This window comes from Halichoerus grypus, chromosome 12 (genome assembly GCF_964656455.1).
Source record: "Halichoerus grypus chromosome 12, mHalGry1.hap1.1, whole genome shotgun sequence".
Classification (NCBI taxonomy): domain Eukaryota; kingdom Metazoa; phylum Chordata; class Mammalia; order Carnivora; family Phocidae; genus Halichoerus; species Halichoerus grypus.
This window is the reverse complement of record NC_135723.1, coordinates 17,060,859-17,532,708: the sequence shown is the minus strand read 5'-3', so window position 1 is coordinate 17,532,708 and position 471,850 is coordinate 17,060,859. Positions and strand designations below refer to the sequence as shown.

General features: G+C 41.4%; 4 protein-coding genes and 1 long non-coding RNA gene across 30 annotated transcripts; 2 read left to right on the top strand and 3 right to left on the bottom strand.

Annotated features, from left to right (window-relative positions):
- Positions 1 to 17,410: 17,410 nt before the first annotated feature.
- On the bottom strand, positions 17,411 to 284,763 carry NRCAM (neuronal cell adhesion molecule). 23 transcript variants are annotated; one of them, XM_078060007.1, is made up of 34 exons: positions 284,600 to 284,761; positions 226,036 to 226,191; positions 184,244 to 184,318; positions 173,276 to 173,416; positions 153,555 to 153,628; positions 126,357 to 126,555; positions 91,667 to 91,867; positions 89,510 to 89,527; positions 86,832 to 86,937; positions 84,390 to 84,586; positions 82,917 to 83,039; positions 77,190 to 77,360; positions 76,622 to 76,678; positions 74,739 to 74,850; positions 72,026 to 72,210; positions 70,470 to 70,601; positions 63,958 to 64,101; positions 61,209 to 61,320; positions 59,768 to 59,934; positions 59,528 to 59,675; positions 57,589 to 57,713; positions 57,116 to 57,145; positions 55,384 to 55,485; positions 51,375 to 51,572; positions 51,204 to 51,274; positions 49,621 to 49,846; positions 49,121 to 49,236; positions 46,965 to 47,169; positions 44,403 to 44,525; positions 43,338 to 43,523; positions 42,252 to 42,287; positions 29,686 to 29,817; positions 28,789 to 28,867; positions 17,411 to 19,910 (listed from the first exon to the last, which is right to left on the bottom strand). In XM_078060007.1, exons 7-34 carry the CDS (start codon positions 91,770 to 91,772, stop codon positions 19,673 to 19,675), a joined length of 3,645 nt encoding a protein of 1,214 aa, XP_077916133.1. In that variant the 5' UTR covers positions 91,773 to 91,867; positions 126,357 to 126,555; positions 153,555 to 153,628; positions 173,276 to 173,416; positions 184,244 to 184,318; positions 226,036 to 226,191; positions 284,600 to 284,761; the 3' UTR covers positions 17,411 to 19,672. The 23 variants fall into 23 exon arrangements, with proteins under 23 accessions (XP_077916133.1, XP_077916128.1, XP_077916131.1 ...); XM_078060002.1 differs by lacking the exon at positions 126,357 to 126,555; XM_078060005.1 differs by lacking the exon at positions 173,276 to 173,416.
- Positions 284,764 to 291,734: 6,971 nt separating this feature from the next.
- On the top strand, positions 291,735 to 292,222 carry LOC144379721 (uncharacterized). Its single transcript, XR_013443074.1, has 2 exons — positions 291,735 to 291,867; positions 292,086 to 292,222. It is a non-coding gene; the product is annotated as an uncharacterized LOC144379721 (long non-coding RNA).
- Positions 292,223 to 307,612: 15,390 nt separating this feature from the next.
- PNPLA8 (patatin like domain 8, phospholipase A2) lies at positions 307,613 to 350,813 on the bottom strand. 3 transcript variants are annotated; one of them, XM_078059998.1, is made up of 10 exons: positions 350,551 to 350,805; positions 342,822 to 343,961; positions 342,522 to 342,671; positions 336,502 to 336,653; positions 332,058 to 332,152; positions 328,993 to 329,164; positions 327,002 to 327,059; positions 324,692 to 324,886; positions 316,159 to 316,354; positions 307,613 to 309,384 (listed from the first exon to the last, which is right to left on the bottom strand). In XM_078059998.1, exons 2-10 carry the CDS (start codon positions 343,869 to 343,871, stop codon positions 309,110 to 309,112), a joined length of 2,343 nt encoding a protein of 780 aa, XP_077916124.1. In that variant the 5' UTR covers positions 343,872 to 343,961; positions 350,551 to 350,805; the 3' UTR covers positions 307,613 to 309,109. The 3 variants fall into 3 exon arrangements, with proteins under 3 accessions (XP_077916124.1, XP_035939917.2, XP_077916125.1); XM_036084024.2 differs by having other exon boundaries at positions 308,343 to 309,384; positions 342,822 to 343,824; positions 350,551 to 350,802; XM_078059999.1 differs by lacking the exons at positions 307,613 to 309,384; positions 316,159 to 316,354; positions 324,692 to 324,886; positions 327,002 to 327,059 and adding an exon at positions 328,578 to 328,698 and having other exon boundaries at positions 350,551 to 350,813.
- Positions 350,814 to 386,818: 36,005 nt separating this feature from the next.
- Positions 386,819 to 452,678, top strand: NME8 (NME/NM23 family member 8). The gene is made up of 16 exons (XM_078059844.1): positions 386,819 to 386,851; positions 386,934 to 386,991; positions 387,195 to 387,301; positions 395,174 to 395,245; positions 399,411 to 399,527; positions 412,045 to 412,111; positions 412,977 to 413,050; positions 421,219 to 421,311; positions 422,453 to 422,640; positions 430,672 to 430,847; positions 438,254 to 438,398; positions 439,079 to 439,186; positions 441,599 to 441,750; positions 444,006 to 444,150; positions 444,733 to 444,971; positions 452,638 to 452,678. The coding sequence occupies exons 1-15, from the start codon at positions 386,819 to 386,821 to the stop codon at positions 444,968 to 444,970; spliced, it is 1,773 nt and encodes a 590-aa protein (XP_077915970.1). The 3' UTR covers position 444,971; positions 452,638 to 452,678.
- Positions 452,679 to 459,230: 6,552 nt separating this feature from the next.
- Positions 459,231 to 471,190, bottom strand: SFRP4 (secreted frizzled related protein 4). 2 transcript variants are annotated; one of them, XM_036084026.2, is made up of 6 exons: positions 470,364 to 471,190; positions 469,016 to 469,096; positions 468,854 to 468,919; positions 466,374 to 466,572; positions 463,873 to 463,936; positions 459,231 to 461,895 (listed from the first exon to the last, which is right to left on the bottom strand). In XM_036084026.2, the coding sequence occupies exons 1-6, from the start codon at positions 470,806 to 470,808 to the stop codon at positions 461,710 to 461,712; spliced, it is 1,041 nt and encodes a 346-aa protein (XP_035939919.1). In that variant the 5' UTR covers positions 470,809 to 471,190; the 3' UTR covers positions 459,231 to 461,709. The 2 variants fall into 2 exon arrangements, 1 of the variants encoding a protein (XP_035939919.1); XR_013443073.1 differs by lacking the exon at positions 459,231 to 461,895 and adding an exon at positions 465,043 to 465,266 and having other exon boundaries at positions 463,879 to 463,936.
- Between the last annotated feature and the right edge of the window lie 660 nt (positions 471,191 to 471,850).

The following is a 471,850-nucleotide window of genomic DNA, read 5'->3' as shown; positions in this document are numbered from 1 at the left end:
CCCCAACACTGGCAGACATTCTTCCCCAAATCTGTTGATTTCCTTCCTCAGTCTTCTGGCCTGAATTGTTCACCTTGTCCCATTATAGGATTTGTCATCAATTGGATGACCTAAGGGTTCTCTAGTCTCAAACCCGAGACCACATGGAGTTTGATGCCACCTCTGCTTACTATAAGCCAAGGCACAAATGTCAGTTCCTTGAGGGCAGAGACTTTCTTTCCTTCCTTTTGTAGGTGTCGTGCCTCTAGTATATTGTGGGAGCCACAGGACATGTTGGCTTGGCAGGATTAAGTTCCCATTTACCATGTGGTATGGGTTGAAGTGTGTCACCCCCTACTCCTTGAATTCATCTGAAGTTCTAGCCCCCTGTAGTTCAGGATGTGACCGTATTTGGGAATGGGGCCACTGCAGATGTCACCAGTTAAGATAAGGTCATCCTGGAGTGGGGTGGCCCCTGACACATGACTTGTGTCCTTACTAAGAAAAGGAGAGATTGGGACATATGGAGGCATGCACCCAAGGGAAATAACACCATGTGAAACCTGGAGTTATTTTGCTGCAAGCCAAGGGCCTATGAGAAGCTAGGAGAGGGGCCTGGAACACATTCTTGATAGTATTCTGACTATCATGCCTCTTTCCATCCTCATCCCTTCCAAATTCCATTCATCTTCCAAGGTCCTCTTCTGGGACTCCTCTTCTCCAGCCCATAGTGAAATCTGTTTCTGTCTCTGTCTCTCTATCCACTACCAGAGCACCCTGTCCTAGATCCCCAATTGTTGGACACGAAGATCACCCCCTTTCTCTAATTTCTCTGAAGGTGACTTGAGTAGAGACTATTGCTTACACCCCTCTGGCCCTCCTGAAACACTGCACATTGGCCATGCTCTCAAAGATGTAAAAATTGCTTGAAGGTGGGATCCATTCTTATGTGGTGTAACTAGACACAGTGCAGCAAATCCAGACCTCCCAATGTGCCCCCTCCTCTTCCTCCCTTTGCTCACTTAAGATAGAAGCAAGATGGAGTTTGGCTGAGCCAAGTAGAGGGCTGAGATCCCAAAACCACTGTCTGCCCGTGAACCTGGTCCCCAGAGTGGAGCTGGTAAGCAGTTAGGCATGACATTCATATTCATTTCATACTGTGTCCTTCCCCTCTCCATGGCAAATAGTCATCATGACACACCACTGACCGCCTCCAGCGAGTCCCAACAATGTTTAAGGGACTTTAGGAAGCACTTGCAAGTGTGGGGAAAGTCAAGGAAGCTGTGGTTCTGCCTTCCAGAGCATCCGCAGCCTCACAACCGGGAGAGCTGGATTCTTCTTCAGAACTGGCCATCCTGAAGGCAGGCACTCTATGCGCAGATCCGAAAGGAGTGAGATGTGGGTCTGAGCCTGGGCAGGCAGCTCCAAACCCAGGTACCCAGGCAGCTGGGGCTCTCCCTCTGTAGCCTTTGGATTGACCTTCAAAAACAGGATTTTTTATTTTTTAAAAAAAAATTTTTAAAGATTTTATTTATTAATTTGTCAGAGAGAGAGAGCGCACAAGCAGGGGGAGCAGCAGGCAGAGGGAGAGGGAGAAGCAGGCTCCCCACGGAGCTGGGAGCCCGATGCGGGGCTCGATCCCAGGGCCCTGGGATCATGACCTGAGCCGAAGGCAGACACTTAACCGACTGAGCCACCCAGGTGTCCTTCTTTTCATTTTTAAAATACTGGTCTTTCACAACTGGACGCACCCTCCATCTCTAGCCCTACTCTCCTCCCATTTTGAACACTGGAGTTTTATCTTATGTAGTTTAGGTGCAAGGAGAAATAATTTAAAGGAGGGAGGAGCTTGTATTTGGGAGCCGGCCACACTTGAGTTCACACACTAGATCTTTCCTACAGCTGAGCAATCTCTGTGTCCAGAAAAGCGGTGCCACCTCACAGGACTGATGAGAACCGTAAGTGGGAATGATGTATACGCAGTGCTTTGTAGGGTACCTAGCACTTAATGGGCACCGAAGATGGATTAGTTCTTTTTTTCTCGGTCCTCATTTTAACACAACAAATTCTTACTAACTCAAGAGGATTAAATGCTGAAAACCCATTAAAAGTGGGAAAACACCACAAAGATCATTTGCATTTGGGTGACAGAAGGTGAAAGAATATAAAGCAATTTACAAAGGATTATCTCTTAGCTTAGGCGGCCATAGCAAAATGCCACAGACTGGGTGGCTTGAACAACAGACATTTATTTTCTCACAGCTCTGGAAGTCCCAGATCCAGGCGCCAGACACATTGGTTCTTGGTGAGATGCTGCTTCCTGGCTTATAGATGCCCACCTTGTCCCTGTATCCTCATGTGGGGTGGGAAGTGGGAAGCTTAGGTGAGCTAGCAAGCTCTCTGCTGTCCCTTCTAGTTACAACACTAGTCCTAGCCGATCATGACCTCATTTAACCTAAATTACCTCTATAAAGGTCTGTCTCCAAATACAATGACACTGGGGGTTGGGCTTCAACATAAGAATTTGGGGGAGACGTCAGTCCATAATGGGTTCCACAGTCAGGCTTATACTTGGCATTTCCTTTTATTTCTGATTTTGCACTGGGCATTTTAAATTGTGTTAAGACCTATAAAACTAGCTTCCTTCCCCACTTCTCCATTTCTGGACGTGGCCAGAAAGGAAAGCGGAGGCCGTGGCAGCCTCCCTCATGTTTTGCCATTTCCCCACAGCTCTGGAGATGAATGGGGTCTTCTCCCGGGTCCCCGGATGCACCTGCTCCGTGAGCAGCCCTGTGGCTCCCTGCAAACGAAGTGGGACTTCTAATGTGACAGGATTTAGCCCTTGTGCGTTTGGAGAGACATGCAGAGGGGGGAGCAGTGAGCGAGACCACGGACCTTGAACCCCACATGCCATCCCTGCTGAAGACCACGTACTCTCTGCACCTGTCACCCTCGTCCCCGTCCTCCTCCCTAGGCAGGCGTCCACTGAGAGCGTCAAGGTTCCAGTTGCTGCAGCTTTGATTTGCGTCGCTTATTTTGATAACTCAGTGCTGCAGTGCTTTGTTCTGAAAATACATTTGGTCACTGTGTTCCTGTGAAAAGCGGCTCCGTGCCCATTTCCGTACATCATATCCAGCAGTATTATATAAAATTGTACCTTTGCTTTTTAGGGGATTATAACCTTTTTTTTTTTTTTTCCCTTTTAGCCAGAGAACACAGAGAAGAATAGGACCGAAGGGAAAGCCACAAGCGGAGTGGCAAACAGTGGGTGATGCTGCTGAGGGAGGGACATCTAGGTCTGCCCTGGTGATCTGAGGAAGCAGGCTTGTCACTTTCCTTAGTGACACCCCTGAGTGCTTAGCAGTCCCTGAGGCTGTGAGCTCTACTGTCTGGGCAGAGGGAGAAAGGAAAATAAGTCATCCTTTGAAAGAGAAAAGTTCCCTGGTTAGCTGAGGACCTGTCTTCCCCCAGCCAGAGACTTTCCAATCCTTGTGTGGCTAGAGTTAAGCATAGGCTCACAGCTTCCTGGGGCTTCTGGAACCCAAGGGGGAATGTGGCAGCCCCACCCTGCACGGGTGGGTACGCATCTTCACAAAGGGGCTCGGGCAGTTAGATGCAGCCCTCTGTTCAAATGTCAGCAGAGAGCTCATGTGCCCTAACCAGGGTGATGGAGATGTAAAGGAATTGCTCTAAAAATGCGCAAGTATGTGGATAGATGGTTGCACGCTTATCCCAGCGAGGCCTAGAGAAAGAATCTGGAAATTCATGCATTCTTTCCTTAATTCACTCAACCAACATTTATTGAGTGTCAACTTTGAGCCTAGAGCAGAGCCTGGGTGCCACATCCTGGACACTGAAGAAGTATTTGTGAATGGGTAAGAGAACACACGAGTCTTTGGCATTTTATTCTAGGCACGAGGGACAGGTGATGAACGTGAGAAGCATCTCCAGGCAGAGGGAACAGCAAATACAAAGGCTCTGGGTCAGGAAGGCCCAGAGCAAAGCTGGATGGAGGAAAAGCCAGGGGGCCAGTGTGGCTAGAGCACAGTGGAAGGGAAGGAGGGAGAGGCTGTGGCAAGAAATTTGGGTTATTTTTTAAGTGGACTTCAGAGATTAGCAAACGGTGGCCAGTGGGCCAAACCTGGCCAGTCACCTTGTAGTGTAAGCACCTGACAATTAGCTTTTTTTGATTGTAATGTACATGCCTGACGATAAGTTTTTGATTGCTGAAGGTATCCACTCCAAAGATATCCATCTCAAGTAAACACAGTGCCAGATAAAGAGCCAGGCCCTTGTACCCATAAATCCCTTTTTAGAAATCTCTGGCTGATTTCCATAACTGACCCTTTGACCGCTTGCTTTTCCTTTCTGGAGCTTTAATTCCTACGTATAGGTTTTACATTTACCAATAAAGAGTGAACCCTTGAGATCCTAGGCACCCCAACCTCCACCCCAGTAAAAACAAAACCCCAAGTCCGTGCTCTCTCTTTCTCTCCTTGACCTCACTATGTGGCCCTAGATATGCTGTGTGTCTCTGGGACTTGTGAGCAATGAGCCTTGTCTTGCACAGTTCCATGATGGTTATTGCTGAGATGCAGCTTGCCACCACACTAAGAACCACAAGGGCCAGTCCGTCCATAGGATTGGCTCTGGTGGAAATGTCTGTAGGGGCTTGCCACGGGCCAGGTGAGCGTCCCAGGCATCTCTAGCCAGAGCATCACTATGGATCAGCTGGGACGGACCCCAGACAATGGGCATAGTCAGCAGGAATGCCTTGCTGCCCTTGCAATTAACCCAGGGAAATGCCCTTGGGCTGCAACTGGCCAACCCAGTTTCCTCCCTCTGAGAAGGAAACACTGCTTTCTGGAGGTCTGTCACACTATGTGCTTTGGCATATTGCCTCTGTTGTGAGTCGCCTGCTGAATCCATCCCAGAAATATCACTGCTGTCAAAATAGTTCAGAGCCACATGATCAAGGGCATAGGATCTAACAGGACGATTAGACCACTAATGATAAAGGCCTTAACTGACAATTCTGTAGGTGAGGGTCCTCCATGCCGTGAGGCCAAGGAGAGCTAAGGAGGGTGGACTAGATCTCAAGGCTATGGTCACCACGCAAGGAGAGGCTCTGCGCTAAAGGCCCAGGGAAGGATTTTCCCATAGGTGAGGAGGATGGGAGACCTCCACCTGAGACTACTGAATTGGTGGGTCATGCTTGGACTAGGTGTCCTACTCCAGAGGAGTGAAATCACCTTGCAACAGGAAGCCAAGGGCACCACCAGAGAGAAGACACAACAAAGGCCAACAATCCCCCATCCCCGCTTAGCTCTCCCTCGTCCCCAACCTGATGGGATATTGTGGGTCAGTCCTTGACATGATTTTGCTAAAAAATGAATGGACAAATGTAAGTGTCCTAAATATCTGATGCTAATGTCTTCTAAGAACCCCAAGGAGGTACACCAGCTCCTTGATAAATGCAAACCCCAAAGGTTCCCTGGGCATTGCTCAGTGCCATGCATAGCAAGAGGCCAAGGCTCTGGTATTAAGCTCCAGAAGCCTAGGGGCTTTTCCCCAAAGACCCTGTGTGTAGCATGCTAGTGGAGGTGGACCCCAATCCCAGAGAGGTCTCTTGGGATATCCTGGCAAGGAAAGCAGCTGCCTAGGAAGAGGGCTTATGGTGACATTATCCAGAAATTTTTCCAGTAACAACACATAAATTAAGATAACAGGAGAAGAATCAAGAAGTCATAACAAAGATAAAGAACTATACCTTAACTGAAATTCAAACCTTCCTTAAAGATTTTGTGTAGCAAGAAGGAGAGGGGGAGATGATTGTCTCTTGGGCTTTTAGACCAGGCCTGAAATTGTTACTCCCGGCTGCCAAACTGTGTTAACTGGCCAGGATCTCTAAAGACCCTAAAATCTATAAACATCTAACGATCCACCCAGGCTATATGCTTGTTTTCTCCAAGATACCACAGATGCTAGCCCCCTCGACTTTCCCCTGAATGGGGCAGAAGCAAGGAACCTGCCTCAGGAGGCGGTCCCTGCCACCATGGGAAAGAGGATCAGAGGGAGAAGGCGGGAGAAGGGAAGGCAAAGGCTGCTGGAGCCTCCCACATTCATACCAGGGCCCTCCCTCTCCTTATTTGGGTATTTATTGCCTGGGGCTGTGCCCATCCTACCATCTCAGTGATCACAGCTAAGGCTCACTGAGAGTGGAATACATGAGATGAGGTCCATCTGCCAGTGTGCAAAACGGGTGTGGTCCAATGGGTCTACATTTCCATGACCATAGTGACTCAAATGACCTCTCCATTTCTAACCCTGAGGGGGCCCCCTTTGACCTTGAGTCTAGAGAATTCTTCCTGTACCTCCCAGTTATAGGGCAGTGCTCCTACATTTTCCTGGGACTACTGAAACCATCCAAAAGGCACCAGAGGGTGCTGACAAGGTTGCCAGAAGTGAGATTCCCACCCATGCACCCAGATGCTTCAGACTCCCACTGCCCCACGGTGTCTTCCTCAAACCAATTTCCCTCAAAGGAAAGGCTTCCCTACTTCCTCCCAACCTAGTTTTGCCCCTTATGCGAATGCACAAGAAAGCCCCTACTGGGAGTTATGGGAACCCAGGGATCCTGTCCCTTAATCCCTGTACAGCCCATTTCTAAACCTCTAAGCCCCAGACCCTAAAACCAGCATTCTCTCAGCCACAGTCCCCTTCCATCCTCTTGCTACACAGCTACCCTCTAGCCCCCTAGGACCACCCCCCAAACCTGTCCCCACCACTCCCTCTGCCCCTCCCCCACCCTCGAGGATTGGCAGCTCCCCAGGCTTGTCCCATCTCCCTATATCACTCTGGTGCCCCACTGGGACAATAAAAATGCACCATTCTTTTTGGCCCTTTTAGACACCAGGGCCCAAATCACTGTCATTTGGGGCAATCCCTCAAAATTCCCAAAAGGCATCACCAGTAAAACAATCAAAAGTGTGTAACCCATTTGTATGTAACCATTAGGACCATTCACCTCAAACAGCCTCCTTTGGTGGTGGTCCCTGGCTTTCTTTCCGTTTTTAGGCATGGATGCATGGACGTGACAACATGCCACAGGGAACAGGCCCAAGTTCTTGGCCGTCCTGGTGGAACGCAGGATGAGTTGACGACTCTTCCTCCTCGGGTCAGGATGGCAAACCCTCCCCAGTATTCATGCAAACAGGGCAACGAATGCCTGTACCCTGTCATTAATGATATGCTTGAGACAGGAGTCATCAACCCACAATCTCTCCTTCCAACACCCCATTTGGCCAGGACTTAAACTAGCCACTAATGATGGTGCCTCACTCTTGACTATTGATACCTCAAGGCTCAGGTTCCCCTGATTAAAGCTCCAATTCCTAATCTTATAGAATTGATTGAGGACATAGGACAGACCCAAGGAGAGTCCTTTGAGGTCACTGACCTAGTTCGTATGTTCTGCTCTGCTCTTCTTGTGGAGGAATCCCAGAAACTGCTTTCCCTTTGGAAGGGGCTCAGTGTACGTTCTCGCAGCTCCCAATGGGATATTTAGACAGCCCTGCAATTGCACGTAATCTCTGACACTGGGATTTAAATACATTACAATTGGAAAGTGTGGCTTGGGTGCCTGGGTGGCTCAGTTGGTTAAGCAACTGCCTTCGGCTCAGGTCATGATCCCGGAGTCCTGGGATCGAGTCCCGCATCGGGCTCCCGGCTCAGCGGGAGCCTGCTTCTCCCTCTGACCCTATCCCCTCTCATGCTGTTTCTCGCTCTCTCTCTCAAATAAATAAATAAATAAAATCTTAAAAAAAAATTATAAGAAAAAAAGGGAAAGTGTGGCTTTTCACATTATACTGATGACATTATGCTGAGGGGTCCCTCTGAAGAAGTGGTCTGAGCAGATTTACACACCTTCATAGACCACTTATACCAATGTGGTTGGACAACCGCCTCTCACAAGATCCAAGGCCCAGCCTCATCGGCCACGTTTCTGGCCATCATCTGGTCCTCCAAAGGCTGAGAAATTCCCCAAATAGTCAAACATCAATTACTTACCATTACACCACCCTCTACCTCAGATGGGCACAACCCATACTAGGTCTTCTCATGTTCTGGAAGGAACACATCCTCCGTGCCTCACTAATTCTTTGCCTATTTATGTAAGCCCATGAAAGTCTGCTACCTTCCACTGGGGTGAAGCCCAGCAGGGCACTTTGGAAGCTGCCCAGCAGGTGGTCCAACAAGCCTCACCTTAGTCCCCCTGACCCCACATTCTGACTTGAGTCCTCGGCCACACCTGACTTTGCCTCCCAGAGTCTCTGGACCAAACGAGAGTCTACCAGGCTTCCTCTGGGGTTTTAGACTAAGCGCCTAACCCCAGCCCAAAACAGTCTCCTTGAACACCACCCTGTTGGGCTCTCAAAGAAACCAAGACCCTAACCGACACCCACCCGGCATGACTCCGTATCCAAGTTCCTATAATGCCCAGGGTTAGAGATGCCTCCTTAGTAAAATGGAAATGGGAGCTCTATGAGAGGGCTTAACCTGGTCAAAGGCCTTTCCAAATTACAGGAGGATGTGGCTTCCCCCACACTCAGCCCCTTGCATGAGAGGTTGAGGAAGTGACAGCAGCGCCCCCAGCTACCTCCTCCTCTGGCTACTTGGGGAGTCCCTTGGGACCAACCGTCTGAGGTGGATGGAGTCGGTGATCTTCACCAAGGGCACCGCCACCATTCTACACTATGCAGCTCGGTGGAGGGGCATTTTGCCCAGCCTCAGGCACCTCTCCGGGGCAGGACGCCCAGCTCAGCCCTGAAGAAGGCCATAGGATGGGGTCTTGCACAGTGTCACACTTTCACAGATTCCTTACCGTTGGTCTGGCCAATGGCTAAGGGACAATTTTCTCACACAAGGCCAGCCGATCTGGGGTGCCGAGATCCAGAGTAATGAGCAGAGTTCCTGCCATTGCTACTCAAGTTTCGGTACACACTGAGCGCTCTGCGCTAGGAGCCATTTTCAACAACATGGCAGGCTCCCCCACCAGGCCCTCCACCCTCTGCCCAGGAGAGACTCCTCAGGGTACCGACCCTTCCCACCAACTCCAAGAATGGGCCCACACAACCTCAGGTCACCGGGGAATTCGTCCCTTAACATATTGAGCTCAGTGAGGGGACTTCCCCTGGGGCAGTCATGGTTGTGACAGACAAGTGAGTTCTCTGCTCCCAAACCAAACAGGGGAGGCGATTCAGACGGGGATTTTCCACGGGGGAGACCTACACACTCCTACTGGCAGACTGATTTCATTGGCGCACTGCCCCTTTCTGCTGGGCTTCCAGATACGGCATCACAGTCACCAATACTTACACAGGACTCCTCTTGGCGACCCGCTCCTGGAATTCCTCTTCAAAACAGGTCATCTCTTTCCTTCCTAAATTTATTCTTGTTCTCTTGGATCACCAGACATTACCGACTCTGAGCAGGGCACCCATTTTACCTCTCAGGAGACTTAACAGCTCGCCAACATAATATTCTTTGGAACTTCCATCCGGCTTACGGCCCCCTGGCAGCTGGCCCCACTGAGCATCTTAAAGACACACTCCTTCAATGACATTCAGGCAATTACCTTCTTCTTAAAGAGACCCTCTCTAAATTATTTTCAGGTGATTAATTTCAATCCCTGAAATGGATTGATCTCTTGCCCCAGGCATTTCTAGCTGATAGCAGCAAAATGGAAATGCTGAGATCAGCACAAAACACACTTGTTATTGTAAATAAAGTTTTATTGGAACACAGCCACACCCATTTATTTCAGGATCATACACATCTTAGATCTGAAGTCGGTGGCTGCTTTCTTTTATAGCCACAGACCTGAGTAGTTGTGATAGAGATAAAGGGCCTGCAAAGCCTCAATTATTTGCTATCTGGTCCTTTAAAGACAAAGTTTGCCAACCCTGTTCTATTATGTGGAGTTTGGCTTGCAGGAGGGAAAGAAGGTGTTGAAATAAACTTTTAGGCCCAAGATGGCACTCCTCCTGTCCCAGGGGCCACGTCAGCAAACCAGAACCTAGATATCTTCCATGTCCCAGTAAGTGCTGCGCTTGACCAAAAAACAGTATATCCAGCCAGTCTGCAAAGCGAAGCCAACTCTGGGCTCTCTCACCCCCGAAGAGGTTGACTGCGTGGCCCCGGCCAACCAGACCTTTTCTCTTTGTTTCTTCATTGTTCTTTATTTATCCTATAAAAGCTTCTTGCCTGCCACCCCATTCTGCGGTCTACTTCATGAGGTGTTAAATAAAGCTTGTGTCACCTAAAGTTGTCTTTAATCATGTTCTAACAAGGGTCAGGCAATATGGCTGGAAGACTGCAGATAAATAGAGGTGGATGTATTCAACATATATTTTGGAAAAAACCCAGAGAATTGGCTGTTGGTTTCATTGGGATCGGGGGGAAAAACAATGGCTCCTAGGGGGTCTGCCTGGAGCCAGGCGTGGTGGCATTGACCAGATGGGGTGCACTGGGGGAGAGAAAGGTATAGGGCATAAAACAGCTCAGGATTTAAATTCACGATTAATTCTGAGATGTCAATTAGGTCTCATCTGAATGGAGAAGTTAGAAAACAGGATGCCATTTAAGCCCGGGAGAGCAAAGAGAGACACCAGGAGAGAGTAAGGAAGATGAAAAGCCCCAGAAAGAAAAATAAGAGAAGAGGGATGGAGGGATGGCAGCAAGTGCCAAGGTGGGGACGCCAACAAGCTAGGGTTTCTGAAAAGCCCCAAAGGTGGTCTTGTCACCCAGAGACGGAAGTTAGAAGGGGCTGTCTCCCAGATCTTGGGGACCCCCCCCAGGGAGGTCTGGGTGTGTTCTAGAGCCAACGGACATACTGAGATGTCTGACAGGCAGCCATTAACCCCACAACTAGTGGGATGGGAGAGAGATGGCGTCCAGCAGACCCTTCTCCAGAAAGCAAGCCAGGGGCCTGACCTCCTGCATTTGTCACACACAGACAGATGCAGAGACAAAGGTGCCCCCCTGCCCCCACACGCCCCACTCCCCTTTGGGCAAGTTGTCCAGAGAGAAAGAAAGAACCAAGAAAGGACTCACTTAGGCCCAGTGTCTTTTATATTTTTCCGTTTAAAACCAATTTTATTGAGATATAACTTATAACAATAAAACATACCCATTTTAAGTATATAGTTTTGAGATCTGACAAATGCACACACCCCTGTAAACAGAACCACAATCAAAATCTAGACCGTTTCCCTCATCCCTAAAAGTTCCCTCAGCCCCTTGGTATAAATCCCCAACCGCCCCCAGCCCCAGGCAATCGCCTATAGGCTTTCTGTCATTGTAGATTGGTTTTTGCCTCTTCCAGTGTTTCCTATAAATGAAACTTTCTTTGTTTGGCTTCTTTCACTCAGTGGACTGAGATACCTCTATCCGGAGTTTATTCCTTTTTATTGTGGATTAGTATTTCATTGGTATGAATATTAGTATATACGCCAAAGTTTATTTATTCATTTACCTGTTGACGGATGGACAATTTGGGTTATTTTAATTTTTTTTTTTTTTTTTTGCTTTTGCGAAAAGAGCCTAGTTTTTTTTCTTCGTCTCAACAGATAATCACTTCCTTGCCTATGGGTGGGAGAGGAGAGAGGCGGGCGCGCAGACCGAGCACAGTGTTTCTCACCCATTGGTTCATCAGAATCCTGCTGAATGATCTAGGCCAGAGCACTTGCTACATGAAGCTCGGGTGCTGGTCTCTACCCCCCGGAGTTTCTGATTCCGTCGATGTGAGGTGGGCCAAGAATCTGCATTCCTGACAAGGCATGCTGATGCTGCTGTTCCAGGGAACACATTTGGAGAACCACTGGTCTTGGGGAGCCAGGAGGCCGGGGAGGTGAAGCAGCCTGTCACGTGGTGCTGTACTCATCATAAGCCTTATTTATACACAGTCCTGATCGCTTCTCAGATACATAGAAGCCTAGGATGGTTTCTCTTAACAGTTTTATTTGTTTATTTATTTTTTAAGATTTTATTTATTTATTTGACAGAGAGAGACACAGCGAGAGAGGGAACGCAAGCAGGGGGAGTGGGAGAGGGAGAAGCAGGCTTCCCGCTGAGCAGGGAGTCCAATGCGGGGCTGAATCCCAGGACCCTGGGATCATGACCTGAGCCGAAGGCAAACGCTTAACGACTGAGCCACCCAGGCACCCCTTCACTTACTTGTTTTAAGTATACAATTTGATGAGTTTTAGTAAATGTACCGAGTTGGACAATCATCAACACAATCCAGTTGTAGAACATGTCCATCACTCCAGTCAGATCCTTCCTGCCAATCTATAGTGAATCCTTGCTCCCAGTCCAGGGCCAACCACTCATCTGCTTTCTGTCTTTATGGGTTTGCTTTTCTGCACATTTCCAGTATAATGGAATCATGCAATATGCAATTTTGTGTCTGGCTTCTTCAACTTAGCATAACATTATTGAGGGTCCTCTACGTTGTAGCATGTATTATTAGCACTTAAAAAAATTACCAAATAGTATTCCATTTAATTGTATGGATACACTGTTTAATTGTATGGATAGACCACATTTTGTTTATTCATCAGTTTCATGGACATTTGGGTGACTTATTGGCCATTATGATTAATCCTTCTATGAATGTTCATGTACAAGTCTCCGTGGGGACATATTTTTTCATTTCTTTTGAGTATATACCTATGAGTGGAATTTCTGGGTCATATGGTAAAGTTATATTTAACATTTTAAGAAACTGCCAAACTGTTTTCCAAAGTGGCTGTACCATATTCCCACCAGCAATGTGGGGTCCATTTTCCTTAGATACGATTGTTTTTTTTAATTTTTATTTTATTATTATTTTTTTAAGATTTTATTTATTCATTTGACACAGAGAGAGAGAGAGAGCTCATACTCACGAGCAGGGGGAGGGGCAGCAGGAGAAGGAGAAGCAGACCCCCTGCTGAGCAGGGAGCCCTACATGGGGCTCAATCCCAAGACTCTAAGATCATGACCTGAGCCGAACGTAGATGCTTAACCTACTGAGCCACCCAGGTGTCTCTGTTGTTTTTCTTTAAATAAGAGGAGTATAAGAGAATTTAAAATTAACTTTTGTGAAGAAATCTATTCAAAATACCGTTCATTAAATACTTTAAATGCACACACAAGAGGGTAGCGACATATTTCTTTACGCTGGTTTCAGTCTTGGCTGCATGTTAGAATCATCTGGGGAGCTTTAAACAATACTGTTGCCAGGCTACTACTCAGACAAGAATAATAGGAGAACAGAGGGGGCGAGCGGGCGGGCAGCGGGGCTTGGAAGCTCCCAGGTGATGCCACTGTGCAGGCTGAGCCCCTCTGATTTAAAAAAAAAAAGGAAAGGGGCACCTGGGTGGCTCAGTCGGTTAAGTGTCTGACTCTTGGTTTCAGCTCAGGTCAGGATCTCAGGGTCCGGGATGGAGCCCCGTGTCAGGCTCTGTGCTCAGCAGGAAGTCTGCTTGAGATTCTCTCTCTCCCTCTACCCCTCCCCACTGTCTCTCTCTCTTTCAAATAAATACATTAAAAAAAAAAAAGACTGAGTCATTCACTGAGATAATAGTTGAATAGTACAGCTGAAGAAAGACTGTCCGTCCATAGCACAAACTGAGTGAGCCTGGGGAAGTATATGGCTCTAGAAGAACAAAGAATGCGCTCTCTGGCAAATAGTAGCTGCGATGATTATCCTCCTGGTGGTATTTCAACTTTTCCAGCCTTTTTGACCATGGAGGAGAGTAAATGGTAACTGAAGGTGGTGGACGGGTGGGGAATCCAAGGGTTCAAGGGTCTGTTTGTTTTCCACAGGAGAGACTTGGAATGTGTTTAAGTGGCACCAGACAAGCTGGGTGAGCAGGAGAAGGGAGACGGCGGGGCGAGAATCCAGCAGGGAGGAGGGCGGCTCCCAGTCCCACTGGTCTTCCACAGGAGGAAGGCACGGATGGCTCCTCTGTTTCAACAGGAGGCAGAGGGGGGAGCACACTGACTGAGGCAGGCATTTGGTTTGCTAGTGGGAAGACGAGGGCATTCCCATCTCTTCGTTTGCTTTTGCTTAGTGAATTGTGATGGAAGGTCATCTTGCAGAGAGTGACGTGTGAGGCTGGGTGGGGGGAGTGGAAAGGATTTGAAATAGTCCTCTCAGGGTGAGAACAAGTATGTTCAGCTGAGGAAAATAAGCAGGGCTACTGGGCAGGGTGGAGCGTGCAACCACTAAAGATCCTTCTGTTTAGGAGGACACTGACCTCTATTCTTTTTCTCAGCCCCTAGGGGCAGGCAGGAGACAACAGGCAGCGGACTTGATCCTGAGTAACATGATACCTCCACGGGGACTTAGAAAAGACAGAAGGGCAAAGGGCCTCGGGGTAAAGCAGGGCTATTTGAAAAAGAATGGACCTTAAAATCCATGCTGGACAAGGGATGGAAAAAGGAGAATAAGCTGAAGGACTGAGAGAAAGTAGAGGGACACTGGGTTGGGGGAGAGGTTGTGGGCAGGGAGCAGGATGCTTAGATTATGTGATTATGCAGGTAGAGATGCCAAGGAACTGAGCCCAGGGGGGCGCCTGGTGGCTCAGTCAGTTAAACGTCTGCCTTTGGCTCAGGTCATGGTCCCGGGGTCCTGGGATCAAGCCCCGCATTGGGCTCCCTGCTCATTGGGGAACCTGCTTCTCCCTCTCTCTGCCCCTCCCCCTGCTTGTGCTCTCTCCCTCAAATAAATAAATAAAATTTTAGAAAAGAACATATTTTTTAAAAAAAGGAAGGAAGAAGGAACTGAGCCCAGGGACAAGTGGGCTGTCCACGTGGGTGATGGCAAATGTGTCCGTTTCCTCCCTTTTCTACTCACTCCTCACCTCAACCTGTTACCACAGTCCAGCAACAGCTTTTACCGTCTCAGATGGCCTCCATGCCTTCAAATCCAAGAAGTGTGTGATGTTTCAGCATTATGTGACCCCGTTCTCGAAATGGTCTCTTTCACTGGGTTCCAAGACAACACACTCTCCTTATTTCTTCCCAGCTTTTCTGGCCCCTGCTTCCTGGTCTGCTTTAAGAGGTCCGTCTGCCTCTTCCTGTCCATTGTACGTGGGAGTTTCTCAATAGGGTGGACTCCTTAGCCTCCTTGCTTATATTTCCTCCCTAGGCAATCTCATCCCTGCCTCATGGCTTCATTACTACTCCTCATCTTAGAAGTTTCTTTGGAGCATTAAGCCCATACATCCAAATTCTACTAGTCCTTTCCACTCGGATGTCTCAGAGGCTTTTCAAGCTCATTCATTAACTTGAACTCATGACTTACCCCCAAATCTGGTTCTTTCCCGATGTTCCCACCTCAGTGAACTTCACGGTTAGACAAGTCAGAAACTGAAGAGTGGTCTTTGATACCTCCCTTTTCCTCAACCTCCCACGTCGAATCTATTGCTCCCATCAATTTTCTTCCAAAATAGCTTTGGGACCCACCCACTTCTCCCCATCTCCAGTGGGATGATCCAGATCCAACCCCATCACCTGTTGTCTAAACTACTGTGAAGCTCCCCAGTGGCTTGTCAATCTCTCTGGCTCTCCTCTTCTAGCCCATCCCTCCCGCTCAATCTCCTGAATTCTGCCTCCACCCCAAATACAAATCTCATCATACAATCCTTTGCTTCAACCTCTTCAATTACTGCGCACTTTACACTGCTCCTTGAATAAAGATGAAAGCCTGTCCTGTGGTCCTTGGGACTCAGCTTGGCCCGGGCCCTACCTCTCTTCCAGGCATGCTGGTCTTTGCTGTACAGACATGTATCTGCCTTCTCCTTCTGGATCCTTCCTGTGCCCAGCACCCACTTCCTTAGGGGAGACTTCCTGACCACTCCGCACCATCAGCCCCCTCCACCGCTTGCTCTCATGGAACCTATGCCTTCTTTTCATGGCTCGTCTTGGTTTGGAATTACACATTCATTTGGGTGGTTATCAGGCACCATGAGAGCAGGAACCACATCTGGTTTTGCTCATCTTGTACCTGCCCCACTTAGCAAAATGCCTGGCTGTAGTGAAGCTAGAAACTTTTTTTGGGGGGGGTAGTTGGGGGTTAATTGGGAACCATAGGATTTAAACAGAAAAGGATACTAGAAATCATCTGCTCTCTGTCATTTTGAAGTTGGAGAGACAGAGGCCTGGAGATGTGGGAGATGGAGGGGGGTGATTTCTACACCGTCACGGCTGATGGCAGAGTTGGAATGTCAATCCTGGCCTCTTCCTAGCTCAACCTGAGAACTATTTGTTTGTTGACCATAAATACCCTGGTTGTATTCTCTCCCTTGTCTTTTTTTTTTTTAAGTGAAAAATAAAAACTGTCCTTAAACTGTGCCTTTTGTGTTATCCAATCACAAAGCATTGGACCACTGGCTGCAGACAAAATGACACCCTCCGGAGGAAGAGGGTACACCAGCCTGTGGCAGTGATGGGGTGCCTTGTGGGAGCCGGCCCCCCCCCCCTCCTCCCCCTGCCGATCAGCCACCCAGCAATCAGTAAGAGGAAGAAGATGCGCCAGGCTCACAGTGACTCATACGGACTCCCTGGAAGGTGTGAACTGCTCCGAGAGAGTTGCAAATCCCATTTTCTCCGGCTGCAGCAGGCAATCATTCTCTGCACCGCCAGACAGCAGTCTGATGATACAAAGCGCTTTGCACTATTTTCTCCGGAGGCGTCATTTTCCCGCAGTTTCTTTTGCGCTGACTAAAGCACGGGAGCCCTCTGGTGGTAGTTTGCGGGAAAATCCCGTGAGAGGGAGAGAGCGGCTCAGTAGCGGTGAGAGTTCCTTGCGCCTCTCTCCCCTGCCTCCGCAAGCCGTTTCCAAAATCAGGCACTAGAAGTAAAGCAGGGCCGTTACAAACTGTCCGAGCGGGAAGGCCCTAGTGGACCGCGGCTTGCTGCGGCCAGGCTTCCCCCGGCCAGCCCCTCCGTGCCACACGTAGCTGTGCCTGACGGTGTGGCGTCTGAGACAGTGCTTACGACGGGGCTGCAGAGGAGGGCGCGGGTGACAGACCCCGAAGACTTGCAAATGCCCCCGAGCCGGGGAGGGGCAAGAATCCACGTTGCCCGGAGGAGCGTGGAGGTGCGGCCAAGCGGACAGGCCGACAGCAGGCACCGGAGAACCAGGCCCGCGGAGGGCCCGCTTCAGCGAGGGAAGCAGCCCCTGCTTTCTCCCACCGTTTCTCGAAAGGCTGGCCGTATGTCCACCTGCTGGTCGTTACAAATTCCTTGGCATGCCCCCTATTTCATGGGCTCCGTAGTATACCTGTCTTCGGTTCTGTGTTAATTTTCTATGCACGTTACAGCCTTTCAGAGGCAAAAATAAAAATCTGCACTATTTGAAAACATTAGGAGACAGATGTTGGACAAAGTTCAAGATCACAAAGAGATCAAGACGGTTTAATAGTGATTTTTTTTTCATGGAAATCCAGTCATATCTGCCTGTACTTTTAAATACACCGTTACTTCGGACATTCACACTCCACTAGGAACATGACTTATTACAAAAGAGAGAGGGATGTTTAAAACCACATTTAATTTTTAATACAAAATCTGTTGCACTATTACAGAGGTGACCCCTTCATGCACAGATAACTCTAGCGCCTACCATTATGGAAGAGTAAAAACCGTACTTTTACTGTCCCCCCATCCCCCAAACAACGGCAAACTTAAAGTCACTCTTATCTTTGTGCTCACTGGTGCCCAGGCAAGCCTGTCTTGTTTTTCTGTATTTCCATTAGCACGGTTGGTCTGTGAAGAGGGAATATGGAGCCGTGGAAATAGGGTCATCTTTACCTGGGATGACTTCAAACTGGGCTCTGCCTACACGGAGTGAACAAGCCTCCTGAGCCCTACAGGCAAAGCTCTGAAGATTCCATCTAGAAACTCGCTGTCAATATGTCAAAGCGCTCACTATTTCAGTTTCACAGCAAAAAAGGGAAAATAAAAACCCAAAAGGTATTTAAGGAAATGCTTTCCAATCCCATGCACTGTATTTGTGAGCTAACTTCTTAGACAGTACGACGTCAACATTGGTTGCGTGTTTATTCGTATGTAACACCTCTAAGCATATAGCATCTACACTTTCAGTGTATTTACAGATTCAACAAAATATCTACATATAAAAAGCTTTACTTAAAATTAAACTTGATGCAAGTTATGAGAAACCAATTTATTGGCAAATGAAACTGAGCATTCCTTCAACCATAGGTTGTTAGAGGATTTCATATTTGGAGGTAAACCATTTGATAGATATCGTTGGTGGATACGGTAGGATGTGTATGTTTGTTTTGGAAACTGCAGACGTAATCCCTTTGACTGTTGTCCTTGTTAGCACTCGTCAGATTTCTGAGAGTCGGAAATGTGTCCACAGCAATTTGCATACACACTGTTTAATGCTGCAGAGAGTTTCAGAAGCTGCCACCTAGGTAAAGGCCTGGAGAAAAGCATTCCTGTTGGCATGCTGTTGTCTGCTTCCGGTTTGGGAATAGATTTTCCTTTTTTTTTAACAAAGATTCCCTACCAAATCGACAGCCCTCTGACCCAACTGGCTTGCTTGAATAGAAACCACAAAACCCACAGAATCAGCATGCGCTCCAGGAGGTGCTAAGGCTTTTTCTTTTTATACACACGGGGAAATGCTCCTTACCATCAACTGTCTGATTATTTTATTTTCACGTTTCCTTTCTTTCAGCATTGGCCGTTTCCAGGACCTCTGCTTTCTAGAAGTTACTTCTGGAGCACGCCAGGAAGCTAGGGCTCTGCGTCGGCCGTGCCGACTGCTACCGAAGGCAGCGTGTTACGGAATGCTTCCCATCTGAAGGCACTGCATGTGTCTTGCCCTGTGCTTTCTGGAATCATTTTTGAAACTGAAGTGGAGTGACTCGTTTTCGATTCTTTCGGTCTGGCGTTCGTGCCACAATGCACTGCAATACACATTATGCCTAAAAACAACTGACCGTAGAGAAGATGTGAGAAGTCGAACACTGTGCTGCTGTAATACCCAGAGGAATAAGGGGCAGAGGCCGGTCACAGAGTCTCGGCAAAGCATCAGCAAATGCGACGGTCGTCATGAACTCATACAGCAAGGATATCCTGTACATACTGTTGCTAACAGTCTCCCAAAAAGACTAACGACAGCTAGACATAGAGTCACCAATTTCACCACAATGTCCACAAAGACATTGGAGTTCTAGAGAATTCTACAGTAACACTCTTGACAATGAAAACGGAATTTGTATTTCAGGGGTTCAGCTGAGGAGAATATAAACAAAGTATCAAACCATGTTTTAATAAGGTACACAGGTATTCCTTTACACGTAGCATTTTTCATGCATCGTATTGAACTGTATCCCGAAGAGCAAATAACGTGATCGGTTGATGATGTATTATTTTTATCAGTTCTGAACAAGAATACCTATTTTGAATGAAAAAGGATGTACTTTGCACTGCAGTTCACATTAACAAATCATCTGAGTTATGTTCTTGTTTGCACCACTCTCATAATATTAACGCACAGCAGAACACATACTTTCTGCCTGTGTTCCTAGTACGAGAAGGCAGACAAACAAGTGCTTAAGAGAAACATTCTAGAGAAATGGGATATTGGCAGAGAGTTTACAGATTAAACAAAGGAATTCATGGCATTGACAGGAGAAGGTGCCTCTGAGCTTTCGTTTCCTTCCGCTGGTTCTTTCTCTTTCTTACCACTGTATTGTCCAATAAAGGAGCCGTCCTCATTGAACTGGCCATTCACCCCCTCTCCATAGTCAACTAGGCTGTCATCGCTATCTTCCTTCTTCACTGTCCTGTCTGAAGGTGTCCGACTGCCTTTTTTCAAAGGCTTGTGGTCTTCGGCATCACTGGAAGAAAGAGAAAACGTTTTTGTCAGGATCGGCATTTAGGTCAAGTGCTGTGTTCTTAAAGATCGTGCATGCAGGTTACGATAAAGCGTGTGGAGTCGCGAGCCTCGCTAGCCAGATCTAATCGTCAGGTGGACTCTGATGGCTGGGATGTGGTTGGGATGAAAATCAGGTGCAGGAATGGTTTAATCATGAAGTCTTCAGTAGGTGGATGGCTTCTCACTGCGCATGTCAATGTCAATGACAGATTCTCACTCCCGATTCGGAAGCAATTGAGAAATAGTCACAGGCATTAAAAAAGGAAGAATTGAGGAGAGTTGAAAATCATCACTACTTTGAATTCAAAGGAAAGGGAAAACTTATGGCAAGTAGAGAAGTTAGTATGTTAAACTGTGTGAGATTCTCGGATTCCTTGGATATGAATGGAGAATGATTTTGGTTAAGTGTGAAATATGAGGAGTTTTCTTTTCTGAGCAAGAGGAAGCAAAATCCTGCTTTTCAAATAATTTTGTTATTGAGTGCAGGCCAGACTGTAAACTTTAACCTTACCTTTCAAGAGACCTAGAAAGTCCATTAAAAGGATGCAGAAGAAACAAATGAAAACAGCCTAAGAAGAAAAGCAAAATCCTTATACTGATAGTAAACAGTATTTTTTTTTTTTTCTGTCAGAATTTTAGTTAATGGGTCAAGACTGATTAATTTGGACAGAGACACAGTTGGCCTTCAGAGCACTACTTATCTGTACTATTAAATGGCATGTCAATATAGTCTAACGAGCGTGAGTGATTCAAAAAATGTCAGAGGAAATTTTAGCTCTGTACTCCCTTCTCCCAGGGTGGTATGTAGCCTATCCGTGTTGGACGGGAATCTGAGGAGCAGGATTTTAAAAACGTTATAGAACTCAGTTTCTTCCCCTTTATTTCTCTATGAAATCCCTTAGCACAATATCTGGGAGTAGGAGCGTATATTTTAGAACACCCACCCACACGGTTGTGCCACTAGGAATGCACAGTAACTGACTCTTTAAAAGGTAACATTTGGTTTAAAAAAAGAAAAAGATAAAAGGCCACGAGAGCATTCTGTTTCCTTTCGAAGGACAAAAATGCAAGGCAGAATAGGAAACATAAAGCAGTATTATTAAAAAGTGGAAAGACGTAATGTCAAAAAGAGGTTGTGTCAGCGGCCATATCTCACCTGGCAATTTGTGCCAGGCTTTTACGCACCCTCTGTCTCTGACAGTGAGCTTTGTTCTAGCCAAGATACACACATTTCGGGATGCACAAATATTCTGGCTCTTTGGCCAATAATTCCTACTAGGGTTTTCAATTTTTCTCCAAGAAGAAAATCTCAACACTGCAAAAATAATACTTGCTTAACAGGACACGGGTATCTGCTATTGGAAATTACCAGTTGCAACAAGACCCAAGTTCTTGTCACAGGCCGAATAAACGAGATGATCACCACTGCTAATTGACAACTGCGGAGGGATCACGGGACCTTGGAGTGACCTGTGTTTGGGGCCCTTCGGGGGACAGAGCATTTAATCTCCAACCTGCTCTGAGGATAAAGTGCACATCTTTAATCATTAACCTCTAGGCTGTGCTTGAATACCTCCTGTGAAACATTGCTCATGACTTGGTGAGGCCCTAAATTCCATCCACGTGTTCAATAATGAGCAGATTTTTGTCACCTGGATTCCATTTGTTCATTTTACTTTATAGGACCAGTGTTCCAAGGAATACATGACAGGAAATTCTAGTCTGTGGCAGTTCTTTGATCCAGCCATCTACCCATGCATTCAACCATTCACATATCTAACACATGTTTATTGAGTGCCTGCACTGAAACTGTTCTAGTCATTGGGGATATAGCAGCAAGCAAACCAGACTAAAACCCCGAATTCATTAAGCTTACTTCCAATAGGGGAAAATACAGAAAATAAACAACCAACATATGAAAACATTAGCTCCCTAGTGTGTCAGAAGGTGATTAGTGCTATGGAAAATATGGAACTCAGTAAAGGGGATGGAAGGTGTCAGGGGAGGGTGTAGAAGTTGACATTGAAACAGGGTGTCCACGGAAGGCCTCAGTAGAAATGACATCTGAGCAAAGACTTAAAAGAGTTGAGTGAGCCAGGTGGGTAGCTGGAGGGAGAACCATTCCGGCAGGCGCAGCAAGCAGTGCCAAAGAGCTGCGGTGGTGGCAAGCCCGGCGCGTTCTAGGAACGGAGCTCGTGTGGCTGCAACCGAAGCGGAGAGAGAGCAGAGTTAAGTTAGGAGGGGGCAGGGCTAGATGAGGAGGATTAGTGCAAAAACACAGGAGTCACATGACTGTGACCCGGATGAGAGTGGAACGCTGGGGTCACACAAAGTGGTTAGATTATGAACATATTTTGAAAGCAGCACCGGAAGGATGTCCTGATGGATTGGATGTGGAATAATAGAGAAAAAGACGACACCAAGATTTTTGGTTTGTGCAACACAGAGGATGGAATTACCCTTACTATGGAAGGCTGCGTGTTTGGGGTAGAAGGTCAGTAGTTCAGTTGTGGACATGCTAAGTTTGCTACATTAGGGGAACCACTCCTTTCATCATTTTATGAATCTAATATAACAATGATACCTAAACCCAACAAGAACACTTTGAGAAAGTGAAATTACAGGTGAATCTCATTCAGGAACCTAGATACGCAAATCCCAAAGAAATCATAGCCCACGGAATTTAGCAATCTACTAAAAGGATAGCATAGCGTGACCAAGTTGGGTTTATTCCAGGGAATGCAAGTTTGTTTCAGCATTAAAACATCAATTCATATTTTTCAATTTTAGCAGAAGAAAAAAATGTGTTATGATTATTTTAGTGGATTCAGAAGAAGGTATTTGGTAAAATACAACATCCATTCACAATAAAAACTTCAATACTCTAGGAATATAAATATCTTGATTGACCTGATTAAGGGTATTCACAAGAAACTTGCAGTAAACATCATCTTTCATGGTGAATGTTGACAGATTTCTGTTTCACATCAGAAATCACAGTAGGGATGCCTGTTCTCATCACTTCTAACCAAAACTGCATTGAAAGTACTAAGCAATGTGCAAAAAGAAACAGAAGGCGTATGTTGTTATTTATAACCAATACAGTTACACTCATGTAAAACACCCAAAAGGATTTACAGGCAAACATTAGAATAAAAAGAGAGTTTGGTAATGTTGCTAAATACTATATTAGCATAAAAGTCAATTTTATTTCCATACTTACAAATAACTGGAAAATGAAATAAAAAATGATTCCAGTTATATCATACAAATACGAAGTATATAAGAACAAAACCAATAAAAATGTTTGAAGTTCTCTATGAAGAAAATGAAAGTTTTATTCAGTTATTAAAGAAGAGCTAAATAAATAGAGGAACATACCATAAGTGTGGACGGGCAGACTCAAATATCATAAGCATGTTAACCTTCTTCATATTGGTCTTAAAAAATTCATTTCCAATAAAAACCCAGCAGGTTTTTATGTGGATCTTGGCAAGCTGATTCTCAGCCACATATGTAAAGGAAAGGGCCAGGAATATCTAAAATATTCTTGAGGAAGAATAACAAAGTTGGGGGTTTTGACTTATCAGATATCAAGACTTATTAAAAGCTACAGGATTAAGATAGTGTAGTTTTGGTGCAAAGATAGACAAATCAAACAAAGGGCCCTGAGATATTTGGGAGATCTTTCTGTTGGCTTTATTCCTACATCATATTTCTATCCTATCATAGCTGAGATTATTTTTAAAATCCTATTTTCTAACTCTTTGCTGGTACACAGAAATATAATTGACTTCATGTTAATTTTGTGTCAAGCAACATCACTAAATTCTTTTATGAATTCTAATATTTTCCTGATTCATTTGGATTTTTACACACACACATAATCCTATCAGTTATGAATAATGACCAGCCAAGAAGGGGCTCCCTAGAAGCATCCATTCCAGCTTTTGTTTTTTTTTTAAGTAGGCTCTCCACACCTAGTGTGGAGCCCAATGGGGGGCTTGAACTCACCACTCTGAGATCACAACCTGAGCTGAGATCAAGAGTCGGATGCTTAACCAACTGAGCCACCTTGGCGCCCCCCATCCATTCCAGTTTAATGGTCATAGTGGATGAGAGAGAATCTACAGCAACGTAGGCTGTGCTTGAAAGAAGAGAAGGAAGGAAGAGGGGTGTTCTAGCCATACACAGAGTCTTCCCAGGAAAAGCTTTTCCAAGGCAGCTCAAGATCTTTCTAAGACTGGTTTTTAAGAAGTGGTACAACGTAATGTCATACTTCAGTTAGAATCAGGTTAAATGGGAAAAAAATCATATGAGGCACCAGCCCATTACCTGGCATGTGATTTGTGCCCAACAAATATGAGTGCCCATCTATCTACCACCACACCTCCTCGATCCACTCCAGGCCCCCACCCCAGAGAGCTTCTTTTTCTCACAAATACCCTGTGTAACACACACTCTTAGAAGCTTCCAGAGCTATGCCTGGTTACAATGCCGTGTTGAAGTACTGTATTAATGCTTGCCTTTTTTCAACTCAAAGATGAATTCTATAATGAAATAGTAAACAAACTTGCTTTTGACATCGTGTCAAGGGAAGTCGCTCTGTCAAGTTTCAGTGTGAAAGCACAGCCTCCCACATGAGAGGAATTTAGAAGTTATGGAGGATGACTTAAAAGTCATACACTTATTTAGCTACATGGTATTAAAAGCTTAAAAATATTCAGCCATGTTTTACAAGAACTGTTAAGGACAAAGATTCAACAAATTTCAAACTAAGTCATAAAATAGTACATGTGGCTCCAAAATATATTTTTGATCCTCATAGCCACGCATGAAGATGGTTTTGCAGTGTAAAGGAATGTTCCCATCATGGTACCAGAACTCAGCTCCTGCGCCGCGTCCTCTGGGAAGGGTTCCCACCTCACCTTCCTTCCATCCACCCAGTTAGCTTTGGCTTCCAGCCTGAGCTGTATCTCTTTCATAGCACTTTTCACATGATGCTGACTCTTCTTTCATTCCCTGGATCCCTCACTAGACTATAAACTAGTGAGATAACATTCTATCATTTTTAATATCCCCACAGCCTGGCATACAGTCGGCACTCAATAAATACGGGTTGAATGAATGAATTCATTGTAAAATCGCAGTAGAAGAGATGGTGGGCATTTTTAGAAATTTTTCAGAATTCTAACATCAGAAAACTTTTATTCCTCGTGAATTTCACGATGTCCAACAAAGCATTGGAGTATATATATATTTTTTCCTTTCTCTTACCCTCAGGATGAATTTTAAGGAGTTCACCTTTTTTGCAGTAGCACTTCATTCAGGGTTACGCACACAGGAGGTACCCATTGAATGTCTACTGACCAAAATCCAGCAGCGACAGACAAATCTGTGATCTTTCGGTCTGACTCTCCTGTGGTCACCATCCCACCACTGCCAAATCTTGCCGCAGTTCGATTGACTTTCATGACCCAAGGCCTCCCTCTAAACGTCCATCATTATTTATACTGTTCACACACCACTTTATGTTTGTGTGCAGAATAAATCTAAAGTAGGTAGCACATGTGACCCATCTTCACATCATTCAAGCCCAATGAGCATGAGTTAGCATGCTTGGAACAGAACCATGTTCACTTAAATGACAAGATTCCCATGCCCAGAGCCTCCATGTACGCTATGGGTTCAAGTACCACGGTCAGAGTCTTTATGACCTAGGTTCATCCTGGTTTTTAAAGGAATGGATCTAAAGAATAAAGAAAATACTTACATGGTTGGTTGCATTGTTTCTCTGATTTTTCTATATGCTAGTAAGGATGCAGATCCTACTGTCTGTATAATTAAAGAAACAAACAAAGAAAGCTGCAGGCTTCCACCAGAGGGTCACTGCTTGGGGGTGGGAGTTGGAGGGAGGCACAAGGTTACAGCTTACGGAAAAAAAAAAGTCAAATTTGGCCGTTGAAGTTCCATCCCTCTTTGCACTATGAAATATCCCCTGGCTCAGAGCCAACCATGTAGAAACTGTTTCATCCTCAAGCTGGAGAATGAGCAAGTCATAAACAGAATTAATTTACATTTAGCAATAGCCCTACTTTTGTCTGTGTTGGCGCGTGATCCGCATATTAATTTATTTTCAGAATGAAAAAGAATAAGCATCAATAAATAACACAGAGCTCAAAACTTCCAGAAGGTGCAAAGCAGAGAAGGGACCCTGGTGATTTAGGAAGGAGAATGACACTTCAATGTATTATTAAAAAAAAAAAAAAATCTGTTGTAATAAACAGTTGGAACCGTTTTCATTCATCGTAACATCTAAGAAACTAAAAGTCTTTTTTTTTTCTCTTTAGGTAGAAAAGAATCCACAGGGAAAAGTTCTGAGGTAATGTCAAGACGTCACAGGACGAAGCCACGGCTGTAGGTGGCTGGGTGCTGGGGAAAGTGACCTCGCTTGTGGGACTGACTGTCCTTACGGACTTGGCAGTTTAGGTGAAAAAAAAAAAAAATTCCTGGGCTGTGTATAAGTTTTAGACACCCATCAGAACCTTCCCTTGGTACCTCCCACATCAGTGTAATTCTATGTGTGGCAAACAGTTTTGTCTTCACACATGAACCAACGGGTCTGTACTTGATAGGCCCGAAGAAAAGTCTTTTTCTTCTGAGGAGCTCAAGGCATGAGTTAAAGACAGCCATGTGAAAACGCCTCACAAACATGTCACATATGCATGAACACCAAGACAGAGGAATGTGGCCAAAGAAATGTAAACACAGTGATAATGAGGCCAGTCACCAAATACTTGCCGTGGACTGCTCTGGAAGCCCAAATCATATTAAAGGTTGTTAGCAGACATCTCGTGGAGGAGGTTAGAAATTGCAGAAACTAGAAGCCTTCAGGGATCATCTAATAGTTGAACTGTATCATTTTACAGATGAAAGAAATGGAGACCCAGACACATCAAGTGCCATATCTAAAGGAACCAAGGGTAGGGCTGGGTTGACCGTAAAACTAAGTTTCTGGATTCCGGGCTGGTTCCTATTCAACCTCGATTTCAATCCCATTTCTACGGAGTAGGCAGCATGGTCGCCCTGAGAACGTCACATTACATCAGACCTTGGTTTCACACCACTGTAAAAGCAAGCTGACATCGGGGAGCCAGGAGGCGAGCAGTACATCACTAGATCGATTTAAGCACGATGACGGACAACGGGAATGTAGGAGGTGCCATGCTTTCTTCCCGATTAATGCCAATACAGAGGTGTTTCAGGCTACATGGAAGATGAAGCTTCATTGTAATAAAGAAGGGAGTGGTGTGCCTAACTTGTGTACCATTCTAGCCACAAAAACGCTAAGAAGTTATTTAGTTATTATGGCCTCACCTGCTTTATGGGAAAAACATGTAGAAGAGTGAATTATATCAGCGAAGACTACAACTCACCCAGGGTCACACATGGCTTCCCTAGGTTACAGCCATCTGCATGCTGCCCTACCACGTCCTGTGGAGAGTGGGGGGAGGGGGTGCCCAGGAAGCTTCCACAAACTTTGAGTCCCAGAGTCAACATGTGATATCCAGACAACCCTCACTAGACATCTTTCTGTATCACGAGGTACAGAAATTCTGAGAAGTTTTACGAATCATAATCATCTCTGTGGAAGAGAAGATGAGAATACCTGAAGGTGTAGGTGCTGAGGCACAAAGTCCAAACACTTGTATCTGCATGGAAACTGATATGAAACCAAATGTATCCAAAATATATGTTTTTTTCAATCAGTTATCATATTTCTTATCCTTAGCATTACTTAGCCCCTCATGATATTGACATGGAAATACCAAAAATGAGCTCCAGAGATGAGTAAAAATTAGCACAAATATCTATAAATGTCATCTGGCAATCACAACAAGGAAATATTTTATTTCACCTAAAAGCCTTTTCATGTGCCAAAAAAGGCTCAATCTGGGCTCAGTGCATATTTAAAAGACTATATTTCTATAATTAAGAGGCTGATAGAAAAAACAAGGTATAAAGGCATTTTATAAATAGAAGTATTCCTTTGGAACACCCAAATCCCAACTTTTTAAAGGAACAAATATAGAGCTTGTTTCTGATTTTAAAAATGTCTAAAATAATCAACTATTTCTTTTTAAAAAGACATACAAATCCTAGGTAAGAACATCTTTATTTAAAGAGTCTCTCTCCCTCTCCCCCCGCCCCTTTTCATTATTTAGCACATAGGTTAAAATTTATCCCTAACGATGGAGCCAAGCCAAGAATGTATTATCAAAGTCCTGTGAATTAACACACTGCCTAGAGGTCTATGATATTCTTAATAATTTACAGCTTCTAAAAGAACCTTGCCATCCTTTCATGATTAATGGACAGGACATGGGTATTTCTTTTGGAAAAAGCATCATCAAATCCAGGATTAAAAAAAGTAACGCCAATTTTATAAACTCACTAGTTAGAAAATGACAGGTGTAGTTTCCTTTATAATGCAGGTTTTGTAGGGTCTTTACTGTTGCTTTAACTCTTACTATAACACACCAGCTTTTCCTAGGTTGAGCAATACAGCGATGCCTCTGGAAAAATATGGTGGGGTGGAAGGTACTCTGTCTCCAAACCCATGACTAAAATGGAAATTTATTTTTTAATGAAAAGTGAGAATATTTTCATTGGGGATGTGTAGCCATGTAGACATGGAAGTGTTTCTAAACTAATATTTGAGGAAAATAGCAATGCCACAGAGCCTGTCCCTGGCCTCATCCTATTGGCAGGAGTCTGTATGAGCACAGTGTGTGTGCAGGGCGGGAAGGGTGAAGGGAGGCTGAGAAGCAGTGGCTCACCTGTATTCTCCAAAAGTGCCATCGTCTTCCTTCATAGGCTGGATTTCAGGATCAGCATGAGCATCTTCCTTCTCTTTGACTAAAAAATTTCAAAGTGATAACATTACCTATTGATTCCATGTTTCCTTATTCAAAGTTTTAAAGACTGAACCCCTGAGATGTATAGCAGTAGAAAATAATTCTATACACAGCAGATGTCATACCACAACAGATGCATTATGTGGCCATGCATATACTTTGCTGTTTTAGTCTCTTTGAGACAACCTAAGAGAATGAACATTTGTTAACATATAAAGTCGACTTCCTGTGAGCATCCTACTGATGAAGAAATAAGTCTGAAGTCTCTAAGATCTCTCCCCTAGTTGGCCCATCTATTCATTAACTATATTCAAGGTTACAAATTGTTTCAGCACATCTCTTCTTTTGCAATTTTTTTTTCTTGTCACTGAAGGGGAAATGGCCAAGTAAAGAAAATATAAATTCACTGGATCTACTGAATTGAGGAAAACATTAGCCATAGAGGAAAGGCAATGTTACACATCATGATATCAAGACTCAGTTCATGTAGTATTTCCTCCAGAAGATTCCATATACCTTCCCCCTCTGCCTGTTGGTTTTAGGTGTAGCAGCTGTGACTTAGGTGGAACCTAAGGAAGCAGAGTCACTAATATCTTCAGAGAACAGATGAATTTACTCCCCCAGATATCTTCTGATCCTTGACAATGTTTAGGCTCCCATTATAAAAAAAAGGGATCAAAAATTGTTTGGACAGAAAGTCCAAATTTATGGCTCTGGGAAAATATGCTTATTGCAATCTACATGATCACTCTCATTATTTCTTTATAGTTTTGAGTAATTATGCAGCGTTCTAAGGCAATTTTAATCTTTCTTTCTTACCTGGATATTTACCACCCTTGTTTCTTCTGATGAAGCAAACAATCAGCAAAATTAAGATAAGGAGAGCGACAGCACACATTAGACCAATGAACCAGCCCTGAGTCGCAATATCCACCTGCCGGCTCGCCATTGCTGGAAAACAAATCAGTGGCATCAGGGGGCATGGCTTAAGGGGGAAATGAGAACTGTTGTAGTCTCTTGCAGTAAAAAATTACCATAGTAAATGAGCTTTTATACATTTTACATGTGCCCCAAATTGAAATCTGTCAGTTATCAATCAGGAGTTATATACAAACTTTGAAAAATCTTCATTAATTAAAAAATTCAAATAGCGAAATCTGAATGCTAATACCATCAAATGCTAACGAATCTGGCTAAACACTGTGTTCACAGTTATTTTAACTATATATTCTCAATAGAAACATAGTCCCAAGTCAGTTTTAAAAGTACTGTCTACAGATAAACTGTACATTAAGTACAATGGTAAGAATGTAAGACTGAATTTTAAACAGAACAGAATGTATACATCTAATGGAGTATTTTTCCTTCAAAGGAACTGCTTTTGGAGGCTAACATATCATTGCAATGATGTTGCCATTTTTCAAAATGTTTTGGAAATCTTCTATTAAAAAAGAAAACTGTCCACATAAGAAACCTATCCACATAAGACAGCCAGCCTTATTATTTTATATAGCATCTCAATTTGCACCTAAAACGTTACTTAGATTTGGTATTCATCTCATTTACAAGATTTGGTTCTAAAAGATTTTTGGAAATTTCTGAAAAATCCAATTTACCCTCAAAGGATCAATATTTGATATTCAATATTGCTTTGGATCCATTTAAAAGACTTTGAAAGGTAGCTTGATCAGCAGAATCATTATTGGAATAAATGACCAGTTTAAAGAGAAAATACTCATTCACATATATACATAGTCTTTGTCTTCATCTATTCTGTTTGAGTCAATAAACGTGAAGCCCCGTATTCAACTAGTCCCAGTATGCAAATCTCCTAAGAAAAACACAGAATAATTAGCATTTCTGGTATTACTCAAAAGTGTCAATCAAATGGGACAAAGTGCAGCATCAATGGCTATTCAGACATGCCCATGAGGATTTGTTTAAATAAATTCGTATGAAACTTTTTTTTTACAAAGGCTTTTATTTTTTTCTTTTGACCATAATCAAAGTAAAAGGTTTTCTTCTTTTGATTCACAAGCATGCCTATATCATACTTTTAATTTGATTGAGTTTCTTCTGAGTGCATTTAACATGGTTGGGTTGGGTATGTGTGATCTCTGGATGCAGAAACAAACACGGCTACATAGATCCCAGGTTCCATCCTCCACGGCCAAAATAGAACCTTGTTGCCTTATTTTTCTCCACACAAAGCAGAAGGCGAAAAACGAAATGCTTAAAATTAAGCATGAAGAAGGATGTGAAGAACGTGTGTGTATGTGGTTAAGAAATAACATGAGAAGTGGAAATACACCATCTGGATTATAAATCAAACGCCAGTGGCCTTTCTCAATGGCCACTGGTGCCTCACTGGTTCGAGGGGTTTTGAGTTGTATCATGACTAGATCCAACCGAGGCAGGAGTGCGGGCTGTGCTCTCCTGCATACACACACTGTGACCATGACAATGATGATGGAGAAGAAGACAGGGATAATGAGAGCTAACATCCTGAAACTCCCACTATGTGCCGGGCACTATGCTGAGGGCAACATCTGATTTAATTTTCACAGCAGCGCTTTGAGGTGGGCGGGAGGAGTACACCCGTGCCCCAGGAACGGAAAGGACTTGCCCGACGGCTGGAGTTGGACTGAGTCTGTCCGACTCCCGAGATACTAGCTGAACGCTCTACTGCTCTCATGCCTTCCGGAAAACAAGCCCAGACATCAGATCTGCAGAAGTCTTCATGAAAAACACAAGGCTACGAGGACTTTCCATTCTGAGACAGGCAAAAGGATTTTAAAGGTCCATCACTACATGCTCCTTGGCAATGCGTTTTTTTCAAATTTGCACATGGTCTTTGATTGTGTGCTTTTTCGCCAAAACTGAGCATCTGATCGAAGTTGAAGAGTTAATCATTTATAGCCTTGTTGTAGAAGTAGCTGCATCTACATTTTCCATCCAACTAAATGCAACCAATAAGGGCAAAATGCAGTAAGATACCCAAACGCCAGCACAGACATTGACTCATAAAGATGGCGGTGGCCACAACTGAGCTGCCTGCAGGCAGCTTGCTACGTGCAACTATGCAAACAGTGGCAATGTTTCTTTCACAGTCGATAAAGGAAAATCCAAATGGATTTTGAATTTCTACCTCTATGTCTAAAGAAAAAAAGCATCAAATATGTTCCCCCCAGACTATGTAAGGTTAGGCAGACAGCGTGCGTTAACAGGTGTGTGAGTGTGCACTCGCAGAAGCGCACCCAAGTGCACCAGAAGTTGCTATAAAACAAAGATTAGGTAAGTGAAAAATAACTTTTCTTGACTTCTCATCCACAGAAGAAGGGACCTAAAGCCTGGAATGACTTCGAGAGGCTTCAATTCTTCCCAGCACATTCTAAAATCATCTTAACTGCAGATGCACATACAAACCCAAGTCCTGGCCACCACTGTGCATCACACACACACACACACACACACACACACACACACACACACAGAAGCCTGTGGGGCTTTTTCTTCTTGAATCTGGGTTCCAATGGGCAGGTACTTGTAGGATTGAGTAAGAGAATTAAAGAGGATTTTCAGTTTATTTACATCTTTACAATAAAATTATGTTCATGTATTTCTTGAGTAATCCATAAAGCGATAAATTAAACGAGTAGATAAAGAATATGAAAAAAGAAAATAAGCCAGAGGAATAAAATTTGCTTTGTTTCCTAGAAGTCCGTTTTAACAAGGGTTCTGCCGGCACATTGCCGCTGTCCTCTGGCTATAACCTGTGCTCTGCGGTAGTAGGCCTCTGAGGAAACGCTTAGAATAACAGAGTAATGTGGAAGGGACAGAGTGAATAAATGGCTATTTATGAAGAATCCATTAAGCCTAAAAATGTCCTGTTGAATTAAAATAGTTAGAAATGTACAGAAAGAGCAGGACATTTCCTTGGCCAAAGTTTGGAGACAGTACTGAGTTAACACTATTTGCTCCTGGAACTAAGGCTTTAATCAAGACTTACTCTTTTTCATAGTTTTACGTTTATATGCCAAAGGTGACAATAACTGGTTGCGGCCTTGTCCTACCTGTCCGCCGCGGGCACGTAGAAATGGCGCACCCCCGCGATGGCTCACCTTGAACGAGCTGTCAGCTGCCGCTGGCCCTGTAGGTACGGCAACACTGGAGGAAAAAACTTTCCTAAAGGGTTTGCCTTCTGTCCCATAAAAGGACAAAAAACCACCACATTTGATGTCATAGACGGGATCTAATTCGCCAGGTGTACACTGGAGCCTTCAGGGGACCAGAATACGCGCCGAGTGCCAAACGAAGTGGTCACTCCAGCCTGTTTCCCTCGGGACGTGGGCTCTGTGACCCCGGCGGGGGGCAGGGGGGTGTCGCGAGAGCATCTCCTCCAGCGTTGGAAGGCTCCCTCACATTCCAGCCCGGTGACATGCTACTGACCTGACCCCTAAGCGGGAAGGAGCACTGCCCACTTCGTAGGATTTCTGGACAGACTGAACGAGAGAAGCCGCTGGAAACCAGTCACCCGGCAGAAATTCGAGCTGATGAAATGCTAGCACTGTGACTATCGTTAGCCTTCCAGCTATCAGTGGACAACATGTCTCCCTGAGCTTTTCGTATTTTGAAATTAAAAGCCGTCGCTAACAAAAAACACCCTGTAATCCTGTTAGTTGATATTCCTCTTCGCAGTCTAACGCAGTGCTTTCCTAAAGCTCTGTCCACACGCAGTTGTGAAAACACAAGGAACAAAGTTACAGAAAAGTGGTTTTCTCTTTACACATTATGATTTTTGCTCACGAATAGCTTAAAATGTAGTTTGATAAGTTACCAAATATTACCTTTGATTTCTTGTTTTGAAACCGCTCGTGATTGTAGATCTTATACATGATGCATGACTTTATATGACTTTGAAAATCATAATGCTTGTGTAATGAAAGACACACACAAAATGCATTTTGCCTATGGGTTCTATGGCAAATGCAGCATCTCCTCAAGAACGCACGAGGCGATGGAACAGAAGTAACACGGATGGATGAATCACAAAGTAAGTCTGTGCCACACAGCCCTTCTCTAATTTAGGTCAGCAGGGATTATTCTCCATCTTATGAGTTGGTATGAATATTCTTGCATCTTACATGAACATTATTTTAGAAACTTTAATCACTTGTCACGTATTATGATACCATTCAAAGAACGAAAATTATGCAGGCAGTCAAATTTGGTGTGGTCAGAAGAGATACATGATATGAACGATGTCTCATTCTATTCAAGTATAATAATCTTTACCTCAGTTGTCTAACCAGACTGCAGGTTTGTGCTGATTATAGTCCCTTGTGACATAAAAAAATCGTGACTCTATCAAGGAATCATTTTAGCTTCAAAAGCATTTCAAAAATTCCATCCTAACTCCAAGGGAAGGTTTACACACGTAAAGGATGTGAAAAATTGAATTACCTACATAATGTAAGTTAAGAATCATTTTAATCTCTGTTTTTGTAATGGTTTTTGTCTATGCCATGATTAGAAGGTGATCTGCCCAATTCTGTAATTCATTTGATATAAAGAGCCAAAGACAATTAAAAACCCCAAGTCCCAACCCAACTGAGCCCCACAGAAAGACATTCATGGCCCTACCCATAACCCAACTCCACTAGGCCCCTGTCTCCAACTGGGCCTATCTCAAACACATCCTCTGAACTCACAAAACCAGAGTCCCCCTCAGCACCAACTCAAACTTGCTACGTTCCTGGCATTAGGCACCTTCACTCAAAGAAGCTCCGAGAACCATTTACAATGTCTTTCCTCCATTCTTCTTTGTCTGTGGGAGTTTTGCAAAAACAACAAATTTGAATATTTTGAGGAACTGGAAGTTACTTAATACTCCAAGAAAGGAAAATTCTTTATACGCTAAAGACAAAATCTAGACTGCTTAGGTTTATCGTTTTAGATGATTATAAATCTAGTCATGCCAAATAAATCAACTGAAATGAAAAACTATATGAAAATGTCCTCAAATAAAAATTGACTGGATATAGAGATTGCATATTCATTGTAGATATTCCCAGTGTATTAAATCTTCTTTTTAATGCAAAGGAAACTTCTTCACCTGCACTTTGCCTTATGAAATTATTGTTTCTCTAACAATGTTTATAAAAAGAATTGTTATACATTAAATAGTTCAAGTGAACTATGGAAAAATTGTTTTTTGAGGTTCACAAGATGAATCTTTTGGTAAACATAAATGCTTTCATTTTTTTAAAAGATTTTATTTATTTATTTGACAGAGAGAGAGCACACAAGCAGGGAGAGTGGGAGAGGGCTCGATCCCAGGACCCTGGGATCATGACCTGAGCCGAAGGCACCCGCTTAACTGAATGAGCCACCTGGGCGCCCCACTTAAATGCTTTCAAATTTGTCTAAGTTATAGATTCAACCTTTCCTGAGTATTCATTTTCCTAAAGGAATAATTACTTCTAAAAGTATTTATTTGTATGATAAAGGCCTGAGCAGAAAGCTGGACAATGTTCAACCTGTTGTCACAAACATTCATTGGCCACCCAGTTTATCACGTGTAGAGCAGGCTGCACTGGGGAGGGGCCATGGGTTTTCATCAATCGCTGAAAATTAAAGCTGCCCCGCCTCCTGGTGGACGTGGCCGGGGTGCACATCGGTGCCTGACGGGAATACATTAAACATTGAAACATAATGGATGTTCCCTCTAAGTGTTAATGTCCGGCAATTTCTGATAAAATTCTGGTGGGCGGTAGGGGCAAGATGACTAGTCAGTTTGATTTTTGCTGCTTCAAAGTCCAATTTGAACAGAGTTTTCTTCTTTCCTACTTGTACTTACAAATACAATTTTTGCTACCTTACTCTTGTTTACATGTTATAGGTATAGAACAGTTTTAAGTACCACAGTATGAAAATAACATATACAATGGGACATATTATGCCCCTTGTTTTTAATAACAGGAACAAAAGAGACTCCTAGCAATGTATAAAACATACAGTTTGATGGTTCAGTTCACTAGAATTTTTTTAGATAAACAGGATTCATTTAATTGGATCGAGTTATTTTTCAGAATGATCCACAGTAAATCCTTAAAAATGTTCTTACTCTCTTAAAATGCATCCCCCAAATTAACAAGCAGACAATGAAATTGCTTCTTAGTGCCAGCTACATCGTATTCAAAGTAAAGTTCACGTGCTCTGGCCCCTCCGACAACCCACTGATAAATGTCACTGGTCTCCGCAGCTGTGGCAGTAAGCTTCCTGATCCAGGGATTTATGGCTTAAGATAAATATATAACAGAAGAATAAAACAAACAAGCAATCGATCTGCAGCGTCCAACACACAAATATAAACTAAGATGAAGTCCTCTGAGATTGTGCAAATAAAATTAAAGATTTATTGCTGAAATTTAGGGTTCACTTGTTTTTCACTTCCATGACAGAAAGGGTTTTCCTTTATAAAAGCAGGAATAGGACATAAATGAATAATCAGGAATAACGATGTACAATATTCAGATTGATGAGTTCTGTTATATGGGTCCTGAATGATGTAAACTGTTGCCCATTAGATAGAGTCCCAGGAAACATCAGCCTTCATTTATGGATGTGGGGTGGGGAGGGGGTTGCTGAGCAATGCTGGGGGCAGAGGTAACAGAATCTTACTGCAAGGTAAACCCCAATACTAGGCAGCTGCTTCTCAGTTCTACTTATTAGCTCAGTGCGGGTCTTTAAAGACTCTGAGGAAAGGTTTACATCTACAGCCTTTAAAAGACATTATTTGGGGGTGCCTGGGTGGCTCAGTTGGTTAAGCGACTGCCTTCGGCTCAGGTCATGATCCTGGAGTCCCAGGATCGAGTCCCGCATCGGGCTCCCTGCTCGGCAGGTAGTCTGCTTCTCCCTCTGACCCTCCTCCCTCTCATGCTCTCTGTCTCTCATTCTCTCTCTCTCAAATAAATAAATAAAATCTTTAAAAAAAAAAAAAAAAAGACATTATTTGGCTATCTGAGGCTGACCGTTCTCTCAGCCTTCTCACAACAACCTAAACTAAAAATGACATACTTACAGATACATTAACTCGGGTAGTCACAAAAATAAGATCAATGTATAATCCCAGAGAAAATGTCCTAGGATAGTAAATCAGAAAGTGTCCAAGGGCTGACTTAAGCTCTAAAATTAAATTCCCAATTATTTTATAGAATTTGGAAGCTAAAGGCCTCTCCTGAAATTAACTTCATGAAATAGCATTTCTTAGGATCAGAAAGAGAGATACAGACAGTCCCCGACTTAATGATGGTTCGACTTCGGATTTTTTACTTTACAATGGTGTGAAAGCTGTAAGCGTTCAGTAGAAATCATACTTTGAATTTGATCTTTTCTGGGGCTAGTGGTTTGTGGTACGACACCCTCACGAGGCCGGGCAGGGGCGCCTGCTGCAGCTCCCCTCAGCCACGCGATCACGGGAGTGAACAACCTACACACTCACAACCATCCTGTACCCACGGGACCATTCTGTTTGCACTTTCAGTACAGTATTCAGTAAATTACATGAGATAATTAACATTTTATTACCAAATAGGCTTTGTGTTAGACGACTTTGCCCAGCTGTAGACTAATGTTCTGAGCCCATGTCAGGTAGGCTAGGCTAAGCCAGTTTTGGTAAGTTATGTGCATTGAATGCATTTATGACTTAACAATATTATTGACTTATGATGGGTTTATGGGGATGTAACCCCATCATAGGTTGAGTAAGTTCTGGGTGCCTGGGTGGATCAGTTGGTTAAGCGTCTGCCTTGGGCTTGGGTCATGATCCCAGGGTCCTGGGATCGAGTCCTGCATTGGGCTCCCTGCTCAGCAGGGAGTCTGCTTTTCCCCTCTCCCTTCGCCCCTCACCCCCTGCTTGTGCTCTCTCTCTCAAATAAATAAAATCTTAAAAAAAAAATAAGTTACTCAAGTTCTGTATATTGAAGAAATGAAATAATGCACTTGACTTCTGAGATAACTCACCATCCTATGTGTACAGTGTACCCTTCTGTGCTAAGGGAAACAGCAGAGAGCAAAACTGATTACAGAATTGTGTTAGGGTCCTTCTGTGGAGCTATTTGATTTTATCGTCTGAGATTTCCCTCTTAAAGGAGTAGATAATGATAGGAATATGATCAATCAACAGAGACAATAAATACGAAGCAAAATATTAATTTTCTTTAAGAAATTTTGGAATCATAGAACTGAGGAATTTAATCTTGGTGTATTGATGGGAGAGGTCAAGGCAGAAGCACAGTGAAATACTTCCAACAGAAAAGCATTTAGCTTATTCTTAAGGACAGTCAGAGAAGATATCATACTTTTATCACAGAGAATCCCAAGGTTCCTCGCTTTTACCCTCCACTCACCCACTTTCTGGACTGCCAGCCAAGGGACTGCGAGTGTCATTTCTATTTGGAGCTTTCTGCAAAGCCTGTCTCTTGTCTCTCTCCCTACCCTAAGTCTTTCTTTGTAGATCCCACCAGTGTAGCTCCCTAGATTTTAGCTTCCTGAACTACGTGTGTGATCCTGTCACTCCCTGTTTGAAAGGTGCATGGCTCGCCTCTGCCCACAGGTAAACACTCTTTCCTTAGCAAGACATTCGTGGTCCTGAAGGATCATTCACATCTGGCCTCATCTACCTCTTCAGTCACGGCTCTGGGTACAACTGAAACATCCTGTGGATTTTCAAAGCCCATGCCTTTGCTTATGCCTCTTACCAAGAATTTATGCACCCCAATCCCCCGACTCATCTGTCCAAATTCTATTTGTCTTTCCAGGCCCAGTTCAATATTACTATTTTTGTGAAATTTCTCCTGATCCTTTTGAGCAAAATAAATGGTTCCCTCCTCTATGCTTAGATAAAATATTGTTCAAATTACTAGTTTAGCATCTATTTTTACTCTTCTTTAAAAAAAAGATTTATTTATATATTTGAGAGAGAGCGAGAGAGCATGAATGGGGGGAGGGGCAGATTGAGAGAATCTTCAAGCAGACTCCCCGCTGCGTGCAAAGCCTGACATGGGGCTCGATCTCACAACCCATGAGATCACGACTTGAGCAGAAACCAAGACTCAGTCACTCAACCAACTGAGCCACCCAGGCGCCCCTGTTTTTACTCTTTTTTTAATGTGTTGGTGTCAGCTGCCACATTTTTAGCATATCAAAGGCAAGGTCTGTCTTACCATCCTGGTACACAGTGCCTTAAAAAAGGCTGGTGCACTTTATGCAACAGATAGACTTTAGCTGTTGAACTGATTGAACTTTTTATATAGTCATTTTGTTGTTGTTCTTTGGGCCAAACTTTAAACTTGATTTTTGTTTACATATTCTTTAGCTTTTCCTTGTTTCTTGACCTCATTGGTAGTGGTGGGACCAACTCTGGTGTAATTATACAGTGAAGAGTCTGACCACAGAGAGGATTTGTCACCAGCTCCTTGGTGCCCAGCTCTGCTCCGTCCTGACTGGCTGACCACAGTCTGCTGCTAATTATGTCAAGAATCACGTTCAGTTTCTGACCTGTCAGTCTCTCCCTATTTCTGTACCCCAACTGGTCACCTGACAAGAGTGTTCTGATGAATGGTCCCAAGGATGAGAAAGTAAAGGCTATGGGTAAAGCCATGTCCATCCAACAGCAACACTGGCCCAGAAGGCAAATCCGTTAGCTGTGATTTTTCAGATCACTTCTATAGATGCCTTCACAGGTTTATTTTCTAGAATCCCAGGCCCTGAAACTATTTAAAAGGACACAGAAATTAAACAGATGCAGCTAAACAACCACTACTCTTACACAGACATTGAAGGCTTTATCCAAACAAGGACACGGATCCAAATAAGTGACTCCTAAAGATCTCAGGAGTGTGTCCATGCCCAACTAAGGCATGGGAAGGGAAGGGGTGGGTATGGCGCAGTCAGCCAAATGGATTGTCCTGGATTCTACTTAGTGATTTAAATGCTCCTTTTTGCAATTACATATTTGTAAGTTTGGGTTTCATTAACATCTCTTAAAATCTGTAAGAAAATTTAAAAAAATGTAAACTCGGATGCATCTCTTTTCCCCTTCGATAAGAGGTGGACTGAAGCCACCAGAGGCCAATGCATCCAGAGCTGACGATATCACACCTGTTTTCTCTCAGCGAGCCATCTCTGATTCTTTCATCCTCTTCTTTTTAAAAAATATTTTATTTATGTATTTGACAGAGAGAGACACAGCCAGAGACGGAACACAAGCAGGGGGAGTGGGAAAGAGAGAAGCAGGCTTCCCGCAGAGCAGGGAGCCCAATGTGGGGCTTGATCCCAGGATCCTGGGATCATGACCTGAGCTGAAGGCAGATGCTTAACCGACTGAGCCACCCAGGAGCCCCTCTTTCAAAGAAAAAGCGAAAAACCATAAAAATATGAAAATTTAGCAGGATCATAGAGAACTTTCCTTTTTCTCCTCTCTCAGAGAGTAAATTGTATGGAGAAGAAAAAGACAGAGAATAGAATTCATTCTGAGATCAAAAAAAGAGATATTTTTAAGGAAAGAAAACCCAGGATAACAAATTATTTCTTGAGCTGTTAAAGTCTTAAGGCATTTGCCTTCACTTTATGCAAGCAATGTTCAATGGCTAGTGCACTATTAAAAGAAGCAATGTAGAAAAAAAATAAGGTTAGGTTTAGGTTTTTAAAACACATTTAAACCCTATTTCTCTTCTTATCTGAGATCCACCCGATTTCAACATCAGGGGTTTTGTGAACCTTCCGACAGTCCATTTTTGCTTGTCTCCATCATCGTAAGCAACTCACAATTCAATTTAGTAACATTAAATGGTAGAACCTAAACTATTTTAATAAGGATTTCTCTTAATTGGTTTTAATTCATTAACATCAGTGGATAATTCTTTTTTCCAGTGAATGCATGCTGTCTTCTACCACGGCAAGTCAGTGGGAAACTCAGGCTCACTCACAGACCGCCCTCTTACAGCGCAATTAACGCAGCTACTGACTCCAGGCAGAGCCCTGGGGACGCGTCCACCGGCATCGGGAAGGAGGCCAGGCTTTCTCTGGAATGCTTCAGTGAAAGGTTACCAGGGGAACATAGCAGGGAATTATTGTAACACAACCAAGGACCTTAACTGATATCTAATTAAGCCAGGCAAGGCGCATACACGTAAGGGGGAGGCTTATATCTTTCTACCATACTGTGGAAATTTTGAATTTTCACAGCCTTGTTCTTTCAAGACTCAAAGCACACAGATAACATTATTAAGATTACTGAACGTGGCTATTGTATTCAGTCACTTCAAAATCTATTTGATCTACAGTTTATTATTTACCAAGGCTATGAATATAAGCAGATTTCTTAAAAAAAATAAATAAATAAAAGATCTGAATCAGGCTTACTCACACAAGATCTGAGTAATTTCGGGCAAGGCACTTCTTTCTCTTGGTCTTCTTCTTCATTCCTGTTTGTACTCAAGTCTGTCAAAGTTTAAGACCACCCCTGGCCAGGGGGACTCCACAGGAAAACAGTGCCCTGTGGCTGGGACTCCCAGCTCTTGAAAAAGCTAACAGATCAACAATGGCCAAGGGCCAAAGATGGAGGAGGATCTTTGGGACTGCCTCAGGGGGGAAGGCCTATCCCAGTGGATTTAAGCACTGCTCTCCCAACATACCTTCCTCACCCAGAGAACTGAGAGAGACAAAGGAGAACAAAAGTACTCCACTATGCCCCAGGGAAAAGAGATGTGTGCAGTGTGGTGAAGACAGGATGGATTCACACAACTGGGTAGAGCATGCAGGCTGACAGGAAGACTTGCTCAGAGGGATCCTGGTGGGGAGACTGTGGGTTCAGGGCCAGTTAGAGGGCATCACTAAGCCGGAACTCCGAATGCACGGTGTGGTGTCATGTCAGCAAAGAGGACACTGTGTCTACAAGGAGTAGGGCTAAATCAGATGAGAACGGAGAGCTCGGCTGATCCGAGTTCTTACAGGCTGTTTGCAGAACAGGAGGAATATTTCTGAACCCTGAGCATGTGGTGTGGCCACAGAGAGGATGTGTGACAATCCACAGTTTGGGTCCTGTCTGATCCAGCCCCAATCCCGTCATTAAAAGTGAAGATGAGGGTTTGTACCAGGGATGGGTCTTGTGAAGAAGGGTTAGTAGAATTCAGTGTGTGGCTTTCTACTTGTGGAAAAGACTAGACATGAATTTTCAAGCCAAGATCTTCCGAGATCTTCTTTTCTGTTTGGTGTTTCAAAGCTCATTTTATATCTTTTTTTTTTAACCCATGCTGCACTTCGCCATGTTTAACATTGCAAATTTCACACATGTATAAAATCATGCAGATGAATGATTTTACCTTTGCCTGCACCTACATCAGGTGGAGGAATACCAGCTTTAATGAAGGGAAACAGAAATAGGACACTATATAGTTAGATGTAACACACCCATGAGCATGTAAAGCGATATAAAAACACTTATTAAAATGCCAAAGCATGCAAGAAGAATGAAGTGTCCCACATCAGGTACAGGGGACAGAGATATGTTGGTGTCCCCAAGCTTACCCAGCAATCAAATACACACTTTCCTTAAGGTGCATTATCATATTTCCCTCTTATGGAACAAGGCTTAGGGTATTTCAAACCAATTTTTGGGTAGAAATGTCAATTCCTCATGCTAGGGAAGATAATCAAATAAATAACCCTCAAGAAATTCTACGATTTAGTGACATGCAAAATCAGAAAATCTTTTATAAAATTTTTGGACATTTTCATCGAATCGAAATTTTTTCAAAATAGTAAGTCAGGAAGGAAGTATTAATTCCTTTTCTTGATACTCTAATGGGACTATTTTGCTTTCTCTGTACCAGACGGCATACCAAAATACAAAGTCCCGTGCTCAAACACAAAACAAAGGCACTATTTCATTACAGTTTCATATTCCTTGCTAGAAATCCTCAACCAGTATGTGGCCTAGCAAACTACCTTCTGGTGTCTCAAGACCAGAACTAGAATTACATCTATTTATTTGCACATGGATATGTGTGGCGGTGTGCGCATACATGTGTGTATTACATGTATGTGTATGTATGTGTGTGTATGTGTGTACGTGTGTGTATGTATACATGTTAAGTTGTAGACAGGAAAACACATTGCCTTGAACTCTGCGTTCCTGTGTGGCAAAATGCTGTAACTTCCCACTCTCACCTCAACATCTTAATGTCAGTTTAAAAACTTCACACAGACTCGGAAAACAAATATCCAGTAGTTATTCTAACATGAATTAAATAATTGACTTTATAGACGTCAGGATGGGAAATTACAAACAAGTGTTCGCATTAGTTGGGTAAGATGGATCCTCCATGGGAAGAAGGGAAGAGAAGGCATACGCTCAGGTTAAGGACTTCGGTCTCGCGACACTTAAAGTTCGTGCATTTTATACATACCCGTCTTACCTTCATCCACAGCTGTCACTGCCTCCTCTGTTATTTGACTTCCGGATCCTGCTGCTGTTTGTGCATAGAAATAAAACTTATACCGCGTGCTGAAATTTAAATTTTTTAAAGTCCAGCGTGTCTTGTTGGCAGGAATTTTCAGATCCACCAGTGGGCCTAATTCGTGGGTGCTGTTAACTGGCAATAAGAAATAACAGGGAAGTGCATTCCCCATTAATTGCTATAGGAATACTATTACAAATAAATGTGTCAAGCAAAAATGTCACACTTGGATTACATTCCCTGTGTAATCCTCTTCACGCCTTGCCCGACATAACTGTCGTTAGCCGTTTACAGCTTCTACACGATCGCAAAACGGGGGGAAATATAGTCCCCACTCGCTTATAAGTGAGGGGAATTTTACGGCTGAATTCCAATAGCATTTCTTTTCTCTGTGTTTTTGCAGGTGGTGTCATGTACTGATAACCCCAAACCTTGTCCTCAGAGGCCTTGTGCCAAAGGAACCCCTCTTTTTCTGTTTCTTTTTTCTTTTCTTTTCTTTTCTTTTTTTTTTTTTTTTTACCATTTTCTAGTTACAGATAACTAATGCCTACCTAATCTAACAATAGCATCCACCCCATGGTCAAAGGTCTGTAGGATTCTACAGACTGCTTGATTTTCAACAGCATATATGTCTTTAGAAAGTCTGATGTGAAGTTCCTTCTAGAACACCACTTGAAGGTATATGCATATATTCTACAGCACTAAAGAAATAACCAGTTTGTGGGCGCCTGGGTGGCTCAGTTGTTAAACGTCTGCCTTCGGCTCAGGTCATGATCCCGGGGTCCTGGGGTCGAGTCCCACATCGGGCTCCCTGCTCAGCGGGAAGCCTGCTTCTCCCTCTCCCACTCCCCCTGCTTGTGTTCCCTCTCTCACTGTCTGTCTCTCTCTCTGTTAAAAAATAAATAAAATCTTTAAAAAAAAAAAAAGAAAGAACCAGTTTGTATTTTAAGGAAACAGCTAAGTTTTTTTCCTTTTGAAACCATATTCCCCCCTTTTCTTCTCCCAATAACTTACTTGGCTGATACTTTAAGGTGTATTCAGTCAAAATGCCATTCGGGCGGCTCGGTGGGTCCCATTCCAGAGTGAGGGAGTCTAGTGTTGGGTTAACAATCTTCAAAGAGGATGGAGCACTGGGGACTTGGAGTGAGAACAGAGTCAACAGAAGGGTTTTTGGATGTTTCAGTATGTATTCAGGTGACATGCTACACCATGTTCACACCATTCACCAAGGTTTTCTGTAACTCACTCTTGCTCCCGATTCAGCCAAAAATACACTACCAGAAACCCGTGATGAGAAACCATCCAGCTATTCTCGTCCTCTTTTTTCTCATCATTTCCATTTAGACTCATTAAAGCCATCCTCCAAAATACATAAAGACTTTGCCTTTAGATGAATCCAAACCAATATTTTTAAAGGAGATGGTACTTGTTTTGTGAATGGTGTCTTAATAAATGCAAACTGGTGAAACTATTCTAACCAGACCTTTGGGTAGATGCAGCTGTGTTCTGGGCTATTAAGAACTGTTTTCTCCAACAAATCAGGTGTCTCCAAACAGCCAGAACACGCTGCCTGCTGGGCTCTGGGCATGAGCCAGCCTGCCCAGGTGCAGAGTGGTTCTTATCTGGAGAGCTGACAGACGCCCAGAATCTCGTGGTGATGGACAAAAGCTGTGGTGCTGGCAGATCCCCCCCCCCACTCTGGGGACAAACTGCAGGGTGTCAGGTCCTCTGTGGCTGAGGCTGGCCATATGTGACCAGAGGACACATGCCTGGTCTTCTTTTATTCACTTCCTCATGAGGATGATGGATGGAGGCAGCTCTTCCTCACGGTCGCTAGCTCTTCTACACACCCACCATATTTCCTAGGCCCATTAATGGCACCCCTGTCTCTCCTGTCACTCTAGCCAGAAACCAAGGAGTCAACCCGAATTTCTCCCTCTGCCTCATTTCCTCCATCTCCTGGGACACTACATCCTATCAATTTCACCTCGTACATCTCAACCATATCCATTCCCTACTCTCCTCTCTACCACTGCCCCACATGAGGCCCTCAGTGGCCTGTGCCTGAGTCTTGGCACATAGTTCTCAGCTTCCCTAAGCCACTCCTCCCAGAATCTGACGATAGCCAAAAACCCTCCCCGGAGAAGTAAACACATATTGCATATAAAGTTTGGGGGTTCATGGGCGCCTGGGTGGCTCAGTCGTTAAGCGTCTGCCTTCAGCTCAGGTCATGATACCAAGGTCCTGGGATCGAGCCCCACACTGGGCTCCCTGCTCCACGGGAAGCCTGCTTCTCCCTCTTCCACTCCCCCTGCTTGTGTTCCCTCTCTTGCTGTCTCTCTCTCTGTCAAAAAATAAATAAAATCTTTAAAAAATAAAAAAAATAAAGTTAGGGGGTTCATGGAGCTCTCTAAACCCATTCACTGACCCCCTAGGAGACTACAGTCCTCAGGTTAAGAGCCTCTGGCTTATAGGTTAATACCCATAGCATGTAAGACCATCCATGGTATGGGTCCTCCCTTGCTCACCTTCCTCTCTTTCCTCACCATTCCTGGCTACATGACTTATAGTTCCTTGAGGGAGCCATATTGTTTCATACCATCATGTCTGTGGACATATTACTTCCTCTCTTCTTTATCCTTTAATTCGCTGGTCATCTCTACCATGACACCTTCCCTGAACCATCTCAAGGAGCAGTGAGGTTTCACTAGTGAAAGCCTCAAGAGGAAGAAGCCTTTAACCTCTGAAGGAGCAACAGACCGAGGACAAGCAATTGCCATAGGATGGGAGTGGGACACAGGATGACCCTCAGAGGATGTTAGGCAGGTACCAACATCATGAGCCCTTCAAAGGAGCCAGGACCCAGTTTGTCTGTGAACTACTTGTATCAAAAAGACCTAAGGAATCCACAGAAGTTATTTGGCTCATTTTTAATACGGGCTTGAAGCAAAATTCAAATGGGTGAATCCTTATCTTTCTTACTCTACTGTCCCTCTCTCCCTCATCTGCTAGGCTCTGTGTCCCTGTGTCCAAATGCCTTGTGCCCCACCCCTGCATCGATGGATATTTGATCCTTCTTCCCCCTCCCCTTGCAATGGCCCCTTCTTGCAATGCTTTTCCTTTTCTTCCCAACCCATTTTGTCAAGACTTCCAACCTTCTACCTCATCTCAACTTCAGCAGAAATGATGAAGATGCACCGGGAGAGAAGTAAACTACGACTGACAGGATTATTTTTCTTCCCAGGTGCTTTTCTTAGGCTATCACATCAGTGCTCATGCTTTTCAGATGAAGGAACTGAGGCTTAGAGAAGTTACAGAACTCCCTGCAGGTCAGAAAGTTAATGACCCAAATAAACATCAAATTAGCAAGGTTTCTGACAGCGTGACTAAGTGGGGAGAAAAACTTAAGTCAGGAGAGGACGGCTTGGGGCAGCATTTTGCGTTGTGAAGCCTCCCACGTACCCTCGGGCCACATACGAGCTGACAGGATGCCAGCTTTGTGGGGCCCCTTCTGTAATGCAAAGCATCTCAGGATGCGCCATATGTTCTAGGATCTCAGTCACGTCCGCCCCCTACCTCCTTCTGGAGTATTAAAGACTCTGTCGGGGCTGGCCGGGCCCTCCCCTTTCCCGTTGACCACGCGGACGTTCAGCGTGTAGTGGCTGAAGGGCTCCAGCCCAGGCAGCATGCCGTGAGTCTTGCTGCCCTGGAAAGTGAGGATCTTCTTCTCAAGGTGGCGTCTGTTTCTCTTAGACGAACTCTGCGCCTTCCAGTAGTAAATCTGAAAGAGCACGGGCAAAAGTCAGGGACAGGTAAGGGAGCAAACAAGCTTCCTCCTGCTCACGAGATTCAAGTCTTACGGCTGTATCCTAGATAACGTCCTTGGTGCATTTTAGAAGATTCCTGGCAAAACTGAGAGATATTGATTATGAGGCAAGACAGTAGAAACCCAAACATAATGAGGGAAATGGAATTGAGAATATGTGATGCAGCTGGGCTATAGACTACCGGGTTGGAGGAGCGTGAGTGAAATAAATGGAACAGCATGACACCCACGCAGATCTCTCTAGAACATAAGGGAATGGAAGATGATGGAACGATTGAAGCGTCTTACTTATATAAAATATTCTGAAAACAAAAATTACTGGCCAGTATTTACATACTCCTCCAGAGCGAATACAATGTCATGCACAATATATCATTTAGTTTAATCCTAAAAGCCACAATGAAGCTTTTATTATTATTATTTCTTTAGCACAGATGAACCCCGGACCTCTGAGTGGCTTGCCCCCAGCCACTGGGCAATCAAAAACCACAGTGGATCCTCCACGCCAAGTCTAGGGCTTTCTCACTAAGCCAAACTGCATCACTTCATTAATAAATACTTTTATTTTTGGTATTAAATGGCAGGCACAGGTTTTGGAAAGATGGGTAAGCGAAGGGTTGATTACTTTTGGCTAAAAATCCAGAATTGCTGTTTAATAAGTGCTCTTAAATTCTCCTTAGAAGCTTAAAGAGAAGTCAACATATATACAGAATCTGGCAATGTTAGAGAAAAAAACCCCAACACGGAATATGATGCAGTACCAAAAGTGATCTCTAGGGGTCAGTTTTAATGACCCAGAGCCGTGACTTTCTTTGTGGGTGCAAAACCAGTTCCTGGCACATCCATCACAAATCTCTACGCATCAGTCTTTCCATGTTTCCCAAGAACAAAGATAAATGATGGTCATAAGAATGACCCTGTTGGTATTATGCTGAGCGAAATAAGTCAAACAGAGAAAGACATGTATCATATGACCTCACTGATATGAGGAATTCTTAATCTCAGGAAACAAACTGAGGGTTGCTGGAGTGGGGGGTGGGGTGGGAGGGATGGGGTGACTGGGTGATGGACACTGGGGAGGGTATGCGTTCTGGTAAGCGCTGTGAATTGTGCAAGACTGTTGAATCTCAGATCTGTACCTCTGAAACAAATAATGCAATATATGATAAGAAAGAAAAAAAGAAGAAGAAGAATGTAGCAGGAGGGGAAGAATGAAGGGGGGGAAATCGGAGGGGGAGAAGAACCATGAGAGACGATGGACTCTGAAAAACAAACTGAGGGTTCTAGAGGGGAGGGGTGTGGGAGGATGGGTTAGCCTGGTGATGGGTATTGAGGAGGGCACGTTCTGCATGGAGCACTGGGTGTTATGCACAAACAATGAATCATGGAACACTATATCTAAAACTAATGATGTAATGTATGGGGATTAACATAACAATAAAAAAAAATTAAAAAAAAAAAAAAAGAATGACCCTGTTGGGACTCTATAGTTTGAAGTATAATCTGAATGATTTTTTAAAAAATGCCTACATTATTTTCAGGACAATTTTGTGTGTTTAACACATGTGGTCAGTATTGCTTTAAAGCTAGGTGCATTTGGTTGTATTTTCATTTCTTAAACACTAGTTTTCCCCATTTTGTGCCTCTGTTAATTGTTTAGTTGGAAGAATTTTAGGCCATCTGTGGGAAAAATAGAGAAAAAGTTTCTTACCCCCTCCGCCCCCCCACCCCCACTTTGGATGCAGTGAGGTTTTGCTTCTGCTCTAGCTGGGGTTCTTGAAACATGGCCTGTCTGAGGTGATAAACCAGATGAACTCTCAAGGCCTCCGACCAAGAGAAGTGCATGTGGCATTCGCTGAGGGCCTGTTCCTACAGAAAAAACGCAAAAAAATCTCCCTTCACTTGCCCGATAGCCTTGCAGGTGTCCTCGGATACTTTTCAGAGGTACGGGGTCCCAGTGCACCTCAGCTAAGGTACTGTTCACCACGTTCACATGCACATTTCCGGGAGCCACCATTGGGACTAGGGAAAAACAGGAAAGGGGGCAGAAGTAAAAATGTTATTTTGCAATTTCATGCAAAAATGCCACTAACAATTTTGGCTTGAAGTATGACCCAGCTTTATTCTATGGATTATCAAGGATTGAGAGTAGATTTTTTTTTTTTTGGTATCTGTTCATCTGACTTGGTGAGAATAATGTATCTTTTTAAAAGTAACGACACTTGACATTCTGAACCTATTTTTTACATAGCAGGCTGTTTGCATTGAGGAATGTTCAGTAAAATAACTGCCACCTCCGTCCCTCCCAGTCTACGCACCCCCTGGACATGGCCTTGGCTTGCACCTTAGTAAGTCTGTGTTGCTGGTATAAAGGAAAGTATCACTGAAACAGCATCGAACACTTACGGTCTTCTCCAGAATGCCCCATGACCACGGCTGGCTCTGGAGCAAACCCCACGTCATTCAGGGCCTGCACTTTTATCAGGTATGGAACGAAGGTCGGTGTGCCCGAGACAATATATTTGGATACATTTGCCACCACCACAGACGTCCATTCATCGTCGCCATCTTTCTGGCGCCAGCTCACTTTGTACTGAAGGCCTGGCCCGTTAGATTCGAAACCATTCAAGGGCTGTAAGAAAAGCCAAATAATCAGAGCTTATAAAACAGACAGATTGAGCAACCTTTTCCCCGGAACACCAAATGCAATTCCCAGACTTAAGGAAAGTGAGCACTGAAATGTTAAAATGCGAGCTATAAACAATGTCTTCCAGGGACCTTTTATCTTTTTTTTTTTTTTTATTCGTGCTGAGATTCAAAGCTTGTTTGGGATCAACATTTCAAAGGTTGTTAATTTCTATCTTGAAGTTGTACATACTACATAAGCCTCTCAAACTGGCTCCACAGTCAAGGGTGGGTGACTTAGAGCATTTCAGTTACATAGTTTCCTTTATATATCCCTGTCTGTGTGACAGTACATCATTCTCTATTTTACTTAGAGCCAGAAGCTTGTGAACCGCTTCTTTCTTTATTAAAAAAAAAAAAAAAAAAGTTGGCTTGTCGGAGCGCCTGGCCGGCTCTGTCGGAGGATCGTGCGACTCTTGATCTCGGGGTTGTGGGTTCGAGCCCCACAGTGGGTGTAGAGAGTACTTAAAATAAAATCTTAAAAAAAATTGGCTTGTCAGTCTATCCTGTTTTACATGTTGGTATGTATATAAATATGTATGAGTATGTATGCATATAAGTGTGCATGAATAGGTCTATTAAAATAAGTTTTAAAATCACCCAAATGAATATGTTAATTTTCCAAATCCAGAAAATATGGATAAACCAGAAAAAAGAGAGAGAAAAGCAGAGGCAGAAGAAGAAGCTGACTACTTGGAATAACTTGGTACATATCTTCTAGATGGTTCTCTATGATGATAATAATACCAGCTAGCATTTGTTGAGCACATATATGTGCTAGGCACTGTTCTAGGGGCTATATGTATTTATTCCTTTAATTGTGTGAGGTGGTTCTATGACTTGTCCCATCATACAGATACATAATGGTGATGTTAAGCAACTGGCTTAAAGTCACACCGTGAGTGGCAAAGCTGGGATTTGCATCCATTCATTTGGGTTCCAAGGATTAAGCTTTTAACTGCTACACAATAATATCTCTTCAAGAAAGAGATGTAATATATATTTTTTCCCAAAATGGATGAAATGGGATTTTAATACAGACATTGTTTGTAGAGAGAGAAAGAGAGAGCACGCAAGTGGGAGGGGGGAGGACAGAGGGAGAGGGAGAATCGCAAGCAGCCCCTCGACACAGGGTTCAATCTCACGACCCTGAAACCATGACTAGAGCCGAAATCAAGAGTCAGAAGCTTAACCAACTGAGCCACCCAGACGCCCCAATACAGACATTGTTTAAAAACACCTTTTTTTTTTTTTTCCACTCTAAGATACACTGAGAAAAGCTGAAGGCTTCATGCTGAGCTCACCTTCCAGGTAATCACCAAATTATCAGGCTCTGATCCCAGTCCTTCCACAGCTGTGGGATTTGTATCAGGTTCTGGAAGTTAAGCAGCCACATATGTGTAAGTTTGGGTCTTTTTTTTTAAACAGTGGAAAACTTTTCTACTTCATTTCCTGTCACAGAAGGCTCACTTTACCTGCGGCTTTAGTCAAATACTGTTCAGATGCCTCACTGGGCAAGCTCCTCCCGAGGCTGTTCACGGCCATTACTCTGAAGGAGTAGTTCACGTAAGGCGACAGCTTCAGCTGGGCTGTGGTCTGCATTCCAGAAACCTCGGTTTGGAGGTGCCACAGCCCTGCCTCGTGCATTGCATCTTCATATTCAATGATGAATTCTGGCCACGACACACACACACAGAACCCAAGACAGTGAGGTCAGCCACCCCAGGGTACGTTCGAGGATAACGAACAGAACAATCTAACAAGAGTAGCTGAACATTGGTTATTTCACTTTCAAGAAAAATTCTGTAAGAACATTTTGATTTAAGAGTTCTATCAGTATCCTCAATATTTAAGCACACCCAATAATATTTAGTATTCTTTCTCTAGCATGCTGAGTTGAGTTACTTAAATCTGTTTAGAAGTGGTCTCCATATCCTTAGGAAAGTTTCAATATATGAAAAGATGGTTAGGGTTTCTTTTTTTTTTTTTTTTTTCATAACAGGAGAAATTAAAGATCAGGAGATACTACTTTCCACTAAACAGACTGGCAGCAATCAAAAGTTCAACATACTTTATTGACTATTACACAGGGAAACAAGCATTCTCCTACGTTCTTCCTGGGAAGTGTAAATTGGCACAACTTCTATAGAGGACAATTTAGAACATCTCACAATATTCAGCTCAAATATCCTTTGATTGAGAAATGATACTCCTACCAATTTATTTTGAATAAATGTGCTCATGCATATGCTCAGAGGCACATGAAAAAGAAGCCACATTACAGCACTGTTTGCAGCCGAAACAAGCTAATTGCAAACAACCTAAATGTTCAGCACCAGGACACTGATCAAATAAATTATGGTGTATCTGACACAGTGGAATATTCTGCGGCTGTAAAAACTGAAGGGGGCTACTCCATATGCCACCAAAATGGAATGATTTCTGAACTGCATTGTTAAGTGTAACCAAGTAGGGTAGAGAACAGTATAGAACACTTGGGTAAGAGCACAAAGATGGACTGTAACATACACACACACCTATATGCTTGAATATACATGTATTGCCTCCTGGAGAATACACACTGACAACACTGGGGTCTTGGAGAAAGTGGGAGTTAGAGATAGGAGGAAGACTTACTTTTCAGTGCATACCCTTTTGCATCTACTAAAAATTTGTGGCATGTACATGGTTTACCCCCATAAAAAAAGAGGTATTTAGATATTTACTAATTGCCTATAATGTGCCCATGTACCATGATGTGAATTACAGATACAAAGGCGAAGTAGCAATGCTCTGTGTTGCAGTGCTCCGAAGCTAAGTAGCTCGAGTTCGCCTTTCAAACTCCATTCACTGGCTGGTGATCTCCAGTCCCATAAACTGGTGACTTGCACATTTCTCTCGGCAGCCCCTGCCTCTCCCTTGAACTGCACACTTGGACAGCTCATTGACTCAACAACTCCATCTGCTTCTCTCTGACAGCATGACACACTGGTTACTGCCAGGAGTGATCCCGATCTTCCTCCCCTGCTGGCAGTGACAACTCAGCTCAAAACCTTGAAGCCCGTCTTAGATCCCCTCTTTGTTTCCTACTCTCCATAGTTTTGTTGGCTGTACCTTTAAAACATGCAAAATCTGACCACTGTTCAGCACCTCCGTCCCTCTCGGCCCTAACCCAAGCCACGGTTCTCTCTCTCTCTCTCTCGTGTGAATCACTGCAAAACCTCCCAACTCACGAGTTCCCAGATTTTCTCAGCTCATGGTGCACGTAGCATCTCAGTAATTTTCTTCATGGTTCCCCTAGGCCAAAAGAAATATCTAACACTTCCACGTAAGTAGTTAGGTCCATACAACTTAATAAATTTTCATGTCTTCACAACTTAAAACCTATTCGGCACTGCACAGCTTCTCAAACCTTGTTAAGACACCACCTTCCTCATTCCCTGTTACACACTGATGTTCATGCGGTCCTTGCTTTTTACCACAGCAAGGGCTTTGCAGGCACAGCATCATCACAATATGGTACCGCAATATCGTGTGGGAACCGTAAGCTGTCTTGAGCTCGTACTTTATGTGGCGTCTGACAGATGTGACTGTTTTTTAAACATCAAAATTGAAAAGTCAAAAACTTAAAACATATCCCAAGGCACCCTTGTGAGTTTGCTGAGGTTCTACAGGGTACTTCACAGAGAACTGTGGTCCTACCTGGTCTCCCTGCTTCCCCTCTTGTTCTTCTATAGACCATTTTCACTTTTTTTTTTTAAAAAGATTTATTTATTTGAGTGAGAGAGAGACAGAGAGCACGCATGAACGGGAGGGGCAGAGGGAGAAAGAATCTCAAGCAGACTCTGCACTCAGCACGGAGCCCAACACGGGGCTCAATCTCATCACCCTGAGATCATGACCTGAGCTGAAACCAAGAGTCTGACACTCAACCGACTGTGCCACCCAGGAGCCCCTAGACCATTTTCAATAGAATAGCCAGAGTGATCCATTAATCACTCCTCTATTTAATTCCCTCCAATGACTTCCAACACTTACAATGGCCTACAAGGCCTGCCCAGTTCACACTCTACCCCTTAGCTGCTGCAGGAGCTCAGGAAGAGCGTGGCCTCATGTGCACACACTGCAGCAGATCCTTGGGGAAGGGGCAGCAGAAGGAGCCTGCTGTCACCACTCCTTGTGGCGGGTTCTCTTCTGAAGGGAGATCTAAGTAGTGTGTGTGTGTGTGTGTTCTACATATATATGCATATACAATGTGTACTGCATTTTACATATATATATACATATATAACAATATTATATGTAACAGCATAATATATTATTATTAACATTATTTTATTTGTGTCCTCAGCTAAAATATAAGCTCTATGTAGGCAGAGATTTTTGACTGTTTTGTTTTAGAACAATGCCTGGTACATTATAGGCACTCCATAAATATCTGTTGAATGAATGAGTGAATGAATGAAAGAGTAGAAATGCTTTGGAATCTAATGGTATCATTTAAATATAGGTACAAAGGGTCTCCACGCATCTTAAGCAGCTAAATCTGGCTACTGTATTGAATTAACTGGAAGACTGAGCATGAATGATTAAGGGTTCTGAGCAAGGACTGAATACTCAGCTGAGAAAAGAACACCTCGAAATAACACAAGATGGAGAGGAAGTTTTTGCTGAATTTCATCGGAAATACTCTGCTTTATCAGTGGGTGCAAGAAATCAACACACACATCACTTCAGAGTAATCTGAGATACTTGTCAGAAAGGCATTTAGCTTTCCTGCAGCATATGCCTGAAGGTCATAATATATTACAGGCTTGTGATACTCTCTCAAGTATCTTTTCACTTGTCAAATGTCTAAGCACCTCTAGAGTCTAATTTTATGAAGCTCTTCCAGTATCCTTACAGTGGGGTCCCTCCCCTGACTTTGCTCCCTAGACTAATGTCCTGATGGTGAGGAGCAGACACTATGGAATGTGCCTCTTTTTGCAGGGGCTGAGGGGAGGAAAGAGGCCCACACTGGAAGGTAATAGACCTACTGTCCACACCCAGCTCTGTGACCAACTGTGGGTCTGCAAAATCACTTTACTCACCAAATCTCAGTTTCCTAACACACACACTGGCACAACAGTGCCTGGTCCTCCTCTCCTTTCCTCCCACATTAGTGGGTAAAATGAATAGCTTACAATGCGTCATCCTACTATGGGGGAGATTTAAGGTGATTCTGACAGATCGCATACGCAGAAGGAAAGTGTGTTTGCTTAGTTCACATCTTTGGCAACTAAGTGGCGTCCTATCCCAGAGGCTGTAAGCAGGAATAACTCAGTCTCCGAAGAGAGGAGAGTGATAGATCAACGTCTTTGTTCTGTTAGTAATGAAACAGAGAATGCCAGCAAATGTCTCTGTAAGGGATTTCAATTGCATGTGATAAAGTGCTTGGGAAATGGTGGTGAAATGTATCGGTGACAAAGACAAGCTATGACATACTTGTAATAGGGCTGTTGTTGTCACTGCCTGGCGTCCACGACAGCTGAACACTTTTGTCGAGTTGATCCGTCAATTCTAAATCAAAGGGAGGATTTGGGACATCTGTAGACCGAACACACATACCACCGTTACCCATCCATTCTTAGGAGGTTCTCTTTTACCCATGATACTATTCACGGGGGGTGGGGGGTGGGGGTGGGGATGGGGTGGGGTGGGGAGGGTGGCGTGGGGGTGGGGTTGGGGGTGGGGGGCATCTTAAAGAAACAGCACACTTAATGGTTAATGAGCATGCATCTGAAATGAAATGGGAGCCACTGAGGTTGCTGGGAACACACAAGCACACCCAAGACCTCCTCCAAACAAGGAGTTCCGCTTGCTCCTTTTTCAAATGAAACCAAATCACTGGTGACCAAAACCAGTGAGGTGGGCATACATGGTTCACCAGCACTCTCAATGTGTCTTCTCACAGACATGAAGAGCACAAACAGAAAAAATAATATTGAAGCTTAATTTTTAATAAATGGGAGACAGAACAGCAAACGCTAAAAGACCAATACAGGCAAATATAATGTACTGCTTAAGAAGACCTCAATGTTCTTTCTGAAATGTGTGAAATTATAGATTTTGGAGCTCCTGGAGAATATTTATATTTTTAGGGGAATTCTAAGATTGATGCTATATAAGTAGCCCTCAGCATGCATACCTCATGCAGATGCTCAGTAGAATAGTCAGGCGGGCCCATGGGGACACGGTGTGTTTACTCTCAGAGGACACTAGGGTACAGACACCTGTGGGGACAAAGGTGTCCCGGAAACATGGTCTGCCTCTTCTAATGGTACGTCTGACATCCAGAGAGTTAACGTTTCCCTCTGGGCTTTTCCTGACCTTGCTCTTGGGAGTGATTGTGGCTCTTGGGGAACCAGAAGCCATATAAAAATATGGACACTTCTTTCCTGTCAGTAAAGAAACAGTAAATGTCTACCAAGGGCAGTTCTTCTATAGCTTGTCTATTGATACTATGTAAAATCCAGCTGAGTGTATGCCATAAAATTAATTTTTGTATTTATAGGCTGAATAAAGATGAAGGTTCTTTAATCAAAAAGAGTTCTGGAAATAATTTCCGATTTATTTTCCAGACTCAAAAAAGTCACACAACCTGGAAGTGCCCTCCTTTTGGTCTTTCTTTAGTGATTTATGTTTTTTAACGCAATGAGTTGTTTTTCTCTAATACAAAGGTCAAATGTTCTAAACATTCACTGTTTTCCTATGTAAATTTCTGGAAAATGGAATCCCCAAATGTCTGTGTTTCCAAAACAACTTTTAATAGCCTGAAATAAAAACCTGATTTGTGGAATGATCTTTGAGATAGTTTTTTTTTTCATTCTGGAAACAGTGGAGGACAGCTTTTGAAAAAGCATGATGCTATTTTACAAGGAAATTATACCAAAGAGGGACTTTTATCAAATGAAATGACTTTATAATAACACATGAAATATTTAGCAATGAGTGGTACTACACTCAGTGAAACATTCCAGAGCTATAATGAAGAAAATGATTTATGGCAGTAAATGAGCAACAGAACAGAACGCTGGACAGAGCCCTTGTCCTTAAAGCAACACAATCAATGATGTGGTAGACAAAAGAGAGGAATTATTATTATTACTATTATTATTTTTTGCACATGTGAACTTGTTTGACAGAAAACAGAGAAAGAAGACTCATATTAGTTTACCGTAAATAGGAGCTGGAGTTGGAGTAGGAGCTAGAAAGGACATTAATATAAAGGATTTTAATCAAAATTAGTCATGGAAAGATATAAGATAGCACAAGAAGACAAAGACTGACCATGATTAAGATTCTAAAACCGAGCTGTACGCTAGCTGTGGGACACGGCATTGATAAACATGCAGTAACAACGCGGGATGGGGGGGGGGATCCTTCAATCTTAAATCAAAGTACATTATTTCTCCCGATTTTCTTATAAAAAAATCACTACTACGCACAACCATCATTTTATTCCAGCGCTGCTACAGTAGTATATACTGAAATTACTGCCTCAAAGGCCTCTCTCAAAGAAGAAAAGTGTAGGTATTTAATTCCCCTACAAAATTGTAGAACTATAACAAGCAAACATTTACTCTGGACAGTTTTCCTTCTGACCTAACACAAGGCAGCCAGCGGTGCTGGGTGTGTTCTAGTTCTTACCAACAACGCTCAGCACAGCACTGGCAGAAACGTTGTCCAGAGTTGTGTTGGCCACACACGTGTAGGTCCCACCATCATCATCCCTTACATCAGCCACCACCAAATGGTCCTTGTCCACAGTGAACCTGTGAAGAAAACAGGTTCAGAGCAGCTGAAACGGACACCCGACCATACATGATGGATGTTTGCTTTACTGGCATGAAAGAAACTCTGTGAATTTGAAACAAAGAGAGAGAGAGGACAAACATTTGCAGCTCGTTAGAGCAGAAATCCAAAAAATATGTCTCACTTTGATCATGACAAAAGCTGGAAGACAATTAGAATGGACTAGAAGCTTGGGTTAGAAGGGATGTCAAGTCATTTCAAGCACGCCCCTGGAAGGTTAGGTGCTTCCCTGAAGACCAGGGGGGCACCCAGAGGTGGGGGGGGCAGCTGCAGTCACCCTTACTAGCAGGCTCTCTTGTGGCTTCGGCTGCTAAGGAACATTTGAACACCACTCATTCAGCTCCATTTCTAATAAAGTGTGTATTTTAAAATAATTTATCATTGACTGCAGAAATTTTGTGCCATTTTTGCCAGGTGCATGAACTCTCATGGGAGTAAGTAAATGCAAAGAATAGTATCAAGTTTATCATAAGGGGACAGGATGACTTAGATCAGCGAGCACCATGGAGAGTTCTCTAGAGGTTACTAGCTGGCATGAGAAATTACTCAGGTCAAAAATCCATGTAAATAGGATTCATGCATGATTCTAATGAGGATGCATAAATCATTCACTGTCTTTGCAGGGAATTTCCAAGTTAAAGTTTTAGCCACCTTCACTCCACGGTCATTTCTTCCTATTTCCTTCTCATCTTTACCAACTCAGATGCCACAAATAAAACTGGCCAGGTGGGGGGTGCCTGGGTGGCTCAGTCAGTTAAGTGTCTGCCTTCAGCTCAGGTCATGATCCCAGGGTCCTGGGATTGAGCCCCACACCCTACATCCGGCTCCCTGCTCCGCGGGGAGCCTGCTTCTCCCTCTCCCTCTGCTCCCTGCTTGTGCTCTCTCATGCTCTCTCTCAAATAAATAAATAAAATCTTTAAAAAAAAAACAAAACAAAAACCTGGCCAGCTGGAAGCATAAAATTAGATGGAAATTCTGGGTATAGAGGAGAAGGTCACATAGTTGTGTGTGTGTGTGTGTGTGTGTTTTAGGGGCAGTTAAGCAACAAGCACTGCTTAGGCGCAGTTGCAAGCAAACCACAGGGAGCATTTCCACCAGCACATGGCATTTCTTCCACTAGGGGGGCAAATGTTTGTAGCCTCTGTGACAGTTCAAATTCACTAGGTCAGCTCTATACCTATTCATTCAAATTGAGGCTTCACCCAGAAAATGGGAATGACTTTTCCTCCATTCCAAGCTCAAGGACTGCAACGTGTTTAGGCTATTTTAAATAGTTTACCTGTTTTTTCCCCCTTCTCCTTCTACTGGCCAAAGTGAAATCAAAAGAAAATTCCCTATCTGAATGAAAACTGGTGTCCTTTAAAATAACGACAAGGATTTAGGCGCACTCTGCTGATTAAAGGGATCGCATTTCTGCTTATTTGTAGAATGGTAATGAAAACATCTGTCGAGACTTCACTGTACAAGGTAGAAAATAATGGAAGTCATCCAAGGCCTGAAAGGTTTTTCCCATCCTGAATTACACAGGAGACCAGCACACAAAAACAGACAAACATTCTCAGGGTCTGATTTCAATAACTCGATACCTTTTTAGGTCCCCACATTTTGCAGCAGGCAGAAAATGCACATTTTTTTTTTTTTTTTTTTTTTTTTGGAGAGACCAGATCTCAGAAACTTTAAAAACACCACTGGTAAGTCACTCTACGATAAACCTTTAATTCGGAGAAGTTCAAAGAGGCAGGGAAGAGAAAGGAAAGAAATGGTCTTCAAATACCTTCCGTCATTGGGCAGCTCACCGTTGTCCTTCAGCCATGTGATGGTGGGGATTAAGGTGTGATCATGTTTCACTTTGCATTCGAAGGACACGGTGCCCCCTCTTTGCATGACTGCATATTCGGGCTGTTTAATGATCCTTGTTGCATCTGAAATTTAGCTATTGTTATCCATTGCCAAAGCTGAAGAATTTGCTCAAAGTCACATAATACCTGAAAAAACTTCATCACCTCCGCCTTACCTTTGATTTCTAAGTGAACTTCATTCTTTGCCATTCCTAATTTATTCCTTGCAACACATGTATAAGTTCCCGTACTGTCCTTTTGGGCCACAGGAATTTCCAAAGTTCCATTTTCATGCAAAACATAAATATCTTCACGAAGGGCACTACCTTTAGCTCCCTTGAACCTTCATTACAGAAATTATCACAATGGGAATAAAAAAAATCATAATTTGAAGCCAGATATAAAATGCCACATTTGAGGTCAGCACATGATGATGTGCATCATAGTATCAAGTTCGGAGACGTTTGGGATCTGCAAAAGATGTCTCAGATTGCATGCCTGTAAGTCAGCGGGGTCCATGGAAGGCAGGATGTAAAACTGGAAAATTTCATGAGAAGTGGTGCTTGAAGCATTAGGATGACAATACGAAATATTTCAATTGTAATTTTCTGTATCAGATTCATATTTAATACACACATTATTACCTATTCTATCTCCACATGGGTGATAAAACAGGCAACATGATGACAGATCTTTTTGGTCTTTTTCTTCCTCCTGGGATATATTCATAAGTCCATCTGCAGGCTACAATTCTAAAGCCAACTTCAGCAGAAGATACTTGATTTGAATTCTAAAGAGACTTTTTATTTGTATGAGTAGGAAAATACTCAGGGGAGAAAAACAAGAAAGCCTGTATGCAAAGTATATGTCCGTTCAGCTTCCTGATCACTGTCAGACCAAACCGGCGAGCCAAAGTCAACCTAAGGTAAACAACCTAGGCAACCTGAGAGAACTCACCAGGCCACCACCTGCCCAAGCACCGTGCTTCTCCTCTCTGCGGCTACTGTGGAGACCTGGGGAGTCTGTCCTTAATCCTACACCTGGCTTTGGCCTCACATCGGCCGGGGAAGCCTGGCTCTGTGTCTGGTCCCTGATGGATGATCGGTAAACAAATGTTCTAATTTTCTTTCACTCCTTCCTTCTCAGCTGCTGCCCATCCTCGCCTTGAGCCTCCCAGCTCAGGCTAAAGTAAGCAGGCACCTCGGTCCTGAGTGGCATGTGGGGGTGGGGGGGAATGCTGGTTTGGAGCTTATAGAACCTCTCCCCGACCCCAGAGGATCCTTTATTATCAAGGAGGGTACCCCCAGCAGTCCCCACGCACCATTCCTTGCAAAGTCCCAGGTGGTACTCATGGCATTGTAACATATTACTATACCTTAAATTTTCAACCAACCTACTTCCCTACACCTCTGTGCCTGACAAAGTGTGCTGCTGAATAGATTATACATGTGGAAGTATTTAGCACCGAGCAAGTAGTTAATACATCTTTACGAATGAATTTAATAATAGTATGATGGAGTCAGCCCTGTCCTCTGAATAAATAAAAACCCAACACCCAGAGAAATTTGAAGGCTTTAGCAAACGTAAATATTAAAGGCAAACAGAGCCATTACTTACCACTCAATGGTCGGCAGAGGAGACCCAAAGAAGGCACAATCCAGTAGAGCAGGCCTGTCTGCAATGACCTGATAGAGTGTATTTGCAGATGTAAGGATTCGTGGTGGCTCAGCTAAAAAAAAGTTTAAAAAGGTAAAGTAAATATTAAATAAAACAAACATTTAGGCCCACCATATATTTTACTGCATTTGAAGGCCGTTCAAGTTTACAGTAAAGCAGAACCACTGTGTCTCTCCCCTCATGTTCTCTATCACGTACGACACCACCAGCATCTCAAGGTGGAGAAATACAAGTTTTCTCCTTCTGCCTCATACCCTACATCTCATCTTGCTCAGGCATGGTATTTTAATGATTTATTTATCTAGATGTCCTACTACCCTGTGAGTCCCTTGCAGGCAGGGAATGGGACTTTTATTGCTTTCTTCCCAGAAACTAGGTCAGTATCTGGCACAAAAATAATGGCCGAGTACATCTTTGTTAAGTGATTGGCCCATGCTAACCCCGGGGTTATGAGGGGGGTGGGTGGGGGTAGGAGGGGTGACAGACACACAGTAGCAGAAAAGCTCAGAGTGTGGACACCTGAAATAGAACTAGAAACTGGCTCCCAAACACCCACCAACACCGCACGTGTGCTCAGCCCTGCGTGTGAGTCATTGGCCTCCATTTCGAGCATGAAGGAAACATGCCTAGGACCTGTTGGCTTCCTGACTTTAATTTCATTTGAAAGGGAGCCTACTACACTTATTGAGTTGAAATATAATTCCCTGGAGCCATGAAAACAAGTCTCACATACAATTTTAATAAATTTGATGTTTTCGGTAGTTTTGTCCAGTATGAGAAATGGAATGTTCACATAAACCAACCATTTCACGCAGAGGACCTGAATAAACATTTCTCCAAAGAAGACATATAGATGGCCAAGAGACACATGAAAGGGTGCTCAACATCACTCATCATTGGGGAAACGCAAATCAAAACCACATTGAGATATCACTCATGCCTGTCAGAATGGCTAAAATCAAGAAGACAAGAAACAACAGGTGTTGGCGAGGATGTAGAGAAAAAGGAACCCTCATGCCCTGTTGGTGGGAATGTAAATTGGTACAGCCACTGCGGAAAACAGTATGGAGTTTCCTCAAAAAATTAAAAATAGAAATATCATAGGATCCAATAATTCCACTATTGGGTATTTACCCAGGGAAACAAAAACACTAACTCAAAGAGACATATACACCCCTGTGTTTATGGTGGCATTGTTTACAATAGCCAAGATATGGAAGTAACCTAAGTGTCCATCAATAGACAAATGAACAAGGAAAAAATGAACGTGCGTGTGTGTGTGTGTGTGTGTGTGTATGGGATATTACACAGCCATAAAAAGGATGAGACTGAGCCATTTCAGATAACATGGATGAACCTAGATAGTATTATGACAAGTGAAATTAGTCAGACGAGAAAGACAAAACCCATATGATTCCACTCATATCCGATAAGTGGAATCTAAAAAAAAAAAAACAAACACACAAAAAGCAGGATCAGAACTATAAATAATGAAGGTTGCCAGAGGGGAGGGGTCCAGAGTTGGGCAAAATTGGGGAGGGTATGTGCTATGGTGAGCGCTGTGAATTATGTAAGACTGTTGAATCAGAGACCTGTACCTCTGAAACAAATAATACATTATATGTTAAAAAAAAAAAAAAGAAGAAGAAGAAGATAGCAGGAAGGGAAAAATGAAGGGGGGGAAATCGGAGGGGGAGACGAACCATGAAAGACTATGGACTCTGAGAAACAAACTGAGGGTTCTAGAGGGGAGGGGGCTGGAGGGATGGGTTAGCCTGGTGATGGGTATTAAAAAGGGCACGTTCTGCATGGAGCACTGGGTGTTATACGCAAACAATGAATCATGGAACACTACATCAAAAACTAATGATGTAATGTATGGTGATTAACATAACATAATAAAATTAAAAAAAAAAAAGAATTCTAAAAATATTAAAAAAAAAAATGGGTGAAGGGGAGCAGGAAAGACCGGCCTCCAGTTATGGAATGGCTAAGTCCCGGGAATAAAAGCAGAGCATCAGGAATGCAGTCAATGATACTGTAATCATGTTGTATCAGGACAGACGGCAGCTACACTTGTGGTGAATATAAGCATCCTGTGTACACTCGTCAGATCACTAAGTTGTACATCCGAAACTAGCGTAACATTGTGTGTCAACTACACTCCAAAAGCCAAAACAAAACACAAAACATTTCAGAAGATGTTTGAGTCTACCACAGTGTTCTAAACGTATTATTAAGGATTAATAAATAAATGTACATCTGTGACGAGGATAAAGCCCGAACATTAACGGCTGGTGATTTATCTTTTCAAAAATCAGAATGAGATTGTTGTTGAACTTACCAGTTTCTAGAGATGGAGTGGCAGTAACATTCAGTTACCAATAGCAGATTAATGCTATTTTCCTTTTGAGGGTTTGACACTTAGCCTAACCATCTGTGGATGGAGCAGTCTATTTGATTATATCTACAGTAAACAATTTGCCACAACGATTGCATTACAAAAGGACACAAAGGCCAGAGTACCATACCCTTTAGGGCAAGGTCTGTATCTTACCCGTCTTCATACAGCCCATTCAGCTCCAAGTCCTCTGTGCATCGCACACAGTAGACGCTCGCTCTATTTTTGTTGAGAACAACAGTGGTCATTAACTGAACTGGCCATGTCTTTAATAAAGGGAGAGCTTACCCAGCACATTTACAAATGCGTTTGCCAGTAAATATCCATATTCGTTAGAGGCATTGCACTGGTACACCGCACTTGATCTTTCTTGAACATTTGAAAAAATAATGGTATCGCCATCTATTTTTCTGCTGGGGTCATCAGGAGCAACTGTTTGGGTGTAAAAATATAAAGCATCTATTTATTCTTCTCTGCTTAGAAGACGTAAAGTGTGAGGTCTACACTCTAGTAAGTAGAACAGAAATACATGCCAACTGAGGTATATGTAGTGAGAAGGAGGAGAAATCATAATTTTCCCTCCTCTGACTTTGGTTATCACTCATCAGCACATTATGCCTGATATTCATTCAGTCCTAAGTCGACTGATTCTGTAAAACTGAACATTATTTCGAGAGATCCACGGGTAAAAGCACAAGGTAGGTGAAAACAGAAATACACATTCGGGAAAGCATTGCCTTATTCACAAAGAAACTGTGGTTCTTCATGAGGAGACAAGTTAATTCTTGAGAGGAGAGAGCAAATGCTAGTCAAAAATAGAGAAACCCTCTAGCTCAACCAAACCTGTGTCCTTAATGAGCCTCTCGTTGAAATAAACAAATAAATAAGTACATAAAGACATATACAGGGCCAATCATCAAATGTGAAAATATTTTCCTGTATCAGAAATTCCTGAGGCTGAGGCAGAAACAAATCATGTGAAATTATGTGTTTTTCAGCTAAATCTCTCAAGTACATAAAAAAAAAAAAAAAATGTCAGGACCAGGACTGATCCTTACTGAAGTGGAGCGGAACAGGGCGTGTAACATAATATGTGAGAATTTAGTCCAGGTCATGCCCAGCAGTGTGGAAGTGCTGTGTTCCTGGAGATAAATTCCTGTCTGTGAGTGCTAAACCTCAGGCCGTGACCTTACATTGCTTTACAAGCACACTCAAAGGGGCAAGAGGTATCTGCCTCAGCATGCGGATCAAAATCAACACTCCATGGGCGCCTGGGTGGCTCAGTCGTTAAGCGTCTGCCTTCGGCTCGGGTCATGATCCCGGTGTCCCGGGATCGAGTCCCGCATCGGGCTCCCTGCTCGGCGGGAAGCCTGCTTCTCCCTCTCCCACTCCCCCTGCTTGTGTTCCTGCTCTCGCTATCTCTCTCTCTGTCAAATAAATAAAATCTTTAAAAAAAAAAAAAAAAAAAATCAACACTCCATAATAGCACCTTTTCCCTGAAATCTCCTCTTGCAACTTGACCCACTTAAGAAGGCTTGGCTTCCATTCCAAACACTGTACTTTTCTCTTTGATGACAGGAAAGGGAGGTACATCTAAGAAATGGTTATCACTGCATTTAGATGCCTTTATCCCTTGCAAATCTCAAATATTTGGTTCACCTGTGGCTTATTAACTCACTTTAATACAAGTAAACCAAACTATAGTCATTCAGCCTTGTCTTAGTAGTCACGTGCCCACTCACGCTGTATTCGTTTTCTATGGCTGCTGTAACAAGTTACAAAATTAGTGGCTTAAAACCACATAAATTTAACATCCGACAGTTCTCTATGTGGTTGTTTGACACCCCGATCGCAATTAACAGCTAATTTATAACGCCACCTTAGACACTCCAGTTAGTTCATCTAGTGGTAGGGGTATGCCAGGATCCTTTGGGTCGGCTTCTTAGCTCATCTCTGCTGTTTAGGACTCTAAACATTTCAAAATGCCTTAAGAAATATGTTCTTCCAACCAGAGGACAAATACAAGTTCTGATTCCTTTAATAGGGCAAAGATTTCATCAGTACGACAGCAGAGGACAGAGATGTCACACTGGCCTGGGAAGCGAACTATAGCTGCGGCAGACAGCCAGGTACCCCAAGAATGCAGTATTCCCGGGGGCCACCCACATTCCTTGTCCCAGACCCCAAGTCTATTATCCCTGAAGACTTTCTGACTCACCCGCTCTCAGTGATGTCCATTCAAGCAAGGCTGATGGAACAGAACAGGGTTTCTAGAAATCTCTTTCTCTGTCAGTTATTCTCAGCAGTTTTGTACCCAGCACTTGGGCACTCGGTGTTGGGCCGCTTTGGGGGACTCTTGGTGCCCAGAATTCTGACTGCACCTCTGCAGACATGCTAGGCAGTGGAGGGAGGGAGTGCAATGCTTGGGCAGAGCGCTAGCCTGAATCTCTCTGGATGTGTGAGGACAGCTCCTCACATTCCTTGAGTATTATGGAGCTCTTAAAAGTTACACCCCCATGTGTGGTTTAATGGGTAGAGAGCTCTGGGTTGGCAAGATGAGAAAGTTCTGGAGATCTATTCAACAGTAAGATGAATATACTTAACACCGCTGAACTATAACCTCAAAAAAGAGTAAGATGGTAAATTTTATGTTACGTCTTTTTTATTTTTTTAATTAAAAAAATTTTTTTATTAAAGATTTTATTTATTTATTTGACAGAGAGAGACACAGTGAGTGAGGGAACACAAGCAGGGGGAATGGGAGAGGGAGAAGCAGGCTCCCCGTGGAGCAGGGAGCCTGTTGCGGGGCTCGATCCCAGGACCCTGGGATCATGACCTGAGCTGAAGGCAGACGCTTAACGACTGCGCCACCCAGGCGCTCATGTGTTATTTTTAACTACAATAAAAATACATAACCATGAACCTGGAAGACCAGCTCAACTAATGAGGCCAGTAGGACAATCTTCCCTCAGTGGGGACTCATGAATCACAACATAAACCATTTTAAGGAGCTTTTATGTAGCCCACCCTTGCATTTTTCCTTGCCATCAACTCTTTTTAATGTTATTCTTTACCTGAAGGGCATCAGACTGTATCTGTCTTATTGCTGCTTAATGGAGCAGTCTTCAAATATTTATTTTTTGGCAAGGTGTTTAGGAATAAAATAAATCCTTTAGGTAAGAGTGGTGCATAAACTAATATCCCTCCGTGGGGGTTGGGGTTACATTTTCCTTAAGCACTTTAATTAAAGAAACACAAACCAACCCAGGCACCCACAGTGACATATGGAAGCTCAGCTGGGATTGGACAAAGGCGAAAATCACTAGTGTAGAGTTACTGGAAGCCCTTGGAGTCTGTGTGCTGGCTACTGGGTAGGAGTGACTGTCCAGCAACCCAACCCCAGGTATCCAAAGGAATAATGATTACTTGTGGGAATAAGCAAATTTCTTTGCTATAAATGAACAACAGAGAAAGAAATCTGAGCATGGAGTCATCACATACAATTTAAAGCTCCAAAGGTAAGGTTCAGAACTGGGGTGATAGCCTTCCAACAAGACATTCTTTTATTCTAACTGTCCTGACACAGCTGGCCAGATCTAGAAATGCTTCCAACGTTTAGATAATGAGAATAATAATGAGTGCCACCTTCTACGTAGAGAGCACTATCCATTTAAAAAAACATTTTTATATTTATTGCATAATTTATTTCAAAAAGAACTTTGTGCAATGGATTTTTGGGGGGGGGGTGCAATGGATTAACTAGAAAGTGTGTGCAGTGTGGAGAAGAGAAACCAGAGACTGGAGACATAGTGGTTTAACATGAGATGAACGCTCAGATTTTCTGAGGCAGTCCACTTTATAAACATCTCCTTGAAGTCTGAACATTTGGCCATGATGCAGAACACATCTCTGGGTGTGGAGATGAGTTTTCCTTCGTCTACTTATTCCATCTCTCATAAGGGGATGCCAACGGAGCCCTCTACTTTGGCGAAAAGGCAGAAGGGAGATGCCTTGGCGGAATCTTGGGAATATCCTGGACCATGCCTCCATGCCCCCTGCTGCAGGGACACGGCTGTCCCTGGACCCTCTCCCTCAGCAGCTGCCCCCTCGAGGTTTCTGCAGCTTCTTAAGGGAAGGTGTGGTGGCCACCACAGCTGGTGCTCCCAGCTAACTGCTGGGGTCTACACGAGGCCCCCTTGAAGGTTAGGAACCCTCGCCATGCCAATTCCATCCACCAAGTCCTGTGGCGACTGTGCCGTCCTTCGCGCAGCCTGCCTCTCTGCCGTCCCCCACTGCTCCATCTCTGCAGGCATCTGTGGGGTGCACAGCTCAACAAGCTGCAGATGAGAAACAAGCCCGTCTCCCTTGTCTAGAGTGGCCCCCAAACTTCAAAGGCAATTTGATTTCGGGGTCTCCAGATCACAGGCTAATTATCAAACAGGATGGAAAGGGGAGAGGTGCAACGCTCTTTAAACTTCTACCGATTTTTTGACCGTTTTCTTCCACATTTACTCCTTATGTTGGAGCAGGGGAGGTCAACACGAGGGGAGACAGGTAGGGTTCACTTTGAACTCAGCTAGTCAAGGCTCAGCAGAGTCTGTAGATAGATCAGCTGCCGGGGGTAGGGGCAGGGAACAGGGTGGTCCTGCAGGACCACTGTGCAGAGAGCTACAAGGGTCCCCAACAGCTGCCGCAAGCCCATCACCTATTAGTGATGAGATCCCGCACATGAACCCATGCACTCTGAGCCTGGCCACCGGATGCGGAGGAAGCCACCATTCATAGATGCTTCATATCACCTTGGTATATGAACGAATTTGGAACCCGATTTGGGAGATTTTGTTCTAACTTTCTGCTCGGGACCTAATCAGATGATTTGGGGTTATGGTAGAAGGGCCTAACTTGTATCCCAGGACCGCTGTCCTGTGCCTCCGCTCTCCCCAGGCAGGCCTTTCCGGGTTGATCCTGCCCCCAGATATTTCATTTAAAGGGGAGTGTCTATGAGTGCCTTTCAAAGCTCTTAATTTAACTGGAGCCACAAGGCTCCCTGAGAGGCACCGCCTTGTCAGTCCCACGGAGGCCAGATCTCAAGTGTGCGGTTAACCCTCCCAAAAGGGCACAGACCCTCCAAAGCTGCAAACCGTGTTGCCACAGCGCTCCAGCCTTTCCTGCCATTCTGTACGCATTCCTGGGAAAATCCGAGAGCGCACCATAAAACTTCTTCTTTAGATCTGGGCCGTATTCCTCTTTTCTCTGATTCCATTCATGGCCACAGCTTCCCAATGCACAACCACAAAGTACTCTCTGCACTTCTTCCTGATCCCGATCATGGTTAAAATTGGGAGCAGAAATACCCAAGCCCCATTTGCTGGCCTCTGTGGAATCTGCATTCTCCCAGGAACATAATTTCCTTTTACAGTAAACACAGACTGTCTGTTTTAGAGTATCTGATAACTATTGCGTAGTGTGACACAAATTCCTAATAAAATTCATGGAATGGGGAGCTCTTCCTTGGTCTAGACCTGCCATTGTGAGACCCAGATGGTGAGCCACAGGGACTGAGCCATGGAAATCTGCCAGCATTTCTCAGATCCATCCTAGGGTGAAGACTATTTCAGAAAAGCCAGTTTAATGGACCTTTTAGTTATGTAGAAGTAGAACCAATTTTTGTCTCTGACTTGGAGGCAATGAGGAGCAAAGCTGCTCTACTTCATAAGCCTGAATGTTGTCTTTATTGTGAGTCAAGAATATCTTTGCTTATTATTGTTATTGGCTAGAGGGTGAGCCTGAGTCTAGGTTTTAAATGAAAGCCAATTTTCTCTCTCTCTCTGGGTCTGGGTGTGAACTCCAAGAAGGGGAAAATGTGCAGAGATTCTCCTTCAAGCAGCCGCTGGTGGTGGCTGAGGCCGGGACAAAAGGAGAGCCGCTGGGCTCTCTCTCTTAGGAATCTGGGAGCAGGGAGGGGCAATATCCGATTTTAAGTTTGTTTTGTTTTGCCATCATCCTCAAGCCTTCCACTATCCGCAAGCCTTTCCCCAGGTTTTGTAAAGCTGGTGTCTGCTGTGATTTAGATTAATGGACGGGCCTGTGGCCACACTTTGGGGGACCGTTCTGGGCAGCGTGGCGGCAGGCTGGAGAAGCTGGTTGAGAGAGCGAGAGCCACGAGCGGTCCAGGGAAGACGGCTGAAGAGGTGGCCCACAGCAGCCCGGCCTGCGTCAGTACTGCTCCGGTGAGCTCGGCATACCTGGGGAGGGAAGACTAAGCAAAGACCGAGGGTCCTGCACGTAGTCACGGTCAGGGGGTATGTTCTTCTGTGGGCATTAAATGGGATGGTGACCTCTGAAGAGGGGAACATCTGGGCTGTGCTTAGGAATGAAAACTCTTTAAATGACCACAGCTGTGTCTCTTATTCTCGTCACAGCCTCCCCTCCGTGTCTCCTCGGACTCCTGTGCTGTCTCCACAAAACACTCGACATTCGGAACAGAGACGATCATCTGAACTCTGCAGGAATGTTTCTTTCTGACCCTGCCATTCTTCCCCGGATCCATGTAAAAAAACAGGAAATATTGCCAAGTCCTAATCAACACATACCGTCACGTTAAGGGCACCAAGTACTCCGTCATAAAGAATATCTAAAGGTAATAAAATAAACATCCAAAGGTAATTTGGTGCCTCTTTTTAAACTACACATGGCTTCCTTCCTCACCACCAGTGATTTTATCCCAACCTGTTCCCTGCTGAGATGTAGCTATGCTCTGAAAATGGACTGCAACCGCGGAGCCTGTCAAGGCAACTTACTTTCTACTGGGACTCCATTCAACAACCAGCTAATTCTGGGCTTGGGGCTGCCGTTAGCTCCGCACGTCAGCCTCCCGTCCTCTCCTGGGGACAGCACAAGGTTTTGAGGTGCCATGATCCAGTATGGAGCCGCTTTGTGAATGAAAGAAAAAAACCCACAAACATTTGAATCATACAAGTATTCTAGCAAATCTAGTATGCGGAACTATTTTAATAATAAAAATATTTTGCAAAATATTTGTTAGCTTCCTTTTTTTAGGAGTAAATAAATTTATAAGTGATGCCTCAAAGAACACTTCAGATTTTCAAAAGAATGTTTCAAGAGATTCACAGACAACTATGTATTATTTCTAGAGCCTTTTGATACAAAGACCATCTTGCTTTACATTAAATTAACCAGACATTAGAAAGGTAACAGATTTCGCTAAGGTTATAGAGCAATTTATAGGTACAGATAGGGCTAAGAAACATGAATTTAGATTCTGAGCCCTGCAGAATACACGTAATTATAAACCTGGGAAGGAAGTTAAAAAACTTCGCATTTTTGAGAAGTTGCAAAGTTAGGATAGAGAACTCCCATGAGCCCTTCAGCCAGCTTTCTCTAATGTTCCCTTATATAACAATGGTTCAGTTATCAACACAAGAAATTAACACTGGTACAATACCATTAGCTAAACTACATCTTCTTCTTCTACTAATGGCTTCTCTCTGTCCCAGGACCCTCTCCTGGATACCACATCGTCTTTACTTGTCTTGTCACCTTACTAGTTTCCTCCAATCTGACAGTTTCTTGATCTTTCCTTGTCTTTCGTGACCTTGACACTTTTCAAGAGTACTGATTGGTTATTTCATAGAACGTCTTTCAACTTGGGTTTGTCTGGTGTTTTTTCATGATTAGACTGAGGTTTTGGGTGATGGATCCCTCTTACTGCATCATTTTAGGGGGTCCACGATACCAACATGACTTATTACTGCTTATGCTAACCTTGAGCACATGGTTAGGGTATTATCTGCCAGGTTTCTCTGTAAAGTTGCTATTTACCTGCTTTCCATAATCGATTCATTAAAAGTGAGTCACTAAGTCCAGCCCACACTCAAGGGTGGGAAATTCAGCTCCATCTCCTTCCCAGAGGAAAGGTGAAGAATTGTGAAAATATGTTAAACCTGCTTCCGTAATTAATTTTTGGGGTGTGTGTGTGAGAAGAAATACTTTGAGGCCAAGGGGATCCCCTGTTTCTCCTTAAAGTTTCATCCATCTTTCATCATTGGCTCTTGCCTGCAGGAGTTATAACTGTGGGATGTTAATGGTGATTTCTGGTTTCCCTCCTTCTTTCTACAGTTATTAATTGGAATTCTTCTATGAGGAAGGTTTGAGAAAGAGAATTTTTGACCTGATTTAGATGCACTCTAAAGAGCAGTGAGAAAAGAGGGTGTCAGGAATGTTGATATGAATTTACATTTATTATTAATTGAAGAATCAGATCAAAGGTGTATGTAATTGAAGATTTATGACTTCTCATGAAGGCAAGAGCCATGCATTTGAAACAATTGTATACCTTTAACTGTAACAGAAATGGTATGATGGATAGCTCCCAATGGGTTTTTGGCTATACACTGGTAATTTCCAGAGTCTGCTTCTGAAACCTGAATGATCTGTAGAGTTTTCTTGAAGTTCCTATAAAATGTCCGGTTGATGGGCAGTGTTCCATCTTCTTTTATCCAGTAAATAATTGGGGTAGGCCTGATAAGACAAATAAATGATATTATTAAAAAAGAAGTTCACCTCACTGCTTTTGAGGGTGAATCTTCACGAAAGTTGGTAACAACTTCTTTGTTTAAAGATCATGAGGACTAGAAAGACATTGTAACTAGCATCACAATTTTATAAATAATGCTTAAGCCCCTGTATCGAATTCTGTGAGCTAGCACTGTCACGAAAGCAGCACTGTGGTAATGCATGGCACTCCATGACCTTTGACTTCCCTGATGTAATGACCAGCCTAGCCTAGTGACTTCGCTGAAGGGGCCTCATTATTTTATTCTCTTCAAAGTTCTGATCAGTGAGACACTCCTTGAAAATTTTACAGGAAGGAATACGTTAATCGAAAGGCTTACTATGAAATTAGTGATACTGAGTTTTTTTATCAGCTAGAGTTAAAAATGCAGAGAAAGAGCTGATATATATATATATATTTGTGCCCATGAACTTTTGCACACATTTCCCTATCAAATGGAAGAATTTTGATCTAGTGACTTTAGAAGATTTTTATGAGGATAAAATAAAAATCCACCGGACACAAACATTTACTAAGCACTGAACTATGGACCAAGCACTGAGTTGTGTGTTGGGAAGATAAAGACCAAAAAAAAAGGCCTAGGAACCTCAGGAAGATCACAATATTTGTCCTTAGAAATGCAAGTGGGATTAATTGGTTGATTGTAGAATTGCTTCTGGTTTGTGTAGCTGAATAGAAATAATTGAACATATTTCTTTGATGAAATAACTTCTAAAATAAAATCTGCTGTGAATATAAAAAGAGGCAGAAAATGTAAAATCATTTTAAAAAGTGGAAGATATGAGACCCATGTGGTATCTAATAGCATATTCCGGTGTTTTTTTTTTTAATCAGATAATCTGCACCTCACATGATCTGAAGGTGAATGGATCATGGGGATAGAAACATGAGGTCAAACTAAGTCATGGATTGTTCTGGAAGCCTGCTTAGTATTCCACTGAACAGTTGTTAAGAATTAGAAATATTTTGATTCTGTGAGTCCTCCAGCTACTGGTTTGTAAATGCTAAGAACCCCCAATATTAGTTTTATAACATCCCAAGGTTTTAAAAATTCTTTTGGAAGTTTTATGCAATTTCCAAATATCAACCATATTTTAGTTTTTACGTAATAGACTCTTCACAGGAAGGGGAATCAGAAAATTGTGAGAATGGGTATCTCTACTCCCAAAAGGTTGGAGGTTGATAGATTAAACTACTTTCTAACACCATGATGACGAAAACTGCAAGGGTTTGGGGTTTGTTTTTTAATTCTGGTGGGAAGGATACATACTTAATACATCTTTAAAGGGGCGTTTTGCTAGTTTCAGTTACTTGAACTGAGTAGTGTGTGTTGTGATTCCCTGACGTGACCAGCAGAGGCCTCCACAGGTCTCCTGCAGTAAAGCCATTCCTGGAGGTCAGTTCTGGGAAGGATCGAGAAACTGTTGCATTACCAGGTCAGGACATGGGATCACGACAATGTTTCTGAGACTCCATTCAATGTTTTCAGCAAATGTGCCCACATCAACAGTACTTGCTCGGTGCCAGGGCTAAGAGGGAACGATGTAGAAACTTGCCACTGATGTGCACCTAATTTAACAGTTGTCCTGAGGCATCTGCAAAGAAGCTAGGCTTGTGACCTGCCTACAGGAAGTAGTGGGAGGGACAGAGTGCCTGTTCTGAGACTAGACCCAAGAGCCCTAAGAGGCCGTGCATGTGCTTCTGTTGTTAGGAGAATAAGCCAGGGCTAGATGGCTGGAGGAACAGGAGAAACTCAAGGCCAAGAGCTGCCCCGCGAGCAGCCGGCAGACCCCTGGAATTGTGAACCCTCAGTGGAGCTGCCCAGCAGAGGCATGAGCAGGCTCACCCTAAAACATCCCGCTCTAGCCCGTTACAGCAACTGCCCTGCGACCTGCGGACGAATGATTAACGATAAACAGCTATTGTTTTTAAGCCGCTAGGTTTTGAGGTTGTCTGTTACATAACAGGAGCAAAATACTACACCCTAATTGTAATCATAGCAACCATAAGGTGACTACTGATACTTATTTCAAGAGGAACACTATTATGAGAATAGTTCAATAATAGGAGATTCATACGGCTTATTTTTGAAAACAATTATCACATTTTTCTTGATGCTTGATGGAATTAGTTAGTATAAGACAATGAGTGTTGCTGTGGTATCAGCCTCTCTTCCGATTCAGCAGGTTTCTGTAAGAAATGTACAGCAAGACAGAAAGTGCAGGGGCGCCTGCGTGGCTCAGTCGATAAAGAGTCTGCCTTCGGGCCCAGGCTCCTGGGATCGGGATCAAGCCCCCAGGTTGGCCTCCCTGCTCAGCAGGGAGTCTGCTTCTCCCGCTGCCCTCCCCTCCCCCGCCCACAGGCTCATGCTCTCTCCAGCCAGTGCTCTCTCTCTCTCTCTCTCTCTCAAATAAATAAATAAATAAATAAATAAAATCTTAAAAAAAAAAAAAGACAGAAAGCGCGAACTCACAGTCCCTCTGCAATGCATTCCAGCGAAAGGACATTCCCTCTTAATTCTTCCTTATGACTGGCATTGCCTTCTGGAGTTAAAAAGGTTGGTGGCCTCTCTCTATTTGATTTTGCTGCAAACAATACAATCATATGGATTAAAAGTTATGAATATGTATTTCTAGAAACACAGTTCACTGCCTAAAAATCTAATCCCTTTCCAAAACTACTTAACACTGTGACATTCGTTAAACTGCACGTCCACACTCTCTGCCTTACAAACATTGCTCACTCAGCAACGGAAACGATGTTGGTTACAGTAAGCACTAATACGAAGGACTATTTAACTCTTGTGCATTCCTTTAATTTGGGTTAGGTTTTTATGAATTTTTGGTGCTTTGGCAAATTTTCAAAATGTAGACATAGAGGAAAGTCACATTATCAAACTACCCAACTCTTAAAATTAGTGCTCGGGTCAAAGTGAAAATTAAACATATCGCGGAAGATGTTAGATTTTTCTGAAAGCTATGACTATGGAAGCAGGCAGTTTGGTTTATACTAGGGACAACATCATAGTCAATTCCACTGACTAATCATGGACATAAATCTGTGGGGGATGTCTAAATATCAAGACCCCCAAACTGCAAGGTTTATGGAAAACAAAACAAAACTAGAAAGTTATTGACAGAGGTCTGGCAAATTGTGTGCCATACATTAAGAATAATGAATGTTAAATAAATTGAACTTGGTTTCCTCAATGAAAAAATAAAGAGGCCTCAAGTCCGAGATCTCAGGGAGGCCCACGTAGGCTATCTTCCATTTTATGGAAACCTTGTTTAAATGTGGCCTTACCTTCTAATGGCCTCTCAGAAAAACGTGAAGTAGGAATTATACCATCTTATGCATTATCTATTTGATGCTCACCAAAAGTGAGTGAAAAGGTAATATATGAATTATTCTCACTTCTCAGAAGAAAAAACTGAATACCAGGGAAGGTATTACTTGAGAGAAATGAGAATTTTCCTAAGACTTTAGAAATTGTGGAGGAAACCTTACTTCTCTGAAATCACTTTGGGAATGGTTTTGAGACCCATCTTTTTCAGGATATATTAAAATCAAATAGTAAGGCAGAAGTTGTGGTATGCCTACTCTGGTCATTGATAGTACCTTAATGTTTTTTACTTTATATCTCAAGGGTAAAAAATTAATACCGCAGAAATTCTGCCTTAGAGATCATTGAGAGGACCCCCATATCCAGAAACCACAATTTTCATTGATAGACCTTATACTTGAAAGTCACATTTCCCTTAAGGAAACCAAATTCTTTTCTTTTTAAAAGGATAAAGTAAATGCTCTATTTTTAAAAAGGCTATTTCTACTGAAGATAGTGACTTGGTTTTAAACAAAACTAAGAGAAATGCTATTGCTAATTATATGACACTGATAATGTCATGTGAGAACAGATGGGAAATGTGATGTTTTACTATCAAAATCCACTTGATGTTAGTTGCTAACGGTTGCTAAGACTGACGAGTTAGTATTCTAGCGGGTTAATGCACTCTTATTTGGTTAATGAGAAAAGTTTGTGAACAAGACTAAAAAATGAAAAATATAATTCTAAACATACATGAAAGATTTTTTTTTCCAAATCACGGGAAATGGTGCTTCACATGAAAACAGTGATAATAATTTTTATTACTATACATACAACGTGCAAAATGTTTTAGTGACAGGACGTAAGCTTATAGCTAAATTTCATAGAAAACACACATTCGTTCTAGCGGTATTAAACATGGAACTAGGACTCTCATGAAGAAATTACGTTTAACAGCTATGGAGGTGAAGTTAGTGAACTGAACTCTACGATGAAGGAGAGGAGTATCAGCTGCAGTGACCGTAACTCACCACTATAAAACTCAGTGTCATTCAAATTAGCAGCTACGGTGTCATTCAATTCATCCACTGAAATAAACAGAATATTATGAAGAATGCAAAAAGCAGGGGAGAGGGTACTGTAAAAAGGTGTCGGGCAACAAAAGCAAACGTATATAGCTATGCTGACCAAGTGCCATCCCTAGCACGTAAGCCCAGGCTTTTACATTGTACCTGACTAACTGACTGACTGATGACTTCACTCAGCCACCCAGCCAGTAATATAGGGACACAAAACTGAAGCTGTAGGGCTGCTAATTAAAGGCACGCTGGGGCATAAAGCACACGCAAATGCTCCGGGGACCAAGTAGACCCAGAAAGTTACTGTGGAAACAGCAACAGTGAAACCAGCAAAGAATGTAAAATACAGTATCTAGGTTATGTGTGCTCTTTATCTGCCAACACGTCAGTAACTAGTCACGGGTAGTTTCCTGATCAATGAACTTGTGTACTTCAAAGTCAGTAGTGTTTACTAGTTAACATATCTTAGGCACACTTGTAAACATCATTGAAAGAGAGAGTCAGGAGGCTGAGCTCTTACCTGAAATCACCTTCACGGAAATAGGTTGCTTCTGCTGTATGGTTTGAGTATGATTAAATCTGGCATAACAGATATAGTCCTCACGGGTATCCTCTGGGAGAACATTGGAGAAGTAAAGGTCTCCGTTCAGACCTTGAGAAACCCTCTCACTTTGTGGAAGTCTCTGAAAGGCTGGAGAAAGGCAGAGAGACATCCAGATGATTCCATCGCAAAGTGGCCACTTTCCCAATGACCAAGACAAATGTATCTACTAATAGTTTTGTGAACTTCACCAGAATTTTTTTTCCCCTATAAAGCTCTTCAAGTAAAAGCAAGTGACTGTAGAAAAAAACAGCAGGACGCATGAAAACTACAGCTGCACCTGCCAAACCCTAATTTCTCTGGAGTGCGGGCAGAGGTGAGATTAGAATCATACAGTCAAGTGTTGTATTAAACAAGTGTAAACAAACAAAAAAATGCTTTACAAAAGAGTTTGTGGCACTTTTCCTAATATTTAAGTTAGTCCCTAACTGTTAAACACATATACACATGTATCTTGGAAAATGCGTTAAAAAGGGTTGTCAGGCTGTTAGGTTGGCTTGTGTCCACATGCTCGGTCAGACACACATACGGTGAGAGCACCTAACTTCAAACCAGGTTCCACGTGAGGCGCCCGGCATCTCAGGCTCCCTCCCTGCCTGAGCCCGTGGCCTCACTGAGGAATCGGGGAGCACAAGGAGGCCATTCGCAACAGCGAGTGATGATGATGGAATGCTGCAGATGAGCCCCTCAGAGGCCACCCCAGCCCAGCCTACCCCCACTCCACGATTTTTTTCTTTCCTTCTAACCTACGATGTATTTTTACTTGGCCCGTGTGTGCTTTATTGCCCGTCTTCCTGCACTGGGACTTTAGGTTCCAGGAGGACAGAGAGGGTCTGCTGTATCCTTGAACCCATGCAGGGCCCTTGCTAGGGGCTCCGTGATTAAATGAAATGAAAGTCAGCACTTTCCAGGTTCATGCTTCACAGTTTACTTCCCCTCGGGTCCAGTTAAGGCACTGTCCAGCCTCAGGCACTGAAGGAAGGCTTTCTAAGTGGATGGAGGACTTGGGGAGCGGGGGACACTGATCTATGCATGAATTTACACTTGGGGGGCTAACATACATTTTTTTTTTTAAGATTTTACTTATTTGACAGAGAAAGAGACAGCGAGAGAGGGAACACAAGCAGGGGGAGTGGGAGAGGGAGAAGCAGGCTTCCCGCTGAGCAGGGAGCCCGATGTGGGGCTCGATCCCAGGACCCTGGGATCATGACCTGAGTCAAAGGCAGACACTTAACAACTGAGCTACCCAGGCGCCCCAACATGCATGTTTTAAAGCTTCTGACTCAATTCCCGGAGCCCTAACTGAGCATTCTGTGCGTCTGAAGTGAGAGAACGAGGAAACCTGCACACTCCAGCAGCCTTGGGGCTAGGCGTTCTGTCTCCTGGAGGATTCTCCAGTCTGAGCCAAGCAGTGGGCTCCTCCTGCAAAAGGCATCCTATCTAACACTACATGAAATGCAAAATTGTGGTCGAAAGCCTGCAGCTCCTTGGGGCAGGGAAATGTGGAGCCAGAGCCTGAAAGAATGCAGGTTAGCCATGTTAGCCAAGTTCTTGGCCACGAGGGGGGTTTGGTTGGTGGTTGTAAATTCATGATTATAAGCCGTGAATGCCTAGAGAAAGGGTTGTTTTAAGAATAACTCAAGAGGCGCGCCTGGGTGGCTCAGTCAGTTAAGCGTCCGGCTCTCGATTTTAGCTCAGGTCATGATCTCGGGGTTGTGAGATCAAGCCCCACGTCAGGCTCCATGCCGGGTTTGGAACCTGCTTGGGATTCTCTTTCCCTCTCCCTCTGCTCCTCCTCACCCCTGCTCTTGCTCGCTCTCTCTCTCTCAAAAAAAATAAATAACTGAGGAAAATAATGTACACTTATTTAATGAATACAAAGAGTTAAAGATAAGTATTCATTTATTCTCTTCGGAGTCTCGTGCTGTATTTTATTATTGATGGGTGTTGGTAGGTCAAATGAAAGGGAATGAGGCTTTAAGAGGGTGGTAGCACTTTGCTCTCTGAGATCCTTTGCCTTACACTTAGAAAAAAAAATGTATGCAGATAGGAAGAACTTGATAATGTCATCTTACAACAAGAATGCTACACAAATCTGAAAATTTTTTTTGTATTCCAGATGCAATTTCATTTGAAAGGTCCAGATGATTTGCTAACAGCCTAAAAGGTAGGTAAATGACATAGCCCAGCAGTGCAATACGGAAAACAAAGTTACATATTCAGATGATTCTGAAACTTTACAAGTATTCGTCTATGTATTAAGTGAAAAGGTCATCATTTCTGGGTAAGAACCAAGGACCAAACACTGAGTCTCGTTTTGGCAGTGACATTTGGATACACCTCTCATTTACAACCGATTCGCTATGTATTCTTTCAAAATCTGTTCAAAAGCTGTTATGCAGTAACAGGAAAATATGTTTGCTCATTGATTCATTCACATATTTATTTTTCATTTCTTTGTGATACTTTCTCTGAACATTTTTCCATATAAGAGTCACAAATGGAAATTAAATATTCCAGCGAAATTTTCTCTTTAGAAATGTGAACAGTCTGTGAATTCAGAGGAAATCATGTCACTGAGAATAGACTGTATTCCCTACAAATATTTTGCATTCCTTCCCACCAGTCCACCTAAACGATTCTTTTCAAGGTCAACAGTGATCCCCGTGTCGCCAAACTGAATAATTGTTTTTCAGTCAGCTCAGAAGTTATCTGATCTTTTGAAACAGTTGATTGTTCTGTCTTCTTGACATTTTGCTTCACCTTATCCCAAGGACACTGCTCTGTCTCTGTTCTCTTCCTCGCTCAGGGACTGCTCCTTCTCATCTGCTTTGCTGGTTTGTCCCTAAGTTCCACTGGGTGGCTCCGGATCTCCACATCCCAGGCTTTGCTCTACCCCCATACCACTTCAACCCCCAGTTCTCTCACCCAGCCCCTGGCTCTAGGAGCACCTCTGCTCTACCATTCCTGCATTGCTGACCAGAGCCCGGCATCTGCCTTCCAAGTCCTGCTGGGCACCTCCTCATGGCTATCCTCCAGGCCTCCAGGCCTCTCGCCTCCACAACCCTGGTTTCCTGGTCTCCAAGCAGAACCCCAAGCTACCTCTAAGATAATATGCTAACCTATTAGCAGAGGAGGAGAGGCGGCAACAAACAGTTCCCTTAAGGATAGTACCGGTGTAGACAGATGTGAAATGGCCTAATGGATGACTTTATTCTGTGTGCTTCAGTTTCTGGAAAGATGACAAGATGCTCCACATTACTAATCATCAGGGAAATGCAAATGAAAACCACAGGTTTAATTACCTCACACCTGTCAGAACGGCTATTACATATAAGAAAAAATAACAATAATGAGTGTTGGTGAGGATGTGGAGAAAAGGAACGCTCATGCACTGCTGGTGGGAATGCAAGCTGGTGCAGCCCCTCCGGAAAACAGTATGGCGGTTCCTCAAAAAGTTGAAAATAGAACTACCCTACAATTCAGCAATTCCACCTTCTGTGTACTTATCCAAAGAAAATGAATATACCAATTTGAAGAGACACATGCACTCCATGTTTTTTGCAGCATTATTCACAATAGCCAAGACAGGGAAGCAACCCAAGTGTCCACCCATAGATGAATGGATAAAGAAGACATGGTATATAGACAATGGACTACCACACAACATTAAAAAGAATGAAATCTTGCCATTTGCGACAGTATGGATGGACCCAGAGAGTATTAAGTGAAATAAGTCAGGCAGGGAAAGACAAATACCACATAATTTCGCTTATATGTAGAATCTAAAACAAACAAACAAGAGACTCACAGATACAGGAAACAAACCATTGGTTACCAGAATTGAGGAGGGGTTGGGGGATGGGCAAAATAGGTGAAGGGAATTAAGAAGTACAAACTTCCAGTAATAAAATGAGTAAGTCATGGGATGTACTCTACAGCACAGGGAATAAGTCGTATTGTAATAACTCTGTATAGTGACAGATGGTAACTAGACTTGTTGTGGGGATCATTCCATAATGTATAAAAGTATGAAATCACTATGATGTACACCTGCAACTAACAGGACATTGTCAATTATATTTCGATAAAAAACATATAAAAAAATAAAAAGTAGAATGAATAATCGGACATGCCCCATAGAGTTGTAAAAAATTGATGAGATAGCCCACGTAAAGTTCTCAGCAAAGGGACTGGCACTTCATAAATGCCCAATAAATATAAGCTGTTGTTGGAGATTAAAAAAAAAAAACAATCTGAATGACAAAAGGTAACACATCCCAAATAGCTTGAATCCCTGCCCCCAGCCTCGGGATTCTGCTGTTTCAGGAAACGGTGATTCCGTGTTGTCAGCTGCTCAGTGTTCAGCTCTGGAGTTATCTTTGGTTGCTCCCTCTCACGCCCCCAGCGCGATCCCAAGAAATCCTGGAGGCTCCACGTCCGCAATATATCCAGAAGCTTTTTGTTCCCACCTGACGGTCACGACCCAAGTCCATGTCACCGTCAGCTTCTGCCTGGATTTCAGCAGGGGCCACCTGGCGGTGTCCCTACCCCGCCTTTGTCCCCTCTGCAATCCACACAGGAACTGCAGGAGGGCTAATGCTAGCTGGTTAGGTCCAGGTATAGTCACTCCTCCCGTGTCTCCCCGCTTCATTCACAGCAAAAGCCAAAGCCCTCTGTACTGAGCCCCGGACTTCTCCGACCTTGTCTGTCTCCCTCCCGCTGGGTTCCCGCGGTCCGGCCACGCTGCCCTCTGGGGCTTTCCAGGCACTAGGATGCTCCTGCCTCGGAGGGCCTGCCGGTTTCCCTTCCACCTGGACATTTAGGGGCCTGCCTTGCTCTCTCATTCCTCTAAGTCTCTGCTCAAAACGCTGCTTATTTTTCTTTCTTTCTTTTTTTTTTAAGATTTCATTTATTTATTTGAGAGAGAGAGAGAGCACAAGAGTGGGGTGAGAGGCAGAGGGAGAAGCAGACTCCCCGCTGAGCAGGGAGCCTGCCGCGGAACTCGATCCCAGGATCATGACCTGAGCCGAAAGGCAGACGCTTCACCAACTGAGCCACCCAGATGTCCCTGCTTATTTTTCTTCATAGAACTTATTGTCAACTGACGCCTACTTTATTTATTTATTTATTTTTTTAAGATTTTATTTATTTATTTGACAGAGAGAGACACAGCGAGAGAGGGAACACAAGCAGGGGGAGAGGGAGAGGGAGAAGCAGGCTTCCTGCGGAGCAGAGAGCCCGATGCGGGACTCCATCCCAGAAGCCTGAGATCATGACCTGAGCCCAAGGCAGACGCTTAACGACTGAGCCACCCAGGCGCCCCCTGACGCCTACTTTATAAATGCATTGATTTCTGCTTCTGTCTTCACCCCCAACTATTCCCACTACGTAGAATATGAGCTCGGTGGAAGCAGGAAATTTGGTTTCTTTAGAGCGGTGCCTGGTATACAGTAGGTGCTCAAGAAAATCATGTTGCTTATTTCATGACATGTTATTTATTTCAGCGAGCATTTCTTTTTTTTTTTGAGCATCTCTAAAACACCTTATAAACATTTTTATGAATCATGAGAGGTAACAGTTCATTGTGACAGCAAGTAATCATAAGAATCTTGAAGACAGAAAGTTCATATTTTTAAAACTTACAATTATCCATCCAGAATATTATAGGTGGTGGTAATCCAAGAGGGGGTCTGCAGGGAAGGATCAGAGACTGGCCATTTCGAAGTATTATTGGTTCAAGTTTTTCTTTGGTCCACAGCGGTGATCCTATGATATAAAATAATAACTTCTAAGTTATTTCTGCATTGAAAAATAAAAGAGCACTAGAAAGGAAGACAAAATAAACTTTTGGGGGGAATAGTAATTCAGAATTCATGTACATTAAGACAACAAGAAAATAACTTTTAAATCCAATGCTAAAAAAAATGATTTTTATTCACTGCCATTAATAGTATAAATGCTGACACAGCAATTCCATGTCTAAAAGTTTGTATTATTAAATAAATCATTAAGAAGATACATCATAGGGGTGCCTGGGTGGCTCAGTTGGTTAAGCGTCTGCCTTCAGCTCAGGTCATGATCCCGGGGTCCTGGGATGGAGCCCCGCATCAGGCTCCCTGCTCCGCGGGGAGTCTGCTTCTCCCTCTGACCCTCCCTCTTCTCATGCTCTCTCTCTCTCCCATTCTCTCTCTCTCAAATAAATGAATAAAATCTTAAAAAAAAAAAAGCATGCTGCAGTGTGTAAAAAAAAAAAGAAGATACATCATAATTTCGCTACGAGCGTGTTCTTTACGAAAGAATGGAAGGCACTAAATGTCAAAACGTTTGTTTAAACGAATAATTATGCACCTACACTTTTGAGTGTCATATAGTAAGTATACGTATGTAGAAGATTGATATGAGAATATACATGATACGTAGATAAGTCAGAAAAGGTTATAAAATAGTACTTCAGAATGAGCTCGGTTGGAACACATACACGCAAATCTGCCTAGAAAATGTGGAAAGAGCAGTGGGCACTTGCTTGAATGGAAAGAGTCATGAGTAAATTTTTCAATTTCTTTTTTGTTATTTGTAATTTTTTCCCCAATAATGAACACAGGTAATAACAAGTTTTCAAAATGACCAGAACTGCAAATGGCTATATTCTTTAAATACATGCTCTTTAAATACAAGTTGTTGAGAGGACGTGGGTAGTGACTACTGCAAAAAGAGCCACAATTATCTCAAGGTAGTGAGGTCCCTCTATTTCCAGTGAAACTTCGAAACAAAAATGTTAATTACCCATTACCCATTTCATACTGAATTTATTTCCATCGGGCTGTCGGAAATTTGCTCATATATAAGATACGTGAGAAATTAATAATTTGATCAATTCGGGGAAGAAACACTTTTCTTACTCCTGGTGTTTTATTCTGGACTTGCATAAAAGACATACTGGGTTGGCAAAGCATTAGGCTAGTGGAAAGGAGCAAGAATTTTCAGGCAAAACAAAGTGAGAGTACTGGAATCAATGGCATTGCTTTCTTGTAATAGTATCTAGATGAGGTCACAGATGCTGAGTCTCAGAGCCATCCTTAAAAATAGGGTCCTGTTTGGTGGACAAGTCCCACTTACTGGAAGGACGGACAACAATATTATTAGAAATTGCCGCTCCGCGCTCGTTCCTGGCTGTGCACTGATAGACCCCTTCGTAGGTCTCTGCTTTCCCTTCGCTCATGATGTTGATTGTGAGGGTTCCTGAGCCGGGCTTCATGGTGACGAGAGGGTCCTTATCTATGTCAAAATGTGTCCCATTGCGGGTCCAGGAGAAGCTGCCCAACACATCAAGCATTAAACTTGTTAACAGTCCACAAAAACAGGATGACTTCCTCTTTCACAAATTCCTAGCCGTTTTGTAGGCTTCTAGAGATAATGATTACATTTTAATATTCAGTGAAAGAGCAATGGGCTCCATACCTAAAATGTTTCATTGAATCAGAGCTTAGAAAAAAGGGCTGTAAGACTGTTTAATCACAGACCTGTACCTCTGAAACAAATAATACATTATATGTTAAAAAAAAAGAAGAAGAAGAAGATAGCAGGAAGGGAAAAATGACGGGGGTGGAAATCAGAGGGGGAGACGAACCATGAGAGACTATGGACTCTGAGAAACAAACTGAGGGTTCTAGAGGGGAGGGGGGTGGGGGGATGGGTTAGCCTGGTGATGGGTATTGAGGAGGGCACGTTCTGCATGGAGCACTGGGTGTTATGCACAAACAATGAATCATGGAACACTATATCTAAAACTAATGATGTAATGTATGGAGATTAACATAATAAAAAAAGAAAAAGAAAAAAGGGCTGGCCATACATTTTAAGGTACATGTCTTCATTTAGAACTAGCCGAAATCTGTCTCAAGGAAATCAGGCACACAAATTGCCTGTCATTTTTCAAAGAAAATACAGAAAGTAGGTCTCCGAGGCACGTTCTCTTAGAGCTTTATTAGCATTTTTATTGTAAACTCCATTGTTCACAGAGTTGATAACCTGTCTATAACATTTTGCTCTGGGCTGAAATGTGACAAGAAAGGCCTTCCCAGGTACCGGTACATGAGTGCGTTTGAAAGGGATCAGACCAGTTTCAAGTTAGCAAAATGCAAAGTGTAAGTTGGGGGAAGGGGGTGAGAACGAGGTCAGTGGTGTTTTCAATGTTGGCTATTAAAGTGGTAATTCTCTATAAAACACATTTTGAGAATTCTCAATTCTAGAAGAGATGATTTCGTAAATTCCTCAGGAAGTATTTCAAATTGTCAACTGCAATTCTTCTTTTTCCGTTTTATTTATAGAAAAGACTGCCTGGAACAGAAGTTGTGGCGCTCGCGTAATGAAATACTTTATAACTAGTCATAAATCCACAGTGGCCACACTTATACAGAGGCACGGAGCTCTAGACCTCACTGTGTTTTGCCCACCCACTGGGATTTCCCTTCCCACTCCTTACCCTGTGGCAGTGGTTGTCCCAACATCTCGGGGCGGGAGGTGGTGGTAAGTGGGAGCTACCGAGGGAGAGAAGGCAGAGGCCAGGGATGCTGCTAAATATCTGCTAATGCGCATGACAGTCCCCGTTCCCACAACAAAAAACTATCTGGCCCAAAACAGTAGTGCAAAATAGTAGTGCAAAACTATCTGGCCCAAAATAGTAATCCTGCCTTATAGAGAGTGGCAGGAAGTGTCACATCAGTGTGAACCTGAAGGGGGACTCCATGAAATGACATCACCTTGGGGCTTGGGTGCTAGAGGTTTCTAACAATATGGCAGAACATACTGTTTTGAAGCAAACCTCTTCAAAGGGTGTTTTTGATATACTTCAGTATTTAGTACCAGCTGATTTTTTTCTCAGGTGCCAGTTTGTGGTAGTTGGGTAAGGCTGGCAATAGACAGACTTGGAAAAGAAAGATCTAGAGACTTTCACTTCTTTATTATTTAAAAATCCACACTACTTTTAATAATAATAATCCAACTCTCCAAACTTCCCATATATAACTGCGCAAGTGATGGAGCATGGGCTGAGTAGTAGCGTGGAGGAGCATTACCAGGCATCAGTCTCCCATCTACAACATCTATTGGTTGGACCAGATAACCTTTCATGTCCCTCCCACCTCTAAACTTCTGTGCAGTGCTCACGCCAGGATCCATATGGAGAATCCTCAGTACTGAGCCCTGCCAAGTCTGAAAATCCACTCAGGACTATTTTACAGACCTCTACAGAGCAAGGAGGGATCTTTGAAGCCATCAAGTTCAACTTCTTTATTTTATAGAAGAAGAAACTGAGGCCCAGAGAAAACAGGTTTGCCCATGTCATAAGGGCAGTAGAGCCCTTAGAAGGCTTTCCTTCACATCTCCCTATAATTTTGGAGCATTTTGCAGAAGGGTGTGAGTCCAGAAATGCAATCAATTATCTGGGTGTCTAAGAAAAACAATCTGACTTCAATTCATCAGAAAGACAATAGGCAGGACCTATCACCATAATACCAATGTTTATGTTCAGTTCTATAACAGAGCAGAAAGCACACCCACCTTGGAGGAGGTTTCCCTTTGGCCTCACACTGGATTACGATATTCTCTCGAGGGTCAATAATGTAATCTTTTGGAGACTGTTGAGTAATGGTTGGAGGCTGTACCACTTAATTGTAGAAAGAAGAACAGTGTAAAGAAATCACTTAAGATCATAATAAAAATCATTCTTTCTATGTCAAAATCACTTACCCTTGACTGACTGTGCTCCAAATGTTTTTAGCAATTTCAGTGGTGGCAGCACATATGTTACTAGATTTTTTAACTAAAAGTCTCCTAAAACTTTGAAGTCAAAGCACAACTTCCTTTTGGTAACTTTATAGGGATTCACAGAGCCCATTTCACCCCCACTACAAGTTTGGGAAAATAATTACCAATACAAGCTTAATATTAAGACCATTTCTCTTCTGATGTAACAATGAGAAATTCCTGTGATTTTTTTGGTTCCAATGATGCTTTTCAATAAAATTTAAGTTATGAGGCAAATGGGCATTTCTTAGGAAAGAGTAACTGACTTATAGTTTATTAGTGTGCTAATGTAAATTAATATATGTTGGGAACAAATCAATTTGGGAAGTTAGCGTTGAAAAGATGGGTAAATTAGAGACTGGGCATGTCTTATTAGAGCCAGGAGGTAAGTGGCTATTAGCAGCAAAGATAAAACAGTCTCGTTTAGAAGATCAGTGGAACTGGGAAGTGCTCGGTTACAGGAGACATTTCCATTTTGCTCTTCAAAGTGCTATCCGATCATTTATTTTCAAATCCTATGGAGAAGAGAACCAAACTCTCCCGGTAGAAGCCACCGCCTTGTATAACTCCAGGGAGAGCCGTTCACACAGACCAGGGTTCTCAACCTAGGGTCCCCTCGGGGGACATTTGGCCATTTCTGGAAGCAATGTTGGTTGTCACCCTTGGGGCGGGAGGTGGTGTGGCATCTGTCGGGTAGAGGCCAGAGATGCTGCTAAACATCTTACAGGACAGCCCTCCCCCTCCCCCAACAAAGACTTATCTAGATCATTTAAGCTTTTCCCTTTCTGCCCATGCTCTGTGCTTTGTGAAACCTCCTTCACCTGCCAACCAAGCATTTCCCAAAGTTTACTAATCGCCCTCTGCTCTTGTCTTTCTTTACTGTGGTTAATCGTTGCCAGGGCTAAATGTATCATTTCCATGTCTGATGGCCTATAAAGCAGCCAACATGATTCTCTTCACTTGTTTGGTCTTCTTGCTGTCCACTACAATGGACACTAAATGCTGGCTCTGACCATCCAAATAACACCTAAAGCCCAGATCAAAAACAGAGCTCATTCCTGTCATCATTTATTATGCACCTAGTAACTGCTGGATACTCAACAGTACCATTTACCCCCTCCCTTTAGTGAGAGCCACCCCTGTCTCATGCTCCCGCTCGGCCGGCTGCCCTTCCTAGCCTCTGCCACCCTACAAAGAACCCTCAGTCTCGAGGCCCTGTTGGTTCCCTGTGCTGGGGAGCACCTTGGGCTGCGGGTCGAGAACCCGCCTGATTCTTTCTTACCAGCTGTGAGACTTCCAGCAAGTTTCTTACCTTCTGGAAGCCCCACTTTCCTTGAAGGGAAAATGGGGTTTAAAAGTGGTTATCTACCTTCTAGGGCCACTGGGAGCAGTAAATAAAAGAATCTGTGGAAAATTCTTAGTACGTGCCACTACCGTAATGGTTCAGCGTGGGCTCTGTGAAAATTATTGTCATAATCATTTTTATTTGGGCCAGCTTCATCTTTAAGTGATCCTTTAGGCTCTGGGAGTATAGAGTTTGGGATGATGGAAAGAAGCCTGGAATTTCACACCCGAATGGTGGATCCCCAGGTGGCGGGTGGGGGGACTGTGAGGAGTGCCTCAGTCCAATTCCTTATATTTTTCTGCGAGTGACAGAGGTGCAAGTCTGGTGGTTTCAAACCCAGAAATTCTGTTCACATGTCTGCCGCAGAGCTAGTTAGATGCCCTCCTCTAACTGTCAGGAGTCTACTGTCTACGGGCACCACTTTGAACAGTGCTTAGGTCACCTGGCAACTAACAAACGCTTTGAAGAAGTAGGGGGGAAAGGTGATTTTACATGATTTTCCTGGTTAATCCAATCTCAAAGGATTTTTTCAAATGCCCGAAAACTCTGTTTTTGAGCAGAAATTTCTGCTTAGAGCAAGCCCCTCAGAAACGGTGTAAGTGGGGGCTGCTTAATTGTCTTTTGCTCGCTTCAAAACAATATTCAATCTCACCGGGCCGTTATACTGCTGGGATGCTAGCCTACACCGTCCTGAAGAAGTTTGGCGAGGCACAGTCTGGAAGATACCGGAAGACATGCCTTGATGCCAGCAAGCATTTAATGGCATTTAGACCCAGACAGCCATTTTCTTTAAATTTTGTGAATTTTCTCATTGAGTTACATCAGATGCGAATAAAGCTTGGAAGTTAGTCGAGCAGCATACTGGTAAAAGAAAGAGTAATACCTGAGTCTTCAGAATTCATGCAGGGCATATATTAAACTTGCTTTCTTGGTATTTAAATGAAATATTTAGCCATAGGAAATGCACATGCTCAAAAAGACGTTAGTCACAACTCCTAAAGCTGTGCATTCAATTCACAGTATTAATTCAAAAACAAAGACATGGTCAAGTTTTCACACTGCCTAATAATTACAGAAAGACACTTACAGTCTTCAAGAAGTTTTGCTTTTTCCCCATCAATATCAGCAGGTGAGTGGGCAAACAGGATTAAAGAAAACCAGATGTTAGTAATAAGAACGTTAGCACCCTGGAGATAAAAGGGGCATCTTGTCTATTTGGTTTGACCTAAAAAACCAGTACAGTGAACGTGGAAGTCGTGAGGTTGTAAAAGAAAGACACTCCCATTATGGCTTTGTTTACTCCTGCAGCAGCCATCCCACATAAATATATGGAAGAACAAAAGGAACGCTTTCGGCAAAAAAGGATTCTTCCAGGACTAGGAATGGCTAATTCCATTCCGTACATGTGCGGGACAAGTCATTATGTTCAATTTGAAAAATAGCTGAAATCTACAATTAATGTGAGTTGTCACATACTGTGTCGTGTCTGATCCTATTATCCCAGACATCACTAGGCCCATGGTAATAATACCTAACAACTGGACATCACTACAGTGCCAATGCTCCATCTGAGCCAAATGCAATACCAGTGTTGGGTTTTTACATTTCTATGGTTAATCTGCAAGTCAGTAATTGAAGTTTTCAGCTGTTAGCATATTTCTACTTCAGAATTCCTCCTCACCGAGGGGTTGCTAGTACCCGCGCCAAGGAGCAGCTCAGATGGACTGGGGTGTAAGGAACAGGGGCGGGGAAGAAATTACATTAGCATGCAATTCAAATGATTCTGCAGTGCTGCCTGTCATTACTACTTGTAAAGGTTAATGCACGAGCGCCTGGGTTGTCCGTGACTTTCTTTTCATCATGGTTATGCCTCTTCTCCATTAGCAGCGATAATTGAGTTAGCCGTAGGTGACAGCTTCCCCCTGATTGTTAGATTGAGCAGTCAGATTAAGGGAGAATATATTTAACACAAGAGAGAACAAAAGCCCATTTCTCTCAAGTGCTTTTGTCTCTCTTCTTTATACTTGGGCATTCCAACTCCAATGGGCTTAACCAATCATACATTTTTTTTTTATGGAAATTAGGTCAAAGAATATTTTTTGAAAGGAAGTAAAATGTTGCATTTTATTGTCCTTTAGATGATAAATGCATAGCAAAGGAAGTCAACCAAGTGTGGGGCAAACCACATCTCTCCTTAATGTCTGCCCACTGGGACTTGCAACCTTCTTTGGCAAAAAGAGACATCCCAACAATTGAATAGCCCCAGGAAAGTGCTATCTTCCTTGCACCTTGGAAAGCTTGCCAAACAGATGTTCTATTCAGGAAGCTAATGGATTTAAAGAGGTCAGGCAGATCAAGAATAAAGGATGCATCTGAAGTACCGTCATTGTCCAAATCTGAAATTCTGCTTTCCACTGCAAGAGTAGGGATGAGGTGGAACCCAGCATTATCTTTCTTTTTCACAACAGGCCACCCAGAGCAGGCAGACTGCAGCGTATACTTTCCCGGTAGGAAAAGGGGTGGGCTCTGATATAGTAGCTGTTGCTGGTTCCATTTTAAATAGTGTTTTTGCCCATGACTTGTTTTCTTCACAAAATTTTACATTTTGGTCTTTGATCACGTTTTTTTTTTTTTTTTAAACCAAAGATCTTTCTCTAGGCTTTAGGTAAGATACACATCCTAGATCCAGACTCATAATGTAAAGTGAATTTTGCCCTGTTGGAATAGAGAGAAATGAATTATGGGTAGTCTGGGGATACGGAGGGGCGTGGGGTTGGCTGAGAAACCATCCCCCAATCTTTCCAGACCATTCTGAGCACGTGAGGGGGCGGGGGATGGAGTAGTGGGGAGGGGACAAATGGAGAAGTCTCCATGACCGTTTCAAAGTGATTCGTATAGTTTTCTCGCAGGACCGCTTCTATCAAGAGTCGCCCGTTGGGAGGACCAGGGCAGCCCACAATTCGCTCCTTCTCCACCGCTGCCGGGCCCCCATGGTACACAAAAGACACCTGAGGAGGCAGAAAGATAATGATAGGGAGGGGGCAATGGTCTGACCGGTTCAATGGCCATTTCTGTGGTGAGACTCTTTATAAACACCAGGTGCTGTAGGTAAAAGCCAAATTAATTTTGATTAGCTTTTCAGGGTCACACAGACACCTTCTCCATTCACACAGCTCACAGTGATGGGAAATGCTGGGGAGGCTTTGACTCCCGGGCTTTACAGCTTTAAAACGTTAATACTTACGATCAAGAGGTACGTCCAGTGCGCTAATCATCTGGCACAGGAAGAGAATCAGGGGCGCTCTGCCTGCAGATAAGCGCTTCCTTCTCGGCATTTTTTTAAGCTGCATTAGCTGAGCTCCTGCTGAGACCCACAAACTGAATTTCCTTTTCTTCTTTCACAAAAGATTTGCGTGCAACGTTTAAATAATTTTCATGCAGGGAACTGAAAAAGGAGAGATCAGAATTATAGTGTATTAAAAAGAAGGAAATGAGAGGAAGTCCGCTGCCCAGAAAATCAGTTCTGTATTATACATGAACTCTAAAACGGAGCTAACTTTTTAAATATTTAAGTCTCAGGACTAGAATAATCATTTATTCATAAATCAGCTAAAATCAGGTCAGAACGATTTGTAGTGATGTCAAGCAAAATCTGTCCACACTGCCATCCTTACGGTTTTCCCATTTTAAATATCTGCATTTATATTAGAGGCTACCATGTCATTCCCAATAGAAAAAACTTGGCATATAAATGGGTTAGAAAGTGTGAGTTTAGAGGAAAGGCCTAATGGCTTCTCCGTTCTAGAAATTATCTTTGGGAAAGTCCAGGGCACTGTTGCAAATTTGCTTCAAACCCCAAACACTGATTTACCAGCTGAACCACCAGCAATTAAGGCCTTTCCCGTCTCTCACTTAGACCAAGGCAGCAGATGTCCTGGGGTGCCCAGTTCCAGGCTTTTCTCACCAGTCACCCTCTGAAACTGTGGGATCTACCAGATAATGTTCAGTATAGCCTTAAACAGATAATAGAAAAACCTCAGTGATCTGGCCTCAATTTATCCTACCAACCTTATTCCCTCCTGTTTGCATAAAGCTATTTTTTGGTTTGCTGGTCTGTTTGTTTCTCTCTCTTGGGTCAGTCCTTCAAAATGCCCTGAATTTTCCCATCTTCTTGCTTTTGTCTACTCGATTCCTTTTACCTGGAATGCCCTCTCCACCATATTTCCTTATCAAAGTCCAATTTATTTCTTTATAGATCAGTTAAAATGGAAACATTAGCTGATCCACCAAACTAGAAGGCCTTTCGCCCTCCCCCTAAGAGTTCCTGAAATTCCTAGTTTTAATCATGATGTATATTATATAGATAGATACAGAGATAAATAGATTTTTGGGGGAGGGTATGCATGCTCTCTCCCTACTCCTTCAGGCAAAGGTGATGGCCTGTCCCACTTCGGCATCCCTCTCTCGTAATACCAACACAGTGTGCCTGGCACATGGAAGTGTCCACCCTACATGGAAGAGCATGAGCACAAAGCACAACGTAGACCTCTGTCCCACGGCCAACTCCTCCCTGGAAGGAAGCGTTTAATCATGTCTTCTCATTTTATGAAGACAGGTGGGGGTGACCAATGGCTCTCCTGAGAGGACAGAGGGATGTTATTATTACAGACTAGGGCAGCTCCCACAGCTTAATTACTGAATGATTTGTGTGATTTTTATTATTTGTGTAATTGTGTATTTTGATACTACCCATCTTTCCCACTAAGTTGAGAGCTTCCTAAGGGTAGGGACTGTGTCTTTACTGTTCCCTATTGTGTTCCCAGAGGCCACAGCAGTGCCTGGCACATCGTAGGGAGTACATAAATATTTATAGAAAAAAAAGAAAGGGGGAAAGGGAAAAGAAATGGATATTTAAGATTGTTGAAGACGAGGCTGTATTCAGATAGGCTATCTGACCATAGTCTACCTAAAGCTGTGTTTATATTTATACTACTGGGTTTGAAAACCAAACCCTTGTCTATATTGTCAAATTAGTTATCCTCTCATGTCTGTGTGTGGAAGAGAGCTTACATGTATAAAAGGAACATGAAACAATGCTGATAACATGTTTTGCTAGCAATTGAGTTCTGATTTGAACCGGATGGCAATTGCAGTTGGGATACTTCCTGGTAAACAAATACAAAAACAGGACTTACTAGGCTAAACATAGACATTATATGTACATAAATATTGTTTTCTGAATGAAACATCCATATTCTGTGGTTTAAGATCCGAGAAATTTGTTTTTCCGTATTACAATATATAAATAATCATGTCCATTAAACTTGGAGAGGCTGATACAGAAGCTCATCTATTTCTTTTTAAAAAAAAAAAAAGATTTTATTTATTTATTTGTCAGAGAGAGCACAAGCAGGGGGAGTGGCAGGCAGAGGGAGAAGCAGGCTCCCCACTGAGCAAGAAGCCCCGACACGGGGCTCGATCCCAGGACCCTGAGATCATGACCTGAGCCGAAGGCAGATGCTTAACCAACTGAGCAACCCAGGCATCCCTCATCTAACTATTTCTAACCAAAATATACACCAGACAGTCTTTCTATGTGTGCAAAGCATATCTTTATCATTTAATCAGATTTATTTAGGTCTCTCGTGATTTTTCTGTTGAAATGCGAATTCTGAATTTACACATGAGCTTCAGGGAAAATACAAATAAATGGCACTAAAACAAGTTGATGTTACATACTAGGCATATGGAGAGAGAACTCCAGAATCAAACACAGTAAACAAATGGCTCACCTGCCTGATTTCTGTATCAGGCTAATCAAGTGCATCCCATCTACGTGCCTAGCTTTCCGAAGAGGGGTAGGAGAACTAAAACACTTCCTAAAAGATGTACTGATAAATTGCAAAGCCCATAACATCTTAAGCAGCTACACACAATTTCTAAGTTCTTAACTGATTGTTTACTTTGCCTGCATGCCTTAATCATTCATCCTTCCCAATAGAGAACACTGTTAGTTCCATATAAAAGGAAGTATCATTCCACCTGCTTTACCTTTTCAGACTCTATAGGGAATAAGATAATGCCATTAAATCACAGTGTCGCCTAAAGAAAAAAAAATTCAAATTTCAAGAAAAATTGAGAAGGTACTTACTTAAGGAGACACGAGTAAATCCTCACAATGAGAGGAGGTCATGAACTAGATGTAGTCTTTCTTCAGAAGCCGTAAGCTAACTGCACCGATAGCCACAAAATTGTCTCCGGTGTAGGTTCTGTTTGGGGAGGACAGAGCAACTGCCCTGCCTAGCCTCTGACTGCTGCCCATGGAAAATCACCCACTCCTCCTACGTATGTCATCAGAGGTGAAAAACTCAGTGCCTAAGGACAGCATTAGGTCCCCAGCACTCAAAGTGAAAATCAAATATAGCTACAGAAAATTGAGCTCTCTCTCTGTAAGAGTGATGTGCTCTGCATGTCTCACAAAGAAAAACCACCACTTCCACGCTCTCAATATTGATGTCAACGCCCTGCCCAGCAAGGAGCCAATCTGTCTGGTAGTCTGCCTTGCAAAATGTTGGTCATTCTCTCTTACCCGAGAATCATGAGTTAAAACTAAACTGTTTATGCAATTACATTAAATGAATGGAGCCCCAATTTGAAATAGCAGCCTCATGTTTAGTCAGGGCTAAGGAGTACATTAGTGCCACACAGCTTGAAATTTACAAAAAATCTTTGCATGGACATTTTATTTTTTTTAATTTTTTATTTTTAAAGATTTTATCTATTTATTTGAGAGAGAGGGAGAGCATGAATGGGAGGGGCAGAGGGAGAGTGAGAGAGAGAATCTCAAGCAGATTCCACCCTGAGCAGGGAGCCTGACCCAGGGCTTGATCCCAGGACCCTGAGATCATGACCTGAGTGAAACCAAGGGACAGACACCTGACTGCGTCACCCAGGCGCCCCTGCACAGATATTTTAAAGCATGCTCAAACGAGACAAATGGTAGGTCCAAGTTCAGAATATAATTCATCCTGATACTTAAAACCAGATATATTGTTAAAATGACCCCAGAGTATTGATAAACAGAAAGGCCTTTTAATATTTCCCTTCACTGAACTCCACTCAAAGCAGCTCTTCGCAAATTACCTACAGAACCTCTGCAACAGAAGGGAAAGGAACATCTCCCTTCTTCAGTAAACTTTTCATCATTAGAAAAGAAATACAAGTCAAGGTTCCCTTATTTCTTTTTGCCTAAAGTTCATATTAATCATAGAGCCAATGTTCCCCTGCATTATTTACCATATATTTAAAAAGAAAAACCTGAAGTTTTGACAAAGGATTCATATTAAGCCCAAGAAACATAGCTCTCCTGTTGCTCACTTAAGAAGTCTTGTCATTTGAAAGAAGATAAAATCTTTGCTTTTCTTTCAAGTGAAAGATGAAATTCTTTAATTAAGAAAATATATCAGCTCGTTTCCAGAACTGGAAGGCCATGTACTACCCACCATTTCATTCTGGTCTGTTTGTGCTTTTCCGCATTCCAACATGGGAGGTTCAATGCTGACTGTAACATGATCTATTCTCTAAGCCAATAAACAAATATGCTTATGTGACTGGATGCTCTTGGGCACACTCATTATTGCTTTGGTGACCCATCAGTGTCTGGCCTCACTAACTGCATGTGACATTATCTTGACTATGAAAGGTGTTCATTCAGCTGTCAACTTGGGGATGGTTACTTTTTCTATTTTGTTAAATATTTGCCATTAAAATGAGCACATTAATGTCCATTCTAGCTCATGCTTGCACTTTTCAATCACAGATTTCAGAGTCTGAGACTATGAAAGGAAGATCAATGAGAAATGGACAATGGCTTTGCATAATTAGCACATCAACGAAGTCACACTTAAATCTACACAACTACATTACCATGAAAACACCTCAGGAAAAGTAGTCTGGGGTTATGTGCCAGACAGAGATTGTAATGGTCTCTTCAAATAACAAGCTAAACTTTGTGAAACACCAAGGAACATGTTTCTAATTTGCCCCTAGCCCAAAGGGATGTCCCATAGTAGAGTTTCAACAAGGCACTTGGTAGCTAGAATCGAGAATAGTACATAAGGAAAGGTGGATAATTAGCAGATGATTTTATTGAAATAATAGATGATAGAACACATCTTGATAACAGTTCAAATCTTCATTCCTCAGAGCACTCTAACTGGTTATTTTATTTGATATTCATAAAAACTTGAGAATATAGGACAGCAGGTACTGTGCCCATTTAATAGATGAGACAGGGAAAAAAATCCAATCACAATGGCTATTATTCACTGAGCACCTTCCATGTACCAGGAATGAAACTGAGCTTGCTCCATGCATTCACTTATCTCATCTCACCAATAACCCCAAAAGGTAAATTCTATTACACTTCCCAATTTACTGATAAGGAAGCCGAGATGCAGAATGGTAAAGTCACCTGCTTAAGGGCACACACTGGTGTGTTAAGTGCCAGAGCCAGAGTTCCGGTTCTGGAAAGTTCTGGAGCTTCCAGTCGACACACATCGCCACACCCTGAGGAGCCCCTGGCATTTCCCTCCCTCTCATCTTATTTGGTGCTTAGCTAATAAACCAATAGAAATTACCAAGTTTATCACTGATGTTGGAAAAAAAAAAAAGTACTAATGGTTTCTGAATATCCACAGAAGACCTTCACAGTGTTGCTCATAGCACGACCTCAAGGGCCTCTTCACGTGGCATTCCACATGAATAGTGTCAGCTGGAACTGTGCCACATGCCCGCCCTGGCCTTTTAAAGAGCCTCTAGTTACGACAGTGCAGACAAGACATGCTTTAGAAAGTTAATTTTAAAAGTAGGCACTATATGCCCACGGTACAACATTTGTAAGGTACAAAAGATCATAAATTCACTGTAAGCAACCCCAGCAATGCCATTTCTCCCTGAGAGGGTTATTACTACCAAGTTTTGTGAATCCTTCTAGAGATAGTCCATGCATAAGAAGTACAGACATATATAAAACAATATTTTAAGGATCTCTTGAATTTAGAAAAGCCTTTTATAAGCCTTTATAAGGCACTGAAGTTAGAGCATCAAAAATACCAACGCCTTTCAACATGATCTAGCTTTTTGCATCACATGGGATTATTTGGATACTGGCTTTTTCACACCTCCTTTGTTTAGCACAGCCAATGACCAGGAAAGAAGGAGTAGACAATGATCTAACTGAAAGATCTAAGACAAAGGATAAAGCATGCTTAATGCAAAGTCCATACGGGTGAGACTACTGGCGGCCCTGACCAAGGATGCACCTGTTCCACACTTGTGCAGCTGGTTAAGTGACAACAACCAGCAGGCTCAGCTCCAGGGCTGACAGAGCTGACTGCGGAAGGAGGGATGGGTGCAGTAAGAGAGAAAGGGCACTGTGCTTCTCAAGGGAAGCCTCTCTCCACCCACCTCCAAATCTAATCACAGTTAACTATGAAAGAAGGGGACACTATTCCTCTCTGAATGCTTGCTCTGCTCAGCATGTCCTTCTGCACTGACCTCCCCGCCCCCCCTGACCGAGGTGAGAAGAGTCAGGGGTGGCTGTGGGACCAAGGCAGCTGCCATGTTTGGGTCTGTTGAGATGATGAGGCTGTCCTTCTCAGGGAGAGGGTAACTATGAGGCAGAGAGGGAGAGCGAGTCAATAGTTTGGAGCAGGAACAAAGGCCAAAGGGCAAGACGGCATGAGAAACCATGAGTCAACAGAGGAGATGAGGTGTCAAGAGCAGAAGGAAGCCAGTAGGCAGCAAGAGGATCCATAGAGACAGGAAGAGACGGTCAGTGAGTGACTGCAGCATCACAGAACACCCCACAGGTGAGAACAAGAACCTACTCCTCTTGTACTGTGATAACCAGGCCTCTAAAACTCTTGGTATCCCAGGCAATGTTCCAGTTCTCTGAGGCTGACCAGAATAGTGGTTGTGGTTGAGACGTCTTCCACCTTGCGAACTAAAACAAGCCTTCGTTGGTGTGCTAGGTAGACTGTTCTGTGGGTGGCCCATAGGAAGCACGCCTCACAGCATCCATACCCTGTCGTCCCCTCTCACGATGACTCTGGGTTTGGCCGCATGAGGTACTTTGGCCAATGGGATTCCAGCAAGAATTATGCAAGCAATGGTGAGCATTGCACACTGGGGCTTAGACTCTCATAAGTTCCCTCTGGGAAGCTTGAGCTACACGATTACATGATGGGAAGCCAGTAGAAGGAGACCCTAGGGAGATGAAAAACCATCTTGGACTTTCTGGGCCCATCTGAGCTCCCAGATAAAAGCCACTGAGCAAGTGACTTGTTAAACCACATGTAGCAGAAGAACCATTTGAGAACAGAGAACCAGATGTTGACCATCTGAGGGGTCACAAAACCTCAGAATTATGAAAACCAATAAATTGTTGTTTCAAGCCACAAAATTTGGGGGCGATTTGTTACATAGCCATAGATATGTGGAACAATCTATAGGATAAATTGAGACAGGCTATTTCTTATAACCAGAAAGACCTTCATATGCACATTTAAAGGAACTGATGATTCCATTGCACACGTCCCCTTATGAGATTATGGCTGGAACCACAGGAATTCTAAATGAATAGTCTGGTGATGTAGGTTTTCCGTCTAAAATGATCTATCATTCTCTTTTTTCCTGGATATGTTTACTTGTATGCATATTGGCATAGCCGAAAGGCCCAGCCTTAAGTTACATTTCTCATGCCACACTTATACTGAAGATGGTTACCGCTGACAGCAAATAAATTTCTTTACACTAAAATAATTATGGATTATGCCTAATTTAGAGTCTTAGACAATATATCAATTGATTTCTAATGCAGAAAAGCAAAAATGGAGCTAATGAACAGGGTGAGAAGGAGCTTAATGTTGTTAGTCTACCCCTCCCACCTCACCAACTCCATGAATCAGACTAGAATTCTGAGCTCAGTCGTGGCTTTGATTTGGATCCACTCACTCTCCTAGCAAATGGGGAATGCGAAGAAAGTGGGGAGGAGAAAGAGGGAAGCCAAGCCTTAGAGACAGGTCTACTCCTCCATCGCAAGGTTCTCCTCCCAGTTGGTTGCCTTCAGATTAGGAAACAGAAAGTTCCAATTTTAAAAACTGAAAGTAGAGAACTGCTCTAAAGGTGAAGCCTGAGAAATGGAAATTTAATTCTGAATATGGGTCTTGATAGTAATCTAGTTGGCAACATTTGTCAAGCCATTGAAACATGCACGCTCCAGCTCTATTTATCTTCTTATAATCTGAGATTTTTACAAGTATCACTGAAAAGATGTAAGGATCAGAAACAGTTTATTAAAACCTTCAGCATAAAAGGCCTTACGGGATATTAGTATTCTAAATGGGCTATGCCTAATCCATTTGTCAAGTAAACAACACATGACAAAATGGCAGCCATCTAATAGTAGATGATAGCATTTTGGATGCCTGGCAGGCTAGTCACTTAAAGAAAAAAAAAAAAAGTCACATTTCAAAGACTACAAGCCAGGATTTACAAATCGATATTCTTGCTAAATGGTAAGAACCTTTCTGAGTGGAGATGCAAGGCACGGTTCAAAATCTCAGTGTGTGCTCTTCTCCTCACGGGCCTGGAGGTGGGTTTGGGGACAAGAGTGGGAGAAAGAATTAGCTTATGACTGCAGGGAGAAACTAACCCAGAGGTCTCAGTGCTTAGCACAAGACAGTTTATCCTTCACTCATGCTAACATCCAGCGTGGGCAGGCTGGGGCTTCTGCTCCAGGCTGATGGAGGCTCTACCATTTTGTGATGTTGCCATCTCAATATGTGACTTCCAGAGTCCCCATATTCTCCTGCTCTAAGTGGCTTCCATTCAGAGGTGACACACACACACATCTGCTCCAAACCCATCAACCAGAAGTAGTCAATAACTCCTGGGAAATCTCGTGAGCACTACGAGCTCTACCACAGGGAGCATGCGTGAGTCACAGTAGCTCTGAAGGGGCTTCTTCTGGGAGGAGTTTCAAAAGCGACATTCTATGGGAGGGCTGTCTTGTTGTTTCATCTCACGGATGAGCCAGGGTGCAGGAGGCTGCTGGTGAGCAGGGCTGTATGAGTGCTGGCGGCCCGCAGCCCCCGCCTCTGTCTTCTTCCTCGCTGCATTTCTGAGTCACTCTTTCCTATAACGTGGGCTTTCCCGAATCATGAGCCTGGGTTTGGGGGTGAAGAGGCAGAAGGCCCAGATTTATCAAATCCAAGGGACATCACTCCTGCCATGTCACAGATGACAATCATCTTCACAGGAAACATTTCAAAATATATTTTGCTAAGGTATCCAGGCTCTGTATAATCACAACAGGACCATGAAAGTGAGAAATGGAGACTGACATGACATGAAGAATTGTGTTCTCCACTTGTTATCAGTGCTGGTTAAGGTATATTATCATAAACTAAATAGCTGGAAATCCTTCATTTCAGCTGGAGGTGATTTCATGTAAAGAACAAATCTCAGTTACTTGCTGATATGCATTTTTCACTACAAAGGATTTACCAGTGAAACGGGGGAGTCATTCATGAAATATTTAACTCCTGGTGCATTTAATTTTCTGCAAACATGCCATGTAGAAATCTGCATTTATAAAAAAAAATAAATCAATAAGTGACCATTTGCTTCCAAACGAATTTGTCAGATTTACTCCAAAGAGCATCCTCTTCCTGAGAATTTAGAATATAATTCAGTTTCCAGGAAGTTAAATGTTAGCTCCTCAGGAGTCCATATTCTGTATAAAAGCTAAGCACACAAAAGCATGAATATTAGAGACAACTTTCTCTGTGACCTGAGATTTAATCAACCCATCGGTCAAAGCTTTAGAATACTCTGCTGTGTGTGCTAAAAGACAGTGACTTCTCAGGAACCACTTTTTCTATGAGAAAATCACATTCTATTTCTACTACTATTTGTTTGTTTGTTTATTTACTATTTAAATGGGCTCCCCAGAAAGAATATATTCTCTTGCGATGGGGTGAAAGAAATGGCAAATCAAAGAGCTGATTAGGAACGCCAACAAGAAGAAAGTATTTCTGGTTCAAGTGTCCTGCTTCCTGGAAGAATCAGGACAGGAAAGCCTCTGTTTTTGTTTTGCTTTGTTTTTGTTTTTAGTATTTTTTATTTATTCATTTGAGAAAGAGAGAGGGAACGAGCAGTGGGGAGGGACAGGGGAACAGCGAGAGAGAAGCAGACTCCCCACTGAGCAGGAAGCCCAGTGTGGGGCTTGATCCAATCCCTGGACCCAGAGATCATGACCTGAGCCAAAGGCAGACGCTTAACCGACTGAACCACCCAGGTGCCCCAAGCCTCTGTGTCTCATCCAAGTTGGTTGATAAGACCAATACACCTAGAATTACTGCCTCTTGTATCTCTTTAGTTGGATTTTCATGGAAAAATTTTTGTGGGTAAACTGAGCATTTATTTCCTAAAGAGAAACACCTGTGCCTTTCTGGAAAGAGAACTGGAAAATGAGAAGGAAAGGTGAGATAGGAGAACAAAGGCACAGCAATGAAAGAAGAAATGCCGTAGATGTCAGAAATTCCTGAGTTACATTATTATTATCACTTTTCTTTTTGGTTTTGAAATTATGGCAATTAACCAAGAAACTGGGCAGAAAAGTACCCGTGAAAAATAATTTTTTTAAGCCTATGAAAAGAATCGCAAAGATTTCCAGGAAAACATCTGTAGGGGCTCATACTTATACCTCTAAGGTCTTCTCCAGCCCTATGCTTTGGAGTATGAGCACCGTACCTGCTTTAATGTAAGTGGATCTAAATAAAGCAGTCACCAAGAGGACAGTCATTGAGCTGCCACAGTAGAAAAATAAAACCAAGACCAGAAATTGGAAAAAAGAGGGCTAAGCATCAGATTCTGCAAGGTCACTGGTTATTACATCTGATGAAGCTCAGCAAAGTAAAGATGGAGACATGAGTATCAGGCACATGTTACTATCTCAACAACAGACAGAATGATGTGGGCAGGAGAGGCAAGTCTGTGTCCAGCCCCTTCTCAGAGAGGAGGACGAGTGGGGCTCCCAGCTGAGGCTGAGCCGTGGTTTCTGGGTCCCGGTACCACTTGCTGCATTTCTGTGTCCAGTGGACACCATTTGAGCAAAATGAGAGGCAACATCTGTGGAGAAGGGGATTCAAAAGCCTGGAAGAACAGCTAACAGAATCTAGAAGTGAAAGGGCTGGGGGAAGAACAAAGCCAGCAGAAAGGTAAGAGGTAGCAGAAAGGATTCCAAGGGAGACCACTAAGAATGTCTGAGACCAAGGGATGTATGTGAGACAGAACCCAAACACATTCCTAGAAAGAAACAACTGCATATGGCTTCAACAGGGTATTCGGTGTGAGTACAGGGATTACACAGGCATGGGCGGGAAGGAACCACTGAAGGTCCTCTTTTTTCCTGCCTGGTCAGCTGGCTCAGGATTAAGCCAGTAAACATTTGGGGATTTGACACCAAAAGCAAAGGTAACAAAAGCCAAAAGAAACAAGTGGGACTATGTCAAACTAAAAGTCTTTTGCACAGCAAAGGAGACCATAAACAAAATAAAAAGGCAACCCACTGAAAGGGAGAAAACATTTGCGTATCATATATTTTATAAGGGATTAATATCCAAAATATATGAAGAGCTCACACAACTTAAGAGCAAATAAACAATCTGATAAAAAATGCACAGAGGATCTGAATAAACACTTTTCTAAAGAAGACCTACAGATGGCCAACAAATACATGAAGAGATGCTCAATATCACTAATCATCAGGGAAACGTAAAACAAAACCACAATAAGACATCACTTCACACCTGTTAGAATGGATACTATCAAAAAGACAAGAAATAAGTGTTGGTGAGGATGTGGAGTAAAGGGAATTTTTTACACTGTTGGTGGAATGTAAATTGGTGCAGCCGTTTACTTAAAAACGGCGGGGGAGGGGTGGCACCTGGCTGGCTCACTGGTAAAGCATGCTACTCTCGATCTCAGGGTCATGAGTTCCAGCCCCACACTGGGAGTAGAGATTACTTAAAAAAGTACATACAGGGGACGCCTGGGTGGCTCAGTCGGTTAAGCGTCTGCCTTCAGCTCAGGTCATGATCCCAGGGTCCTGGGATCAAGTCCCACATCGGGCTCCCTGCTCCACGGGGAGCCTGCTTCTCCCTCTGCCTCTGCATCTCTCTCTCTCTCTGTCTCTCATGAATGGATAAATAAAATCTTTAAAAAAAAAAAAAAGTACATACATACATACACACACACATACATAAATAGGTGCAGCCAAGATGTGATTTTTTACATATATACACATACATACATACACAATGGAATACTATTCAGCCATTCAAAAATGAAATCTTGCCATTTGTGACAACATGGATGGACCTTGAGGGCAACATGCTAACTGAAATAAGTCAGACAGAGAAAGACAAATACCATATGATCTCATTATATGTGGCATCTAAACAAAGTAAAACAAAACAAAACAAACAAGCTCATAAGTACAGAGAGTAGACTAGTGGTTGTCAGAGGCAGGGGGTGGGTCGGGCAAAATGGGTGAAGGGAGTTAAAAGGTACATACTTCCAGTTATAAAATTGGTAAGTCACGGGATATAATGTACAGCATGATGACTATAGCTAATAATACCATATAGCCTATCTGAAATTTGCTAAGAGAGTCAATATTAAAAGTTCTCATCATAAGAAACATATAACTACGTATGGTGACGAATGTTATCTAGACTTATTGTTGTCATCATTTCACAATATATACAAATATCAAATCATGTTGTACACCTGAAACTAATATTATGTCGTATGTCAATTATACCTCAATTACAAAAACTGCCAACTTCTTACGCAAAGTGTAAAAAAAAAAAAAAATGCAGGGAATTTTAGAGGATTCAATTAAATTTAACTCAATAATCTGAGAATCAATTATGTACAGATCAATGGCTGCCTGGGGGTGCTCAGAGAGGAGGGGGCAAACAGCAGGAGGGCTGTTTTGAGTACAGTGCTCAGCAGAATGGATGATATAAGGCACGTGAAGCCAAGTTATAATTATGTAAAGTGACAATAATACACCCGGCCCCCTGACCCCATCATTACCACAACCACTAAACCAGAAAACTAACAGACTGTCAAGCCCTAGTTGCAGCATCCAGATGAGTCTTGGTCATTTTTAAAGAAATAAAAGTCAATAGTTTTCTATCCTTGATGTAAAATAAGAGAATAGCTTTTTGACCTTAATTAAGTAGATTTCTTAAATATAATATTAAAAGTATGGTCCAGAAGAGAAAAAAATAAATTGGACATCCTCAAAATTAAAAATATTTGTTCTTCAAAAGACAGCAGTAAGAAAATGCAAAGACAAGCCACGGACTAGGAGAAAAATATTTACAATCACACATCTAATAAAGGACTTGTATCTACAACATATAGAAAACTATTACAACTCAAAAATAAAAAGACAATTTAATTTTTAAAAATGGGCAAAAGATATGGATAGGCACTTTCCTAAAGATATACACATAGCTGATAAACTTATGAAAAGATATTTGATACAATTTATCATTAGGGAAATGCAAATTACAACCAAATGAGATACTACTACACATCCACCTGAAAAGCTATATTAAAAAAGACTGATCATATCAAGTATCAGTGAAGATGGGGAGTGACTGGAATTTTTGTACATTGCTATGGGAATGTAAAAAGGTATTGCCACTTTGGAAAAAAGTTTGGCAATTTCTTAAAAGTTAAGCTTAATATCCAATCCAACAATTCCACTCCAAGATACTCACCTAAGATTGATGAAACATAATCTACAAAAAAGACTTGTATGCAAATGTACACAATAGCCTTTCCTATAATAATCAACAATTGGAAACAACCCAAATGTCCACCAACTGGTGAAAAGATGAACACAATGAGGTATATTTATGTAATAGAAAACTCAATAATAACAAAGAATGAACGGCTGATAGATGCATCAACATGGGTAAAATCTAAAAATTATGCTACGTGAAAGAAGCCAGACCCAAAAAATTCTACATATGATTCCATTTCTGTAAACTTTCCAGAAAGGTAAAACTATAGAATCAGAAAACAGATCAGCAGCTGCCTAAGGCCGTGGGGTGGGAGGTGAGATTGACTGGGTAGGAAGGAATTTTGGGGGAGATGATGGTAGTGTTCTAAACTAGACTGGAATGCAGTCTGCACAACTGTATTAATTTACTACAACTCATCAAAGTATACTAAAAATGAGTAAATTCTGTGGTATGTAAATTGTATCTCAACAAAGCTATAAAAAAAAGAAAAATACCTCGAACATCTGTGTTTTCCAGATAAAGACCCATTCCAGAGGTCTCTTCCTCCCTGGCATGTGCTCTCACAGTCAATACTCCCGCTAGTCCCAGTATGAGTTAAATACATCTGCTTCTGAATAAACAGAACTATCAAGACTGAGAAATGGCAAGCAATATATTAGTTTATGAGGCTAACTGAATTATTGAAGGCGTGATTTGAAGAGTAGGAATGTAGAGAGAAATGCAGGGGGTACTATTCTGACTAAACTAGACAAGGCCAAAGAAAAGAAGCTACACTGGTCATTTTCATGAAAATGGTATTTCTATCACCATCTGCAAATCAGTTTCCTTAACAAGAGCTCGGGACAACTTTCAGCATTTCTCAGAACTGTGTTTATGACAGAAGACTCACTTGTGCATAACTTTGATCCCAAATCAGAATTATTTTGGCTTCGCCTGCACTTCCATCTCATGGGAGGCCGAGAGCAGTCTCATCAGGCGTCTCAGATGAGGGCGCAGCCCGCCTTCTTCATGAGCCGCCATGCCTCCTCCTCGTCTCCATTTGGCTTAGCCTACTAAGGATTACCAACACTTTTTTTCTTTTTTACCAACACTTTTAAATGTCAGTGGCATTTATTTCTATCTCACTGAGCAAAAATAAGGCACCAAAAGCAGAGATTAAAAAAATAGAACTGCTCAAATGCAGACTCAGTCTCTAAGAAATCCGTTTCCTCACCCCGAGGAGGAGCTGGAGCCTCTGGTTGCCAAAGAAGCAGGAGGTTGTCTGTGTGCTGGATGGGAACTCTTCCAAGAGGTTCTCTCCACCAATTAACACACCCTCAGCTCCAGGGCTGAAAATGCTTGCGGTAGTCCTCTGGCTGAGAGCCGGATAAAACGGCATTAATCCCGCTGGTCACCATGTCCTCCATGCCTGCAGCTCTCTGTCTCAATTACTCCTACTCTCTCTACTTCTCCCACTCTCCAAGAACTCTCTTACCTTTATTTCCCTCTCTTTCTGGCCTAGGTCCCATGGGCCACCCTTCCCTTTATTTTTCTTGTCTGTCCTCTCAACTCCTTTTTCCCAGGAACAACCCCAATTCAGCACAGTCTTACATACAATGACATAGAACCCGGATTCCCCATGTTGCGCACACAAGTGGGGTAAAGTAATAGAGTAGAGTCAGCTCCTAGTTCAAATCCTGGCTTTGCCACTTAGAAGCTGTGTTGCATTGGTTAGGTTAAATAAACTCTCTGTGCCTTAGTCACCTCACCTATAAAATGGGGCTAATTTACCTAGCCCCAGGGCTGTAGAGAGGATCAGTGAGATAAATGGGTAATGTGCAAAGCAACATGCCAGGACCTTAGTGCACCCTTAGTAGATGCTGACAAGTATGTGTGACAAGGTCTGTCACACACAGCCTCTACATATCTTTCCAGCCTCCTTTTGTGTCACTTGCTCTACCATAAGCCTAACGAACAGACACACTGATCTCCAGGCCTTCCGCTGTTGTTCGTGCTGGACTCTTTCCCCACTGTCCTCATGGCCCGGATGACGCCTCCTCATTCCTGGAGACTCGGCTCACGTGTCCTCCTCTAGGACTGTGCTGTCTGAAGCATTAGCCACTAACCACATATGGCTATTTAGATTGAGATTAAGTTGAACGAGCTATAATTAAAAATCTAGTTCCTCAGTCACACTAACCACATGGCAAGTGCCTAATAGCCAAATGTGGCTGGCCGTGGCTGCTGGGGTGGACACAGCAGCTCTAGTGGAAAACATCTTGGCTAACCCGTGTGTAAAAGCACTCGTCGCTTCATGTTTTGGCTGTGGAGTCTTTGTTTTTCTCTACGAATTGTGAATTTTCTGCAGTACCACCCCAATCTGTAATAGTATGCTAAGTGGATTACTGAATGATTAAAAAGCTTTAAAAAAAATCTTTTCATTTTCTGCAGGTCCCGGACCCATAAGGAAGGAGCTCCTGATATCGCTGCTTTCAGGAGTTGGTCCTGAATGGTTTTGCCCTGTTTTGCCTCCTCTTCCATGTCTCAATCCACTCTAATCCTTCTTAATTCAGTTGCCGACCTTCTTGACTTGACCTGTTTCCTCTTCTCAGATGTGCATCTTCCCAAATTGGCTGCTATTTCCTTCTCATGGAGCTCTGTCCCTGGCTTCCCTCCCTGTCTCTCCATTGTGCTCTTTTGTGGGATTGCATTTGTTTCCAGTCCCTCTGGGTCCCTCACCTGTTCAGGCAAGCCCGGCTCTAGACCATGTGGGCCAGGATTTCTTGGCCTCCAAGATTGAGTATGAAACCATATGGCTTCTGCAAATATCGGATGCCAGCTAAGTCACCAAATATAAAATATCTCTGTATGTGCAGTGCCTTTGGCAGTTTCTGGCACAGTATGCAGCTTAAAGATATCTGCTGAAAGAATGAACGAACCATTATTTTATCATGAAATACAATCACAGGAAGGAATGAGGTACAAGGAGAATGAGGCTGAGAAGGAGGAGAGCCAATATGGACAAGACTATTTTGCTGCTGGGCATGACTGTCCAATCCACAGATCACTCCTCCGAAAAGCTGGACAAACCAGCTCAGAACAGCCCTAGGATGGCGTGGGGAAGGGAGGAAGAATTTATCCCAGGCTCCACTTGGTCAAAGGCGCGCCCCCCTGCATCTTCAGGTTGTGCATTCCAAAGCATGGGCACCTCGTGGGTCCCGCAGTGGTGTCAACACAGGAGCCCGGGTGGGAGATAAGAGGTGCTGCTGTGAAGCTGGTCAGAGCCCATGCGTCCCCAGAGCATGACACCGGGAAGCTGACAGGCTCTGAAGCAGAGCATAAAAGGCATCTGGCACAACGGATGGAAGTTACTCTTTAAAATCATCCAGCCATCATGGGTGGGTCTTGGACACCAGAGGATGACAGTAGGGGAGGATTTACAATGTGGGGTGTTCTCACACTCGATTCCTGCTTAGGTTCTAGGAACACGGTAAGCGTCAATAAACACTGCCTGGTTGACAGCCTAGGAGCATCTGAGCAGTCTGGTGGGGTCCTGGGTCCCCAAAGGTGGAATGTGATGCAGGGAAAGTGAGTGTGGGGATGTCAGCAGAGACTGTGGGCAGAGAGAGGCTGAAGAAAACCTGATCCACTTCATCATTTTGTCTGAAGCCAAGTCTTCTTTGAAAGATTCCCCACGTCTTCTCCTTTGTTCTGAATCTCAGGCTAATAAAATGGCGCTGGCACCCCTTCCAAAGTTTCATCTTTAATAAGAGCTCCTAAATCATTATAAAAACTACTAAAGGCCCCGATAATGGTCTTGGTACTAAGGATCAATAAACTTGACTTTTCACCAGACTTTCCTCAGAGCCAAGCATCGATTTCTTTGTTTTCAGAGTATATCGCAACCGCCTATGTTAGGTCTGTTTTTCTCAAAGTAGACACCGGGAATAGCTCTGATTTGCTCTATACCTTGTCTACAGCTGGCAGGCGTCTTCTGGAGAAAAATGCTAGTATTGTGATTTGCCTGTCCATTCACATTTTATTACTCCAGACATTTTCAGCAATTTTTTGTTTCCTCTTCAAGAACCATAAACTTGAAAGGCCAAAGACACTCCAGGACATTAGTTCAACACCTTCTTTCTAGGCGCAAGGACACAAAAGGCATTGTTATAAGAGCTGGTGTATTCACCCCTCTTCTGTCCCACTCCAAAACCCTCTCAGTCGCTCCTCAGATTTCAGCCACGGCAGCTAGGGGCCTGTCCCCGCAGGCTGTGAGCAGCTCTGCACAGATGCACCTAGACGTGGCCTCACCTCGTCCTTCAAAAGGGATCTCTTGCTTCCTGCCCTGGTCATCTCAAATCTCTGGCTCGATTGTCCCAGGAATCCACTCTGCACTGGGACATGCACAACCCAGCAGGTTGGGGAGTTAGTGCTATGGGATCACTCTTGACCAACAGGAATCTGGAGCCAGTGAATAAATGCCTCCCCATGTCATCCGGGGCAGACAGTTCTGAGATGCATTTCGAAAACTCCCTCAAAGGTTCCAGAGGGAATCAAACAGACAATGTAATCGTGCATTCTTGTGTTGACTTTTCCTCTTTCTCCATGTCACTCCCCCATCCTGCCTTTCTGCTCCCTGATATGACATTTCCATACAAATTACCTCTGCACAAGTTTTGGTATCTGGCTCTGCTTTTGGGGGACCTTATGTTAAGACAACTGGGTGGCAGCCTTAGATTGGATTTGCAAAGTCTCACACACTGGATTCATGCTCCAGGAGCACAACACCCACAACCGGCCCCTTGGCGTACCCATCACCCCTATACCAGGACTCCTCAAGTGCAGCGATTTGTGTCTTCTTCCCAAAGCCAACAGCGGAAACAGGCCCAGCTATTCCCGACACCCGTGTCCCCGCCTTGTTGGGGTTTTCTTATTTATCCTCTTTATACAATGAGGGAACAGGTTCAGAGAGGCCAGATAACTCATCCAAGATCTCACAGTGAGAATTCAAATTAGGATTTGAACCTAGTCTGGCAGGTTCAAAGCCCATCATCTGTCTATAGCACACTAAGAGGAGCCAAGTCCTTGTTACTGTAAGCCTCGAGCACCTCTGTCTTCCACGGGTATTCCCTGAAGATCTAGAGGACAAGACATGTACGTCTGGATGTGCAACTTCACTCTCTCTCTGCCTTATTTCTTCTCAGGATGCTATATTTGGCTTTCCGTCATGTCAGGGAGCACAAGATGTCCGATCAGTCACAGTTATTGACCCTCGAAGTAAAGTCTTTCTGCTTCACTGCCTAGAATTTTCTCCCATTTTCTTCTTCCTTTGGGTCACATTCTTTCACCGTGAAGCTTCCTGCCTTAGCTTCTTTTTCTCCTTTGCCTCACTGGAAACGCATCTGCAGACTCCCCTGGTACATGAGTCACAGCTTGGAGAGGCATTTCTCAGCCATGTTCAACTGCCCCTCAAGCTTGGCTACCAGACAACTGAAAGGAAAGTGAACATAACACAGCCCGTGGGGACCACAGGAAGAGTTGGAGCAAGCACCTCTTCTCTCTGGCCCCCTCAGGAGCCACCTTGATGCCCTGCGGCACCAAATCCCCAATTTCTTCTCAGACTCTAGACTCCAGGAGGAATAACCAAATCCTATTATTTTATCTGTTGGCCTCATTGCACTCTGTTCATAGAACTTCTTCACAGAAAAGAATATTGTCACTTTGTTTGCCTTTTTTTTTTGGTGGAAATGAGAACTGATGTCCTTTCTCCCCAAGTGTAGGGACGAGGCAGTCATGCTAACTCCGAAGGTTGGAGAAAGAGAAATCCTCTGTGCGTGGGTGACACAATCATGTGGTCTCTTCACTAACAGGGGCGAAGTGGCAGAGAAGCCAAATGCAGTTCATCACCCCAACTCTGAGCCTCCTCAGGCAGCACTGAAACAGGGCCTGCCCGGGGCCCACTTCCTGCCAGCACCATCTGGCAGGTGCCAGTGTTTCCCAGCCATGAACCGGGCTGGGCAATTGCCTCAAATCATGGGGTGTGTCTCTGAAGTCCTCACCCCTGCCATGAGCACAACTGTCGCACAGAAACCTCTTAGGAAGCTAGAAGTCATTCATCTCCACGGATGATCCACTCCACAGAGCTCGGCTCACAGGCTTATGGGGTGACTTAATCAGAAGAGCTCATTTCCATGTTGGGTGGGTGCCATGAGTGAGGAACACATGTTAGACAGCTGAAAGTGACCTGGGCCAGACCTCCTATCAGCCTGGCAGCTTGAAGAGTTCCTGAACTTTATTTACCTAAGAAGACATGCGAGCTGATGTGATCTTTCCCTGTCACATTGCCCGCTGTTTCTCAAACCCAGCACAATATTACTACTACATTTAATGCCACATATACGAAAATATAATATGGCTTAGCGTCTTTTCTGCCTGTGGAAAGCTCTCTTTTCATTTATCTAGGAAGACATATTTAATGCTGCATTATTTCATTTCTTTTTTTTTTTTAAAGATTTTATTTTTATTTATTTGACAGAGAGAGACACAGTGAGAGAGGGAACACAAGCAGGGGGAGTGGGAGAGGGAGAAGCAGGCTCTCTGCTGAGCAGGGAGCCCGATGCGGGGCCTGATCCCAGGACCCTGGGATCATGACCTGAGCCGAAGGCAGACGCTTAACGACTGAGCCACCCAGGCACCCCTGCATTATTTCATTTCTAATTATGCTTATATTCTGTACAAACTGACTTACGTGTAGTTTTTTGGTTTAATTTAGAAAGATAACACACAACCAGGACTCTTGGAAAATCACAAGGTCCTTAAGGTCTTCTTTTTTTCTTTTAAAGATTTATTTATTTATTTTAGAGGGAGAGCACATGAGTGGGGGAAGGGCAGAGGGAGAGGCAGAGGGAGACTCCTCAAGCAGACTCCCCGCTGAGTACAGAGCCCTACGCAGAGCTCAATCCCAGGAACATGAGATCATGACCTGAGCCGAAATCAAGAGTCGGCTGCCCAACCAACTGAGCCACCCAGGAGCCCCAAGGACCTTAAGGTCTTTAGGTGTGACAGAACCAGGATTATTCTTCTACCTTTACTTGAAATGATCACTCTAAAAATGGCCCAAAGGCTGTAATAAACTGATATTTCAGAGACATATTCATGCTCCACACTGAAGGATACAACACTTAACTGTAACTGGCATAATTGGTTTATACAGTAGCTACATTTTATCATCCTAATGGCAACCCATTGTTTCTTATGGTCTTCTCCAGAGCCAGGACTAAAAACAAAGGCCATATCTCTGTTCCCATAACAAATACATATAACTTTCTCTCTTTCCCTGGGTTGTCTTCTCTTAATCAGAAATCAGAGTCTGTTTCCAGTCTGACTAATTGGACCAAGCCCTCATTCAGTTTCTAGGTTTTTAATTCTATGGGTTTTTAGGGGAAGAAAAGCTATTCTCACTCTCCAGGCAAGGTGGGTTGGGGCAGTGGCAGCACAGGCCCCACAGGCTGGCCGAACTCAATTTATAACAAGAGGAAACCTCTTTGGCTGCTTGCAAAGAACAAAATCATGAAGGCTCCTGTATGTTTTTTATTCGTATCTCTCCTTTTAGCTCTACCATTATTGTTCTGGCAAAACACATAGAGATGGACAGTTTGGGCCTTTCCCTGAATGGCATGCAAAAATCCTTTAGCTTCTTTCTGGTGAGAAAGCATCAGGCTACAGGTAAAGGCCACATGTGACTCCTCTAAGCATGTGGCATGGCCTCAACTAAACCATTTTGGGTGAAGAGCAAGACATTTCTGTCTAGTTCAGTGGGATCATTTCTTCAAGGCGTGTCCGTACTAGGAAGGTGGCTATGAAGAAAGGCTGCCATCCTATCACTTGTAGCAATGTTGACTTTGGCATCCTGGCATGGGGGGGGGGGGGCTAGGCTAGAATGGGCTGTCATTACAAGAGGAGGCTTATGGTTTTCTGCTGTCTCCAAGAGTCACTGCACATGGCGTGTGCTCTAGGGAAACTTAGATAATGTTTTTCTTGAGAATCTGAGCCAAAAGAGACAAAGCCCAAATCAGATCCAGCACCCTTTTTGTCCCCAGGTGCACAAAGCCTCCATAAAAAGACAATCTCCTACTCTCTTCGAGAAATACCAATTATTCTGTGTGACTCACACCACTTTATGTTTAGAATTGGCTGTCCGGCCATCCCACACTGTGCTCTATCCACACATTATACTTTAGACCATGTTATCCTGAAATCCACCACCATCCACAGAGAAAGAAAAAGGCTATCATCTTTATCTGTCCTTTAACAGACATTCCTATCAGTAAGTGTGAAGGTTCTGAGATTTTACCTCATTCACAAGCTAGTAAGTTAGCTTGCTGCCGTTCTATAGATGCCAGCAGAGGACATGCAACTCCTCGGTCAAAGACAAAGACTTTATTACATATGGCAGTAGCAACAGCCAGAGTATCCAGAGTACGAGCCGTGGTTCCCAAGGTCCCAGTTCCTACAGGGTGATATGAAGAAGGTCAGTGACCCCTGTACACTACATGAGAGGGATTCTGAGCTTAGGGAACCCAAATCTTTTATAATGGGCAGTAAGCACGAGTGCTCTTTGCTCTAGAGGGAAACATGTTCTCCACCTTCTGGGGCTGTTCACTGTACGAACATCATCAAAAAGAGTCTAGAACAAAGGGTCACTAGAGCCTCTGCTTGCAAGATGTACAAGGGACCAATGGAGAATTTTCTCCCGGCTATCCTTTAAATTTGCTGCTGCTTAATGTGGCAGAAAGGCACACTGGGTGGCTATGCAATATAGCAATACTCTTTGACAGGCAACCGCATGCTTTCAGGCAAGGCTCTTGGCTCCGGGTCCTGAGAATCCCATGGCTTCCAAAGAGAATGTTAAATGTATATCATGACTATTGGTTACATTTGTCCATATAAAAGTATTCTACTTTAAAAAGTAATATAGGGCTTCCCTACAAATGCTCTAAATGTAACCAAATTTTAGTAAGTGTGACCACAAAACATACATCCTTAAGGAGAAAGATTTTCATTTCATAATGCTTTATTATTTGAATTGGCACACTGCACTGAAAGCTTAGCTTATTTGGGTTCTTTACAGGAGATGGAAAGATACTTATATTTGCATAAACTCTCAGAAAGAATATGAAAAAAGCTCATCAAAGAAGAATACTAACTCCAACCCAGTGGCCCTCTTTGTATAAATTGTTAATTCAAAGCTTGAGGGTAAAATAAGAAAGAACCCATTTACTCACTCTGAGATAAAGCTCGTTTCTTCCATGGTATAACATTATTTTCCCTAGGGCAGTTATTATATTCACATATAGAATCTACTTGAGAAAAAATATTACCTGTTTAACCAGAAATCTGTACAGATAATTAAATTCCTGCTTATCACACACAGTTGCCCCCAGTCTTATGGAATAAATTAGTGTACATCAGAGTTTTCTTTTTTAATTAAAACTTGTATTTAGCCATTTTCATGTTAATATCTTGAATAAGTAAAATTAATCCACACTGCATTTCTTCACTTTTTAAATTAGGAATTTTTTTCCTGCTTACTCCTACCATTAAAGTGTGAACACAAGACCCTTGCCATAGAAATAAGGGTGCAATATTGCCTTTAATAAAAAAGTGCTTTTACATGAATAAAAAAGAAGTGTATTAGATTTTGTAGAATTGCCATGAGTGGAATTTAAAATGACACTAGAAATAAATGCTAGCAGAAAGCTATGCATTTCCCCACAGACAGGAACAGAAGCAGTGGATTTTATGAGAGGGGATCCTGGCGACGGACTGGCCTGTTTATTCGTGTGCAGTGCTCCAAGAAGCCTACATAGAAATCCATCAGTAAGTGAGGGGAAGAATCTGAACGTTGTGCTTGATTCAGCAGCAACCGAGCAAAGATGGCCGCCATGGCTTCGCTGGGAGAAAAACACACACCACACGTTGTTCCACGTTCCCGAAAGTGACTGAAAGATGCGGTTGCCCGAGGTTGATAGTGGACCACAGTTCCCTAGTTATTTGGGAATGCTTCACCTTTAAAATCTATCACCACATTAGTGACAAGACTGTCCCGTGAGTGTATGTGTAAATGTAGTCAAAATGGCAGAGGGGAAAGCTTGCTGATGACAACCTGGTGAAGACATATGGGATCCAGCTCATAATGACTCATTCAGTCCCTGAAGTAGTCTAGAGGCATCTTCCTTTGTTACATGTCTTCAGTACACACAGCACTTTGTACCAGGCACTGCTCCCCTGCTTTTCAAATATGAATTTATTTTAACGCTTGTATCAACCTTAGGAAGTACTGTTATTATCCCCACTTTTCAGATGAAGAGACTGAGGCACATGGTATAAGCAACTAGTAAGTGGCAAAACCAGGGCTTGAGGTCAGGTAGTAGGGCAGGGACTGGAGTGAGGCGGCGGCTTTGGTGCAAAATTGAAGGGGCGCCAATGCTCAGTCATCCAGATACACAACACCTTCATGCAGTATTTGCGAAAACAAACGAAGGCAAAACAAACATCCGAAGTGTCAGTAAACACAGGAGGATTTCCTCCTTTGCCTCGGCCTCCAACGTGGCGCAGCTTTTAGGGTCTGTTTGAAACAATATGGTCTACAACCTCCTTTTGAAACATTGCCTCTGTCTTCATAGCTCTGACTTCAGCTTGCAATTGCACAAATGTAGCATGCTTATTTGTCCCTCTGCCCTTTAGAAGTTGGGAAACCATGAGAGCAGGCGCCTGTCTCGGGTCACCGTTCTATCCCAGACAGACTGTAGGAAGGATCTTACTGGGGCACTAGGAGTGTGTGATAGGGGGGCTGTCTGGATGTCCTATGAAGTAAGGGACCCGCCTTCTACAGGTCACACACTCAAACATGACACAATCATGTATCCGACAGGAAGAACCCACTGAAACCATCATGAATTCAAAGCTAGACAAAACTGTAATGAGTAATAATGCATTCCATTAATCAGTCAGGTAAAATAAACAGAGGCCTATGTGCTCAAATCATTAAAAAAAAATTCAGCTACAAATAAAATAAATTAGGCTAGTGAAAATCTGACCCAGATGCTATTTCATTCTATAGCTACAGGAGCCAGCCTTTAGGATCCTGTATATATAGGATCCTACCGGATCACTATACCCCTTGTAGGAGTAGAAGGGAATAATAAACATCTGTAGGCGTATAAAAGGTTTTGAGTGTGCTGGAAATCTTAGCAAGGTTTCCTGACATAGCAACCACATTCTACTTACTATGTTATCTGATTTTACATCTGAACGAGGCATTGGTTCTTTACTCTGTGTTTGCTAGAGCTCCAAATGTTTCAGCAGATAGAGCTTCCCTTATCTTTGCAAGCTATCATGAGCTTGGAAAAAGAACAGTTTTCCCTGTTTTGTAAATCTTCATTATTCCTATTTTGCAAGGAGACTATTTGGCTGGTTACCTGAAAGATTGTGAAAGGGAAAAAGACAGCAAGACAAGAAGAGCAATAGTTTGAGACTCAAACATAATGCAATAGGAAAACCAACAACTTTCTTCCCAGTAGGCCCTGGATTCTGAGGTTAGAACTGGCCTCCAAGGCCTGCCGTAAGAAAACTATGTGGTGATGCTCTTGCACAGCCCCTTAGTCGGAAAAGACCAAGCACCCCTCTGCAAGGGTCTTTTTCACATAGAGGCTGCCAACTTAATAATTCACAGGTAGACAACAGGTTAAACATCAGGGTTTCACCATTAAATCTTAAATTCAAACTACTATTTATGCTGAATTTCTGTGATCGAGATTCTAAACAGACAAGTTAGCATGTTAACAGACTTATTTTTAAGATAATACGAGCATCTCCGAACATACGAGTAATAACTATACTAATTCAAGACCATGCCATTATCTACACTCGTGTTCTTAGCAGTGCTATTCACAATAGCTGAAAAATGGAAGAAATGCACGTGTCCATTAATGAATGAACAGATAAAAAAAATGGGGATATATGCGTACAATGGAAAGTTATTCAGTCTTAAATGGAAGGAAATCCTGAGAGATGATGCTACAATGTGGATGCATCTTGAAAACATTAGGCTTAGTGAAATAAACCAGTAACAAAAGGACACAAAAGGACACCTTCTGCTTATAGGCAGCACCTCGAGAATTCAAATTCTTAGAGACAAGAAAGTAGAATGGTGGTTGCCAGGGGCTGGGGGAGGGAGGACTAAGGGGGGTTAGCGTTTAAGGGGTATGCAGTTTCGGGGCAACTGGGTAGCTCAGTCAGTTGAGTGACCAACCCTTGATTTCCACTCAGGTCATGATCTCTGGGCCATGAGATCAAGCCCCACGCTGGGCTCACACTCAGTGTGAGTCTGCTTGTCCCTCTCCCTCTGCTTGCTCACTTGCGCGCTCTCTCTCTCTCAAATAAATAAATAACATCTAAAATAAAAGGGGATACACAGTTTCCATTGGGGAAGATGTAAACATTCTGGTGATGGATGTTGCTGATGGTTGCACAACACTGTGAAAGTACTGAATGCCAGAGAACTGTACACTCAAAAATGGTTAAAATGACAAATTTTGTTATGTATATTCTACCACAATAAAAACATCAGTTACCAGTAAGAATTTTGAAAAATTAACTCTTTGTAAATGTAACATAAAACACATACTTTAAAAAGATGAAAATAGGGGGTTGCCTGGGTGGTTCAGTCGGTTAAGCTTCCGACTCTTGGTCTCGGCTCAGGTCGTGATCTCACAGTCGTGGGATCCAGCCCTGCTTGGGGCTCTGCGCTGAGCGAGGAGTCTGCTTAAGATTCTCCCTCTCCCTCTGTCCACCCCGCCCCCCCACTCACGTGCACGCACTCTTGGTCTCAAAAAAATAATAATAAAAATAAATAAAATAAAAAAATAAAAAAGATGAAAATCTACATACTTTGATGAACAGGCAGATACACCTGAAAAGAGGTTTTCAAAAGAAAAAAACATTCTCTTGCCAGGACATAATGGATAACATTCATTCAAGATACACTCCAGCATAGTGCCCTCTGCTCATCTTCGGAGATTACCATAGGGCAATCTGAAATAATCATTCATATATTTTTTAATTAAGTAACTTACAAACTGTGGCACCTTATTATCGGTAAAACTTTTTGTGAGCCGCCTCACACGCTGATTCCGGCATACCTATAAGCTGAAACCTGCTGGGCTCAGGTCGCATCGGGCACAGATAGGCTGGCAAGCAAAATTTAGCACAGATAAACATAAATCACTTTGGAGTGTTCAGACATGAGCCGAGCTGGTGAAGTGATTGATTGTATCCCCTCAAATAAGAATTATGGCAAAAAAAAAAGAGAGAAAAAGCTAAAAATGTCCTGGTGCTAATTTTAACTGTATGTAATGGAAATCTCATTTCCTGTTCCATATCTATAATTCTGATCTTATCAATCAGCCTCTGAGCAGAGTAACATATCTGGATCTAAAATTACCCAAGAAGGCATTTATGCCATGCTGTGAATATTTTCTGAAGAGTGAAGTTCGCCACCATTTTTAAAATACTATAATAGTCTTTTATAAAATCCAACAGGGATCAGAGGGGTAGGTTGAGTAAAATTCCTTTATTCACATTCTGTTTTGTGTGAGATATGAGATCCACATTATCTGCCATGAATTAAAAAAAAAACAAAACACCATGGGTGGGGCAGCTGCTGTTTGTTGAATAAACAGAATTTCAAAGTAGGGCTTAACACAGGTTCATTTATCTAAAAGTTCTGAAAAATGCAAATTTATACACTTTATCCCAGTAAGTGTGACTATGCCTGTTTTACTGCAGAATTACAAATGTGTTTGATTACTGGGCGCCGCCACAGCCCCCACTGGGGCTGTTATATCACATTGCCATATGCACAGTGTTATCGTTCTAAAATAAAAATTCTAGGGCAACTGGGTGGCTCAGTCGTTAAGCATCTGCCTTCGGCTCAGGTCATGATCCCAGGGTCCTGGGATCGAGTCCCTCATCGGGCTCCCTGCTCAGGGAATCTGCTCCTCCCTCTCCCTCTGCCTCTCCCCCTGCTCATGCTCTCTCTCACTCTCTTCAAATGAATAAATAAAATCTATAAAATAAAATGAAATAAAAGTTCTAAGAAAGTCCTGAATTCTAAAACTCATCTGGCCCCAAGATTCCAGGAAATGAATCATGGACTTGCATTCCCATTTTACAGATGAAGAAATGGAGTTTCAGAGAATGGCAGTATCTTGCCACAGCCTTACAGCAAGGGCAGAGGTACTGGAAAAGGGCTCTCTGCTTCCTGTATGCCTGCCATTACCCCAGACGACAGGGAAATAACCAGGTGAATCTGGAATGTAAGGTAAGAGATTAGATATTTGGTGTTAATCTGGGTAGGCTTCCTGGCATAAGTGTTGCATGACTGAAGAAACCGGACAGACACGGGTTACTTGAGTGTGGTAGTGTGAGGATTTTCCTTGAGCTCAATCATAGTTTTTATCAATTTTATTTTCTTTATTTTCATGTCCTATCTTCATGAAAAAACATAAAAATTTTCCACACTCACAAATCAAACAGAGCCCTGACTTCTGTTTCACAATTGCTGTAGTATGTTCCCTTTTAAATACTTCTATTTTTAAAAAGGTAAAAATATGTGCTTTTATATGTAAACGTATAAAAACATTCTGGTTTTTTCTGTCTGGGAATTTGGGGGTGGGGGAGACTTACACACTGCGATTCTATGCCTCCTAAAGGAGACGAGTTTTATTTGTGATGCAGCAGCAGGATAGCTGGGCCGACAGTGTTTTAAAGAGGGCTTTCTGAGCACCAACATAGAACGGAACCCTGGCGTCTTGCACTCAGTTAGCTTCAGCAGCGATAATGCCAGCATTTACTCTCAAAAAGAAAAGTCTTAGTTCTGTCCAGGTAATTCTGATATTCAAACAACTTGATAGCAAATATAATAATAATAATACAATAAAAAGACCTAATAATATAAAAATAATGAAAGGACAGCAATGGAACCTTCTGGGCGAAGGGCCGGCCTTCCCTCAATGTCAGTGGACTCAGTATTATCTCACTCCTTTGGTGTCTCAAAATACAATTATTCTTCCTACTTGGCTAATAAGCCTGAAGATCCAGCAATTCTGGTTGCTTTCACCAGGATGAAGGGCAATCTGCAAAAGGCAGGAGGAGGCCACAGCCTCACATACGAGAAATAAACGAGACATTTAGTAGGAGGTGTAAAAGCCTCCTTTTTTTTCTTTTTTGCCACGGAGAATTAGCGGGATGCCCAGAGCTACTAGCGTGTCCAGCATGCTGTCAGCCCATCCTATTTAGCTGCGCTCCCACCTCCTTTTAAGAAGTACTGAAATCACAGAAGGTTAGGAGTTGAAATGGAGCCCTCCCACGGAACAATAACAAATACACACAGTTCTCTATCTCACTATTTTTCATTGAACTGTCTCAAAAATCATGAGGAGGTTGATCTAGAACGCCTACTGGAAATAGTTTGACCCCTGTCCATTCATAACTAGATTGATGGGAAGAACAATGCCGTATTCTACATAATGAAATCAAGGGTCTGGCGATCCAGCTAGCAGCTGTTATAAAGAAGACACAAATGCCACCTTAATATGATTTCTTAAATATTTAATAAGCTGCATTTCAGTCTGGTCTGTATGCTCACTAACACCAGGTCAAAAAAAGATAACGAAATAATAAATTATCTTCTGCATGAAGACAGGGAAGGTAGACAGGAAAGCAAGGGGCCTATTATGCTAAAAGCTCTTAAAATGGAGGCATTAAATATACTTAAAAAGTAAATGATGAAAAACCTGTCCCTCTAAAATCCCAACAGTCTTTAGTAATGGGTTCCTTGCTAAAGGAAAGAAGTGATTTGCTGCCTCCTCGTTGGTAACACAATAAATATGATAATTACTTTATGGAACAACTTCAATTATTTTAGATAAATTGCTTTAAATGGTTGCATATGCTTCCACTTTAATATATGTGAAAAACTATAAAAAACATAAATCCACTTTTCCCCCTTAACCCGATGGAATGAGCCGAATGAAAGAAACCCGTTAACAATTTCCTCACGTCTTCAATGATACACTTGTTTACAGACACAGTATTAACTTTATATGTGACAATGACCTAAGTTCACATTTGATAAATGCCTTTGTTATATTTTAATATTTTATTTTTTGATCCTGTACATGGTGGGCAATATAAAAATGAATGCTGGGCATTCCCGAGCTCTGAGTCTGGCAGGGGACCCAAGACGGGAGGCTGTACCACAAGGTACAACCGTATCACGAGGAACAGAGTGTATGTGGTCCAGGAATGGCAGGACGTGCCATGGGATTTCTGACAAAGGCAGTATTTGGGGATTATGAATGAAAAAGATTTCATGGGGTAGGAAATATTTGAATTGGACATTGGCAAGGATTTGAAAGGATGCTGGAGGTGTCTGCTGGCCTCCCGGGGGGTTGCGGAAGGGGGTAAATAATCCGCCCACCAGAAAATGCAGGTAACAGAGCCCGGGAGTGGGGGTGGCAGCTGGAGGGGGGCATGCTTCTCCAACATAACTGACATATAACTATGGAAATATCTTCATTAACAAGCAGCCACACATGATCATTGATGTAAGACTTTTAAATACACCTAGCTCTTCATCAAGAGTGGCCACCTAGTCAAACTTACACTATAAGAAGCTATAGCACAGGGAACAGAAGATGTTACTATACTGTTTCTAATGAAATGGCCAAATTGAGATTTTTAACAGCGGAAGTAAGCAAAATCATTACAGCGGAAGTAAGCAAAATCATTACTGCCATGAAAAACAGGCTGGAGTTCTTTACTAATGCTTGAGATGGACTGATCAATACCTGAGTGCTCCTCTCTCCTGCTCTTTCATTTGTCTTTAAGGAAAGAAATCTTTTCATCCATGTTTTTTTCCTGGAGACATGATTATATGTTACAGACAGAAATACATAACACTCGGACAGCAGCGTTCACCTACCTATTTTTATTAGGGTTTTCTGTGTAGCTGGAAATTGTTAAGAATAAAGCTAATAGGGAGCCTTGGTACTGCTAAAGACATTTAATGCACCTAAAAATTCCCATATAAAATCAACTGTATTTTCTATCAAGTTAGACACGGACATGTTTATATATTCAAGGTTTTGTTGTTTATTGGCAACAGGCCAGGGCAACACATTCATAGACGAGATTGGTATTTTTTTCTCCTAGCAGAGAGAAGAGCTCCATCAGTCATGCTTTGAAGATTCTTCTCTCATGGGTTGGGGGCAGAAGGGAGAAGGAGAAAGAGAGGGAGGGAGAGAATATCTTACAGTTAAAAACAAATTTCTGCTTTGTAACTACATGTGATTCTAACGTCGGAACAATTTTAGTCCTTGCCAGTGAAAGATGTGCTCTTCAAACGCAAATCGGGTTGAAAAACTGGTTCTCAAACTCTATGGCTCATTAGAGCCACCTGAGATGATCTGAAGACCACCCCCTGCTCCAGGACATCAGAAGCTCTGTGGTTTAGAAACTCCCCAGGTGATTCCAGTGCGCAGACACGATGGAGAACCTGTGTTTTAAAATGCTTCTCTGTACCCTACTCTCTACGTATGTTGGCCTTTTGTAATCAAATGTACAATTGTCCGTAAAAATGAACAAACCATGTAAGAACACTGCAAGGAAGTCAGCTTTACTGATTTTATAGCACAAACCACTACATTTTGGGGAAGAGCTACATCTTGGTGGGGGCGAGTTAGGATTTTAGGATTCTTTAACTCATGAGTGGAAGACGATTACATATCTGTAGCATGACCTAATGGGTGAATCCCAAGGTATTCTGCAAATATGCTTTGTGTGCTTTGCAGCTGAGCAAAAAGAGGACAACTACAGTAGTCATTACAGCCGTAGGTGAAAGGTGACGAGTGACACAGAGATGTACAGACGGAGTGCCATGATTGCTGGGAGGAGGCGGAAACCGAAGTCAGTTCAGTCCAGTTGAAGGTCCTGGCGTTTGCTGTGGTCTTTGAAGCACTCGTTCCAGGAAAGGAAAAGGAGCAGGAGACATAAACTGAGGGATGCACACGGCAAACAGAACAGTTCAATTTGGCCGACGCAAAAAGAAGTAAAAGGTGATACCGTTGGCAAAGGAGATTGGGGCCGCTTCTGGGAGGATCTTTCATGGCTATGTCTGTGGTTCTGGGATGTGCAGTGACAGTTTCTCTCGTGTCTTACTCGACCTGTCTGCAGTGTGTGGCCCCGCTGCCCACTCGCTGCCCTCTCCTCCCTCAGGACTGACAATGTCCTTCACTGTCCCGCCCTCTGATGTCCTTTGTAGCCCCCTTTAGACTTCTCTTCTTCTACTCATCCTGCATGCCTCTCATTCCCAAAATTCTATCACATTTCTTAAAAATCTCCTGTCCCAGAGCTCCACTCTACCCTGTCTTCCTTTCTCACAGGACAACAGTGTAGTTCTGAACGACTATCATGTGCTTGAACCCCAAGCTGCAACCTATAGGCCACCCACTGTTCTTTCTCCTTCTCCCCCACCTTAAGAAGGCATCAAGTTCAGTGGGTCTCTCTCTCCAACCTCCCTCTAATGCTCATCTTCTCCAGGTGGTCCTACTGAGGCTTCCTGCCTCCAACATCAATATCTTCCTCTCCATTTTCCACATAGCTTCCAGTGCTTTGTTGCAAAATCCTGATCACGTAACTCTCCTGCTCAGGTCCCTGGGTGGGTCCCAGGTTGATGTCCAGACTCTCTACTTAGCACATCCGGTCCCTTCTGATATGACACTTGCTCCCTTCCAAAGTGATCCCCGCCTGCACACATTCTGGGTTCTCGCCACTGCAGCCACCTGCTGTTTTGGGTCTTCGCACCTACCTACACCTTGTTCCTCCTGCCTGGCTCATGCTCTGCCCTTGTCACTCCTCCCTGGGAGCCTTCGGAGACTCTCTGCTGAGTCCAGACGTTCTTCCTTGGTGCTCAATTCATGGTTCACACTGAACAACAACTGCTAGTTCACTTGTCTGTCCCCAGGAGGAGATTTTGACTCGCATAGACAGACATCTACTGGGAGCCCTCCATATATCACTACTCTTGTTTACAAGTCCGTCTCGGCTGGGAGCCTATAAGAGCCTCACTGGGGAGGGCAGGAAACATTTCCCGTTCTGCTTTGTGTCTTTGCAGTGAGCGTGGCGCCTGGCACATAATTAGCACTCAACTGGATGAGTGGCTGACTAATCAGAGTTGGGTGGCGGAAGGGCTCACTCAATCTACACATGGAGTGACTGACACAGCAATGTGAGCAATGGGCTGGTGGAGACTCAGACTCAGACACAGAGGAACAGATGCTTCTCTAGAGTCAGGAGCACTGATAAAATCGACGATGGTTTCGTTAACTTACTAAATGAACTGGTTTGTCTAGCTGGACCATCTGAGCTTAAGTCCACCCAATGGCTTTAGTCCTCTGTCTTCTCTCTGAGTCTCAGTCATTGGATACCTGATCACATCGTGTCTTCCACATGGCTGCAGAAAAACCCTGACCTCCCACCTTTTCCTATTCACCCCATTCCATTCCGTTAGAGCAAAACACTATACCATGAGTCCTCCCAGGAAGAGCTGTTTGCATTTAATTGGAAAAACAATGTGCATTTGTTCACAAATGCCAGTACTGGCTCCATCAGGGGTTACTTATCAAGAAATGTGTGATCAGTTTCAATCTGTTTCTAAAAAAAACTTCACAATGGGTTTCAATGTGGATACTTGATCTGGTCAGTGCTTCTCCCAAAGAGATACAATAAAATTCCCAGCTTGCTCAGAGAAAACAATGGATTTCCCAAGGATAACGGACTAATTTGGAGACGGGGAGGAATTTACATTGTTATTAGGTATCTTCTGAAATTGCAGGTCCAAACTGTTCACGGGGACTGTTTGACTGAAACCTCACTGTACTGATCTCTCCCAGACCAGGACCCTGATTGCCTTACAGATAAACCTGTCTAAAGGCATCGGGGGCTAGGAACAAAACTCCTTCTGTATACAGTTATCACTCACTAAGTTTTGTCAGGAGTTAATGGCTGGATGAGAGGACAGAAAGATGGATTTCTCCTGCGCGCGTAGGCAATCTTCAGAAACAATCTTCAGGCGCTCCATCATGCATCTCCTCCTGTGCTCTCTCCCACCCAGTCAGCTAGGGAAGCTCAACACCCATCCCAGCCCTGCTACGGCAGCCCTGCTTCGAGGCTCCCCTTTCAGAGCTGGCTTCACAACCATTAGAGTTCACACATGTTCCATTCCTTGGGAACGGAGGTCAGCAAACCTCTTCTGTCAAAAGTCAGATAATAGGGCGCCTGGGTGGCTCAGTTGGTTAAGCGACTGCCTTCGGCTCAGGTCATGATCCTGGAGTCCCTGGATCGAGTCCCGCATCGGGCTCCCTGCTCGGCAGGGAGCCTGCTTCTCCCTCTGACCCTCCCCCCTCTCATGTGCTCTCTCTCTCTCATTCTCTCTGTCTCAAATAAATAAATAAAATCTTTAAAAAAAAAAAAAAAGTCAGATAATAAATATTTTAGGCTTTGCAGCCTTACCTTCTCTGTCACAACAACATAAATCTGGCATTGCTGTGTAAAATCAGCCATAGACAGTGCTACACAAACAAGCAGGGCTGGGTTCCAGGAAGCCTTTATGATGGACGCTGAAATGTGAATTTCATGTACTTTTCACGTGTCATGAAATACCCTTCTTCTTTTGATTGTTTTCAACCATTTAAAAATGTAAAAACCAGGGGTGCCTGGGTGGCTCAGTCAGTTAAGCGTCTGCCTTCAGCTCAGGTCATGATCCCAGGGTCCTGGGATCGAGCCCTGCGTCGGGCTCTCTGTTCAGTGGGGAGCCTGCTTCCCCCTCTGTCTCTCCATCTGTGCGCGCTCTCTCTCTCTCTCTCTCCTTTGCAAAAATAAATGAATAACATTTTTTAAAAAAATAAATAAATAAAAGTGTAAAAACCATTTTTGACTCACAGGCCATACAAAGAGAGTGCTGGATATGGAGCACCTGTTTCCAGATTACTGGTTCAGAGCGGCGCCCGCCAGCCTTACCCACAGGTGTAGCGTTGGTTGTGAAGGACACCGGACCATTTCAGAAATCAAATTCAACCTCACTGGTGAAGATGATGACAGAGGTTCAGGGAGATGACTCCTCTGAGCAGGACAATACTCACTGAGACAAATGAAGCAATGGGGGTAGAGGAGGGAGGGAAGGAAGGAGGAGGAGTGGAAGAGCAGGGAGAAGCAGAGGAGGAAGGAGCAGGAAGGGATGAGACAGAAGAGGAAAAAAAGAAAGTTTGGAGGCAGAAGAGAAAGTATTTATTGAGTGATTAGTATGTATCAAACATTCTCCTAAGCACTCTGTATACCTTCTTTTATTTAATCCTCCCAAATCCTGTGAAGTAGGCATCATCCCTCCCATTTTACAAACACTGAGCTATTTATAAATGGTAGGATGATGCTTGGAGGCCAGGTCTACGTTACTCCATGGCCCACACCTCTGTTCCACTCGGGTGTCTACAGAATCAGCTATGTCATTTCTATTATTTTTATGCACATCTTATATAGTGAAGTTCCAGTACACTAAGTTTTTAAGTCTTAAGAAATCCTAAATAGGAAATTTTTGTAGCCATAGGAAAAAAGGTTTGTTCATTCAAAATATTTGCTAAATATGTTTTCTGACATTGAAATCCATTTATTAGCAATGGGTGCTCAATGGCACATGGAAAATGTGCCTCAGCATAGTATTCGAGAACCCTAAGTAAGCTAATGTAAATGGGTCTCCATATGCCCATTAGTTTAGATTCAGTAAGAAACTTTTACTTTAAGCTCACTTTACATAAATTCACACATTTATTGTATTCTCCTCTCTCTGCTCAAAAGCATATATATATATATATATATATTAAAGATTTTATTTATTTATTTGACAGAGAGACAGACAGAGCAAGAACAAGCAGGGGGAGCGGCAGAGGGAGAGGGAGAAGCAGGCCCACCTCAAGCAGGGAGCCCGATGCAGGACTCGATCCCAGGACCCTGGGATCCTGACCTGAGCCGAAGGCAGACGCCTAACTGACCGAGCCACCCAGGCGCCCCTCAACAGCATATTTCACTGGAGACATGAATTCTCTCTCAGGTTGGCAGGAGCTGAAATTATACTAGAGCCTGTCCCCTACTCCTACCTCACCCTCTAAATGCTTCTTGGGGTCACTTAGCGATCAGGGGGAGCCAGGGAGAGCTCATCAGTCTTCCCAGGAGCAAGAGGGAAAGTTTCTCTCACCCACAGGATGCCGCATAACTAAACTTCCGGGCCGTCACTACTGAATTCGCTTATTTTTATCTCTGATGCAGGCATAATCTGCCTTCTGTGGGAGAAGATACGAGTTATTTCTTCAGCCACATGTCATGACTCAGACCTCGGGTCTCTCTCGTTGCTTGCAATGGCTTTTCTCCGATTCTATTTTCTTTGTGGGGCACGATGGGTGTGCAGTGGTGAAGATCAGCCTGCTTGGATTAGCACATGCAGTGAATCGGGCTGGGACTTCCCCCCAACAAAAGTTATCTAGAACTCAGGGTGGTTATAGAACATAATCCCCTGTTCCAAAGAGAAGTGCAGAATAACCATGGCAATAATTGGAATACCATGATCAAAGAAACTTGGCATTCCACTAAAAATCCTATATATACTGCCCACAGCATACACAGAAAAAGTACGGACTCTCTGCCTTTTGGTGTAGTTATTTAGATACCAGACATATGCTTGGTCTAACTCATCTTTGTTTCTCTTCTCATGATTAGCAGTGACTATCAGGGCCAGGCACACAGCAACACCCAAGAAATGACTGTTGAATTAAATCAAATCAATAGCTAACCTCCCAGAAGCTAAGGCTTCAGAGCCTTATCTGAAAATTCCTCACTAGCAGGAATTTTGACCTATTATAGATAAAATTCTTCTAACTGAGTGGTTCTCCAAGTGTGGTTTCCAGACCACCAGCATCAGCATCGCCTGGGAACTTGTTAGAAAGACTGATTCTTGGGTCCTACCCCAGCCCCAGTGAACGAGAAACTCTGGAGGTGGGATGAGACTGTGTACCACAATAACCCTTCAGGTGATTCTGAAACACAGTGAAATCTGTGAACCACTGTGACCTCATGAAAAACAGTATTGTGGGATTCCTCCCTTCCTGAAAAAGAAGCCCATGAAGAGGGAGAGATGCATTTCCCACATTTGGGGCAAATTTATGGCGTTACTAAACATACATGTGGAAGATTTTGGGTAATAGGTAGGCTTATTCATTAATCTCCTCAAATTTTAAGGGCTCTATTTTGTCTCAAAGGTCAACATTCAGTGCTAAACCCAATAAATTTGTCAGATGGAAGAATAATACTATCAGGAGGTATGTATCCTTTTTGCTCTTCCCCATCTTGTTGCATAAAACATGGGCTTCACCAGCAGTCAGACTGAAAGAGGGAGGACTAGGGGCACAATCTAAAGAGGGAAGAGCAGAAGGCAGGAAGGATGTTATATCTTGAACATAATCTATGGAGTGCCGCCATATTTCCCCAAGTTGCGAACCATCAGACTTCTTTGTCCTGAGTAAAAATCGTATTACTTCATTTAATGAACTCTTTTCCAAGTTTCTGTCAGCTGAACACCATTCCTATCTGAGACAAAAGCAAAAAACCATTTCCCTCAAACATTAGAAAGCAATCATTTCTTAAAAAGTTGAATCAGCAACAATCAGCTCAGGACAGAGCAGGGTCAACAGTACGGAACAAAGCAGGCATTTCTACTCTTTGTGATTACAACTGTCTAAACATTTCTGACAGATTTCATGTGGTAATGTTTTTCTGAATGTCATCTTACAGAAGTTAAACAATAAAGAATGAAACTCGAAACTTGAAAAAGCCAATCAAAGAAAATGAACTGTAATCGGTTTTTTGGGAAGCTAAATGGCATCAACATCTGAATATCCATTATTCCTTTCGTCATTTCAGCATTGTGTGCTATCATTATCTGCTCTTTCAGTGTTCTGAAAAGGCTTTACAATCTGCTGATTGTCACCAGCCAGCTACGGAAGCCACAGAGCTCTGCAACACCGCTGGACATGGCAAATGTAGAAAAGATAGTTAATACGGCAAATGGGCTTCTGCTGCCAGATAAACGGCATTACAAAGCTGAAGTCACAGTGCTCACATCTGGGCACTTTCAGGGAGCAGTCTGTACGTGAGCATGAACAAAACTGCCTGGGATTAGTCACATTTCCAATGGTTCCACAGAGAAAACTGGCAAATCCAGAGTCTAGTCACTCAGCTACCGGCAGATGAAATATACAAGATCAAAAGAAAAGAGCCGTGTTTCTGGGCAACCCCTTTCTCCATATACCTTTAATCCAACACCAAGTTAATGTGTATACATGAGTGTTTGGAATTAAACATGCCATGGAAATATTTTATTATTTCCTGCATTTACTTTGGGTAAGTACGACTTAATTTGACTCCCTTCTGAGTAATTAAAAATGCATTATCTCAATGGAAAATAGAATTAGTTTCATTATGCAATTTATTTTTGAATTAAAAACAGCCAGATAGCAAGCAAATGCTCACAGGTCAGAAGCCTGATGATACGTAATTTGAAAACCAGAAGTTAATACAACCTAATGATTGGCAATAACAACATAGAGAAAGACAAGTCAATTCCAAATAGTTTGTCTTTCTCAGACGTGTCTTTCTTGACAGTTAAGCATAGGTCATAAGGACTAAAAAATGACAGTAACACCAGTGTTTTGATTTTTTTTTTTAATTTTGAACACTATGTTTTTTTTAAAAGATTTTCTTAAATTTTATTTATTTGGGAGAGAGATAGTGTGTGTGCGCGCATGGGCACTAGCAGGGGGGAGGAGCAGAGGGAGAGGGAGAAGCAGACTCCCCACTGAGCAGGGAGTCCAGTGTGGGACTCAATCCCAGGACCCTGAGAACATGACCTGTGCTGAAGGCAGAGTCTTAACCGACTGAGCCACCCAGGCACCCTGAATGCTATGTTGTTTTTTTTTTAAGAGTAGTTTTAGGTTCAAAACAAAATTCAGAGGAAGGTACAGTGATTTTCCATGTACTCCCTGTCCCCACACATGCATAGACTCGCCCATTATCAACATCTCCCACCAGAAGGGTACATTTGTTACCACTGATGAACCTACAATGACACATCCCAATCATGCAAAGTTCATAATTCATCTTAGGGTTCACTCTTGGTGTTGTACATCCTAGAGGTCTGGACACATGTATAGTAAGGTATATCTATTATTATAATATACAGAGTATTTCCACTGCCCTAGAAATCTTCTGTGCTCTGTTCATCCCTCCTCCTTGCCCCCAATACTAACGTCTGGCAACCACAGATCTTTTTACTGTCTCCATAGTTTTGCCTTTTCCAGAATGCTTGGAATCATACACTACGTAGCCTTTTCAGACTGGCTTCTTTCACTTAGTAATACGCATTTAAGGTTTCTTCATGTCTTTTCATGACTTGGTAGCTCATTTCTTTTTAGCCCTGAATAATATTTCATTGTCTGGATGTACCATGGTTTATTTATCCATTCACCTACTGAAGGACATCTTGGTTGCTTCCAAGTTTTGGCAATTATGAATAAGCAGCTATAAACATCTGTGTAAAGGTTTTGGTGTGCACGTAAGTTTTCAACTTATTTGGGCAAATACCAAAGAGCAGGACATGCTGGATCATATGGTAAGAATACATTTAGTTTTATAAAAACCTCCAAACTGTCTTCCAATGCAGCTATACCATTTTGCATTCCCACTAGCAATGCTGAGTGTTCCTCCTGCTCCACGTGCTCATCTACATTTGACGTCGTCAATGTGCTGGAGTCTGGCCATTCTGTCTCGTTGTTGGTGAGTTTTCTCTTTTTGGTTTCTTCTTTTTTTAACTGAGGTGTAATTGACGTACAACATTATAGGCGTTTCAGGTGTACAACATAATGATTTAATATCTGTATATATTGTGAAATGATCACTACAATAAGTCTAGTTAACATCTGTGACCATGCATGGTTACAGAATTTTTTCTTATAATGAGAACTTTCAAGATCTACTCTCTTAGGAACTTTAAAATAAGCAATACAGTATTATTAACTATAGTTGCCATGCTGTACATTATATCCTCATGATTTATTTATTTTATACCTGGAAGCAGATACCTTTTGACTCCCTTCCCCCACTTTGCCCCACCCACCCCTTGCCTCTGACAACTACCAATCTGTTCTCTGTATCTATGAGCTTGGGTGTTTTCGTTTTGTTTTGGCTTTTTGTTTGATTTTAGATTCTACATATAAATGAAACTACAAGGCATTTGTCTTCCTCTCTCTGATTTCCTTCTCTTATCATAATGCCCTCACGGTTGTTACAAATGGTAAGATTTCATTTTTTTTTTATGGCTGAGTAATATTCCAGCGTGTGTGTGGGAAGGTGTGCATATCTCACATTTTCTTTACCTATTCATCCATGAATGGACACTTAGGTTGTTTCCAGTCTTGGCTATTGTAAATACTGCTGCACTGAACATAGGGGTACATGCATCTTTTTTGAGCTGGTGTTTTCATTTTCTTCAGATTAAATATCCAGAAGTAGGACTGATTCATCATATGGTAGTTCTATTTTTAATTTCTGGAAGAACTGCCATACCGTTTTCCATAGTGGCTGCACCAATTTATAATTCCAGCATGAGGTGTGCACAGTGCACAAGGGTTCCCTTTTCTCCACATCCTCACCAATACTTGTTATTATTTGTCTTTTTGATTCTAACAGGTGTGAGGTGATACCTCATTGTGGTTCCAATTTGCATTTCCCTGGTGATCGATGATGTTGAACATCTTTCCATGTACCTGCTGCCCGTCTGTATGTCTTCTTTGGAAAAATGATTATTCAGGTCCTCTGCCCATTTTTTAATCAGATTTTTTTTTTTTTTGGCTGAGTTGTATTTCTTTATATATTTTGCATATTAACTCCTTATCACATATATGATTTGCAAATATTTTCTCCCATGTAGTAGGTTATCTTTTCACTTTGTTGACAGTTTTCTTTGCTGTACAGAAGCTTTTTAGTTTGATGTAGTCCCAACTTGTTTATTTTGCTTTGGTTGGCTTTGCTTTTGGTGACAAATCCAAAAAATCACCACCAAGATCGATATTAAGGAGGTTACCGCCTGATTTCTTCTAGGAGTTTTATGGTTTCAGGTCTTATACTGAAGACTTTAATCCATTCTCAGCTGATTTTTGTGTATGATAGTGGTCCAGTTTCATTCTTTTGCATGTAGCTGTCCAGTTTTCCCAGGACCATTTATTGTAGACACACAATCTTTTCCCCATTGTATTTTCTTGCCTCCTTTGTCATAAATTAATTGACCATATATGTGTGGGTTTGTTTCTGAGCTTTCTATTCTGTTCCACCGATCTCTGTGTCTGTTTTTATGCTAATACCATACTGTTTTGATTACTATAGCTTTGTAATATGGTTTGAAATCAGGGAGTGTGATGGATCCAGCTTTGCTCTTCTTTCTCAAAATTACTTTGGCTATTTGGGGTCTTTTGTGGTTCCACAGAATCACTGTTGTTTTAATTTGCATTTCCCTGATGACATACCAGGTGGAGCATCTTTTCAATGCTTATTTGCCATATACATATATTCTTCGGTGTATAGCCAGTTATTAATTATAGTTGTTACATATATATTTTTATTGTATGTAAACGAGGAGAGTGATCAGTATTTCTTTTGACCTTGCCTGAAACTAATACATCACCACAATTCTTGGAGAGGGGAGGGAGAAGAAGGAGAGAGGAGATGTAGAGACGAAACTTTATCACCCCACAAGAGGAGCTGAAACCTGACTACACTCTTAAACTAAAACATGAAAAAAAGTACCTGAATTGTAAATGGCCGTAATTTTCTTGAAAGAATAATGCGCTGGTGTATAAAGAAGACTTGACTGGAATCACGAAGTCTTTGTTCCGAACTAGTGGTCTCAAACTAAAATGCTTATGGGGGCAGGGGGTGAAGGGGGGCAAGCAGTTAAAGAATGAATCTGCCTGGTGAAGGAACAGAGACTCAACCTGCTTATCGGGCGCAGCCGAGGGCTTGCGGCTCCGCTCCAGCTGTGGTTGGGGAAATACCTACCCAGGGTTACCACACCACCTGATTTGTTTTTGAAGCCATAAACTCAAATTTTTACATGAAGTCAACTGTTTTTAAAGCGGTAGCAACTAGTTTAAAAGTGCTGTGTGGTTGCAGGACTCTGGGGCCAAGCGAACACATTCAGGGCAGATGCAGTCTATGCCTTGCACTGCTAAGTGGCTATGGGTCTCTGTGGGGCTGGTCCTTATCTGAAAACCACATGTCCAAGCTTTTCTTGGCACCCGGTGCCTATTCTGGTCCTCTTAGGTAATAAATCTCTTTACTTGTGAAGAAACTAGAAACGTTAATTCTCAGTAAGTTAGAGCACTGAAATAATACCAAAGACAGACAGCACTGTCTCACGATGCTGATGCAATCTGAGTCTTAGTGACTTGATTGCTAATTCCGGAGTATAATTTACCTACAGAAATCTGTGTGATTAAATATGCCACATCTAGTTAGGGGGCACAACCACCAAACAAGAAGAGACATACAATAATTTTCAATTTTTGAGAGGTATGCTTCCTGGTGGTCAAGAACACCCAGGGCAGCCAGCACATGGCCTGGGTTCAAGGCCAGGTCCTCACTTATTCCTGTGACTTATGCAACTTACTTAAGGTCTGTTTGCCTTGATTTCCTCACGTGTAAAAATGGGAATCACAGTTCCTACCTCATCGGGTAATTACAAAGGTTAAGTTAGTGTAGAGCTTAGAATGGTGTCTGACACAGAGAAAACATCCGGAATTAGCTGTTGTTATTCCTACTAGCATAAGACACGTTAATAGCTAATCCACCAAATTTCCTATACTGGTTGAGCTAGCATTTTACTCTAAAACATCTAAAAGAAAGTAAACCCAGTCTTTATTCAATCAAGGCCAAAACCAATGGTTTCCCTCAACAACTCCACTGGCAACTTGTAAATGAGGACCTAACACGCCACGATTCATAGAAATCTAACAGAGGTCAACTTAGGAAACGCGGGTCAACGCGGTGGGACAGGGGCCATTCGGAATCATCCTCCGTTTCCACCCCCTTGTGATTAATTAACGGCCGGCTGCATCCACCCACCAGCTGTATCCCGGCTCCCGTGCCTGACCCCAGCCTGACCCCAACCGGGGACTACAACTGTCTAATGAAAACTGTGCTTCTAATTGTCCAGCGGGCGATCATGGCTGGGCTAAGAAAGGCTCTTTTCACTCCCCTCCTTTCTGATTAACTAGATGGCTTTATAAATCCCCTTAATAAGTTCATTTGTGTAACCCAAGGCGAGCTGCCCTTCCTTCCTGCTGCTAAGAGGGCTCAGCTGCTTATCTTTGGATGTGACCCATCAAAAGAGAATTGTTAAAAAAAATTTTTTTAATCTGCTAAATTGACAAGTACCACCGATCTCACAACTCCCCCAATTTAGTGAGGTTTTCCTATATCATAAAGGAAGTCTAAGTGCATGCAGTAAATTGAGAGACAAGCAGAAGTCTTTTCTAGTTCATAAAAAAGCCATTACGACTGTCTCATAAGCAGTGGATTTGGTAATTGCCAACAGGTCCATGTAAAGTAACTAATACTTACACTGACCTTCATCGTTTCTAAATGGGTTTCACATGCATTGTCTCATTCAGCTCTCCCGACACCTCTGTCACATCGTACTATTATTGTTAGTCTCGTCCCACGAGCAAGACCGCTGAGGCACAGAGAGGTCAAGTAACGTGTACAAGATCACCTGACGACTGAGTGTTAGATGTGGGCTTGGTTTCCGGTCTGGTGATTGTAGATGGAGTGCTGTTCCCCGGATAACACGGTGGGCCAGCGATCCACCTGTTGTCTTTCAGCCCCACACCTGCCCCACCCTGCTTTGTACTACCAGGGCCTGGAGTGTGCAAACTAAATTTCCACACACGCCTTTCCCAGTCGTCTTCCCATTTGGTTCTGCTAACTAGAGGTACAGGTAGGCAACACGAAAGCGTGACGAAGACAGAACAGTCCTGGTTTGGACTCAGGATGTGGTGGCTGACGGCAGTTGCTGTAGTCGCAGTGGGGCAGGTGAGATTCTGGACTCCAGCAGCCCAGAAAGGAATGACATTTTTTTATTCGTTCCAACCCTGGTTGAGACAGCACCTCTTGAGTAGACCCAGCAGCAAATGCACCTGTCTCAACTCGCGCAAAAGTGGGGGCGAGTTCATGGGCTCCAGCCCAGGGATGTCAGCTGCTTCTACTCTAGGTATCACCTCTCCGTCCCTTTTGCACTTCCAACATCCCTCCCTCTCTTTTCTGTGGCTCCAGCCTTTCCAATCCATCTCCTTGCTTAAAATACCTAACGTGGCTTCCATTTGCCTCTGTACCTGGTCATATATATATATATATATATACCTGCTATGTGACAGCCCTTTGGGAGAAGGATATAAAGCAGAAGACGTTGTCCGTGCCCTGACAAAATACGTAATCTCTCCGGGTAACAGAACGAACACATTCAAACCAAGAGCAAACAAGACAAACTAGATTCGGGGTGCCTGGGTGGCTCAGTCGTTAAGCATCTGCCTTCGGCTCAGGTCATGATCCCAGGATCCTGGGATCGAGTCCCGCATCGGGCTCCCTGCTCTGCAGGAAGCCTGCTTCTCCCTCTCCCGCTCCCCCTGCTTGTGTTCCCTCTCTCGCTGTGTCTCTCTCTGTTAAATAAATAAACAAAATCTTAAAAAAAAAAAAGACAAACTAGATTCAAGGGCTCACGAGGTAGAAGGCAGACTATGTGTGCAGTGGGGCAAAGTACTTCACCACAACCTCTACTTGCTCAGTGCACGGAGTGGGACCCGCACTTGTGTTCTTCCTCCTCTGGCACGCAGGCTCGTCTGCTCTCAGCCAGTCCAGAAGCAGCCCCTCAGCCAGCCCGCCCTCTGGTCTTCCGAATCACTTCCCCTTTTCTGGACACGCTGGGTTTACACTTCCTGCGCCGAAGCCAGCTCCGGTGCCAAGCTGTCTGCTCTATTCTTGTTCAGTTTCCTGTTCATTAACTTCTGGCTCACTGTAACATCAGCATCCCTTAACCCACATTTGCATCACCATACATAAGAAACTTTTTGTCTAAGGCAAAAAGGCCATGATTACTACACATTTATAATTTGGGACAGAACTATTAATTACAACAGAGTAGGAGAAAAAGTGATTAGATGACTGTTAGGCTGTCCAATTTTTTCAGCCCTCATTAGATCTCCTGGCTTCACTTTTTTCTCCTCTAAAGTCGGAGAATTCTATATCATGTGGGATCAAGTTTTATTTATTTTTAAACCAACTCCTCCTTACTGAGGGCTTATTCTCTACCAGGTCCTTTGCATACGTTTAAGTCTCTTCCACCTCTCCCAAACTGAATGTCTTCCCATGGTACAGATGAGCAAAGTGAGGCCCACAGTGGTGAAGTTATTCCTCCATGTTTCTTACTTGCTACTGGTAAAAGTGGGACTCATGTTGTCTGGTTAGGTTGTCTGCCTCTTGAGCCTGTGCACTTGAAAACAAGCGAAACCATCCGTTTCCATGGGTGAAGAACAGCATTTGTGACAAGCACCACGGCTCCCCTGTGGTCAGTGTGCCATGCTGTGGTCAGCGTCCTATGTCGGGGGACAGCATCACAGGGCAGAGCCTCCTCAGGGCGCTGAGGACAGGCTTAAGCAAAGGGGCTCCGGAGCAGCTTAGCTCCTCTCTGGGTTATCACGTGGGATTTTGCACATGACTTTATTTGAGAAGGGCTCCCCTGAACCTGGCGAGGGAGCGCACTGAGCTTGCACTGAGTTCCCAGAGGTGATCTGCAATACGCAAAGGCTAACTCTTTGTTTCACATGCCCTTTGGCCTGATGCCCCTTCACACCCTTCAAAATCTTCAGAAGGACCGAAAAAGGCAATTAGAGAACCACAGGTTTTCAAGCAACCGGCATCCTTCTATCCCTACAACTAGTGGACAAGACTGGATTTCCATAAAATTATGGAATGGGAGAAGTTTCTCCATTGTGCTTTCCATTTGTGCACTTTTTCTTACTCAGGTGCTAGCTTTTCTCTCTCCAGTCAGGCACTGCGTATCCCGATATCTTTCCCTGGGAAGAGCTGAGCTACGGAGCCACAAGGCATTACCTACGGATGAGACCTCAGAGGTTGCATTTTGGCAGAGATGGAAGCTCAAAGTCCCTGGCATATGGGAGATTATATAGGCCACTCAGGTTGCCCCTACCCCATGTCTGATGCGATTGAAGCAGTAGCCACACAGTAAATATAGAACGGAATCGAGGAAACAAGGTCTGGCAGGTGAGGTTTAGGTACTAGCCAGTAGGCTGGGGTGTGTTTTTAAGAGACAGGGAGGTTATGGGGGTGGGGTGGGGGGGGCTCCTAGCATCCTGAAATCACCACTCGGATGCAGCGTCAGGGCAGGCCTTGGGGGTTGACAAAGATTTTTACTGTATTGATAGGAAACACTCTGGCTTCACTGTTCTTACCACAAAACACAGACCCAGCAACTGGGAGACTGTTAGGAATAGTGTTCTAATTCATATGGTCTCTTGTGGTTTCACAACTAGCAAATTAAATGAATTATAGAAAAAAAACACTCTAAAAAATGATAATCCCTCTCCCCAGTACTCTGTTTCCCTCTACCAGTATAGACGCTACTATGTCTTTGGCAGAATCCTTAATGTTATTTATATCTTGAGCAATGCGCTATTTTCATCTAAAAGAGAGCACTAGGCAAAAAACTGAACGTCTTTGAGGACAAGGGTCTTTACTTAAAATATGTGTGTCTGGGCCCGTTGAGAGCCTCCTCTGTGTCACTGCCAGGAATTAGTCACCAGCCAAATGCCCAATCAGTTTTTGTAAACTTATGATTCGCTTTCATCCCAACAAAGCCCGTGTTTGTCACTAGGATACTTGCTACTCTAGCTACTGGTTCGAGGATCAGTGAAATACTTCAAAGATTTCGGGAACAGTTTCTGTTCTTTGCGAAAAGCATTTGTTCTCCCCAAAACAAATGCTAGATTTGTTCGTTTGCTCCAAAAAATGAGAGGAACATTTCTTTTGATTGTTTTCCAACTCCACCTCTGCATTCAACAATGTAAAGCCGTACCACCATTTCCCCCAGCTAGCAGAAGCTGTGAGTCAGCGGAGGTCTACACCATGACATTTCTGAGCCTTGGGGAGTCACTGTTACGCCAAAGTGAGGCAGGACATTATCTGACAAAGGGCTGAAACTTTGAATTTCTGTAAGTCTTCATTCATTCATTCATTCATTCACTCATTGAACAAATTAAGCACCCCCTACATGCCAGGCACTATTCCTGGTGCTGGGATACATTAATGAACACAAGAGGCAAAAGTTCCTGCCCTCATGGACTTTATACTCCAATGGAGGGAGACAGATAGTAACAAAAAATAAATCGTAAATTATATAGTTTGCTAGGCGGTCAGTACTGCGAAGAAAAAAATAAAACTAGAGAGGGAGAGAGGGGTTTCAAAGTCTGTGTGTGTGTGCATGTGCACAGGTACTCTTGCTCACCACAGGATCAGAAACCAGCTCACCAGAACGTGGTATCTGAGCAAAGGCCTGAAGAAGAGGCAGCAAGCTATGGGGACACAGGCAGGAAGAGTGTTCTAGACAGAGGGAACCTCAGTGCAAAGGCCCTGAGGCGGAGTGTGCCTAGCTTGTTCAAGGGACATTGAAGAGCCAAAGTACTAAGAGCAGAATCAGGGGAGAGGAATAGGAGTGAGGCCAGGGTAAGAGCTTTGACTTTATACAAACTTCATTAGGATACAGAGAAAGGTAAGTAATATCCAGAACGAAACACTTGGAAATAAAGAGATAATGAGTACAATGAAATACAAATTTAAATAAAATGCATGGTGCAAAGCCATACTTTATTCCTGATGATCATATTTCAAGGAAAAAATACATATTTATCATGATCCTTGTCTAAAAGGTATCACTGAAATTATCATAATCTTAAGTAAGTGGGAGATTTATGAGTAGATAGTTCTACTGTGTGGTGATTTAAGGGATTTGTGGGCCAGGGCTCCCCTGTCCAAAATAGAGAAAAGCTCGGTGTGGAATTATACTACTTGGATTAAATGAGAGGATTTCGTTTTCCTTCCTTTAGATCTTCAGGGCCATTTATTTTTCTAGATTCTTCTATTAAAACACAAACACTGGGGGCACTGGGGTGGCTCAGATGGTTAAGCATCTGCCTTCAGCTCAGGTCATGATCCCAGGGTACTGGGATCGAGCCCCGCCTCAGGTGCTCTACTCAGCGAGAAGTCTGCTTCTCCCTCTCCCTCTGCCTCTCTCCCCTGCTCCCTCTCTTTGCCTGTCTGTCTCTCTCTCTCTCAAATGAATAAATAAAATCTTAAAAAAAACACAAACACTGGGTCAGGATGGGAAGGGGCCAGGACAAGAGTAGGGATCACATCCAGAACAGGTATCAGGTAACTTCTTTCACAAAGCAGCAGAGAGTGAGACGCCTTTGAAATCTTATGTGAAGAGCACCTGCAGAGGTTCCTCTGGAAGAGATCTAGGAAGGGAGAGGTGGGACTGGAGGTCGGGGGGATGACAAGGTACAAAAAGCAAGTTCTATTCATGTGGACAAATGTCATACCTGTGAGCAAACCACACTGACGCCAAAAATTCCAAAACCTTATTTTTTTTCCAGATATAATCAGTCACACTAGGAGAAGAATGCCCAGCACTACTATTAAACCACCTTGCTTGGGGGAGGCATTTCCAACCACATTGCATCATTTGGCCTAGAGGTTTTTTCTCTCTCTGTCGCAGTCATTTACTCTATACAAGGTGCACAAACATGGAATGGATATTTAGAACCACAGGTGTGCTGTAACAGCCTTGACAGCCTTTAGATTTATTATTTGATGTGAACGGGCAGCAAGGTAACAGCTTCGACCTCCATATGAGATCTTACTTGTCACGTACACGCAGCGCGCTGACCAGGGCTCCCAAGGCCAAGGGCTTCACTTAAGAACTAATGAAGCATTCTGGTGGGCACATCTCCCACTCAGGCAGAGGTGGAGTGGTGAAGCACAGAGGTCCGGAATTCAACTCACTTGGTCTGAATCCCTGCTCTACCATTCACTAGCCACGTGTTCATGGGTGACATGAACCTCAGTTGCTTCATCTATAAAATAAGGACAGTTACTGAGGGGATGTCATGGCATAAAACACGTAAAGTGCTTAGAACATGTGTGACACTTGATAAGCCTGTTTTTGTAGTAGAACATAATGGTTTTCAGAATAAGTCTTCCTGGGAATACTCAGTTCCAATATTTGTGGACGACCGTCTGCATACAAATTTAATACTTCCACAAACTTCTGTTGACCTATTGTATAGGCACAGGCTTGAAAAAAACCAAACCTGATATATTAAAAAAAGTGCTGCTTTGGACATATTTTGATTATTCTCAACTGTTATTGTAACACTGTGTTAATTTTACCTGATTAAATATTGAAGAAGGGCCATCACCATTGGGAAGACATTAAAATATATGAAATTAAACTAATTTGTCTTTATGGAATAGGGCCTCAGAGGATCCCAGTTGCTATTTTTACAATAAACATCTATTTTCTAAAAAGGCCACTGTGTCATACCTATAGGCCAACAAAACGGAGAAGTATCAGACAAATGCATCCCCGGGTAAGCGGAGACCTTTCAAGAAAATAACTTGCTCCGTGTTACTTGGGCTCCCCTCGGGGCAACGCTGAAACAGGAACAGGTCAAACCAATAGCTCCAGACAAGAATGGCAAAGGTCTACCCTAGCTAAGGCACAGAGGCCAGAAGGACATAAAATTTGTATCAGATCTGGCTTTACCACTTAGAGTGTTTTTCATTTTCTTTCTTAATTTATTGTAAAATTGAAATGATGGTGCTGATTGTGTGGCACTAAAAGGCTTTAGGAATCAAGAGAAGCTCCAGCATGAAAAAGAAATGTCTTTGCATTCAAATAATTTTGGCCAAAATATAATACTGTCAACTCAAGTAACAGAAACTCTTCTTAAAAAAACAAATTCTGTTTTACTTTACATTTTATTCAGGAAACAAATTTTACTTTGATTGAATATGTATCTCTATGGAACTAGAGTTCAGTGACTCATAAAATCTCTTTAGAAATAATTCTTTGCAACAAAAAAAGGAAACTGTAGAAGAGTCTCTATATTCTATAAATAGAGGTAAAACGTTAATTACAATGAAGGAGTACACAAGGCACAGCTCTATAATGCCAAGAAGAGAAAGCATAATTTTGATTTAAAAAATGAATTTAAATTGTAATGAACTCTCTAACATCACTTGCAAAGAATTCTATATAATCTGAACAATTTAAAATTAGTGCTATTGTATATCCTAACAAAACATTTCCCATTCCTTTCACCAGGAAGCAAATTACTGACTGAAGATAAATGTAATTTCATTACAGATGCCAAAGTGTGTTATAGGGCCAGCCAGATTGAAAACAACGCAAGTAAAATGTGGAAAACAAATCAGAAGGGTTTTTCCACAAAATTTATAGAAATATTTAAAGGTATTAATTTTCCAGACAATAGGTTCCAAGGCCCACATGGGTCACCAATATGACTTCTAGAACAGGAACTAATGAGGAACTGGTACCAGGCACCCGGAGACCATTAGCAACAAGACTTAACATTAACATCTAGAGCTGCAGAAAGAAGCAGGCCGCCCCCACCCCCTCGCGCCCCCCATGCATGAGCCACATAACTGCTTACTCTCTCATGTCGTGATTCTGGAATAATTAAAAGGAGTGTCACATCAGATTTTGGGGCTTTCTCTGCTTATCCTGTGTACATGAGAAATAAAAGAAAACTTAGGTAGTTTTTCTATTTTTTAAAACCTGCAGTTCTTCTCCATGTGATTGATTGAAGAGAAGATGAATGGCCAGTGGTATGAGTTTTGACTACCCAGGAGCTCAAAATAAAAAATGTATGAATATAAATTATGATTTGGGCATTTAAAATTATGATTTGAGGCATTAATGATGCCAGAATTTGTCCGTAAGTACACGTGAACTCCCTCTGCAGCCAACTCATCACTTTAGGATAAAATTTCTGAGCCTTGTGATTCATCTTAGCACACGCCCTAGGGTTAAGCCATCTTTCATCTACAAATATGAAAGAATTATTAAAATGGAAATGTTTCGTGGAAATACCACCTCAGTCATTTGGCATATATCTAAGTGATCTCCCTTTCCAAACAGTGACCACGGGACAAACAAAACCACCACCACGAACATAACAAGCACAGAAACAATGCAGCTCTTTCCCCCCTTACACTGGACTCAAATGTGTCTGCTTAGTAATAATGACATATTGTCCCATGTTATTGCTTCAAAAAAATGTTTCCAGTGACCCTTGGGAATGCTATGTACTGTTTTCCTTCAGTTTTGCCCTTGGCAAAATTTTCTTTGTTCAGATTGCTCTCTGAGAAAGTCATTTCAGTCTTTATTGTGTACATTCTAGGTCTTTCGGTTAATAAGAGTTTTTGACCTTTTGGTTTCTACAGCCAGTTCTTCTCTTGGGCATGATTGATGGCATTAATTCTTCTTGCATGTGGTCCGTGGGAAACCACCCCCACCTCCTTCAAATAAGTGCATGGATTCTGAGGGCAACCTGGGATGACTAGTTATCATTGCTGCCAACTCAGTTCTCTGAGTTTCAGAGATGAAACTCACCTAAGGCAGAGATGTCTCCACTGAGATTGTGTTCAGGGAACAACGGGACAAAAGCCTAGCTGGGTTTAAACAAGACAATGAAAGGCAAGGCTCTGCTGTTCTCCAGCTGCAGCCTGCTTGACCCCTGACTGGCATGTCTGCTTTGCCATTCTCGAGGCTGCTCTCCTCATTTTGGGGTCTCTGTCCTTATGCACCCACCATGGCACTAGCTTCTTACCTGCTTTCTTCATCTTTAATGGGGTTTCATGAAATTTTCCTAAAATATTGATGCCAAATGAACTTTCTTGAAACAACGGTTGGACAGACATCACTTCTCACTCAAGACCATAACAGGTTCGTAACTGAACGTAATTCAAACTCTGTATGTTACATTCACAATCTGACATATTTCAGACTTGGCATATTCATGACAAAACCCTATCTTCTCCCCAAAAGCAGCCCTTCTGCCTTTTCTTTTCTATTCTGCTCAGTAGCACCACCAACCACCCTGGGTCTCAAGCCAGCGGTCGGGCCTTGCTTTTCCTCATTTCTTTCCTAATTGGCAGACGGGTCCACTCAGTATGCCGAAAACTTGCAGCTCCTTGGCAAGGACCCTGCATCAGCCTCTCCAGCCTAGCAGCTCTCACCTCCTGCAGGTTTCCGGCTTCCCATTTCACCCATGTATGCAAGTTACCAGGGCATTTGTTCCAAACTCAGATCTGATCACGTGACTCCCTTACTCAAAATCCTTACGTGGAATCCCACAACCTATCCCAAACTCTTGGCCCAAACAATACTCTCCAACGTGCCTTCACAGCATCTCCAACTTCTTCACCTTCGGTCATAACAGGGCACTCACAGTGCATCGACCGCAAGGCTTCAAGGGGATCTACTGTGACTCTGCTCACAGCTGGGACATCCTTCTACACGTCTGCCTGCAAGATGCCTACTCATCCTCAGTGTGCCTCCTGCAGGATTCTCCAGCTGCCCCCATGCAGAGCGGTCACACTCGCCTCTGTATCACCATTACACATTCATATGCATACACACACACACACAAACACACAAATATATACATTGTTATTATTTTTACTTTTGGGGGCTAATGGCTGTTATTACTGTGCTGGATACATTTCATGTATAGCTTGCTCCCTACCCTTTGATGATGTCTGAAACATAGTAGTTCATTCATGAAGGAATGAATGAACAAATGTTTATTCATTCATTAAAGAAAGAAAGAAGGAGCAAACACCTCTCCAAAGTCACTTTCAACCGCTTCTTACTTAGGTCTACTTTCTGCTCTAAATTTGTTTATCTGTTTTTTCCTTTTGCCGTGCAAATACCACATTTATCTCCCTCTCCTACTCAAGACTTGGCCATTTCACCCTCTAGAATGGCTTTTCTTTTCTTTCCTCCCTTTTTTTTTTTGATTTATTTATTTATTTATTTGAGAGAGAGAGTGGGAGAGGGTCAGAGGGAGAATCTCAAGCAGACTCCCTGCTGAGCATGGAGCTCGATCTCATGACCCTGAGATCACAACCTGAGCTGAACCTGAATCACGACCTGAGCCAAAACCAAGAGTGGGATGCTCAATGGACTGAGCCACCCAGGTGTCCCCCCCACCTCTGGAATTTCTGCTCTTTTTTTATTTAAAATTTTTCTGAACTAGTTTGAGAACCATTCTTCCTTCAAGGATCAGTTCAAGTTCAAATCAGCCATAAATCTTCGTCAATCTCTATCTAGTGGTCACCGCTCCTTTGATGTCCCCGAGCACTTTCAGCCTGTACACTTAACAGTCAATAATGCTACTCTGTGCTTTCCTTTGATGTGCACGGCTCCTATATACGTGTGCATGTGAACAGTTGATTTCCATGTATACAACGAAAGAGTACGAGTCACTGAAGGGAAAGAGCCATAGTTTATAATGCAGGCTGCATTCTCAGAGCCTCTCATGATTCCCTATATATAAAAAGCAATCAATAATTGTTAATGAAGATGCTCAGCAGATAGGCACTATACGTAGGTCTCGTAAGTAGTATTTTATTTGTATTAATGAAACCCAAATAAGTCCAGAATAAACTTTGATTTATTCTGAATAAAGTGGTGAGATTCTAGGATTAGGTATCAGCAATGGCCCCATAGGTCATTTGGTGGTTACTGAACACTCTACTTGTGAAAAACTGTGTTTGACTCTCAGCTGAGGGGAATGTGTTTTAGAAAAGAAAGTCTTTCAATTGTTTACTCTTTGTAATAAAGATCTTTCCATGCCCTTCCATGTCCACTTGAGCACATACTGGATCAAGGCAGCTACATTTCAGTAATAAAAATAATTTGGACAGGGGCGCCTGGGTGGCTTAGTTGGTGAATCATCTGCCTTTTGCTCAGGTCATGATCCCAGGGTTCTGGGATTAAGCCCTGCATCAGGCTCCCTGCTCCTCAGGGAGCCTGTTTCTTCCTCTCCCTCTGCCTGACGCTCCCCCTGCTTGTGCTCTCTCTCTGTCAAATAAATAAATAAAATCTTTTAAAACAATAATAATAATTTGGACAGAATCAGCAAGTCCATTATAATGTAGATATTTGAAATCTACTTTCTTACTGAACTTGTGGGCTGCTCTACAGAAGAAAAATCCTGGTGTTCAAAGGTTGTTTTCAGGAAAATGAAAATGCCCATCAATTCGACATAAAGCAGTTCTGGGTAACCAACAAACATCAGAAATACATTTGAAGACCCGGAGAGAAAATAAAGGAGAAAGTTTTCCCTGGGGATGACTTCTGGGTTTGGTACATGACAAGTATTCATTTTCATTCAACAAATATTTACAGAGCATGAACTAAGTACCCAGGATGGTGCGAGAGGCTGTCTGAGATGTATTTCTTTTTTTTCCTACTCCTCTATGGCAAGAAAGCTTTTAAGAGCCTTCAAAAATATCTACCAGTCAAATGATTTATTATTTTGCACAACAAATCAATTTGAAGACCCCCCTTTTTTTATATTAAAGCATATCTGTCACTGGATTCTCTAAAACAGGGAAATGTTATATAACAGAGAAATATTTTACAGGACACTTGGAACTTAGATGCATTTTCCAGGTCATTTGAATAATTTAAATAGTTTTGTCTAGTTATATTTGTCAAATTCTTTCTCAGATTTTCGGAGGTTTTTTTTGTTTGTTTATTTATGTGGTTGTTTTTGGGGTTTTTTTGCCCCCGGGAACAAAGTCATTTGGGAAACTACATTAACTACATGCTCTCTGTGCTTACTGACAACAAAATAAATACAAACTTGCAGAAACCATTTCCCCTGCTCTCCTTCTCCATGTGGATTGTTCTCTGCTTTCCATTCTCTCCTTTCATAACCTGTTCCTATGGCCTCTCCTTCACCAGGCTAACAGCTTCTGTCAGCAAAGCTTTTATTCAGTACAGTATCAAAAGCTTTGCAGAAAAACGGATTAATCATGTTCGCTGCATCTCTTTGTTTACCCTTTCAATTCTTGTAGAATTCAAGCTCACTAAGAAAATGCATGTCTAATCACAAATGTGAAGTCCCTCTCAGTTATTTCCGTGCATTTCTCTTTTAAACCTATTATTTTATGTTTAATTTATTTATTTAATTATAATTATATAATTAAAGGTTCTCTGAAAAATCAAGTAGAGCGGTTTTCCCAAATAGGTGTTCCACATCATTATAAGAATTTAAACACATATTCTGTGTTCTTTGAGTTCCAAAAGAGAAGTTTATGTCTGCCAATGCCAAGGACGTGATTCCACATTTTACTTATTTATTTTCGACAAATATTCCTTGTGAGATAGATGTCTAAGCATTTCTAAAACAGTAATTTGGGGTTAGATGTCATTAAGCAAATAATAGAAGTCATGTATTCTATGAACCGCGAAAGTAGACCTTTCTTGTAGTCTTGTCACTGCTAAGTGTAAATGGAATGAAGAATCTTCACTCATCTTATTCCTGAAAATATCAGAATGCCATCCTTCGCCATTAATTTCATGCCAATAATTAAACGGGATAAATACTGGTGACTTTGTCACTTCTGTGTATAATAGTTTCATACAGTAATTCTCTAATACATAAAATTCCCCACTTGCTCAGGATGAACTTGTTCACTTTGCTTTTCCCAAAGTTGAAAGTAGTTTTTCTCAATAACACTGATGGTTTCCTCTGTTAAAATGTCTCATGGCTTGAGGCCTCAAGGCACAGTGGGCAACACCACGGAACCATTTCATTTACACTCAGACATTCTCTCATCATTTGAGAACATGGCTTTCTCATCATTTTTGTCATCCTGCTGAGAATTCTAGGGTCAGAAATTTTTTTAAGTAGCAGTAGAATTCTTATGTCTCAAATAACATGTGAAAGATACAAAACAAATAAAAAATGTCACAAGCTCATCTTTTTCGAACAATTAGCCAGGCAGAACCTCATCAAGATGAGCCTTTCCAGAAACAATTTCTATGAAAAGAATAAGTGGCTGGATGGGAATCCATCATACGGCAAGCAAAGTCACATCCCTGAATGAAGCTGCCCGGACAGGGACTTAGCCTCGCTGGGCCAATGGGAATCCCTGTCTCTGGGAAGAGTGGGTTTCCAACCGAGATGCCAAGTTCACCACGTGTCTAATGGACCGTCCATTTGCATCTCTCTTCCTGGATTATTCAAGTGAAAATTGCACTCTGTAAGTATTTTCAGCTTTTTCTCTTGATAAAAACTTTGAGAAAACACAAATGAAAATCAGGGTGGAATCATCCATGGGACAGGCAGAGGGCACCAAACATTTGTTCAGCTAGAAGAGCACTCCTTCTATGAACTTCAGAGTTGATAGCGTCTTGGGCTAGGTTATAGCGTAGGACACTTTTGTGAGAGGACAGTACTCCTGTGAAAAGTCGGCTAGGTCTATGGTTTTATTTAGAACGGCACTGGTGTGAAATACACACACGGAAGACCCAGGCACAAATGGGCCCGTGTGCACGCCGCAGCGGCCTGCAGGGAGGCCCGTCCTGCACCCCTCAGGTGCAGTCTGGGCTTAGGAGGCATTGCAGGAACACATTAATCAACACGTTCAAGGAATGCATTAATCAACACCGCCACTCGGCTGGCATGCCCCATTGTTTAACCGTGCATGCTAACGAACGCGAAAGCAGCAATATGAATGTGGAGTTCCACCGTGCTGCAAGAAACAAAACCCTTTTCACCACCGGCCCCATGCACCATATCCGACTCGACTCTTTCAATAGAAATCGTTCTCTCCTGTATGCGTGCTAGTTTATGGACTTGCTTTCTGCAACAGTCAACCAGAAACAAAGACGCTTTACAGACCAGCTAAGTTTGACAAAAGCTGTAGAAATGCCTTCTGCAGATATGAAAACTTGCAGCCTTCCAAGAGATTTTTTTTTCTTTGCCTCACAAAACAGATGCTGCTGTGAAAGGCAAAACAAAACAAAACTAAACAAAACAAAGCAAAAAAAAAAGAAGTCCAAGCATCTATTTGTGTATGTAGTCAGATGTGACAGCAACATACTGCATCACCAGCAGGGGCCTGCGCCTGGCCTTCTGCTCCACACTGGGCTTCATTTTCCTCCTGGGTAGTTCCCTAGATAACCCTCCTGTCAGGATTTGACTCCCTCCAAAAGCAGCGAGGGATGAAATGTCCAGATGCTGGAAGGAAGGGGTCTGCTACAGCACCCACAGAACCCAGGCACACATCTCTACCTTTGTGGACCTGAACACTTAAGGCTTTCCGGTGTAATCTGACCCAGTAGGTTGTGGCCTACAAGGTTCAATAAACATTAATTTTGGGGGCACCTGGGTGGCTCAGTCAGTTAAGCGGCTGCCTTCAGCTCAGGTCATGGTCCCAGGGTCCTGGGATCGAGCCCCGCATCAGGCTCCCTGCTCGGCAGGAACCCTGCTTCTCCCTCTCCCACCCCCCTGCTTGTGTTCCCTCTCTTGCTGTGTCTCTCTCTGTCAGATAAATAAATAAAATATTTAAAAAAAAATAAATAAATAAACATTAATTTTGGTCATGAGATTGCTGAATGTCAAGGTCCTAAGTCTGAATGAGTAAGGGATACCATTTCTAATTATCCTTTTGCATATGTTTCCTCTCAGAGGCAGAGTGATCTCGGTAGAGGTTGCACTTGCTGGGAACAAGGGTTAGAGGGCCGTGCCCCTCCCCCCCCGGAGTGGTCCAGTTCTAGTGATTTCAGTGAGCCCCCAAGTTAAAGTCCATCTAGCCTTACCTCCCCACCAGCTCTAGCTCTAAACATTTAAAACTAAGTGTTGTAAACATTTTAAACTAAGCCAAAAGTGCAGCGGGGAGAACAAATCTGATCCCGTAAGTATTTGCAAAGAGCTCTTTGCAAAGGTCACTGCACCAACCCTCTGGCCTGGAAATGCTAAGTCTCGACACAGTTCCTATATGAGAATGACTCAGGCGACTTTCTCCTTCCAGTTCGGAAGCAGATCTTTCTCCCCAGCAGAGCACAGTTCGAGGAGAGCAGAGGAACACAGGATGCTGGCAGGGTTCCTTCTACTGACTACCAGCACTGAGCGTCACTGCCACCAAAACACGCTGTGACCTTTCTCACACTCTGTCACCCCTGCCCAATCTCGCCCCTCCCACAACCTCCCATGAGAGGATGCCAAAGTCCTTCTTCAGGTACCTTTCTGAGCCTTCAGAGACAGCTCTCGGGCTGAACAGCTGGAGGAGTGGGAGGGGGATTGGGTGTGTTTCCAGAGAAAAATCGTGGTGTTTCCCAAGAATTATGAGGACAGGATGCAAGGGGCAGAAAGAACTTAATCAATAAAGGCCTCTCAGTCACAGGGGCCAGAGTAACTCAGAGATCAACATCACGCCGTGTATTGTAATTCGGCCCCCCTACATGTGAGATTTAATATGCTCCCATCTGATCACAGGTCACAGGGCATTACTCAGGCTCCAAAGGGTAATGGGAAGCTGTGGAGAACACGGGGATGGAAGAACAGAACGTTCTCTCTCCCAGGGGTTCAGGGCTGAGCCCTCATTCCCTGCCAGAGTGGGCCGCGATCACGATGGAGGGACCGTCCAAGTGGGCCAACGTCTCAAGAGCTGTGGGCACTGCATTGAAATCTGGAGCGTGCCCTCATCCTATACCAGGGTGAAGAGAGAGGAAGGTAGTAAGTACAGGAAAAGATCGTCTGGTTTTCTAGCTGACCAAATACCTAATCAATTCTAACTGGTATAAAACCATGAAGAGGTAGGTGAATATCCTTTGCTTAGATTTAGATCCCTGTCTTGGTTTCTGTCCGTCCCAGGCTTCCCGAGGAAGCTTTTTATTCATGTGCTCTTCATCTCTCATTTCGTGAGGTGAGTATTCCTTTTGTGGATGATGTGTCTATTAGATTTATCTGGTGTCCAGGAGCATGAGATAAAACTTTTTGGCTCTACAATGATCCTGTAGGACAAATTTTGATAGATCTCCTTATTGTTAAGCAGTCTTAAAAACTGTAGTCCCCATAAAGAAAAACAAAACAAAACAAAACTGTAGTCCCCTTGCATTTTGCCATAAAATACAGATTCACATTTATAAATCAGCTTAATTATAAGATAAAATCTTTTTACTGTTATCAGTTCTATTACTATTTATTCAAAATATCAGTAACACTCTCCTACTATGCATACATAACTTTTTAAAAGTTAGTGCTGTGAGTCCAAAGGGAAGAACAACTTTTGGATCATCAACCAAAAACAATCATTAAATAATTCTAATAACCTGTCAGGTTTTCCTTTTCAGATAGTTTGACGAATGGGAACGAGCCTTAAGGTATAGCAGGGCAGGATTCTTCTTCAGCCTTATTATGGTTACGACCAGGACCAAACTCACACAAATGCAGCCTGAGCGCTAGAAAACCAGTTGTACAGAGTGATTGAGGGGCACCCATTCCCCACCCCCCAGCTCTGGTTGCTTCTAGAAATTCCACCATTAGCTATTCTGCGTTTTCGCCCAAGGTTTTCAAGCCAGGTAGAAGAAGAGATGGGGAGAATTCTTTCCCTTGGAGAGAATTTACACATCGGTGTTGATGATGAAGGGGAACGTTGGTTTGTATCCGTGACTGGATATCAATCAGCAGGGGTAGCACTTTCTGGAGAGAAGGAAAACCACAGTTCTGGTCGTTCACATCTTGCGGATACCACAGCACACAAGTGAATGTGGGAAAGACTACTGAAAACTCCAAGTAGCTACAAAAAAACTTTCTTATTCTAATGTCAGAGGCTGAACTCTTGAATAGCCTGCGGACATTCTGAATACAAGAGGGCTTCAGAATTTTGGGAAGCTTCAGGGCGCCTTTGTTTCAGGGAGGCAAGGGAAAAAGAACACGGGAAGACACTCAGGATTTAGTTTCGACCAGATTAAATCATTCACAAAGATAAAATGAGATATTTCAGTGGCTCTAAGAAAGCCTGACAACTAAAAGCTCACTTCAGTCATTTAACAAAAGACTAGCCAAAAATATCCACGAGAAGAATGTACTGAGAAAGGTGGAATTGAACCTTTTCAATTGTGCCTCTAGAAGACAGAATTTTAAGTCAAATAACTCTCACACAATGAATGAAAGAGAAAACAGTGCGACTGGCCAGGAAAATGTCCCTAGCAACCACGGGAGAGTGCCCTCGGAAGTGCGATGGAGCGCTACCCCTGCCTCCTTCCAAGGACACCACACACTCCTTCCGGTGGTCCCTCCCCTTCCTGGTCTTCATGGATCTTCCCCTTTTACTAGAAACCACCACTTAAAAATAAGCTCCTGCTCTTGCTGTCTTTCCGTCTCTCCTAGGTATCACACAGTATATAATCTCCAGAAGGACTTGTAATATACTGCTGATACGAGTGATTTATCGTAGGCCACTTTTACTTAACACCATTAATTCCCAATCCCCAACACCTGTGACTTGGGATATCCAGACTTCCGTGTCCCTGTGAGATTGGATGGGTCCTACTCTTCCATAGCTTTACCTTGCAGGCATTATTTTATGAATTAAGGATATTTGTTGGAGGAGGTGTGTATAGGTACATCAAAGCGTTATAAAGTAAATCATTTTACATTAACTAAGGGAGCTTTCTAGTAAAAGAGCCATTTATATGAAATGAAGGCTCTTTTGGTATTGGTCACGACTATTTAACTCAGCCATTTTGCTAGTCTTTACTCATGTTCACTTTTCAAGAACTCTTCAAAGCAGAACAAAATGTGTGCTACTTGATTTACAAAGCAACGTTCTTAGTTTCCAGGCTACTGACTTAGGGATTTCTGGGGGGTATTTTGAAGCACCATAAGAATTAGTTTTTTGAAATCAGTTTTAATACAGCACAAAAGAAGCAAATTCAACTGAGGCATGAATCATTTTCTCTTAAGCAGGAAACAACATCTGAATGGATTAATTTTAGCATTTCTCAAGGACAAGAGACAACATGCTTGCAAGATTTTCCTACCTCCAAATCTTGCAGACAATCTTCTTTTCATAATTGAAGCCTGTGAGAGTTTCTTTATTTGTTAAATAGAACCTAGGAGGGTAGAGGACTAAATATCTGAACAATCATGCTCTCATAAATTCATTACGAGATAGAGGTCTCTGAACTATGTTCCAGATCTCCAAGTAAGATAGTCTTCATCAAGTTCAATACTATAATAGCTGGCTTTTCAGAGGCATCATAGGCCTGGCAGAGTCCATTCTAGAACTGATAATTCTAAGTGACATAAATGGGAAAGGGGTGGGTAGTGGGGGTGGGGGCATTTGATTTACAAAGCAGAAAGCACATATCAAAGTAATATTTAAACTTTCCAAATAGGCTTTTGTATTATTTGGACTTCATTGTGAGATAACAAAAATTATGTACGGCTAAGTATATTTTCAGGAGATTTTCTGATACCTGATTGAATCAAAAAGAAAACTCTTTTCTTGTAAATGATTCCTTATTTTAAATCTTTAATTCCTTCAGAAACATACTGTTTATTAGTAATGCCTTCACTCTGCTGTCTATTTTCTGAACTTTATGATTCATGATTTAGTAAGACAAAAATCTCATTACAATGGAAGGACATGAAGGGCTGGTTTTCTCTCCTGTATAATCGATCTGTCCTCTTTGACAGGCAGTATGATTAACATTTTTGCGTCTATATTCCTACTCCCCATCTTTCAACATACTTTTTGGATTGAAAAGTATTAATTATGGCAATAATATTACATAATCATATCATTTTATGGTATAATTCCCTTCTTTACTAATTTAAACCTTTTCAGAAGACAAACCCCTACCTTTGAAGAAGTTCTTCCTGTCTGAAGAAGTTGTCCTTTTAATTCTTTAAACCAGATGTCTTCTCAGCATTGCCCTGTGGGTCGAAGAGTGGGGGAAATGTTAACAAGACATTCATCATCAATCATAGCAGATTGTCAATACATTAACTTCCATCTGACTCCCTGATGGGAAACACAATTACCAGGGGAGTCCTGTAAGGAAAGACAAATTATGAATAGATTTGCCAAAACACATCTCTGCTGGTTTCAATCAAAAGTGACAGCAGAGAGTTGGCCTAAACTCTGGTGGCCATCCCATTCATGCAACCCAGTCGAAAGCGACATGTTTGTTTCCTCTTTTCAGTTTGGGGGATAGAGGGTTTTTTGTAAACGGTGTGGCTAAAATACTTTCTTGCTATGGGCTCATTATTACTGTTGTTATTCTTAAAATGTTTCATTTAGTACAGTAGGAATTCTTTTGACTTTGTTTGAAAGGCCCCAAGTTCTCAGTGAGAGTCACAAAGAGACGGTGGGAGCAGCCAAGAGGAGAGGAGCCCCACCTGGCCCGTGACAAAGGCTCAGCTATGGATAATTCCAGAGTTTGACCAGCTCCAACTCCCCACTCCTCAGCCTGAATGTTTCCTTTGCAAATATTCCAGCTGAGAATTAGCCAGAAAAGGACCAGGAGTGTGACAATTGCAGCTGAGCACATTAGGTTTCATTTTTTTAGACAACCAATTCAGTGACACCAAGGGTTTTCTAAGGGAGGATTTGTGGCTTTTTGGACTTTGGATTTTTGGAAACAGAAGTCATACTATCAGACCTCTGAAAAACCTTTCAGATTAGAGAAACAAGTGTCAATTCAGGAACTCCCGACTGCATTGAAATATTAAGACAACTATGAATTGCAAAGTGATTCCATTAATAAAATAAAAAGATGTGTAATCTCAGATGTTCTTGTGTATGCGTCCGTTATAAAATATTTTCTGTATTGAATTGCAAAAAGCTTTATCTTAATGACATGCAAAACCACTCTTAATAGATTTTCATTGGATCTAATGCAATGATATTTTATCAGGACAAAAAAACTATTGTTGAGGTTAATGACTCCTCCTTGGAATTAAAACCAATTTTAGAGTAATCAAGGTCTTCTTTTCTTGTTATTTAGTTCCCTCTTAAAAAAAACTCTTTTGAGGTGTGTAGGAAAGAATTTGCAAGAATCTTAAGTCATGTCTACAATAATAACTCAATCCAACAAACTTACTGAATATTTCATATATATCTATCAATACACTGGATAAATATAAATGAGGAAAAAAGTGTTAATACATGAGTGCACCTTTACAGGTAAACATTGATTAGGTCAGCATGTGGATGCTGTCTCCTCTCTCCCCCTCCACCTACCCATCCCTCCATCTTTCCACCATCTCCCTCCCCTCCCAGAAGCTTGGCTCTGCTTCTGGCTCTGCCCACAACCTGAGGCAGGTGGCTTAGCCCCACGCCATAGGTGACATGAGAGAAACCCCTCTCTTTTTATGTTACTGAATGTGGACCTTGGATGAGTCTTTCTCTTCACCATTGCAGTATTAATGTCTGACACCGGTTTGGGCCTCAGGGACTCAAACCCTGCCTAAAGGAGTACTTTGCTACCAGGTCATTCAAGCCAGCTTCACTCTGGGGAAAGGAGTCTGTCACCTCTGCTAGCCCAGTGTACTAGAGCTCTGCACTGGGACTCAAGACCAAAGCCTCAGCTAATAATACGTTGTTACTTTGTCTTGCTTTGTCAATGTCCACACTATAAGTATTTACTGTGGGAACCTCAAAGGCAGAGCAGAATGTAGTATTCCTGGGTTGCTGGTCAAAACACACCACCATCCTTCACCTCCAAATAATTAAGGTAAGGCAAATTTGCAACTCAAAAGGGTAGCCTGCTCCTTCCTTCTTAAAGTCTCTTCTAAGACAAGTTTTTGTGTGTGGAAAAATCCACAGAAACAGGAAGTGGTTCAGTTCGCTGAGCCACGCCCAAAGGGAATCTTCACCCCAACTGTTTTGGTACCCCTCATTGTGTCTGTGGCATCTACACCACATTGCTGTGGAGCTATTGCTAAAAATCTACATCACAGGTAGTCGGAGGCTACAGCTAAATATTGAGAAGAGAATCAACTAAAGACACACATCAATAGAATTAATTTCACCATAATTTTTACCTGGAGGAGAAAGAGAACTCACATTTTGCGGGCTACTACCATGTCCCAGACCCGGTATATGGATTGCAGGCAATGCACCAACTCTGTAAGTATCATTATTGCTTTGACACAGAGGCAGAAACTGAAGCACGGAGAGGTTACGTAAATGACCCAACTCGCACAACTCCCAGGTAATACAACTGGAGTATAATTCTGCTTCTGTCTGAATCCAAAAACGTGTGCCTCTCCTACCTCCTCCCATGGCTTTTGAGAGAAGCCAGGATGAACCTGGAGTGGGGGTGCTGCCAAGATTTACAGGGAGGGCAGTAGAAGTGGAGTTGTTGGAAGGAGTGGCCACACTGATGGGAAGCATGGAGGAAGCCAAGAGGAGTAGGGTCGGGGAGGCAGGAGGGTAGGCCACAAGGTTGAAACCTGCAGGGAGGGTGCACGCAAATGGGGGAACTCAGCGGCTATCAGCAGGAAGCCCCCAAAGTCCCAGCTGGTGCCACCACCTCCCGGGGACCACAGTTTCCAAGTGTCAGCGACACCTCCCGCACTATCATTCCTCTGCCCTTCTGCCAAGCATACCCTTTATTAATAACATTTCATGGAAGAGGCAGGTCTGAAAATACTACTGGGTATGGTGTGGAAGAAGATGTTCTTGAACATAAATTTTATTTTTTTATTTCAATTCAATTAATTAACATATAATGTATTATTGGTTTCAGGGGTACAGGTCTGTGATTCATCAGTCTTATATAACACCCAGTGATCATTACATCACATACCCTCCTCAATGTCCATCACCCAGTTACCCCATCCCTCCACCCTGCTCCCCTCCAGCCTTGAACATACATTTTAAAGAGAAGTCAAAGGAATGTGGTTCTTTTGATAAGCTTGAATCATTTTTAGTATAATTGAATTCAGGGCAAAATGCCCTAAAAAGAACACACATGTAATTTTGTATAGGTGGGGTTTCCCATAAACATTATGTGGGAAAACTATTTGATCTTTGCTTATATATATTATTGATAGCGCACGGCCTCATTTTTAACTTCCTTGTGATGACTGAAACCCCTGAGCCTTTGCAAAGACCACAAAAAGACTACGTATTAATTGTATTACCATGTCAGCAATTATGCCAAACATTTCTAGGGAATGAATTTTTGTTACATTCATTACTCTTGCTTTGACAACTGTGTCAATGGGCTTTCATCACTCTGAAACACATTTAGGTTGACAGAACGGGGTAATACATCATTGCTAAGGATTATTTTTCCAATAACAAAGTAACAATTCAATTTTTTAAAACCAAAATACAATCAACTTATCCTATTAAACAAAACCAGTCCTAAGTCAAAAGGTCAAGATGAGATCTGATGTAATTTAAAAGTAGCCTTCAGAAAAGATAAATAACATCTAGGTAAAAAAAAAAAAAAGAAACCCAAAGGCCATGGTACACACGATAAACCAATTACAATAAAAGTAATTCAATGGTGCGTAAGTATGGCATTAAAAAAATTCAATAATTCAAGAAAGTGAATGCTTGCCTTACCCATGGAAAAATAAAATAATGAATTTCCTAATCGCTCCAAAGGAAATCGAACTATTAACTGGCATGAATTTTTTTGCAGGATTTTGTTTTGTTTTGTTTGGTCTGGTTTGGTTGAAAATGAGAACCTGTAACATTCAATGCAACTGAAAATCTGTTATTGCAAACATTACCAGGTAAACAGTAACAGCAAGCAAAAACACTCAAAACCTCATTTGGTTTATACTCTCCGGCACAATCGTGAGGACATTAAAAATGCTAATATTACTCTTTGGTTTGGGCAAGGTAGATTTCTAAAAGCTGGCTTTATTGGAGATATGCATTATATCAAGCATTTGACCCTTCAATCCAATTCTGTTTTCAACTGTGACAATTTTATTTCCTGTTTACACTCTTAAAAAATCAATACAGCTGAGAAATACTTTTTAGGACATCAATTTTGAAAACCTTACATGTAACAATATAGTCATACACCTGCACTATTATGTGTTTATGTAGCATGCAAAATTTAGCATTATGAAATGATGGTAATTTACAAACTTATTTTTCATCTTGGTCTTTAACAAAACTTCGGTAGTATGAAAATCATGGACTAACCCCCCCAAACTCTTCTTTTTTTTTTTTTCTTAACTTCCTGCCTTTGACATGATCCTTTGACTGAATTTGGGGTCCATTCATACTTATTAACTGGAGAGAAAAGGATAAACAAACAACCCTATTAGAATTGGCATTTCTCTTTGGTTTTTCTGGGCATGCCTGTCATCCAGCAGCCCAATTCAGCCTGGCAGGGCAAAAAGCCAAAATCATCTTGAAACCCAGTTCTCGGCATTTCAGCAACCTATGAAACAAAATACATTCCAAAAAACAGAGAGCATGGTCTGGAATAAAGCAGGTTCAACTAGTACCTCAATGGGATGGCCCCCAGAGAGCCACCTCTCCCACAGCCTGGCTCGCTGGGGTTCCAGCGACATGGGGTCCTAATGTCCAGCCCCAAGTTTAGCATGAAGTGCGGCCAACTCTTGAAGACTAGTAATCTTGCTGGGACTTGGGACCAACTCTGTGGCCTCTTAAATATCAGGGCGGGAGCAGGGCAGGGATCCCTTCTGATCGGAAATTTGCAGGTAAACCAATGTGTCATGCTTGACCTTTCAGAGAAGGGAAACCACTGATCCCTTGACAAGTCACATTAAAAAGATTGAAGACTGCCTACCCCCAGAAGCTGAAGACTGTTTTGAGTGCCATCATCATTTGCTACCTTGTAGACTGGTGCGAACATCCAATAGTGAGCAAATTCCATTCATCTACGGCATGCTGGATATACGCCATCCTACTGTCTGTCGGGGCCCTGGCAGACATACACCGCTGTAACAGTTTATAGCACATACATGGTGCACTTCATGGTTTACTAGGAGCAACTGCCATAACTCTAAATAGAAACCCAGAATTCCAGTGTGCAGTCATGGCTAGCTGTCTAACAAAGCGCCATGCCCCCTCTCTGTTGTGCGGAGTGGTCATGCGGAAGAAGCCCCACCCCTGTCCAGAGTCTACATTTCCAGCTCCCCTTGAATCTCGGTGCGACCATGAGATGTAAAGGAGCCTCCTTGCCCAGATGTTCAAGAAGCCTATGTCTTTCCCACCCCTCATCTCTCTACTGCTGGCTGGAAGCCGATATCCATTGGGACTTTGGAAGTCCCTCGGCCTGGCCTTTGTCAACACAGTTCCCTGAGGGTGACAGGGAGAGATCCTTCCATCCACACAAATGATCTACATGACCAGCACTGGACTGCTACCTGAATGGGAAAGGAATTCCAACTCAGGGAAGTTTTTACCATTTGGGGGTTTGTTACAACAGCTAGGTCTGCCCTGTCTCATAGAGTCAGCATGTCGTGAATGTAACAGAAATCTTAAATTAAATCTATTCCTCATTGGTCCTTTTTCTGTGTCTATAATCGAAAAGGAACAGATTTAGTTTTAAAATTTTAGTGTATCCAGGGGCGCCTGGGTGGCGCAGTCGGTTAAGCGTCTGCCTTCAGCTCAGGTCACGATCCCAGGGTCCTGGGATCGAGTCCCACACTGGGCTCCCCGCTCAGCGGGGAGTCTGATTCTTCATCTCCCTCTGCTGCTCCCCCTGCTTGTGCTCTCTCTCTTTCTCTCTCAGTCTTTCTCTATCAAATAAATAAAATCTTTTTAAAAAATTAAAAAAAATAAAATAAATATTAGTGTATCCAGGGGCGCCTGGGTAGCTCAGTCGGTTGAGGTCTGACTCTTGATCTCAGCGCAGGTCTTGATCTCAGGATTGTGAGTTCAATTCCCACATTAGGCTCCACGCTGGGCATGGAGTCTACTTAAAAAAAGACAACACTGAAATACTAGAGTATTCAGAGATAATTAAATAAATCCTATTTGACACAATGAAAATAGCAGTGTTTATTTTGCTCAGGGAAGAAAAAGCTTGAAGGACACTAGTAAAACTGTCAATGAATAAATGAAAGTGGTTGAGAAGACTTCACTAAATACAAACCAAACAAATACAGAAGATTTACTGGATGGTATGTAAAATATCACTGTACCTAGAACATGGGGAAGGTTGAACATAGTTTTTGAGAGACTCTGATTCAGTAGGTGTAGGCAGGGCCTAGAAATCCACTTTTCTAACAGGCAGCCCCAGGGGGTCTGATGCAGGCGGGCTTGGGCCACACCCTAAGCAACGTGGTAGAGAAGGTCTCTGGTGGGGACGCCTGGGTGGCTCCGTCGGTTGAGAAGCTGCCTCCGGCTCAGGTTGTGATCTCAGGGTGCTGGGATCGAGCCCTGCATGGGGCTCCCTGCTCAGCAGAGAGTCTGCCTCTCCCTCTCCCTGCTTGTGCTCTCTCTGTCTCTCTCTCTCAAATAAATAAATAAAATCTTAAAAAACAAAAAAAAGAGGGTCTCTAGGATAATGATGGTTAAACCGTGAAATACACTACTTTGTGAGGTCATCAGATTTCCTTCCTAGAAGAAAGTAAACCTGGGAAAGTTTCCCATCCACAAGGTGGAAAACATACTCTGTCAATAAACATTACAGAGCTCTGGGAATCTAGGCAAGTATGACATGATCCCAATCCTTAAGCAGCTCCCGGTCTCAGGAGAGTGACTGTCTACCTGTGTGTGTGTGTCTATGCAGAGGAAGTGGTGATGAGGAGAAGGAGGAAACAAAGATGCCGTCTGGGTTTGAACTGGGGAGATGGGGTCCCATCCATGGGTGTGCGGAGGTTCCCCACTGTGGTCCCAGGGAGTACACTGAGCTCCCTGAGGCATCCTTGTCCCAGAACAGTCTCCAGATAATGTCACCACCAACAAGGTACAGAATGAAACAGAGGAAGGGGAGGCCCAACCCTATTCAAGAAGAAAAAGCACTTCATGTTTACCTATTTTACATATCGAACTTCCATGTAATGTGCCGGGAAGAAAAGATTCTAAGGCAAACAAAAGAAGTTTTATAAAACCGTATGGCCATATGGGGAGTTATTGTTTAGTGAGTTGTTTCAGTCTGGGATGATGAAAAAGTTCTGGAGATGGGGGATAGTGATGCCAATGCACTTAGTGCCACTGTACATTTCACAATGGGTAACATAGTAAATTTTATGTTATATATGTTTTGCCACAATAAAAAAAAAAAACATGGCTATAGACTTCCTTCTAACTCTGTAAGTTAATAAACAGAACAGGATATTTGCAGGAAAAAAAAATTAATCTAACCCTACACTCTCTCATCAATACTTTCCATGTCCCTGAAAAGTCAGGAAAACATGAATTCTAAATCAACAAATATTTCATGAGAATTCCCGTGGCCCAGGCCCTGTTCTAGGCACTGAAGACATAGAAGAGAAACAAATGCTGCCCTCAGAAAGCATTTATTCATTCCCTCATACACTCAACAAATATTCATTAAATGTCTATCACTTGCCACACTCTATGCTGGGCACCATAAATACAATGGTGAGAAAACAGCAATGAAAACATCAGCAAACAGGACCCTTCTTTGCCCCCATGAAGCTCACAGTCGACTATAGGAGACAGATATGAATCTAAAATACCCACTCTGAAAAGTCATCAAAGCAGAGCTGTGTGGAGCTCCTAGCGAGTGTGGTGATGGGAACTGGCTCAGTCAAGGTCTTTCTGAAGGGAATGATGACTGAGCTGATATCTGATGGACGGGGTTGGGCAGGGACAGTGTGGCCGGAGCAGAGCAGAGGGAAGGGGGGCATGGCCCCAACGAGGCTAGAGAAGCAGGTGGAGGCCCAGTGCCACACAGAGCCCTGTGGATCTCTCAGTCTCTGTCTTAAGGGCTATGGGAAGCCATTGATGTACTGTAACGAGGCCCAGGGTGGGAGAGGAATGATCTGATAAAAAATGAGGGCAAAGGGCTACTAGTGAATTCCTGTACAGTTACAATAAGGTGAAAGTCGGAGCACCTGGGTGACAGTTGGTTAAGCGTCTGCCTTCAGCTCAGGTCATGATCTTGGGGTCCTGGGATCGAGCCCTGCGTCAGGATCCCTGCTCAGCAGGGAGCCTGCTTCTCCCTCTTCCTCTGCCCCTCCCCCTGCTTGTGCTCACGCTCTATCTCAAATAAATAAATAAAATCTTTAAAAAACTCTTAAAAATTGGTAAAAGTCTCTGAAGCTCTCAGATGAAAGAGTATTTAATATATCAAAGAATTATCATGATCAGATAAAAAATTATAAACAGCATGCCAATTTTTAATTTTTTAGTGTTAATCAAAACATAGTCTCTTAAGGTTCTATTACAAAAATCTACTAATGAAGCTGAATATGATTAAAAGAGAATCACCAGAATCTGCAGGACTAGTAAATTAAGTTGTCCACACTTGATCAATACTGTTTAAAGTAGATACCTTGGGTAATAAAAAAACAGTTGAACTATTTGATCAAAGGAATGAAGTATATTAAACTTCACAAAATATGATTACTTAGGCATCTTTCATTAACACATAAGGTGACAACAGGACATGTAACTAAATGGTGCACTAATTTGATTAATATTTAAGAACTTGAACAAAGAATCAAATATATATCATTTCTTCCTTTAAAATATGGTTATTGATGCTAATACATACTGTTGAGTGGGGAAAAATTCAGATCTGCACAGTACTGTGTGCTAAGAGCAGACAGATAAAGTAACCACAAGAACACCTTCTACAGATCATCAAGTTAGCCACGGGCTCACTCTTTTAATTTATGCAGATTTATCGTTCAATAAATAGGTGACAGACATTTCTGCATTTCAAATTCTGGATAAAAATAGGAGTAGGACGCATCAAGCTTTTGTGTAGTGAGTTAATCTGACCTCTGAACAATATAGTACATTCCAGACTGTCTTTCAAAGTTCAGAAAAGTTGTACAGACTTGACCCATATAATCTGCACGGTTCACCTTTTCACCAAATTGTCATTTATACAATTCACCTCTGTCAATTTGTTGTTCAGCTTAACTTATCTTAAGAATGCAATGTAGAGAGCCAGCAGAAGGCTCTCAAGGTTGCATTTTATCATAAGCTCCCAAAGCCCCCTGGGTGTTGCGGGTCCTGGGAACACAGGCTGATTTGCAGAGGTCTGTACCATCGCTTTTCGAGATTTAGCCTTACAAAGATCTTCATCTTAAAGTTTAATCTGACTTGGTTGAAAACCTGATAATTACTGTTCTATCAGTGTACACTTCGGCCTGAACAAATTTAATACACTTGGGTATACAAAGACGTTTGTAAATTTCACGTGCAAAATTCTTCTGATGTTTAAAGCGGTGTTTTAAATGCCCAATGAAACTGCCCATTAATATCAAAACTGTAGTTCATATTCCTAGCAGATGCCACAAATAATATGTCAGATTGTAGAGAAAGGGATAAAAATGCAGTAAATCAGATTTAGCAAAAAGAACGAATACATTTACCATAAAAGGAGGGGAAAATCTCCTTTAAAAAATTAGAAGTATAATTTGCATTTTTATTGTTGGCACTAAACAAATCTCACTAGAGATAAAATGAGAAGTCAGAAAAACTTTCAAACATTTGGACAAAAACTAGACATTTCTTCTTTTTTTTTTTTACTATCAGCTTTCAAAGTTGGTAAGTCATTCTTTCAAAATTCTCTTTTTTTCAGTCTCTTCTTGATACAGATGTGAACTCACAAGTAGCCCCCACACTTTTATGTCTCCTTGCAGCTTCCTGAGTAGCTGCCGTGTTCAGTGAACTCAATTTGCCGTCTTTTCATAATACTGCTCTGGAAGGAAGAAGGAATGAACCACAACTGAATCAAAATAAAATGGGTTCCAAATACCACTCTGATGTAGCTTCAGTGAAGTTCATCCTGTGGTTCCCATAATAATTACTGACTGGCACCAGGAGCATCCTAAGAAGGTTTGGCTTCACTTAGTTGTCTATGCAAGCACTAATTTTCAATTGCACTTGTACTGGCTTTTTGAACCAAAAGGAACTTTATGAGCATAAAAAGGAAGAAAAGAAAAGAAAAAAAGCAAAAAGCAAAGAAAGTCAAACAGGATATAAACGGTAAGCCTACCATTATAGATTTCTCCATAGTGGTATCTAAGCAGAGTAGCCCATTCCTGGCCAATCCCAAAATGGCTTTGGGGGTCTCAGATCTTTCAGCTGTCTAGATTAGTGTCCCAACTTGAGATTTGGAAATGCTGGTCTTATGGAAATCTGGAATACTATTAGTTCCAGGTCACTTATTAAAGTTAACTCCAAATATGAAGCTGTCCATTTAAAAAGAGGTCATCTTTAATGCAACATGAACTGTATTAAATGAACCAGTATTTCTAAATAAAGCAATCAAGTTACGAATTCAATGGCTTACCAGGTGACATTTAGGCAAATTACTTCCTATCTGTGTACAAAATGGGGTTAATAATCCTGACCTATCTCTTAAGGTCTCGGGGAACAATTCATTTAGGAATTGTCTAAGTGCTGTATAAATGTTTCTGGTGTTATGAGAGCTTGGTTTTATTGTCATTGGAACGCCACCATCGTAAAAAGGAATTGAGAGGTTTAGTCAGAGGTGAATTAACAAAGCAAGGTCTATGCTAATACAAGTGCCCTCTGACCTTGGATCACTGAGCTTGAAAAATCACACAGATCAAAATGGAAATGAAGTTTGCATTTTCAGAGACAGAGAGTTTTTGTTAATTTATTTCCTACTCAACTCCTTTGCTTTGAAAATCATTACTTTGGAAGCAAAACAACCATTTTCAATTTCCACCTCCTTTTTGTTTTCATTATTCTCATTGCTATTCCCAGCACCATTTGCATTAAAGCATGACTTTGGAGGCATCCAAGACCTTTCTTTCTCAATCAACTATCTGGCACACCCAGGAAACATGCCTGTCAGGAGGCATGGGCTATGTAGACAACAAACTTTTTTAAGTTTTTTTTTTTTTTTAATTGTGTGATTCCCCAGACATTCATTACTTTTAGAGGAAGTAAGTTCTCTCTCCCCAATTAAATTTCCACAATTCATTCATTTACTTATTTGACAAAGAGTTACTGAGTACCTAGTATGTAAGTACCAGGCACTGTCCTAGGCGCTAGAGGTAGTGGTGGATTTAAAAAGGCAGAACTCTCTGCTCTCATGTAGCTTATATCCTGGGGATGAAGACAAATAGTAAGCAAAATAAATAAGTAAAGAAACATAATATGTTAGAATGAAAAGATGAAGTGTGGTAAGAGCATGGAAGTGTGGAGATGGAGAGGGCTGCAATTTTAAATATGATGGTCACAGAAAAACCTCCTTGAGCAGGTGTGATTTCAGGAAAGACTTGAAGGACGTGAGTGTGAGAGTCATTGGGGAAGGGCTCTGCAGGTAAGGTGAGGGTTCCAGGCAAAGGCAAAGGCCCTGAGGTAGGAGATTTCGTGTTTGAGAACAGCCAGGCGGTCAGGGTGGCTGAAGGGAGCGAGCAGGAGAAGAGGTGGAGAAGGAATGGCAGAGTTGGAATGGGGGACCAGATGACCTAGGGCTGGTACATGGGTTCAAGGCCTCTGACTTTCGCTCCCAGTGAACTGGGAAGCCCTTGAGAGGTTCTGAGTGGAGGAGTCACATGATCTGACTCCCATTTTAAAGGCTGGATCTGGCTGTATGAGAATACGCTGAAGGGAAGCAAAGTTGAGACAGGAAGTCCACATGAAAGAAGACGGCTGCAGTGATTCTGAGCAGACGTTAGTGGCTTGATCCACGGTAGCACCGGGGTATAGAGTTTCACTGCTTTCAATTATTAATGACATCCTTCTTCTTCATCTAGCTGTAGTTCCCTATCTGAATTACTTCCCTCTCGAAGAAAGTATTTTTTCTTTAAAGCCTTCCCTTCTGCCCCCTTCTGTCAATACTAATACTCTCCCCTCCATCACCGTCCTTAGAAAAGGTCAAACATGCCACATTTGGATGAAGTCAGATCAGCAAGGACACTACTGTTGTAAGATAAACTGAGGCATATTTAAATTTTTTTTTTTAATTTGAAGAAAAATCGATTTGAATCAGGCAGCATCCAATCTAGCAGGTAGAATGGAGCTCTAAGGAGCCATATAAAATGAAAGGCTGAAACAAGGAAGTTATGCTAGACAGACAGAGGGTTGGTTATTGCAAGGTCCCTTTCCTTTAGGAGATGGCAGGGGTTTATCAGGCAGATTTCCTCGCTAGGGCTGATCAGGGGATTCCTGATTGACTGGCTTAAGATTCCATTTCTGAGAGTCAAAACTGTCATTAAGTCCTGGCTCTGTGACAAGAGACATAGCATAAGTGACTCCATTTTGGATCTGTTGTCTTTTTTTTTTTTTTTTTTTTAACACTACTCTCCCAAAGCACAAATGACTTGATGGGTTCTATTGAAGTTCTCAGTAAAGATACCTGCCACTCTTCAAGGCACTGCATTACAGTCCAGATGACTGTGAAGTGTAAGCCTCCCTCTGAAGTGGGGGTGGGGTGAGGACGGGGTGGTTGGGTACAGAAGTCTGGGATGAGGCCAACAGCTTTGGTTTTCAGCTACAAACCTGCTTGCATTTTGAGTTAATTAAGTCCCACTAGGACTGCACACAACATTTTTGAAGTAAATTATTAACCTGTTCTTATATGCTCTTTTGTCCAAATACACCAAAGAAATGCTCACTGTCTTTTAACGCCTGTGTGTGTGTAAAATTTAGTACTTGATTTTTTATCTTTAACTGGGGCCACTAAAATCAGACACTATGTACCAGGCAAGCTTACGCCCTGAGCACTCATTGCCAAGAAACAGCAAGAACAGACTTGACTTCACCGAACAGAAAGGAGGCGGCTACATTCAAGCCTAAGTCCATGTCTCTAGAAAGGTGGTGGCAACGACCACTACTCAGAGAGAACGTTCTGGAAATGGCCCTTGTGAGAAAAGGAGGAAGCTACATTAGTCTTTTCAACCAGCCTAGAAATGTTCCTGGCACCTCAGGACCAGCTTAGGTCAAGGAGGCATATGTAACCAGAACAATCTTGGATTATGGCATTCTGGGCCCATGGCGCAGTACCCTTGCTTTTTTAGCTGGGTCTCACTGTTTGTAGAACAAATAATATATTTTTTTTATTTTATAAATGAGGTGATATATGACTTTTATTAATGGGTTATTACTTTAAATAAATTCTCTCTCTCTTCTTCATTTTGGGTGACTTAGGAAAAAAAAATGCCTCTTGACATTTAGAAAAAAAATTTTTTTTTCCCTGAGCCTGAGGTCCTACCATGGGGCTCTGGTTCCTCCGAATACTTGCACTGCCCCCTCTCTCATCTCCTTCAGGGCTTTACACACATGTCATCCTCTCGATGGCTGGAGCCACCTTCTGTGGCTGGCGGCTGCCCTCTCTAAATGGCAACATACACCCAACTCCCATCTCCCTTCCCTGCTTTATTTTCCCCTGCAGCCCTAGTCCCCATCTAACACATCACATATTTTATTACTTTATTTTATGTGTTGTCTCGTGCATGAGAACCTAGACTCCACGAGGACAGAGATTTTGTTTGCTTTGTTCATGTTATCTACAGTGTGCCCAGAACAATGCCTAACACACGGAGGACATCAATAAATAGCTATTAGATGAATGAATTCCACAGTGATCAGATAATAATGTCAACTTGAGATGTTATATTCAAAGATCAATTTTGGCTAGCACATGCATAGGAAGTATTTCTGGAAGGATACATGAGACTGCTAACAGCATTAACCTGGAGAGGGAGAAATTTACATCTGATTTCACAGCTGTATGTACTACTCATATCTTTAGATCATTATAATTTTTTTTTATCACGCAGAGATGTCTGGGCGATGTGAATTATGAGCCATAGTAAATGCTTTTTATAGCCTTCGATAGTAAAAAAAAAAAAAAAAACTAATAAGTGTCCATTTAAAAATAGTTAAGCACATACATGTGCAAAAATCTACACACAACAATGCAATGAGGTGGATGAGACATGCAAAGTTAACACTAAAAGGTAACACATCTAATAACTTCTACTTTTGGAGTGCTCAAAGATCTCATATCCAACAGGATGAACAGATCGGGCTTGAGCAGTATGTTGGTACCAGAGACACCTGCAGCTAACGAAGACTTCCCAGCAAGCAGGACACTCTGACCGCTAAAGGAGGCAGAGAAGAGTGTTCCTTACAACTTTTTTTTTTTTTTTAGATTTTTTATTTATTTGAGACAGAGAGAGAGAGAGAGGAGTGAGGGGCAGAAGGAGAAGCAGGCTCCCTGCTCAGGACTTTGGGACCACGACCCGAGCTGAAGGCAGATGCCCAACAGACTGAGCCACCCAGGCACCCCCTTACAAATTTATTTACACCAAAGATATGGTAGCAAGGATTCCAGTAGGTTCCAAGCCTTGAAAAGCATTTCAGTTTTCCTTTGAATTTCAGGACCAAGCTATTGTTATACAATACAGTCTCCATAATGAGAGTTTCTGAGGAAAATGAAAGAAACCATGAAAACCAGAGTGCAGTCAGAAACGTCAGAGAGAAGGGGGTTGACAAAGTGGCAGAATTAAACTACAAGAGCATAGTTATTTACAGAGTAAGAAAATCTGGAATGGAAAGAAGGCAGTCATGGCAAGTGAATGGGACTTGTTAGCAGGAGAAATCAGTTATTCTCCCTCTAACTCAGGTAAGCATGAGAACGAGGCTGTTTGTAATATAAAGGGAAGATTTACAGACTTGGTAGTTCATCTTCTGGAAATGAGATGGAAATATCAAGTTTGGGAAAGGTGCCCGCACAGTTCTCTCGTAACGAATAGTGGCCTGTCGTGACGAAGCATGGCGAATTTCTCAAAAGGAACCAGGGACAAGGGAAAGAAGCAAAAAAGGGATGGAGACTTGTATTGACGGAGAGAAAGGAATGAAGCATGAGCCCCCTGAATCATGTTCCCTACCCCACAATTCTTTTAGGATCATTCCGTGATTTGGGATCTTTTCTCTCTTTTCTCTCACTCTCTTGATTACTCCACTTTCCAACCGAGGGCTTTGATTTTAATCTACCTAACACCAGCTGCTGCCAGAGCCTTCCTATTAAAGGGCTTAGTTCAGCCTGATCCTTAAAGCAAACGTCAAGCACATGGAGCCAACACAGCATTTTGGAAAGAGCACTGGTCTGAGCGCCTGTGTCAGACCCCAGCTCTGCATGGTCCTAGCTCTTTAGCCTGGGGCACGCTGCCGAATCTCTTCTCATCCTTAAAACAGATTATAACACTTGTCCTTTCTACAGAAGATGGTTAAGAGGATCAAACTAGATCGTGCAAACTGAAAAGCACTGTATATAAACATACAAGTTATTTTTATGGTGATTTCTAATGCTCTTTTACTATTGTCGATGGAAAATACGAACAGAAAAGAGAAAACTGTCCTAGGAAAATAGAAGCATGTCTTACAGTACATTTGCTCTGGGTCCAGCTGCAATAAAAGTCAGATAATGGGGATTTTGAGGAGTGTGTTCAAGGATGCAAAATTTTGTTGCATTAGGATAATCACCCTGTGTTTAATTTCATGAGGTTCAAAAAACTGAGTAACGCTGAATATAATCTCACAGGTGGTCTTTGAAGATATTTCATGAGCTAAAGCTAACAAATCCAATTATGGCATTTTGGCCTTTAAAAAAAAAAAAGTGCCTCTAATCCAGCTTTTCTCATCCTCTTGACCACTGAACTCTCTGGAATACAGAATTAATACAGAAAACTTGGGGAAAATTCTCAAGCTAGTACAGAAAGAATGACAATTGAATCTTCTTTTTATTCCAAAAGGCAAATCGGTAAAGCTTACACCACACTTCGTACACAGGGAGATGCATTACAATATAAAACAAAAAACAAACAAAAAAAAACCCAGCAGGAATGCAGCAGATTAGGGTGAATAAGCCTTGGCTGGGTGGTTGCTTTCAGGTAATCTAAAAACAGCCCATGAGACCTCTAAGAACAATTATCTATACAAAGGATGACAAATTACATTGAAATTACATGTCATCACACCCTGCCGCCGTACCCTGACAGCAAGCATAAACCTACAAGCATTTATTTTTCTTTAAACTGTGTTCACATTTGCCCAAAAATACTTGCACTCAATCTGACGGGCATTGCCCCGCCCAATCTCTCTTATAAGTGTTTAACAAGCCTCAGGAAAGATACTGACTTCTGGTACAAACTCCACTAACCAGCTCCACACACTAAATAAACCCAAATCAATGAGCAGAGAACATAAAGCTTCAGACAAGCCTTTACAGTTGGGATACAATTCTAGTTTTGGCTTCAGTTTTAAACAGATCATTAAAATGATACCTGAGAGGCGGAACAGAAAATCAATCAGTCCCACTAAGCAAACATCACTTCCCTTTGCACGGAAACAAGCACAGACATTACCTTACAAACGAAGTTATCTTACTGCTTCCCATTTCCTTCCTGTAGTAAGAGGAAAATCTTACACAAAGTGCCTGCCCACTCCGGCACATTTCTGCAGATAAGACATCGGTCAGTGAACACTGCTGTGGCCGGACCATGGGCAGTAAAATGTTAGAGTCCTCTACACAGCCAATCCAAAGCTGCTCAGACCTCTGGGGCCTCCCAGGGCGATCAGCCCGGCTTTGTGGCAATACAATGGGGGTTAAACATTTCCTCTGATCCAATTAGAAGCAAGAAAAATCTGTTTAGTTGCTCACAACTATTTGGCAAAATACACAATGGGTTATGGCTTGGTAATATTGTTTTAAGAAAGTAACTGCCATATTTTCACCTATGGGGAGAAGATGTAAGGTGTTACATGATTTCTTCTTTATTTTTAACCTAGTACTAACTTGAAATAACATGTTAAAACTCCTATCTGGTCATTGTTCAAATATTCTTTCTTTACAGGACACAGTAATTGCTTAGAACTGGTTCGTTTAGCTCAGCGTGAGAACCTACTTTGCACACACGTATAACCTGCCATCCACAGGACTCACAACCATCATTTCTGCCTTTTTCCTTTTACGGTAGCCTAGAAACACTATTTCCTTCAATTAATTTACTGTGAGATCTTACAAAAATAAATATTACATCGATTTTTCTTTGTTTCTTTTCCCCTACCTATTTCTCCATTTTATTCCTCTTTTAGGTTCCTCTGCTACCCACTGTCATTAGTATCTTACCTATTCAAGCTGTAAAAACGTTTAAATGCTGATTATGATTATTCTTAGAAGCCAGATATTATTGATACATAAGTACACACATAAGAATTAACAAATAGTGAGGAGTATTTTCACGACAGTACTAAATATATCAGACTTATAGTTCATGTTAAGAAGACCCAAAGAAAGTCGTGGAAGGTGCTCTAAAACGAGGTATATATAGTAGAACCTCATGGTGGCGGTTGCCACAAATCTCTAAGCCAACCTGTTTTTGCTTAAATTTCTAATGATTGTTTTTCAAGCTGTAAGGCTCTCTGGAAAAACTTCCAGAGAAGTAGGTTTATAAGTCCTTCACTGGCCATGGTACAAGTTTAGAAAGTGTCCATTTAGTACATTTTCAATTAAAGTTACTCACTTCCTAAAATCAAACCTAAAAATCCGTTCCCCACTTATTACAACGACTGGCATGAACAATGGGTGGACATATTTCTTTGAAGCTCTTTTCAGCACTTCTCGAGACCTGGCTGGAATAATGCTTTTTCTCACAAAAGCGCAACCAACATGTAACACAATCTCCTTCAAAGCATATTGTCAGGAGATCAACAATAACCACGGCCCATGACCTTTAAAACCCAACCAAGTAGAGACATCAGACAATCCTCACTGGGTCCTACCTCAGCACATCTGTTTCTGCTTAACACATCCTAATTAGCCTTGAATCGTGTTCATAAAACCTTTAAAAGCATAAAATAATTTTCTGATTTGTTTTTTTACTCTTAAAAAATAAGTCACGCAGAAGGGAAGCCTTTAGAGCTATTTCCTCCCAACTGCCTATCTGCGGCTCTGTATGTGTTAGGAGTGGTTCCAGCTTATGGAAACAGAAGCTCATCAGCTGCTCAAGCCACGAATATGGCACACGCTGCCGGCAGCAGAGACCAGACTGGAGAGTGTGATTTATTCTTGTTACACCTGTTGGGATTTTCCAGTCATTTCTCTGGGGCGAATTTTAAAAATTTAAGCCTTCACATTGGAAAGTAAAGTGTGCCTATGTTTTTCTATGAACATGTTAGCATAACGTTTTCTTTTCCCAGTTAGCTATTCCCACAGGTGTAGAAAAAAAAAAGGCTCAGGGGCAATCTGAAAGAAGATTGTATTTTAAAGAACAGTGTGAGGACTACTTAAAATGGGGCTTTGAACTGCGATTGTGTTCCTCGCAGTATGGGCTGAATGGAGGAGAGCTGAGCCTGATTATGCAGCCCGACTGACCGAGCCTAATCAGAATTATTTCGGCACACTGCTTCACTACAGCCTCAGACCCATTAAACCCTAAACGCTTCTGCCTGCCCACTTCCCGCTCTGTCTCCCACCGTGACCTGTTACTTCTCAACAGAGGTTCCTCAGTGGGCTACTCAAAACATTTTTTTGGTAAACGGAGGTGCTGGGTTTAACAGGCTCCTCCAAACCCATCAGCAAAACTGTCATTTTATGGCAAGAAGGGGTAGCGTCCCACTTTAAAATAGCACCCCCGAGACTGCCCTGCAGAAAGGGGCCTGGAGGTAGTTCTTTCACCTTGCGATGTATTTTTATTGAGAAACGCTGAAGTCGACACAGCTATTACTCCCTCCGCAAAGCCAGCTCTGGATTCAAAAATCAAAGTTTGGATATCTCATCTTGAACTCATCAGGTTATTAACGCCTATCACATTGCTTAACGCATCATTTCCAAACACGGAGTTCCATTTTGGGGACCGGGTGAGGCAACTTATGGCATCAGAATGGCACATTCTGCTTTCTGTTCCCCTAATTCAATCTCCCACACCATCCAGACTTATCCCTTTACTGGCGTGGCCCTGATATTCCACATGCTACCACTTGGTACCCATTTTAATTTAAGTACATAAGGATGTTCAGGTGTGCTTTTTTACAGACACACTTCTTCATTTAAACCTAAATTATGTATCTAAATTTTGATCAGAACAGGCACAATCAGAAATTTTCAGTCTTTAAAAATTACTGTCTATCCAAATTTGATACTTCTGTGATACTCTACATGTGCATGCATTATGAATATACACGATGCATAGTCAACCTCTGTGCTTCAGATTCCTCATCTGCAAAATGAAGATAATATAGCACCTTCTTTGTAAAATTGCCATGAGGATTAAATGAGCTAATATTTTTAAGTCACTTAGAACAACACCCAGCACATAGTAGATGCTATGCAAATGTTTGTATTAAATAAATAACAATAAATCAGATATCATCTATGAATGAGAAAATGAGCCAATAATTCTTTCAGGCATTCATCCAGAATGCTAGAGTTCTGCCCTGAAGTATTAGTTTACTTTCATGATCTTTATTTTTGTCATTATTTAGCAGGCTTTTCTAATTGACCAAGTTCACATTCACTGCCTGTTTTCTGCAATATTTTTAAGTTCTCCCAGGGCAGAAATGATGGATGTTTTCCTTGAACTCCTTTCCTGGAACTCAAAAAAGATGTCAATTAGCTGACTGAATGTGAGATAAAGAATTTTGCTGAAGTAGTCTTTACACTGAGTGGGGAAAAAAGAATTAACTGAGTGATTCTCTCCTCCACCCTGAAATACCACGCTGTACCCACATGGTCACAGGCATCCCTGGGCATGTTTCTCAAAGATGTGGCTCTGCACAGGGGAGACAAGTTAAGTGCCATGTCTTTTGGTGAAAGTGTCACAGGGGCCATCTGTTTCTGTAAATACAGTACAGAGACCTAGGAACCCAACAGATAATTTGATGGCACAGCAGACTGGCATCCTATTGCTTTTTTATAATTTACTGATAGGCAAAATGCCAAGATTTTAGAAAGGCTTCGTGATGCTGAATGAAGGAGGGAGACGGAGAGAAAATGTTTTTGAGGCAAACTGATATACTTTTTAATATTTCAAGAGAACAGCAGATTGGTTCTCTTTTTGAATCTGTGTACCATCAAAACCAACAAAACATGCATTAGTTCCTGGCTCACTCTTTCTCTTTCTCTTAGTCTCCGTTTCCGCCCCCCCCCCCCGCCCCGCCTCCTGCCCCACCTTGTTTTGAGTACAGACATGTTTTATAAGCCACTGTTTTTATTTTTTTATATTTATAAAATTTATTGTTATGTTAATCACCATACATTACATCATTGGTTTTTGATGTAGTGTTCCATGATTCATTGTTTGCGTATAACACCCAGTGCTCCATGCAGAACGTGCCCTCTTAAATACCCATCACCAGGCTAACCCATCCCCCCACCCCCTCCCCTCTAGAACCCTCAGTTTGTTTCTCAGAGTCCATAGTCTCTCATGGTTCGTCTCCCCCTCCGATTTCCCCCCCTTCATTTTTTCCCTTCCTACTATCTTCTTTTTTTTTTTTAAACATATAATGTATTATTTGTTTCAGAGGTACAGGTCTGTGATTCAACAGTCTTGCACAATTCACAGCGCTCACCATAGCACATACCCTCCCCAATGTCTATCATCCAGCCACCCCATCCCTCCCACCCCCCACCACTCCAGCAACCCTCAGTTTGTTTCCTGAGATTAAGAATTCCTCATATCAGTGAGATCATATGATACATGGCTTTCTCTGATTGACTTATTTCGCTCAGCATAATACCCTCCAGTTCCATCCACGTCGTTGCAAATGGCAAGATTTCATTCCTTTTGATAAGCCACTGTTTTTAAAAAGGAGCTCTGGTATTGTTATAATTAAGAATGATTCTGCAAGAAAAGGGTTTTTGCAAATGAAAGTGGTCAAAAACTCTGATACCTTTAACAAGAGCACTAAAATAACCAGAATTTCTCATACACTATGTCCTGGCAACACTTTATATAGGGTTCTTCTATGGTTACTTATACACGTGTCAAGATATGCATTTCATTTTAAATGTATGTCTAACCGCATTGCATTTAAAGTCTTCTTAGTTAGAACTGTGTTTATATATGTGAAAATTTATTGGACAATTCAAAGAATAGCAAAGATGAAATTATCATTGAAATTTGGAAGGATGTAACAACAGGGATAGAAATGAGAAGAGAAAAAAAAAGGTTGTAAAGAACAGGAAACATTAGGGTTCAAAGTATATAAAATTGCTCTGTAGGTCAAAAAAGTCAAATATCAGTAATTTCATGTGATGGACCCTAACTACTTCCCTGGGACTTCCCAGCTCCAGTAACATCCAAATTCTTCTTTCTTCCTTCCTTTCTTCCTTCCTTCCTTCCTTCCTCCCTCCCTCCCTTCCTTTCCCTCTTTCTAGATTTTATTTATTTATTTGACACAGAGAGCAAGCACAAGCAGGGGGAGCAGCAGAGGGAGAGGGAGAAGCAGGCTCCCCACCAAGCAGGGAGCCCCACATGGGGCTCGATCCCAGGACCCTGGGATCATGACCTGAGCTGAAGGCAGACGCTTAACTGACTGAGCCACCCACGCACCCCACATCTAAATTATTTAACAGAAATATAGTCAGGGTTCCCAGAGCAAATAATTTCCATTCATATGACTGGTTGTATAACAAGACTCATCACCATTTTCTGGAAGTTTCAGTTGCTATAAGAAATGTTACTCCCACCCCCCACCACCAAACAGCTACATATTGCTCAAGGGCATTAGAGTGCCAAAGTAATTTTCCCTACCTCTTCTTAATTATATATTTAAACACACACACACACACACACACACACACACAAACTTGAATATTTCTTTGTATAAGAATGTACTATATATAAGTTCATTTTTCAAAATGGCGTTCCTTCTGACATCTAAAACCTCATTTGAATAATGCAGAAGTAATTCATTCATAAAAATAAGATAGAAAGAGGTTTGATAATTCTACTCTAACAAAATTGACCAAAATCACCCTAACTCAAAAGAGATATTTTTAATTACGTATTTTCAAATCTTTTCTGAACTGTAAAACCCACCATCTCTTAGAAAAATTCTTAACACATTCTCTCATTACTGCTGTTACAGTGATGTTAGTGAGCACATTCACAGTCAGGCTCCCTTAGATTTATTTTAGTAGCCCAAGCATTGGATGAGTCATGAAGGGGTTTATGAATCTGTTGAAAGTTATGGAAGCCTAACCCAAGAAAATTCAGAAACCCCTAAATACCTGTTGTTCATGCAATAGGATGTTCAAGAACCTCAGAGTCCCTAAAGATCTTTTAACTGCCACAATTCATCCTATTCATCACTCACCTGTCTTTTTTCTTAGACAGCACTACAGGAAACAATAAAATTCTTCACAATCCCCCCACTCCAATGTATCAAGGTTTCCTTAGAGTTCTTGTCTGAACCCTATAATTTCAATAAAGTTGGAATCTCGAAATTTTTAATTTTTGAAGTTAACATTGTCATGAATATTTTTCATATCGCTGACAGTATTCAGAATTATAATTTCAAGTGAACACAAAATATTCCACCGCAATGCTATGCCATTATTTTTATCATCAGACACCAAAGATTTCTGAAAAATTTTTCCGAAATGAAACAAGTGGAAACATCTTTATGGTGGTGCCATCCCACATTCTTTTCTAAATGGCAACTTTGTTATTTTCAGGGCAACCAGAAGTGTATGTGGCCACCTTTACATGTTGCTACTCAAAATTCTCTTAGAATATTTTGGCCAGTTTCAATAGACGTAAGACAGGTTCATCTTTGCAAACACCAATGTATTACCCAAACACTAACAGATTTCCATTTCCTGCAGTGTAAAATCCTTAGTCTGTTATTCAACATCCTGGACAATCCAGCCCCTACCTGTGACTCCATTAGTCCTAAACACCCCCAGGCCCTTCCGGCTAGACAGGGCTCTGATCCCAGCCCCCACCACGCCAGGCCCATCCAGCTTTGCACCTCTGTTGACTCTGTTTCCAGACACCACTCTTGGAATGTGCCCCTCACTCCTCGCCCTTTGTTTAAATATCTCCCTTCCATCAGAGCCAAGATCAAGTCCATTTGCCCCCATGACCACCTCACTGAGGGGCACAGTCATCGGAGAACTGCCTCTCTACCCGCGGACCTTATCATCTAAGCATTTCTCTCACATTTACTACCTTAACTTTACCTTTTGAGAGAGGTCATTTTCTCTTCCCATCTCGAATTATAAGCCATTTCTGTGACCTCTAACACCAAATGAGCTTTGCACAGAGCAGGTTCCTATGAACCATGAGACCAGCCAGTGAATGTCTGGATGTGGCTGTTTTCCTGCATATGCTTCTGCATGTGAACTCGTATACAACTGGAGAAAAATATTCATTAAACTCCAATGGAAGCATCTTCACCTCCTCACATACTGATTAGCGAGAATAATTAGTTCTTGGCTCTGTGCCCTGTTTCCCCTGCCAGTGCCCACCCCCCACCCCCGTCCCTCCTCACCTCCTGTCTTCCCTGTAGTACTCTTGCAATCATCCCAGCATCTCACCCAAGTCATCTGCCACTGTGTTTCTTTCTCCCTAGAACTTCCCTCTTCCTCCGTTATTCTGCCATGTTTCTCCTGCCTCTTCAGCTCATTTATTCTATCTATTCACAAAGGGGCACAGTGGTGAAGAAGTCTGGGGCCAGACTGTCCTGGGTTCAAACGCTAGCCCTGTCCCCTCACTGGTTTGTGAACTTCCGTCTTTTTGCCTTCTTCAAGGATCATTTTCTCCATCCACAATCTACCTCAGAGAGTCTCTAGGAAAAAACAGTACAACACACGTAAAGCATTACCTTATTTATTAGCAAATACTTAACAATGTTAACTTTTAACGATCACTTTCTATCTCAACTCCCGTTTTATAAATTCTTTATCTTCAAATTTTGTAACTTCTCCCACTCTTATTTTCCTATTTATCATACAAATACTCTCCACCATATCTTTCCTTTCTTCATTATTTAATGATTGAACAAGAAAACAGAAAAAGATGTTTAATCAGTAAAAAACAGTACAATGGAATAATTAACAAAATAGAAAAACAAACTGGAAGCAATTTTGTTTACCAGCATCTCCTTTATCCAGGACTCTTCATCAGCTTTACTCTTTCCAAGTTCATTGTATATCTTATATTTTATATGTATGTGTGCACATAAATATATCTATATCTATATATCTATATGTGGTTGTGAGTAAGGGCGCCTGGGTGGCTCAGTCAGTTAAGTGACTGACTCTTGATCTCAGCTCAAGTCATGATCTCAGGGTCCTGGGATCAAGCCCTGCATCAGGCTCCACCCAGCGGGGAGTCTGCTTCTCTCTCTCTCCCTCTCCTTCTGGCCCTCTCCCTGCTCACACTCACCCTGTCTTCTAAAATAAATAAATAAATCTTAAAAATAAAAAAAAAATTTTTAAAGGCATTTGTGCCTTAACTCCTTTTATTCACAACCATATCCCCAAATATAATGTAAGTTCTGGTTGGCATTTCGAAAGCCCACTACAGTGCAAAGACATCCTTTTTAAGAAACAAAATATCCATACAGGAAGTAGGAAACCGCTGAGACATTTGCCCATGTCTGGGAAAGAATGGGGGGGGGGTCCTCCTAGATGAAAAGGACAGGATGAGCAGAGGGAGGGAGGGACAGAACCTGGTCTGAGCAGAAAAGAGAGCTTATCAGTCCTGGGCTCTGTCGTCCGTGATCAGTGTGGAAGGTGACAGGCATGACCAGATCACAGTCCTGCTGAGATGAGAAAGCTGACCCGGGGGCATGACCCAATGGACAGCTGTGTCTGTGACTGGCTCACACACACCTGAAAGAAGGCTTGCTACCAAACAGCATCCTCCCCCACGGGATTTCTTTCCATTATTTTAAAACAGTATCTAGGTAAGCAAGGGATGGTAAAACGGAATACCCCTGAGATATTTAATATTTTCTATAAGAGGAGGTATGAGAAATGAGACCAGCTAGAAAATGGGGAAATTTGACCACTTTGCTATTTATACATAGGACCTGATTGTGTAATAAAAGGTGGCATTTATTGAATCCTTCTATCACTGTTTTAGGCATATGTGTGCCTACTAACTAATTTAATCCTCATGATTACACAAGGATGCATTTCCTAGGACTACTGCCATTTTGCAGAAGAGGACGCGGAGAGTCAGAGAGGTTAGTAACTTGCCCAACATCACACAGCAAGGAAACCAGGGGGTTGGACTCTGTTAGTGTGCAAACTGTCCTGTTAGTGGGTGGCATCCACCCCTTCAGACCACAAGTATTGTCCCATCAGAATCTGAATTAAACCTCACACTAATCATGCCATTCAAAGCACCTCTCCCCACTGGCTTTATAAAGCAATGAATTTTTCGGCCACTGCCGTATTTCCCTTCGCAGGACAGAGAGGAGAGTCTCTATTTTTCCCCTCATGACATCAAGAAAACTGAAGACAAGAGAGCAGCAACTTCCCCTTCCAATTCCTCACCTGGCTGGTTCACGTCCCTTGACTCTGTTCCACCAGCCTCTTCTGTTTCGTTTTGTTTGGGGTTTTCACTGTCAAGACAGGGGGCTGGCTGGCCGGCCACCAATTAAGGGAAAGTAATTTTGAGAATGCTCAGGAGATCTCAGATTTAACTATTTTGATTTCTCCTCCAGCCTTCAGAGGCGGAAAGTACTGTGTATCTCACACCAAAGTCTCCACGGATATGGGCAAGGTTTCATGCTCTTAGAGCTAAGTCCAGAGTGGTGATGTGAAAAATGTCCGTTAGTGGCTTTCAGATTTATTTTTCCCTTCAGCTATAGCACAGAAATCTTAGTATTGCTATAAAACGACTGCACGGTGTCCTCCCATCCCTCAAATTCTGTTCCTGGGAAAGACCACAGCTCACACATAGGATGATGCATGACTCAACATCTCTCTTCATGGTCCACCCTCTCCCTCCCTTGCTTAGCTCCCCTTCCTCTTCCCATTTTCCATAGGCAGCAGAAGGGGTTGCCGTGGATGGGGATTAGTATACAGAACAAAAGCATATTTTCAATGACCTATCTTGAAATCAAAACACTAATTCTGAAATGCCTTTCTTCCATCTATTTGATTTGAAATGACCTCGCCCACAAATGCAAAAGCCTTAGACCCATTTTGTTGTGGTCCAGACGATGCTTGCAGCCCATGACCCCAGCTTCATTGAAATGATCCCTCTCTAGTTCAAGGTTTTGCTGACTCCATTTTCCATAGTTAATTACTCATATTTAAAAGGTTGTCTAATACCACCCAGCTCATTTACATAACTGAAGCAAGAGTCCATGCCCGGACCTTAAGCTTCTTCTCCCTCCAAGTGCCCCTTCCCAGCTGTCTAATCCAATTTGAAGCTTTTTGTGGGGAAGCGTCTGTCATTTGCTATGTCTGTTTCCTTTTGTATGTATTCAGAAGAAAGGATGCAATGTTTACAAAAATACAATAACAAAAAGCATAGAAGGCTTCAGAAGGTGGAAACTAGAGAGATTAGCTGATTTTAAATGATCTGCAAGGATTAACTAACAGCTAAAACTATTTGCCTTTCAAATAATATTATATGATTTTTTAAAAAATCCTGGGTGTTGACTGCAAATATACTAAACATTACAAGATTTTCCTGATTTGTCCTCCCCATACTCAATATCGTGCTAGCCAATCACACAGTTTTCCAGATCCTTCTAAAGTTCTCTAGAAGCTTAAAAATGTTCTCAAGGATTTTATATAAGAAACCCAACCCAATTCTCTGTAGGCCCACTAAACTTAAGCTCCCCCATATCCTGATACAACTTAAAAATTTTCCAGACACACTGAAAATTCAAGTAAAGTACTGAATGTAGAATCGTTTTTGCCTCAAAAAGCAATAACTTTCATATCTCTTGAATAATTATAAATAAATAATTTCAAACAGTTAAATAGATTACTTTCTAAATTAGGAGACAATTTTAGTTTACCTAGATAAGACATAAAATTCTTAAGAGGGGTTTTCTGGTAAGTTATTAACAATAAAAATAAATAATAAAAAATGAACATTTTGTATTATAGTGGAAAATTGTTCTGCACCTCTGATGTTTACATAACTTTTTTCTTTTTTTCTGTTTTTCTGCTGCTATAGAAAGTCACAGAACATACTGCTCTCCTAAAACAGCAGAGATTCAGGCCAATTTATAGTAAAATTCAAGAAACTACTCATACTCTTTAGTTCTACTGACATTTTGTCTCATAAATACAATTTCCTAAATAATTATGGAATGACTATTATGTGAAATGTACCATTTTAGGGGTTGTTGGGTATAGATAAAAATTTTATAGCAACCATTTAGCTTACTTTTCCCACTTTATAGTTGAGAAAAACCAAAGGAGACACAGACAATCAGAAGCTGGGTATGAGCAATAAGGTCTTAACCTTATTCCTAAACAAAAATACATTTTAGAAAACGGGTATCAGTTTTGCTGTCTTTAATTATACAAAAGAAAGGATAAAGAAGAGGGAGAAGCCAAGAAGGAAGGCTTGATAATGACTCTACCCAGAGAACAGGATCAGCCTCAATCTGTGGAAGCTTTTTTGTTTTTTGTTTTTTGTTTTTGTTTTTAAGGCACAGGGCCTGATGCTTTTATTTATTTACTTTAAAGATTTTATTTATTTAAGACAGAAAGAGAGAGAGAGAGAACGAGCAAGGGGGAGAGGCAGAGAGAAAAGCGACTCCCCGCTGATCAGGGAGCCCGATGCAGGGTTCGATCCAGGACCCCGAGATCATGACCTGAGCCAAAGGCAGACGCCCAACAGACTGAGCCACCCAGGTGTCCCAATCTATGGAAGTTTTAATGAAACAAATCAGCAGCAACTAGGGATGGGGAATGTGGGCCCCTGATAGATTTTATGTGTTATAAAGAAGAAAAAGATGGAATAAAGAGGTGAATTCAAATGGAAAAACTGATCCATTTTACTGTTGTTATAAAATATGGACATAAAGCAAACTGCAATGAAAATACGAAAAAGTCCGGATTCCTGGTTCAGCTATGAACCTTAGTGATGCTGGCAAGCTACTCTACTTTCTGGATTGTGATTTCCTCAATTATTCAGGGAGGTGTTTGACTAGGTATTTATAAAGATTAAATCTAGTACAGAATTCCCAGAATTCCATGGAAAGACTTTTGTCCTCAAATAACGAAAACCTGCCTTATTGAAGCTGTTCAAAAATGACATGCACATCATTATAAAATCGTGAATTACATGTTTGAGTTTTTATAATAGCAACTGATTAATTATTCCCCAAAACTCCTTGAATGCCAATCCATGGGCTCCCTGCTATGGACGGACTACTGCATTCCCCCCCACCCCCCCAATTTGATATGTTGAAGCCGGAATTCTCAATGTGATGGTATTTGGAGGTGGGGCCTTAAGGAGGTGATTAGGTCATGAGGGTGGAGACTTTGTGAAGGGGATCAGTGCTCTTTTTTTTTTTTTTTAAGATTTTATTTATTTATTTCACAAAGAGAGAGAGATAGTGAGAGCAGGAACACAAGCAGGGGGAGGGGGAGAGGGAGAAGCAGGCTTCCCGCCAAGCAGGGAGCCCGATGTGGGGCTTGATCCCAGGACCCTGGGATCATGACCTGAGCCGAAGGCAGACGCTTAAGGACTGAGCCACCCAGGCGCCCCGGGATCAGTGCTCTTATAAGAAGAGACACAGAGAAATCATCTCTCTCCTGGCCAGCCCTGTGAGGGAGGATACAGCAAGAAAGCAGCAGTCTGCCAACCAGGAAGAAACTCTCACTAGGAACCAAATCAGCAAGCACCTTGATTTGGACTTCTCAGCCTCTGGAACTGTGAGAAATAAATTTCTCTTGTTTAAGCCAGTCTGTGGCATTTTGTTATAGCAGCCCCTAAAGCTGAGTCATACATTGGCAGCCACACCCATCCAGCAAAGCTAAAACAGGGGGTGTGTTGGGGGAGCCCAGGAGTCGAAACTGGGGAGCAGATAAAAGCAGGCCAGGCCAACTGCTATGGCCTGCAGGAGCCACTGCTGGACATTACGGATGAGATGAGGAGGTTTTTATTAGAAAGGTTCCTTTGGCAGCAGCGTGGAGGACAGGATAGATTCAAGAAATTGCAAGAAGACTAGCTGTGGTCGTTCAGGTAAGAAATTATGCAGGGAGATGGAGAGAAGACAACAGATGTGGAATTTATTTGAGAGGCAGAGTCAATGTGACTTCGGAGGAGTGGGAGGAATGTAGAGATATCTGACCCAATCCTTTTATTTTATGGATGAGGACTAGACAGATTGATTTACTTGTTTAAGAATCTAAATTTAAGTAGTGGCAGAACTAAAACTAAAATTTAAGTCTCCTGATCTCCAGCACTCCCTCCCCCCAGACACAGGAGACTTTTTCATACTTTAAAATGTTTTCCAGGGAAAGGAGGTATTTTAGCTTCCCTAGCATTAGTTTTCCTCATTATAAAACATATCTATACAGACTAAGTATTTTGTCATCCTCATCAATCCATTTTTCTACATACTACATGGTCAACTAGCTGGTTAATTCCATTAGGTCGATTAAAAAAAAATACACAGTTTACAAAACAATAGTATATCTAACGAAAAGTGGTCATTGTTCAGTCTTTCATAAGAGAAAGTCAACACTACTGTCTGTAATTGAAATTTTTTGTTAAAAACTAATTGCCTCAACCCTTTACTACAAAACCTGTTTCCTCAATTGTATATGAATCTTTTAAAAAATGTGTCTTTTGGTGAGATATATTTATTTGAATATTGAAAAAATAAAATGTAAAAAAATAATACACAGATTTATTTTGAGACTTAAACATTCTTTCTTCTTACCACCTATTCATTTGTAAGCAGAGTACAGAATGTACTCGGTTTGGTGGCCCTCTTTCAGTCGTTCTGGCCAGTTTTCAGGAGGTTTGGAAAACTTAAGGGCCAGAAAGGCTGGAGAGGGAGTACAGACCGGCTCGCTAACATCCAGACCTGGGCCGCCCAATCCAGCAGCCACTAGCAGCCACTAGCTGCCACTAGCCATGGATGGCAACTGAGCACTTGAAAGGTGGCTAGTTCACATCGAAATGTGCTGTCTGAGGACACATATGCTGGATTCTGAACATTTTGTAGGAAGAACAGAATGTGAGATATCTCACTGATGGTTTAATCAATACATGTTGAAATAACATTTTAGATTTACTGAGTTAAGTAAAACATATTACATTAATTTTACCCATTTCCTTTTACTCTTTTGAATGTGGCTGCTAGAAAATTTAAAATTAACTCTGTGGCTCATATTATATTTCTATATTGGAGTGTGCTACTCTAGACATTTGCAACATAGTTCGAGGCAATAAGGCGTTCATAAATAACATCATAGCTACCGGGTGCGTGGTAGAAGAGGCTGGGGAGATCAATTCTGTCCAGACTGGTCAGGTCAGGCTCCAACCCGCCAAAGCCTAAGGAAAAAAAAGTCCCAATAAAGTCCTGGCTTCCATCTCAAATTCTAGAATGAAAACCAACTCCTGAGGATTTGAGACCAGAGGATCTTCTAAGGATAGAAATTGCTCAACTAATCCTCAATCCTCAAACCCTACAAGTTCATAAGCTGAAGTACTACTTTTGTAACACAAAGGGATCCAGGATATGTCTATTCAGGGTTCCTTTAAGCCAGAAACTCCTGTTCCTAAGGATAGAGCCTCAAAAAAAGTTTTGAGCAGCTTCCAAAAATGTGAAGAATGCCTCAAGGCTCAGCACATGAGGAGCTCTCCTTGGTACTGAGACCTCTGCTTTTGGTTGATCTCAATCTTGGCTCTCTGTGCCTGCAAGCTGAACTCCTCTGCCTTGGCCCTGTCTATTTGCTCTGCCTGAACACACCCAATCCCATACACTGTTCATAGCTCAATCCTTGCACTCACCACACTCTATGAGGGTATGTTTATTTACGCACTCATCTCTCCCCCCTGGACTCGGCTCCTTGAGGCTAGCAATAACATTCTATATCCATCTTCGTATACCAAGTACATAAGTCGGTATAAAGTAGGCATTCAATAAATGAATACAGTCCTAGCTAACTTGTAATTATGGCACTCTATGATCTGCTATATATCCTATGCTGGGATGCACCAAGTATAGGTTAGGCTTTAAAAAAAAGATTTAAGGTGGGGCGTCTCGGTGGCTCAGTTGGTTAAGTGTCTGCCTTCAGCTCAGGCAGTGATCCCAGGGTCCTGGGATTGAGCCCCAAGTCATAGGGCTCCCTGCTCAGCGGGGAGTCTGCTTATCCGTCTCCCTCTCCTTTTGCCCCTCCCCCCACTCTTTCAGGCTCTCTCTCAAATGAACAAATAAAACCTTTAAAAAAAAAGATTTAAGGTGTAATTTTTAAATTTTTTTGCAGGCAGAGGTGTGTGTGTGTGTGTTTGTACAATGGGAAATTCAAGGAGGGGAAGAGAAAGAGCAAAGAGTCAGCAGAGGGGTAGGAACAACATATGTTCAGAGCATGAGAAGATGAGGTTTAGGGTTGTGAGGCGGGGGTGAGGGTGGCGGGAGTAGGACATAAGCCTTATCTAGCAACTAAGGAGATTGTTATCCTTAGGTAAGGAATAAGAGCCCCAGAAAGATTTCATTTAGGGGATTGATAGGATAAAAGGAGTATTTTAGGGAACAGTGTGCTGTGGGGGAGAGGATCAAAGGCAAAACCAGCAATTAAGAAGTTACTGGGATAATTAATAAGTGAGGAGGAAGGGCATCTTGGGCTTGGCTTATGTGGGCAGAGTCTATAGAAGTTTAGAATCGGGATGGAAATGAGCTATCTCATGTGAGGGATGTATTAGTAAAAGAGCATTTGGAGAAGTCTGGGTATATTACGGGCAAAAATCCCTATGCACAAAAACCTAAGTACATTATTTTTCGCAAATTTTGCAATTGGGCTGATGTTATTCTATGGTCTAAAGACCGGCCAAGGAGAGTACTGGCTCACCAGGTTTCAGGTTGGTTGCATTACATTTTTATTACTGCTCTAAGCCCCACCTCTTTCAACTTTTTGCATATTTAAGTCACTATCCTTTTTACTGCTCTTTAAATGTGTACATAGTTATTAACTCTTAAATCTTGTTCTTAGTCAGTGATCCAAGCTATTTTTGGATCCTGTTTGCTATATATTGCATCCTTCAATTATGAATGGTTGGATACCACTTTTGCATGAACAGTAAGTACTCCCCCGTATTTTAAGAACATTTCTTATAATGAGATATTTATTTCTCTGCTCTAAGCCAAAACAGTCTCTCACCTGGATTGTTACAACAGCCTCCTAAACCACCACCTACTTCTACTTTTATTCCCATACAGAGGTCATGGATCGTTTAAAACAAAACCACATGGTACATACTGCTCAAAACCCTCCAATACCTTTTTATCATATTCAAAATAAAATCTAAATTTCTTGTCATGGCTACAAGGATCTACATGATTGAACCCTTGTCTACCTGACCAAAGGCATTCCCTACCATTTACCCTGTTGCTGACTGTGCTTTATCCACAATGGCTCCTTGAATTCCCTGAACCTAACAAATCTTCTGCCCATCTCTAGGCCCTTAAACCAGCTGGTGCCTCCACTGGAGACCCTTCCCTCAGGTCTACTGATGCTTCAATCCTCAATATTCAGGTTGCTGCTCAAATGTCAGTTTTTCAAATGCCCACCTCTCCCACCTCCCACTGAACTCTCTAAAATTCCATTCCTCTCCCCACCTCCACACCTTTCCTCCAATTTCCTTTCTTCATGATATTTATTATCATCTAAAATTCCTGTTCAACAATCTGGAGGTGCTCATTGTAACAGGACACTGCTGGTGTTCCTCTGGTGTCCCTGTGGCACTCATCCTCCCAGGCACACTGATGGCTTCCTGCTGTAGGGATCTGCCACTCTCCACCTGAAGGGTCGCCCTGGAGTGCTTGGCCACTGTGTGCTGCCCCAGTGTGGGACTGGACTAAAGAATGGGGAGTTGACACGTTGGCTGGGTTGACACCTCAGCCAATGACAATTGGAGTTGGTAGATATATGTCCCAGCCTCTTGACCACTTTGGTAGGACAACGCTGAGATATATTCTAAACAATCTCCCGAAGTCATGGTGGAACTGAGTTCCAGTTGCCCACAGTGGTCACCTGCTCATTACTACACCCTGATTGGCTTTCTCTCTTCCCAATCTCACATAGTTTCTCCCCTGTGTGTGCTTCCTGGGACCAGCTCCCAGATAAACTACTTGTACCCAAATCCTCATCTCAGAGTCTCCCTTTGGGGTTACCCAGGTTACCTTCTTTTTTTCCTTTTTCTTTTCCTCTTTTCTCTCTCTTTTACAATTTTAAATCTTTGCCAGTAGAATCACCTTTCGGTAGATGGTTATTATAGTTTAGACAGTGGTACATAAAATAGATTACTTGTCAGTTACTTGTTGACTGGGACCCCCAATAGAATATATGCTACCTGCTTGTCTACAAGCCTCTTTTTTTTTATTCTCTACTATCTTCCTGGTGTGCTGAACAGTGCCTAGCTCAGAATAGGTGCTTTATTACACACTTGATCAAATGTGGTGTTGACATGGTAATATTGCTTCCCTTCAAGAGCCACAACTTACTACTCAGGGAGATGAGACATCAAGGTCTCTTCTAGAATAGACTAGCCTCATCATTGGACTGTGGGGGACCCAAAGGCAACACTGGTAGATTCGAGGAGCAGCAACACCATTGGATTAACTAGCGCTCTCTCTCCACCAAGCACAGAGTTTTGAATAGACTTCAGGATTGGAGTATATATAAGACTCCATGTTTGTTTCACTTCAGTTTGTGACAACTCAAAAGGAGAGAGGAATCCATGGAGGCGGAATATGAGACTTATTGTTAATATGACAGGCTTAAACAATCAATGAAAGATTTACAGAGAGATGCAACAAATTGTACCTCAAGACTATAAAGCAGGTCATGCTTTGTTTTCAATATGCTAGTTAAGGTTCTTTTTGGAACGAGATGGAATATAAGTTTAACAAAAGAAAACATTCGTCTTTTTGTATTTCCAGTACAAACACTGCAGTGCAATTATGTGAATTGTAGGAACCCATTAGTCATCCATAGTGAGGCCCCTAAAAGACAATGTCACATAAAGCAGAGACAGCTGTGCCATCACCCTGAGAGTGCCTCGGGGCCTCAGGGACCCCTCTCAAAGCAGAGATGAAAAGACCACTCCCTCCCTGGCTGTGGAGTCATTAGTGCTTGAATGGCACTAATAATAAGGCCACCATTACATGGATTATTACTATTATTATTATTTTTTTTTTTAAGAATGGTCTGTCCTCTAAGGATTGATTTGAGACTACTTTTTTCTACCTAGGTCCTCAAAAGCTTGCAAAGTTAGGTTGTCAAAGAGTCAAAACTGGGAATTTTGCTAATTTGGAATACAAGATATTGCATCCTATTATCAAATCCCTGGAGCCCACCAGTCCATTAAAATAATGAGAATTGTAATGTTTCCCCTGCAATATTAAGAGCATCTTAATTACTTAATCTCCAGTGAGTGGCATACATATAAATTTTATGCATAATCCAATCAAAGAGCTACTGAACAGCGCGCTGTGTTAAAGTCAAAGAGAATTTTCCTTCCAAAGGTGACATTTGGTTGCCAACATCAGAACCACTAAAGAAAGTATAAATGCAGACTGCCCGTTGTCCCTGCGTGTCGGAAAGGCCACTCTGCCTTTACTATATGTCTCCACATATATGGTTCTATGGAGGAAATAGATTTTTCATGTGACATTTTGGGACTTGGTATAAAAAAAAACCACATTTAGCAATAATTCTATATTATTTTGCAAAATTTTTATTGACGATATTTTACTTGATGGGTAAAAAAATAAATTTAGGAACAATGCTTAGGCCAGTGGTAATTAATAAATGTGTGTGTTTAGACACGTATACTTTCTTTTGGTAAACACTGTCCTTTCGTACTTTGCAATGGCCCCCGTATTTTAAAATATTCCATATTTTTATAATAAGAAACTACAGTTGAAAATAAAAAGAAAATTGATTTGTCAACCATATAGCTCCACTTATAGTTTATATTTATTTTTAACAAAAACTTTATTTTTGTTCCCTTTATGCAAATTTATAACTATTTTGGTTCATCAAAAGAGAAGGCTCAGAATATATTCCCAAAACTGAGAATAATGGTGGCTCATTTTTACTGACAATCAACTCATGTTCCCCCTTGAGGCAAAAAATCAATTCCTCCCCTACACATTTGGATTTCAGTGAAGAGCATGACCTGGTTGTTCAAATAAAAAGAGTGGGAGTCATCTTGGATTGTTCTCTTTTTCCACACCTGTTTCTCTCTAGTAGCCACAAACAGCTATAAAATGTAAGCTTAAAAAAAACCCTATCATTCACCTATGCATCTAATCCATCAGCAAATCCCATTGACTATGCTTCTAAAATATATCTCAGAATCACCCATTTCTCCCCAGTCTGCTCGTACCACTTAGTCCAAGTCACTGCTGTGCCTTGAGGACTATAACAGCCTCCAGTCGGGCCTCCTACAATCTATTCTCCACTTAGCACTAAAGTAATCTCTTTAAAATGTAAACCATGTTATGCCACTCCCATTCTGCAAATCCTCCACTGGTTTTCCATTTTCTTCTGTATGATTTGTTATCTGTCCCTCACCATTAGATTACAAGCTTCTTGAAAGCAGGCACTTCTTCTTAGTTTCTCCCATACCCTCAGCTCCTGGAACACATGGCACGTGTGCAACAATTATTTGCTGAAGGAACCAATGAACAAGTTCTTCACCATGCTAGGCACCGTGCAAAGCACTTTACATGCATTGTTGCTTTTAATCGCCAACAACTACATGAGACAGGGGCTGTTACGATCTCCACTGTATAGAGGAACACAGGGTTCATAAACTAGTAAGTAGCAGAGCTGTAAAAGTCCAGTAAGTACAAACACTTCACGTAACTCCATTTCCAATGGTGATGTTAGATTGCTCATTTAGTGTTTTTAGATCTCAGTTTCCTGAGGGAAAAGGATCGTGTATATGTCCGTTCCAACATTTTCTATAAATCAGAGACTCCTTGAAAATAAATCACAGAATCATGAAGTCACAGGTTACACTGGACAGCTTTCAAAAGTCTACTCCCAATTCCACTAGATATTGCTAAATGAAATATCCAACGATGCATAAAAATGTATAATATATGCATAAACTGTAAAATACATAAAAACATATAATGCTTAAAATGTATAGATAGAGTCCACAATAGCCAAACTATGGAAAGAGCCCATGTGTCCATCGACAGATGAATGGATAAAGAGGATGTGGTATATCTGAAACAAATAATACATTATATGTTAAAAAAAAAAAAAGAAGAAGATAGCAGGAGGAGAAGCATGAAGGGGGGGAAATCGGAGGGGGAGACGAACCATGAGAGACTATGGACTCTGAAAAACAAACTGAGGGTTCTAGAGGGGAGGGGGGTGGGGGGATGGGTTAGCCTGGTGATGGGTATTAAAGAGGGCACGTTCTGCATGGAGCACTGGGTGTTATACGCAAACAATGAATCATGGGACACTACATCAAAAACTAATGATGTAATGTACGGTGATTAACATAACATAATAATAATAAAAAAAAGAAGATGTGGTATATACTTATACAATGGAATATTACTCAGCCATCAAAAAGAGTGAAATCTTGTCATTTTCAACAATGTGGATGGAACTAGACAGTATTCTAATGAAATAAGTCAGTCAGAGAAAGACAAATGCCATATGATTTCATTCATATGTGGAAATTAAGAAACAAAACAGATGAACATAGGGGAAGGAAAGAAAAAATAAAATGAGATGAAAACAGAGAGGGAGACACAAACCCTAAGTGACTCTTAACTATAGGAAACAAACTGAGGGTTGCTGGAGGGGAGGGGGGTGGGGGGTTGGGGTAACAGGGTGAAGGGCATTAAGGAGGGCATGTGATGTGATGAGCACTGGGTGTTCTATGCAACTGATGAATCACTGAACTCTACCTCTGAAACTAGTAATATACTATGTGTTAACTAAGTTGAATTTAAATTAAAAAAAATATATATATATAAAATAGGTTTTCCCAGGAATATATAAAAGGTTTGACATTAGAAAATACATTAAAATAATTCATTGTATCAAAAGATTAAAGGAGAAAAACTAAATGCTCATTTCATTAACTGCAAAAAAATTCAATAAAATTTAATACCCACTCAAGATAAATCTTTCAGAAAACTAAAAAGAAAAGGAAACTTCTTTATCCTGATAAGAGAACTTTATCAAAAACTTAAGAGTAAAGATCACAATTTACAGTGACAAGTTAGAAGCACTGCCTTTAAAAATCAAGAATAGGACAAGGATGGCCATTATCATCACTTCTTTTTTTTTTTTAATATTTTATTTATTTATTTGAGAGGCAGAAAGAGCACGAGGGGGGAGGGTCAGAGGGAGAAGCAGACTCCCTGCTGAGCAGGAAGCCCGATGCGGGGCTCCATCCTGGGACTCCAAGATCATGACCTGAGCCGAAGGCACTCACTTAACCAACTGAGCCACAAAGGTGCCCCTGTTACCGTCACTTCTACTCAAGCAGTGTACTAAAACCTTAGAGCAGTCAAGTAAGGCAAAAGAATGAATGGTAGAAATAATGGAATTTAAGGTACAAAACCAGCAATTCACAGAGAGTATGATTTTTTGCAAAGAAATCTTATGAGAATCTACAAACATAACAAAGTTCATAAAAATTTCAGCAATTTTGGTGGGTATCAGAATGTTCTTAAAAAGCAATTTCATTTCTGTATGCCTGCAACAAATAGTTTAAAAGTGTAAATTAAAATAATATAACACCATATACAAGATACCTAGGAATAAATATGATAAAAGATGTGCAAAGTTGTTGGGTAGAAAATTATAAAACCTCATTTAAGAATTCTAAAGAGCTCTGCTCATTAAAAGAAAGCCTCATTGTCATAAAGATTATATCAATGACTTCCAAAATAACCTATAAATTCGGCAAAATGCCAAACAAAAGCCCATGTAACTTATCCATGAAATTTGACAAGCTGATTCTGAAATGCATATTTGAAGAGCAAAGGGTCAATGCATTTCTAAATGTATAAATATGATGTGAAGGTAAAGATAAGATCCAGAAGAACAGATAGAAGATTGATGACAGTTGTTATCTCAGGGGAGGAGGGTAAGTTTAAAGAGGGTGAGGGCAACAGAGGTGAAGAACTTTTATATCTCATCTGTATAATTATGGATTAAAATTTTTTAAATAACACAAACACATTTACATATTGCCTGAGTAATATATAAAATAAAGGGTGAAGAAAAATGCATGTATGATTTATAAAGTAATCAGCTAGGAGGTCAAATGTGAAGAGGAAAAATGATGTATATACTCCCTTTTTGCAAATGGCCCAGCAGCAAAGTGTTATGTGGCTGTGGTCTGAAAATCTGCTTAATTCAGAAACTGCAAAAAGGTTATTTTTTTAAAAAATGAATCTTACAGCCTGCCAAAATATAATGATACAGACCAAAGAGGAGCCAGAGGGCTTGACTCTGATTGGTTTGTAAATCATATGCACAACACAGCGAGGTGCACGGAGGCTGAGCGCGGAGGCTGATGGTTCCCAGTTCAGGAAAGCACCGAGTCTGCGTGGAGCTCCTGCAGAGCTTGGGCTGTAACACGGGCTTTCCTACTTTACTGAGTCATCACTCCAGCCAGGCAAGGATGGCAGGAAAAAAGGGGGTATAAAGTCTCAGTTGGGAACTTCACTTGGCAAACAACATTGTAAGTACAATATGAATACTTTCCGGTCTTTGGGTTTTTTGCCTTTTTCTACAGCCCTTCCAAGATTTTCTTTGTTCTTAAACCCTTTCACAATGGAATAGTACTTTAAAGTTTTCTTTCATTAAGTGGAGCCAACATTTTAGCAAAATCAAACTCTTTTATCTCTTCATTGGACTTAGAAATTCATAGGTATATGTGAATATGGTATATGAATATGTATATGTATATGAATGAAGCTAAAATAGTGTTCTTTTGGTTATTAAGATCTCCACCCCTTGAAAAAAAGTATGTATGGCAAAGAAGATCGGGGAATCCAGTGGATGACAGGGATCATCCATAAGAATTGGCTTGTCCTGATAGACTGTGTATAAAATCCCAGGAAAGAATTCTATGAATGAATGGAACCTTAATAAGCCAATGATGAAAATCACAAATAGTCCTTTTCCCCTCACCAAATGTTCTTTGGCTATCCTTTCCTTTTAAGGGTTTAAAAGCCTGCCCAGTATTCCTCTATTCTAGTTTTTAAAAAGGGGGTGGAGGGAGATGTTGGCTTTAGTTGGTAAATTTCAGATGGCAGCTTTGCCAATGTCAGGTGATGTCAAATTAACATTCACATAGATTCTCATGACCCACGATGCCCCAGCCTCTCTAGAAAGCTTGCATCTCTTGAGCTGGAGCCAGGCTTTCATGTCCAATGACTGCATATACACCAGATCTCTGCTTGCTTCAGCTTCAGTGTCCTCCCTGCACATTGTAAGTCACTCCCTCCTGTCAAGGGGAGTTTGTTTACCCTATTAGCAAAACCAACTGAGTACTGCCTCTGGGCACATCAATGTGCCAGATGCCTTGGTTGGGAATTGTTGCCCGAGGACAAAGTCTGAAGGCATTGCCAGGATGAGGACATCATAAAACCCCCAGGAGCTGTGGGATTATAATGGAGGAAATGACTTAATAGACTGCACAAAAACCTTTAAAAATCATTCCAGGGGCTGTCATGTTTTTCAGATTTGCATAGATATGTTTATAAGCTCAGGACTTGGCTGACAGCCACCAAAATTTTATCTCCTGTCACATTTTTCTCATTCATTATCCCTTACAAGTAAGACATGAGGTATGTTAGAGATTTTTAAAGATGCTTAGATGGATCCCCCCCCCCCAATATTCTCCACTGTCCCATACCCTCCAATTCATCCATCCATCCACCCATCCATCCATCCACCTCCATCTATACATCCATCCATTTAATAAATGCTTATCTAGGTCCTGGGGTGACAGAAATGAAGTAAATGGAAGTCTTGCCTTTAATGGGATTTATAGGCTGACATGGGAGTAGGATGTTCATAAACAGTGCCAGGCACACTGTAAACACTCTACAAACATAGCAATATAAATAACTATAATAAAACCAGGGGAAAGGCATGAGCGCCATAAGAGAAACACAAAATGCTGCCAGGATAGGTGTGTAGAGAAGGAGAATGGCTTTTGTTATGGAATTTAAGGGGAGATCATTTTGATTCAAGGTGATTGGCTGTTGGTGACATTCCTGACTCAGGGAAAGGTGATAGCAAAGAACTGGGAAAACGTGGTGCATGTGAAGAAGAGAGAATTCTATTTTGCTGGATCACAGGGCATGGAAGGGAAATAACAAGAGAAACTCGGTAAGTTATATAGATGTCAGATTTTCAAAGTCTCCAAATGACAAGTTAAGGAGTTTGAGCTGAAGGGAACGGGGAGCCACCAAAAGTTATTTTTTTTCCTATAAAAAGTGAAGTATAATCCTATAGAGAAAATGTTCAGATCTTCGGTGTCCAGTTTAATGAGCTGTGACAAAAATCTGCATCCATGTTAACAAATGACCCAATCAAGATTTAGAATACTTCCATTACCCTAGAAAATTTCCTCTTGTCTCATTCAAGTCGGAATCTAGTGGCAAATATCCTGTGGCAAATGATGTTCTGAATTTTATTCCCATAGATTAGTTTTGTGTGTTCTTGGACTTTGTAAAATACAGTCATTCAGTAGGTACTTTTTTTGTGTCTGGCTTCTTTCACTCAATATAATCTTTTTGAGATTCATCCATGTTCCAAAATGTTTTTAGGCAGGAAAAATAATATGACAACTATGCTCTAGATAATTAATCTGTCCCTGTATGGAAGTTTCTGAAGACGGAAAAATAATTTCAGCAGCATATTTCAGATAAGCTGGATCTGTAGAAATGTACAAAGGGATTGAATGCAAATGAATATTGGAGTATGTGGAGGGCTAAGAATTTGTCAATTAACTGGAGAAGGAGAAGGGGGAAGGGGAAAAGCCAAAGATCACTATAAACTTATCTTCCCCAGTTGAACTCTCTTCAAGGTTAAAGTTTGATCAGCTGATATTTCCAACAGGATTAATTAACAGCTAGCTGACTGGTCCTGAGAAATGGGGCCAGGTAAGTGACTGGCAAAGAAGGGATAGGAGCAGATACAATTTAACATTACATAGGACGATAAAAAGGAAGAAAATAAATAAAAGATAAATTTCAAAGATTAAAATATTTCTAAGGCTAAAATTCACATGGAAATGCAAGGGACCCACAATAGCCAAAACAACCCTGAAAAAGCAGAACAAAGTTGAAGGACTCATACTTCCTGATTTCAAAACTTACTACCAAACTATAATAATCAAGACAGTGTGATAGTGGCATGAAGATGGATACACAGATCAAAGTAACAGAATTGAGAGTTGAGAAATAAACCCTTACATTTATGGCTAATTGACTTTTGACAGTGGTGCCAGAACAGTTCAATGGGGGAAAGAATAGTCCTTTAAACAAATAGTGCTGGGATAAGTGGATATATATACTGTAAGAGAATGAATTTGAACCCCTACCTCAAACCATATACAAAAATTAATTCAAAGTGGATAACAGACCTGAATGTAAGAGCTAAAACTATAAAACTATTAGAAGGATGTATGGATTAGGAAGTAGTTTTTTAGATACAACACCAAAACCACATATGACAAAATTTTTTTAATTGGAGTTCAAATAAAAACATTTGTGTTCAAAGGACACAATCAAGAAAGTGAAAAGACAACTCACAGAATAGGAGAAAATATTTGTTCATCATATATCTGATAAGGGTCTTATATCCAGAATATAGAAATAACTCTTCAAACTCAACAATAAAGAGACAATAGCCCAATTTTAAAATGTGCAAGGGGTGCCTGGGTTGCTCAGTCAGTTAAGCATCTGCCTTCAGCTCAGGTCATGATCTCAGGGTCCTGGGATCGAACCTGCATTGGGCTCCCCCCTCAGCGGGGAGTCTGCTTCTCCCTCTGCCCCTCCCCCCTGCTTGCGTTCTTGCTCTCTTTCTCTCTTTCAAATAAATCAATAAAATCTTTAAATAAAATAAAATAAAATAAAATGGACAAAAGATCTGACCAGACACCACACCAAAGAAAATATACAGACAGGAAGTAGACATGTGAAAAGATGCTCAACATCACTTGTTATTAGAGAAATACAAATGAAAACTACAATGAGATGCCATGCACACTTATTAGAAGGGCTAAAATCCAAAAACTTGACAATACTAAATGTTGTTGAGGATGCAGAACAACACACTCTCATTCATTGCTAGTGGGAATGCAAAAATGGTAAAGCCACTTTAAAAGACAGTTTGGCAGATTTTTACAAAGTTAAACACAGTCTTACCATGCAATTCAGCAATTGTGCTCCTAGGTATTTATCCAATTGAATTGAAAACTTATGGCAATGTAAAAACCTGTATACAAATGTTTATAGCAGCTTTACTCATAATCATTAAAAACTGGAAGCAACCAATATGAATGGATAAGCAAATGCTATGTAAAGGAATATAATTCAATGATAAAAAGAAACAATGAAGCCACAAGAAGATACAGATGAATCTTAAATGCATATTGCCAAGCAAAAGAAGCCAGTCTGTAGAAGCTACTTATATATATTCCAATTACATGACATTCTCTAAAGGCAAAAGTAGAGAGACTATAAAAAGATCAGTGAATGCCAGGGGTTTGGGAAGAAGGGAGAAAGGATAAGTAAAGCACAGGAAATTTTTTAGGGTAGTAAAACTATTCTGTGTGATACTGGGGATAGAATACATGATATTATGAATTTGTCAAGACCCACTGAACTTTATAAAGAGTGAACCTTAATGTACAAAAATTTTTTAAAAATCATTTAGGAGGCCAGGGGAATCCCAGGATGAAATGCAGAATATGACAGAACAATCTGACCATATTACAAATGCATCACACAACCTCAGTAAGTGGGAGGAGAAAAAAGGTGCTGACCAGAAGTCACTTTGGAAGTGAGTAGAATCTATAAAACTAAAGGCCAAGGAGGTTGAATGTAAGTACTATATTGTTAATAGACCTAGCCCATGGGAATTGGGGTTAGCAATTCTGATACTTCCATACATATATACTGGAATTGGACAATTATTTAAATGGATGGCAGGTGACAGGAGCCAGATTTCTCACTGTGGGAGTGAGTTTACAGATGAGCAGGGGAAGAGACTAGAATGGTCCATGTGGTACTGGATTCGAGTAAAAAACACTAGTATGAACTCAGGTTTAGCTTCCTATAGATACAGATGGTTACATACAGGAATATTTGCAGATATGTATATAACACAGGTTATTATGCACCCATGTATTTCCTTGCTCTGTCAGCTGAGACCTAGGGGCAATGCCATCCCTAGTGGCAATGAACACATCTAATGAGCAGATCTGGATTCTAATACCATTTTCTAATAAAAGGAACCAGAACTCCTGGGGAAATGGCTGATTCCAGGAGTAAGGCAGAAAATAGAAAGGATGAGCCTAGAGGACCTAGCGGTGACAGAAACTAAGAAGTCTTAAAAAGAACCCATCATGGTAGAGCTACATTAAAGGGACACAGGAACCAACTGAAAGAGCTCCTGATAGCAAAACTGGAGCAACTGGAGAAATAAGATAAATAAAGTAGTATTGGATCATAAGCTAAAATGTGCAATAAATATCCATGAGTGCCTACCAATATAAATAAATAACTGAATAAATTAGAAAATGAGTAGAAAGGGACAAATCTCTTATGTTGAAGAATTCCAAATACTTTATGTAGGTATTCCACCCTCAAGGTAAAGTCTAACTCCCTACTTCTTCTTTAAGGTTTTTATTTATTTATTTATTTGACAGAGAGAAAGAGAGGAGAAAGAGCGCGCACAAGCAGGCAGAACAGCAGGCAGAGGGAGAGGGAGAAGCAGGCTCCCCACTGAGCAGGGAGCCCGATGCGGGACTCGATCCCAGGACCCTGGGATCATGACTGAGCCGAAGGCAGACACTTAACCAACTGAGCCTCCCTACTTCTTAAATATGAGCTGCTCATAGTGACTTCCTTCCAAAGGGTGCAATATGGAAAGAGGGAGGATAAATAGCAGAGAAACCTGACAAACACTCTCTCAGCCAAGTGATCAAGGTCAACAGCAACAGTGATGTTGTATTGATGGTATGTACCCTTGATATGATGTATGAAAATAGTCCTCTATCATTGTGGTGTTCCTCCCAAAAACCCATAACCCCAGTCTCATCATGGAAAACCATCCCACAGATCCCAATAGAAGGACATTTTATAAAATATCTGACCAGTGCTCCTCAAAAACTGGCAGAGTCATCAAAAACAAAGAAAGTAAAAAAAAACATTATGGCCAAGAGGAGCCTAAGAAGACATGACAACCAAATGTAGTGTGGTATCCTAACTGGAGGAAAAGTAACAAAATCCAGGGAAATCTAAGTAAGTATAGAGCTAATAATAGCATATCAATATTGGTTTACTAATTGTAACAAATGCACCATACCACTGTGAGATGTTAATAATAGGGGGAACTGGGTATGCTGTTTAAGGGAATTTTCTGTACTACTTAGCAATTTTTCTGTACATCTAAAACTGTTCAAAAAAATAAAATTTATTGGGTGCCCAACTTTTGGTTTCCTAAAACTAAACAGTTGGATTTAACTCAATGATTACACAGCTGGACTTCAAACCCAGATCTGTCTGACTCCAACTTATTGTATTGTACCATACTATACTATTATGACCCTGTACTGTCTCAGAATGAAGGCTGAGAGATCATTAAATAAACCTGGTACAAAAGGCTCAAGATTTTACAGTCCTAGATCAAAATGCATTATCTTCCATATTATTGTTGTACCATGGAGTGACTGTATCCAAGGATGAACAAGAAGGACTGTTGAAGTGATTGTTGGGGGAAGATGTCATACACCTGATCACAAATGTTCAGATAACACCGACTCAATTCTGTGGCAGTCAGCCTCTTTAACGAGGATGGGAAATAAGAAGGTGAAGGTGGCTTTCTCAATCCACGATAAGTATGGAAAAGTGCCTGCTTGGCTCCAGTCAAATTATTTGACTACTATACCCAAAAAGCAATTGTCTTGAAATAGTATCCTGCCAAAACTTGAGGTTCATATTTTTAACACATAAAATTGAATAATCATATTAGATAGAATTTATATGCATAGCATTTTCAGCTTGAATTGATACCTGATTTAAGCCCGAAGAAAGTATTTGATTTATTATGTAGCATCTTACAAAACATCTGAGTTTTTAAGACTGATTAATTTCAAAATTAATAACTGAGGTTCTACCTGTGGGGCTCTTACAGCACCCACTAAGACTAAAATAAATAAATCCATTGTTTGCTCAATAATAGAATTACTATACTGGAACCTTATAGGAATTTTAGAAGGAAATTTCATAAGTGGAGTTAGGTTAGATTTGGGGCATTTTTCATATTTAATATTTTTTCAAAACATGATCTCATCTCTAAATTCAGTTTTCTTTTCTTATACATCTAAAGGAGATTCTTAACAAAGAACCATGTGAAAGAAAGATCATACTTTGAAAGTAAAAATACTTTGAGGGATAAAAACAAAATCTTACACAAATGCAGGGTGTTATATCCATTTATCCAAAATGGTTGGGACATGAGGAAATCCAGTTACAGCAAATATTTTCACCTCTGCAAGTTATCACACAAACCACATATTGTTTATCTATCAATGACAAGCAATGATATAGCAAAGACCCAAGCACTCACATACCGTGCACTTTCATATTTTCTTTTCACGCTGTGGGAAGTAGTTTTGGGATCTTAACCTGCCTCAGTACCAGTAGTATGTTTTTCAGCCATCAATATACAGTTTTGTGAAAACACACTTATTATTTGAGCTTTGAGGCTGACTGTCTTCCAGATAGAGGGGGCTTAACAGAATTGTTATTTGTATCGTGATCCTCACCAGGTTTTTGATGTTCTGCCTAGATCCCACTGTGGTATATTTAGCACCAGCCCTCCCTGCCGCAGCCTCACCCACGGATTCACACTTTCACACCCCCTTCCTCCTGCCGAATGCATAATCTAAACCCTGGAACACGGTTTCTGAACGATTAATTTCTGCACATGGAAGTATGGGGGAAACATTTTTTTTAAGACTGACTTGACTTACCAAATGAAGTTTATTAAAACTTGTCAAAAGCCATCTAACTTGCTAAGTATACACACACACATGCACTCAATATCTCTGAAATTAAAAAATATTCTCCCTGAAAAAGAAAAGATTTTAAGGGAATAGATGAGCAGCATATATTTTAAATGTCCCTTTCTAGATCACACTTACGTGTATGTTTGGTTTGTAAAAACAGTAGCCCAGTAAATGTGACCAGACATATATTTTACTCAGATGTTGCTATGGAACTCTTTCCTAACTGAAAATTAAATTTCTCCATCTGTTTGCATGACTTTGTATTCACTGCAGTGCCGAGGGGCAGCTGATCTAACAAACATGCCACTGAACAGATTCCTCAAACCAGAAAAAAAAAAAAAAAAGTGTGAAATAGAGCAAATACCATGAGAAACCATATAATTCTGAGAGATTCACTCTCCAAAAGGCACACTAATGTTGATAAAACTGGTGGAACTTAACTTAGACACTCTCACACAGGCAACCTATAATATAAACTTCTCAGCAGTACTGTAAGTACAGCCAGTTTGGGAAATGCTATAGATCCAAATATTAAATCATCCTATGGTCAACTTAAGAAGGGGCACTTAACAGACAATTTGGTCCTGATCTGTGCTGTATTTTAAAAGTACCAAAAAAGATAACAAACCATATTTTAAAATACTAAATTTATCCCATATGTTTTTACCCTTCGTGAAGCTAACTTAAAGATTCTTCAATAAAACAGAAGACTGTGATACAGACCATATAATTTTAGCTTTATTTTAATTGTTTAACTTACCACACATAATATCATTCATGTTAACAAGTGCCAGTATTTTCGAACGCTATAAGCTATTCCAATGAATTCTAATCATCTGCTAACTTTATATTCATAGGATTATAATTACTAACCTTACCTGCTCACAAACACATACATTTTATGACATCAATTTGCAATTATTTACATCTGTAAATTTATAAATTTATCAAAATATTATATAGAACGAATTACTGATCATATTTTCTTGAAAATTTTTATAGTATTTTATGAAGGATAGTCCACTGAAAAGTCTTTGAAAGCATTTTCCTTCAAAAAAAGTAACAAAATTTTAAACTGATTTGATTAAATTCTATTTCTAAAGAGAAATCAAGAGATGCTGTAGTTCAGTATTTTTCTCCTCTTCAATTATTCTTTGTTACCAAAGAGCTTCTTAGTTATTTGTTCATACCATGCTTATAGGATTTGTGTCCTTTTCTGTATTGCAGGCAGTTTTACTTGTGGGCAAGTGTTCCTTCCCCAAGTAGACTAAAAAGACCTGAGAGCAAAACATTATTGTGCCTTACCTAAAATGTTTATTAAAATGAATTATCCATCTTTGGATTCTCCTACATCAGTAAACCTGTTTTCTTATAATGAAATATCTGTGTGATGATTAGCTTTAACATATACTAAATTTCTCCTCTGAATCCAGAAGAAACAAAAATTTGAATTTTTCCAAGTGTTGAATGTGACTGTTGGCATCATTTGGAGAAAATGCTATCTGAAAATAATCAATCTTACTTGCTAATTTTGTAGTAATGAAAACTAAGAATTTTTTTTTTTTTTAGATTTCTTAACAGACTGTTAAGATTTAAAAATTCACTCCAGCTATCTGAAAATATTTAGAAGTAGAATTATTCATTCTGGAGGTATTGCTGACTTATTCTCTAGACCTGGAGAGAGATTCAATCATATTTCTCTCTACCCTACCATTATTTTTCTAACATAAAATTATCTTAAAGATAGGATGGAATTGAGGTAAATAATTACTGAACAGGAATTCAATATAGTACTATAATTTTGGGGGAGAGCCAACCTTGAGCCGATATTTTCCAAAGTCCTGGACAATCTGAGATTGGAGTACATTATTGCCTACTTGGAGGGCTTTCTTTTCCTCTCACTTGCTATGTCAAGTGTCTCAGACCCCAGAAATAAAATCAGAGAGTAAGGCAGCAGGGAATGTTTTCCTGCATGGCTTATAGTCTCCTGTTGTTTTCTAGTCCCACAGTAAAAACATCATTTCCAAAGATAATAGGCATGGATGACAAAGAAAAATTATTCAGATAAGAGTGATAAGTAAATATAAGAAGAACACTTTGTCAAAACTTTCTAGAACAATAAATTAGCAATCATCATGCCACTGGCACAAACATTAATAAAGTCATAACGTTTTCCAGAGAGCCAATTATTTCATCTAGTAGCCCCCCTTTCCTTGATAAATAGCTCTTTCTATGTGCTCCAAAGTAGCAGCAAAAGCAGAATGGGTAGAAGTCCAGCATTTGCTGTATCTATTTCTGTAACACATCTCCCACACGATACATACAAGTTAAAGCTTCAAGACTGTGGTTAATTTTAAATCTAGTCAAGATGGCAGCACACCCACGTTTCCAGGCTTAAAATATAACATCTTTCATAACGACTTTGTACCTTGCAGAATTCATATATGCTTGCAACCATACCAATGATACTTCTCCAAACTGCTTTGGCTTACATCAGCCTCCAAAGAGTTGCTTGGTTTTTATGCACTGATATTATCCACCAGAATTGATTTCCTTCTTGAAAAACTGAGAAATCTGTCACAGACTATAGACTTACATGAGACAGAATTATAGAACCGCCTACTGCCTCCTCTAAAGACAAAAAAAAAAAATGTTTTTCAGATTAAAAACAAAAGTAAAACCAAGAATAATTCAGATTTACTACTTTTTGCAGAGACTCTGAGGCCTTAAGCAAACATGTTATAAGACGATAATTAATTGTACCTAGTAGATGTTAGACACTTGAATTGTCTCAGTGGAATAGTTAGGGTAAGAAAGCAAGGAAGAAAGGGAAATTGGGCTAAAATTTATTTCCTTGGACATTTCTTGAGAAAGCGGAAGAGGAATATTGTTGTTTTAGTTCTTGATCAGCAACACCCCTCATCCCCCAATTCTGCCACTACATCTATTTTGGGGGGCAGGAGGAAAGGGGAGAGGATTAAAAGATCTTTGGCCCTCCCTACATTTCTGCATGTGACCTGCATCAGTAATATCCTCAGGTCCTGAGGTTGTAAAAATTGAAGCAAGAAGCCTGTGGGCTTGATCCAAGGTAGGGTAGATCTTTATTCACATGCTTTTGTTCCTTGTGCTGAGACAGCCCTTAGGAGTGTTATAGGATGCCAAGGCTATATCCCAGTGTTCCAACATGCCTGCCATAAACCATCAGATAGCACTCTAGTCCCTACTAGGACCAAGGAAAAGAATCATTTTGCTCTTCCCCGAAGCAATATATGTGACCATCAGTCACAAAGGCCACATGGCCAGCCAGTGGGCGATGTGGGTACCAGAGCCCGGAGGGCGTGCTAATGCACATAAGTGTCTCCAGGGCTGCCTGGAGGAAATGATACGTTTCCTTTGTAGGTTTCAAGGGAACTTGATGCTATAAAAGCATTCTTAAAAGTCTGGGTAAGTAAACATAATTTTGTAAATTATTGATAACTACTTACTGAACATCCCTAGGTGTAAGGCACTAGAATGACCACTGGGGATATACTGATAAGACACCACCTCTTGTTCCAGAAGCTTATCCAGCTGGAGCAGGAGCTCCATTAATATAAGTTACATACTTCGGACAAAGGCAAACGTTTTTAGGGCCAAAGAAACAACCAGATAAACAAAACTGTTTAAAATCACAGTTTAAATGCACCAAGCAGTCTCACTCTTTAAAGGAATTTGTTCATGCATCTTCTGGTAAAATGTAACAGCCTCTTCAAAAAGAGGCGCAAGGACACTGTTGTGAACAGAACCTGTGCTGGGCCCCAGACGTGTCCAGGGGACACGGGAGCTGCTGCTGCCTTACTTTCAATTGCAGACCCGAATCTCCCATAGGGAGTAGCCGCTCCCCCACAACAGGTGGATGTGAAAGCATGGAGCCAGTATGGCAGAGAATGACAACGCATTTGTTGTTGCCAGTATACGGGTGTTGTTTTAGCAAATCCAGCAGGAGACAGGCAAGGAGCCATCAAGCATGCAACTGCCCTATCCTTGAGCATTCCAAGTTGCCCCAGATAATGCCATGAGGGCAAGACTGTGAACCACAGAGCCAATCACTTCTACTGGGATGTAAGTGGGGAGGCCACAGGCACTTGGCTTGAGGTAACTGAATGGAAACTTCCTAAGTTACCTCAACGTGGGGGATGTTTAATGATGTTATATGGGGGGTGTCATGGCAACCACCTCTATTCCAAATTGGGGAACACATTTAAGCTCAGATTTTAAGATGGTAATTCTTTTTGCCAAGCATGTTTTATAATGTCCTTCCTATCAGTAAAGAGTGCAAAAGGATGGTGAAGCCAGCAGAGAACACAACGAGCAAACAATTAAGAAGCAGTACATCCAGACCAGAGAGTTAGAGAAGTGCTTCATATGGCCATCTTCAAAAGCACCAATATTTTGCCATGCACATTAGGGAAAAGGAAAGCCTCCCACTGACATAATCTAAAACTTACACATAAATGGTATGCTTGAAAAGTGCATAGGTTAAGAGTAACCTAGGACTCATGAGTTACTCAATGACTAGTAATTGGGGCCCTGAATCAAGACGTAAGCATCCCAGTAGAACAAAATGGAACATGTAGGTCTGGGAGGAGAGTCTGGTCTGAATCAGACTTCAGTCACAATCACTACAGGTCATCACAGAGCTTGATGAGGAACTGATGACCGATCAAAATCTAACATGTATACTCAGAGTCTGTCCCAAATACTCAGGCAGAATGTATCACTCCATTACCAAATCATCGTGTCCCGACATCCCAAGCAAAGAACCTCAGTGTTTAAGGCAGGCATCCCGGGAGCAAGAAGAAGACAGCACCTGAATATTGTAATCACTGCTGTGTTCCCAAAGTGAACAGTGGCAGGACATCTGAATTCACAACGGAGTGACCTCTTCATGAGTCTTGTTTCTACCTGAGTTTGCTCATGAGAGCAGATATTAAGCAGGTGTAGAAAGATGATGCATCCAAACTGTCAAATGAGATTTCAGGTCAACAAACATTTACTGAGTTATGTGTAGGATGTTTTTACCCGAACACTGGGGTTCCACAGATGACATAAATTTCTTGCTCCAAATGCAAGGCTAGCCTTAAGCAAAAAGGCGTCATGAGATAGAATAGGTGTCATAGTAGAAGCAAAAGTCAGAACCCAGCATGAGTGTGTATGAATTCATAGTCAGTGAGTAGGGAGAGGGTAAAGAAGGTGTCTAAGCTTCAAAGAGAGCATAAATAAGGAGTTTTTTGCTTAGTAGTACTTTTAGGCAAGAGGCATCTTCTTGTTATTTTGTTCCTTAATGATTACCAGGAGTGACAACTGCAGCTTTGGGATCAAATATTTATCAATAGTCAGTGCATGGGGTGCTGTAGATGTCAGGAATTAAATATATTATTTGTAACCCAGAATATCAGAAAGCTAGAAGGCAGGGAATGTGGCCACACTGCCCAGATTGCCTGTCTTGGTAGGTGTGGCTCATTTTCAGTAATGATAAAACAAGGCCTCTCTCTCTCTCTCTTTCTTTCTTTACTAAGGAGCCCCTAACTAACAGTACACAGAACTGCTGATGTGCCTACTTCCTTCCATGAGCAGCCTGAGGGCAGTGACATGCTACATGACATACAGAAGGCGCTCAATATCTGAGCGTTGAATGAATGAATCCCTCTATACCCAAAGCATCATTCCCTGCTCTCCCCCCCCAATAATTAATACTATCTTTAAAATCTTTCCAGGGAGAATTTGTCACAATTTCTTCTAAGAATCAGCATGTTCTTCCATGTGACACATCTAGTGAAAGACTGTTAGAACATTTCCTCATTGTATGATCTCTAAGGGTTTGTTTTTTTTTTAAGATTTTATTTATTTATTTGAGAGAGAGAGAGCAAGACAGAGAGAGAGAACAGGAGCAGGGTGAGGAGCAGAGAGAGAAGCAGACTCTGCGCTAAGCAGGGAGCCTGATGCAGGGCTCGATCCCAGGACTCGATCCTGAGTCGAAGGCAGACACTTAACCCACTAAGCCACCCAGGTCCCCTGATCTCTAAGAGTTTAAAACTACTCAGAATGAACTTGGAAATAAAGAATCATGGTCCTGAAGACTCATTAAGACACTGCTTTTCTCTATTCTAAGATAAGAAATTCCTAAGGGAAAAAAAAAGAAACAAGAGATAAATAAAGGGACAGCTGACCCTCTTGAGACATTTCAAACTTGATAAACTGTAGTCTGCCTTGAGTCCTCTGTTGATCTAATAATACAATCAAAGCAAGAATATCAAAATTAGTTAACTCCGTAAATATCATCACACTGAAAAGATTCTTCATTCCACTGACGTTCAAACAATTTTTTCTATCTCATTTGATAGGCACAAACTTGTAAAGTTTAAAAAATGTCATCTGTCCAATCTCTTGCAGAGGAAATAATGTGAACTGAAGTAGCCAAAGGGCAAAAGAAATAGAGGAGGAGAAAACATACCTGAGAGCATCAGAGAATTTACTAATAAACGCCAGGAACATCTGACCGTATTACTCAGATGCACTGTGCGTGGCTAGTCTGACTTTGATCTTAAACTGCCATTGCACCAAACGTTCTGGTGATTCGCAGTTAACCTGAGATGGGCATCTGCTGGTGTTTGGTTGCCTGGTACCCATGCTCTGTTTCTAAGGGCACCACAGATTTCTTTCTGGGAGTGACTTCAACTTTAGATATCATCTGGATGGGCTCTGGATGCAGTTCCCTGACCCCCACCCCCAGCCCAGCCCTGGGGCAGCTATGTGCCCACAGCTTGATCAATCAGGTATCTACCTGCTTGGAATTCAAATCCTGCTCAGAGAGCTTATGAGATGAAAACAACAGGTTTCTCTGTGTGACCACTGTCATGCTGACCACATGGTTCCCACTTACAGGTCCTGCTTCCTGATCTCCAGAGGTGACCTGGTTCCTGCCCATATGCAAGTCTGCTCCCCAAGCCTGCCTGTGAATTCTGTGCTGTCCCCGTGGCCCTCCAATAAACTGCCTTTCGTTTAGGTTAGTCCAGGCTGGGTTTAGTTATGTGGAAGATTAGCGTGGGCTGGTACTTACTGCCCTCCTGAGAGAGAGTGAGTGCAAGGTGCTACTGCTGGAGAGGAGGGATACTTGTTCTCTCTCTCTCTCTCCCATTTTTTTAAAAGATTTTATTCACTTATCTGAGAGAGAGAGAGAGAGAACGAGCAGGATGGAGGGGCAGAGGGAGAGGGAGAAGCAGGCTCTCCCCTGAGCAGGGAGCCCGATGCAGGACTCGATCCCAGGACCCTGAGATCAGGTCAAAGGCAGACGCTTAACCGACTGAGCCACCGAGGCGCCCTGGGATACTTGTTTTTGTTACTTTTAAACCTTCTGGGAGCCCAAGTCTACCAAGGAGTATATGCCAGCCGTACCGGGGACTCCTGCCCCATTCTCTCTGCCTACTTTCTTTGTCTACCTCTCTCCCATGCAAGGTCCCGTGAAAGAGGAATATTAAGCAAGGTTCATACCGGAAAGCTGATGAGAGGGCAATCCTAATTTCTTCCTAAAACCTGTCTTAAATCCTAGCAAAAATCAATAGTGACATAAAAGCTACCGTGGAGGAATTCTTTCCAAGATATCATGAGTAAGGAATCTCACAAGCGAGAGTTTGTGGCCTATCTTACTAGCATGCTCAGTGCACTGAAAACAGACAGCTAATACAACAACATTATTGGAAAGTGAACGGCCCATACAGACTGTAAACATGTCTGCATAGCATAATCCCAAAACAGAAAATCTGAGCATCAGGAAGCATCGAGCTAGGACCAAAAAAAAAAAAAAAAAAAAAAAGCTACTCAGTAAACAAAGCAAATTCGAGAGCAGCTGTAGCACTTTCACACTTGGGAACCTGGTTTACAGTCCTGTGAATAGAAAGACATATGAAAAGAATAATTAAAAGACAGCAGAGACAAGTGTCAACAGACTTGGCTATAAATAGCCTCAATGAGAATGTTGAATTTCCTTAGGGAAATTATTAAATCGAGAGTGGATAGTATCAGTTAAGAATGGGAAAGATCAAAATGAAGAAAATACTGCAGAAACTATAGCAATCCCAGGAGTCTCACGATAGAATTATGGCCTCACCACTGTTTCTAGATGCTCAGTAAGCAGGAAAGGCTTTCGGACGGATGACAAAACTACCACCTTCCAAACCACCCCAGAGCAAGAGTGCCATCCCTTCTCACCTTACTTACCAACATCAGGGCAGTACTGTTCCCAACATTGTTGAGAACTGGGAGCATTTAGTAATAAGTAATAAAAAGGAAAATATGAGGATAACAGTAAAGTGAAAACAGTAATTGTATAAAGCTAAGCCAGAAAACTACAATCAGTAGTTGCTTTAAGGGTATTTTTCCATTGCTAATTTCTGGGAAGGAAGGGGGATTGATAAAATGCCAAGAGTAAAACTCCTGGGCCTGCATCAGGAGAGGTCAGAGTACAGGCAATTATAGGAAGCCTGGATCCCTAAGGGCTATGCCCTTGGGGAAGTAAAAAAAAAAAAAAGCTCACCCTATAAAGCGAGATGGCCAAGAAACTGTCCCCCTTGACTTTGATATTGAGTGAATGATAAGTTTCCTTGACAATATGTAATCAGAAGCCACATCACACACTCCTGACTTTTGGATTTTAGGTCCTGATTTACACCCTTTGCCTGATCACCCCAAATCCAAAAGTGACAAATTAATTTAAACCAGTCCTGTTTCTCTCTGGAACAAGCCTAAATCTTCTATAGAAGAAAGCATCCTCAAGCCAGAGACCTTACAGACAAATATAATTTCACAATTAAAAAAATTAGATTACATAAAAAAGCAAGACACCATGATGGAGAGTCAGCAGGAAGAATACACTGCACAACCTGCCAAGACCCCGTATGTTGGAATTATTGGAATCAAAAACAAATTGTCTGCTATTAAAAAAGATGAAAGAGGGAACTGAATACATAAGCAAAGAATATGAGACTATGAAAAAATGAAGCTGATTTTGAAAGAACCAAGTAGACTTCCTGAAATAAAAAATATAATGATTTGGGGCACCTGGGTGGCTCAGTCGGTTAAATGTCCAACTCTTGATTTCAGCTCAGGTCATGATCTCAGGGTTGGGAGATTAAGCCCCTTGTGGGTCGGCACTCAGCTCAGAGTCTGCTTGTCCCTCTCCCTCTGTTCCTCCCCCTGCTTGTGTGCTCTCTCTCTCTCAAAATAAATAAAATCTTTAAAAAATATATAATGATTAAGTGAAAAATTTATTGGATGGGTCAACTAGTTAATAAGACACAGGTAAAAAAGGAATTGGAAAACTAGAACCCAAAGGTGGAGAAATAACCAGACTGCAACTGAGACCAAAAATAAATAAAAAAGGAAGAATATGTAAAAAAAAAAAAAAAAAGCCTCTTAAGAAGCACTGAAGGATAAAAATAAAGGACAAATATATATAAGAATTCCAGACTGAGATAATAGGATGAGGGAGAAACAATATGTGAAGAATTAATGCCTATGAGTTTCCAGAATGGATGTAATATACAAACTCTTAGATTCAGGAAGCAGAATAACTAACAAGCAGGATTAAAAGAAACCCTGAAAACCAGAAAACATAAACAGACTCCTGGACCTAGAATACAGGGAAACTTCAGAGTTCCAAAGGAAGCAGAAAATCTCAAGAGTATCCAGACAAGTGAGTACAATGAATAAAGAGAAGTCAAGTGTGGGAAGGAGGAAGAGGAAATAGAAAACAGAAGGAAGGAGCATCACAGAAAAAGAACAGAGAAGAAGGGAGGAAATGGGGCGTGGTGGGGGGGGCAGTTGAAACCAGAATGGTGCCAATTGACAAGCACAAAAGGCAGGCTTTCCTGAGGACGCTGCCCCTGAAATTCTGACAATAAGCTAGGAAGGTACTGTGGTTTCAGATTGGTAGGACCTGGAGGCCTGACACAAACAAATTAAAATCCTTCTTGAGATCAGCATCAGGATTCCCAGATATTAAGTTCATTCTATTATAGCCTCATAAATAATACCACCAGCATGTAGGGGAGCAGGCTTCCATGAAGGAAATCAGAACAATAGCTGTAAATGCTCAAGGACTTCAAATGTGATCATTATCAGATGCTAATAAAAATTACTATATCTGAAATGGTTTTTTTAAAAAGTATGGTAATAAAAATCACAAAGGAACACACAATGGAATATTATTCTGCCTTAAAAAGGAAGGGAATGCTGACACCTGCTACAACATGGATGAGACTTGAGGACATTATGCTTAGTGAAATAAGCCAGTCACAGACAGATACTGTACAAGTCCACTTCTCTGAGGTCCCTAGAATAGTCAAGTTCATGGAGACAGAAAATAGGATGGTGGTTGCCAGAGGCTGGGGGATGTGGGGGGATATGGAGTTGTTTAATGGGGACAGAATTTCCATTTTGCAAGGTGAAAAGCGCTCTTGAGATTGGCTGCCCAACAATGTGAATGTACTTAACTGTGCACTTAAAGATGGTTAAGATGGTACATTTTTATTATCTGTATTTTACCACAATTAAAACAGGTTTTTAATCACAAAAAATATATTATAAAAGTGACTAGGCAGATTTACAAAATAGCAAATGAAACTTCTGAAAATGAAAAATAAAATCACTAAAAAATTTTTTAAACACTCAATATATGATAAACATTATATTAGCCACAGCTAAAGTATTATTAAAAAGGAAATAGAGTTTAAAAAAAAAAAAGAAAATAGAGCTAAACAAATGATCCATATTCTAGCACAAGCAGAAGAAAAATACAAAAGAGAGGTTAAGTCATAGAAAATCAAATGAGAAGGGCTAAGGAAATGCAGTTAGAACTTCAAAGAGGAAGAACAGAAGTGAGGCCATGTTCAAAGAAGTAATGGCTGGGATTTTTCCAGATTTGATGGAGGACATTAATTCATTGCCATAGGAACCACAGTATATACCAAGAAGGATGAATGATAAAAAATACCACCTAGACATATTATAATAAAACTACAGATTTCCAATGACAAGAGATTACCTTAAAAACAATCCAAGAGAAAAGGCATCTCATCTACACAGAGCAAAAGTTAAACTGCCTACAGACTTTTCATCTTTTACTCATCCTGGCTTAAGTATATATATATACCAGTACAACCGTTTTGGAAAACAATCCTTCACTATCTGGTAAAGTCAAAGATGCACATACACAGCTACCCAGCAATTAGACTCCTCAAAAAAACAAACAGCGAAAGAAACAACAGTAACAAACATTGCACGTGTGAATCATAAGACACGTACAAGAAGGTTCATAGCAGCATTGCTTGTAATCAGCCCAAAGGGATAAAAAATTGTGAGATATACTATTGGCATTGAAAAAAAATCACCTTGAAGAAATCTCATAAACATAATGTGAAAAATTAGTATGACATTAATTATATGGGGTTCAAAATATGTAAAATTAAACAATAATTTAGGGTCACGTTTACCTCTTGGCAAGGGGGTGTGATCAAAGAATATAACACAAGCATATAATAATGTTAGACTTCCTATGCTGGTTGTGTTCATTTCTAATCTTTTCACCTTACATACACGTTATATTCATTTTTAAAAATATTAATAGCTAGCAATTTACTGTTTAATTCTAATAATGACTCTGTGAATGACAGAAGTACTGTTTTACCCCCCTTGTACATATGGGGAAACTGAGGCATAGAACGATTAAGTAACTTTCCCAAGGTTCCAGGCTGGCAAATGGTAGAGCCAAGAGCAGAATCTCGGTACTTTGTTTCCATATTCTCTTTTTTGTATCTATGTAATATTCCATTCTAAAAATAAAAAGAAATGAAAAAGAGAAAAATGCTTGGCATTAATGCTTCAAGGGCTAATGCCATTAAAAATGTTTTGCAAAAAGCTAAATATGTTGTGTGTATATAGGTATGTGAGTGTAATAAGAAATATGTATCAAAAAGTTAATAATCATTTTTACCTGTGTAAATTTTTTCTTCATTTTTTAAAATTATCTGCAGTGAATATTTATTTTTACTCAATGGGGAAAAAAGTCAACATTATTTAAACAGACTCCTGCCTTTGGCTTTTAAAAAATAAAACACATATCCTAAATCACGTGGTAAATTGCATAGTCAGCCTAATTACATCTTCCCTGGCAGATAACAGATAACCATGAGTATTACTGGTTCCAAAAAAGGGCCTTCATTTTGTATCCAAAGGCAAATAGTGTTTTAAATCTCAGCAAAAATTCTTAAGTCTGGTGAGGAGTTGCTTGGGGTTGGTCTTGACACGCACCTCAGCCAATTTCTGTGGCTTCAGGGCAATCCCAGCAGCACCCGAGGCAGAAGGGTACCTGTGTGTGTGTGTGTGTGTGTGTGTGTGTGTGTGTGTGGCGGGGGGGGGGGGTCCTCTGTGCACAGCCGCCCAGCTGAATGAGGAGAGACACAGGGAATTTTATGCAACAATCAAGAAACAGACTCACAATACAAAGAGATTAGCTGCCTGACTAGCAAGTTGAGAAAAACAGTCGGACAGCAGTGCCAGTTTCCCGCTGGCATTCAGGAAAGCAGGGCAGGCTGTGGGGCGCCGCGGGGAAGCCGCTAACTGTGTGGTGCCGAACCCACAGGGGCACTTTAGGCGTTGCATCTGTTCTGTTTTCCAGGGGAGGGGGGAAAGAACGCATTTCTGCGAAGCAGTTTTTGGTTTTTGGAATCTGTATCTTTTTTGGTTTTGCGTATCGCTGGCACCCCTGTGACGCAGCGGCACACAGGCGCACAACCCTGTGATCTGACAACTCTGCACGCGCTGCTTACCTCCACCACAGCGTGGCTGCGTGTGTCCCGGCACGCCGGGGCTACGGTATCACCGCCCGGCCTCCGCCCGGCCTTGTATTCCCGGGACGTACTCACTCCGTGGCCCTGCCCAGGCCTCGGGAAGGCGGGCGGACCCTCCACAGGCCGAGAGCGGAGAACGGCAGAGGCCGGTGCCGTTCGCCGGGGGAGAAGCACCGAGTCAAGCCCCCCGCGCGTAAGCGCGAGCGCCCAGCCGCAGGTCCGGGGGCGGCAGGCTCCGCACGCACGCCCGGCTTTCTAACATTTTTAACTTCATACAGCCAAACGAAAACCGCCTCGACGTTCCAAAGGTCATTACTCCAACTGCAGCCGGCATCAGTGTCTACGGAACAACCAGAGAGCACTGTGGAACACCCGCTTTTGGCCAGCAGCTCCCAGGACGGCTCCTTCACTTAGCAGCTTGGCGCACTGCCGCGGATCGCAACGTCTCTTCCCAAGCTTTGGATCCTGGCTGTTCTCGGGAGGGACAGAACAACACCTGCACATAGGTGCTCTGGGAACAGCCCTTCCACTTCGGTCCCATTTACTCACCCCCAGCCGCGCCACACCACACACACACACACACACACACACACACACACCACCACATCACACACACACAACAGACCACACACAACATACCGCACCACACACACACACACACACACACACACACACCACACCACATACAACAGACCACACACAACATACCGCACCACACACACACACACCACACACCACACCACACACACCACCATATCACACCACACACAACAGACCACACACAACATACCACACCACACACACACACCACACACCACATCACACCACATACAACATACCACACACAACATACCGCACCACACACACACACACACCACACACCACACCACACACACCACCATATCACACCACACACAACAGACCACACACAACATACCACACCACACACACACACCACACACCACCACATCACACCACACACAACATACCGCACCACACACACACACACACCACACACACCACACACACCACCATATCATACCACACACACACCACACACACCACACACAACAGACCACACACAACATACCGCACCACACACACACACACACACACCACACACACCACACACACCACCATATCACACCACACACACACACCACACACACCACATCACACCACACACAACAGACCACACACAACATACCACACCACACACACACACCACACACACCACACACACCACATCACACCACACACACACCACACACAACATACCACACCACACACATACATACCACATCCACTCCACACACACACCACACCACAAACACACACCACACCACACACACTCCACACCCATACCACACCACACATACCAAGCCACACACCACACCCATACCACACCACACATACACATACCACATCACATCACACACACACACCACACACATCACATCACACCACACACACCACGCACATCACACCACACACACTGTACCACATCACACCACACACTTACCACATCACACCACACACACACCACACATCACACCACACACACAACACACACACAACACACACTACATGCACACACACCACACGCATACACCACACACATACACACCACATACACACATCACACTACACACACACCATACACACACACGCACACACACCCACACACCCTGTGCCTTCTCAGAACCATGTAGCCTAAGAAAACAGCCTTCAAAGGTCACTCCTGTCTGGCTCATGACCTCCCAAATCAAGATTAACAACTCAAATGTATTAAAATGAGAATTGGGAGTTATTTTTCACTTTAGATTTCATTTAAAAATAACAAATTACAAAATAGTAGCTGGAAAGGGAACCTGCTAATGAATATTTACGAAGTCTGCTAACCAGAAATAAAGACAAAAGCTGCCTTTTCTTGTCACATTAAAGTGAAAACAAACAAGACCTGGAGGAGGCAGCAGGAAAGTCCAAATGAAACTCTGATTGCAGGGATGAAGACGAGCAGTGCAAGTCCAATAGAATATAGAGCTGGGACTGGGTGATGCACAATCCCAAGAATTCTAATGAACACAATCCAGGGACTTTCATGGCGTTCCATCTCCAACAAGGGCAGTCATTTGGCTCATGGTGAATAGCTCTAACTCTTGGCTTTCTAGCTAAAGAAGATGGAGAAATTTCAATAAAAATTAAGAACAAGAGGTTGAAAAATGCTCCTTTTTAATGAAGTACAGTCTCATACTCCATCAACTCCCATTTTTGCCAAAGACAACTGTATGTCCTTCTTGGGGCCAATGACCTGGTGAAATATGATGATAAAGGCTGCAATTTCTTAGTTATTTTATGTTGGGTATGTGTGCTTGCTTTTCACTTCTGAGTTTCAGTGACAAGCTGAGTGGGGCAACCAAAGTTCTTACTCCCTGATATGCCAGTAAGAGTCAGAGCTTAGAAGGGGTACATTTGGCTTAAGAGCAGGTTGACAAACAGGAAAAAAAAAAATTGTTGAAGGGCACAGCTGGGCTGGGGGAAAAGCAAGCTTTCATTTCCATATGAGTCTGAAGCTTTAAAAGCAGACTAGAGTGTATGAAACTTAAAAACCTGAAAGTCACTAAAAATCTATTATTTAAAATCTATCAGATCTGCTAGAGACCTCTTCAAAGGGAAGGGAGATTTGACAGCAACAATAGGAATAGTAATAAAACCCTTTCATGTTATTACCACAGGGGCTGAAATTGTCCTTAAATTACAGTACTTCACCTTTAAAGTACATGAATCCCTAGGCATCTTGTTAAAATGCAGATTCTGATTGAGCAGGTCTGGGATGGGGCCTGAACTTCTGCATTTTTAACAAGCTCCCAGGTGATGCCCTTGCTGCTTGTCTGTAGCCCATGCTTTTAGTAACACACATGTACAACACTAAAATAGAAGCCCGAAGATCAGAGTTTTAGCACCTGCTGTGGGTTTCACATTAAGATTTGGAGGCATATCCCCAAGTGCAGTTTCCTTTTCTTTCTTTTCTTTTTTAAGATTGATTTGAGAGAGAGAAAGAGAGAGGGTACATGAGCAGGGGGAGGGGTGGAGAGAGAAGGAGAGAGAATCCTTAAGAAGTTCCCCCCCAGTGGGGAGCTCGTCAATGCAAGGCTCGATCCCAGGACCCCAAGATCATGACCTGAGTCCAAATCAAGAGTTAGACGCTTAACCGACTGAGCCACCCAGGTGCCCCCCACCAAGCGCAGTTTTCTCATTTGACAGACACTCGCTTGCCCTAGTTACCACGTGGGTCATCGTGAGGCTAGAACTAACAACATGCAAAGTGCTTTGTAAATTGCAAAGAACAAAGAATGGCAGCATTATCACCATTATTAAAAAGTTAATGAAGCATAAATGACTGAAGGACCCAAAGTGCAAACAATTTGGGAGGATTCAGACACATGTATTTCCCTAGGTGGGTGGTGGTCACTGTGACCACTGTCATACTCTCTGATGCCCCAGGGGCATGGCTGCACACGCAGTCTACATAACACCACAGTCAACTGGGTAAAACGAAATGCAGACTAGTATAAATGCCCAAATGCACGAGAGGATTTCAGAGATGGACCAGATTGGTAGGGGCTAGAACAATCAAGAAAGGCTTTGTGGAGAGAGAGCGTGTGTTTTGAGGTATGCTCAAAAGGAAGAGAATGGCTTAAGGTAGCTTAGAGCAGGGCAGGGACAATGCTGAGCAAAATTAGAGAGGGTACTCAATTGGATGAGTCATTCCAGCCGGCAGGCAGCACCAAACACTCTATTCTCATTGTGTTAGATTGTGTTAGATTCTCATGTGTTAGAACATTAAGGCCTCATCAACAGATGCAGGAGGGACAGTGGCCTGGAATAGCCGGGTAAGGACTGTGCACTTTTTCCTCATGACACAGAGAGTCACCTGAAGAGTTTTAGCTTAGCAGTAAGAGAAGGAATGAAATTTGGTATTTTAATGAGCTCTATCAGGGAGAATATTGAAGACACGGAAATCAGTAAGAATACCTTTAAAATTCAGTTTTCTAGCAGTGGATCTATTTAATCGAGCAAAAAGTGAAATGAAATCTCTATCTGCCTATCTATGTTTTTTAAAAATTACAAAATTAAAAAAGAATGAAAGCAGAACTGCTTTAGGTCAGGAGGCGATGGGGCCCTGGGGACAAGCTCTCAGGTCTGGTGAAGGTACTATAGTGTGATAAGCATCTAAGATAGGATGCTGGAACTGGAAATCCAAAGGAAACCTAGGTAGACATAGTTCCATGAGAGAAGAACAGTTTATCTGGTGGCTGAGGCTGAACCAGAGCCAGATGTTCTGGCTGCCAATCCAAAAAAGGCTCTTTCATCTCCATCATCTTGTCTCGACTGATTTGTATTGACAAGATACACCAAGGAGAAAATGCAAAATCCAATATACTTAGGAGTCATTTAGAAACTTCTTAGTGCCTTCCCCTTATCTTCTGACACTGAGGTCTTCAAAGAGCATTTAGTCCCATATCCACTCTTTAATCTTATCTCTGAGTAATTAATTGATTGCAAAACTTGTTCTCCAAAGCTCCAGACTTCCTGTTGTTGTCTAAAAGCCCTTTGTAGCGATTTCACACTCAGGAGTATTTTAACAATGTCCTCCCAAGATCTGAGTTTCAAAAGAACTTACATTGGGTACAAAGGACCATAGACTTTGATTTAATTTTACAGGTAGGCAGAGCAGCAGGCACAGGGAGAGGGAGATAAAAGATTTTAAAACATATGGAAAGACACCTATTCAATGAAAAAGATTTATTATCACAAAGCCACATAGGAGATCTCTATGGGCACTTTCAAAGATACTACAAGAGATTTTAGTTATAAAGAAAACAAATGTGGATAAATAGTCGTGATCTTCTTCCATTTGCAAAACAGAGCATACATGTTTGAGTTTCTGGAAAGATCATTTCTGAAATCTGAAATCACAGAATCACAGAGTTCAGAGTTCTCCATAAATGCTCTGGGGAGCATTTCAGGGATTCAAGACTGAATGCTGTTTTTCCTTGCTTTGAAGATTTTTTTAACTGTATATTCCACAAGCTCCTTTCCATGTCTTATTGTCCAAGAGCAGAGGAATTCCCTTGATACAAATCCAACTATCTTCCTCCTTTAATTTATGTCCATTTTCTCTTGTTCTGTCTTCTGTGAACATGGACAAAACACGTCCAATATCTCTTCTCAAAAGATCTCCATTTACTTGGAGATAGAAGGGAGTTACATACACCTGAATCCCCCAATCTTAAACAATTCCAGATTTTTCACTTTTACTCATAGAATTTTCTTTCCATCTCTTTAATGACTTTAGGTTCCCTTTGGAACCTGGCCCAATTTCTCCATACACTTTATAAAAGGGGACTAACCATGTGGAAGAACGATTTCAATTTGCAGGTGATGCATCTTTTATTAACCTCCATTCTCTACCAAAGCAAATGTTGTAATAAAAATGACATTAAAAATGCATTCTGTATTATAACCAATTGGTCAGAAATTGCCGGTAATTACAATGAAGGTATAATTTAATGAACGTTGCCTGTATCCAAGCACTGAATACTTTGCTGCCAAATCCTGGCAATGAGTCTAAGAGGTAGGTGTTGTCATCCCCATTTTTCACAGGAAGGGCCTGGGCTAGATTGTCAGAGATCTTGATTCTGATTCCAGAGCTATGACCTTCTCACAGTGCTATAAAGATACATAATCACAGACTCACGCAAACACATGCATGACATGGACCATGGATGGCTGCTGTAGATCAGGCTTCCCTAGAGCTAGACTCTGAGATGGGGATTGCCACACAGGGATTTTATGGGGGAGGGCTCTTGGGCCTGAACAAAGCAGGACAAGGCAGTAGGAGAAGCTGGGCTGTGGGACAGTCACAACAAAAGCCCCAGCCGACCCTACCAGTCCTACAGAGTTGTCCTGAATTGGGGCAAGGGTCTTTGTGTCCCCAAACTGACCAGTCATTGAATGTACAATGCTGCCCCAGGTCAGGTGGTATAACCTTGAAGGAGGCAACTCTCTGTAGCCGAGGCCTAAGGACAACCAGCAAGGAGGGACCCAGCCTTGAGCTCTCAGCTGTCAACACCCCCAGAAGCTGGGGAAAGAGTGTCCCAGTCCTAGAGAGGGCAGGGCACTTGGGTGGCACATCACAGCTCAACTACTGTGAGTGTGTTCCGATCGCCAACTTCGGATACCGGTCTGTGTACCTATTTACAGGTTTGTAAGTAATAGAAATCACATAGCTTTAATGCCAAAGAAATAAGTAAGATTGAGTGGGGATAAAGGACCACAAATACTGCTTTAGCTCATGTGTAGGGAATGAGGAATCTATCTCTATTTCTGGGACTCTGTCCCTTTGCTGTGACACTTTCTCCATGTGATACACACACACTAAAATGGTGAGTCTAAATAAAACATGAAAACTTTGATAGCAAAGAGGGGAAGCAGAAAGGACAGAAAATAATTTGAAATACCGGTAACATAATTATTACCCAAGTGGATGTCACTGTGTTTGAACAGTCCTGGTTGATGAAAATATACATGTCCTCCAAGTGAAAGATGATATAAGGAATGAAAAAACCCTGTCCGTAGTTCTGCACCTTCAATAATTTTTTTTATCCTCAATCTTTCCTCACAGATTTTATTTTCTAAACGGCATTAAAAAGACACAATTGCCAGGCGCCTGGGTGGCTCAGTTGTTAAGCGTCTGCCTTCGGCTCAGGTCATGGTCCCAGGGTCCTGGGATCGAGCCCTGCATCGGGCTCTCTGCTCCACTGGAAGCCTGCTTCTCCCTCCCCCACTCCCCCTGTTTGTGTTCCCTCTCTCTCTGTGTCTCCCTCTGTCAAATAAATAAATAAAATCTTTAAAAAAAAAAAAAAGACATAATTGCCTCAGGATGGTTCTTGCTTAAAAAACAAAGAAATAGCCCAAATACTTTGGCTATTGATCATGAAGTGGAAGTTGTGTTTCATTTTCCACTTTATAATGAGATCAGAAATGTTTTTAAAGTTTAAAATCAAAAGTATTTATCATTTATTGTTATCTATGTATCCATTATGCAGAAGCTTTTAAAAAGCTAGAAAGCCAACAATGAGCGAGAATGGCTTATCGGGGCATGAATTTGAAATAGATCCCAGGGGATAACGAATCCAGCTTATATGACGGGAAAATGTGAAGAGTCATTAATTCATATTATGCTGCCTTGCTATTCTATTAATGACTGCAAAAATAAATTCTCCAGTCACTGTGCTCATTGTAACATGAGCGGTAAGATATCAGCACAGAAGCTGGAGTTCAAAAAGTTAATAACAAACCTGAATCAAGAATAATTTCCAAAATATGCAAACAACAAAAGGCAGTGAAGAGTGAAAATTCAAATGCAGCAACGTTATCTGATTAGAAATCCATCGTCATTGTCCTCCGCCAAAATGGCCCACAAATTGCTGATGTAGTCTATGACCTCTATAGTGGGATTGAATTTGTATCAAAAGTTGGTGGCTCAGCATTTCCTCTCCCCTTTCTTTTTAAAATCCCACACTACGGAAGGGTGTAGGGTAACACATTTTACTGTTAAATATGATTTGAGCCTCTTGGAAGACTGCCCGTTCAAAACTCTCACCATGGCAACTCACCTATGGCTTCCACTTTCTGATAGGAGTGGTTCCCAACAGTCCTCGTCCAGCAGGATTCTGTGTTCAAACCACAGGGTGGAAGGAGGGCTTCAATACTTGGATACGATTTCAAACTCTAAATACTTTTATTTATTTATTTAATTTATTTTGAGAGAGAGTGTGTACCAGCAGGGGAGGCGGGAAGGGGAGGGACTGAGGGAGAGGGAGAAAGAGAATCTTAAGCAGGCTCCAGGCCTAGCACGGAGCTCCACGCAGGGCTCGATTTCATGACCCTGAGATCATGACCTGAGCCGAAATCAAGAGTCGGGCGCTTAACCGACTAACCCGCTCAGGTGCCCCCAAACTTTAAATAACGTTTACATGGCAACGCACAGCTAACATACTCTATGCAGTGCTCTGTTTGCATGCTAAATACTGTTGCATTCCGCACCCTGCCCACAGTAAGATAGTTCAGAAGACCCTATGACTGAGCCAAACTACAGTGGAGAAAGGTTGTCGTGCCCTTTCCTAGCCATCCTACCATCCTGTGCTCTTTGTCTGTCTGTCCTTATTCATGCTGTTGTGCTGCCAATGTAGCCAAGCTATGCCCAGGGCGAGCCTATCGATGTCTCCCTATACCGGCCCCCCATCTACCAAATGAAGGGTGGTTCACCTGCTTCCCATATCCATGATATACCATTTCTACTGCCAGCTCCATAAACACAAACTGCCAAGGGCTGCACACTTTGGAGACATGTTAATTTGTGTCTCTCACGCACAGAACATGAGTGAGATAGAAAAAGAGATGCAGAGACAGGCACAGAGCGAAAAAAGAGAGAGACCAAAACAGGAAGACCTATTTCTTGGGCTCTGCACATCAACGAGTGTAAACTCCTTTTGTTACTGGCAGCTTTCGGGATAAGTGAATCATGTTCTATACATGCACTCTGACGACTTACGGCCCACTGCTTTCATAGCAATGACTGACCACTCTGTGAATTTCAGAGAACAGTTCATTGTCCTTGAGACCACCTACAACTTGCAAGCACGTGCCATCAGTCTAAGCTACACCAACTCAGCATTTCCATAAATTCATTTTCTATACATAAAATCCACTGGGTATTGCAATGTATTTGACCAAATCAGAAATACCTTGGGCTTAAAAGAGTTGGTTTTAAAATAATTAATGAGTGTCCTTTTTTTTAAATGTGTGAAAGTTGTATTTTATTTAAAAAGGGGAAATGAAATTGGAAACTGGGTTGTTCAGCCAGTACTTGAACTGTGTGTGAATGTGCCTAATACATTGTTACTGAAGGTACCTAGTAGGGAGGCACCTGGGTGGCTCAGTCAGTTAAGCGTCTGCCTTCAGCTCAGGTCATGATCCCAGGGTCCCTGCTCAGCACGGAGTCTGCTTCTCCCTCCTCCCTGCTCTTGTGTGCTCTCTCTCTCTCAAATAAATAAATAAAATCTTAAAAAAAAAATGAGAGTACCTAGTAGGGAAAAATTGGCTGGATAACGGATGTTGAGATGATTGTCCTTTTTTAACTAGACCTGAAACATGGGTGGGTTTTTTATTTATTTATTTATTTATTTATTTATTTGACAGAGAGAGACACAGTGAGAGAGGGAACACAAGCAGGGGGAGTGGGAGAGGGAGAAGCAGGCTTCCCGCGGAGCAGGGAGCCCGATGCGGGGCTCGATCCCAGGACCCTGGGATCATGACCTGAGCCGAAGGCAGACGCTCAACGCACTGAGCCACCCAGGCACCCCGGTGGTTTTGATTCTCTACTGATCCTTCATTTCAGTAGTGGAACCAGCTTAGAGAAAACAAAAACAAAAGCCACGTTAAAAAAGTTTAAAATTACCAAAATTAAACATAAAACGTTCATCAGGGCCTAAAATAAGAAAGCAAAATCTGCTTGTTGAATGGAGAGCAACTGGCCAAGGCAAATGCCATCAGTATGAACGGATTGACTTAATTCAATTTCTTATTACTTTAAGACATATTAGGTAACCCCACAGTGCTCTAAAAATGTGGAATAAAAGAAAATGAGTAGGTGGAAGGGGCAGCCTGAGTTTCAACAGACCAGGGCTCTGACTCCAGCTGTTAGCTGGTCAGTTACTTAATTTTGCTTCAAATTAATATTCTTTTGTGTAAAAGTGAAAGTGATAGATTAGCGGATCTGTAAAGTTTCTGGAAAGATGGTAGAGAAATGGACTAGAAAGAGTAAAAAGGGAGCATTTTGTGATTTTCCAACAGGTCTTAAGGAAAAAAAGTCAGTAAGCTAATTAAGGCCATAGTAATTAAATAAAATTCACTCAAAATAGTACGATTGTCCATATTATTTGAATTTAAAATTTTTACCCATGACATTCCCTCAAAGAAGGCTCTGAGTAATGTCTAAGTGGGGTAGACTGCTCTGAAACAGTGCAGTCTCTGTTATAACAGCTCCTTTCATGACATGCTGAGTGATGCTGGAAAAACCCAAAGGAGGGACCCTGACACACCCTGGAGAATGCAGGAAAGATCCTGTTCGATCTCCCGTGGGCAACGCTCATATCCTGGGCAGAGCAATGAAAATGATGACTAGATAAGAAACCAGGAGATAAACAGAAAAAGAATTACCCTTTGAAAAACAAAGCATGTTCCTTACATAATTTCTGTAAATACTGTGAATTCAAATGAAGAATGGCACAGGCTTATACCTCTGAAATCTTAGGGTTTTCATTGTTTTTTTAAATACTGCCTTAAACTTCCTTTCATCAAACTAAAAAAAGTCCCCACATTTGTCCCTAGGAAAAGATCCTTATTTATTTATTTATTGAGAGAGAGAGAGAGAGCATGCACACTCATGGTGCATGAGCATGGTTGGGGAGGAGCAGAGGGAGAGGGAGAGGGAGAATCTCAAGCAGACTCCCTGTTGAGTGTAAAGCCCAACACAGGGCTCGATCCCATGACCCTGAGATCGTGACCTGAGCCAAAACCAAGAGTCAGAGGGCTCAACCAACTGAGCCACTCAGGGGCCCCCTAATTTATTAGACTAAGAAAATAAGAACAACAAATACAGATACAAATGAAATGATAGGTCATGTCAAAATGAAATGGAAATTGAGAATGCAGTGAGTTGTATTTTAAGTGTATGAACAAATAATTTTTTTATTGAAGTATGGTTGACATATTATACTAGTTTCAGGTGTGCAATATAGTGATTCAACAGTTACATACAGTATGAAATGCTCAGAACAATAGGTGTAGTCACCATCTCTCACCAAACAACATTATTACAATATCATTGACTGTATTCCCTATGTTATACCTTTTCATCCCCATGACCTATGTATTTTATTTTATTTTATTTTATTTATTTTTAAAAAAGGAGGGAGAGAGCGGGAGAGGGGTGTGGGGGGAAGGGGCAGAGGGAGAGAGAATCCCAAGCAGGCTCCACGCCCAGCGCAGAGTCCCACATTGGGCTCAATGTCACAACCCTGAGACCATGACCTGAGCAGAAACCAAGAGTTGGACACTCAAACGACTGAGCCATCCAGGTGCTCCTATTTATTTCATAACTGGAAGTTTGTACCTCTTAATCCCCTTCCCCTATTTCACCCATCTCCCCACATCCCCCCATCTGGCAACCACCAATTTGTTCTCTGTATCTGTGAGCCTCTTTCTGGGGTGTGTGTGTGTGTGTGTGTTTGTTCATTTGTTTTGTGTTTTAAATTCCACATATAAGTGAAATCATATGATTTTTGTCTTTTTTCTGGCTGACTTATTTTGAAAGCTTAAGTACAAAATCAAAGTTATATTTCAAACAAGATTTTTAACTATTGCCTATAACTCCCAAATTAATGTTTCTAGCCTGGAACCCTCCCCTAACCTCCCCGCTTACACTCCCAGCTGCCCAGTGGACATTTCTACCTAGATGTCTCATGTATACTTCAAAGTCCTTTCCTCCCCAAGACAGGTCTGCTTCCCCCCTAGTCTCCTTTTATGTCACCGGAGTCAGAAACCTGAGAATCCCAGGTCCTAACATTTTCTCACTTCCAATGCCCAAACCATTGCCAAATCCGGCATAGTGTAGCTCTTTCAAAGCTCTCTTCCTCTATTCCTCACTGCTTCTTCTCTAATATCATCCCTCTCATCTCTTCACCAGATCAGTGCAAAACAAATCTTCCCTTAATCTTGCTCACCTCCAGCTGTTTTCTCTATACTCTCTCTGAGGTAACATACCTAAAATACCATTGACTACATCTTAAAACCCCTCAATGCTTAGACACACACACACACACACACACCCCCTTCATACCTGTGGTTCAACAACCCTGAACAACTTATTATTTCTGCATGCAGGTTTCACACCCCTCTCCCACTGCTCCTGCCGGCAATATCCTCCTCCACTCCACCAGGCCAACTCCTAGTCATCTTTCAAGGGCCGTTTCAGGGGTCACCTCCTCCAAGAAGCCTACTTTTATACACACAATCTGGCCCCAGGCTGCATTCAATGTCTTTTTCATTCCTTAACGCACTCTCAATACATTTTCATCATATTGGAGTTGGTGATATCTACTTATGTGTCTGTCTCTTGCATTTGACAGATACTCCTTGAAGGTGAGGACTTACCAGTTTTCCTTCTTGAGATCCTAGCAAAGTTTACAAAAATCAAAATAAAAGTGAATCAAACTATAAAGAAAAATAGATTGGAGAATATAAGAGTATTTTGGAGGATTATAAATATTTGGAAATAGTAATTGTTTTTCTTACTTACACAAATAATACTTCATGGTTTACAAAGTGCTTTCATATATATTATTTTGTTTTATCCTTCAAAAATTCTAAAAGGCAGGGTAAGGCAAATATGAAGGCTCTCAGAAACCCTAAATACATAAGAAATCCCTCTGAGGAGAGAAATGTTATTGATTTTTTCAAGGTGCGTGCACGCACGCGTGCACATGTATGTTTGTGTTCAAATAAGTCTTCTTAGATCAGAGCTACAACTTCAAATAAATTCCTGTTACATCAAAATAGCCACTTGAATTCCTTCGTAACTACTAAAAAATTCTCCTGAAAAAGAAAAACTCTCAATTCTTTGTAGAGAATTTTCAATTATCTATTCCCTTATTCACTCTTTTCCAAGAAGTAGATTTTAGAACACAGAACAGCTAATTTAGATTTCTAAAGACAAAGAGAGAACTGATTTGCTCTCACCTTCAAAAGATCCACTGGGGCCAAAAGTCTGAAAGTTTCCCTGACGTTTGAAAGCTGTCCTTTTCTCAGAATGATGCCAACAGCTGAGAGCAGTTTTGGCCAAAGTCTTCAACAAACAGGGGTTGTGGGTGCTGAGGAAGAATATCACAAGGATTCCTGAATAGGAAAAAAAAAAAACCACAGAATAGTGTAAATTGTTTTGGGTTAGTTAATTCTATTAAGCTGATATTTCATTCTACCATCCTACTAAATTTGACAAGGGGAACTTAATACATATTAAATTCCATGATTAATTTTAACAACACATTTCTGTACTTAAGAACATCAATGTCTTAAGACTTTAAGCAATTTAATGGCCACAGGTAATGAAACAGGTAACATAATTCCAATTACATTTTCGTGTAGGATAGGAGTCTGAATGACCCCTAAACAGCAGGAAACAACTGTGCACACAAATTAAAAGGAGGAAAAAAAGGCACTTGATCTTATTCTCCTCTAATACTTCATGGGAATACCAGTCGCTTTACAATCACAACACACAAGCTGTGGCTGGGAAGAATCTAATACCGACCGAAAAGAACAAACAGTGAAGAACGAAGTATTTGATCAAGGTTGACATTGTCAGGGAGGAACTCAGCAATGCAATTACATTTTAGAGGTGGCTTTGAAGTCAGTGAGAAAAGAAAGCATCTGGGAATAAAAGGGGGTTGCTAAACACATCACTGTAAGAAAACAAGCATACGGTTAAGGTAGAAAGACACGGAATGAAGCCTTCATTAAATGGAAACCACCTAACAGAAGTGCTGAATATTGTGTTTGCTTAATACCTCACTTTTAAGAGAAAGGGTAAAAATCACAGAAAAGAGTATTCAGAAACCTCTTTTAAACCAAAACTTGGGGTCAGTGTGCAGTGAGGAGAGCTGAAGGCAGGAGTGCTAGACCTGCTCCCAGCACTAAGGGTCTGACCTTGGGCATACTAAGTGCTTCTCAACCTTGTGGGCACTTGGAGAGCTTGTAGAAAGTATCACTGGCTTGGCTCCATCCAGGCCAAATAAATCCCTGACATGAAATGAGAATCTCAGGTGGGTCGGAGTCCAAGCACAGGCATTTTTTCCAAAGACACAAAGTCAGAGAAGATGTTTCCAGATGGTTCATCTAGCTCGAACATTTGGCCTCTCCCTAATGGTTTGCACCTGATAATTCAAGTTTGTCTTAAAACAAATATGATTTAAATTAATAGTATCCAAAGTTTAAGACCCTATAAAATTAAATAGGGCCCCCAATTTTCGAGAAGAGGAGACTGGGGCTCTGAGAAGTACGGTGACATAGGCAAGGTCCAAGCAAAAGAACACCGCTAGGATGGAATCAAGTCTTCTGGGGAGATAATGTCAGATCCTGAGCGGGGGCTGGACACAAGTTCGTCTCCGGCTGGGCCGGGAAGACCAGAAGACAGGGAGCCACATCCAGACTAGGGACTGATGCCATAGGCTCTCTGAGCTCCCACCCCTTACAGAATGAGAAGGAGAAAAAAGAATCCTACTAGCTAGATCACAGCACTTCATATGAGCTGGACACTGTGCTAAGAAATGCTCCAATCCTCACAACATTCTCAGACCTAACTACTATTATTATAATAGTTTATTTATAATTTACAAATGAGGAAATTGAAGCCAAGTGAGCTTAGTTTTGTCTCTAGAAAGGGGGAACTGGAATTTTAACAAAGCTAGTCTCTCTCCTAACCATGTATTTCCTATCGGGAATACAGTTAACAGAAAGTTGGAGGCAAGGCTACTGCTCCGCTCGGTGTCGGCTTTGTCTTTTTTGGTCACAGTGCATTCTCACACTGGAAAGTGGCAACAGTGGCATCTTGGAGTCTTCCTGGTGCTTTCAGATTTTCTCAGGTTAAATACTAATTTCTGTTGCTTGTGACAGGATTAACATTTTATGGAATGATTTTTATTCTCCCTTCACACACACACACAGACACACACACCACACACATACATCACACACATACACACAAACACACCACATACATACCACACACACACATGCCACACACATATACACAAACACACATACCACACACAATCACACCACATATGTGTGCACACACACCACACACGCACACCACACACACATACCACACATACACACACCACACACGCACACCACACACATACCACACATACACACACCACATGCACACCACACACACATACCACACATACACACACCACAGGCACACCACACACACATACCACACATACACACACCACACACACACCACACACACATACCACACATACACACACCACACACACACCACACACACATACCACACATACACACACCACACACACACCACACACACATACCACACATACACACACCACACACACACCACACACACATACCACACATACACACACCACACACACACACCACACACACATACCACACATACACACACCACACGCACACACCACACACACACACACCACACACACACCACACACACATACCACACACACACACACCACACACACACCACACACACATACCACACATACACACACCACACACACACCACACACACACCACACATACACACACCACACGCACACACCACACACACACACCACACATACACACACCACACGCACACACCACACACACATACCACACATACACACACCACACGCACACACCACACACACATACCACACATACACACCACACGCACACACCACACACACATACACATACACACACCACACACACATACCACACATACACACACCACACACACATACCACACATACACACACCACACACACACCACACACACATACCACACATACACACACCACACACACACACACCACACATACACACACCACACGCACACACCACACACACATACCACACATACACACACCACACACACCACACACACACACCACACATACACACACCACACACACACACCACACGCACACACCACATACACACACCACACGCACACACCACACACACATACCACACATACACACACCACACACACATACCACACATACACACACCACACACACACCACACATACACACACCACACACACACACCACACACACACCACATATACACACACCACACACACACTACATACACATATACACACACACTATATCACACATGTGCACACACATACTTCCAAATTAATAGAGTTTGAACAGTGAGATTTAATTACACTACTTTAGAGACTTCAGTTGCTTGAGCAACTATCTGAAGATTCACCACCAAAATCTGCCCTAACTGACTCAGGCCATCATGAATCTGAGTTTAGAAGCCTAACTGAAGTATCTGGAACATCATTTACAATTCATTTGGAAAAAAATTATCAAACGTTCTTATACTCTACTTCAATCATCTTGGAGAAGTATCCCTGTTGTAGTTTGCTGCCCTGTTACATTTACATTATGTAAATTATCTCCTTTCTTTAAATGGCATTGTTATTGACTATAATAAAATCCAATTTACAAATATTCCACATATGAAATATATTTTATTTAAGAGGCTAAGGCAAAAACACTACTGTTTCTGACACCTTAGGCATAACCTAATTATATGGTGGCAGAATTATCTTCATGGCTCATTTTAGTAATAATGCAAAAAGATCATTTTCATTAGACCCTTCTGGGAAGAAATAAAAGAGTAGCAATAAAGATAAAAACACAATTTTGGGAATTGGAGGGGGCCTAGAAAGGTCACTGTAGCCAACCACCTATCTGCCCATGGTCCTTTCCATTTCAAGGGATTCTGTATGAGGTTGAACCTCGCTTCCTGCAGCTTTCACTCATTGGTCCCAATTCTGGCCTTTGGAGACATATTCAGATTCACATTCTAATGTAAATTTCCCAACCACAGCCTGCTGCTCCGAAAAGCAGGGGTAAGCTGTGGTTTGAGCAGAGGTGGCCACTGACTGGACCAGGGGTGGGCCTGACGCAGGTGTGTCCCACAGAGGCTGGTGGATGATCCATGAGGTAGCTTTGTGCAAGGGTCCTGTCCCAGAAGAGAGATGACAATCAGCCATGTCAATCAAACCAGCTCTCTCTGGGATTTGGAGTGGATGTCAGGTGTCAGAGGAGAACCTCTGGAATATGCAGAGGGAAGCAGAAAGGCCAAAAGAGGGATCATGAGAGAGGAGGGGCATCCCTGAGGTTGCCTGACCCTGATAACGCCCCACTTTCCAGACCCAGACAAGGAAGCTGTGTGGTAAATCCTTACTCCTTAGGGGGCCCTGAGTCTGCTCTCTACAGCTCCAAACACGCCATACATATGGACTAAAATGGCAGCACCTCATTTACAGGCCGTTCTTACAGCTGTGAGTCAGGTTGACAATGAAGATCTCCCATATCTTTCTGAAGGTATTGTTAGAACCAAGCAAAGGCTTTATTTTCACCCCATTAATATTTCACCTTTTTAAAATGGAGTTCATTATTCCAACTTGTCAAAAATTCTCGACTTCTCAATTCTGCCCTTCCAAAATAGTCGTTATGCCTTTCACCTTCGTGCCATCTACAAATTAGACAAGCATGCCATCTACATGATGTCCATGCCATGACAAAAACACTAAATAAGGCACTATTTCACAGAGTGGTATTAAAAATAGCAAAAACAAGACTGTTAACAAATAAAAATGAATGTGTTTATTTTATTTTATTATGTTAGTCACCATACATTACATCATTAGTTTTTGATGTAGTGTTCCACGATAAAAATGAATGTATTTTAGTGTCAAGGTCATTACCATTAATTAATAATTACCAATTCTTAAAATTGACTGCAAATCATCCTGAAGCTATAAATAGCTACATAAACTGACATGACCAAACAATTCATCTGCTGGATAAAGGTTTTAACGTTTAAGTCGGTAGAGACGGCAAAATCCAGAAGAATTAGATTCCAGCATCATTAGAGAAAATTAGGTCATAGTTGAGATAACTGGCAACATGAACTTTGTCGTTACAATAATTACCTGTGCAGCAGACCAAGAAGTTATGTTTGAGAAACATATTGCAAAACCTGAGCCAAGTTAGCTCCATCCTTCCCGGAGGCAATCATGGAAATTAGCAGAATCTGTCATTTTAGGTCATCTGGTTTGCCCATGCCAAAGTGAAACTGTTCCCCAAAGGTCTCAATTGCTTTGTCTAATTTAGCTTTCCGTAAGCCTCACGGGATCTCTCTTTATAGTAAAGAGCCCCACACTGAAAAGCTTTTTAAGTTCTCGAGTCTGCTTTTCTCAGTTTTTCTGTCTGCACCATTCCTGTCAGACCATGAAGCTGCAGTTTCTGCTGGTGGTCAGTGTGCCTGCCCGGAACCACCCAAGCCATCCTCACTGCTCTAACCGGACACTTCCGGTCCTCCCAGGACTGACTTTGTGAAGTAAGACTGGAAATCCTCAGAGGGAGAGCCCCATGGACCCCGTCTAGAAAAAAAGCACGTGAGCGTGTGTGTAGATTTCCCGCCATCTCTGTTGAACACGCAGAGGCTTGCTTCTTTTTTCTCAGCTGTGTCAAATTGTTCGACTGTTCATTCAACAATTACTGTCTGATCCACTGGGGTCAACATACTGCCCAGGATGCCACGAGACACACAAAGACAACGAAGACTCGGCAGCTTCTGCTCCAAGACAGGGATGAGAGCTAATAATACCATCTTGTGTTGTATGGCATTTTGCGATTTATTTTTCACAGAAGTCATCTCCCTTGACATTGAAAAATAAGTATTTTTCTTGCCATCTTACAGATAAAAACAAAGCTTCAGTAAGGTTAGGTGAGTCATGAGTAATTCACTGCAGCTAGTAAGCGGCAAAACCAGGACTCCAGAGGTGAGCTTTGGGATTCCCAGTCTACGTCACTCCCACCAACCCATGGGTGCATTCATTGTTTACGCAGATAGAATGACTACAGAACAACTTGTATTGAAAGCTTACTCCATACTGGGTACTTCGGGCATATATCTGATCTATATATTTGATAACGACTTTATGAGGTGGGCGATTTTATTATCCCATCCTACAGGAGGGAAAAGCAAGGACAAGGCGCAGAAAGGGAACAAATGGTCCAGTGTGGCATGGCTAGTGAGTAGGTGGCCAAGGGTGATAAACACCATGGAGCAGTGCCACCCGGAAGAAATGAGGAGGAAGTCACTGGATCTGTTGCTAGGAAGGACGCTAAGAAAGTTTGGGAACGTTTTCTAGCATTTCCAGAACAGTGAGACTTTTCTTCTCTTGCAAATCCTGTGAGAAGACACTAGCATCAGAGACGAGAAAAACATGGCAGTTCCAAGAAAAGGAGGCCACGTGGCGCTCCCCTTGCCCTCCACCGTGGCTAGGGGCGTGTGAGTCACTTGATGGCAGAGGGAGCTGCCAACACATGAAGGCCATCTGCTGCTTTAATACTTGCGATGTATATTTTCTACTCTTTCAAATTCTTTAGCTAGATCCCGCTGGTTAAGCAAAGCAGAGAGAAGAGACCCTTGGCCTCTTGTTTGCGACTGCCCGGGAGGCTCACCGAGTGTGACGAAGCAGTTTGCCGGGACACCAACTGGAAACACGCAAACCTGATGGCCGCCCGGCACCCACACCTCAATGCGGTTTCCTTATTCTGAACCTGATTTCCGGTGTGAAAGGAGGAAGCCAGGAACAAAGGAAGTGTGCTCTAGCATTCTGTGAGTGGCTTTCACGGCCCAGAGGAGGGGCTGAGGTTCCTACACAAAGCTTCGGTTAATCCCACAATAATCCCACAAAGTGGCCATTATTATACCGATTTTCTACACGGGCATATTGAGGCACCATATGCATCCCGAAGTCAGAGAGCCTGTCCATGTTAGAGATGGGATTTGAATGTGGTCTGTTTGTCCCGGTGCTATGGCATCCCTCTTATATTTCTGCTGATGTCATTGAACGAGCAAACAAATAAACCAAAACTTTGTGAGGAGGGGAAGATGCTGAGAGATAAAACTTGAGTTAATGTTGGAAAGCCAATTAACTTTAGACATGAGGTACAGTCCCTGACTTACAATGGTTCAGCTTAGGATTTTTTGACTTTACGATGGTATGAAAGCAATATGCGTTCCAAATTCTGAATTTGGATCTTTTCCCAGGCTAGCGCTATCCTCTTGCAATGCTGGGCAGTGAGCCGCAGTTCTGCCAGCCATGCGATCACTAGGGTCAACAAGCCATACACGTGTAACCATCCTGTACCCACATGACCATTCTGTTTGTCACTTTCAGTACAATATTCAATAAATTACATGAGATATTCAACACTTTATTACCAGATCGGCTGTGAGTTAGATGATTTTACCCAACCGTCTGCTAATGTAAGCGTTCTGAGCAAAAGCAAGGTAGGCCAGAGGCTAAACTGTGATGTTCGGTAGATTAGGTGTAATAAATGCATTTTAGACTTATGATATTTGACTCACAATAGGTTCATCAGGACATAACCCCATTGTAAGTCGAAGAAGATACATATATGCCAAAAAAAAAAAAAAGCACAGGGCACTTAGTGGAAACATGTCCCATGGGAAAAGCCAAACACGCTACAAATCTTTCCATATTCTTGAATTGAGAGATGCCCTGAAGCCTCAGAAATCAGTCCCCACAGGGCCTGCTGTGTTCCTGGGAATTCAGAGGTAGAGAGAGAATCGTGTCAAAGACAGGAACAGGTCTGGCCTAGCAGCCGATGAAGCGTGTGACTGACATGCACGCTGTGAAGTGCCAATAAACTGCAGGGGGGGTCCCGTGGTGGGAGAAAGCACCTCCGGCCGGGACTGGGCAGTAAGTACAGCCCACCTCACTGAGCCCCACGCAGTGAAAGAAAGGGGTGAAACTGAATGGTAACTCTAGGGGGCAGCGGAGATGCGGGGCGATTTTAGGCCAGAGGAGATGTGAGCGCATGTGTACGCCATGAAGACAGTGGAATGAGGAGACCAAGCGGGGCGGGGAAGGGGCGAGGTGAGGGGAGCCACCGGTGGCAACAGCGGTGGACAGAGCGCTGGCCGGGCGGGGCAGAGGGCTGGGTGCAAGGGACGCAGGCAGGGAGCCCCTGCCAGACTTCAACCACTTTACCTCAACATGAGAGGTGCGGGGGCCCATTTCAGGTCTTCCCCCACTTCAGAGAGAGGACTCCCCAGAAATGAGTTTTCAAGGACAAACGCAAGAGCCCCTCTGCGGAAACCTGCTTATTTTGCATATCACCCTGGCCTCTTGCTAAATCACAGTTGGAGTCAGTCAAAATGAAATGAAATGCCAACACACTTCAACAGTAATACAAATGCCTTGCAACCTCGAACTTGAGTTTAATAGAATATACAAAGCAAATTTGCTTTGATGACTCTGAAAAGCAACTGGGCCAGTTCCAACTTGAGCAGGGGTTTATTTATTTTGCGGAGCGCCATGATTATTCAAATCGCTGGAGAAGCACTTAGTGGGCGCCTGCTGGGTAATGCACAAGTTCGAAGCTGGAATGCTAATGATTTTTATTTTTGTACTTCATTTTGACTGGATTGTTTTAGAAGACAGGGTTTGATTTTTTATTTGGGGAAATTTTGCAGCTGATTTTTAGTGGCATTTATTTTTTCTGATAAAAAAAGTGTTTTCATTTTTCAAAATATGAAAAGTACAGAAAAATTAAAAGAAAAAATTAAAATAGAATGTTTTCTCCAACCAACAGAAATAAAAATTGTCAATGTTTTGGTCTTTATGTCTTCGTGTGTTTTATTTTTTCTGTATGTATGTGTGTCTGTGTATACATTTTTCAAAACAGAAGTGGTGTAAAAAAGATGGAAAAATATTTCATGCTCATGGATCAGAAGAATAAACATTGTTAAAATGTCTGTGCTACCCAGAGCAATCTATACCTTCAATGCCATCCTGATCAAAATTCCAATGACATTTTTCAAAGTGCTGGAACAAACAATCCTAAAATTTGTTTGGAATCAGAAAAGACCCCGAATCGCCAAGGAAATGTTGAAAAACAAAGCTGGGGGCATCACGTTGCCCGATTTCAAGCTATATTACAAAGCTGTGACCACCAAGACAGCATGGTACTGGCACAAAAACAGACATATAGACCAATGGAACAGAATAGAGAACCCAGATATGGACCCTCAACTCTACGGTCAAATAAACTTCGACAAAGCAGGAAAAAACATGCAATGGAAAAAAGACAGTCTCTTCAATAAATGGTGCTGGGAAAATTGGACAGCCACATGCAGAAGAATGAAACTCGACCATTCTCTAACACCATTCACAAAGATAAACTCAAAGTGAATGAAAGACCTCAATGTGAGACAGGAATCCACCAAAATCCTAGAGGAGAACATAGGCAGTAACCTCTTTGACATCGGCCACAGCAACTTCTTTCAAGATACATCTCCAAAGGCTAGTGAAACAAAAGCAAAAATGAACTTTTGGGACTTCATCAAGATAAAAAGCTTCTGCACAGCAAAGGAAACAGTCAACAAAACAAAGAGGCAACCCACAGAATGGGAGAAGATATTTGCAAATGACACTACAGATAAAGGGCTGGTATCCAAGATCTATAAACAACTTCTCAAACTCAACACCCAAAAAACAAATAATCAAGTCAAAAAGTGGGCAGAAGATATGAAAAGACACTTCTCTGAAGAAGACATACAAATGGCTAACAGACACATGAAAAAATGTTCATCATCATTAGCCATCAGGGAAATCCAAATCAAAACCACACTGAGATACCACCTTACACCAGTTGGAATGGCAAAAATGGACAGGGCAAGAAACAATAAATGTTGGAGAGGTTGTGGAGAAAGGGGAACCCTCTTACACTGTTGGTGGGAATGCAAGTTGGTACAGCCACGTTGGAAAACAGTGTGGAGGTTCCTCAAAAATGTAAAATAGAGCTACCCTATGACCCAGCAATTACACTCCTGGGTATTTACCCCAAAGACACAGATGTAGTGAAAAGAAGGGCCATATGCACCCCAATGTTCATAGCAGCAATGTCCGCAATAGCCAAACTGTGCAAAGAGCCGAGATGCCCTTCAACAGATGAATGGATAAAGAAGATGTAGTGCATATATACAATGGAATATTACTCAGCCATCAGAAAGGATGAATACCCAACTTTTACATCAACATGGACGGGACTGGAGGAGATTATGCTAAGTGAAATAAGCCAAGCAGAGAAAGTCAATTATCATATGGTTTCATTTATTTGTGGAACATAAGGAATAGCATGGAGGACATTAGGAGAAGGAAGGGAAAAATGGGGGGGGAATTGGAGGGAGAGATGAACCATGAGAGACTATGGACTCTGAGAAACAAACAGGGTTTTAGAGGGGAGGGGGGAGGGGGGATTGGTTAGCCTGGTGATGGGTATTAAGGAGGGCATGTACTGCATGGAGCACTGGGTGTTATACGAAAACAATGGATCGTGGATCACCACATCAAAAACCAATGATGTATTGTATGGTGACTAACATAACATAATAAAATAAAAAAAAACAAACAGAAGTAATAAATTAAACTATTATTTAGTAACCTGCTCTATTCACCTACAACTGAAAATGAACATTTCCCCAAGTCTTTAAATATCCTACAATTTTGGTGTCTGGGTAATAGTCTACCATGTAAATAAATCATACTCATTTAACCAATTTCCTAGTATGGGCCATTAATCCTATTCCATATGGCTTTTTTACATCATATTCTAAAGATATACTATTTTACTAGCACTGGCTGAAAAACAACCAGTAAAGTTCTCTCTCTTTTTTTAAGATTATATTTATTTATTTATTTATTTTAGAGAGAAAAGAAAGAGTACAAGCAGGGGGAGGGGCCGAAGAAGGAGAGAGAGAGAATCCCAGGCAGACTCCAAGCTGACCACAGAGCCCAATGCAGGGCTCAATCTCACGAACCTGAGACTATGACCTGAGCAGAAATCAAGAGCCAGACACTTAACCAACTGAGCCACTCGGGCACGCCACAACCAGTCAAGTTCTTACATAGTTGATACATGGAGCATTATTCAATTACAAATTCCATTTCCCTCACTGGGATTGGTGACCAGTTGACTTCAGGCTGGGTGCCCACGCAAAGTGGCTCCAGCACACATTCCTGCCAGGTTCCCGATGGGTCCTTCACAGCCCTGCCCCTGTCCCTTGCTGTACATCTGCAGCTTGGTAGCCTGTTCCACCACGTTTGCCCAGATTACTGTGAAAAGCTTGAATTTTCCAATGAACCTATCAGAGCAGGACCCACGGACAAACGGTCCCCAACCCCAGGTAATGTGTGAAGACAGCCCTTCCTGGGGCAGAGAGGTTGAGGGAAACACTGTTAGCCTGACATAAAAAACAGTAACATTTCTCATTGTCTTAATGGGTCATACTGTGTCTCAAAAGAGACAATGGGGTAGACTGGGAAATTGTAAGTAACTACTTTCATCGATGTTATTATTAAAAATTAGATGAGAAGATCGTACCAGTGATACGCCTTAAGCAGCTCATGATTTTGAGCCTCTCCTGCGGCCCATTCTCAGCCCTGCTGGCACTTAGGAGTCCACGGACGGTGTGGTCATTGCCTTGATTACGGTGATGGTGACGCAGGGGAATACATAAGTCAAAACTCCTCACACTGTCCATTTTAAACATGTGCAGTTTGTTGTATGTTAATTATACCTCAATAAAACTGTTTAAAAAATGAAGACCCCCTCCCAAGTGCCCAAAACCCACACCTGAGATTCTGATTTAATTGGTCTTGAGTGAGGCCCTTAACGTGAAGTCGAGAACCACTGATCTAATATATACTGGGGATGAAGAGTGCGCTTATCCTGACGAGCACTGAGTACTGTACAGAATTGTTGAGCCATTATATTATACACCTGAAACTAAGAGAATGCTGTATGTTACAGACCTCAATAAGAAAAGGGAAAAAAGATTCAATTATACTTTAAAAATGCAAAAAAAATAAACATAAATTGATGTGATTGATATGAAATTGGTAAGGATCTTTTTAAAGAAGTGATTTTTGTCACATTCAAGTGCAAACAATAACAAATCTGCTTTTTTAAAAAGTGCTCTCCAGCAAAGAAATTCAGAGGCTGGCTTTAATAATTTGCGGTAACTCCTTAACCAAACTTTTAAGAGCCTATGGTGTACGAGGTACTCTTCGAGGCAGAGCATAAATCATGTGTATGCGTGAAACTGGTAACTTTTTATGAGCCCAACGTTCTCTTGAGTGGATTCAAACTAAATTAAATTCACAAACTAGTTTAAACATTTATTTATCTAAGAAAAGCTAAAGACAGGAAATGTAAAAATGAACCTGTTACGGCCCCAGAGTGCAATCATGGATTCTCTATGAGAGTGGTTCAAATCCAGGAGGTTTTGCTCCATTTGCCAAGCCATGGAGCTACCCACAGGCTTTTAGCAAGAATGTGGGAAAAGCTGTCCCAGAAAACTGGAAGCTTCCTGCCAGAGGGCACCATCATCCCCTCCTGACATTTGAGGCTCTGTGTCACGGCTCCGTCTATAGATACCAAGACGGCTTCACATCCATAATAAGATAGCCAAGCCCTTTCATTAGAGAAAATTAATATTCAATATTCACTCACATATGTCTTTATTCTGTTATTAATAAGAAACTTTGAACATAATTAGTATTGGCTTTGAGTGCAGTTTAGAACTGCACCCAGCTGGAAAGGAGCCATGGAGCAGAGTTTCATTCCTCTCCGAGGCTGAACACTCTCTCAAAGGGATTAGAAGAAAAAGAAATGGAACTGTTCAGGAAGAAATGGTCTCCGTGAGTTAACTGGGATGATGGTGTGTGGTAGGGGAGACAGAACTGTGGCTGTCCAGGGCATGGCCCTTCTCGGTCCTTGTCACCTCCAGTCTCCATAATATGCCACAAAATGAAATCAGAGCAATGAAGCCTCTGGGTCAGGGAGCGGGAGGTGTGACGTGTCCGGGGAGCAGCTCAGGGTGAGGCAGGATGTCGGACACCTGGCCAGGTGAAAAAGGAGAAAAGCAGCAGACTGCCGTGGAGGGACATGACCCCTTTCAAAGAAATGCATAAATGAACACCAGGCAGGAAGTCAAGAGCAAAGTCAGGGTCGATAAGTACAGAGTAGTATAAGAAATGTGAACGGGGATAAGGTAGGATTTCCAGACTGCTGACCACTATCACCACTTCAGCTAAAATGAAGCCATACTGAACTTGTTTTTTCCTCAAGAGAAATGGATGAAATATTTTATATCCCTTACAGGAAAAAGATAAGATCAACTTTCAATAAACAGCCTTTCATAGCTCCCTCCTACTAACAGCCTTTGACAACTATACTCATACTAAAACCTGGGGTTCCCCTCGATACTTCCTCCCCAAATTTCCCCATCTATCTGACACCCACTATTGGCCTCTTTAGATCCAATGCCTGGGGCACACTTCAATTCCATTTCATCCCTGACACCATCTCTCAGCTCACCCCAGTCTCCAGGCACTGTGCCTGAGGACCAGGTCACCCCATCTTCATCCCAGTGACCAGCTAGGGGTCCAGGAACATGATGTTCTCTGGAGGGCGGCACAGTGCCTTAGCCCCCACCCCCAACACATACACACATACACACACACATTGTTCTAAGTGTCCCCTTATGAGAGACCTGTGATGGTGATAAATTCAACTTTAACACAATTTCCCCCAAGCAAAATTAATCCTCACCAATCACAGAAACTGTGAATAGTTGCCAGATAAAATAATATGCATAGATTTCTGGAGGGAACTGAGATTCTACACTATCCTTATCATAACTCTTAGTTCTCACCACCAAACTCAAAACCAAAAAGAAAAAAATCATATTCTATTATACTTTCTTTAAAAAAAAAAAAACCCTGTATTTGGTTGACTGAGTTCCCACTAAATCATGCCAGGTGTGTGTCTCACCTTTGGCTTATTTCTGCCACCACCGTGAGTTGGTTTTTAAATCATTACAAAAAGCAGAGTGCTTTAAAAAAAAAAAAAAAATACAGGCAGACTCACAAGAACCTGCTCACCACACAGATTTCTAACTCAGGAAACTCCCAAATCTATAGTCCTATGTTGCATTCTAGTCCACCTGCTACAACTAAGTAGACCCTACAATTCAAGTTAACAAACTTTATTAAAGTATAGATAAAAAATGCAAGCCCATGTGTACATACTAAGTAGTCCCTGATCAAGTTTTGGTCTGTGTTGTTGTAATATGACTCATGTCACTGCAACTGTATTTCCCCAACTTTCTTATAAAGAAAAATCCTCTTAAGAGTGATTTCAACCTAAGCTGATACTCACCATATGGACCTTTAAAATATTACAAGCCATCTCACATGAAGACTGGATGATAATTTTCTTGGAGAAGAGATGAAGGTGAAACATGAGAGTGTGCTTTTTAAAAATCCGATGGGTTTCCAGGAGTGCAATGGTTGGCAATCCTCACTGCGCATGCAAGCCCCTGGGGTACCTGCGGAAATGAGCTGATGCTCGGGCCCCGTTCCCAGGGACTTAACTGGTCCAGGGTGGGCACCAGGCCTGATCAATTTTTAAAGCTCATTCTAATGTGTATTAGAGGTAAACCTTCCCCCCCAGGTGGATTTTACTTCAGTAGAGCACTAAGAACTTTGTAATCATCAAAGCTGTCCAAGGAAAGACCAAGGTGGGGGTGGTGAGTCCTGTCGAAGCAAGTGTGGGAGGAGGGGTCACATGTCTGAGCCCCTCTCAGACACGGGGCAGAAAGGGGTCCTCAGGGCTCTGATTTTTTTCTGCATACTAGTTCCACCTGGGATCAGTATTTAAGTTAGAGTAAGAAAAGAAAAATGTCTCATTTGCAATGTCCTGCTTATAACAAAACAGGTTTTCTAAAATCTTTCATCTTGTCCCCATAAAACTTGTTAATCTGCACAATAAAATCAAAATGTTATTCTGTTTTCACTATTCATCTCTTTTTTAAAAAACCTTTCCTTGTACAATGAGTTACATTATTATATTCTGATTTTTTATACTCTTTTCTGACTTTCCACCACTTCTGCCTGTAAAAGGCCTTTTTAAATCAGCTGGCATTTGTTTTTCTTCAGTTCATAAAAAAAGAATTCCTTATCCTAAGTGTTCTGTGAAATGTCGTTGGTACAGACTACCTATGGCTTCCTTCCCAATTATCCTTCCATTTTCTCCTTCTTTATTCTTAAGCATCAACATGAACATTTCCTCTGACCCTTTCTGGGAGATGAACTTCGGTTCTTATTTGAAGGATGATACCTTTGCAGGGTTTTCCCCCCTTAAATTAGGCAAGGGAATACAGACAGAAGCAGAGAATAAATGTCCCAATCCTTAGGTTGGGATTTTTTTTTCTTTTCTTTCTTTTTTTTTTTTCTTCTAGATTTGCTCTTTGTTGTTTCTTGTATCACTGGGCTGATACTATGTATGCTCTTTTACAACTTGCATTTTCAATGTGTCTTGAGATCCTTCCACACCAGTACAAACAGGTCTATTTCTTGTAACAGACACGTAACATGATGCGCCGGCCAGATACACCTGTTATCCGTTCCACTGTGGACAGATATTTCAATTGAACTCATTTTAACTACTAGAAACAAAATTGCAATGAATAACTTACAAATATATTACAAATTCCCCAAAAATGGAATTTCTAGATCAATAATTTGCATTTCAAATTTTGATAAAAATATCGAACTGACTTCCAAGAGGGCTGTATTTAAACACAAGAATGGATAAGAAAATTGTTTCTCCACTTCTTTGCCAACACTAAATACCATCAACTTTAATTTTTTTTAATCTCAAAAGCAAGGCCCCTTTATGTTTTGCCAAAATCTGGATTGTGAGCCAAAGTAGAAGTAGCAATTTTCTAGATTGTTGTTACATTTATTTAAAAAGTAATGAAGCTAAACTATCATAGCAGATGTCTAAAATCTACCCCGAAACCTAGCATTTTGCTTAGATTCTAGGATTCTGACCTTTACAGATAACTAACTCCCTCCTCCTTACAAATCCTCACAGTTACAGCCCTTAAAAGACAACTCAAAACTCACCTTCTCTAGGAAGCTTTCTTTGATTAACTCCCTTGATCTCACACTTTGTTTTTTTATCTTTCCTCTACTCTGATCCCTCAGTACTTACTTAGTTTGTGTTAACTCTTAAATCCCCCTTTGTCTATCCCAATAATACCAGTAAGGTAGAAACACAGAAGGCCAACAGAAATGAATAAAGGTTTATTCAGTATTTATTATATTTAGTTATTACACTAATACCTATTTATTGGGTGCATATCAGACCCACTTTATGTGCTTTTCCACCTCTGTCTGCCCCTCCCCACACACTGTTCCTCTGGCTGCTTGCTCTATGTAAAGTCCCTACCCTTGCTGCCCTCTTGTCTCCTAACATTGCCCCATGTCTCAGTCTCTCTAGGGGTGATGGCTCTGGCTCAGTCACGATTGTGTCATGATTGTGTGACAATGCCCGGCAGCGCAGGCATCCCAGTGCACCTCAACTGGTGCTGTGGAGGCCCAGGCTCCTCCCACCACGTCAGGATTCCTAGGGAGCACCATGCTGTGGGGTAGAGGATCTGGCTGACCCCCAGGCTGACCATAGGGGCTGAGTAACACAACCTGGAAGCAGGAATTAAAGCCCAATGGGGTCACCTTGGCCAGTGAGAGACAGGAGACAAGAAGGAGCCAAAAGACCAATTCCTTGCCTTTCCTCCCGTGACAGACTATTGTGAGGGACAAGGCTTCCAAAGACCTGTCTGCAAGTCAGTGTATGTCACAGAGCTTCACTAGCTGTGTTTTCATGAGAGGCTCTGAGCAGTGTGGTAGCTCATTACCTTGCTTCCCCTAGTCCCTCACCACTGCTGTTCTGGAATTGTACCTCCTCCTAAAACCTTCCCATGTGAGTTCTGCCTCAGAGTCTGTTTTCTGGACAGCTCAAGCCAGGACATACCAATACCTACTATCTACAGAAACACTGCACTATACATTAGCCTAGCCCCCGGAAGGGGGACAAAAGACAGACAGAAGCAACCAATTCTGTCCCCAGCAATCTAACTGGAGAGGCAAGACAGCCACATGCGTAACCATAAATGAAAAAGACATGAAGGATGGGAAAACCCAGAGTGAATGGAATAAAGGGATAAATTGTGCAGAGGTTTAGAAAATGAGAACTATTTTATAGTACTCTTTGAACGGGGCGTACAATCAATACAAAAAGTATTCACAGAGAAGAGGGGGAGCCTCAGCCGATCCTAGGGAGGAGGGAGGGGGTAAGCTGCGGCAGGGCTGTGCTGTGCAGAAGGGCGAGGACACCAAGGACGGCGTCTGGTCCAGCACACGGGCTTGGTGGGCAATAGCAGGACAAGCCCCGGGGTCAGAGCCGAGGACCGTGGAAGCACAGTGCAGAGGTCTTGAGGGTAAAGGACATTTCCACAGTAGAGCTGACATTTTCATTCTCTCTGGAGGGTAAATAAAGTCCACGTAACCTCTCTAGCCTCTCCCACTCGCTCCCTCACCCCTGAGTCATCAGCAAGGGGAGTCTGCGAGATAAACTGAGCCTTTCTGACTCTCCCGTGGATCTCCCAGCCAGCAAAGAGGGGGCCTTTACTGGACAGGCTCTGCCTGCTGTGGGCCCAGGAGGGAGAGAATGTCCAAAGGAGGGAGGAGACTGGGAAGCCCTTGGGAGCTGCACATCTAACCGCTTCTCCCATCAGGTCGGACTGTAACAAAGCTAGCCTTTCTTTCTCCATCTTTCTGGTTTTGTGCCGTGTCTCTCAACTGGTGCAAACTTGGGCGGTGGGGGAGGGGGGGGATGCGGCAGGGAACAGGAATATTATTTAATGACTCCCTAATTGACTTAGACCTTTGAAGCATGATGCAGTGAAAAACGTGATAAAAGAGATAATAAACGCTTCTTAATGACGTGGTTGTCCCACATCCTAATTTCTGCCCATCAAAAGGAAATGAGTTGGGCTCTGCGGCTTCCATGTGGTTTCTCTCATGTGGTTCTTGTGCCCTCCGGGGTTTTTTGCAGTGGCCTTCTCTGGCTATACTTCTGCCGTGGAGTTTCTTTTTCCCTCTGAGAGACACCACAAGCATTTCAGAAATGTTCCGCTGGTTTTCCTCACCCCAGAAGAATGACTCTTCCCTGACGGAATGGGGCGGGCAACTCACGTGAGCCCATCCCTCCACACCAGCACGACCAACATATTCATCTTTATCTAGCAAGGATCACTACTGGAGATTTAAATCACAGGTTTGCTTTAAATAAAACTGCAAGTGCAATTCTAGGAGTAAGAGACACAGAAAAGACAACACATTTCTGTGATAGTACCATAGTGTCTATTTTAATCAGTACCTTACAGATGTTTGGAGACATTCCAGTAAAATTGACATGGTTGTCAATGCTAGATGGAATTGCCTCTGGGGGCAAAAAGAAAAGATTAACCTTTAGGCAGGTGGTGAAGAAACCTGCTTTACCAGCACTCTGCTTTGTCATCATTCCTCTGATCAGAGAGATGTTTCTAGGGCAGCAGGTCAGACATTCTGGCTAGAAGGCAATCACAGAGGGATCTTTTTTCTTTCATTTTATATCCAACTGCCTACCTCTCTGGGAAAGAAACAAATAATAATAATAATAATAAAGTCTTTCTTAACTAGATAGATTAATATGCAAAGGAAAATCTTGGGCTTTTGTAATATGCTTTTCAAAATCTGAATTTCATGTCCACATCACTGAAGGCCTGGGACCTCCTCCAACAGAGCAAATGAAACCAGTCAATGGGGAAGGAAACCTGCATGACATCACAGGGGTGCTTTACAACAGTCCCCTCCCATTTCAGCTCTTCTCTGCTCAATTAACTGACAACATTACCAACATGCATCCTCCCGGCAAGTCCCCTAGTTTGGGGACATACATTTTCAGGTGTTGCTATTGTTTCCACTGATCATTTATTTCAGTTTCCCATCTTCCCTTAAGAGTAACTGACTTGAGAGGTGCCTGGATGGCTCAGTTGGTTAAGTGTCCAACTCTTGGTTTCTGCTCAGGCTGTGATTCAGGGACATGAGATCAAGCCCCATGTTGGGCTCCAGGCTGAGAGTGGAGCCTGCTTAAGATTCTCTCTCTCCCTCTCCCTTTGTATCCCCACCCTGCCATGTGCGCTCTCTCTCTAGAAAAAAAACAAACAAAAAAAGAGTAACTGACTGAATGCCTCCCGATTTCTTTGCCACACAACATGCTTCTGACAATCTGATCAAATAACATTGGTGCTTCTAGGGATACTTAAATCTAACAGCCAACAATAGCCTATTATAATTGCTCTGGAGAAAAGAATTTTCTGGCAACTGAAGTAAATATTCTAGCAATGCAATTAACTGGGAGTTCACGTCACAATCACTTACAGAATTGTTTTTCCTTTTTACTCAGACACACAGACCTCAACCTCAAAATCTCTGGGCACTTCGTTTTCTTGTCTATTCTTTCTTTACTTCTTTTACAACTTGCAGAGCTGATGCTTCTGTATGTAGCTGGTTAAACACCTGGTGACAGCCACTCTTTGTTTTGCTGATATTATGGCAGCCCTTGAGCCAAACTGACCTTCCCACAATGTGCACCCAACGTGCGGCCGTTCTCAGTATCTCCCACTGGACTGCAGCCACACCAGTGCCAAAAGCTACCGTCACTCTCACTGAGCCAGTGGGCCTCACACGGATTTCAGCAGAGACACAAAAGCATGGCCCTCTGGAAGCCACATCCACAGAAGCTACACCTGGGACACATGCAACAAGAAACCACCTCCAAGTGACTGGGAGAGGTGGGCTCTTACCTCCTTGAGGACCCACAGATCTGCACTGCACTTCTTCAGTCTTCCCCAAAGTTCAAGGCCGGGGCAAGAGGACTCGCTGGCTTATGTTTCTAAACTAGGGAATCTGTCACCACACAAAAGATTTCTGTGTTTCCATGAAGCATACACTCCCAAAGCATATTTTGAGAAGAAAGACAAGCCAACTCACGGAACACATGCGGATGAGCTTCTCCAGGAAACCAGTGGCTGGTGTGATCTCAGGATGAGAGTTACACTGAAGAAGATGGTAATGTATGGGACGCATGGTGGTGCTCAGTCTTGAAGTGGTCAGCCCCACAGCCTGAGCCATGACAGCTGCGTTGGCCTGACCACCCCTACTAGGGGTACTTGTCTAGTCCATATCTGGTGTATGTGCAATCACTTGCTAAACACCGAAGCACTTAGTACACTACCAGCCTCATTTTCCAGTTATAGTCAAGGCCCATACTTAACTCCACTGATCAGAAACATTTAATATAATGTTAACATTTGTATATAACCATGTAGGTTTTTTCAAACTTATTTTCCAGGATGAAAATTTATTTGACCATCAGTCTAATGCCTTCTGATTATGACACAAATACTTTCCAGCAACTCAGTGGCAAACAAAAATCATCTTAAAAATGCTGCTCTGATTTTGAAAATTACTTGGAGAGTTTTTCAGAAGTGATTCTACCCTACCCATAACCTCTAAAAATATCTCCCAGCCCTTTTGATAATGAGAGTCACTATGGATGCTTAATTAGTTTTGCAAAAAAACTGCAGTGTGTCTATCCTGGTTAGTGCTTATCATATGGATTTTTTTTTATCCTTCTCTGATTCATTGGTTCACTTTTTTTTTTAAACTAAAAGAACTGCTGTCATCCCATAACTGTTCTTACAAGGGAGCATCTGGGGAGGAAAGAATGGGAATGGGGATGGTAAATATCTCCTTAATTTAGTAAGAGCATTTTGGTAAAAGAAAAGTCCTGTTAACGAAAGGTTAATGAAAACCACAACTGAGGACCTAACTCCGTTCCCCCAACATAGCTAAAATACCACATGTAGAAAAGAACCCCTACACAGGCAGTGAAGAATTCGTTACAATAAGGATGCCTGGGTGGCTCAGTCAGTTAAGCGTCTGCCTTTGGCTCAGGTCACGGTCTCAGGGTCCTGGGATCGAGCCCCGCATCAGGCTCTCTACTCAGCAGGGAGCCTGCTTCTCCCTCTCCCTCTGCCCCTCCCCACTCATGATCGCTCATGCTCTCTCGCTCTCTCTCTCAAATAAATAAATAAAATCTTAAAAAAAAGAATTCATTACAATAGTGCTATGACCTCATGGTAGGTGCCAGGAAAACAAGACTGTGTGTGTGTGTATTAAACAACATAAAAGAATCATAATCTTGTGTTAGATGGAGTGGAATGGTTCCAACATTATGAGAGAAGTTAGTGTGAGCTAGATATTGGCATGCTCTGGTTTCAGTAACGAACTCATTCTTGACATGTCATACTAAGGTCTTGCCCACAATATCAGATGCCATTTATTAATGTTCATGTGCTTCATGATCATATATTCAAATATTTGAAAGTATTCCATATTAGACCATTGCAATCATATTATAATACACAAATGTTAACTTTTATTTTTTTTTAAAGATTTTATTTATTTATTTGACAGAGAGATAGAAGAGCACAAGCAGAGGGAATGGCAGAGGGAGAGGGAGAAGCAGGCTCCGCACTGAGCAGGGAGCCTGATGTGGGACTCGATCCCAGGACCCCGGGATCATGACCTGAGCCGAAGGCAGACGCTTAACCATCTGAGCCACCCAGGCGCCCAAAATGTTAACTTTTAAAGGGTTTGAAAATAAGTATTATTAAACTTTGTAATAGTATTTCCAAGTGTGAGTGAGAATTTATCCATCAATAGCAAAACATGTTAATACTTTCTGGTGAGTTGTTTCCATTACTCACCAGAAAGTATTAACATGTTTTGCTATTGATTCCATTCCATTCCATTCCATTGAGAAGCAAGGAAATATGTAAAAAAAAAAAACAATTTCACCATTATCTGCCTGCTGGATTTCAATCCCTCCCAGATTCTGCATAATGACTATAGAAAGGAAGAACACATTTATGAAATTTATTAGAAAAACTAAATCTTTTTTATTTCAATTCAATTCAATTAACATACAGTGTATCATTGGTTTCATAGGTAGAATTTAGTGACTCATCGGTTTTATATAATACCCACTGCTCAAAACTAAATCTCTCTTAATGAGAAATGTAATTAAAGCCTATAAACACCAGGTTTCTGAAGATGAACTCGGAAAGAGTATGAACACATTTTGTACATGGAAAATCATCATCAGGAAGGTATTAGAATCATCATTATCATTTCTGGTATAAAATTGCTGGAAAAAAAAAGCAGAACACAAAGTTAATATATCCTAACCCAATTCTGTTGTGTTGTGTTCTTTTTTTTTTTTTTTAAAGATTTTATTTATTTATTTATTTGAGAGAGAGAGAAACAGCATGAGAGGGGAGAGGGTCAGAGGGAGAAGCAGGCTCCCCGCTGAGCCGGGAGCCCGATACGGGACTCGATCCCAGGACTCCAGGACCATGACCCGAGCCGAAGGCAGTCGCCCAACCAATTGAGCCACCCAGGCGCCCCTGTTGTGTTGTGTTCTTAAAGCAGAGTTAGGTTTCATTCCAGATTGGGGACTGAAGCTATTCAATCCACAACTCGAGGAAAATCAATGGGGTAGTAACCACTGACAGAATAAATCATTTTGCTCTTCAATCAGCTTGCTTCCTGATCAATCGGCACAGCTTATTTTGAGAACTCCGTGGTTTTAGCTACTGTTAGGATCTCAAGAGTTTACAGAGCCTTCTGACCTGCCCTGAGGAGGTTAATGACACACGTAATCACATTCTTTCTAACAGGAGGAAAAAGATCTGACAGATAAAATGGCGGCCAACCTCCACAGAAAATGAGGTATGTGTACGGCATACCAGGCAGAGTGGACCAGTAATAAAAACAGGTGTATGGGAAATGGGGGTTCCAACCTCCTCTGCAATAACATGACAATTCACAGAGAAAGCCTTCTCCTGCGGCCACTTCATGAGCTCTTAGGTCAGAAAAATGTTCTTTCTATGCCTGTAAGGGTCAGAGAATGTCTCTCCTTTCTCCTATTCCTACCTGTTCTGAGCTGCCATACCAACCATACAGCCTTAAACTCTGTGTTCGATCCTAAATTAAGTGCTTCAAATAGATTATATCTCAACTTAATGTTCTAAGCTCAAAACCCTATGTTACTGTAGCTAACATTTATTCAGTGCTACATGCCAGGCTCTGCTGTAAGCACGTTACATGCGTTATCTCATTTCATAAGCAGCTTTGAGAAGTGATACTATCATTACACCCAGTTTTACATATTAGAAACCAAGGCTGGGGCGCCTGGGTGGCTCAGTCGGTTAAGCGTCTGCCTTCAGCTCAGGTCATGATCCCAGAGTCCTGGGATTGAGTCCCACATCGGGCTCCCTGCTCTGCGGGAAGCCTGCTTCTCCCTCTCCCACTCCTCCTGCTTGTGTTCCCCCTCTCGCTGTGTCTCTCTCTGTCATATAAATAAATAAAATCTTTAAAAAAAAAATTGGTGATGTTCTGTTTCATAGCAGAACAGAGGTGGTGTTCTGTTTCATGGGCAGAGAAGACAGTGATGCTCCCTGTATCATTCCTTATATGTTGTATGTATGAACTAATTACATGCATATGGAATACAAAGGGCAGAAGTAGCTGAGGGAAGAAAGGAATTTATAGTGGGTCAGAGAGGGAAGTAAATGAAAGCATAAAAAAGATAAAAGGTAAGAAGGGAGAGAAAGTGAGGGAAAAAAATCACAGTGGAGAGGGGCACCTGGGTGGCTCAGTTGGTTAAGCAGCTGCCTTCAGCTCAGATCATGATCTCAGTGTCCTGGGTTCGAGTCCCGCATTGGGCTTCCTGCTCAACGGGGAGTCCGCTTCGCCCTCTGCCCCTCCCCCCGCTCGTTTTCTCTCTCTTTCTTTCACTCTCTCAAATATATAAAATCTTTTAAAAAAATCACAGTGGAGAGGGTAGGGAAGGAGGCTGAGGCAAGACCACAGGTCTCAGCAGGGCTCTCTTAAAAAAAGGAGGAAAAAAAAATCACCAAGGTCAAAGAGGAAAGAAAGCTATAAAGACATAAAAAATGAGGAAGTTATGAGCAAAAGATGGGATGAAAATAAAATAATTTAAGATGGGGTAAAAATAAAATTTTCAAATGGGATTCTATGCTTTGAGCTTGCTTTAAAGGGGAACAACTTCAAAGGGTAAACATGAACATTTTGATTGATGAGGCTCCAAAACAAAATGGAGTGGCACCTCAGCCATTGGGTAAGAGTCAATATTTCTGATAACAGACTCATCGCTTTAAGCTCTGAACCTTATTTTCAGTGGAAATCTTTGCTAAAACACATTACACTTTGCAGCCTTCTTAAATAGAATCGAACCTTTTCTCTACCACTCAGGGTCATCACCAAGAACATAGGGATTACATGCAGAGGCTCCTAGCGTGGGAGGGCTGGAGCCCCCTCCTCTAAGCAGGGGCAAGGGTGGGCAACCCCAGAGGATGCACACACTGGGTACAGTGAAGCCAAATAATTGATACATGTTGACATCAGGGTGTAGAAATCCCCTTCCTGTGCGCAGTGAACCTTCAAATTTTCTCTGCGAAACAGTCACAAGTCTCACACCTGATCTGCCCCTGTCACCAGCTCTTCTCCGTGTGCTTGCCCCCCTCCACCCCAGAGAAGCAGCCATCACACAAACCTCACAAGCACCCCAGGCAGTTGTTCTGATCGGCAATCACGTGCCCCTGTAAGCCCATTGCCTCCTGAGATTCATGCGCTCAAACCAAAGAAAAGAAGCCTCACCCCTTCACAGCCACAAATCTTAGGACCCCAACTTAGCCCAGTGTTGGCTGACTGGCGTAAAGGCATATGGTGCTTCCTACCAGGAATGGAGCTTCAGATACTCAGCGAGAAGGGAATGAACTGGAATGAGCTAGAAATCGCTGCTTCGGCCCCACGTGGGCCTCCCCGCAAAATCACCGAAATGGTAGCCATCCTGTCCACGGAGAAAAAGGAAGCATTGGAAAAACCACCTGTGCTGCGGCCTTCTAGAAGCTCTGGAGAGAATGAAGTCAGTCAGATGTACAGTTGGCATCTCAAACTGACAATTACTGCGTGTCTACTACTCATTTGAATGAAGGGATGGGTAGCCTGTCGGGCAAGAAAACAAGGAGGTGGGGAAGCAGAAAGGGATCCTTTACTTAGTATGTGAAACACATCATTTTCAAACTTCTTAGTTTTTGTCAGTGGGGTTTACACTGTTATTCCAGATTCTAAAAACTGAATGTAGGGTAGTATTATCTACAGCTAGTGTGCAATGGTTCTCAAAAGTGCAAAGTAAATAGTCATTACAGTGAAATTGAACATAATTTATTCTAACATGAAAATATTGGGGAAGAGGACATGCAAGAAATTGATCCTTCTCTGAAATGTATAATTATTGGGGGGGGTCATTTAAATTCAAGTTAGTTAACATACAGTAAATTATTAATCTCGGGGTAGAACTTAGTGTTTCATCAGTTGCATATATGAAATGTATAATTATTAAATCTCAAACTTGTACATTAGTTTTGAGCAGTAGGATGACTATAAATTTAGCATAGACACTGTATTGGGATTTTGTTTTGTTTTACCCACAGCCTTTCTCAATCAGGGTTCCACCTAATTTAATCCTGAGAGAGTTACACTGTATAGAAAATGATTTACTTTTTTTTTTTTAAAGATTTTATTTATTTACATGACTATTTTCTCAATATTCTCAAGGATGGTACATAGCTAGTACATTATATTCCATGAATGCCTTAAGATATTAGGGTTTGATGAAGCCCATGAACCACCTCCAAATGTCATGGAAATTTTTTCTAAGGATGTACACATGAGCAATTTTCTGCGGTGAAGGGTCATAACTTTCACTAGATTCTAAAAATGATCATGACCCAAAAGGTTAAGAACCACTATCTTAGAATATTAGTAAGAGCACAAAAAAATATGATGTTTATGGTAGAGGATAACTCAGAGAAATGAAGCATTAAAGGGTAAAGTTTCATTTTCCCAATGTTTATTTCATATATCTTTCCAAATCCATACCTCATTAGCTTCTCTCTACATACGGGGATTGAGACCCCTGCATAACTCCAACCCCTGAAATTGCTTTCCTATCACCCTGCAAGGTGAAATTCTAACCCTGAAGAGATGACACACATCATTTTTTTTTTTTAAAGATTTTATTTATTTATTTATCAGAGACAGAGCACAAGCAGGGGCAGCGGCAGGCAGAGGGAGAACAGGGAGCCCGATGCGGGACTCGATCCCAGGACCCCGGGATCATGATCTGAGCCGAAGGCAGATGCTTAACCGACTGAGCCACCCAGGCGCCCACATACAGTGTTTTAAATGAGCAGGTTTTATCTGTGGTGGTTCAGGAGGCTTCAGGGTTTAAATTTACAGTGTATTTATTATACCTGCAATCTATTAAGTGAGTCTGTCAAGATATGTAAACATAGGGCAGCAACACTGCTCCCTCACATACTTGCCCCAGATTTTACAGTTCTTAGATATATTTAAAACATACACCCTCCCCGCATAATCAGATCAAAATTTGAGGTTACAAAATAAAATACAAAATAGTAGCCACCCCGCGGCACAGAATTGTCACATCAGCCTGTCTGGCTCCAGGGACCCGTATTAGCAAATCACGTGCTGTTCTCATCACGACAGCAGGTGCAACTGTTGCCACCGGACACAGTCCAGGAACAATCGTGCCCAGAAATGTGTGGATAATAGACCAGAGCTCAGGGAGCAATGCAATTACTACAGAAAGCCTCAACTTCCCTGAAGCACTGAGGAAAGCCAGGCTCCACGTTCTGGCAGCGTCACTAATACCCTAGTGTTCTTTAGGGTCCAGATCAGGTGGCCTAAATTGTTGTCTTCCTGATGATGTAAGTGGTAAACTGTCTACCACAGAAGGATGGCACTAATGCAGTAATTATGTTAAAAAGTGAATTCAAATCTTCTAGAGGAGATGGTGGATGATTCCAGGTGTCTCTGAAGCAGGGCTGATTATGTCTGTCTAGCTAAAAAAATGGGTGCATTTCTTTCTTTTTTTTCTTTTTTTAAAGAGAGAGAGCAAGAGCGCAAGCAGTGGGGAGGGGCAGAAGGAGAGAGAGAGAGAGGATCTCAGGCAGGCTCCCTGCCCAGCACGGAGGCGGATGTGGGGCTCGAACCCATGACTCCGAGATCCTGACCTGAGCCAAAATCGAGAGTGGGATGCTTAACCAACTGCGCCACCCAGGCGCCCCAAGATAGGTACATTTCTGTCATCAGAACGAGATATCAGGCAGAATGTGGTTACATTTCCAATTTTATGTTCACTTATGAGCTGAAGCTATGTAGTTATTTCTCATTTTCTGTTCTCTTATGAATGTCTACATACACCTGTCTCCCCCAAGACTAGATGCCACTTGTGGACAATATCTTAGTCATGGCTCTGCCCAAGGCGCAAGACTTAAACAGTGAGCACCTGATATTTTTTCCTCTTTATTTTAATTATATAAAATAATTATTTAACCAAATGCTTTTACAGTTGATAAAGCTTTTGATAGCATGATGCCCATATGGGAAGGCCATTTTACTCTGACCGGGTGAAGTGTGCACCATCGTCCTTTCTCTGAGCAGAGCCTCATTCGGGGCAGGATTGAAGCCCCTCTAGCTACAGAGCAAGTAGCCCATGAAGCAGGTGCAGGGCCAGCTGTACTGATCAGAGGAGGCCTTGACTTCTTTCCCCCATCAGCCGAGCACAACCACTTGTCATTTCACTGGGACAAATGGTGCACCAGCTTATTATTCCATTAAGAATCAAAACGTGAAATAAGACAAGCAGAGAAAGTCAATTATCATATGGTTTCACTTATTTGTGGAACATAAGGAATAGCATGGAGGACATTAGGAGAAGGAAGGGAAAAACGAAGTGGGGGAAATCGGAGGGGGAGACGAACCATGAGAGACTATGGACTCAGAAACAAACTGAGGGTTCTAGAGGGGAGGGGGGTGGGGGAGTGGGTTAGCCTGGTGATGGGTATTAAAGAGGGCACGTTCTGCATGGAGCACTGGGTGTTATACACAAACAATGAATCATGGAACACTACATCAAAAACTGATGATGTATGGTGATTAACATAACATAATAAAATTTAAAAAAAATCAAAACACGTGATTATTGCCACAACTCAAATAAATACTTTTGTATGATTTGCTGTTTTAAAAATATCTGTAAAAGCAGACTTGATTCAAAACCCACAGATATTTATGGCGGGGAAGGGCGAGCAATGTGCAAAATACCATGGGATGGTACACAGTCCATGTGGGTCCCGCTTACATAGGGCAGCTTAATATTCCTTCAACAGTGTTACATTGTCTTAGTTACTTCGTCAAAATCTATTCTCGTTCCCCACTGTCCAATATGGCAGCTTTTGACTAAAGCAGTTTATCACAGTGTGGTCCACTTGACGCATCCCATCTACCTTCTCTCTATTCCTAGCACAAAGGCTCTGCTCAACTCAAGCCAATAATCCTTACGGTTTCACAGCCTCTCCTTTCTTCTGGAATTCCCTCTCTCTAGCCCCCTCACTCCAAATCCTAGGGCATCTCAAAGGCCCGTCGACATTTCTTTTTCTTCCAAGAAGGCTCCTCCAATCCTGCCACCTCCAGGGATTACCTGCTTCCCTGAAGACGACAGCCTGAAGCTCTACCCAGCTGCCAGCTCTTAACTAGTGAGCAGCTCGGGCACAGGTAATTGCTTCAGGTGAGCGGGTCCTCTCTCCCCATCTAGATGAGTTCCTAGAATGCAGACACTCCCTGTGCCTCGCACAAGGCAGCCCTAATGAACAAATAACAGATGAACTGCCTCAGCCGTGTTTTCACTGGCAAAGAAATGTACTGTCGAGGTCAGTGGGTCTCAAACTTGAGTGTACAGCAGAATCACCTGGAAAGTTTAGCGCAGATGGCTGCCCCCCCCCACACCAGGTTCCGAGTCCCTAAGTCTGCAGTGGAGCCCAAGAATGTGCGTGTCTAACAGGTCCCCAGATGGCGCTGACGGTTCTAGTCCTGGGACCGCACTTTGAGGACTGCTCTGGTTCACTCACTTGGCAGGAGAGGGAATGCAGCATAAAATCCTGGGGAAGGCACAGGACGGGAAGCCAGAAGAACCGGCTCCTTGGCTTGTTCTGTTACTAGCCACTATCTGGCCTTGACAAGTCCATGGTCTCAGTTTCCTCTCCCATCTGTCAAGTGGGGATAATACTGTTTACCCCATTGCTTGAAACCGTCATAAGGATCAAATACGATCAGTGGAGAATAATGAGATGCAAGTGACGATAAAAGCAAGTTGTAAAGTAAGTTGCTTTACAAATGCACCCAGCACATGACAGGCATTCCAGAAATATGTGTTGCATTTAACTACTATTTGGCCTGACATTCCAAATCTAAATCAAGTTTCTTGACATATGGACTGGTTTTGTCCTTCAGGGCAATTTCGCTGGTTAGAGAGAAATATTTTATGAGAATTGCTCCTTATATGTAGTACCAATTTTAGCTTTGAGAGAAATTTATGATCACCATGCTCGTTTCACTCAAAATATCTGAACTCCACCATATTTTCTTCACCTATATAAATGACTCCAAAAGAGATCAGAACCTTAGAATCCTTTACTCAACAGCAAGAGATGGTCACTAGTACAAAAAGCCTGCCAATTCTTTGTCCAGATAGAAATTATTAGTTGGCAATGAAAGTTATTATTTTAAAAATAAACAACAAGCCTGAGAAATCCTGCCAAACATAATCTGATCTTACTCTAGATTTATTGTTCTTAACTATTTTACTGCCGCATCTCATTTTATTTGAGTGATTAATCATTAACAAAAATTTAAGATTCCCCTGTGGTCTCACAACCTGCAAATTAGGATAATAATATGTCTCCTTTACCCCTGAATTAAGATCCATGACCTTCTTAAGTATATCTAATAAAAAGGGGTCACGGGTCATTAATGACAAATGGGGGTCGTGATGAACGTCTATAACCAGAGAAAGGACATGAAGAGAAACATTCTAAAATTTCATAGAAATGGAAAGAAAGAATATGAAATCTGTAGGTATCTTGCTGACAATAATAATAAATAGCTCCATCTATTACACATATAAAAAAAACCATTCACAGCTTTTCTACACACAGTTGAGAAAAGGGAGAGTGGCCTTTAAATATATTTTTGCTAGCCTGTAAAAATTCCTAGAACTGTAAAAATTAATTGGTTAAATAGCCTGCATAAGCTCTGCCTGAATATATTAATAAAAGTATATACATGTCTGCACGTTTGACCTCTTTGTTTTCCCCATGACACATATTTTTTTAAGATTATTTATTTGAGAGGGAGAGAAAGAGCGAGAGCACACAAGAGCAGGGGGAGGGAGAAGCAGACTCCCCGCTGAGCAGGGAGCCCGACGCGGGGCTCGATCCCAGGACCCTGGCGTCATGACCTGAGCCGAAGGCAGACGCTTAACCAACTGAGCCACTCAGGTGCCCCAGCCATGACACATATTTTAATGTCCTAATGAGGAAGAAAAGCATGTGGACAGACCTGCTGTCCAAAGAGGAGCACATGTGACATCGTGGCTTGCCAAAGGGCTACATATTCTTGCCAACAAATCACAAAGGCTGCACATCAAAAGACACTGAGATGCTTGGGCCAAAGGGAGGTGGAGGAGGAGAGGGCAAGAGAGATGGGAGCAGAAACAGAACCAAGCAGCATGATCCTTACACACTAGGACAGGCTCTGATGGGGCTCACCCCTCTGCGGGCAAATGTGCAACCTGCCAATGACAAACAGCTTTTACAGAAACCTTCCTGACACCAATGCAAATAACCGTACGTGGTCTTCAATAAGCTTGAAGAAATACTATAGCATTGCTTTCCTTTCATACTTTGAGACATCTCATGCTCTTTCTCGGTCACCTCACTCCATCTACTTCTGTTTTTCAGCTCCTTTCTTGGTTGGCAGAAGAGTAGAGACATCTCTCAACAGGCTGGCAGGATACCTGCTACCCCCTCTCCCCTTTTTTTTCTCTTATAAAAATTCTTGGCAAAGATCCAGAGAGTAAAAGGAAAATAGGAATTTTGACATGCCATTTTGACCTAAAATTTTCTTTTCTTTTGCTTTTTGAAAAGGGGCTGCAAGGATTATCAAGCAGCCCAGACTGTAAAGGGGAAACTTGGTGGCTTCATGCAAGCTTTTTTTGTTCAGAGGGCCCAGTGAAATATGCATTGTTATAGGTGCTCAGTTAATGACATTTAAATTTTTTAATTTTAAATCACAAAACAAGACCAGGTTGTCCATGTGAAGGAGGCTCCTCTTTAAAAAAAAAAAAAAAAGATTTTATTTATTTATTTTTTAGAGAGCACACACAAGCGGGGGGAGCAGCAGGGGCAGAGGGAGAGGGAGAAGCAGACTCCCCGCTGAGCAGGGAGCTGGATGTGGGACTCCATCCCAGGACCCCGGGATCATGACCTGAGCCGAAGGCAGACGCTTAACCAACAGAGCCACCCAGTTGCCCTAAGGAAGCTCCTCTCTAACCTGATGTTTATTTTTCAAATACACACTCCTGAGTGCATTTACTTCCCCTCATTATAGACCTTTTATGACTCTCCCAACAAAAGATGGTACAATACTTAAACTGCAAGCAATCCAAGAAGGTGCTGGATTGTTTCAGAGATGCCTACCATGGTTCCTCACATAGGTAAGTCACTCAATGGCATCCAGTGACTTTTTTCATTTACTCATTCAACAAATATTTACTAGGAACCTCATATGGACTGGATACGAAGCACTAGGGATGCAACATCTCTAGTCTCGCGAAGGTTAAATTTCTACTGGGGGGAGACATTAAATATGTAGTAAATTATATAGTATTTAAGAGGGAGTAAGTACTATGGAAATGAAAAACCTACAGCAATTGAAGGCGAATCAGTAGTGAGGGGTGGGGAGCTGCAATTTAAATAAGGTGACCAGGTTAGCCTCATTAAAAGGGGACATTTGCACAAAGTCATGACAGGGGTGAGGGAGTGGATGTGTAAACCCAGGGGAGGGAGGTCCGGGCCCATAACAGAGCAATGCAAAAGCCTGAGCAGGAGTGATGCCTGGAAAATCCTGCTTGGACTCTGAGAGGAATGGGTTGCTGTCAGAGATGACATGATCTGACTTTTATTTTACTTTTTTTAAAAAAAAAAAGATTTATTTATGGGACGCCTGGTTGGCTCAGTCAGTGAAGCATCTGCCTTCGGCTCAGGTCATGATCCTGGGGTCCTGGGATCAAGTCCCGCATTGGGCTCCCTGCTCAGCGGGGAGCCTGCTTCTCCCTCCCCCTGCTGCTCTCCCAGCTTGTGCTCTCTCTCTCTGATAAATAAATAAAAAACCTAAAAAAAAAAAAAAAAGATTTATTTACTTATTTGAGAGAGAGAGGACAAGTCAGGGGAGGGAGGGAGGGGGAGAGAGAGAGAATCCCAAGCTGACTCCCTGCTGAGCGCAGAGCCCACCACGGGCTCCATCTCATGACCCTGAGATCGTGACCTGAGCTGAAACCAAGATGCTTAACCAACTGAGCCACCCAGGCACCCCATCTGACTTTTATTTTAAGAAGATCCTCACGTTTGCTGTGTTGAGAATAAAATGTAACAGGCAAGATGGAAATAGGACAGGAGGAGGCACTTGCAGTAATGCAGACAGCAGCCTGGTCCCGGGCAGGACTGGTTGGTGGTGTTGAGAAGTGGCTGGATTCTGGGTCTGCTTAGAAGGTAGAACAAACAGGATTTCCTGACGGATTAGACGTGGAGTACGGAAGAAAGCAAGAACTCAAGCATCACTTCAAGGATCTGGTTTAAGCAACTAAAGGATCGACTGAGACAAAACAAGTCTGGGGTGGAAAGAAGAGCCAGAGATCAGTTTGGGATGTGTTGGGTATGAAACACCTTTTTAAATCTATTTGGTGCCTAGGACACAAATGACTGTAACTGTTTGATTATCTAAAACACTTGTATATAAGTCCAAGAGACTCAATTCTCTAGGGCCAAACAGTGGGAAACTAAAACATATTTGCTGAAGGAATGTGGTGGGCTGAGTAAGGGCCCCCAAACGATGTCCCTGGCCTAATCCCTGGAACGTACAACTATATTGCCTTGTGTGCCAAAAATAAATTTTGCAGATATGATTAAAGATCCTGAGATGGGGAGATTATCCTGGATTATCCAAGTGTACCCAAAGTCATCACAAGGCAGGAGAATCAGAGACAGAGATTTGAAGATGCTACACTGGTAGCTTTGAAGATGAAGGAAGGGCCATGAGCCAAGGAATGTAGGCAGCTTCTGGATGTTGGGAAAGGCAGGAAAATGATTCTCTTCTAAAGCTTCTGGAAGGAGGCAGCCCTGCTGATGCCTTGATTTTAGGACTTCTGACCTCAAAGTATTATAAATACTTTTGTGTCATTTTAAGCCACCCAGTTGTGATAATCTGTGATAGCAGCCATAAGAAACTAATATAATGAACAAATAAATCCAAAAGTATGTAAGGACTGAGGCCATTGTATTCATTGTTGTTTCCCCAGCTCTTGGCCATGCCTAGGGGCGAGCAGGTACTCAGTGAGTATCTGCTGGGTCAATTTTAATTTGATGATAATGTTATGCACCCTCATACCTCTACGCCTTTGAACATGCTGGTCCTCATGCCGAGAATGCCCTCAACCCCTTCCGGTCAGGTGAACTTCTGGCAAGAGCCAGATCAGAACCCACTCTCTCTGCGATGAATTCAACAACAACCGTAGGCAGAGTTAGCCAGGGCCCCTTCTATTCTCCAACAGCATTTCAGAGCCGCTGAAGCTCGCAGACCCCACCATACTACACCCTGAGGACGTGCTTGCTGGCTCATCTCTCCACCACACTGAGAATCCACGAGGTCCCACTCACTGCTCACCTTGGTGTCTCCCAGTGTACTCCTCGGGATAACGTGTGCCTAGCACATACGTGTTTGCTCAATGAACAGAGAAGCAGTGCGAATATTTCCCAGCGTTTTTCATTTTTTCAAGGCACTTTGACTTATTATCCCAGTTTATCTCAGTCGTAATCCTGAGAAGAGAGGGTAGCCTTGTTTCCAGCAATGGGGAAAGTGCTTGACTTGCCCAAGGTCATGTTATTCATGGCAGAATGAACCGCCAGCCAAAGCCTCCTGACTCTTCGCCCAGTGCTCTTTCCACCGGCTTGGGCTACTTCCACTGCCACAGGGTCCGACTGGGCTGCCAACATAAGCGCCCCCTTTGTTACACACACACTGCATTGGGCAAAGTCAGACCCTGCATGGCACTGTGGCCAAAGGCTGCGGCAACACTTCAACAATCGCCTACTGTCTTTAGTTTTGACCGTGACTCATAATGCCTGTCAAAAGAACAGTACACAAGAGTAGCATCAACTTCACAGGATTTTTACAAAATGCATAAGCCAAATCTGGGCAAGGTAATAGGCCAAACGTTAGTTTTAAAAGAGCTATTCAGGGCCAGGCAAGACAAATCGAGGGGGCGGCAAAGGTAACTTAGCTTTAGTGAGTCGAGCTGCTTTACGTACCTGGCATGGCTCTGCCTAACCTGGCAGTTTGGGAGCTAGCTGCCAGCTGCAAGTTTGGGCAGATGAGCAAGGGAGAGCGGGAGACAGGCACAAAGGAGACCTGCTCGGAAAGGTATCCAGATTTCTAGTGGCAGCCACTGGCCCTCAGCTGCCACATTCGTTTGGTAAATGGTTTTGCGTGTTTTGTCTTTATAGAATATTCACGATCTCAACCACTAGTCTTCGTCCCCTGTGTCCTGTCAGCTTTTCCACAAGCTTTGGAAAAGAATAAGAAACATACTCTTACCCTACAATCCAGCAATCTCACTCCTTGGTATTTATCTAAAGGAATTGAAAACTTATGTCCACACAAAAACCTACACATGGATGTTTAGAGCAGTTTTATTCATAATTTGCAAACCTTGGAAAGCAACCAAGATGTCCTTCAGTAGGTGAATGGATAAATAAAGTGTGATCCATCCAGACAACGGAATATTATTCGGCCCTAAAAACAAAGAGCTTCAACCATCACAAGACATGGAGGAGACTTAAATGCATACTACTAAGTGACAGGAACCAATCTGAAAAAGCTATAAACTATGATTCCAACTATATGACGTTCTGGAAAAGACAAAACTACAGAGACAGTAAAAAGATCAGTGATTGCCAGGGCTGGGGATGCACAGGCAGAGCACAGGGGATTTTTAGGGCAGTGAAAATACTCTGTACGATATGACCATGGTAAGTAGAAATGCCATTACACATTTAGCCAAATCCACAGAACGCACAACACCCAGAGCAAACTCTAAGGTAAATGAACTATGGATGTGTCCAAGTGGGTTCATCCTTGGTAACAAATGTACCACTCTGGTAAGCGATGTTGATTGTGGGGGAGGTTATGCACGTGTGAGGCGGGGGTATCTCGGAAATCTCTACTTTCCTCTCAGTTTTGTTGTAAACCTAAAACTGTAAAAAAAAAAAAAAGTCTTAAAAAAATAAGGAATGAAGAAAAGATCAGTGGTATTGATCCTCTCTATGTGGATTATTTAAAGCGCAACTAATGGCAATTCCTACTGGCTATTTCCACCCAATCTTCAGAGACAACATTAGAATCCTTTAAGTAATGCCAAGTGATACGCTGCTTCTTGTTCAAAGAACTGAAATAACAAGACTATTAATTTCCACTGAACAGTGAGCATATATCTTTGCACCAGCTACTTAGAAATTTAGGAGATTCTCAAAGTTATCAAAACAGAACGAACAAACCTGTTGTAAATTTGCCAGCATACTTCAAGTATTTAGTGGGCACAATGAAGAGAAGATAAAAGTGTTCTCTCAGACTGCCAAAGTGGCATGAAAAAAAAGAAAAAGGAAAACTGGAATCTGCTCATTTTGTGTTTAGGTCCAGAGATAAAATAATAAAAATAAAAAGAATGACAAAAGAATTTGAACCAAATCTTTCCCGAGGAAATGGAGGGTTCCCCTTCCTTCCCACCCCATCTGAGTCTGGCACCATGAAGGGCTTTATACTCCTGCGTATAGAACTCCAGCCGGAAGATCCAAGCTTTGTCTCCCAAACCCACCCGCTGGGCTATGTTCCTATACTCACACACTGCCACCTCCCAGCTACCCCTTGGGTCTATGGACGTGCACACCTGCAGCAGTCAGTCCTTAGAGACCCATACAGGTCCTAGATATAGCTATAGCTCCTTAGACAGGGAATTCTAGGCTCTCTGGCACTAAGAGCCAGGTCTAGAACCTTGCTAACCAAAGCACGGCCTGGGCATCTGCAGCATTATTGGCATCTGGGAGTTTATTAGAAATGCAGAATCTTGGGTCCCACACTAGCCCTACTGAAATCGGAAGGATTTTCATAAGATCCCCTGGTGATTCAGGGTAAAGTCTGAGAGGCAAAGTGGATATCCACTTGGCCTATGGATCCCCCATCCCTTACAGAGCAGCCAGACTCAATGAGAAGCAGAGCGGAGCCCACTAACCACAGGCCCAGGCCAGGAGTGCTGGCTGCCTGAGCCTAAGAGCCCAGGCAGGGTTTTCCTAGGATATTCACTGGTAGTCCATACATGCCATTTCTTAGGCTTTAGAAATACAATAGGCTGCTCAGGAAACGGGATGACTAGTAAGTTCAACGTTACTTGTAGTCTGGGGGAGGACAGATGTGTAGTTATGTGTTGGCACTTGATCCTTGACCTGCTGTTCTAATCCACCTTCAGTTGCTGGGGGCTTTTATTGCATTAGCATCTGAGCAACCTCACTCCGTCGCGTTTATTGACTGTCTAGTCAGTGTGTCAGAGACAACTGTAATTCTTTTCTAAATTAGACTACCCAGGGAACTAGACAGTCCCAATCTTTGTTGAAAATCCTTCTCAAATTCATTAGACCACTTTCCTGAAAAAATAGGCATCCTGCTCTGAATGTGCTCTTTGTTGGAGAGGAAAGATCTTCCAGAGGCTTGGAGTCATCATTCTGCATACCTGTCATCAGTATTTGGACCTGCTGCTAAATACTGTGAAAGCCCTGCGCCAGCAGTTAGGCTGATCTGAAGGCAAATGACTGGCTCTGCCTCCTAACTGCTCTGGGAGCTTGGGCGGTCCGCTCTCTGGGCCTTAGTTCTTATCACTAAAGTGGGGTTGTTCACGGGCCATCTCTCCTGTATCTCAGTGTCAGGACCTCCATGGCAACGCTGGAGTTGACCAATGACTCTTTCTTCTGTGGGGAAAGAAGCTACGAATGTGACAAGACTGGCTTCAGAATACACTGTCGCTCTTCATCTTTGGGGGCCCACGTGGACGCCGACACGGGTGAGAACTTTAGTGAGAGCCTACCCCCACAGATCCATTCTGGACTGGGGAAACTGCCTAAGGCATGAGGAAGGAAGGCACAGGGCGGGAGCTGCCTCCTGGGGGTCACGTCAGAGCACCCGCCATGACATAGCACTGGACACGGAGTTCTGAGGAGAAAAACGTGTAAAGCAGTCCTCGTTACCAGAGTCCTTCCTTACTAGACGGAGTTACAGACCTGTTGGCAGAAAGCTGTTCTTGGTCCTTCTTCTTTGTGTCAATTCTCTGGCTTTCTTTACAATCCAAGGTCCACTTCCAGCATTTCTATACATTTCTACATTTCTTAATTCAGTGCCCTTCAGTATTAAGTCTCTCCCTGCTTTCTGTTCTTCTGCTGACTCAGTTCCAATTCCTTTAACCTTTCTTTTAATAGTTGAATTTTCCAACTGTTAAAAAATAGGTGCCAGAGTATCATTCTTTAAAAGAAAAAACTGTTCTGTAAAAGTCAGTGTTAATCACTTGTCAACCCTATACAAGGGCAATTGTATATATTGGGCTTTTACCTATGTACTAAGCCCTGTCCTAAGTATTTTTAATTATCTCAATTAACCAGCGCAACCTCATTATAATCTCTGTTTTACTGATGGAGCAGCTGAGGCTCCCAAAACTTAAACAACTAGTCTGAGGTTATATGAGTTGTAGCAAGAGTAGAGACGGGCTTGAACCCATGTCTATCTACACTTAAAGTCCTTTTATCTCTATTCAATATATACTATGCCTAAAAAAGTACATTTTAGAAACAAATCTATCCTTTAAATAATGGGACCATGTAAGTATCTCAAATGTATTCTTGGATCCATTCGTTCTGATGAATGAGCCTTCTAAAATCAAATAAACAAGCAATTATGATGAGGACAGTGAGGAAGTTGACAAATTATTTCCCCAAAAAGCAACTATCCAACTTGACAAAACTATCCAAAAAACCCAACCTTTTAAGTGCTCTGGAAATTGACCAAAGGCGTACAACACTCTGAGCATTTATTCCTGACAACTTACCTAAAGTCAGGGTCAGAAAGTGAGTCTGTGGCCGTGTTTTTGCCTGGATCTGGCCCCATCTCCTGCCCCCTGCTCCCCACCCTGGCTCTGTCATTGTGATATTTGTTCAACCAGGGCAGAAAAGACTGCAAAAATCAGCAGCTTCACTGCACTTGCCAGAGGGGGGCTCCCTGACAGGAACACTCACAGTTAAAGTGTACATTCTTACTGGAACACACACAGGCATACTAGCAGTTCGGAGAGCCTGAGGCTGAAGTCCCATTTAGGGCAAAGGACTGCGGGACTAGTCAGGGACATAACAGGGAGTTCGGTAGGTGAACCAGACATAGGGGAGCTAGAAAAAGCTCTTCACATTTTCTGGGTTGACGAGAGCTGTGCAAATGCATAGCAGAGGCCAGAGGGGCCCAAACCACCCACACGACCATAGCCAGTGCAGCTTGCACACCCACACGGTAGACACACGAGAGTCCAGCAGAATGTAAAAGCTGGCGGAAGACTTGAAAATGGTATGCAGTTTGAATGCGTTCCCCAGGCACACATAAATCCATCAGCAGCAACTCCTTATTGACTGGAGGTGTTTAAGCATAACTTCTGACCAATCATTGGCTGACTGCTAAGCTATGCAGACACATGAGCAAACCCCAAGAAACCAGGCGAAAGTTAAATAAAACAAAATCTGGGGCGCCTGGGTGGCTCAGTCAGTTAAGCGTCTGCCTTTGGCTCAGGTCATGATCCTGGGGTCCTGGGATCGCCCACATCAGGCTCCTGGCTCAGTGGGGAGTCTGTTTCTCCCTCTCCCTTTGACCCTTGCCACTGCTCAATTCTCTCTCTCTCTCTCTCAAATGAATAAATAAAAAAATCTTTAAAAAAATAAAACAAAACTGGGTGGAGACATGAGCAGTTGCACATTGCAGGGGATATATTCTACAGATTCGGTAGGAATAAGTTACTGAACAAATAAACAACTAGAGAATGAAAATTTCCTCATAGGGAAAAAGGCAGAATCTACCGTTGCTACCATGTATCTAAAATGTCAGCATTCAACAAAAACATATGCGACAGAGGGCCTCAATAAAATGACTGGAATTATAAAATAGCATCAAATGGGAAATATGGGATTTGAAAAGTTCAATATCTGAAATGAAAATTTCTCTAGAGGCACTCATAGCAAATTTGAGAAGGCAGAAGAGAATGAGTGAACTTTAAACCAGCTCAATATAAATGACTCAATCTGAAGAACAGAAAGAAGGATGAAGAAAAATAAGTGGAGTCTCAGAGACTAGTGGGACAACATCAAGCATACCAACTTAAGTACAATGATAGTCCCAAAAGGAGAGAAGAGGAGGGAAAAAGGAGGCAGAAAAAGAGTATCTGAAGAAATAATAGCCAAAAACTTGCCAACTTATTCATTCAACAAATGATGCTAGGACAACTGGATATCCATATGCAAACAAAATAAAATAAAGACCTTAGACCCATAAGTTATACGATACACAAAAATTAACTCACAATGGATCATAAAGCAAAATGGAAAAATTGTAACAGTAAAACTCTTAGAAGAAAGCATAGTAATAAGTCTTTGTGACCTTAGGTTAGGAAGTGAATTCTTAGATATGACACCAAGGGCACAAGCAACAAAAGAAAAAGCAAATACCTCGGACTTCATCAAAATTAAAACTTTTGTGCTTCAAAGGACACCATTAACAAAGCGAAAAGACACACTCTCTCTGGGTCTCTCTCCCTCTCAGATAAATATTTTCTAAAAACTCTTTAACAAATCAATAAGAAGATACATGACTCAACTGAAAAAAATTAGCAAAACACTTAGATATTTCATCAAAGAAGACGTATGAATAGCTAATGAGCATATGAGAAGATGTTCAATATTATTAATCGTTAGGGAAATGCAAGTAAAACCACAATGAAATACCTCTACACACCCTCTAGAATGGCCATAATAAAAAAGACAGGCAAGAAACTGGAACTCTCATACATTGCTGATGAGAAAGTAAAATGATACAGCCATTCTAGAAAAGAATTCAGCAGTTATCTTAAAAAGTTAAACATAAATACGCCATGCAACCCAGCAATTCCACTAAGTGTGTACTCAAGAGAAATGAAAACATACATACAAAGACTTACACATGCTACTGTTCACAGAAGCATTGTCGTCATCATCCTAAATTGGAAATGATCCAAATGTCCATCACTGCTGAATACATAAACACAAGTGGTACCTCCATACAATGGAATACCACTGAAGCATGCTGCCATGCGGACAAACCGCAAAAACACTATGCTAAATGAAAGCCAGACACCAAAGATCCCATATTGTATGATTCCACTAACAAGAAATGTCCAGGAAAGGCAAATTTATACAGAAAGAAAGCAGATTAGTGGTTGCCTTGGAGTAGAAGTCTGACTGCAAAAGGCCTCAAAGGAAATTTGGGGGGAATAATGAAAATGTTCAAACCGGACTGTGTAACAGTTGTTGTGTTAGCTTCCTCTGCCACACAACAAGTTACCACAAACTCAGAGGCTTAAAACAACACATATTAATTACCCCATAGGTTCTCACAGGTCAGAAGTCGGAGTATGGCTGAACTGAGTTTATCAAGGTGTTAGTCAGGCTGCTTTCACATCTGGGGCTTGGGGTCCTTTCCAAGCTCCTTCAGTTCCTTGTGGTTGAAGGACTACCGCTATCCTTTTCCATAAGTAATTCACAATATGGATGGAAGCTTCTTCAAGGACAGTGGGAGAGCGTCTCTCCTATAACTATCCCTTCTTAATGGCTTGTGTCTGATTAAGTCAGGCCAGCCAGCATAATCTCCCTTTCCATTAAGTCATAATTGAATGGCTTGGGACCTTAACTGCAAAATCCCTTCACCTTTGCCATATAATGTAACCTGATTATGGGGGTACCACTCCATCATATATATTCACAGGTCCCACTCACATTTAAGGGAGGATATTACACAGGGTACATATCCAGGAGAAAGAATCTTAGAGGCAATCTTAGAAATCTGCTTCCCACAACTGCAAAGTTTATAAATTTATTTTTAAAAAAATCACTGAATTATATACTTACCATGGGTAGACTTTATGATATAGAAGTTATACCTCAAGACAGATGTAAAAATAAAATGTCCTGGAAAACAAAAAGTTGCCCATAGTACCATAATTCCATTTTTTACTTGGGCTACATTTTTAAAATTAAATGAACTAAGCCTATCTTTTCTAGGAAATGATTCAACAGAAATTTTTTTTCCATGTTGTTGACCATGCCCTTTATAATTTGTTACACCAATTAACTCACAGTAACCACTTTGCACAAACACGCAGTCAACTTTTCCCTAGTTGGGTTTTATTCCTCTGTCAGCTTTGTTAGTAATGAATAGAGGCTCACTTAAATTCAAAGGCCAGATTTCCAAAGAGAGAGTAGGGTTACCTCCCCACAAGAGTTTCCACTCTCTGATTTCCCCACCAGGGAGTGGCTCCATTTTGAGTTTCCCTCAAACAAAGTACAAGCAACAATGTTTAGTCACATGAAGCCCCCGTTTTGCCAGCTGCATACTTCCTAAAATTTCATTCACCCAGAGGTCAGGAACTGTGAGTTCTGGAGCCCTTTATGGTGTCCTGGGAACATCTTTGAAGTTTGCCCACTCATGGTATTCTGTGTGTGCTGAGCGGCTGCCTAAAACTAAATGTTTCCTAACTTTGGTCTATTCTGAGAACCTTCAGCCTTTACATAAGAGCTTGCCGTACAAAAAACACAGCAAGTCTGTGTAATTCTACTTCTGGTGCTATCTCCACACCATGATGCACTGCAAACTCCCTAAGGGGGTGCCCAACAATGTCAACTGGATGGTTATCTTGCAGGTTTGTTGTTCTCCAGTAGAAACTTAACTGTTACCGTGGAAATAAAACACAAAAGGAGCTGTCCATACTGGAAAATAAAAACTGCTTAGAATTCTCATTCCAAGGTTTTATATTAAATGTGGAAGAAACTAGGGGCGCCTGGTGGCTCAGTCAGTTGAGCATCTGACTCTTGATTTTGGCTCAGGTCATGATCTCATATGTCATGAGATCAAGTCCCACACTGGGCTCGGCGCTCAGCCGGGAGTCTGCTTGAAGATTCTCTCCCTCTGTCCTTCTCCCTCACTCATGCACGTGTGCACACATGCGTGCCCTCTCTCTCTCAAATAAATAAATAAATCTTTAAAAAAAGATAAATGTGGAAGAAACTCTTCAGCATAACTTGTTTTTGTGAAAACAAAAATCTTTCTTGGGAATATGCCAGTTATCTTACTATACAACACATGGGCCACCAATGTGTCAGCAAATTTTTAAAAAGTAATCATTTACATATTTTTTTTTTAATTAAAGTATTTTTTCTTCTGCAATCCTCTTGATCAAAATGGCTACAGTATCAGGTCACTTGGAGAATCTTAAAAGCTTTATTCAGTTATTGAAGGATGCGGTCCCATTACTTGAATGTGCTATAGATTAAACTATATACCTTTAATTAAATAGCATCTTCAGGACTGGACTGATGCTCTTCCCTACACATCATTTCTAAGGGAAACAAAAGTCTCTCTTAGAAGTTTGAGTCATAATCTATAACTCACAGCACATGGAAACTAAAATTCCGTTCCTTGTCATTTCTCATGGCAGGATAACATAGTAGCTGACAGGGGTTAAGACTAAGGGATAGGGGCCAGACTCCTTGGGTTAGAATCCCAGTTGTGCAACTTAACAGCGGTGCTATTTTGACCCATTACTTAAGCCTCAGTTTCCTTACCTATAAAATGGGTATAATAACATAAAGTAAGGGTTGGCAAATATGACCCACAGGCCAAATCTGGACACTACCTCTTTTGTAAAGAAAGTTCTATGAAAACACGGAAATGCCTATTCATTTATATACTGTCTCCGACTGTCTGGGGAGTGATGACACGTGTGACTTACAAAGTGTAAAATTTATTCCCCGGCCCTTTACAAAAAAAAAAGGTGCTAGCCTCTGACATAAAGAGTTGTTGTGAAGATCAAGTGAGATAATTCATGAGAGGCGCTCCATATAGTTAACCAACCAATAAATGCTGTGAATTATTATTTATTAATAGAAAAGCTATACAGTCATTGTGATCTCATTTCCTAAGATTCGGAGAGACCTCTCTATAGCACCCCAGCCCCGGCCCGCCCAGGCAGTAACGGCTCGGGGTCAGCAGGCTCGGTGCCTTTCTTGGACGGAGGCGGCCGAGGCGGTGTGATGGGGGGCTGTGGTGAGCAGCTGTTACAGCAGGGAGCCTGCTGGGCCACACACAGCAGCTGCGACGAGTCATCCCTTGCCAGTAACTGATACTCTGCCCTTTCCTGATGGAGGCCCTCTTGGTCACAGGTGTGTGACGCATGCATATTCATCACTGGCCCCACGCCTAACTGTGGAGGCGATGCGAGGAGGGGCAGGGAGGCGGCGGGGGGAGGCTGAAATTAGGCTTCGACAACGACCGGAACAGAACCCCTTTCCATTTTCCGTGGCAGTGACTACTTTCCCGAGACGTATTCTGCTTGTCTAGAGTCGGAAATTTTTAAATGTGAGTTGAATGTAATAAAATCTGGGCTCACCGTTCCAAATAATAAAATGGATCTAAAGCTGGTCATTTCTCCTGGGACGGGCACGGCTAGCTCCGTATGAGTACGTGTGCAAATAAGCTCTGGGCAACAGCTGATGTTACAATGGTTCCCTTCAACCTTTCAGACAATCTTCACAAAATTGGCTTTTAGGCCAGTACTTAAAATATCTAAAGAGTTTACGTTGAGAGTGATCTTCCGAAGCAAACCACGGCCTGTTCCCTGCTCCTGTGTAGGGCCCTGGACGTTTCACTCCGTCAGTGTGAGCCTCGCTGCCTCGCACAGTAAAGGCAAGCTGTGACAATCTGCACGAGTAAAACGGCCATGATTCCAAAGTACTTCCTGCTAGGTACTGGTGGGTTTTCATGAGTCCCTCCTGACAGGGCCATAAATAAAGCTGAGTCCGCAGCAAGGGAAGCACATTAGCACCGCGAGGAAACCCCAAATTGGCAAACAGTTTATACATGAGAATGGAATTGATGCATCGCACAAACTCAAGAGTTCTAGAGTCCTAGGTGCTCATCCCAAGAACCCTACTACCAAATCACCTCACCGTTCTTACTGAAAACAGCTGGGCCCTTCTTCGGCTGCGGCAGCCCGTCAAAGGCCCTTCCCAGGACCACCCAGGACTTCAGTAGGGCATCGCCTTGAAGGAGCGTACCGTCTAAGACAGGCAAGGCCGTCTCAGGGGACAACGAACAGAAACGCACACCAAGTGGGCAGACGTCATTAAGGACCAACTAAAATGGTTTTAGAGTTTCCAGTTCATTCAAACCAATGTTGAAGCTGATGAAGAGCACTTGGCAATCCTGCGTCTTCGGGCAGTGGTGCTGCCTGATGACAGTTAGCGCAGTGCCATCCTGCACCCCATCCCACTGAAGCACGTTCACACCGCGTAGCCTGGCGGCTCATGCCTGCCCTCACTCTCCTCAGCAGGAGGAAATACCAGCAACCATACCATTTTCCAAGTCAAAAGGCAGCTTCTGATTAGCAAGGAGCAGCAAGGGTACCTGCAGAGCCTTCAACAAAATACGCCCCCTTCGGTTCCCAGGTGACAACAATTTCCACATGAGAAAGGCAGCAGAGTTGGAGTCGACTGGATTACAACCAAAAAGAGTAATCAACTGAGTAAACTATCCACGTCATACATCCGTCCAGTTAATAAAACAAATACTCTCCCTACCACTCTCAGTATTTCTGGGCTTTAATTCAAGGTATAGAGACTTTCTAAATAACTGGTTTATACACACATACTCCCTTGGTCCACAAAGTAGACACTGATAGATACACAGATATATAAACATAGAGACAGACATACAAACACAGAGATGTGGTGGGAAGCTCTATTTTCACCCTTTCTTTTTTTGTAAGAGGAAGGCTTAGAAACAGGAGACCTTGTTATTGCATTCTCTATTGGTTTTCTAGGGCTGCCGTAACAAAGCACCACAGACTGGGCGGCTGGAACAAGAGAGATGTATTGTCTCACAGTCTGGGGGGCTAGAAGCCCAAGATCAAGGTGTCGGCAGGGTTAGTTCCTGCTGAGGGCTATGAGGGAGCGTCTGTTCCAGGCCTCTCCCCTGGCTTCTGCGGGTTCGCTGGCCATCTTAGGTGTTCCTTGGCTTACAGATCTCCACCTTCATCTCCACATGGTGGTCGCCCACTGGGCCTGTCTCCAACTTTCCTCTTTCTATAAAGACACTAGTCATACAGAATGACGGCCCACTCTAACCACCTCATTTTAACTGCAAAGCCCCTATCTCCAAATAAGGTCGTATTCTGAGGCACTGGGGATTAGGACTTCAACAGCTGAATTTGGACACAATTCAACCCATGCCACATTCCCATTTCTAAAGCTCTGTGTCTATACCCAAGTCAAAGATAACTACTACTATTGGGGTACCTGGTGGCTCAAACAGTTAAGCATCCAACTCTTGGTTTTGGCTCAGGTCATGATCTCAGAGTTGTGAGATCGAGCCCCGAGTCCGGCTTTGCGCTCAGCGGGGAGTCTGCCTGAGATTCTCTCCCTTTCCCTCTGCCCCTCCCCTGTTCTCTCTCTCTCTTTCCCTCTCAAATAAATAAATAAATAAATAAATCTTTTTAAAAAATATAAATAAAATAAATAAGGTTTAAAAAGATAACTACTACTTTTTTTTTTTTAAGATTTTTATTTATTTGACAGAGAGAGACACAGCAAGAGAGGGAACACAAGCAGGGGGAGTGGGAGAGGGAGAAGCCCCGATGTGGGGCTCAATCCCAGGACCCTGGGATCATGACCTGAGCCGAAGGCAGATGCTTAATGACTGAGCCCGATAACTACTACTTTTTAGCTTTATTGAGATATTGACCAAAGTATATGATATTTAAATACACATGTGGTGATTTGATATACATATACACTGTGAAAGGATGCCCCCCCAACTAGTTAACGAACACATCCATCACCTCACTTTTTTTTTTTTTTTTGGTGAGAACATTTACATTCTACTGTCTTAACAAATTTCAATTATACAATACAGTGTTACCAACAATAGTCACCAACGTTATACATTAAATTTCAGATATTTACCTTATAGCTGAAAATTTGTACCCTTTTACTAACCTCTCCCTACTTCCCCCACCCCCAGCCCTTGGCAACCACCTCTCTACTCTGTTTCTATGAGCCCAACTTTATTTTAGATTCCACATATAAGTGATGCCATGCAGTATTTGTCTTTCTCTGTCTGGCTTATTTCACTAAGCATAATGCCCTCCAGGTTCATCCATGTCATCACAAATGGCAAGATTTCCTTCTTTCTTGAGGCTGAATAATATTCCATGGTATATATACATACCACATCTTTATCCACTCATCTGCTGATGGACACTCAGGTTGTTTCCATATCTTGGCTACTGTGAATAATGCTGCAGTGAACACGGGAGTGCAGATACATATTTGAGATCCTGTTTACATAATTTCATGCCTGGATTCTGTATGGTTGTCATTTGCTTCCTGGTTTTAAATTAGGTACTCGGGCAGGCAGGCGAAATCAATGCATCCAGAAGGATACCCCATTTAAAACTGCCGCCACAGAGCTTTAAATGACATCTTTGTGACCGAAAAGAGGGGGTTGCTCGATCATAAGGCAGTTCTATTTTTAGTTTTTCCAGCAATTTCCATATGTTTTCCATAGTGGCTGTGTAGCTACTATCTTAAAGCACCTATCTCTCCTCTGAGGTACAAAGGAACAGAATAAATAGAAACTATGATCCATACACAAACCTGCTCATAAGCCACATTGCACTTTTCTCTGTATCATGCGTGTTTCTCTGTATCAAACCTCTAAGCATATGCCTTGTGTGAGCTAGATGAATTTAATATATTAAAATGGTTTCATGCTCTATTGGCTTGTGGGGCTGCCAGTTAGTCACGGCTGACACAAAACATTACTGACCGTCCTCCTGAAAGTTATGAATAGGCTACGGCTCGAAATAAAACACAATCAGACCTCAAAAGACTATTAATGATATTGAATACGACTGGAAAAAAGTATTAATACTAAATTTACATCCTTTTTTTATCACATTGGCTCAATCGGACTTTTGCATATATACTATTTGTTGAAGGTTGAGAATGTAGTTTGTGTTTTTTGAAAACAGCCCCACCGTGCAGCATTAAAAAGGGTATCAATCTCTTAGATTGCAGTGTGAGACCCCTTCCTCTCTTCAAAATCAAGCGGACATAGTTACTGCTAAGGATGTAGGATACGTACAGATCTCTGAAGCAAATCTGAGAGATTATGGTGAAAACATGGCAGCTGCATTCTCCCTAAAGAACATCGACTGATGCCATCCTTCTCTCAGTACTTTCATTTTTTTTTAAGATTGTATTTATTTATTTGACAGAGAGAAAGAGCACAAGCAGGAGGAGGGGCAGGCAGAGAGAGAAGCAGACTCTCTGCTGAGCAGGGAGCCCGACGCAGGACTCGATCCCAGGACCCCGAGATCATGATCTATGAAGACAGACGCTTAACCAACTGAGCCCCCCAGGCGCCCCTCGGTGCCTTCATTTTTATCTTGATTTTTCATAGTAACACCCTCTTGTGAGGTAGCATTGGATGATGAGAAAGGTCTGTGTTTTGTCTTCATTTTCGAAAGGGAGAAAAGTACTTAAGCAACTTCTCCAAAGCTGTACCATAAACTGAGCCTCCTCAGTCTATGCCAAGTAGCCGGGCACTTCTCAAATTTTCATGAATTACAAACCGCACACACAATTTTTGCCTACGTGTCTCTCACACGACACCACCGCCTTGACCCCAACCCCCACAGAACCCACTAACTGGTTGGGAAGGACCACGCTGTCACTCCATTCACATCTGGGACTAGTCAGGGCCAGCCAGCAAGCGGAGGAAAGCTGGGGTCTAAAGCTGCCCGCCTGAGCGCTTCGGCTCGGCGTCCCGCACCAGCCCTTCAGTTCTGGGCGCCTCGCTCCTGATTCCTTTACAGTCGGACGGGGCAAAGCAATCTTAGAAAGTCCTTAACTCAATCAGCATGCAGCCACCCAGAGACCTCCAGAGGGAAGTGACAAGCACCGGCGTCAGACCCTGAGGGGAAAGGAAAGGCCTGTGCAAATCTGGAATCATCTGCCGCAAGCAAAGGTAGAAAATTACAGAGCAACTCTTCGGGGTCACAGAGATGTCATTTAGGGCTCCATGGCAGCAATTTAAAAAATGGTACCCTTCTGGACTGAATGATTTCACCTGTCTTCTCGAGTGTCTAATTTAGAACCAGGAAGCAAATGACAATCATACAGAATCCGGGCCTGAAATTATGAATGCTTAATTTCCCATGGTCTAGACCTCGTCTGGATCTTCAAACCAGGGTTAGGACCAAATTCCCCAATTTTCTCCAACAAAAGATCCACTTGACGTTTTGCAATATTCACGTACTTGGTCATTCATTCTTGCATTTGCTCACTTGTCAAATATGGGCACGCTCACTTACATACCGCCACCCACAAGCAGAAATGCAGCTCAGTCTCCTAATGGGACAGAATGAGTATGGATTTCCAAGGTTAGAAACCTGGGGAAAGCAGGCAGGATCTATTGTGAGCAAGGCCAAAAATGCCTTTATTACCTGGATGACTATTCCGTTATCTGCTTTCCTTATCATGAGAGACTTGGCCTCTCAATGTTATCTGGAGCAAATATCAAGTATTTTCAAACAATTGAGGTACTTCTCTTCATTTACCACCTGTCCACCTCTTTATGGATTTTTATTTAGCCTTATTTGATTGGGTTTTGCTTGGTGTCAATGATGCTATGCTCTTTCAATAGAACAATCTGTCTACTCTGATATCCCTGAAAAGCTGTTCCCGAATTGGACTTTGCTACATTATAGGAGCTCATTCATTATATAAACCTTGTACAAAGGGAAGAATTCTGTTTAACATGCATAATCATCCCAAATGTGTTTGGCAAGTTCCCACTTTTATATACCTCGTCTTCTCAAGCTGGGGCCATCTGTATATAAAGGAACAAAGTTGCTGGAGTGATGAGATGATCTAAGAATTTTACTGTGATGCTGAAATAATATTAGCTCTGACTCTTAGTAAATTCTTCTCAGTGTATTGCATTTGTTTTCAGTGTACATATATTATCATATTTCATTTTTTGCAGAGTGCTTTATAAGTTATTTCTATTTCATGATGTCAAGTGACTTCAATGACCCAAAGTACCATAAGAAAATCTCTTTAAAGTATTTCATATTGGATGCTATTGGCCAAAAAGTCACCACAAACATTTTTATCCTCATCCCTTTCTCTTTCTTTCAGATTTTAAGTTATTACTTTTACAGTGGTGTTCTTGACTCTCACCTCATTATTTAAAATCTCTCTTGCTCCTTATGCCATAGGACACTTCTCCAGGATGTCACAATTCTCATTACCCACCTGAGCCTTCCCGCTGTCTGAATCCCTTGCCCTCCCTGATCTCTGCTCTTCCAACCCTGGTCCTAGCAAATGAATCCGACCGTGACCTCACTCGCTCCCTGCTGCTTAATGGGTCCCCTCACGGTCCTAGGACAGCAATCAACCCTTGATATATTTTACTTTCCACTCTAATTTGGCATCGAGGTAACTGTTACTAGAAACATATGGCCATGAGTTTTAAAAACCCTATTCCAACTACTAAAAGGCAAGTTACCTTAAAATTTGTGTGACATATGAAGTATGTATTACAATTTATGTAAAATACAACATGTGACATAAATTCATACAATCAATTCTGAAGTAAATTTGCTTTTGTTTATATTACAGTATTAATTATCTCTAAGTATCTACTATTTTTTATATTGTTGCCATGTCAATGTCATTTCTCTAAAACTAAAAATATTTGAAGGTATTAAATGTATACAAAAAAACGGCTTTTGGTCATCATGCTACCAACATCAGAACAAAAAACTATGTCCTCAAGTTATATAAATGGTCAAATGCGCCAAAGCAAAATTTTTCCAATTATGACTTCATGAGACACCAGGAAGTGTTTCAAATTACGCCAAATTATTTTTTATTTCACTGACATCTCAGTAACTGCGACCTCCCAGTAGCTGTTTTATTATTCTGGTTCTACACACAGCCAACTCCTCTTTCTGAAATGTTTTAAATCGGATGCTGCCTACCGCACTGAATGGGGGAGACATGTGCCCCATTAAAGACTTCAGTGGCAAATACAACAGTGATGGACTCCCCACTAGATGCAGGTCGCCACAATCACGCTTCACGAGTCGACTCATACGGGGGAAAAAAACCCGGCTAGTCAATATTTAGGACAGACTTATCCTGTCATATATCCAAACAATCTGTGGTCAACACCAAAACACTGTAATGAGATTTTACATGGGGAGCAGCCTGGGCATTTCTGTATTTCCTCCAGTAGATACTAATGGGGATGGGAGCAGAACGGTGAGAAGAATATTTGCAATGCAATGAGGGGGGACAAGTGCATCTGAGAGTATGCCAGACGCAGGGGCCTCCCCTGAATTCACACAGCCCAATGTCTTACTGCGGCGTACAGCATCAAACTGCACTTCCTACAGTTTCCAAACTTTTGTCAGTTAACTAGATGTTTACCGAGCGCCTCGCCCAGGCACTCCACTTTTTGGATGCACCATCCAGCCCCGTATACGTTGTTCCCACACCATCTGTCACTGAAGCTTCCACAGCTTCAAAAATTTCAATTCAAACTCATCTACTCGGCACTCAAACTGAAGCTATAATTCAAATTTCGACATGAAGCTTGAATTCCTTTTCACTGTTCTTCAACTTTGACCCAGCTCCCCCCCCTTTCCTTCACTGAAAAGGGCCAAGACAAGAGCCCAGCAAGTGGGGCAGGCAAAACAGGCCTCCTTTGTTCACTTTTGTCCTTTTAGCTCTCTATTGAGGTGAGGGACTGAAAGGCCGCACAGGCTTTGGAAGGCAGCAGCGCTGCTTGCAAGCCATCCTTCCTCGGAGACCACAAAAACTCTGGGACGGAACTCTTTCCACCATCCGCTTTTTACCTTCAGGCATAAGGAACGGACAATTAGGACTTTTTCCTTTCCCCTTCCCTTGGAGAGAATCTGCTAGTGGTGTTTCACGTGAGTGTGTAGCGTTGGTCAAAAATGTGTGCTGTAAATCGTGCCACTCAAACGTCAAGGTCATCTGAAAGTGGCATGAAATTGCTTTAAAGTTGAAATTTGGAGGAAAGATCACTACATACTGAATACATATACCGAATTTTTTGAATGCTCTCAGCCCACTTGAGAAAGATAAATCGAATTCATTGCATATTACACAGAAGACCTCCTACAGGATTCCCTCAGATTGCCCTGGGAATATGTTTTTCTGGCTGCAGTGGGTTTTGAACCAATAGACAATGCACATCATAAAATTTAAATATACATATGAATATATATATTTAAATTATTCTCTCCAGCCCTAGCACCATTTAATAAGAATTTCAGAAGTCTACAAATGTCCAATCACTATGTTGTACACATGAAACTAATAAAATATCGCATGCCAATTATAGGTCAATTAAAAAAAAGAATTTTAGAAAGGATCCTTTCAGTCTGAGAGCAACTACCATATTTTTTTTTTTTTAAGGCAACTACCATTTTCATTCTGGTGTGAGTTAAACAGTGCTTTAATACACAGCACTGTGGAAGCAAATCAGAGACCACACAGGACAAGATTTATTCCTCATCCCTGCTTTTAAACCGAACAAGCCACTTGGACAGTATGTGCAGCAGTTGAGCACTGGTATTTGTAGATTTGTTCCCTTTACCACTGTCATTTCTTACAGCCACTAGTTTTTCAGTCACTTGAGGGAAACCCTCCACCAGACTTCTAAAAACTACCTTTTTCTAATTTGAAATTCTAATCTTGTAGGCCAGTAAAATAGGTCAATTAAGTTGACACCACATCTTTTTTATTAGCTCAGCTAAGCAATTATAACTGGGTAGTGAGGGTTTATATTGTCATCTTTGAAGATTCAATGGTAGGGAGAAATGCCCGCGCAGACCTGCAGAGCACAACCCTAGCACATCCCTAAACAGGACAGTCCTGGCTATTTCCAGATCTGAGGCCCATCTGCCCCTCAGCTGGGTTCAAATGCTAAGGTTATTTTTTTCAGGAAAATAAAATCCTACTAATATTTAATCTATCCTCGGAGCAACATCGCTTCACACAACCACCCTATAGACATATATGCTCTATTTCGACATTTAAAAAAACTAACATGAACGTCTGTCACCAGTGCTGGCTTCTCTTGGACTATGACACACATACTCCATGGCACTTATAGCACGCTTTGCACAAAGTATGGGGTCAATGAGTCCTTGTTAAAAAACCGTACATCTCCTTGTCAATAAAAATTAAACCAGTAAGTTGGAAAATTTTGTGAATTACTTGTTCATAATACATAGTATGTTAATTTATAATTTTAAAGGGTAACAGCTATCGCTCTTTACACCCATTAGGATGGCTATTGTCAAGAAAGCATAAAATCAGTATCAGTAAAGATGTGGAGAAATTGGAATGCTGGGCACTCGGGAACATAAACAGTACATCTGCTATGGAAAACAGAATCGGGGTGCCTCAGAAAATTACAACAATTGCCTTACGATCCAGAAATCTCACTTTTGGATGTATACCCAAAAGAGCTGAAAGTCATGACTTGAAAAGATATTTGTACACCCATGTTCATAGCAGCATTATTCACTGTAGCCATAACCGGAAAGAGCCCAAGAGATGAATGAATTAAAAAAAATGTGGTATTACATACAATGGAATATTATTCAGCTTTAAAAAGGAAGGAAATTCTGACACATGAATAAGCCTTGAAAACATTATGCTAAGTGAAATAACCCAGTCACAAAAAGGACAGATACTGTATGATTCCACTCATATGAGGTACTTAGGATGGTCAAATTCATAGAGAAGAAAAGAGAATGATCGTTGCCAGGGGTTGGGAGGAGAAGGAATGGGGAGTCATTGTTTAATGGGTACAGAGTTTCAGTTTGGGAAGATGAGGAAAGTTCTGGAGATGGACAGTGGTGATGGTTGCATCACATTTCGAAGTATTTAATGCCACTAAACTACATAGTTAAAAATGGTTAGAACAATGAAGTTTATGATATATATGTTATCGCAATAAAAAAGTAACTTAGCAAAAACATCACATTTTCTTTTCTTAAAGGATTTTATTTATTTATTTGGAGAGAGAGACCGAGAGCGCAGGCAGGGGGTGGGGGAGGGGCAGAGACAGAGGGGGAAGCAGACTCCCCTCCGAGCAGGAAGCCCAACTCAGGGCTCCATCTTGGGACCCTGGGATCATGACCTGAGCCAAACTCAGACACTTAACCGACTGAGCCACCCAGGCGCCCCCTAAAAAATCACATTTTCTATAAACATGACATTTGCTCCCCCATTTAAAGACAACCTGATATTGAAGAATTTATACTTGCTACGACTGGAGGCAGAGCTCTTCCAAGGCTTTCCTCATAGAGCCCTGTTCTTCACATTTTGAGAGGAAAAGTAAACATTCATCAGTTCATTTTGGCACATTTTCCTAGACTTAGAAACTTTAGCCCTGATGGCAAGAAAGACTCTTTAAAGCTAAAGCAGCTTCTCATTTGCCTGGGTGGACGAAGGGTTAAATAAAATAAGCCGCTGGATTCTTGGCCCTAGCATCCCTAGATGTCCTCTGTCCTCACCTGGCAGAAAGGTGCAGGGCTCCTTCAGGTGGGGCAACATGAAACATAAAAGGGAAAATACATCTAAATGTATTTAGTGATTTTTAATCATTTTCAAATCACTTCCTCTTCCCCAATCACCTCAGCAGTTGAAGGCTGACCTAAAGCAGTCTACGGATGCGAACACAAAAAACTTCCTAGAGGAGAATACTATAGGAGCTCTATATTCTAGTTAGATTTGTTTCCAGTTACCATACTTCTCAGATGGAAACTGTTCTTTGGAAATGGGGGTGAGACTCTGAAGGATGCTGACAGGGGCAGCAAATCGGGGCCGGTATGGATTGAACCGTGAGCCCGAAATTCATACATCGAAGACCTAACCCCTAATGTGACTGTATTTGGAGATGAGGCTTTGGGGAGGTGGCAATTAAGGTGCAATGAGGTAATACGGGTGAGGTCCTAATCTAATGAGATCAGTGGCCTTATAAGAAGAGGAAGAGAGGGATCTCTGTGCACACCCTGTGGGGAAAGCATGTATGAGGGCACAGTGACAAGGTGGGCATCTGCAAGCCAGGAAGACAGCCCTCGCTGGACCTGACCCCGCCGACACCCTGATCTCAGAATTCCAGACTCCAGAACTTGAAGAAAGTACATTTCTGTTCATTAAGCCACCCAGTCTATGATATTTTGTTATGGCAGCCCAAGCTGACTAAAACGAAATCCTTCTGATTTCCTGGCGAGGATCTCAGGAAAAAAAACATGGGTGTCTCAGTGCTTACCCTTAAGGGAGGGGGTAATGACTGGTAGGAGCCACAAGAGGGCTTTCTCAGACGTTCATAATGTTCTGTTCTTGATTTGAGCACTAGTTATATGGATGTGTTGGGTTTGAGCAAGTTCATCAAGCTGTACGTTTACGATATGTGAAAAAAGAGTCTGTGTGCAGAAGTGTGCAGAAGTATGCAGCCCTAGATGAGAGAGTCAGAATTAATCTTCCTGAAGGCTGGAACTCTGTTTTGCTCAGCCATGTATCTCCAGTGCCTAGAACTGTAGGCCATGCATGCAGTGCATATTCATGAATGAATGAATGAATGAATGAATCTCTTTACCAGAAAAGCGTCCTGTGGGGTTCCTTAAATAGCTCCTTTGAACATACACAATATAATATCTGCATATTTTATTTATATTCAGCCAATTACACAGGAAAACTCCACCTCCATGAGAACATTATTTGAAATGACTCTTTTTTTGAGAGAGAGAGAGAGGGAGTGAAAGAGCAAGCAGGGAGAGGGGCAGAGGGAGAGAATCTCAAGCAGACTCCACCCTGAGCAGCAGAGCCTGATCTCACCACCCTGAGATCATGGCCTGAGCAGAAACCAACAGTCTGACGCTTACCCGACTGAGCCACCCAGGCGCCCGGGCACCCCTGAAATGATTCTTAAGGAAGTTTTCCGCAGTCCCTCTCACACTTCTGAAGCACTTATACCCCCAGCTATCCTTGTCACGGTCACATCAGCCTCACAGGAAGTACCATTGCCAAAGATGACTTGCTTTTCATTCACTGTCCCTGCTGCAGCAACAAAATGATGTCATGTCGGGATACTGGCCTGCCTCACTACCCTGCATGAGGCGGCTGAGTGGCCTCTCCAAGTCCCACTGTACTCATTTTGAAACTGAAACATTTAAATACAGTGTTCTCTTACAACTCTCAAATTCCTGGATGATGTGAAATGTTTTGCAACTTTCCTGTAATGAAGTACAAAGCAGGTTGAAGGAAAACCATGAGTCAGAAGGATTAAGAATGCACAATGAATTCACTTTTGCAGTTGGTCAATTACAATCATTCTAAAAGCCATCCCAGGAATAGCTTTCACTTTAGTTCAAACTCTTGTTTAGTTAATATGGAGAATCTTTACAGTCATATATTCAGGGTATGGAATGCTTTCCTAAGATTTTACACTAGGGTCCTATTCAAATTCAATATCCAATTTGAGGAGTAAATCTTCTGCAGTCGAAATAGTCTACAAAGGAGATTCAGGACTGGGAGTCTACTAGAATCACTTGCCAAGTGGAAACGTTGGCCTTTTCTTAAAAAAAAAAAAAAAGTTTTCTCAAGAATTGTGATGTGCCAGGAACCTCTCAGTCTCTGTAATCACAGGGGAGTCTGGTCACTAAAAACAGTCGAGTGACTGTAACTGCCTGGGCTAACACTTAAAAGCTAACAGGAATAAAAGAACATGTAAAGGAACAGAATGGGCTTATAATGTCCCTGATCACTTGGTGGTTTTAGGCTTGCCCTAAACTAATATGATAAGCCTCCAAAAGGCCCCATTTTCACAGTCATGGATGGTAAAGCGTAGGAGCAAAAACTAAACCTTGCTCCCCCACTTCCTAGCTATGTGGCCTTGGGAAAGTTACCTGACCTCTCAAGACTCCATCTCCTAATTTTAAGAATAGGGTAATATGTTGTGGAAATTAAGTAAGATGATACCTGTACCATGCACAGCGCCTGGTACATCTGAAGCGCTCAAAAAATGTTGACTATCATTACCACTAAAATGGAAAGTATCCAGTGCTCTAATTCCACTTCACTATTTCCGGAAGCTCTCCTTTACTCTCGAACTATTACAATATTTTAATAACACGGCATGGTTAGCCTAAAGCAGTCCAGCCTCCGCAGGTCTGTATTCAGTAGCTACCGCGTCCCTGACAGCCCCAGGGGGAGCTCCTGGTGCAGAACGAAAGCCTCCTGCCCCATGACGCTCGCCTCCATCTCTTCTCTTTGCCAGAGCCTCGGGCGAGGAAGGGCCCAGCCCCTCAGACCCGCACCTCTGTGCGTTAACCATGCGGGACCGAGAAGGAAAAGAACGCTTCCCTCTTAGGGCAAACAGCTACGGGGAAGGCAGAAGAGAGGCGGGGTGGAAGGAGGCTCCTCCACTCGGCGCCCTCCCTCCGCGCCCGCAGCTGCGCAGGGGCGGCCCCCGAGCGTGCACGGGGACAGAGGATGCGGCCGAGGGCCGGGAGCCGGGGAGAGGAGAGGAGATCGAGAGCGAAGGGAAGCGGCCTAATCGCCAGCTGCCCAGGGTGCACCGCTCCGGGAGTGATGACGAGTCCCTAGCTCCGCTGGACCGCGGCACCCCGGGTCCCCTCTGCGCGCGGGGAGTTGGGGGCCGGGAATGGCCGAGCCGGCGAGCGGCCGGGGACCAACACTCGGCGGCGCCCACCCGCGCGGCCCGGAGGGCGCCGGGGGCGGCGCACCGCGCAGATGGCGCTCGCGGCGAGATGGATGCTCCAAAGCCGGCAATAGCTCCCGGCTCAACACAGCATCCCCGGGCCAAGCTGCGGCCAGAGCCCACTCCTGGGAGTCCGGGCAGGGAAGGGGCTCTTCTGGGTCAGCCCCCAAACCGGTGGGCCAGCCCCAAAAAGTCCCAGCCTCCGGAGGCTGGGCGGGGCGCCGGGACCCCGGGGACCCGCACCTGTAGGGCCAACAAAACCCCCGGAAAGCCCCACCTTGCTGCCTTCGCGGTCTCTCCCGTTCCCCCTGATTCCCCAAGTTCTCCCCCGGGGCGGCGAGAGTGGAGGTCGCCTCGGCCCCGAGTACCAGCGATCGGCGCAGGTGTGAGCACATCCGAACAAAGCCCACGCCCAGATGTGTCCGCGGGGACCCGGACGCGCACTCGCCGGTGCGCGCCGGACCGGCACCTGCGCTCCTCGTCCCGCCGGCACCGTGGCGTGACACCCCGCGCCCGCCGTGTGCATGCCCCGCAAGCCGCGGTGCCGGGCCCCTGCAGCCAGGCCCAACTGCCCACCCAGGGACCCCCGACAGGGCTTCCCGGAAAGCGCGGGGCGCGGGCGCGGATGCAGAAGTTGGCCACAGACTAGAGGAGGTGAAGGGCCGGCCCGCCTGCGCCGGCCAGGGCTGCCGCATTTCAGCGTGCCCCCGCCCGGGCGCCGGTCCCCCTCCTCCCGCTCGGCGCCCGCGGGCGCGTCCCAGGCCTGAGGGGAGGAAGGCAGTTGGCGACCAGGTTCGCCCTGCCGCAGAGAGAGTGGCGCGGCGCTGCCAGCCGGGAGGGCGCTCCGCTGAACCCCGGGCCCGCGTCCGAGTGACAACACAGCAGCCCCCTGCACCCTCCTCCGCTCCAGCCGTCGCCCCCGAGCAGGACCGAGTGCCACCGCCGGACGCGCACGGAGCTACTCACGTTCTTCCGCCGCGCCCACCGCTGCTGAGCCCCCGGAACCCTGGAGCGTGGACGTCGTCCGTTCCCGACGGAGCCGCCGCCTCCCGCCGCCCCGCGCTGTCCCCTGCGCCGCGCGTCTGAGGCTCCGACTGCGGCGCGCGTCCGCCCGCGACCCGGGCGAAGCAGGGCTGGCCCCGCGTCGGCGCGCGCCCCCGCCACTCCCGCCCCTACGCCCCCGCCCCGCGCCGCGCTCTTCCTCCTCGCCGCTCGCTTTCGCGTCTTACCCCCGCCCCGCACTCCTCCCCGGCGTCCCCCGCCCTTCCCCGGCTAGCCCAGCCCCTCCCGCCCCTGCGGCTGCGGCGGCTGCGGCGGCGAATGGGCTCCGGCCGCCGGCGCCGCGGGGACTGGGTGGCCCCCTCACCTGGGAGGCCGCGCCGCCGCCGACCGACGTCACCCTGCGAGCGTGTGCGGGCGGCGGTGGTCGGGGTCGGGGGCGCGGAGGGCGGGAGCGTTCCGGGGACGAGGGCGGCAGCGATTTGGCTACAAAAGATGTTCCAGAAAACGGGAGGTTTTTAAATGCCACCCTCATGGGTTTAGGTTTCTGTCCGAGGTCTGTGGCCTTTCCATTTTCTTCTTGTAAAGCATTTAATTTCTTCTAAACTCACCACTTGGATGGATGAGATTGGGGGGGGGGGGTATTTTTATTTTTATTTTTCTCTGTATATATTTATTTTGCAGCTGTTAATGTCAAACAGCCCCCAGAAAGGGAGCCTTCAGCGTAAGGGAGAGACTGTCTATTCGCGGTAGGAATTGGGTCTTCTGGTCCCAGAGAACAGAATTAGTTCAAATTTGCTTATTTTCAGATTTGGGAGCTTTATGGAGAAGTATTTGCAAGGTAAAAAGAGAGTTAAGGTTTTCTAAATGGGTAGTATTTTAGCAAACACACTGCGGGTTCATAGTTGAGGGTCGGGAGGCCCCTCTCCGCTGTATCCTAGGTGGTGTCCAAGATCCTTAGCCTGGCACTCACGGTCTTCACTAATCCCGGGTCTGCGGCCTGATTTCTGAGAGCTTCCTCCCAAACGCCAGGTATCAGAGAGCTTGCCTGACCATTTACTGCGGCTCCAGCTCTCACTGGGCTCTGCTGGAGAACGAGTTTCCTTCCGTCCTCTAGTTTCATTCAACAAAACTTTGGTGGAGCCCCTCCTTCCCCGCTCCCCACTCCCAGGCTCCAGGCCCCAGGGCTAGGGCAGGGATTCAGGATCAAAAAAGGCGCCGGGCATCCTTCCAGGCCCTGCCCACTCCTCTGCTCTGCTCTAACTTCAGTTCGAACTTGACACTTCAACCCACCGCACCACACACACAGGTGAGCAGCCTTCTTTTCTTTCTCCTACTGCCACCTGATGTGCTCCAGCCACGCAGAACCCCCTGTCCCGGAAACCACGGTTTCTGAAACAGTATTCTCACCTCTGGTCACTGGGTCTTGGCTCAGTCCCATCCCTCTTCTGACCCTGGTCCTTATCCCACCATCTGGGTACTTCTCACCTCTCAATGAATTCTCCAAATTTCCTTTGGAATGACCTTTCAAAAAAAAAAGAAAAAAGAATGTGATTTTATGATACCCTTATTTAAAAGTTTGGCCTGGCTCTCTGTTGCCTATAAAATAAATTCCAGATCTCCTGGCAGGCTCCTTCACGATCTGCCCCTAACTTATGTCTCCATCCTCTAATGAGAAGAATTGTCAAAACTCTAAGGCTCTGCATGTGAGATTCCTCCTATCTAGAATATTCCTCCATCCTTTCTTCATCTGGCAAACTCTCCTTCATCCCTCGGAGACTTGCTCACTTGTTACTTCCTCTGTGAAGTCTTTCCTGAGTCCCCATGTGTTTTACTGTAATAGTACCTGTCACATTGTTATGTCTGCATGTTTGACTACACAAAATTTCACTTCTTTGAGGACAATTTGTCATTTATAATTGCATGACCTTATTTCCTACCAACACAAATGGAGCCACCGATAATCCTCATAATTCAGCTCTCACTGCGTCATTCCCACCTGTGCAAAGGACTTCAAGACCCCTCATACCCTATGACTCCAGTAATTGCTGAGTCCTGGGTTTTCCTGCATGCCCCTCTGCCTTGTGCCCTCATGCCCTAAGGGGGCCCCTTCACCCCAGCCACTGTGAGACTGATTTCCTGCTGACATTCCTTTCCAGGGCAATGTAAGGTGGGAAAATGGCACTCTGCTCTCTTATGTTCTTGCCCTAGTTTTGCGTAACAATTTGTCCCGTGGGCACTGAAGCCGGACTGTCTGTGTCCACCAGTGTTTCAACCTCATAAGGAACCATCCTTAAACAACAACCCCAACTTCTGTGTGGAATCATTCTTTTCCTTCCGGCCTCAGCCCTGTGCTCAACACCAGGTTGACGTAGACTCTGAGCAGTCCTGGTGAGGCCCAGGTCAGTCCTGATGTCTTCCGGGGGGCCTGGAACACAGAGGTACTCAGGGGTTCTAGAAGGAATGTGTACAAGGAGGAGGCTCAGGGGAGTGACGACTTCTCCAGGTATGCTTTCCCTTATCTCTACAGGGAGAGGAGTAATACTGAAGACACAAAGTTATTATAAGGGTCAGCACTGCAGAGTCTGGGACATATCAGGTACTCAACAGATTCTAGTTTGAAAAGCAATTGTTTGATCAGATGTCTGTCAAATGAGTACATACTATTAATAAAAGGAACAAAGACCGAAGAGGAAAACATTTCTGGGGGAAATGGGAACAGAGAGACGACACCAAAAATTAAAATTAAACAATTTTGATATGACATATGGCTTGTAATAAATGTAAAATTAGTATATAGTTGGCTTTTTTTTAAGAGAGAGAGAGGAGAACGAGGTGGCGGAGGGGCAGAGGGAGAGGAAGAGAAAGAATCTTAAGCAGGCTCCACGCCCAGCTCAGAGCCTGACACAGGGCTCGATCTCACAACCCTGACATCATGACCTGGGCTGAAATCAAGAGTCGGATGCTTAATGGACTGAACCACCCAGGAACCCCCCCCAAATTAGTATATAGCTTTAATTTCCAGCATATTACTTCAGCTGCCTTGCAGCCCTCCATTGCCGGGGGGGTTAGTCCCCTGAGAGGATGAGCGACAGGGAGAACCGAACAGCTGCTGCATGAGGAGCTGAAATGAAGAAAGCAGGAGGGGGAAAGAGGACTGATGTGAAAAAGGATTAGAAGGATGCCTGAGTGGGCAAAAGGACCATCCATTCGATTTGCCTGGCGATGCATGAGGCGTTCTGATTTGGCTCATGTTGCCAGGGATATGCACAACACACCTCCTTACCTTAACTGCCACCCCTGAGTCCGTCCCTAAGCCTTACGCTGCCCACTGTCCCCCATTTCTACCCTCTGTCCCCCGCTTCGCTCCGTCCTCCAACTGGGTGAGGGCTGAGAATAAGTCTGTTTTTCCTCATTGCTGGAAAATAATAGAATTTTCCATTTGCCCGACACTATTGTAAGCACTTTACATTTATTAACTCACTTAATCCCACGGCCATCCCATGCAGTGTGTACCATTTCATCCCCATTTTCGAAGAGGAGGAAGGGGGTAAGTAACCTGCAGAGGGCACACAGCTAGGGGCCGAGCTGGGATGCAAGCCAGGGCACTCTGGCTCCAGAGTCCTAGGTCTTAGCCACTGCTGTCTGTGGCGTTTCAGTGACAGCACACTAAAAGTTTGTGTTGATGGATGCTTCCAAATTTCGCTGCATGGAAGCGGGGACATCAGAAAGTCACGGAGCCCCCCAGTGGTACCAGCAGTGAATATGCACCCCGCCTTTCTTTTCCCCCTCCGAAGTCCTGCCTCTCTTCCTCAGGATTCTCCCACTCTTTTCCTCTTTCCCTTTTTCCTTCTCTCCTTTTATTTGCCGTCCCAATTTTCCAACCAGGCCTCAGGCCTGCCAGGGGAGGCAGCGTGATGAACCTGCCCCAACACCAATGCTCTGTTCCCCTGAACCAAACAGGGGCCCAGCTTTGCCGAGACCGAGCTGTGTGTGTCTCTGAGTTTCCACACCGAGGAATGAAGGAGTCAGGTTGGGAGAGAACGAATACTCATGTTTAACTATGTCATTTTATGATTCCAGTGATAACCAAGAGCATTTCTCTGACCCCTGTGGCAGAACATAGGGGACAGGTGGTCGCACTCTAGGTAAGAAAGAATGAAACACTAGCAGTAGGATAACGAAGTTGTTGGCTACAAGAGTGCCTGGTACCAGTGTTATCTTTGTCTTAATATTCTACGACTGGGCAACATGCATCAGGGTCCTGATGGGGCTGTGGTGAATTGAGCAGTTCTTAAAGCCCTTCTATTTGAAAAGGTATATAATCCATTATGGTCAAAAAGCATAGTTGTAAGGGTGGGCGGCTTCTAAAATGGTGCCCAGTGAGCCTCTCTTCCTGGTGTGCATGTCCTGTGTCGTCCCCTCCCCTAGTGTAGATGAGAACTAGAGACACATCTCTAACGAACATAATATGGCAAAAGTAGTGGGATGTCTCCCCTGATATTAGGTTACAAAAAGATTGAGGCTCCTTCTATCTTGCCATCTTGTGCTTCCCCTTGCTCGCTGGGAGGGGAGCCAGCTGCCATGTTGTGAGCTGCCCTATTAGAGGCCACAGTGAGGGAGGCTCCTGGCCAACAGCTCATGAAGAGCTGAGTCGTGCCTCAGCCATCTGAGTGCGCGTGGAAGCAGGGTGCCCCCAGTCGAGCTGTGAGGTGACTCCAGTCCAGGCCTTGTGAGAGGTCCTGAGCCAGAGGACCCAACTCATCTGCCCCTGGTTTCTCAACCCACAGGAACTGGGAGATGATAAGTGTTTCTCATTATAAGCTATCAATTCATCACTGATACAGTTGTTTTTAAGTGCATTTCAGAACTCTGAATTCACATCTGACCGCACAAATCATGACTATTTTCTGGATGGGTGAGGACCAAATGGATCAAAGGGTAATTGGCATAAGATGCGGATGTGGTCTGGGTAAAGAAGCAAGTGTGGAAAACACATGAGACAACAGTGTGACTTGTCCGAGGTTAACTCTGACGAGGTTAACTCTCCCACACCCCAGAGCCTCACTTAGCTCCTACAGCCAAGCCCAGGGTCTGCCGTCCACTGTGACCACATAGAGCTGCTCCTTCCTCTTCCTGAATGCCAGCCACAGCCTCAGCTGGGCCACACCTCTTGCAGCCTCATAGCGGGTGACTGTTACCACCCTGGATAATGATAGGATGTGCTGTCACGGATGATACAGAACTAATAAGGGGATGTGCCGTTTCATGCATCGCCTACCCAGTGAGCACTAGACAGTCTCCACAGATGCAAAGCACCAGTGGCTCTCGTGCCATCCCTCACCATCTGCCACATAACCACAGAGTTCTGTGTGCCTGCCTGGTGCCACTTGGGCACGCGTCGGAAGAGATGTGCCACCCAGTCTTCGCCTGGTGCTTAGCAACACAGTCCCCCTACACCTATCTAAAGAATATAACGCTCCAGCAATTGGAGGAAAATGTGACCTTAGTGGTTGCCATCTGTGGATTTCTTCTCTGGAAGCTTGTGAGTCATTAGGACCTTCTGCTTGGCTCAACCCACCCCCATGGTTGGGGAACCAACTTGGAAAGAGGAGGAACATTTTCAGTCATAATAAGTGTGTTCCTTGGAGCCAACTTCTCCATCTGTTCAGTCTCTATCTATAAGAATTTACATAGGTTCTGGTGAATGGATGTGAGACTAGCTAAGGTCAATGTGCAATCAGCCATTGCACATGGGGTCATTAGGGACAGCAAACTGTTGTTCTGGAAAATGGAGATACTGAGAAACACTCTTGATATGTGCCCTTCATTGCTGGCTTAAGAGGGAACAGATGACAGGTACAATCAAGATGTATTCACTGAGGAGAAATGAAAGGAAATGTCTTCAGAAATGATACTCTGAGATCTAAATGAACGGTTGATCCAAAGGCTTTCTGATTTGGTGTTTCAGTTGAATTTTTTCAGGAAGAAAAAAAGGTGTTAGGTTAATAGACACATTGTATGTCATTTATATTTTCTTTTAGGCCTTGATTTAAATTTTACTTTAAGGTGTTCTAATATTTTTAAATGCCAGATATCTATAGGACATAAGGTTATTCAGTACCACCCGGCCCTGGGCCTCATGCTTTAGAAGGCCCTGCTCTGGCCCATCAGAGCCCATGTCACCCCCTCCTTCTCTTGGACCACATCTGGGGATCCAGGATCTCTGAATCTCTTCAGGGCCTGCAAGGGTCTCCTCCTCATGCTCCTAACAGAGAACTGCTCTGCTGGTGGGCAGAACTGCAGGCCTGAAGAGTATATACCTTAAAAGTTCGCACCACAAGAAAAAACAAATTGTAACTATGTGTGGTGATGGATGTTAACTAGACTTATTGTGGTGACAATTTCACAATATATGCAAATATTGAATCATTATATTGTACACCTGAAACTAGTATGTTACATGTCAATTACATCTCAATGATGACCTTATTGTGGTGATCATGTCACGATAGATAACATGTAGCAAAACAGCTCATTGTACACCTTAAACAGACATGATGTTATAGGCCAATCTTCATAAAGCTGGAAAACAGTAACAACAACAACAACAAAACTGGAAGTCTGATAAGTGGCTGATGCGTGGTGTGGACAGAACATGGCCACATGGATTGGGGTGTTCACCTAAGTCTGCTTGAGGCCCTTGAAGGTTTATGACTAAGCCAAGGATGGGCCATGGGCTGGGGTCTGGGGCTGTTCTCGCCACCACATTCTTTTTTTTTTTTTTTTTTTTTTTTAAGATTTTATTTATTTACTTGAGAGAGAGAGAATGAGAGACAGAGAGCATGAGAGGGGGGAGAGTCAGAGGGAGAAGCAGACTCCCTGCCGAGCAGGGAGCCCGATGCGGGACTCGATCCTGGGACTCCAGGATCATGACCTGAGCCGAAGGCAGTCGCTTAACCAACTGAGCCACCCAGGCGCCCTCTCGCCACCACATTCTGACACAGAACTACGAGAACTCTAAGTTCAAATGTGGATGTCAAGATCTTTATGAAGGTATCTTTGTCAAGACAGGAATACAGAACATATCTTATTTACACATGTGTTATGTGGACCTGCAACTGTATTCTTTCCCCAAGCACCCCTCCCCCATTTATTAGGGGAGAGCCTAAAAGAATCTATTTCTACTGTAATGGATATGCTGGTGTATTAAAACATACCGTTAGAATAATGAGGTTTGGGCGCCTGGGTGGCTCAGTTGGTTAAGCAACTGCCTTCGGCTCAGGTCATGATCCTGGAGTCCCGGGATCGAGTCCCGCATCGGGCTCCCTGCTCGGCAGGGAGTCTGCTTCTCCCTCTGACCCTCCTCCCTCTCATGCTCTCTGTCTCTCATTCTCTCTCTCTCAAATAAATAAATAAAATCTTTAAAAAAAAAAAAAAAAAGAATAATGAGGTTACTTCTGGATTTAAGTGATTTTGGTTTAGTAATGGTTCATACTTAAATGGATCTAATCTTAATTTTTTTTTTCTTAGCTGGGGAGAGGAGAAGAGAGGCAGAATTATTGTTATAATAAAATTTTCTTGAATTGACTAATTTGATATAAGAAAGTGCTTTCCTAGTGTTCTTCCCTAGCTTGAAAAACTTACTGGGTTTTCATCCAAAACCTGTACTTAATGATAAATGTGTTTTTGCCCCTTAATGTTTTGATTATTCAGTTGGTTCATTGTCCAGGACTGTTGGTTTCTTATTGTTGTTGTTGTTGTTGTTGTTGTTTGTTGTTTTATTTGAGCTGTTTTCATCTACCAAGAGTTTCTTTGAGACAGGAAGAGGTGGTAAAAATCAAATCACTTCACTTCCTGCTTCATTCTACTTGCTAAAATTAGAGGACCTTTATGTTAATAATTTAACACCTTATGGTATAACACAACATGAAACTATCATGCAAGAGTTTAAAATAATGAGACTGGGAAATGAGGAAAATATTTATAAGCAATACTTTAAATGAAAATAGTGGAGCACAAAATGATATGTGCACTATTATTGCAACTCTAAAAAGCATACAAGAGAAAAATCACATGCAATATGCTAAGTTCTATTAAGGTGTCAGAATTATGGGGGATTTTTAAATTAGGTTTAATAAGGTTTGACCAGACTTATCTTTCCAATAAAATATTTTTATTTAAAATTGGTCTCATCTCCAAAGCAGTAAGGAAGAAGTAAAACTTTCACTATGTGCCGGTGACATGATACTATATATAGAAACCCTCAGGACTCCACCAAAAAACTACTAGAACTGATAAATGAATTCAGTAAGGTTGCAGGATACAAAATCAATATATAGACATCTATTGCATTTCTATACACTAATAATGAAGCAGCAGAAAGAGAAATTTTAAAAACCAATCCCATTTACAATTGCACCAAAAACAATAAAATACCTAGGAATAAACTTGACCAACGTGGTGAGAGATCTGTACTATGAAAACTATAAAACACTGATGAAAGAAGTTGAAGATGACACAAAGAAATGGAAAGACATTCTATGCTCATGGATTGGAAAAACAAATATTGTTAAAATGTCTATATTACTCAAAGCAGTCTACACATTTAATGCAATCTCTATCAAAATATGAACAGCATTTTTCACAGAACTAGAAAAAACAATCCTAAAGCTTGTATGGAACCAGAAAGGACCCTGAACAGCCAAGACAATCTTGAAAAAGAAAAAACTGCAGCTCTCACAATTCTAGACTTTGAGTTATATTGTAACTGTACTTAGTAAGTTATATTGTAAGCTGTAGTAATCAAAACAGTATGGTACTGGTCAAAAATAGACACACAGATCAATTGAACACAATAGAAAACCCAGAAATAAACCCACAATGATATGGTCAATTAATCTTTGACAAAGGAGGAAAGAATATGCAATGGGAAAAAGACAGTCTCTTCAACAACTGTGTTGGGAAAACTGGACAGCTACATGTAAAAGAATGAAACTGGACCACTTTCTTTCACCATACACAAAAATAAACTCAACACAGATTAAGGACATGAAACCATAAAAATCCTACAAGAGAGCACAGGCAGTAATTTCTCTGACACTGGTCATAGCAACAGCTTTCTAGATCTCACTCCTGAGGCAAGGAAAACAAAAGCAAAAATAAAACTATTGGGACTACATCAAAATAAAAAGCTTCTACATAGTTAAGGAAACAATCAACAAAACTAAAAGGCAACCTATGGAATGAGAGAAAATATCTGCAAATGACATGTCCACTAAAGGGTTAGTATGCAAAATATGTAAAGAACTTATACGACTCAACACCCAAAAACCAAATAATCCTATTAAAAAATGAGCAGAAGACATGAACAGACATTTCTCCAAAGAAGACATACAGATGGCCAAGAGACACATGAAAAGATGTTCATCATCACCACTTAACCATCAGGGAAATGCAAATCAAAACTATGATGAGATTTCACCTCACACCTGTCAGAATGGCTAAAATCAACAACACAAGAAACAACAGGTATTGGAAAGGATGTGGAGAAAGGGGAACCCTCTTGCATTGTTGGTGGGAATGCAAACTGGTGCAACCACTGTGGAAAACAGTATGGAGGTTCCTCAAGAAGTTAAATATAGAACTATCCAGTAATCCCATTACTGGGTATTCACCCAAAGAATACAAAAACATTAATTCAAAGGGACACATGTGTCCCTATGTTTATAGCAGCATTATGTACAACAGCCAAGATATGGAAGCAGCCCCAGTGTCCATCGATTGAGGAATGGATAAAGAAGATGTAGTACATATTTGCAATGGAATATTATTCACCCATGAAAAAGAATGAAATCTTGCCATTTGCAACAACATGGTTGGAGCTAGAGACTATAATACTAAGCAAAATAAGTTAGAGAGAGACAAATACCATATGATTTCACTCACAAGTGGAATTTAAGAAATGAAACAAACGAGCAAAGGGGAAAAAAAGAGAGAGAGAGAAAGATAAATCCAAAAACCGACTCTTAACTATAGAGAACAAACACATGGTCACCAGAGGGGAGGTGGGTGGGGCGATGGGGGAAATAGGTGAAGGGGATTAATTAAACTTAGAATTAATTAAACTGAATTATTAAACTTCTCTTGATGAGTACTGAGTAATACATGGAACTGTGATTCACTATATTGTACACCTGAAACTAAGATAACACTGTATGTTAACTACCGTGGAATTTAAATTTTTATTTTTTATTTATTTTTATTTATTTTTTTTAAAAGATTTTATTTATTTATTTGAGAGAGAGAGAATGAGAGAGAGCACATGAGAGGGGGGAGGGTCAGAGGGAGAAGCAGACTCCCCACCGAGCAGGGAGCCCAATGCGGAACTCGATCCCAGGACTCCAGGACCATGACCTGAGCCGAAGGCAGTCGCTTAACCAACTGAGCCACCCAGGCGCCCGAATTTAAATTTTTAAAAATGTAAGTCAATGAAAAAAAAAAAGTTGGTGTCTTTTCTCATTTTTCTTTTCCTTCTCTTCTCTCCTGTCATGCCCTAGACCAGACAGTGATACCTTGGCCTTGGCACTGAAACTCGGAAGTAAGGCAGCTCATGGTCCTACTCCAAAGCCCAGGGACAGCGTGTCCCATGAGTATGTGCCCTGAGGTGAGAGGGGCCTCTGCGTTCTGGTGATCTTCAAAAGATGGCCCAGAAATAGAACGCACCACAGTCATCTGACCCTACACTACAGGAAATATGTATCGGTGCGGCAAAGACTAGGTGCTTGCCTAAAGAACTCTCGGACATTCGGCCCTTTAGTGATTGTCTTTGGAAATGTATAGTATTTTGAAATGGAAAAACCTAAAGGCAGAAACAAAAAACCACACAGGCTGAATACTTTGATATACTTTCGCTCATCGCTGCATGCTTCTGTGTAAATGCATACAAATCCTATGTGATTTAGAAGGTATTTCTGATTAAAAAGCAGTATGAATGAGGCTTAATTTTTTAAAATGCCCAGATAGATTTTTGTTAAGTAAGATAGGTATTCAATTCACGGGTACCATTTTGGATGAATTAAATAAACAAATAAATCCTCACGACCATATGATTTTCCATTGTTAATCCGGTCTTACAGGTGACAAAACTGAGCCTTGGAAGAGTTCATAACTTCCTGAAAGGTCATATATTTGAACTTGCTTGTTTTGTTCCAAAGTCTCAGTTATTTCCACCACAGTATTAGTAAAGAAATTAATTCTATAAAATTAAACATATACATATATCCCAGAAATTACCTATTTTCCATATAATAGAAATTACATTTTTATAGACGTAACAGAATGCATATATTACATATATAAAAAACTGAAATTATATACACAGCCACACATGCACTGGCCCAGGAATACAGTTCCCAAAGAGAGGTCACACTGGGAAAACCACTGATAAAACCGCAAAGCTTCCCATGGTGACTCTCTTTGAGAGGCACAAGGTCTGGTACTTTGGTGTTTTCATCACTCTGTTTTATTGTAATTTCTTGACTATGTCTGGCACATATTAGATGTTTAATAAATATTCGCTCGATGAACAAATGGACCATCAGCACAGAGAACTCATGGGCCTCTGGAACCGTGGCGTGTGTGCCAAGGGGAGGAGGACTGTATAGCACAAGGAACAAGGAGGACACCCTGCTAAATAACAGTAAGTTTAAAAACACATTAAGGGGCGCCTGGGTGGCTCAGTCGGTTAAGCGTCTGCCTTCGGCTCAGGTCAGGATCCCGGGGTCCTGGGATCGAGCCCCGTGTCGGGCTCCCTGCTCAGCGGGGAGTCTGCTTCTCCCTCTGCTCCTCCTTCCCCCGGTCCGAGCTCTCTCTCGCTCTAAATAAGTAAATAAAATCTTAAAAAACAAAACAACACATTAAGCACAAAGATAGCACCAAAAAAACATCTTTCCTCAGCTACAGAGGAAGATTAAATCCCTGGGCCTAGGACAACAAAAATCAATGTATTCTCGGGAAACTGTTCCTTCCCCACCTGCCACAGTTTCTGCCCTGTAACCCAGGCTAAACTCCCTCTTTTACATTTCTTGAAGGAGTAGTCTCTGTGTGAAGGGAGTAGCCTCCACAGTCAGGACCTGAGGTGGGAACCCCAGGAAGGCCCATGCTGCATTTCTTCAGAGCTACGTGGTTTCATTTGCACAGTTAGCAACTACTGCAACCTAATAGAAGTATAATATGCTACATACCTTAAAGTATTTTTTAGGCAAAAATAAAACATGTAGGGTCTACAGTTTTCATTCTTGTTATTTTATTTTTTTGTTATTTTACTTTATTTTATTTTTTAAGATTTATTTATTTATTTGAGAGAGAGAGAGCAGGGGGAGGGGCAGAGGGAGAGAGAATCTCAAGCCGACTCCATGCTGAGCACGGAGCCTGACATGGGGCTCGATCTCATGACCATGAGATCACAACCTGAGCTGAAACCAAGAGTCAGATGCCTAACCGACTGTGCCACCCACATGTCCCTGTTGTTGTTTTATTTTAAATTCAATTTCATAAAATTGTTTAAAATCATTTGGAAGCAAATAATAGGGAATGTAATAATTCATGTGCAACAAGACCATTTATATCCTCGATTTTTATCCCCAAAGTATGATACTAAGTATAATAGTATTAACGTGTTTAGCAATGCAACATATGATACAATTTAACAGAATAATAAAAGATAATGCAGGAAAATAAAAAGAGGTCCTATCAAGTGATTGCACCATCCTTACAAGGATTGGGGGGGAAGAGTGTTGTACAACTTAGATCTATGACATTGTGTTTGAGAAACACACACTTTGATGTTAGAATTATATATTTCAGAAAAAATGATCAATTTAATGTACTCTCCCTCAGTACCTTAATTTCCCAGAACACAAAAATAATAGCAATTACCGATTAAGCACCTGCTATATTCAGGCACTTTGACTTACATTATTCTTAGTGCTCACGACACTCTGCATTTTTCAGGTGAGGAAACTGAAAGGGAGATTAAGAAACTTGGCTAGGGCCTCACGTGGAACCCATTCAAGTTTCAATAAAGACCTTCATCTTGGGGCACCTGGCTGGCTCAGTCGGTTAGGCATCTGACTCTCGATCTCAGCTCAGGTCTTGATCTCAGGGTTGTGAGTTCAAGCCCCACATGGGGCTCCACGCCAGGCACAGAGCCTACATACATACAAACATACATACATAAAACGAATACCTTCATCTTAACACAAACCTATTACCTCCCATGGGCTAGGACCAGGGACTTTGGAGAAACTGGATGGAAATCTGGACATCACACCAATCTTGTTCCATTGGTATACTTCCAAAGTGTGTAGGATATCACTCACTGTATTATTTTTCTGACATCCAGATCTTCCTAGAATCTTCTAGGACAAATTCCTTAATATACTGAAATCTCATCAAGAGTTAAAGTTAAAAGGGGCACCTGGGTGGCTCAGTCAATTAAACATCAACTCTTGATTTCAGCTCAGGTCATGATCTCAGGGTCGTGAAATCGAACCCCGCATATGGCTCCCTCTCAGCGGTGAGTCTGCTTGAGGATTCTCCCTCTCCCTCTGCCCCTCTCCCCACCACCCCTGCACTCTCACTTTCTCTAAAATAAATAAATAAATCTTTGAGAAAATAAGAGTTAATGATGCAAAAAGGCACTTAACAAATGTCATTTAGATGATGAAGTTTTCCCATTTTAGAAAAATAAAAGCAAATCTTACAGAAATACAGCTCTTGCGTGATACTGGGAAAGGATACAGTCACCATCACAACCCAAACCTATTAACTGCATCCAATCTCCCCACCCCCAGCTATGATATGCAAAGCAGTGGAAGGAGTCTTGGGCTGGGAATCCACTGGCTCAAACCATCGTATTTAACAGGGTGAGGTCATACAAGCCTTTGGATTTGTTGGTGCTGTGCCTTTCATATATTCCTTGTGGGGTGAAAATGCTGGCCTTACCAAACCCACAAGACAGTTGTTAGAATAAAATGAAGAAGTCTACTTGAAGGTGTTTCGGAAAGTATATAAATGCTGTACGCAACTATAAATAAATGTGTACAAATGTATTACTATAGTTATTATTCATTGAAGGTACAGAGCTCCTCACCCATAAATTTACTAAAATAAGACATATCTTTAAGGATGTAGGCAGCCCACTAAAAAGAATCGATTGAAAAAGTGACAAAGAGCCCAAGTTAGGGGGCAGTGATGAGGAAAAGATGGTTTTAGGATGAGCAGATACCGATCAAAAAGGGGTAGATAAAAGCTCACATTTCAAACAAACAAAAAAACCCTTTCTTCTGTGCCCAGAGGGTTGTCTTTGAGCCCCTGTCAAGATGAGAGACTCGAAGACGAAGACGCAGATGCAGACGCTGAAGCAGTATTTACCTCAGGCTGTAGGTGAGAGGAAATGACAGGCTTTGTCATCTGTGCAATTTCTATTGTCTGCAAAGGGTCTTACTCACCCTGAGGAAAATGATGCCTGCCACCAATCTACCTACCAGCACAGGGAACAGCCCCATTTTCAGATTTTAAATGTAAACTGTCTCAGAAAGTACTTTTAAAAGCATTTTCATTTCTACCAGCTCCCCATAATGGTTTAAGGCAGATCATTCAGTTAAACCTAACTTAAGACAAATATTCAGGATCTTGTAAGAGAACCACATGGTAAGTTGAGTTGGGAATACATAATATATTTAGTTAAAAATAAAGAACGCTACCTTATTTCCATTATGTTGCCCCATGAAGGTTTTCCCTCATGCTTGAAACCGAAGCACGTCATAGCTTTATTTACATGTTTTAAGACTGAAATCAGACTTTTGCAGATATTCTCAGATGACTGCAGGGCGTACAAGATCCTTGTTTTTTGTTTTTTTTTTTTTAAAGGTTTTATTTATTTGACAGAGAGAGACACAGCGATAGAGGGAACACAAGCAGGGGGAGTAGGAGAGGGAGAAGCAGGCTTCCCGCTGAGCAGGGAGCCCGATGTGGGGCTCGATCCCAGGATCCTGAGATCATGGCCTGAGCCGAAGGCAGACGCTTAACGACTGAGCCACCCAGGCGCCCCAAGACCCTTGTTTTTAAAAACATAATTCTGGCTGTGAAAATTATTCTAAAGAGAGCTGCTGGAGTTGAGCTGATGATCCTGTTTGTGATGAGCTGGATGGAGTGGTAGTTTTCCACACACTATTGCCAACATTCGGGATGCTGAGTCTGAAGATCAGGACATAGCTACTTACCCAGGTTCACAAAATAAGAATGATGTAAGCCTATATCACAACATTCTATACTATCTAAACTTCATCAAAACCTTTGAGGCATATATTTCCTTCTTCTGTATGCATACATAAACAAATATTTGCATTAACATGGCCAATACTTCTACAGGTTTTGAGCGTCAGCACTGGGCACTTTTCACATAATCCAACACAGGAATTGGATGCCTAAGGGCATGTTTAGATATGTATGGATTATTTGTATCCTGATACCAAAGGAGCATTCATAATTAGCAGAATAACAGCACCTGTGATTTGCAAGAATGTGGCTTTAACAACTGACGACACAGAAAAAAACTGATTTTTTAAATGGTTCTTAATTCCAGTATTATTTTTAAAACTTGTGTTTTTAAGAACAAATTTGAAAGGCAGGGAGAGGTGTGGAGTTACACTTGTTTTACCTAACGTTTTCAATTCGAGTCTTTTAAGAATTCCTTAGATTGTTCATGCATGTTACCACAAACACAAAAGCACAATGGCTATGTTTGTTACCCTAGAACATTTGTTTTTAAAAATGTGGTTCAATTGTACAAAACGTAGGAAGAATGATAAGACACTTTCTTTTGTAAGATTCCTTTATGAATCCCAAGGATTGTGTCTCTTGGCGTAGAACATTTGGTGATTTTTGTTTTTTTGCTTTTTAATACTCTGTTCTGGTCAAGGCGTGGGTTATTTTTAATTGCATTCACAGTTCTAAATTATTTTCGTAAGTAATTTAATTAAAATGCTGCATTCAATACTATTTTGGAGCAAGGTGTGTTGGGAATACATTGTAATGTAATTAACATAAGCTAAGATGACATAGCTTCCCTTTCTTCTCAGATAATTGGATGGACTTTGGGATCACTGTCAATCACTTTGTGTTTTACAAACACTGTCAGTGGCAGTATATGATACAAGGAAGAGTGTAGTAGTAATTGTTATACTACCTTATTCTTCTATAAGATAGTACATTTGTCTTGGTTTGATCCTTGAAAATTGCCTAAATAATACAAATCAGGCATTTCAATGTGATGTGTCTTTGATTAGAATAAAATATGTGAAAGGGTATTACAGTATTTATGTATATATAACTTTAAAAAGACTGGCGTCACCCGTGTTCACACCATGATCTTTAACTTCCCGTTGGTAATGAGGTTACTTGCTTTTCTTTGGGGAAAGATAAGAGTCTGAACTTAGCAGCAGTCAAGAACTAGAAGACTTTTCTCACCATCCTCATGACCATTAGGTATAAAAGAGGGATAATGATAGCACTGACATGACAAGCTCATGGTGACAGCCACTGAATGGCCATAAATGTCAGCTACAATTATTACTGGAACTCTCAACCATTTTGGCCCATGTAACCTGTTCATATTAATCAGACTGAAATCTTTAAAATATATCTCAACTCTATATTGTCTAGAGGCGAGGAATGAATCTGAATTAATGATTTTTATCATGAAGGTAAGTCAACATTCCAGTCAATGCTTTATTTTCAACAAACGAATTACCCAAACTAATAATACCTCTCTGTGGGGTGTGATGAATTTCAGCCCACTTGCCTCAGTTGAATAAAGGCTCTAATGAACAAGGCGATCAGTGTGACTTCTGAGAGAGACACATTTATCAAACCCTTGGACCAGCGCATGCAAACAGTTTAGTCCAGGGACATCTGTACTCTGTGAATCTTTTTGAACGGTAGATAGCTCCTGCCAGGAACAGAACAAACTGTTTTTTAATGTGACCTCCCTCCTTCCTATTTCCTAGTCCTGAAAAGAGCAACTGCCACAGACTTGGTAAAAAAAAAAAGTGAGATTAAGTGAACAGTTCATTTGTAATTAAACTTGGCAAAAAAAAAAAAAAAAAAAGGAAGAAGAAGAAGAACCGGGAGCAATGAATGCAACAAGAATTCCTGTTGGGATGAACTGGAAATGGAATTTTGCAAATGGTGTAGGCATCCTAACTCTAGTCCAACTAGACTTTCAATTTCTGGTGGAAGAAATTCCTTATTTGCGTTTTGTGGATTAGGAGCTCACAGTTTCTGAAAGGGAGCAATGTTGGTATTTTGGGTGGGAGAGCTCTTCATCATGAAGGGCTTTCCTGTGTGCCCGGTCCACAGCGTAACATTCACTGTCTCTGACTCCTGGGGTACCAAACGCTGATGGGCCCCCAGACAATTTCTCCTTACTCCCTTGCATTTTCAGGGATATGGGTAATACCACCGCTAGCACAGAACCACTGTGGTAGACAAGGGCATAAAAACTGTGCACAGGGTTTGATGTTGGGATTACACGTCTTCCCGTCTAACCTCTAACCCAAGAGGTTAGATTCGGTTAAGTGGGGGTATGAAGTCACTTTGCAACATTTCAGGAAAGGACTTTCTAGGAAAGAGGGAAAGAGTTGTGGTTAAGAAAATGGATGCATCTTAGCTCTCCCACTTCCTAGCTGTGATGTGTTGCACAACTACTTCTAACTAAGGGAGGGATAATGGTGATCTTCACCTCGCAGGCTTACTGGAAGGATTCAGCATGCTAACGTGTCACTTGTGCAGCTCAGCTCCTGGTACGCAGCAAGCCCCCAAATGTTCCAGCTGTGAGGCATAGAGCTACCAAAGTGGGAGTTTATGCCTTTAATGGAGGTCATTCACAAGGACCAAGAATTTGTCAGAATAATGTACATTGGAAGAAACAAAGGTAAATTAGGGCAGCCTCAGAAAAAACTAAAAAAATAAGGCAAATAGCAATTTTCTACCACCAGGAATAGGTCTTATTTGTTGTCCTGTTAACTGCTAAAAAAAAAATAAGAGTGTATTTTCATAAAATCACAAGGCATGAGATAAGCTTTCATGTTTATTCTTTTGTGCCATATTTTATTTTTTAGACAGCATAGCTCGATCTCACGACCCTGAGATCATGACCTGAGCCGAAATCAAGAGTCAGACGCTTAACTGAGCCACCCAGGCACCCCAATTTTATGCCATATTTTAAATTCATGATGGACTCCTGTTTAAATTTGTACAATTCAGGAACTCTACACTGAATGGTTCACAATTGCTCAGCCTAAGTCAAAATGTTTTGTTTAATTATTAATTCAGTTTAGGAATCCACAATGAATACATATGGAAACAGAAAGTGTGCGTTCTTATTCCTAAATTCTTGATCTATCAAATGTATTGCGCACCTAATATGCTTTTCTTCTCTAAAATAGCCTGTAATTCATGTTTTTACTGATTGAGATTGAACTCTAATCCAATTAACACATCTAATCAGATATAAATTCAAAGCATTTTAAGTAAGAATAACATAAAATGCTAAAATGTCACTCAGTAACTGGTAAGTTACTCAGTGCCTGCAAACAATAAAATATCATCTGATCCAGAATCCAGGATCTGACTTTTTCTAAATGAACAAAATTCCGAGAGCTCTAAATACCTTTATGCCAAAATAATACAGTAATAATGTGTGATATTTAATACATACACATGTTGCACAATTAGTATTAGCACTTTAAAATAGGTGTTCACTGCCCAAAGATAACAATAACCCAGAACTATCTCAATCATGCATTCCAGTAAGACCATTAAGACAATACTGCAATTATTTTTCACAATCTATAGCACCCTGTCCGTATTTCATGGGCCAGGTCACTGTGACATTACTAGTTTGATAATTCACAAACTGGAAAATCATGTTATCACCAGAGTTGCAATCACTGTATGTATTTCTATATACTAGCACCAATTAGAAAGTGAAATTAAAAAAAAAAATTCCATTCACAATTGTATCAAAATGAATAAAATACTTAGAAATAAATTTTACAAAAGGAGTGCAAGATTTGTACACTGAAAACTACAAAACATTGCTGAGAAAAAAATGTTTTAAATATCCAAATAAATGGAGAGGTAGTCCACGTTCATTGTATGCCTCGAAGGACCGAAACCACTGAAGACTCAATATTAAAATGTCAGTTCTCTCAACTTTATATATTCAATGTAATCCCTATCACATTCTAGCACGTGTGTGTGTGTGTGTGTGTGTGTGTGTGTGTAAACAAGCTGATTCTTTTTTTTTTTTTAAGATTTTATTTATTTGACACAGAGAGAGAGAGACAGCGAGAGAGGGAACACAAGCAGGGGGAGTGGCAGAGGGAGAAGCAGGCTTCCCGTGGAGCAGGGAGCCCGATGCGGGGCTCGATCCTAGGACCCTGGGATCATGACCTGAGCCGAAGGCAGACGCTTAACGACTGAGGCACCCAGGCGCCCCGATTCTACAATTTATATGGAAATGCAAAGGAACCCAAAACGCAAAAATAATTTTCAAAGAGAACAAATTGTTAGAATTATATTCTGCTTTCAAAACTTATTATATGGGTAAGGTAACCAGAACCATGAGGTACTGATACAGGAATAGTGTATCGATCAATGGAACAGAGTAGAGTCCAGAAACAGACTCACGAATATAAAGACAACAGATTTTTGACAGAAGTACAGATGCAGTTCAATGGTGAGAGAGATTTTTTTTTTCAACAAATGATGTTGGGACAACTGGCTACCCCTACACACACACACACACACACACACACACACACACACACACACACACACACAATTAAAGAATTCTTACAATTCCCTAAGAAGAGACAAATATATAAAAAGAGAAATGGGCCTAAGATTTGAACATTTTAACCAAAGAAGATACACAAATAGCTAGTAGGCACCTAAAAAAAATGCTCACCATCAATAGTCATTAGAAGACTGCAAATTAAAACCATGGTGGAATACCACCACAGATCCCCTAGGATGGCGATCATCAAAAAGACAATACCCAGGTCTGGTAAAGATGTGGAGAAACTGGAACTCTCATACATTGCTGACGGCGGATGTAAAGTGGTCCAGACACTTTGGAGAACTGCTCGACTGTTTCCTGAGAAATTAAACACGCACACACACCATACAGCTGCAGCAATTACACTTCCGGGTATCTGTTCATGAAAAACGACAACGTATGTCCTCAAGGAGGCTTGTATGTGAATTTCAGAGCAGCATTACTCATCACAGGTAAATACTGGAGACAATTCCAATGGTCATCAACTTGTGAATGGATCAACAAATGTGGCAGATCCCTACAATGGAATACTACTCAATAATAAAAAGGAGCCAACTCCTGATACATGCCACAACCTGGATGAATCTCAAAAACATGCTAAGTGAGAGAAGCCAGATACAAAAGATTACATACTGCATAATTGCATGTGTATGTAATATCCAGAAATGGTAAATCTATACTGACAGATCGGTGGTTGTCTGGGGCTCGGGACAGGAGCAGAGAATGACTACAAACAAGCATGAGGGAACTTTTGGTGGTGGGGGGTGACGGAATTGCCCTAAGACTGGATTATGGTGATGGTTACAGAGCTGTATAAACCTACTGGAAATTACTGGATTGGACAGTTACGATGGATGACGTTTTGGTATGATAATTTCCGTATTTTGACAGTGTACTGATACTGTCACTGTCAAAAATAAAGGGGAAAAAAGACACTTCAAGTGAAATAGGAATTGATCTTCAAATATGGGTGATGTAAAGGGTGAAGTCCATCCTGGAATAAAGATGGCAGAACAATGAATAATGAACTCTTGTCCCTGGCTAATTGGGAGAGAAAAATGAAAAACTTAAAAATATTTATGATTTTCTTTTTTATTTCATTATTTAACTTTCTAACCGCCTTGGTTTCCTTAGGTGGAAAATAGGAATAATAATAGTACAAGGATAGTACACTATTCACAGGGATAGAATGAAGACTAATGAGATGTTGGACCTAGGGCTTTCGGTATAATGCTTGGCATATAACTGCTAGGTATTAGCTATTAGCAATCATGAAAATATTCAGGTTTCCTCTACAGATGTGAAAATACTGAACAAAACACATCTATGTTTTTCTCTAATTCCACAGCTATGAAATTTCCCTAAATGTAAACACAGAACCACAATTAAATCAACTTTGTCAAAGTTAGTTGTAATAAAATTATTGATACTGGATAAATGTTGGTTTTTCAATCAGATTTTTAAAAATAAATTTTCAAGGCATACATTGACATATTTTAAGAATACAAAATGATTAACAAAATGAGATGTATCTACTGGCATGAATGAAAACTAGCTGATTTAAATACACAAGTTTATCAAGAAGCATAAACTGTGTGCTAAAGACATCAGTTAAATCTTATACAGTGAACAAGAAAAATATAATATCCTAACTTCTTGTTTCTTCTAACTTATTTGACCATTGTTTATTTTTATAAATTATCACAAATTATAGGGTTTGAAAGAACCTAACTAGGCCATTTATCCCCTTCAGAATTTTCTCTCATAAAGAACTTATCGTACTTTAAATAAATAGTGCAACGAAGAATCCATAACCTACTTGGTAGCAAGCACTCATCTTTCAGAAGAGTGTTCTTTACTTCTGTTCTTTCCTGGAAAGAAATCCACTTTGCTTTTGGAGCGTGGGAAGTACTGGTTTCATTATAAAATGAGGGGTATTATCAGGTGAATTACACAGTTCTTCAGATAACCAGGTTCAAGTACAAATGGGGACAAGAATGATTGAAAATTGGTACACCACCGAACTGGGTGTTCTGGGTTCCCCTTTTGTTGGACAGTGAAAAGAGCTAAAGAATCAGGGACGGGGACATGGGGACATACTCAGGTGCCACGCCGTGTAGTTTAAGAAGCGGTGGCCAGCATACACTTGTAAATTTTGTACTGTTCAAGAGGGAAATGATCAGCCAAGCAAAAACAAGGACAGAGAGTTAACTTCCGCTGTAGAATAGATGAGCTGCATCACGTTAGGGGAAGAGTGACCTTATGATAAGGTGCCATATGTAAACTGCAGTACATATTACCTTATTGTGCCTGAAATGTTTTATTACAAGCAAAATATTTCTGGGTATTCATTCTGCCAATTATTTGCATTTTTCTTACGTTCTAGTTGCACAAAAATATGCAGTATTTGTGATCTGAAAGGACTATTTTACAGTATCTTCAGAAACCACTGATATTTTCATATTTACTTAGATTGTCTAAAAACCGTGTCATTCGGATCTTATAGACCTGTATTTTTAGCCACATTACTAGCACTGATACTTGTGAAATACTCAAAACTGTGCCTAGAATTATTTCTAGAGCACAGCAGGTTAGGTAACATTTTGAGCTTCCAACGAGCTTTCGAACTTCTGGGGTCCTAGCCACTTCGGTGATTAGCAGCTCTCTGGAAGGGGAAAAGGGGAGGCGGCCGTCCGTAGCTGCTGCTGGCAGGGAGGCTCAGGGGGAGCCCAGCTATTCCATCACTGAAACAAGGTTGGGAGCCTCCCCTCCATCCCCTCAGGCTGCACGCTTTTTGTGACTTCCTTCCCTCTCCGAAGAGTCCCTTGACATCTACTTTCTCCTGGATAAAATGCGGTGTGGGAGGAGAAAAGGCTCACAGGGTAATTTTAACCCAGGCTGGGCTCTCTCCACCCTCTGGGGGAAATCCCATGCAGCCCATATGCCTCTAGGGACAATCCTATCTGAGGTACTATTTTTAATAAAGAATACTATCTGCGGTAAGAACAGAACTGAAACATGGCCAGCATACCCTTTATTACAGAAATAAGAATTTTGAGACACTCCAAAAGGCCTGAGCATCAAAACAATTTTTATTCTATTTTTTTTTATGTAACTGATGAGTTGGAGAATTTACTACATTTTATTTTTCTTCTTTGCTTCTTTGAAAAGAGCATATAATCTACCAGTTTAACACTGGTAGACTGAAAACTCATTTTCACATCTCTTCCCATCTTTTGCTTGTACACTGGCAGAATTTGGATTGCCACTAAAGAGTAAATAAAATTTTCAAGCTAGCTTTTCTCGTTTTATAAATGAAATATCCAAAGCCCAGATAGGCTGTGCCCCCTCCTCCAGTTCACAAACAGGACTTTGCATCAGAGGTCGGATTAGCTTCCAGACTCTCAGCTCCCCACAGTGCTCTGAACCATGCCTCACTGCCTCTATGAATTCACGTTACAAAGAAGCAATAGAATCATCTAGGCAGTGAGGTTTAGCTTTAGTTGATATGTACAAAGCAAAAGGCATTTACCTTTTTTCATTTTCCTTGACCAATCTATACATGATGTAAGGATTTACATGGCAGATAACAAAGCAAAGATGAATTTGGTTGGCATAAACAATGATTCGGGTTGGTATATATACAACCTCCACGAAATCCAGGTTAAAGGAGTTAATCAGATAAAACTTATTTTTTTAAGCACACTGTTGGCAGGTATATTCAAATGCTTAGAAGAGATGGGAAGCTACATTTCATATGAACAATAAAAAAATTTAAAAACGACATTAGCCCTTTACCAATACATTATTTCAATAGTTTATTTTTGTTAATGATAGGGATATCTTCTCAGTAAATTCAAATAATTTTGTAACAGTGAATGATAAGCTAGAGCTAGAAAAGTTAACACCTAGCATTATCTTGAAATTTCAGGGGGGAAAGTGGTTGATTGGAGCTTCACCTTTCTTTCTGAATCAAACGATACTGACGGAAATAAACACATTTTGAATAGAACTGTATCTGGTTCTTTCATATTTCAAATGTAAAAGTCTTCTGATAGAGAAAATTCTATTTTTCTGTACCTGTTTAGATGATATTCCAGTAAAAGTCAACACTTGGATCCTAGGATATAGCTAGTGAAAACATAAGTGATGGAAATTTAAGAAGAAATTAGCTTTTCCCCATGACAGAAAATCAGTATCAAATACATTCAACATGATTATGGTGACTAAAGCAAAAATACCAAGTATAAGATGATAATAGTTCTTGTTTGGCACATATATTAATAAATTTTCAAATATCAAACAATAGAACAGCAATATCTACTAAAACCAACTAGCACAATAATAAGACTCCTAAAGCACAGTTAATTATTCACATCATAAAAACCTAATTTCCATATGAATTCTGTAGGCAAGCATACCCTCCGTGCTGTGCAAGCTGGTCCAAGCACGTACTTTTCCAGGATTTGCCAGTATTTCAAAGTAAACTCATGCTGAACCCAAATCCTAACCGAACTCACTGATCTGCTGATCAGGCCCTCACTTATGAAAATATACACACACCCTTATCACAACTTTGAAAAGAATGGAAGGCCTTCATACATGTCAGTTTTTAGTTTTATCCAATCATTAATTTTCTGCAGAGTTGTTTTTTCTTGAGTTAATATTTTTGCAAGTTTTTTCATTTTTTCTTCATTTCTTTCTATGTACTTCAACCCTTCCAGCTGCAGCTGATTGAGCTTTTCATTTCGGCTTTCATCCAGAGGTATGTTTTCACACATTACAGGATTAAATCTAAAATAGGTGTCAGGAGGTAACAGACCATCAAGCATTACGTGGACTTCTGTTAAAACAAATAGAGAACAGGGTAGATAAGAAAATTGATTTATTCTGAAAATTGATTTATTCTGCAATGCTCTAATTTTATCCTTATTTAAAATTATCTTCTTTGAGGGCAAATTACAAAGCCTTATTTCATCACTCCAGGCAATTAACAGTCGGTCCAAGGAATCCATACTAATGACTATAACTACAAAATGAAATTCATCTCCCAAGATCATTCATATAATTCTGCTAATTAGAGTACTTGCTCCTGTACTCTATTCTCTGTTTCTGGTCATACTGTTAGCCACTGCTGAAATGCCTTCCCAACTTTCCTTTTCGTGTTTTATAATTTTTGGTATCGTCTTTACTGAGGGTTAATTTACATACAAAATTCACCAATCTTAAGTGTATAATTTGAGAAGTTTCGACAAATGAGTATCTTTGTGTAATCACACCAGTCATGACAGAACATTTCTATCACTCCAGAAAGTTCCTTCATGTCTTTTTATAGTTCCTCTTCTTATTCTTTGCCTTTTCTAGAATTTCATATAAAGAGAATCAGGAGTATATAGCTAGCTCTTCTGTGTCTAGCTTCTTTTACTTAGCAACATGCTTTTGAAATTCATCCCTGTCATAGTATGTATCAATCGCTCCTTCCTTTTTATTGGTGGGTAGAATTCCACTGCACAGATAGACCACAATTTTTTCTTTCCGGTTCTGGTTCTCTTCAGTTTTTAGCTAGTAGGAATAATCCTGCTGTAAGCATTTACATGTACATCTTTCTGTGGATACATAATTCCATTTCTCTTGAGGGAATATTCTGCGATGAAACTGCTGGGTCATATGGCAAAAGCATACTTACCTTTTTTTTTTTCAACTGACGTATAGTTGATAGACAATGTTACAATGTTACATGTTCATCTTTTTAAGAACTGCAGCACTATTTTCCAGATGGCCATATCATTTTGCATTCCAACCATTAATATATCAGAGTTCCCACTGTTCCACATCTTTGTCAAAACTTGGTATTGTCAGCCTTAATTTTAGCCATTCTAGAGGATGTGTAGTGGTACCTTGTGGTTTTACTTTTCATTTCTCTAATGACTAATGGTGTGAAGTCTTTTACGTACTTTTTAGTCACGTGCACATCTTCTTCAATGAAGTGTCTGTTCAAATATTTTGCCCATTTTTTTTTTTAGTGAATTTGTTTATGTGCTTTTTATATATATAATGTGGGAATTCTCTATATAATTTGGATCTGTTTATATATTTGGTTCTGATAATGGACCAGATACATGTTTTGCTGTATTTTATTAGGTCTACAGCTTTTCATTTTACTAAAAGTGTCTTCTGAAGAGCAAAATCTGTACTTCAGTAAAGTCTAATTTATTTATTTTTTTCTTTTTTGGTTCATGCTTTTTGTGTCCTATCTAAAGAATCTTCACCTAACCCAAGCCATTAAGATTTTCTCCAGGGTAGTCTTCTAGAAGTTTTACAGTTTTAACTCTTTTATTTAAGTCTATGATCCATTTCAGATTAATTTTTGCATATGGTGTGAAGGGTCAAGGCTCACTTTTTTTTTGAATATAGTTAACCTCATTGTCCCTGTACTATTGGTTGAAAAGACTATCTGTTCCCCATTGAGTTACCTTGTCAAAAATCATTTGAGCTGACACATATGGATCAATGCATCATTGATCTATATGTCTATCTTTATGCAAATACCACAGTCCCTTGCTTACTGGAGTTTTAGTTTTGAGATCAGAAGGTGTAAGTCCTCCAAACTTTGTTCTTTTTCAAAACTGTTTTGGTTCTTCTACGTCCTTTGCATATCCATATAAATTTTATAGTCATCTTGTTAAATCTCTACCCCAGAAAAAGGCTGTCTGGATTCTTACAGCAATTGTGTGGTGTCTACAGACCAATTTGTGGTGGGTCACTAAAACAACACTGAGATTTCCAATTCATGAGCATGGTGTATCTACGGACTTTTTCAGAACTTCTTTAATTTCTGTCCAGTAATGTTTTGTAGTTTTTACAGTTCAGGTCTTGCACATAATTTAAAACAAGTAATTCCATCAGTGTTTAATATTCTCATGCTATTATAAATGATGTTTGTCCTTGTATATATTTAATTTCAATTTCCAACTGCTAGTATGCAGAAATACAATTGAGTTTTACTGACCCTGTATTCTCCAACTTTGCTGAACTCATTTGTTAGTTCTAGGAGCTTTTTAATAGATTCCTTAAGATTGTCAACATAGACAATGGTGTTATCTATAAATACTTACTTCATTTCTAATCTACCTGCCTTTTATTTCCTTTTAGTGCCTTGCTGTACTGGAAAGGACCTCCAGTACAATGCTGACTGGAAGTGATGACATATTACTCTGCTTCTGATCTTAAAATAGAAATTATTCAGTCTTTCATCATTAAATATGATGCCAGCTCTAAGGGGTTTTGTTTGTTTTAATAGATGCCCTTTGTTGGGCTGAGGAAGTTCCCTTCTGTTCCTAACTTACTGTGAGTTTTTATTATGAATGGATCTCAAATTCTGTCAGATGTCCTTTTTTTTTTTTTTTTTTGACAGAGACAGACACAGTGAGAGAGGGAACACAAACAGGGTGAGTAGGAGAAGGAGAAGCAGGCTTCCCGCTGAGCGGGGAGCCCGATGCGGGGCTCGATCCCAGGACCCTGGGATCATGACCTGAGCAGAAGGCAGACGCTTAACAACTGAGCCACCCAGGCGCCCCTGTGAGATGTCTTTTCTGCATCTATTGAAACCACCACAAAATTTTCAATTTTTCAATTTTTAGTCTTAAATTAACATTTCATTGTTTTTTTAATATGTTAAACCACTCCTGTATTCTTGGGATGATCCTACTTGGTTATACTGTATTCTCCCTTTTATATATTGCTGAATTCAATTTATTAGTATATTTTAAGGATTTCAGCATGGGAAAGCTAGTAGGGAATTGGTATTTTTATGTATTTTATAATCCCCCGCCCCGCCCCCCCCCGCCGGTTCTGGTGTCAGGGTAATGCTGGCCTTATAGAATGAGCTGGCAAGTATTTATCCTTCTTCTGGTTTTTGCAAGTTTTTATGTAGAATTGCTATTAATCTTATCAGCTGTATTTTTCATTTCAGATAGTGTATCTTTCACCTCTAGAAGTTTGATTTGGGCCTCTTTTATATCATTCATTTCTCTCATCATATTCAAGTCCTCCTCCAGGGGCGCCTCGGTGGCCCAGTTGTTAGGCGTCTGCCTTCGGCTCAGGTCATGATCCCAGGGTCCTGGGATCGAGCCCCGCATCGGGCTCCCTGCTCCGCAGGAAGCCTGCTTCTCCCTCTCTCACTCCCCCTGCTTGTGTTCCTGCTCTCGCTATCTCTGTCAAATAAATAAATAAAATCTTAAAAAAAAAAAAAGTCCTCCTCCAGCCCAGTAAAACATGCAAAGTATGTTTTTAGTAGTTACTGTAATGTCTTTGTCTGCTAGTTACCTATCATCTGTTTCATAGCTAGGTCTCTCCCAACTGACTGGGTTTTCTCTTACTGAAGGATGTCTTTTCTTGTTTCTTGGTATGCCTGGTAATTTTTTATTGGACACCAAACATTGTGATTTTTTATATTTTTGTGTGCTGGAATTTGTTGTATTCCTTTTAATACTGTTTGATTTTATTCTAACAATGGACGCTATTAACTGGATTCAATTTGATCTTTTTGAGGGCTGCTTTTAAGCAGTGTTAGGGTAGATCCACAGCAGCCCTCAGTCTAGAACTAATCTGATGCCACTATTGAGACAATATTCTTCTGAGAACTCCACTGCTTATCTCATGCATTACAAGGTCCTTCTAATCAACTTGATAAAAATTTGAGGTCCTATGTGAGCTCCTATGTGAGCTACTCTGGGTCCTATGTGAGCTCCAAGAACTGTTTTGTCTGGTTTTGTCTGCCTTGGGTAGCTTCCTCACATGCACGCACAGATCAATACTCAAGGGGGACACCCCTGCATGTCTCTGGAGCACTCTGAAAAGCTGCCTCCTCTGTTGTATTTTGCCCACAAATTCTAGTTTCCTGGGCCTCCATGAACTCCAACTCTGTATCTGGGTTCACCCGTCCTTTGCTACGACCTACAAACTCTTTTCAGGTAGCAAGCTGGGCAATCGCAAAGATTACTTCATTTATTTTCCTTCTCTCAGGGATCACGAACCCATGCCACCTGTCATCTAATGGCTGAAAACCACTGTTCCATTCAGTTTGCTAATGGTGTAAGGTGGGAGGAAATATATGGCCTCTATCATTTTATCATGGCCAGAAGTGGCACTCAACCCTCTTCTAAAATCTCAAAACCCTATCATCCTTTAAGACCTGTATCAAGTCTAATTTGCTTTTTTTTTAGAAGATTTTATTTATTTATATGACAGAGACAGCGAGAGACAGAGAGCACAAGCAGGGGGAGCTGCAGGCAGAGGGAGAAGCAGGCTCCCCGTTGAGCAGGGAGCCCGATGCGGGGCTCAATCATGACCTAAGCTGAATGCAGATGCTTAACCGACTGAGCCACCCAGGGGCCCCTAGTCTAATTTGCTTCTTGTGAACTGTTTACAATAATCTAGTTTCATTTTCTTATTCCTCCTCTTAATTCACGGTCTTAATCGTCTACAACTATTCACCATTTATTTAGTAATTGATAATGCATTAGATTGAGCTACATGAAATTGCAGTTTTTATAGGTCAATAACCATCTAGTATCAGCAATTACATGTGTTTTACTCAAGTTTGTCATTAACAAGGGTGTAAGTATGCAGAAATAGCATTACTCGTTTCTTGAAAATTTCAAATTATTCCATCATATGATGTGCACCAGATATACATACAAGTATTCTGAGACTAGCTGATTAAAGCTTTTTCTCAGCAGATTGCTTAAAATAAGAATATTGTACAGACCTATAAATATGCTTTTTTTTTATTATGTTATGTTAATCACCATACATTACATCACTAGTTTTTGACGTAGTGTTCCATGATTCATTGTTTGCGTATAACACCCAGTGCTCCATGCAGAACGTGCCCTCTTTAATACCCATCACCAGGCTAACCCATCCTCCAACCCCCCTCCCCTCTAGAACCCTCAGTTTGTTTTAGAAATATGCTTCTTGATAATGATGGTGTTAATTCCATAGTTTAATGAAAAATATTAAGAATTTTTTTTACTATTTTTATTATTATTTTTTTAGAGAGAGAGAGCATGCACGAGTGGGGGAAAGGCAGAGGGAGAGAGAATCTTAAGCAGGCTCCACGTTCAGCACGGAGCCCCATTGGCAGGGCTCGGTCTTGCAACCCTGAGATCATGACCTGAGCTGAAATCAAGAGCCAAATGCTTAACTGACTGAGCCACCCAGGCGCTCCTCTTTTACTATTTTTAAGTCACAGATCAAGCATTATTCAATTTTAACTGTTCACTTGCATGTACATAAAAATATGCCACATGTATATGTTAATATATTCACATATACATATGTGAATATATGTATATGAAGCAATGTCATGTCATCTTTAAGAAAATTGTTTTATGATGCCATAGGCCATTTATTTCACTGCAGACATTCAGAAGTTTAGTATTCTAGGTATAAGTCAAATGCATTTGTGCTGTGATCTAATAAAAATGTTATGGGAAAATAAAAGAGAAAAAAGAGTATTTTGTTGATTTGACAAAATTTCAGATAGTGAAAAATCCAGTATATAAGCTTCTTTTGGGTTATCATTTACTAGATAAAAGTCCTTAGTGGGGAGTTTAAGATCCTCATGTGGGCGAAAGACTCGGCCAATAACACAATGATATGAAAAGAATGAGATTTAGAAGCAAGGGGCTGGTAAGTGGTAACAATTCTTTTTAAGAACTGAGTAACAGATTTCACAAAAGACTTAAAAATAACAAAATAAGGAGATCTAGACCTCCAGGCCAAAACTAGACATTCAACAAACACTCACTGACTGCCTACTATGCGCGGGCATCACAGTCAACACAGTCAACTGGACAACCGCCCACGTTACGTTCTTGTGGGATAGAGACATAATAAGCAACGAAACAAGCAAATATGGAACACACATCCATGTGATGAGACAAATGCTCTAAGTCAAAAAAGAGAGAGAGAGAAAGAAGCAGGGTAAAAGGGTAGAATGACGTAGTGAGGGGGGACAGAAAGGAATCGGGAATGGTCTCTCTGAGGAAGTGACATCTGAGCAGAGACCTGAACGAAACAGAGGAGTGATGCAAGCGTAAATCTGAGGGAAGGAAGACCTCACACAGAGAGGGCAGCAACTGCAGAGGGCCAGAGGCAAGAGACTTCTGAGCCAGACTGAGGACAACTTGGTGAGGAATGGGGGAGGAGATGTATGCAAAGGCTAGGTTCAAAGGGCCTGCTGAATTTCAGTGAATGAGGCTTTTGGGTTTTGTTCTAAGTATGACGGGAAGCCTAGAGGACTCTGAGCAGGGTAAAGACATGATGTATATTTTGAGTCTCCAACTGAACCTCTGTGCTAATCCAGCTGTAGATACTTCTCCAACTGTATATGGGCATGGTAGCACTAGCATGCAGAGAAAGTAGTCTCCATTCGAGGGTCACTTAGAAGAAATGAGTGGGGAGAAATGAAAACAAAAGATTTGCTCCCCTCTGCTTCCTGAGCCCCCCATACAGACATAACATACTCTTTCGTAGGCAGCATCAGCATATGCTACCAAACACTGAGCTCTGGAAGTTAAAGTGCTTTAAGGCGGCAAACAGACAGACTAACCTTCTGTATCTGTGGCACTGTTGATAACATTAGACAGTTTGGTCTTCAAGCTCGTGTAAGTCACGGAGTTCCTCACATCACTCTCGTAACGCCCAGTGCCCAGGGACACTATGCACTCTAACGGGACATCGGGCCAAAGACATTTACACTCGTGCATTGCTAGCGCCGAAGGGTTATTCAGAAGCAAACCTCCATCCTGCAAAATACAGTGCAGAACTCTTAAAAGTGAAATTCTATTTTACAAATATGAAGACAAAAATTGTATTTTAAACAGGCTGAAATGTACTTAAAAGGAGAGCTTAAGGATTGAACAAAAAATTGAACAAATTACTTGAAGACAAGAAATTCCTTTAAAGTGAATTTATTTTATATACTACAGCTTCAGAAAAGGGTAATGTGAAAGCTCACTGGCCTCATTAAGGTTTCCGTTCCTATTATGAAAGTTATTTTAACTTCTTTGACTGCTTTGCATATTTTTCTCAAACTACTAAAATGAACAAAGCTATTTTTAAAAGATAGTATCTTTGGCTAGTGGTTACTAGAGATTTGATACAAAACCTAACAGAACTGTGGTTCTACCAAACAAAACTAGCTCTTCATTCACAAGTCAAATATAACCAAATTAATTCAACTAATTTAACTGAAACTTTATCAACCATACAATTTTGAAGTATTACATTCATCATAATGCAGATATGATCTAAACGAGGTAGGCAAACTTTGTATTTCTAAGCATTATTATAAATAATAACTATTTTGAAGACTTCAGGAGGAAAGAAGGGTAAAACATGCAGACAGAATACTGTTAAACCGTAGCAGAATAAAAGTATATAACTAGCCTCGCACTGCTGGGATAAACCTCACTTGCTATTAGTGTAACCATTCAATTTTGAAAAGCGACAAGTGTTAGAAAGTTACTCCTTCTAAAAAGCCCAAAAGCCCGTTATCATATGCATATAGCATTCATCTGCAGTGTGTAGCTTTATGATGCCTCTGGGGTAACAGAGATACACAGGGCTATGCGGATTCCCAGAGAAATGGTTTCATCACGTGTTTTCACTGCTTGCTCTAGTCTCCATTTTCCAGTAGGTTGTTTGCTGCCATTTCCAATCTAATCTCTACCTTTCCATGATGTGCGACCTCCATCACTCTCTTAACTACATCTTTTCAAAAGAATGTGGTTCATGTTTCAACGTTTATGACTTTCATGAGAAAAGGCTATTTATTCTTTCAAAAGACATTTCTTGTCAATGGGGGCCCATTTATTCATGGGTCCACCGTATTTCAGGTCCTTCACTCTTTTCTTAAAGTTCCTTTGCGGCTGAGATAAGCTTAAGTCGGGATGGTCTCTGAGACCTAGAATTCTGCAGACAGCTGGCCTGTGACTAGCCCCAGGCCCGGGACACAAGAAAGGGGGGCCCTGGTTTCATGTCATCTGCCACCTGACCGGCAGTAAGTGTCCTGAGGAGGGCGGAGCTTCTCTCTTCTGTCCCTTGTCTAGACTCAGGAAGAGGGAAACTTGTAGCTGGAGCAGAATGACGACACAGTAGCACACGTGCTAGCATTAAACTTCTCTTTATTACGGGTTCACCAGACTTAATTTTCAGTGTACATCTTAGTAAAACAGCTAAATGCCATCGTAATATAGTTATATCGTTCCTAAACTCAAAGCAGCATGGCAGAGAATGCACACAAAAGATCAGAATCCTAAACTAAAAACACATCACAGTGCAAGTTAACACTGTGAGAAGTAAAGCTTCTCTGACACCAAGCAGACAGTTTCAGTTCATTCATTAAAAGCTTAAATGTCCATCTACTCTATGCCAGGCCAAAGAGCATGTAGTGACTACAGTTTAGGGACTGCTATCCTTGTGTGTGCTGAGCTTGAAGCAGATGAACTGAGACTGCATCTGCTGGAAAGATCACTATGGAGGCTGGGATGTTTTTAGTGTTTTTAGAGGTACTAGGCCCACTTTCTTCAGAGAACCAATAGAGGTTAAATTCACATGTCATCCTAAACTCCACCATGCTTCTGTTCCATTCAATAATGCCATTCAAATTTCTGAGCTTCCTTGCCACCGACACAGTCGTCCACTCCTCCCTGACATCCTAAACCCTTCCACTGGGCTGTATGGATCTTGTTCCACAGCTACAACTTCCAAGGTAACGTCACCTTCTTCTGAATGCTCTCTTTAACACAGACGTTGCTCTTCCCTAATGTTGTCTCCCAAGTAGCTGTTCTTTCCTATCTCATATACCTTAGTGGTTAGGAGGGAATGGTGTCCTATTTGTTCTTTAGTGTTCCTTCTAGACCATTACTAGTTCCAATCCACTTAGAAAATTCATATGCTTTAAAGGCCCAACTACTGGCCCATGCTACCATCACTGCTGTCATCTATCAACTTCTCATTCAACAAACCGTCCAGCACCTGGCCCATAGGCTTCCTTACTATCCCACGCAGAAAAGGGTAGAGATTCATCATACCACATGTGACTTTTCATCTTTAGAACACCCTAGACTCTCAGTTCCTCAATCCTCTTATCTTCAAAAACCATTCTTCTATCTGTTCCCCAAGGTCACACATTAGCTCTTGTTACCAAGATAGATGTAGTCTTTTGAGTTTGGTTTCTTTCACCTAGAATAATGCTTCTGAGATCCATCCATGTCACTGGACAGCCCAGTAATTCATTGCTTTTTAGGGCTGAGTAATATTTAATTACTTGGATGTATCAGTTGAAAGGAACTATTTTTAAATTTAGTTATTTTTTTATTTTTAGTTATTTTTTATTTTTAAATTTAGTTATCTTTATATATCTGTTGAAAGTCTTACATTGTCTATTTGTACTGTTTGTTTTTATTTTTAGTTATTTTTTATTTTTACCTTTAGTTATCTTAATATGTCTGTTAAAGTCTTAACATTGTCTATTTGTACTGTTTAACTTTGTAGAACCCTACTAGGATTCCTTAAATGTAGGTAGTAATAATTATTTCCTAAAGGCTTCTAATTTAAATTTAATTTTAATTTAGTCCTTTCAACTTTATCTTTTGTTTTCAATTAATAGGACACTGGAACGATATCCATCATATAATAGAGGTAACATTTCATTTCTAATTCAGCAAGAATTTAAAAAAAAATTTTAAGATTTTACTTTTAAGTAATCTCTACAACCAATGTAGGGCTCGAACCCACAACCTTGAGATCAAGAGTCCTATGTTCCCCCAACTGAGCCAGCCAGGGGCCCAAAACTACTTTTACCTTAAATTCTATAGTTATACTCTACATAACTTTTAACCGTCTTGGTATTTTAGATGGAACACTCCTGCACTATTTTATATAAAAGCCTACCAAGAAGGATCAGAAGAGACAAAAAGGGAAGAAAAGATAAGAAGGGGCAAACGAGGTTTAGCAAGAATTGATAATAGTAAAATCACTCCCAAATTAAAAAGTTGTCAGGTTTCCAATGGTTTTAATAGACATGTCAATAAATTGCTGTTCCTTAAACTTTACTGCTTTCCATCATGTAAGTGTGGAAGTTAAGATTTTTAAGGTGCTCACTCCAGTCTATGCAAAGGCACGCCGGCCCTTGAACTCCCTTCTTAGTCCACTCCTGTCCATGCCTCTTCTATCAGGAAGTCATCAGGCTAATGGTGCGACCATGGTATTTCCTTCACTTAGGTATTCATATTCATAGTTATCTATTTATTGTGTTATTTGGTTTTGCCAGGCCCACTGCTAGATACTGCAGTAAAACAGACTTAAAAAATGAACTGACTGAAAAATTTGCTATTTATCTCACAGAGGGATACAGAGAATTGTGTTTTAATAGCAATACATCATACATGTACTTATTAGCCTAAAATTTAGATACTTTTGATTGCTTTTAATGTACATTTAATCATTTCAAATCATACAGAGTACCTATCAGAAAATAACCATTGCACAATGGGAACTTCTCCTAATCATCTCACTCAGTTATTATTTTTTTAGAGTTTTAAAAAAAATTCTGTTTTTTATTATGGTAAAATGTACAAAACATAAAATTGGTCCTTTTAAGCATTTTTAAGGTTACAATTCAGTGGCATTAATTACATTCAGAATGTTTTACAACCATCACCACTATCTATTTCCAAAACGTTTTTATCACCCCAAAGAGAAACTCTAAAACCATTAAGCAATTTTTCCCCATTTTCCCCTCCCAATCCCATTTCTGTCCTACCCACCTATTCATTCTTTAGATCTCAACTGGAGTGGAAATGTAAAGCCAATCGTGACAGAATAAGCCCCATCTTCTGTATTTCTTAACGCTATGCATATTTTCATTATTGAATTTGTTTTTTTCAAGACTTTATTTAAATTCAAGTTAGTTCACATACAGTATAGTGTTGGTTTCAGGGGTACAATTTAGTGATTCATCAGTTGCATATAACACCCAGTGCTCATCACAACAAGTGCCCTCCTTAATACCCATCACCCAGTTAGCCCATTCCCCGCCCACCTCCCCTTCATCAACCCTCAGTTTGTTCTCTATAGTTAAGAATCTCTTATCGTTTGCCTCCCTCTCTGTCTTTATCTTATTTTTCCTTCCCCTCCCCTAAGTTCATCTGTTTTGTTTCTTAAATTCCACATGAGTGAAATCATATGGTATTTGTCTTTCTCTGACTGACTTATTTCATTTAGCATAATACTCTCTAGTTCTATCTGTATTGTTGCAAATGGCAAGATGTCATTCTTTTTGATGGTGGAGTAATATTCCATCGTGTATGTGTGCCCACATCTTCTTTATCCATTCATCTGTCAATGGCCATCTGGGCTCTTGCCATAGTTTGGCTATTGTGGACATGGCTGCTACAAACATTGGGGTGCATGTGCCGCTCCGAATCACTGTGTTTGTATCCTTTGGATAAATACCCAGGAGTACAATTGCTGAGCCATAGAGTAGTTTTATTTTTAACTTCTTGAGGAGCCTCCATATTATTGAATTTATCATCTTATTATATAACTGTGCTTATATTCTTCTAGTTTGAGCTGTTTGAGGCTATGGCCCAGGAAACACAAACAATAAGCTGGCACTTATTAAAACCCTTATGTTCCTCATGGTTAACACAGTGCCCGGCACTGAGCTAGCAGTCACTACATTTTTTTTTTTTTTTTTAAAGATTTTTTATTTATTTATTTGAGACAGAGAGAATGAGAGAGAGAGAGAGCACATGAGAGGGGGGAGGGTCAGAGGGAGAAGCAGGCTCCCTGCGGGGCAGGGAGCCCGATGCGGGACTCGATCCAGGGACTCCAGGATCATGACCTGAGCCGAAGGCAGTCGCTTAACCAACTGAGCCACCCAGGCGCCCACAGTCACTACATTTTTGACCAGTTATACTGAAAATTAATAGTTCTGGCCTGGCAAAAGCATCATCTGCCAGGTGCTAGGCAGGTTCTTTCTGCTGAAAACACTATTTACCTGGAACATTTATATGAAATATCATAATTCCTCTTAGGTTAATGTATTCTGAGTTCTGGACATAACCTTTCAAAATGTAAATAAGGCCTAAGAGAAATAATATATGGGAATCTGTCATCAAAACCTTTACTGCAAATTAATTTACCAGGCTCTTTCTCCAAAGGCAGAGAATGAATGATTTAATTTTGGAGATGGAGATGGAAAAAGATCAGAGAGAAGGGATATGCATATGTCCAAACTCATCAAACTGTATTCATCAAATATGCCCAGTTTTTTGTATATCAATTATATGTCAATAAAACTGTTGAGAGAGAAAGAAGGGTTAATTTTGTGTAAAACATTCTATTTCAAGATAAATATGATGCTACTTGGGCAGGGGGAGAGAAGTAATACTTGGAAAGCTACTCAAAAAGAATTCTTCTCACTTTATAATTTTCTAGGACATGTAATAAACCTGGTAAATACCGTAATAATATTCTTCTCTTTATAGGCAAAGGTAAATGAAATCTACAAATCTACCTACTCATACCTCTTAATTGTGGCACTACTTTCAATAACTGCTCAGAGTATTAGTCTAAATTTATACTCTACATGGTTCCAAAAGGATATGGAGTAACTTACATTAGAACATGTATCAGACATGACAGTTAAAAGAGATTTTAAAAATGAGTCTGTAAATAACTCAATGTAATTATTCAAAGAGCTTAGGATAAGAGGATTGTAATAAGTAAGGACCATATTTTAGTTTTAAACTTCTTAACAATTTCTGAAGAGTTGGAAAGGAACTTCACTTGAATGTTTTTTTGTTTAAGCAATCAAGATCATTCACATGTTAGAATATCCTAAACAATCTTTCACGGCGCCTTGTGAGTAGAAGAATATCCCATTTCTTCCTCAAGTTTGGAAGAGAACATGCAGTAAGAAAAATATTTTTTTTTTTTAAAGATTTTATTTATTTATTTGACAGAGAGAGAGACAGCAAGAAAGGGAACACAAGCAGGGGGAGTGGGAGAGGGAGAAGCAGGCTTCCCGCTGAGCAGGGAGCCCAATGCGGGGCTTGATCCCAAAACCCTGGGATCATGACCTGAGCCGAAGGCAGACGCTTAACAACTGAGCCACCCAGGCGCCCCAAGAAAAATATTCTTAAAAACAGGGTTTGCTTAGAATCCAGATTTCATGTGAATATTAATTAGATGTACAAATCTTCCTGGAGTCAAGTCAGTGATTTACATAAAAGTATATTCTCTGTACATGTGGTTATATACTTTACATAAACTTTATATAATAAATTATTTTATTCTGTAGCTCAAACCTAAACTCAAAGATTATGGTCATCAATATAAAAATGGCTAAGCATGAAAAGAAATATCACTAGTCTAAATGAAATGGAAAAAGAACCACTGAATTACTCTGGTTTGTTATTATGTACTGAATTAAACTTTAGCATTATTTCCACTTAAAGAATAAAAAGCAAATGAGACAACTTCTTTTGAAGTCTGGGAGCATATGGTCCTGAAATGCAGTAACTTATCATTTGAGACTTTCATTAATATTTGGCATAACTGCAATTTTGTACCATGACAACCACCTTAAAATATGTTATAAATCTTAACTACTATTTTGAACACACTGTCTAAATTATTTCTCCATTTACAACCTGGTAAGAATAAGAATAAGCAGAAATTGTTAAAAGCAGCAGGGTACATTTTAAAATAAAAATTTTAATTTGACCAGTAAGTCTTGAAATCAATGTCAGAAAAACCCTACAGCTAGCACTTTCTGCCTTGGGTAGGTGGAAGAAAGAGAAAGGCGAGAAGGGGAAGTGCCTTAAATAATTCAACAATGACTGATTTGACAAAGTAAGAAATGGTCTGAATTGACTCCAAAGACAAAAGGAAACCTAGGTTAATCTCATAACTACAAAGAATATGACATTACTTCTAGAAATACAGAAAAAAATGGGATAGCGGGCCATAATATTTAAAAATATGTCTAACATACAATAAAAATATAGGAGAAAATAAAACTGATAAAAGTGTTCTAGTTATTATAATACTAACACATGTAAATTAAAAGTATATAGTTGATATGTAGTTCATATAGAAGATCTATGTATGAGCTTTTGAATGACATCTGAAAATCCTGGTCAAAATAGTTTTCTCAACATATACTTAAATACCAAAGAAATAGAACACAAATACTTCACTGACTAGAGATAGTTAAGGTTATTAGCTCTATTGAATGAGATTGATTTTGGGTGGGATATTATTACAAAAACTAAGCATCTATAAAACATATCTTGGAAGTATGAGCTCAAAAGCTTTAGTGACTTTTTTTATCATTTACTATAAATTATGAGTTAACATTTCATAATGGGAAAAACTTGACAGAGGAAACATTTATGATAAATAAGTAAGTCTCCATTAACAGAAAAGGAATAAATTGCCAGGAATAATATTCAACTTTATACATCATTTAGCCATAAACTTAGAAGCAGTGTAATTATAGGTAGCATCCCAATCCTGTCACTTGACAGCCGTGATCCTACTCTAGGTACTTAACCTCTCTCAAGACTTCAATATCTCATTTGTAAAAGTGGGACTAACTCTATCCACTTCATAAGCAGTGATGATTAAATGAGACAATGCATGCAAAGGACTATATTAAGTATCCGGCACACAGCTAACTTAATGTTTACTGCTATCATTTTATTATATTATCTCCTTCAAAATATGTCACCCCCAATGTCAAACAGATTGAGTTCTGTGTTTTCAGGGACCGTGTTTTATTTTTAATTTTTATTACATTTTGAAAGCCAATCCTACATACCACATTTTTCCATCAATAAAATCGTAATTAGCTATGAATCACATTATATAAAATACAAAGAAAAGCTTTCCTAAAATGTGCTCTCAAGCCATAAGGCTTGTTGATTTAAGAAAAACAAACAATAAATAAAAACATTTTGCCACATGTAAACATGAAGAAGAAATCATGGTTGATCCCTCTGCGACATTTAATGAGTGCTGATCTTTAATCACATAAACTTTTAAAAGGTAGGCCACAGTCAACTCACCTGGTGAAGATCATCCCCCAATGCGTACTCGGCAAAGTAGCCGGGAGCAGCCGACGAGGCTCTAATGGCCTGCCACATTTTATACTGACAGCCTCCCAAGTAGTGTGAGTTGATTCCAGGAAAATGACCATAGTTTCTGAACACAAAAGCTTTTGGCGTTATCCCTCTGTTTACTATGGTACTTACTGCAGCTACCTAGTAAAGTAAAAAGTGAACAATACCCACTGTAAACAGCAGTATCTGGGATCTGTAGAAAATTGAGTATTATTTAGTAGTGTGAATGAACCACCTACAACTTTACCCATCAAGATAAATGTATAATATAAATATGATCTTAAGCAAAGGGAACCAGATTTAACCAGGTATTTCTTTATGGGACAGTAGATACAAGGACTGAGACAATTTTGAGAAATGTATTGTAAGACAACAACACTAAAAGATATTATTGGACTACATGATTTGATTAGCCATTTAAAAAGACATTAGGAAGACATAAATTTGCAAATCTTTATATAATAATCAACATAGCAGTAGTAGCAATGAATACAAACTACTCAAAGAAGAAGAAATACACTATTTTCATAATATCATTTACAAATTAGTCTTTGCTTCTGTTCTCTTTGAAAGCATTACGACTTTAGTAACTGAAACTAACAATATACACTATTTAGGCTTTCTTATCATAGTTAATAACTGGTAGCTAGGTAATTTTTTATTAAATAACTAATACTGACCACCTTGGGTCTCAGATTTTATCAATGTAAGTTGAATTAATGTAAAATGTGTTGTACTGGTTAATGACCTCTAATATAAACTTAAGAAGCTGAAAGGTATGGAGGAGGCCAAAGTTATTAGGGTTCCATGTCAAGCCCTGCCAGGGGCTTGTCTGCTTTGCTATTTTATAAACCAAAGGAGATATCCCCAGATCCTGTGAGCGATCCGAGTGTCTCTAGGCCACCGTGGGTAAGAGTTGGTCATACACCAAGATCCAGGGGGTCTTTCTATTAATTGGACTAGAGACAGGCTGAATTAAGAATCGTGTGGGAAACATGATAAACCCATTTATCATGAGTGAATTACTTTTTGAGGTGGCTAAAGTTCCCTTACACCTACTCCAGTCTTTTATTTAAAGTTGGCAACTCCCATGACTGAAAAACAAACAAACAGTTCTGAAGATGCAGGGAAACAAACAAGAGGCATAGAGTGCACCCTGGGATCTCCTCCAAAAGAGCTGCGTGCATCTCATTAACATGGCCTCCAAGGCCCTGTGGTCTGATTCACCTGCCACTTCAGTCCCATTTTGCATGCCGCCCTTGAATCCTTAGGCTCTGGTCTCCTGGGGCTCTCAGTTCCTGTGCCTCTCCATGCCTCCTCCCGCACAGGTCCTTCCCTTTGCCAGCACTGCTCCTACTCATCGGCCTGCACACTGAGATCTCAAACCTCCTTTCCTTAGAATAGCCTTCCCTCCTGTCCCTGTAAATATATGCTTTCAGAGGTCTGTTTTTGTACTCGACAGCATTTATTTCAGGGAAACTACATCTCGTTTGTGTGATTACCTGATGAATGCCTACTTTGCCCTACTGGACTATAAACCATGTCTGCATTTACTAAGGTCTCCAGAGTGCCTGGCACAGTGTTGACACACTGGGCTCAGAATTAATATCTAACGAATGAATGATTTTTGAACAAGCAAGAGTGAAAGAGAAATAAAGGGAGCTGAATTTGATTTTTCACGGTTACAGCTTGTTATCCAAGAACAAATACAAGCTACAAGGGATTCTAAAGTCCATAAATGCTATTCCTTAATCAAATAACAAGTATTATTAAAGAACACAGAACTCAAGTAATACTCAGATTATTAGGTTTCAGACAAAATAAATAAAAAGAGACCACATGAGACATATCCTTGTGGCTTTACCATTTTTAAAATTGGAATTCCATTTGTATGTTAATCTAACATATATCTACAGGCACATAAAATTTCTTTTAAAAAGTCTGGGCAAGGAAATGCTACAATTTTTCTTAAATCACTGGATTTGATTAACCTTATGATAAAATAATTCTTCCTTATTTTCAGTAGTAGTCTTTCATGTTCTTAAACTTTTTGTTATACTTTTACTGGCTATAGGAAGAGGTCTAATGCCCACATCCTAGATCTTCAGAAAATGGCCCAAGCAAGATGTAAGGAATCAATATAATCTATTAAGAGGTTCCTAAGAAATGTTTCTCTTAGTAATGGGCCTTTAGAACAAGTGTTTTCGCCTAACCTTCAATTCCAAGTTGGTATTATATTTAAGACTCCAAACTTACCTTAGGACATGTAGGGTTTCTTGCTGTTTCAATCATTAGTGAGGATCCCATTCTATCCCTTTATTAGAGGAGGAAAATTAAATTATATCAAAATGATCGTATCTCCTAACATCAGGGAACATAAAATATGCAAATACTGTTTGCTCAGGGCTTTGTTCAAAGTACTATGAGCGACAAAAAAGAAATATAAAAATCTCTTCCAGGCGCCTGATAGTACAATTAATGCACATATAACAATATATAGTTGAAGTGGAGCTTGAGAAGGACACCAAAAAATGACAAGGGAACACATTCAACCCCGACTAAGGGGTAAAGAAAGGCACTGAGGCAGAATAACCCGGCTGTTTTCAGGGTCCTCCTGAGGGATAAAGGAGCTGTGTTGAAATAAAACTGCAGAAGTATGTAGACTAGTAACAGAGTAATCTAAAAACCAGATCAGGACATTTAGACTTTAAACTTGGTCTAGCAATACAGAGCCGATGTCACTCCTACAAAATGCTTTTTAAATCATCCGAGTTGGGCTCTGAATTACTGCAACATTACAGATCTTGTCCTTGGGCAGCAATTTCCACAATTCCATTTTATAAAGGAGTTTTATTTCACAGCAGATTTTTTCCTGACTTAAAAATGTGTATATTTTCCCCTGTATTGGGTATAAAGACTATGTTTTTTGCCAACTTGCCTCAATAAGAAAAAAACATGTTTCTAACGACATTTTTTCAAACAATATTCATGATTCTCAAATAGAGTATTAGTGAATTTCATATACAGGTAATATGTACAAATTAGGTGGTGATCTACCCTGTATAATCTTGCATAAATATCAATGTAAAATACTTTCTAAAGTGGACAAGATCTTTGTCTTTCCAACCTGATCTGTGTTTCTTTTAGGATCTTTATCTTTTCACAGACATCTTGCTGTAAAATTGGGACAGAGACCCTGGCAGCATGTTGCTTTTACACTTCAAGCAAAGTTCACATTTTTTTTAAGCCTTGATTTTATAAACAGAGGTAAAATGCTTTAGTGCAGTACGTTATGAATATAAATTTGAAGAGAAAGTCAGGAACATTAATTGCTTATTTCAGAGAAGCTGAAAATACCAAAAAAAAAAAAAAAAGCCCTCAAAACTGCTAGATTCCACTGATAAACACAGTGTCCCTAAAATAACACAAAATCATTATCACAGTTAAAAAAAAAAAAAAAAGGCACAAATATGCTCTCAATAAATAAGAGGGGGAAAAAAGACAAAAAAAGGCCAGAGAGTAGATGTGGTGGATAACAATAATGACCCTCCAATGAATCACACTTCTTGCTATCCATACCCTTGTGAAGAGTCCCTTCCCACAGGCCCTATGTTTGAGTGGCTGTGGCCAATGGGACCTCAGCAAACATGCCATTAAACTGAGGCCTAATAAGTATTCATGCAATGGGGCTTGCCCTCTGGAAACTCAGACCAGTCTAACAAGATGAAGTCCAGAATGAGAGTGACCATGTGGAGAGAGAGACTGGTGTCCCAGCCACCTCAGCTGTGGTGTGTGAGTGAGTTTAAACAAGAACAGAAGAAACACTACACCACAGAATCAGGTTGTTTTAAACCAGTAAGTTCTGGAGTGGTATGTTGTACAGCAAAAGTAGGGAAAAAAAAATATAACTTGTAGGGAAAAAGTAGGGGATTAGTGAGGATCCCATTCTATCCCTTTATTGAAGGAGGAAAATTAAATTATATCAAATGATTGTAAAAAACACGTGTCCATTTATAACCTGGTCTCAATTTTTAAAAAGGCAATTGTAACTTCTACATGCAAATCTCACAAATGAACTAAAAAAAAAAAAAAAAAATAGTGACTGGAATTATGCACCAAAATATTAACAGTGGTTATCTCTAATTACTGGGATCAATAATTTAATATTCTTTTTAATTTTTTTCATTTTTCAAATAATATGCACATATTATTTATAGAATCAAACGTTTTTTAAAATAATAACTTACTTAAGAATATTTTCCCATGTTTGACTGTCATAAAATGCATGGCTCCAACTCATTTTGACTGTTCCAACAATGACATTTTGTGAAAACACATCAGATCCTAATTTTCGGTAAAGTTCCTCACATTCATCCAAGGGCATATGAAACAATCCCAACATGAATGCTAATATAGCACCTGAAAGAAAGAATGCTTAGTTTTTATCAGTGTTGACATTACAGTACTTCTTCCTGAGTCACAGACCTGGTTAAAATTCTAGCTCTGAAGGGCGCCTGGGTGGCTCAGTCGTTAAGCATCTACCTTCGGCTCAGGTCATGGTTCCGGGATCCTGGGATCGAGCCCCACATCGGGCTCTCTGCTCAGCAGGAAGCCTGCTTCTCCCTCTTCCACTCCCCCTGCTTGTGTTCCCTCTCTCACTGTGTCTCTCTCTGTCAAATAAATAAATAAAAATTAAAAAAAAAAAATTCTAGCTCTGATACTTTCTGTGCCATCTGGGACCAACTATTTAACCTCTCACAGCCCCAATTTTTTCATCTATTAAGATAATAACTAAAACTGAGGCACCTGGGTGGCTCAGTCAGTTAAGCATCTGCCTTCAGCTCAGGTCATGATCCCAGGGTCCTGGGACTGAGACCCTCATCAGGCTCTCTACTCAGTGGGCGTCTGCTTCTCCCTCTGCCGCTCCCCCTGCTTGTGCTCTCTCCCCCTCTCTCTCTCAAATAAATAAATAAAATCTTAAAAAAAAAAAGATAATAACTAAAATTTATAATGTTCTTATATAGGGGTAACACATGTAAAGGGCTTTACCCGGCCTCAATAAGGACTAAATAAATGTTAACCAGTGATATGAAGATTAATTTTAAAATATAGGATTGCTGTACATCAAATAATACATAATTAAGATATCATGGTCAATGACGTTCTTTCTAACCTTAATAAATTCCTTAGTTTTAGTCACAGAATACAGTATATTTGACAACTTACCAATTCATTAAAATAATTACTCCTTTGAGTTGGTCCGGGGAACTAAACTAAGTAAAGAAATTAGGTCTCTGGGATATCCTTTTAAATAGCTGAATTCATGTCCTGGCTGCACTTGGTAGGACACACTGCCACCTAGTGTACCTAACTGGCCTATCCCTGAACTAAGGAGGAACGTAGGGGAGAAAGCTTCGGGGATGGGGACAAAGACAAACACAACATCACTGTGAGATTGCGAACAAGGAAAAAACAGGAACTCATTATCGTAACGTATTTCAAATATTGTATGTATTTTGTCATACTTGGTCTTATTCTTTTTAGTAAAAGATAAAACAGCTTATGTTTTAAAATAAATTGGCATAACTATGTAATAGAAATTACTTTTTTCAGTTTGCAGAAAATCCCTAATTAACACAAGAAATAACTTGCCAAAAACTAAGTGCCTTTTAAGTAGAGCTATTATAAAGATGAGCAGATATTTTAAAACTAAATTTTATTAAACTGGCAAGGATATTATTACCCTTAAACTAAATCTATTAACTTTATAAAAATTCTAAGTGCAAACAAAATTTCTACATTAGAATATACAAAATGAAAAAACGAAAGGAAATTATAAGCACTGTATTAGAAGTTAAGGTTAACATAAGCCGGAAGACACAATGGAAAAGATATATTGTGATAAACACAGAAATGTGCGTATTACATAAACTCATACTCTACTTCATGGATGAATCTCTGATTTAAAATTCTCGTTAGTGCCAAAGCAGGACGTTAGCTTGTTTAAATGTGTGAACTGCTAAGAACCACCACAAAATTTAATAGAAATGGTCTGGATAAAACTTCAAAAAAAGTGCTAAAAAAAATTAGCCATAGGAAAGGTCTCTTTTAAGAAACATTTCCACAGTTAAATCAAATTGGGAAATAAATATTATTTTCCTATCCTGAGAGTCACGATGCATTGTTAACATACTAAAATATCTCAGAAGTCCCTCTGTAAAGAAACCTGCATAACTTCCTTTAACCCAACAACTTCCTGTAACCTAACATCTTGAGGAATTAGTGTTCCATGGAACATTATAAGAAGCACTAATTCCTTATGCTTTTGAATCATTCCTTTAACTGCACTCAGTAAGTTTTCACAACTGAACATCAATTAACATGCCCTTTGGGCATATTTGTCATACTTGACAGAGATAACGTAGAGAAATCATTTGATTTTGTTGCTAGTGGTCTTTAGAACTATTTTAATTTAAAAGAGTGAGAAAAAGAAATAGAAAAGAAAGCTTATGAACTAACATGAAGTGAGAAATTATCAGGTCACACAGTAAAATATACAGCAAGGATTCACAATCCTGATAGTCCTTGAGTGTTACCTAGGGGATAAGCAACAGCTATGGGTATCCTGAGGGGTTTAATGCATACATGGGTGGGCCTGGATGGATGGATGGATGGGTGACAGAGCTGAAGTAAGGTAATAGAAAAACAGAAAACAGAACAAAAATGTATCAGATGGTGATTCAAGGAAAACTAAAAAATTATTCAGTAACAATCGTATTCTAAATTGCCAATTTCTTCTATACAAACATGACACTACAATTTTAAATGTATCCAACTGTATTAAGAAGTAGGCTTTTAAACACATAGATTCTCACATTTATCAATTTAAATTCTGGCTTTAAACAATCAGATAAGAAATGATTAAGAAGCAATTTCCTGGGCGCCTGGGTGGCTCAGACTGCTAAGCGTCCAATTCTTGATACAGCTCAGGTCGTGATCTCAGGGTCAAGAGGTGAAGCCCTGCCTCAGGCTCCGTGCTGAGCATGGAGACCACTTAAGATTCTCTCTCTGCCCCTCACCCCTACTTGCACAGGCACACGCTCTCGCACTCTTTCTCTCAAAAAAACAAAAAAAACAAAACACCACCTCCAAATGGTAACTTATTCCCAATAAACATTTTATGAAGTTCATTAAGCCAATCAAAGGATTATTCATCATCAAAATATAAAACTAATATTCATCACTTCAGAGAATGACCATGATTTTAAATGCATACTGTGGGGACGCAGGGCTTCCATATAACAATAATTACCTGTGCTCACACCACAGATGTAATCAAAGAGCTGATGAACTGGCTTCTGAGTAAGTTCAACCAATTTTCGCAGTGTCTGAAGAGCAACCACACCCCTACAGAAAAAAGGAAAAATGAAAATTCCTGTTTCAAGGAAATTAAGTCTTGAATAAAACAAGCCTACAAGTTGCTTTTCTAGCTTATATGCTAACATGGAAACTGATAATATAAATTAACGTCAGTAAAAACTGCCTGTAGTAAGATCACTTTCAAAATTCCAATATCTAAATAATGGTAGAAAACCTGTGTTATAGCAGCATGTTTTACATTTATTTTTTTTTAAAGATTTTATTTATTTATTTGACAGAGAGAGAAACAGCGAGAGAGGGAATACAAGCAGGAGGAGTGGGAGAGGGAGAAGCAGGCTTCCCGCCGAGCAGAGACCCGATGCGGGGCTCGATCCCAGGACCCTGGGACCATGACCTGAGCCGACGGCAGATGCTTAACGACTGAGCCACCGAGGCGCTCCATGTTTTACATTTATATTAGTATCTCTTTGCGTAAGACTATAAAGATGCGAACGGAAGGTATTTTTTTTAAACACCCCAGACTGTGGGAAATACTTAAAACCTGCACTCAGTTTTGGAACATCATATATTGGTTTCCTCTCCCTGCAATGTAAGTTGGCTGCCTATGCTTCTATACATTTTTGTTTTCTGCATTTCGCTAGTCATACTTTTAAGAGTTCTTTTATTTATTCATTTTTTAAAACCTTCAACAACTTCAAGACAATGCCCCTCATTAGGGATGTACTACTTTATGCTGCTTACTTTGCTCATTTCTGGATCCCTGCCAAAGGCAGCAAAGAGCCTGATGATGAATGTGGAAATGAAAGGGGCCAGGAGGTGTAGGCTAATTCAGGATGTGTGTAACATGTGGACAATTCTTAATGCTGGGAGATATACAGAAGCAATGAAAGGGTCTAAACCCAATACAAGATGTGGGGCAGAGAGGTAGTGGCTATAGTCAGGCACCACCAAATACAACCTAGAGTGTCAAAGTATCCTTTGATACCACTGCTAACAGGAAATCACTAGAAAATACTCTAACATTAAAGTAGAAAACCAAAAGTGATTTTTTTTTTAATTTTAAGAAGTAATGTGGATTTGAAGAGAGGTAAAAGAAGACAATATGGTTTATCAAAGAGATACATTATGAAATCAAAGTGAGACATGAAGAATTAGAGATAATGCCAGATAAATATATTTAACAATGTGACCTCTATTATCTTATAAAAAAGAAATAAAACATGCACATACATACTCATGCAAGAAAAAAAGATTTAAAGAAATAAGTCAAAATATTAAAAATCTGGAAATTGTGAGCTATAATTTTTTGTTTTGCTTTTCTTCATATATTTTTCTTTTTTTTTTCCCCCTCCAAGTTTACGTGTACAATCAGGAAGAAAACTATTTTAAAATGCTGTACTTATAAATTAATTCAGGTCAAATTTAGAAATAAATACACTTGCCAGGTTGATTCTGCCTAACACTGTAGGGGGCTCTCATATACAAAAGAAATAAAAGGTATGGGTTCTTTTTCCCCCAAGCCCTCATACCTTACTCCTCTCCACACAAACTTCCCATCCTGGCTGCCTTCTCATGTCCCCCTCAAGCAAGGCTTCTCAGCAGCAGCACGCGTGACATTTTGGGCTGGACAAGTCTTTGCTGTCAGGCTAGCCAGTGCATTGTAGGTTTTCAGCATCAACTGCCCTCTTCCCCCCAGACGCAAGTGGTGGTCCCCCAGCTGCAACAACTAAGAATGCCTCCAGACGCTGACAAACGTCCCCCAGGCGGCAAAATTGCCTCCAGTGGAGAACCGCTGATCTAAACCTCCCTTCATCCTAACCCACGGTTAGATTTCCCCAAATGTCTTCAACTCCAATTTCCTCCCTGAATGACTAACAAAACTCCTATTCTCTAAAATCAAATACTTATTGGTCCCAAAGCTCTTTTCAACATACCTCCCTCACTCTAAATAGATAGCTGAATGTTCTTGACTGTTCCTTCAGATCTCTACTCAAATGTTACTTTTTCAAAAAAAAGGTACAAACATCCAGTTACGCAATAAATAATACAATAAATACGTCCCCGGGATGTAAGGTACAACATGGTAACATAGTTACTAATGCTATACTGCATATTTAAGTTATTGAAAGAGTTAATCTTAAATGCTCTCATCACAAGAAAAAAAAATTAACTGTGTGGTGATAGATGTTAACTAGACTGTGATCATTTTGCAAAATAAACAGGTATCAAATCATTGTGTTGTACACCTGAAACTAATATAGTAAGTCGGTATCTCAGTATTTTTTTAAATAGAAAAAAAAAGAAGTCATAGTCATGATCATTCTCTAAAACAGCACTGTTACTCTTTATCACTTTGCTTTATTTTTCTTCATAGCACCCCTTACTATTCAAAAAATACATTTTTGCTTTCTATTTGTTCTCTTTCCTCCTCTGGAATGCTAGTACCATAAAGACTTGGATTTTGTCTGTTTTGCTTACTGACTGATTCCTGGATCCAAATCAGTGTAAAGAACATGGTAGGCACTCAAAACCTGTTAGTTGACTCAATGAATGATACCATCCTTTCTATCTGCCCTGATCTTAATGGCAGAGAGGACTGGCTTCTTCCTGCTCCTCAGTAAAATTCCTTACTCATTTAACTGCCACTCTCCTTACTTCCCACCACTTTGAACTAATTCTATGAACTAGAATGATCCTCTCCAGTACATTACCACTTTATCTATCATATAAATGATGTTCACCTTCTTGAATTATTTCACTTCCATAAGAAACATACAAAAGATTTTTTTTTCCCAAAGATTTTATTTATTTATTTGACAGAGAGAGACAGCGAGAGTGGGAACACAAGCAGAGGGAGTGGGAGGAGAAGCAGGCTTCCTGCGGAGCAGGGAGCCCAATGCGGGGCTCAATCCCAGAACCCTGGGATCATGACCTGAGCCAAAGGCAGACGCTTAACTGACTGAGCCACTCAGGCACCCCACAAAAGATCTTCTAAGACTTTTCTCCTCAATCAACCCAATCTTCATTTGCCAAATTAGCACTTCTATTTGATGTGTAAAGTCTTATATTCAACATGTTCGAAACAGGTTCGAAACAGAACTTTCTCAATACCAATCACCTCCTCCCATTTCCCTGCAATTCTGTCCCAGGCATCCATGGGGTCTACATTTAAGAGCGCTCTTGACCTCCTTCTATATCCAATCCCCCTTTTCTTCAAAGTTTTCTTGCATATTTTTCCTTCCTCCTGCTTCCCACTGCCACCACCCAAAGCTGTTATTTTATTGTCCTCTGCCTAGATTATTAAACAGCCTTCTTCCTTCATCACTCACACCCATTATTCACGTTGGTGTCAAAATTAAAAGAATCTGGCTGACATACAGGACTTTAGAATTTAACAAAAAGATAAGGGTAGTACTTGGACATACAAAATGGTAACTGGCAAGGCAGGTCTATCAGAGAACGAATCAGAGAGGCAAAGTAATCAAAGAACAGTAGGCATGGCATGTACTATCAATTTCAGAGGTGAGACTAGAGATGGCAGGAACTAGAACCCAAGCTAGAAAATCTGGGGGAAAAGGTTAACACCAAAGGATCTAACCAACAAGCAGTAAGGAACCAGGCAAACTAATAAGAAGCACCGATGAACTGCTGACAGTAAGAATGGAGTCTGATGGTGAAATTACCTTCTTCTGAGCTAAGAATACATTAAGTATCTCCTGTGTAGCAGCAGAACTGGCATCTGCAGGTGAGGATGTGGGGAGTCAGAAAGTTACTGATATAGACTCCTTTTATAGCCATCACTTTATTAAGTGACTAGCTGACTGATAAACCTGGGTAAGATAAATATAATAAAAGAAAGCTAACATTACAAAACTTTGCCAACATTTTTTAAATCATGATTGATACACTGTCCTAAACTAACAAAAAGGTCTGAAAAGACCAAACTGAAATAAATACTAGGTCAAATTAAAATAAAAGCAAATTCAGGTATATGTTAAAGAAGCTCTTGGGGTGCCTGAGTGGCTCAGTTGGTTAAGCTGCTGACTCTATTTCTGCTCACGTCATGATCTCAGGGTCCTGGGATCCAGCCCTGTGTTGGGCTCAGCGCTGAGCATGGTGCCTCTTGAGATTCTCTCTCTCTCTCTGCCCCTCCCCCCACTCATGCTCACTCTTGCTCTAAATTAATCTTAAAAAAAAAAACAACAAAGAAGCTCTTAGATTGATAAAATAATAAATTAAGAAAAACTATTTCATGTTTTATTTTAAAAATTTGGTTTTACAATGATATAGTTACTATAATTACACAGAATCAGTTAAAAAAAGTTCTAAGGCTGAACTGGATCTATAGATTTAAAAAATCATTTTTCTAGCTTTACCTTGTTCCTCCACCATCAATTGTAAGAATTCGGATTCCTCTTCCTTTCACTGGATCCACATAGCCAATTAAGGCCAAAATTTCCCTAACTGCAGCCTGAAGAGTTTCATCCTTAATTTGTCTCAATCTTAGTAAATACGGAATAATTTTCTCCTGTATTGAGAGAAAAAATATTTTATTGCTTTTGTCAAATCAAGAATGAAAATGTATGATTATTTTTAACCAACCTATGTAGATCATCACATATAATCACAGTGCCAGTGTTTATTACTTTCTCAATATCTTAAATGACATTACTTTTTAACACAGTAATGTCAATTAATATTTAAATTATATTTCTTCTAATATCTAGGTTAAAAATTAACCTCAGTCCAAATATTTTCTTTAAAAGATTCAATGCTTAATAATTAGAAAAAATATAATTCGCTTAACACAAATTTATAAAGTATTAATTGTTAAAACAAAAGGTTAACATTATAAATTGTATAAGCTATTTTCTCCAAATCCTAAAGATCAAACTTCTTCATAGTAATTACTGGAAATTAAACTTATCAAAAGAAAAACAAACCATCTTGTGCACATGGGATATAAGGGTAGCTCATAGTGAAATATAAACAAATGTCAATAAATATAATTAAGGTAGAAGGCAAAAGCTGACCATTACAACAAATAATTCAGATTCAAATTCATTACATTTAAATGGTTAGTTTATTTATTTTTTTAAAGATTTTGTTTATTTGACAGAGAGAGACACAGCGAGAGAGGGAACACAAGCAGGGAGAGTGGGAGAGGGAGAAGCAGGCTTCCCGCTGAGCAGGGAGCCCAATGTGGGGCTCGATCCCAGGACCCTGGGACCATGACCCGAGCCGAAGGCAGATGCTTAACGACTGAGCCACCCAGGCGCCCCTTAAATAGTTAGTCTAAACAAAACTAGGACTCCAAGACTCTAAGTGTTTAACTTCATATTGCCGACCAGAGGCAAGAGCTTAAATCCCAGGGTTCTATACTGAGTTTACCAGAGATTCTCTAGGTTCTGTACACATAAGCCTCTTATCCGGTTGGAACCCCAGGTTTAAGGGAATAGGTGACTAGCAGCTATACTTGTGCTATGTAACTTCAGTAAATTAAAAAAAAAAAAATCCCAATGATCATTCATTTGTTTCTTTTTTATGATAAATAAAATCTGAAAAAATATTGTTTTAAATTCCTTTTCAGTTGGGTGGAGCTTGGGAATGTAAATTTCCATTTCTGGTTAGAACAGTCTCTTTCCAAGAACAATTAGAAAACTTTAATACAAGACAAAACAAGTTCCATCTGTTTAAAAGCACCAGAGGGCTGCTGAAGCAATGAGGACAGAAGGAGCTAAGAATCTGGAGAGGAGATAATTGCTAAGAAGTGAGCTCAGGGGCACCTGGGTGGCTCAGTCGGTGAAGTGTCTGCCTTTGGCTCAGGTCATGATCCCAGGGTGCTGGAATCGAGCCCCACGTCGGGCTCCCTGCTCAGGGAGGAGCCTGCTTCTCCCTCTCCCCTCTGCTCATGCTCTCTCTCTCAAATAAATAAATAAAATCTTTTTTTAAAAAAAGAAGTGATCTCATAAACTACAGCCTTTCTTCCCTGAGGTATTTACTTATTTGGGGAAGAAACTAAAGACTGAATAACTGGGACTGGTTCAGACAGAGGGCTATAAACGGAGGACCAAGAAACCAGCTGAGTTAAAAGGTAACTCAAAGAGTGGGAAAATACATTTACAAAAAACACAGTTATTGTATATTACTATTATACGTAATATATACATGTAATATACACCATATATATAAAAACTTTTATCCATAATATATAAAGAAATTCTCCAAATCAGTAAGAAAAAGCTGGTCAACCCAAAGGAAAAATGAGTAAGACCTGGAACAGGCACTTCACAAAGGAAGTATACAAATGGCCAATAAACACTGGAAAAGGTGCTAAACTTCACAGTTATCAGAGAAATGCAAACTAAAGCCACAATTTAGTATCACTAAGCATCCAACACAATGGCTAAAATAAAAAAGATAAAGTGTTGGGGAGGAAGTAGAACCCACCAGAAGGTCGACACAATTTTGGCGAAAGTATAAATTGGTATAAACACTTTGCAAAACCATTTGGCAGTATCTACTTAAGATGAAAATAGGTATACTTCATGACCAGGACCACTACTCTTGGGTATACACTCCCAAACAAGTAAAGACCTGTGTTTTCCAAAAGATACGTCCTGGAAGCACTATTCCTAAATACTCCCAGACTGGAAACTATCCAAATGTCCATCAGTAAAATGGATACACCGTCCTATATTCATACCACAGAATACACCACAATGAGAATGTTTCATAACCATACCCCACATTGAAGGTTCTTACAAATAATGTCAAGTGAAAAAAACAGATATGAAAGAGCACAAGTTGTACCATTCCATTTGTAGAACGTGCAGAAAAAGGCATGACTAATCTAGACTGCTAAAAATCAGGAAAACTGGTCTAATCTCTTTGGAGACAGTGAATGGAAGGGGGCATAAAGGGGTGAGGGTTATACAGATGTTTTCAATTTTTGAAAATTCACAGAGCTGTGTGCTTACATTTACTTTTCTGCCCATGATATTTTTATAAAAAGTTAAAATCACAAAATGAACTTGGGGCCCCTACCAAAGTTGAGATGAATTCAGCATTCAAAAAAAAGAGAGGGGGGAGGAAAAAAATTATAGAAACACAATTTATGAAAAACTAGGAGTTCATAATGATAGTTTAAAAAAATGCCAAAAAATTCATGTCACCAATGAGGCAGCTTTTAAAGCATCTCTTTACTTTGAAAATTGGTGACTAAGTAGAAGGAAACTAAACATTTTTCTTGCTTATCCTGTGAAATTGGTCTTTGAGTAACCAGATAGCTTTAGCTGGTAAAGAAAAGCTCTACTTTTACAGAAGAATGTCAATTACAATGCAGAAGGAGTGGCAGAATTAGAAATTTATCATTCTGCAACCCTAATGAAATGACTAGTTCTGGTAACAATTAGGTTAATGGCTGATGGGATTATGGTTCTAGCCTAAATGTCCAATAGAAGATCAGACTGTCATCTCCCTAATCCAGTGGTCAACCTTGGTTTTTCAACCAATTATGCGTGTTCTGATATGATGGAAGATGAGGCACGTGGCATCATATACAATGTGCTCTAACAAAAAATGTTTAACTCAACCAAGTCTTTATATTTATACTCCAGTGTTCGGCAAATACAAAGGAAGAAGGAATACATCAAATAACACCAATGAGGAGGAAGCCACATAAATCCACAAAGTGAGCCATTCTACAAGATAACCAGCCTGGTCTCTTCAATTAGTTTTTATGGATAAGGAGGAACAGGGCTGTAAGTGACTTAGGGGAAATAACCAGATGATATATAAATATGGTCTAGACTGGACCTTCATTTGGACCCAATTAGTTACACAAAGAACATTTTCAACTTGGGTATAGGATGAGATGACAATTTACTGATACAGAGAGGTGTACATTACAAACTGAAAAAACAAAATAAAAAACAGACTAAAAAGCAGTACATATTGAATGACTTTATTCTGGTATATTATATATATGCACAGAACATTTTCTAGAGAAATATCACGGCAGACATTACTAATGTTCACCAATATCCAATTTGCTTCTCCTTCCAGGCACAAGAAGACAGTACTTCTCAGGCCAATGCAATTGCGCAGGATAAGTAAGTTGTAACTAGAAGAAACCTGCAGCACTTGCTGCTGAAAACTCCTACCCTACTAGAGTGATCATGGAGGCCTCGAACGCAAACATACGAGAACAAGATCAAAGTAGCCACCACACAGAGGTTCACTGTCCTGGAGTCACCCAAACCCCCAGGCGATTTTGCACAAGGGACAAATAAGCTCCTGTTGTGTTAAGCCACTGAGGTTTTGGTATTGTTTATTAACTCGGCTTAATCTGATTAATACAAATAGACACTAATACATTTACAGTGGTAATCTCTGGGTAGCAGAAATATGTTATTCTTATTTTCTCTTTTTTTAATTTTTAAAAAATTTTTTACAAAGTTTATGCTGCCCTTTTTTTTAATAATAAAAGGTTGCTTCTTTATTTAACAAATAGTGAAAGGAGACTACCTTCACCAACAAAGAAAAAAATCATCAAAGGCAATTTCCTAGATGTGGCTGCCATAAATGTAGCACATCAAATACATATATATACACAGGAGGAAACAAGTCTATCAAAGACAATTCATTCTGATTTGGCCACCATAAATATGATTCACAAAAATGTGAAATTCATACAAATGTTTTAAAGCAAACAATTCTAGCATTTTTCAAAAGCTCAATTCTTTCAAATAATGAAAACTTCACTGGGAAAGTTCACATGAGAGTGTACATGTTAACAAGTCTTAATTTATCAAGTTCATTCTTTTTGAGATGCTTATTTAGGGAAATGATAAGAACTTTTTAAAGACTGTCCAGATTTTCAATCATACTTGATTGGAATATACATTCCTACAACACATTACTCCTTGGTATTGAAGGGTCCTTAGACGTGATCAGTAAGCAAAATAAAAGAGCCCTTAAAATTTCTACTAGCATGACTATTCATAATAGACTAACACTAGAAAGTACCCAACAATTCATCAGTAGTACAATAAATAAATAAATTGTAATACATTCACACCATGCAATATGAAAGCAACAAGAATGAATGTTCTATAACTACTCACAACAATGTAAATGATTACTACCAACATGATGAATGAAAAAACCCCATCACAGTAGTTTGTACAAAAAAACCCCCAAAACTAATCTATCTAAATTAATTTGGGGAGATTGTGACTGAAGGGGTCACAAGAGAGGCTTCTGAAGTGCTGGTAAATTGTGTTCTTCATCTGGGTGCTGGTTACATGGATGCGTTTAGAGTGTGAAAAATTCATTGAACTTGATTCCAATAACTGCAAGTTGTATTATATTTCAATAAAACATTTTTTTAAAGTATGCAATTCTATTTTAGATCGCTGCTTTCAGTATATCCCTGAAATGTTAAATAGACTTAAAAGCATATCTACCTTTGGAAAATTTGTCTTTTAGGTAAGAGATTAAATATCTATGAAAAATAATTCCCAATTTTATGAACATGAAATTCTAAAGTTTAGCTTTATGATGTATGAGTCAAACAATTATACAACAGACAATTATACAAAGAAGGCAACCTTATTTAAAGACATAACTGTTCAGCAAGATGGTTGCAAAAAATGGAATAAATATGAACTAAGTTAACTTAAAATTTTCTGAATGGCAAGTTAAAAACAAGCATTAACAGATCTCTAATCAAATGTTAACATAATCTGTTCATTATATATTTGTAATTTGTTGATAAATATTACAAATAATCTTAGCAGTGCAGATGGAAAGAGACGCAACCATATCAATCATGTTTTATAGTATTTCTCTGAAAAGAGTCTATTTAAATGGGTCTAAATTACCTTCACTACTTTATATTTGAAAAAACTGAGGCCAAGAAAAGCTAATCATTTTATTAATATAATTATCAATCCAATTATCATTAAGATCATTAAAATGTTGACTTGCAAATACAAAAAGATCATGAAATAAAAATTAGCAATGGTTGTACTTATAAATTACACCTCCTGTCTTAAAAGCAGTTATATAAACACATTTAAGAAAAATTTGGCAACTATTTGGCAATTCAATGAACACACTGAGATTTATCTTCTATTTTAAAACGTTTAATCTCAAAGTATAGATAGCAGTATCAATAGCATAATTTATCATCACAGAATAAAAGAGTGTTTAGCATAATATATATAACAGAATAAGTGGGGCAATTACTGACTCTATGACACATCATGTGTATGATAAAAACCATAAAAATATTTAAATAAAAAAATGAAAGGTATTGCCTTCTCCATTTTAAAAAGTGTATTAGTATTTTTATTCCAAGACAAAACCAGATTAAATAAATTAGAATTACCTTGACAGCCACTCCTTTTCCTTCAGGAAATTCTAGAAGATGAAAAGTCAATTCTTCAACCCTGTTAATGCAGAGCTTTGGGTCAGCTGTTCTTCTCAATGCCTGAACTAATGCCCGAGTTCTGTTATCAATACTCACTCTTGCAATAATCTACAAAGACATATTAAAATGTATATGATTAGAATGCGAAACTTCTCTAGTAATACCAACACGTGATTAAGTTTCTTAGGTCCCATAGGGAAATGAAATTTATGCATTTGACCAAAATTAAAATGTCAAGCGACACTGATAACGACTTGCCTTTTCTCGCTGAAGAGATAACTGCTTCTTCTCCTCTGCATTTTTGTCTTTGCTGACGGGTTGCTCAGCTTTAACAGCCTCTTCCTGTTCTTCTGGCTGACTCTTTGAATCATACTTTAATTTGGGGACAAGTCCACCAATATAACCACCTACTAAAGCTTGGACACCTTCGGTGGGACGAGAAAGAAAGTTAGCAATACTTTGTTTAGTAGAAAGTGGAAGAGCCTCAGGTGTCCCACTGGCACTTGCAGGCTTGTCCACAGAATATAAAGAAGATTCTGAATCTAGCTTATCAGTCAGGACGCCAGGATCTGGAGAGCTCGATTTCTCTTCTTCAATCTTTTTATCTTCAAGTTTGTCCTGGAAATGTTTATTTTCCTTTTTTTGAGACATTCTTTCCTCCCGTTTGAAGTATGAATTAATATGCTTTGATAAAAAGTAGAATGACTCTCCAAATCTTGTGGTTATACTACTTGTGTAACGAAAAAGGCTTTGTTTACCTATATCTTCATCTTTATCTAGAATATGACTTTCTGAAAAAGAACCCTTTTCTACTGATTTGTCACTGTATTTTTTCAGAGATTTGATGGCTTGTTTAATGCCTGTCTGTTTTAACCAGCCACTATCTGATACTTTTCTTAATATTCGAGAACTTGGCTTAAATTGAGCTAAACGTGAGATCATTTCATTCTGAGTGCCAAAAACAGCCTTTGAAACAGAGTTCAAAGTACTTTTAATACGGGACATACGAATGCTCACTTTTGGAAGTCCCTTCGGAGTAGAAGTGCTAAGTTTCAAAATTCCAATATGTAAACCATGGTGGCTTGGAAAGTAACAATGCTTGCTGCAAGAATGGGCTTCACTTTTGGTCAATTTACATCTTATTTTGCTTGTATGAAAACCTCTTTGTAGACTGACGTGGCTTATCCTCCAATAATGTTTAGGTGAGCATAAGAAATGCAGTTGCTTGCTTCTCTGCTTCCCACAAAGACTTCTTGCATTACTAAGGAGGTAAATATAATATATATCTATAGTCAAATTAATAGACATAACTTAAAAATCATTTATTTTCTATATGTTATGATTTTCACTTCATTCCTGAATGCTTCATTTAAGAAATGCCATAATTCATGGTCTTACCTGAAATAGCAAGAAAAAAAAAAATTAGGATTCAAGGTAAAATTTAAACTGGGTATAAGATAAAATACACTTCTACTTGAACTAAACTCAGCAACTTGTCTCAAAAGAAGACAGAATAACGTATTTTCATTAGGGATAATGTAGATTTGACTTTTAAGCTCACAGCAAACAATTCATTTTTCAGTACAGAATTCAGTGAAAAAAGAAAGTGAGTAGTAGGATGTTTCTAAGAACAAATTTAGAGAAGCTACCAAATACATAAGTTTTCCTACAACACATAACTAAATATGCAATTTAGATACTATGTTGTTTTTCTTCCTTGTCAAAGTCTGGATTAGTTTATGTGACACTAGACTTTGAGTTCTTTGAAAGACTCAAGTCTTATACTACCTCGTCTATTGCAAACCATTTACAGAATATTTAATCTACACAGACATGGTGCTGGATGCTGAGATCACAAAGACAAACAGGATACGAAGGAACTTTCAATCTAGAGCTACAGATAGCCATGCAAAAAAACATTTCACTATCTAGTTGTGTTTATTAAATCAAAGAAGTCTGACTAGAAGAAGCTATGTGCCACATCTAACAGACAAGGGGTTCATAATCATAATATAATAAGAAAGATTAATCTAATGGAAAAATAGGCAAAGGACATTAACAGGCCAGTTTATGGAGAATTAGATGAAGAAATACAAACAGTAAAATTATGAAAACACCCTTCACCACATCAAAGAAAAATACCAACTAAAACATATTTTGTTCTTTCAATAGGTAAAAATGTAAATGGTTGATAATATCCAGTATTAATAATGGGCTGGAGAAATGGGACACATAGGGCTATTTGACAGTAAGTAATACTAAATACTAAATACTATCTATCTATCTACTATCTATCACAATTTTAAAGGCACATATTTTTTGATCAACAATTCCACTATTAAAACTCTATTAAGAATCCTACAGAAATACTTGTATAAGAGTGCAAAAGTATATATACACATTCCCTAATGCACTGCTTGGAATAATAAAGCAACGAAAAACAACTCTAAAGGTCTTCTAGCAAGGGATGGCTCAATAAATTATGGCACATACATACAGCAGAATGGGTTACCATATAATATTCTGTAGCAGTTAAAGGAAACTAGATCTGCATATCCTTTATATGTACTACAGTGAAAAAGGCCAGCTGCAATACTACATGCACAATACACATGTGGAGATACAAAGAGGTAAACAGGTAGATGTTAGGTAACGAAAGACAGCAAAACCTATACATGCAGTTTAAATGCGTGGCTGTCCACACATGGCGCGTGCACACACACATGCACACACACACAGATTCTGAAAGGGTAAGCACTAGTTTGTTTATTCTTGTGAACCAAGGAGGGGATCAAAAGAGAATAAGGAGAGGGGCTTTTTCTTTTTCCTTTTGTATTGTATTTTTTACAATGAGCAGGTATTACTTTTATAATTAGAAAAAGCAAACAAAAAAGAAGAAAAAGCAAATGGTTTAGAACATTTTAACAGACGGTGTCATGCAAATGGTGAGAGTGGATACCCAGGTAAGTCCAAAAAATAAAGACACTAAAAAGTGGACAAAGTTAAAAAAGAATTCAAGTGGAAAGTTGAGAAAAGGAGAGAATTTTAGATAGTGGGGGAAAAAAATAAACACAAAGACAAAAATGCATTTAAGTAAGCACACACAGTATGATCAAAAATTGCAAGCAGTCTAGTTTCACGCCAAGACCTCGAGAGAGTAATGAGAATAATGAGGGAGAAGTAGAAGATGATATTGCAAAGATGGTTTTGGGCCAGATTATGAAGGCTCTTACAAATCTTGCCAAGGAGATCGGAGATCAGACTGTCAATGGAGTATTTTAAGCAAAGGAATGACACTAGAAAGAGGATTCCAGCAAATCTCTGACAGAATGAAACAGGACAGGACTGAGAAAGATAGAAACCCAGAACCCACCATGACTGTTCAGATTATAGTCTGAACTAAAATCTTTCTAAATCGCATGTGAATGTATTATTTTAAAATACCCAATTTTACAGAGAGGCAGAGAGAAAAGAAACCAACCTATCTGCCTTCCCAGCTTTTCTGAATTCCTCAGACTTATGGTCAATGAATAAGCTGAATTAACATAAAAGCCCCATAATCCCCAACACAGAAATATTTGATAAAATACAATTAAAGTACTTGTGGAATAAAAAGCTATGCTCAAAACCAATAATGGACTCCCACAACTCAACAACAAAAAAACCAAATAACCCAATTAAAAAAATGGGCAAAGAACTTGGACAGACATTTCTCCAAAGAGGATAAACAAATGGCCAACAAGCATATGAAAAGATGCTCAACATCACTGATCCTCAGAGAAATGCAAATCAAAACCAAATGAGATATCACTTCAGACTCATTAGGATGACTATGATTAAAAACAAACAGAAAATAACAAGCGTTGGCAGAGAAGTGGAGAAGTTGGAACCCTTGTGCACTGTAGGTGGGATTGTAAAATGGAACAGCTGCTACGGAAAATAGTATTGTGGTTCCTCAAAATATTAAAAATACAAATACCATATGATCTAGCAACCCTACTTCTGGGTATATATCTGAAGGAATTGAAAGCAGGGTCTCCAAGAGGTATTTGTACACCTGTGTCCATAGAAGCACACAATAGCAGAGGTGGAAACAAATGTCCATGGACAGAAAAAGAGATAAACAAAATGTGGTATTTATCTACAATGGAATATTATTCAGCCTTTAAAAGGATGGAAATCCTGTCACATGTTACAACAGGGATGAATTCTAAGGACATTATTTTAAGTAAAATAAGCCAGTCACAAAAGGACAAATACTGTATGATTCCACTTACATAAAGTATCTAGAGTATTCAAAATCATAGCTATAGAAAACACAATGGTGGTTTCTAGGGGTGGGGGAATGGGGCAAAAGGGGTTGTTTAATGGGCACAGAGTTTCAGTTCCACAAGATGAAAAAGTACTGGAGATCTATTTTACAACAATGTGAATGTACTTAATGCCACAGAACCACATACTTAAACAATTTTAGGTAGAGGTAAATTTTATAATACTTGTTTTTATTACAATAAAAAAACCACCCCAATAGTGGTAAATCCATAGTTGAGAAATCACAAGCCTGGATCTTCTTCAGTCACATTGCCTTGAATGGTGCACAGACCCTAAGCAAATGAAAACTAGTCAGAGCTGGTGAACCCCAAAGGGGTTCAGTAGAATCAACTAAAAGTACCATGAAAGGGGGTGCCTGGGTGGCTCAGTCCATTGAGTTTCTGACTCTTGGTTTCAGCTCAGGTCTTGATCTCAGAGTCTGAGATCCGCACTGAGCTGGGAGTCTACTTGAGATTCTCTCTCCCCCTCTCTCTGCCCCTCTCCTGCTCTCAAGCATGTGTGCTCAAGCTTGCTCTCTCTCTTACAAATAAATAAATCTTTAAACAACAGCAACAAAAAACTACCATGAAAAGATACTTCCAAAACTCAGGGCAAACGGGCTATTTTACTTGACATGACCAAGAGAAGAACTGAGTTGACATTTTACTGGAGACCTGAATTAAGTAAGAAAATCTGGGGAAAAAGCATTCAAGACAAAGGAAAAAGCAACCAAGAACAAGGGTAGAGCCTTGACTGACATCCAGAGTTAGAAGAAGTCTTCTCAGAAAACAAAACAGCACAGGTGAAAAGATATCCTGAAAAAATCAGGGTCATGGAAACCAATACAACAGCAAGTTCTTAAAAGAAGTGCATAATGAACAAAGTAAAATATATACTGGAGACAGTAATGAGCTCTGTCTACTCAAGACTAGAAGAACAACCAGGAAGTTGAAGGTAAGTAAAAAACAGGGAAAATGGTGGAAAAATGGGCCCAATAGTCAAGCAGAAGACAAAGCTATACAAGCCTAGACTATGGTAATGGGTCTGCATTGTTTCTTTCCAATGACATAATTCTCATGACCAATTATGAATACACCTAACAACAAGGCACTGAAATACAGTATATAAAGCAAAAAAAAAAAAAAAAAAAAAAAAAGGAACAATTACAGGAAGACTAGACAATTTCATGATCATAATATTTAATACACCTCTTAGAAACAATTATCAAGCAAAAATTAATAAACATAGAAAACTATCAAAATCAACACGCTTAATTTAACTGCTCCCAAATCACACCAGTAAATGCACATAAATAGTTTTGAGAGTAAATTCCGCTGGAACAAAAGTTAGACTGCAAAATGATAAAGAGAAGAATGTAGGTGCCATCATCTACTGAGAAAAGAGCAGAGAAGACTAGGGTACCTATTTATAGGGTAGTATAAATACAGTGGAGGAATAAATACAATAGGGAGGTTTAGACCAACCTCTAGGGAATGCAACTGTGTTTTAACTTGAGGAAATAAGGGAATTCCTAGGTGGAGGCTCAGCTGAGGATAGAAAGAATGAATCTACACAGGACTTCCCTTAGTTATTGCAATAATGCAGGCATAAAGTGACAAGGGTTTGAATTAAGGTAATGCTACTGTACTGGAGAAAGCATTATTTTGAGCCACACTTTGAAAGTGGGGAAAGAGCAAAACACGGGACTTGGTAACAGGGAAGAATGGGGTAAGGAGAAGTAGTCAAAACAACTCAAGTTTTTATTCAGACACACACAGAGAATACCATTTGTGAATATGAGATGACTGGGAAGGGGACCAATTTAATATGAAAGAAAAATCTCTTGGATGAAGTAACATGGGACATTTAAATGGAGATGTACTATAGGAACACAGGCTGTGGTTTATGTCTGGAGTTACCAGCACAATGACAACTAAAAACCTAAGACTGGTTTTACACACACGTGCGCGCGCGCGCACACACACACAAAGGTTTATAGTAATAATTCCTAAGAATTTGGGGATCACACCTCCTCTTCCTTGAAAAATGGTTATTTGCATATATATACTATATTTTCCATAACATTTCAGGACTCATGGACCTACGAAAGTATTCCTTGGATTTGAAATTTTAAAACTCTGGTTTCTTTAGAAAGAAGAACAAGGGTAGAGCCTTGACTGACATCCAGAGTTAGAAGAAGTCTTCCCAGAAAACAAAACAACACAGGTGAAAAGATATCCTGAAAAAATCAGGGTCATGGAAACCAATACAACAGCAAGTTCTTAAAAGAACTGGATAATGAACAAAGTAAAATATATAACATGGGAGAGAAAGATTATAACTAAGACATGACATGACAGAAAGGTGTCCAAGGCTAAGAGTTCTAACTGACCTTTTCACAAATATGTGTTCCACAAGTGAGGCAATATGTACCCTTCAGCACAATTCCTTTGTGATTACTGAGCAAAAGAACAACTCAGTACAAGCTGTATTTTTATCAACTTTGCAAGTGATGCAAATTAATTACATCAACTAGTCAACTGATCTTTTCCCTCAACTTCACTATAAAGACACTCTCTCAAGATTTTAATATAGATCTAAGAAATAGAAAAGCAATATCAACATTGAGAAAAAGTTTGATAATAGAAATTATGAAATAAGAACATGTTCTTATAATGAAAGTACAAGTAAATCGCGCAATTTAACAAGATAACTACAATGGATTTGGAAACAACTGCCTCATAAGAGGCATCAATTCTCGGCTCACAGTTTAATACATTTTTTTTTAACTCTGGGATTTAAAAATTCTATTTCACTGTTTTAACAGCATTTCCTCAGCACAATGAAGCATACTTTTGTCAGTCTAAAATCTCAGCAACCAGGACTATATGCAAGAACCAGATGCAACTGTTACTGGAAGTAAAAACACCATTTTAAAGAAGATAGTCCCTTATGGACACTTCTTCTATGTTTCCCCTAGAAGTCACCACTTTTCTTTAAGTTATCATTGTATTAGGCGTAGAAACCAGGTTCCTCCCAGCATGATGACAGAAATGACAATGACAGAGAACACTGCAACACAATGATTCACACAGCTTCATCTTTGAAAAAGCACACACCTGAACCTGCTGAAGCACCAACAGTGGAGGGAGGGAGGCACTTAAATGCGGGTGGGGTTAAAAAGAAACCGCTGGTAACTAAAACATCACGCAGCAGAATGACCCGGTGCACTAAGAGTGGAGGACGATGTAGAATAGGGAAACAGTTTTGACAGTCACCACGGAACTGCTGGAGAACCCTACAGTTCAGGGGCAGCCAAACACACTCGGGGTAACCGGGCTGGGAATAGTGGGGGTGGGACAGAAAGCGCGGGGCGGGACCAAGAAACCAAAACAGCTTGCGGGTCCAGGCCAGCAAAACCCGTGGGGGATGGGGGGCGGCGGGGGCGGGCACGGCGCACCAATCAGCCCCGGGTCCGCGGCTCCTTCCGGTGCCCGGCTGCCTCTTGGAACCGTGGTCCCGGGACCTCCTCGAAGCCGGGCGTCTCCCCGCTCTCTTACCCTGCAAGTGCCCTCCGAGGGCAGTTAAGAAGGGCCAGACAAGTGCCCGGGGAGACCAGGAGCCTGCCCTCTTCTCTAACCTATCGTCCCGCCTCTGTCCCCCCGCCGCCACTCACCGGGATGCAGGCCGCAACTACTTGGGCGGCAGCGGCGACGCGCCTCTGTCCCGCACTGACGTCCACACTGGCCGACCCGCATCAGCTGAGCTTCCAACACAAACAGAGGAGCAGCGGCCGGGGCGCCACCCCCATAGCTCTGTCCCGCCCCAGCGGAAGTGACGCACGCGCGGCCCGCGTCTACCCGCCAGGCCGGGAGGAGCCCCTCCGCTCGGCTCCGGCCTGGGCCAACCTGTCAATCGCCGCTCCTTTTCCCAGACATGCGCAATAGAGCCTGAGTGAGCGACGGGCGGGAGACGTGCGTGCGTGCACGCGCCTGCTTGCGCCGGGGAGGCGCGGCTGGGTTGGTGGGGTGGGGGCCGTGTTTCACTCCGTGTGCTTGTCAACCGGCCTCCATCCTCACGTCCCTGCGGGCGGTGTCTGCGCGCTGTCCAATCTGCGGAGCTGGGGGCTGCGTTCCCATCTGCCGAGAGGGTGGCGGGCGGCCTGGGCCGGGGCTTCTACCCCTCTGCTTAGCCCTCTGCTGTCGCCATTCCTGGGCATGGCCACCGCGGCTACGTATCACTGGAAAGCCCTTCCACATGTATTATCGTATTGGAAGTTAGCTTGTGACATTACCATGTACCTCCCACAAAAGGTCCCACACGTCACACTTACATTTTTCGAATTCTGACATTGTATGCATACCAGATGAGCAATCTACAGCCTCACAGCAGATATGGCCCATCGGCTGTTCTTGTACATCTGTGAGCTAAGAATGCCTTTACATTCTTCAGTGGTTAAAAAAATTAAGGGGCGCCTGGGTGGCTCAGATGGTTAAGCGTCTGCCTTCGGCTCAGGTCATGATCCCAGGGTCCTGGAATCGAGTCCCGCATCGGGCTCTCTGCTCCTTGGGAGCCTGCTTCTCCCTCTGCCTCTCTCTCTCTCTCTGTCTCTCATGAATAAATAAATAAAATTTAAAAAAAAAAAAAAAAGAAAAGTTTAAAAAAAAAATTAAAAAGTATGCTTTGGAACACATGCAATAACATGAGATCCAAATTTCAATGTCCATAAAAAAAAGTTTTATTAGAACACAACCATGCCCATTCCTCTATTCAAGCAACTTTCATGCTTACAGCAGTGAATGTGGGTAGTTATAACAGCTTCCTTTATTCTCTTGAACTGACCTTGCAATTAAATCATGGTTAGGAAACAGAAAAGTAGCTTGTACTAGACTGCAACCTCAAAATGTTACCAAGACTTAGACTCTTTTCCCTTAAAACTCACCAGCCTTTTTTTTTTTTTTTAAGATTTTTTATTTATTTATTTGACAGAGAGAGAGCACAAGTAGGCAGAGTGGTAGACAGAGGGAGAAGGAGAAGCAGGCTCCCCGCTGAGCAGGGAGCCCGATGCGGGGCTCGATCCCAGCACCCTGGGATCATGACCTGAGCCGAAGGCAGACGCTTAATGACTGAGCCACCAAGGCGCCAAAACTCACCAGCCTTTAGCACCCTGTAAGATTATTGTAAAATCTTTAGGGGAATTGCATGAACTGTCAAACATAGTGGATATTAGACGGATATCTCTCTCTCCCAATCTCTCTCTCTTTCTCTCTCTCTCTATATATATATATAATTTTTTTTTTTAATTATGGCAAGGCCATCTTGTTATCTTACTAGGCTCTTGGGGCACAGATGGCTGGATTGTGTACATCACGATGCCTGAAGCACATGATTCAGACATGTTATTTTTTATACGATAGTTAAAAGATGTACGCAACAAATTAAACTTTAGAGGTGTTTGGAGATAACTTTAGTTCTGGAGTGATGCTTCTCCCCATTGTTAAAAAAAAATTATTCTTCCACTTGTTAAAACTATAAGAAAGACCTTATTGCTGTAGGTGTCAAGACTATTGCAGTAGGGAAGAGAGATTGGGCTCAACTATGACAGCTGGAGATGCACAGCAGATGAGCAGAGTGAGAGGGGTCAGTGGATAGAAAATTACTAAGAGGGGACATCAAGCGTGGGAGTGATTCTTGCTTAACTGATTTCACAGGATTCTTGCTGAGGACAGGCCCATGAGGTCATATATCAAAGGTGGGGGATAAGGAATTTGATCAGATATCAAGGGTGGTCAGATAGAAAGGGTGGGAGATTCTCTCCAAACTGACATAGCAGGATTCTTACTAAAACTGGACTTGGCAGGCCAAAGACAGGGTCCAGGCAGGAAGACTACCTGAGAGGAGGACTCACAGATGCCTAAAGTTTGGTCAAACAGAAAGTCTTTGTCACCATCTATTCTCCCCTTGTTTTCCTTTATTCCTTAATTTAGTCAGGCTTCATCAAATATCTAGATTTTTCTCCCATGTCAGAGATTTTCAAATAATTTGCAAGTTCTTCTCCTTCTTTGCCCTTCCCTTCCCTCCCTGTCTACCCCCATACACCTTTAACAGTTGTGAAGTCTGATGATTCCTACTGCCAAATCTCTCTCATCTTCCCACTGGCTCTGCATTGTCATTTCCACTGTATTAATTTAGGCTTTCATCCTTGAGACACAATCTTATCCAAACTGGTTTTCTAGGCTGTAACTGACCTCTAACCCAGAGCCATTCTTTTCTGTGCAGCCAAAGTAATCTTTCTAAAGTACAAATCCAATCATGTGTTGTCCCTGATTAAAAAGTTTTTGCTCTCACTTCATCTGCATAGAATAAAATGCATAGCCTCCGTAGCAGGTTCCAACCCCGCCGACCTTCCAGCCTTAACTTCACCACAGGCTGCTCTTTACCCTTTTTTTCTATTAACTAATAAGTTCTGGCTCATAATACCTGTTAAAGAACATCTAGTCTCTTTATTGTTCAAACAAACTTAATGCTGTAGCCAAAATAAATTTAGACATCTTGCTGTGAGGTATTTCTACAAATCACTTCAGGGAGGGATATGCCAGGAAATAATTCTAGAAGAATAGTCTGTGGTAGGCAGAATAATGGCCTCTTAAAAAATGCTCACAACCTTCAATCGGTTAATATATTATGTTCCCCAACCATAATATAGTTCTCCAAATACCTTGTGCCTTTTTGTACTTCAGTGACTTTGTTTATGCCTCCTTCAAAACCAGAAAAGCCTACAAAACCTAAACATACTATTACCATACATCCAGCAATCCCACTCCTTGGTATTTATCCAAAGGAGTTAAAAAATTATGTCCACACAAAAACCTACACACAGAGGTTTATAGCAGTTTTATCCATTATTGTCAAAACTTAGAAACAGCCAAGATGTCCTTCAGTAGGTGAATGAACAAATAACTGTGATACATCCAAACAATGGAATATTAGTCAGTGATAAAAAGAAGTGAGCTTCAAGCCATGGAAAGATGTAGAGGAAGTTTAAATGCTTATTACTAAGTGAAAGAAGCCAATCTGAAAAGGCTACATACCAACCATATGATCCCAACCATATGACATTCTGGAAAAGGCAAAACTATGGAGGCAGTAAAAAGACCAATGATTGCTAAAGGTTAGGAATTGGGGGAAAGGGAGATGAATAGGCAGAACCCAGAGTATTTTTAGAGCAGTGAACATACTCTATATGATACTATGATGATGACTACATGTTACTATATATTAGTCCAAACCCATAGAATGTACAACACCAACAGTGAACCCTAAACTATGGACTTGGGGTTATTACAATGTGTCAATGTAGATTCATTGATTGTAACAAATGTACCACTCTGGCGGATGTCCATAATAGGGAAGGCCATGCATATACACGGGCCCAAGGTATATGGGAAATCTGTGTATCCTCCTGTCAATTTTTCTGTGAACCTAAAATTTTCTAAAAAAATTAAGTCTTTAAAAATTTAAAAAGAAAAAACCAGAAAAGGCTTATCTTACTACTTCATAGAGTAAATCATTTCTTCCATTTGTGCTTGCTTCTAGTGCCCTGGCTGCACAGTATTGTAATTCATTCATTTATATGCCTATGAGTTTCCTGTAGGCAGGAAGTATAACAAACATATTTATATTTGTAAATCCTCCAGATCTAGCATAGATACCTAGCAATAGTAGACCCTGTAAAATTCTGTATTATTGAATTAATTTTTAATTTTATTCAGATTACTAGTTAATAAATTTTAAAAATTGGTAATTCTTTTGATGTTGGAAAAAGTTTTAGGAGAAAAGAGAATTTCAATTACTTTTTTAAAAATGTTTATTTAAAAATTTTTGAATTTCAATTACTTTCAAACAAAATAAATTCAGTAATGTGCAAAATAGGAGATTATCTTGTGTTTTTAATAGGAGACTAATAATATTTAATAGCCTTCAGGAAAACATCATACGAAATACAATAATTGTTCAAACCCATTTTCTTTTGCTGCTAGATAAAATAGACATCTGCTTTGCTCCTGTATCATCGACTGACTGTTTTCGTTCAATTTACAAGATTGACTGATTGTCTATCTTAGATCTTTCTCTTTTGTAAACCCATAGTCAACCCTTTTCTCTATTAACTAGTAAGGTCTGGCTCATAATACTTGTTCAAAGAACGTCTAGTCTCTTTATTGTTCAAACAAAACTTAATGCCGTAGCCAAAATAAATTTAGACATATTGCTGTGAAGTATTTCTCCAGATCACCTCAGTAAGGGATATGCCAGGAAATAATTCTAGAAGAAGAGTTACTTTGGTAGGCAGAAAGAATAATGGCCTCTTAAAAAAATGCTCATGCCCTTAACCTGTGAATAAATTATGTTACATGGCAAAAGGGACTTTGCGGAAGTAATTAAGATACAGATTTTAAGAAAAGGAAATTATCCTGGATGGTCCAGGTGGGTCCAATCTAATCACATGTTCCCCTAAAAGTGGAGAACTTTCTCAGGTTGGAAGCAGTAGAGATTTGGCAGAAGAAAAGTCGGAGAGATTCATGGGTGCTGGAGTGACAGGAAGAAATGGGGACAATTTAACAAGGAATACAGATGGCCTTAAGGAGCTAAGAAATGTTCTTGGCTGACAGCCAACGAGGAAATGGGGACCTCAGCCCTATAGCTGCAAGGAACTGAATTATGCCAAAAGCTAAACTACCTTTAAAAAAAAAAAAAGATTTTATTTGTTTGAGAGAGAGTGAGCGAGAGGGAGGGGAGGAGCAAAGGGGGAGGGACAGGGACAAGCAGACTCCCTGCTGAGCGCAGAGCCCCATGGGGGCGATCCCAGGACCCCAAGACCATGACCTGAGCTGAAACCAAGAGTCGGACACTCAATCGCTCAATCGACTGAACCACCCAGGTGCCCTGTAAAAGCTAAATTACCTTTAAAAGCATGTTCTCCCCCAGAGCCACCAGATACAAGCTGACATCCTGGTTTTCACCATATGAGACCTGGAGCAGAGGAAACAGCCAACCCTACCTGGACTTCTGACCTACAAATTGTGACATAATAAATTTGAATTGTTTTAAGTCACTAAATGTGTGGTATTTTGCTTCAGCAACAATAGGAAATTAATACAATTGCCTTTATATCGTTTGAAGACAGGAAAGCAAGGACTTTATCTGTTTTGATCCTTAGCATCTAGGCCTGGCATTTAGTAGGTACTCAGTAATATTTGATGTGTGCATCTCAAATGAATCAGAGTCATTGCTTCAACAGTTATTTACTGAGTCTCTACTATGCCTGGTGCCAAGCTGTTTGCTAAAAAATTGAAAAACCTTCACAGAACTCATGGAGTAAGTTTAGGTAATTATACTACTAATGTGGAAAGAGCTCTAATAGAGATATGCACTTGGTATTATAAAAGCTCAGAGCAGAGATACTCAGCCCAGCCTGTGGGGTTAGGAAAGGCTCACTTGGGGAGAAGACTTCTGAGCTGAGTCTTAAAAGATGAAGTTGTTAGCAGGGCAGATGGTAGTAGTGGAGGTGGTAAAGTTGTGGAGACAAGGAAGAAAGTTTACAGAGAGTAGACATCGTGGTCAAAGGTGATGAAATTAGAATCAACACAGTCATTGAGCGCTCGCCAGAATTCATGAAAGGAACTACCTACCACCAGTTCCCTGTTGTTAGTCCTGGAAATGGGATGTAAGCGTTAGGTGAGCGCTGAGACTGAGCTTGGCCTTGATTTTCTAGGTAATCGGAATCATTGTCAGATTCTAGGCAAAAGAATAATATGATCAATTTAAGTTTTGGGTTCGTGTGTGTGTGTGTGTGTGTGTGTGTGTGTGTGTGTGTTTGTGTTTTTAGAAGGGGTAGGGGGAGATGGAGAGAGAGAGAATCTCAAGCAGACTCCCAGGCTCCATCTCATGACCCTGAGGTCACAACCCTGAGATCACCACCTGAGCCAAAATCAAGAGTCGGATGCTCAACTGACTGAGCCACCCATTTAAGTTTTAGGTAGATTCCTTTTGGCATCATGGGAAGGCAAGATGTGAAGATGAGCAGTCCTGTTATCTTGTGTCGTTTTCCTATTTAATCTATTAATAAAATCATCCTTTCTTCACCCCACCCTCCCAAATTGCCTTAAAGAATTTGCCTCTCTATATATGCAGTCCAGACCTCTTTATCAAGCTTGAACCAGTTTATCCCACCTTCTGCTGGGACATCCTCAGAGTAGCTAAACCAGCTAGATGAGGTAATTTTCTGAGTGAAGAAAGAATAGTATTATTCAGAGACAAGTTGTGTCACAGGTTTTAGCATGAGAGTAATAACACAAAATTAAAATCTTAAGGACACACAAAATTACATTTTTTAAGATTTATTTATTTATTTTAGAGAGAGAGAAAGAGAGCACGAGTGGGAGAGGCAGAGGGAAAGGGAGAGAGAATCTCAAGCAGACTTTCCACTGAGCGCAGAGCCGGACAAGGGACTTGATCTGATGACCTGAGCTGAAATCAAGAGTCGGATGCTTAATCCACTGAGTCACCCACACGTCCCCATAATTATATTTTTTAACTTGCTTTTGAACATAAGTTACATTTTACCTTTTATCTAATACTTTTGTAGATTATTCCTTGTCTTAATAGTTATTTGTAGGGTAATGGGCTTTACTGCCAATGTTTTGTAGTGAAGTATCAGTATTTGTGTTGTGTAACTTCACAATTAATACAGTATTGGAGCGCTAGTCTTACCACTGAGTGGTTGTGAAACTTTGGGTAAATAACTTGTGCAAGCCTCCCTTTTCTCATCAGTAAAAGTTCTTGGAATTGCATCTAAAGGCATTATGATCTGTGGCCAGGGGCTTAGGTACTTTGATCAAACAGCATGGTCGCCTCAGATTCCTCAACAGTGCGCTAGGGTGTTGGATCTTTCAAGACAACAGCAGCTCCCACAGAACCACAGAATTTGTCTGGGAGAAAAGTTTTTCCCAGAAGCAGAGGAATGCAGGGAAGAAAAGCAAAAAGGCGGGGCCACACGGCAGGCACAGGAACACTGGTTGGAAGGATGAATGAGTCAGTACCCAGAAGCAAGAGAGCAAGTAGCTCTTTTCCTTCAATATTTTTTATAGTCTCTGAGAGTTTAGAGGTTGCTCAGGGACTAACACTGTCTGGGAAGTACAGTGTTTGTGGTAAGCAAGGACTCTGAAGTAGGTAGCCTTAGCTCATCCCAGTTCTAGCTTTGCCATTTACTTGAGTAAATTACCTAACTTTTTTTTTTTTTTAAGATTTATTTATTGGGGCACCTGGGTGGCTCAGTTGGTTAAGCGTCTGCCTTCGGCTCGGGTCATGATCGCGGGGTCCTGGGCTCCCTGTTTGGTGGGGAGTCTGCTTGTCCCTGTCCTTCTGCTCCTCCCTCCCGCTCTTGCTCTCTCTTTCTCTCTCTCTCAAAAAAAATATTTATTTATTTATTGGGGGGGGTGGGAGGGAGGAGCAGAGGGAGAGAGAGTCTTAAGTAGACTCCACACTGAGCATGGAGCCTGACCCAGGCTCAATCCCACAACCCCAATATCAAGACCTGAGTTGAAACCAAGAGTTGGATGCTCAACGAACTGAGCCACCCAGGCATCCCAAATTACCCACTTTTAAGTCTCAGTTCCAACGCTTGAAAAATACATTATTTTGTTTACAAGGACCTTTTCAAGGGTGCTTGAGTCCCGTTTGAGATGGAATGTCCATTTTTAAAAGGCATCAATACTCGCTTGTATCATATAAAATCCTTAAAAGTATGGACTTCAGAGATATATAAACCAGAGTTATTACTTTGTATCTCATGACCTCTTTATTTTTTTAAGATTTTCTTTATTTATTTGAGAGGCGGGGAGAGAGAGAGAGAGAGAGAGAGAGAGTGAAAGAGAGCACAAGCAGGGGGAGGGGCAGAGGGACAAGCAGACTCCCCACTGAGTGTGGAGCCTGATGTGGGGCTCAATCCCAGGACCCTGAGATTATGACCTGAGCTGAAGGCAGATGTTTAACCGACTGAGCCACCCAGGCACCCCTCTCATGATCTCTTTAAATCTTACTTTTCTCATCCAAAAAGAAGTGGATCCAATAATACTGATCTTATAGGGTTTTACAGAGACATAAATGACATAATACATGTGAAATGCCTCATATTTTAAAAAAATATTTATTATACACTTTTTATGACCTGATAATTGTGGTAGTTTTGAATATACATTGCTCAGTAAAAGAGATGTGGTCCCAGCCCTTGTGAACTGAGCAATTCAGCAGTATGTACATGGAGAATATACTCAGTAAATCTTGTTAATATTATTAGCATATTAATACCAAATTAATAGGGCTGAAAAGAAGTGCATAGTGTTCTAGAGATATTATCTGAAGTAAGAGGCTGCCTGAACCAATGTAGTAGAATGCCTAATTCCATTCAGTAAAAATGACATTTATGAGGGCTGCATGGGTGGCTCAGTCGGTTAAGCATCCAACTCTTGATTTTAGCTTAGGTCATGATCTCAGGGTTGTGAGATCGAGCCCCACCTTGGGTTCTGCGTTGAGCATGGAGCCTCCTTGAGATTCTCTCTTTCCCTCTTTCTCTGCCCCTCCCCCCGCCAATTGCTCTCTCTCAAAAAAAAAATTTTTTTTTAATGACATTTATGGGGATACCTGGGTGGCTCAGTCAGTTAAGCATCTGCCTTCGGCTCAGGTCATGATCCTGGGGCCCTGGGATTGAGCCCCACATCGGGCTCCTCGCTCAGCGGGGAGCCTGCTTCCCCCTCTGCCTGCCGCTCCACCTCCTTGTGCTCTCTCTCTCTCTGACAAATAAATAAAGAAAAAATCTTAAATAAGATAAAATAAAAATAAACGACATTTATGAGTACCGACTATCTGCAAAAAAGGGAGCTAGGTGCAATTCTTGCCTTCAAAGTGTTTATAAACTATAGAAGAGGCAGATCTGTGAATTTACTGTAAAACAAGGAAGAATTAAATATGTTATATAACAAAAGAGCTGACAAAGTGATGTGAGAATTCAGAGGAGGCGGTGACTGATTCCAGAAAGGGGTTAGGGATAGGGCCGCCAGGTTTAGCAAAATAAATATTGCATGGGACATACTTACACCAAAAAAATTATTTGTTGTCTATCTGAAACTCAAATTTAACTAGGAATTCGGTATTTTATGAGAATGGGTTGGAAGCCAAATGTTATAAAAAGCTAAATCACAAACAACCTTGAATGGCTAACCTAGGAATTTGCTCCTTTTGATGATGATTATTTATAGTGGGGTATAATGCTGGTGAAATAGTAATTTAACCTTTCTTTCCATTTTTGAGTATTTAGGTTATGGATGTAATGTGGCTGGGATAGCCGAAAACACCATAGGGAGGACCAGGTAGGGGGGGGCCACTCTGGAAGGAGGTCCCAAGGGATTATTGCAGAAGAATAGGACCTGAAAGGAAGCTGGGAGTGACTTCAGATTAAACAAACCAACCAACCAACCAATTGTTAATTAATTCAGATTAAATAAACAATGAAAATCTTCTCAAGGTGTTCTCAGCTTGAACAGTTTGAGAAGAGGAAAAGACCTGTCTAAAAGAAATGGGAAATGAGTTCTCTCGAGGAACATTAGCTGATGCTTAGCCATGTGAGTCATCATCTTCAGAGTGGGTGCAGCAAGCTTGTATGCAAATTGAAGCAGTCAGAAACCATGATGCACCTTCCAAATCCCCAAAGATCAGGAAGTCCAACAATTCAAGGGAATCACAATGCGTGAGTCAAGAGAGCATTTTATCTCAGCAAGGAAGCCCAAATGCTAAAGCTTCCTGATTTTTTTCAGCCAAACACGTACAAGGCCAGGAATTGGGCAGCATGGGAGAAGGAGGTGCCTCGCTAGCTAATATGCCAACCACCATAATTCAAATTAATGATTTTAAGTTAATTAAACTGTAGGGGAAAAAATTCCTAAACTGAAGTAAAATGGTCCCCAAAATGTGAGGTGTAATACGGAAAGAGACGGGGTGGCGAGCGGGCTGCCCCAACAATGTTCTAAAACACTAATTACCTGATAGAAACCATATAAGGATATTGGTGTTGCAGAAGGTTTGGAGGAAACGGAACACTTGTGCACGGCTGGTGGGGATGTAAATTGGTACAGTCACTGTGGAAACCTGTATGGAGTTTCCCCCAAATTAAAAATATAACTACCATTCAATCCAGCAATTCCATTTCTGGATATTTATCCAAAAAAGACAAAAACACTACGAAATGATGTATGTACCCATGTTCATTGCAGCATTCATTATTTACAATAGTCAGGATAAGGAACCTAAGTGTCCATTGATGGATGAATAGATAAAGAAAATGTGGTATTTATATATAATGAAATCTTGCCATTTGCAGCAACATGGATAGACCTGAGGGCATTATGCTAAGTGAAATAAGACAGAGAAAGACATACACCATATAATCTCACTTATATTTGGAAGTTTAAAACAAAAACAGAAACAACCCCATCCCCGTAAAAATAGCCCCTAGATACAAAGAACAGATTCGTGGTTGCCAGAGGTAAGGGGCGGGCGGACAGGCAAAATGGGGGAAGGGAGTAAAAAGGTACAAACTTCCAGTTATAAAATAAATTAAGTCATGGGGATATAATGTACAGCGTGGCAACTATAGTTAATAATACTGTATTGCATATTCGAATCTAAGGCAGTAGATTTTAAAAGTTCTCATTATAAGAAAATAATTTTGTAACAAAAAAAGAGAAAAGAGAGAAAGCAATCCATTCGATCTTGGAAAGCGGAATCTTTGAGTGAAATGGCTACCTCTGGAGAACAATTAAAAACAAAGTTGGGGGGCGCCTGGGTGGCTCAGTCAGTTAAGCATCTACCTTTGGCTCAGGTCATGATCCCAGGGTCCTGGGATCGAGCCCTGCATCCAGCTCCCTGCTCTGCAGGAAGCCTGCTTCTCTCCCTCTCCCACTCCCCCACTTGTGTTCCCTCTCTTGCTGCGTCTCTCTCTGTCAAATAAATAAATAAAATCTTAAAAAAAAAAACAAAAAACAAAAAACAAAGTTGGAATAATGTCACTCCTCAGATCATCTCATTCTCTTTGCCAAGAGATTTTTGAGGTGAGGGCTAGGTGTTTAGTGCCAGTAAACTCCAGCCACAGGTAAAGAAAAGGGTTGGTTTTCCAGTTGGGGTAGACGGAGTCCCATGGCTGCTGTTGGTTGGAAAAAGCAGAGGTTGAATCTCACAGAGAAGGTTGAGTTTTGAAGTAGAACTAGATTCAATATAGTTTTTTTCATTCTGATTTTTTTCTTCCTTAAGTAAAATATTCCCCAAGTGCTTAACTGAGCATTCTCAGACACGGGACAAAAAGTCCGAAGATTGGGATACATATACTTAATGTATAAAAAGAAGTATATTTTAAAATCCTAGAGGATTAAAATTCTTTAAATATAGATCTTTTTCCCCAAAAACTGTTAGAATAAGGCATTAACCTTGGTGATTACCCTAAGTCGGTTTTCAGAACACAAAGTCGCTCTGTCCCGCTCCAGAGCAGGTCCGAGGCACACGCTGCTGGAGACGCCGCCATCGGACCCACGCCTCCCCCTCCACGGAGGATGGCATCTGAGAAGGCCACCGGGGGGTAGTCTCTGCTCCTGGAATGCTGTGGTAGGAGTCACTTGTCATTCTATAGTTGTTAAACTGCCGCTCTGAAACATCCTTAGGAAAGGGGTAACAAAATCTGCAACTGCTCATTCCTAAACCTGTTTATACTCCTAAGCGATTAACCGAGACCTCGAGTGCCAGGCAGGATGCCCTATTTGACCCCAAACACCCTGAGGCGAAGCCCAGCCAGACACTGGAGGCAGCACCTGGGACTCGGAGCTCTCCCGACTCTGGGCATCTGTGTTCCTGGTCCCTCTCCTCATCTCTGTCCGTGTGTCCGTGTGGGTGCCTCCCTCTGTCTCACTCTCTCCAGGTGCAACATCGCTTTCTTCCACGGAGACGTGGGATTTGAAACCGGAAGGGGCCAGACAGATCATTCCACATCCCTCCCCTCCATTTCAAGACAGGAGATGGAGGCCCAGCTGGGCCATTCTGTCCCTCTCCCTTCTCCCCCTGAGGAGGGTGACCCAGGGCAGCATTTCTGTGACTGAAGAGCGTCAAACAGCATGTTGCAAGAAACTCTTTTCTTTTTTTTTCAAATATTCTCTGGCATTTATGTTCTAGGATAGCTATGTCTCAGATAATGAAACCAAAGTTGGCACAGCAAAGTCTTAGACGGTTGGGAGCCAGGGAAATGTGTTGGGAAAGCTCAGGGAGGCTGCAGGCTGGGGGACATTTCCTCTGCCATAGCTATAACTTTACACGTTCTTCTCCTGTTCGAGGGAGCACGTGGGAGCGCACAGAATGAGCGTCGTGCTAAGGAGCACCTAAACACAGGTGGAAAACCTCCTATTTCCAAAGGAGCATTCTCCCTCGGGCTTAGGAGAACCAGATTTTTTATTTTTGTAGGATGGAGGACTGTAGTTGTCCGTACCTACCGATACAGACACTTGGGCTCTCAATGACCCCTTCTAGTGATGTAGGTCAAGTACTCACTGTTCCGAAAGAAGAAATGGGTCACACTTCTGCGGCTCAGCAAAGGCCTAGAACTTAGAAAGCCTGATCTGTAAAAATACGCGAAAGGCATCCCTCATACATCAATTTAAATTTTTTTTTTCTAGCAGAACTTTTCCTAGCAGGCAAAGACCTTTCAGGGAGGAAGGTAAATGGAACACAAATATCTCTTTGAGGTTTAAAGCGATTAAATAAAACACCTTTGATGGTTTGGAGTGGTCGCAAACGAAACCAGCTATCATAAAAGGCCAACAGGGACCCCGAAGAGAAAATGCGTTGTCCAGGAGGGATCTAAATGGGTGATCTGGCTGTCATACCAGAGCCTAGAGATTCTTTGAGGAGGGCTGAATCAAGGCACGATTTAAGGCTGGGACTGCACCCCCCTCCTAATGCAGATCTCATTTCTTTTACTGTTTCTTTTTATGGGAAGATGATGCCTCTCTACAAACTCAGAGCTGGTGTGGAAAAGCCCAAGGTGGTTGTGTTTGTCCACTGTGTTTGTTGCTGCGTGACACCCGATGGGGCATATATTAGAGAGTGAAGGGAAACATTGCAGGATCAGCAGCTGTAAACAGCTCACGAAGCAGGACTGCTAGAGTGCCCCGTTTCCAAGAAGGCTGGTCCTTGATTACCATGGTAATTCCTCAGCCTAGCGGAGACCCGCCTTGGAGCTGTCTGATCCTGGAGGTTTATCACACACTGGGTCTCGGCCAGCACAGCATTCCTGCAGAGCGGGGCACCTGTACGTGCATCCAGAATCAGCAGTGGTAGAGATCACCAGTGATGGGGACAGCAGGTTCCATGCTCTTGGGACAGGTGGCAGGAACAGGCACGCACCGAGGAGCACTGACTTAATACAGGAGTATAAGCTACTCCTGAGATTCTTTAAATGACCTGGGGTGGGACTTCAGAATAAAATCCGTATTTCCAACCATGTGAGTATGTGGGGCTTTGTCATCATAGTTTGAACACTGAAAACAATATGATAATGGTTTTGAATCCTCAGGTGTGAAGTGGGACCTCCTGGTTATATATTAAAAAAAGCAAGTCCTTGCAATCTAGAGTATTTTACCTAATTAATACATTACTTCTTATGTCGTTTTAAGCCCATCTGAGCCCGAGTGGACCCCATGTCACTGACGCCAACCTGCTGCTAGCCCGCTTCTCCCGAGTGCGGGGGCACGTGGCAAATCGTTTTATTGCCTTCACCTGTCTCCCTGCCTGGTTCCCTCCTACTTGGGCCTTTCCACGTTTTCCTCTCCCTTGCCCTGTGGGTGCCACGGAAGGGATGTGGCAGGACAGATAGGACCTGGACGATCTCGAGCCAGGATGAGAGAAGGGGCTGTAGGGACACAGGTCCAGGCACAGGACAGAGACCGAGGCTGTGCTGAGAGGTGTTTACTCTTGGATGTGGAATGGTCTGATTGCCTTGGAGATGCTTGACCCTGAATTGAGAAGTCAGGCCTGCTCTCCTTCAGCCACCCCTGCAACCACACAGTTCCATCTGGGTGAGAATCAGGTAGACCTCACATGTCTGACAGCAGAGGACAATGATCAAGGGAAATAAAAGGAGGAATCGTGGAGGGAAAGTCTCCGGGTGAGGCACTGAGGGATAAATGGGCAAGACAACGTTACAAAGAAGTCCACCAAGGAGAGGGGTAGTCATGGTGCCAACACAACGGTTGGGAACAAAGGCTCTTTCTCCTCTTTGGGAGAATTAAGGAAAGTGTAACCTCTCTAGGGGGTAAAGTAGGTCACTTTGCCTAAACAGAGTCTTGTTTTACATCATTTCCTGAGCAGGCCATATGTGCTAATCAGCTAGCAGTAAGGCCCCCACCCACATCTGCCCTATCTCCCAAGAGTTGGTTGTTAATACCCCATCCTTCTGAAGCCGAGGGTACACTAAGGGCTGCAGAGAATGTTGATATCTTACTGGTCTGCGGTATGACGTAGGCGAGGCCATATGGCCTCTTTCATTCACAAGTGAGGGGATCCTGAGGAAACTGAGTCTCGCCTCTGTGTTGGAGGTGAGTCTCAACCCCCATCTGTGTCTGGTCCTGGGATGGGTGGGAACAGGAACCTGAGAAGCATGGGGAGCTGATTTTGTGTCTAAAACCTTTGAACTCACCACAGTTCCAGTTTAGGGCAGAAACTGAGGATAAGAAAGGAAACCTACATGGCTAATTATTTCCTGGCCAGAACAGATTTTAGGGGCCAGATAAATTCATTTACTGAGACACAAGGAAGATATCATTTCAGCTTCTAGAGAAACACTATGCCTTTTACTTTATTTCAGATCTTGAAAATTTAATTGATTTTTTAAATTTCTTTTCTCTACCTCTAACGGAGCCTTGAGATTTCATCAGATCAGGGAGGACCAGTTGTAGCTGGACAACTCTTGTTCCCCAGTGTGTGTGTGTGTGTGTGTGTGTGTGTGTGTGTGTGTGTGTCTCTGACATCTGACACCTAAGTTCATCCTAAATTCATGCTCTTTCTACAACACCATGCTGCCTCTGAAGGAGAAGCAATTAATTCCTACAATATGGTTGTTTAACTCTGTGTTCTATGTTTTGTATTTAACTTAAATTACTCGGAAGTAATGGAATGTCCTGGTAGTAGATCCTCAATGGGAAGCTGGACCAGCCTCCCGCTATAATAGATAAGTGGCCAGACCCTCTCCCTCAGGCGCACTGGCAGCCAGGGCTCGGGCAAGTGACCCAGTGCTGTAGTCAAATATTCGTGCCCAGCGCTTGGACATGGGGGCCAGGGCTACAGACACATAATGAAGCAGTCTAGATGTGATGTATCCCCACATCCTGGACTTGGGTAAGCCCGGCCTTTAAGATCATATCTCTCAGACCACAATCAGGGCAGGAAGTGTGGCAGGATGTTTTGTCAACGTGTATGCAGTGAACACGCTTGACTACCCCCTGAGTTAGACATTTCCTGCCTGCCAGTCTGTTGTCGCTCCCTAAGAATGTGACCCTGCTGTAGTTTCTTCTTGAGAACATCAGCTTCCTCTCTAGGGTTACGACCCTGAGGTAGTCTCTAGCCCTTCTGTGGGCTACCAACACCTGAAAGGATAAGGCCTGCTTTCACCATCCTGAGGGTTGGTCCTCTGAACGATTGCATCAGGAGAACCTGGGGGCTTGCTGAAAGTGTGGATGCTTTGTCCCACCCACACAGTAGCAGGAAAGTACCCTGTTAATAAGGTGCCCAGCTGACTCTGATGTGGGTTGAAGCTGAAAGCTCTGCCTCACTCTCTGCCTCCCTCTCACTGGACCCATTCATGAATGAGCATAATACCAGCTTCCCAGCTTCGCTGCCTCTACCTATCTGGATTTGGGTCACATCCACCACCTGGAATTCCTCCCGCCTCTTGTCCTTCACAGCAGGTTGAACCTGTCAGAATCTGTCACTTCCTCGGAGCATGCCCTTGGACTGCCCAGCCGCCCCCATGAGGCAAACACCTTGGGTGGAGTCCATTCCCTCAGCTTCACCTTTCCTGGCTCAGTCTTTATCCCTAGTGTCCGTAACTAAGCCAGTATTAATTATGATATCCCTAAGTCCCCATTGAGCCCATGTCCACATGACTGAAATCCATTGGTTAATCATAAGAAACTCACATTTTTTAACTCCTTAAAAGAAAAATTCTAGCCATAAACTTAAAGAATGCTTGGAGCGTGCACAGATATCTTCAGAACTCAAGGTGCTTTTGATGGAGGTGTCAGTTTCGCATTGTACTCCTCTTTAAAAACAAAACAAAACAAAACAAAACCCTCTTAGGACAGGGAAAAAATTATATGCTGCTTATCTTAGAAATAAAGGGAATCAAAGATTCTATTGCTTGTCCCAAGTCATACGGTGCCAATCTGAGTCTAAATCCCCGTTGTCTAGCTTGTCCCAGGTGTCCAATTCAAGGACTGTGCCAGCTCCCCTTTGCCTCCACATAATGCAGTGACACAACAGTCTGTTAGCAATGTGGAACCATCCAGAAGGCGGGATTGGAAGTGTTAACACTGCCCCAGGGAAATTAAGCCTTGTCTGCGCTCTGCTGTGATAACAACTCAGTCTTCTTGAATGGGCTTTTCTGCTGTAGCTTCGGCACAATGTACTCAGCTTTGCCCATCACCAACTTCTATAAGCTTTTGTACTCTTCTTAAAATTTACTAATAACAGGGTAATTACTGTAATATCAAGACGTTTTCTTCCCTTGAAAAAGAGGCTGGCGCGTGCACCTAATTAAAACTGCTTTTTACACTCTGAACAAGGTGTCAGATTTTGATCAGCAAAATCCCTTAGGGCTTGGCTACTCCTTGAAGAGAGTTTATTGTTAAGGGTCTGGTGAAATTTTGAGTAAAAAGTGATCATTAGTGAAATTGCTCTTCATTCTAACTAGAGCCTGCAAAAGAGTGAAGAGTGAAGGTTTCTGTAGTCTCTGGTAAAATAGACAAAATCACTATTTTTTTACTTAACCAGAGGAAATGTGAGGTTTCCATGAAGGCTTGAGATATGCTCCTCAGACTTGGAGACTCTGAAATCTTTGATGGCTAATGGTATCTATCTGAGTTCTTTGAATGGTAGAAGTGTGAACCAGGTCACCACATGACCCATTTTGACTTGAAAATCCAAAACCAATATATCAATATGGACAGTCCTTTGTGGCCCAAGATTGGCATTTTCAAATTTTGTAAATTTGAAGTAAGCAAAGCTCTTTCATCTTTAAAAACCCTCATCTGGGGGCACCTGGGTGGTTCAGTCGGTTAAGCATCCCACTCTTGAGTTTGGCTCAGGTCATGATCTCAGGGTAGTGAGATCCAGCCCTGCATCGGGCTCCATGCTTAGTGTGGAATCTGCTGGAGATTCTCTCTCCCTCTTCCTCTGCCCCTCCTGCTCATGCTCACTCTCTCAACTAAATAAATAAATCTTTAAAAAAAAACAAACCCTCATCTGATCCTATATTCCACCAACCATTGCCCTCTTACTCTCCCTGCAACTTCATAGTCAAGGGACAGTTTTCGAATCTTAGCTTATTTGTCTTCTTGGCAACATTTGACCCTGTTGAGCACATCTGTCTTGAAATAACTTTATTCTTTGGATTCCTCAAGCACCCTTCTCCCTGGCTCTCTTATACCTGCTTATCCAACCAATGCTTGCTATTCTTCAAATAAAAGCTGGAAGCTATCTAGGAAAGAGAGGAGGTGAGATCACAGGGACTAAGAATTATTTAATAAGTTGTACTTTCTTTAGTGTGTGTGTGTGCAGTAGAACTTTCTGTAATTAAGCACTTGAAATGTGACTAATGGGACTGAGGAAGTGACTTGTTAAGTTTAATTTAATTTAATCAAATAGCCACATGTGGCAGATGACTACCATATTGGGCAACGCAATATAGAGTCTTCCTACACAAAATGTGGTCCATGGACCAGCAGCCAGTGCATCAGCTGGGTACCAGTTAGAAATGCAGAATCTCCGGCCCCACCCTAGACCTGTTGAATCGAAATCTGCCTCTTACCAAGATCTCCAGGTGATTCATAAGCACAATAACATTTGAGAAACATTGCCCTAAAAGGTTAATTTTTAAAACATTACAGTGACAGCCATGTGTGCATATCCTCGCACAGCTTCTGGATCTTATTATACCTGAAGAAGTTTCTTTCTGTGAATTTTTTACCAAGACCTCCTTGACACATTAATCAAATATATTGTTAACCACATTCTAATTGAAATGACCTCTAGATGTTGAACACTCAGACAATTATCATTTCAGAAAGCAGCTGAGTTTAACCTATTGATCTGCATTGTATCTGATTCTTCAGTAGTACAACCTCCAGTTCCTTTCCTGTGCTCTGAGGAAATGATATCTTCCTTTCATAAAAGAGCAGAATAGAGCAGAGAAAAAAATTAAATGACAGTGTCAATAGCCTCTGAAGAGGTAACTGGCTTTTTCTCTAGCGGAATCAGATTGGCGCCCTAAGGCACAAGAGATGATTCACACAAAGCATTTGGAGGTCTGAAGCTAGAAAGAAGAGTATAGGACAAGTTGAACAAAATGTTTCCTTGTTCTCGATTGAATGTCTTCATGCTCTGGGATGCTTCCAATGTGTTCAGTGACACAGTCACCTCAAAAGAGACAAGACTCGGAATATGATGGAACCTCCAGTTGTAGTGGCCTTGGTGATGGTCAGCAGGGCAGCAGAGCAGGTCAGGAAAAGAGGAGACAGAATCTCTGGGTTAGGGCATCTGTGTGGCCTCAACTCGGGCAGCCCCTCTGGCCTCAGTTTCTTCTCCTGCGAAATGATATACTTGGATTCAAAAGAGACTCTTTTAGGTCAATTCCAGCTCTCACATTCTACCTTGGTCCTAGAAATCTTGTATAAATGAAGTTAAAAATGATTGAATAATTATCTTTAAAAGGAGGATTCTTTCCAGCCACTCTTAGAAAATCATGTTATTCATACATTCAACAATCAGTGTGTAATGTACAAGGCACTGTTCTGGGCACTGGGAAGTAACCATAAAGTATCCAGTTAGGTTCTGGTGAAACACATCTTTAGGAAAGTGGTAAATAAATCAGCAACCTTAATTCTCGTACCTGTTAACAATCACTGACCAAGACTTTGAAACACCGGTCAGGGTGGCCTGTTCGATCTAAAGGTCCAAAAGCTAAGTACACTGTGATCCTGGAGGCGGTATATCCTAGCAGACAATAAACCCATGATGCACAATTAAGCAACAAAAAGATCTGGTGGGAAATCACATGCAAAGAATTCAAACGGACATTAGATAGTCCCCGAGAATTTGCCTATCTCTGTGGTGGTCACGCATGGCTTTCTTGAGGAGGTGACATCAATGCTGAGAATTGAATGAGAAGAGGCAGCCTGACACGTAGAAGAGGGAAAAACACTCCAGGCAGAGAGATCCACAGACGCAAAGGACACAATGCACAAGACCTGGGTGGGCTCAAGGAGCAAAAACAAATCCAAGGGATGGAGTGTGGGATGAATCAAGGTAGAGCATGTGAATGGAGCGCCAGCATAAATGTCTCTCTGCCCGTGTTAGAGCTCTTTTCTCAGTGTCTGATCTCAGTCTTTCTTGCTGTACTTAAAATCATTTATCCTTTTATCAAATGTAGAGAACACATTGCCAGGACAAAGTATACATTTATGCATATTTGAAGACTAGTATGCATGGGATCCCAACCGTCTAAGACTTTGCTGTGCCAACTTTGGTTTCATTATCTGAGGCATAGCTATCCTAGAACATAAATGCCAGAGAATATTTGAAAAAAAAAGAAAAGAGTTTCTTGCAACATGCTGTTTGACGCTCTTCAGTCACAGAAATGCTGCCCTGGGTCACCTTCCTCAGGGGGAGAAGGGAGAGGGACAGAATGGCCCAGCTGGGCCTCCATCTCCTGTCTTGAAATGGAGGGGAGGGATGTGGGATGGTCTGTCTGGCCCCTTCCGGTTTCAAATCCCATGTCTCCGTGGAAGAAAGCGATGTTGCACCTGGAGAGAGTGAGACAGAGGGAGGCACCCACACGGACACACAGACAGAGATGAGGAGAGGGACCAGGAACACAGATGCCCGGAGTCGGGAGAGCTCCGAGTCCCAGGTGCTGCCTCCAGTGTCTGGCTGGGCTTCGCCTCGGGGTGTTTGGGGTCAAATAGGGCATCCTGCCTGGCACTCGAGGTCTCGGTTAATCGCTTAGGAGTATAAGCAGGTTTAGGAGTGAGCAGTTGCAGATTTTGTTACCCCTTTCCTAAGGATGTTTCAGAGCGGCAGTTTAACAACTGTAGAATGACAAGTGACTCCTACCACAGCATTCCAGGAGCAGAGACTACCCCCCAGTGGCCTTCTCAGATGCCATCCTCCGTGGAGGGGGAGGTGTGGGTCCGATGGCGGCGTCTCCAGCAGCGTGTGCCTCGGACCTGCTCTGGAGCGGGACACAGTGACTTTGTCTTCTGAAAACCGACTTAGGGTGATCACCAAAGTTAATGCCTTATTCTAACAGTTTATTTGGGGGCAAAGAATTACATCTGAAGAAGAATTTTAACTTTCTAGGATTTTAAAATGTACTTTTATTTAAGCACTAAGGTTCATCCCCAAAATAAGATTCCAGATATCATAGAAAACATGGAAATTGAAGCCCAAGATTGTTAATGGGCCTCCCACAAATGATCTCAAGTTCACCGTTGTACATCGTGGTGTAGTGGACATGAAGGCTTGAAGCGAGGTTGTGGTCGTCAACCTTATCTACTCCCCAACTGGCCCTGCAGCCTGTGGTAACTTTCCAAACTCTGCATTCTGGTGGCTTTATCAGTTAATGAAGACAGTTGTTTGTACTCTTCCGGACTTGGTGATTTCTAAGCTCTCCTATTAAGGTTTTGTTTTGTTTTTTTTTTTGAAAATCTGGGCACCATCCAAGGAAAAAAAGAGCTGAATTCTAGGTATAGTGGGAAAAAATATGGACTGCACAGTGCTGTAAATACAATATACACACATTTTAGTACCTTGAAATCCTTACATCGTCAGTGTGAACAATAAATTTGTGTGCTGGCCGTAGTCCCAAATTATACCTGAATTTATTTCTGTGTGCAACTCTTGGTCACACCTCCCTCATTTCCCAGTTAGTCCTTCGGCAGACAGGCAACCCCTAAATATAGCATGGTTTCTATGGAAACATTCTTTATCCTGTGGATTCTAGGAACATGTTTTATCTGAAAAACGAGGCTGCCAGATCAATCCAGGCCTACAAACTAAAATTTGTGTTTTTGAATTAATTTGATTTAAGGAGATACATTTAAAACTGGTTGAAATGTTGGTTCCACGTGAAATTTTTCCAGATGAGTTGAGTTGGTCTAAATTTGCTTTTGACAATAAGAGTTAGAAATCTCATCTTCTACTGAGAGGGTTTTTTGTTTTTTTGTGTTTTTTTTGACATAATCAAGCTTGTGGTTCCATTACCTTTAGATTCTGTTGTCTTATCTCTCTGTGGCCACAAGGACTGTTGGATGATCGTGTAGCAGATAGCATGGGGGGGACACTACTCATGTTTTCAGCATCATGGAGAATTTTATCAGTTACCTAAATGTAGGCCGACAAGAATTTGCTATACAGGTGATCGAGTTTTTATCCTTTTGAATTCCTGTAGCTGAGCAGTAATAGGATTTGGGCTGCGTTTGCCTGCCACTGGAAGGCATGTTGGTCTCGGTCCTAAACCCAATGCTTCCTTAAAAATATGCTTTGAGGTCTTAGCACAGCTGAAGATGACTATGAAGGTAGAAAGTGAGGTTGATGTAAGAAAAGGAATGACCTTTGAGAAAAATGAAAATGAGCCCTCTCGTGGAAGTTATAGTACCAGATGTTTGGACTTCAAAAGAACCATATCTCCAAATACGATTACTGAGGCGAGTCTTTGAAAATTGAAATACAGAGCTGTATTTTGAGCACACTGTTGAGAATATGAATGTCTCCGAGAAAGTACTCCTCTAGGTCATTCTTACATTCTGAATGTAAAACACGTGGGCGAAAACATACAAGTCTGATAAGAGGCAGCTTTTAAAAAAAAGGAACCTCTGGATGTTTTTCAGGTTAATAAGAAAAATTTCTGCAAATAAATAACTGACAGTAAAAATGAAAGCCTTTATGTATAAGAACGCTCTTTTATCTGTTTAACCACGAGCTGTAGAGACAAATATCCGTTTGTGGTCCAGGAGGTTTATCTGGGTCTTCCATCTTGACTGTTCAACTTTGGAAGCCTTCGGTCTAAAGTGCGTTCATCATTTATAACCCACCCCAAGATTTCTCTTGAATCTTGTCGTTACTTGAGTCTTGATTCTAGCCACCTGTTCTTATTGCTTGCCCTGATGTAGAGCACCCACAAATAAGCAGCGTGCCCTGAGTCTTCCATCAGAACCAAATCCTCAGAGGAAAAGAACACGTAAGTAGTCTGGGTAGTCATTCGTTTCTGCTTAGAAAACAAGCAAAGAAATACCTAGAAATTACAGGCTATTGAAGGATAATGTTTGGTGGGGACATGGGGGTCGTGTCCTTAAGTCCTGAGGGGGGGAAAAACAGTGGAACATAGTCCCCATGCATTTAAGTATTTTTAGGACAATTCTGAGAAGTAACTACAGAAGAATGGGATCTTGTGTTTATGAAATATCCTGTGTACATTATGGAGGGAGAAGTGGCATTGGCACTTTGATGCCCTAGTCTATGTCAGGGAATCTGTTAGGTTCTTTACAGACACAATCTAACTTCCTTCTTACAAAATAGATCTTCTCATTCCCATATTTACAGCTCAAGAGACAAGTTTAGAGTTAAGCATCTGTCCCATGATTAGGCTGCTAGTAAGTGGCAGGGTACCCTGTTTCCAAATGTCATACTGCCTGGGGAGGTGTGTCCACTGAAACTGTGCAACTGACAAGTAATTTAGATTTTCATTGCTTTAAAATAATTTCAAACTTGAATCTTGTCTTCTTAGACTTGAGGACTGCCCAAATTTTAAAACTAAACTGGTATCATATTTGTTCATAAGTTATATAAAACTATTCTGTTTCACACAAAAATCACATAAGCATTATATATTTTATTTTATTTAAAAAATTTTTTTTAAAGATTCTATTTATTTATTTGAGAGAGAGAGTGAGCGAGACAGAGCATGAGGGGGCAGAGGGAGAGGGAGAAGCAGGCTCCCCACTGAGCAGGGAGCCCGATGTGGGGCTCAATCCCAGGACCCCAGGATCATGACCTGAGCCAAAGGTAGATGCCCAACTGACTGAGCCACCCAGGCATCCCAGCATTATGTATTTTAAATATGTACTTTGTGAAAATGCATATTCCAGCACATAAAATTTAGGTTGTTAAGCAAGTTATAATTACATTTTTGAGTTATAATAAAATTTTATTTGACAGCATTTAAATATGCCAGGTCCAATATAATGTTTCACAAACAAAAAAATTAGTTATTCCCTCTGAGGACATGCTGGAGTAGCAGAAGAAAAATTCTAAGATATTTTAGACATTCACTGTGGAATAACTTCTCCTTCAGATACAAATGCTCAAACTTTGCTTCTGGCCAGGTGGGTGGGAGATACATGAGGAAAGTAGACACAGATCCTTCCGGAAAGAGAAGTCTGACCTGTTGATGCCTGAGACCCATACTGTCCAATCAAAGGTTTGAAAAAGTTTTTTATTGTCAGATATTCATTAAATGCTTACTGATGCCATAAGAATTTTATGTGACTAACTGTATATCTGTCTAGGTATATAGAGTAAGGAGAAAGGGGTAGATGCCTTTTTGTTTCTGTTGTTTCATGTTAAGAATCATAACTTTTACATGGCTTTTTTTGCTGTTGTTATCAAGCTGTCTCAAGTACACTAGCTCATGCAATTTTCCAATAACCCCTTCACGTAGGCAGTACAACCTTTCTCATTTCATAGCCCGAGGTCTGTCGAGCCAGGTGACTCACACACACTCCCACAGCGCCTCAGTGACAGATCTGGTGTGCATTTGGAGGATGGCAGATTGCTACGAGTCACTGCTCCTTACACATCCATACCTGAAAAACTTAACATAAAACCTAAACAGGGACACCTGGGTGGCTCAGTCGCTGGGCGTCTGCCTTCGGCTCAGGTCACGATCCTGGGGTCCTGGGATTGAGCCCCACATCGGGCTCTCTGCTCCACGGGGAGTCTGCTTCTCCCTCTCCCCACTCTCTCTCTCTCTCTCAAATAAATAAGATCTTAAAAAAAAGACCCCAACTAAACAGAACTTACTCATCAACTCCAACTTTTCACCAAAATGTAACACACAAGTCTAAGAAAAGATCCAGGGTTAGCAAGAAGAAAAGAGTGCAGAAGTATGTAGAGCGTGTGCTGCTCCCCGCTCAAAAGCTAGTCCTACAAAAGATTATATACATTTATTTATTTATTTAAAGGAGGCTCTATGCCCAACATGGGTCTTAAACCCCGAGGACAAGAGTCACATGCTCTATGGACTGACCCAGCCAGGCCCCCCAGTAGAAAATATTTTAAAATGTCTGATGCTTCTTCTTACAATAATTGCACACAATTTATATGATCTTCTCTGTGTTATCCCAAATTGGATTCTGACAATAGGAGGAATGACCTTTGTAGGTCTGATATGAGTGTGTAGTGTGTGTATACTGACTCTGCCTTTATTTACAATTTTGTTATTTTATTCATCATGAATTTTTTGCATTAATTTTGATATTTAAAAAAAAAACTGCATTAAAATATCATTGATTTTGATGACCGAGGTTTTGGCCCTTCCTTAAATTTTATGCCAGAGGCTAATATGTCCCATGCTAATCCCAGCCCTGGTATGTGAGCTTAGACATATCTGTTAATAGAATGCCTGGGTGTACAGTTATGAATTTTATATTCAAACAAACTTACTTTTGTGATTTTGCTTCACTCTGTCTCTTCAATATGTTTGGGTAATTAAGGGGAGTCCCTGACAATATTTATTGGGTAAATAGCTTGAGTTTGTAAACAATTGGTTGGGATCGCAAAAGTGTAGTTGTATAGTTTCAATATTCCATTATAATTTCGTAAAACTTTTGATTTAGGAGTTTATGGTCTTCTGAGCATTTTGTGGTGAAACATGGAGCCCGTCAATACGACCACCCTGCCAGACGCCTCAAACACAGAACAAGGCCACTGCAAGGGACACTGCAGGATGATTCTGATAACACTCTACAGCATGGTTTTGCTTGGAGGCACTACTGGGACAGTACTGATGGCACGTATGATGTGCAAAAGGAAAAGCCAATCAATGGTTGCCATGATCGTTCTCAATATCATAGTGCTACACTCAATCCTCCTGGTCAGCCTCCCATTCCGCCTCAGCTATTATATCTTAGAGGTTTGGGAGTTCGGATCCTTTCTCTGCCGACTGGTCAGCAGCATAATATACGGTCATATGTACCTCACCTTTGTTTTCTATGTGGCCATTGTCATACTCCGATTGCTCGTTTATTTTAAGAAACTCCAAATGCAACAGTTGCAAAAGTACCACGTGGTAGTTTTAAACATTGTTATTTGGACCATTGGTAGCCTCGTTTTTTGGCCAATATTATTTTTACAATATGGCATACATCCAAGTTACTCAGAACAACAACGATGCTTTGAGTTCTACAAAGATCTCAACCGCAGGGAACTCATTATCTTGAACTACTCTATGATTGTCATTATGATCTCAACGGTTGTGATACTCTTTCTGATACAGATGAGCATCATCGTTCAACTGATAAAAGCTCTCTGGCCTGACATGTGCGCACATCAAGACTATAGAGCTCAAATCAAGAGCTTCTTCTTCCTCCTAGTAATAGTGGTCTGTTTTATACCCCACCATGTATTCCGGATACATTTTATTCAAAATTACTCAGAGATAGACAATTCTGAGTTAGTTCTTTATAATGAAATTTTTGTTGCTTTGACTACTGTCTGTTGCCTGGATATGGTGTGTTTCATAGGTGGGGTTATCCATTAAATACTCCTTGTCACTCACTTTGTAATCGGTTTTTTACAGTTGTGACAAAACAGTTTCAAATGAATGGCTGCTACCATGATTTCAAAATTTTTCAAATTCTCTGCTCTTAATTGGCACTGGAATTATTTTTCCATGAAAAGGTAATGAAGACTGATTGTTCCCCTCTTCTTGGATGATCTGTTCTCCATTACCTGTAGCATATGTTCAATTTCCATAGCTCTACCCCGGTTGACCCCAAACATCCTTTCCAGACTCAACCGCTACCTCTCTGTCACGCAATATTTACTCCTGACCTCTCTGTCACGCAATATTTACTCCTGCTAAGCGCGACTACTGCCTTTCCTATGCAACAATCCAGCCTATTCTCTTTGCATTTGCTCTTGCTGAGCTTTGATCTTAGAATGTTCTTTCCCTCCATCTCCAAACTATCTATTCTTCAAGGTCCAGAGAATTTGAAGATATGGACTCTAGAAACCTTAACTTATTCAACTTATGCTCAACCTGATATACGTGCCTCTTGAAAATGACTGACAGCCCGCGAAGCTATGGCTGCTGGCTGTGGTATTTGGAGGAAAGAGCCAGCTTCGATAGTCAATAGACTTGACTATTGGGAGGAAACAGTTCCAGGATCACTGGAGCATTAATACGGTTTGATTCTGACTAGGACTTTGTAGGTACCCAGGAAATAGAGAATGTCGCCCATGTCGACATTTCCAGACATGGATCCATTAACAGGAAAAGAAATTGGAAAAGGTAGAAAGCAGCTGGTCTTAGTTGAAGCATGCTATACGAGACTATATTAGACTATATGAGAGCCCAAACTTCTGAGACTGTGGGACTGTTCTTAAGCTTATTCAAGGCACCCTATATGACCAAGTAATATTACATAATGAAAATCAACTCTGGTATCAGTTAAACTCAATAAAAATAACCAAGACAAGCAACTTGGATTGAGGTTAAGTAGAATCCAAGTTGGTTGTCTTGGTTGTTTTTATTGTGTTAGCTGATACTTACCTGACATAGAAATTGACATGCCCTTATGCTTTGCTTATAATAATGCTACCTTTGATATTAAATTTAATGAATCAAACCCTAAACTGGTTGATAAGGCAGCATAGTTAATTAAAACAAGAGTTTGGGAGTCATCTGCACATGTGGATTCAAAGCTTTTTAGTAACTATGGAATCATGGATGAGTATTTATAATCTCTGAGCCCCAGTATCCTATGTTATAGGGTTTGGGTAAAGTTGAAACAAGACAGCAACATGTGTTAAATAGTGTCGTAGTGCCTGGTATGTGATCCTCAGGATAACATTACTTATTCTCCAAATCCAGTGACACCTTTTTGCAAATAATTTTAAAATAGATTCAAAATGTTGATTCATATAAAAATATATTTTAGAGGTTCAGATGCTATTGGTCAATAGCATCTCATGCTTTATGTAATTATTAAGGCTCAGATGCTATTGGTCAATGTTAATCTCATGCTTTATGTGATTAGTAAGTCAGTAACTAAATGAATGCTTATTCCTATTTTTGCCTATAAGAACTTGTTATTATTATTCTATAATTATTAATAATACTTAAAATACTATAGAAGAACCATTTTATAAGCCTGCTGTCACAGAACAAGATAAATAGCAGTACCCTTAAATTACATGTAATCACTTTTTCAGGGGATATGGTATGTCCTGCGTAACTTCAAGATTGCGATTGATTGTGTAACTTTAGGATATAGTCAGGACTCAACTTACCACTTTGTTGGGTTCCATGAATTCCTTTTAATATAGTGGGCAGCAGGGCTAAGGAGGCCTCTAATGAGCCCTGCATAGTATTTCTGCCCCTTTTTAATCTTCCCTTTTACTACTGACTTTTTATGAATGAAATAGGGAAGAGCAATGAGCTATCACCTCCAGCATTAGGTTATAAAAGGGCTATGGCTTCCATCTTGGGCATCCTTTCTCTCTTTCTTGCTGTCTCTCGATTGCTTCAAGAAGGAAGGAAACCATCTGCCATGTCATGAAGCAGCACAAGGGGCAAAGAATCAAGACCTTCCAACAACCATATGAGTGAGTTTGGAAGTGGATCTTCTGAGACCTGCCAGTAGACCTGGCGTGAGCTCAGAAGCAAATCCTCTCCTATTTGCGTCTTGAGGTGATTGCAGCCCTGGCTGACATTGAGTGCAGCTCACTGAGAGACCCTGAGCCAGAACCACTCGGCTAATTGGCTCCTAGATTCCTGCCAGGAAACCATGAGATAATAAATGTTTGTTGTCTTAACCTAGTAAGTTTCAGAATAATATATTACACAGCAATAGGTAACAAATACAGTAAGCGAGGTTTTTACACCTGTGGAATGCGGCCACATAAGGCACTTGTGTCTGAGATTGACAATCCACTTGTTAGGTCCTGCCTGCTCCAGCTGGTCATGATAACAAGCACATTGTTGCCTGTTTTCTGAGTCAATAAGAACTGTGTGGTATTGTATAAGCTTTGCTTCTATCTCTGAAGAATAGAAGTAGGAATATATGATATTACATGGAAATACACTGGGGTGGTTTAGGGTGAAGATTGCAAAGGGGACAGCTGGGGAGTGGGGAGGAATCGCTCTTTGTTAGTCATATTGATGTAGAGATTACTGGTGCTCTGAGTGTGGTTCCTAGACTACCACCTGCAGGAGCAGCATCTGGGACCTTATTAAAAACGCAAATTCTTGAGCTCTATCTGAGACCTACTGATTCAGAAATCCTCGGTGTGGAACCCAATGATAATGTGTTTTAACAAGCCCTCTAGGTGAGTCTGATGTGAGCTAACATATAAGAATCACTGCCCTAGATTAACCTGATAGATTAAAAATGGACACAAAATCTTTGGCACGGCTCCCATTGTGAAATGGACTCTCCCTTACTCTTCACTGGGAGTGGAATTTGTGACAGTGCCAACCAACAGAACAGAGGAGAAATGACAATGCCAATTTCCAGAAGTGGGCCTTTAGAGACTGGAAATCTCCATTTCTTGTCCCTTGGAACACTCGCTCATGGAGCCTGAAGTGTCATGGAAGAAGTTCAGCTTCCCTGCTGGGGAGAACACCTGGAGATGTCTGCAATGGACAGCTGGAGATAATGTGGAGATGAACCCAGATAAGCCCAGCCTTCCAGCCAAAGCCCCAGGTGATGAAGCTGCTTGGGCTCACCAGACCATCCAGCTGCCACATGGATACCACCAAGTGATCCCAGTCCACCTCACCTGGTGCAGAGAAATGGCCTACTCAATCTTGCCTGAATTCCTGATCCATACAATTGAGAGATATAACTAAATGATAGTGTTAAGCCACTAGATTTGGGGGCGGGGGGGGGCAACTTGTTATGCAACAATTCATGACTCACTACAAACGAAATTCTAGATCAGTGCTGCTCAATAGAAATAGAATGCAAGTCACAAAGGTGAGCCACATATGTAAAATGTAAAATTTTCTAGTTGCCATATTAAAAAATTAAAAAGAAACAGGTGAAATTGAATTTAATAATATGCTTTATGTAACCCATTCTAGCCAAAATATCAATTAAAGAAACAATCAATATAAAAATTATTAAGGAGATGTTTTTGCCTTCTTTTATTCCTATTAAGCTCTTCAAAATCTGGTGTGTATTTAAGGCTTGTAGCACATCCTAATTCTGAGTAGCTGCATTTCAGTGGCCACACGTGGCTCATGGTTAACGTATTAGACAGCACAGATCGGGATCATCCAGAGATCATCTAGAGATGTACATGAGGACCCTTTTCTTACAGGAGACTGGCCTTGTATCTCTCTGAAATTCGCTTTCCTCCTATGTGAAATGGGAATAACAGAACCTACTTCAGAGAGCGGATATAAAAATTAAATGGTATTGTATGAAGTGCAAGTAGCAGTGCACAGGAAGTACAAATTCTCTGTCTGTCTGTCTGTCTATCCATATATATACTATTGGTTCTGTTTCTGTGGAGAACCCTGACTAATACATGTGTGATGCAAGATATCCCAGATATCCCTAGCTCTTGGTTATAGGAAAATGTGATGTATGTTTGTATTAAGCAACTTATGATTGCTCCAGCCCACAGACCTAAGGGCCAGGAAGCCTTCCTCTTGCAAATCCACACACAGGACCATCAGTTGCAGCCACCACATGGGTCTGTCCTGTCCTTCCTCTCTTGCTCATGCTCCTGGTTGGCAAAATCTTCTCCCCACAAAATGGCACAAGATCTCCAATGTCCATGCCCCAGATTCTCTGATTCTTCCAGTGTTTACAGTCACTGAAACACGAGAGCTCTGCCTGGCTCCAAGGCCATGGCTGGACAGAATGAATGGTTCCCTCTCCAAATTCAGCCACACTTCCTTGGCAGACCCACAAAGCAGCTCTGCCTAGGCCCAGAGTCTCTACAACTGTCTTTCATACTTCTGTTAGCTCTGGCCTTCATTCCATGTCTAGAATCTTTTAAGTCTCTGGATGAACATCCCTGTCTGTTCCTGATCTTTTTCTAACCCTATATGTTGTTCCATTTGCTGTTCTTCTCTGCCTTGCACTGCTCTGAGCACCAGGAAACAGGCCCTGATGCACGATGCTTTGGGTTTTCCTGGTATTGGGCTCCTGGTTGGATTTGACCGCTGGGAGTTAGCAGCAGGAGAGTCGGTCCAGAGGGAGGAGTGAGGATGAGGCACTGATTCTCTGCCCCTTTCCTGCCCTGTCATCACACAGCCAGCATGGCCCGCAGCCCTTCTAGGCTTCAGCTCCTGCTTTTGTGGCCCTGCTCTCCAGGCATTCCAGGGAGAATTCCAAGGTCTTTTCTTCCCTTTGTCCCTTCAGGCCTGGACTTGGTGCTGCTATCTCTGTTTACATCAGTATGCCTTGTTGACTTCCTCATTTCTGCTCACACCTCTGGAAAGAGTCCCTTCATTAATGCCTCTTCAGTTTCTCCTTCTGAGTTGCGTTCTGTTTCCTGCAGAGAAGCTGGTTGATATTCCAAAAGAACTCAAATCCATTCCTGAGGGCAGAGTGGAAAGAGAAACTCCCATTCTCTGCATTGTCTTGGGCTACCTGACTCAAACGTGCTCTTCCCCTTCTCATGAAAGCAAAGATTTCACGAATATCAACAGATTCAAACAAATAATGAGGTGGGGTGCAGAGGCAGAGATGTTGACAATAATATCATCAGGTGCTAGATCAAAAGGTAAACATGGCCTTGGATGCATCCATAAAGAGGACTTGCCACCTCTTCCCCATTTCCCGGCAAGCAAGGTCAGAGGCTTTAGCTTCAGCCAAGACAACTTCACGTCACAGCACTGAAGAATCTAGCAAGAGGTTCTGATGTGACTCCAATGCCTTCCCACGAAAAATCCTTCCAACTCATTCTGGATTTTGGAGAGAACTGAAAAAAAAATCCACTAATCATTATAAATGCACATGTGTCTTGAAACTGGATTTCAAGTTTCTATTTCCACATGATTTTCCACTGGGCCATTTCAGGTGGAAATGTCAAGTAGATTGTAGGAGGAAAAAATGGTACCCCCTTAAGAAGAAATGATGCAGGACCATACCAAAAGGTCAGTATCATACACCCGTGGCAGGGGGATTTTTTTTTTTTTTTTACTTTGATGAATTTGCTTTAGTGCACTAGTCTCCATTTAATTTAACAGTGACAGGGATTTTTGTGGAAAGGTACTTTTGCAGGTTTTAGATAGATGATGCCCACACAGGAGTACTGATTGAAATATTTTAGAGTTATATCTCTGCATGACAATAGATAACAATTATTGAATGCTCACCAAAGCTAAAGACTGTTCTAAGCCTTACATCTACTTTAAATCATTGAATCCTCACGAAAGTGATTAAATAGGTTCTCTTATTATCTCCAGTAAAGACACGGGACTACAAAGAGGATAAGAAACTTGCCCAAGGTCACAAAGACCCCCACTACCCAATTTTGCCTCACAGGGATTTCACAAAAAATATGTGTATGTTGGGGGGTGCTGTTAGAAAAGCCTTAATGTAATAAGTGTTATATATTCACAAATTACTAATCACACAGAGCAAGGATGATCTTGCTATTATTACTCAAGGACTTTTGCCCTGTTACTTGTTTCCTGGGTATTCGCTCATTCTGTGGATCATAATAATACTGATTTAGCAGTCAATAATGGTGGGACTCATCAGTCTTCTCCTTCCACTTTGTCGTCCTAAAATCCCTGAATTCATGATCTTCCCTCCAGTTCTGATACTTCTTTTTCCATCCCTCATGTGAAAGGCATCATTCACTCAGCCAAATCTGAAACTTTAGCGTTTTCTGTGGTTTCTCCTCCTTGCTCACCCCTGCAAGGTGCTACTTCGCAAGTCCTATTGATACTAACCCCCAAATATCTCACAAGTCTTCTTTGCCCCTTGTCTGTGGTCTCTGCTTTCATGTAGGCCCTAACCCCGCCCTCCCGGATTGCTACAGTAGGTTTCTATCTTATCTCTGGTTTCACTTCCCCAACCACATTTACTCCAATTGTCACACTGATGTCACAGTGTTTTTTTTTTTTTTTTTAAGAATTGAAACCTTTTTGTGTCATCCATTTGTTGTAAATCAACTTTGAGAAGTTTCACACTGTTTTCCCATAAAGCCCACATTCATGATCATGCTGTGAGATCTTCTGTATGTTAAGTAAATGAGGCTTGCGCTCCTCCTGGGGCGGAGATTTTAGCATTATAATGAGGTAAAGGTAGTTGTCGGTCATTCTAGAGGTCACTCCACAGTCCTTCGGCACAGGCTTGAGTCAGGAGTTCTGCTCAAACTGGTCTGGGCGGGCGGGGCAGCCTGGAGGTCTTGTCAGGGCAGTCCTTATCACTGGGAGGGATTTTGCTTTCCTTTTGCCTGAGTTAAGAGCTAAGCTGGAAAGAAGAGCTCAAGGAACAATGTGGGACAAAGGTCAGTGAGTACAAGCAGGCGGGCAGTAAAGGTCAGGTCTTGGGAGCTGGTCACAGATTGACTGGATAAAAATACAGCTTATGGATAGACTTTTGAATGCTAACAGTTTTAGACCACAGGGCATCTCCAAGATACTTGTAATAGAAATAATTTGCGTAAAGACAGCAGAAAAGTCGCTAAAAGCATAAGATATTTGAATAACTTTATAAAATAGAGAAAAACAGGATACAGAAACATGGTCATATTTCTTTTGGTCATGCTGGAAGGAGCACCAGTCCTCCATCTGAGCCTTTTTCCCTTCTGTGCCCTCCCATCTCTTCAAGGGCTCTATTTCTTCAAACTTTGCTCTCCTGACTTTGAAAAATCACCATTTAAATATGCCAATTATCTGCAAATCTCTCTGCTTGCCCAGATGTTTTGTGGATATCTTGATTTTCTATCTAGTGGTCCCCAACGTGTTATGCACACCTTCCCTGAGGTGTGCAAAATAATCTGTAAGATTCCAGGAAGAAAAAGTTAGATATTGCTAATTGTGTTTATTTTCTAATCTGAGAAATGAGAAGGATATTATGCTTTGTTATTATTTATATATTCGTTATCAGCAGTGTCCTCAATGACTTCTTTGTCCTCTCATTTCTGTGTTGCACAGTACATGCTTTGTCTCTAGGTTTCAACCACCCACCTACCTGCAAAGTCACGGGGAAGCTCCAGTTCTGTCAAGTGTTTCTTACAGGGAGCTGGTCACACATGGGCACATCCCAGCTACGTGTGGCCATTGATGCTCCTCTCACCTTTCACCCTTAACTCCTGAGTTTCAACAAATCCTAAATCCAATTATTATTCCTGAATGGTGATGACAGGCTCACACGTCCACTCCAAAACCACTCATGGACCCATAGTTGCAGAATATCATTTATCTTTACTTAATATACTCCATAGTGTTGGCCAAGAGTCACTACGGTGCTCCAAGTAGCTTGGGAAATTAGTGGCTTGGGAAATAAACAATAATCCAGACCAGCCGAGATGAGGCCATTCTATACATGTCACATTACACCCAAGCTGTTAACTTTATTAAAATAATAATAAAAGAATCATGGTCATAAAATAGGAGAATCTTTTGCAATGCTTTTTGTGGCATAGAGAGTACCTATGAAAATATTTTTCCCACATAGATTTTCAGTGGTTATCTCATGGGAAAGCTTATGCAAAAAGAAAGAGTTTCAAATTTGAGGACATGTGCTCGTCAGTATTTTGCTATCTAACAGATATATTTTAAAACATAATCAACATTATCTGTTCAAGATTAGAGTGCTATTTTAGAACAGTGAGAAAATGACTACTTTTTGTAACAACTCATGGTAAGGAGATAAAACTGTATGAAAGCTGGTATTTAGACATGTTTCTGTATTTAACATGATTTTAATGGCGGAAGTGGCCAAGCATTTTTTCATATTTGGGATCTGGCAAGTTTTGAATGAGTTGCAACTATTTGGCTATGAATGCTAGAGTCTGGCAAAAATCAGTGAAAACATTCTGTAAAAATCTATTGGCTATGTGGAATTTGCAATAGAATATTGTATACCTTATAATTATTTGTTACTTGTCGCCACACATTATTTTACGTATGTCAGTGAAATTTATAATGATTTGTAATAATTTCCAAGCGAGCTAGTTGTTAACATGGCACACCAGTGATTATGACTCAGATGTCCAGAGCCCAGGAGAGCCGCGATCAAGCCCGAAGGCGCCAAGCCCACCCGCAGCGGAGGGCGCGGTCCGGGCCTGAGCGGCCCGGCGCAGTGGCTCCGGGCAGCGGTCTCACCAGGAGCAGCGCAGGGCGCCGTCGGGGCTAGCACGCGGGCTCTCAGCGGTCCTGGGCCTGCGCGCTGGGGCCGCGGAGCCTGGAGGAGCCGCCCCCGCGGGGAGGGCCAGGCTCGCGGCGCGGGAGGGGCGGCTGCAGACGTTGGCCCCTCCTCCTGCCGTCGGTCCCGGGGTCCTCATCTGGCCTCTTCCGGGGGACCGGCGCGGGCAGACAGACAGACAGACCGACAGTTCAACGTTTACCTGCTCCGCGCCTAGGTACTCGGACCTGTTGGAGCCGTGCTCACAAAGGCCGCAGGCCTCACCCAGGGGGCTGGTTTGGATCCTCGGGGACTGTTCCTTTTCGTTCCTGTAAACGTCCAGGTGTAGCTTAGGGGAGGACGTGTTCTGTGTAAGGCTTGTTGGAGAATCCAGCACCCTTCCTGGGATGTAGTTCGTTGTTCCGAATAACTCCTTTGTTTTGTGACAGGTCCGTTGTCACACACGCAGGCGTAGCCACACTGAGCGCCCCTGACGCCACGGAATGGGCCGTTTGGGCCTCACTGACTTAACACCGCGGATAGTTCCTGATGTGCTCAAGAACACCCTAGGGTCTTGTTCTAAATATTAAACCTCGTGGAGAGGGACCCGAGAAGGATGCATGAGCACGGTCATAGGCAATTAACACGTGTGCAAATGAAAATAGAACACTCCGTGAAACTTCAGGAAAAGAAAAATTTGTAAGGAAATGTACCTCCTCACATTCTAACTTGCCTCAGGATTATTGGGAGAGTAAGATAATAGGGCCGATGCAGGCATTTAGCGTCGAGCCCAGCCCGAGGAATCCTTCAGCTGCATTGGCTCCTCTCCCCGCGAGAGGGGAGAGTGTATAATCCGGTACTGCCGAAGGAGAATTTCTACAGGGCATTAAGATGCTCCTTGAATGTGTAGGGAATGACATCATTTAAATTTCCTCTTCAACATTTTCTATTTGTCTTCCCTTTTTCCTGTGATAGTGGATAATGGCAGGCAAAAAGCGAGAGATCCAGTTACAGGTGAGCATGACCGACCAACAGTCTTTTACTTTGGGGCGCGTTGGCCCTTGAAGACCGCTTTACAGCAGCGTCCTTTTTGTAGGCAGTCGTTAATAGTCAAAGCCTGTGGGATGAGATGTTGCAGAACAAAGGCCTGACAGGTACTGGGGTTCGCCTGGTTGTCCAGCCATTAGGAGGTCGGCCCAGGGCACCTCATGCGCCTCCCCGCCCCCCCAGTCGCCTCCCCACTAGCAGTGTAAAAACCTGCTTCATCTGGGCCCCGGCCCCAGCGTTGGGATAAGCTGCTATTCTAGATTCTTTGACTCTTTTTTTTTTTTTCCCCATAAATATTATCATCTTCTAGTGATCGACGTTTACCAAGCCTGGTGTGGACCTTGCAAAGCAATGCAAACTTTATTCAGAAAATTGAAAAATGAGCTGAACGAAGATGAACTTCTGCATTTTGTTGTAGTAAGGATTTCATTTCCATTAAACCGTTATTTTCTTGATACTTCCAAGTGTTTAAATATTGTCTTTAAGGGTCTGATTTTAAACAACCTGCCAACTCTTCAATAATGGACAATATTTACTTGGCAGTTTTACTATATATCTAGTTCTACCGGATCTGAGAACCAATCACAATTTTTATCCCATTTCCCATCGTGTTGAGGTTGTTTACCATAGTTGTGAACATCAGAAAGTATATATATGGATGTCTGTCTGTTGATCTGTTTCTTTTCACCTGACTGGATGTTCAGTGTGTGTCTTTTAGAATCAGGGCTGCAAATGCTGTTTACTGGATAGCATTGGGAAGGTCTCTGGGCACTTAACAACCCAGTTACCAATTTTCCAACAGTGGTGATTTTCCCCTCACTTGTCACCTGGATGTGATGAGGGATTAAAATATTATGGCTAAACTTATTGGGCTTCATTTATTGATTATTCAATTTGTGCACATCAAGTTATCACCTGCTTAGAGCTTTGTTGTCTAATATGGTGGCCACTGGACACAAATGGCTTTTGAGCACTTGAAATGTGGCTAGTGCACCCGAGGAACTGAATTTTTAACTTTAATTAATTTAAATTTAAATTTAAAAGCCAACAATCAATTCAGAAATTATAAAACTTTTGGAACAACTTGGGTATGTGCATCTACCTTTTTGGACTATACATTTTATGAAATCAAATTACGAATCAATGGTTTCTGATTCAGATTTAGCCTACAAATTGAGATGTGCTCTAAATGTAAAATACACACCAGATTTTGAAGATTTAGTATGAAAAAAGGAAAATGGAATATCTCATTAATAATCTTTTACAGTGATTACATGTTGAAATGACTATATTTTGGACTAAGTAAAATATATTTTTACATTATTCTCACATGTTTCTTTTTAGTCTTTAACTATGATTACTAGAACCACAGAATTTAAAAATATATGTGTAGCCCACATTCTATTTCTGTTGGGCAGAAACAAATCCAAACCAGCTAGACCTAAGGTGCAGAAGCAGATAACTGATTTCATATCTTTACTTCTTACACTTAAAATGCATAGTCCCTAATGCAAACATGAAACCTCAACCCCTTGCATGTTTTCATGTGTAGAATCTCTCTGTGACCCTTCCCAACCCAGACGTTGGGATGAGTTTGTTGATTGACCTTAACTTGATTGTCCATCCCTTCTGTGGATACACTCTTTATAGGACTTCTTTTTCTTAGTTCAGGGTTACAGTTAAGCAGCCTAAGGCTTAGAAACTCACCTCATTATTTTTTCTCTTCAAGAGAGTAGGTGGCTATATACAATTGTTAAATCTTTTTTTTTTTTTAAGATTTTATTTATTTGTCAGAGAGAGCGAGCACAAGCAGGGGGAGTGGCAGGCAGAGGGAGAAGCAGGCTCCCCACTGAGCAGGGAGCCTGATGCAAGACTCCAAGACTCAATCCCAGGACCCTGGGATCATGACCCGAGTCAAACGCAGACAGAATCTTAACCGACTGAGCCACCCAGGCATCCCTACAATTGTTAAATCTTTTTATCCAGATGTTGACTTTGTCTTCTGAAGTAAGAGTGTTGCAGTTTTTGAAAAGGTGACAATTTGTAACAGCCTGCTTCATTCTGAGCCACCTGAATGGATCTGGAATATGATTTGAGACTCAATCCTTGGCAGGGAGGAAAAATGAAGTTCCGAGGACACAGAATGGGGCCTAATGGGGATAGCCACATACAGTAGCACAGGTTAACACAAGTTAAAAAACAGTATCAGAAGGCTCTAACAGTTGGCAAATGGATGATGGAGAATTGAGGGTTGGAAAATTCTTTTGAGTCCTGGCAGTTGGCATTAGGGAAGTTTGTCTGGAAGTGGTAGGAGTGCAAGTTCACGGGCTAGGAATCATGGGAAAACTCCAGTGTCTAAAAAGGAATTGAGATCAGTGGGGAGACCAATAAAAAGGCAGCCTCCCTGCACACCTGTCAGGCTACCTGGAAGGGAACTTGGGCATAGGAAGGCAAGGCAAGAAGTCCTTAGATACTGAGAAGGTGTAACTTGATGCTGTGTTCCCAGGTGCTTTAGACGTGTTAAATCCCTCTTTGTTGGTAGAGTCTGGGTAGAAACCAACCTGGATAATATGTGCCGGCCAGGCACTGCAGTGGTGGCGGAGGGGTGGGTGTGGAAGGAGAATTAGACCGCATGGGGCGTTGGACGCCCCGTTCAGCTCACCTCCGAGCTGTGTGGGGATGTAGGTCTTAACGGTGCTTCCTCCCAACCCAGTGACTTCCGACTGTCCTCCCAGTAGTACCCCAGCCGGACAGAACTCCTCACTCCACAAGGAATCTGTTCTATTACTATAGCCATCCCACTGGGAAATGCTAGTAAGTTCTTCCCAAAATATGTTCATATTACTCTTCATTATACTAGCATCTGTTGAATTTAAGAACAAAAAATTTTGTGCATCCCTGAATGGTTTCTCTTCTGTTAAATTTGAGCACACTCAACAATAGCACATTCATATAAATTGATGCTGTTTTTTTGCTATGACCTGCCCATAAAGGATGAAAAGAATTAATATAGTCTCTAAACCTCTATTGGGAGCAGCCTGTGAGGTTGAAATCACCCTACGCTAAGTGGCCAGTATAATTTTTTTGTTGTTACATGTCCTTTTAAAAGACTTAAAGACTTGTACTAACATTGTACCTATAATGAAAATTCAGTGAATATTCTTTATTGCAGTTCTTTTATAATATTATTAAATACTCTAATTGTTAATACTTTATTATAATATAAACATTGTAATGATGATACCTAGACTGCTTTTAAATATATTCTTTAACTTCTGTCCTTTAATATTATAGATTAGTACCTTTCACCTCCTTCCTTTTTTTTTCTAAACTGTGGAAGCTTGAAGAAAAAAAGAAGAAAAGAAAGTCATGTAGAATCCAGTATGCTAAAAAAAAAAGAGAGAGAGAGAGAGAGATTACAACGCAGCTCCTGTGGCTGAGGGACCCTCTCTTGGCTTCCTCACAGTGGTTACCTTCAGAAATCCCAGTTTGAAAACAATTGCCTTAGGTTGCAAAAACATCTCTTAGAGAAAACCCTACCAAATGATCTCATTCTGGCCCTAGACTTTTGTTTGTTGGGGGATTTTTGATTACTGATTCAGTTTCTTTGCTGGTTATGGGTCTGGGCTGTTCAAGTTTTCTATTTCTTCCTGTTTCAGTTTTGATAGTTTATATGTTTCTAGGAATTTATCCATTTCTTCCAGATTGCCCGATTTGTTGGCATATAATTTTTCATAACATTCTCTTATGATTGTATTTCTGTGGTGTTGATTATGATTTCTCCTCTCTCATTCATGATTTTATTTATTTGAGTCCTTTCTCTTTTCTTTTTGATGAATCTGGCTAGGGGTTTATCAATTTTATTAATTTTTTCAAAGAACCAGCTCTTGGTTTCATTGATCTGTTCTACTGGTTTTTTGTTTGTTTGTTTCTATATTGTTTATTTCTGCTTTATTCTTTATTATTTCCCTTCTTCTGCTGACCATAGGCTTCATTTGTTATTCTTTTTCTAGCCCCTTTAGGTGTAAGGTGAGGTTGTGTATTTGAGATTATTCTTGCTTCTTGAGGGAGTCTGTAGTGCTATATATTTCCTTTTAATGACCTCTTTTGCTGCATCCCAAAGGTTTTGGACCATCATGTTTTCATTTTCATTTGCTTCCATGTATTTTTTAATTTCTTCTTTAATTTCCTGGTTAAGCCATTCATTCTATAGTAGGATGTTCTTTAACCTCCATGTATTTGTTGTCTTTCCAATTTTTTTCTCGTGCTTGACTTCAAGTTTCATAGTATCGTGGTCAGAAAATATGCACTGTGTGATCTCAATCATTTTGTACTTGCTGAGGCCTAATTTGTGACCTGGTATGTGATCTGTTCTGGAGAATGTCCCATGTGCACATGAAAGGAATGTGTATTCTGCTGCTTTAGGATGAAACATTTTGAATATATCTGTGAAGTCCATCTGGTCCAATGTGTCATTCAAAGCCCTTGTTTTCTTGTTGATCTTCTGCTTAGATGATCTATCTGTTGCTGTGAGTGTGGTGTTAAAGCCCCCTACTGTTAATTGTATTATTATCAATGTGTTTCTTTATTTTGGTTATTAAATGGTTGGTAGAATTGGCTGTTCCCAAATTAGGAGCATGAATATTTATAATTGTTAGATCTTCTTGTTGGATAGAACCCTTTATTATGTTATAGTGCCCTTCTTCATTTCTTATTACAGTCTTCGGTTTAAAATCTAGTTTGTCTGATATAAGTATTGCTACTCTGGCTTTCTTTTGACTTCCATTAGCATGATAGATAGTTCTCCATCTCCTCACTTTCCATCTGCAGGTGTCTTTAGGTCTAAAGTGAATGTCTTCTAAGCAGCATATCGATGGGTCTTGTTTTTCATCCATTCTGACACCCTATGGCTTTTGATTGGAGCATTTAGTTCATTTGCATTCAGAGTAATTATTGATAGATATGAATTTAGTGCCATTTTATTACTTGTTTTGTCCTTCTTTCTGGAGATTTCTTGTGTTCCTTTCTAATCTTTGTTGCTTTTGGTCTTTCTTCCCCATTCAAAGAGTCCCCTTTAATATTTCTTGCAGGGCTGGTTTAGTGGTCATGAACTCCTTTAGTTTTCATTTGTCTGGGAAACTCTGTCTCTCCTATTCTGAATGATAATCTTGCTAGATAGTGTATTCTTGGCTGCAGATTTTTCTCATTCAGCACATTGTGTATATCATGCCACTTTATTCTGGCCTGACAAGTTTCTGTGGAGAGATCTGCTGCTAACCTTTTTATCTTCCCTTATTAGTTAGGGACTTCTTTTGTCTTGATGCTTTCAGGATTTTTTTCTTTATATCTATATTTTGCAGATTGAACTACAATATGTCTTGGTGTTGGCCTACTTTTATTGATTTTGATGGGAGTTCTCCGTGCCTCCTGGATCTGTAAGTCTGTATCCGTCCCCAGATTATGGATGTTTTCAGCTATTGTTCCTCAAATAAACCTTCTGCCCCCTTCTGTCTGCTTCTTCTGGGACTCCTTTGATACGGATGTTATTATTTTTCATGGAGTCACTGAGTTCTCTAAGTCTACTTCCATAATCCAAGATTTTTCTTTCCCTCTTTTGATCAGCTTCATTATTTTCCATAATTCTAGCCTCTGTATCATTTATTCATTCCTCTGCTTCTTCCATCTTTGTGGTCATTACATCCAGTCAGTTTCGAATCTCAGTTCTTGCATTTGTCATTTTGGCCTGATTGGTTTTAAGCTCTTTTATCTCTGTGGTAAGGGACTCCCTGATGTCTTCTATGCTTTTCTCAAGGCCAGCTAGTATCCTTATGATTGTTGCTTTAAATTCTGGCTTTGGCATATTGCTTACATCCGTTTCAATTAGATCCCTAGCCGTGACCTTTTCTTCTTCTTTCTTTTGGGATGAATTCCTCTGTCTTGGCATTTTGTCTAGGTTTCCGTCTTCTCCTGTGTGTTAGAAAAGCTTGTTTTGTTTCCTGCCCCTTAGAGTAATGGCTTTATGAAGAAGAGGCCATACAGTGCTCAGGACTGGTGCCTCAGGAAGTGTCTCTGGTATATGCTGTGTGCACTTGGCTGCTGTGTTATGGCTGCTCTTTTCCTCAGGTCAGCTGTCTGCAGAGGCTCTCCTAGCCTGCAGCGGGGAGTGTTTGGATCTTGGTCAGAGTGTGCTGAGTTTTAACTAGGTGTGCTCTGTTTCCACTAGAGCTGAAGCTCTGCAGAACTCTGTGGTCAGTAGTGGTGTGTGTGGGGGGGAGTTGTGCTGGTCTTCTTGGGGAGGGCCTGCTGCCCTTGCTCTCAGGCACACTTGCTCGAGAAAGCAGTACCAGCAGAGTGCAGGGGGGCGGGGCTGGCTGTAAGAGATGTCGGCAGCCGGTGTTAGCGCTGTGCTGTTTACTGATGTTGGGTTATGCTGAGGGGCAGGGGAGCCAGCCAGCTCCTTTGTCCCTGCGGAGGGACCTCGTGCTCACTGCTGTCAGGAAAGCCGTCCCAGAAGAGCGATAATTTCCCTTCGGGTGTCCGGGGTGTTTTTCAGATCACTGCTTACATAGTCTGTGTCCGGGTTGCTTGCCTGCCTGGACCAGTGCAGGCACTTTGGGTTCTATCCTAGCCAGGCTGGCTGAGTTTTAAAACTTCAAACTTGAGGGACCTGGTGTGGTGGGGACCTGGCTGGTCCTCTGTGGGAGGGTCTTGCCACGCTGGGATTGATGGTTTGACCCAGAAGGGTGGTTGCACCAGGGTCAGGAGCTTGTGGCTTGGGGCAAAGCACACAGAAGAGCCAGTGTCCAGGTGAGCTGCCCTCAGCAAGTGTCTCCGCACCTGTGCTGCCGGGCGGGGGAGGGAAGTGGTGCCTGCTGGCTCTTTTGTCCCGGGAGAGGTAATACCACCTCTTCCAGATGTGCTCCAAGAAGGGGGATCTGTCTCAGGTGGGCCCCGGGGTTGCCTGCCTGCCTTCTCTACAGGAGCACTGCAGCTCCCTCGGGCTCTGTTCCAGCCACAACCTGGACCTCTAAAACCTCAGTCTTTGAGCCTCACAAGAATCAGCCTCTCATTTCCCAGTCGATGGCTTTGGGGAAGTGTGCTCCTTGCTCGATCCCCTGTGCACTCCTCTGTCTGTCTGTCTGTCTCTCTCTCCTCTCTCCGAGACCAGGACTCCCTCCCCTCTGCAGCACCTGCAATCTGTTTCTCCCCCAAATCACATCTCCACACCTCCTACCTTCTGCAATGTGGCCTCCTCTCTCTCTAGTTGTGCAGTTTGTTGTCAGTCCTCAGCTAGATTTCTTGGATATTCAGACTGATTTGATATTTATCTAGCTGTGTTCAAGGGACGAAGCAAACCTAGGGTCCTCCTACTACTGTGCCATCTTAGCTCCCACCGGGACAACGTAAAATTTGTGAGAAAAATTTAAGAAAATTACAAACATTAAAAAAAAAAAAACCTTGAAATTTGACAGCCACTTCATTCAAGAAGCACTTAGTAAGCTCCTTTTTTTATTTTAATTTTTTTTCTTTTGAGCTTACTTTCTCTCAAAAAATTTGGATAAAGTAAGCTCCTTTTTAAATATGGCCCCATGACTGATGCAGAAGGAGGGTGACATGCAAAGGGGAATATGAAACATCATAGATCTGATCACAAGAAGTGAGATGGGGGGCGCCCTGCCTGGATGGCTAAGTTGGTTAAGTGTCCAACTCTTGATCTCAGCTCAGGTCTTGATCTCAGAGTCACTTAAAAAAAAAGGAAGTTAGATAGGCCCATATGATGGTGGTACAATACTGAAAGGGACAATGGAGTCCCCGAAGGAAGGGCAGTAAAGTTCCATGTGGAGCAGGAGAGGATTTGCAGCAGGAGGGAGCAAGGCAATTCTTGGAGGAGGGACACTTGACCTGGGTTGGAAAAGGAAGGGCAAGAGCAGGTAAGGAGGGAGGAAAGTATGGGTGTTTTATAGCAAACTGGAAGTAGGTAAGTTTAGCTGCAGGTTGGGTACCACAAAGTGAACAGTGAGAAGTAAGGCTGAGGCCAAATGATGCATGGCCTGAATCACCAGTGTATGCAATTAGATCCTTAGAACAACTATAACATACTCAGAAAATGCTGTAGTAAACATAAAAATAAAAATTTTGTGTGATCTGCATTTTTTCAACATAGTGTATCTGGTGACTTGGATATTTCCTCTATTATTATATGAAATATTTATATTTTATATATTTATATATATTTATATTATATATTTATATATATATTTTTATAAAAATATATTTATATTTTTTCAGGCAGAAGCTGACAACATTGTGACTTTGCAGCCATTTAGAGATAAATGTGAACCTGTTTTTCTCTTTAGTGTTGTAAGTATAATATTTATCGTCTCAAATATATTATCAGATTCTAATTTACAGTTAAATAGCAAGTAGCATTGTGAAATTACCATGGGACTATTTTCTGATTGTAGTAATCATAGATTTCTTTTGCCTTATCTTTGCTTGTCTGTTAATGTATTTTATAACTTGACCTCTAGGAGCGTGTAATGGGTTGAGGAGATTAGACAACCACTCATTGAGTTGCTCAAAAAGAAAAATAAGATGGTATTTACCTTTCCTGAGGAAATAATCAGAGATTTGTATGATGAATTACTACTTATAGGAGTGAAAAGTTGGAAATTTCTTCGATACCCAGTAGCAGAGAATTGGTTCTAAGTATTCATGTATACTAATACAAGGACATATCTGTCTGACGACTATTTTGTAATAAATGCTGCTTCTATCTCCGCATGTACAAATGTGTAGAAAGAAGACAGAGCATTCATCAGATTATCAGTAGTAGCTTTCTAGTATGGCGGAAGGATGCAGTAGTTTTTTCTTGATACTTTTTCATATTTTCCCAATACTCTGTGATGAATATACAACCTTCATAATCAGGAAGACATAACAAGTGCTACTTTCCGGAAGGAGAGTATTTACAGTTAAAAGCTATGTGACACAGAGTGCAGCTGCTATAGAGCTAGAGAATTGGACATAATAAGGAAAGGCTTCCCAGAGAGGGCTTGGACTCTTCCTCTACTATTAGATACTTGGATTATTATTTTTTTGTATTAGAAATCATTATTTTAAAAACACTTTTCGGTAGAACTTTTTGCTTCTATGAAATAATGCTTTTGCAACAATTTCAAGGAATTGAGTTACCTGGTTAATTGAATTTTAAAAATTGCATTGCAGATCTTGCTCTAAGTTGGACATGTAGGATTGGTGATTTAGGTGAGGGGTCAGTCAGTTCTTTTAGTAAAGGGCCAGATAGTATTTTCAGCTTTGCTAAAATACAGCCTCTGTGCTGGGTCATTGTTTGCTGACCCTTGGCCTAGACATAGTTTAGGGAACCAGAGTGAGTAACACCCGAAAATAGGCTTGTGGGCTAATATTAGTAACAGTGAGTAGCAGTTAGGAGCATGGGACTGAAGAAGAGAGACTGGCCAGGGGGACCATCACATAGAGTCTGGAGCCCTGGGACCACCATCACCCTGCCAGGTTGGTCAGCTCTGATCAGACCATACCCACCCTCCTTAACTGGACCATCCAGTCCACGTTCTCTTATCTGCAACCAGTGCCTGGAATATAAATCCACCCTTCCTCCCAGCCCTGAATAGTTCATCCTTCTCATGCTCAGAATATTCTTTTCCTGACTAATTCTCGCAATTCTCTACCATCTTGCAAACCCTTTCACTGTGTGACATCTGGAATTGAGATGAGCAATTAGCACACTTTCGAAGATCTTTCACCATGGCTCTTAGCCTTTACTCCATTTCCTTGACTTTCCTTAAATCTGTCTCCTTACTTAGGAGCAGCCCAGAGTGGTGACTACTTTCTCGGATCGTATGTCTTGAGGCCAGGAGCAGAATTGATATTCCCTTTACTTCTTATTTCAGTAACTTTCTTTTCCTTGCTAATTAGAGGTCTTTTCCCTGCCAACTTAGCTATTTGGCTAAACTTCCTTCTCTCCCACCTCACCCCTGTCATTTACTGGTCTTCACATCAGTCCTGTCAATGACTGAGGACTTTGGCCTGTGGGCTCAAACCCCTTTCAAAACCCCTGTCCTGCCATCCCCCTGGGGACTGCAGTATCCACATTGGCAACCCACCCACATCCGGGCCTCTCAATTCCTGACCTCTACTGCCAATTAACTTTTCTCCAGTGCACCTCAGCCAGTTGCTCGTGCAGTCATGCCTCAGGCTTTGCTCCATATCCACAATCATTCATCTAAGAATCTCAGTCTGTGCCCACAAAACCACCACCAAGCCATTGCTTGTTTATATAGATATTCCCACCGTAGCTCTTTGTATTGCTTAGCACACTTAGCTGACAACAAATTCATTCCAGCAAGTTTCAGCAGGAAGGGCTTTTTCAAGGGACATTAGAAAGTCCCCAGAATTGTTGGAAGGTTCCTTTTAGTGGGAAATGGTAACTAGAGTGGCAGTATCTATTTAAACCTTTCTCAACTGGATCCTTCTCACTAACCTTTGAAGATGATGAACTGTTTCCAATTAAAAAATAATGCTTTTTTTGATGCCATGCCTCTCTCCAGCTACCACCCATCTCTCTCCTTTATCTCACAGCTAAATTTCACAGAAAAGTTTGCATAATTATTTTTACTCCATTTTTTTCATATCCCAGTAATGCCTCAACCCATTCCATCTGCCTTCTCTCTGATTATTCAAGCAAATTTGCTGTTGCTAGTGTACCCAGTTACCAGCCTGTTGTTACATATATGGCCACTTTTAGGCTCATTATGCTGTACCTCTCAAGTGAATTGAATGTGGTGGCTATACCCTCTTTTTATTTATTTATTTATTTATTTATTTATTTTTTATTATGTTATGTTAGTCACCATACATTACATCATTCGTTTTTGAGGTAGTGTTCCATGATTCATTGTTTGCGAATAACACCCAGTGCTCCATTCAATACGTGCCCTCCTTAATACCCATCACCGGGCTAACTTTTTTTTAAACATTGGCTTCTTTTGGCTTTGTTACTTGGTTTCCCTTTTGCCTACCTAGATGTTATTCCCCTCCATCTCCTTTGCAGGTTTACCTTTCTTTATCCAGCCCTTAAATATTTATCTTATCATGCTTTATACACTCCTTAGAAAATTTCCTCCATACACAGTTTCAGTTGTCACTACCTATATATCAAGAACTCAAGTTTATGTCTTCAGCTAATTCCTATACCTTGAGCTCCAGACTTGTGTATCCAGCTGGTGCTTTGACATCCCCTCTCTGTTATCTGAAGGGCCTCTCACAAGGGACTGGTCCAATAACAGAGCGCCCCCTCCCCAGGAAATGTAGTCTTCTAAGTGTCACCTCATTGGATGATTAACATCTTAATTTATCCACTTTCTTAACGGAAACAGAAAACTGAGCTTAGTGACATCTCTGTACCTCACACCCAATCCACTCCAGACCTTGGACCTGTCAATTTCACCACCCAAGTCTTTCTCACACTCATCTGCATCTTTCCATTCTTTCCATCTCCTTTACCAGTGCCACAGACTGAGCAACCATCTCTCTCACCGTCATCTCTAGAATAGCCCCTAATTTATATACAAACATCTGCTCCCTTCTAACTCTTTCTAAACATGGTAGGTGAAATGGTCTTTACAAATAACAGTTCAGATTGTGGTCACTGCCTCTGTTTCAACATGCCTAAGGCTTCCCACTGCATTTAGGTTAGAGGCTTTGTCGTTCCATGACCCACAAGGCTCTGCATGGTCTGGCTCCCCCTCGCTGTTAGGCTTCATCTCATACCAGGCATCCCCTCACTTTCTCGGCTGGTCTTCTCATTTGCCATAATCCCTTCTGGCCTCAGGACCATTGCATCTCTATTCCTTTTGCCTGGAATGCTCTTTCTTCTCCATTTTGCCTCATTATCTCTTACCCATTCTACATATTTTAACCCAAGAATCCCTTCCTGATATTGATAAGCAACTTTGCTTATCTCCTTGACCAGGACAGATTCTTGTAGATGCTCCCAGTGCTTTGTACTTGGTGGTACTTGTCATGGTTGTTATATTACATATGCTTGTCTGTGTTTTTTTTCTCCTTTTTTATAATTTAATTAGGCCAAATACCAGGACTGCTGTTCCATACCATCATGCCTGGAACTGTGCCAATAAACAGGTTTTTTGTAAATGTATGTTGAAAGATGGAAGAAAGGGGGCATAGTGTCAAAAATAATTAGGGAAGGTAAAGTTGGGAGACTTGTACAGAACCATCGAACATAATGCAGGGATTCCTTGCCTTTGTTTGTAGGAGAACAGACATTGTGGAGGTAGAATTCAAAGGGCTGGGTTTTTCAAATCAAGATGTACTTTTCCATCACTAATACTTTATTTTAAAATGGCTAGTTTTAGCTAAAAACGATTGGTGGGGGTGTAGGGCCAGGTGGGGTGACTTCATCAAGTTGAATTCTGGACTTATCCTGAAAATGGAAGTTTCCTTCATGCTTTCTTTTCCCATATAGAATGGCAAAATTATTGCAAAGATAAATGGTGCAAATGCACCACTTGTTAATCAAAAAATTATTAACTTGGTCAATGAGGAGAAGAAAATTGCAGCAGGTGAAATGGTTCGCCCTCAGGTAATACTTTACTATTTTATTCTTAAAAAAATGTATTACATCTTTTTTGTTGTTTTACTAAGGAATTATTCCCAAGTTTTGTAACCATCTAGGTTTCTAAATGGTACAGACTTTCTGGGAGTTATTTTGTCAATATGAATGAAAGGCCTTAAAAAACACATGTATCATTTGAGCAATTATGCTCCAATAATTCTCCCTACAAAGATAATAAGACAAATTTAGAAAAGAGCATTTATAGCAGGGTTGTCTGTTATTAAAAATTTGGAATCACTCCAAATGTCGAGCCACACCGGTGCCTGGGTAACTCAGTCGGTTAAGCATCTGCCGTCAGGTCAGGTCATGATCAAAGGGTTTTTGGAATCGAGCCCCACATGGGGTTCCCTGCTCAGCAGGGAGGCTGCTTCTCCCTCTCCCTATGTCCCTCCCCCCTGCTTGTGCACTCACTCTCTCAAATAAATATTTAAAATCTTTAAATGTCAACCAATGCTGAATAGGTTCCACAAAATGTCTGTAATTTTTGTCATAAATTATACAAATCCATACAGTGGAATATTATTTAATGTGTTCTGGCTCTGTACTTACTGATATTGAAAGAGGACAAAGATAGATTGACAAATGAAAACAAGAGAGCCATTTGGTAGGATACTTAGAAATAAGATCCAGCATGTGAAGAGTATCATCTATGTAATGAAAGATAAACTACCTAAAAATTAAGAAATTACAAAGCATGTGGAGGTATGAACATAATAGTATAAGAAAGGAAGCCACAGAGGAAAGTGATTAGAAATACAGGCAGATAGCACTGCTGAGGGGCCTACAACCTAGGACGCTACAGTTTATAGCAGCACAGACAGAAAAGGAGCTAGTGTGGCCTGGAGAACTCACTGAAGAACAGACTGTGATCTCTCTGCTGTGAGGCAGAGTGTTGGAAATGATCTCTTCTGCTCTGACTCTCAGAAGAGACACAGAAAGCCACCAGGGAAAGCCACCAGAGAACAAAAGCCCCCCAAAAATGATCCCCACTGAGCCCATCCGCCACCACAGGGGGTAGGGCAACTTGGCCCAAACAGGGTTGCTTGAGTAACAGCATGGCAGGCCCCTCCCCCAGAAGACAGGCTGGGAGAACAAGAGGCCAGCAACCCTAAGGTCCCTATAAAACAGGTGCATCTTGCTTGGGTTGTGGTCAATAGTTTGGACTCTATACATTCCCTCAACCACCCTTCAACAGAATGACTAGGAGGAGGAACCCCCAAAATAGGAAAGACTCAGAGACTGTGACTTCTGCCACATATTTACAAATGGATAGAGATATAACCAAGATGTCAGAGATGGAATTCAGGGTAGCAGTTGTGAAGACAATAGCTAGAACGGAGAAATCGATTAATGGCAACATAGAGTCTCTAAGGGCAGAAATGAAAGCTGAAATGGCAGAACTTAGAAATCCTATCAATGAGATCCAATCTAATCTAGATAATCTAACAGCTAGGTAAGTGAGGCAGAAGAATAAATTAGTGACCTGGAAGACAATTTAATAGATAAAAAGGGAAAAGAGGAGGCCAGGGAAAAACAACTCAGAATCCATGAAAATAGAATCAGAGAAATAAGTGACATCATGACGCGTTGCAATGTCAGAATTATTGGAATCCCAGAGGAGGTGGAGAAAAAGAGAGAGGACTAGAAGATATGTTTGAGCAAATTGTAGCTGAGAACTTTCCTAATCTGGGGAAAGAAACAATTCATGTCCTAGAGGCAGAGAGGACCCCTCCCAAGATCAAGGAAAACAGGCCAACACCCCGGCATGTAATAGTGAAACTCGCAAATCTTAGAACCAAGAAAACCATCTTAAGGGCAGTTAGGGGGAAGAGATTCCTTACATACAGAGGGAGGAACATCAGAATGACATCAGACCTATCCACAGAGACCTGGCAAGCCAGAAAGGCCTGGCAAGACATATTCAGGGTACTAAACGAGAAGAACATGCACCCAAGAGTACTTTATCCAGCAAGGCTGTCATTTAGAATGGATGGAGAGATGCAGAGCTTCCACGACTGGCAGAAAGTGAAAGAATATCTGACCACTAAGCCGGCCCTGCAAGAAATATTAAGGGGGGTTCTATAAAAGGAGAAAGACCCCAAGAGTGATATAGAACAGAAATTTACAGAGACAGTCTATAAAAACAAGGTCTTCACAGGCAACATGATGACAATAAATTCATATCATTCAATAATCACTCTCAACGTGAATGGCCTAAATGCTCCCATAAAACGGCACAGGGTTGCAGATTGGATAAAAAGACAGGACCCACCCATATGCTGTCTACAAGAGACTCATTTTGAACCTAAAGATATATACAGACTGAAAGTGAAGGGATGGAGATCCATCTTCCATGCCAGCAGACCTCAAAACAAAGCTGGGGTAGCAATTCTCATATCAGACAAATTAGATTTTAAACTAAAGACTGTAGTTAGAGACACAGAAGGACACTATATCATTCTTAAAGGGTCTATCCAACAAGAAGATCTAACAATTGTAAATATCTACGCCCCCAACATGGGAGCAGCCAACTACATAAGCCAACTGTTAACCGAAATAAAGAGTCATATTGATAACAATACGTTAATTGTAGGAGACCTCAATACTCCATCCTCAGCAATAGACAGATCATCTAAGCAGAAAATCAACAAGGAAACAAGAGCTTTGAATGACACACCGGACCAGATGGACCTCATAGATATATACAGAACATTCCACCCTAAAACAACAGAATACTCATTCTTCTCGAGCACACATGGAACTTTCTCCAGAATAGACCACATACTGGGTCACAAATCAGGTCTCAACCTATACCAAAAAGACTGATATTATTCCCTGCATATTCTCAGACCATAATGCTTTAAAACTGGAACTCAATCACAAGAAAAAATTTGGCAGAAATTCAAACACTTGGAAGCTAAAGACCACTCTGCTCAAGAATGTTTGGGTCAACCAGGAGATCAAAGAAGAACTTAAACAATTCATGGAAACCAATGAGAATGAAAACACATCGGTCCAAAACCTATGGGATACTGCAAAGGCGGTCCTAAGGGGGAAATACATAGCCATCCAAGCCTCACTCAAAAAAATAGAAAAATTCCGATTTCACCAACTAACTCTACACCTTAAAGAACTAGAGAAAAAGCAACAAACGATGCTTAAGCCACACATTAGAAGAGAAATAATTAAGATTAGAGCAGAGATCAATGAATTAGAAACCAGAAACACAGTAGATCAGATCAACAAAACTAGAAGCTGGTCCTTTGAAAGAATTAATAAGATCGAGAATCCACTGGCCAGACTTATCCAAAAGAAAAGAGAAAGGACCTAAAAAAATAAAATTATAAATGAAAGGGGAGAGATCACGACTAACACCAAGGAAATAGAAACAATTATTAGAAATTATTATCAACAAATATATGCCAATAAACTGAGCAATCTGGATGAAATGGACACTCTCTGGAAACCTATAAGCTGCCAAGACTGAAACAGGAAGAAACTGACAAACTGAATAGGCCAATAACCAGTAACGAGATTGAAGCAGTGATCAAAAACCTCCCAAAAAACAAGAGTCCAGGGCCTGATGGATTCCCTGGGGAATTCTACCAAACATTCAAAGAAGAAATAATACCTATCCTCCTGAAGCTGTTTCAAAAAATAGAAACAGAAGGAAAGCTTCCAGACTCATCCAGAGGCCAGCATTACCTTAATCCCCAAACCAGGCAAAGACCCCGTCACAAAGGAGAATTTCAGACCGATATCCCTGATGAATATGGATTCCAAAATCCTCAACAAAATCCTAATATTATCCAACAATACATTAAAAGGATCATCCACAACGACCAAGTGGGATTTATCCCTGGGATGCAAGGGTGGTTCAACATTCATGAATCAATCAATGTGATAGAACACATTAATAAGAGGAGAGAGAAAAAACCATATGGTCCTCTCAATTGATGCAGAAAAAGCATTTGACAAAATACAGCATCCTTTCCTGATTAAAACTCTTCAGAGTATAGGGATAGAGGGAACATTCCTCAAGTTCATAAAATCCATCTATGAAAAACCCACACTGAGTATCAACCTCAATGGGGAAAAGCTGAGAGCCTTTCCCTTAAGTTCAGAAACACATCAAGGATGCCCACTCTCGCCACCATTGTTCAACATAGTACTAGAAGTCCTAGCAATAGCAATCAGACAACAAAAAGAAATAAAAGGTATTCAAATTGGCAAAGAAGAAGTCAAACTCTCTCTTTTTGCAGATAACATTACTAGATTACTAGAACTCATACAGCAATTCAGTAATGTGTCAGGATAAAAAATCAATGCACAGAAATGAGTTGCTTTCTTATACATTAACAATGCAAGTGTAGAAAGAGAAATTAGAGAAATGATTCCATTTACATTAGCACCAAAACCCATAAGATACCTCAGAATAAACCTAACCAAAGAGGTAAAGGATTTATACTCTAGGAACTACAGAACACTCATGAAAGAAATTGAAGAAGACACAAAAAGATGGAAAAACATTCCATGCTCATGGATCAGAAGAATAAACATTGTTAAAATGTCTATGCTACTCAGAGCAATCTATACTTTCAATGCCATCCCGATCAAAATTCCAGTGACATTTTTCAAATGGAACAAACAATCCTAAAGTTGTAAGGAATCAGAAAAGACCCCGAATCACCAAGGAAATGTTGAAAAAGAAAAACAAAGCTGGGGGCAGCATGTGGCCTGATTTCAAGCTATATTACAAAGCAGTGATCACCAAGAGAGCATGGTACTGGCACAAAAACAGACATATAGACCAATGGAACAGAATAGAGAGCTCACATATGGACCCTCAACTCTATGGTCAAATAATCTTCAAAAAAGCAGGAAAAAATATGCAATGCAAAAAAGACAGTCTCTTTAATAAATGGTGCTGGGAAAATTGGACAGCTATATACAGGAATGAAACGACCATTCTCTAACACCATACACAAAGATAAAGTCAAAATGGATGAAAGACCTCAATGTGAGACAGGAATCCATCAAAATCCTAGAAGAGAACCTCTTTGACATCGGCCACAGCAACTTCTTTGAAGATACATCTCCAAAGGTTAGTGAAACAAAAGCAAAAATGAACTTTTGGGACTTCATCAGGATAAAAAGCTTTTGCACAGCAAAGGAAACAGTCAACAAAACAAAGAGGCTACCCACAGAATGGGAGAAGATATTTGCAAATGACACTACAGATAAAGGGCTGGTATCCAAGATCTATAAAGAACTTCTCAAACTCAATACCCAAAAAACAAGTAATCCAGTCAAGAAATGGGCAGAAGACATGAACAGATACTTCTTCAAAGACATACAAATGGCTAACAGACACATGAAAAAGTGCTCAACATCGCTCGGCATCAGGGAAATCCAAATCAAAACCTCAATGAGATACCACCTTACAGTAGTTAGAATGGCAAAAATTGACAAGGCAAGAAACAACAAATGTTGGAGAGGTTGTGGAGAAAGGGGAACCCTCTTATACTGTTGGTGGGAATGCAAGTTGGTACAGCCACGTTGGAAAACAGTGTGGAGGTTCCTCAAAAAATGAAAAATAGAGCTACCCTATGAGCCAGCAATTGCACTACTGGGTATTTACCCCAAAGACACAGATGTAGTGAAAAGAAGGGCCATATGCACCCCAATGTTCATAGCAGCTATGTCTGCAATAGCCAAACTGTGGAAAGAGCCGAGATGCCCTTCAACAGATGAATGGATAAAGAAGATGTGGTCCATATATACAATGGAATATTACTCAGCCATCAGAAAGGATGAATACCCAACTTTTACATCAACATGGATGGGACTGGAGGAGGTTATGCTAAGTGAAATAAGTCAAGCAGAGAAAGTCAATTATCATTTGGTTTCACTTATTTGTGGAACATGAGGAATAGCATGGAGGACATTAGGAGAAGGAAGGGAAAAATGAAGGGGGGGAAATCAGAGGGGGAGACGAACCATGAGAGATTATGGACTCTGAGAAACAAACTGAGGGTTTTAGAGGGAAGGAGGGTGGAGGGATGGGTTAGCCTGGTGATGGGTATTAAGGAGGGCATGTACTGCATGGAGCACTGGGTGTTATACGAAAACAATGACTCGTGGATCACTAAATCAAAAACTAATGATCTACTGTATGGTAACATAACATAATAAAATAAAATAACATAAAAAAAAAAAAGAAATACAGGCAGATAAGGAAGAGCTACCGGTGTTATTGAAATGAACACACCTGAGCTCGCACATGCGCATGCGCACATGTGTCCACACACAATACACCTACGCATGCCAAACCAACCACAAGAGTGAAAAGGGAAAGTATGAACTTAAAAAGTGGAAAGTACAGATGAGGCAAGAAATACTGAAAAATAGAAATAATGAGAAGATATAGGTTCAAGCTGGTATTAAGTATTTGCTATAAAAATACCAGTTTAAATCAGGAAAGGATAAAAAATTTGATCAACAGGCTTAGGAATATTGGGTTAACTATTTGTATAAGAAATTTATATCATTTTCTCATATCATATACATAAATTACAGATGAATTACAGAGCTGAATATGAAGAAAGAAAGCATAAAAGCATTAGAAGAAAATACTGGTGAACGTTTGTATTGTCTTAGGTTGAGGAAGGCATTGTAATCCTAACACAAAACAGAGATATCAAAAAGGAAAAATTGATTTGATTATTTAAAACCTTGAAGTGCACCCTAAAATGTAAAAGAAAAACAGCAAACTGGGAAAAATTCTTGTACTCTATGTCTATGTGCTAATATCCATAGTATGCACAAAGTACTTTTTGAGTGTTAAGAAAAAAATGAACATTTTGATGGAAGATTGGCAAATGACAAATATGGGGACTTTACATTCATAATAGTGATTTTTCTTATCCAAGGACATTTTTCTTTACTTTTCAGATTTTCTTTTTTATCAGGGAATCTTCTCTCCCTCCTCTCTGTCTCTTTCTCCCTCTCACCGCCCCCCGCCATCCCCACTTGTTTGTGAAAATTGTAATTACGAGGACTTTTTGAAGAGCTGCTGTTTGCCAACATTTATAAACAGATCTCCTCATTTAATTTTGACAGAAATCTTTTTCCTTCCTAGTTTTATTGAGATATGACTGACAAACAACATTGTATTGATTGAATGTATATAACATAATGATTTGATATCTGTACATATTGTGAAATGATCACTAAGTTTAACATCTGTCACCTTCCATAGTTAACAATTTTGTTTTGTTGTGATGAGGACTTTCAAGATCTATTCTCTTAGCAACTTGCAAGTATACTATACAGTATTATTATGTATAGTCACTATGCTGTATGTTATACCCTCAGAACTTATTTATCTTATAACTGGAAGTTTGTACCTTTGGTCACCTTCACCCAATTCCCACACTTCCCACCCTCTACCTCTGGTAACCACCATTCTGTTCTCTGTGTTTATGAGTTTAGTTTTTTTTTTTTTAGATTCCACATATAAGTGAGATCGGATAGAATTTGTCTTTCTCTGTCTGACTGATTTTATTTAGCATAGTGCCCTCAAGGTCCTTCTATGTTGTCACAAATAGAAGGATTTCCTTCATTTTTATGTGGGAATAATATTGCATTGCATATATATACCACATTGTCTTTATCCATTCATCCATTATGGACATTTATTTATTTATTTATTTATTTTAAAGATTTTATTTATTTATTTGAGAGAGAGAGACACAGCAAGAGAGGGAACACAAGCAGGGGGAGTGGGAGAGGGAGAAGCAGGCTTCCTGCTGAGCAGGGAGCCTGATGCGGGGCTCAATCCCAGGACCCTGAGATCATGACCTGAGCCAAACGCAGACACTTAACGACTGAGCCACCCAGGCACCCCACTGATGGACGTTTAGGTTGTCTGCATGTCTTGGCTATTATGAATAATGCTACAGGGAACATGGGTATGCACATAACTTTTCTTTCTCTTTTTTTTCTTTTTCTTTCTTTCTTTCTTTCTTTCTTTCTTTCTTTCTTTCTTTCTTTCTTTCTTTCCTTTCTTTCTTTCTTTCCTTTCTTTCTTTCTTTCTTTCTTTCTTTCTTTCTTTCTTTCTTTCTTTCTTTCTTTCTTTCTTTCTTTCTTTCTTTCCTTCTTTCTTTCCTTTCTTTCTTTCTTTCTTTTTCTTTCGGGAGAGACAGGATAGGGGCAGAGGGAGAGAGAGAATCCCAAGCAGTCTCCATGCTCAGCAGTGTGGAGCCTGATGTGGGGCTTTATCCCATGACCTTGAGATTATGACCTGAGTGGAAACCAAGAGTGGGATGCCCAACTGACTGAGCCACCCAGACACCCTCACACATAACTTTTTGAGATAGTGATTTCATAGTTGGTCATAGTAGTCTCTTAAGATCCTTTGTATTTGGGGCACCTGGGGGGCTCAGTCATTAAGCGGCTTCCTTCGGCTCAGGTCATGATCCCAGGGTCCTGGGATCGAGCCCCACATCTGGCTCCCTGATCAGCAGGAAGCCTGCTTCTCCCTCGCCCACTCCCCCTTCTTGTGTTCTCTCTCTCGCTGTCTCTCTCTGTCAAATAAATAAATAAAATCTTAAAAAAAAAATAAAGAAACCTATTAAAAAAAAAAAGATCCTTTGTATTCATGTGGTATCTGCTGTAATGTTTCCTCTCGCATTTCTAATTTTATTTATTTGAGCTCTCTGTCTTTTTTTTTCTTCACAGTCTAGCTAAATGTTTGTCGTTTTATTTTTTCAAAAAACCAGCTTTCAGTTTCATTGATTTTTCTGTTGTCTATGTAGTATCAGTTTTATTTCTCCTGTTTATTTCTACCTTCATCTACTAACTTTGACTCCATTAGTTCTCTTTTTCTAGACTCTTAAAGTGAAAAGTTAGTTTTTATATTTGAGATCTTTTTTTTTTCTTAATGTAGGCATTTATCACTGTAAACTTCCCTCTTAGAACTCTTGTTGCAGTTTGTAGGGATGCCTGGGTGGCTCAGTCGGTTAAGTGTCTGCCTTCGGCTCAGGTCATGATCCCAGGGTCCTGGGATCGAGCCCCGCGTCGGGCTCTTTGTTTGGTGGGGAGCCTGCTTCTCCCTCTCCCTCTAAGCTCCCCCTGCTTGTGCTTTTTCTGTCAAATAAATAAATAAAATCTTTAAAAATAAAAAAAGAACTCTTGTTACACTTTGTAAATTTTGGTATATAGTATTTCCATTTTCATTTGTCTCAGGTATTTTTGAATTTCTCTTTTGATTTCTTCTTTGACCCATTGGTTGTTCAGTAGCCTGTTTAATCTTCACAGATTTGTGAATTTTCCAATTTTCTTCTTGTAGTTGATTTCTAGTTTCATACTATTGTGGCGGGAAAAGATTCTTGATATGGCCTAACATATGATCTATCCTGGAGAATGTTCCATGTGCACTTGAGAAGAATGTGGGTTCCACTGCTTTTGGATGGAATGTTTTGTGAATGTTAGGTCCACCTGGTCTAACATAATTTAAGTCCGGTGTTTTCTTATTGGTTTTCTGTATGGATGGTTTATCCAAACATAGCTGGTTGTACTGAACCCAACAACACCTGCTCTGCTGGCTGCCATAGTCAGGCTATAAGGGATGTGTCCTTGGGGAGCAGCCACAAAAGCTGGTGTGGGGTGCCAGATGTGCGCTCAAACCATGTTCACGTGGACATCAGCCTCCTGGAGCAGGGCAGAGGGAAGGTGCAAAGATGGGCCTGTCATCCTCCCTGGTCTCCAGAGAGGACTGCAGTCAGCCCCTAGATCTGTGTTAATTTAGGAGCTTGCCTCTCAGGCTACAGCTTTTAAGAGTTTCAAATAGGCTTCTTTCAGAGAGAAACTGGGCATGTCAGTGAGCTGCCTGTGTGCTGAGCCCTGATAGGATAGCCACAGCCCGTCCTTTCCAGCCTATTGAGAACTGTTTGTTTACTCTAGCCTCTTGGGACTCATGGACACAAGCCCCAGTTGGCTTTCAGAGCTAGGGATTTGGGGGACCTATCTTTCAAATGGAAGTCTTAAAATTTGGCACATTATATGGTGAGTCTAAACCCTTCTTCACTCCTCAGGGAGATGCTGGTTGTTCCCTCCCAATTGTGTGTCACTGTGGTGAGGGTGAAGTTGATGGTCAAGTTGTGTCTGAAACTCTCCTACTTTCCTACCCATTTCAATATGGGTTTGTTTTTTGTTTTTTTCTCATTTGCCTGACATGTAGGAGTTGCTCAGCCTTTCTCTGGATTTTTTTCAGAGGAAATTTTTTTTATAGAGAGCTGTAGATTTGGTGTGTTTATAGGAGGAAGTTAAGTTCAGCCTTTTATGTTGCCATCTTGAATGGGAATCTCAAGAAATCTAATGAGATAGTTACAAATGATAAGACAGGGCTTTAAAAACATTAAGTCATTTCCCCAAAAACAGACAGCTAGTGGGTGGTGAAACCAGAATTTGATGTCAGGCAGAATGACTCCTAAACATATACTCCTAATTGCTATATTCTATGTACCTTTCTCTACGTGTACTCTGTTCTGTGGTTATGTTGTTGTTGTTCTGAGTGTTCTTACAGAATGATATCCTGTTTTTTTTTTGTTTTTTTTTAAAGATTTTATTTATTTCACAGAGAGAGACACAGCGATAGAGGGAACACAAGCAGGGGGAGTGGGAGGGAGAAGTAGGCTTCCCACCGAGCAGGGAGCCCGAAGTGGGGCTCGATCCCAGGACCCTGGGATCATGACCTGAGCTGAAGGCAGACGCTTAACGACTGAGCCACCCAGGCGCCCCAGAATGATATCCTGTTTTAATGAATAACAGTGTGAATGTAAGAAATGTATTAATATGTTTATTTTATATTATTCCATTTTGTTGAATGCTTGTTGTTTAGCTTTCTTATCTAATTGCCTGGGCTAGCACAGCCCTGTAGATCGTAAAAAAATACAAGTCATGTTGTGAGTCACATGCATAATTTAAAATATTCTACTAGTCACATTAAAAACAACAAAGAAAAAAGGGAAATTATTATTATTTTTTCTTTTCAAATTTTTATTTAAATTCTAGTTAGTTAACATATAGTGTAATATTGGCTTCAGGAGTAGAATTAAGTGATTCATCACTTACATGCAACACCCAGTGCTCATCACAACAAGTGCCCTCCTTATGCCCATCCCCCATCTAGGCCATCCCTCCACCCACCTCCCTCCATCAACCCTCAGGTGTTCTCTATCGTTAAGAGTCTCTTACGGCTTGTTTCCCTCTCTCTTTTTCTCTTTTTTTAGAATAAAGTGAAATTAAATTTTTTAAATCCTATATATTAAAAAAGATTCCCATTTAAATATGTACTCAATATAAAAAATAAGGTATTCTGCAATCATTTTTTCATGCTAAGTCTTCAGAATGTGCTGTGCAGCTATCACTTATGGCACATCTTAATTTGGATTAACTTCATTTTCAAGTGCTGAAATAGCCTTATGTAGTTAGTGGCTGCTGTATTGGCCAGCACATGTCCAGCAAATATAAAGTCAGATCAGTTTGAAGTTATAGCTGGTATAATTATCTTATTCCCGATTGTAATAAGAATGAGAGCTTCCAGTGTAGTCATTTCCATACATTTTGGGGTCTTTATTTCATCGAGACTCTGAAATTATGCATTCTCTTGGCAAAAAAATGTATATATGTAAATATATAAACCTTTCAGATAGTTAAAACAGAATCACAGAAGCACTTTAAGGGCTTCTCAAGAAATTAAGGAACCCCCATCCCCATCCTTCCCAGTATTTTACTTTATAGTAGAAAATTGGTTATTGTTTTGAGCAAGACAGTTTTTTATAAGTTAAGGAGGTATTTTTCTGTTTCTAGTTTACTAAGGGTAATGGTTAGGATTGGATCTTGAAACTATCGAATGCCCTTTTGATCTTCAACATGATAATTATGTATCTGTTGCTTTCTTTCTATTTATTTATTTATTTGAGAGAGAGAGAGAGAGCAAGCAGGGGAGGGGCAAAGGAGAAGGAGAGAATCTCAAGCAGACTCCCCACTGAGCGCAGAGCCCAACAGGGTGTTGGATCCCACGACACTGAGATCATGACCTGAGCCCAAACCAAGAGTTGGATGCTCAACCAACTGAGCCACCCAGGCACCCCTAATTTATTGCTTTCTTACTTAATAATCTCTGCTTCTTTCTTATTTTATTCCCTGTGCTCTTCTTAAGTTTTAAGGTTTTTGGTTTTTAAACAGTTTCCATATGTATTATTTCTTGATAGTCTTACCACCCCAATCATTTTAAACATTCCTTTTTTTTTTTATTTCAGTGGAAAGATGGGGAAAAGTAGAGTTAGATAAATGTAGGCACATTTCCACTTTACCCTCTATCCCTTGGATTATAAATATTTATTAGAAATAAAATTTCTGAAAACTCTTTTCCTATCATATTAAAATATAACTTCTATTTGCATTTCTTGTCCACAGTATCATGAAATTGTGTTTGTAGATCCAGAGGCGGATGATGGTGGGGAAGTACTCAATGAAAGTGTTGGTAAGTAAATTTCCTTCAGAGTAATGGCAAGGGATTTGTGTACATGGATGTTCAGTAGAGCACTAGTTGCAGGAGCAAAAAGGCTGGTGGTGACCTCAGTGTTATTGATAAGGGACTGGCAGGATAATACTAGACTCAGTTATTAACAAGCAAACTTTTTTTGCTCTCCTTGCCTTCCCTTTGGTCTCTGTGCCTGTGGCCTTCAGAGGTTACCCAGGACAGGGGTTCCTGTCCCCTGTGATTAACTAGACAGCAGCCTCCTCTTCATCCTTCATCATCTTCCAAAACCTTGTGAAAATAATTTCTTCCTCAATGACCCACATGCCGGTTTACTTTACAGTTAACAGTTTTCCTCCTGGATTGTCTGTGTAGATGTGTGAGTGTGTGTTCATACTTTGGAGGGAGCAGAGACAAACAGTGTGCTCAGTGAGCTATCCTGCACTAAAAGCTCATCATAAGAATGTGTAGGTAAATGTAGATAAATCTCTAGATGGTGAAATCCATCAGTCTGTTATGTTTGCTTGTATTGAAACTCCACTCATCAGTGATACTAAGCTGGATGGATCATGGGTGTGATTTTAATGCATGTGAATTATATTAAAATAACTAGTGCCCACCTAAATCTTTTTTTTTTTTTTGCCTGTGAACCACCAATTTTTGTGAATGTTTCTCCTGCATGCAAATAGAGGAACTGCGCTTTGATTCTAAGGAGAAACTCTTTGGTAGTTGGAATGCCGTAATAACAACAAAGCTGTCAATGGGCAGAAACTCACTGGACATTAATAATTTACAGTTCTAATTCCCAAATCCTTCATTATCTAATCTTTGTGCCAAGAAAATGAAATTCTCCTATTTTTTTCCCTAGATCAACTCTACAGTATTGCTATTATCAAACCCGATGCTGTGCTTAATAGAAAATCTCTAGAGATTAAACAAAAAGTAAGTGATATTTCCCCACAATACTTTATATTAATTGCAACATAACAACCTCTTAACTGTCAATTTGGAGACAAGCTTATCATTTAGAGTGAAATGGAACATAACAAATTTCTGATGCTAGGTACCTCCAAAGGCTTGGAATCTTTTGTCTTGACAAAAGTTAGACCTACTTAAGCATCTTTATTTAAAGAACTCTGCTCTACCAGCATCCAATATAAATGATAAAAATTACAGTTCTTATATTGGATTATAACAAATGTTCTTCCTGTTTAGTTACTAACAATGGAAGCTTGTTATAAACTCACATTGGCTTGTTTTGTTTTCTGTATGTTGTCACAAACATATGGTCCTTTTTAGATATATGGTAGAGTAAGGAAGCATTTGATGTTTTGCTTTAGAGCTAAAATAAATTTTTATAAGAGGAAAAACTGCATTCTAATCCAAAGGTCAGGAAACTTTTCCTATAAAGGGCCAGAGAGTAACTATTTTCAGGTTTGTGGGGCATATGATCTCTGTCACCACTGCTGAACTCTGCCATCACACATGGGCGTGGCCATGCCCCAATAAGCTTTATTTCCAAATGCAGGTGGTGGGCCAGATGTTGATTGCAGGCTGTACTTTGCTGACTCCTTTTTTTTTTAAATTTTATTTTATTATGTTAGTCACCATACAATACATCATTAGTTTTTGATGTAGTGATCCACGATTCATTGTTTCGTATAACACCCAGTGCTCCATGCAGTACATGCCCTCCTTAATACCCATCACCGGACTAACCTATCCCCCTACCCCCTCCCCTCTAAAACCCCCAGTTTGTTTCTCAGAGTCCATAGTCTCTCATGGTTCGTCTCTCCCTCCGATGTCCCCCCCTTCATTTTTCCCTTCCTTCTCCTAATGTCCTCCATGCTATTCCTTAATGTTCCACAAATAAGTGAAACCATATGATAATTGACTTTCTCTGCTTGACTTATTTCACTTAGCATAATCTCCTCCAGTCCCATCCATGTTTATGAAAAGTTGGGTATTCATCCTTTCTGATGGCTGAGTAATATTTCATTGTATATATGCACCACATCTTCTTTATCCATTCATCTGTTGATGGACATCTCGGCTCTTTCCACAGTTTGGCTATTGCGAACATTGGGGTGCATATGGCCCTTCTTTTCTGTGTCCCTTACATCTATTCTATGGCCCTTACATCTGTGTCTTTGGGGTAAATACCCAGTAGTGCAATTGCTGGGTCATAGGGTAGCTCTATTTTTCATTTTTTGAGGAACCTCCACACTGTTTTCCAAAGTGGCTGTACCAACTTGCATTCCCACCAACAGTGTAAGAGGATTCCCCTTTCTCCACAACCTCTCCAACATTTGTTCTTTCTTGCCTTGTCAACTTTTGCCATTCTAACTGGTGTAAGGTGGTATCTATTTGTGGCTTTAATTTGAATTTCCCTGATGGCTAATGATGATGAACATTTTTTCATGTGTCTGTTAGCCATTTGTATGTCTTCTTCAGAGAAGTGTCTGTTCATGTCTTCTGCCCACTTTTTGACTTGATTATTTGTTTTTTGGGTGTTGAGTTTGAGAAGTTCTTTATAGATTTTGGATACCAGCCCTTTATCTGTAGTGTCATTTGCAAATATCTTCTCCCATTCTGTGGGTTGCCTCTTTATTTGTTGACTGTTTCCTTTGCTGTGCAGAAGCTTTTTATCCTGATGAAGTCCCAAAAGTTCATTTTTGCTTTTGTTTCACTAGCCTTTCATGTATCTTGAAAGAAGTTGCTGTGGCTGATGTCAAAGAGGTTACTGCCTATGTTCTCCTCTAGGATTTTGATGGATTTCTGTCTCAAATTGAGGTCTTTCATCCATTTTGAGTTTCTCTTTGTGTATGGTGTTAGAGAATGGTCGAGTTTTATTCTTCTGCATGTGGCTGTCCAATTTTCCCAGCACCATTTATTGAAGAGACTTTTTTCCATTGCATATTTTTTCCTGCTTTTTTGAAGATTATTTGACCATAGAGTTGAGGTCCATATCTGGGCTCTCTATTCTGTTCCATTGGTCTATATGTCTGTTTTTGTGCCAGTACCATGCTCTCTTGGTGATCACTGCCTTGTAATATAGCTTGAAATCAGGCCACGTGATGCCCCCAGCTTTGTTTTTCTTTTTCAACATTTCCTTGGCGATTCAGGGTCTTTTCTGATTCCATACAAATTTTAGGATTGTTTGTTCCAGCACTTTGAAAAATGTCATTGGAATTTTGATCGGGATGGCATTGAAAGTATAGATTGCTCTGAGTAGCATAGACATTTTAACAATGTTTATTCTTCTGATCCATGAGCATGGAATGTTTTTCCATCTTTTTGTGTCTTCTTCAATTTCTTTCATGAGTGTTCTGTAGTTCCTAGAGTATAAATCCTTTACCTCTTTGGTTGGGTTTATTCTGAGGTATCTTATGGGTTTTGGTGCTGTTGTAAATGGAATCGTTTCTCTAATTTCTCTTTCTACACTTGCATTGTTAGTGTATAAGAAAACAACTGATTTCTGTGCATTGATTTTGTATCCTGCCACATTACTGAATTGCTGTATGAGATCTAGTAATTTGCGGGTGGAGTCTTTTGGGTTTTCCACATAAAGTATCATGTCATCTGCGAAAAGAGAGAGTTTGACTTCTTCTTTGCCAATTTGAATACCTTTTATTTCTTTTTGTTGTCTGATTGCTGTTGCTAGGACTTCTAGTACTATGTTGAACAATGGTGGCGAGAGTGGGCATCCTTGATGTGTTTCTGAACTTAAGGGAAAGGCTCTCAGCTTTTCCCCATTGAGGTTGATACTCAGTGTGGGTTTTTCATAGATGGATTTTATGAACTTGAGGAATGTTCCCTCTATCCCTATACTCTGAAGAGTTTTAATCAGGAAAGGATGCTGTATTTTGTCAAATGCTTTTTCTGCATCAATTGAGAGGACCATATGGTTTTTTCTCTCTCCTCTTATTAATGTGTTCTATCACATTGATTGATTCATGAATGTTGAACCACCCTTGCATCCCAGGGATAAATCCCACTTGGTCGTTGTGGATGATCCTTTTAATGTATTGTTGGATAATATTAGGATTTTGTTGAGGATTTTGGAATCCATATTCATCAGGGATATCGGTCTGAAATTCTCCTTTGTGACGGGGTCTTTGCCTGGTTTGGGGATTAAGGTAATGCTGGCCTCTGGATGAGTCTGGAAGCTTTCCTTCTGTTTCTATTTTTTGAAACAGCTTCAGGAGGATAGGTATTATTTCTTCTTTGAATGTTTGGTAGAATTCCCCAGGGAATCCATCAGGCCCTGGACTCTTGTTTTTTGGGAGGTTTTTGATCACTGCTTCAATCTCGTTACTGGTTATTGGCCTATTCAGTTTGTCAGTTTCTTCCTGTTTCAGTCTTGGCAGCTTATAGGTTTCCAGAGAGTGTCCATTTCATCCAGATTGCTCAGTTTATTGGCATATATTTGTTGATAATAATTTCTAATAATTGTTTCTATTTCCTTGGTGTTAGTCGTGATCTCTCCCCTTTCATTTATAATTTTATTTTTTTAGGTCCTTTCTCTTTTCTTTTGGATAAGTCTGGCCAGTGGATTCTCGATCTTATTAATTCTTTCAAAGGACCAGCTTCTAGTTTTGTTGATCTGATCTACTGTGTTTCTGGTTTCTAATTCATTGATCTCTGCTCTAATCTTAATTATTTCTCTTCTAATGTGTGGCTTAAGCATCGTTTGTTGCTTTTTCTCTAGTTCTTTAAGGTGTAGAGTTAGTTGGTGAAATCGGAATTTTTCTATTTTTTTGAGTGAGGCTTGGATGGCTATGTATTTCCCCCTTAGGACCGCCTTTGCAGTATCCCATAGGTTTTGGACCGATGTGTTTTCATTCTCATTGGTTTCCATGAATTATTTAAGTTCTTCTTTGATCTCCTGGTTGACCCAAACATTCTTGAGCAGAGTGGTCTTTAGCTTCCAAGTGTTTGAATTTCTGCCAAATTTTTTCTTGTGATTGAGTTCCAGTTTTAAAGCATTATGGTCTGAGAATATGCAGGGAATAATATCAGTCTTTTTGGTATAGGTTGAGACCTGATTTGTGACCCAGTATGTGGTCTATTCTGGAGAAAGTTCCATGTGTGCTCGAGAAGAATGAGTATTCTGTTGTTTTAGGGTGGAATGTTCTGTATATATCTATGAGGTCCATCTGGTCCGGTGTGTCATTCAAAGCTCTTGTTTCCTTGTTGATTTTCTGCTTAGATGATCTGTCTATTGCTGAGGATGGAGTATTGAGGTCTCCTACAATTAACGTATTGTTATCAATATGACTCTTTATTTCGGTTAACAGTTGGCTTATGTAGTTGGCTGCTCCCATGTTGGGGGCGTAGATATTTACAATTGTTAGATCTTCTTGTTGGATAGACCCTTTAAGAATGATATAGTGTCCTTCTGTGTCTCTAACTACAGTCTTTAGTTTAAAATCTAATTTGTCTGATATGAGAATTGCTACCCCAGCTTTGTTTTGAGGTCTGCTGGCATGGAAGATGGATCTCCATCCCTTCACTTTCAGTCTGTATATATCTTTAGGTTCAAAATGAGTCTCTTGTAGACAGCATATGGGTGGGTCCTGTCTTTTTATCCAATCTGCAACCCTGTGCCGTTTTATGGGAGCATTTAGGCCATTCACGTTGAGAGTGATTATTGAATGATATGAATTTATTGTCATCATGTTGCCTGTGAAGACCTTGTTTTTATAGACTGTCTCTGTAAATTTCTGTTCTATATCACTCTTGGGGTCTTTCTCCTTTTATAGAACCCCCCTTAATATTTCTTGCAGGGCCGGCTTAGTGGTCAGATATTCTTTCACTTTCTGCCAGTCGTGGAAGCTCTGCATCTCTCCATCCATTCTAAATGACAGCCTTGCTGGATAAAGTACTCTTGGGTGCATGTTCTTCTCGTTTAGTACCCTGAATATGTCTTGCCAGGCCTTTCTGGCTTGCCAGGTCTCTGTGGATAGGTCTGATGTCATTCTGATGTTCCTCCCTCTGTATGTAAGGAATCTCTTCCCCCTAACTGCCCTTAAGATGGTTTTCTTGGTTCTAAGATTTGCGAGTTTCACTATTACATGCCGGGGTGTTGGCCTGTTTTCCTTGATCTTGGGAGGGGTCCTCTCTGCCTCTAGGACATGAATTGTTTCTTTCCCCAGATTAGGAAAGTTCTCAGCTACAATTTGCTCAAACATATCTTCTAGTCCTCTCTCTTTTTCTCCACCTCCTCTGGGATTCCAATAATTCTGACATTGCAACGCGTCATGATGTCACTTATTTCTCTGATTCTATTTTCATGGATTCTGAGTTGTTTTTCCCTGGCCTCCTCTTTTCCCTTTTTATCTATTAAATTGTCTTCCAGGTCACTAATTTATTCTTCTGCCTCACTTACCTAGCTGTTAGATTATCTAGATTAGATTGGATCTCATTGATAGGATTTCTAAGTTCTGCCATTTCAGCTTTCATTTCTGCCCTTAGAGACTCTATGTTGCCATTAATCGATTTCTCTGTTCTAGCTATTGTCTTCACAACTGCTACCCTGAATTCCATCTCTGACATCTTGGTTATATCTCTATCCATTTGTAAATATGTGGCAGAAGTCACAGTCTCTGAGTCTTTCCTATTTTGGGGGTTCCTCCTCCTAGTCATTCTGTTGATGGGTGGTTGAGGGAATGTATAGAGTCCAAATTATTGACCACAACCCAAGCAAGATGCACCGGTTTTCTAGGGACCTTAGGGTTGCTGGCCTCTTGTTCTCCCAGCCTGTCTTCTGGGGGGAGGGGCCTGCCGCGCTGTTACTCAGGCAACCCTGTTTGGGCAGAGTTGCCCTGCCTCCCTGTGGCAGGGAATGGGCTCAGTGGGAACCAGTTTTGGGGGCTTTTGTTCTCTGGCGGCTTTCTCTGGCGGCTTTTTGCATCTCTTCCGAGAGTCAGAGCAGAAGAGACCGTTTCCAACCCTCTGCCTCAGAGCAGAGAGATCGCAGTCTGTTCTTCAGTGAGCTCTCCAGGCCACACTATCTTCGTTTCTGTCCATGCTGCTATAAACTGCAGTGTCCTGGGTTGTGCACCCCTCAGCAGCACTCCCAGTCCTGCTTCCAGGTCGGGGCACATCTCTGCCCTTTGTGCTTCTAAAACCACCAGCCACTTCCAGTTCGCACGTGGGACCCCGCCGCTCCGGTTTCCGCCCTGGGGGCTGTCCTAAAATCCTTTCCCCACCGCTACCGGTCTGCAAGTCTGTGCCCGTCCCCAGCACGCCAGGCTGTCGCTCACTGGCGGTGTAGGATCCCCACAGCCAGGTCCTCTCCCACTGCCGTTTATCCTCCGATATCTGCCCGGGGAATCACGGCTCCCCACTTCATACCTGGAAACCAACCACCTGCAATACTCTGTTTGTAGAGATCCAGATCTTCTTACATCTCAGGCTGGTTTCGTGGGTGCTCAGAGTGGTCTGATAGATATCCAGCTCAATTCCAGGGACCAGTTGGAATAAGATCCCCTACTCCTCCGCCATCTTTTCCTCTTCCTACTTTGCTGACTCCTTAACAGTGACTTTGTTTTGACACAGCAACATTAAATTGAAATTTGAAAGAATGTTGCCTGGGGAATAGAGGAGGTCACCTAGGGAGCTACCAGGAGGGGTTGGCCATCCCTTGAACTTCTCATCATGCACTCTTTCTTTAGCTACAGCAGCATTATCACTGATTAAACTACAAGAAAGTCCATGGTCCATGGTCATGGGATGTATGGTTTCTTCCATTTGTGCATTGATTTAATAAAATCACTCTCTAAGGATAGCCCTTTTCTTCCAGATTTTGGTGCATATGTGGGGGGAGGCATCAAACTGTACCCCCACCCTCCATAGATTACTTATACTTTATAATGTTTAAAAAAGTAATGTCACATAGTAATGGTTTACTGTTCCTTATTCAAGTGTATTTTAATTAGCTAGGACAATAAAGCTTTTCAAAGTTATATAGTTCTTTTGGTTGGGGCAATTCTATTAATCATAAGTTCATCTTAATCTTTTTTGTTTTAATATAGAAAATAACATTTCAGAGATGTAAATTATGAATATCTCCTAAATACCTCACCTCTCTGGAATATGGTAAAGGGCTAATAGCAAACAGGACAAAAAATGAGAGAATGTTTTGAATAGAAAAAAATGAACACACTACATTTTTCAATTATAGTAAAGGAAAACTTACCAAGTTTAAATATTGATTGTTGGGTTTTACTTTCTGTTGTCAGACACTAAGTAATGTAACAAAGACATGATTTGAGTATTTAGAAATTATTCAAATTGGACTGTCAGGAGAGGGTTCAGAAGGATGTAAGTAGTGCTCTACCATATCAAAAGACCAATGGAACCAGTACAGTGTTTACTTTCATAATAGAAGCAGAAGATACCTGGTGCTGGATACTCCCATCAAACTGTAATTACTGAGTTGCTTTGAACCCGGATTATACTTATATTACATTGTTTAGTACCTCATTAGACTTGGCATATTTGCTTCAAACTTCTCTTTGTTATATTTTACTATAGTTGAGTGACATGCAACCTGGATTTATCATTAAAGTAAGTTTTTTTTTTTAAGACAAAGCATGGCTAAATCTTAAATTCTAACCTTCCCCATAGCTTGGATAGTTTTTTTTTTTTTTTTTTTTGCTATAAAGTGTAAAATATACTAGATTATGAGTTACAGCCTTAACAAAGGAAAGCCTTTTAAGAAATAATGTTAAACCAATTTTGAAGATAGATGGTTAAAAAGTGCTTATAAATGTATGTCTTTGTGAATGATTCAGAAAGCATGATATCTTCCCTTGGAATTTAGTTAGTTCTTTCATGTGCTGGGACAAGTCACTTAAATAATAGAAATACTGCAGAGTCTGTGGTTCAAACCTTGAAAACTTACAGACCAGAAGGCATGACAAGGTCCTTCTTTATGTAGTTTTGAGCTTCTTCAGACCTAGCGCCCTATGGGTCGTGCTGAGGTCTTTACCTGAAATGCGTTCAAATCTGGGTGGTTTGTTAAACACAGGAAAGAAATGTCCTTGACTTGTCTTACATGTGCTCCCCGGCATGTCTGGATCTGACTCACTCTCCCTGTGAAGATCATCAAGGCAGGCTTTGTGATAGAAATCGAAGATAAGAGAGTGCTCACTGAGCAACAAGTAAGGGACTTCTACCGTCGGATAGCAGACCAGGTAAGGAAGTTAGACACAAACCAAAAAAAGCTGCTGTGTTTTCAAATGCGCTGGATTCCTGTAAGTTTGGAACCCTCCTCTTAGAAAAGCAAATGAATAAGTCTGACCAGCCAGATAAGCTCCATTGTCCCTCTTGGTGTCCAGATGATGGTAAAGCCAAAGAAGGTGATGACGGGAAAGTCTCCAGTGGAAACAGTAGCAGCTGAGCAAGAATGGATGGTCCGATTGTACTTTGTCGGAGTGAAGCCCTCTTCAACTTATGTGCTCTCAGACTCCCTGCATCAACCTCTGGAAGCGAATACCCAGGCCTTTCCTATAGATTTTTATCCCAGGCTGAAGGCTCCCTGTCATAAACCTCACAGGGAAGCTTTAATCCTTTCATTACCTAAAGGCCCATGTCCCAAGCTATTTTCTCTTCTGCATGGGAGAGTATAAGAAAGGCAGTGCTGTGTATTGGAAAGGGCAGTGGCTTGGGGGTCAGAAGACATAGCTTCTGGAAATCTCCTGTCCAGTCTGGTAGCCATCAGCTACATGTGGCCATTTGAATTTAAATTCATTAAAATCAAATCAAGTAAAAAAAACTTCAGAGTTTCAGGTTGCACTGGCCACATTTCAAGGGCTCAGTAGCTGCACGTGGCTACACGTGTTGGAGAGCCTAGAAGAACATGTTTGTCATCAAAGAAAGTTCTAGTGAACGGCACTATGTCAGCTGGCTGCAACACTCAAACTGCTTCTCTTGGCCCCAGGAAAAGTTTGGACCCACTGCCTCAGCATCACGTGGGAACTTTTGAGATAGTCCACTTCCAAAGCCCCACCCTCAACCTCCTGAGTCATGAACTCTGGGATTGGGCTTTCCAAATCTGTGTTTTAACAAGCCCAGCAGATGATTTGGAAGCATCCTGAAGTTTGAGAATGGTTATTAGACCATCTTTAGGATCAATCCCTGTGAGCTGTGAACTTCCATCCTTCAAAGGTATGATTGTTCACAGGGCCAACAATCACACCTTTGAAGGATTAGAGCTAATACTCGCTTGCCTGGTGGTCAGGAAGGGGACGATGTCACTTGGGTTGGGGAGTGGCTGTCTTTTTAGTCTATTTATTTCAGAAGCCTGGAGTAAGCAGTTTATCATCTTATTTATAGCCTGACTTTGAAGATTTTGTCCTTTTTATGACCAGTGGCCTAAGCCATATTCTAGTTATATCTCAAGGAAATGAAGAGCAGCCTGCCCTGGGAGAAACTGAATCTGATCCTGAGACAGAAGCTAAAGAAATATATGAGGATCACCTTGCTATGGTCACGACTCCAATGATGAGGAAGAAGCAGGACAGGTAGCTTGAGACCAGGAAATTTACCATTGTGTATTGTGTTAGTAGGTAATGAAGTGTAATATCCAAATATCTCAAGATCTAAGAATGTACATTTTTTTTAATTTTTATTTTTTTAAAGACTTTATTTATTCATTTGAGACACAGAGATACAGAGAGAGAGAGCATGAGCAGGGGGAGAGGCAGAGGGAGAGGGAGAAGCAGTCTCCCCCCTGAGCCAGGAGCCCAATGCGGGGCTTGATCCCAGGACCCTGGGATCATGACCTGAGCCGAAGGCAGATGCCTAACCATCTGAGCCACCCAGGAACCCCATCTAAGAATGTACATTTTTTAAAGATTTTATTTATTTATTTAAGAGAGAGAGAGAGATCACAGAGGGAGAAGCAGCCTCCCGCTGACAGGGAGCCCGATGTGGGACTCGATCCCAGGACCCCAATATCATGACCTGAGCTGAAGGCAGATGCTTAACTGACTGAGCCCCCAGGTGCCCCCAAGAACACATATTTTTATGTTGGAGCTACGAGTATTTCTTCCAGTCAGTCCAAAAAACCATATATATAGTAAAGCTGGGATTTCCCTGAAAGTTTATGTCAAGAGGATTAGAAAGGGAAAAATGTGCCTTGTTTATCTTTCTAAAGCTGGGCCCACCAGTCTGGCCTCCCAGCCTGGGGCCCCAGGGGTAGATTGGGACCATGTGTAATTCCTGCCAGGTCTCTCTCCTCTCCTGTCTCCCCACATTCACTCCCACCTGCCCTGCGTCCTAAAGACATCAGATGTACTCTTTCCCCTTTTTTACTTAAGGCAGTTAGTGGTTATAAATTGCTAAGAACTAAATGGTTGTATATTTTCACTAATGGGTTTTTAAATATTTGAAAATGAATATAAGTACCAGACAGAGTGTTGGTTTTATGCACTGCCATTTGTGCCTTTTATTCCTCTGAAGACTCAGAAGGTTCAGTTTACCACAAGAGTCATCAGAGCAATGCCTGGGACAACGGTGGGTAAGCAGGAACCTGCTGAGAGGAGCTGAGTCTCGGGATTCCATGATGTGTCTCTTCCCGACGGACAGCACATCTTAATTGCATTTTCTGGCAGGGCATCTCCAGAACTCCTTGTTGTCTTATTAATGTGTGTAGTGGCTTTTCTTGAGTAGCTATATCTGCTGTTCCTACAGTGTGATGCATTTTAGGTAGCAGGGTGACCCTACAGTCATTAGTTCCAAGCTTTAAATGAGATTGAGGGGCTTAAAGTTAAGCCAGCTGCCGACAAAGGGCTTTGTGAGCAGTAGTACTTATTTTTACAGTTTTAAGGGGGAATGATAGTCAGTGGTCAGAGGGAAGGTTTGGGTGGGGAGCGTTGCACTTAAAAAGATACCAGAGTTCATACCAGAACTTTTGAGCCATTAAAAAAAATGTTCTGTGAAGCACTCATTGATGCAGCTTGTGTAACAGAAGTCAGCGTTCCGCTTGTGCCCTCATTCTGGTGAGTCTGGGTCACATCCAACTTTGAAAAGCAGTTGTCTCTGGTTGTTGCATACCGACGTAATAAGGTGAACAGTTTAGGCCATTGGTGGGGTGGGTGTGGAGTGAGATGTGTTAATCTTGCTTTGGAAAAGTCTGCAGTATTTTCTTTCCGAACTTAGAGACTCCATTTGCCTTTGGCCCATGTTTATCCTGAGCAGTGGCCATAGGCAGGCAGCATGGAGTGGTGGGGAGCATGTTTATCTGGGAATCCGTTTTCACAGCTCGTGTTCTGGAAGCAGAGCATAACAGGTGCCAAGCACTCCTACTGTTATTTTTTAAGTGAACCCAGAACCCAAAGGATCAAAGACATAAACTCTCATGAATGATTTACATGTCTGTTCACTTTCTTTCTTTATGGCTACCTCTCCCCTACCTCAAAGCCTGCTCACCTTCCTCTCTGGGTGGTGGTGGGGCTAGTGGGTGAGGAAGAAAGGAAATTAAAAGCAGGGCAATTAGACTGGGAGCGGTAGGTGGCTCCTTCTGCGAACATGAGCAGAGCTCCCCTTCTTGGTCAGGGTGGTTGTCCCCACAGAGAAAAACTCACATGTGAACCCACATGGTCTGGGAAAACTTTCTGCATGTCAGCAGTAACCCACTGGACCCAGTGGCTGGCTGGGAGGAGGACCCAGGAAAACAGGACACAGGCAGCCACAGTTTTCATCCAGATCCCACATTTGTTCATGATGACTTTTGATCACAGTCTGTTATCCATTTGCATGTCTGTCTCCTTAATCCGCCTGTGTATTAAGAACTCAAAGGTCAGAGTCATTCATCTTTGCTTTCCAGTCATTCTACTGGAAGAGGAAGGTGTGGTTCTATTAGCTACATTGTCCAGAGTCAGATAAATAGTTACTGGCAGTCTTCACTCACTCACCCATTCATTCTATTATGCATCCTTCCATTTATCTAGTATTTATTAAAGTCCTACTATGTGCCAAGCCCTGGGGATACAAAGATGGGAGGAAATGAAATGATCTCTAAAGTCCCTTTCAGCTCCAAATCTTTATGACTGAGTGAAGATGTTAATTCCTACCTCCTATAATATATTTCTCTCTCCATACAAAGTGTCTATTCGAGTCTTGGTAACCCATTTATTTCTATACATGTCATAGCTATAGAGAGCAAGTTTTTCTTTTATAAAACTCTTATTTAAATTGAAGATAATAGATACAATTCCTAAAATAATCTTTAAAAGTATTTCTGGGATCAGAGCAGTCTGAATTCTATATCTTTACTCTCTACTCCCATCTCCAGACCTTTCTTGCCTCTCTAGCATCAAAGGGAACCTGTGTTCATAAGCATCTGGCCATAGGTGAGACCTGGAGTTCTGTTGGTCCAGAACTAAGGAGAAGGGGAGGGCGGTGGTGTGGTGCTTTCTCTACTGACAGCTTGGGGGAGTGCCTGAGCTCAATCACCGGGGACCAGAACCCTGGGACAACCACCAGTCTTGGGAAGAACAAACAGACTTGTGACTCCTCAGGGCCAGGTTGATACTGGACTTCGCTGGGCCTTCCTGACCTCCCTCTCCCCTGAAAGCCCAAGATGGAGCTGAGCAGAATTACCAAAATTGCCTGCCTTTGAGGACCAGCTCTATAAGGGCTCTTAACCATTTGTTCCCACAGGGGAATGGCAGCTTGCTTGCTTGTAGCCTAGAGGCCATTTTTGTCTTTCAGCTGTAGGGTTTCCAACACCTAACATACCAAAAACGAGATGTAAGCCCCAATAAACCAACCAAGAAAAATGACTATCCACCTCAAGGAGCCTAGCAGCCAGAGCAAGGAAGATCTACACAAAAATCAAAACATAAACCCAGTGAAAAAGAACTACTAAGGGCTGGAAAAATCTTTAAGTAAAATAATAGTAATACTATTACTACTAATAATAATATATAATGCTCGAGACTAATAATATATAACTAATAATAATATATAACTACTACTACTACTAATGCTTGAGATTCAAGTGCTACACACACATAAAAAGAGACTTTCAAATTTGAACTATAAAATAGTGATTTGAACTCTAAATTCAGTGGAGAATTAATGTGATAGTTGTTTGAGACTTGAATTAATGACTTGGAAAATCAGATGAAAGAACTAGCTTAAAGTACAGAAATAAAATGAGACTGATGTCATGAGAGCAAGAGAATAAACAATGTGGAGAATATACTGGGAAAACCAGTGTGCTAGTAAGAAAAATTCCATACAGAGAAGAAAGAACAGATGAACAAGCTATATTTCGACAAAGAACAGGGAAATAAATTCCCTGAAATGAAGAAATAAATGCATCTGCCAATTGAAAGGGCTTCCAGTGGCCCAGCCTCGACTGATGCGCAAAAACACAGACACGGGAATATCCTGGGAAAAAAACACTGTATGCCATTTCCAGAGAGAAAGAACAGGCAGTGATGTGCTCAGGATGTTTGACGCCCCAAGCAGATAATTTTCTTAATACCCCTCTCCTCTATATAATAATATTATTTTTAGTACTAATTATTGAACAAGGCAAATAATGGCCAGGAAAAAACATAAATAGTGAAAATTGTCCTTTGTGAGACATATAAGCAAAAAAAAAAAAAAAAAGAGAATATTCTAATACCAAAAATGAAACAAGTCATAGATTAATACTGTTTAATTATATGAATGTGTTTTCTTAGAAAGGAAAAAAAGCATTCATAGTTATATATATATTAGTCTATCATGGAAATAAGGTGCAAATTTTGTTTGTAAGCCTTAAATTTTGAAGATTTGTCAATGGTATTCTCAAAATTGATCTTTACTATATATTCATGTTTAACAGAGATACATAAAATTCCTGTTTCACAATAAATTCCAGAAATTGTATTCTGCCAATAGCTTTGTTATTGTAGTGTTGATTCTTATGTGCAGAGTACAAGCTAGAGTATGCTTTATTAAAGGTAAGGAATAAAAATATGCCAACTGGAAGCCTACACATATATTATTAAAATTTAACACTAACCACAGGAATTATTTAGATTGTAGACAAAAGATATTTTTCAAGGAGGAGTAATTTATCACTAACATTGTTTAGAATTGCTGGTGCATGGTGATGCTAAAAAACAGCCCAAATTTAGTTTAAAATTGGTTTAAAATTTGTTAGAGACAGTGCAACCCCCAGTGACTTGCACTTTAAATGATCCCCTTCCAGCCACTGCATGTTTGGCAGTAACTGAGAACAAGTTCCTTACAAGGGAAAATTCTCTGACTGGCATGGGACTTGTCATAGACCACTGAGAGAAACAGCAGACCCCCTGCATCCTAATGAAGCCAGGATATCCTATACCTGGAGAAGCAAAGGAAGATGTTCAGGGATATGCTTAGGAATATATCACCTGAAAAATATTTGAGGGAAGACTTGACCAAACAAAAAATGAAAAGAGACAGTTCAATATGAGGGGGAAAAGGGAAGGGAAATGGTTCTCCTCAGAGTGGAGAGAGAAAAGCTGAAATGAAGAAGAAACACAGTATTTTAAGGTTCTTTTTTGAGTTTACAGAAGTGGGGATGGATGGGATATTAGAGCTGAGAAATAGTGTGCCAGAATGCTAAGAAATATTTGGAACATATGTTTTTGGTTACGGAAGCAGATAAAAGACAGTGAATGTCAGTGCCGTGGATAAGTATAATAGAACCTCTACATTACCAAGGGGAAAACATGGAATGGATAGCAACTTGCTCAGACCAGCAAAATAAGGGAAAGAAAAAAAGAAGAAAGTACAATTTAAAATAAATAGTGTATATATAAAGTTAAGATGGAAGGAAGGTAGTTAAGTATATGGCTATTATACTAAATATGAAAAGGTTAATTATCCCACTAAATACAGAGATTACAATTAAGGTTAAGGTAAAAAAAAAAAAAGCTACATTAAAAACCATTATAGTAACAATGGATCATCAATGGGTACTAAAAGAATCATCAATGGGTACTAAAGCCATTGCATGAAAAATATATACAGTTTCAAATAGTGTCCTCACAGATTTCTTTTTATTTACAAGGTGGAAATTGTAGCTTTCCAGTGGAGAAAACAGGAAGATACCACTTTAACCACATTAATACCATCAACAATGGGAAAAACTTAAATCGTGTATATCATATTGTGATGTATAAGGGATACAGCATCACTTATAGAATATTCCTGCCAAAGATTCATACCCTGAAATTAATAGGAAACTACTGGTCCGTCCAATAGTTTGAAACCATCCTAAATGAGGAACAATCTGCAAAACAGCTAACCTGGACTCTTCAAAATGTCAATATCATGAAAGATGAAAAGACTGAGGCCTTGTTAGAGATTAAAGGAGACCAGGGAGATAGGACAATTACAGGCAATGTATGGTCCAGGATTAGGAAAAATTACTATTGATGGGGCAGTATTGAAGATTGGTGAAATTTAAATATGAACTATTTATGAGATAATAGTTTTATATCAATGTTAACTTCCCTGAAATATTTAGGAGGGTGAATGTTTAAAATATCTGCAGCCTGCTCTTAAATGGTTCAGTCAACATACACACAACACACAACACACACGCACACACACACACACACACAGGGCGGGAGGGGGGATGAGAGGACAGAGAGAAGAAATGTGGCAAAATGTTAACGGTGAATCTAGAGTGCATTATCCTTGTCTTGCAACTTTTCTGTCAATTAAAATTTTTTTCAAAATAAGGTTTCAAAAACTGCACTCATTTATATTCTGTTCAAAAGAAACACACAAGAGAAATAAAATAAAAATAAAGGGATGGCAAAAAAATATAGCCAGGCAAAATAAATTATTAGAATTGAACATTTAAAGTGCTAAACTGGGGTGCCTGGGTGGTGCAGTCGGTTGAGCATCTGATTCTTGGCTTCAGCTCAGGTCATGATCTCAGGGTTGTGGGATCGAGCCTTGTGTAGGGCTCCGTGCTTAGTGTTGAGTCTGCTTGAGATCCTCTTCCTCTGCCCCCCCTCCCCCTGTGCACGCACGCTCTCTCTCTCAATCTTTCTCTCTCTGAAATAAATAAATAAGTCTTTTTAAAAAAGTGCTAAACTTAATAAAGAAGGACATGATGTTGAAATCAACATTTATGAAGAAGATGTAATAGTCTAAAAGTGCCCTGATATAATTATATATACAATATAAATATACATAGCCTTAAATCCCACAAATACATTTTCTTTTTTACAAAGAAAGCCTTAATACATTTTTTAAAATTAGGATTTCACCACATGCATTTGCAGATTATAATCCAATAAAATTCAAAATAAACAATAAAGAGATGACCAAGATATCTTAGGTATTTGAAAACACATCATGTACTCCTACATAACCCTTGACTCAATGACAACCTTAAAAGGAAAAGTAGAAACTACCTGGAAAGCTTTATATAAAGGAAAGAAAAACTTTTTTTTTTTTTTAAGAGAGGGAGAGAGGTGGGGGAGGGCAAAGGGAGAGGGAGAGAGAGAATTGTTTTTTATTATTTAAATTCAATTAATTAACATACTATTATTAGTTTCAGAGGTAGAATTCAGTGATTCATCAGTCTTACATAATACGCCATGCTCATTACATCACTTGTCCTCCTTAATGTCCATCACCCAGTTACCCCATGCCCCTGACCCCCTCCCCTCCAGCAACCCTCAGTTTGTTTCCTATGGTTAAGAGTCTCTTATGGTTTGTCTCCCTCTCTGTTTCGTCTTGTTTTATTTTTCCCTCACTTGCCCTATGCTACTCTGTTTTGTTCCTTAAATGCCACATATGAATGAGATCATATGATATTGTCTTTCTCTGATTGACTTATTTCACTTAGCATAATGCCCTCTAGTTCTATCCACGTCTTTGCAAATGGCAAGATTTCTTTTTCTTTTTTTTTTTTTTTTGGATGGCTGAGTAGTATTTCGTTGTATATGTATACCACATCTTCTTTATCCGTTCATCTGTTGATGGACATCTGGGCTCTTTCCATAGTTTGGCTATTGTGGACATTGCTGCTATAAACATTGCGGTGCAGGTGCCCCTTCAGATCACTACATTTGTATCTTTGGGGTAAATACCCAGTAGTGCAATTGCTGAGTCATGGAGTAGGGGAGAGAGAGAATCTTAAGCAGGCTCCATACCCAGCCCAGAGCCTGATGCAAGGCTTGATCTCACAGCTCTAAGACCATAACCTGAGCCAAAATCAAGGGTCAGGTGCTTAACCAACTGAGCCACCCCAGTGCCTCAAGAAAAACATTTTTAACCATATTTTATGTTGGTCTTCTTTATCCTCCCATGAAGTCAAGCATACATGATTTCATGTAATTGATTTTTGGATTGGTTCAACAAAAAGCTGAATTAAATACATACTCTTTGATTTGACAGAAAAATACAACTTATCTTTCGATGACGTTCAATTTTTATTTGTTTTATTAAACCACAAAATATTTGTGAACTTACCAGTTTTAATTTTATGTCATGGTTATTAAGCTTCAGTTTATAATCATCTTAAATTATATTTTGGATTTCTACAGCTTAGAAGAGTATCTGGAAAGACAACATATATCTCAGTTTTGTGATGTTGAAGAGAATATAACTGATGTTAACCACTTTATTGATATGTTCTTCCCTGATTTTAAAAATATGGAAAACCTCAAATTAGAAAAGATCCTGGCATTACTTCGACCAGCTCTCTTTCAAGAAAAGAAAGGTAAGAAATAAATATAAATACACCCTAGTATAATTACATTAAAAGATATTATTTTAAAATTTAACATTGAAGAAAAAGCACCTATTTCTTCATGTATGAAATTCAGAAGATTAAAATGAGGGGTGCCTGGGCTGGCTCAGTTGGTAGAGCATGTGACTCTTGGTCTCAGGGTTGTGAGTTTGAGCCCCATTTTGGGAGTAGAGCTTACTTAAGAAAAAATGAGAAAACAAAGTGCCTGGCACCTAAAGGGTGCTAGTTATTTTTGACTTTTTCCCATATTCACACAGCAGAGAGACTGTGACAGAGTAGGAATACAGACCATAAGTTCACACTGTTGATTCCTTTTTATAGCTGGTATATGGAAATACAATTGATATGTGTATATTGACCTTATATTCTTTGACTAGCTGAACTCACTTAGTTCTAGAAGCTTTGGTGTAGCTTCCTTGGGAATTTCTATGCAGACCAAGGTTTCTCAACTTCAGACCTACTTACATTTGGGGCTAGATAATTCTTTGTTGAAAGAGGTTATATCTGGGGCACCTGGGTGGCTCAGTCAGTTAAGTGACTCTTGATTTCGGCTCAGGTCATGACCTCAGGGTTTTGAGATTGAGCCCTGCCTTGGGATCTGTGCTGGGTGTGGAGCCTGCTTAAGGTTCTCTCTCTCCCTCTCCTTCTGCCCCTCCCCACTCTAAAAAAAAGAGGCAGTATCATGTGCATTGTAAAATGTTTATAACATCCTTGGCCTCTACTCACTGGATGCCAGTAGCATCCTCCACACCCCCAGTGTGACAACTAAATATCTCCAGACATTGTCAGATGCACCCTTGCAGGACAAAATGTCAGGCTGAGAGCTGGTGAAATGAACAATAAATATCATCTGCAAATTGAGACAGTTTTACCTCTTTCTTTTGAATTGGTATGCTTTTTTTTCTTCTGCTTGCCTCATTGAACTGGCTAGAACTTCCTGTATGATGCTGATGAGGAGAGGTGACATGCATGCTTTGTTCTTGACCTTATAGCAAAAGCATTCAGTCTTTTACCATTAAGTACAATATTAGCTCTATAGACCTTTATTTAAATTTTTAAAAATCTGACCTTATTTCTAGTTTGGGGAGTTTTTTTTTAAATCATAAATAGATATTGTATTTTTTTTCTCAAAAATTTTTTCTGTATCTATTGATACGATTATGTTTTATTTTCTTGAGTTTGATAATATGGCATTTGCTTTGATTTTTGAATATTGGACCAATCTTGCATCCTCCAGATAAGCCACATTTGGTTGTATATTGCTCTTTTTACATATATCTGAGTTTGATTTTTTACTATTTTGTTGCCTTTTGTGTCTATATTCATGAGAAATATTTGTTGTTTTCTTGTAATGTCTTTATCTGGTTTTGGTGTCAGAGTGCAGGTGTTTGGTGCAGGCCTTATAAAATGAGATGAGAAGTAGGTACTCCTATTTCTCTGAAGAAATAGCATATAATTCATATTACATCTTTCTTAAATGTTTATTAGAATTTACCAGTGAAACTATCTGGGCCTAGAGTTTTCTTCTTTGGAATGTTTTAGTTTTGTATTGTTTGCCTTCTTAAATCTTTTAAAATATGGATCTATGTTTTGAATGAATAGACCATATTTTAGAACAGTTTTAGATTTACAGAAAAATTAAGAAAGATAATAGTTTCCGTATGCCTGTCCCCCCCCCCGCAACAGTTTCTCCTATTAACATCTTATACTATGGTGATATATTTTTATAATTAATGAAACAATATTGAAATGTTATTAACTAAAGTTCATAGTTTACAATAATGTTTGCTCTTTGTTTTGTACATTTTATGAGTTTTAACAAATGCATAGTGTCGTGTATCCCCTTTACAAGATCATACAGAATAGAATTGCTGCCCTAAAAATCACCTGTGCTTCCCCTATTCATCCCTCTCTTCCTCCCTCCTAACTCCTGGCAATCACTGATCTTTTTGCTGTCTCTGTAGTTTGCTTTTTCTGGAGTGTCATATAGTTGGAATCGTAGAGTATGTAGCTTTTCAGACTGATTTCTTTCGCTTGACAATATTCATTTAAGGTTTCTCCATGTCTTTTGTTGGTATTTTCTTGATAGGTCATTTTCTTTTATCACTGAATAATTTTCCCATTGTATGAATGTACTTAGGTTTATCCAGTTACTTATTGAAAGGCATCTTGGTCGCTTACAGTTTTTAGCTACTATGAATAAAGATGCTATAGGCATTCATATGCAATTTGTGTGTGTGTGTGCGTGCATGTGTGTGCGTGTGTGTGTGTGTGTGTGGACATAAGTTTTCAACTCAATTGGCTAAATTCCTAGGAGCATGATTACTGGATTTTATGGTTCAACTATGTTTAGCTCTGTAAGAAACTGCCAAAATGCCTTTCAAAGTGGTTGTATCATTTTCCATTCCAAACAGCAATGAATGAGAATTCCTGTTGCTTCACATCCTTGTCAACATTTGGTATTTTAGATTTTTTTTCCTGTTCTAGTGGGTATATAATGTTATCTCATTTTTGTTTTAATTTACAATTCCCTAATGACATATGATTCTGAGCATCATTTCATATGCTAACTTGCCATCTGTGTATCTTCTTTGGTGAGGTGTCTTTTCAGATCTTATGCCCATTTCTTTTTTTTTTTTAAAGATTTTTTATTTGACAGAGAGCAAGAGAGCACAAACAGGGGGAGCAGCAGGCAGAGGGAGAGAGAGAAGCAGGCTCCCCGCTGAGCAGGGCGCCCAACATGGGGCTCCATCCCAGGACCCCAGGATAAAGACCTGAGCTGAAGGCAGATGCTTAACCCACAGAGCCACCCAGGCGCCTCTTTATGCCCATTTCTTAATTGAGTTGTCTACTTATTGTTGAATTGTAAGAGTTCTTTGTAAATTTTGAATATAATCCTTTATATAAATGTGGTTTGCAAATATTTTTCCAGGTTTTGGGCTCTGTGGTTTTTTTTTTTAGCAGTCTTTTTCACAGAAAAGTTTTTACATTTTTTTTTTTTAAAGATTTTATTTATTTATTTGAGAGAGAGAGAATGAGAGAGAACACATGAGAGGGGATAAGGCCAGAGGGCAAAGCAGACTCCCTGCCAAGCAGGGAGCCCGACGCGGGACTCGATCCAGGGACTCCAGGATCATGACCTGAGCCGAAGGCAGTCGCTTAACCAACTGAGCCACCCAGGCGCCCGAAAAGTTTTTACTTTTAATATAGTCCAACTTACCAGTTTTTTGTTTTGGATTCTTCTTTTAGTGTTGTATCTAAAAAAATCATTTCCAAACCCAAGGTCACCTAGATTTTCTCCTCTGTTATCTTCTAGAAAGTTTATGATTTTGTGTTTTAACTTTAGGTCCATAATCCAGTTGAGCTAATTTTTGTGAAAGGTGTAAGGTCTGTCTAGAGTAATTTTTTTTGCAGGGGGGATGCCTCATTGCTCCAGCGCCATTTGTTGAAAAGACAGTCATTGCTCTACTGCATTGCCTTTGCTTATCTGTCATAGATCGGTTGAGTATATTTGTGTGGGTTTTTTTCTGGGTTCTCTATTATGTTTCGTGGATCTTTGTGTCTGTTTTTCACCAGTTCCATGATGTCTTGATTACTGTAACTTTATATAGTAAGGTAGAGTCAGTCCTCCAACATGGTTCTTCTCCTTCAATATTGAGTTGACTATTCTGGGTCTTTTCCCTTTCTGTATAGAATCAGTGGAACTGACATCTTAACACTATTGAGCCTTCTTATCCATGAATAATGCCTATGTCTACATTTATTTAGATCCCTGATCCCTTTCACCAGTTTTGTAGTTTTATCTATCTATCTCTCTATCTCTCTATCTATCATCTATCAGGTTTTTATTTAAATTCCAGTTAGTTAACATACAGTGTAATATCAGTTTCAGGTGTACAATATAGTGAATCAACACTTCCATACAATACCTGGTGCTCATCACAACAAGCACATTCATTAATCTCCATTACCCATTTGACCCATCCTCCCATCCCCCTCCCCTCTGGTAACCATCAGTCTGTTCTCTACAATTAAGAGTTTGTTTCTTGGTTTGCCTCTCTTTTTCTTCCCCTATGATTGTTTGTTTTGTTTCTTAAATTCCACATATGAGTGAAATCATATGCTATTTGTCTTTCTCTGACTGCCTATTCCTTATTTAGACCCTATACAGATTTTGTTGGATTTCTACCCATGTATTTCATTTTTTGTGTGCTCGTGTAAATGGTATTGTTTTAAATTTCAAATTCCAATGTTCATTGCTGGTATATAGGAAAGTAATTGACTTCTGTATATTAATTTTAACTTGCAACTTTGCTATAGTAGTCTCTTATTGTTTCCAGGAGTTTTGTTGTTATTGTTCCTTTGGGATTTTCCACATAGACATTGATGTCACTAGAAAACAAAGACAGTTTTATTTTCTCCTTCCAAATCTATATATTCTTTTATTTCCTTTTCTTGTGTTATTTCAAACTAGCTAGGTTTTCCAGGATGATGTCAAATAGGAATGGCAAGAGGGGATATCATTGCCTTCTTTCCAGTCTTAGAGACAAAGCATCCAGTTTCTCTCCTTAAGTATGATGTTAGCAATAGGATTTTTGTACATGTTCTTTAGTAAGTTGAGGAACCCTCTATTCCTAGTTTGCTGAGTTTTAATCATGAATTGTTGTTGGAGGGGTGCCTGGGTGGCTCAGTCAGTTAAGTGTCTGCCTTCTGTGATCGAGCCCCATGGTGGGCTCCCTGCTCAGCAGAAAGTCTGTTTCTCCTTCTGCCTCTTCCTCTCCCCCTGCTTGTGCTCTCTCTCCCTCTGTGTCAAATAAATAAATAAATAAATAAATAAATAAATAAATAAATAAATAAAATCTTAAAAAAAAAGAATGGTTGTTGGATTTGTCTTATGCTTTTCCTGTATCTATTGAGAGGATCATATGATTTTTCTTCTTTAGCATATTAATGTGCAAATTATGTTCATTGGTTTTCAAAAGTTGAACCAGCCTTGTATGCCTGGAACAAATCCTGCTTTGCTGTAGTGTATCCTTTTTTGTACATTATTAGATTTGATTGATACTATTTTGTTGAGATTTTTTTCCATAGTTCATGAGACTATCTTATGTGACAGCTGGTGTGTGTTTCCACTTCCCACCCTTTTCCAGCACTCCTAAGAATACTTGAAATATGCAACAGACACATTCTGGCTAATCCATTTGCTAGCACTTTTACTACCAAGTCCCTAGAAAAGAACATCCCATTGATAAGAAGTAACAAGCATTAAATCCATCCATGATGAGAATTAAAACTGCCTGTCTTCAGTATGAGTTGGTAGATAGCTGTTGCCTCATTCATGTTGGGTAAAGATGTCAGATTCATTTGCATCTGGGGCCTGACTGGCCTGGGGCCTGACTGGCCTCTATTGGATATTGCCTCAGGCAGTCTTCCTGGTTCTTTCATATGCCCAGAAGCCTCAAATATGCCCAGAAGCCTCAAATCACCTCCAAGCAACTCTGCCAGTAAGGCAGATCCTCAGAACAAAGCTTTCTGGGCAACTTTGAAATCAGACCCTCACACCTTTTATTCATAATAGAAGAAAAAGAGGTGAAAACATGATTCTTTTTCATTGTTTTCATCTCCTCTGGGACTGGTATAGTCATCTTCTCTCAGTTTGCATCTAGCTTGTCAGAATCATTTCCATTATTGCTTAAAGTTTCTCTTTTCCAGTGAGCACAGAATATCGTCTTTTCAAAAATCCATTCTGACAATCTTTATCTTCTAATTGCTGTGTTTACACCATTTACATTAAATGTCATTTTGGTAAATTTTGGAATTGTCTATTCTGTTTTTTCTTTCCTGCTGTCTTTTAGAATTTACTCTTTTAGTGTACCATTTTAATTTATCTATTGGCTTCTTAATTCTATGTATTTTGTCCATTTCTTTTAGTGGCTGTGCTATGGGTCAAAATATATGTGTGTAACTTTAAAACTATTTAGAGTTAATATTTTACCACATCACCTTACAGCCCCATATATCCTTTTCCCCTTTCCCCTACCCAGTGTAGTCACCAGGTCTATTACATCTACATGTATTGAGTACTCCACCAAACTGTACTGTAATTTTTTGCTTTTCAACAGTGATGAATTTTTTAAAAACTTAAGAGGAGGAAAATATTTTATTATATTCACCCAGATATTTACTGTTATCTTCTATTCCTTTCTGGAGTTCCAGATTTCCCTCTGATATCATTTCCCTTCCACCCAAAGAACTTTTGTACTTTTTTTAGAGCAGGTCAACAAATTCAATTGGTTTTCTTTCATCAAAGAATGTCTTTATTTTCATTCCTGAAGGATATTTGTACTGATAATAGAATTCTGGTTTGCCAGTTTTTTTCCTTTAACACTTTAAAAATGTTGTGCCGCTGCCTTCTGGCTTTATTGGTATCTAATGACAAATCCAGTCATTCAAAGCGGTTTTTACCTTATATGTAACATACCTTTTTATTTATTTATTTGGGGGGTTGCTTTCAAGATGTTTTTCTTATCTTTGGTTTTTAGCAGTTTTATTATTATGTGTATAAGTATACTTTTTTAAAAAAAAGATTTATTTATGTATTTGAGAGAGAGCAAGAGAAAGCATGAGTGGGAGGGGCAGAGAGAGAGGGAGAGAGAATCTTGAGCAGACTCCACACTAAGTGTGGAGCCCAACGCAGGGCACGATCCCGGGACCCCTAGATCACAACCTGAGCAGAAACCAAGAGTTGAATGCTCAACCTAGCTGTGCCACTGAGGTGTCCCTGAGTATACTTTGCTTTGAGCTTATCTTTGACTTTGGGGTTCCTTAAACTTCTTGAATCTATAAATTAATATCTTTCACCAAATTCGAGGAATTTTCCACCATTATTTCTTTAAATTATTTTTTCTGTGCCAACTCTTTCTCCACTCCATCAGGGATTAAAAAGATATAAATATTAGATATTTGACATTGTCTCACAGGTTCCTGAAGCTTTGGCCACTTTTAAATTTGTTTTCTGTGTGTAGTTCTAATTGGATCATTTCAATTGTGTTTGTTTTAAAACTGAATTCTGTGATTTCCTTGTTGGCATTCAGCTCATCCAGTGAATATTTTATTTCAGTTGTAATGTTTTTCAGTTTTACACACCTTGTATGTGTATGATTCCTATGCAATGAAAAACTGGAAATAGCATCATAAGTCATAATTTGGTATGATAAGAGTATTATTCACCTTAAAATCTAATAAGCTATTTTTGCAAACTTCTAAATTTCAAATGAGGGGAAAATGCCTTATATGCCTTCATAATAATACATTCTGTATGGTATGTATAGCCAATAACCTATCGATTTAACACTTGTTATGTGACTTGTACTTAGAGGATGTTTTGAAGATTATTGAAGATGAAGGCTTTAAAATACTGATGCAAAGGCAAATTGTATTATCAGAAGAGGAAGCACAAACACTGTGCAAGGAATATGAAAATGAAGATTATTTTGGAAACCTTATAGAAAAAATGACCAGGTAAAGTAGAGTTCAGGTTTAGAAGGCACAGTCTGATTTTGTTTCGAATCATTTAGGTCTTCTTTTGCCCCTGCCCTGGTCGGGTTGCCACACCTCTCAGTTCTGTAAACATGTGCTGAGTCTACTTCTTTGCCAGTCTCACTCCTATCTCAATTCTCTGCTCAACTGTCCATTTTCTCTCATCCTCCCGGAATGTTACTGGAGCGATAGAAAGGCCTGGGTGAAGTTACCGGAGTCCATTGAGTTGAATGCCAGAAATCCAAGGTGTGTCATGTTAAATCCAAGCAGAGAACATACTGAGTCTCAAGGGCTTTGTTGATCCTGAAGATCACTAGTTCTAGGAGAAGACTGAGGTACTAGAAATCTGGCAGGTTTCTAGAAGAGTAAGTGAAATAGCAGCTGTGACAGAAATCCAGCAAGGGTGTATGAATCAGCAGGAATCTGGGAACAAAACAGGAACGGATCTATCAGAATGAAGGCTCTTCTCTTCCATTCCTTAATCTGCTTCCATCCTTTTATAAGGTGTTCAATACACTCTTGAGGGTACACCAGTGGAAATTCATCTTAGACTCTTGATAAAAGGATTATCTTGACATGTTTTTGTCTATCTAATAAATCTACTTGTATTATCTATATACAATTAGCTCCTGAGCCATACTTTTTGTCTTTTTTTCTAACAGTGGTCCATCTCTAGCCCTTGTTTTAGTAAGAGACCATGGTTTACAACACTGGAAAGAGTTAATTGGACCAGGTAGTGTTGAAAAAGCCAAAGAATATCTTCCAGAGAGGTAGGATTCATATCATGGGTCCCAAACTTTTTTCATGGGAGACATTTTAATTTATTTTTGGATATGGGTACAGGAACCACAACTCTAGTCCAAGGGAAGCTCTCAGGAAAACTTCTTTTCCTGATTATGACCAGAGGCCCAGCCCAGTGGCAGCCCGAGTAAAGCCAAGGCTTTGCAGAAGAAGGTTGTGGGATGCTTGGTGTGAGGCTGGGAAGTAAGTGGTGGGGACCCAGCCAAAAGGCCATCTCTTGGCCTTGGTAGGAATCGATTCAGGAGAAGAAAGGCCCTCCCTTCAAGTGAGCAAGAACAGAGATGCTCTATCAGATACAGCAAGCTTGACATACATGTTGGTATAATAAATAACAATACTAATGAAGCATCACATCACACAACTTTGAAATGTTTTCTTTTGGGTAGGATATCTGGAATCTGACTTGTTCTGCATGGACACATTTTACCCCTTGTTTAGCCCTACAATTACCATATAGGATAATAGGGGTTGGACAGTCTGTAAGTGGTATGAGCAGAATGCCATAAAACCTCTTAATGAAGTGTAGTGTAGAACGCAAGGCATGGCATCCGAGACAGGAATTCCTATCAACTCAAGGCTTATGCTTGTAGCCATATTGTTCTAGAAATTATGGTTTCACGTGTGGAGGTAGTGAGCAGCACAGAGACATTTTCTCCAGGTGTAGGTACTCAGTGACTGCCCCTCTCTACCTCACTATTACAGAGGATTCCAACCAGAGTCCTTATGATCCCTATGTGGCTACAAGTTCACAGCTAATCTTGACTGTTATTTTTTATTAGTTCTCCCTTCTTCAGTTTCCTCGGCTCTACCCAGTTCTTTCTGGTTGCTTTTGAAAGAACTCAGCAGAGCTCTGCCCTTCTCTGCACTTGGGTTTCAAATTCTGCCCTGCATCACTTCATCTGAAATATGGTCACTTGCATAAAGGAGAAACATAGCAACCCCTCATTCTCATCACCTACTCACTCTATCCCATCCTCCTCCACACACACTTTACCCCCAGTAATCGTCTAACAGATCCACAGAGGGGCAGCTTGCTCCATTGAGCAGAGATACCGTGTGGTGATACCTTTACTGCGCAATCCCCCACCTCTGGCAATCCCAGTCTCCAGGGCTCTTGGGCTACAAGGGTCTTCAAATCAGAGATGTGAGAACTGCCAAGGGTCAAGTGGGAAAGTCAAATTGGATAAGGCAAAAAGGAAATCTGAATGCATCAGCAAAAGCAACGAGGTAAGAAGGGGGTCTAAGGAGAGAAACCAAGTTACCAGTGAAGTCAGTTTATTAATAGGAAAGGACATTATTCCCTATGGCTGGATTTTGTGGGTTGGGGTATGTGTAAAGGGCAGAAAATGAAATAAGCAGAGTGTGTATCCTCTACTGAAATATGTGTAGATAAAGAGAGGGGGATAAAGGGCTACTGACAAAAAATCAAAGAACAACAATTGATTCAGGAGGTATATGTGTTCATCTATTGTAGAGGAAGCAGAACCAGGATAAACTGCCTAACCCAGGGGTGCCTGGGTAGCTCAGTTGGTTAAGTGTCTTGACTCTTGGTTTCGGCTCAGGTCCTGATCTCAGGGTCATGGGATCGAGCCCCACATAGGGCTCTGCGCTCAGCAGGGAGTCTGCTTGAGATTCTCTCTCCCTCTTCCTCTGCCCCTCCCCCTACTCACACACTCTCTAAATTAGTGAAATCTTAAAAAAAAAAAAAAAACCTGCCTAACCCAACATGTCCAGTACCATCAGCCTCACTCCTGCCTCTTTACATGTAGCTGTCCTGTATGCTCCTCTCTTATCACTGTGCTTGCTCTGCTGGAGGCTCCTTTGCAGTGTCTCCTGGATTCAGTATTTGTTTTGGGGTCTTTGGTATAGAGTCAAATGCCATCTCTAGTACTTGATAATATTTAGTGATGAAGGAAGGGAAAGGAATTTTACTGAGAGCTTAATATGCACCATGTATTTCAAACTATCATCTGATTACATCCTCAAAATCTCCTTCCAAAGCAGTTTTATTATCTTATTTATATTTGACACAACTAAAGCACAGAGAAGTTAAGTAATTGACCAGTGACACATAGCTAGCAAGCAGTGCAATAAGCATTCTACAGTCTGTGCTTTTTCCCTGCACCAAGGCACCATTTCTTCTTTCAGAGTTATCTGTCAATAGTCGTATCATAATTATTTCATTGTTCATGTTCTTTCTTCCTAATGGCTGTTAAACTTCCTTGTAAGGAAGGAGTGTAATTATTGCCTTTTGCACAGTGTCTAGATCAGGAATGAGTTGTTTGATGACTTTTGGACAATTTATATAGTGTTCTGTTGTGTTAGTTTATACTACATTATGTTACGCTCTAACAGTGCTTAACTTGACTTCTTTTTCAAAGTTTATGTGTACGATTTGCAATGGAAGATTTGCCCATCAACCAGTTGTATGGAAGTGATTCATTAGAAGCAGCCGAGAGGGAAATACAGTATTTCTTTCCTCCTCAAAGCACTTTAGCACTGCTTAAACCTCATGTAACACAGGAACAAAGAGGTAAATATTTAGAAATAAAAATCAATGTGTACATTTCCTTCAGATTTTGTAAAAACTTTCAAACTATGGAAAAGCTAGAGGAATAATTCAACAAACACCCACATCCCTCGATCTAGATTTAACAATGAACTCTTGTCATATTTGCTCTCTCGCCCTATTTCCCTCTTCCTTCTCTCTGTCTCTCTTATAATCAAAATGAAATTGAATTTTGTGAAGTCCTTTTCAGAATTGATGAAGATGACAATGTTTTTCTCCATACATATATTAATAGGAAAGATCATGTTCATGATATTTCTAATATTGAGCCATTCTTCTGTTCCTGGATAAACTTCACTTAGTCTTGAGGTATTTTTTAAATGTGCTTTTAGATTCTATTTGCTTATATTTTACTTGGGATTTTTCACGTTGAGACAGTGAGATTGGTCTGTCCTTTTCATTTTTTTGTGCAAGGTTTAGATAACAGTGGAATAATACTTCATAAAAAAATGTGCATATCTTCATTTGCAGTACTCTGAAGGAGTTTAAGCAGCAGTGGGGTTGATATTTGAAGATTTGGGAGAGTTTTCCTATGAAAACATCTGGGCCTGTTGCTTTTTTGTGGGATAATTCTTTGACCACTTTCTCTGTGGAGAAAGTCTTCTATGGAAATTGATCTATTTAAACTTTTTACCTCCACTATAGTTAATTAGAGTTAATTTTTGCTAAGTTGTGTTTTCCGAGGAAATTATCCATTTTGTCTGTATAGAGTTCACAGTTTCTTATTATCATGTTTAATTTCCTCATTTTCAATGATTATTTCCACCCTGCCATTTCTTCATTTGTTCTTTCAAACAAAGAGAATTTTATTTATTTATGAGTTTTTTTATTTTTTATAATTTTTTTATTTTTTTAGATTTTATTTATTTATTTGACAGAGAGAGACACAGCGAGAGAGGGAACAAAAGCAGGGGGAGTAGGAGAGGGAGAAGCAGGCTTCCCGCCAAGCAGGGAGCCTGATGTGGGACTCGATCCCAGGACCCTGGGACCATGACCTGAGCTGAAGGCAGACGCTTAACGACTGAGCCACCCAGGTGCCCTTATTTATTTATGAGTTTTTATTTTCTGTTTTCAAACTCATTACTTTAGGTTTTCTTAAAAAAAAATTTTGCCTTTGATTCTAGTAGTTTTTTAAGATGCTCTTCTTCGGGGCGCCTGGGTGGCTCAGTCGTTAAGCGCCTGCCTTCGGCTCAGGTCATGATCCCAGGGTCCTGGGATCGAGTCCCACATCGGGCTCCTTGCTCAGTGAGGAGCCTGCTTCTCCCTCTCCCTCTGCTGCTCCCCCTGCTTGTGCTCTCTCTCTCTCTCTGACAAATAAATAAATAAAAATCTAAAATAAATAAATAAATAAATAAAATAAAATGCTCTTCTTCTAGCTTTTTAATTGGATATTTAATTCATTTATTTCCATTATTTTTGTCAATATAAATTTTTGAAGTTATATATTTTCCTTGATTATTGCTTTAATTTCTTCTGATTACCCCATAGATTTTAATGCATAGTGTTTTCATTAACATTGTTTTTTTTTTTTTTTTTTTAGAAATTCTGCACTGTGCCTACAATGTTCTTTCTCTATTTGTCTGTGTGGTGATCATATCTTATTTTTTCTGTACTGAACACAAAGGTTGGCTTTTCTGGAAGTCATTTCTGACCTTCCCAGAGAGTTAATAGTTTACTTGCCTGTGGTTCCAGGAGCCTTTTACATTGCTCTTTATAATAATGACCACCTTTTCAAGCTGTGTTTCTAAGCCCAGCCCTCTGAGCAGACAAGATCTGGAAGAAGTGTTTAATGTTCCATTCACATTTGTTCCCACAGCGCCTTTCATAGGGCAGATCCTGGCTGCCCCCTTTATAGGAGGAGAAGTCCAGCCTTCTTCAGGCTATCGGTTGCACTTAAGGTCGACCTTTAGAGACCAGCACTTCTAAGTGCTTTTGATCTGGACCAAAGAAAAGACTGTTTTACCAGAAAGCTCCTAATCCCTCATTTGGTTCACTGAATGTAGCCTTTAAAGTTTAGGCTGTTGGTGAGATTTTGACAAGATTTACTTTAATTCCCTCCCTGAAGTGCCTTGCTACTTCAGGGAGAAGTGTTCAGATGGGCTCTCCCCTTCGATTACTTTCCTTAGTTATTTCAGTCTTGAAATATGGAATATTTCATATTGAATATGGAACAAAAGTGGAGGCACTCTACAAGATTACCAAATACCTGTTTTCTCTAGAGGAGATCTTGAAACTTATTAGAGAGGCTGGATTTGAAATAACACAGACGAAGGAAATGCTCCTAAATGAAGAAGCAGCAGAAAAAATTTATTCAAAAATAAAAGGAAAAGACTTTTATCAAGATGTATTGGAAATGTTATCTGAGTAAGTTTCTGATATATAGTTCTTTGCATTTTAAAAGTAGTAAATATTCATTATAGAAACTGAAACATACAAAATGTAATTTAAAAATTCCATTCATTAAAAGATAAAGACACCCTATTAATATTTGGGGTTCATTTCTATTTCCTTCCTTCCCTACCTTCTTTTCTCCCTCCTTCCTTCATTTCTTTAGGTCTTCACATTAGGTATAGAGATGATCTGGGTTTTAATCTCTGTTTTTAAATCCCTGCTCTGTCAACATATTTAATCTGTGCCTCAGTTGCCTCATCTGTAAAATGAGATAATAACGGTATCTATCTCTTTGTTTGTTGTGAGGGTTATATAATTGATACATTAAAAATGCTCAGAACAGTGCCTGGCATATATTTCTAGAATTAAACTACAGCACTCTTCTAGCACAACAATCTGTTGGAAGGGGGAGAAGTGGAAAAACAAAAAGAAAGCACAAAATCACACTGATAAGGACAAAGAATAAAGACAAAGCATGGCATTCTGTCTTTAGCTGTATATGCAATCTCTATAGGTGTAAATGCCCAGATTGTCTGAAAGCATTCTTATTTGCAGGGGTCCATCTTTGGTCATGGTTCTGACCAAGTGGAATGCTGTTTCAGACTGGAGACGATTGATGGGTCCTGTAGAACCAGATGAGGCAAAACTACTGTCCCCAGACTCTATCCGAGCCAAGTTTGGAAGAAGTGTTTTGAAAAATGCTGTCCACGGATCATCTAATACCTATGAAGCAATGGAGAGCATTACTAGAATTTTTGAAGAATTTGTTCCTGAGAATCCCGAGGAAAACTAAAGTACAGTACCTCTTTAATTATTGTTTTCTTTTCTTTGCTTATTACTGTGACTGAGCCCAGGACAAGACTGTCCCAGAAAGACCAGAACTTTCCCCATATCTGTGAATCAGATTTTATTTCCTGATAGACACTCTGTGCTGTTCCATAGCAGGCTTGAAGCTACATAACATGTATATGGATTGAGTTTACTTAGCTGTTGAAAGAAAGTTTGGAAACTTTTCTGTCCTGGGCAATGGGGGAAACAGCCTAAGCTAGGTGGCTTTTCCCATTAAACCTACTTTCCTTCTTTTTTTCAAAGAGTGGGCTCACAAATATATACCAGTATGGGTCTGACAGCTGCCTGGAATAAGACTGTAGTGGCATGTACTGCATGGAGCACTGGGTGTTATACGCAAACAATGAATCATGGAACACTACATCAAACACTAATGATGTAATGTATGGTGACTAACCTAACATAAAAAAAAAAAAAAAGACTGTAGAGCCTCTTCGCATGTGGAGGGTTGTCCCCACTTGGATGAGCCAAACTGAGAATCAGTATCCAGAGCATAATGAGAAAGCAGTGTTAAATGGAGAAACCCCTCCACACCCAACCAGGTTCCTAGGGGAGAGAAGTGTACATTGTTCCCTTAATATTGCCATTTAGGCTGTGGTTTCCCCTGCTATAAGAACATTGAATCAAAATATTAAGTCATAAAATAAAAATAAATTTGGGCACAGTGCAGCTCATTCCATAAGTCTCACTCAATTATAGACAAAGGCATGAGTGCACAACCCATAAACATTTATGTTGGGAAAATATGAATTGTGTGTCTGCTTGAACTGCAAATTCTTGGTTAATACAAAAGTGGCTGAATGGAGGTTGTTGCCTTCAGAAAAGTGTAAATCGAATGGGGAGACAAAACTCAAAGAAACAACATCTAGTTATAATCACTATAAGACAGTACATTATTAAACATGCCAGTGATACATGACTAGTGGGGAGGGAGGTGAGTGGAACTACATTCTGTTTATAGCATCAGTTAGCAATATGGTGTAGAGCTTTGCTAACATTTGCATATCCCCCCCTTTTTTGATGAGGGGAGCATTATGAATAATATGGAGGATTTCAAATTAGTGTATAATTAAGTGCTGAATTGACAGGTGTATGTTTGATGGTTAGGAGCTGGAGAACGTAAGGAACAAAATCAATCTTAAAAAGTAGGGAGGATTTTCAAAATCAGAGGTAAGGAAGCAAGACAGAGAAGTCAGTTTAAAAGTTTTTAAACCATCATATACATATATGCTTGATGCTTATATATAAAGACACATTGCTGGTTTCTGTCTTACTATGTCTACTGTGCTATATCTACTATACTCTATCATATCAGAGTATTGTCGGTATTGTCGGTCTGTTTCAGACATTCAAGAATCATTTATTCAGCTCTTGCTATATGCTGAACATTGTTGCAAGACTGAATATACCCAGTCCTTGTCCTAAAACTCTAGAACTCTAAAAGCAGGAGATAGAAAATTAACATGTGCTCTAGCATTCTTAGGGGTAAACACAGAGTGCTTTGAGCAGATGCGTATAGGAGATGGAGAAGGAAAATGATATGCAAGCTATCCAGGCTGGAGGCATTGCAATAAAATTAAAGATTACAGCAACCTTAACTAATAATAGAAATAGTCAGTTAGTGATAAGTGGAATGATGAGAGGATTGTTAGAAAGCTACCTTACACCCACAGGACTCGATGACTGACAACCAAATAAGTGGGAAAAAATAAAGCTTCCTGGCTTGAGTGACTGGGGAAATGACCTAACAATTCCCAGACAAGGAATTGAGAAGGGAAAAGTAGGTTGGAAGGAAATACTATGAGTTCTGTTCTGGTCATAACTCTCAATCTGAATTGAGAGTTAAGTTCAGCTCTCAGAGCAGGAGAGTCAAGAGGGCTCCATTGGAGTGATGGAGAATGTCAGCAAAATGGTGACATAGGCAGCTCCAAGCTTGCATCCTTCCAAAGGAACATTGAAAAAACAACCAGAAACTGTCAGAACTCTGGAAAATAATCAAAGGTTTACAGCAACCAAGTGTGTGCTGAGTCAAAGAAAAGGCAACTTAAAAATTATATGAAAGTTTTGTAACATTTTTACTTGCCCTACCACTTGCCCAGCATGGTGACAATCTTGAAGATCACAGCCTATTTGCAGTGTGTGACCCGTGTCTCTGGCTCCAGAGAGAGGAGGGCAGATATTATTTACAAATTACTGTTTTTCTGTTCTATTTGGAGGCTACCTGAAGGATGACACAGACACTCATCTGTTTCACCAAACCCGGAAATTGCTCAGGGAGGAAAAGTGTTGGACATTGATTAAAAACATTGTATGGTGATCAAAAACCCCACAGCTGTCTGAGGACAAAGATTATGGTTGACATATACAATAGACCACCTAAAGCTAGGGAGGAAAAACTGGGGAGAGAGGTTTTCTTTGGGAAATTGGGGCATTCAGAAGCAATAATGCATAGTAGGGAATTTAGAGGGCCATGCACATGCCCAGAACAAGATCCATGCTCAAAGAAGATCTGACAGACCCTCATTTTTTACCATTGGCTGATAAATAGGCTTAATACAAGCAGGAAGTGAAGACTGAGACAGAATAGTAAATGGCCTGGCTAAGTGTTTAAAGAAGTGCTGAGGACAGAGCCAATCTACCGAGACTTGGAGAAGTGGTTTGTTGTTGTTGTTTTTAAACTCCTGATTTTCAAGGAAGTCTCAGTTAAAACACTGGCTGAACACAAACGAAGTGTTCACCAACCAAGAAGAGCAAACCCTGGGGAAGAGGGAAAATCTGATTTCCAGAGTTACCACATTATAGTAGTTGAATGTCTAGTTTTCAACAACAACAACAATAACAACAACCACAAAACATGCAAGGAAATAGAAAAGTATGGCCCATTCACAGGAAAAAAAGTTGACAGAAACCATCCCTGAGGAAGCCCAGACATTGGACTTACTGGATGAAGACTTTAAGTCAACTGTCTTAACATGCTCAAAGAACTGAAGGAAACCATGGATAAGAAACTAAAGGAAAACAGGAAAATAATGTATGAACAAAATGAGAATATCAACAAGGAGTGATTAAAAATAAACCAAATAGGAATTCTGGAGCTGAAAAGTGCAATAACCAAATTGAAAAATTCACTGGAGGGGGTCAAGACAAATTTGAGCAGACAGAAGAAAAAAATCAGTGAGCTAGAAGATAGGACAGTGGGAATTATCCAGTCTTAGGAGTGGAAATAAAAAAAAAGAATGAAAGTGAACAGAGCCTAAGGGATCTTTGGGACACTACCATGTAGACCAACATATGCATTATGGGAATCCCAGAAGGAAAAGAGTGAGAGAAAGGAGTAGAAATAATGGCTGAAAACTTCCCAAATATAATGAAATGCCTTAATCTACACATCCAAGAAGCTCAATGAAATCCAAGCAGAATCAAAGAGCTCCACACTGAGGTATATTATAGTCAAACTGTCAAAAGCCAAAAACAAAGACAGAATCTTAAGATCAGTAAGAAATGACTTGTTGTATACATGGAATCCTCAATAGCAGCTTATTTCTCATAAGAAGTCACAGAAGCCAGAAAGCAGTAGGATAACACATTTAAATTGTTGAGAGGGGAAAAAAAACCCTGTCAACCAAGAATTCTATATTTGGCAAAAGTATCCTTCAAGAGTAAAGGTGGAAGTAAGACATTCCCAAGTTAACAAAAACAGAAGGAATTCATTACTAATAGACCTGTCTACAACAAATGCTAGAGGGAGTTCTTTAAACTGAAATGAAAGGACACTAGACAGTAACTCAAAGCCACATGAAGAAATAAAGCACACAGGTAACAATAACTACATAAGTAAATGTAAAAAAGCCAATATTATTGTACTTTTGGTTTCTAACTCCTCTTTCTTTCCTATAGTATATAAAAGACAATGATAAAATAATGACTATAAGCATGTGTTAATGGGCACACAGTGTACAAATATATTTTATAATAATATAAAAGAGAGAGAGAGAGCAGGTGCAAATTGCTAAAATCAGAAGTGGGAGAAGGGACATTACTACTGAATTTACAAAAATAAAAGAGGGTTATAAGAGAATTCTATAAACAGTTGTATACCAACAAATTGGATAAACTAGGTGAAATGCAGATTCCTAGGAAGGCGCAAACTAGCAAAACTGACTCAAGAAGAAATAGAAAATCTGAATCGAACTGTAACAAGTAAGGAGAACAAATCAGTAATTAAAAACTTGCCAAAAAAGAAAAGCCCAGGACTAGATGGCTTCATTAGAGAATTCTATCAAACAATTAAATAAAAATTAACTCTGATTCTCAAGCTCCACAAAAAAATTGAAAAGGAGGGAAAACTTCTTACTTCATTCTATGAGGTCAGCATTACCCTGACAAAAAGCCAAAGAGGCTTCATGAAAAATTACAGAGCAATATGCCTTATGAATATATCAATGCTGTAATCCTCAGTAAAATAGTCACACGCTGAATTCAACAGCATATTAAAAGGATTATACCCCATGATCAAGTGAGATTTATCTTAGGAATACCAGGTAGTTCAACATATGAAAATCAAGGAATGTAATACCCACACTAATAGAATAAAGAAAAAAGATATTATCTCAATTGATACAGAAAAAGCATTAGACAAAATCCAACATCCTTTCATGATAAAAACACTTGATAAATTAGGAATATAAAGAACTTTCTCATCATGATAAAGGCCATATGTGTAAAACCCACAGCTAACATCATACTACAATGGTGAAAGGCTGAAAGCTTTTCTTCTAAGATCAGGATCTCTGCTTTTGCCACTTCTATTTAACATAGTGTTGGAAGGTCTAGCCAAAGCAATTAGGCAAGAAAAAGAAATAAAAGCATCCAAATTGGAATATTATTAGCAGGTAGCATGATCTTATATCTAATAAACCCTGAAGAAACACACACACATACAAAAATTTGTTGGAGCTAATTCTGTAAAGGTACAGAATACAACATCAACACACAAAAATCATTCATGTTTCTATACACTAGCAATGAAAAATCCCAAAAGGAAATTAAGGAAGCAATTCAATTTACCATAGCATCAAAAATAATAAAATACTTAGGGTTAAATTTAGTCAGTGTACAAGTGCAAGAATTTTATACTGAAAGATATGAAACAATGCTGAAAGAAACTAAAGAAGACATGAATAAATGGAAAGACACCCTGTGTTCATAACTTGGAAAACTTAATATTGTGAAGATTACAATGCTACCCAAAGTGATCTACAGATTCATTGCAAGCCCTAAAAAGAAAAAAAAAAAATCCCATTAGTGTTATTTACAGAGATGGAAAGACCCATCCTAAAATTCATATGAAATTTTGAAGGATTCAGAAGAACCAAGACAATCTTGAAAAACAACAAAATTTGAGCACTCCCAATTCTTGATTTCAAAGCTTACTACAAAGTGACAGTAGTCAAAACAGTGTGGTTGTTAAAGTCTAAGGATAGGCCCATGGAATAGGCTTGAGAACCTATAAGTAAACCTACACATTTATGATTAGTTGATGTTCAACAAGGGTGCCAAGATCATTTAGGAAAAAGAGAATACTCTCTTTAATGACTAGTACTGGAAAGACTGACATTTACATTTAAAATAATGAAGTTGGACCATCACCTTACACTATATACAAAAATTAATTCAAAATGGATCAAAGACCTACATTTTAGAGCTGAAACTATAAAACTCTTAGAAGAAAACATAGGGGAAAATCTGCAGGACATTGAAAAGCCCAGGACTAGATGGCTACAAAAGAAAAAGGAGATAACTTGGTCTTAAAAATAAAAACTTTGTGCATCAAAGGAGACTATCAAGAGAGTGAGAAGACAACCCTCAGAATGGAAGAAAATATTTGCAAATTCTGTATCTGATAAGGATTTAATATCAGAAATGGATAAAGGGCTTAAATAGACCTTTCTTCAAAGATCAACAAATGGCCAACAAGCACATGAAAAGGTCCTCAACACAATTAGTCATTAGAGAAATGTAAATCAAAACCACAATGAGATGCCACTTCACACCTAACTGGGATGGCTGCAATAAACAAGGGAATATAACAAGTGTTGGTAAGGATGTGGAGAAATTGGTACCCTTATGCATTATGATGGGAATATAAAATGGGGGATGACAGTGTCGCAGTTCCTCAAAAGGTTAAACACAGAATTACATCTGACCCAGCAATTCTACTCCTAGATATATATCCAAGAAAATTGAAAACAGGGATACAAACACTTGTACACCAGTGTTCAATAGCAGCATAATTCATAACCGCCAAAGGGTGGAAACAACCCAAGTGTCCGTCAATAAAAGGTTGGATAAACAAAATATGGTATATACCTACAATGGAATATTATTTAGACGTAAAAATGAAGTATTGATAACATACTACAACATGGATGAACCTTGAAAACATTATGTTAAGTGAAATAAGCCAGACACAAAAGGACAAATATTGTATGATTCTACTTCTAAGAGATACCTCGGATAAGCAAATTTATAGGAACAGAAATTTGACTAGAACTTAATAGATACAGTTTCCTTTTAGTGATGAAAATTTTTACAAACAGATTGTGATGGTTGCAGACAATGTGAACATAATTAAGAGCACTGATTTGTACACTTGAAAATAGTTAAAATGGTAAATTTTATGTTATATATATTTTACCACAATAAAAATACTTTTAAAATAAAATAAAGAATAGTTCCTCAGGAAAGCACAAAGATCTCTCAATAGAGTTCTCCAAAACCCCTCCTAAAACTATACAAAATTAGTCTTGTCTTACATTTATTTTTATTTATTTTTTTAGAGATTGGGTATAGAGCATATGTTTATTTTTTTTCTTCAAGTTTTTATTTAAATTCCAGTTAGTTAGCATACAGTGTGATATTGGGTTCAGGAGTAGAATTTAGTGATTCATCACTTACATACAACATCCAGTGCTCATCCCCACAAGTACCCTCCTTAATGCCCATCCCCACCCCCCCACTCCTCCAGCAACTCTCGGTTTGTTCTCTATAGTTAAGAGTCTGTTTTATGGTTTGCCTCTCTCTTTTCCCCTCTATGTTCATTTGTTTTGTTTCTTAAATTCCACATATGAGTGAAATCATATGGTATTTGTTTTTCTCTGACTTATTTCGCTTAGCATAATACTCTCTAGCTCCATCTATGTCATTGCAAATGGCAAGATTTCATTCCTTTTTATGGCTGAGTAATAGTCCATCGTGTACGTATAACACATCTTCTTTATCCATTCATCAGTCAATGGACATTTGGGCCCTTGCCATAATTTGGCTTTTTTACAACACATTTCAAAAAAAAAAAAAAAATGCATGCAATTCCAACATCAAAATCCTTAAACGAAAGTAAGCTTTTACTTTAGTTTCTTGAAGAGATACTAACTAAAGGAGTTTTTTCAAACCAAATATAACCAAGAAATTCCTAAAACTCCGTTGGGCACCCCTGTCCTCAGAGTCCCCCTGAGCCCTGCAGCTCCTTCCCCATTGCAAAATGGAAACTCGTAACTGCTTTAAAATTACCTTTGTAATGTATCTTATCAACTATATTCTTTCTTTTCTTAGAACTTTGAGAAGATAATGTGTGTAAGTTCACACTGGCATATGAAGATACAAACTCTGATTACTTAATATTCTTTTTAACTTTTTATCCCCACCTCTCCCCCCTCTAGCCTCTCCATCATATTCCATAAAGAGCTGCATGCTCAGTCCTGTTGTCTTTCTCAGTTCCTTCCAATTCTATTCCCCACCTTTGGCTTGACTATTAATTCTGAATCCTGGAGAGGATTGAGTAGAAAGCTGTGGTTACTTACAGTTAATATTTTTAACCCCATCAAAAGAATTTGTTCATTAACTCATTGGGTTGTAAATCCTTGCTGGTTGCTTACTTGCTGAATCAGGCAGTATTATCTGTAAAGAAAAGAGACCATCTCTGGAGCTTGGTGATTCTAGCACATGTTGGGGATTTGTGTGCAAAATGGAAACTCGTAACTGCTTTAAAATTAGCTTTGTAATGTATCTTATCAACTATATTCTTTCTTTTCTTAGAACTTTGAGAAGATAATGTGTGTAAGTTCACACTGGCATATAACCACGTGGCGCAGCTTCCTGGGAGGAATAAAAAGGAAGATATTCTTTGGAGGAAAACTCGGTGTTACCTCAAGTTAAAAACTAACCTCCAAGTGAAAAACATGTGGTTATGCATAATAACAATAAAAAATGTGACCTTCAAACAAATCTTAATGTTTATCTTTACCCTATCTTTCAGAGAGGATTTAGGGTGGCTTATATAAATGCACACAAGATTGAATAAAATAGTTGGGGAGGAACATGGAATATGGGGAAGAAGAGTGTAAGATGGAGCCAGGGAAGCCAGGAGTGGAGTTATATACAAAATGCATAGAAGGCCCTAACGTATATTTAGAGGTTGGCCAAAAATTTGACTCTAAGCATTTCAGCAATAAACTCTGAAAAGGTGTCATGCTGATTTACAGAATTTGCAATCTAACTACAGGACTGCAATCTAAGTGCAGGCCATGTACCTCCTTTCCTGACACTAAGACAATGCAAATCTCTCCAGGGATGAAGTTGATAATAAAGTTCCCACTCGTTTTGGCATTTTCCCCTCTCGGGATGTAATCTGATGATGTTCACTACAGTGATGCACTTGAGCTCTTAGCCAGAGTTATATGTAATTCCCAGCATGTTGGCTACGACACCTTCCTTTTCGTTCCATGCAAGAGAACATACTGGGAGGCACATGAGTGAGTCAAAGGATGACTTTCCATCCTAATTTTTAAACTCTAATGTTAATGAAGATACAAACTCTGATTACTTAGTATTCTTTTTATCTTATTGTGATATGAACACTGAGCTTTATCCTCTTAACAATTTTTAAGGGTACAATGCTTTATTGTAGGTACAATGTTGTATAGCAGATCTCTAGAGCATATTCATCTTACTTAACTGAAACTTTATGTCTATTGATGAATACTCCCCACTTCCGCCTCTCCCCAGCCCCTGGTGACCACCATCCCTGTCTTTGATTTTATGAATATGACTATTTTAGATACCTCATAAAAGTTTTTGTTGCCTGTGTCGTTAACGTCATATCTATGAAATCACTGCCAAGACCAATGTCCTGAAGCTTTTCCCCTGTTTTTTTGTTTTGTTTTGCTTATGTCTTATGTTGAAGCCTTTGTTTTAGAGGAGGCTGGACCTGGACAGGATGTGGCCCACAGGTACGCTCGCTGGTGCCTCGGCCTGTTGTCCCCACAGTGTAGACATGGGGCTGGGGACCTGGGCTCCCTGGATGCTGAGAGTCACATGGCACGTGCTGTGCAGTTAGCTTCCCGACACCTTGTCTCAGGTACCCATGCCCTCTAGGCCTGTGTGGCCAGGGCTCCCCCACCCCGTGACCTGAGCGTCTGCCTGGGGCAAGTGCTTCCCCCCACCATACCCTTGATGTAGAGGCTGGGTAGATTGTTAGAGCCAAACCCCATGTAGCCCTGCTGCTTTTACCAGATGCTTCTCTCCAGACCTGGATTTTCTCATCTGCTCTCTCTGCACTGGGAAGAAGGGGAAGTCATGGTTTCTGCCATCTCAAGTGGCCACCTCTGTACTCCCCTGGTTGCTAGGCTATGGTCGATCCATCCAAGCTCCGAGACCCAGGTTCTTCCTCTGGGATCCCTCTCAGGAAGGTTGGGGCACTGGACATGCAAACCAACACCTGGAGAGAAGCCAAGCATTAGGGGGATTCTTTCTGATTATATGCTGCTTTGCTGGGGTGGGGACTCGGGTCACAGGATGTCCCAAATCTCCCTACTGGCTTCACTGAGTCTGGCTTTGTGGTCACCTAGAGTGGAGGAGCTTTTCACTTAGTTTCTGGATTTCTTGCAAGGGAGATTTGTTCATGAACTCTTGTGGAGTTGGTGAGTTTGCAGAGGGAGGGATGGCCCAGGGCTTCCTACTCACCATCTTGCTGACATTACCTCTTGGTTATTTAGTATTAGTAACACATTGCTCACCTGAAAACTCTAGTGTTCCAACATTATGTTTGAGAAGCACATATAAATTATTAGTAGGGATATTTCTCAATTTTTTTTCAGAATGCATTAAAAAAAACTAGGGTAAATCAACTACTGTAATTACTGGCTTTTTTTTTTTTTTTGATTGTGCAGAAGACTAAATATAGTAAAAATCTTCACCTTACTTTCTTCATATTCCCCACTCCTTCAGATCGAATACTATTATCTGCCACTTTATATGCCTGATAATATTTGGGTATTCATAATAGAATTGTGTTTAATGGCACACTGTTATGTCCAGTAGCACACTGGGCCACTCAGGAAGGGTGCAGAACTTCAAAAAGCATTCAAACAAACTCTCTTAAAATTAATAACATATTTCACCAGCAGATGGCATGTTTCACTCAGTTGTCCATATATGTGTACCTATCTGTATCAAGATTTTATAAGCAAGACATAGGGAAAGGCTATTTCCTTAGGATTATACAATTAGTTTTGAGCTAAAGAGTCAGAAATCTGATAATCAATGTCCAAAGAGATATATTCAAGTAAACCTTAATTTGTGCTGGTGTTAGTCTTGAGGTTGAAGTTAGTGGTTGGAACGCAGAGGCACGAGGCAGGCACATGGGAGCTGGGGTTGGCAGGACCAGCGAATATCGTCTTGCTCCGGGGGAAGAAAGGTTAAAGAAGAGGCTAGCACATTGTCAGGGCCCAGCTAAGTGGGCTGATCTTGAATCTCAGCTGGACTTGGCGACACAAAACGCATGTCTTGAGCCACTGTGGCTGAAGCAATTGAGGACTACAAAATAGGATTATGAATTCCACTACACAAAACAACCCCTTTCCTCTAGGGCTGGCTTACTCGTGCCCCATGACCCTGCAGCCACAGTTTTCTTGATCTCCCCACTTAGTCCCCGGAGCCACCTTCTAAGACAGGAGACCTGAAGCATTCTTGGTTGGAGCCTAATACTTTCCAGCATCCCCTCCCTGGATCCTATTCTCTGTAAATAGATGCCCTGCAGAAAATGGACAGATTACCTAAAATATGCTCTGCCCTATTCTGTAGCCCTCTTCCCGGACTCTCTTGTTGCTCTTTCTGCTCACTGGAGTGGATGCCCAGATACTGATTCCTGCTTGAATTGTGTTTGAACTTGCTCATCCCTTGGCAACTACTTTGGATGACCTCCAAAGTCCGTTTTTTAATGCTTTTAATAAAGGGGAGAAGTTGACTAAGCAATTGTCCATGTGATTTTCAGCTGCTGAAATAATCCAATGACATAATAAATAATTTGACATTATTAGAAAACTAAAAATGTTGGGGCGCCTGGGTGGCTCAGTCGTTAAGCGGCTGCCTTCAGCTCAGGCCATGATCTCAGGGTCCTGGGATCGAGCCCCACATTGGGCTCCCTGCTCAGCGGGAAGCCTGCTTCTCCCTTTCCCACTCCCCCTGCTTGTGTTCCCTCTCTCGCTGTGTCTCTGTCAAATAAATAAAAATCTTAAAAAAAAAAGAAAACTAAAAATGTTAATGAATTTTAAAAATGCATCAGTTTGATTCAACAACGGCATTTTAGATATCCCTTGATACATGACGGAATTTTATTCATAATACAATTTTTTGCTTCATCCCAGTTCTTTACACCTCATCATGTTATTCATGTTATTCCAACTTTGTGACACTTGGAGTCAGCCCTCTGGTTATGAGTCTTCCCTAAATTTAATTGCTAATAAAGTATGCTCTTTTTCCCTTTCAATGTACATCACTAATGTGATCCAAATTTGGTTCTCATCTAGATATTGCAGCTACATATTTTAGGATTATCCAGTCATAAAACTGATCTCATACAAATATTGAGCTAGATATGCCTATGCTTATACACTTATGCTTAACACTGTGTGGACCTGTAAAGGCAAAATCACACATCCTGGACTTGATTCCTGCCATGAATGGCCTCATTAATTACCTCATCGTTGCCATTCCTTACTCTCTAGTACAAAGAGACCTCTCTCCGCTAGAAGGGTAAATACCGTAAGACTGTAGTTGTGATTGGCGCATTTTCCCTTCAATAAATTTGAAATAGAGAAGACATAAAGACATGAAGATGTAAAAGTTTTGGGGTTTTACAGATTCAAATAGTTTAGAGATGACAATTACAGAAGTTGACAGAGACGTCTGTTGCTTGACACCAACCACAGGGACCATGACTAACCAGGTCTCCAGACACCACAGTCTGAAACACATTGCGAGTCTTGCGCCAAGACCAGGCTGCCATGGGCTGGTGCGCATCCGTGACTGAGTGGGGCAGGCCGCGAACACAGAGCTGGGCCTGGGAAATGAGGGACTCCTTGATGTCCGGCTTCCCGCAGCCTTGCCCAATTCTCCTTAAGACGTGAAGGAAGCCTGAAGCGCTTCCCGCCAACCTTCTTTCCCTCACACTGTCCACCCTGCCGGCTCTGTTTATCCCCCCTCCATTCTCTCTCACTGGCATTTCCTCCAATGGAATCCTTCCACGGTTAACTCCATTTGGTGCTTATCAGTTAAAAGCCACAAAGTTGACAATGAACTAAAATTTTTGGTTGGCATGTCTGTCCCATGACATATCTTTCAGGGTAAAATACTTTTCAAAAAAATATTTTCCTGTCAGGAACTATGATCAGGATTGGCATATATCATTCTGTAACCAAAAGCACTAATTTGTTCTCTTATTGCTTTTCCCATGGTGATAACATGAGGCTTCCCTCTAATAGCCTGGCTTTATGTTACTGACAAACCAGAGTCCTTTGGTCTGTTAAAGTGAAATTGAGTAAGTTTGGGAGCCCAGATCTTTCTCTGACCACATGTGAGGCATCAGACAAGCGCGGGTGTAGCCTTTCTCCTGCAGGCTAGAGTGTGGCTTCTAAGGTCCCATTCAACTTTTGCATTCCACAATTCCAAGTAACCATTTTTGCTTTTTGAATCGGTGATAACAGCAGGTAGAGACTTGTGGCAAAAAAAAAAAAAAAGTGCCCTTCTTTTTTTTTTTTTTTATTCAGGGACTGGTTCCACCAAACAGAAGTACCCTAGAGCTAGCTCAAGAAAAGGAGATTTTTTATAAGTTTGTAATAGACAATCCTATAAGCATCCAAGGACAGAAACCAAAAGTGTGTTCACACTGCATTGGTTCCTTTCTTCGTTCCTTCCCTTCCTCCTTCCCTTCCTTCCTTCCTTCCTTCCTTTTTTAAAAGATTTTATTTATTTGAGAGAGAGAGAGAGAGAGAGAGCGGGGTGGGGGAAGAAGGAGAGGGAGAAGCAGACTTCTTGCTGAGCAGGGAGCCCGACATGGAGCTCAATGTGGGGCTTGATCCCAGGACCCTGAGCTCATGACCTGAGCTGAAGGCAGACGCTTAACCGACTGAGCCACCCAGGTGTCCTACGCTGCTTTGGTTTCCAACTAGAAAGGAAGAAACTGAGGTTATTTATGTTCTCATGTGTCTTAAAAAGAAGGCTGGACTGAGGGGAAATCTACTGGCATGTCTGCTACACCCTAATTCTTTGGTTTTTCTAGATGACCAGTTATACTATTAAATTTGATTCATTAAAAAAATTGAGAAGTTTGCATAGGCTTTCCCCAGAAGTTAAGAAATTTATCATCTATCTATCTGTCACCTCTCTATTGTATCTATCATCTCTCTATCGACTATACCCTCTATGAGGTGCTTCATCACTCATCCCCCAGCTTCCGAGTGTTTGGAGAGTTGAGAATGTTGTCAGCGATGGCTCACAGAGGAGGAGCAGAGCTTTGCCCAAGGTGACATCCAGTTCCCAGCTGAAATTTATAAAGAAATATTGACAGGGAGAAACAATCTTAGTGAGGATTTGGAAGGTCAGCATTTTTGCCTATCTGTGGTCCAACATCCTGATGGATAATTGGCACTATAATCAAGAACTTTCCTTGGTGGGCATACCCCTTGGCCCAGCAATGCTACTTAAACTGACTTCTCCTGAAGAACTAATTAAGGATGTGCACAGATATTAGTTATCAAGATGTTGATTCAGTTATTCAGTATGTTCAGTTAAGAAACAACCTGAATCTCTAAAAACATAAGGGTTTGTCGAGTAACGCATACCATGGAATACAACAGAGCCATTATAAATGAGGTGGCAATCAGCTTTATTGACATGAGAACTAGTCTGAATAAGAGGCTGAGTGAAGAAGGAAGGTTAATCAACAGTATGTATAATAAGCTCCTAGGTTTTTTTCCCTCAAATCATTACATAAATGCATAGGAAACACCTGGAAAATTGTATACCAAAATACGAACAGTGATTACCTCTGCATAGCTATAAGTAGGATAAGGTAGGATTTTAATTCCACTATTTTTATTTTATGCATTTATTAAATACTTTATAGAAAACACATGTTTACTATATTATTAAAAGACCAACAAAATTATTGAAAAAATAAATGCCTGCAGTTGTCCTTAATTATGAGATTTGCTGATCCAAATATTGCAAAATAAGTTTTTTTTCCCTCACTAAAGTAATCCAACTCTCAAACAATTCTCATTTCAATACCTCAGCTTTCCTTTCCATATATTTTTATTTTTCTCCTCTCACATGTATTTCAATGGAAAATATATTGAAGGGAGAGAAAGAAATTTTCAGCTCTCACACAAAGGCCACTACCGTACTTGTCACATTACTCTCAGTGTGGGCTGATGTTCGTTTTTGACTTTTTCATAATAAATAAACCAAGTGGCCTGGTTCATCTTTTCTCATTTAATCAAACTGATATATGTGCCTGGTTACATCTTGTCTAATGTATAAGCGTGCTTAGTTAAGTACTGTATAATGTGTTAATGTTCCTAATGAAGTATTACATTTCATCTAATATTCAGTACACGATTTCAGTTAAATATTTAAACAATGTTTAAATATGTAGTCCTCTCCAAACTCTTATAATCTTCAGAATTGTACTTAGGGTGTTGACTTTTTTTTACATATGTTTTTTCTCCACTTCCATGGAGAGTTCCATTTCTGATTCCCCTCCCCAGAGAATCCCTACAACGCTGAGGAGGTAAGCTAGGCTGCCAATTCCTTTTAACGGCCTTGCGTAGGTTTCTTTGGTGTGGATGCTATGCTGAACCCCTCTCCTGCTTTCCTTAAGGGCCGGAGAAGTTTGGCGTCTAAGGGAGCAGAAACATACACCGAGTATTTTACTGGTACCCTAATGTGGGTCCATCTACTGGACTCCTTCAACTCCAGCGCCCTGCGGTGGTGACAGAGAAGAGGGGAGCCCATGCCCGCATTCTTATTAACCCCACTTCTCCACTTTCCCTGGGCTTACCCACACACCTCACTTCTGTGTCCCGATGGCTACAGAGATGAAGGGAGATTATGTGTCTAATGATCTTGTGTGAGCACGACAGGTCACTTCACGCCTTCTCTGAGAAGCAGGGACATTGGGAAAGCTAAAGGAGATTTTATACTTCAGCTTTCAGATTGTTCCTCTACCTCCTTGAATGGCGAGGTGACTGTAGTTGTCGTTCCAAGCGCAGAGCTGGGGTGTAGCGGGGTAGCAGTGCTGGCTGAGAAGCAGGGACTTTGGAGGCCTGGCCCTCCCCCCATTGGGCCCACGGGAACTTTGTAAGCACCAGCTCTCCGCAGAGACAAAAATTCTCTCAGGCTTGGCATCAAGATACCTAGGATGTCCTGGGAGATGAGATGAGCACCACATCCAGGGGTGTAAAATTCTTGGGGGTTGAGTCACTGGTGCATAAATCGTAATAGGAGAAACGAACTCTGTTTCTGGTGCCACACAACGATTACTAATGAGAAGCATCATGAATGTGAATTCAGAGCCTTGCCACCCCCGGCATGGTATCCAGGAAACAAGGATACAGATGTGGTGTGTCTGCCTTTCCCTTTTATTTATTTAGTTATCATTATTATTATTTTAGTTTCTAGAGTTTCTAGCTAAAAATGAGCTGAAAGGGTTCTTTGTAAAAAAAAAAAAATCATTACAATTTTCCATACCCTGCTTTTCTAGATTGTTCCTCAATACCTCAATTTTCCATATCCTCCTTTCATCACAGAAATTCTTCCGCAAACAGCAAACACATAAAGATCTTTTAGACATTCATTCCTCTTGCCTTCCTCCTTAGAATCACTGTATTTTCAATCACATCTTAGAATATCACGAACCTTCTAACAGCACAAGTCAAACTGAAATAAAACATATTGTAAAAAGAAAAATGAGTGTTTTGTTTGTAATATGGCATTTATTTTACAATGCACATATTAGGTCAAATGGTAAGAACCAAAAGCATCTTTTCCCCACACAGAGATCTCCCAGAGTAGGCCCCACGAAGGCTACTCTGAATGCCACCAGAAGCTTTGTCCACCAGCTTTCAGCTTTCATAGACCTTCCACACCAAAGGACATACCTACCACTACGGCTTGTGGTGGCTGAAAAAGAAAAACGGAAGCAGATCATTAAGAAAAATGCCGCAAGATGTGTGTAGGAGGAGTTCTGCAGTTGTTAAGGCAAGGGGAGTGGGGCCTTCCCCAGGCTGGCTGGGCAGCGCCTGGCCTCGGCCTGAGAGGCAGTCTCGGTTCTGGAAGGCGGCTGGCTCACACTCTTTTGGGGTTTGTTCTCTTCTGGGCACTCCTAGCTTTAATGGTCTTCTTGGGGCTGGCTGGTTTGGGAGCAGGCGGCTTTCCCTTTGGCTTCGGGGTGTTGCTACGACTGGTACGCCCCGCTGTTCGCTTCTTGTCCTGAACGGTCCTCCGCTGTTCCTGCAGCCTCTCTTCCCACTGCTGGGAGGCAATTTGCACACATGACCGTCAGAGGCATCGCACTGTGTAATGCTGGGAAACTGACGTCAGAATCGATGCCATTTTTCCCCCCTGTAATAGCTGAGTCGTGACAACAATGAATAAAATCGCCAGCCTGCATTGCCAGGCACTTGGCACACACCAGAGGATTTGAGAAGCGCTCAAGATGGGATGAAGTCTTGATACCCATTCATTTCACGGAAGCTCCCCACAGCCCTGCTAGGTTGGACACCACAGTCGTGGCCAGGAAAGGGCACACACGGCCCCTTTGCAGCCGGTCACACAGCTGACAAATGTCAGAGCTGGGAACCAAATTCACCAGTCTGACTCCGGGGCCCAAGACCCCAGGCCAGGCACTTTTGCCCAGCGGCCCTGTGCTGCGACATTCGTGCACTGCCAAGCCTTCTAAAGAGGCTCTGACATGGCAGAGAGCAGAAGTTTACCCAGCCCACGAGGAAGGCCAGGGGGCCTCCCAGCGCATTTGTGGGTGGGTTCACCTAATGCTCTTCCATCCGAGACAGAAGCCCCTCCCACCTGTAGTAATCCGCTCAAGTGGTAGCCACCCAGAACCGATGAGAAATGAGACTTTCTGGATAGTTGTCTCCTTCATAGAAAAGGACTCACTGCTTATAATATAAAGAAATACTATTCGCTTAAACAGCAGCATGTAAGAAAAAACTGAAAAAGTGGATCCACTTGAATAGACATTGCCTTTTAGCATAACCTATATGCCCCTACTTGGTCAGAGTGTATTTCATTCAGCAAAGAGTTTGAGCATGACCACAGGCCAGGCATTGTCCGAGGCACTAGAAATGCAGGGAGATGAGAAACACAGTCCCCACCCTCCCAGGGCACAAGTCTAGTCTGTTCTGAAATCATGAACTCATCACGTTTGCTATTATATGGTGCTAGCTTCAAATTCTCACTGAAGCATATTGGAATGTTTGTTGCAAAACTGAATGGCCCAAACAGCTCTATGATTCCTGAAAGCTTGCTTTCCTCTCAGGTTCTTATGGTGGACTGACTTTCTACATTGATGCTTCTAATCTACGGTAGTCCTGGAAACCGGATAACCAATCCCGCTAGAATTTTCTGTCCAGTAAGGCTAAGCGCGCTCCTGAGCAGCGCCTGAGTTTTTAGCTCAGATGTGCCCGTTGTGTTATTCCGAAGTGCACGGAGTAGGAGAAGCTGTGTTCAAACTACCTTCTCCATCAGTCTTTTCCCTCGCAAATTGAGAGGCCCCAGGCCGTTGTAAGACCTTTCGTGAACCGGAAAACACAAATTCTCCTAGATACATCTAAACATATTTTCAGGAGAGGGGATGCTTTAAACATTTCCAACCAATGACCTGATTTCTTTAGTTCTGGTGTGATCTCATATCTCTGGGCAAAAAAAATTATTCTAACTCCCTTAACTGAATTACCAATATTTCCATGATGTTACCACTAAAATCATGGATTTGGCCACAGAATGATTACAGTTTGTAGATAATTGATTTTGACAAGAGTCTCAAAATTATCTTAAATACAGGGAAAGATTATGCTTTGTACAGAGACAGAATGAATTTTAGAATTGCGTATTCACACCCTTACATGTCTATGTCTGTTTTAAGCCCTCTGGATGTTAATTCTGCTCAAGTACCTAACTGATTTTGCTGAAATAGTTAAATAAAATCCCATAAAGAGATAAAAAAAAAACAACACCAATTTAACCTGGAAATAATCAGTCGATCCGTATTGAATGCAACCAAATCACCTCTGAGGCTGAAGAGAGATTAATGCTACAGCTTCCAAGTCAGAACAGCTGTGCTCTTAACTACTTATTCAAAAGGCAAATTGTGCCGCTATTGCAGGCCCCCTGAGGGCCTGGAGAGAGAAGAATGTGAAGAATCCCCCAGCTCTAAAGAATTTCTTCACATGCCCTTAACGCCATATTCGTAGTGTTGCTAATTATACTTACTATGGATCTTTTACTGAGTTGATCTCTCCATTTTTCAACTAAACAGTTTTCAAGAAGCATCATCCTGAAAAAAAGTAATTGATCTTGAGCAATTCTGATTATGAAAGGAAAAAGTTTAAAAATCCAAAAAATTGTAAAAAGCCAAAATTCTTTATAACTCTTAACTGTACACTCCACATGTATACCATTCATATTTTACTAGCATTTCCTTTTATTCTTCCTTGTCCCTATATATATGTGTTTAGATCACACTGTATATTGAGATCATACTGTATATTTTTTAATCATTCTATTATATGTATTTTCTCATATAATTAGAATAATTAAAAAATACAGCTTTAATAACCATAAAATATTTCAACAATGATATGCATAATACACTTAGGCCTTTCTCTACTGTTGAACCTCCTTTTGCTTAGCTACTATTACCAGCATTGAGTCGAATTTCCTTGTATATATATACTAGTGTGCACTGACTTATTATTGCCTTAGGACAGATTTCTGAAAGTAGAATTACTGGGCCAAAGAATATGTCTTTTTTCAAGGTTTTCCATGCACAGTGCCAAATTGTTTTCAGAATGGTTGAACTTTCATTCAAATTATTTTTTAATTTGGGTTGGAGAATTAAAGAGGTAAATTTAATACTATTTGTATTTCTTCTGGAACTTGTCCGTATAGATTTATGTACACATTATTTATATATTGTAGTCTTAATGTATCAAATATGAACTTATGTGACCTCTTTATACAGTAAGGTTACTATTGCGTTGTCATAACCATTGCAAATATTTTTCTCAATATTTATTGGCCTTTTTGGGTAATTTTTATGTCCATGATATTATGTCATCAAAAGTCTATATTGACATTTTGCCCCTGTAATTTCTTACGTTAATTTCATGTTTGTAAAGTATTTTGCCTTTCAGATTTCACATATCTATTCACCTGATTTTATCTTCTATGATTACGTTTAAAAATGGCTCTTTAATCCATTTGAAATTTATTTTATAGTACAGTATAAAGTGAAAATATGTACTAGTTTTCCAAATAAAAATATTTGCAACATTTACTAAATAATATATTCATGTCCAATTGATTTGCCATATCTCCTTCACAATCAGTTATTTTATACATTAGAATCTGTTTCAAGACTGCTTCCTCTGTGTTATTTACCTACATGTGTACTCCTGCCCCACATGGCATTAGCAAGTGTAGCTCGGTACCAGTTTTCTGTTTCTCCTAAGGCAGATCTCCTTTCAAATGGTATTTTCAAAATCTCCTTTACATGCCCTTGCCCGTTTGTTCCTTCAAATGATCATCAGCATCAATTATGAAGACATAACTCCCAGTCATTCAAAAATATTTTTACTGGTATTTTCATCAGAATTATATTAAGTCTATAAGTGAACAGAAAGGATGACAGGAAAGATGTTATTTAATTCATTTATAATCCACTTATCTGTCCCAATAGGATTTAATGACTAGCAATCTGGTACGGTCCCAGAACCGCATCTCGTTCTGTAGCAGGTACAAATACTATGCAAGAGATGAGCCCAGAAACTTCAGTCAACATTCATTCATTCAACTTCTTCAGAGAGACAAGCTCTAAGTAGAAGAACAGTTTTAAAGCCAAGAACACAAGGTGGTATACATGGTACCCAAATACTGACAGGATACAGATCAAGGAAGTATTCAAGTGAGGTCAGTTTCAAAAGGGGTTTTGGAGAAACAGTCCATAGCTGTATCCAGAAGAAACAGATAAGCATTAATGGCAGGGAATCAAAGGGAAGACTGGTTATATAAAAAAGGAGTCATTTTGTTGGAGATGTATCCTGCAGCAAGTTATGGGGTCCTTCCTGGAACCTGGTTTGAAGAGTTTGATTTTTCCATTACAAGGAATGTACCAGTATATAAAAAGATGCCAAGGAAAGAGAGGTGGGGACGCACACTCCCAGAGATATGCGTATATGTGTGTGTGAGTGTGAGTCTGACCGTGTGTGTGTGTAATGGTCTATCAAACAAATACTGTACATTTATATTGTATATAAGGAAAATGTGGACCTGTCGTCTCAAATGGCCGTCTTTACTCGATCTGTAAGTTGTTAAAGAGCTCTTAAAAAATATTCAGGATTTGCCACACTAAGATTGATTTGAATGGTTTGAAAAGAACTGTTTTAACTCATAGTAGTATATCTGCCTATGATTTTTCAAGTCGCTTAATGAATTCTGAACTTGATTTTTAAAGATTCCATTCAAATAGTCCTATTTCGATTTTTCCTTAATGCCATGAGGAATTCAATGATATTTAGGATATGTGATATGGTAACAGCGGCATCTATTAAAATGATCGATTTGTTTATTTATTTATTTATTTAGTTAGTTGTCTTTTAAAAAAGAACTACTGATGCCATTTTTTTTTTTTTTTTTTAAATAAACCATCCCTGCTAAATGAGATTCAGGTTTCTAGAAGCAGCGTGCAGTTGCTTCTGCCCCTTCGTGCCTACCTGGAGCGCCACTCATAACACATGATGAGAACGTCTTGGTGGGGCAGGATGTGAGGACACTGGCAGGAAGAATTTGTGATGAGCGGGACCTGCATTCGAGGGATGGGGGACGAGGACTTGAAGATCTCTTTCACGTCCACCACGGTGGTCACTTCGTTACAGCCACTCCTCTGCACGGCTTTTATTTTGGCATGAATGACTGCGATTGAAAAAAGTGGCAGAAGTGTTGATGCAGCCTTCGGAGACAAAGAAGGATGGTGCATCCGCGCCAACTCCTGAACCTCTCTTAAAGAATCCCTCCTGTAATTATGGTCATGTCCACGCTGCCCAGACGCAGGCAAGGAGCCCACACAATCCGATTGTCAGCATTGTCTGCCGAGGCCCGGATCCTGCGGCAGAGTGCAGGTGTGCGGGGACGAGCAGGCTCCCGCGGGGCTCTGCAGCTGGCTCGGCCACTGCTCCGCATCGGCTGCAGCTGATAAAGAACCGCACAGATTGTTCCCCGCCTCAAAATCCTAAAATTAGTCCCGTTTGTTTGGGTGTTTGTTTGCCCAAATCCTACCCGGAAATTCATGTCAGGAACGTCAATATTTGTTAATCCTCTGCCTTGTGATTATCTGAAGTGAGATCATATGTTCTTGAGTTCAGAAGCCACTTTTTTTTTTAAGATGTATTATTTGAGAGAGAGAGCGTGTGGGGGGAGGGACAGAGAGGGAGGAGAAAGAGAATCTCAGGCAGACTCCCGCTGAGCCCGAAGCCCAAGGTCATGAGATCATGACCGGAGCCAAATTCAAGAGTCCAACGCTCAACCGACTGAGCCACCCAGGCGCCCCTCAGAAGCCACTTTAAAGTTGTATGGTCCAACTACCCGCCTGATGCTTGAACTTCCTCTCTTCCAAAGGAAGTTATTAAAGTCATAACATTTTTGAACTGGAAGGAGTCTCTGAAGATCACTGCTCTCAATCCTTTAATTGCATAGACTGTCAAAGCCAGGTCTGTGGTGAGCAGAAGTATAACTCTTATTACAGATGGCTGTTAACATCAGTGTGTCTGATCAAGCTTTAAATTCTGGCCCTTTTGGTCCCTTGCTATTACTGCCTTCCATGGAATTGTAATCAGCCTCGCACGGATCTGTCTTGGATTCTGTCCTAGAAAGCTGGTTTATGAAGAAGCCAAAGGACTTAAATAGAAATGGTTTCATCATCAAAGTAGTTATGGAGAATAGCAAGACAGTGAAACTCTGGTTAGTAAGGAGGGCTGGATAGTGTCAGATGAGGGAAAAAGTAGATTAGATTAAGACAATATCTACAAAGAACAGTTTTAAAACAACAACAATGAAAGCTACTGGAAAAGTCAGTGCTTTTTTTTCCCCTTTGGTTGAGTTACCCACATTGGCTATGTATAATCTCAAATCTTACAATTCAAATAAAAGGTTATGTTTTTCAGACTTTTATTTTTTTAAAATTTATTATTTTTTTTTAGGATTTTATTTATTTATTTGACATAGACACAGCAAGAGAAGGAACACAAGCAGGAGGAGTGGGAGAGGGAGAGGGAGAAGCAGACTCTCCACCAAGTAAGGAGCCTGATGTGGGACTCGATCACAGGACCCCATGATCATGACCCGAGCTGAAGGCAATGCTTAACCGACTGAGCCACTCAGGCACCCCTTCAGACTTTTATATGGCCATGATCTTCCTATTTTCACATATGAAATATTACATAAAGTTCATGATTTAAAATTTCAGTTTGAATTACGGAAAACAAAGTTAACAAATAAAATGACCATTTTGCCTAAACAGTTCCTGTTATTTCAGCAGAAGTAATTTAAGAGTTGCAAAGGTACATAAAGGAGCCCAAATAGATATTTTAAAAGAACCTATTTTTAATTAAATTTACTTTCAAATGATAATAGAATTAAATTTACTTAAAAAATTAAAAATAGCCTGATTCTTTGAAGAACGTGCTGACTGTTCTTTCCAGTAAGAGAGGAGGGCATTTAAACTATGTCAATACTTGTACATATTTCCCCACAATTCCTTTAAGATGTTAAATATCTACAGGTTTTTTTTTTTTTTTTTTTTTACAGGTGTTTATAAGTAAAAAGAAAGATGGGCAGGTCTTAGCTCCTGGGCCTCTGGGCCTCAGATAATCCAGCCCATGGATCACTCACCCATCCTTCAGGAAACCTCAGGAAGAGAACAGGTCAGATGGGCTGGCCTGGCTGAGTGGCCCCTCTCCCTAAGACAAGGAGGACCTTGAAGGCAAATTTGTGCTCTGATCCACATCACTGTTCTCCCTGGGTAATCTACTTTGGTTTTGCTTAATTTACCCAGAAGAGCAAGACATTTTACAGTTGTGTTTGTGCCATCGGGAACCCACGTCGAGAACCCACGTAAGTAAACCCTTTGTCATCAGCTTTGTGGCTGGCTTTGCAACGTGGCAAGTCCTCAGGTGAATGGTTGCGTCCGATGACTTACCGTAGCTGTAGTTTTTGCTCAGATATGTCGCCAGAGTGGGCTTCACCTTTTTGCACTTGCAACGGTCTGAAGGAGACGAAAGAGAGACAAGAAGTTGGAAAAGTGTCCTGAAACCATTCTGGGGAGGAGACAAAGAGGGAACCTCAAGGCGAAAGAACTCACCAGGGCTTAGGCGTTTACAGTCAACATCAAGAGGCCTTTCCTGAACCATCATGTCTGGCGTGATGTCTATCCACTTAACGTCTGAAACACACACAGAGCCGCGTGGGTGTGGTCAGTGACTTAGCCTGTTCACCCAGCTGGAATAAAGAACCATCTGGAGACACACACTAGCACAGTATCACAAAAGAATAACACTACATTGTAAAAGTGGCATATGACTGTCGACTACCTCTTTCATACAGACATTCCTGGGCTTAGGAAAGAAGACTTTTGAGTGAGATTTTACCCATCGAGCACAAATTGACGTGAATGCGTGTCCATTTGACTTGGCTGACACACACAGCTAACTTCCCTTCCAAATCCATTTTAAAATGTTGGTTTTTCCAAGTTGACAGTTGACACTAATCAAAATGTCCAGAATATTTCCAAATCACCACCTCTCCTTTTGCAGTGCAGAAACAGTCCACAGCTATATGTAAATCCCCCAAAGCATAACCCTCTATCATTTATATAATGTAAGCAATAAATATGTTTTTTTTTCTAAAGCTTTGAATTAGAGAGGAGTTTCGATTTTCCCTTCACTTTACTTCTCCTTCATGTATTGGGCAATGCTCTGAGATAGAACCTCAAAAACTACACTGAGGCAACACCATAATCTCTTTAAATGTGCAGGAACCTGGGTCCGGGATAAAAGCATGCAAAATGCTCTTAGGTTTCATTTCAAGAAATGGAATTAAACTTGCTCCTTCATCCTAGAAAAGCATCAAAATGACAAAAAAAAAAAAAAAAAGGAAGCAAAAATTGTTATCCAGTTAAGGAAGATGCCACAGAGTTTGTCTATGAAACAGATGTCACAATTTTCCAGAACAACTAAATTTACAAACTTGCACTCCTGGTGGAGAGTGATGACTGGTACTGCCTTTTTCGGCAAGAGTTTTCAAGAGCTGACACTAACTGGAGAATCCCGGTGGGACTGTTTTCAGGATTAAACGATACACATAAAGTGCTTAACACTGGCTCAGCCCGGTCCTATGCCCCACCTGCTATTGCCGCTCTTCTCTGTCAATGACAATGCCCCCAGTGGCTCACTTATAAGCACCTCCTCACCCCGCACACACATAATCTATGGGACGTGGTGTTCTTCAGCTTCCGAAATTCCTGTAGGGAAACCAGACTTTTCCCCAAAGTCTGGTCACCAGCCCTTCCCACCTCCCCCAACCCTCGGAAGTGGGGTGGGGGGTGCTGACCGTCCACCCACTGGCATCGGGAGAAGTGGCCGCCCGGTTCTCACGTGGCAGCAACTGCCAAGAATGCCCCTCGCCCCCTCGGTCCTTCCCCTCGGCCTCACCCTCGGGGAGGTCGGTGACGATGGCCTCCGGCGAGATGCACACGCCGCGGTCGTAGACGGGCAGCTCGTCGCAGGCCAGGCTCTCGGGCCAGCTGTGGTTGTACATCTTCATGAGGGGCTCGCAGTCGTCGCGCGCGCGCTGGCACACCGACTTGCACGGCTTGATGGGGTCGTGCAGGAACTCCAGCGTGCAGATGGGCGCGTACATGGCGCAGAGGAAGAAGCGCAGCACCGAGCTGCAGTTCACGTCCACCAGCTCCTCGTACTGCTCGATGGCCAGGATGGCGTTCTCCTGCGTGCTGTGGTGCAGGTGGTTGGGCATCCGCGTGATGTTCCAGGGCATGTGCCGGCACATGGGGATGCGCACCGCCTCGCAGGGCGCGCCGCGCACGCCGAGCGCCAGGCGCAGCCCCAGGCACAACGCCGCCAGGACCGAGAGCAGCATGGCACTGCGCTGGCGCGCCGCCACCCCGACCGGCAGAAGGGGCCCCCGGCTTGCTGCTCCCCTAGTCTCTCGTCCTCCCTTCCCTGGGGAGGAAGTCCTTCGGGGGCACGAGAGAGGCTCTCCGCCCGCGCTGCGGTCGGCAGCGGTGCGGGGCAGCGGGAGCGGCCCGGGGTATCCGGCGTCCGGCGCACCGAGCGCGAGCAGCGCCAGCCCTCAGCCTGCGGGGCGCGGACCCGCCCGGGCAGCTCCAGTCCCCGACCCGGCAGCTCCGAGCGCAGCCGACCTCGGCCATTGCGGGACCCTATTTATCCCGACACGTCCCCTGACGTGGGCCCGGAACGCTCCCTTGGCAGCTGCGAGAGCGGTGCGGGCTCCCCCTCGGCCGCACCCGCGCACCCCGCCCCCCCGCCCCAGCCCTCGCTTTGCCGGAGCGGTGACATCATCTCCTCCGGGCCGCAGCCCAGGGCTGGAATCCTGTATTTCCCCAAAGTCCCTCCTTTTTAGTCTGGCCAGTCCTTTTTCTTCGCACCAAGAAACAGAGTCTGGCAGTCGTTTTGGACACCGGATCCAAGAGGGTGCAGGAGAGGATTTCAGGAGAGGCGAAGACGCTATTTGGGTCAAAGCTGAACTTTGCGCCCTCTCTGCCTTAGAGGTTCCCCAAGTACAGAGTTGGAGGGAAATGGGAACTTCTGCGGCCCTTTAATTCTGAAGCATGCTTGCTTTCTCCAGTAGGGGGCATGAGAAGCGCTGAGCGGCGAGACTACTGTGTGGGACCGGATGGACACGTTATATAAACAAACGCCCTCTCCCCCAGTTGTACGGAGTTGGGTTTTGTTGTTATTGTTGTGACTAGAAGACATGAGTTTGGGCTCAGGTTTTTCCAGAACGGCATTTGGTCTATACCTGCTCCAGGAACAGAACTGCCTGAAGGTGCAATAATAGCATCTTCTAGTTTAGGAATGTTTTCCATCCGCCAACATTCCTCTTCCTTCTTCTCACTCCCTATTCCTCTCTCCAATGTGAATGAAACCCAGGAGAAAAC

What these genes read in the sequence shown, in the direction of transcription:
- NRCAM (XM_078060007.1), bottom strand. Translation starts at nt 91,772, where the DNA reads ATGCAGCTTAAAAAAATGCCGAGAAGGAAGCGCTTATCTGCAGGCAGA. An exon ending in AATATTCTGGATGGATAATT is followed by an intron (nt 77,361 to 82,916) that starts GTAAGTTTTAAA and finishes GCCTTTCTCCAG; the next exon opens with CCTTTCAGAGACTTCCACAA. An exon ending in ATTTGGTGATTACCTGGAAG is followed by an intron (nt 49,847 to 51,203) that starts GTGAGCTCAGCA and finishes CTTTTCTTACAG; the next exon opens with CCCTTGAATGGTTTCGAATC.
- PNPLA8 (XM_078059998.1), bottom strand. Translation starts at nt 343,871, where the DNA reads ATGTCTATTAATTTGACTATAGATATATATTATATTTACCTCCTTAGT. An exon ending in ATTGATGGTGGAGGAACAAG is followed by an intron (nt 332,153 to 336,501) that starts GTAAAGCTAGAA and finishes TTTTTTCTGTAG; the next exon opens with GGGTGTGGTTGCTCTTCAGA. An exon ending in CAGTGCCACAGATACAGAAG is followed by an intron (nt 309,385 to 316,158) that starts GTTAGTCTGTCT and finishes TTGTTTTAACAG; the next exon opens with AAGTCCACGTAATGCTTGAT.
- NME8 (XM_078059844.1), top strand. Translation starts at nt 386,819, where the DNA reads ATGGCAGGCAAAAAGCGAGAGATCCAGTTACAG. An exon ending in AACTTCTGCATTTTGTTGTA is followed by an intron (nt 387,302 to 395,173) that starts GTAAGGATTTCA and finishes ATATTTTTTCAG; the next exon opens with GCAGAAGCTGACAACATTGT. An exon ending in CTTATAGAAAAAATGACCAG is followed by an intron (nt 438,399 to 439,078) that starts GTAAAGTAGAGT and finishes TTTTTCTAACAG; the next exon opens with TGGTCCATCTCTAGCCCTTG.
- SFRP4 (XM_036084026.2), bottom strand. Translation starts at nt 470,808, where the DNA reads ATGCTGCTCTCGGTCCTGGCGGCGTTGTGCCTGGGGCTGCGCCTGGCG. An exon ending in CGTCACCGACCTCCCCGAGG is followed by an intron (nt 469,097 to 470,363) that starts GTGAGGCCGAGG and finishes TGTGTGTTTCAG; the next exon opens with ACGTTAAGTGGATAGACATC. An exon ending in AACTCAGTAAAAGATCCATA is followed by an intron (nt 461,896 to 463,872) that starts GTAAGTATAATT and finishes ATTGCCTCCCAG; the next exon opens with CAGTGGGAAGAGAGGCTGCA.